This window comes from Anopheles arabiensis, chromosome 2 (genome assembly GCF_016920715.1).
Source record: "Anopheles arabiensis isolate DONGOLA chromosome 2, AaraD3, whole genome shotgun sequence".
Classification (NCBI taxonomy): domain Eukaryota; kingdom Metazoa; phylum Arthropoda; class Insecta; order Diptera; family Culicidae; genus Anopheles; species Anopheles arabiensis.
In genome coordinates this window covers 105,964,795-106,390,092 of record NC_053517.1, presented here as the reverse complement: position 1 = coordinate 106,390,092, position 425,298 = coordinate 105,964,795, and the positions used below count along the sequence as shown (strand labels likewise).

Here is a 425,298-nt window from a genome sequence, read left to right as displayed (position 1 = left end):
CAATGAAGCGGAACCGTGTCGTGAGATCGTAGGAAGTTAGACGTCCAATTTAAATCCGACTCATAGTGACGTTCGATGTGTATTTGGATAGGATATCCGCGGTGTTCGGGATGTTTGATGTCCGGGTACAGGTGCACTTCACTGCGCCATTCACCACCAATGTCCCGTGGTGGTGGAGATCGTGTGACAAACGTGCGCGCACCCAATGTTTTGCAATTACGTCGTTTACGATAAGCACTTTGTTTACGAACTTCCCAACCGCACACACACTGTAGTTTGATCGTGTTACGCTGTGGTACGGCGGGGAGGATTGATGACTTCAAAGGAATGGCAACAACAAATCCCATCACCTCCAGAGTGTTTATGTCGCCCTTCGGGGCCGTTACAAATATCTCAATTTCATAGCTGTGAGGTGGCACAACAGTTTATGAGAGATTGTTTCGTAGATCAAACTCGTCCTCTAGCGGGAGTAGGTAGTTTGATGTGGCGAAGGAAAACATGTTAATTATCGATCAAAGCAAGAACCCTCTGTTCCGTTGGTGCGAGCGAGTTGCTATAAAACCCTGTAGTGTACCACACAGCTGTGGTGTTCTACCGCTATATGCAAATAAGGCTTAACCTAGGTCCCCCCGCAACGCGGCCATTCACCAACTATGACTAATCAGTTTCCTATTGTCGAACGGTCCTGCCCCGTGGTCACTATGTTAGTAGACGATCGAACCGCGCATAATAGCGCCACCACCACCAGGTAAGGAAGGTCTTCGACCATTCGAGGGGTTCACGATCGGTTCACGATCGCGCTCTGATCCCCCAAAACCAACCAAACGGTTGACGACTTTCTACCCTTGAACGGAGAGCTCCACGCCGTTGACCGGATCGAGGGGGGGGGGAGTTTGGAGACAACTAGATGATGATTAATGTCTTATTAACAGCACCAGCTGCCCGAGCAAGCGTGCCGGGGTGTACTAGGGTGGCCCTTTTTACCAGTTCCTCCACTCTACTACTAGAGCGGGACGATTGTCAATGTAATGCTAATTTATGGCCTACCGGAGAGCTCCCACGTGGGGAGACTTAGAGCCGGAAATTTGACACCGCGGTGCGTTAGAGCTCAATGGCCCGTTTTTTTTAACAACACTGCCCTTGGACTTGATTTGACAGGCAAGGGACAAAGAGCAGTCAATAGGGTTGTACTGCTTGAGATTTCGATTCGATCCGCGAAGGAGCGACTTAGTAATTGCGACGGAAAAGGGCTATCGTGTGCAGCTTGGCAGCACGATCAGGTCAGGCTGTCAGCGAGTTTCGTACGCGGCGCACAAGAACACCTTAATTTCATGCTCCCGAGGGGCCGAAGGGCCCGTTTTTTTGTGTGTGGAGGTGTTCTCGGTTTCGAAACCACCATTTGGGGAGCGAATGCGCGAGCTTAATTCGTGTGCTTCGTTGATGCCAATAAATCATCCATTCAAAAACTGTACACCGTACGGCCATTTACTTTGTTGATCTCTCGGGCAACGCAAGAGAACTTCCACTTCTTAGTTGCTGTGAAATGTGAGTCGAATGAATCACATTTGCAGTGGAAAAGATGCTATGCTTGCCAGCATAAGAACAGCTTATGCGCTGCTAAACCTCGACACTGCACGCCTCGCCTACCCAAGAAAGCGCAAGAAGTCGGAACTCTGGTTTAGGAGTAAGACAAAAATATATATGGCTTACGAATTGGACGCGCAACAAAAAGCGCACACACACACACACACGCCATTGCACATAAAACAAAGCATAAAACATCAACGAAGCGATCAACAACATCCAAACACACACACAGTTCTCGTTGGTGGCAAATTCGGAGAAGACCTTGAGTTTGTTTGTCGTGTTATAAAGTAAATTTAAAGGGCCACTCGTTCGGATCGCACACTACCCATTGGATCACGTCCACGCGGGGCTGTTGAGGAGGGAGGATCATGATCAGAACATGAGCGGGAAAGGGGGGTGCCGCAACATTGTAGCGCGATCGGAGGCGACGGAGCGACGCGCTATGCGCAGAAATCCGTGGGCCGAAGTCAAAAAAGGGTAGAACTCGTTCGAACAAAAAAAGGAAATAAATGCTAAAACTTGAAGGGTGGCTAGGGTCGTGGGTAACAAAACGAAATACAACAAACGAAAAAAGACATCCCAATACAATACTGTAAACAGCTTGAACGTAGGACGATCTTTTGCAGCACATGCCGCGCGCATCGTAAGAGGGCACATTTCGGCACAGAATGATCCAATCCGCGCAAACACATTTGTTGTTTGTTTTGTTTGTACGCTTTCGCTGATGTGTCCCGGATCGGAGTGGAGCTTAGGAGTCCCCCCCTCTCTAGCTCACAGCATACGCCCTTCGGCATAATATGCCAAGGAAATTCGGGGTGTTTTGCAATCGAAATACGCGAACGATACGAGCGAAGGTTTATATGCGCAACGCAAGGCAAAAAAGAGGAAGGCAAGAATGTCTGATTCCAAAAATTATTATAATCGTTTTTGCTTGATCTCTATCCACTACGCGCGCACACACACACACTCACGCACTCTCTCTTTCGTTCTCGTTTGACATTGAGATGCACTCGGCAGGGTTATTCGTTTTTTTTTTCTTTCTTTAGGGGGGCTTGATCCCTCTCACAATCCTACCCTTCCCTTTCAAGCCATACGCGCCGAAGTTGACTATTTTTAAAGTCCCAAGTTTGATTTATAGGCCGTTAAAAAAGAACGCAACTCGCAAACGTAAGGATTGTAAAGGAGAGCGCTTGCAAGGGATGGTTTTATGTTGTTTTGGATGATGATGGGAGTAGCAGGGGAGGGCGAGGTTTATTTATTATTTTTTATACCGACCGCTCGAGCCTCAAGCAGGCGGCCACCACACCACCGCTTATCGTATTTGGAAGATCGTATCGATCGCAAATGCAACACACATTGGGGTGCTGGAATGGGTTGATGGGTTTTTGGTTGGTACGGTGCTGTTGTTGTTTGGAACATTTATGGAGGGCTTTATTTTAGTGGCAATTTGTCGATTGTCGAATGGCTGATTATACAAAATTCCAACCGGAAAGTGTATGTATAATTTACGATTTGTTGCGGATAATTAAAGTGGATCATTCGAGCGGGAGATCTAACAAACATTAGGGATCTTTGTTTGGGGATGTTCAATAAGATCAACATAGGCATTAGAAGTAATATTATTAGGAGTAAGATTAGAGCACGTCGATGTGACATGACCCGGTCAACAATCATTCTCCAGGATGCTCGGTCTCTGGCTGCAGTTATGTAGACACCCGATCGCCGACAGCTCCGACGGATTGCTATCGAACTCTTTCTGGGTGGGGCATGAGTCCGGCATCCTCATAACATGCCTCAGCTATCGTCACCGTCAGGATGCTCGGTTCGCAGTACAACTCTGCAAGCTCGTAGCTCATCCTTCTCCTCGTAGCTCAAACTCCATGCTCCAACACACCGCCAAAGATGGTCCGGAGGATGCTTCGTTCAAACACGACCAGAGCGTTTATATCCTCCTCTCGGAAGGTGCAGGACTCGTGTCCGTAGAGGACCACCGGGCGAATCAATGTGCGATATATCTCACCCATAGTATACCCGATTCCCCTGCACAATGCGTGTCCGGATTTCGCTGCTGATGCCGTTGTCCGAAGTAACGACCGTCCTGAGACTCCTTTACCACCTCGATACTGTCGCCGTCAACTAATACACTGCCTCCCAGATGGTCTGAGTCACCGGCAAGCTGGTACTTCGTCTTCGTCGCATTGATTCTCAGTCCAATTCTTGCTGCTTCCCGTTTTAGTTGAGTGTATCTTTGCCGTTGTCCTGCCGATGATGTCGATGTCATCCGCGAGGCCAAGAAATTGATGAGACCGGTAGAAGATCGTGCCACGGATGTCGTTGTCTAGTCCCACGCTTCGAATGACACCTACCAGGGGCGATAATGAAGAGAAGACGGGACCGTCACCTTGTCTGTGAGATTCGAACATTTCCGATGTCATGTTGGATACTCTCACCTTGCACTGCACCCCATTCATGGTGGCCTTTAACAGCCGGATCAACTTCCCAGGGAAGTTGGTACCGCTGCATGATGTTCCATAGCTCATTCCGGTCTATGGTGGCGTAGGCCGCCCTAAACCCATATCGGTCTTGAAATTAATCCCGAATCCATAACAGTCCTCGAACTGATTTTCGACCTTACCTTAAACCCAGATCATCCCTGGCTCTTATTCTCAACTCATCGCTGGAACTGATACTGAACTGGTCCTAGAACATATTGATACTATACTGATCTTTCAAATGATTCTGAACCTATACTGGTCCTAGGACTGATTCTGAACCCATATCGGGGTTCTGAAATTGATTCCTAACTCATACCCATTTTAGCACTGATACTGAACTTATTCCTATTCAAAGACTGTACCTGTCTCATTCAAGGAACGAATCGCTAACATATACGGGCCCATTAACGGACGTTACGCCAAATAGAAGAACCTAATATAGTAACTGTTACGATTCAGCTCCGATAAACAGTTTTTTCAACGTAGAAATGTTACCTCCCAAGCTGTCAGGAAGAAACAAAACTCATTATGGATCAAACTATCTCTCCAGATAGAATTTGATTTGAAGAGTCCACATGATATGTAGTAGTAGTATCTTCCCTAAAGACACAATACAAGACCTTGAGGTATTTCCATGTGTCAAACAGTATGCACACATCCGAGCTTGAGAGACATGAGTGTGTTGCCATGTCGCTCCACTAATCCGCATTGGCAAAGTTGCAATGCATAGAAAAGCGCGGCGCAAAGTAGCAAATGTACTCATCGCGACACAAACACGGGGGGTGACAAGAATGTTGTTTACGGGGCGACACATGGTGAGACAAACAACATCGTCCGGTCCCCTTGTACTCCCCACACACTCACTCATAAAGCTGTCCTCTCAAGAATTATACGTCTACTTTTCCTTTTATAGAGCTACCTGTGGCTGAGTACGTAGAGTGATCTCAGGTGCGCCACCTATCGCATCTTATCAGATGCAACAACCCGGTTCGTCCTTTCGCATACTCTTTCTCTCTCTCGCTACCCCATTAAAAGCCCCTCTATACTGCACTGTGAAACTAAAAACAAGTTATGTGTTATTTTTACGATTACAACTGCTCTTTCTCGCACGCGCGCACTCTCTTCTCTTTCCCCAGGTGTAGTTACGGTACTGCCATCTTCCGGGTTTTCGGCTGCGGCGATTACCGTGCCAATCGGACATCATCAGGTGACTAATCCACTGTTTTTTTTTTTTGCTGCAACCATCGGTGCGCAAATTAGCGCGCGTACATACATCATACTGCGAGGGAGGGGGGGGGGGTTGAGGTTACTAAACTATGCGCAAACACTCACTCTTCACACACACCACATGGTTCGTGTTGGTGGTGGCCACATTCTTGCCGTGGCTCTCAGCGCAGGTGCATCAACCAACTGAAAGAGGATGAACCTGCTGCGGTTAGAGGCATGGTAGCAGCAGTAGCAGCAGCATCGCGTGATGCAAGTTCCTAGATTCCTAGATGCCATCCCCTCATCTTGCCTGATCGAGGTGTGTGAGGTTTTGGTGGAAAAGGTGGAGCGGAACGGGCATGACTTAAGGGAAAGTCATGCGCATCGGTTACTAAAAATAGGTGTGAAACGATCATCATCGCACGCAGAAGCTGCAATTGCAGCTTCCTCCTACTCCTCCTCACATCACCGGCACACTCGCGTGCCCCAAAGTGTGTGTATGTGTGGGCTCGCCCGCCGTACTGTCTCCCAAAATTGTATCGCACTCGATGCATCCGGTGCGCAACGCGAGAAAGCGGAGTGTGCAGATCCTGCGGAACGGTTGGTACCATTTGCCAAAATACCAAACCCTCTCCCGCACTCCCCTTTAAGTGTGTCCCCTTCGTGCGTAGATGGGTGCAGAGTTTTACGTGCTTAAATTACATACTCCTCTGGTTCAGTGATTCAGCGAACTCATTGGAGGAGCTTGTTCAAAAGGGGGAACGGGACTAACAGAGGAAGGTGCTCGGGTTGGGTCGGAATTGACATGAGTTACGCTAATCCGTTTCGACGCAAACTCGGGCAAAAGAGTGTGACGAGAGAGACTGGTTGACGGCATGAAGTGTGGTGTATTGCCTGCCGTTTGGTGGTGTGCCTTGTGTGCGCTGTACGGAATGTGTCAGAGAATGTGACCCGATCCTCCTCATCATGATGAGGAAACTTGCTTTGCATAACCGCCACCACCGCCCGCCCAGGCCGCTGCCACGGTGCTCTCGTGCTCAGCTGGTCCGTGCGAATCCCTTTCGCAAGGTCTATTCTGATTACCGTTTGCATCTATCACGTAGGCCATTGGCACACACAGCCGGTGTGTAGCGCTAATTTGTAACAGCACTTGCCGGTTGGATGGGTTTTAGAAGCACGAATTCGGGCAGGCCAAATAGAGAACCAACACATCACCATTGCCCTCTCACGCACCATCCAAATCACATGCCGTACGTTGTACACGATCGCGTGATCGAAGGATACAGACCGGCAAGTGGATTCTTTGAGAGGGGGGGGGTTTAAACACCCCGGAAGGGTGTATCGAACCCCCCTTCCCCGTGGATATCTCAGTACGGGCTAACAAGCGATCACGATCGGAAGCAAACAGGTACGGTGGCGTCCTTTGGCGGAATTCTGAACGTCCAGGCGTTACGTACGTCCCCGTGCAAGGTTACGGCGGCCATTTAAAGTGCGGCTTGGGGATTACATTGGATCCATCACACACAAACACACACACACACGGTACACACAGGTGCGTGAAGTGGGTACTGATGAATTGATCACACGATCGATTGAAACCGTACTTCCGAGGCGCACTCCAAACGGCGCACGTGCATGTGCTCGATCGCATCGACTTCTTGAGCCAAATACAAACACACAGCTCCAAATGGGCTGCGTCATGCCCATGTAGTGTACCCCCCTCTGGTGGGTTAGATATTGAACTAATCATCTCGATCCTCGCATGCTCTAACTGCGTACGATCACATTGAAGATGATGTTCCTTAGGAGCTTCTTCCTGGTTGTTGTCGTGTTTGTTTTTGGTTTCGGAATCAAAACAAGTCTTCTCCCCCCCCTCTGTGTGTTTGGAATTTAAACTTCCTGCTGCGGAGGTCGTGAAGGTGAAGAAGAAGGTGTGTTTTGGAGGAACGGATAGGTTCGTCCATTTTCCAGGTGTCGAACGATTGTGGGGAGCCCTCATTACGCATGTGCACTTTCAAGTAGTTCCTTCCCGTTTTGGTGCTTACACACAAACCTACAAACACATGCGGGTTCTCGGGAATTTGGTGCGATAAGCCCCCATAGGACCCAGGCCCTCCCCCCTAGTGACTGCTTATTATTCAATTAATTTCCTTTTCAGCTTCCGCTTTCGGTTTGGTGTACTTGTTTTTTTTTTTTTCGTTTGCCGGTGCCTTGAATGGGTTACTTCATTTTCGGGTGGCCTTCCCTCCTCCCCTCCCACCGAATGGGAGGAATTTCATTTCTCATGCATACAGGTTTGGTGGAGCTCTTGCGAATCGGTGGTGTCGGGTGGGAATAACAGGAAGACCCAAAAAGGCGGACGAAGAAAAACTCTCTGCCCTTCGACCGCCACCGAGCAAACACACACCGTTCGCGGTTAGCGTGTTGTGTTGGGCCGGCATCATCGCGCGGTAATGGTGCTGAGTCACTTGGATTGTGTTTTCGTTTTCAAAGTCAAGGTCAGGCTGCGGTGAAACGGAACAGCTAAACGAAAAAGAGAGAGAGAGAGGGCAATGAAAAAAAAGCATAAAATGAAGTTACCTCCCCGGGCGGGTGTATGCGGCGTCGTCTAACGCACGACGGACGGCCGGGGCCATGTCAAGCATGTCAAGAGAGGTCGGGAACGCTGAAAGCTTGGTTGGGGGATGGCAAATAAAATGTGCCGCCGCACATGTGATGGTCGTTCGACAGGGAAACTCGTTACCCGATCGTGTCGTTTTTGGGGGAAAGGAATCGGAGCACAACTCGAAATGCAGGCGAAACAGGGCCACAACAGAGGGGTGGAGGAGGAGTAGGTGAAGGATTGCTCAGCTGAAAATCTACGGCATCAGGTGTAGTAAAACTTGAAGGGGGAGGGGGGAGGGGAATAAAATAATACTTTCAAAGCATTGCGTTCGTTCCGTATACCGATCGTATGTTCGATGATTTATGTCCGACAAGCCATTGGGACGGAAGCGTACAAACCGCCCGCCTGCTATACACGTATATATACAGCAAAAGGGGGGGAAGGTGGTACGGTACCCGGTTGGGTAAGTTGGTCAGTCTATTTTTAACCCAAAACCAGAGAACGCAACCCAAGAGCGACGGTGAAATATTAACCTCTCCGATTGCTGTCTGCAGATGGAGAAGGGACTATTAGATAGGAAATGATCGTCACGGTCATAATGGGAGTTTGAATTTATTGTTCCCGGATTGTTTGTAGATCATCTCTCGGTCTTGTCTCATTGCGCTCTGCCCAGTGCTCACTGGAATTATGCGTTACTTTCTATACACTGATTTTCGAACGATTGTGTTTCGTGTGTTGCCGCCGCACTGTGTTGTGTTTGACCGGAGGTCAGGACGGCCCTTTGGAGATAGTTAGGGTCTATGGGTGGAAGACAACACTATATTGGTTTGTTGATGTATGAATTGTTGTTTGGCAACAGTTTTGGGATAGTCAGACCGTGTGTGTACGTAGAGGAGTGGGGAGCTGTCTCGTTGACCGAACCCGGCTCGTTATCTTTTGTGCTTTGAACATGTGTAAACAAATTTTACTACACGCCCGAGTCTAACGAGGGAGTCTGATAACAACGCGAGTGTTGTTCCTGTGCCCTGGGGCTACCGCTGTGGGTAATGGACAGGGGAATGCGAATGATACTTAAGACCGTAAGTTCCGTTAAATTTTGTAAAGTTTTTGGGATATTGTGTTGTTGTTCGACATCGATTGATAAGCAATGAATTAATTGTTTTCGTTGTGTGGCGATTCTTCCCTTTCTGATCATTCAGAAGTCATTAAAGATGAACGTATCGATCAATCTATTATCAATCTGCCAATCATAATACAACTTTAAATTTTGTTCGCATTATAATAGAATACAAATTCTCATGAATCTTTTGTTGAGATTCAATCATGCAAATCATGCTGATTCGATTCAATCATGCGGATGAGTGATTCGAATCTCGAATCAAATCTCCAAAGATCTATGAACCTCTAAAGATTCGTAAATCTTTTAAGATTCATCATTCTCTATAGATTTATGAATCTCTGAAGATTTTTGAATCTTCATGAGATATCTGAAATTAATCTGAAGTTCGTAAGATTCAGGAATCTTCCAATATTAATGTATCCATAAAGATTCTTCATATGAAGCTCTCGATCAAACAGAAAGTTTAAATTTGCATGTATCCCCAGCGATTCTTGAGTCTTTGGAGATGTATGGTTTATAAAATATGTATTTAATTTACTCGATCTCATACAATGGTATATTCGTTAACTCGCACGACCTAACAACATGCCCGTCGTGGGTTCAAATCTTGCAAAAGACCGTCTCCCCGTAGCAAATCAAACTAGCTAGCTGTGTTGTACTTGTCAAGAAGCCTCGAAAGCATATATAGGCTGGCATGACGCCAAGAAGAAGAATAATAAGAAGCCCAATATCTATGAATCTTTGAAAATTTATGAATTTCTAGATATTCGTAAATTATTCGAGACATATGAATCTTTTTAGATTCATGAATCTCTCGAGAATTTTGAATCTTTCATCATTTAGATTCATGAAACTAAGTCAGATTTACCCAATACTAGTCTCATCGAATAGAAAAACAGTATATGAGAATTGGTTCTTGTGTTAGTTAAAGTTCAGTTTCAACTATTTTGAGTATTTGTGACTCCCTCTTACCTAGTCAAGTTGTAGCTTCTTCAGAGGAGTCTCAGTGATACTTTTTTGACCATGGTGATAAAATGATCATCATAGTTGTACCAAATTGTCTTCGATTCGATTGAAAAGTATTGAAGAATACGTTTGTTTTAATTATTAAATTGTTTTCTAACAACTGCAATTAAATATGAAGCTCTCGATCAAACAGAAAGTTTAAATTTGCATGTTCGTATCAACCGCTTGCGTGATTTTGCGCCACGTGTTTGGGAATGGGTAAAAGTAAGGCTCAGCCCTCTACGTTATGCTAGCGTTACGCGTAACGCCTGTTTATCGCAAACCCAAGCAGTATTTTTGAACGCCTGTTTTAACTGTCGTGGATGAGCAAATTGATAGCTAATCATGGCTTAATATTGATTATTTTTATATGATAACTAAAAAAGCAACAATTTTTGAACAAACATAAAGTAAAGCAATCGCTATTAAGGCTAAAATTCGTTGATAATTAATGAGTATAAATAAGTTATAATATTATTATTAAGCTATCATTTTAACATTCAAGAATTATAATTATAACAATCTTATACATTAAAAAAGAATTAGTAATAAAAATGGTTTTTTTTTATTCACCCAGCCATTGATAAAGCAGGATAATGTAATACACACAAGTGCTTATTAACTTCACTAACCTCACTTTAAAAAAGAGCCCGCGTACCTAAAATAATATTTATTCAAAATGGGCATGGGTTGGAAATATAGATTGAAAAGGTAATAATTATATTTCATATATTTAATAAATTTATTTTTAAATATTTTAAATATTTTATACTTTCTACTCATAGGAAATGTTACTCCAATTGAAAGCTTTTAGGGTGTTTATGAACTTCCTCCTTTAGACTATTTTTAATAAACCATAGTGCAACAATGAATAATATTAAACCTGTTATTTACTTGAAATTTAAAAATTTAATCGCGTAAATATCGATTTATTTTGAAGCAATGATCTTTTTTTTTCATTGCCATTTAAAATACTTTTCAAATAATATGCACTGGTCGGTCACGTGGATGACAAAACTGTTTTAAAGGTGCTGCTTGGGAATATTTTAAGGGATGTAACGCTTCTCCATTGTAACGTAAAGGGCTGAGCCTTACTTTTACCGTGTGCGGAAACCAATGGTTAACGGTTCTAAAATGACGTAAAGTCCCTCAACTATGGCGACCCCTTAAAGGCCCAAATCTACCACCTGATATTTTAATCCACCTTGGATCTCACCGTGAAGCTGTCAAACACCACCCATCATTGCGGCTTGGGACGTCACCGTACTGCTGTCAAAAATCAACCATCATTGCGGCTTGGGATGTCACCGTATTGCTGTCAAAAATCAACCATCATTGCGGCTCGGGATGCCATTTGACAGCAGAAAGCCCTTGAAAATTTATCATTTCCTCAAACATTTTCTGTTACTACAGGCAAACATACTCTTCGTGTAAAATGTATGAACCAATTAACATGTTTCTTGCCATAACCAGGCCGATTTATCATTTTATTCACAAATAAAATTTGAATCGAAAAGAGCTCTTATACGTCAAACTGCCTGTAACGAACTTTTGGCTACTTGTCAAATCGTTCCTACACAGTCCTTGCTCGGGACATTCCTTCAAAAGATTGAAAAGTCAAAGATGCGATTATGATTCGTGCAGTTTGCTCGCATGGCTATTCTGCTGTGTGACATATAGGGGGTGACGTATTCCGGGGTGAGACTAGACCAACAAAGAGCAAAAAAAACCAAAACAAATCCAGCAACCAGCCTTGGAGAGGAACGATGGGGAAAATTCCAGCCAATCAATCGAAATCGGTGTCCCCGGTGCCGCGGAAGGAACCGCAAACTCTGCTCGCCAAGATACGCAAGGAGTACGTAAGCTTAACGTTTGCCAAATCGATAGTCTTCGACCCGGCCCGGTTGCCGCTGATCTCTATACTAATTTTGGCCGCTGAGCTGGTGCTGAACGTGTTCGTGGTGCAAAATGTGCGCTACACCGAAATCGATTGGAAGGCGTACATGCAGGAGTGTGAAGGGTTTCTCAACGGCACTACCGACTATTCGCTGCTGCGAGGTTTGTTGAAGCAGACTTTTTGTGTAATTCATGTTTGATGAATACTGTTTTCTCTTGCACACAGGTGATACCGGTCCGCTCGTCTATCCTGCCGGGTTTGTCTACATCTACAGCGCGCTGTACTTCCTAACATCACAAGGCACCAACATTCGCTTGGCCCAGTATGTCTTCGTTGGCATCTATCTGCTTCAGCTGATGCTCGTACTCCGGCTGTACTGTAAGAGCCGTAAAGTCCCTCCATACGTGATGGTCATTACTATTTTCACCTCCTACCGGATTCACTCCATCTACGTGCTGCGGTTGTTCAACGATCCGATTGCGATCCTGTTCCTTTACGCCGCCCTGAATGCGTTCATTGACGGTCGATGGACGCTCGGCAGCGTAATGCTGAGCTTGGGCGTATCGGTAAAGATGAACATCCTTCTGTTTGCTCCGGCCATTCTGCTGCTGTACATTACAAACCTGGGATGGCTGAAAACGGCCCTTCAGCTGACGGTCTGTGGAGTGATACAGCTGATCCTGGGTGCTCCGTTCCTTCTTACCCATCCGTGGCAGTACCTTAAGGGAAGCTTCGATTTGGGGCGCGTGTTCGAGCACAAGTGGACAGTAAACTATCGCTTCCTCGAGCCGGAAGTGTTCGAAAGCAAGGTGTTTCATCTGGCACTGCTCGGACTGCATCTCACGCTGCTGCTCGTGTTTGCATCGCCCTGCTACAAGTACTTCCAAAATTACTGCCGCCTGCGCCACCTGGAGATGATGCTGATGCCACAGATAGAGGCACAAAATCGGGCCGAAAAGGAAAAGGTGAAGAAGGGCAAGCAATTGAATGCCAAAGCATTACCGTCCACTAAAAAAGACAACGAAGAAGAAAAGCTAACGCAGGATCAGGAAAAGTTTTTGAAATCGTTCGAAAAGGGCATTAAAAAGATGTCCGGTAAGCAGCAGCAGCAGCAGCAGCAGAATGTCGCCCCGGTGGAAACGGAATCACCGGCAGCAGCGAACCCAGCGGCCAACAAATTTTCCATCCACTTCGACCGATCCACCCAACTCGCCCTGCTCCCCATTTTCCTGTCCAACTTTATCGGCATCGTTTGTGCGCGTAGCTTGCACTACCAGTTTTACGTGTGGTACTTCCACAGCTTGCCCTACCTCACGTGGTACACGGAGTATACGAACAGTTTGAAGTTTTTGCTTCTTCTGCTGCTGGAATTCTGTTGGAACACGTACCCGAGCACGGTGCTGAGCAGCTTGGTCCTGCACGCCTGCCACGTGTGCCTGCTGGTTGGCATTGGAAGGAAATTGTTTCGTCGGATTCCGGATCTTGCTCAGCTGAATAAGGCAGAGTAAAACACGCCCGAGGCCGAAACTCCTGCTGCGGGATGCATTTGAATTCTCCGTTTGAATTGTGCCTTAAATTGTCGAATAGGTGTGAATGTTTGTCTTTTCTGTTTGTTTGTGTGTTTGTGTGAATAGATAGAGATAGATTAGCGCGGCGTGAATGATTATTTATCGTACCGTGCGTGTGTGATTTTAAAACATTTGAGGAAATGTTATTTATGATTTCTTTGAGTATTTTTGATCGAATAATAAATGCAAGACATTTTCAGAGTTTTGATTGGTCCTTAAAATTAAAAAAGGGTGTTTATTACAAATACTTTTATGAAGCACAAAACATTCCAATTTTCTGTTTTCTAATTTCAAAAAGCGGTTAAACACGGTTAAAACTCTATTTCGAGCACTTACAACCCCCTCAACACTGCTCGAATCGCTTTACAAGGAACTGTCAAAAGCATGTGTTCGATTAAATAACATGTAAACAAACCGAAAAACCTCTGTAAATAGCAGCGCCGCAAGGATGGATTACGAATTACGGAATGTAAGTCGAATTATTACGTTATTTCTTGCCACTGGCCTCATTTCTTTCTTCTTCTAGATCAAAGATTTTCTGCAACTGTACAACAAAATCACCGACATGTGTTTTAACTCCTGCGTGGACAATCTGTTCGGCCGGGATCTGACGCGTGAGGAAGTATCGTGTGCTGATAATTGTGTGCTCAAGTTTACTAACGTAAATCAGCGATTGCTGAAGGTGTACGTTGGCGTGCAGTCGGACATTAACCAGCGCCGGTTGGCAGAGGTGGAGACACAGCAGGCAAAAATGGTAGCCGAAGCCCAGCAGCAGCAACAAGAGCAACAAGCAGCAGCTGCAGCAGCAGTTCCAGCAACGCCCGAAGTGGCCACCGCATCAAACTCCACAGAACCTTCCGTAGCATAATAGAGCCATGCCACCACCGCCTGGCCAATGCTTAGTGATTTATTTTTATATCGTTTTTTTAGTTACACTTACAAAATGGCTAGAATATGTTTGAACGTGCTCGTCGGCATCCCGGGGTCAGGGAAAAGCACCTACTGTCAGCAGCTCCTTGCGTTACCGGGCCGAAGGTTTGAAGTAGTTCACGTATGTTATGATTCGTACATCAAGATTGATCGTCATTATGATACGTTTCGGGATGTGTTCGGTTTGTACAAGACAAGCCGTCAGAAGCTATTAACTTGCATTAAAATGATCATACATGCCCTAAAAGAGAACGACCACTCTCTACTAGATGAAGCGTTGTTTCGTTGGCGTCAAGAATTTAAACATGAATTGTGCATTTCTTCAAGCCTAATGCGCTCAGACGTTGTTTTCGTAATCGATGATAATAACTACTACAGAAGCATGCGCGTAGAATGGCAAAAGATTGCCCGGAAACTTTTCATCGGCTATTTCGAATCCTATTTCGACACGACTCTTTCGCTTGCTCTGGAACGAAATCGGGAAAGAGCCCATCCAATCGGTGAAGATGTAATCAATCGTATGTGGGCGCGTTTAGAAAAACCATGCGGCAAGCTTTACCACCAAGAGCATGATTTCATAACAATTAACGGTCGCAGTGTCGATTACGAACTCATTATGACAAAGATACAATATTGCTTTGAACATCCTCAGGAAAGCCCAGCAGTACAGATGGTAGCAGAACCGATGGAACAGTCAAACGTTCACAAGATAGACATTATTTTGAGAAAATTGGTATCAAAAAAGATCACCGAGGCGAAAGATTCGATGGCGGCAACAAAGCAAAACTTACAATCGTACGCCAAAGTGCTGCAGGAAAGGAAAAAGTACGTACTGGAGCAGATTCGAACGCGTGAGCTTGATGTAGCGGAGGAAATTATGAATAACATTGTAGAGGACTTATTCTAATTCAATTTTTTTTCGTAAATTTAAGAATGTTCAATAAAGCATAATAAAGAAAATCATCGAAGCGTGAAAGGACTTGCGGTAAAAAGCGTTTCATTTGAAACAAGCAAAAACTCCCGATTATCCGTGGCTGCATGACACAGGGTGACACAACGCAACAGCAATGTGCAGGAATCACTTCAATTGTTAATTTTACTGCGCAATAAAAGCAAATAAAGTACACATACAGCAGCAGTTTTATTGATTTCCGCAATACATTTTTTTTCGTGTGAAAATAACCGAATGAAGCAGGAAAAAGCCATCCATTGTTTTTAAAACCCAACGGCGCACATCCCACTGTTTGACAGCTAGCGCCGCCAGTGTCGCCATCTTGACAGCTGGAGTCAAAATATTTACGCGCTTTTCCCAGGTTTGTTTGCCCGCTTTTCTTTCGCGCGTTTCTTGGCTGCGATGTGGAAGATAGCAGCGTACATTGGGCGGGAAATCACTTCTCCCAAATCAGTCTAATCGTCCGCAAGTGTGTGGTGCGCATGCCTTTGCTGTTGGAGGTCCGATAGACCGAAAAAAGCTTCTGGTTTTATTCATGAATACAGTGTTGAATTTGCGGAACCGCGAGTCGGGCAGCGGTAAGTGATGTGAATTTCACGGGAATATTCCTGTAGTGTGCGCGCGGGCACAAACCGGCGGACACGCCCCGTCGACGTGTGGTGTTTGATTGTTTCCCCGTTTCTGTCCCCCGTAGGTTTCGCCTCTCAGTATGATGCCCCCCTGTGCCGGTTGCAGGTGCACGAGCGGGACAGCTGGAACGGTATTACGCCCTCCACCTTTTCGGCCGACTACAACCCATCGCCACCGATCCTGGCGGCAAAATTTTCCAAATGCCAGAGCAAGCAGCACATCCTAGCGATCGCAAACGAGGATGGCAAGATTGCGCTGCAGGATACGAACCTCACGAACCGGGAACCGGGCGGTGAGCGGGCACTGGAAGGAATCCAGTGCCACTACAATGCGGTGTTCGATCTCGAGTGGATGCCGGGAGACATGAAGCTGGTGACGGCTTCGGGCGACCACACCGCGAAGCTGTGGACGCTCGGCGAGTCGGAAATGCTGTGCACGCAAACGTTCCGTGGCCACTCGCGCTCGGTCAAGACGGTCGCGTTCCGGCGGGACGATTCGGCCGTTTTTGCGACGGGCGGGCGGGACGGTGCGATACTGATCTGGGACATCCGGGCGCAGGTCGGGTTGGACATGATCCCGCGGGCGGACAACTGCATCTACAGCGGGCATGCCGGTGGACCGGGCACACCGCTCTCGCACCGCAAGCGAACACGCCAAACGCCAAAGATACCGACGCAGGGCTGCAGCAGCAGCATTACGGGGCTCGCGTTCCAGGACGGCAACACGCTGATCTCGTGCGGTGCGGGCGACGGTGTGGTGAAGGTGTGGGATACGCGCCGCCACTACACCAGCCACCAGCGGGAACCGATGCCAAAGTATAGCTTCTCGTACGCCGGCACGACGACGCTGAAGGGCTTCACCAATCTCGCGATCGACGAGCGGCGGCACCGGCTGTACGTGAACTGCATGGACAATCACATCTACTGCTACAACATCTCGTCGTACGATGGGAAGCCGCTGCAGCGGTACGGTGGCTTTAACAACGGCACGTTCTACGTGAAGGCGGCGCTCAGCTCGGACGGCCAGTACCTGATCAGCGGGTCGAGCGACGAGCGCTGCTACATCTGGAACGTGGACAATCCGAACCCGCTGGTGAAGCTGTCCGGCCACTCGGCCGAGGTGACGAGCGTGGCCTGGATGCAGAGCGACCGCGACGTGCGCCTAGTGACGTGCAGTGACGATGCGCGCCACAAGGTGTGGCGCATCGGGCCGGAAGAGATGGATTCGGACGAGCAGCAGCAGCTCCGCGGCACGGCGGAGTATTGCGACTCGTACCGCTCGGACCAGGCGGAAAAGCAGCGGCTCAAGGCGCTCGAATTTACGCCCCGCTCGGTGCGTGGGTTGGTGCAGCGGAACGAAACGACACCGAGCACGCAGGCCGATCCGACCCGCACGCCGAAAGCATCCGGCGCGGCGTTTAAGATGAGTGCGGGCGGTTGCTTCAGTGCCGGTGCGACATCGTCCGAACGGCCCGGCAAGCGTTCGTTCTCGGAACTGGCCGACAAGGACGGGCAAAGCTGTCCACCGGTGAAGCGATCGTACCGTGAGGAAGGCCGCGGTCGTCGCCTGTTCAGTCCAGCCAACTCCAAATCGTCCTTTAGCTTTACCGCGCTCGAGATCGCCGCCAGCTCGTCCTCGTCGCGCAGCCTCAACGTGATACTGGAAGCGACGGATGAGCTGACGACGGTCGGACTGTCGCCGTGCAAATCGCCGCTAGCCACCGCCAACCTCAACATCCGCTCGCCGGACCAACCGCCCTCATCGCTGGCGCATCGTTGCGCATCGCCCACGTTGAACCTGATCCTGCCGAACTTTGTGATCGATGGGGAAGCGCCACACCTGGTGAACGTGCTGGCCGCATCCGGTGGCAGTGAGCGGGCCGATGGAATAGTGGTAGGACAGTCCAATGGCTCGACAGTCGGCGAAGGTTCCGGAAGTGGCGGTGGTGGTGGTGGTGGTGGTGTTGCCGTGAAGCGAAAGCTACGTGAGCACATCGACTGGCTGACCAAGATCCGGAAGCAGAAGCAGCTCCAGGCGGCAAAGGGCATCGAGAACAGCTACGGCACGGCAATGGAGCGGGTGACGGCATCGCAGCTGCTCTCGCCACGGCTTCAGCAGTTGAAATCGTGTGGTGATGAGGGTGGAGGAGGAGGTGGCGGTGGAGGAGGGACGGTTTCCAGTGGTAGTGGTGGGCTTGGTGAGAACAAACACCAGCAGCAGGAAACGAATCACCTTCCGGGAAATGCGGCTTCGAGCAGCAGCTCAGAAACACCGACCACGCCACGGCGACGATCATCCTGGGCGTGGAATTCGAGCAGCAGTCCACACGGTGAGCACGGTGACGACACAGGGCAGCTGCGCGGTACACGCACAACGCCCCGAAGCCGACGGTACTCGACGAATGGTATGCGGGGTGTACTACCGGTCACCTCGGAGACGGCTTCCATCAGGCGCTTTCTTACGGTGACAACACCCACCAGCCGGACCAACGCGCAAGCATCCAATTGACTTTGCGTAATGGGTATTGTGCTTCGCACGTTTCAGACTACAACACACAGAGAAAGTGTAACCTACAAAACCTCTTGATTATCAGATTTTTATAGCTGTTTAAGGATTAGTTTGTAAGCGAAAGTTCTTCCCCCGTAACGATCAGCGTTAGAGGGACGAGACATTGCAACATGTACATAGAATTTGAGAATACTATTCGCTTTCGAAATGCGAAGAAAACTAACACGCCCCCCCCCCCCCCCAAGTACACGGATCTAATCTTAATCTTTCCTTTTTTTTATTTTTCACGAAACAATCATTCGAATGATCTGTATACGCGCCATAAAGATTTGATCACGCATTTTACTTTTAAACACACCCAAACACACACGCGCTATTGCTCGCTACTAATCTGAACCAACTTCCTTTACGTGCATTTATTAGCGAACAAAGAGAACTCTTTTATTTCTGTTTATTGAACGTTTTTTTTAAAGGAAATTTATCATCAAAAGGATAAATTGTTTGGCAAAGAGCAGGTGGAAAGAATGTATGTAAATAGCACAGAAGAGACGAAAATAGAGAGAGTGATGAATTGTGATGAACTAGTGAAGTGTGCCTGTTTGGACCATAATGGAATTGTTTGTTCGGGTGAACACGGCATCGACGGACACTACAGCCAGGATGGGACAATAAAAATCACAAAATGCATTTGACAAAAACTCTGCCCTCTTTATTATTATTATTACTTTTATTTTTATTATTATTATTACTATCGTTATTGTTATTATTATTGTTATTATTATTATTATTATTATTATTATTATTATTATTATTATTATTATTATTATTATTATTATTATTATTATTGTTATTTTTAAATCTTTATTCAATGGAAAGTAACATTCCGATGAATTTTCTTAGATTCCAACTTACCTTAGGTTACAAACTAAATTGATCCACTATATCCTGGCACAAATGCGGTCTTTAAAAGACTTAAATCACGTTTCGTAGTGATGTGACGGGGGCGGTCCCGTGGTACAGTCGTCAATTCGAGCGACTCAATAACATGGCCGGCATGGGTTCAAGTCCAGAATGGACCGTAAGCCCGTAGCATCATGGATTATTATAACTATCCGGCTACGAGGTAATGAATTAAGTCTCGAAAGCCTGTATAGGCTGGCAAGTCCGCGTAGGACGTTACGCCAAATATAAGAAGAAAATGAAGAAGATAGAAGCGACGTGTCAAACTCGAAGAATTGGTAGACTTCGTTAAAAGAAATGATATGGGGTCTCCTGAGCCATAATTCGTGCGGGCTTACAAGGGACATTAAGCAGAGGTCGCTGGCGTAGAGGGTTCGTCGGAGTATACAACTTCAACCGTTGCAGTTGGGAAGAACAGTCCATGTTTCCCCGTTAGGAGACCTCCAACAAACATTTGCTGCACTGTACGCGGACGCCTGTCGCTTAGTTTTTTCAACCCAAGAAGCTTAAGGCGTGCTTTGTTAGGATGGATATCGACTGCCTGGTTGCCATGGGAGAAGACGCAAAGCATAGCGCGGGTGTGTCTGCGCTGTATTGATTCGATGCGATCAGATAAGCGCAGAGATGATGGCTTCCAAACAAACAACTTAGCGCATATTCAATCACTGAACGGACGGATACGGCAATACACAGCCTCTACACACACAGGGTCCCTAAAATCTCTAACCACTCGTTGAACCAATCCTAGAAGCTGGGATTGGATTTCCTCTGCGTGTTGGTTAAACGTTAGTTTCGCGTCAAGAATGATTCCAAGATTCCCTAATGAGATTAACAGCTTTAATGGGCATTCCGTCAATGTTGTAGCTGTGACTTGTAGGGTCACTACCCCTGGGGGTAACACCCGACAGTCCAACGAAAACGTGAGAGTAGTTATACTCAAACACCACAGCATAAGTAGGATTGAATCCAGTCCAGCACGTTTGCTCTAACTCCAAGTTTTGCGAGTTTTGCTAGCAAGTTATTGTGGATAGTCGACTATCCATATTTCGGAGACATTGAGACGTGAACTTAACAAGATTGGTTATAGTGCTGACTTATGTAGTGCTACCGGTGCTTTAGTTGCTTGTTTACGTTCAATTCCTTCCGAATGTTAGATAAGATGTAATGGCTTAAGTTACGTCTATCATAACAGAGCCTGGTAACGGGCGAGCTCGTGTAAACTCGAACCACTCGAACGGGCGCTTGTCTCGGAATGAAGTGCTCCTGAAGTGGTTGGTTAGATTTGTTTTTTGCGACTCTTCAAGAACAGGTGATTCAACCCCCACAGCAAAAGCGAAAGTGTGGCGACTTATATAAGACTTCAGCGCGCTCTGTCCCACTCAGTACACTTAGTTCCTTCGAGGCAACCACAACCGCACCATTACAATGAAGTCGTCCACGCTGCTGCTGCTCGTCTTGGGATGTGTCCTGCCCGCAGTCGAGATCGTCGCACTGCACTGTAACCCCTCGGGCAATGAGAACGTAACCGCCAACGGTAGACCGGCGTACGCTGGCCAGTTTCCACACCATGCCCTGCTGGTCGTGCGCTTCGGTGAGGACGAAACACGCCACTGCAGCGGTGCACTGGTCGACGAAAAGCACGTGGTAACGGTGGCGCAGTGCGTTGTCGGTAGCAGCTCCGTCGAGGTACATCTCGGCTCGAACTGTCTGCTTGCGGACGAGTCCGACAAGTTCCGGTATGTGTTTACCGCCGTCGAGTTTACCGTGCGCGACGGGTACGATACGGAAACGTTCGTGAACGATGTGGCCGTGGTGCGATTTACCGATGAGGCTGTGCGTCTTCCGCCGTGGGTAAAGCCGGTGCGTTTGCCGGAGGTGGATGAGGATCAGTACGTGGGGCAGGAGGTGGTGACGAGCGGGTACGGTTTGATGGACTACGGTACGGACGGTGCTGCCGATGGGCTGCAGTACATGCGATTGGTTGTGCTGGAGCTGGAGGCTTGCCAGGCGGAGTTTGACTTCGTGATGCCCGGCACGGGACGGTTCTGTGCGCAGGAGGCGGACCACGAGCGCAACTGTGTGAGTGACGTGGGCAGCCCGCTGGTGCGCAAGGAGGGTCGGCTGCAGGAGTACGTGCTGCTTGGATTGACCAGCTTCGGGCAGAAGTTTGCGTGCAGCCAGGGTAACCCGGGTGCGCTGCAGGAGATGCGCGAGCATGCCACGTGGGTGCGGGAGGTGTTGTCGATGGAATAGGCAAATAAAATTAAATTGGCAAATATAAAGTTGAAAAATAAAGCAATTGCTGGTTCCCCCATTGCTAAATTTCTGCAATCCAATAATCGAAAATGGTGGGGAAAGGCGCCCTAAAATGAAAACAGACCCCGATCCGAGAACATAAACAACACCCATCTCCGATCCACCTGATCGATTTAAGCACTCTAAATAAACACCCGGTTCGGAAAGGCATCAAATCATCTAATAAAAGCAAATACGCACCCGGCCCCGGTTTTGGTCCATAAACAAAGCGCGCAGCACGTGCGCATTTAATCGTGGGGCGCACCATGCGTTCCGCGTCGTAAAACACCGGGCGCCTCCATAGCGGGTGGGGTTTTTTTTAAAACCAAAAATGAGGAGGATTATGGAGAATAGATTAGAATGGGAAAAAGGAAATTAGTGAATAACACAGAAAGAAATAGGTTGATGAGTCGTGAGATGTGATGAGTAGCATGATGTGAGATGATGGTGATGAATTCAGCGCTGCTTTCTTGTGCAACCTTTTTTGTTTGCTGGTGAGTTCCATTCGGATTCGATGCAACAGGCGTCTTCTGGCGTGTGCGGTTTTGTACCGCACATTAAAAAAAAAGCAGTCACTCGATTGCTTTGTGTCGAAGCAGATTTGCTGTTGGGGAAAAGCTGTACAAGTAACGCTTGCGCATCAAACACACACGAGGCTGGATGGCAGGCGACATTCAACAGATGCTGCTCTCACGTTCTGGCCTGAATCGGGCACTCAATCGTGTCAAAGCGCTGCCAGCTGTGAGGTTCATCGTTGGCTGCAGCTTCCACTAGCATTTGCCACCGTGTGACGCCTGTTGATCGGGACGGGCGAAAGGGATGCCTATAGTGGACGCTCCGGCCAGACGCGAGAAGCCCGATACGTGCGTTCGGGCACATGCCACAGGTTGGTCGCTACTTCGGGCGATGCTGCTTTTTTTTATTCATAAAGTGTTGGCCACTAAAACTATCTCAGCGATGCCTCAGGTGGTTTGGTAGTATTTTTATGGCTTTGCTGTTAGTTGAGCTTACTTTATGCGTTTCTGCAGCACGAAATGGAAAAGTTTGTGCTAATAAAAAGGAAAAAAGTAGACTGAAAAAAAGTAAAAAATGTAAAATTATGGAAAAAAATTGTTGTATTTGAGCCCTTATGTTGTAAGGACACAGAAAAATGGAGTAGTATATTGCATTCTTTCGTACACTGATGTTGTTGTTTTACTGAAGATTATATTAAATTAAATAAAAACCCTTCAATCATGCCTTCAAATTAAAGAGAGTAACAATGTTTTTGAGGATTAGAAAATAGTAAAAAAATATCAAAAAGCCTAAAGTAACCTAATTAAAAACATTCCACGAACATATCAATTCTTTTGCTCATAAAGAAGCTGCTAAATCACTGTGAAACTTCGTCCAACCTGTTAAGAAATGCTCCCATCAGTAGGCCCAAGTATGAATGCTTTTCAAATCAACCACTTAATAGCGCGAAAGCCAAGCTAGTGAACCCGCAAGTGAGCTAATTGAGCTCACGGAATGGTTCACTTTCGCACGTTCTAATGCCGCGCGCGTTCACTCGCCAAGCTATCGGCAACTCACGCAACGGAGCCAGCCACGCGGTACGATACGCGCGCACACGCGGTTTCACCTTCGTCTTCGTCGGCGTACGCGCGAGACGAACGCGTGAGTGACCGTACGTTGCCGAGTCGACTAAGTAGCAGTGATGACGGGGGTTCGTGAGTAGTAGTGGTAGTAGGCGAGTAGAAGCAACACTGGTGACTGGTGGTGGAAGTAGCGTTTACGTGAACGTGGAGCAAAGGTGTGACTTTTGATCAGTAGCGTTAATTAGTGTTATTTTGTGTAGATTTTATTTCCAATCTAAGCGTTAAAGTACGATTGGTGCTATTTTGTGTGAAAACAAATGCGTGAAATATAAGCTATTATTTTTTACTTCTCCGTAAACACGTGGGAAGGGTGCTGTTGTGCCCCTCGCTCCCTTAACGCGCCAGTAACACGCATCGACCGCCTAGCCAGACGGGCAAAAAGGAACCGATGCCAATTCCTCCGTCCGTCCGTCCGGCTGGTCGTCGTCGGGGCTGATCGGGCGGGTCGACGAAACGAGCAGAACCCGCGCGCCGGCGGCGGCAGCGACGACGGTGCGCGTTTTTGTTTGCGAATTCACCTTGCCGCGAAGTCAGTATTCTCGCGTTGCTGCAATCGAGCGGTCGTCCGCGTCCGTGTGTCTCCGTGCACGTGCGCATCAGTGTGTGAGACCGTGTTACGCGCGTGTGCGTGTCTGTGTGTGTATGTATCGAATACACGAGGAGTTTAAAGTTTTGTTGCTCCAAATTTAAAAGCAAAAAAAAAGAAGAAGAGCCGAACGGTACACGCATCTCGTAATTGCAGTTTCTATTTTTTTTTGCCCAAAAATAAGCATGTGTTGTAATAGTAGAGCGCAACAGAAAAGGGAAAAGAAATAATACGCAAACAGCTTACGCACGAACGAGCGTGACGTGAAGAAGAGAAGGTGTTCGTGATTCGTTTCACGGGTTCTAGATGAGATGGGGGAACGGGGGATTGCCCTGCTTTCATTCACTCCCCTCTCCTCCTCGTTGACCACTTTTGCCCTTATCGCCGTGCTCGTAGTGTGTGTGTTTCGTTGTGAGGCAAGGCAAGAAGCACAACATCAACCGTTTGACGGGAAGATTTGTAAACTTGGGTGTGTGTGGGATTGTGTGTGGGTATGTGAGACCGGCGGCGGGGAAGGAGGGGATTCGCACCTTTTGCATCCGGAGGGCGAGGTGGCGAGGCCTTTACCGTACGTGTTAACGCGCCCTCGCTCCTCTGCCGCTGCTGCTGCTCCGGCTGCCTCGAGCTCTCTCGCTCTCTCTCTCCATCGTCAGGTGTGTGCTGATTAGCCGCGGAACCGGCGATGTGACCATAAACCGTGACGCCACACACACACACACGTTTTAGGGTCCGCTGATGATGCCGCCGAGAGCAGGGCTAGAGAAAGAGAGTGTAAAAGTGAAGTGAAAATGGTTTGTGTTGCTAGAAAATGCCAGCAAACAGGCAGTGTAATCAGCACAGTGTTTCTATCGTTCGTTGCATTGCAGAATTGGGTTTTTTTTTGTGTTTTTGCTTTACCCCCTTCTCATTAACGTGTGCGGTAACACATCGAACGGGACTAGAACTCACGCGAATGATCTTGTTCCCGATCGAGTCCACTTTCGTTTGGGCAAACACCGCGTGATGAGTGGAAGGTACCGCCGCACTGACACATCGAGGGAGCCTATAAGGCCCTACTATCCATTGCCTCACTCTTCCTTTTGCTGTTTACTCCTCAGTCTCAGTTCTCCAAGGTCGCTTGAGCTGTAATGCTTATGTTCCTTCCATCTGAATATTGCTTCCTTTTACAGCTCACAGCTGTGAGCAGACCTTCTCGACCGAGTTCTTGTGCTGCCCTTGCTTACCTTACCTCAACATCTTTCCCTTTTCCCTTTCACGTAGAACTAAAAAGGGACGACCACCACATGTTCCTTTCCCACAGTGGCTGTGTGTCAATGTAAGTGTACACCCACACACACACACACACAGTCACTGTTCTACTAAGGGGCCTGTTCTTCGGCCTCCCCGGCTAGAAGTAACGCGCTCGCGTACAAAAGGCACCCGCAAGGGGAGGAAAGGATACTTTTCCGCTTTTGTGCTTCAATTGCATCCGAACCTGCGTTACTGTTGAGCGCCCTGCCTTGCTCCGTTGTGCCGTATGTCTCGTGTAGCTACGTCTTTTAAAGCGCACAGCAGTGTTTGTGTGTGGGGAGTGCACGAAATTACAGAAATTACGATTGGCACACTGGTTCGTTCGTTTGCGATAATTCAAGAATAGCAAACGACGAAAGCGGTGAGCTCTTTGTGGTGTCCTCCGTGGTGTGTGTGTGTGTTTGTGTGTCCCAATCATTGCAGATTCGTTCGACAGCAAACGAATTACAGGTTGCCTTTTTGCCATTGTCCTGGTAGTTTAAAACCATTTGTGATGCGATCCGAGTGCACTTGTGTGTGTTGAGAGATGCAAACGTATACTAATGCCTTTTTAGATAGCTCACTCACTCATGCAGTGTGTTTCACAAAGCCAAAAAGAAGGCCGGTTTGCATTGTATTTTATCCCACGTCGGTTCAATTACTGCTGCTGCTGCTGCTTACCATTTGTGTGTAGGGGAACGATCAGAAGCAGCTCCCGATCTGGCCGCCTAACGGCACGGCGAGTTTTGCGAGAAAGGCATCAGTGTATTGGTTAACCGTTTTCGCACCATCACACTAGCCACACTTAGGGCCACTGATTACGATTGCGAATGGTGATGTGTGATGCTCTTGTTGCCTCGTGTGGTGGTGGTGGTGGTGGTGGTGGCACGGTGAGATGAGATCTCTCATCTCTTATCACGCTCCCGCACCACCAGCAAACCATGTGATCGATGTGAGCTGTTAGCTGGCGCTCGATTGCCGTCGATTTTTTGTGTCTGCTCTTCTATATCTCGCCACCACTGCGCTTTTGTTGCGCACCTACCCGATCGTGCTGCGGATCGTGCTCGATCAATATACATAAAGCATAAGCAGGGGATAGCCAGGGGAGCACACTCAGAGCGCGAAGCGAAGATTTCGAACAAGCCGTTGGCGTTGAAAAAAGAATCACGGAACCAAACCACGCGATGGTGTGCCGAGCTCCAGCCGCTCTGTGTTGAACGTTTTAAAAATGGCATCTTCATCGGCGTGTCTGTGTGTGTGTGTGTGGATGTAGCATGCGGGGGTGGGTGTTAGGGCGCACCCGCAAGGCTATCAGTGACGCACGTTCCGTCTGCCGGCAGCCGTGAGCTTGTAAATTTTGCGGATAAGAACCTCCCATGTGCCTTGCCTTCTTTCGCACGCGCGCCCGCTTCTAACGGACGAGCGATGTTCCGTGTGCGGGGGGGTAGCAGAGGAGGACGCCCTTGCCCCGTCGTGGTGCTAGAAGAAGGGAAGTAGGGAGAAAGACGGCTCCCTTGAAATAGAGTAACCGCGCGCGCGGTTTCTTATCGTTCGCAGACCTATGTATATCCCACCGTCCCCAGCAGTCAAAAATATACACACACACACACAATGGTAGTTAGCGTGTGTGTGTGTTTGTGCCAGAGGGTTTATTCCATAAGGTTTTGTTGGGTTCTTCTTTTTTTTCTTCTATTTCGCTCAAACGCTGCTCTTCTTCTTGCTCTATTCACGGGTTCGCGGGTTGCCCACCGTCGCCGGGATTGTGTTAGGGGTGCTCTGCTAGACCGGCTGCTGCTGCTGCTGCTGTTTACTGCTGTCACACATTATCGCACCTAATCAATCCCAGTTAGAGCGTCGCGCGGGTTTCATATCGAGTTGAGTGAATTGAATGGGGGGCGGGGGTGAGATGGGAGGGATTGAGAGGGGGATGTTTAAAGAAAACATAACAGGGCGAAAAGGTGAAGCTGCAGTTTGGAGCACCAGAAGGCGAGGGTTGAATGGGAATGGAACAGGTTTGAGTTGTGTAGTTGAGCAAGATTTCAAATTTTTGGAGGTAAAGGAAAAGTGTATCCAGGTGGAAGGGAAAGCAATGCAATGATTTTGAATGTGTGTTAATGCTACGAGGAGAATATTATGTTCCTAATTAAATGTCTTTTGCTGTGAAGATATCATATTGGATGTATTTAGATCTTATGATCGTCTTAACACGGTCCTAAAAAGGTCTTATAATTATCTTTAAACGGTCTTTGGTAGACTATGGTCAGTTAATGGGGTTAAAAGTGGGGTTCTTATAGTGGTCTTTAAACGGTATTTGAAAGATTTTGGTTTTATATGGTTTACATTATGGGCTTTCGAGACTTATTAAGTTTGTTTGCAAGTGTCCTTGCAAGGGTCCTTGTGAGTCCATAGGTCCTCAATCGCAAGCAAAGTCTATGTCATACAAAGATCGACTCATCCAGAGGTTGATCAAAAACCGTGGGAAAAGTTTGACAGTTAGATCAAGATGCCTGGATAGACTACAGGTGGGTCCTTAGCTCTGATTGTCGTACCCATGATGGATGGAGATTTCTATGGAGTATGGCAGATAGGGAGTTCGAGTTGCTAAGGATTTTGTATGAGTTGCTAAGTAACTTTGGACCCTCAAAAACTTCATGAGAAGGAACGTTCATGAGAAGGAAATGTGTATTTTCACTAGATTTTATCCAGAAAAACTGTAATTGACCCTGAAAAGTGTTTGGTGGCGAGCAAATGTTTGTAATCACTTTTTCATCTTACTGTCAAAAACCACCGTTGAAAATGGTGGATCAAAACCGAGCTATGATGCATTGACCTCTGTAATTTATAGACTTTGGGCGCAAGGTCCATATGCGGCTTAAGCCTGCGACGGAGATGTTGTTAAGTCGTGCGAGTTGAGGACTATACCACGGGATCGCCCCTATAACGGTGTTAAAACGGTCTTAAAACAGTCTTATGATGGTCTTAACACGGTCGTTGACAGAATTCTTAGGCAGACTACAAACACTCTGAAATTACACAAATTTTCTTCAAAAAAACGTTATAAAACAATAGTGAAGTAACTGCAAATACCAACAACCCTGTTGATGCTTGCTGAACGTACTCCTGTGTAATCCAATACACAGCGTGATATTTAAATTGCCTGCAAAACCCCACCATTACAGCGAATTCCTCCACTTTCGGGAGAGGGACTGCCACAAATCATCTCATCTTTTGCCGTCATTCATACTGTTGTTCCCAGCTCTCCACCGCATGTACCCCTCGGGTACTTTGTGGAGCTGCAGTGCAGAGCACAGAAGCAGCCAGTAGCCAGTTTACGGTTTGTTTACTAATTACACCACATTTTCGCACCACACATACACACACACAAATGTGCTCTTCCTCCCACTCATAAACCCGTGGAGAAAAAAAGACAGGTTGCGGGTGGCGGGGAAAGGGGTACAGGTCTTTCTACAGTGGCCTCTGCTTGTGACCGTTCCAGAAGCGTGCACAAGACCGCGTTTGTTCTGGGCGCTTTCTGTACGCGCGTTTGCCGTAATTTTCCACTCGCTGTTTCTCGCTGTCTCGCTCTCTCTCTCCCTCTCTCTTGCTCTATATTTTCACCGTGCTTTATGTGTCCGAGTTGGATGGAAACGGTAAACAGAACGATATAAGTGACCGGGCCGTAACCATGCGTATGGGGGAAACGATAGCGCACCTCGTGTCGTCATTAAAAAAAAGGTTCTTTTCGAGCAGTCCCCAGGGTCGAGCAGTTTTCGAAGCGCAGCACCGCCAGGTGTAAAGGTGCACTGGGCGCGCCGAGAAACGGTGCGTGTGTGTGTGCGAAGCACTAGGAAAACAACACCCCTGGAACGTATATTTAGGCGTCCGTCTTTCTTGTGTGTGCGTGTGTGTGTGTGTACGTTTGTGTTCCCTTCACACCCTTTTTTGTAGACGGTTATTTGACTGTAATAGGCCTCCCCATTATGGAACTGACCTAGATAAGAAGGTGTTGCCTGTGCGGTATGTGTGACACAGTGCACAGTGATTCTACTTTTAGAAGGAACGCATCTCGAGGAACGCAAACAAAAAATGCATCGCTACAGTGACTGTGTGTGAGAGAGTGAGTGAAGTAAGTGGATGACGGGGGGTAACTAATTGTTCGCCTTTTCGCGTGTACGTGTATGTGTGTGTGTGCTGCATTTCGATCACATTCCTGTGCGTTTCACTCCACCGAGAAGGCGTTGTTCGAGATCGCGGCGATCGGAAGGGAGGCTGCTAAACACCTTTCAGAAGTGTTGTGCTGGAATGCACCAAGGTAAGTGTGTTGAACTCTACAGCCCTAAGGGAGAGGAGGTCGGGTAGCTGCGCTAGACCGAATGATGCATTGCGCATTGGCAGTCGCGCTTGCAGTAACGGGCGAAGGCACCGGAGTGTGACACGAGTGAAGACAGCGCGGTTCATGTCCATGATAGGGCTTCCGGAACGATGTGAAGGGTGTGCAAAACACATATTTCGAATACGTAGCAATCAGTTTAATTTGACAAATGGAGCTCTCGCTCCAAACATGGGACATGGGAACTTGTAAAACATATCACGAGAGGATGAGGTATTCTTGCCCGTATATGCCATTAGTTTGATAAAAATCAATAAAAGTCAAGCGAACGATGATGTAGAGCTTACTTGGGACTTGTAAAACACTAAAAACCCCTTTAAATACACAGCATGAGCTTCCCATACGCATCTGCTGCCCCTGAAGCATCACTTCAATTCCAATTCGAATCGAACTACTCCCCCGGACATTCATCTCTAGCGAAGCAAAATTAATCATTTACGACAGAGCTGCCTTAAAACGGTATTGCTATTGGCCCCAAAAAGGTTTTAACCAAACAGACTTTTAAAAGCTGTTGCTGCTGCTGCTGCCGCCGCCAAACCTTGTACCGTTTTCCAAACCTCAACCCACCAACGAAAGTGAATATAGGTTGTGTTACCCCCCCTTGTTGGGGGATTTTTCATCCTTCCCACTCCCTGCACACATACAGGGATTTTTACCTTTTAAATTTCCGTTGAATGTGTATTTATTCCCCCCCTTTTTCCCGGGGCAAACAAAACTTTTGCGCCACCAAGCGAGCCGGGTGCAGCCAAAAATCGTGGGAAAACCCCAAATCCCGGCCACGCAGACACAGACAGGCAGGCAGTGGCGGTGTTTCGCAGTAACGGAAGGGGCTTTTCAGTATTTTTTTTTGTTGGGAACCTCGGTCCTCTCCGTCACGTTGTTTGCCCCCCGTCCCTGATGTAACCTGTTGCAATGGGAGAACCCGTGCGCCCGGGAAAGATGCTTGGGAAAAGCTTGTCAGATTCAGCAAGGATCCTCCAGCAACTCTCTCGCTCTCTGTCTCTCGGACGCCCAAAGGGTATCGGATGTACGGGTTTTCGGAGAAAATGGCAGCAAAACGCCAACAGCTAAACATACGTGGCTTGCTCTCGCCCGCTGGAATGGGTTTTGGAAAATGCCAAATGGATCGCACACAGGTGCGTTTGTGTGCGGGAGGAGCAAGAAACTCGGCGTGTCTTAAAATACATCGGGTTATACGCAATCCGGCAGAAGCTGCTTATTAATTTCTCGGAATCCAGCCCGCCCTTGGAGCTAATTAGCATGCAATTTGATATGCCTCTACAGCAGCATATTAATTAACTGTGATGAAATGTCACGTTTAGCACACATTATCTTCAAAATGGTACCTCGCTTACAACTTGTTCGCCTTTCGAAATCCCTTCCACACTCTGCTCAGTGCTCGATGGAATGGTAAACAAATCCTCGGTGATTCGTTTGCTCAGCCCACCTGTTTGACGAGCGAATTGGGAGCGGGAGGGAAAACAGCTTTTTTAGACGATCGATTTATCGTCTGTCCCCATTGCTATTGAATCGGTTCGATTGTTGGCTGGCCCCTCAATGGGGGACGCGTGGAAATCGTTTTAAAGCACAGAGAACTGTAAACGTTTGTAAAATGTGAACAACGTTGGGCCCATTGCACACCGAGGACGACAAGCGCAGCTATCAGCAACAATCGGTGAAATTGTGTCCCTTTTTTTTGGTTCTCTTTTCTGGAACTCAATTTCGTGGCAAACACCATTTGCGTTGCCCTCCAGGCTGCATGTGTGAGGCTTTTTTCCACGTAGCCCAAACTGTGTTCATTTTTGGGGCAAATGCGGGCCTGTAAATGGTACAGTGTTGTGTGTGACACTGAAATAGAGCAGCAGAAAAAAGCTCACTAAGTAAAAACAAAACGACAGCAACAATGTTTAAGTGGCACTGCGAAACGGTTGCACATAAAACACAACGACCGGTACTGTGTGCGTATGCAAATTGAATCGCTACCCGCGGTTCGCGGTTCCATGTGCGTCCCCCGTGTGCGGTCTGGGGTAGGCCAATTTTCCACTCTGCGCGTGGTGAACGATCTTATCACTGGCGTATTTTTGATCGCCTCTCCGTGTTGTATCATTCTTTTTCGAAATGTAGCAATTTTTTTCTGCTTGATTCGGTTAAATGGGAAGTGGATGGGGGAAATGCAGCGAACAGTTGTTTTTAAAGATGATAAATTACATTGGAATTTATGTTAAAATGAAAGCATAACTCATAAAAAGTAATAATTTAAAAGAACTTTTCTTTTACAGTAATTTTATCTTTTTAAGTCTAATTAATAAACTGCGTTTAACTAACAAAAATGATTGTAAACACTGACCAAATAGCCTCACATGCTGAGCCACATAAAAACGCAGCTTAGAAACCATTATTTAAATTTGCACAACTCCTAGATAAATGTTGATCCAAACGCTCCCAACCCACCCATAAAGCTGGGCGTGTTGCTCTCTCTCTCTCTGTGTATGGTCTTGCATTTTAATGTTTACGATCGATTATCCCAAAATGGAGCGGTTCTTTTTTTAAACAAACAATTTTGCCGCTATTTTCCACTCTCTGCTTGTCTCTAGTTTTTTTTTCTCCTATTTTTGTTTTGCTCTCTTCTGCTGCCAATGTAACGAAATAATGTGCCATGGTCATAACCAGCTGTACATTGCCTCCTCCTCCCCGCCGCTGTCGTTTACATTCTTACACAGCAAAACTGGAAACAAAAACAACTGTGAAAAACAAAAGCAAAGGCAGCATTGGTAGGGGCAAACGGGGCAAAATGAACATGCGGGGCATCCTCTATTGAAGCATTATTTTACAGCAAAGAATTATTCCAATGCCCAAGATAAATTCAGTGTTCAGAGTGTTCTATGAACACCATGTAAGGTTTATAAGCCTTAAATAACAAATAATCAATAAAAATATAAAATAAGAATGAGCAGCATATTGATGTAATTTTTGCCACTTGGAAAATAAGCTTATAGAAATGTCACAGAGTACGTACTTAATTGTGATAATCATGTGATGTGATACTCACAACGATTGGTGTGACCAATGCATGCTTCGTGACATTTTTGCGACCGACTTGGTCAATCACTATGTCAGTGACTTTTTTTTTACTGTGATCAGTTCGGCAAAAAGTCACTCACATAGTCATGACAAATTCCGACAGAAACAAAATAACGTCAGCTTCACGAGCTCTACTGTGATGATCAGAGGTGAGACTCAAACAGTTGTTGTGACCATCAAATGCTTGGTGACATTTTGTTTAGCACCCAACTTTTGGTTAGTCACTTGGTCGCGACATTTTCTGTCGGTGATCATCCCGAACTTAATACGAGATATGCGATGCGTGCGAGTGGTCCCAAGAACCAAATGAGCATGGTTTCTCGCTCTGTTTGACCCAACAAACAACCAAAGAAGACAGAGTGTGAAAGAATGTTCATTTTGTTGCTTGGGACTTCATGGCAAGTACATTCCAAGAATATCGTGAACATCACCGACAGAAAATGTCATGACCAAGTGAGTGACTAACAAACAAAATGTCACCAAGCATGTGAGTAGTCTACCAACTGTTTGAGTCTTACCTCTGATCATGTCAGTTGTGTACGTTAGCTGATTTGAGCTTCGTTTCAGTCAGATTCAGTCAGTCAGGTTTCAGATTATGCTTGTTTGCGATGGTGAATATCTCGTGATGCTCATGACATTTTGCAGTACTGGATGCATGCAAGTTTTACTTAGTATATTTTTAAAATTATGATATTTCTATACAATTTGTCTAAAGAAAGCAAGACAATTTGAATGCGTATTTTTACTAATGCAATAAATAATAGAACAATGCTTCACATGGGGCAAAAAGGGCGTTTTCTTTACATATTCCCATTTTGTCTCACGTGTCAAAATAGCACCACGTAAAACATCAACTTTTATTTTACACTTTTTTCAAGTGTTTAAGTGATTATCAGGCTATGTAGCAATTTAATGCATAGATCAATGATGGAGGCATATAATAATGTAAGAATAATTGTGCTTTGAGGCAAATTCAAAGGAATATTCAGTAATCTGGTAAACATGCCCATTTTGCCCCGCTTTCCCTTACACACGCTGCGTCGATTTTGGTGGGATACATAGAAACACGCGGCGAGCGTGTTGAATTTCGTGGTTTTTTATCGAAATATGAAAACACACGCGACGAGATATTAGTGGGGGTTTGCCGTGTTGGTGGGTGGTTGGATTTAGCGGCCTTAGGCGGGCCACACGCGTGTAACCTAAAATGATTCCACAACGTTTTTCCCTCTCTTTCTCTCCAGTTGATGGTTGCACGCGCTGTTTGGAAAATGTTTTACATCCCCGGAAGCGACCGATTTTCCATTTCCAATTCTGCTACATCCTCTGGATGGGATGTGTATGTGTATGAGTCGATGCCTTTTTTGTTTCTTCTTTTTTGCTGTTTACTGTAACGAAACGGTTCCATTTCTTCTCGTTACTGGGTTTTTTTTCTTCATCGCATTATGTGCCGCCTGTAATGCGATGTAATTGATTTTATCGATCGCAAAATCTCGCGAGGAAAAGCTGACAGTTGATCGGCTTGTGTTTTTTTTTTCTCCACCGTGGCGGAAGTTGGGGCATGGGAAAGTAGCGTGCCAATCTGGTGATTGAAAATATGAATTTCCGTGGAATTATGTTTGCTTTTTTGTAGCATTTCGAAGCAAAAAGACGACGAGTAAATGTGCTTCAAAAGCACTTTAAAATGTCGCGATCTTTGTCTTTGGTCGATGGTGTGAGTTTTTCTTCAACCATCCCCGTCTGATTCAATTATCAGCCCAAAACTTGGCGGTTTGTTCGGTAAGAAGCTTATTAAAGTGTCACCAACGTTGTGAAGCTGTTGTGAATGAAAACATTTACAAAAAAACCAATGGCCTTGGAGCGATGGTAGAACAACGCTTCAGCGACACCAACGTGTCATACGTTTCAAGGCGTGTTGCTTCTCCGCCGTCGTGGGTAATAAAATTTGAATCTGATAAATGTAACATAAAACATATGGCAATTACCGATGGCGCTGTGGGTGTGAGAGACCTACAACGACTCGTAGCAAATTTTTGACGATTTTTGTGACATTCCCCACACTGTTTTCCGTCGGCTTCCGGTGGGAATTTCACTGTCAAACGCGTTCCACTCCCTCTGTAAAACGCAGTGTCGATCGTGTTTTGGTGCGTTGTGTTCACCGCTTCCTCAACCCAATGCCCTTTGCGTCTTAAAACGGACCAGGCGTGACAACGAAACAAATGAGTGTGTGAGATCGTGTGTGACCGGAATCGCGGGTTGTTTCTGTCGCGTCTCGTTAGTGGTCATGATTCTGAAAAAGATTTGTGTTTTTCTCTCTCTCTCTCCTCTTTTTCGGGATACACACACACAAAATTACAAGGTTTAGCAAAACTTGTGCAATACAAAGCCATTGACACGCAGAAACAGCGTTTTCTTTGAAAGCGCTAAGCACGCTTGAAATGTGTCGAGATTTCCCCCGTTCTGTACCATCACGTTTGGCTCTGTTGTTGCGGGGAAGTGGCAACAACCACATACCGCTGTTCCGATTTGCACGAAAAGAAATCGTTCATCTAAAACCCCTAAAACCTGTGTGTGCTGGTGACAAGAACGACGCACACGAAAAGCAAAAATCGTTCCCGAGAACAAGCCAAAGGAGGATTGGCTTGTATGCGCGTCATCCTTACCTACTTCGCCATCGCCACTGGCATGCCTCGGACGGCCAGTTTCGGGTTTCGAGATACGGTTGAGTTTGCATATTTTTAGAGCGGAAAATTATGACAAGTTGGGAAAAAATGAGGTTTGTTCGTAAGGAATTTTTAATCAAGCTGATGTGTCTTGCCCCCAGGGGTGCCGAGGTGACTTCAATTTTCCCAGTTTGAGGGTTTGTTGGGCTGGTTGATAGGGGGAAGGATTGGCAATGGTGAGATCATTTGAAATTGGCCTGTGAATGTTTGCAATTTTTGAGAATTGACGGACTTTTTTTATTAATTGTAAATTGAACAGGTTGCACTTGGAATCACAGGTAAAGGTATATAAAATAGAAAAAAATTTCTAATATCAAAGAAAATACTATCCTTAATGTTATTTGCCTATAATGCTCCAAATAACGTAATGTTGCAACACAAATTGCATAACTTTAGGCGTTTTTCTCTCTTCATAATTTAACGGGCATTTAAACGAATTAATTCCGTACATTTACACAGCAATATTGCCTCGTTAACTGCCTGTTTATTGCCTCTTTTATTGACTGTATCATGAACGTCGCTTGGCGATGGCGATGATTACTACAAAATTTAAACGACCAAACTATGGAACGCATCGTTTAAAGTGATATTCACGGCTTTCCGTGGTTTGGTTGCCTAACATGCTCGGCGCGCCTTGCTTTAAACGAGCAGCTACTTGTTGTGGCCAAGTTTGAGCACGCTTCAGGCCACCGGTATTAAATCGACAGTATATTTTGTTTCACACACGATTGCAAGCAAACCATCACAGGAGAGCGTTGTAACGGTTCCAACTAAACCCATATTTATACACTCCATCATCCCATCCCCTTGGAATGTATGTAACGTTGATGTGCGTTTGTGGGCGTGTATGATGGGTTGTATTTTATTCTCGAAACGATATATCCTTACCACCAGCGTCAAGGGTAATGTGTCTTCTTACAGAAATAGCATCACGCGTCCTGGCATCCTTTTCCTGAATCTCCCGCACACTTGAGCCCAGGACGTACGCCGTAAAAGTGGTGCGAGTTTTCTTAGCAAGAGCGAAGCGTGTCCCAACGTTATGTACTCGTGTACGGGGGGAGGACCATTACTGCGGTCATAATTAGCTGCCACCCTAACAAGCAGTTTTGCCCGGTCGGCGCTGGTTTTACAATGAAGAAGCTACGCTAGAAGTAGAGAGCGTCGCCCGCTCAAGTGCCGCTGGAGAGCGTTTGGACGGTAAAACGATACTCACTCGGCACTATTTTACAAAATGTGTTTGGGTAGGAAGGTAACCCACACACTTACACACACACATGGCTTGCGGTTTAAGGATCCTGTTTGGTGTAGCTACACATGTCACGATGCTTATACAGGCGTTGCTTTTATTAATAATGCGATAAAAGTCGGGCTCGTCGAGGGTTGTCTGTTGTGGTTGTACATCCCTTTTTCGGGACAACTTTGGGGCATGGGGCGTATACCATTTTCGGGCCACTTAAAACAATAGTCCCTTAAATGGGTGTGGAATGTAATTTTCGGACTTAATTTTACGATTGGATTAACAGCTGTAAATTGTTTGCATTTTTAAGACGAATGTTTGTGTTGGATGAGTCCGATACGTTTGCAGAACTCACATTAAGTAGCAGTTGTTGTCTCTTTGTTAAGGACGCAAGCTAGCCTGTCCTAATGAGGTGATAACTTAATAAAGGGAAAGGAAAAACCTTTATTTCAGTTCTTATCTGTTCTTTTCCTCAGAAAAACCCGTCCAGCACAAACCACGCACACTCACTGGTAGTGTCCTCGGGCACAAAAGTTCAACAGAAAGTAGGCCAATCTGTGCCCTCCGACCCCTTCGGTGTAGCGACTCTATTCAAACCCGCCGGAACGTTGTGTCGTTTGCGGTTATGTTACCACACGGCACTCGTCTTTCGTTTCTCGATCTCTCTTCTCCCCTTTCCGTGGGTGTTCCGGGGGAATTGAGTCGTCCCTGAAGGAGATGATGAGTGTTGGTTTGTAGAAGCGATCGGAACGAGCCGGTGAAATGTCTAATTAGCTCGTCGCTCGTCCGTACGCATCGCTGACAGTCAGACCGACCGGCTAACGACCGGTCAATGACAGCCGCTGGGAAATGGGGGGAAAATCCGTGCAAACCCCCTTAGGGGACTGATTGGGGTGCGGGAAAAAGTGACATTGACGTTTCATCCACCCGTTTTACGTTCGTTTTACGTTCGCTTCTTTGCTTGGGATAATGGTGGACCTACAATTAGTACTAAAATCGAACAGATATTACCGTGATCATCGCTTAAATGCTCTATCAAATGCTTCCAACTTAAAGGTGATTAAAGGTACTTCTTCTGGAAAGCCGATCATGATGATGACTACACGCAAGTTGATAGCAATTGTTCCTGCTTTCCCCTTTCCAATCGCTTATTTTATTGACAGTTACTGATTGGAATACGATTGTTTGCAGGCTTTCTTTTTGGTAAATTTGAATTCACTATTTCGATACATAAATTCAACATCACCTGACAGCTTCCTTGTGTCGTGAGAAACCCCAATAATGGCGTTGAGTTGGTCAGTTGTTGCAGGAGCACAGTCACGAACATTCGTTTCAAGAGGCTTCCACGATTCGTTCGCTGTTATTCCAGCCCACGATTTAAATGTGCTCCCCTTCAAAAAAAGGGAAAGCGATATCTTCCCAGGATCTATTAATCTATCCTACTTCTCGCACTCAGCCAACAACACTGAACCGCAGCTCGACTGTTATCGATCAGGCGGGCGGTATGTTTTGTGGCGTGATAAATAGTTATGGTTTTCCAGTGCTTTCTGTGCCGAAACCGAGGCCGAAACCACCGTCGCCCTCAACGCCATGGAAGATTAAACCCAAACGGGCCAGGAGCGACACTTTATGTGCGATCCGTTTGAGTGTTTTCGATCCCGGGCGTAGCTTGGAATGGGCTGAAGTAGGTAAAGAAGGTTAAACTTCAACCGGTCTGTTATCGTTTATGGATCGTTTGGGGCTTTGGGAAGGATACTTTTGCACCTCCTCTCTCTCTCTCTATCCCTCTCTCTCTCTTCGACGGATAAGTTTTGGAGGTCGCGACATTTTGAGTAACTTTTACTGTCTGTGGTTTCTTGTGAGAGGAAAGGAAGATAGCGAACAGGGATAGCGAAATTTTATCTCAAATTTTAACGCTTTCAAAAGCAAGCAAAACCATGGCTTCAAAACATTATTGTAAATAAAAGTGAAGGTTTTTGATGCCAGACAGTCTAGTGAAGTACAACAAATGCATCTAGACGCCCCAAAAGTCCATCTTTTCCACGTGGCGCATCCTCAAACTGGCTCTCTCTCTCTTAAGCCATTCTGAATGCTGTCTAAGCTTTAATCTGTTTGCATGCTCGGTTCGAGATAAGGGAAAGAGCTGAAAAACATCATCCACCTATACCCAGCCGCGGACGAGTATGGCGCGCACACCAGCAACAATAGTAGTTCCCGTTTTTGTATCCGGTTTTTTTTGCCCTAACTGCGCCTCAACCCCATAGAATCCACGTGTTGCTGTCAGCCGGCATACTATCAGCGATCAATCACGAATGCACGAAACCCACACGCGCGCGTGAGAGCTCCATCGCTCCTTTCCGCCACAAACCCATTGGATGATAATAATCCCCAGCGTCGGTAGGAAAAAGCTTCCCGGAAAACTCCACCGAGCACCGGAGGCGTCGTTGTGCGAGCGAGGGTCGAGGGAAAATTAAGTTCATTTGTGGTAAGGCAACACCGACAAGAAGAGAAGCAGGAAGCATACTTATGAATAGCTTGATTAGATCGATGTGTGTGTGTGTGGCAGGGTATTCCCATTTTCCTCACCCTTGTAGTACGTTGAAAGGACTTCCGACTCCCGTTCGACTGTAGAGAAAAGGGAAAAAAGCTGGGGCGTTGGAGCGGACGGAGCGTTCGAAGAAAGCGAAGAAAAGCGTCGGATAAAAATAACAAACCCTTTTACCTTTCAGGACGGTAACGCACAATGTAATGTATTCTTCGTACACGAGCGCGCGCTCTCCCGCGCGGAGCAACCTTGAGCTGTCTGATATTATACACAATACCGTGATACCGTGTGCCGTGACACTTTTGCTTATATTCTGTACGTCCTTTTCAATGGTAATCAATAGCCGGTGATGAAGGACGCTTTCGGGAGGAGGATTTAAGGGGTAAGGCCGATGTCGGTGTAGATGAGCTTCTCGAGGCAAAAACCTCCCCAGGATTGTGTTGGTATCAGCACACACTTCTGCAAAACGCATTCTGCAACGAAAACATTATGCTATGACATTCTAAAAAGGAAAGGGAAGTAAGGAACACACGACCAACTTTTTGTAACAAATTCGGTTTCCCGAAGGATGGTTTTTGCCCTTCGTTGGCTACGATCGATCTCTGTCATCTACAGTACGGACGGCAGCCAATGAATGTAATCCTCCTTGGACACGGTCGTCCGTTCCAGGGGGTTTGTCTTTGGGCAAGCTTTCTTGCGAAAACTCTCCTCCCGAAAGCACCACATCACACTTGACTCCTGTGAAGTGGCAATTGATATCGTCTAGGTAGGGGTTTTTTGCGTGTCTGTGTGTGTGCCAGTTGTTCCTTTCCACTCTAGCTTCAGCACTTCAAACAGCCAATGATGTCTTTCAGGGCAAGGCTCTTCTCCGAACGCTCCAGAGATCGATTTTGATCCAGTAAGTTAATGGAATGTTCGTTATTACTACGAACCACCTCGAACCCTCGAACACCCTCGGTTGTGGCAAGAACAAGCTAGGAACATTTTTCTCAAAAAGGCAACTCTGTCGTCTGTGTCTGCAGCTGAAGTTATGCTTTATGATGGCGCAAAACGGAATGCAGAAACGGATCGGAATGTGTAAATTGGAATTAGAATTAGATGAAAAACTGATTGCCAAATTAAATTGCTACCAATATCTGATGGGGAAAATTCCTGGAATGTTTTTGTGATGTTGATCTAGTTTCCTGGAATGGGGTTAGTAAGGCTACTGTTTCGAGGCTCTATGTCGAATGTATTCTTCATAAATCTTTCAGTTAAGTCTGCATCAAACTATTATTGGAATATATTACCCTTCCATGGTGACACACAAGCCACAATGTATTGTTTTTTCAACCTCAAAACTAAACGACCACCTTCGGCTAGAGGTAATGAAATCATTTTTCCTCCATTAGTGCACAATCATTGCAGTGCGTTGTGTCGTTACGCGCGGCACAACTTGCACTAATGCCCCGCAAACACCGAGATTCTTCCGGACGGTAGCGGGCCATATTTCTTTCTAAATCCTACCCAAGGTGGATGGCATTCCTAGCAGGCTCACACGTAGCAAAAGTCATACACCAACCAGAGAGATACACCAACCAGGAGACACAAGTATCCCAGCAGGATGCATCAACTTCCCCAGGCAGGCACGTTAATATTCTTGCGCATGGTTAGATTTTTAGGTTAGCAAGAACCTGAAAAGAAGGGAATAAAGAACGGGAAGAGATATGGGGGAATGTTAAGCAAAAATTATGCATTCACGCTGCATACACTGGATGGTGGGTGCTGTGTCGCTGTTGCTCTTTCTTCTTTGCAGTGGTGTAATAGTTTCCCCTTTGCCGTTCGTTCTAGAAGCTATCCATTATTCGGTTCTCCCACCGGGGGTACAGTGATGGTAAGGGACCATGATTTTGTTCGTCGCTCGTCCATGAATGCTTCTAAAACGGGAGGGGGATAACGAGAAAAAATGAGCTTTCAGGAAGGGAGAGAAAGACACATATAGCATGCCAAAAGTGACAGCATTAAAGCTTTAACTTGAGCTGGAAATGTAAGTAATATTTATTGCACCCAGGATGGACATAGTTTATGATGTCCGTGGGCCTTACGCTAAGGAAAGCCGGACAGAGACAAGGATTTGCAAAGAAGAATCGGACACTTTGTGATTTTTTTAGGCTCCATTTCATGTAATCGAAATCAACAAGTGGCTTGCACTGCAGTGTGATGAGCAAGTCGACTGTGGTTGGACGTTGAACCGGAGCAGATGGTACCTCATCCGCTAGTGCGTCATTAGCGGCGCGTTTCGTATGCATTTCCCCTTTGCGCGTGTGTCAGACCTGACGCAGCAGATCAGATTGTCAGTTTCGCAAAACGAGATCGAAACAATAGCTCATTACAGGGGTGGACAGGCCTCCTTGGCCTTTGGACGATGATAATAGTCAACAGGCGCATGAGGCTACTTTCGGAACGCTGAGGACAGTGTCGCACGATAACCGGATAACGAGATGTACGTCATGGATTGTGCAGTAAAGCAAAGTAGCTGGACAAAGTTATCTCTTCCAAAGAAAAAGATATAATCCCGGATTTGAACAGGCAAAAATGACGTAGTTGACTCGCGCTCCATCCAAAAAATTGAAAACGAATCACCCCATCCTCTCACACAGTGGTAATGGAATAATATTTACTAATCCCCCTTGTTAGGTCGGTCGTATGTTGATTTCTTTCATCAAATTAAATTAATACTTAACACGCGTACCGATGACGCAAACTCCCCCCCCGCCCAAAAACCAATTCGTCTTCATATCCTTAACACGGGACCAATTTATCAACTCGCTCGCGTTTGTTATTGTTTTAACCGCGCGTGGTTCATTCCGAACCACCCAATTTATCGTTTGGTTTTTCATATCACTGCCACCACAAGACCGAGCGGGCAGCACATGGTGTACGCGTTGTGTGCCACTCGAACCATTCCAATCTAACCTCGTTGAGGGTGGTTGTGGGGCAGCACACCCTGAACTTGCACATTTGTCCACGTTATGCTCTATTACGGGACATTTCTTTTTGAACGGCGAACCGAGTATCAACTAGGCCACCTTTGCCTCCACCCCCGTTGCGTTGTGGTGGAGATCAAAACCGAAATGATGACGTCAATAAGAGGTCCCTCAATGGCATTTACTTGCCGCGAGGAGGAGAATCAGCAGAGTGACGAAGGGTTTTTGTGTGATTTTGTGTGTTGACATTCGCAAACCTATTGCTAAGGGCTGCTACTCGTCGTGCTGACCGTTCGTTGGTTTGATTGTTATACTTTCGAAACAAATGTGTGTGTGTACCGGGGAATGGGGTAGAGTTTGACGTCGTCTGTCTGCGCGTTTTATCTGGGCAGCTTGGGAAGGGGGGGGCTTAATCCACCGGCCGTAACCGGTTCGGTTTTCTTTCGTTGAGCTAAGACGGCCGGAGGGCTTCAAGTTGAGGGCTTAAAGTGATATTAATTTGTAACAAATCTAGATGAACTGCTGACGCTGACTGGCTGTCGTCATCGTTGATGGATGAGTCAATGCTTGAAGAATGGGTTTCAATGTGTGGAAATGTCATTTTTAATCATGTAAATGTAAAGCAGAGAAAGTGGCGAGACATTGGGATCTCTCAGGAGACTAGCAATAGTGTGTTTAATAGAAAAGGATAAACATGTACTCTACTATTTTGAACATAATGCGTTTGAGATGAGGTTTGAAACGAAGACGTCGGTGTGCTACTTTATGCGTTTATGCGCGACACTCACACTCTCACTGTTGGCTATGATTCACAAATCTTGATGATTTCAATCTCTACCGTAGGAATTCTCAAAGCTGGAACATAACGATATAGCCATAGTCATGCCCTTCCATCCTTATCCGCCCCGTGGGAGATCGGCAGTTGGCACAGTGGAACGCCACAACGGAAAAAAGGGACGGAATTAATGTATTAAAATATGTTTCATTTTTTCCTACATTTTATCCGTCCACCGTCCAACGGGCTTTGTCATAAAGTTTCAATTTCAAAACCCACGATAGCATCGCTTCCTGCTGCCCGGCCCCGAACCCGAACCGTTGTTCCTTGCCACTCTTATTAAAAGACATTTTGTGCTCCCTGAAGTTAATCCTTTACCACGGGCCGCTTTTCCATCCCATCCATGCAAGCTCGGCAAGCAGCGGGCCAAGCCAACCATCATCCAATCTGTTTGCTGCAGCAGCAGCAACACTAACGAAGCGTCCTTTCTAATCTGCACGATTCTGATCCCCGCTCTCGATCTCTCCCTCTTCCACTCGAAGGCTTCCCGTCGGTGGATTGGCCATGCGGCAAAAGCTAAAAAGGTCGCGGGCAAGAATCCGCGTAAATCACCTGATTATTTCCTGATTGGTCCGGACATTGGACGGCGTCAAGTTGCGCGCTTGGCCTGATTTTTCGCCCCGCTTGGGCCCCGCGCTCCTTTTCTTGCTCGCTAAAGCGATTCGCAAGCTTCAATTTAGCAGAAACAGCTCGACTGTTTGCGAGCAATTTCCCTGCTGACCGCTTTCCTCCAAGCATTCTTCCCTGGTGGGAGAGGAAAATAGCTGACATATGCTTTCAATTTGTGTCGCCGCGTAGTGGAAGTAAGTTTGTGTTTTTATTTCCACGCTTCACGCCCTGCCCTTGTGCCCTTTTCCCAAGTGCTGACCCTTTCCGTCACGCACTCTCGATGACGATCGTTAAATGTGATTGTTTGCCCCGTTTTTTTGTTGTAGGGATGGCCTTTAAGATGTTAGTTTTTATTCCTTTCTCCCCTTTGGGAAAGTTTTTTTTGCGCATTTGCCTTCTGAATCACAACAAAAAAGGTAGCTTGAGTTTGTACTCAAACCAAAAGTTTAACTACACACAGGCAGAAGAGACAAAGGCGAACAAGCTAAAGGGTAGAAAAATTGCACCAAATAAAACTAATGGCCCGAACGTGGACGCAGCAAATGGCCATTAGAATGCTGTGCAAAAACCCACACAGCCCATACTTCCTAGTTTGTCGAGGAAAAACAGTCGGCAAGCTATTTTTTGTGGAAATTAATTTTCCATCCTCCGCTCCATAAAGTTTCCTTCGCTTTCCTTCTTTCTTGCCTTCTTTTCTCTCTTTTTCACAAAGAATTGCAATTGTTGCATCTTTGAGGTGGGAAAAAGAAAAGAACCAAACTGCAACAACGTTCGCTGATGGTCACAGGACGATGTCTTGTTGCAGCGGTAAGTTTGTGGTTGTGGTGGAAAAATGTCGCTTGCGCCGGATTGCAAGGGAAGCATAGAAACTCTCATTCGACCCGTCCCAGCCCCGAGAGAGGGTAGATTGAATTGTTGGTCAACCGGTCAGGTGAATTTGATTACTTTCCCCCCCCCATCACCAAAGAGAATGTACGTGGGGAGCAGTTCGTGGTTGGTTGGCTGGAACACTGACTTTGTCTGGCGGAAAGTTTTCAATTTGTAGCGAGGTAGAAGGCATTTTTAAGTACTTTTTCTGCACAAAAGTTCTGTGCTGTCTTCACGGTCTTTGGCGCGCAGAGTTGGTTCGTTGGTGGTCGGTAATTGGATTCCCGCGTGTGCCGGGTCAGTGTTGTATGGCTTGTGCAAAAGCATGAGAGAGTTGTGCTTCCTGCATTTTGATGAAGATGTACAACGGTGGAACTGTTTCAATTGGTCGTTTACGGGGGGGAGAGAAACTTTAATTGTAATTGCAATCGCGAGAGATACTAAATTACTGAGGTTGTTCTCGATGATATCGGATTGATTTATGGCACCAAACTCCATTTAAAAGCCTCTCACTAAACTTTACACTTTAGAGTCCCCAACAGTGTACAGCGGAATAGGTATTTATTTAAACAAAAATTTATAGGGAAAAGACAAATTTTTCCCACACGAGCCAACCAAACTCTCTCAGTCCGGTTGCAGCTGCACTTTATTAACTGCTTATCTTGTCCATTATCGGTGGTACCACGGTTCGGAACAAATTGGCACCGCAAACAACCGCAACCGGGCTCGGTGTTCTAGCGTTTGTTTTTTCCACACACTAGCACACTGGAGGATGGTGCAGGAAAAACTTTTATCGACCACTTCCACAGAAATAAGTAAAAGAGTATCAAACAACCCGGAATCGGAACGAACTAGCGTTACGTGCGAACGGTAAAGTTCTGTTCGCACACTTCAATCTTTCTCCCACCGAACGCACACATGCAAGTAGTCGTGTGTGTGTGTGTGTGTGTGTGTGTGTGTGTGGGTGTGTGTGTGTGTATAAGAGAGTTTGAAGTTGGTAAGGTTTATCCAGCTAACTGACCAGTTAGCCTTTTTCAAAAGCAGCTGGTTTCTGGGACGCTGGATACACCAGTGCTGAAAGGAAGGAAAACCCGCCAATCTGCTCCACTCTGTCCGGTAGCAGCACCCACAAACTAGTGTTCTAGTTTTATCGGAAGTCTTCTACGAGCTTGGGCGAAATGGGACGAAGTTTACGAGGAAATGGAATGAAAATAAACTTTCCTCACTTGAACCGTAAGTGAAGATTTTTTTGTTTGTTTGTTTGATGCTGTGTGCGTTGAAGGTGGGCAGTGGTTAAGCTAATATTTGTACAATCAACATGCAAGTGCGATGAGGTTGTTTTTTTTCACTCGCGGGAGCTTTAAGCTAGGTTGTGTTGATCCTAGTGAAGCAGGGAAAAAAAGGATTCGTTTTGCAGTGTGTCGCTGGCAATGTTTGGAATTGGTTTGTAGAGAATTTTGTGCAACATTGTGTTGGATTACTAGGAAAAACCATTACGTTATTACAATCATGATGTAAATTCATATTTAATTTCATGTGTTTCCTCAACAAAACCAATGATAACATACACTCCTGAAAGCAGGATGCTGCAGGATGTTTGACAACTCAAAGGATGTTTGCTCTGGATGGAAGAAATGAAAACAACGCTCAACGCTCCGCCCAGCACAAAGACCGAAGGAAGCAAAAGATAAAGGATTGTTCCCATAGCGATAATAATTTAAAGCATTATGGGACATCGTCGGGGAAGTTTCGGAATACTGCTGCTTAATGGGTGCAAGAAGAAGGTACGTTAAGTGCAATTCCGTCCTTAGCAAGGACACACCAGGAAAGGAGAATTGTTTCCACTTCCCATTGCTGCGCCATTGCACCGCTTAGTCACTTCTCCTCCCTAGTGGATTCTGTTGTGTTGATCGTATTAATGACCGAGCTTTATGTATACTTGTTCCAGGGGGGTTTTCTCTCTCTCTATACGCTTCACGAGTGCCATCATAATAGTGCCGTGGCTGTAACAGAACAGAAGCATTAAAAATCACCCACCGCAACCGCCCATCGTTGCTAATGGCAGTTGGGAAAACAATAGCCTGCCTGCCCCGGCACACGCGGGTGCATTAGCGTTTGCCGCCGAAAAATTGCATGAAACACACTGCACGATTGCTGCTGTCGTGGCATAAAAATGAAAAAAAAAAATCATACAAAATCTTCCGCACCGATCATAAATCATCACCGACAGGCGGGTGTCCTATTTTTCTACCGGTTCGGATTTTTCGCTTTATGTGTGTGTTTGTCAAACCCAGTTTGGAAATAGAACGAACGCGCCGTGTGCGTCATTGCACTGTTGGGTGGTAAATGCATTTTCATGGGGGAATGGAGGACTCAGGGACAGAAACACTGGCGCACAAAATGTACTTAAACCTACAACGACAGGAAGAGAGCACATTATTCCAATCCGTATTTAATGTGATGTGGTGGTGGTGTAGCTTTTATGCGCCTCCTATCATCCTATTATTACGCTTAATAGCACACGCGAAAAGACCACACTAAGGGGCCTGGGTTTTTTTCGGCTTGTTGTTTCGGAAGTGTCGTGGCAAAATATTGATTGCTAGTATTCTTTTTTTGTGACCATACCGTGCCGTGCGAAGCTTTTCTGCTGAGACAATCACTTGGCCGCGTTCAAGGCCGCCGGGCGCACAAATGAAAAGCCGTCAATTTTCCGGAACCATTAAAAAAGGAGTGTCAATGGCTTGTTGAAATCCAATTACGTTGATAATATTTACACCGCCATTCTTGTGCTGCCGCCGCCACAACCGGAGATGGTGTCAAGAAAGCTTAAGGGCGCTTGGGGAGCCATTAAACAACGGTTTTTCGACACTCTGCGGGGTTTGTTTTTTTTTGTTCTCGGCTCCAAAATGGCTAAAATAAATTGCCGCGCACCAGTTCTGAGAAACGTTCGTTTGCTAAATGGTGGTTGAAAAATTCACCAGAAAAATGTCTCAAGATTCGCTGTTGCTTAGTGTGACGAAGCTGTACGGCATAATTTGCCCTTGTACTTGTGAGTTTTTTGGTGGTGACAGGCTTATTAAAAGGAAGTAATAAGGTTGTTTTCAGACTCCTATTAAGATGCTCGTGCTATGCGTAATGTGTGCAACTCAGCGTTTTTATGAGCAGATTGCATACTTTTGGGCGAATTTGCAGGTCAGATTCGCCTTAAAGTATACAACCTGCATAACAAAACGCTGAAATTCACACACAACACATGTTTTACAAATTAACGAAAAAAATGTCTAAAATATTGATGTAAATATCATTCATTATTCAACGTCCTATTTGCATTGACAAGCTTGAAACCAACACTATTCAATTTCGCATGCTAAAATTAAAATTCTTATCAGCTGTCTCGCATCGCCCATTTTGCCTTGTACTTGCACTGTCTTGCGTGAGCGCCCAAAGGTTATTGACAACACGACCCTAATTGATCGGCTCGCGAGGGGTGCAAAACTAACAAAAAAATGGTCGCACGTTGTTTGCTTAAGGTCATCCATCTCTCCCCGTGAGGTCCGGTGCACGGTGTTAAATTTTGCGAAACCGCTGCGCAACATAGCCGAACTCATCACTGGACTGGTCCGGAATACGATAGCAGCTTTTGGCCGCACTTCTTTAAGTTGTCCAATTGGCTGCAGAAATTTGTGTTTTGTGTCGCACTCATGTCCCATCGGTCGGCGGCGGCGGGTACGCAATGTAGCAGTAGTAGCGCGAAAACGCCACTGGAATATGGATTATAATTTGAATAAATTACCGATCGAGCGAGCATCGCAGCGGAGCCGGAAGCGGTAGACGGATGGCGACGGCGAGAAGGACAGATGAATAATTCTGTAGTAGCAGCAGAGCCCGTACGCCCGAGGTCGGACCAAAGTTGCAAACTTAAATCGCTCTCGATTCGCCTGCCCTCGATGGGGTCCAAACTCGAAGGAGATTTAAATGTGTGTAGTAGAAGTACAAGTTCTTTTTGCTCCGCTTTAGTGCCATGTTGGTGTGTTCGCCCGGATGAGAATGAAATTGGGTCATGGTTGGAGCGTTTTTTTTGTGGTGTTGTTGCTCGTCTCATTCTCTTCTTGTCCCGAGGTTGGAAAGAGAGAAGAGAAACATTAAAGTAAATCGGGCCCCAGAACGGGGAAACCATTTCCGTGGCTGTGCGGAACGGTGCTAACGATGATGAAGCGAATTATGTTGCGGTTTGGGGTTTGCATTTAGTTTTAAAGAGTGGATTTAGCTAATACGGGTAAAGTAAGAAGTCTGGTAAGACTATGGAAAGACTGTGGAAGTGTAGAGAAAAGTATATTTAACAAAAATGTTTAAATGATTTCTTCTGGCAAGAATTGTGGAGCCATTCTGGATTGAATTTGAGCCAGGCTTGGTCACACTGCAACGAAGCGTATCACATTTACCCATCTAAAGGAGCGTAAAATAAATGAAATGATGATCAGTAGCTATCCTCCATGCTAAACAATGTTTCGCCTTCTCCAAATAGGCCCTCCCCAAAAACGACATCCCTTTGTTCAGCGGGCTCCAAGAAAATTACCCAGCTTCTGGGAAAAGGACCCACCGTTATTTTGTCTCCACAAAAGTTCATGTTTACGTTTGCTGTTCAATAGCGCGAGGGCGAGCGGCCAGTTTGGTCCGCCACACTGCAACAAAAACGCTAACAACATAAACAACTCATAATTAAATTCCTCGAAGCCAATCTCGGGCGAATGTCTTGGGCCGAGGGTGGTTTTTGCCTTCTCGCTGCCGACGAAGGTGGGTGGTACTGAGGGGACCAGAAAAAGGAAGGCCATTTTGCCGTAAACATCGCCCGCGAATCATCATCGGTGTTCGAAAATAGCTTCGAGTGTGGCGTCGGCTGTAAAAGGTGTGGCCAGGTGGAAAATCGTTTTTTCCCCCTCTTTCCCTTCTTTCGGAAAGGAGCAATGGAGGGGTTTGTTGGATAAATGAAGCTGTTGTCCGATGGGGGATATTCATCGATTCAAATTGAAATGTTGTTGAAGCTTCTGAGAAATTGGGCGAAATAAATGAGATTTCAATCTAATCTTTTGCTCCCACCCTTTCCATGAAACGCTCAATCAGGTCGATGTTTTGGGATTTTTCCGCAAAAAGCAGCAGGCGGGGGCGATATTAAGTCTTCATTATTTGCAGCTTAAGTTGAAACTGATCGGGATTAGCATTCATCATCTGCTTCCCGCTGCTCGCTAATGCGCGTGATGCAAGCTAATCATAAATGTGTGGCACTAAATGGCAACACAAAGCATCTTCCTTTTATGAAGTAATATTCTCATTAATCACCTTGACGATAATTCCGGTTCCGGTCAGGATCATTAAAAACGACCAAGAAACACCATTCGGTGGGACGTCTTATCAGCAGAACGACTTATACCTTTCCTGTGTAGCACAACAAAATGAGATGCTAAATCATAGTTTATCGTAAACTGAGCAAATCATATGCATCTGCATGCAGTGTGCCACTATCTGGTGCGTCCCCGGAATTCTCCTCCCGCGAAGCAACCTAGGAGCAACGTTATCTTGCTTCCTCGGTTCTTGGGATATTGGATGTGTTTATGGATGTGGTTTTGGGTACATGCAAAACGGCATGCAAGTAGATAGTATTCTCGGAACGCAAGATTACAAGTTGCCAACGTACACAGGAAGGATTATTGGACGGGTCGTCGTCTCACAACGTTTGCGTTCGTCATGTAGCAACAGTATAGCTTGTAATTTACACGAGTTATGCTTTAGAGATAGTAAGACATGAAATAAAGCTTTTATTAATACTGAACCATACGACAGCAAGTCTTTGAAGGAAACGAAACTGCAGGACATCAAACATAAAAACAGAGAATGGACACACTGCTTAGCTATTGTGTGTTGATTGCAATGCCCTAACGGATCCATTCCAGGGAGTTTGCTGTCAACAAAGGCGACCACGACACGTCTTCGCTTTGTTATCCATTGTTTTGTCCCACATCCCACAATTGTAATTCTTTCCATCCTTTCCATCGTACAGCTGCGATGAGTTGCCGGTTTCGGTATTGATGTAAAGCACAAAGCACCCGGTTGCACGCTTTTGGTTCCCTTCTGGACAAACACGTAGCTGGCGTAGTTACATGTAATAACGTTCCAAAGCACACACATTCCAGCACAACATTCCATCGCTCCTTCTCGTACCAAACCGCTGCGTTGATTCGATTTCCTTTGGGATAGATTCATTTTGCAACGTCGCTTCAGTTCAGTGTCCAACACAGCTTCGGGATTGCATCGCTCGGCAAGGGGAGTGCATTGAATTGGGATGAAACTTGGAACATTGCTTCACTAAAGAAGCTGTATACAAATTTCAGGGCTTCTTAAACAATGCTTGACGGGTTCGTTCACTGTAAGAAAGAAAAAAATCACATACACATACATCCAAACCTAGGCACACAATCTCACAGAGCTTTTGGTTTCGTCAAACATTACTGGGCTGCTTCCGATCCGACGGACCGGATGATGGTATTCCAATAATTGTAACCGAATCCTTCCCCGATCCCTTCCACCTATGGCGTCATCTCGAGTCGGAAGACGATGCGGTAGAGGGTCGCAGGGGGTCGATTGGGGGGTTTCGAGATTTTCGCCGATGCGAATCGATGACAATTTGTCTCCCACTCGAGCCGTCGTCGTTGCGCTTGTTGTTCGATCTGCGTAAGGGACGGGATCCCTAGAATCGATCCTTCGCGTGTGTGTGTGGGTCGTATTTTCCATACAGTCGGCTCCATTTCTGCTCTCTTCCTTCTCCCCTTTCTCTCTCTCACTATCTGTATTCGAAGGACGTGACGAAAATCAACCGAAAAGTGTCGAAAGTGTCGAACCGCACGACAGGAAGCATTACTTCTAGGAAGGACCTACGATGCGGTTGACTTTCCGACGCAAGAAAGGGACAAGGGGCCGGACTGCAGGACCATCCTTCGTCCCTTTCTGGGCCAGATCAAGCGAAGAGTTCAATGGCTTCCTGCATACACTTTTTGCCATTGGCGCCTGGGTGAGAAGTTTGGCCAGAGAGGGTCGTTCCGATGACGACGACGACGATTCCGATCCGGTTCAGTTGGGTGACAAATTGTTTGTTTGACCTGGCAAATGATGCAAACGTGTCGTGATGATGTTGGTGCGTATGATGATGATGATGATATCGGAATTGGACTGCTCTATTTGTTTTCATTATTTGTTTGTTCAGTGTCGTTTGGTGGAGAAAATGAATGGACAAAGTTTCGGCTATCGAATTTCAACACATCGATTATGGCCTGTCAAAACTACACCTTGTCTTTGATGGGGCTTCGTCAATAGTTTTACAACTGTAACACTTATACTTGATATTGCTAGCTACCCTTTTCTATCTCAGTAATGACCCTGAATGGTCTGGTCACGGTCACGATGGTGTACGCCGGTACGTTGTTCTATCGCCTAATTAGAGCACTGCACAAGTCCTAACGAGGCTACACTCCAGCTCAATCGAATGGCTAGGTCACATTTCCAACAAGAGCAAGCCCATTAAAAGCTCCGCTTACCCTTGATGGGCCCAAAGATCTTCAAAGTGGCATCTTCCAGCTATAACGCTGACAACGCAGTGCAAAAAGCAAAAGTGCCCGAGTTGAGTGGACCCTGTTCAAGTTAATTGATAGCGGACAACAATCTTGAAGGGATCGAACAGTTTTATCAAGAGCGAAGACGACCGATCCGGAGTGGTGCGGGTATTTACTGTTGCTGGCTTGTTGTATACATCAGATAGAGGTAATTGCTATCGCATAAGTCACTGGGATTCGAGGTACATTCGTCTCATCCGTCGATTGGGGCGGATACCGAAGAAGAAGTGCATCGTTAGCCTCCTAATTAGCTTCGGTGATACTCTTTGATCGACCGAAGAGTACTATTGCTGGAAGTGTAAGGACCGTTGGGTTGAGTTGTTTGTTTTATTCTTTGTGCAGTGTGTGTGTGTGTAGTGCGATATGTTGTAGGTCTTCCTGGCAAGGCAATTAGTTTGATTTAGCGCGTTCATTTGCGTTCGCTTCTTTGTTTGGTCATTATTAATTAGTGAGTAATGTCCGAATCGTAACAAAAAACAACATGTTATTTGTTGTTGATGTGATCATGTATTTCTATTATCTCCAGCATTCTGGAACCTTTCGCAAGCTCTTTGTCATCTTCTGAGCATTGTCGTAGGACAATGTTGCATGATAAAAACACACTCAAAGCACTATTCTCGTTTTGAAACATTCACTTACTCGGATAACTCATTGCATACCTCTTCTTGCTCGTATCCATTGTCTACCCTCACTGCGTGTATCTCGTTGAAGATTCACACAAAGGGAAGAATAAACTGTAGAATAAAGGCAAACCCCATACTGAGTCACAGCGCCAGATAATGTTTTATCCAGCAGATCCCAGCAGAAAATACTCTCTCCACCGTTAGTGTCATAGCTGGCCATAAATTCAATTTGCACCAAAACGCACACACACACGACTGAAGCTATGTTTCCGTGGCGATTGTTTTATGCTGTACGCCGAAGCACAGCATTTTAGAGATGATGCTGCGTGGTGCGAAACGATGATGTACACAGGAATTTTATGAACGAAAATATCCAACGTTGACGATAGCATTGCATGCGGTAGTCCGCATGTCCGCAATGTCCTTAAGTTTGAAAAGTAATGGACAGAAATTCAATTTCCTGGGCCAAAATCAAATGCAGCTGGGGCGAGGAGAGTTCGTCACCGCGCGCTGCATGTGGATCATATGATCGTTTGCAAATAAAAAGCAGGATGCTATCTTAATCGACAAGAGAGCTATGTGAAGTATCGGCTACAGCATACAGCTTGGCAATATCTCGTAAATGCATATTGGATTTTGTCGCATACCCACCGAAGTAAGTGGCGTTGGTTTGGCGTTTGATTGGTGGTGTTTCGGCACGAAATTTCTAAAATAGTTCAGTGCGTTTTTCGGAAACTCACGCACACAGACACAGACTGCAGTGTCCTGTTGGCGAGCTCCAGGGAGGAGTCTGATCGAGTATATTGCATGCTGACCAGGAATGACGAAATTAAATTTCCTTCTGTTTTTCGAGCATGTTTCCTCGCTGTCATGGAAAGATTGTACGGGATGGGACAACATCCGGGAATGTTCCGAGAATAAACTCTCACGTTTAAGTGGTGTGTCAGTGGAATATAAAAATGAATAGTTGTTTGTATAATACTATAAGAAGAAGACTTCAAAAGGAGTGAGAGAAGACACTTATTCGGTCAATAAAACACTCATCAGCTGACTATTTGAACCGTTCATTATTATTAACGATTTTTGAAGCTGAGACTAGAGCATAATCTTGCTTTAATTGCCTCATTGTGATTCACGTCTGAATTTCCCATCATTTTCGTGTAGACCAATGCTGTGGAATTAATCGACCGGAACGGCTTCATATGAAACCTGTGGACACACTACACTCCCCTTATTCCTCGGGTCCAGTTATCCATTAAAGTAGGCCATCGGCGGTAAGAAACCGAGTGTGCCTCATCCCTTCGATACCGCGGCTTCACCCAAAAGAATCTGTCCGTATAATTGCAAAGAACGTTCCAAAATTGGATTGGAAAAGTCACACGTAATACCAAACGGGATTGGACATTATGTGTGAAGAAAAGTGATTCCAATCACTTGATCCGGATGGCTTTTGCGTTAAATTGAATTTCTTAAAATTAATTGTGTGTCCCCAAACCACCTCCGACCGTCGGAATGCACAACAGATTTCATGGCCAATCGTGTATCACCCTTTGTCTTTGTGCACGTATATGTGTGTGTGTGTTCGGAAAGACTTTCCGTCCCTACTGTTTTAGGCATTAATTTTCTCCACACTTTGTAATTTCCCGTTTTTGTCGACCGAGCCCGAGACCACAATGGGTCGTGCGGTTTTTGCAAAAATCAATACGCCCAAAGCATCTCCAGCTTCAGCGTTGTTTGCAAGGAAGGGGCCTCTGATTATTGGAAAAGTTTTCCATCTCTGCAAGAAGCGGATCACAAAGGCCGATGGTTGGATGCCCTGTAGCGATCTGGTGAAGTTCAAGCAGCGTAGGCTTTGAGAAAACCAACAAAGACCTCGCTGCAGCGCAGTGTTGGCTTATTGATGTTAGATGGCGCTGATAGCATTCTACTTTGATCGTACACTAAGATTAAGGTGTACGGAAATGAAGGACCCAGTTTGGAGCTTTTGTGTTTAAAAAGGTATTGATTGTATTTGAATTTAAGTCGCTCTTCTGCTTTATTGACTTCTCCAGTTCATCCATTTACTGCGAAACGAGTCTTCAAACTGGAATGAAGTGCGCTCATTGCCTTCAAGCTAGTTGGCAAACAATGAAATTGGCAAGTTGTCAGGTTTCGTTCTTTCATTCCACAAAAGACTTTCAGCGGAGCTTGTCGCCAACCTAGTGACAGTGCAAGTTTCCTCTCGGGAGAAGCGCAAAATGAGTGCTGCATCATTTTGACAGCTTTGGGACAGGCCGTCCCGTGAAAGAAGTGCAGTGAAAGAAGCATGAATTTGCATCAGCAGAGGAGTCGATTTGAGGGGTTTTGAAAGGACGATCGCGCTGACGGAAAGTATCTCGCAAGGCCGTCCGGAAGGTGCATCAAGTCATCCAGCGGGCGTCATTATCGATGGTCAGCCATGTGTGTTTAAATGCAAGTGCTTCATTCATACAAATTTCCGCAATCCTTCAGACGTCTCCGACACAATCGACCTGTGCCGGATGGATATTTTGGGAAAATTATTCACCAACTTCCCTCCCCAATCGTCAATCGGATGCTAAAACGCTTACCCAATCCCACTGTGTCGAGGTGCGGTGTTTATTATGCAAAAATACACCCACAACCAGCCGGCTCCTGGAAAGTGGAGTGAAATTTCCGCTACAAAATTGCTGCCAGTTCATCACGACTGTGTGTGTATGCTCCGGTGTCGTGCGAACGGGTTTGTTTGTAAACTGATTAATATTTCCTGCCGGCAGCGCGTCCGCGATGCTTGCGCACGGAAAAACCAGCACCGCTCTGGCGTTCGTTCGCGTTGTTATGTGCAGCGCGCACATGCAACAGAATGCAGTTGGCAGTGTTGGTTAAAAAAAAACATGTGTGCTGGAGAGCTGTGGAATGGAAAATGGAACATTAAAACCCGGTAATTTCACGTCCCAAACAGAGAGAGACACACACACATTTGGGGGGAGTGTGTCATTTGGGAGCCGGAAATGCACTTTTCGCTTGAGTGTGGATGAGCACCAGTCGGTGTTTCGCAGTTGCAGCGGTGCGTGAGCGTGTATGTTTATGAGGCACTTTGTGTGGGTCATCTGGGTTTGGTTGGAAGCTTCCCAAAATAAACAGCTCTGATTGAAAACAGATCCACCGGTTTTGCACCGGTAGAGTAGAAGAACGTGCATTAGGGTGCAACAAACACAATTTAAATGCTCTGTAGGATGACTACAACATACAGCTTTCTTTTTTTAACTATCATCTTTAAACTATATAATCAAATTCAATGTGTCATCAATGTTTATTTCATTACACTTTCTAGATTCACGGTAGGAGAACCACTCGCTCTCTCGTCACTTTTGCACTTGATTTCCTATCCCGGATTCAATTTTGCTGTCCGACTTTTCATCCCTCGTAGCTGGCAATGTGAGGTTGAGTGTGTTCTCGCGTTGTCGCCTTTTCCATCGCCCTCTCTGCTTCCTTGTGCCGATATCATTGCCATGGAAAGTTGTCGGAAACATGCACCCGACCAAGCCGATGGACTCTCGCGTTGGACACAATTTTCTGCTCCATTTTGTGCTGCCATCATGCTGCCAACCCCGGGTCGGGATATCTCGTGCATGATATGCAACCGTCAGTGTTGCATGGAGTGTGGGTAGTGTGTCTTCCTCGTCACCATCACCATCGAGCTAGAAACAAAACGTTGAAGAGTGCTCCCGAGTGCTCCAGGGTGGATGCAGTGGGAGTGGTTTCGGGGGAAGATGTGGAGATGGTGTCATGCACGATGCAGTGGAATTCCTGGCTCTTCCCCTCCCTGTGGGTGACACTTCTTGCCCGTGGGTTCTGACGGGTTTTCTGATGCACTATTTCCAAGCTGACCGCATTCATCTTTAGGTGTACCTGTTCCACCTCCATCTCTACCTCTTCTGACTTTTGCGAGTTTTTACAGCCTTGCGTCCCATTTGCCTGCCGTCAGAAACGGGTACCGATGCCGGATGTTACTTGTCCCTCCCTTTTTTGAGGGAGAGCGAGAGTTGGAAATGGTAGAAGGATACATTTTCTGCAAAACTGACAGAATTATGATGGAACCACAGGAAGCAACAGCTAGCTGAGCAACTGACGGGCAAATGACAACACGATCTAGTAATGGTGCTGCTGCTGCTTGCTGTTTCTGTGCCACTCTGTCAGGACGTTCTTGTGTTGAAGTGAACAGAAACGGGAAGAAAACAATGCTCTGCGTGTGGTGTTGGTGTAGAATTTTGAAGCTAGTGAAGGCGAAATGGTGACTGTCACATGGTTGATTTGAACGGTCGCCTCATACTGACACTGTTCTCTGACACCTTCTGTCAAAGATAAGCACTGGGTATGGGAAGTGGATGTGAGGGAAGGCGCAGTGCTTTCTGCCGGTTGAAGGGTAAAGGAAGCAGTGAAGTTATTACTGTGATAGAGTTATTCTTTATGAAACAATGAAACATGGTTTAGGGTTTTTTTTTGGGAATTTGATAACATGTTAAATTAAGTCGTTCATTCTTATGCTCAGAACGCGCTCCTGCGGTAAGGATGATTCTCGAATTAAATAGCTTCACAAATTTGTGCTCAAATCTTAGCCAGATAAGCCAGATGAAGTAGTGCCGAGTCCACAAACCTGCTTAATATGCCAGTGCCAATGTCTAGCAAACTTGTACGCTAGTGATGGGTAAATTCAACAAAAATCCGGAATCGCTTCCGAATGACTCCGCCAAAATTGGAAGCGGTTCCGGAAGGTAGGTGCAAAACTCCGACCTCGAAGCCGTCTGGAGCCGTTCGGAGCCGTTCGGAGCCGTCCGGAGCCGCTAGTCGGCAGCCGGAGCCGTCCGGAGCCGTCGGAGCCGTCCGGAACCGTTGGAGCCGTCGGAGCCGTTGGAGCCGTTGGAGCCGATGGAGCCGTTGGAGCCGTCGGAGCCGTCCGGAGCCGTCGGAGCCGTCCGGAGCCGTCGGAGCCGTCCGGAGCCGTCCGGAGCCGTCGGAGCCGTCCGGAGCCGTCCGGAGCCGCTAGTCGGCAGCCGGAGCCGTCCGGAGCCGTCGGAGCCGTCCGGAGTTGGCGGAGCCGTCGGAGCCGTTGGAGCCGTTGGAGCCGTTGGAGCCGTCCGGAGCCGTCGGAGCCGTCGGAGTAGTTGTAATAGTCGTAAGTATTCTGAAGCGCATTAATTTCCCGATATTAGTGATAATTTTATTGTAAAAAACAGCTTACGAGTAAAAAAAGAGTCTTCTTCATTTATTGGTATGAAGCTTTTTGGTATGAAGCCCCAGGCTCCAACGACTACGACGGTTCCGACCGGCTCCGGACGGCTCCGTCGGCTCCGTCGGCTCCGGACGGCTCCAACCGGCTCCGTCGGCTCCAACTGCTACGACGGCTCCGACCGGCTCCAGCTGCCGACTAGCGGCTCCGACGGCTCCAACGGCTCCGACGGTTCCGGACGGTTCCGACGGCTCCAACGATTCCAGACGGCTCCGACGGCTCCGACGGCTCCAGCTGCCGACTAGCGGCTCCGGACGGCTCCAACGGCTCCGGACGGCTCCGGACGGCTCCGACGGCTCCAACGGCTCCGACGGCTCCGACGGCTCCGGACGGCTCCGGGCGGAATCGACGATTTGAATTTTTCGGAATCGGAGCCGGAGTAGCAATGTTTGGAAGCGATTCCGAGCCGTGGGTGCGATTCCGGTTACCCATCACTATTGTACACTCCTTCGCACTGAGCAGCACCATTGACCCATCCGTCGATGGTGCTTCAGTAAGCATGTTAATTGAATTAAAGCCAGGCCAAACTTTTCCGCCTCGCAATGCCAACCCGTCAGCTGAATCGTCTGAATAGGGAAAATCGACATTCAACGGGATGGCAACTCATGCCAAAAGCGTAGTGCGGCGTAGAGGCCCTCCCCTGTCGGAAGCTGCCATTGCTCAGTCGGCCGCTCAGCTTAGCACATTAAAATGCTCAAACATTCGTTCGATGGTGGCAATGAATGGAAATTTAATTTTAGTTCCTCTGCAGCGTTTCCTTCCCCGTGTTGACGCTTTTCTTCCGCGCCTGCCGTAACCCATCAACGAGATCATTACTAGTGGCTGAGCTTTGGCAGGCGGGTTGATATGGTTCGAGTAGTTCTCGTTCTCGGCCAGCTCTTGAAATGGCTGAGGTTTTGCCAAACGATGCACCAAGCGGCATTTGGTTTGCTTGCGCGTTGGCACTGGTTTTGCGGGCTTGCGGGAGTGATTGTTTATCGTAAAATTTATCTCGAACTTGCTCCGGCCGGCCGTACATGCTTGCCAATGTCGATGCCTGTGAACAAAAGGCTTACAAGTGTGAAGGAAAATGGGATGGAAGCAGGTTAAGCTTGCATACTTTCACAGCAATGTATTTGGTGAGAAAATTAGGCAAATTTCGCGAGAAGAGGACGAAGAACGTGGTTTGTTCTTAAAGAACGTTAACCACTTTAAGGCTAAAAAAGGGAGATGAATTGATGGCATTAATTTGCCCTAAAAACGTCCAGAAAGCGATGGAATGTTAAAACAGACGCTAGAGCATGGTTTTGTACCGCGTATTGCATAAATTGAGGCGTTTTAATAACACCAAGTAACAGCAAGCCAAATAAACGTGACGTCAGCTGGCGAAGGCATTCAGACGACATGCTTCAAGAAGTTAATTCATGCCGAATCGTTGATGTAGAGGGAAAAATCAAACTGGCTGACAAGCGGGTTGCTTCAAGGCACCGCTGCTACTTTCAACATGGCGACAACGAATAAATATGTAACAGAGAGAGAGAGAGAGAGAGAGAGAGAGAGAGAGAGTGGAAAAAAGGACACAATACGGCGAAAAACGAGCCAAGAAAATATTGCCAACGCGTCTATTTCACCCCATTACAGCCTCCACCCTCCCAAGGGGGTATTGTCTCACGAGCCTGATCTTACTTCGAGCACATTTTCTTCGATCGTGCTAGCAAAGTCACCACGAGGAGAAGTATGCCACGGGTGTTCCGGCCTGCTTCATTGTATTTGAGTGTGTTTTGTGTGTGTCTTTGTGTCTTTTTGTACCATGTCTAGTACAAGCGTGCGCCACGTTTGCGGAAGCGGAAATGAAGTGTGGACGGCCCCCGTAATGGCAGATAGGCACGAATCGCTCCGATGGGATGGCTGGCAACGCAGACGAAGGAATTCGATTGTCGTCCTATTTATGCCTCTGTTTCTGCTCATCGACCGGAAAAGCGGAAAAGCATACCAATTGGGTTGATGGATTTTTTCGCCCCCCCATATCGAAGGGCACGGGGATAGATGGGGCATGCAAAAACTCGGGCAGGCTCTTTATGCGAATTTTTGCCCTTTATCTCTTGATCCCTCCTCGTGTGCTTTTGTGCGCCCGCACAGCTGCTGTACGCGGTAATGCTGCGTGTTTCGTTTCGTGCGCCAGCAACACAGTGTGTGTGTGTGTGGGTGTTTGAGTTTTGCGTGGAAAGCTGGAGGTGATCTGGAGAAGTGTCTGGAGCGGTGCGGGAGTACTTGGAAAGACGACAAAAAGCCATCTGCATATTAAAGGTGATAGATTTGATGGTGGGAAAACAGCAAAACCGTCGCTTACCGTGTTTCCATTGTGGAAAATAATGATAAATTGGTGCTTTTTTGGAAGGACACTGGAAGGCCAGTCACCTTTTGTGGGACTTTCGACCGCATGGGGATAATGTGGAAGCTGCGCGTCTATTGCGACCAAATAATACTCCAAACAGCACTCTGAGTGAGTGTTTAAATAAAGAAAAATGTGACCTACCGCTGCTGATCATCAATTTCCATTAGAACCGATGAAAAACTGCCCTTGATTGGATTACTCTACCTGGTCGTTCGCTGCCGCTTTCCATTTAAATTAACATAAATGGGAACGATGAAGTGTCCCAGATGGAAAGCTTCATTGCGTGTATTTTTCCTACACACACACACTCACACACACACACACACACACACAAAAGGATGAAAAAAGCTAAATTGTGTTTTTGAGTCTCCCCTCTAGTTTTCAATATGAACAATTCCATCTGCATTTTATCAAGGTACGGGACGGGTACATGGGCTACATGGTTCAATTTATTCGCATGAAAAATAATCTATCCGCTCTGGGCACCGGGTGCAGAACCTCCCAACCGATCTAATCAATCGTTTGACAAACAAAGGGGCAACATGGTGGTGGGCCGTGTGGGGAAAATAGGGAACATGCTCCAACTAAACGGTAGCAAACGCAATATTCGGTGGAAAATAACTTTTTATCTTCTCTTTTTTTATGTTTTCACTGCTCTCCTCACGCGTCCTGGTTATCCTGTTGGTAAGGATAATGGTGAAAACCCTCTAGAGCTGATTTAAAAATGTGTGTATGTAGGTTAGGGTATAGCTCTGTGGGTGAAAAGTTCAACCAAACGAAAGTAGTAATTTGTTAACGTGTACCTTTTCTGTGCTATCCTTGTCGCCTGTGCGTTGATAGAGTTGTCCGATGGGATTAGGAGGAAAATTAGATTGTGAAGGTTAATAGAAATAGCAAACATGATAATAGTAAGAGAAAAGGACCTCTTTTTGATGGAAAAATATTAATTTATATTTTTATAATATTAATTCCCTTTTTATTCTTATTTTCCTTATCCTTATTTAAAATAAAGCAGTATGAAACATGTTTTACTGAGGGATCAAAGCATAATCTCTGATTCATATGAAAAGCAACACAAACTTTGCAATTGACAATAGACAATAGAGTTATAGCGAATCGACAGATTGTGAAAGCTTCTCCGAAAGCCTTCAACCAAGCAACTGCATCATCATCATCATCATCATCATTGCCATAGTCATCTGGCCCGTTAATAACTCATTAAAATTTTATCCCTTTTTGATCCTCCCTCTTCCTGCCCCCTCCCCCTCCCTTGCCGCGACAGTTTCCACCCTTTTAACACATTGTCTTTGTGCAGCGAGACGGCAACCATAAGGCGGGTAATAAAATTAATCCGCTTATCAACTGCCTGGTACTGTATTTATGTATGCGCAACCGGAACTGGTATGGAGAGACGAGAGAGAAAAAGCAAAAAAAAGCAACCTCCGCACACCAAAACTCACACTAGATATACACTGTAATAAAAGCAAACAGATTATTGGTAAAACTTTTGCCACGCTTTTCTATGCCACACACACACACCCACACACGGTAGCACATTTTCCACCAGGCCGTTGGGAAAATTCAATAGGACGCTTAACACGCTTCGCACCGACTCATTATCGACTTTTATCGAAGTTTTGTGCTTCCCGGGAGCGAAATCCTTCCATTTAGCTCCAACTCCTTTTTTTTTTGCTGTGCCAATTGTTTTTTGGCTTACTTCCTTCCGGTGTGTGTATATGTCCTCGCCCACAACATGTTGCACGTGCGTTCCATGCCATGGTGGCGGTGCATGATGTGGTTGATGTTTTGTTTGCCCTCGGTAGCTCTGTCACCAGAGGTACCAGAGCGATGTTGATAATCTTGATGGCAAAGTTTGTAAGCTCAATCATTATCCTCTCGATGAAATACGACATGGGGACATGGGAGAGAGAGAGAGAGACAGCAAGGGAGCGTTTAGTGCGAAAGTTTGCCCTTGCGGCGATGGGCGGATGGAAAGGATTAATTGTGCCACGATTGTACTTTGCCACAACAGGCGTATCAATTTCGCTGTGCGCTGACGGCAAATTTATTGCCTTTGTTTTGCTGTTTGCTGTGTGACATTGTTGCAAGTATGTGAGAGCTTCGTTCCATTTATTTTTGGACTGTTTGGCACTATATTTACTTACAATATTATGAAAAATATTATATCATTCAGCTTCCACCTTCATGATGAAAATCACAAACCTCGCCCCCTTCGGAACACTTTGCAGATTATTATCAACCCCTTTAACGGCCCTTATTAAACACCCACCCGGCAACCTTGAACTGTGGAAGCTGTGAAGCGCAAATCACGCACTTTGCTGGTATCATTTCCATAATTCTCGCACACTGCGCCACTCGCATTGAGGCGGAGGGAATTGAAGGCGAATAATTTCCATTGAATGGTTTTTAATTAACTAAAAGCGGCAGCTGCAGCTGGGTGGGTTTGATGCGGCGGCGGTGACGGTGCATTACATTGCTTCCCGACGGCATTACAACTGCAACTCCTTGGTCCGTATCTGTATCGGCAAACACGCATGTGTTGTGTTGAAGTGTTGCGGATGTGAAGTGGGTCGTAATAATAAAACCGCGCCAATCAACTTATTAACACTCTCGCACATCTCGGCGCGGGTTGAGAAGAGGGAAGGCGTAGATGACAAAGCTGTGCAGCAAATGATGGCAAACGATGGAAATGTAAATGTAACGCGAACGAAGTCGAAGTCGTTTCTGAACGCTTTTAATGACAGAATCTTTTAAAAAACTTTTCCTTTTTTCATTTCAATTTCACTAATTGTTGCTTCCTTTCGTTTCTCCCTTTTCCTTTACAGAGCGCCAAAATCAAGGCAGTGACTTAACGATACATATTACCTCAGCTGCTGGTAGAGCTTCCCCACTCTGCTGATGCTTCCTAACTCTCCAGCACACCTGCACACCTTACCACCATTGTGCCGACTTGACTACTCTGATTAATAAAACCTCTAGTGGCGGCCTCTAACGGGGAAGTTTGCTGCACGGAACAACGTACAATCAACTGCTTCATCCCCTCCCCTGCCACATGTTGCCTGCGCGTTAGAATTACGCGTTGGGTGCGAAAGGAAGGGCTCGTGGTGACGTTCACCGACCGATCAAAGACCGGTGGGAGCTTTCAGGGTCAACCCACCGGGACCCACATCTTAGAACGGGCTGTGCAATTATAGTGCGCTCAGATGCTAGTGGTAGAATGCGAATAGATCGTTGAGCCGTCGCTCAGTTGAGCTATGGGTCGCAGTGCCGTATGAACAATCGTTTGCTGTGTGGCGTGCTAAAGTGCTTGATTGTGTGCTGTTCTGTGATTCTAGAAAAAAGGGGTGAAAACGGTGGTTCCGAAAAGAATTGAGCAACACTCGACAAAGCGTCCATCACAATCATAAATCCATCAAATGGTCTTTCAATCGAGTGATTTATTGGGGCAGTTAGCGAGAAACTCGTGCGAAAGAAGACTTTTCGGAGCGGCTTTTGGTTGGTTCTTGCTACAGCAAGCAATCACTTCAGGTTTGCTCGTGGATTCGTCCATTCATTCGTTTGGTCGTGTCTGTTTGAGAAAAATAACAATAATCTCATCCTTTGTGTCCATTGACCTTAAATCACAGTCCGGATGAATCCAAGTTTTCCGCTGTCATGATGTTTATTTTTAAGATACGAAATGAAACCGTCCTTCCTTGAGGCGTTAGATCTTTAAAAGTCGTCTGGGGTTTCGAGTTTGCTCCAATCTGTTTCATTTTATCGTCAATCTCTGCCACAAAACGACAGAATACAGGGCATTTTCAATTTTTCTCAGCCTTTAAACAAGCCGATTGTTTGGGTGAGCGATTACAGTGCCACAGAGAAGATAAACAACAGTTTAAGGATGTTTGTTCGATGATCTAGCCGTGGTTTGCCTGTACCGTGTGGCTTTCATTATCCTTTCCCTTTTTCGTTCAAAAAGGCACTCATCATACGCTCAATTGCACGTGCTTTTGTGGAAGCTTTTGCTGTGAAAGGCTCACTTTGAAGCTTTGAAGAGGAATATCGATTATCGAGACAACAAAAGGTGTGAACACAAGCTGACTTTGATTGAGGAGAGAGATCCGAAGGGTCCAAGAAAGAAGGGAAAAGATAAATGCCTAAGAGCAAAAAAAAAAAAAAAGAACGGCACCAGAAAAGATTAATGGGGCGTAAAGAGGGTGATAATTGATTTCCTTGTGTTCTCTTTAGCCATTTTGCAGCTACATCGTGATTAGAGGCGCGCTTGTGAGTGTGTTAGTGTGCGCCAGCTTGTGAGAAAGTGAAAGTGAGTGATAAAAATATGAAGCTAGACGGCGGATATTAAGAAAACGTCCGTGGAATCTGTTCCGTCGTCCTTTAATCGCCCGCCCCATCTCAATCTAGCCGCTCTTCTATGGGGTTTTTGGGGCGTGCGTTAATGAATAAATGATGAGCGACATCCGGTCGCAGGATTCATCATCATCACCTGCCAGCTAGCCCGCTGTACTTCACCCATCTATTGCTCATCTCGTACCGTAGCAAGCAAGCGACGAACGCCGTCAAAATGGTTGCAGGCATCTCTCGAGCCTTGGCGAAGATTCAAACCCCGGTCGGTCGTGTGTGTTTGGGCAGGCTTCGAGCTCAGTAAGCATCAAGAGTGAGTGACGAAAATGCGAATTGTGTCCCGAAGGTGTGTCCCTGCTGCTCCCTTACCTAGCGTGCCAACATGTCCTGAAGCCGTTTCGCCTGCCCATGGTTGAAAGGGGAGCCCCTCTCTAGCTGGTGTGACGCCTTTTCCGCGGGAAAAATCACACCGTGGTGCTTGATTTTAAGAAGCCTCGCTCGTAGTGTGAGTGTTTTGTGAGTAGTTCTTGTATGTGTTGTTGTAGCTTCGGCTGACATTTCAGAAGTGAATTCCGGTCCGCCGATTGAAGGTGAAAGTGTAGTGTAGTGGTGTGGTGTGCAGTGGGCGAAAAGGTCCTTCTGTATCCATCCGGCTTGCTTGCCGCGGGTGCATGTGGTTCACCGGGTACTGCTGTGGCGTGAAAGGAGCACGCACAGCAGCAGTAGGTCGCAACCACAGCCACGACCACAACAAAGACGACGGCGAAGACTACCACCAGACCGTTATGGGTTGCACACCGAGTATCCTTTCGAACGGAAGCAACAATCAGCAGCAGCAGCAGTCGCGGAAGGATAGTGGCCTGTACGTCGGCAACGTCACGTCCAGTGGCAATGGTAGCAACGACACGAGCAACGCAGCTGCTGCCGCCGCCGGCAACAACAACAAGCTGAGCAACAGCAGCCCGGTCAACCCGACGATGGTCAATGCGCCCTACCCGGGCGCGGCCTCGAAGGACGGTGGTACGGAAAAGGTAAGCAAGCAGGGCTTTGGGTCTTTCCTTCCCTCGCGGAGAAAAAAAGCGACAAATCTCTACCAGCTGCCGCTTGAAGCGTAATTAAATATACACAACAGAAGACATTTTCGGATAAAACGTCATTTCCCCAAATCAAACGCTTGTTTTTCGTTGATTGCATTTGTGTTCGCATTCCCTTTCGAACGCGTGAAATTCACCTTACCATAAGCGTGCTTTTACGGGGGGTGCAGATCGCGGGAAATCAATCAAAAACAGCCCTAGACACGCGATATGGAAGTGCCAAGATCCGGTACCCGTAAGAAGAAATTCAATTCTCGGGGCAGATTGGAAAGCTGCGCGGTGGAAGGCACACGGTTTGATAAGGTTTCGAGTTTTGGATAAACACACCTAAACAACGGCAGCTTCCCCGGGGGTCTGTAAGGTGTGTTTTCTTTATTTTTTTTTGAGCAGGAAATAATGTTAAAAACACACACAAAAACTGTACCAAACAGGTGAATTGAATTGAGTGAAATGGGTGTACCTCCCTCGGGATGGAAATGTGTTGTGTGGTTATCAAATAAAAACCCCGTAATCATATCTCGTTTTGACTGTTTTTGAAGCGTTTTGCTTCGTTTGCTGCGAGGCTCGTTTGAAGCGATGCACAAACAAATCAAGCTCGAGAGAGAAGGGAAGCTTTTGGACGGGGTTAAGGATTTGATGCGGACGGGTTGGGTGCTATTTTCGGTATTTGTAGTAATGTTTTTTTCTCTTTTCCCGCTTTACACTTCTTTTTTTTTTACAGGAAAGTGCGAAAAAAGATTCGATCGTTTCGATATCCGCCACGGGGCACATTACAAGCTTTCCTGTCGTTTCCACCACCGTGCGAAGACCGACCGCTGGAAGTAAGTAATTACATTTTTCTTACCACAAACATATGTCGCATATTTGTCTTTAGAGAGAGAGTGAGAGAGAGTGAGTGCTTGTGAGGAATGCTCCTTGTGGCATAGAGAACGTTTGATGCCGTTCGTTTGAGAAAGATACATCCAATCAGCAAACATGTATCCATCATAAATAGCATAGCGGCACGAATGTCAAGTTGATATGATATTTGTGTAACTCTGCTCTTTTTTGTTTGTTTTCCATTCATGTGATATTTAACAAATATGAGCCCAACCTTATTTATAAAAGCATCGAAATGATGCCAAACCGACGATTTGTAAAAAACACCCGAGGTACGTGCAATGTGGATTGCATAACTTTTGGCGCTTAAGAACAGTTATGTGAAGCGTTATCATAGTGTAACGTAATAACGCTTAGTACTGCACGTATACGTTTTATTTGACTTTTCCAAGTGTTTGAAACTATGAAGAAGATGTTGGTTTATTGTAATATGATGTATTTTATCATTAGTAATAAATGTTATCTATACTTGACAGTTCTGTACAACTAATCTGACTTTCTTTCCATATATTGCCTCCTGCTTACTTTTAACCTTCGAAGGTTTTCACAGAGCAATAGACAAACAATTAGCGGAACCAATGAATAATCGTTGATTCATTTTTATTATGCATATTACCAGCTCAACAGCCGTAACCGTAACGTATTACACGCTGCGAGCGTTGGTGTGATTGTATCAACAAATCGGGAAAGGTGTTGATTACATGTCACCCGTCCGTGTCTGTTGCTGGATGCACCCGAACCCCGGGCACTGTACCGCACTGCATGGGCTCACACGTACGGCGATTGTGATCCGACCAGATTTTACCACGTTTAAAGTTCAAATATGGACCCTACCCTACCCATCTACACTCCATCCACCTTTCTGCATTATTGAACCGGGCAGAAAGTAGATCCCCTCTAGCGCTGCTCTTCTGATTTGTTGCAAATCGGTCGTAGTTGTTGGCAAAGTTGTTGTGCTAGTTCTGTCTCCTCCTCCCACCCCTCAAAACTCTTTTCGCTCGCAGGTGAAGGCACCAGAGAGTTGGAAGGCGAATGCACTAGCACATAGCACAGCAATATACCCACACTACCCTAATAGGGATGGCTAATTAAAAGTGACGCACACTGGCGAGAGCGGACTGAAGCTGAACCGGCGATCGGCGCGTTGCGTTGGAGCCTTTTGGGAAATTAAGAGTGACAGGGTGGGCATGGAAAGGGGAAGATGACGGCGGCGACGATGCCGAAGAGCACACCACAGCGTGATAGACAAACTCGATCTCATTCCGTTCTCGCAGGCAGCTGTCGAACAAATTGATATTCGCACATCCAAACAAACCGTTCGTTCGACATGCCAGTTCGTCAGTCAGGCTGCGGTGCTAATGAGATAGCTGAGCCCCGATATGTTAGCACCGTGGTGGAGATGGCATGAGCTGCCTGGGACGGAAAGGGAGACCTTTTGTCCAGTGAACGATCATTGCACACGCGTGGAAAATCAAATCTATTCAACCGTATAACAATGCGGGGGAGAGGCCTGCACAGTAGTAAAGTAAGCATGTTTTGCATGCATGCTGAGAGAAGGCAGCTACATAATGTTTTGGAAAATGGTATCCAATTTCTTGGTTTGGGGTTGCTTTTTTTGTAGGTCCAATCAGCAGAACCCATTCGCCACGAGCAATTGGTTGCCGTGGGGTGTGATTCGATGAGTCAATGTTTAGCCTTTTTGGTGGCTAAATTTCACGTGGTGATAATTGGCACGGCTTTGCGTTGAGAATGTGCGTAGAATTAAGATGTTTCCTGGTCGAAATGGGGAATGACATCGTTCCCTTACAAGTCACGAACGTACAAACAGACGCGGGTACGCATGCTTGCATGCGTGCACAGAACCGCGGCATGGTTTCTTGTGAAATTGAGCAACAGCAATTTCAAATCGTGAGGAATCAATCTTCACGTGCGCTAGATGTAATGAGACACGCAGCGCGATCGTTTCTGGGTATTTTCAGTATTAAAAAAGTACCTCAACAGGCTATTTATGTCGTAGGCAAGCCATGCCGTCTATATGTGATTATTGCATGAGTTTTGTAATGCACATTGCATACATTAAGGCAAATTTTGAACTCAAATTACTACATCACTTTTCCTACATTGCGCGTTGTTTAATAGAGCACTCCAACCGTAACGCTGTTCTGTACCTTTTCATGCAGTGCTGTGACGCCCCTGTACAATCCAAACAATACCACCGGTAATAACTACACGTTCGTTTGATCGTGAAATCTTATCTCCGTACCAGTCAGTGATGCCGTCGTGTGTCGGATGCTACTCAGCTCTGGGCGTCTGTATCTTCTGCTTTTTTGTTTTGCTGTGCTGTGACGTTTCACGCTGCCCTTCCGCTCCCACCCCCCGGACACGTTCTAGGCGGGGGTTTTCATTTCCCCTTTTGGAGGGCCAGCATCGTTCATTTGACGGACGGCTTTTTGCTTCCGCGATGCCAGGGCAAAGCCTAGCCGCCGGCGACGTTGTCAATCTAGTGTCTAGCGTGGGTAAAACAATGGTGGCACAGATGGTGGCACAGCTTTCGGTGGTGAGCTGCATTCGGACGGCGTCTGACGGGTGATATGGCGCCAGTGTAATTCTAGTGACATTCCGGTGCGATGACTATTGGCGAACACGGGAGCACGGAAGGACAGTGCTGTCCACAATCATTTAGAAGGAATGGAAAACTAAATGAATGGAACGAGCGTTTTATTATTTTTAAAATAGCTTAATGAGTCGCTAGCAAAGAGTGGTTGTGACATTTGGTGCACGCAAAATTCAAGAAGTATCTATTGCGTTGCTACGCTTTACCCTGCACGCTGGCACAGCTGTTGATCCACATGCGCAACAAGTAACGTTCGATTTAATGCAAGATTAATGGTCCCCGTCTTGGCCAGTCTTGCGATACTCGACGATTAGTAAATGAGAATCACCTTCCCTTTCGGTCACCGGGGCCTTCTAGGGCATCGGTTACGTCAAATAAATAAATCATGCTTCGGCTACTAATTTGCCTACTGGCCCGCTGGTTTGGTCTCCGAGGCAAACACCGTGCTATAAGGGCAGTGTCTTATACTCTAACTCTTTCGCTCTTGTTGTGCCTCCTTAGAACGTCGTTCCATCGAAACCATCATTTATCATCGCACATGGGTGCATATGGAACCGACGGAGTGACGGACAGCGTTGGAGTTTGAGTTGGGGGGAGGGTGGGTGTTTGGAGCAAACTCTTCACTGCACCATGGCCCGATGCCAAGCGGAACGGAACGATTCCGGAACAGCCTGTTGATATTCACGCCTGTTTCAAACACGGCGAGGGGCTCTCTGGTCACTCAAAGAGATGAGTGAATGGATGAGTTTTGGACTCGCTTCGGGCATTTTTGTTGGTCGATTTCCCTGTCCCTGTGGTGTTTGCATCACATGGTCGTGTTTGCCCTCGGATTAGCGCACCGTGTTTTGTGTGTTGCGAGTGGCGAGACACACCCCAAACGGACTGACACACTGGCACAGGCTAGGCGGGAGCTGTGAGACGCCGAAAGGTCGCCGATGTGAGACTATTTGTAGGCAACCAATTAATGTTACCGGACGGAGGGATGTGGCACCCTTACCTGCGGGGCTATTTCAGAGCTCATTTACGATCTCGATGAAACGTTGAAACATTAGAGCAAAAAAAAAAAAACAAGTGGACGCAAATTCTATGTAAGTGGACGTTAGCGAACTGCTCAGGTTAGAAGGAAATCAGGTTGCAGCTAATGAAAAAATATACTTAAATAAGAGACCACATTCCTTTTGCCAGAGTTTTGCCAGAGGCAATAAGCCACACCCTCTAACGTAATTATAAACTGCCCATCTCTTCCGACGCAACCTTGGACTTATGTTTTAATGTGACAAAATGAAACCTTTCCTGCGCATTTCTTGCGCTCTCTCATATCACTGGGCGCGATGGTGGCCTCGTATTTCATCGTTCGTAAATTGAGGAAGGGCCGTCAGCAGGCGAGCTGTTAGCGAGTGAGCATGGATAGAGTTAAAAACCTGTAAAATAAAACCAACTCAGTCGGTACCTAAATCCCGGCACTGAAGTCAGGTACGCTGCAATAAAATAAAGATCGTGTCCATTTATGGAATAATTTACTTCTGTCCGCATGGCAAAGGAAACGAAGGATCGAGAAAGAGGGAGAGAGACACACCGCGCACTACTACCACCCTTCCGAGAGTGGACGTTTCTTGCGCGGCAGTCGTGATTGTGATAATGAATTTGGCCCATGGCGCAATCGACGCGAAAGGAGACTTCCCTTGTACAGCGGAGAGAACTGCAACAAGCAAACCGGGCACTCGATACCTTTCGAATCGTGCAACAGGAGAGGGTCGGTTTCGCTTAAGTAGATTAAGCTTTTTATTGTTCTGCAACTCTTACCACCGTGTCGATGCATTCTTCTCTGATTTCATGCTCACTCAAAGGTTACCTTTTGTGGCGCTGGTTCGAGCTGTGCGAGTAGCAAACCGATCCACCATGGAAAGGGTATCCAATGCATCAGCCTTCAACGAGCCATAAAGCAGGGACCAAAATTCATGCTCCTCTTTTATGGCATCGAGCGTCAAATGTGAATTTAATAAAATTTTGCTCAAAACTGTCCGATAACACCGTGCCGCGAAAATCGCGAAAACCAAACCCAGCTGCGTGGGAATATCGATCGATATAAAATCTCCATGCGTTGTTGTTCCGTGCGGCCCCGGGTTGAAAGTTGAATTCCTGATGGCTGATCGCCAGCGGTACTACCGCTGATGCTGTCAGCCCGATAGTGCTTTATGTGACAGTCCCTTATTAATTCGGACGTTAATAATGACATCAAAAGTTGTGTATCTGTTTTATGGCTCGCGGCCGTGCGGGTTCGCTTCGCGCGGATGCCTCGAATTCACGGCCATCGTCCATACCTGTGTGTGTTTGTGTCCAATTTTGGGACTCGTTTCGATGGCTGTGCCCGAGATTATCGTTATCCCTGTTTTTATGTCAATTATTTTACAACCAACCGCGTGTGGTGAAGGGCGTCTCTGATGTGTGCAGGGCAACAAAAAACGTCAAAGAGAGATGTAAAGGAAGCTTAATTAATTGATCGAAATGGTTACTACGCTGGTTGTACGGCGCTCGGGTCGCGTCGTTGCATTCAAGGAGTGCTTTTATTGTGCAGTAAAATTGGGTTTTTTACTACCACCCGCTCGTTGCATTGTGGCTGTGGGAGTGCATTTATTTTACACCGGTGTCCCGCTTACAGTTACACACTGGCTGGCGCTTATTTGTCACATATGCGGGGACAGACAGTGGGAGCTATATCCGCTTTATCGTTACTAGGACACTGGCCACGCAGTCAAAGGGATAGGTGGAACGTTCTAGCAAAAAAAAGTAGCAAACAACACACAAACACACATGAAACATTTGCCACAGTGAATGCAATCGATCGGACGTACTAGGAACGAAAAGGGGGAAAAAAGGCCACCCACCTGTTTGAGGTTTGCATCGGTGCAGGAAAGTGTAAAGATAAGCTGGAACCACCTTTCTAGAACGGTCAGAAGAAGTTGCTTGCTGTTGTTGCTTGCGACACGTTGAGCTGTTCCTTTATCGTACTCCCTTCGAAGACGACCATTCGCGTGCATCCTGGCCTCTTTATGCGGTTGTGTGTGGCGACAAAAAGCCATAATTTATCAATTTTCTATTTTCATTCGTGTCCGTAAGATATGCTTCCGGAGAACGGAACACGCTGCTACTCTTCTGCGGTGAAAGAAAAACTCCACGGAAAGATAGCAAGCGGTGAGCAGCATAATGGCTTTTGTTTCTGTTGCTCATCGCCACCGAGAGGAAGGAATTAATGCTGTAGTTTATTGGGCAGGCCAATATGTTTCCGGTCGACAGCAAACTCGGTGCTATTTATGGAAGGATGGTAGTGCCACTACACTAGCTTGTAACGATGGTGTTTTATGTGTGAGATGGGAATTGCAAACTTTCATTTTATGAGTTTGTTGTCAATAAGTTTTATGTTTAAGTTTGAGATAAAGTTTAAGTTGCAGGACAAAGGGTCATTTAAATCGTACTTTCACAGAAACTATCTAAATCGTCTTAAAGATATTGCTCAAGACAGTTTTGCTTGCTCTCATCAAACCGCTGTCACCTTTTGTCTTCACCAAGTAAATCCCTTGCGGACATAAATTCTCACGTCCTTCGCGGCTCAGCAGGAACGGCAGACACCACGTCCAACCATACGAAAATGGGGGGGAGGGGGGAGAGATTAGAACGGACACCATTGCACTTGGAAGCGCTTAAGTAACGCTTTAGCATTCTTTGCGGGTTTTACTCGCCGCACCGAGTCCCAGTCCCGTCCCCAGCGTGACATGTTTTGATAAGATTGATTTACCGCGCAGCTACCGCGCTTACGCCAACCACCATTGCACCCATTGTCACAACAATGTAGCGCGCCTGGCTGCGTCTTGATTTGAAAAACCGCACTGCACTCGCCACGGATGTGCGCCTCAGAGGCGCGTGGGTGGGCGAATTGTTGCACACAAATGCATACCAACCGTGCACTGGTCCGGTCGCGTGCGGTGTTTTAAGTGCGGCATGGGAGTTAAGCATGCGAAAGAAAAATAAAACTGAACAAAAACTGCACGTGCTGACGCATGACAAACAGGTTGAAACTGTGCCTGTGGGAATGAGGATGGACCTTTTATGGTGATGCTACACAGACACAACTGAACTGAACTGAAAGGTTTGGAATCATTCGCATGATTCAATTTAACCCGGTTACAGGTGTTGCTGTAATAAAATCGAACCGAACGCTTAGAGCTTATTGCGTGGGATGCGGCATAAACCTGGATGCAAAGCGAGTCCAACAGCGTTTAACCTTAAATGGTAAAAAATAACGACTCTATCGAAGAGGCTTGTTTAGATGAATTTACAAATGCAAGTGCTTAGTTAATCACGTCACATATTTTAATTAGTTTTAGTTTAATAAGGGAACACTCCAATGATTTTTGTTTAATTACAGAATCTTGTTTTAAACATGTTTTAAACGTTTTTAAAAGGAATATTGTAAGCTTCAATTCTGATATTCACTTTCAGTAACGTTTGCATTACAAAAATGGACAAAAATTTTGGCCGATTTTCATGGATTTATCTACAACTGCACTAACAAAACGTTAATTGCACTTCCAATGATAGTACCCTATGAGGTAGCAGACAAAATTTGATGCCTCTATCAGCCGAATTATAACCATTGTAGCTACTTCCTTCAGAAGCTTGCGCGATCAAAGAACGGTAGGACCCCGTAATGTCTAAAACGGACTTCTTTGCGGAGTGTCTAAACGGACAGTTTGCGGACGTCGTATAAGCCTGTTCCGGTATCTAAAACATCTTGGTATCAGTATAAGACAACAATCAGAGCATCGAAAGTAAGTTCAGTTCCGACTGACCGACGTCCTTAAGTGACAAGAAGCTCCAAAGTGTGTTGAAAATGAAAACCGAGCGACAAGTCGCTACATCGCTGAGTTCGCTTGGCTGAAAGGTAGATGCAACCGGCCAAAGAGTGAAATAGTACCTGAGCAACATGAACAAACATATTAGGAATCAAAGATCACGTCCACTGGCTTCCCAGCGGCATGGCTTAATGGCACCAAAACTCAAGGTGATCATTTTAGGCAAATTTCTATATGACACCATAGTCCGCGAACTGGTCCAACATCCCACAGTTGTGTCCCAAAGAATTGTTCATGATGCAAACGCTTTAATCCAACAATTTTGTCGTGAAGACTTAAGTGGAATTGGTAAAAAAACTTTGTCTTTTTTTATTTTAATTTTTTTTATGCAAACTTTAGTGATGTGACCTCTGTTAGATTCCCAGCAATATAATTTTGTCTTTTTATTGAATTGGAATCATAAAAAAACGGCGTTTTTATCATATTCAAAATGCGCACCTTTGGCTGCTTACTATGCTTGAGCCATGCATTGCTTTAAAAGGTTAAAACGAAACATAACCTTCCGCAACAAAACCGCTCCCCGGTAGAAACAGTAAGGTGATCGACTCACTGATCCACCCACTCACGCTCACTTCCGCCACAGGGGGGACAAAAACGAATGGCAAAAAGGGCACCGAATGCCGCCCCAAACCGGCCCAAAGCTTTTGGCACGTGCGAAGTCGTGCGACTGTTCGACCATTCCGCCTACGAGCGCATTACCCTCTTTTTTTTTGTTGCTGCTTTGTTTTACTCACGCACCAAGGTCTAGGTCGTTCCGGCCGCAAGTCATCGCGAATGCGAATGCCACACCGATCGTGGCGGTGGCGTGCGTGGGTGGTAGCGCCGTTGATCATTCGTTGATCACCCCAAACACCCTACCACCGGTGCATACTACACAGTGAAGTGCGTGAATAATTGACTCTCCAGCGAGCGATCTGTTCCTCCCGCTGCTAGATGATCGCTCAATCTGGGGTGTAGCGTGTGCGGGAGGAAATTAAATGCACATTCAAACTGATGTCATCTGCCGCCGCCAAAGCGTGCCGGCGGGTTGTTGCATTGAAGATTAATTTATGAAAATTAAACCTACCCAAGGGTGCCAACCGGCTGTCGATAAGTGTGCGTGTGTGTGTGGGTGAGTAATTTATTGCTTGGATTGGTGTGAAGGATCTTATCTGCGCGATAAATCAATGGTGGTGTGTGATGTTTCTATTTCCAAGGCACTAGGGAACTTTATGCGAATGCTCGTTACAGCCCGTGAGTGGAAGTTATTGATGAGCTGATGATGAGAAAATAAGGACAAGCGAATTAATGTAACGTTCTTGCTTATGCAGCGGAAAGCATTACAGCTCAATACAAGGTATCGAGCTGTTTGTAGTTTGTATTTCTGATTCTAAAAGTAAAAAAGGAGACGCATGGTAGTGTTGTTGTTTACATCTTGTTTCGTGCGTTCTCCTTTCAAAACATACCCACAAAGTCATAACATTTCAATTGCGCACTCCTTGCAGATATTAATTACAACGTGCGGACAGAACAAGACGTATCTTCCGTATCTGGTTCGCTGGTTCGCCCTCCCAAAACAAACATACCGCTTCCACTTTGCGATCGTTCGAAATCAATTTAATATCCCGTGTGTGACAGTGGTACGCCGAGCGCCGGCTTCCACATGATTAAAGAACTGTTGATTTCGAATGGAACGAATTGGAACGGGCGTGCAGAAATAAACCATTTTTCCATTGGCCTGCGTGTAAGCGTGCGATCGTTAGCGGCAAGCTCGGTTCTCTTAATTGATTTAATGCCTGTGGCAGTACCAGCACCACTCGGCAGCCGCGTTTTGCTTAGGAATCTAAACATCGCAACCGACCGAGCGGTCGGTCGGTTGCTCCAACGTTTACGTCCCTTGTGGGTGACAGTTGATGAATGGACTTCTTTTTTTTCAATTTCAACTCTCCAAACGGATTGAGTCCGTTGGTAGCGTTTTTGGTTTGTCTTTTTCTTTTTGCTTCACATTTTGCTGAATGCCAAACCAAGTTGGCAAGAAATGCGTGAATGAAAATGAAGGAATGAGTAAAGGTCAAAACGTCATCTCGCTCGGCAGTGGTCTTCTAAGTGGTCATAATCGTTAAACAGTTTTCGAGCTGCCGCAAGACTGCTGCTTGCATTAGTTCATTCGTTTTCAAGGGTCATATGTCAAATGTCATTTATTGTTTTGGCTTCAGTCTCTATGCAGCCTATTTGACACCTAAATATTAATGGAATGCCATAACTGTTCTTTAAGAAAGTACCATAACCAGGAATTAATATTGAAACAATATTTCTTTTTAAATGATTAAATTTGTTTATTCTTATCAACCTGAAGACTCTCTAATCCTGGAATACATTCGGAGAAGAGGAATCTTCAAAATAACTCCAAAAATGATTTCTACCTTCAATTCAACACTCATCAACCTGATGACCCCAAAACCCCTTTGGCAAGATGTCTCCAAAATCGTGCAGCGCGTACGTAAACGTTTTCGCGCATGAAGGATAACCCACTAAAAGGTCGTCGCTACCGACCGACTGATTCACAGTCTAGGCGACACTCATATTTGCTGCACAATTATGACGAAATGCTGGCGGCAGCACAATTTGCGCACACATCGCCTTGCGTATTTGCGCATGCGGCTCAGGCTAGCACGCCGTTCTTGGGACATTTGTATTCGGGGCCGGGCTCACGCAGCTTCAGCTCAAGGATGGCTGAATTCACCATCACTCATGCACCGAGACTGGACGTGACCGCCCGCTACACAGCAGGATCGATCGTGCGTGCGTTATGATAATCGAGCGTGGGGGTGCGGACTGCATCTACATTACGCACTCCATGCCTCTCCTTCCCGCCCGTCCTGCCACCGTCTGGAGGGCATCGTACGCACGCGCGGATGGCATTAATTTCTTGACAGCTCGATGATGAACACCAACCGCCGTGTCACATGTTGGTGGTCGTAGCTGAGCGTCCTCCCGTGAACGTGAAAGAGAAGAACGTGAATGCAAAGCAAAGAAAAAACAAGTTTGGAATATATTGACGAGCCACTGAGGAGCCTGGCTAAAGGTGATGCTGCGGGGTCACATTATGTATGATTATTTCACACCTTTCCCATAAGAAATCGAACACCGATCGATCGATCTTAACGAGGCTCCTGCTCCTGCGGTGGTGCATGATAATTTGTGACAATTTTTTAATCAAGATCAGATTTCGCCCTTGTTGTTTGTGTTTCGTTGGGGCGTTTTTTCTCTCTCTTCCTCCTCCAACACTATCAAATAGCGGGTTCGCGCGGATCGCTTTTGACCCCGCTAGGGAAGAAATGGATCTGTGCAGCTTTAAGACGACGACGCCCTGCAGCAGTATCTCCAAGAGGTCACCTGTGCGAGTAAATTCAGTGCTACGGATACACCTGCATTCAAGGCCCACCTTCCCAACCCGCACCCCATTTTTGGTTTAATTACAATCAACCATCGGAACGAAAGGGGGGGAGGAAAACATTCGTCCGTGCTGGCCACATAATGCAACATAAATTGCCCACGTTAAACCGTGTCACCCCCGGAGGGGAGCAGCGATGGTAATGTAATGTGTAATTGCATGCGTTCTGGTGCACTGGGGCACGGCGAACCCTGGGCCTGGAGGATGCACAATTTATGTACCAACTGTAATGGAATCAGCATTGTGATTTCTGGCCCCGGTTGTTTTTTTTTTCGTTCCCCATCGCCACCTTCAGTGCTGTGCTGCTGCTTGCCTCTGCAAATTCAAAGAAATAAGAAAGGTCAAATTCATTATCGATCATAACTCTTTCCCGCGGTACCCATGTGCGCGCTCTCGCCGGCTCGCCAGAAAACGGGATCGGCTTCCGTTTCTCCCGTGTGTGTGTTGGCAATGTGTGTTGCATCGGTGCATCGATACGGTTGCATTAAATGGATTCAATTCTCTGGCCTGGCTGCTCCGGTCTGCTCTCTCCCTTGGGCACGCTGTTGGGCTGTGTGGTGTAATGGATGCGCCCGTGTGCTCGCGGTACGAAACGACGCACACGGGGGAATGTAATTTGCCGTAATTTAGTGTTGAAAGGACGAGAACAATGGGTGGTTTAAAATCAGGGTTTGGTATTTTAAATTCCACCGAAACTGTAGTACTTCAAAAAAGGATTACACGTTACTTACAACAAAAAAATCACACATAAAATACGTATTTTATGTAATTGATTCTAGCGAAGGGGGAAGCTTATATAAATTACAGTCTTTTCCAAGTGCTACGCGAATACTGCGTGCCGGAGACATTCGCGTAACTCGGATGTTTGCGTAAGTCGAATATCACCGTTTCCACCCAAAGTATAGATGATAAATAGTTAATTTGATTAAATTTAATAAACCCTAAACCTATTAATAGCTTATTTAATACAATTCGTGTAGGAAATACGGTCATTTCTGAATTTTTAGCGCATCGAAACTGTTGGCAATTTATTTTGATATTATTTTGCAATTTATTGTAACTCGTAACTCGTAATTCGGGAAAAAGACTGTACTTATGAAACATAAAAATGTACAGCTTACCTTTTCATTCTGAAAAAATGATCGACAATGTACCAACAAACATTCAAATAATTCCTTATTACCGATTATGCCTCCCGCTCGTCCTCAAAACATTGTATAGGCTGTTTCAAGGGAAAATATTTCAATTATATTCATTTTCATGTTGAGTTGGAACTTTGATTTCGGTGCAAATTTGATTGAATCTAAACCGGGAGCAGTCGCGGGCGCGTGCTCTGTTGGTCGCTTAATTAGGGCCGCTTAATTATAACGTTTTACCGGTGCTAAATCTCAAAGCGGAATTTGATGTGGCTCAAGTTACCACTACCGGGGGTCCGATTTGTGTTTGATGTTTTGGCAGCTTCGAACACGACCTTTTTGTTCACACTTGTGTGATACGTGACGCCAACGTACACTGTTGCGGACGGGCACCACAACAAGCATGCGGCGATGCGGGTTTCGTGATGGTCGGTGGTCAATTAACAAGTGGCGAGCGTTGCAAAGTAATCAAATCAAAGCAGCACGTCCGTTGGTGGTGTTTTATCTACAATTAAGATAATGAATGGATTTAGAACCATATTAATCCTGGTGGCTCTGGTCTGGTGCATTGTGGACTGCTGCAGCGGTTGCATGATTGTTGCTGCTGATGTGTAAATGATTTGTTGGATGAATGTTTAAGCTGTGTATTAAATGAATCAAACTGAGCTGTAAAACTATTAGATGCATTTTAATTGAGCACGTGTGCATGTAGAATCATCGCGCAAAAAAGGGATTAACATGTTTTTTGAAATACAACCCTCTGTTTCTCCTTGTTATGGGTGATGTTTTATTCCATTCAATGCTGCAGCTGCAGGGATTCCAAATATCACACTAATTATTGTATATTTATTTAGCTCCACATGTCATTGACCACCTACCGCGCATCAATTACCTCTGGGGACCGTGTCAACAACGTTAAAAAACCAACCTGATCGTGCGTATGTAACTCCCTAGTTGCTTCTCCTCCTTCGCTCGCATAAACAACAGCCAAACAACCTGCCTTTCGGACGCTGTGTGCCGAACGTGAAATTACATAATCATTATTGTCCCCCCAGCTCTCATCGTCCCAAGAGACTCTTGTGTGTTATAGTTTTTAAAGAAAGGGTACACTCCCCCTTTACCCACACCTAGCTACTTGAAAAAAAAAAATACATTCTCAGATTGGTGCACCGGATGTGTCCATAAGCAGGGGCACCCAGGGAATCCCAGTCACGACAAGTGCAGGCGCGCCACTGTCCATATTTTTCGTCTTGCTGCTTTTTTTTGTTTCGCCTCACCCCACGTTTTGGGGCGCTGTGTGTCGCGCGCAAAAAAGGCATTCACACGCCACAGCGAATGTGTGCACGCGCGCGTACGCGTACCACCCTCCAAAAAAGGGGTGGCAAGGGCCCCAGCATCATCGCCATGATGGTAGGTGCGTTTGGATTGCGTCCGTTTGATTTAATTTCATGCGTTTTTCTCTCTGCGTGTGTGTGTTCGTTATATCCAAGACAGACTCCGAATCGATCGTGAACCACAGGGCAAGCAACAGAAAAAAAGCGTAGCCAGAGCTTGACTTCATTAGGTGTGCGCAATATTTAATAAGTCGCCTGATTTAATCCCACCGTGCTCAAGTTTGCCAGTAGCGACGGCGACTAGACAACATTAATGTCACTCATAAATCCATGCAAAATCAATATCAATAACCCAATCCGTCCGAGCTGGCTGTCGAAAAAGGGAAGCAAAAAAAAAACGGGGTAAGATCTAGCAGATAAGTTTAGGGGGTAAGAGGTTTTCCTTCCCTCTTAGAGCTCTTCTGAATTCTTAACCACATTTCAAGGGAAACGGCTGCCGGCTTGAGAACGATCGTGTGCCTCTTTACGGTGTGCGTTAAATTAAGATGATTAGAGAAGGGTGCACCACGGACTAGGCTCTCGGGCAGCTAGTGTCCTGCCGCTACTCCTAGACAAGGGTGGACTATTATAAAATCAATCAAATCGATAAGCATCAGCGTACCGGCCGCCGTCTAGTGTGTAATTTTTGTTTCATGATTTAAATATATACACCTGTTTGCCTCCTGCGCGCCTAGAAGCGTGTGGAGGTGTGAGCAGACAAACGACATCCTGTGTGAGTGTGTGCCGATGCAGAGGTCACTGGAAAGGTAAATAATGCATTCAAAGTGGCAGACACAGGATGTTATGTTTACAGGCAAAAGAAAACATTTTAAAATCAAATTCACTAATTTGTTTTCGACGGAATCTTTCACCGACGTTGCTTTAATTAAGTGAAAGAAAAAAATAAAATTGCAACGGCACTCCACCGAACCGCGACCAGAAGCCGCGAAGGTTTATTATCAACAATGGCGTCAGCTATTGATAGCGGTTTCATAATTCATTTTCCTCCGCTATTCTCACCCTACACCACTACACACTGGCCCGCTGGCCCTAGATACATAATCATGTTAATAGGGCTATCAACTCGAACCGGGTGGGTGGGTTGGTGGGTTGAACTACTTTTATTTTCACCCCGCATCCCTCCCTCATGACGTCAAGAAAGCTTCAAAAGCACCAAAAAGCTTAAAATAACGCCGATAAACGCTTGTCGTCGGGTCCGCTCACACCCTTTCGATAGGTTGTTGGCTTTTTTTGCTCTCTTCTCTCTCTTTTTCCCGTTTTGGTTTCTTTCTCCACCGATCGAACATCGGGCGAGGGAGGGGTAGTCGCTTATCGATTTTGAATATATTATTATCGATATTATTATAGGTTTATGGCGAAGGTTCACCCCTCGGCACGTTTGCAACCTTTCAATTACTCCCACTCGCGCTGTGACGCTGGGAGGGGTTTTGTTTTGTATTCGGTGTGGCTTGCCTGCACCTTGCCCGTGTGTACCTGAGGTTGTCTGCTGTCGGGGTTGAAGGTGAAGCTATCTAGTTTGGGTTGTGTTCGGATAAAAAAATGGAGAAAAAACAAGCTACATAAATTATGAAAATTGAAGATGTTTTGCTTATCGCTCAAAGAGATCTGTTGTTTGATTGTTTGGATTAGTGATGTGCTCTGTGGAGTGCACAGACAACTCCGACTTCGACTTCGACTATTATTAGTCCCATTCCAACTCCAGCGAAATGGGAATCACTAGTTCCGTCTAGAGTCGTAGTTGTGTGGGTCGGAGTTGCTCTGAATCGTCCGGAGTCGTCCAGAGTCTTCCGGAATCGTCTGGAGTCGTCCAGAGTCTTCCGGAATCGTCTGGAGTCGTCCAGAGTCATCTGGAGTCGCCCAGAGTCGGAGTCTTCCAGAGTCGTCCGGAGTCGTCCGAAGTCGTTCAGAGTCATCCGGAGTCGCCTGGTTTCGTCCAGAGATCTTTCACTTAGTGCGTGCACTTCGTATACAGGCCTTTGTTATGAAGGTAGACTCCAAACGACTCCGGATGACTCCAACACCGAGCAACTCCAGACGACTTCAACTCCGAACGACTGCAAGCGACTCCGTGTGACTCCGGAATGACTTCGAACGACTCTGGTCGACTCTGTATAATGCTGGGTGGACCTATCTTCCGGATTCGGTTCGTAAATTATCGGAGTCGAATCGGTGTCGACTCCGGACTGATGCCAACTTTACCCATCACTTTGGACAGTAGTACAAAATGTATTTGCAATTCTCGCAACCTAACCTGTTCGGTAATTGGTTATTTGTGCAGCAATTTTGTACAATTTACCTTCCGATCTTTATCGGCCCCTCGAATCGGCAGCAGGAGTAAGATGTTTACATGCAATTTAATTGATCGCGTAATTAATGAGCTCTGGCCGGCTATCAATTATGTGCAATTAAACGTTTGTTTTGGTCTTGCCTCTTTAGGCCGGTACTCAAAAAAAAGAAAGCCAAAAGTCCCATAGAGTACGTATAATGTCAACCGACCATCATCGGTGTTGGCGTGAGCGATCAGTGTAAGGGAAAAGTACTTAATTTCGCTTGTTTTATTACGCTGCACTTACGCACGAAAAGGAGCACTATTTCCCCGCGCTGCATACCAGCAAGGGTGCTAATCAGCTTTCGTACAGAAGCTTCCCGAACGCTTCCTAATTCTGGCCACCCTTCTCGTGCGCTGGTCTCTCTCAACATATTATCCACCAACCAGGCTTTCAGGCCGCCTTTTCTCGTTTCTCCTTTGCGCGCGCGAAGGACATGCGGATCGTTTAAAAAGGTGGGTCCGAACAAATCAATTAATGAGCAAGTTTTATCTTAATCGCTCGTGTGTGTGTGTGTGTCGGTGGTGAACTACAGCAAACAAGCGACGAAGAAAGAGAGAGAAAAAAACATAGTGGCCCCACCCGAGCGCAGCAAAAAGGGGCGAGAGCCGGTTCCTTTGAATTTGTGCCCATGTTGCAAGCGCACCAAATACGTCTATCTGATCGCGCTGCACATGGATCATAATACGCCGGTCCGCCGTCAAGGTTGGCGTTAAATTACAAGAAGTATAAGATAAAGGAACAAGATGGAAAAGAAAACGGTTTTTGATGTGTTGTGAGAAGCAGCAAAAAAAAAAAAAAAAAGAAGCAGACACAGTCCTTCGGGTTTCAAGCTTGCGGCAAATGGGATTTTGCTCACCCCCTGGTCCGAAATCTGTCAATTGGATCGTCCCGATTGACGGCAGCAGCTCCACCCTGAGCAGCAGTTGCAGTTATTTGCTACAGGCCTCTCACCCCAGTTGGGAGGGTTGTTTTGGCAAGCGCTGTGGATCACAACATTGTTGTTAATGTGTTTTCGTTAATGATCATGTGTGAATTTTGAAGGCTTGTTAATAAATTAGCACCGCTGGCTTATGACATTAAACGAGCTTGGAAGAGCTCGAATCCAATTTAAGAAGCATAGTTTTTCATTTTCTCTGCAACTAATCCTTCCGAATGATATATTAGCTGTCTAAATTTCATTGCTCATCGCTCTCATGGCTGCCCGGTTGTTTGTTAATAAAACAACAATAAACGCGCTGACACCCAAGTTGTCAACTCGAGAGCACGCGGGCGATACAATTCGCGCACGTTTCATTTCACGCCTTCCGGTGACAGAGAGCACGCGTTCGGCATGCCATCCGATCGAAGTCGAAGGTCCAACCTGAAACCAAAAGGTTCACGATTTCAAGGGAAGAAGAAACAACCAAAACAAAACACAACCTGACAACCATGCATCAGTTGCAAGTTGCAAAGGTAGAGTTCACCACAGCAGCAGCGCCATCATCAGTGCATTGTCAGCGGTTTTATTTTTCAATAATTATTCTTCTGCTAGTGACACCGCAGAAAAAAACCTAACCCAACAAACCAGGTTGGTGGTGTGGCTTGTTTCTGTTTCCCCCTCCAACTACCATCGCCACCAGCTGACTTCAATCTGTAAGCCGCGCGTTCTAACGCGCAACTGTGTTTGTTTGAAAATTGTTTTTAGAAAGGAAGCCATTCGGAACGAGCTGGTCGGTCGAAGCTGGGTGAGGTGGTGGAAAGTAGATGCGGGTTGAGCGTTGAACGTCGTGAACGAATCGATTGACGAGTAGGCCCCACAGAAGTGAACGACCAAACAACCGCGACCACCATCTAAACACCATCTATGCCGCACACCGCCCGCACACCGCGGCGAGCCGAAGCCAGCGTGACGTAGGAGCCTGCGTCACTATCTGCACTAATACTAATGGTGCGGTGGGCGCACCACCAATAACGATGGGTCGATGGGTTAGAGCGAACTACTAACGTGCTAGTGCGATATACTATTGATTGGTTGAAAAGTGTCTAGAAAAGATTCGAAAAAACGAAGAGAATTTACATTAGAAAGAGCTTATTGTAATGCAGATTGCATGCTTTTAGTACATTTTAGCACAATTTGCATACTTTCAGTAGACAGTTTTTAAAAAAGCGCCCTCTAAACTTTCTCTAAGTTATGCAATTTGCATTACAATTTTACCTTTTTTACATTTATTTCGTAATTAAAAATTACAGCGTTGTCTTGTTTCCCGGAAGCTTTTCAACCCTTTTGCCCTCTTTTCAGCAAAGTCGCAAGCGAAAAGCTATACCACCCATTAGAACGCGTACCACACATTTACATCTAGCACCAGCTAGCCGGCCGAATGCGTCTAGGCTTACGGCGCTAGCCCTGTACAAGAACAACTCCGCGCCCCTCTCTACCAGCCCCGTTAAGGCCACAGCCGTTTTAGGAGGTCATATTTTATAACATTTTCGTTTGTTGCTTCTGCTACGGGGCCTGCGGTTGGCCGTAGTGTTGCCACCGTTTTTTTTTTTCGCTTTTCTTTCTTTTTTTTTTGCTGTACCATGTTCAGCCCCTCGTTTTCGTTTCGGTTTGCTGGCACCGCGTGTTTCCCTTTTTTCCGAACGGCAACACCACCCAAGCTCACTCTCACACCGACACACACGAAACTCGCCAACCAACGGTTCAAGTTCTTTGCGTAAAACCGAAGTCGGCGCACAGCTCGCGGTTTCTCGCGCGCTTCTCGCGCCTTAGGCTACTGCTGCTGCTGCTGCTACCGCTGGTGTTGATGACGATTGTGTCAGCCAGCCAGTCTCGCCGTCGGTTCGGTCTGGTCGGTTGCGGGTTCGCGCTGCTCAGTCTCGTCACAGCCAAACAACTGTCATAACGCGCGCGCGGTGTTCGGTCGGCCGTCGTCACACGTCGTCCGGACCGTCCGAGTCGTCCCCCTTGCAGTGTGTCGATGTGTCTTTTTCTTTCTGCTCAGTGTCCTGACATTCATTTGCTGCTGGTTTGACACGCTCGTTGTGTTGTGTCGCTTTTTGCTGCGTTGCGGTTGCATCGTACCGCGGGTGTAGGTGTGTGCTTTGCCGCGATCACGATCACGAAGGTTTGTTTGCGAAAATCCGCGGATAATGCAACTTGCAGTGTGTTGGTGAATTAGGGATTTAATTTTGACGCAGCTCGAATAGAATCACCCCCATCCCCAAAGTGAGCTCGTTTCAGTGGGGGTTGCGCAGTGGTAAAGTTTGTTGGAATTATGTGGCGTAATAGCTTCCGAGTTTGAGCAGCAACCAAAAAAAATCTTGTGTGGGTCGTGTCCAACTCGCGCCGTGTGTCCCTGGTGTACGTGAGTGGCCGCTTTGTTCAAAGTTCAACCCTGACGTAGTGTGTCCGTCCCCTTTCCGCAATCCGTCGCTCTAAAACTAGTTTGCCCAGCCAGTGACCAACAGGGCCCGTGCAGTGGTGTGTATGAGCTAGCGCTCTAGCCCCTCCGTCCGTTACTGCGGCATATACGTTGTTTGTTGTGTGGTGTGATACGATTTGCTATTTTTTCTCACTTCCTCCTGGCCCCCCATCTACATTCCCCCTCATTAGCCTATGCTCACCAATATGCCAAGCGGAATTGAAACGACGCACTATAGTTGATTGCCTGCCGGCATCGACAACCACCGCACCGGAGCACTGATAGTGATAGAGGGCCTCGGGCACTCGGGAATGTGCAGCACCGTGCATGTGTGGTGTTATCTACCGTCAATTAGGTTGCAATATAAATACACCTTTTCCGTAGTGCCCCATAAATTACCTGCGGTCCTGTGCAAGAGAGGGATAAGGGGCGTTGTGAACCCATTTCCCAAAGGTCCTTTCCACGAGGCGTCCCAGTACCGTGGCACGTGAACGTGGATGGAGTTGTAGTGAGAGTGGCACAGAGCGTGGTTACATCACGAACCTTCAACAACAACAAAAAGAAGAAGCAAAAGGGGATAGGTTCCCGGATCCCTGGTCCTCGCTTGACTAATCTCCCCCTAAACCGGTGTGTTCCAGTTTGTGCCAATCGGTTCGGAACCCCGGTATCGATGGTTTGATAGATAATGAAGCACGTTTTTCGTGATAGCTACAATCGATTATATCCGACAACTTGCCTGACGCAAAGGCATCACTTTCGGGCGTTTGCTCAATATGCGAGACAGGGCCCTGGTAACCTGGCATGGCGTCGAAGAGCCGAAGAGTTCGCCACAGCCATCGCGATAGGTTGCTAAAGTGATGTTGAGAGGCAATTTGGTTGGTTGGTGTTTTTTTCTGGAGTGATTCTATTATATTAGGCCTAGTAGATGCTTGTGATTAGCTTGGGTGTTTGGGTATATTGTCCAAAAAAAAAATTATTTTCTCTACAGGTGTTTAAATGCGTTCTGGGCTTCACTGTAAGCCACGAACCTCCATTTATGCCACGCGTGTGGCCTGTGTGTGTTTGTGACAGTGCAATCAACCTAATGATTTATCGAAACTAGTGATCTTAAATTGTGTCTACTTCCTAGAAACGGCAAAAAATACTTCCCAAAGGTTGGACCTGGTGGTTCGGTTTGGGAGATGGTTGGAAAATAAATTTCCTTCCCTCACAAAACCCGACCAAGACAAGATAAGGCTGTACGTGTGTTGTCGTATCGCTCGTTCGCAGCCGAAGTTTGTTGTGTTGCGTATTTCTGTGTGTGAGAGAAGGGTATCAGACGCCGCCCAAAAAAAAAAAAGAGTATCAAAGATCTAAGGTATCTATGCTGGCTCGGAAGTCACCGGTACAGGCGTGTTATATCGGCATCTTCGACAAGCAGGAAACAATCCGGTTGTGTTGTTTGTGTCGTGTTGTTTTTTTTTCTTTTCGTGAGCCCTAAGACACCGAAAAGGGAAGCTTGTCGCTGGTTGACAGTAAACACAAACCGGTGCGTGTAGTTCCCGTCGCTTCTCTTCCGGTGCTGCCCGTGCGTCGCTGTGTGTGATATCAACAAACAAAAAAGCTGGAAACATGATTATTATTACCGGCAGTACAGTGAACGGCGACGATGGCGATCTGCCCTCTGCGACGGCCAGTGAGGATGACGAGCGGCAGCAACACCAGCTCGAGCTGGTCGGGTACGGTGGGCGCAATGGGTCAGTGGGCACGCTGGAGGAGACGCTTGGGACGGCCCTGGAGTTGTCGCCGGTCGTAGAGCAACCGTCGGTGGATGAGGAAGAACCGGACGATGTGGATATCTCCGGTGGAGATGAGCTGGAAGAGGATCAACAGTTTGCAAACGGTACCGCATGCTGTCAGCTGGAGCTGCTGGAGCACAAGTGTACTAGCGATGAGGAGGACGCACTGCTCGTTGATGGTAGGTTTGAAATTGTTGGAAAAAAGATGATATCTTCACAGGATTCGATCAGTGTGCCAGTGGGGTGTGTAATATCATAAAGTCCACGAAACGTAAATCTCGTCCCACACTGCAACGAGCGAGCGAGAGAGAGAGAGAGTGGGTCCTTAATTTACTTGTCCAACTCTCAGTGTCTGGGTGTGTTTGTGTGTGTGTGATGGGAAAAGCTAATAAACCAGGATGATAAGATTAACGTCAAGCGGGTGGCCACTTCAGACGGTCGGTTGGATAGACTACATTATACATGCAGATGGTAAAAATTCAAAACGATCGAAACCATCCGTGTACCATGGAGCGTTGCACGGATTGGGAGCTGTACTACCCTCTGCTCAACATCAGCTCGACAACATCCAGGGATATCCAGTTGCGCTCCAATGGAGTACCTAACGCGCGTGTGTGTGTGTCTGTGCTGCAGGTGGATGTGAATTTAATTTGAAATGTAAAACAGAAATTACTCTGTTCCGGGATGGTAGCCGCCGTGTTCGAAGTCAATGGGCACAAAACCACCCTTGCCAGTGCATAACAGTGCACAGTGCTCATGGCGTGGCGTGCTGCTGCCGTGGCAAAAGTGCATTAGATTGAACCGCAAAGAATAGTTTGCTCTCCCCCCCCTACTGTTATCTGGTTCCGATAAGCTGAGGTTTGAATAAATTACCCCGTTTTCCGGGACCATCTAGCACCAGCGGGAGCGGGTTGTAGATGCATTGGTAATTTTGGTGCGCTAGAAGCCAGTGCCAGTGCTAGCCGCGGAACTGGTACTACCGATACTAGTAATAACAAATTGAGTACTGGGTTTTGCTGTCTCGAGTGGCGGTGGCAGTGCACTCCAAGCGCTTGTACTGGTCTGCCCGTATACCGGAAGCGAGGGTTGGTTGTTAGGCGAGAGTTGTTTCTGTGCGTGATTACCGTGTTGGGTAGAACTGGTTAATGATATGGAAATGAGTGAGGCGCAAAGGCGAATAGCATATCTGGTGGTGTACAATCTAAGTGGTTGAAGTATGTTTGCTGTTAGGTTGTGTTAACCTAATTTACTATCCTTTTGCCGTAATTGATAGCTTCATGTATCGAAGAAGACTCCTTTATTTCGATGTTTTCACTAACGCCTTTACTTTCCTTCTCTCTTATTACAGGTAAGTTGCGCAATCTTATCTCGTTTTGCAGTAAGTATGATTTTTTCCTTTTTTTATAATTTCGACTCCGGTGACTAACCTCGCTCATCGACAAACATCCACCACTAATCCATCGGAATGTGCCAACATTCTTCATCCGAGTTGCGAACTGCGTTATTCAAGAACTTCAAGAAAACAACCAAAAAAAGCCCCCAATTCTTACCAAGGTCCCACCTTAACATTCTTCCTCCGAGCGGGAGTTGCGAGGTGCGCCGGGTTGTCACGTGACCGGGTGAATCGATCCGGTAACTGGTTTTGTTATTTTATGGCGCGCTGTCCTGTCTACCCCAACTCCCGTGGTTCAAGGGGGCGGGGGACTTCTCATTGAATTGGGGTTTGAACTTTTCTGTGCCGTTTTGCACCGGTATCCACAGGAAATACCCAGCTCATTCCAGTTGTTGTTTTTTTGCGTGGGTTGTTCTGTGATTAAACGAGCACACTGTTCGCTTCGTGATTCTTCGCCAACACCGTTTCGCTTTGAGAGCTGGGAGTTTTGTTTCGCTTTGATCTTGCACCTGCGATGGCTCATAACAGTTACAGATATGTTGGGGTGGGAAGTTTGCGCTTTGATTATCGTGTGCCTCCAAAAGGCGGCAGGTTTGAAAAGCGCAAGCAGAAGCGTCCTACGCCTATCTTTGGCCTGCAGGCTGATGCAAAGACACGATGGGAGTGTGTGGGAATTGGTTAGCTGAAGGTGTATTTTTGAGAGGAGGATATTTTTAGTTCCTATTATCACTTTTTGGGGCCATGTTTTGTAGACAAAGCATATAAATAATAGTTGAAGGATCTTTTTCAAAAGAAAACCTATCCATGTGTTTATTAAAATCCTATGCAGATGATCGATAGAAGCAAAAGGGCAATCACTCAAGACAGAAATGCGCTTAAAAGAATGTGTTTTCTAATCTCGCCGACGCCTATCGGCTAATAAATCATTAGCACTGAAGATCTCCACGATTGACATTCTTTTCCCACTCGCACACAAAAACACAACTCACGCACGTACGCCAACCACTCACGTGCGCACTGATTTCACACTTCATAATTTACTGTGCACACACACGATCAGAGGGAGGGGGGGGGGTGTATTTGTGTATGATACAAAAGGAAGACATTACTTACACACCCCTGCCCTAACGAACCGGGGCGAACGAAAATTACTTTCTTGTGTCTTTTATTTTGCAGCCGGAAAAACAAAATTCTTCCTTGACGTTATTTATTGCTCGGCTCATATTTGCATAAACCTTTTACGCTCTTCTTCTCCCTTTCACCCCGTCCGATGTTGGGGCGCAATATGACTTTGCGCTTGGGAATTTTTGGGTTGTGTGCTGTGTGGGGTAGATCCGGGCCAAAAACTCACACAGTAGCTCAGCAGCCCTCACGTCCGGCTGGCTGGCGGGCAATTATGGGACGTGTTGAAACGCGCTCGGTGTCACCCGGTGTTGCCCGGAGGGAATATATCGTTTGAATCGGATTTAATAAATCTAGCAGAATGAATTATACTCACCGCAGCCATTTGGGTCAGACCGTTAAAAAAAAGGTGCTGGGGAGAGCGTGTGTGTTGTTTTTAAATCGTTCTACCCCACACGAACACGCCTGGCGCGTCCTATTATGAAAAGGGGATTATTTGCTCTTGAGCGGGAGCTGTGATCGTATGCTCATCGTTTTTGGGGCGTGCGGGACAGTGAATTAGGGTGGTTGATTTATTGCAGTAAAATTGAAAAATACTTACACGAGTATGTGGTAACATTGTGCGAAAAATCTTACTGATGAATTACAGCCTTCCTTAGGAAGGGTTGGCTTTATTGTTCCGCTCCAAGAGGGCGAACACGTTGTTTACGATAGAGCGCGATAACAACTGTTTTTTTTTTCCGCAAGCTCTTTCTCACCGTTGTGTGTTGGTAGAATTGTCTCCGATCGTTTTGTGGCGCTAGAGCACAACATCCCCACATTGCGTAAACAACAACCACAACAAAAACATGAGTACGCAAACAAGTGGAAGTAGAAAACGTTACGATAAAAACCACAAACACCACCGGTCTGGTTGCTGTTTGGAGCGCGCACTTGTGGTTTGTAACGTCTACCGGAGAGCGCTCTTGCACAGAGACATTAGTGACGCTAACGATGGTGGTGACAATTTTACAACGTTTCCTTTCATTTGCCTTGTTAAAGTTAGGTTACTATTTAAATCACTCACTGGTCATTGGTCAACCAGCCTGCCCTCCTCCCCACCGTGCGATGAAGATTAAAAATGCATACCATCATTAGTCACACTACACCAACACGCGGCTTAGGTTGGATTTCCCACGAGGAGGATCTATCAGCTGTCATGATCTGGACCAGATGGTCATCACGAGCTCTTGCAAGTGGCCTGTGGTGGACTGTCACACACTCTCTCCCTCTCTCTCTTCATTGGATGTAATACTCGTGATCAGCTCCCCCATCATGAGTGCAACCCCATCAGAAGCGCACAAAGCTGCGGTTTCGGAGTGTACTAAGGGCCATCCACACACATTGCAGTAGGCCGCACGCTGCACGATGGCTGGCACGCAGTGAGAGAATGAGTGGTCATCTCACTAGCAATCAGTGCGCGGCGATGAGAATCACTCAGCAGGAGTGCTAATGAGAGCGGCGAGGTCGAGAATGAGTGCTTCCTTATCTGTGTGGCTCAGCATCACTGGCCTGTACCGAAAAGAGAGCAGATGATCGTCCTCTCTCTTTCTCTCTCTCTCTCGCTCACGCGCTCTCTTTGCCTAACAGATACACAGCTGACTATCTCGAATAACAGCACCTGAATGTATGGCAAAAAGGGCTGTGAGGGAGTCGGGTGGGAGCGTTGTTTTATTCCTCCCCTCTCCGCAACGGGGCCCCTTTCACCTGCAGCTTTTGATTTGCAATCTCGCACGGGGTAGTGTACCATCTGTACCACTACCCAAGCACGCGTTCGTTCGTTCTGTACGCGTACCCAGCCCGAGCGCAGTGTTTGATTGTGATTTCGTGAACCAGTCCTTTTCACCCTTCGCTTCTCCCACCCTCTCGCTTGCTTTGAAGGGAATTCAGCCACACAGACACAGAGGTTAGGTTACGGAGCGTCCGTTCACTATCACGGTATGTGTGCACGATTCCGTACCACACCAGCCGATATCGTACACCAGGGCAGCTGTTCGCTACACACACTCACACACCCTTTTGCTCCCTTCCCTCAGGTGGGGCGGCAGATATTTCGTGCTGCGGCTGCCGCCGCCGACCGTCGTCGCTGTTTTTCCCTTATTTCGTTTGATTAATTCTAGGCCGTGCAGCGCCGTTTACGTGTGTGTGTGTGCATATCGTCGTCCGTACACCGTGGCTCGGTCGTTAGTAGTTCTATCGCTCGGCAGCCCCAACGGTCTCGTCAGTAGGGCGCTCGGCGTTGGAGTGTACACGCGAGTGACGGCAAGCTCCAAAAACAGCAATCCCGAAATCCCGTACCACTGGAGAGCGCGCGTGTTCTTGCAGCTGAGATATTGCGCGGTGTGAGGCGTTACTACGCGGTGCGTTACGACGGGTGCGTTACGGGTGAGGTTGCGCCTCTCCGACCGCAACGGAGACGAACGGTTGTGCACGATTTGAAGTCACTGTGAAACTGCGACGACACTCACCTTGTGATTTGAAAGTCGATACGGTGACGTTTTGTTTTGCCGTTTTTTTTTGTTTTTGTTTCTCTTCTTCCTTCTCGGTGGCAACCTCGCTTCTTCTGTGACGTGTGTGAGCATGGTTGTATGTGTGAGTGTGTGTGTGTGTTTAGGGCGGTAAAGCGAGACTTGAAATAAAAACAGAAAACATACACACCTTGCATGTGCAAAAATATGCAAGTGGTTATGATGGCGCGATGGTGGCAATGATAAAAATAAACGAAAAAATTGTTCATTTCTATCCAAACACGGCATCCCGCGCATTCAGAGACGTACTTTTCTTCACAGAAAAAAAGAACACAGTGTTTCTGTTTCTGGCTACCGTAAGCAAACCGTCTCCTCTTCGCCACCTTGTGTGTGTGTGTATTTGATCGCACAAATCGCGTGTACCTGTTACAAAGATTTCAACTGGAACCTCTGCTCGGCATTTGCGTTTGTCTGCAACCAAACAGAACGTGCCAATAGGAGGTGGCAACCCAAAAGGGTTGTGCGTTCTACTGTTTGATGTTTATTTTTTCTGCCTTTTTGGGGTGCTGAATAGCAAATGGCAAATCGGTTGGTGAATGGAGAGTTTTTCGCTTAACAAGTCTCGCGCTGAAGCAAACGTGAAACGTGAAAACCACCTGTGTATCACCAACACACACGCACGCACGCAAGCGCTTGTTGTTTGCGGTCACAATGTGGTTCAATTGAGAGAAAAAAGGGAGGAAAAAGTGCTCCAGTGACAGAATCCGAAGCCCGAAGGCCGAAAGGATCGCGATGTACTTTTCAATTTATTTTCTCATTTTGGTGGGCTTTTAATTATTTTCTCATCGGCCGGATAGGGGGACAAGGAGGACAGTCCGGTTCAGTAAGCTTACTGTCTCTCGACGGTCCCTCCAATGGGGAGGGCTGGAAGCTTTTTTTTCTCTGCTCCAAGCTCAAGGACGTCTCGTATTGTGGTTACTGCATTCCATTGCGTTTGTCCAGTAAAAAGATTTTGCCTTCCAACTGCTCCCTAGCAGACGTGTTACTACTTGTTCGATATTGCTTTACTTTGGGTTCAGTGGGAATGCACACCTTCTCAGTCAGAATAGACCAAAGACTCACTTTAAGCAACACGTTTTAAAGTAAATCTCTTCCAGATCTCCTTAGCTCTGCTTTCTGTGTCATAAGTTCAACCAAGTGTACGGGCGACAACGCCAACAGGGACCTCACATAACTCCCTGTGCACCGTGAACTCAAAGTCACAGCTACCCGAGCAAGATTACGACTGGTTCGCCTTTCCCCTGTCTGTACACCACTTTCTTCATGTCCTTACGACCTGTCTCGGCTTATGGTTTGGCGGAAGTTTCAGCACACTCTATTTCCGGTGTATCGGGTATGCAAGAAGCAGCAGCAGCAGCAGCTGTACTACAGTGATACTACAACAAAAAATCGATTCCCCCTGTACAGGTTGGTCCACGTTGCGTGCTGCTGAAAGTGAAGTGTTAGTTCCGGCATTCCGAAGGAAACCATTTCCGGCAGAGGGCTAAAGCAAACAGTGTGCAAAGTTTCTGTGTGTGTGTGTGTGCAAGCATTCCCTGGGGCAGACATATCGCGACACAGGACGACAGAACAACCCGGCCCCAGAAATACGGTGAACGGGGAATTGTTTTCAAAATCACAAAACGATTGAGCGGTATAAAAGTCCAAAAACCCAACAGAAACGAGAGGGTTACGAGTGTGTTTCTGTGCTGTGTGTGTGTGATTTTGTTGTGACGCCTGCCAGTGACGTCACTGTTCTGTACCTCGATGGCGCACCATAGCTCGATGATGGATTATACACGTAAGTAGCAGCTCGGTTCCATCGGTTAGGGGAAGAATTGAAGAAAAGTCATCTTAAGGCATTCAAAACCAAGCTAGTATTGTTTGTTCTAAGATCTTGTTTTTGGACTTTAACATTGAAGTCATCATAAGACTTTAATTGGAAATAAATCATCGAAAGAATCACCCACAAAACAACGATTCACGATAGTTTGATGGTAACCCTCTAATTTCCCCTTCCACATCTAATGCCACTTCCAAAGTGTTTAGTGAAAATATCAATTATCATCCTAGCCCCGGGGGAGAAAAACAGGGCAAGGCTAGCAATCCAATAAATTCGCCCTTCATCGGTATCGATTTCCGCTGGATTCGACGATTGTTCCTGTGTACCGTGTACCACTTCCGCTCCGCGTTTCTGTCCGCCATTTACTGGGATCAAACTTCCGCTTCCTATCGACAAACACAAAAGGGAAACAGTATCGCAGGGGTAGGTAGCGAGCTGTAACCAATTGTTGTAACGAAACACTCCTGCTGTTCGGTATTGTTCACCCCGCCCGCGACTGATGGAGCAATTGACCCAGATAATGTCCTAAAGATTGATCATTCCCATAGGGAAGTTGGAGTGGGAAGTTCTGCTAGACGGGAGGAATACACGGGAAGAGGTACATACATTTCAGGGTAGACCTCGATGTGAGAATAAGCTGTTGAAAAAATGCTTCCTCTCACTGCGGAGTACGACAGCGTAGAAAGAGCTTTAGTCTTTAGGAGATTCCTACAAAGAACAGTAATCTGGCACATATCTCTGGCGTGAAGCAAACGCGCGGCCGCGATAAGATAGCATTGTCGGTGTGGGTTTCCATGTTTCGGATGTTTCGTTATCCGTGGTGCTCTTCTCTATTTGTGGTGTGTTTTTGTGTTCCCTTCCTTTGCTTTGCTTTGGAACAGATTGGCAGGGTTCCGGTGCTCAGTTCAGCAGCGCAACAAGTTGATATCCGGCAATAAGGAACTGATGAATGAGTTCGGTATTCGGCTATCGATCTGTTAGATCTTCTTGGAAGTGGTGCTGTGTTGCGCAGTATTGTGAAGTGACTGATCGAATTCCTCTTCAGGATCTAATCTTTGGGGACGAAAAAAAAACGAATGATGCGCTAATGATACGAGTACTTTGGAGTTCTCTTCCAACGTTTAATGCCCAACAACTATTGCAAGGGGACAAAAACGCCTGCACGTATCGAGCGTCACTAAATATTAGCGCGTGACGTTCAACCGAACTCCTGGGCCTCACCCTCCCTCCGAGAAGTCTCTCGCCCGTTCTCTCGGCACACGAAGCGACCATTGTCAACTATACTAATGAGCTGATGATATCATGTCATGCGAACAGCGGTTGACATTGACCGATGTCTATCAACATGTCTGGGACGGTGGACGAATGACGATTTTTCTACACACACACACACACACACACACACACACACACACACACACACACACACACAGACACACACACATCGCTACTGCGGTACGCTGCACTCTCGGGTGTACGCCTCACGGAGCCTCGGTGGCGCTATATAGTGTGGCAATGTGTATTCTCGAATGTGCGCTCGTGTAGCGGCAACATTGTACATTGTAGTGGAGGTGGGTCATACACTTCACCCCGCCGCAGCAGCAGCAGCAGTGTTCGATTACATTTCAATAGTGTCTGCGCACACACACATGCTACCCAGCCCGGGGTACACTACTAATTCTCATGCAGGTCCCCGCTGCTAACATCAAACGATTCCGAAACCACCTTTCCCAAGGTGGGTAAGTGCGGTGTTAGTGTCCCAATTTGAAACCGTCATGCGAAAGACATTCGTTAAACGACCTGCTTGTGACCACCACACGGGGTCGGAGTGTTGTACCATTAGCACCTGTATCTGGAAGATCATGTACTTCACAAAGACCTACACGACCTCACCTTGCTCGCCCAGAGCGAAGGAGAGAGTCTATCTTGCGCCCCCAAAGGCTAGCATGAAGACTTAATAGAATCAATAAGCGCCATCTTTTCGGCACGACTTGCCAAGTTCCTCGGCATCTCCCGACTGCCAGTGAACTAGTTGGGCAAATTTTGATGACGCCCTGGGTTCACGCGGACTACAGCTCGTGAGCGTGATTGTGAGCAAACCCTTTTGCAAACCTCTACCCAAACAGCCCCAGCGGCAGCAATTATGGGCCATCGCGCACAAACCAAACAAACACGCGCAGTCACTGTATCTGTGTGTGCGTGTATGTACATTCCAGCGTTTGAATCTTTGCGCGCAACAGATAAGAATCGGGGCATCTCCCCTACTCCATGGCAATCCGCTGGGGTGCTCGGTGGCCTTGGGTAGGCTGCGAACCGACCCCGAGCTAGGCGGGAAGTTATGCAATGCATCTCTGAGATTCGTAAGCTTCTCAGGTACAGGCATACACGCGAGAATACAGGCGACCGGTTACAAAGGTTACAAAGTGTGGAAAAACTCCAAATTCTTGGTTGCTAGTGTGGCTGGTGCGTCCCAACGAATTTCTCGTCTCGCGTCATCACAAAGTAAATGTTAGTTTACGTAAACTTGAAAACTTCTTCACCGCCAGTACCACCAGCAGGGCAATAGTTTGTGCGCGAAGTTAATGGAAAACTTTTGTGTGTAACAGCACCATTCGCAAGGCAGAAGAGGAGCAACTTACTTCCATCCATAAGGAGCTCAAAACTTCCGTGAAGAATGAGCGGGAGAGCCAGGGATGTGTGTGTTTATTTTCTCCCACACCCGAGGAATGGTGCTGCTTATCAGTTCGGGGTTGTTGTGGTGGTCGTCGTAGTCGTCGTAGCGAGATAGCATCTTGAAGCATCCCACAGTGGGGGAGTTGTTGTGGTGATTCCGTTCAAACACTCGCCAAGGTGCAGAGATCGGTGTATACGCGAGCTGGCCAAGCCAAGCGTTGAGTTTCCGCAACCCTTATGCGCAACCGATCATTATCGATGGGACGCGATCATCGATTAGTAGATTAATTTTGTTGATCACACTGATGTTGTGAGGTGCAACCCAACAGGTGGTATCGGTTTGGGGCTGTACATCCTGTTGCTTGCTGAGGAATTCCCGCAATGCGAAATAGTCCGCAGATTCCCAAGCCTTAAGCTTTATCGCTCAATGAATGCAATTTCATGTATGAGCTATTCAAATGAGGTCACTAGAATGAGGAAAAACGAATTCAACTGCAAAGATGTAAAGCGCATTTTCACGAATAAAGCAAAACGTGGGTAGAAAAGGTAAACAATAATAAAGCACAAGGACTCTTTCCCTCAATGGAGCTGATCGACAGACATCTCCATTTTTCCGTATATTTCCCTTTTTAACTTACCTTTACCCTTCTTCAACTGAATAATCCATGAGCAAGGCAGAAAGTATAGGCAGACTTTCTTGCAGTGGAAACGAAATCATTTAATGCTCTGAAATCCGTTCTGCTTTAATTATCATTTTGAGTGGCAGGCCTATCCAATCGCAGGCTAGTTGTTCTGAGAGTTGAGATGAGTTTTTGTGAAGTTGTTTAATTTCCTTCGCCCTTCTTTGCAACGAAACTTTTACACCTTAAAGTATCTGGTCGATCACAGACCTTCCCTGACATTGGCTTCGTGCCATGCTGTATGCGCTGACCGGATGAACACAGCAAGAACGGAAGTGATAGACTTCTTCGTTCGAGAAAGGTGCAAACCGGGATCGGTACCTTGTACATAACAAAGGTGAAGGTTGCCATACCTGACTCGGTTCTGCCTTGTGTACTTTCCTTCCCCTGTTTCCACAACAACCTGGTGGTGCCCAGGTTCCTAGCGGTGCTGGGTGACGAATTGGAGCATTACCATCGACCTTCGCGCTTTTCTTATCGATAGCAAAACACGCAGAAAACAGCGACAACAATCCAACCGTCTTCCTCTTTCCAATGGGAGGGGGAGGGGAAGAAAAGTCATGAAATGAATCTCTGTTTGTTTGGGTGGCGCAATACGACGGCTTGAGAAGCACGGGGAGGACGCGCGGCAGTTTCCGTGATTGTGAGGGTGCAAAACGAACCCTCACGCCTCTGACGCAGATGGAGAAGAACTCAAGTACGACTAGTGCCCGCACACCGCCGCCACCACTCCCCCACCACGCCAGAGGAGAAGTTCTGTAAAAGTTTGTTACGGCTGCATTTAATTGCTTGTTAGCACGCGCTCGTCCCACTGGTGTCTCCTCCAAACACACGCACCCCTCTATAGCCCTACAGCCCGGAGTAGCTGGAGCTACAGCTTGGGATGGCGCATGTTTACCCGTGACACGGGCACGCTAACTGCTGTTGCTGTTGCCGTCGCTACATGGGTTTCTGGCGTACAGTATCTACACGCTATATTGGGAGGGTTTGTCGGATCGGGTTTGAAGACACGTTTGTAGCAGCATAGATCGAGTCATCTTTTCCCTGCATACATTATACAGAAGAACCGAGGTTATGCGCTATGCAATCCCAGTTGTTTGAAATGAAGTTAAGTAAGTGTGTGAAGCAATCTGAATATACCGTCGCCATCCCCGCTGCTGTGTTTTGTGCCAAGACAAGGAGAGCGCAGACAAGAATCGATCTAGCGTAACATCCTTATTACCTATGGCCCATTTCCCGGCCAGTGGGGGGTGATAGTATTGAGAACATATACTGTCCATGGATTGAGCCAGCCGTTGTCTACACCAGCGAACGGACAGAATCGATAAGCCGTGGGAAAGTTCGTTTCGTTCGTTTGGATGAAACCTTGTGCCGTTTTGCTAGTGCTACCATACTTCCATGCCCCTTCTTCTACGATGCTTCTGTGCGGGGTCTCTCGTTGACGGGCTCCAGCTCCCCCGGCCGTCGACAGCCGTGTGCCGATGAGCCGAGTGCGTAAAGCAGAATGTAGAAAAAGCAATGATGTGGAAAATCCGACTAATACGATTCGATACCGTCACAGGTCGGGTGCGTTTTTCCACGATTATTGAGCACGGTTTAGTAGTTCGGATTGGATTGGCTGGTGGCTAATTGGTTAAACGACCTAATGTGCATGGCTGATTGGTTGACGTGATATTTATAGAGTTTCCTGTTGTCAAGCGTGAGTAATGCACGGAGGTGTGGAGAAATGTATGATCATTGAAGAGGTGCAAGATGGCATTAGGATGTCCTAAGCCGATCATAGCAGGGATTTCAAACAATTCAATATATTAAAACGATTTGGATCGGTTTGAAATCGTTGTCTTGATTGTTTCTCTCGAGTGCAAAGAGACTCACTTTCTTGGAAAAATGAGCTCCGTTAAGCTCTTCCCTAGATCCGCACAAATTATCCTCTGGGGGCAGTGTCGATCACTGTCTAGTCACTGTCTACCTGCAATTCACCGTGTCAGAAGTCGTTCAGCTACTAATTACGCTCGTTACAAATCGTGCCGCAAATGGATGATACTTTTTATCAACGGTCCCTCAAATGCCGCTCCAGGGTGGTTCTCCTGCTAATAGATTGAGTGCATAAGCCCACCCTTAAAGACGTACACACACTAAATTAGTGGACATAAAAATCTAATCCCCTTCCTTTGCTAGCTCTGTTGTGGCGATGCGCTCTTTCCATTTGAGTGGAACCCCGGGGCAGAGCTAATCCTATGCCCGGTCGTCGGATCTCGAGCTCGAGTGCCGAACGCTTCAAAGAGCAACTTTTAGAGCCACGTGTAGAATAGGTTTCCTGGTAACGGCCCTCGTTAGCGGTTCGGTTCTGAGAGAATACTTAATGGCAATTAATTTGGCACCGTGTGCGTAACGAGATAAGGCATGTGGAAGTGTTGCAAGCGTTGCAAAGTCCGGTGACACATGTTACGCTAAGCGGTACACTTGTTAGCTGGATGAAGGAGATCGAGCAAGGGCTTAGGATAGTTCCGGCTTTTTTCAAAATTAAAAGGGCTTTTGCTCATCTAAAGCGTTATTAATTTAATAGGACGAATGTTCAACTCGTTTCGTGGTTGTCCTGTATGCCGGTTTCTAGCAGCAGTGTATTCACTTCTAGATCAGTACAGTGTGCATGCAACCAGAGCAAATAAATGCACAAATTCCATAGCATACTTGAGCTGAATTACACCATATTCCATTGTGCGATGTAACGCTACTCTGTTGTCATGGATACGGAATTAGTGAGAGGGTTTCCAGGTTCTTTGCTTCCGTTACCAATTTCGTCCTCACAAAGAGAACGTTCATGTAAGTGTAATGTTGCATGTGATTTTTTTAGCATCAAAGCAACTCCCCTTAAGCCGTTGTAGCCCATTCCCTTCGGAAAGGATACGCTTTTGACGTTGCTATTTTCGTTAGGGGGATTAAGTTTACTCTTAAGCATCCTTAAAAACGCCCGCAGGATAAAGTTTATTTCTTTTTCGTTGGTTAAGTAGGTCGAGTTGAAGCGAGCGACACACATTCAGTGGCGTAGTAATGTGGGTGGAAACTATGCACAAATGGGTATAGTTTACCCAGAAATACCTCGGTTTTGTTGGTTGTTTTGTGGTTTGTTTATAAAATAGTGGAAAATAGTTTTCCCCAGTGAAAAGCACTTTATGAAAAGCCATAAAAAACGTGAAATATCAGTGCTAAATAGAATGCAGAGTACTTTCAGCGAGGTTTCATCTTTTTGATTCTATTTTGCGTGATTATCCTAGTAGCGCTTACGTGAAACTCGAGCACTCTATTATTCTACATAAGTGCTTCTAGTCATTACTGTAAAGTTCACGTCGGTGGATAAAACAAAAATATTCTGCTCCACCGAATCGAACTCCCTTGAACTGCACCGGAACAAAACAAAATTGCGAGTAATTAGAGCCGTTACACGATTTTGAAACCCGTGCGCTGCACACTGCACTCTCCCAAACAAACGCCAGCCTCGACACTCCACATTTAGGCGCCGGTGCGCTTGCAACCGCAAAGACCAGCGACCCCCTACACGCCTACATTGCTGCAAGCAACGGTGGTAAACTTTCGCCAGAAAGCTTAACTTTATCCGAACACACAAGAAAAAGCACCAAGAATAAGAGGAAAGAGATCGGATGAAATCCGTGGCGTTCCTTCTTCTGGTTCGGGGTTCAGCCGTGTTTTGCAACACTTGCTTAACTGTTGTTGTAATGTTTTAATTAAATTTACCAACCCAACAATGCTCGTCAACTTTTCGGCCTCCCAGCCCCGCGCTGCTGAAGGTTAAGTGAAGTTAAGTCGTTTCGAAGGGAAGGAAATCCATCAAATATTGAGATCGAGTTATAGCGCAGTAGCAGCGTCAGCAGCAAGATGAGCTTCTTGTGCTGTGTATATCCAACGGAAACAAGTGTCAAACTTTTATCTACTTTCGAGGTAGCATCTCACTCCCCAATTTCTTTCACCTCCCCCCAATAGACAGAAGACGATTATTCTCGTCATTTAGTGCCATGCCACTGGAGAGCGAGCACAATAAGGCAACGGGAAAATTAACAAACACGGCCACGCGTTACTTCCAATCACACGCCCATCCATTCCGTTGGAGAGAGCGACAGAGAGTCTACCGCTTTATGTTTGACCGTGTTTTGCTTTTAAAAGTTCTGCCACAAATGAAATTTATCATTCGGGGCGTCCCGGGAAGGGAATGAATTTTTAAAACGCGAACACTGTCGGTCAGCGATGGGTTTGATTTATCGATTGATTGCGCTCGAGTGTTGTTGTTTGGGATCGTTTTTTACGGGAAAGAGAAACATACAGAAAGCTCGTAAATCCCGATGATACCAATTTTCCAATTGACGGACTAGGCAACCACCGGGCTGGTAAGTGGGACCTTACCAGATAACGATGGGCATGTAGCAAGCAACCCCAGGGTAGTTTTTGTTTTTTTGGGAGCAATATTTCGTACGGAACCGTTTATTTTTATCGCACAATAAGCCCTCCGGACGTTGCTTGGCCGGTCGTGCCAGTGAAGCGGAACATATTGTCACCTAGTGTCCGGTGTGAGAGTGATACGAAAAACACGAACCGTTCAAGCATCAGTAGAGATACTGTCATCCCTTCATTACCACTCCGTCCAGTGGGCAGACAACTTGCTCTTGACAAAAATCTTTAAAAAATATTATTTTATAGAAAGCTTAGAAATAAGAAGACACCAATTTCTTTACAGTCCTTTCTATTAACTAAGGAAAGTAAAATCTCTTTCCCTAAATAAGAGCAATAAGATGCTGCTCGTTTTTTTCTCCCCTTCGTTACTGTGTCGGCTCAACATGGCTTGATGAAGTGAGTGCGGATAAAAATAAACCTTTTTCGTCGCACTTCAGACACACCGAAAGGACGAGCCGAAGGCTTGATCGGATGACGATGATGATGATGATGCCGTCGTACCGGATGCCGTGTTGTTCATCGAGCCGGAAAAGCGTCCTCCGGCTCCGGCCTACCCCCTAGACTGCTCGCATCGACTTTCCATCGACCACTTCCGGTCGCTTTTACGACGCACTACAACGATGCTTGAACGATACCGGGGCAGATAACGGCCAAGGGCTTAGGTAATACGGAGGTTGTAATATCGATCCCTCACGTTCGATTGAGTAAGCATTACACACGTACACAACCGAATCGGTTGGAAAATGGCTGGGTTGGAAATGCGCCCACTAACCTCCTCACCTCTTCTCGGTCAAGCAGAAAAACAACCATTTATTAAACCTCCTGTATAGACGGGCCCGATCGATGATCCTCCATCGATGCACGGTGCAATGCTAATGATGCACAGTTTTGTGCTGCTGTGCCCTATACGCCGCTGTGTGTTGTTTGTACCTTTTCGGGGAATGGACCAGCTTGGCCGCGTGTGCAAAAGGGAACGAATGGAAGTGCACTTCCGGGCTGACCGGGCTTCCAGCATCCAATTTCCATTAAAAAGTTTATCGTCAGTGCCAGCGGCTTGAACTTACTTGGCGCACCGTCGTTTTCGAAACGAAAGCTTTCCACCGGCTCGCCAAAGGTGTGCTTCGTTCTATAACCATAGTAACAGATCCAACGGTGCTGGTCAGCGTGAACAACAGAAACTCCTGCCGGCAGGTCCATGATTGCTTCCGTGCAAAATCGCGTAGGCGATAGGAGTTGGTGCGAGATGGAGACGCTTATAAGATTTTGCAAACTTGAAAAACATAAATTTATTTCCATCTACTCTTCCCCTACGTACACACCTACCAGTACGCACAGATGCAAAATATAAAAAAAAAACAAGATGAACAATCAGTGTAGCCCAGTGGAAAGATGTCAACGGTTTTGTGTCGTTAGAAGAGTTTTTTTTTCTTTTTCTCTTTTATATCGCCTTCCCGTCATAGATCCCGCCATGGACCTCGGGTGCACTGGATCTTCGCAGATAGATAAAGTTGCTAATTGCAGAAATTTAGCGACCATTAGTGTGATTGTAATTAGTTCACGACAAACGCCCTGAGGGAGGAACGGCGTTGAATGCGGATTATGTCGCATGCTGACCAGACCAGGGACGTTTTCTTGGAGCGTTTGAAAAATTGAGTTAGCACGTTCTTTGCTGCCGTGTGATTAGTTGCAGCCTGGTCTATCAGCTGGTGGGATGTTTTTTTCCAGTATCATTTGCCACTGGTAATTTAAATGCGCTGCCACGATGATACCACGAACAGATGGTGCTAATGTGCTATTGATGAACTTTTAACTGTTGGTTGTATTATTTTGCGTTTTATAGTTCTTGTTATAGTCTCAAAGTATTTCCTCCTCTTTGCTTCTTCATCTTTCCTTTCTGAAGGGAATATCTGCGATAAATGCCTCGAATAACGCTTAAAACATCAAAACGCCTGAAAGTATGCAAACAGTGTATCTTTTAGCGTTTATTAAAATAATACAACCACAAAGGGGACGTTCTGAATAGCGATTAGAAGGTTTCAAAAGCATTCATCGATAACACCGCGAATGGTTTTGAGTAGAATACGAACCTGGAGTAAAAGAACAGTTTTCTTTGAATAAAGTTCCTTCGACTCTTTCCTACGTTTTAATTGAATCACTGACTGATAATCCACAAACAATCAATCCCTTTCAACCACTTTTATTTACTTAAAACACCTAAAACGTTTCTCTGGTATCAACATAATACATTTTACTGGAAAGGGGGAATCTCTTAATCGAACCAACGAACTTTCCTGTTATTGTTTAGATTATCCGTAAGCTGCTCAATAACATCCTATCAATCTTAAAACCATCCACTCCTGTTTCCCCACCTCTTCTTTGCTGTAAACCTGAAATTGCAATAATCGATTTCGAAAACTTTCTGTCGGTGAGTTGGACAACAAAATAATCACCTTTCCTCAACCAAAAGACCGTTCGTTCCCTAAACCACAACCTCTACGATTGCACTCCCGTTGTAATTAAGACTCCCCGACTCCCGCTCTGACTGTTCTGCAGAAAAACGGCAACTTTCATTTGCTGAAAATCTTATCTTATCACGCCATCGTTCGGTGGGATCAACAAGGAAAGGCTACCAACGCCACTCCGCAAAAGGTGTTCGCCTGCGATGTCAATCGACCAAACTGCTTTTCTTCACTGGTAAAGTTTTCACTACACCCCGTGCAGTGTTAGATGAACTCGTGTTTTTTTTTAATGTTGGGTTTAACTGCAGTCCCAGGTCATTTCGATTAAACAAACTAATTATTGATCGCACTGGCCAACGGAGAAGCAACGGAGCAATCGAGCAGTTAGCATTCGCTTCCAACGGTTTGGTGACGGTTGATTAGTATGCAAAGTGTGGAGTTCGGTTCGTTTTGCGTCTTCCATTCTATTGCGATGCAATTATCTCGTTTCACTGTGAGATTGGTGGTAAGCTTTTGTGCCACTTCTGCACTTTGGCATTGGCATCAGTTCGTTGGAATTCCAGCGGTTCCTCTTTGGAAGTTTATTTTTAATGGTTAAAGAGAAGCGAGCATTCGAAGTCGGAGAAATAAGATCCTTTCGTTGCTGGTCACGTTGAAGTCCGTTGGAACGTTGAAGCAAATCCATATAGCTTGTTTAACGTACTGAACTATTGACCCCCAACAATGCTCTAGCAAAGCTTTAAAACTAAAACAAAGAAAGCATGAAATATTTTTCAATGCTTCCAATTTCTCGCTTTCAATTTTGACGAACAATTGATAGTATCATAACCATCCACGCCCGCCCCATGACGATCATCCGCAGACACGCCGATCACGCAGGCACGTGTACGCCCTCTACCGGCGGGTTAAAGTTCATCTCGCGGAGAAGAGCTGCGTAAAAAAAAACAGCAGAATTGCAGCAAAGGCGGGAAAACCAGCACCACAATGGGAAGGAAAACTCATCACACACACACAAAGACCCCACCAAGCCATTCTCTTTAGCGGCGCAAAATGATGCGTGAGAACTTTGCTTCATTCGCTTTCGATTTCATTTCCCTCCCGTGAGGCGCCCGCTCTGCTGAAGCTTTCTTTCACCTTTCACCTCCACCCGCAGATGATAACCAAAAGGGGAATGGGCGATGGAGGGATGTGCACACGGTCGCAAACAAAGAGGAAAGACACGCAGTCAACAGACAGTTCACATTCCGCAATAATTTAATACTTTTGTTTTCATTTATTAGTCGCTTAGTGTGGTTTTCCCCTCAATTCGTTCTGTTTCTCTCTTACTCTCACTCTCTTTTTTCATCATGGTTTATGTTCGTTTTGTGGTTTTGTTTTGTCCCGTTCTTGGTTACTTTAGTTTTTCTCTTTATTATTATGTGGCGTTGCAAATTTCCACCCACCTTTTCCCACGTTGTTTGATTGTTTGTGTCTGTTTTTTTTTTGGTTTCTTCGTTTTGGTCGAATCGTGCGTGCGTCTGCTCATGCGTATGTTTTGTCTAGCTTTGTTTTGTTTTTGTGGTTTTGTTTTCATCTACCGTTGTCAGGCTCGACTAAAAGAAACACTCTTACTCTTTATTTACTTATTACTATTTTCTTCTATTAAAATAATAATAATTAGCCGATCATAATTATTTCTTTCCGAGTAAATCACTCCTGTAAGCCTATAAATTCATTGCAAGAAAGGCTGTATTTGTTTGTTACACGTTGTTTGACTCATGTTACGATTTATTTACCATTACACACTCACACCTCTGTACAGGGTTTCACGCAGGTTGTTTTCCCTCCAACTTACGCTCAAAGTATTAAATAAATTCTTTAAATAGCTTCCCCAATATCGCTCGTAAGTTATTGCTCGCCTCTCTATCCTCCCTATAATATACATCATTTTCTACAAATCCAATCCTTCTATCTCTCTCTCTATTTGCCACCCAAACTGACTGATTCAACGTCGACGCCTCAGGGTAAGGGTTATCAAACGGCGTACCCCATAATTAATGTCTAACCACCTTGTCTTGTTCACTTTTGTGCGAAAAAGTTCGCTTTCAATTGATGAGTTTTTTACCTTAACTTCATATTTCTCTGTTTTAATTCCTCTCACTTTCTTCAGCCAATTATTCCAATCCCCAATCGTTGGTGCTGCACATTTCACATCCCACCGCAACGTTGTGCGGTTGTTTTTCCCAAGCATCATCAGGAGGGGTTTGTTAGTTAGTATGAAGCTGCCGCCGTCTTCTAATTAGCGCATTTATTCAAACGCACTTTCATTGAACCCGCATCGTTTTTTTTGCTTCCTAACCTCCGTTTGTCTATTTTCTAATGTTTTTTTTTTTGCACCACTCTTCATCTGCGTTCAGTCAGTTAATCATAACGAAAGGTGAGCGAGTGCGGCTCGTGCTTCGTGGTGAAGATGGTTGCGCACAGTCTTCAGCCACGCCACCGCGAGCCGCGAACTGTTACCTTTAATGCCCCCGGGCCTGCGAAAGGAACCTTATCCCAATTATACAACCTTATGAACCGATGTGTTGCACCATCATGGAACTTCCTTCTTCTTCGTATCCCACCACTACACCCCTATCAATCACAGACTAAAAGTATTGTTTTATGTTTATGCGTTTATGCAAACCTTACCCATTAGCAAGAACCCCTGGTGTATGTATACCGCGTTGGCTGGAAGCTCCAAAGAGCGCTTGCACGCTAATTACCAATCGAGTGACGGCTAAAAACCAAACCCATGTCTCTATTTCCGATGGTCCCTTGTACCAACGCGTGACAAATGGGCCGGCACTGTGTTGGTTTCGCCCTGTCGCCATTGATTTATATTTACCTAGTTTCATTTATCTAGTGTAAGCTCGCGCCTTATCGGTTGCTGTAGCGAACCTCTAACGCTTATTTGCGTACCGGTGCGTACGCGACTGCACACAAACCCACACACCCTATTCCCTATTGGTTGCATTTCGTTTGCTGTCTCAACTGATTAGTCTGTAGGAACGGCCTTTGGTACGTGTGGTAATTTCCTGCTTAAAGTCGTTCTTCCGTCTTGTGCTCTTCCACTCTGGTTGCTGTCAACCTTGGCCGTAGCTACACGTCCTCCCGGCTGGAACTGGGTCGGCCCGTGCCCGGACCACCGAAGGGCAGTTTCTTCCGGACGTACTTTCGCTGCTGGAGCAGGTGTTTCACCTTTGTCCCAGTGCCGGCAGCTAAACTACTGCTGCTGCTGCTACTGATGCTAAATCGATGCTTCGGTTTCTGCTCCAGCAGATCGTTCACTGTAAAGTAGACAAACGGCATTATAAGAGAATTGTCACTTTATTTTACTAAACCATTTCAATCCCGCAAAAAATCATTTCATTTTGTGTACATTTACAGTGTCCCTTTAATACGCATCTAATCATGTTTTTCCATTCGTCTTTTCTCTTTCTCTCTTTCTCTCGTTTTAGGTAAGTTTCACCAATACTCATCGGCAAGATTGTGCTGTAAGTCATTGCATACGCTTTTTTCTTAACTGGATGTGGTAGAGTATGTTCTTCCGTAGCTCACCTGTAGCTCACTCTGTAGTCCCTCCCTTAGCTCCTCCCTAAAAACAACGGTTCCCCATCCCGAAACTTACCAGATTCCGGTGATACGTCCACCGTCGATGAGCCGGTCTGGTAGATGCCACCGCCCTTGTAGTACAGTGGCGTTGGCCGTACACTGAACCGTGGCGTCAGCACACGCCCGTTCCGTTCCTCGAGCACCTGCGACGACGCTGGATGATGCTCGTGATGATGGTTGTGATGATGGTGGTAATGATGCGGCTGTGGCACCGCTGCCACCGTCCAGGGCTGCGGCGTAACGACGTAGATCTTTTCCTTCGTTATTGGGGATATGGCAATCTTGACGTGCTGCCAGCCGGACCGGCTACTCTTGCCCGGTTTGTCGTGCAGGGCGGGCAGCATGGTCGAGGTGAGAAACTCCCACGGTATCGCTTTGGTGACGCGGTGCAGCGACAGCGTGCTGGCTTTGCGCGCAAAGTCCTCCGATCCGAACTCCTGCTCCGTCCAGGTGTCGATCTTGCGCTGCAGCTCGTTCGGATCAATGTCCCAGTCGATGGTACGCTCGTAGATGGGACCGACCGTGTTGTCACCGGCCGGATCTTCATGCACCGGTGCCGGGGGTGGGGGTGGCGGTTGTTTCGTCGTTGTGGTGGTTGTCGTTGTATGCGGTGTGGTCGAGGAGGTTGTTAGAAGTGTCGTACGGCGATGCTGCTGGTACGTGGTCGATGCCGGCGATAGGGGCGGCCGGACCGTGCGGACCGTCTCCGAGACGAGCAAATCGTTCCCGAACAGCTTGGGACCTTTGGGGATGATTTTGGTCGTGCGCAGCAGCTGCGAGATGGTCGTGCGCGACTTTTGTGCGTAGGTTGTCGGGGAGATCTTGACGCGCGTCACGTTAACGTAGTGGGGCGTGACGGGTCGCGCGTACTTGGACAGGGCGATCGGTGGGGAGAGAGTTCGTGAGCCTCCTCCGGCAGCATTGCTGCCCTCATCGGGCAGTGGTGTGGTGTGACGTTCCATACCACCACGAACGCTGGTTAGGCTGCTTAGGCTTACGACCGGTGGCAGCGGTGTCATCTTCGGTATGCGCACGGTGAATGGTTTCGACTCTTTGGAGATCTCGATCGGGCGAACCTTCTTCACCTTGGCCGGTTTGGGTGGCGTTTTCGTGGGCGGTTTCATGAACGGTTGGGTCGTCTCCTTCTGCAGGATCTCCTTCAGATGGGTGGTTGACTGGAAGTACTTGACGGAGTCGTTCTCGATGAAGCGGGTTTTGGATTTGGACGACTGCTGGATGGCATTACCCGAGGGTGGCGTAGGTCCGGAGCGTTCCGCGTGTTTCGACGTAACGATGCTCGACTCTGCCGGTGCGTTGTAGTCCAAGTCTTCAAGGTTCTCCTGAGGTGGGAGTGGTTTGAACGGTTCCGGCTTTTTGAACGTATTGTACGGTATGATGATCTGGATTTGTTTCGGTTTCTTCGTGGACATTAGATTCTGATACCCGCCGAACGTTGCCGTCAGTGAGGAGGGCAGTGGAGTGGCCGTCGTCGATGGAGGATCATCACTCGGCGAGGCTGTTGCCACCGTTTGGCTGTCCGGTTCGGGGCTGGGTTGTTTCTGGAACTCCATCGGCAGACTGGATCCAATGCGGAACGGTTCCGTGTAGATGTCAGTTGGAGGTGTTGTTTCCGGGTCCACTGTGGTCGTTGGGGCCCGAACCGTCGTAGTTTGAACGACACGCTGTGCCGCGGGTTCAGTTGGTTCCTCCTGCTCTTCGCTTAGCTGATTGTTTACCGGATTGATTGGAGGATTCGTCTGCAGATTGGCCGAGTAAATAATCTGCACACCGTTGCCAAGATCGGACGGCGCCGGTGCCGGAAAGGTACTGTACCGCTCGGGCCGCGGTGTCGTAGTGCTCGAGATAGGACTAACCGGTGTAGTCGTTGAACCGTAGTACCTTGTCTGAGGCACAATGCTCGAAACTTCGATCGTGGTGCGAATGATCGGTGAGTTCTGATCGTCTTCTTCCGAGTCGTACTCAGCGTCATCCCCATTGTTACCTCCGTGTGGTGGGATGTTGGCACCACTACTTCCATTGCTACTCGTAGCCACATTACGCTTCTCCGATGCTGCCGGCTTCGAGTCTTCACCGTTCGAGTACGCCACTGTGGTGTAGATGGACGACGAGGCAGAAGATGCAAATTGCTCTACATCAAAGATTGAGTCGTTCTTGCCGGCCGGATCGTGCGGGTAGCGGATGTAGCTATTGGACATGGACTTGGAGGAGGTGGGATATCCGTGGCCAAGCTCTCGGATGGGCTCTACCGGACGGTAGGGACGATAGAACTTGTACGGATCGCTGTGGAACGAGCCGGCCGTGTAGAGCGGCGGTATCGGGGTAGCGCTCAGGTTGGGCAACGGTATTGGAGCGAGCGGTTTGCCTTCGTTCTGGATCGGCAACAGCTTAGCCGGCGGTGCGTACTCTTTGTTGGTGAAGTAAGAGGCTGAGACTTGGCGCAGCGTGATCGGTTGCAGGGTGGAAGAAGGAGCAGCAGTCACTATTGCATCGGGCGTTTTGGTAATGAAGTGTGCTGCAACAGGAACCACAGGAGGAACCGTTGTACTGGAGGTGGTCGTTTTCAGTTGCTGGAGTTGCTGCTGAAGTTGTTGCTGTTGTAGTTGGAGTTGCTGGAGTTGCAGATTTTGTAGCTGATGCTGTTGCTGCTGAAGCTGGAGTTGGATCAGCTGCTGGGCTTGTGGTGCCGCTGTAATAATGGCCGGTTCAAGTGCTCCTCCCGAGGCACCAGAGTAGGGGTTAACCGATTGTACCTGTCCTTTCGGTGCTACTTGTATCTTGATCGGTGGAGGTCGATTCGGCACACTTGGAAACTCTTTTGGAGGCACTTTTGGAGGAGGAGGAGCAGCAGCCGGAATAGATCCACCAACTCCACCGACAGCCGTTGGATACTCGGGAGGAGGTGCTATCGGTACCCAAGGGACATTGTTGCACGGATGATAGTTTACCTCGCCAATGTTCGCGACGGGAGGTCTGCCCGTTGTTGGCTCGGGGTCTCGGAACACGTTCGCCTGCGGTACGATCTGCTGCTGCAGTGTGGACGGCCCGAATGTGTGCTGATGTACCCCCGGTGCTATCGCAGCATGGTAGCTCGAGCCTGAACTTTCCTGTACGGGGGCACTTGGCTGGAAGCCTGCAGCAACGACATGCTGCTGCTGCTGCTGCTGCTGGGGAGCGAGCTGGGTCGCCCGACTTCCGTTGCGAATTTGAAACGGATAGGGAAATGGCTGCTGCTGTATTGGTTGCTGTTGTGGTTGTTGTGGTTGATATTGTTGATGAAACTGTTGTTGTTGTTGTTGCTGTTGAAATTGGAGCTGTTGCTGTGTTTGCACGGACGGTGTTGGCTGTGCGGTGTACTGTGGCGGTAGATGGCGCTGCGGTGGAAGCTGTGGCAGCTGTGGCTGGAGTTGTTGTTGTTGCTGTGACGATTGTTGCTGCTGCTGCCGTCGGTCACCACCGTCATCGCCCAGAAAGGAAAACCAATTCGAGATCCGCTGGAAGAAGGTCGGAGCCGGGGTAGTGGCTTGGTTCGCCGGTCGAAAGCGAGCCAGTAGTGGGGGTGGTCCGGCCGGCGGATAGGGTCTCGGTTGCTGTTGCTGGTTTGGTGCACCGTAGAGTGCGTTTCCAGTGTTGACGCCTCCACCGGCGCCACTAAAATCGTTCCCGCCCGGCTGTTGCTGGGGCTGGTAGTTTGGCTCACAGTGCGCCACGTGTAAAAGAACACACACGGAGGTGGCTATCGCAATAAGCCGAAGCGTTGTCATTTTCTGCAAATAAACATGAGAGATGTATAATTAGACACGTTTTTTTATGATGAAGCGGAGATTGTGAGTTTACGGCTGGCACTAAACGCGCTGTTCAAAATGACACCGGTTCATTTGGCGGGCAATAGCGAAATTCTTCTAATGAAGCGTAACAAGCGAAATCAATCAACGCGCAAGTTTACAATCAAACAAACCCGTCCAGATTCCGCGTCCGTGCCTTGCCGTCTTGCCGGAAGGAACAATGGACGCCCATTCAGCAGGCGTGCCGTAATCACGATCGCGGTGGTCACACCCTTAGGGTGTATTATAGAGCTAATTACACACCATGCGATACAACAGAGATCTCCCTGGTGGCTGTGGTGGTAAAACAGCAAGCCCAACAAAAAAAAATGCAGAACTCCCATCTAATTGGCTCATCACCGACCCCTACGGCCCGACGACTTCCGAAGACACTAGACACTGCGGGGTAGGAGAAAATAGAAGCAATACTTTCTTTTTTCAATTATCGAAATTATCCACACTGTTCGAAAGGTAGGAAAGGAATCGTTCCCGCCCAAAGGTTTTGGGGAAGCTTTGATTGCGAGTAAATGAGCGACAATTCGCGAGCATAAGTCGCGACGGAAAAATTAAAAACAAATTAACCTTCAACAAAACACGAGATAGCGCTGGGTAGCGTCGAAATATTAACAATCATTTGATGGTAGGTGAATTTTTCCAATCGAGTTATTTATTGCTGCTAGCCGTGGAAGAATAGGAAGGAAAAAGTCTTCCACATTAACCGGTAAAAGTAATGTTTCCGATAATAGTTGGGGTACACCGCCTGTGTGTGTGTGTGTGTGTGAAAACTGAGGGGGTTGAACGTGCGAGCGTGAAGTGAAACTTCACCATGAATTAACCTTTCCCAGCCACCATCTTCTTCACCACCGCAGCGCATCATTACAAAAGCGATCTTTCACCGGGCACCAGCCGCGCATTGGGCGATGATGAAAGATGATGTGAAGATGGTGCGACGGAGCCGGTGTCCGAAATTACGCACCGCCACTGCCCGAGATGAGGCAACTTCCGGCCGCGGGCAATCGCAATTGCTGCGGAAGCTGCCACCTAACAAGCGACATCGTGATCGTGGAGGAACAGGTTGTTCACTCCCCTATCGAAAGCCAAAATCTTCTTCACCAGCAGCAGGGAAGGCGAAAAACAAAAGGCCGCAATAAGCCTGACTTTGGAATTGCACACCAGTACGGCGGGTTTGGAAAATGGCCCCACGCGTAAGTTGTGTGTTGCGTAAAAGGTTTGCCAGTGAGGTGGTGCGTCCCCAAAGTTCCCGTGCGCGCGCGTAATAACTTTCGCTGGTACGCCCGGTCCGCTGAGCGTGTGGTCAGTTTTTCTCTTTAAATCACACGAAACCCTCTCTTGACCATTGTTTTCCCGCCCTTTGCGCTGTGCGCGGCGGAGCCATTCCCGGCCCGGGCGCTCAGAGGAATGAGGAACAATCCCGCTGCCCGGGGGAATGTATGCAGCATTGTACGAAACTGAAAGGTATACGCGCTTGTTTTTCGCGCCGTCCAGGTATTTTGTTGTTGTTTTTATTTCGGGAGGCTTTCTCCGCCGGTGGATTTTACAACGGATGAGCAGAAGATCACGACATTGACCACCAAACCGGTACCGGATGGAACGGGGAAAAACATTGCGCGATAGTACCACCCGGAGCTGGGTTGTCCATCGGTTGGTGCGTACTGACTGCTATCAGCGCCATTCATCGTTGAATCTTTCACCAAACTCAGAGCGGTGAGGGGGAAATCAAAAGGGCAGCTTAGAGGAGGATGCTGTCAGCCTGACCGTGCGATTAAAAGCTGACTCGAGCCGGTAGAGAATGGGAATTAAATTTTCGGTCAAAAGCCGATGAATAGACTGTTATTGGGGTGCTCTTGCTCTGCGTACTATCTCCCCGGAGACATCAAAGATCGTACCGAGTGATGGGCAGAGAGGCAGACAAGGGGTAAGCATTTGCCCGCTGTGAAATTCGTGGAATTGTTTGTTAGGATTATTTTACGGTTTTTATCCCGAAAAACACGCCCGGGAAAGGGCAAAAAAGGAAGCACAAGAAGGCGAGCCCATCAGTGGCGGTATTAGAAGCGTACGAACCTGTAAGCGTAACCTCCACCCCCTCGCAGGGACTTCCTTTTATCAGAATTAAAGCAAAACTTGGCCCTCACTCGCCTAACAAGGCACAAATTAAGCTAATGAAAATGGCACACTTTTCGCTCGTGATGCCAAAAAAACAGCATTTTTAATTATGTTTATACAGGTTTGGTGTATATTTTATGTCGAAAAAAAAGCCTCCAATATGGCTCAACACAACAACACACACACAGACACAAAAGTATAATCAAAACAGGAATCAAGACAAACGATCGTGCAAAGATAAATGCAGATAAATAAAATAAATTCCACTGCCAAATGGGTCTCCCTCTTAACAGCGTGCCAAAACTTGAAAAGGAATGACCAACTTCCACTTCCCTCCCTTCGTCGCGACGCACTCTTCCAGCTCCACCGTCGGAGGACGCAAGTGAAAGTGCTGTTTTATGAAAAATTATTTTTATGTCACGCTTTGTGTTGCTTTGCTTTGTTTTGGCACGTCCCGCACGTTATGCACTTTGGATAAATTAATTCAAACTATGCAAAGTCCTTCGAGTTCTACTCCATTTCTCTTCGGAGGCGTCCACCCTCTCACAACTGCTGTCAAAGACTCGTTCGGAAGGAATTTGCCAAAAACTGGATGGATTCAAAATTTAAGTTTTTTGCCCAAATCCGGAAACGCGGTGTGTATCGCCTTGCTGTGCCAAATTCCGATAACCGTCCTGCGCTGTTTGGTTCCGATTTTGATGTGCTTTACAGCGCCAAATGCTTCTCATCTCGTAGCATCTCAACAGCAACAGGAACAGCGCGAAATGTAAACTATGCTGCTGCCACCACACACCACACACCTTACTGTGCTGTCTTGTGCGGTTTTTGGGATAGAAGAAGGAGACACCAGAGTCCAGGAATTGATCGCAAATGAATAAAACATAAGTGACATATAGACACACACGCGCGCGCGCGCCCAACTCTGATGACGACTGTCGACCACCGTCGCGGTGCGGGCGAGTGCTGATTCGCTGATTTCACTTTCTGCGGGAAGCCCTAGCAAAAACCAACCTCTCCCCACAGCGGGTGTGACCCCACAGCTCCACGCTTTGGGGGCATTATTATCAGGCAGTCCGGAAGCAGGCGGCAGCCAGACCCCCCGGGTGTGAGGAAGAGTGTGTGCCCGTGGACTTTGATGGCAAAAATTGGAATTTCAAATCGTTCATCGTTCGTTTCCGGAGCTGTTTCGGGGTGGTTTGTGTGTTTGAAAAGCGATTTTTGCACGACCAACAAAAAAAAAGAACCTAAATCTAAAAACTTTATTCCCAGTAGTGGACGGGGAACGATCGGTGCCCGGGAATTTGGAACGGAGACGGTGTTGTTTTATCTCCTGTGCTGTGCCGGAGTTCCGTTGATGAGATTTTCGATGGAAATGTCACTTTTGACAGGGCGGAGGAGAAGTCACATTTTTGATGGTCGTCTAAATCGTTTCACGACTAAAGTTGCCCATAGGATCGTTGTTTTCGGGAAGCCCATTGGAGGTGGAATATATATCACGGAACGAGCATAAAATAGTGAGCGATAAATTGAAGACTCCCCACAACAGCAATAACAACCGATTTGAATTGAAATTGAGAAAATGTAATTTAATCAAAGTGCAAAAAAGTTTGAATCGTTGCCTTTATCTTTCTGGAATAGGCTTGGCTTGGAATAGAGCTGAGAAGATTTCTGCTCCAATGCTTCATCCATTCCGGAAGTATTCATCAGCCATTATCAAAGGGAAATTGACTTTAAATCGCGTAAACCCATTTGCCGCCCTTTTATCAGGGAAACATCTCTCCTTAGCCTGATTACAGTTGATTAAACGGTTCGCCATCAATCAAAAGCCCACCGAAAGCCGCTAGTCTGCGTACCAGCAAACATAACATTCATCTCCACAACACGCACACACCTAGCTGCCTTTACTTTGTCGCACTTTGCAATCATTTTAGCATAAATCTTATGCTTTGACACGCGAGAGCCATTTTTCCCGGCACTGTCAGTGCAGAAAGGTTCAGCGCGTTTCCCCGCGGCCGAGGGTTGCGCTAGTTAGTAATTGATTAACTGATTAGCGCAGACCCGCATTTATCACTCCATCAACACCTCCACGAGCACAAGCGAGAGAGACACACGGAGGGTGTGCATTAAAAATAAGAGACCACAGCCCAGTCCAGTGCGGCCAGTGCAACTTTATGACGGACTCGAACGCATATAATCGTTTGACACCGAGCACCATTTATCATCTGTTCGCTGTTTGCACTGCCAGCTGATTGCCGAGAGCCGCTCGGTTTGAAGAACGGGAGACTAATAAGGCGGTGCTGGGTGACAGCTTCCACCTTCTCAGCCCTCGTCGCGAAAAAGAGGCTTGCGCTGTTTTCGCGACATCATGTTGGGTGTGGGCTCGACTGTTTCTAACTGATTTTCTCCTCATTTAAAGCAGCCAGACCAGAGGCTTGGTTGCTATGTTTTAGCTTCAGCTTTCGCTCATTTGAGCATTTGTGCACTTGGGGGAGTTTGTTTTCGCACGCGTTTGGTGAGGGCGATCGAGAAGAGCTGACTCGTCCGATGTTTGCGACTGCTATTTTATTACGGGTTGATTAATGGTGCTACTTTTGCAGCAAAAGATTAACTAATTTCGTCTTCCGATTCTTTTTTTTAAAGCGTTAAATCCATTTTAGCAACCCCCAGCCGGGGGGTGGGTGTTACGTTATGATGAGAAAAATTTGGCGAGGGAATGAAATTCGCCAAGCTTTTAAACAATCGAATTTTACAGTACAGTTTTGGGAGCATTAATTTAACGACGTTGATTTGTAAATTTTTGTCATTAAAAGCACTGAAATTGCAATAGATTGATGGTAAAATTATGCAGCGGGAACATGGCCTCATTTCCGGTGTATTTCATCTAAAAGAAGCATCAAACAAAACACTCAGAGCGTGTAATAAAACTTCCATCCATCGACGTCAGCAAAGAAAAGTCGTCCAAAAGTCAATTAGCCTCCTTCTCTCTTTGCTTTGGAAGTGTTCAGAACGTCACCTCGCAAGACGGCATTTTTGCTCCCAGCAGCACCAAGAAAAGCCATACAGAGTTGTGTCACCTTCGATGTAACACCCGCCTGCATGATCCAGCTCATGACCCGTTCTCGCCCGTCCAGACACAAACACACACACACGCGTACACTGGGTGAGACCAATAAATGCAAATGATTTGTTTGCGTAATGAGTGCCGGCCGTCCCGTTTGCGTCCTCTGCGTGGAAGAAAGCAGTGGAAGCGAACTGTAAATTGTTTGTCATAGCTAAACGCTTACCATTCCTGGTGGAAGGTGGACGGGAAGGAAAAACTGGGCCAAAGGGAAAGAGCCGTGAAGAAACCCTTAATGCAATCGGGGGAAAGAAAAACGGAAGAATATGATGCGATGACGCGCATAAGGTCCGGGACCACCCGCGCCGCACACCGTGCTGGTGGAGGTGGCGTGTCTCTTCCACTTTATAAGCATCTTACAACGGCAAGTCAACAGAGAACGCAAGCAAAAACGCAAGGGAAGGGATGACAATTTATGCACCAAGCGCCGTACTCGGTCGAATGTTGATTTATGCAATCGATCGATCGGTCGTGATCGCGCATCGGGGTGCAGGATGCAAGAGCAGCAAACAAAAGTGTGCTGAAAGGGAAAGAAAATGGGCGCCTTGTGTACCACTGGTAGCGTAGTACAGTGCCGGCGGGAGGTCCAACAGGGGGTTTTCTCCACTTTCATGCCAGCTTCAACCCTATTAATTGTGATGTGCTTGCGATAATAAGCAATCCGTTTTCTTTCCGAGTATAATGAGCATTTTACTCCCGGCACGAGGCGAGCTTAATTTCCACCAAACTAAACCACACTGAGACAGCATTGTTCTATTTAGGAGGAATAGATTGCACAACAGAACGAACAAGCCGTAGCAAACCCGTGAACTTAAAGACAAAGAAAAGGTGTGTAAGATTTTCCCTTCTGCTCGCGCGGAGCTTTCTTGCGTCAACTTTCCCACACCATGGCCCCCACCAACACCAGGAAGCGATACGCCTCCACGTGACGGAGGTTGTTTTCACCCCTCATATCGGCACCAACTGGCCCCTCTTCAAGCGAAAAATAACGCCAACAACCCCCCAAACGATGCGATAATACCATTAGAGCCACCGAATCGGAGCGAACGATCGATGAAGCGATCATCTGCATCGTTGGATGAATGATTGTGTTGCGTGTGCTCGGGTGGTGTGCATTAAACAGAAGGGGCATGTGTTTGCACTTGATTCGGGGTCGTATTGGAGTGTTGGAATAATTGGCATGAATGGCTGCTACTGGTGCTGCTGTGGTTTGCAACAACGGCGGTTTGATTGATTTCTCGCTCTCGCATTGCGGTTAATCGGTATTATTATTTGCGAAGCGAGAGCGAAAAAAAGACAGAGAAGGAGACAGGTCGTACGGTTAGAGTGCAATTGTGCAATTTGCGTAGTGCGTGATGTAAGAAGTCGCAGTATCAACGCAAATCCCTGGAATTACGTGAGTGCAACCTGCTTTTCTGTTTGTCTCGATAATGCACTAGAAGCGTTCGAGAGTGTTCGCTTTATTTTGTGTGCGTTTCGGCATCAATCAACAGGTTGTGTGCCTTTATTTTTACAAATATTTCATAATCCTAACCTCAATACCCATATTTTGGGCTCGATAATTGAATGCTTGAAAGGTCAGCCATGGCTGCGAATGCGAAAATATTGTTATTCACTCCAATTGCTCCAATGGATTGCATATGCAATCGAACGCATAATGTTGGGAGGTTGAATTCGCTCAAATTTTGCGGCTACCGTTTTGCTACCATTTTGCGAGTATGCAAAAATATGCAAACAATGCGCTGTAACGATGAATAATTGCAATTTTGTGGGACAAATGTATTGTGCGACTGGGTGCAGTTGGTGGGTAATAATTGCACCTGCTGCAACTCCCAAATTGGCATGAAATGTTTGGCATTTTTCGCCGTTAACATTTATTTGCCACTCATCCCCATTTCACCATTTCATGCCCATCCAAACTCCATTGGGTTTATTTGCCAAAAAGTCCAAACATCCGGCCACTTTGCCCGGATAGCCTCTCGCTTTCCCCTTACATCCCGTTCCGTTTCTGCCATTTCCGGAAAAGCGCGTGAAAACAAACAAACACACGCATACAGCCCGTTGTAAAAATCTCCAACCAAACCTTTATTGGTGTTTACAGTGGAGTTCGCGTGACGCTTGGTGAGCCGGAAACCGATATTTCATTATATTTTTCCGCGAAACATAAACCCTCGGCAAACAAAATGTTGGCTTTGAAATTTCAACGGTCTCGTGGCAGGTGAAGTTGTTGTAACGGTGGGAAAGGGCCCGGGTCAGTCGCCCGGGTCAGGTGGCTGTAAATCGTTCGAACGTGATTTCGATCAAAAGCCCGTACAAGAGTGTGTCCCAAAAAAACAAGGGCGACCCGTTCCCGCCGGCAAAGGAACAACAAGGTTAGTGGGGACCACCACCGCCCTTTAACCACTCCTGCCCAGTGTCAATACGCAAAAGGGCAAACATTTGCCTTCAAACATTTTAATTCCGAGCTTGTTGTCAAAGTTGACACCGGAGCCGCTTTTCAACTCCCCTTACACCCCTGTATCTGTTCCTTGTGTGTGTCTGTGTTTATGTGGAAGTTGTTTGAACTTCTTGAAATACCTTCACTTGCGCCCGGCTTTCTTTTAAACCCCGCACGTGCGTGTGTGTGTGGGTCACCTGCGTCCCCGTGGGCTTCCTGTCAGCGTAGAAATGCAGGAACGGACGCAATAAAAACTGGCTGCTCTCGAGGGCGCAAAAGATTGCAGGTCAGTAGTGGTTGTAGTTGCGAGTTTCCTGGAAGGGAAAGGAATTTCTCCAGTGCACTTCAGTTGCATTGCTCGGAACACAAAAAGACTCCGGGCCCTGTGAGCACGTGTTGGCTTTTTTGGTTTATTTATTTTTTTTATCTCGTTGGCATGTTCGTTTGATATCGAGAAAAACGATGAATGTGGTCCTATTTCTTGAAGGTTTGTTCCTTTTTTTCGGTAGGGCGGTCTGTTTTATGTTTGAAAACTTACGTTTTTGGAAAGAGTGCAACACGTTCTTAGAAATAAAATTTGACAAGAATGGTTGAAGAAAGGTGGTTCGAACGGCATAATTTTGAATTACTTTTGCTGATTAATAATAACAGTTATCATTGTGTTTAACAAGAAATATAAAACATTTGTTTAAATAGGCTTAACTTAATACCCGCTCTTCCAGGAAAAGCTTTTAAATTACTCGTAAAAAGCCCCAAAAAAGCAATAAAGGCAACAACAATAAACGAGAACTTATGGCCAACATTCGGACAGCATTCACTTACCATCGCCATGGTGCAGCGGCAAAAAAAGGATCGTTTCTCTTCCTATTCAGCCGTCACCTAAATCCGAGGATAATATCCTGCCGGGCAAATACTTGCTTTCGCTTGCTTCACCACCTTACCGCACACACACACACATCAAAAACCATGGGCCAGTGACTGGCGGTGGCGGCTTCACCCCACCAATGGAACCACTGAGCTGATTACGCGAACCAACTTCAAGAACGATGGCCACGACGGAAGTGCTTTTCCTCTTATTCTACTCGTTCACCACACTTTTCCACTGATTCCGAGGATGCTCTAGCACTTCACTTCAAACACAGCTACCACTACACCATCATCATCATCATCATCATTACAAACGAAGGCACCATGTCACCAAACCCCGTGTCGTTTAGTTTTGGTTCAACGCGACCGGCGCGCGGGATCGGATTAAATTCGCGCACTGCAAAATATCACCTTTCCTTTCTCCCGCGCCTATCGGCAGTTCCTTCCAAAGGAGCCGGATTAACCTACAGTACCAAAACGGCAGCAGCACAACACTTCTTACACTTCGCCTGGAACCCCCCCGTTGGGCGCTCTAAGGATTCGAATCACACTGAAATAAACAAACAAGTGGGCACGGTGGAGCAGCGACCACTTGCACTTGCACGCGGCAACTTCAAGCGACACCGAATTTTATTACAATTCCTTCCGAGACAGCATGAGCTTTCACTGTTTGGTCAGCCTGTTCGGTTCGGCTACAGACGGCTGCATTGCGTTTCTCACACTTTTTTGTTTTATTACTTCACTCGTACACGGTGCTCGGGATTTTATGGTGCTTTATCTCGAGCCTTTAGAGCGCTGGCTACCAAACGGCACGACACTCACTGCGCCTTTCCATACCACGGAAAGGATGCTTTCTTTCTGCATTGCGCGCGGAATGAAACGAAAGTCTGCTGTAAACAAACAAGGAAAAGGGTCAATTTACGTTTGGTGCATTGTTCACGCCGCTGCAATGAACGCTGCGCGTGACGCAATGAAAAGGGGAAATGTTTTTACAATTGTTCACTGGTTTAATCAAAGCTAGTGAAAATATTAGCTTTGAAACATTTGTTCAATTAAAATTCAACATCTAAACCTAAAGAATACTCAAGCAAAATCAAACTCGATTATCGAATTAACGGTCACATTTATCACACAAAAAGAGATATCAAGCCCGCCCTCGTAACCACTAGGCACAAATTACTTTATGTTAACTTCCTGCTAAACGATTCAATTTTCCACCTGATCTGCGAGAGGATCGGTGCGATCAGCGAAGCGACAAGCGACCGCGATTGTAGATCGACTCCGAAAACACTGAAGTGTGTCTTTACCGTTCGGCACCTTCTAACGTATTAATGCCGTCTTGAGGCAGCGGGTCGTACCGTAGCCCGTAGCGCAAGATCCAGCCGCCGCGATCGAGCGTCTCGCTGTGAAGACGAGGAGCCACAGAGAGGAGACCGCGCCGAGAAGGTAGCGTACGAACGAGCAGAAGGCGCAAGAAAGAAAGGGCAAAACAACAGACAAAACGCCCCGGTGGAATGCTTTCGACGTAATGATAAACAGAGCATCATCCACCGTGTGGCTTCATTTTTCGTCTTCTTTTGTTCTGCATTTTACGCCGAGTGAGAGAGCTCGGGCGTGAGACCTGCTCACTGGATCACTCTGGTTCACTGCTCACATCGGAAGCGGATGCTGCGAGCTCATCTCACGCACTCGCTCACTATCACGAGCTGTTTAATTGTTTTTGTTTTTTTGCCCTGTTTCATTTCACTATTAATTTGTAGTTTCTTCTCTCACTCATTCCCCGCCGGTCTTTGTTGTGGTGCGGGTTTTTGTGTTTTCTTCTTTCGTTCCTTTCCTGTACTGTTTTGTTTCACTCGCACATTACTTGTCAACAAATGCGCCTCCTGAACCATCACTGGAGATGCGTTGAAAACGGCGGGTTTTAAATTAAAAATCTTCTCACAACCAGCCACATTTTCCCATTGCTTCTACACGGGCCATAGTTAGCTAACGATCGCTCAAATGCGATCGTAAACGCACCAAACACACACACACGCTCACTGTACAGCCGGTAGTTCCCAGCAGCGCACCTATAGCCCGCAGCTTTTCCTTCCAGCCAGCGAAGGGTTGTGTGCCAGCGCTCTCTTGCTGTTTTCTCCCTCACCTTTGACACCGCCAGGGAGCATCGCCTTTGTTTTTTTCGCCCTTGGTACCTTGGAGCTTGACAGGTCGGTGAGTTACTGCCTGATCTTTTCAAACCCCGCCAGCAAGATCATCCAGAATGACGATAATGATGATCGTGATGGGTTTGTGATCGTGTTACACTGCACTGGATCAGCTTACTAATTACTCTGAAGTTTGTATCACACACGATCAAGCACAGATACACGTAGCACACATTCTGACACTTTTGATGGGAAGTTTTTTGGGAAGCTCGAGCATTCCCCCTAAAAACCCGCATTCACTTTCGATTCGTTTGGAGAGTACTGACCACACTCTGTTCCAAGACACACCGCCGGACCAGTTCGCGCAATCTTGTGCTGGATGCTGCTCTGGTCCAACGCTCTGCCGCTCCAGCGTGGTTCCAGCGCTGCTCCAAAACCGTGGCGTTGCTTTCTCTCCCAACCGATGGCAAATTTGTTCCTTTCTGTGGTTCCAAAAAAGAAACACAAAGCAACCCGCAGAGCAACTCTTTCTCCCGCAGATTGGCAGTTTTTTTAGCACGCTCCACAAGCTCCAACATTATCTCCCTCTTTTTTGCTCTCTCACACGTTTCTTGTTTCCCGTGCTCCCGGTGATCGGTGGCACAGGGGGTCCCCGGTTAACCGCAAATGAAAACGAAAGCTCCCGGCAACATCAGCACCCCACATCATTGGCTGGGCGATCGTGCAATTTCCCCTTTCGCTTGGCTCTTGGAGCGGAGAGATGAAGCGTACTTTTTTCGCATCTCACGCTCACCCGAAGCAGCCAGCTCACCACTGGAGCTTCGGTGAGCGAACAGATCGCCTCCTAAACTGTGTCCATCATCAAACGCGTGGCCCCGTCTGTCATCGACGCGTGCTCTGCTGATGATCCGGCGGATTTTTTGTTGACGCGAACCTATCGGCGGTAATTTGGAGCAAACATAATGAAGGGTCCAGAAATAATCGCTCGTGAGTGGAGCTGCTGGATTATGTCCCCATTTCGATGCCATCGATGGTACGCACGATCACTTTCTTCGCCATCGGAGCAGCATCTTTATTAATCGAAGGCGAAAAATGGGGAGTAAAAGAACAAAAGGAAACATGAAAGCAATGACACTGCTGAGAAAGTATGTGGTCGGTGGAGTTTTGGAGGAATTTTGGTTGAGTTGAAAGAGAAAGAGTGTTAGGAGCTCGACTGGCAGAATAAGGAGGTCAAATGTGAATATCATCAACACCACTATCTTCGACGAAGAATCGTCTGGTGTTTTTTGATGAGTTTGTTGATTTGTTTATCATTATTTTCTGATCCATATGCATGTTGCATAGCAGATTTCATAACTCATTGCAATCCCCTTATACCACGAAATACGATTATTAGCTTTCTATTTCACTCAATGCATCAGCGCGAACGTATTTTTGCATTACGTCATGTCGAATTTTCCAAATTTTCCCGTAATTACCATCCAATGCTTTTGCACTGATGATTGACCAGCGCGACCATCCAACGCAGCATCCATCGGCTCGCTCAACTCACAGAGCAAACCCAAAGCACAAAACTCACTCACGATCGTACGCAATTCGCTCACGAGAAAAAGGGGTTTTGCGTCCACGAGTTTATTGCAAAACTTTTACTCCACACACAGACACCGCACAACAAAAGTGAAATGAAAAGAGAGGGAACAATATTGCTACGTTTAACGCCTTTTTTGTAGCTTTTAGGCCCCGCCGGCATATGTTGGTAAATATTGTGCTGCAGCAGGAAAGAGGCAAGCTGTTTACTTTCGTGTAAAGCGCTCGGAACCGGTCTCGGGCCGACACCGGACCAATGCGCCAATATGATGGCCAGAGCGGCATTAATCTCCCACATACACACACACACCCCCTGGTGTGATGTTCCGTGAGGGGGATTTTTTTTTGTTCCTCGACGCTTTGGCGAGAGGCTCGTTTGTGAATTCGTCTGCTAAATCATTGCCATTACGTTTCTAGGGCATGGTGGAGCGTTTCGGGGTTGTCAACGAAAACAAAAGTTTGCAGGATAGTGTTCCCGTGTGGCTTTCACGAGCCCTACAGCTTCACCATTCATCACCTATGGCAGGTTTTTTTCTGGTTGACCAACGCGTAAAGATCGTCCATACGCACGCCGTCTCCCAACGTACGTTGCACCGTCAGACCGGATATATTAGCATAATCAAACAGCTTGTCCGGCGTGTTCGAATGTAGCACCGGTATGGTATGTAATATATTGATACCAAATTAGTTACCACTCTTAATCGCTTTCTCATCGCTTCTCAGACCGCCGGATGATCTCACAAGCTCGTAAGTCATCGTACGCTCTCTAACGTTCGCTTTCCATGGCGTCGCAGTCTTTTGGGCAAGGTTAGAGTATAGTTTAGCATTGCGATCAAAGTGTTATTGAGTTGTCACTGACCTCAATTTAATTTTCGGAAGCCTTCCCAAAGGGGAGTTTGAACCCCAAAACGGATGGGCGCCCAAACCCTTGAACCGAACGAGGTATTTAGCGGCTAACGAAGGTGTCATCAGCTCACTTTCATGACAAAAGTTTCGTCCCAAGATTTGACACACGCGTGTCCCTCTTTTCTATCTCCTCTGCCAACGGTATCCTGCCGGAAAAGCTTCCACAGCACAAAACTTCTACAAAGCAACCTTAGGTACGTGAAAACCGTTGCAAGAGGACGATGGCTGGGCTTATCAACGCAAGAATTCGTAACTCAATTTCATACCCGTTTTGGGGTTCAATTTGCTCACTGAAATTGGGTAAAGCAAGGTATTACATGCTTGAGATTCTCCGATTGGAAACGAACAGAAAGAATTCCGGTTTCGTCCGCTTTTCCAATCTCTAAGCAACGAGCTTACGGGTGGGTAGGTTGTTGTGTGGTCGTTATCCTTAAACGTTCGCAACGCGGGTGCCGTAGTTGCGTGCCCATTATGGACAGATTTAGTTCGGTCCTTCGAACCGGATGGGAGCCACGCTGAGCGATGTGTTTCAATTAGCTTCGGGGCATTGATGACAGGTTCACGTGCTTTGCATGAACACAACCCCTTACAACTGTTCTCAAGCTCCCCAAGATCAACAATAACCAACGGCAAAGAAAATGTTTGAAATACCTTTGCTTCCATTTTCCTGTTTGAAGAACCAATATGTGACCCATTTCGTGTACCTTTGCTGCTTTTTTGGTCGGTAAACCTTTTTGTCGGTAAGGGTTGGCTGATTCTTCCAAGAAGTTTACAGTGATTGTTTTCTCAACGCAAAAAAAAACGACAAGCTTACCCAGCTTCATCATTACCGTAACCGAGTTCCAGCGTGGCTGGTAATGGTGCAATTCTTAAGGGTTTATCCCGGTTTGTTTTCATCTCCCTTCCGGGAATAGCAAAGAAGTAAGAGAAAAGTACCCTTTTACGATATTAATGGAGGAACATGTTCGACTTTTTCTCAGTAATTGGGAATTTTTTTAGGAACTTTAGAAAACTATTACTGAAAGCATTTCCAAACGATACCAAGTCCAATTCATTATCTACAGTTAGACGCAAAGCGATTGAAACCATTCGAGATGGATGCTGGTTCTATTTCTAATTGAATGATTCTATGTAACTGGCCCTTTACGGGATTCAAAACAATCTTCCTGTTGGAGTGCTCTCCAATGTTGCTACAGACACAAACCAGTTTTCAGAAATGATCTTCTAATTGATGGATGTTAAGCAGAGTGTGGCCTGTTTGGCCGCTCAAATTGGAAAATAATTATTTCTTCTCTATTTCAGTGAAAAGATACATTGAGGAATGCTTGAGAAAACTACTTCAACATCAGCTCAATAATTATACATTCATTCTCGGATTCTATCACGCAATCCTTTTACATCGAGAAGATTCTAGATACAGGCTAACTCAACAGGACACAAAAGCTTAAAAAAGTAACTTAAACTTGAGGAGGACCGTCGTCCTTTTCTAATAACCTGAATCTGTCGTTTGATGCCACCCGAATTCTTTAAATCTATCCCTTATATCCTCCTGCGTCCATTGTGGCGTTATCCATTTATTCTATTTATGTGATTCTCGCGCTCAATTTATCGCTGGGACCATTAAACCCCATCAAAAGCCGCGATATCGTGGATTTGGTAACGTTTTTGGAAGAACAGAACACCATTCTTCGAAATGGATTCCGCTTGAGGAAGCACGGAAACAGTGAGTGAGTGATTTTGTTACCACAATCTTTAGGGGCTGGATCCCAACACACAACGCTTACCCTTTTCTTACCACCGTTTGCTCTCCCGGTCGACTATCGAATTCGTTAATTCGTTTCACATGTTTCCGAGTAATAATCATAACGATCAGTCCCGGTCCTGATCTCCCTGAGACTCGGCTTCTCACCGCCCTCGTCATGTTATTCGAGAGTACTTGTGACTTTCCGCACCGGGTTTCGATATTTTCTCGACCAAAGCCCGTTCAACCGCGGGCGCTTTTGGAGCCAACAGTTCCATCAATCTTTCTACCAACTTCCTTCGCTACGTCTACCGGCCCAGAGTGACGATGATTGCCGCCGCGTAATAGAATTGAGGCGAAAGATTTGTAAGAAAAGCCTTTGGGTGCGTTGCGTAGCCGACGGGTGAGGCAGCCTTAAAGGAAGCCAACGGCTTAGAAAAGTCATTAAGAAACCATTCTTGCTCACTACCGCACGGCCGTATGACTCCTTTCCCAACACTTGTCGGCGACGGCGATTCGTTCTGATTTTGATTTGATTTATTCTTCACACACACACGAACCAAGCATACAAACAGACCGAGTAGACAGAGGGCAGGTAGAAGATCTGGGTCGAATTCTTCTGAACGGGTCGGCAAGGGACATCGTGCCGCGTTACTGATGGACCTTGTTGTTCTTTCCTCTTTTTACGCCGCTTCCGTCCCCGTGTAACAATTGGTTAAAGCTTTCAAAGAGCATTCTCACTTGACGGATTTCTTTAAGGAGGCATTAGAACCCACGGCTAGGAAGCGCAGTTTGAGGTGCCCACGGTGTATTGCATTAGCGCAAGGATTTGACCTCATCATTGCCCAAAACCATACAAAATTTTGATTGATGCCGGCCGACCACTCTCGATTCCTTTTGCGTTCGTCCCAACAGGACGCTAGAGCGCGAAGGAAGGGACGAAGGGACACAGGAAAAGGAACAAGAACCTTGTGTTATTATCACGGTGGTGTTCAAATTTTAAAAAGCCACGTCACGGTTCCCTGCTGGCTACAATTACGTGACGTTGGTGGAAAAAAATGGAACCCGGTATTCTCCTGCCGTCTACAATTCCAATGAATTCCTGTGGTTTCTTAATCTCTTTCAACACGAAGCTTTTGTTGAATTGTAGACGAATAATCATTTAAATTCCTTATATTACTCTCCCTCTACCAATCAACCAATATCTTTCTGCGTGAGATGTGTCATTACTTTCCTTCTTTCACTCGTGCCATAACGCTGGAAGCATTCATGGCCACAAAAATTGTCCCCTGCAATGAATGAACACCAGAAAATGAGCACGAAAGTTTAATTATAACTTTTAATAAGTTTATTCTCTGTCCCTCTTATTGCCGTTCCAATGCCGGAAGTGGGAAGATTGAACTGTCGGCTATCGATTTCTGCCACGAGTTGATACTTTGTTTCTGGGAACACGACCGAGAAAACGTCCTTCAACAAGCAGTGATGGTCAAGCGTGGCACTCAAGATATCCTTGGGAGAGCTACGATGATAAAAAAGTCAATTACATTCTCCGCGCCGAGCTGGTGAACAAACGTTCCAATAATTGGATTAGAAGTTGGTGTGTATGTGTTTTGCGGTCGATTTTTCCCGTGCCTGACGATGGCACCACTTTTCCACCATATGTGCGTCATTTTGATTTACATATCACGACAGTACCGATCACAACACTGAATCGTTAAAACTGTAATTCCGATAAAGAAACCTGCTCGATTTCATTGCTCTCTATCCCTTGGTGCTCTTTTTTCCAAGTCATTTCCCCCGCATTGAGCAATTTAAATAAGATCACGCAAAAAAAATGGCTCGATCGCTCGAATTGAAAGATCGTTAGCAGCGTTCGCATGCGAATGCCATGCCTCGAATGCTCGTGATATGCAACCATTCCACTCTTTCCTAGAGTACCTCCACGGCAAACAGCGATCGATACATTAATGAAGCTGCTTAACCACTAGATCAACGAGCAAATGAATGCGAAGGGGCCGCGAGAGGCGCTCAGAGGAAAAGGCAATGAAAAACAAGCCTTGTTTATGACGACAACGTACGCTCTCATTCAACCGGCTCATGTTACGGAGGTGTTCCACTGGTAACGGAAGTGGTTTTTACACAGTATGAAAGAGGTACTCTGGGTGCCTGGGTGCTGCCTCGGGGGGGATCCAGTTAAACACCCACTGCCGTTTGATCGTAATGTGCTTTCCGCTATCGATTAGTTTATGCTCGATTTGACACCTTACGCTGGTGAGGTCCCGGGTGAAGGTACGCTTAGGGATTGGTGCTCTGTTTGTTTTCTGCAGATGAGAAGCGAGATTTTAAACTCAATGACACTAGAATGAGCAAGTGTGCCTGAATGCTATGAAAAACTATGCAAAAATGTTAGAGATTTCAACTGTTCTTTACAGTCTGCGAAGTAAGTTTTCGTTGAAAATAGCTCCAACAAAGTCACTTGTACCACATTCGGTACATTGAGTGTAGCGTGTCACAGCATGTGGGGACCCGAGGATTTGCATCGGAATCGCTAATGAGCAAACCACGAACCTGGAATACCGCTGTCAGATCAGCCGCTATCCGCTTCACCTTCACACAGCGATGGAGAAAAACGGAAAATGAAATTTTCCACCACTAGCTGCTAAACAAGATCAGATCACATCACACAGCGAACGCGTGTGCAGCTGATTGCAATTCCCGGTGCATGGTGCCTCGCCCGTTATCGACTTGCTCGTTTCCATTAGATCCGTTTTCAAACAGTCAAACAGTACGAGCGGAGTACGACGAGTTTTGGCACACCTTTTTTTTTGCTGGAAAGTCAATCGCACGATGCATTGAAACGCAACGCGCTCGTACGCGCTTGGGCACGGTCTTGCAAATGGAACTATTATCAGCAGGTTTTGGAGTTTGGGCGACGAGCGCGCGTATGAGTCGCTTCTTCGCACGATGCAATAGATGCGATGATGCAGTTCATTGACTGGTGCAGCAACACGATGCACTTGCACGAGATGAAAAGCTGATGGGGAAGGAGTGAAAAAGTGAAGCGAAATCACACACCACACACGCAGAGGAATGGTTTGATACCCCGGGCGAGGCCGCGTGTGATCGCATTATCTAGTGTTATATGTGGAGCTTCGCTTTGATAATATTTGCGCTCGCCCTCTTGTGATGATGCTGCTGCTGTTTGCTTTCATTTTCACCCGGGCCATGCTTCGACGTGTCGCGTCTAGCGGTGCCCTTTCACCGGCGAAAAAGGTGCTGAACATGATGAGATCGCTTGCGCGCTGACGTAGTTATGCTCGGTCTCGGCCGATACACCACATGGGATGGGAGAACGCGTACCCGCCCGTTGATGGTCTGGCACACCCGCTACCACTCGGGCCCAGTGTCAAAGCGGCACTGGAAAGTGACGGCAGCCGTGCAACGGCGCAGTGTGATTTAGATGTGAGAATTTTCTAACGATCCGTACAATTTTTCACACACAATGGAGCACGAGCGGTCGGGGGCATAACCTCGACAAACCCAACTGCGGGGGTGATTGCCGGGGACAGTTTTCTTTCGAACGTGAGGTTGTTTTTTTTTGCTTTGTCTCTGTTATGTCTGTTTGCTCCGTACAAATCCCGCCTCGAGGGATGATTTCTCTGAGTGAGTTTATATTTTCCAACATTTTTCTTCATTACTTTAACGATATTGTTGCAATCATCGGGTGCTGGTGTTTCTCACACCCCTCTCCGGTACCTGATCATAATACCGCGAAAGGCTTTAATTTGCGATGATCGTTGAGTTTCTCTTAGAGGGCAGCTAATTGTCAGGTTCATTATTTACTGTGCTGGTTAGTTTTGCTCGTAATTGGTGGTGTTTAATTGTTTGCATATGTCTGTCCGTTTAATCATCCGCTTTTCATTTGCATTGTGGTTCCAGCTTCTTCCCGTTTTTGTACAAATGTTCATAAACAAAACTATTCTGTTGGGATATTTATACGAACTCACCAATGCATATGACCGTGACTACGTCTTCATTTCTTCCTAATCCCACAACTTATTGTGCAATTAAACCATCCACCCCTACAATTCTCCCGGCTCATTTCGGTGTGCCAATAAAACGAAACGATCGTCTTGTGACCCAAGGCCAACGGGGTACGCTGGAAATGCCCTTGCCCTTCGAATTTCCAATTGCAGCGAACCGTCGTCGTTTCTGATGGAATTTACGAGCAAAAATAAGCTCCATTCCAATCGACCTTCCGAGGGCCGAGGGCTGCAGCTCGTTTGGATAAATCAAACAATTCTTCCATCGCCTACAATCACCCAAAACCCCGATTGGCCGATGCGACATTTCAGATAACGCGCGTGCCGGCGTACAAGAGCATACCAATTTCCTTCGAGTGGTGGCATCGTGGACGCCGGTTTATTGGATGCTCGTCGTTGTAACGGCTCCCAATGGGCTGCTTGTCAGTGGCCCTACAAAAAAAAAAACGGGGCAGCTTAATTCACCTATAAGTCATAAAACTGTGGGGGCAGCAGTCATCGGTGGCCATTCTCCCAATGGGTTCAATTCATCGCGCGTCTGCAAGAATTAAGATAGCGAGAACGCTTTTTTTTATTGGAACGCATTCTAAGCGATAGCGGGCGGATGGACAGGCGCAACGGTTCTCTGAAGCTTTTCGATGGATTAAATCCACCCCGTGCTACCCACCCGCCTGTCTGGTCCGTGCAGTAAACCAACCCTTTGCCACTGGAGCTGGAATTTCTCGCTCAATTCCGGATTCTTGTAAGTAGCTCGAGCACCGTTTTATTCAAGATGTTCGATCAGCCGGTTAGCGGGCTGGCAGAACAGGTTCATCTACGGCACTTTTCCTTTTTATTATCAGCAGCGTGGTAAAACATCGAAAGTGGTTGACTGATCGGGGAATAACAGTGAAACATTTGAGCGTCGTTTAAGATACGGCTGATTGCTTAATGTTCGGGAGCGTTTTATCTGGTGAAATTAAGGCGGAAATTTATACAACAATCTAGAGCCATTTTTCACCAATTATCTTAAGGTAATTTTAAAAACGATATTCGTTTCCATACATCCAGCTAATGTTTATCTCATATTTGCCAATAAAGAGCTGTAATTAACACAAATTAATCCAATTTCTGGATAGTAGGAAAACAAACATAAATAAGACGTTAATTAAAGCATAAATCACGTCACAACGAGATATGTTTTGGTGCTCTGGAGACTTCACTCACATACCGGACTGGATAATTGACTTCATTCATACCACTTTCCCTTTTCGTTTCCCTTGCTGGAATGAAGTTTGAAGAGGTTTAGTTTACTTCCGTCACATTTTAAAGTCGCCACCGCCACACAATTCATCCCATTGTGGCCCAAAACAGACACTTTGTGCTACTCTACACACAAATGTTCAACAGTGGCACCGACGTCAAGTGGAACCGTTTATGACTTATGACTTATTACTTACCCGACCCTTTTCCTCCTCCTTTAGCTCTCCAGTAAGTACTTTCGCCATTCCGTGACCGAGAATGGGACATTGCCGTACGAACCGGACTCGTACTCGGGCAAGTTCAAGCCCAAGGCAAACATAAGCAGAGCCGTATCTTCAAAGCCGTATGGCGGGAGCATGCATAAGTCTTTCTCCCCCGGCTATGGTCCATGGAATAACTCTATTACTCAATGGGAAAGTCTTCACATTTCGGGTGCCACGTGCACACATTTATTAAAGGTCGTTTGGTGCTGGTGTGGGGTTGGCAGGTTGGCTGCTTCCGAAATTCCCGCCACAGCAGTTCAACAGCCTTCAACCGCCCAGTGCTATTGCATGTGGCAATTCGAAGAATGATGCATACCCTTCTCCCATCGCGCATAGTGTTGCAGATGGCATTAATCGAGTCGCATTGTGCGAGATTATGCTCGCAGGCACGCAAAATTTCTAATCTACCCGCTCATAATTGCATGCGCGTGTGTACGTGTTGGTTGGGATCTTGGGTACTTCGGACGGGGTTGCCTGGAAGCTTGGATAGCGCTCTCTATCTCCCTCTCTCTCTCTTCGGACCAAAAAGGCAAACAATTATGCGTCATTGCATCCGCGAGAAAGAAAGTGCCCACGGCAACTGTACACCAGCCATCTCTCCACCTATCCATTTGTAGCGATCTTTTGGCTACGAAATCTCACACATTTCACCGGTGCCGACACCACGATCACACGCTTTGTGGAGAGAATGTTAAGCCCACTGGATATTGACGTTGAATTCGAAAACACTCGCACAGGTGCCAAACAGGTTAAACAAATGCCCCCGAAAAAAAAACCCCGACTTCAACAAACCTGCCTTCTGTGTGTGTTAGTCTTGAGGCAAAAATACAAGACAAACATGGGCACACATGGGCGGCTCTTTCCCTCCACTGTACTGTATGCGGAAAGATGTTCACAATTTTGTCACAAATTTTTGGTAAATATGCAAACTTTCTCTCGTTGGCGGATTTGCCGCATTGGTGACATTTTTGAAGATTGCCAACCAAGATTTGTGAGATGATTTCTCCTCTCCTCTCGCAAGGAGTGGTCCATTGGCAGTAGATAAAGCGGATATCTTCTCGCGTCGCTTGCTTCGGTGTGGATTTTTACATATTTATAGCAAGATTTGCAAATCATTCGAGATCGGCATGTATGCAAATCGCTCATTATCGTACCAGATCGATCATTTCTGCACCTGTGTGTGTGTGTCCTACTTCATTGATTCGTTTCTTAAGGTGTTACTCATCTACCAAAGAGCGATCACAGCGTATCGTAAACAGCTTCAAATACAAGATAATGATATCATAGTCACTATTCATCTTGAGCCGAAATTAAACGAATAAATCCTATAAACCATCTCAAAGCGTTTGAGTGGAAGACACACTAAGCCCAGAAGCTCCTAATTCCATTCATCCCTTCTGGTAGCTCTTTGATGTTTTCGGCGTGATTTACTTCTGAAAGCTCCTACCTCCACGAAGGATGGAATTATCTGTTTCAACAATTGAAGCTCGTCCGTTCCATCAAAAAGTGTTCTTTATCTCATCTCCCCCCCCCCCCCCTTCTAAAGCAATCAGCCAAGAGAGAGAGAGTTTGCAAAAGTTAATGAAGTCACCGAAATGTCAATGATTTTGTCTCGAGGCAATGTACAATTAATAAAAGGCTGAGGGTACGCTTCGTTTGATATTGCTGCCGGAGCGGTTGATTGTCAGCCAGTATTTGTTCTTCCTTTCTGAACAATAATGCCACGTTTTATCTTACGAACAATGTACACAAACATTTCTAGCAGATGAGTTTGCTTGCTCAACTTTTGTCAAAGTGAATGTGCTACAGAATCGATCGAGTTGTGATAATTTCCTCGAACAATTTTCCACGTACAGCTCAACCCACCCATCCACTCCACTGTGTGGCTACCGCACATATCTCATCAATAGTTTGGTACGTGCACAAATTTATCTTCACCACAACTGGGCACCAGAAGGCTCGGGAGGACATGGACAGAACGAATCGTACCCTTCGCTCGTACCCCTTCAGCCACAGCCGATCGCTTCGATTTCAAACGAACTCTTGTGATTTATCTTAATGATAAATGATTGATTTTGCCCCACAGCGTAGCACGTACCCCGGTGACCGTATGTGAGATGGCCTTTTCCTTTCTCTCTTCCTCTCACTCTCTTTCTCTCTCTTCGATGAACCAGTGTCCATACGAGCAAGGATACCACATGCTGGGAAAATAATTTGCTACCGGGCGAGAAAAATAGTTCAACCGTACATCCCCGTTCAATGTTCAATTTCCACTCACCGCTGGTCTCAATTAAAGGCTTCATTGCTCCTCCCTCGCAAACCCCGTGCAAGAGCTCGAGCAAATTGTGTTTGTGCAATGTTTGCCATTTTCCATCTTTTCTCCACCGCCCCAGAGTGTGTGTGGGAGTACGTTGCACACAGTTGACGTACTTTTATTTTCATTTCGATTGCAGTCCCCGTTCCTTGAACTCGTTTCACAGTAATGGGGGTTTGCGTCGAAAACACACGAACTCGTACTGCGGTGGCCACGAACTCGCCCATCGAGAAGGAAACTTTGATTACCAGGGTCATCGTAGGAAAGGTTGACGCACCGCAAGGTGACCAACAAGAGGTTATTTTCCCTGTGTCTGGAGACTAGAGACACCAGCACAAACACCATAATTGCATTCGGTAATAGTGGGTGTGTGTGGCTTTATGAGATTCGATGAAAGCACTTAAAGCTTACAGATTATAAAGGGAGAAAAGCTACATGCTCGATTGATCCGGTTCGAAGGACCAAACTAGTTGGTACATCTCACACGCGCTACAATTGTTTTGACAAATTTTGTTCAACTCTTTGCTGCTCCATTCGTGTTTAATTGCTTCTCAGTTGCTCAGTTGCTTGTTGAAGTTCCACCGGCCAAAACGGAAACATAACATTCCCAGTAGCGAAAACCCGTTGCTTCCCCCCCCTTAACAACGCACACCGCTGATCGGTTTTGCATTTTCGCGATGATGGGTCACTTCCTGGCCGATCTGCGTGAAGTGCCGACCAAAAGCGATTTGATAATCTCTTTCGCCGCCTCTTTCCCTCACCCAAACCAACCTCTCCTTGTACCGGACAAACGCATCATCCATCAATCTGCCCGTCCGCAGCCGTGCGCAAGCGTCCAACGGAGGTAGGTTTTGTTTCGACTGTTGCCACCGCGCTCGCGCTGCCTTCGCGATTTGCAGCGGTTCTCATCCGGCTCATTAATTGAGCCCATCGAAAGCGAAAGTACACGCACGTCGAGAGGGGAAGAGTTGTGGCGGGCAGGCCGGGGTATATCAAGCCATCAAAATTAAGCAACGGGAAAAAAGCTCTTTTCGTGTGCTGTTACCTTTTTTTTGCTGCTTCATCCCTCTCATTTACACCCTCTTTCGCCGAATCGTTAGTTGTTTTGGAAGCGTTTCGGATGCACAGCATGCCGCACGGAGAGGCCAATTATCGCAGCAAAAGAAGCTGGGTGCTCGATCGCTCGATCTTCTTCACCTTCGGTTAGCTCTCGGAAAGGCATTTGCATCACTCTCCGTCGCGATGATGGATCCGATTTGATCTTCATCTTGAAGCGGATTGCGTGATGAGATTGCACGCCAGTTGACGGATTTCCACCCCGCACGAGCTCCGCGGTGCTTGAACTTGACGGGGATTTTTGTCAGGTTGCACTCCCATCCGAAAGAGGAATTCAAACGAAGCAGCAAAAAACAACGTAACAAAACAATAGAAAGAAAGCAAACGAGAAGGCAAAAGAGCACAATGAGAAAACGCAGATTCCACCACTTCCGTTATGACATTGGTTAATTTTGGATGTTGAAAATCGACCTCGACCACAGTGTGATAGATCGGCCGTGAATTTTTCGCTCGTTAGTGCCATGCTTCCTCGTTTCTTTTACTCTGCTAGTTGTACCTACATTTTCCATACTTTCCATGTTAAAGCTAAGAAACTGCTGTTTTGCACAAACAATGCTTTTTTCTAATATTTTTCGCTCATCTCGTCTCACGTCTCGTTTGCTTGCAGGTGGAACCTCCAGCAGCTCAGGCCGGTACGGCCATCGGAAGTCGTCGCTGGCGTTAACACCAGAAGAGGAACCTCTCGACTCGTGCCCGGTAAGTACGCGATGGGTACAATTGAACTGAGAGTGTACTGGAAATGTGGATATGATCGATGTAATGATCAAACAACACCCCTTGAGCTAACAATTACATTCAGGAATCTTCATCACTCTCATACATGAGTGGAAAACATTGTTAAACAAGCGCCCAGCACTGTGGTGCTGTAATCAACGCACAGCGAGCCCGCAATTAACACATTCTTAACAAAACGTCATCACTTGCTGAATGCTAAAATCTCTGCCATATCGACGTCTAATCGTGCCAATTAGATGCAGTTTTCCTCATTTGTTCTACCAGATTGAATGGGAGTTTGAGTTTTCCGCCCACTTTTTCGTACGATAGCGATCAGAACGCTTGTTTGAGAGGGTTAGGAATTTGCTGGTTACGTTTATGAGGTACGAGTGAGGTAGTTTCGCTCTAGTCGCTTCCAATTTAGCCAGTCGAACTAGTAACACCTGCTCGGTTCCGACTCAACCCTGGAGCGTTACAATTTCCCACCGCCTGTACCCACTTTAATCAATTTGCCTCGGATGCAAACCAGGGGGGTTTAATATTACGGAACAGTCGGAACGGCAATAAATAACCATCGCGGGACCCTTATTGCCATTCCGCGCCAAACTTCGCATCGATACTTTACTACGAACAATTACGTGCGGCTAGAAGTCGCACCCCTTCTCTCGTTCGATGGGTTTTCCGATGTCTCTCTTTCATTTCCATCCAGGCTGTGAAAATCGATACGTCTATCCTACCACTTACGAGACAGGTCTGCCACAGCGCAGCGGTGCCTGGGGATGGTTGGCGCGTCTTATCGCGCGTGTTATCTGATAATGAGTGTCTACTGCGTACGCACGAGCTGCGTCCGTCCTCCTGGCGTGGCATGGCGTGGCGCGCCCCGATGCATATTCGCTCCGTTTTAATAAATGTCAAGTGATCTCAGGCACGATGTTATATGAGTCAAGCTTCCCTTGTGGGGCTCCATGGACGGCGACGAAATGATAGTAGTGCGCGATAAATACAAGCCCGCGATGATGTAAACGCGTGCCAATGGAATGTTTCTGTTGTGTGCTGTGTGGGTGATACCGTTTGGATGGGGTTTAGAGTAGAAGGAAGTAGTTGCTTTAAAAATATTCTCATAAAAATGGGTCCAAAGACTGCAGACAAAATGTTTACTTGATCCTGATGTAGCCAGGCCTGACTAATACGCTAATAAATCGTATCGTAATCATAGTCCATTGCCTTCAAAACATCAACGATACTTTTTATGACCCTGAACTACATCCAAACCAACCGCCCAGCTGGCCGTTTAGTCAGTGCGTTAGTTCGATTGCCTTCCTGAACTACGCGCGCCTTCGTATCACCCACACACGGCCATGGTTGAGGCGTCAACACTCGCAATACAGCAGCAGCAGCGCACACTTATCTTATCGCCGGGAGCAATCGACGATTCCTTCGGCCAACAATCGTCTTCTGTTTTGACAATCCAAAGCCAAGCGGCTGTCCCCGATAACGGCCAACTGTCCGTTGGCCGATCGCAACGTTGTCTTCCTCGTCATCTGACCGTGAATGAAGAAGATGTGTCGCTTCTTGGATGACGCGGCCAACAACGGTAGCCACAACGACAACAACAACAACGCTGGTCAACGTGTCTCCATCCAGAGCCTTCCGTTGAGCCTCCCAGAAGTGTGCACTACGTCTGTGACGTCTTTGTGTGGACACCTCGATGGAAGTCGACCACCCTGATAATGCGCGTCTCACACAATCAGCCCCTCAAGAGGGCTTCCAATTAGAAGGCTGCAAGACTTCTTACACTCCACGGACAGCCTCGGTATTACCCACCCACGGTCCAATCAGTCGTTAAGTGGAGCTGGTTAAGTAAACTGCTCGTTGCGAACGGTTGGGAGTCGAAAGTAACGCTTCGTGTGAATTATTGCTATGACACGCCAGTGTGTGACGCGTTCTGCGTAACTGTAGGTGCTTTGCTACAACAATCTGTTCTGACGTCATGTGATTGAAACGGTGCAATATCCTTCCGGAAAAAGTGACACAAACAAACAGTTTATGTGAAAAATACCTCCCAGGAACACTGCTAGAAGGACTGCGACCAACCACCGCAGCCATATTAACTGTCCGTCACCGTCACAAGCGGCACAAACCATCCAAACCACCAGTGTCTTCTATTCAATTTCAACGTCAAGCAGTGTGCAATTTACTATCGACCCTTACCACAAACCCCACCGGGAGGGTTTGGCTGCAAACGCTCATAAATCAATCCATCTGCTCTACCACCTTCACCTGCTGGGCGCACTGCCGCTGTACTAGCGCTAGCACAAGAGTAATTAAATCTAGTGCCGTCCGGTGCTTCTACCGACGGATTTGCGCTGCGGAGTAGTATACGACGAGGAAATATCCTTTCTCTATACAACTCCGACCAGCAAATGGAAAATACCTGTTGTTGCGGTTTAAAATCGGCTGCAGGGAGGAAAAGGAAGCAAGGAGTGTAATTGGCCGGCTAGGAACTATATTGTGGTATTTTTTATGCCCCCTTTTTATCCACCCTCATTTGCTTCGCTGTGTTGAGGAATGTGTAAATGAAATTTAAATTAAAAATATTCTTACCCTGTAGCAGACAGCTCAGAATAGTTTGTGCTTAATTCAATAGGAAGGGGAAAAAAGACTATTTCATTTTCCTGCACCTTTCAGAAGCGTACCTTAACGCTGGTCCTTAACTATGGCATGCATTTGCTCAATTTATCTTCCTTTCCAAACGAAAACTATCTCCACCACTTGCTGCGGCTGGGCTTTTCCACCCACCGGCGCAGAGGAATTAAAACTGAAGCAACTAACATCGAGTTACATTCCTTGATTTGCCGACATTGGAGCTGCCACTTGAGTGGGTGGGCGGCATTGAGTAGTAATTTCCTGTACCGCCTATTAAGCTGGGCTGTAAATAGCCTCAGCTTTTCTTTCCTACGACGTTACACCACAGTATTATGTGTGCTTTACTTTAGGTGCAACAAGCAGTACAGTTTAGTGTCGTATTTGTTTGATTGGTTCGATTCCGAGGATAAAAGCATAACGGTTACTATTATTATAGGCAAAAGATGCTTCTTTTTTATTCCTCTGAATAGAATTCCACCAAGAAATGCATAACGAAACGAACATTTCCTAACAAACTTGCCCCATTTCTTGCCAAAGATAATAATTATCTTCAAGTGGTACACGTCGTGAGTTCGCACATCGTTACACCCTAGTCGTCCATTTGATGACTCGTGCGTATACTCATCTTTTCAAGCCCAGCCCACGCGGGACGGCCGCTTCCAAGATGCTACATGTTGTATCTAATCCTGCGCCAAGTGGCTCTAACTTTGCCGTTTCGCTCGTTTGCTCAGCTCGCTCGCACATCCGTACATGGTTGTGAAGAGGTTTGCAGTAGAAGTCTAAAAATATAGCAATTCAATTGCCAACAAGCAAACTCGGAATGGTCTGGTGATGGTAGGTGATGGCTTTACTACATACAACGCAACGTATCGTACACTAAACGGTCTTTAATCGTTGCACGTGGAGCTCTCTTTACATTCGAACGATGATTCATCACAACGCTGGGTGCAACCGGGAACATGGAATCGCCAAAGACTGCAAAGAGTGCAAATTTGACCAATTACAACCACTGATTAGAGGCAATCCATCAACCGAACGTAGGGTTTTGGGATTCTGGGCAGTGGGACGGCTTCATTGTTCGGTGAATGAATTTGCATTCTAGCGTTTCAATGATAACGAACGAATGGCGCCCAGTTTCGCATGTTAATGCGACGTACTGAGGGGTTGGTAGCGGTAGCGGCATTCGATGCAGTACGGGTAGCAGCTGTACCAACCACCCCTTTGCACACCTGGGAAATCTAGCAAACATGCTTCGGCTTTGTTGTTTGCCCGCATTGGATGTCGGGATGAGGGGAAGCGCATTACTTGCGCAATCCGAGCCTCGAAAGGCCGCATCCAGATGGCGAGAGACCCATCCAAGATTCGACCGGTGAGATATACCGCATGCATAAATCAAAGGCGCTTTCCTCTCACACGTCGGTCGGCCGAGGAATGGAAATGCTTCAATTCAGTAAAAAAAACCGTTTTTCACATTGATTGCAATGCAGTGATAAGGTGGACAGATACAGACCGACATTACAGTGACCGACAGTGATGGCATCCATGTAACGATCGAATCGATATGAGTGACTATTTTTTTGGTTTTTCTCGTGTGTGGTTAAACTTTAGTGAGTGTGATTCTACGTACCGTGGTGTGTGTGTTTTTCTTTTTCCCAGATCTTAAGTATTGAACTTGAAGTGTCCAAAGCGATTGATTGATAATTGATTTCACGTAGTGTTGAATTGTGTAAAGACTTTCCCAACAACGTTCCCGTCCTGAAAAGTGAACACGTATTTCCATCCAAGCAAAGCTCCCTTTTTTCCACAACGGCACAATCAACTCACTCAAGTGTCGAGGCAAATATGGACGTTGCAAAATAATTGGAAATGCTAACAGAGCGTCGGGCCGTTCTTCTCCTGTGTCTGCCCGTACCTCGCGCCTTGAGGCACTCCCGTCTGTGAAGGGTTATGGAAGATTGTGCCGAACGCGTCACCGGCTGCTTCAAGATGAAATCCTTCTTTCGCAAGTACCAGAGCAAGAGCATGGAGTCGCTGTGTAAGCCCGCGCCAGCCGTGCTCACGGTGAAGCAGCTAGAATCGATGCCCCAGGCCGAGCGTACCCGGCCGGCGCGCCGTTATAGCCTGGTAGGGACACCGTCGCCCACGGTATATGTCGACGAGCGGAAGACGACGGAGCGTATATCTTCCACCACCGTGCCTGCGGATGGTGAGCCCAACGGTGCCCTTCCAACAGCTGGAAGCCCTTTGTTGGCGCTGGACACGGCGATGAAGCCGGACAATGGAACATCGCCTATTACCGGTCCGAAACTAACGACGGAGCTTATCAATTCACCTGAGCCACGACGGTCGCTTCCGTTAGAGCGCGTCCAGGCCGTACTGGGCAGTGGTATGGTAGTCTTTTTTTCCCTTTCCCTACCGTTCAATGTACCAATTTCGGTTGACTTTATGCTGCATACTATTCCTTTTCATTGTTATACTCACTCTGTCCTGTGTCGCGGCTGTACGATGACGAATTCATGGACGCGTAGCACTAGATAACGGAACTGAACACAGGGTGTACCTGCGAACCAACTCGACCCCCATCTTTCGGCCCCGTTCTTACGGGCGCCGATCGAACGGACTGAAGGTGTTCCGGTTTCCCGACATTATGGAAGAATCGGTTTTCTCGGAACAGACGACGACAGTAAGTAGAGAATGTCCCCAAAAGCGTCACACACAAACACACAAACTATCCGATGGACATCATGGGTTGTGGAGTGAATAGGAACAATAGGATCCATCTAGTAGCCCTGGAAAAGGGTTTTACCGTATCTGGGCCCGAAAGCTGTAGATATCTTTGAGCAAGAACAACTGACATCTGTCATAGCAACCGGTGACAGCGTCGCCTAGTACCCGGGGGAAGAAAAAAAGATTGGGCGCTTTTCAGCGCGTTTTAAATTGTTCCTCCAGCCGGGGCCCGTGTGCAGTTGGCGCTCGGTTTGAAATTCTTCCCTGAGTGACTTACTGTGAAAAGGCTCCCACGCCGCCCCACCATGGACATTTCCAAAGTGTTAATCCGTCAGCTGAGTGCACGCGAATGGCGCCGGTTCGTCGCATTTCGAAGCCTACCGGCCGACTCCATCGATCCGGCCTTCCGGCAGCAGATACTGGCCGATTACGATGTGCACTTTTACGAGTACGGCGAGCTGGCAGCATCGTCCGCACAAGAGGTCGTCTCGGCGGACACGGTAACATTTGCCGTGGGTGAACCGACGGCGGGATCTAGCCGTCCACAGCAGCGTTGGCCGGAAGGGTCCGACGGGAAGCAGCGCCAATTAGTCGAGTCGGTGGTCGAAAGCGCCTCGCAGGAAGGTTGTTATTTGTGCAGCATTAACCCCGACCGTAGCCGGTTGTTTTGTTTATCTTCATCACGGATTGTATTGCCAATTCTGGGTCGCTTTTTTCTGTCTCTTCCCTCTTCTAGATGTGCAAGATACAATCCTTCCAACTCTGTCGGAAGAAGAAGCTATCTTTATAGAGGTATATACGTTCTGCCCCTCCCCATTTCCTTGTACTTCAATATTGGTCAACAGAGAACGGACGGATTTGTTATGGGAGTGTTGTTTATTGCCACGGTTATATCCACATTTCTAAGTCATGGGTTGTGTGTGGCTAGCCAATTTGCTTGGAAATAACTCCCAACAGAAGCGAACGGGCAGCAACGAAACGAGCGAACATTGCTAACATCCTCTTGCCTTTGTTTTCCCCCACTTTCAGCGACTAGTGTCGGATCTGAAGTTTCCCAACCTGCTACCACCGAATCCTGTGATTAAGGTAATGCTCACACCGAGGGAGGGGTGCGGATCCCCTAACGCCGGGCCAGTGGCTTTGCAAACAATGCGCGGCATCATTTTACCCGCTTCCTGGTTCATTTTCAGATTTTGATTGCCTTCTGCAAGAATGATCCCGTGTTCGAAGCGCTGGTCAATGCCAGCCATCGGCTCAGCCTGGAGCCAACGTTCGTCAAGTCGGCTGAAAGCGCCATCGATGCGTTCCAAAATCCGAGCTCGGGCGGCCATCACATCATCATCGTCGATGCGCGATACCCGCGCACGATCGAGGCGGAAGCGCTCGGCAGGTGAGTGTGCCTAAATGTAGATAATCCGCACTGCACGCTGTACAGTGCTGACGAACACAGCGCCCAGTGTTGTCCAACACGGGATTTTGCATGAATGGCTGAACGTAGCGGTCGCTGTATTATGGATCATCCATAATGCATCATTCTTGCACGCAAAATCTCATCAGAACTCGTTCATTTACACACGACAGCACAGCGTGATGTAAAATTATTTCCTAAACGGTACTGATGATGTCAAATTTTCCACCCATTTTCATGCAGGTCAATTCGAAATTCGAAGGGTAGCCAGCATACAACAATGGTTGCGGTAGTGAAAAAGAGGTAAGTGTGCATGTCACTAACAACAGACGATCCTACCCTGTTGGCGTCCATCATTAGTAAGCTTCAACCAAAACTGGGATCATCATAATCACCCTGTACGATAAATGGCTGAGCTCTTACCACCGCTGTGATATCAGACCGACTTGCGAAACCGAGAATGAAAAGGCTTTCTTGTGAAGATGAAATTCATTTCCAGCACAGTGCCACCGGACACTCGTTACGCACCTTTTTAATAATGTACCGGGGTTTTCCAACGATAAAAATCGTAACCCAGAAAATCGCCTCGTTTTGAACGCAAATTCTATAAACCAGCCTGCCTGGAAAGGTGTCACTCGACCAGCTCAAAGACTCGTGTTGCGCGTGCTGTGCGTAACAGGTGTGCTCTGATGGGCAATAAATGGATTTGTGACTATGCTCTTGCCGGCTGGATTTCATCCTCGGTTTCTCGCATTCTCGCATTCTCGCCCATCCCTCACTGATACTGGCCAGCTGGATTCCACGTGGCCCCCAGCACACATTCACCGAAATGGATACCTGAGGGAGACAATTTCAATCATAGAAAATTGGATCCGATTATGGTAGATCAGTTTCGAGTAGTGTCCAGCGTCCATTGCGCACTGCGCAGCGGGGAAAAAGCTCCTCTTTGTAAAGCCTGGTGTATGTGTATGTATACACTAAAATTCATTTTTTTCTTCTTTTTCTTTCTTCCATTCCGGTGTCCTTTTTCGCAGTGTATTTGAAAAGGATGATACGGCTGTGATTTCTCTATTGGATGTTGGCTATAACAGGGTAAGTGTGGATGTAAATCTCATCTCCAACTACAGCTTCGGGGCTTCCAGTTTCCGGCCGATGCAGAACCGATCTCGCCTCCACTCGCACACCCTTGTGCAACGTGCTCCAATGGTTTAAAGCATAACGGCCGCGTGACCATGAAACTAATATCAAACGACAAGAGGACCACGGCAAACAATACACTATCGGTTGGGCGGGTGGTGTGAGTTTTATCCCGAACTTTTCCTGCGTTTGATTGACACCGAAGCAATTGACGTCAATCCATTAAACCGACCCTCACTCAACCCGGACTCCTGTTCGATTAGTTCTCAATAGATCCTTACACTGTTCGACACCATACATCGCACTCCGTTCGGGGAAAAGCTTGCACTGCTGGCCCAGCTCTTGGTGGAAAAGAATGTGGCAAAATTGATGTTCCTGAATGGGGGCGACACACACAATTATCCAATTGGCGTTTGACATTCAATTTACCATATAACCATCGGACGTGACGGAACTGGAGGCACCTTATCCTCGTGAGGTGTTCACCTCCTCGCCGTTCATTAACTTCACTCACCGGTCACCGGGCGTTGCGTGGACCCCGGGCAGGTCGGTTCTGGCAGGTCGCAAAGGCAATAAATCCACACACACCACGCCCGTTCAGCAAGAACGGAGAGAATCCCGCACCCGATTACTTCAGCTTAATAATGGCAAACGACCTCTCGTTTCCTCCCCCACGCTTCTTCTACTTCTTGCAGTGCATTATCGAGTCTCCACATGTATCGATTTGTTCGTCGGAGCTGCGGCAAATCCAGCACTCGCTCGTCCGACCGCAGAATGTGATATCGACTCAACAGGTAGGTTTTAATCCCACGCTCCGACACAGCAGCAGCACATCAGTGTGTAGCACAACCGTACAGCTTGGGTCAATTTTGCTTTCTGGCAATGTCATCGTGCCATCATCATCATCATCATCGTTACCGTTCAACCGCGACGATGGAGACCAAAAGCACACTCCCTGCTACGCGGTTTAACGTTGTTTATGCGCTGCTCGCATATCGCAACGATGATCCGGCGGGCAAATGGGCTATCGTTTAGTGCATTTTCCCCGGGCTTTCCACCGGGGGGTCAGTTTGAAATGCTATTTTTAACGATAAAACGTGTCACACCACTAATGCCGCACAATTTGCCCCGTGATGTGGTGTCCGATAGCGTAATAGTCATAAATTCATTTCGAACGAAATACGTACTGCGATTCTTGGTAAAACGGTGGTTAAACGAAAAATAACGTAGGATTAAAAGCGCATCCAAAGTTCATCCTGCCACCGCCACTTTGCAACTGTCTCATCCATTAGCATTATCGATTTATAGCGTCAGCATCAGGCTTGGTTCCTGGAAAAGGTAACACCGCCAGCCAGCACACAGACGAGAGACCTATTTCATTTAATTCGATCAATCGATTGCAACCCGATTTGCAACCGTGTATTTGCGCATCGGCTTCCATTAACTCAATCACAGGGTAGTTTACCCCTTGCAGCTCGTGGCACGGCGCAGTGTGTGATGCCTACCAGTGCCAGGTTTTATTAATCTTCTTCAATCCTCACACGCCCTGAAGAGCCTGCGTCGGAAGCTGCAATTGCTTCACCGTTGTGCAAATGTCCCTGGGGAGACTGCCTGGAGCCTGTTGCCGCTGTGGTCACCGTAGTGTTTGCTTGCGTTGAGATCTTCATTCGCGTTTGTGCCGCTCCGTCGACACACGGCAGCCCTCCAGTTTGTGGCAAATGTACGATGGGACGCGGGCAAGATTTATGGCACCGTCATGTTGTCTGTCATAGGCCTCTCCGGCACTGACACACAGACACGCACGCATACGTTTTTGCCACCAGTTTGGGTTGCCTATATCTGTGATTTATCGAGTGCCGGCAGGTGAATAAATTGAATCATGTCATCGGTCGCCTGGCTTTCAATGAATAGTTTATGCTATCTAGTGGAGAGAGAGAGAGAGAGAGAGAGGATTAAATTGATTCCAAAAGCTTCACATATTAGATACTATGCAGGCGCACCAACCAACTCCCCATCGACATGGTTACGGTGTAATTCAATTTATCTAAAATACAATTAACTCATCTTCGAGTGTGTGCTGACAGTAGACAACTTCACTCCTAGCGAGTGTTAAATAGAGCTTTAAATATTTAAAACCTCGTGCCATGTGTTTGATGAACGTTCGAAAATGCTTGGCCAAACATGTTCACACGACATACGCTGCCAGTGCCTAAAATATGGTCCATAAATTTATAGCGATTAATGCAATTTCTCACATCTTGGCGTGAGACACAGTGCTGCGCCCCTCCGTCCTCAGTTGCCCTTTTCCCGAGCGTACCTCTTGATAAATGAAATTATTTGCCTTTCCCAGGCACTGTACACGGCGCTCCATCGATCTAGAGAAGCGGTCATCATTACCGACGACACGCTTCGGGCACAGTATGCGAACCGGGCCAGCGAACGTGTGCTGAATATGAAGCTGGTAAGTGGGCCGAACGCCTCCTCGGAGTGCTCTACAAACACACAGACACACATTAATCCTTAATCTTGTGTTTCTCCGCTCTCCACATCACGCCCGGCAGGATGAAATCGTTGGCAGATCTCTGAGCGACTTGGTAACGGCCGATATTAGTAATATTTTATCTCATACCAGTAGATATAAGGACTACGACGGTTACCTTACCACGCGGAGAAAGTCCCAAGAATCATCACAAATCCATGTTCGTGCCGTACCTGTCTCGTGCATCGGAAGGTAAGTGAGTTTGTGTACAATGTCTACTCGCCCGTTCCTAGACGAAGAAGCGTGTAAATGCTTTAAGATGCTACAAAACGCCTGAAGATATGCAATTCGCATGAACAAATCGGTTTATTAGGACGCAGCACAACGAGAAAATGTCAACATTCATTCTTTTTTTTCCTTTTTGCACATCTTGCAGGAATCCCACACACTTAGTCTTAATCCTAGAATCATCATCCAGCGCGCTCGTGTCCACGAACGCGATCGGCGAGGCGCTGCAGACGCTGCCCCAGGGCAAGGAGGTGCCGCGCGGCTCGCTCCACTCGATCCGGCGCGGCAGCTTCGACGTGCGGTCGATCGCGTCGGACGGGCTGCGGCGGACGAGCCTGGCGAAGCTGTCCTCGCTGCCGCTCGAGGCGCCGATCACCAAAGTGCTGAGCCTGCTGGCCCAGGTTCAGGAAAACTGCTCGCTCGACGAGGCCAAGCTGCTGGACCGCGTGATGGAGTTCCTCAAGCGCGAGGGCCTGTACAGCCCCCAGATGAAGGAAATACGCACCGAGGACCCGGTCGCTACCGATCTGATTGGGGCCCTGCTTACGGTGAGCTGCTTGGGGAGGGGTGGGCCAACAAATACAAAGCATATTCCCGACTAATTTACATTTTGCCTACGCCATCCCCGGTGACAGCAAGGACCAACGAACATCCTGTCGTCCAGGCGCAGCTCGAACGATTCCATCATACGCGGCGGCGGCCGCCCATCTACAGGGAGCATCGTTTTCAACAAAACCAAAGAATCTTCACAACTGTCCGACCTGCTGCAGACGGCCCTGGACTGGGACTTTGAAATATTTAAGCTAGAGGATCTTACCGAGAAACGTCCATTAGTGTGTTTAGGTAAGCGGCCGGGCGTGAGTGCTTGTGTGGGCTCGCCCCGTTTTGTCACCCCGTGTTGGACGCTGCTCTAAACGTTCTCCGCGCTCTGCTTTCTGCTCTTCTGTCATTCTTCTCCCCCTGCAGGATTAGAACTGTTCCGGCGGTTTGATGTGTACAATACGTTCAACTGTGACGAGATGACGTTCAAGCTGTGGCTCATCGAGATGGAGAAGCACTACCACAGCGAGAATACATATCACAACAGCACGCATGCCGCAGACGTGATGCAGGTGAGCGGAAAATAATTAAAATTAATCCTCTTCCATCTCATCACCCAGGCGAGCGAAACCCACGTGGGGGGGTCCCCCACGTTTGCCAAGCAATCCGTCGGCGTGCGGTTGGTTGTGTCTTGTGGCGCTTTTCCGCTGCAAATCCATTTTCACGACAGCTTGCTCGGTGTCGGCGCCTTTGTTTCTGCTCACGATGGGCTTTATAATATCCCTTTCTAACACGTACCATACACACGCTGCTTCTCCTCATCCATCGCAGCCCCATTGTTGAGTGAGACTGCATTTGAATGTTGCTGCTGTGTGCTTTGGAGAAAAGTGTGCTTTTTGTTGTGGGTTGTGCGTTGCGGAGGGTCTGTTTGGGATTTCTTTTTGTTTTTTGTGCTGCAACATGAACCGTACTTAAAACGGGAATAATTACTTGAAACCCCTTCACGAGAGTGCTCATCAAAGAAAGGAGGCTTTTAAAAGCATCACATATCTCTTCCCTTTTATCTTGGGATAAAGCACAATTCCCTATCTGTGGTCTTTGCAGCGTTACTTTATCTGCTTTTTGTGTCAACCATAACAGCAAACCCGTAAGGCTTTAAACTCTTCATTAAATCACTTTATGTCTCTCTCTGTCAAGTAGTCTCCGGTGAATCCTTTTCCAAAAATTGTGCAAAATGACATACAAAAATCCTTCCCTTCAGGCCACCGCAGTTTACCTGCAACAGCTGAGCAACCGGGAGCTGAAGATTATGGACCGAATGGACGAAGCGACCGCCCTGATTGCCGCCGCAACCCATGACATAGACCATCCGGGCCGTTCGTCCGCCTTCCTGTGCAACTCGGACAACACGCTGGCCCTGCTGTACAACGACATCTGCGTGCTGGAGTCACACCACGCGGCAACCACCTTCCGGTTGACCTTAGGTAAGCGGTTCGCCTATTCAAACAAAATCAACATTGTTTGTGCCATTGCTCACACGTTGCGTTGCAACACTTTGATTCAACACAGGCGACGACAAGATCAACATCTTCAAGCATCTGGACCGGGACATGTACAAGCTGGCCCGCTCGATCATCGTCGACATGATACTGGCCACCGAGATGACGCGACACTTTGAGCATCTGGCCAAGTTTGTCAGCGTGTTCGGCACGGACGTGGAGTCGAAGGATCCGCTGCCGCCGGACAACGACGACAACCAGATACTGGTGCGGCGCATGCTGATCAAGTGCGCGGACGTGAGCAATCCGACCCGCCCGCTCAAGTTCTGCGTCGAGTGGGCCCGCCGCATCGCGGAGGAGTACTTCATGCAGACGGACGAGGAGAAGCGCAAGAATCTGCCGATCGTGATGCCAATGTTTGACCGCACGACCTGCAGCATCTCGAAGAGCCAGATCGGTTTCATCGAGTACATCATCCACGACATGATGGACGCATGGAACAGTGAGTTTGAGCGCTGGAGAAGGGCCTTTCATGCGACACGAACAACGCACACACTAATTGGGGCGGTTTTCTCTCTGTCTCTCTACCGTAGGTTTTATCGAAATGCCCGAAATCATACGCTACATGGAGTTCAACTATTCCCAGTGGAAGCTGTTCGAGGAGCAGGGCATCAACACGCTCAGCGACATCAAGCGGAAGCAGATGTCGCTCACCGAGGACACGGCGAGCTCGATCTCCCTGGAGGAGAAGTTCTAGTAAGCCGGAGAGCCGCCCTGGGATGCGGCATCGTGCAACTTGCTGTGCTTGTTGCTGTGTGTCACGTTTTGGTGTCCGGGCTGGAGTCTGGACAAACCCAAACCCCAAAACCCAAAAACAAAAACCCCGCTCGAAGCGAGATGGTTCCGAATGCGACGCCGATCCGGCCGTAATGTAATTATGGATTAATCCAAACGCCAAAGGCCCAACAGTGGGTCCGCTCGACGATGAGCCACAATGCGCGAACCCTGCAGTAGCTCCCCCTCCCCGCGGTGGGGTGGATCTTTCTTCCATGATTGTAGCAGTATTGTTTTCATACCATCGCCATTTAGCCCAAACACATCCCAGCCCAGTACCGCTTAACACTTGGGTTACCACGTCTCTCACATGGGTGTGTTAGTTGCAAAAGAAAAGAGAAAATCACACACACTACTGGTGAGCGAAATAGAAACAAAAAACCAAGAGCGAGAGAGATTCATTGGTAGCACCGTGCGAGGAAATGTTGTTCATCGTAATAGCACCACTACCACCACCAACACCACTTCCATCGCCTACTCTAATGTATATCCACGTACAATCCACATACACACATACATGAAAAAAAACACAAAAATACACTCGTTTTCTGAGTTTATCTAGTTTTTTGGGGATTATTAACACCGCTCAAGCGTAAGAAAGTTGTCCCGTTTTTGTTTGTACATTTGCCAATAAGATCTACTAATCCTGCGTGTGTTTTGTTTGTTGTTCAGCAGTAGGTTTCATTTAGCACGTAAGCACACCAAACGGGGTTTACCCTCTCTCCCCCACCCCCCACCATCGTACAATGCGCGTTACATATATATGTATAGATTGCAGGGATCTGCTGTGTCAGGATAGCTTAACCCGGATCCCGGTGTTTTGCTATTCGACTTAGATACGTAGCTAGGTCTAGTTGTTCGTTTACGCCATCATTTACCATTGTTCCACTCCAAACGTTGTAATTTTCGTTTCCATTTTCGATTTGGTAGGTCATCCGCTCGATTAATTACAGGTCGAATCATATGGTGAGATGGTATGCGAGCGTGTTTATGTAGGGTTTTGTGTCGTCTAATGAAGCAGATAGGAGAAAGACACACGTAAAGGAGTAAACACGAATAGTAGGGAATTAGGAAAGTCACCCTGTGCGCACAACAACTACCACACAGAGATTAGGTAGGAATATGTCTGCTATTTTACCTGTCCCTATATAGGTTTTTTGTATTGTTTTGTTTGTAGCAGCAGTATTTATTGGACCCCAACGATCAGATGGAATTTAGCAATCCACGCAAGCCATATTAACTAGTAGCGAAAACAAACACTTTCTACTCTCCCTATCGAGCTGTACCTAAACCCCGGTTGCAGTTGCGAAATGGTGGAAATGGTGGTCATTTAAATAAAAATTCGTGTAGCAAAACAAAGAGAGAGAGGATTAGAGGGAGTAGAGAGGGACAACACTAACCATCAGCTTGCCTCGTTGACCGAAGCAACTGGTGGGGTTGTGATGCCGCACAGAAGCGTAAGTAAAAGGAAATCAATTTTAGGATCGATGTTTGGCTCTAGGGGTCATTATTAGGATGTGTAAGTTTCGCACATACATAAACACACAGAGTAAAATAAACACTTAAAAAAAGCGAGTCCTTTCCCCTCCCCCTTAAAATGATAGTGTGGTGGTACACCAAGCCGTATAGTTGTCGATATTTAGATGCCGTAGGTAAATGTTTTCTGTTAGTTGATCGACAGTCGATAAGCGCATACACAACACAACCCAACAGGGAATGGGTTCTTAACGGTGGTTATACAAACGCTTAAATCTCTCTTCACACACGCTGCGTGGCGTGTCCTGCGTTACACGTTTTCTGCTCCGCTCCGTATTCGCTACCTTTGCATCTGTGAACGACCAGGCTGCTCCATTGCTTCCACCCAATCCACCTTTTTTTGTTTAGTTTGTTTCGAATGTTTTCTCTCTCTCTCTTTCTGTCTCTGTCACTTCCCCAGCGCTACCGTTGAGACCTGAAACAGGGGGTTTAAGCCATGAGAGCCATGAGCGTGTGTGCGTGTTTCTGTGTATTATGCAATAAAAATGTAGATGAAAACAAAGATAAATATACAGTACACAAGACGGCGTGTGGGGTTTGTGTCGCAAATATCGTTCATGTTTAGCAATTACCCTTCGCAAAGCTTGGAAAACCACACAAACACACACACAGACGGAAACAGTGTGTAGCTGACAGTGAGTAGAAGAGCATACCTTGCGTAGATGAGTGTTTAATCCCTTGCTTTTGGCATGTAGAGGGCATTTTGTTTGTGCGTGGGGGGGCAATAAACGGCACCGGAATTCTCACATCCTCCATCCCACTGTTCTACGCGTGTACGTGTTGATGTGACAATAATAGGGAGGAACATGTGATAACGATTAATGAAAAAAAAAAGAAATTGGAGCTAAACCCAAAAATCCATTCGGTGGTGCAATCGATACTTTCGTAGTTGCTGGAGGGACACGAGATTGGTTGTTTAAGTTGCAATCAAAACTGTACCCTACACGCAGCAACAAGTGTGTGTAACCCACCGAGCGTACTTGTTCCCTCTTTAACCTGATTTATTTTACATTTTTTTGCTTCAACCGTATTTAATTTTGTCCTTTATTCAAATATCAATAGTGAACAACGGTTCTCCAAACAAATATGATCTTACGGTTTCAACAACTAAGCTCAAGCATGTGCTACGTATACCTCTCCCTTTGCTGCTACCTACAGGCAACAATCTTCCATACTCTCATAACTATGGCGACAAGCATGGTTTACAGTTGGAATTGCACAAAAAAAGAAACGGCTTCATCTAGTTAGAAATTCTCTAAATCTTCTCTCGCACTCATACCGAATTACACCATCACATATACAATCTCTCTTTCACTCTCTCTCTCTCTCTCTCTCTCTCTCGCTCGTTCACTCTACATCTGCATGCAGCAAAACTTTTACAACCGGAAGCAAAAAGAATTACAAAACAAAAACGGCGGTTGGCCGGTTTCCAAACGTGCGGTCTAATTTTAATGCGTAAAACACTAACAAAAACCTTACTAAGGCCACTTACGGCCACCCAATGGTGTATATCGATGTGTATACAAAAAAATAAATAATTAGCAAACAAAAACACACAACTACTAACACACACACAAGAACGCAAACTCTAATACTAGATAATTGTATTGTTCTGATATGCTGGTCATATCTGGTTTTAAGAAAGGCACCGAAGGTCAAATGATTCACACCCATCTACTATAATAAAAAAAGCGAATTAAACAACAAAAAATAAACCATTAAATGGAATCTAGCGTTGGGATGGCAGTTCGTTTTTGGAGAAGGAGATTAGTAAATGAAATTCTGAGCTATTGCGCTAACACACACACACAGTGTGTGTACTACCAACGCGCACTAACGATCGAATCGTTCGGCGTGTCTATCTGTTGATGTAATCGTGTATTATTGCTAAAATATTGTACGTCTCGAGGCTCGATGATGATCCCTGCTGAAGGAAGAGGTGAGGCTCTCGCCTGCCAACCCAAATTGGACAGGGCGTTTTTATTACAGTGCTGTGTTTTACACCTAAATCGATTGGATCTATACTGTGGCAAGTAGTAGTAGCATTGTGTATCTCACCGAAGCCTAAACGCGCGCCCCCGTGCCCCTTTGCGAAAAGGATCCAAAGCCAGCACTCCGAACACGGGCCGAACATGTAACACATACCTATACCTATAGCGAATCGATGTGGTCTTCATTAAATTGCGTATGTATGTGTGTATAATAAGCGAAAACAGGACGCGAAAAGCAAACGGTTACGGGCCGGCATATACATATACATGATCCTGCGTTTGCAAACTCTAAACTGTGCTATTGTTGCAAGCTATACCCGGCGGCGGGGCAACTATTTGGAATTTTGTTGAACCGGGTGTTTGAGCCGTTAGGAAGGGGAAATGAAAAGAGTTAAAAAGAAAACTATGAAACAATTGGCATCATCAAACAAAAAGTCTGAATAAATAAACATTTAATGCTGCTGCTACACAACCTACGCGGTCTTAACCCTGTGAGGGTTTGAGGCGAACCATATACTAAACAAACAAACAAATTGGCAAAGTCCTAACAGAACTTAATGATGAAGAAGAAGAAGAAGAAGAAAACAAACCAGTGTAACGAATTGTTTCCGCAAATAAGTCTGTCTAATAAAGTGTAATTAATGAAATTGTAGTGAAACACTTTCAGGTTTGTCGTCTGTTTCTTTCTTCGGTGGGACACTTGTACTGTCCGTCTTACTCATCGTTTGGTATGCATGGAATGGCAACACGGAACGGCCATGTGTGAATGGGAAAACATAATCGTACGAAAGTGAACGAGTGTGTGGGACGTGTGATGATGAATCATAACGATGGTGAACAACCGCCTTCCCGGCGATAGCTCTTCCTATGGTGATGGTGTGTCGATCTCTTCCCTAGGTCGTTCTTGTACGCCTCCATATCTCCGCTGGGGTGCTTTAGTCTCGAAAACAACTTGCTGGATCGGGAAGCTGAAACTTCGCTGGCTTAAAATAGAATTCTAATGCTGTGAGTGTGTATCACGTGTGACACACAAAGTGCATAGGCAGCGATGCAGTTCTTCCAGCCCATGGTGCAGTGTCTGAAAATGGTCAAATGGGTTTGGGTTTTCCTCATTCTCTGGATTGTTAAAGACTCTTTTCTGTTACCTTTTTTCAGATTCAGAATCTTTCTTCAATGTAAAATAATAAACAAAATTATCTTTTGAAATAAGGATTTGCGCCTGAAATTATGCAATTGTATTTCTAATATTGCTATTTTCGGTAAAGTAACAGATAATTTAAAAAATCGGTTTCATATCAAGATTTTTACATTCCAAAAAGATCTGATTGCATACAAAAAGATAATAATTATAATTATTTAATAAACATTACATGAAAATTGTTATACTTATTTCATTGTTCTATGCTAATTAAATGATCCAAAACTATAAAAATCTTTAGCTCCATTGTAAAAAATCAAATACACCTAATGAGCCTTGAACTCTACTGTTAATACAATAATAAAATCATTTCATCACACCGCCCTTACAATCGCTTCACGGCTCACTAATTGTATCATTACAACCGCAAAAGAATAAAAAAAATACATTCAATTCATCCACCCATTCATTGGAATGAAAAATAAACACAATCGTCCCGTTTCATTGAGCGCACGCTGCTAATTGTCAACCGTAGCTAAACTGCTGCACTTAATTAAGCACACACGCCATGCCACGCAACGCCCCGTACGATTGCGTATGTACAGGGCGGATTCACGTCCGAAATTAAACCCGATGACAAAGCCATCATAATGCAACGCTTAAGCATGCGAATTATAAACAATATTTCAATCCCGGGTGGGTAAGGTGTGGTGAGCGTGAACGAAACGAAATGTAACAAAAACAGAACGCGTTGATGGTGAGCTATTTTCGGCCGGCCAACGCATCCCTCTAACCCCCATCATCCGTGGCGTTCTACGACCTTTCCTCCGCTGCACCGTAGCAAACATTTTGATAATTTACCTTCTCACGGTACGGTCAAGCCAACCAAGCGGACCCGGTGGTGGTTTACTGGTCCATTCTCGGTGTGAAAGCTATTTTCGGATGCCACTTCAGATGCCGCGCCTACCGTCCGGCAGGTGATCGACACCCACCCAGCCCCTTCGTTCCGCACAGGAACGATCGTTCCATCCATCGGTGTGCTTCCCGTATGATCGTGGAAACGTGCCGTGCCGCAACAAACACACAAAGAAAAAGTAGGCTGAGAAAATGTACGCTCCCTTTGGGTGCTCTATGACTCTCATCACTCTCTCGCTCCTTTTCCATTTGATGTTTTGAGAGAGTATTTAATTGGGAGAATTTTCACCTCATTGTAACGTAAACAAAACAAGCTGGATTGAGGCGCTTTTCTCTGGTACAATTTTCCTACCATTTTCGCTCTCTTTCTCTCTCCCCTTTTTCATGTTACTCTCTCGCTCCCATCCATTCTAAATGGCTATTTTCCTGTCAATGGAAAATTTGTGCCGCCTTGGAAGAACGAATTGTACCAACTTTTTTCTCACCACCAATCGGAGTGAAAAACAAACGTTTCCAAAAATAGTGAGAGACCGACCTATAAAAGAGGAAAATCGGTGCACGCAGGTCGTCAGTCAGTGCGGCACCTGCGGTGGGAAAAAATTCGTGTGCAAGTGTAAAGGTTTCGTGAAAAGCTAGATTCAAACGAAAAAGGTTCGTGTGGAGTGAAGTGAATTTTGTGCCATTTTTTGGACGTTTTCTTTATTGTGATCTTCATTTTCTAATCGTTCTTGTGTTGTGTTCTTCCAAAGATGTCTGTCGTGCCGATGCTGTTCCGTGACTGGTGGGAGGATTTCGACACTCCGCTCCGTTCCTCCCGGCTGCTCGATCAGCACTTTGGCACCGGTCTGCGGTTAGTAGTGGTTGTGCAAGGGCTTAGAAAACCCCCCAAAATCGATGTGAATTTAACTGTGAATTAATGTGCTATTTCCTTCTCCAAACCCATCAGTGCGGATGATCTGTTCTCCTCCTTCCCGGCCCGTGCCCCGCTCTCCTCGCCATCGCTGCTGCGCGGTGGATACTACCGTCCGTGGCGCAACACCGCCCTCACGCGGCAAGATTCCGGCTCGACGCTCAACCTCGACAAGGACCGGTTCCAGATCATCCTCGATGTGCAGCAGTTCACGCCGGAGGAGATCACCGTCAAAACGACCGACCGGTGCGTTGTGGTGGAGGGCAAGCACGAGGAGAAGCAGGACGAGCATGGATACGTTTCGCGACACTTTACACGCCGCTACATGCTACCAAGTAAGATTGGCAAGTCAAACCATTGGACAAAATTAACCATTTTTTCCTCTCGTATTTCTAGACGGCCACGATCCGAACGATGTCGTCTCGACTCTCTCCTCCGACGGTGTGCTGACAGTGACCGCCCCGAAAAAGTCCCTCCCAGCACCGAACCCGGAACGCAGCGTACCGATCCAGCAGACGGGCCAGCCGGCCAAGGACAAGGCGGAGGCTCAGCCGAGCGTAGAGGGTGCTAAGTAGGCGTGCGAGAGGATTCAAACCTGCAAGAAGAGTATTAGCATGTCGATGTATTCACCTCGGGTAGGGTGAGGAAGATCCGATCCGGTCTACCGGTTCCTGAACTGATCGTACAATAAACAAAAAAAGCTCTTTTATATTGATCCTCATCGGTTCTCTTCATTGCATCAACGACAGCTTCACCATCAGACAAACAAGTTCTAGTTTTCCAAAATCATTTGAGTCATGACAATGCCTCCTTGAGAAACTGAAAATTTGTTTACGGCCTACGAAGAAGGTGTTTCATGGCGTTCTAGTTCAACAAGAGACCCAGGAGACGCAAAACATTTTGGAGATCGATAGGACCTACATCGATAGGAAGTTGCAGCCAGAGGTCTGGATAGTTACTGTTCTCAGGCGACATCTTTGTTCACAGTACACCAAAACCTGAGCAACTCAACAAGGGATAGAGAGCTCCATAGAACGCGAGTTCTTCCGTTTGTAACATTTCAATTGAAGGATATGGATGAACAGGTATGACCAATATGTTGATATGGTATGGCATTAGCTCAAGTAGTATAGATTTTATTATTATTATTTATTATTTATTTAATCATTTTTAGGCCTCTAGGGTTTTACAAATGTTTTCTTATAATCTAGGGAAACATATGGGATGAGGAGTCACGAAGACGGGAGCGGAATTGGGAAACTGGGACATTGAAGTCGAATAGGTGATACGAATCGTTGAATGCAGAAAGAGCGCGCAAGAAAGGGTCATTCTGGCCATGACGAGTTTGGCGGGAAGGAATAAGGAGCGGGGGTCGGTCACGAAGACGACGTGAGGGGGCATAGATAGGAATCGAGTATAGGAGGGCGGGAACATCCAAGTCATTGGAAAGGAGGCAGGCAATGAAATATGACTGGATGTGATAGATACGCGTTCTTATCGTCTCTAGCCCGAGCAAACGGCATCGGATAGGATACGAAGGAATTCGATCCGATCGTCCAAGAAAACGACGGATAGCGACACGAGTGAATTTCCGCTGAATTCGTTCGATCCTATCGATCAGTGTTAGGCCGGCAGGCCACCAAACTACCGACGCATTCTCAAGTATCGGGCGGACCCAACAGCAGTACAGGGACTTTAAACACATAGGATCAGTGATTTCAGAGGACATACGAATAATGAGACCGAGCATTTTATTGGCCTTATTAAGGGTGATTTAAGGCCTTGGAGGATTGAGCTCAATTTGGAGGATTGAGCTAATAAAGTCTTCAAGATAAGTTGGAATAGACAGCTACATGTTGGATATTGGGAGCAGCCTGGCAACTTGAACATTAAAATTAGGCTTGAGAACTAAGGAAACATCCTGACAATAAATATCAAACACCAGAACTTCGTTTCCAGTGTGTCGTCATATACGTTGTAGTGATGTTCAACTATGACGACAACCTAGGAAGCTTTCTTGAACTATCAATTCTTGTCCCTAATCATAACCGAATTCCAAACCCAATCGTTTGATAATGCTCAACAATATATTCTTCACTTTATTTCGCATCAATCGCACGCACACTCTCACCGCACTCTCACCACCACAAATAATACTTCGCTAATCACTTTGGTTCATCGTGGCCCGTGGCCCGTTCATCCATTTGCATATGTCCGCTCATTTGCCATTACTCTCGCTGGTCACACTTTCCGAGGTCGTCCGTACACTTTCCACCGTACGCTCCTCGATGCGCTGTATCGGGACGGTTCGTTCGTACACGGCTTCCGGTGCCGGCTGGGGGACCTTCTTCGGTGCCACGATCGTCAGCACACCGTCGGACGAGAGGCTGGAGATGACGTCTTTGGGATCGTGATCGTCTGGCAATGGGAAGCAACAGGGTGAGAAACAAATACTCAATAAAGCCCAATCTTTCAGCCATGTCTACGCAATGGCTTGTTTGCCAGCTCTTCTGAAGTGTTGTTTCAACATGAAAATCTAAACACTCACCCGGCAGTACGTAGCGGCGAACAAAGTGACGCGCGATGAACCCATGCTCGTCCTGCTTCTCCTCGTGCTTGCCCTCCACCACGATCGAATTGTTGACCGTTTTAACGGTGATCTCATGCGGTGTGAATTGTTGCACGTCCAGATTGATCTGCAGCCGGTCGGTGAGGGGAAGGGGGCCGCTGTTGCCGATCAAACTGTTGCTAAACTTGTGCGCCCCGAACTCGCTCCAGGGGCGGCGAAAGCTTCCGAGTCGCGAGGAGCGCAAATTGCAGGACGAATGAAAGCTTGAGGCCATCTTTTGCAGATCTTCGGAGCTAAAGAGCAGAGAGATAGAGTCCATAAAATAACATTTACACTAAGAAAATTTCTCGAGTTAATTCTTTAACACATACAATATCCCGGTACCGAACTGTTGATCAAACAATCGAGACGTTCGACGCGGATTTTCAAACAGATCGTCATCCCACCAATCGCGGAAGTACATCGGAACGGAAGACATTTCACTCACTGACTCTCACTGACTTTGCACAAAAGCACACTACCCGAAGCGCGTATAAAAAGCCGACTGAGCCTGGTTTCATCTTCCTACTGTGATATTTATATGACATCCGTCACTTAGCACCCAACAGCAGCCCCTTCTTGAAGCTTCTTGCCTCTCGACTCAAAAAAGCAGCAGCAGAGTACGGTACGGCCAAATTGCAAAAAACGAGAGAATTCTAATGTTTCGCCACAAGACTGTGTGAGAGAAACCATCACACCAGAGGGAAGTAACCCTTCAACCAACCGTGCCAAATTCGCATCCAATTTAAAGGGGAATCACTCAAAATACTCACAATGTCTTCATCCTTCAAGGGTTAAGAGCTTGTGGTGTGTAAAGAGCAATTATTATGTGTCGTCGTTGTGCCGGTTTGTTTACCACCCCGTCGTCGATCAGCTGCTGGTGGGGTGAGCAAACGAAAGATCGGAGAAGGTGGATGGGACACGTTCTCTCACATTTCGCTTTTGCTAGATCATCTGGTAAATTTAAATTAATGATTAAACAACGATAGGCAACATCGAACTGAGCGCGTGTGGGCTGATATACTCGATCGATCGCTGCGTTTGATGTGAGTGAGTGTCAATTAAACTGGAAATTAATTAATTTTTGGCTGCCCTTGGTTCAATCGAAAACATAAAAGAAAAAAAAACAATTATTGTAACCATCAAAAGATCTTCAACTTGTCTGAAATATGTAAAAAATGTTGTAAAACCGATGTTCCAGAAAAACGGGTTCCAGTGACGATAAGTAGTTGTTTACCGGCTACCCTGTCAATGTTTCTCAGTCCTCAGTCACTGGACAGTTCTATTTACCAAGCGCGCGAGACATAAGTGGCATCAGATGGACTCACTGTTGCCCATCTGGGGGTCTGTGTTTGCGCAGCTCATTTTACCCGTTTTGTGTTGTTAATTTGAATTGATAGAAGCGTACGGTACATTTGAACGAAAGTTTAGAAGTTATCGGACGACAAACAGAAAACATTGTCCGATGGCTTGCTGATGATGTTGCCATGCTTTTTATAGTGTCTGAAGAGAACTCATGTTTGCCTGTTGGTGATGGACAGACAGTTCTAAACAAGGGAAGGGATCTTGCTGTTAATATCAATTGGATCATACTCAAAACCATGATGGATTTACAAATCCTTCATTGGAATATCGATCGATTGATGGAGATCATATCAGAAGTTGAAGAAGACTTCAGTGGTTCAACTCTAAATGGTTTCGTCATTTAGTTACGTCGCCTAAGGTATCCTCCATCAAACAATTGTTCTTCAATGGATACTCTTTTTAAACAATCAGCGGGTAAGGTAGTTCTTCCTCAAGTTGATCTTTAATGCCTTTTGGATGAACTTAGAACTCATATTTTCTTCCCATAAAAGAATTACTTGTTCAGTGTAAGGAGTGGGGATTAAAGGCCAATGTAGTCTTGCTATATTCTAACCATATGTGCCACATAAACCCTTCAGCACATGTGTAGCATACTGTAACCGGAACCGATCAATTGATACATTTCATAGTAACGCACTAAAGACCGGGAGCATTGTAGTAAATTCCACCACACATTCCAAGCCCACCAACCCACTCACCCAGCTCAGCTCCACCACCCGATTCCGGTCCAGATTAAAGCTCAATCATCTGCGCGAACAATCCCCGCGCAACGGATTTTTCTTTTGATTGAGATTCCCAACCGCACAAGCACACAAACGCGCACCACACCCTACTGCACAAAGCATCACCGCACCAAACAAACAGCTGACCGCTGGGACCGCTGGTGGATGCAGCAAAACGCAACCCCTTGTATGGTAATTATTACACTATGTACACGCGCCCTCCGCCCGTTCTATTCGCCCCGTTTTAGGCAGGGAATGACACTAAGTAAAACCACGTGTCCGCAAGCTAATCAACCCGGTGTGCTGCGAACACAACAACGCATCCCACCCAACCCACCACCACCACCCACACACAGGCGCGCGCGCGCACACCGAATAACAATACCATACAAAGCACTAGGGCGACCGCCTTCCCAATTGCGGAAGTGCGACACAATTACGCGTACGCCCGGACCTGTTCCCGGCACTTTTTGTTGCGCCCGCTGCTTTACCCTGTGTGGGGGCGGAGGGCGCGGTTTTGTTTGATCAAGCAGGAGGAGCGAAGGGATGGATGGTTGCGATCGATCGAGTGATCTGGCCCGGGAGGTTCGCATCCAATTCAGAAGGGAGCATGTAACCTTGAGGATGGTACGAAACGCGTTTTGCAGCATCGAATATGTGCCGGAGCGTACGCGCGTGTGAATGTCAACTTCACGGTTCATTGCATCTCCGGCGGGAGTCCATTGTTTCCGGTACCGCTGGTGTCACGGCGGGTTCGGTGGATGGTAGTCGCACATTCCCAGTCGCTTGCCAGTGGAAATAGTTGTAATGTTGTCTGTGCAAGAATATTTAAATTTATTTTAATTTATTTCGAAGAAACTGCCTTGAAATACTCTACCTCTGCTACTGGCCCACAGATGGCGCCATCAAGCTCAACTAGCAAGAGCGAACACATGTGACCACGTGTGGCAATCATCACGTGACTTCATTTCAAATATTCTTAACCTCATTATGATTTAAATTAATTCTACCGAGCCCATTGTAAATTAATCCAAACAATATATTCGAATGATCCAAATCCCTCCCAAATCGATCAATACACCCCCCGAGATCCTATTCTAGTGCTAACCTGAACACACACACACACACACTCCGCTGGTAGTGGCAATCTTTTTTGATACTCCCAAACGTTCTATGCTCCACCATACACATGCTCCACCATGCACCGCCATCCGCCGACGCCGCCGCTGCTGTGCTGTAACGCAAACGCGCGAAAAAAGAGCGCGCGCAATGCCAAAAGTCACCCCGTTTGACGATGAATATCAACAACCCGCTACCGTCCCTCCCGAGCCGCTGTATGCCGACCATAAACCAGCTGGGGATGTTGGGGGTGGTGGTGGTGCTCCACCTCACTGTACAGGTACACCCTGCAGCACGCGAGCACTTTGCTACGCGAACGGCTTTGGTTGGTTGGTTGGTTGGTTGGTTGGTTGGTGCGGCACTGGGCGTGTGGGTTTGGGAGGCATGGCGCAAAATCAAAACAAAATTCAAATCCATCCGCCACGAGCCATAGTCTCGCGGGCGCGCTCGTTGGAAGCGGTTCAACTTTTTTCCTCCTAGTGCCCATCTAGTGCTCAAAGTGCCGTCGCAACATCAGCGTCATCGTCATCATCATCATCGTCAACAGTCAGCTAGCTCACCTGAGCGTCGAAGTGCAAAGACCTGCGGAAAGAGATTCGATCAACAACGTCCACCCCTCTCTCCCGCCTCACACAGCACTTCCACTTTCGGTTTGCTTCGCTGCCAAAAGTCTGGGATCATACGCCAGCCAGCCGAAGGTCGTCGCGAAGGACCGGGTGAAAGTGATTAGAAAAGGAACGCCAGCAACGGGCATCAGTATCGCTAGGTACGTCTAACCGTTCGGATTGGTCTGTGCTTAGAGGAAGGTTTCGGTTGGAATTGGTTTCCATCGGTGTTGAAGGTAGGTCGTGGGACTGCGCTTCCAAGACAAACTGCGTCTTTGGAAAACATCAAGATTTGTTGGAATAGCTCCAAATCTGATAGTCGCCAAAAGTGCAGTGAATTAATAACAGATGCCTTGGGAAGCGATTCAACTGATGCTAGTGAAAGAACAACGCAGTTTATTCCAGCCAGAGTGCCAAAGCATCCTTCACTCCTTTGGTGTTAATTTCAAAGTTGAGGTCTTGACGCTTGATCTTGAACGGAGCTCAGGAAGTCGTGTTTAATTAACAGTGCCTACCTCTCCAACTCCAAACAGTCCAAGTCCAAGTCCAAGTTCTCGCGAATATTCTCACCTTCCCCCAAAACCGTCCGTCATTCGAAAAGGGAGGTTTTATTAACCCCCAAAATTTGTGCGAACCGAAGGGCACATGTCGCGAAATATGAAAAGGCTGACAAACAACAAAAGCAACCCAAATGGAGGAGGAAAACAGGACCAAGCTCAATGGTGCCTTCCACTATGCTGACCTTTTTTTTTCTTCTTTACCTTCTACGCTTTGGCCGCTATTTATAATCGGGCCTAATCCACCCGTGACAGTGTTAAATCGATAAATTGCACTATCAGTGTTACGAATAGTTTGCTCGACGAGTCAGCATAACCAGCGGTGCGAGAGCTGCTGCTGTGCAAAAATGTGCCTTCTTCCACCCAACAACAACGCCCAACCTTGACTGCTTGACTTCTTTTATCACCTCTGAAGGTCCATTTTGTTTCTGCCTTTCCGTTTCTGATTACAGCCCTTCCCTTCCTGTAGTGGGAAATTCTTAAGCGCAAATTCTCGTCTCCGCATACCTTAAAAACCTCGACCTTTGAAAGCTCGACGATGTCGCTCGTACCGGTACAGTACCGCACGTGGTGGGACGACTGGGACCTGCCGCTGTACACGCGCGTCCTCGAGAAGTCGATCACGCAGGAGGTGCTCGGCACGGACGACTACTGGCGGGGGGCGCCGCTAGCGCCGCTGCGCTGGTCCAGCCTGTACCGGCCCTGGCGCTACTTCAGCCTGCGGGACGTCGGCGCGAAGGTGGACACGGACCGGGATCGCTTCCAGATCGAGCTCGACGTGCACCAGTTCCTGCCGCACGAGGTCACGGTCAGGCGCACGGACAAGTACGTCACGATCGAGGGCAAGCACGAGGAGAAGCGGGACGAGCAGGGCTACGTGGCGCGCCAGTTCTCCCGTCGCTATCTGGTGCCGAGTAAGTAGCCGGTACCCTTTTAACGATCATTTGGTCACGTCATACCATTGTTCCTTCATTTTTTCGTTTCGTTTCTGGCACAATCTCCTCTTGTTTACCTTTTTATCGTAGCCCTTTGCACATCATCTTCATTGCACACCAATCGGTTGGATCACCAGAGGATATTTCTAGTACATTGGGATGATGCGGGATGATAGCATGATCCGCATGACTCATCGATGCTGTCTGGCGCACCTCTGGCACTGATTGCACAATTGTACTTCGCTGCTCTTGAATTAGTCACACGCGAGCTTTTTTTGTGTCCCATTTGTGGCCACGCTGGTGGTTAATTTTGGAACAACCACAGGGAAGACACAGATTGGGGTTTGATCGAAAGCACAAATAGCCTGCATGCACGATTCATTTGGTAAGTCATCGATTACAGCGACAGTAAGAGAGGAGGGCTAGAACCGATACAGCCTTCGAACAAAATTAATGCAATACATAACATGTCCTTATTTGTTTTACACCACACGATAACTCAGTCTTCGTTTGCTGTCATAAACGCCTAAATGTATGCAATCAGCATGACAAAACCCCTCAACACATGCAAGGATTTCGCTAATCTGCTCTTCTATTTTGCTTTTTTTTTTCCTTTTGCTACTTTCCACAGTTGGATACGACGCTAACCTGATCGTCTCGTCGCTCTCGTCCGACGGCGTGCTGACCGTCACGGCGCCCCGGATTGGTCTGCCGGCACCGAAAGTCGAAAAGTACGTCCCGATCTGGCACACCGGTAAACCGGCCATCGAGGACAAGAAGTAATTTGCACCACCCGACGCGCACCAACCCACACACGAACCGGTCATTCGGTGGAAGGTGGAATGGACGCTGCCGGAAGCACACCCAGCACACACACAGTCGCACTTCACATTCCTTTTTGACTCTCTCTCTCTCTCGATCTATCTTTCTGCTGGTGCTGGTGTGCTGCCGGCCCTAAACACCCATACTGCCAACGTCAAACGCTTCCTTCCACCACCGTTTCGAGCCGGCTGTGTTCGTGAAATTCGTGTTTTTCCCACTCTATTGTTGATCGCTTTTCGTTTTCTTCTTTTTTTTCGTTTCGTTCTCTTTTCTGTTCCGGTTCACTGCTCTCAACTGCTTCCGGTGGTTTTGTGTATCCTTTTTTTCTGTTTCTTTTTTTTTCTTCTTTGCTTCTTTATACCTTCTCAGTTCGCGACGCTGTTTGACGTACTACAAGTAAACGAACCGATCGAACAGACACACACACATCGTATTCCCTTCGGAACGATACGTGGCTTAGAATGTAATGCACGGCAATTCTTTCCAACACTCTGCGAATGTTGTGCTGCACGTTGTACTTATTTTCTCATGATTCAAGTCCCCACGGTTGGAGCAAGCTGCAGAAAAGATGTAAATGGTGGAATGGTGAATTGCATACTTTTAGGCGTTTGCTGTCTACATCTGGGCGTAAAGCGGTTTTTGAAAGAGTAGCTCGATTAGAACCATTTTTAAGCACCACCTATATCTTTTAAGCGGCTTTTCTACCGAGGGAACATGCGTTAAATGTCACACACATACGCTCACATACATATCCAAAATGCTAATACTCGAAAAGCAAAAGAAAGCAGCACTAACCCAGTTACTACCGTAAGCCACGCGTACCAACTAAAGATGTGATTCATTAGCAAACAGTGTTATCGTTGTTGTTCATTGTTAGGAGCTCGGAACGATTAGTAGTTCCCCCTTTTCCCCCTCCATCTCTAACATCACACCCGATCGTGTGCGTAACATTGTTTGACGTGAGACGACGGCATTGCGAAATCGTCGTCATTCCGTTTACACAAGGAGCTGGCATAGACTATAGTCTTGTTCGGTTGTTTTTTTCTTTCTGGCGAATAACAACAACGTTCACAGAGTAAACTAATTCCAGTAATAAAAATCGTATTGAATCTAATGTCGAACGCACCTGTAAGATGGTTGATTTTGTTGTCTACTTTTGATTGCCTCCGAAACTACGATGCCTTGGAGATGATCGGATCGATAGATCGATTTGTGGGTGACGGTGGGTGTAGTGTAGACTGCATAACGACTGACAGATTAATGTGAAACAGGTGCGGCAACCATCGCGTGCAGTACACGGTTTAGTGAAGCTCATTTCAATTTTTAAACCATATTTTCAATAAACCTAAGGAGAGAAAACGATACCGAAACGCTTCGGAATACGGTCAAGCCAAATGTGGCACAATTGTGCCTGCTTTTTTTGCAACTTCCTCATCCTCCCATTCCCATTACAGCAATGCCGGGACCGTTTACTGCATCGCATAAACTCCCCATAAACCCTGTCGGCCACACGACAGCTCATCAGCTGACAGACGACCGGTCGAGGGTGAATCGCTGGCAGCACAGCGAACGCGGCGTGTCTTCCCCACAGCCAACGCGCTTCACATTATATTGCCGAGGTTATTGCCATGTCTAGTGCCAAGTCTGACACGACGCGGACTGAACATACAGCCGTAACAGCCACAAACAAACTTTCTCCCTTCGAGCTCCAGCCCTTTTTCCGGTGTAAAAGGAGGGGTTTGGGGCAGGAAAAAGTTTTCCCCTGGCGCTCTCTCCCATAGCGAGACACGGCTCGGCGTCCTTGGGAAATCAATCAAAAAGACTGTTGCAGCCAACTTTGGATCCTTCATTCGTCTCCGCCCGAGCTCTCCATGCTGCTGCAACTTTCTCCTCCTGCAATCGAAACACTGCGCTGCTCGAGGCCGATTTTCTTTGCCTCGTTGCAACGTGTCCTACATATTGGGTGCAGCTTTTGCCCGGATGTGTCATAAAAATGGAACAAACATGTTGTTAGAAATATTGGTTAGAGCTTTTATTTTGGCGAGGAATGGTTAGGTGGGGCTTTCGTTCGGGATGGAAAAGTTACTTTCACGCTTCCGGGGAGTTTATTTCACACGCCTGTAGGATTACCGGGTTACCGTAGGCAAATTGCAATGTCACTCATGATGGACAAATTGATCGGTTATTGGTCGAGTTTAAACCGATGAATGGACAATTTGTGGAACGAAATGATGCATTGGATAGGATTAATATTGCATTCAATGCAATTTCGCATCAATTTCGTGATCAACAAAGTTGAACATATTTTGTTTAGAAATTGGATTATAAATTAAATTGGAAGCATTTGACTTTCGTCTCTACGCAGAAAAAAACAGTAAATAACTATTGAAATTTCCATGTGTCCCTGCATGGAAAAGGTCTGTTAAATAACGCTTTTAACAATTCCTCAGTTCAAATACGATATCGGCTGTAGCTGTACTTAGTGGGCGAGGAACAGAATTAATTTGCTCGTCCAGTTACCTTTCATGGCGATGAGATGACTCACCATGAGACCTTTCGACCGTTACAGTCGTGAATGTTCTATTATTTTTTTTTATACAAACCTTATTTTCTCCTTAAGGGTAAAACTGCACTACAAAAACATTGTATCGTACCTTTCTTGAAATGCATTTCATTATGCCACATGAATCTGCTGCGCTAAAAATAGTCTTGCGTTTGGCGCAATTCGATCGAATTCATTTGAACGCGTGAGATGAATCACAGCTCACACGACGGTTAGACTGATGAACGTTCTCGTATTTTCGATGTGCCTTAATTTTTCATTCATTACTTTTCTGGTGCACTATTTTTAATTATTTTACTATAATCGAAAAATATTGAGTAAATGTTTGTAGAAACATGATACTTAATACGTGCTACATAAATGAACAACAATTTTAAATCACTGCGTGAGCTAGAACATTCTCATCTTCGACTCACTACCCACCCGATCTCACGAGACGATTCTAGAAATCTCTCGCTCATTCACCTCGAACGCTCTCTCACCTATATAAACAGCGGTGAGAGCGCTGTGAATACACTCAAGCGAGTCCAAGCGACCAAACCTCATCCAAGAGCACATTTCTCAAGCGGCAAACGTCTATTCCTGTGAATCAACCGTGTTTCCTCTATCAAGTTCAATAGTCAAGTGAACAGTGAAAATGTCGATCATCCCGATTTTCTTCCGCAACTGGTGGGACGACGAATGGGATCGTCCGCTGTGGAGCTCTCGTCCGACCAGCACTTTGGCAGTGGTGTGACGGCGGACGATCTGCTCAACGCTCTGGCATCGGTGACCGACCGTCGACTGCAGGAGCAACAGGCCCAACAGGGACAACAGTCTGGCAACCGGTACAATCGCCCATGGCACAGCTCTTGCGTAGCTCGCATGCATGACAGTGGCTCGGCGGTGAACATCTCGAAGGACAAGTTCCAGATCAACCTGGACGTGCAACAGTTCTCGCCGGAAGAGATCTCGGTCAAGTACGTGGACAACTGTGTGCTGGTCGAGGGCAAGCACGAGGAGAAGCAGGACGATCATGGCTACGTCTCGAGACACTTTGTGCGGCGCTACATGCTTCCCAAGGGCCACAATGAGGCCGATATCGTGTCGTCGCTCTCGTCCGACGGGATTCTGACCATCACGTGTCCCAGGAAGGAGATCGAGCAGAAAAAGGAGGAACGAAGCATCCCCATCACACACACGGGACAGCCGATGAAGCAAGTGACGGGCAAAGCGGCACCAGAGAATGGTCACAGCAAAAAGGAGGGAGAGAAAATGGAAGCATAAAGAGTATGCCATTGATTAGCCTATAGACTCTGTTCAGACTGATGCGAATTTTGCTTTTATTTAGACTGTAATAAATAATTTCTCGAATTCTTAAAGCTACAAGCGGTGTATATAAAATTTCGACTTATCCGAAAAGGTTAGGCATGAAAATCAGGACATTTAAAACAAGCCTCTTGAAACTGTCCACAAGACATAATTCCAGTCATGAAAGCATCTTTACGTGATAAGTAAATATATATATATATTTTTAATTTACAAACGCCCTGATCTTAAGTAGATTGATTAACAATTACGACCTTGTCTGAAAAGACCGTATGATTGCACCAGGATAAGGACAAATTTAAGAATTGTTACCTAAGCGTTGCTTTGCCATCTAGGGATACACGTAGATACTGTAAAGAACTGTAGTGAGTAAGCTAGTAACAAGTTGATTCTTTATGGATCTTCTTTATTGGCCCAATAGCCGTTGTCGGGCAATGCCTACTTGTACCACTAAATGGGCTTCGCTTTCAATGACCACGTACTTATTACCATAGCAGTACTACGTATGGAGGCACGGAGCTTGAACCCTTGACGGGCATGTTGTAAATTCGTACGAGATGGTCACTGTACCACAAGACCGACCCAATTTGTTCGTTCAGAGTGTTTCAGAAAATGCAACGATTCTGATAGTTGCCAGCCTCATAAGCGATTCTGGCTAATTGGTGTGCCGAGTTTGTGTCGGGTCAACTCGAATTATCAATAGGTGGAAGTCCCTTATGCTTCCGTTTACCTGATGATAATTTGGGTGGACTCGAACTCGTTGTACTCATGGGTCTGATTGAACTTACTTAAAACAAAACTCGACTTGAGCCCATCTAGGCAGCAAAAAACTGTTTGTGGCTCGGCTAGCCGTATTTTGCCTATCACTGCCCTAACATAGCAAAGCGGTTGTAGCGCCGGATAAGTAAATAAGTAAGCCCTAACACAGCAAGCCCCTAACAGCATCTAAGATTGCTTGTTTACTGCTTATCCGGCGCTACAACTGCATTGCGGTCATGGCCTGCCTCTGGAGTGTCCGAAACCGCTCACGGTCTCCCGCCTTCGTCTGCCAATCTGTTATCCCGGCCTTAATAGCGGAAGCTTCCACACCATCTTGCCACCTGGTTTTGGGCCTACCACGCTTTCTTTGCCCTTGTGGGTGGCCTAGAGACTTTACCCCAGACTTTCCGGGCTGGGTTGTCCGTTTCCAAGCGTACGCCATGGTCAGCCCGGAGCCTGGCGAGCTTGATACGTTGCACGACGGCGAGGACGCCGTACATTTCGTATGACTCGTATAACGGCTCCTTGATTGTTCCTCAACACATACGAGGCCAATAATACTTCTCGTTCTTCTCGTCTTAGACTGCTTACCGTTAAAGCACCTACTGGCGGAAATGTATATTAAGAGACAGTGGCGGTGAAAGATCCATCTGCGAAAAAATATGTAGGAATTTTCATGTGATGCAGTTATCAAGCTGCTATGGGTAATCAATAAGATAGTTGAATAATGAAGCATTTATTTACTTAAGCATTTCGGATTTATCAGTACTGTGATCCACAATCAACAAAGTTTTAAAGTTTTGAAAAGCAATAATTTATTACAGTCTAAATAAAAGCAAAATTCGCATCAGTCTGAACAGAGTCTATAGGCTAATCATTGGCATGCTCTTTATGGTTCCATTTTCTCTCCCTCCTTTTTGCTGTGACCATTCTCTTGGGCCGCTTTGCCCGTCACTTGCTTCATCGGCTGTCCCGTGTGTGTGATGGGGATGCTTCGTTCCTCCTTTTTCTGCTCGATCTCCTTCCGGGGACACGTGATGGTCAGAATCCCGTCGGACGAGAGCGACGACACGATATCGGCCTCATTGTGGCCCTTGGGAAGCATGTAGCGCCGCACAAAGTGTCTCGAGACGTAGCCATGATCGTCCTGCTTCTCCTCGTGCTTGCCCTCGACCAGCACACAGTTGTCCACGTACTTGACCGAGATCTCTTCCGGCGAGAACTGTTGCACGTCCAGGTTGATCTGGAACTTGTCCTTCGAGATGTTCACCGCTGAGCCACTGTCATGCATGCGAGCTACGCAAGAGCTGTGCCACGGACGATTGTACCGGTTGCCAGACTGTTGTCCCTGTTGGGCCTGTTGCTCCTGCAGTCGACGGTCGGTCACCGATGCCAGAGCGTTGAGCAGATCGTCCGCCGTCACACCACTGCCAAAGTGCTGGTCCAGCAGACGAGAGCTCCACAGCGGACGATCCCATTCGTCGTCCCACCAGTTGCGGAAGAAAATCGGGATGATCGACATTTTCACTGTTCACTTGACTATTGAACTTGATAGAGGAAACACGGTTGATTCACAGGAATAGACGTTTGCCGCTTGAGAAATGTGCTCTTGGATGAGGTTTGGTCGCTTGGACTCGCTTGAGTTGGTTGGTTTTGGCGCTTTGGTTGTATTCAACTGATGAGTTCACAGCGCTCTCACCGCTGTTTATATACATGAGAGAGCGTTCGAGGTGAATGAGCGAGAGATTTCTAGAAACGTGAAGTGAGAATGAACGAAGTTTCGTGAGTTTTCGAGATAGACCACAGGGTAGCTCGAATATTACAGATTTTTCCATTTTATACAGAATTTTCATTGAAATGAATTTTGTTATTTTCGTTTCAAATGAATGCTTTTTTTAATAAGTTTGATTAATGTGGGAAATTTTCTTGTTGAAAAATCATTGAATTTCATTCTTCTCTTCAAATAATACATCGATTTTTGAATATTTTACCACATGAAACATACATGATAAAAAGTAAAGATATTGATTACCTTCTCAAAGACGTTTTAAAGTCACTCTAAAATAACTAATATAAAATGTGTTTTACTGTCCAAATTATTAAAAAACAATTTTAAAATTTTATAAACATTTTTTGCACGTGTTCGAATTCGAACACCATGCGGATCGGATTGGATTGTATCACCGTTTCGAAGAAGCTCCGGAACGACATTTCATTGCGCACATCACCATCCCTTCCTTCTTTTCGGTTTTGACGTCGAGCAAAGCTGCCGTGTTTTCTGTACAGCAGATAAAGTGGAATATATTTCACTTTTTCCCCGCGAATAACACGTGTTTTACGAGAAATAGCAAGTGAAAATGCCGCTCGCCAAGGACTTCTTGCACCCGCTGCCCGCTGAGGAGAAGAGGAAGCACAAGCTGAAGCGCCTGGTGCCCCATCCGAACTCGTACTTCATGGACGTGAAGTGCCCCGGCTGCTACAAGATCACCACCGTCTTCAGCCATGCCCAGAGCGTCGTAGTGTGTGCCGGCTGCTCAACGATCCTGTGCCAGCCGACCGGCGGCAAGGCGCGTCTGACCGAGGGCTGCTCGTTCCGCAGGAAGCCGTACTAATAAGTGTCCGCAACAACACACACACACGCTGTTGGAGGAGAGGAGGACCGAAGGGGCGATCGAACGGGCGCCTTGTGCTGCATGACGGATTGGTTGCCGAAGGAGAGCGAGAGCGAAGCGGAAGCATCATTCATCTTTAATCGCCGGCGCCGTGAATTCAATCCCAGATGGCTTAGGTGGGTGATAAACCCATCGCTACCAGTGGACAAGTTGTATTCATCCCCGAAGGAGCAAAATAAAGGAAGAAATTCGGTCGCCTAATCATGTCTGAAAGTGTGTTGTGTGCTCAGTGTCGCAAATGTGAGGTTATGTTTTTCTCCCTCGGTCGCTGGTGCCGTTGCCTGCGTGTTTCATCGTGTGCGGTAGTGTGTGTATGTGTGTGCTGTTTGACAGCTCGCGCGGTGTTGTTGATTCGCTGTGGCGGAATTGTGTTGTTCGTTGCTGTGGCATACTGCGATTGCTAGTTCTGGTGCAATGGGAGGGTTTCTTCCAGCTGCATGTGCAATTTCTATTCTCTCTCTATTTCACCACATGACGACAAAATATCGATGAGTGGACGCGTTGGATGAGTCATGGAAGCAAATGTGCAATTCATGAGGGGCGATTGTTTGTTTTGGTTTTCTCGGTGACTTCCAGGATACGGGTCGGGCGGCAATTACATTGATTGTTAGTCCATGTAATCACTTAGGACAATAATTAATTAACGAAGCTCAGTGTTTTGTGTGAACAACCTGATGTTAATATGTTTTCAATTATGTCTGTTCATTTATATGATTTTCATCCTAATGTTAGCATTTTCCACATAATTGTATTTGCTTTGCCGGGGTACTTTGATAACGCCTCGATTATTTCCATTTTTACAAACACTTATCACCTTCAATTCTGTATGATGTGCAATCTTGTTTAGCTAATCGTTGGTTAAAACTTATAAGCTATCAACTATTACTAGAATGTTCAACAATTTGCTTTTGCCACAGGAACCTTCCCCCTGAATTTAAAAATGAATCCAAAACTTAAGTGTAAATAGTTTTTAATTTGCCATTCTACCACTAGCAGCTGAAGATCATTCAAAGATTTGGGAGTATAGTTATAATTACTGTTGTTTATACTTGAAAGATACCGTTGAGATATTGTTTGCAGGGAGTTTGCTTGATTATCAATTCATTGTTCCGGGCAAAGTATCGTTTAATGTTTTCTTTCCGCTTTGGTAGCCTTCGGTATTGCGACTAGTTACTTCACCTGTTAGTAACGTCGAATATAAATGCATTCTAATATACCAACTGGTCATTCGTATTTCCCAATCAACGGTTAAGAGTACAAAGAATGAAGCAAATTTCGTTGGCAAGTCAAGTATTAGTTGAATCTAAGATGCAAATGCTATCTATAGCGACTTCGAAAGGCTCCGCACGTGCATATTACCCGAAACATGTAATTTAAGGTGTAGTAACCTACGTTAATAAGTTCCTTCTACTCCTCCTACGACCATCAATCGGTCTTACTTTAAAAAAGGCTAGGAATTACAGCACATGTATCAAGGGAATGGAATTAGCGTGCTATAATACAATTATGGCGAGCAACAATGCATATCACATACCTTCAGGCGTTTGTGACAATTTGATGGCAAGCTGCCGTGCGCATCGCATACTTTTAGGCGGTTTTGGCAGTTTGATTCGAATCAGCTACGTAGGCATACCAATTCGATCGCTTGATAATTAAATGATCTCATACGTTAAAAATGTGAGAAAAACATAACGCGCGAGCCATTTAAAATTAAAATCAATAGTGTCCATAATCTTGCATTCCACCGTTGGTTTAACACTGTCTCGTAATATCTCCTTGTCATCCTTTCGATTGTAACTCTGTTTGCCCTAAAATTGCTATTTGCTGTTGAATCTCGAAAAACTCGACCAAACGTTACAGCGCAACCTTTATATTAGTATGCAGCTTATGTGCCGTCAGCTGGTCTGCCAATGTCGCTCGATTCCACCACGTCAGCTGCCAGCTGCAAGGCGTACGACCACTGGAACGGTTCATCCAAATGTCGTACGATCGTCCACCCCCGTAATGTCCTCCAAAATATCACGTATTCCTTCTCATTTGCTTCACGCCCCAGTCAGCAAGCAACCAACAGTCCAAGGATTCTTACTAACCACACTCCAATCGGGGTATATAAAGCACGCACGAAATGTTTGGAAATCATCAGTTCACTTGCTAACGCATCCACAGCAGCATTTGCCTTTCTTCTCCAACGCAAACCACCCAAAACCAAATCCAATCAAAATGTTCAAGATTGTAAGTATTACTTCGAAAAGGGTGAGCGCCTGAACCATTCTAACGAGAATCTTTCCCCCTTCCCATCAGGTGTGCCTGTTCGCCATCATCGCCGTTGCTTCCGTTTCGGCCAAGGCTGACCCGAAGCCGGGCGTACTGGCCTATGCTGCGGCGCCGGCCGCTTATGTCGCTGCTGCCCCGGCCGCCTACGTCGCTGAGGGTGCCGCAGTGTACGAGCGTACCTTCCACGGAAACACTGCGCCGCTGGCTTACACCTATGCCGCTCCCTATGTGGCGGCTGCTCCGGTTGCATACTCCTCGCCGTACGTTGCCGCCGCTCCGGCTCAGGTGCTGCTGAAGTAAATCGGAAAAAAACGTGACCAGATAACCACCGGATGTTTGTTACCGCTCTGCAATAGTGAAGTTGTAAATACTCTTTTTTTGACTGAATGAATTCACGCATTTGCTGTCTCTAAACATGATTGTTTCATTATCGAATCGCTCATCATGATGACCCTTACTGATAATCTATTCTCTAAGTGCTATTTGTTCTATTTTATTCTGTTCTAGTTCCGAATTCTCTGCTCTGAACTCTACAATTTCTATTGCTCAAAAAGGTTCCATTCCTTCCCGTTCCAAACTAAAGGGACAGTATAGTATGAAAAATTTATAAAATGTCTATTAAAAGATAGAGTTTATTTGAGATTGTTCCTGTTTAATCACACGTTGTTCTCTGCATTTTAAGACGATAATTCTGAACCCAGTGGCAGATTAACACAAGTCCTTTCTGATGGCTTTTCACAGGCCTTTCTGATGTGTCGCGCGAGAAGTTGTATGAGGTATCTTAAACCAGAAAAGGATTCCTTCTCAAGCCTAGTGAGCGGGCGGGCGGTGAAACCTTGGGGCCCCACGAGGTCGCTTAGTTTGCGTACTGCTTAATTTGCACCTATCTGAACCATAAGTTGCCGGGCCGATCGGGCCGGTCTGGTGGTACAGTCGTCAACTCGTACGACGTAACAACATGCCCGTCATGGGTTCAAGTCCCGAATAGACCGTGCCCCCATACGTAGGACTGACTATCCTGCTATGGTAACAATAAGTCACTGAAAGCCAAGCTCACTTCATTAGTGGGTACTGGCAGGCCTTGACCGACAACGGTTGTTGTGCCAAAGAAGAAGAAGAACCATAAGTTGCAGTATCAGAGCTAGTGGTGGGAGCTCGGAATTGGACCTACCCGATTTCGGTTCCGTGTTCGGAGTCAATTCCAGAGCAGATTCCGAAGCTAGAATCGATTCCGTTTCCGGAGCCAATACCGCAGTTGACTCCGGAGCCTATTCCGGAGAGTTCCGGAAGTGGAATCGACTTTGGAATCAGAATCGGCTCACGAATCGGAATCGACCTGGGAATCACAATTTGCTTTGGAAACGGAATCCAAATTGGAATTGACTCCAGAATTGGAAATAGCTCTGGAATGAGAATCAATTCTTGAATTCAAATAAGAAGATTCAGAAGCGAAATCAATCAGGGAATCTCTATGAGCATTGATCGTTTACGAGTAAATTTTGTTTGTTTTTTTTTTGCGGCTATCAATACGTACCATCATTGGACCCAAACGCCTGTTCTTATGGAGATGGCGAAACCGACTCCGATTCCCAAGCTGATTCCGATTCCAGAGCTGAATCAGATTCCGGAACCGATTCTAGAAGCATTTCTTGAGCCGATTCAGTAATCGTTTCCGGAAACTGATTCCGTACCTACTATCCGAACTCGATTCCAGAAAACATCGGAGCTAGCCGGAATTGAATCCGACGAAAGCTTCATTTCTCTCATCACTAATCTGAACCACCTTGTCTGATACTGGACTTGATCCCCAACCCATAACGGTCCTGAAATTGCTTCCTGGAAGTTTCTGGAATTGATGCACAACCCTTGCCGGTTCTGGAATTGTATCCTGGTCTCATATCAGCCTTGGAAATGGCCCTGAACCTAGTTTGGTAATAACACTTATCCTACCTATTTTATTCCAACTTCAAGAATCTTACATCTAGCTGTCTCATTCATGGAATCAATCATGACTCCTGTCAATATAGTATCTACATCGATCCAGTAACTGACTCTGCTACTGGTACACGAGCTATGAAATACTTAAGTCGAGTGGATATATTCCCGATGGAGATTGGTATTTTATCCATATTTTCCACAACAATCATAGTAGAGTGAAGGTTTATCTAAGCAACAGATTTGAACTCACGATGGGCAGTTTGATTGATCATGAGACTTTAATACAGTACAACGGAACCGGAACCCTGTTGTTCTACAAGGCTGAATAGTCGCAGAAGTTGTTCTAGGTGCCTTTTACACCTCAAACGACTGCAGCAACAGAACCATTGAAAGTAAGTCAATGTTTTTATGATTAGCTCTCTCTCTCAACTTCTCACTTCCGTATGAATGGCTTTGTTAATTAGAAATGTAGCACTTCATTAGTGTTTAACTAAGAAGAGAGGATAGAACGTCTTATTAGAAAGTAGTAGCACAATTGAAATATTAAATATATTGAAATAATTAACAATCTTTGCTGCTTTAGTTCATCATCGGAAGTTATTTATTTGGCTATAACAAAACGGAAGGCGAGAAGAAAGTTCGACACAATTTTCCATCACTACAGCACGTACTTGGCGGCAAGCGGAGCGCTGTAAGCGAATGGGGCAGCTAGTGCCGGGGCAGCGGCATAGGCGGACACCAGCGGAGCGGCCGAGTACGCAGCATAGGCCGGATTGATGACCTGCGAGTTGTGCGAGGTGACGACGGCCGAATCGCCAACGTTAGCGTAGCCGGCAGTGTAGGCGACGGCTGGCACGGCCGCCGGAGCAACGGCCAGTGGGGCCGAGTAGGCGAGCGGAGCGGCGGCAGCGGCGGTGTAGGCTAGCGGGGCAGCTGGCAGGAACGCACCCGGCTTGGCACTGACGCTGGCAACGGCGGCCAAAAGGGCGACGATCATCTAGCGTTGGAAGAGAGTAGGAAAGATGGCGCTTTAGATCAGGATGTTCCTCAGAAAGGATCCTCAGAACAAGGAGCCTTACCACTTTGGAGAACATTTTTGATGGTTGTTGGGGAGTTGGGTTTGGTTGCTGTAAAGCTTGGATGTACTCGGTACGATTGGAGATGCGCTTACTGATGTCTACTCAACAGCTTGCGTATCGTTTATATACCTCCGCACACAACGACTCACCAAACAAATCCTTGCCACTTGCAATATTTTTGGAAGACTTCAGGTTTTTTTTTGCTTTGTGCCTTCCACAACCACCCCACAACGGCTGCATTTCAACGAGATGCAAATCCACGAGCGCTCCGTTCACAACACCGCAACGAAGTGTCCTTGCAATGTAGCGCGCGCGGCTACCGGTGTGCCATGTTTCTTTGCTTCACTTTGCGCAGCGGCATTTTGAACAGCAGAAGAAAGTATCGAACGAACGACTTGTGTCGCGCGAGTGGGTCCACTAACCATTGGCTGGTGGAATACTAATCGATTTGAAATGGAGCTTTCGAACCAAGCACGATATTGGTTATGACGCGATTGCAATCTTCACTTTCGTTGATTAATTCTGATCGAATGCCGTGATAGCGAAGTAACCTATCGCTCCATATAAAAACAGGAATATGTCATCTCTGGAGTATAAAGACATTCATAATTTCACTTGGAAGAGGTTTAAAACATCGCAAAAGTACATCTTTAAAGCGTTAGTTAGACAGAATGCATACATTTAGGCGCAATGTCCTAGAATTAGCAAAAAGAGCATGTAATCTATGCAATATGCACTACAAAATCTAATTGATTAAATCTTAAAGACATGTTAAAATGCTCAAAATTACGAAAGATTTCAATGACCGTAAAACAACGCTAAATATAACAAGGAAAAGGTCGTTGGTTGGCAATGTCATGTATGTGATTATTTTGAAAAGTGCAAAGGACTTAGTGGCTGCTTGTGATTATACTATTCCAAATTAATCGCAAACCACCTTGCTCCCAATCCGGCCAGGTCCAGCATACTTATGCGAATAGAAAAAAAACATAAACAAATGCCCTTGAACCAGTGCACTAAATAAAATTCCCCATCGATGCCGATGCGATATAGCCGTGGCCATATGACAGGGATCACCCCCTGTGGCACCATAATGCACCCCCAGCCTAACCTGACGCATCGTTTGGTCGGCATTTCGGTCTACCCACCTCGCTTCCAACTATTCCAAAAACTCTCCAGCCTTCCAATCCTACCCGGCACTACCCGGAGTTGGCCGTTAATCCGATTTCTTGCACGACGGCACGTGATCTGCATATTAACGCACACCAAGTGCATTCATGCGGCACGCGTAATCAGGTGCTGCTTCAGGTGAACTATTTGCTACTAAACGAACGTTTGCTACGCTGTGTTGTCGTAACTGGTCGCCTTCGGGTGGTTTATTACTCACCACTGCTAGGTGACAAAATGAATGATGAAGAAGAGCACTCGATCGATCGCACCAAGGAGTAGGGAGAGGCCACGTAGTTCCTGTGCAGCAGTAGTCCTAGCCTGCATCCTACTACCAAATCCGGTGGGTGGTGTGTTAACGGATTGGGTTTGCGATTTTTATCGCATATAAAAGTTGCTACGTTCGTGGTAAGGATCATACAGCAACCAAGCCTCGAACAGTTCGCCTCTTCAGCACTCCGCTCAACAACAGCACCCAAACTAAACCTCAAAATGTTCACCAAACTGGTAAGAACGAGTCGCCGCATCCTTCGAGTGAGCGGTGAAGATCACTAAAACATCTTGCTTTCCCGCATTTCAGATCTGCATTGCCGCTCTGGCCATCTCGTGCGCTTCGGCCAAACCAGGACTGTTGGCGCCGGTTGCTGCCCCGGTTGCTTATGCCGCTGGACCGGCCGTCGTCACCGCCCAAAGCTCGCAGGTCGTGGCCCGCAACTACAATGGCATTGCTCCGCTGGCGTACACTGCACCGGCCGTCGCGTATGCTGCCCCGGCCGTCGCTAAGGTAGCTGCTCCGCTTGCTTATGCTGCACCGGCACCACTGGCCGCTGCTGCCTATGCTGCTGCTCCGCTCGCCGCTCCGTACGTGGCCCCGTACGCCGCTCCGTATGCTGCCCCGTACGCTGCCGCTTATGCTGCCCCGTACGCTGCCCCGTACGCTGCCGCGTATGCTGCCCCGTACGCCAAGGCGTTCGCTAGCCCGCTGCTTGCCCGTGCTCCGTACCAGCTGTGGTAAACCGTCGGGCCGGCTGATCGTGATGGTGCAGTCAACAGTTCCTTACCGTGCATGCCAACAGTCTGGTGAACGTTTATTGTTGTTGAGTAATAAAATATAGTCAAATTTTTTGAAACAAATTAATTTCATGATGGATTGTCTCTGTTTGTATTGGCCCTTTCTGAGTGATGAAAGGGGTTGTCCTTATTCTGAGCTTAAATGTATGCGATTTTGGCTTGTTTTCGCCTTAAAAGTCTTACTAGCTAAAACTTTGTGGTGCTTCGGAGAGTAGCTGGGTTCCGTGGCGTTACACACCACTAAAGCTTGCATTAAGATTAGACGGTAGAGAATCGTAGCTCAAAGTCTTCGTATTAAACTGTCTTATTGGTTGATATTCTGTCCCAAGGATGGCAAAATTGAACTATTATGCCTATTACAGGTTACACCAAAAACTTTTCATTCTCTTAACGCATTAAAGTTGCTAAAATTTAAAATTTCAAAGCCCATAAGCCCTTCTTCTCTATTCTTGCACAGATTTCGACAGATTATGATTGATTTAAGAATATTCACAAATTGGGATCGATCCAGTTTCGCTAATCAGTTAAATAGGAAACCAAAAACGGAACGAATCATTTGATACCTGGTACGATTAAACAGGTTCTACCGGCTATGTACATGGCGTTGCTTTCGTTTTCGTTCCGTGTGTTCTTGCACGGGAATCACAAACGCGAATTGTCTAGCAAATTTCAACAGCAATCCAAAATGGATCACCTATTTTGTTTCGTGTCTCATGTTTCTTGTTTCCTCGACTTTTTTTGCTCTATGTTTCAAACAAACGTTCCGTAGTTTGTTCTATGTTTGGAATTCCTATATTATACTTTATTGTACTCCCTTTACACTGTACGCAACCAACATGGCTTTGATTATTCAATCAAACTATCGAAAATGAAGCAACCAGCAATTGCTCGATCAAGCTGTCGATCATCGGTGACTTTAACATCCACCTCATCGAGAGACGAACGAAGCAAAGATGCTCAAAGTCTCTATGAATTAAATGAAAAATTCTATGAAAATTATCAAAAGCGAAGCAGAGATCGCCGCAAAAACATACTTTTTGTTTGGAACTTACAATTACAAAGTTAAATCCACCGTAGCGAAATTACTAGTAGTGCAAAAGAAAGCCTAAAGATGACGCTTCACCATGACTTTATTTTATTTTCATTCCAATAAAGTGAAATAAATTATCAACGACACCTATACCAAATGCGCACGATCATGTTTATAACCCAATATTAGGCTACGCATTCGCCTAATGAACTACAAGAAAGACTGATTTCCGTAGCGCTACACACCATTAAAGTTCCTTAGCTTAACGTTAAACATTAGAAATTCGTAACTCTGAGTATTCGTGTTGAATTGTCTTGCTTGGTTGAACTTCTGTCCCAAGGAAGGATTGCTTGGTTGATCTTCTGTGCCCAAAATGGCAAGGATAAATTATTAAGAGTTTACTACAGGTTATATCAAAAAGATTCCTTCCTCTTAATGCATCAACATTGCTAAAATTCAACATTTCAGTTCCATCTTTAGGTTTCTTCAGTGTTGTAGTAGGTGTTCTAACCTTTCTGCTCTACTTCTTGCACTGATTTCGACAGATAATGATTGATTTAAGAATATTCTTAAATTTGATTGGATCCAGTTTCGTTAACCAATTATATAACAAATCTAAACACGAAAACGCAACGAATTATTCGATACCCGGTACGATTGAACAGGTTCTTCCGGCTATGTACATCGCGTTGCTTTCGTTTTCGTTCTGTGTTTTTTTGCACGCGAACCACAAACAGTGTCGAATTATGCATGCCAGCAAGGAATACTAACAGGTTCTAGTTCTGGAGTTTGGAGTTTTGGCAAAGAACAGAAAGAAGAGTTTCCTACAAGCTTCCAAAATTCAAATGGATCGCCCTTTTTGTTTCGTGTCTCATGTTTCTTGTTTCAAACGCTCTACTAACGAAACTGCAGTTTCAATATGCATTTTTTGCCCGATCAATCTGTCGATCATCGGTGACTTTAGCATGCACCGCTTATAGTAAGTGACACACATTAAATACCATTCTTCAACGAGTGTGTGTATTGCTCTTTCTAATCTTCTAGAACGCCTTCCCACACATTCCAATATCTTGTTGTGTATTGATCTTAATATGACATTCATATTCTGGACTTCAACGCCTGCCAGTATAAAAGCGCGTACTCTGGATTCATCTTCATCAGAAAGTAATCAACTTCAAGTGTTAGAACAGCTGCTTCAACAGTCTTCAAACAAACATAACAAAATGTTTGCCAAATTGGTAAGTATCTTGCTCGTAGTAGGAAGTGAAGCAGAAATTAAGAATTGATTTTCACTTTCGTCCTGTGTAGTTCATCGTCGCCCTTGCCGTTGTGTGCGCTTCGGCTGATATTGGGTTACTTAAGGGCCGTTCTCTTGACTTCCCGGTGGCCTATAGTGCAGAAGTTGTACCGTCCGTTGCCTACAGCGCTCCAGTTGCCTCGTACTCGACCTACTCCGGCAGCCCGCTAGCGTACGGCGCCCCAACACTGGGATCTAATTTCTACTACCATGGCCGTACCGTAGTCGTCTAAGAGCCACGAAAAAACCTCACTCCCTATGAAACACACTGGAAACTATTTCATATAACATTCTGTACAATAAATTGATTGGAATTCAAAATTTCTGTCCCATCTTACGTTTGCTTCAATGTTTTAGCATGTGTTGTAACGCTTCTTCTCTATTCCTGCACAGTTTTGGGCAGGTTATGATTGATTTAAGAATATTCTTAAATTGGGATCCAACGCTAATCAATGAAATTAGAAAACGAAAACGAAACGAATCATTTGATACTCGGTACGATTAAACAGGTTCTTCCGTTTTCGTTCGGTGTGTTCTTGCACGCGAACCACAAACAGTGTCGAATTTAGCATGCTAGCTCCTTGCTACGAACAGATTCCTGGTTCTGGATTAGAGTTTTGGCAAAGAACAGAAAAAAGAGTTCACGCTTCCAAAATCCAAATGAATTGCCCTATTGGTTACGCATCTCATGTTTCTTGTTTCAAGCTTTCTGTCTCTCTGTTTCTTACGAAGGTTCTGTAGCTTGTTCTATGTTTGGAATGCCTATGTTAGAATGTAACCGTTTATTTTTTTAAACATAGCTACATATTTCATTGAAGTGTCGTTATCGTCGTTTTGCTCGATCAAGCCGTCGATCATCGGCGACTTTAACAGCCACCTCTTTCAGTAAGTGATACGCATTCTATACCATTCATCAACGCGCGTGTGTATTGCTCTTCCTAATCTTCTAGAGCACCTTCACGCAAACTCCAATATCTATTTTTGTATTGATCGTAATTTGATATTCGTATTCTGGACATTATGCCCAGCCAGTATAAAAGCGCGTACTCCAGATTCACCTTCATCAGAAAACAATCAACTTTAAGCGTTACAACAGCTGCTTCAACCGTCTCCAAACCACATACAACAAAATGTTTGCCAAATTGGTAATTATATAGTTAACCAGCAGAAGCTAGAATTTAAATTTACTTTCATTATTTGCAGTTCATCGTCGCCCTTGCCATTGTCTGCGCATCGGCTGGAGTTGAGCTACATAGAAGCCGTTCTCTTGACTTTCCGGTGGCTTACACTGCAGGTGTTGTGTCCCCCGTTGCCTACAGCGCCCCAGTTGCCTCGTACTCGACCTATTCCGGTTCTCCAGTGACCTACTCGACGTACTCCGGCAGCCAGCGAGCCTACAGTGCCTACAGTGCCCCAGCACTGAGATCTTCATTCTATTACAACTGACATGCCTTGTCGTTTAAGGAACACGATAGAACCTCACTCCCTATGAAACACACTGGAAACGATTTCATGTAACATTCTGTACAATAAAATAGACTGGAATTGCTTTCAACTCCTACAATGCTTGTCTTCACCGACCAAAAGCGGAACATGATCCACAACGGACCAACAAACAAACAAAAACTCCTTCCCCCACTCCTCACAGCAATTGGCAATTGTTGCGCTGCAGGGAAGGTGCAAACACGTGCAACGCGATCGCCCGATTATGCGACCATGTTTAGCATAACCCTACACAGTTTCAATGCCAGCGGCCAGCGATTATGTCACAAACGCACTGGCCACCGTTCGATCGGTGGTTCGATCAAACGCTACGGACTTAGGATCGTGCCTGGATGTGTTCGAGGCGTGGAATAGATTTATTTTGAGCGTTCGGCGCACGGGCATGAATCGTGACGGACTTCCTTCAGCAGGAAACGGGGTGGGAACGGAAATCGGCCAAACAGATGGGTAACGGTTGATAGCAACCCCCTTGAGCAGTCGCTGTGTTGGGTTTTGTTTTTTTGGGGACGTTTCGGGTGGGACAAACAAAACAATGGACGGTTTGGCGTTCGTGCTTTTCCTATAAATACTCGATATACGGGTATTATTGGCTCATTACGCACTAATTGACCGTTCATCAAGCATCAGCCCGTGCCGAGGTCCCAGTGAAAGTGGAAAGAAACAAACAAACAGCTTAAAAATGTTTACGAAGGTGGTAAGTAGGACACATTCTTTCGGAACATTCCCTTCAGAGCGTTTACATTACTTCGTTCTCTCGTCATTCCAGTCCATCGTTGCTGTCTGCAGTCTGCTAGCCGTAGCGTCCGCTAAGCCACATGTCCTTACACCCGTCGGTCCTGGTGTTGTCACAGCCCAAAGCTCACAAGTGTTCGCCCGAACCTACAATGGCTTTGTGCCCTTCGCCGTACCGGCACCCATCCCGGCGCCAGTGCCAGCGCCAGCCTACCATTTCGTTCTACCCGCAGCACCGCCAGCACCAGTGTTCTACCCCCAGCCGGTCGTTTACAATCCTCCCGCGGCCATCCCAGTTCCGGTGCCGGTTCCAGCCGTACCCGCCGTACCAGCGGTAGTGGCTGCCGCTCCCGCCGCCAAGCTGGTAGCTGCCGCTCCGGTGGCGAAGGTTGCCAAGCTGGTGCGACCGTTCCATGCTACGATCCGCTACCGATCGGTCGTTGCCTAATCGGGTACGGTGGACGTGTGTGATTGCTGCTGGTGGCGGCCCCCAAATGGCAAAACATGTGATTAAGTAGTGCTTAAGCTAATCAGTGACATAGAGACTGCAATCGAATGGCACAACTTCCTTCGCCGAAGCTGGTGTGCAGGCAGGGCGGCGATGTACGCTTTTGCTCCAATAAATCTACGGTTAATCTTTGTATCCCGTGTGAACTAACATGATTTGTTTCGATTTTATTTCGCTTCTATGGATGGAATGGTGGAAAGTTTAAGGAGAAGAAATTCAGTTCAGAAACTACATCAAAGTTGAGACGTACCCATTAGTACTATACGATCTTCAAATTTCCCTATGGAGACAGACACTTTCTTCGCTTGCTTTAGTTTCCACATTTGAGTAGAGGATCATTGTAGATCAATTTTAGTATTTATCATAACGACAAACAAAGGCTTCCCTGAACTAATCCACGCAATTGCACACTAAGTCCTTACTAGAACAGGACGGTCCAAGTGCGTATCGATCCTGTCCGGTTTTGTAGGAGTTGCCTCGATGGACGACAAGGCCCAAGAAGATCGATTTGCATTCGCAAACGTCAACAGCAATCTTAAAACAGATCGCCCTTTTTGTTTCGTGTCTCATGTTTTTTGTTTCAAACTTTCCGCCTCTCAAACAAAGGTTATGTGGGGGAATTGGGCTTAACGAAAATGTCCTTGATTAATCCACTATAGTAGATGAAGCAATCAGCTGTATTTCTGCTGACTTGCACTCCACACACCAAAGACCAGTTTGACCTTTTATTGCTTTTTAAACATAGCTACATATTTCACTGCAGTTTCGTTATGCGCTTTTTGCTCGATCAACCTGTCGATCATCGGCGCCCTTGTCATCCATCTTTTCCAGCAAGTGCTACACAGTATATACCATCCATCAACGAGTGTGTGTATTGCTCTTTCTAATCTTCTAGAACACCTTCCCACATACACCAACAATTTTTTTGTATAGATCGTTATTTCGTATTCATATTTTGGATTTCATGATCCGCCCGTATAAAAGCGCGGACTTCAAATTCATTTTTATCAGAAAGCAATCAACTGCAAGTATTAGAACAGCTGCTCCAACAGTCTCCAAACCACACACAACAAAATGTTTGCCAAGTTGGTAAGTATTCAGTAGACTAGTGAAAGAGAAGCAGAAATTTAGATAATCGAATTGATTTTCACTTTCATTATGTGCAGTTCATCGTCGCCCTTGTCGTTGTCTGCGCTTCGGCTGGATATCCACTTCCTAGAGGCCGCTCTCTTGAGTTCCCGGTGGCCTACACTGCAGGTGCTGTGTCCCCCGTTGCCTACAGCGCCCCAGTTGCCTCGTACTCGACCTATTCCGGCTCTCCAGTTACCTACTCGACGTACTCCGGCAGCCCCCTAGCCTATAGTGCCTACAGTGCCCCAGCGCTGCGATCTTCATTCTATTACAATTGACGTGCCGTCGAAGTCGTCTAAGGATCACGATAGAACCTCACTACCTATGAAACACACTGGAAATGATTTCATGTAACATTCTGTACAATAAATTGACTGGAATTTGTTTTAACTCTTAAATTGCTTGATTTCTGAATGTTCGAGCGAAAATATCCTTGGTTATTCGATCAAACTATAGAAAACGAAGAAATCAACAGTATTTCTACTGACTTATACTCCATTCACCAAAACACCAGACCAGTTTGGCCGTTTATTTCTTTTTAAACATTCGTTATCCTCTTTTTGCTCGATCAAGCTGTCGATCATCGGCGACTTCAAGTTCCACCTCTTTCAGTAAGTGATACGCATTCTATACCATTCTTCAACGCGTGTGTGTATTACTCTTTCTAATCTGCTAGAACGCCTTCCCGCAAACTCCAATATCTATTTTTGTATTGATCGTAATTTGATACTCGTATTCTGGACTTCAACGCCAGCCACTATAAAAGCGCATACTTCAGATTCATCTTCATCAGAAAGCAATCAATTTCAAGTGTTAGAACAGCTGCTTTAACAGTCCTCAAACTACACACAACAAAATGTTTGCCAAATTGGTAAGTATTCAGAAAACCAGCAAAAGTGTGTCAAAAAGTTAGAATTGATTTTCAATTACGTCCTGTGTAGTTCATCGTCGCCCTTGCCGTTGTTTGTGCTTCGGCTGTAGAAATGCTACCTAGAAGCCGTTCTCTTAATTTCCCCGTGGCCTACACTGCAGGTGTAGTGCCCCCCGTTGCCTACAGCGCCCCAGTTGCCTCGTACTCGACCTACTCCGGTTCTCCAGTCACCTACTCGACCTACTCCGGCAGCCCCCTAGCCTATAGTGCCTACAGTGCCCCAGCACTGAGATCTTCATTCTATTACAATTGATGTGCCGCCGAAGTCTAAGGATCACGACGGAAGCTCACTCCCTATGAAACACACTGGAAACGATTTCATGCAACATTCTGTACAATAAATTGACTGGAATTTCTTTCAACTCTTACATTGCTTGTCTTCATTGTGTTCAATTGTTGTGCTACTGAGATGGTAACGGTTGATAGTAATCGCCATGAGGAGTCAACTGTACATTAAATCCTTGTTAGAAAAGGATGATCCAGGTGGGTATCGATCTTGTCCGGTCTTGTAGGAGTTGCCTCGTCTATGGAATCTGTTGGAGTCACCAGGACACATTACAGGCTTTACTCAATAGACGAGCTTAGTCCAACAAGCCCAATCAAGATCGACTTGCATTCGGCTCTTCCTCGCTTAGCAAAAAATAACTGTCTGGTTACGTCGCAATCAACCGATAAAGGAATCATTTATACGCCGTTGCGATAGAATAGATCCATTGGACAAAGAATAATGAGAAGAGGAATAGAGCTGTAGAGTATAAAGAGGCAATGTTGTGCTTGCAAACAATAAATTTATATTTCAAACATAACCACCATCAACCGATGCTTCATTTGGTACTTGTTGAGCAGATGAGATACATTTTACAGCAAATACGATCCATAGGCACTGTAAGGATACGCACTGTAGGCGTAAGGAGAAGCCGTGTATGCCGCCGAAACTGCCGGGACAGCCGCCGTGTAGGCAGCAGCAGCAAATGGAGCGGCCAGTGGAGAGGCCACCGCTACGGAAGGAGCAGCAACGAGCGGTGCCGAGTAGGCCAGCGGAAATACGGGCTTGCCGTAGGCAGCAGCAACGAGCAGGCCGAAGAAGAAGATCTATGACGCGAAGGAAGAAGCGATGAGTTATCGAAAAGGGGGGAAAAAGTCCTAAATGGCAGTGATTGTCGATTACTTACGATTTTGGCAAACATTTTTAAAGGTTGGTTTGATTGGCTTTCGATTGAATAGAACAACTGTACCGTTTGCTGAAGAATACACTCGCTATTTATACTCTTCTAGATGCTCTCCCCCCTGTGTTCCTTATCAGCTACTGCCAATTGTGGGGGAGTTACGATTAAAATGCGATCAACGACATCGCATCGTCCATGCGAACAGCCTTGCAAACATTCCGACTAGTACCCTGGAGGGGCCCTGTCAAATCACTCACCTAACGGGAAGGACCCGAACGTCGTCAAGGTCAGTTCGTCGCTTCTTGTGGTGCTTGAGTTGTGTAACTGACACCGTTAGCATGATCACGTCCGTACCGATCGTACCGATTGGTCAACCGCTGGTTTCAGTGTACCGTTTTTTGTTATGCGTTTATGATACCGGCGTTCGATTTCAATTTCCAGCATTAATATTCCCATCGTATGACGGACACACTGTCTGCCTCGTCGAAAGCAGGGAAGAGTGGGTGGACTTCACTGGGACCAAGTGAAATTGAACAATAATTCCGTATGCAACTTGGCAGGAAGGGTTGAGTTGTTGGTGTGGGTGTGTGTTGTGGATTGGTATAAAAACCATCCTCAACTCCAACAGTGGCATCAGTCGCTTCCAAGCAATCTAACAAACAAACCTTCCAAGCCTTTCGAACGTCAGAGTTCTCCACAAAACCCAACAAGCATCATGTCTGCCAAAATTGTGGTAAGTTTACCCCCTCGAACGTGTACTATTCGTGCTTAAACCATACAATCCATCCCGCTCCTTCAGATCTGCCTGGCTGTGTGCGTGTTCGGTACTGCTTCGGCTGGTGTTTTCCCAGTGGCAGCTCCACTGGCTGCGGCAGGAGTCGTCGCACCGTACGCCACCTCCTACAACGCACACACCGTCAACCATGCGGTAGCGGCTCCGGTCGTTGCGGCTGCTCCGGCCGTCGTTGCTGCCCCGGCGGCACGCTTCGTTGCTCCGGCAGCTCCTGCTCTGGCCTACACTGCCGCTGGACTGCCAGCCTACAGTGCTTACACTGCCGCCGGTCTGCCAGCCCTCAGCGCCTACTCGGCCTACACTGGACTGCCCGCTCCGTACGTGTTCTAAGGCACGCGTTGAAGCAGAAACACATTGGCATTGACTGAACATTGGGGTTCTGTCGAGACGATGCTGATCGTTCGTATGGTCGCCACCTTCCTGCATCTAGGATCTTTTGTACATATCGTTCTTTCCGCTTAACTCAATTCTTGTCACAATCAAAATACAACACCTTTTAAGAAGGAATGTTCCTAAAAATGGATACATGTTTTACATATCTCTTTACTGGATCCGAAAAACGGTTATTAAAAGAACTCTTGGCATATTATTATGCTCGTCATAGTTCACCATTCAATTTAGAGAGCGTTAAAGCCTATAAAGCCTGCATAACTCTCCAATATCCATAGTAAACGATCATCTTATTCTATGGCATAACAACCGTTGTGGGTCAAAAGTCTTCCTCTGTACACGACTAGTGGGGATTGGTTTTCAGTGGTTTACTGATTACACACATCGCAGGATAATCAGTCCTACCTCGTATGGGTGGTAGTGCAAAGTCCATTCGGGGCTTGAACCCATATGACGGGCATGTAGTTAAGTCGTACAAGTTGACAACTTTGCCACCAGACGGGCCCAACAATGGCCTCCTTAATTTCCACTTTCGTTCTAACGATGTCTCACACCAACCAATCGAGCCATTTCTATCGAACGAACTAATTATGCCTATTATAATAATTAAGCTCAGCAATACCGCTCACCAACACCAACCCAGCCATCGATCGATAAGGGCTCAAGTACCTGAAACTGGCACAACTGTCACGCTAAGGACCTGTTTTTCCACTCGAGTATTGGCCAATGCTCGCAGACGGTCTGGTGATCTTGTGATGGATCGGAAAACTAATCCCAACTCCAATCTCAATAGCTCTACTGCTTGAAGGCATCCACCGATCATCGTGTAACAATGATATACAAGAAGCTAAATATTACGTGACCAAACCTATGCATGTGATGTACAAAAGGCATTTATAAACTTTTAGGGCTTTACTGAACCTTCATGCTCATGGTTGGCAAAACAATCGTGTGATTTTATACCACAATGATGTCTAATTAGTCTGACGATAAATAACGCACCGGTGATGGACGAAGATCGTGATTGCAGATCATGTTCTGAGGCTAGATCGCATTCATAGCTTAAAGGTTTAGCTAAAAATAATTTTTAAAAACCCCACAGTACCAAGCTCCACGACGTCTTCGAATCCGCGTAACTCGGGAAAAGACTGTAGCCAGTTCTACGAACACTAGCGAAGGTCTTCCTCTTTGGCGCTGGAATCAAACTCTCTTCTTTCAAAAAGCATTAGTACGAAAGCATGGACTGATGCCATTTTACATTACAGTAGGGCATTCATTTAGCTTTTTATTATTATTTTCGCTAACCACATCTGCCCTATGTTATTTATTACATGTTTAAATCTCGAATCTCCCATCCACATACATCTCTTATTGTACCTACCCCAGTAGCACACAGGCCGGGTGCTACTCTACTCATTCCGGTTCGGCTTTCTTCTCCCGGCGCTTCTTTTTGTTTGGTGGTGCATCGTTCTGTTTGTCGCTTTCCGCGGTGTTAGCATCGTACAGCCCGGCCCGCACGAACCTTTGCGCGGCCGGCTGATCGAGACGGGGCCGCTTGGTGAGGTTATCGTGTATGGTCTGCAACCGTTTCATCGCTTCCCGCACCCGGTCGAGATCCGCTTTAATGTCATCCTGAAAGATGAGGAGATAGAATGAATCAATTTGAATGCTTCTACAGGCAACAACCATCCTTCCCCAACCCTTACCATGACGGTGTTCGGTCGACCGAGCATCTTCTCGTGCATCCAGAACAGTGAGTTCACGCAAAACGCACACAGCGTGTCGAAGCGCACCTTTTCTTCCGCCGTAAAGTTCGGATACTTTTCATACTCCCGATTCACGCTGGCCAGCGTTTCCTGTATCTGATCGATGGCTTGCATGAGGTTTTCGTTGTTGCGTATGAACACGAGATCTCCCTTCAACACGCCATAATCATCCACGGGGGTGCCTATCTCCGTTTCCATATCGTTCACCATGTTTAGAGGGCTGAGGAAGGTTTAAATTCACTTTTTGCCGGTGGCAGATAATTAGGAAACTTTAAATAATTCAATTTCTACAAAAACGAACGCGTGCCGCGTGTATGCGATGCACCGGCCAAATGTAAACAAACACACATCGCGCAGCTGTCAAATCAATTTGAAGCGTTTCGTGTGAAGCGTTTGTTTAGCGTATCCGGGCGCAAAACAATTTAAGAAAATGTAATTAAAATCTTACATTTGCTCTCACTTTTGGAAATCATGAACATATTCAACTAAAAAAAGCTGTTAAGACCATCATGAGACCGAAATTTATGGTAGAATAAATAATAAAAATTAAAGTCAGTTTTCGAATTGAAATTGACAGTTGAAGTGTGTACACCTCCTTTGACAGCTGCCCAGCTGCTTATTGCTGTTGTTGTTGTTTTACGGCTGTTGTGTTGTTGGTGGGGGAAGCGATCCGCGAGCGATTGGTATTTCTCTTACAAAAGTAAATAAATAGCAATTTGGGACGTAAATTGCAATTACTTCAAGTTCACTAAGTGAAGCGCATAAACGCTTCCACTAAACGCAACCGAAAGCTTTATATATTTGCGTGCGCAGCTTCCACAGAAATCGGTGCATCCCCCAGCTCCGCGTAAGTGATTGTGTGTATTGTGTAATCTTGTTTGAGTATCAGTGGTGATCTTGTCGTTTTATGTATTTTTCTCTTTGGCCTGGGATCTAATGATTATTTTAAGTTAAACCGTAGCAAATTAAAAGCATCTCTACGATCAAGTATCCGTGCATACAACCCAAACTTATGCTGCACCTTCATCCGTCTTCAACTGCTCAATACACCGGGACCGGTTTTATGACCTCCTTTCTTTCCGTCTCTTTCTATTTTCCCTCTATGTGCATAGGATGAATTTTTTGCGCACAGCATGCGAAATCGCACGTACATCATCCGGCGTGGCTCGAACGTCGACGCTGCTACGATCACGTAGCACTGCCGCAGCCGGTCGAAGCTTCAGCTCGAACCAGGTCGAACCAAAGCCCCAGCAGCCACCGAAATCGACTCCGTCCGCCGGTGGAAGCAATGGATCGAGCATCAACACGCACACCCACACACCGAACGCGCTGGAGAAGCGTATGCTGGTCTTTATGAAGCGGTACAAATCCATCGAAGAAGTTCCCAACTTTGTCAGGTAGCGTTTCCGTTTCTTTTCCTTTGTTTTGTGTATGAAAAGATCTTTCAATCATTTTTTTCCCTCCCACTCGCTAGCCAGGAGAAGATGGAACGGGTCCGGAATCAGGTGCGAATCAAGATCGCCAACTACATGATGATTGCGACCGCGATCGGTTGCATCGTCATGGTGATCAGTGGCAAGAAGGCGCAGGAGCGGGGCGAGTCCGTCGCCCAGATGAACCTGGACTGGCACAAGGAGTACAACGAGAAGGCACGTGCCGACTACGAAGCGTCGCTGGCGGCGGAAGCGAAGAAGAAGTAAAATGCCGTGTTACCCACCACGGGCTGGTCTCCGGCAAAGCCATCATCATTTATCCTTACACCTGACCTGTTTTTTGCTAGATAGAAAGGTCCGGTGATTATTGTGCGCGTTAAAACTACGCCTCATTTAAAGTGTTGATCTTTTAGGCGCTAGAAGTTGATAAAATCATCCTGTAAATACAGCCAAGCGATGGAATAATGTCACTGTGGTGTGTGTGTGGGGGGGGGACATTCGGTACACTTTTATTATCTTAATGCTATTGAAACACCTTCTCGTTGGCCCAAGCCTGCCGCTAATATAACGTAATTGTCTCCACGCAGTACCACTGGTTAGCATCCCGTCCCGATTTCTGTGCCTTCTGCTCCAGCACACGACGCAACGAAGGGGACAGCTTTTGAAGCTCGCCCAACAGCCCAACGTGCCGCTCGACAATGGTCAGGAGGCGCTGCAGCTGCTCCCGTATCGGCTCCTCGGTCGAAAGAATGAACTGTTGGTAGTGTGAATCGAGCAGCACCATCATCCACTGTACCGTCTGCTCGTCACTGTCGAACGTATCCGCATTGTGTAGCGTTTCGCTCAGCATGGCCATTGGATCGGTAAGCAAATGCTCGAGATGCTGCAACAGCTCCCGGACGGTGCGAAAATCCAACTCCTTCCGTGCGTACGCAATCAGCGGTTTCCGGTTGAAGCTGCAGGACAGGACAATGTTGAGCAGATCGCGACGACAGGGATGGTTTGCCTGCGCCTCCACCATAATGTGCTGATCGGGAAGCTCGGGCTCATCCTTCTTGGGCGGCTTGACTTTGCTGGCCTTCGGTGTTGTCCCAGCTTCCATCTCTTGCTCCTCCTTCTCCTCCTCCTCCTCATCCTCGTTCGTTGCAGGCAGCGCGAGTGCATACTTGAGCGCCTTTATGAGCGTCCGTTCCGATACGACCGAGTAGCGCTTTAAACACTTGGCGAGATCTTCGGACAGGTTCGCTTGCATCAGCCACGGCACGACGCGGTCGCAGATTTCCACCTCCGAGTATCCGCAACGTTCCAGCTCTTCGAGCATGATTTCAAACTTTTCGCTCAAAATCAACGGCCCGAGCGACACGTCCGCATTGTTGAAAAGCTTTATCTGTACCGTATCCTTCGGCAGGAGGGAGCTTTCGATCACATCCACCGGCAGCGATTCCCGATAGGCCGCCCGCAATTCCTCCTCAAACTCGGCCTCGCTGTACACCCACTTGTAGGCGGGCTTATCTGTTGGCGGCGCTTCGCCCGAACCGTTCGCGACCGTTGCATCGCCGCCATTCGCTTCGAGTTCGAGTTCCCTTCGCTTGGGCAGCTTGGACAGCATTTCGTCAAACGCGTACACATCCAGCAGTTCGCACTCCTCGTTAATGCTTTCGTCGTCGATCGTGTGCGACAGGTCGAAGGTGCGCTGACTGCCGATCATGTCCGACAGCTGTTCCTTGCTGATTTTAAACGGCACCACCGCCAACATCTGCCCGAACGCGAGCAGTATGTTGCTCTCCACCACCCAGATGCGGGACGACACGAAGTACACCTTGAAGTACTGCTTCGCCTGGAACACCTTGAACTGCACGTTGAACAGGACGAGCGTCGCGCCGTCCTGGTTTTTGTTGTTCGCGTAGAACGCGACATAGTCCTTGCCGATGCTGGCCATCGAGAGCGGCTGCTTTACGTTCAGGTGGTGCACCATTTCGATAAAGTTGCCCACCCCTTCCTCGCGCTTCGGCGACTGGCCGAGGGAAAGCTGAAGGTTAAATATGCGACTATCGGACCCTGGTTTTGAGGAAAGAAATGCCAATTAAATTCAAATCCGAATAGCCACCTCACTTCCCGCTACTTACAGATGCTCAGCAGCGATGGTCCATCGCTCCCGTCCACCACACAGGCGCTCACCAGCCGGATCTCGTCCCCGATGCGCTGCACCGCTATCTTTTCGATCGTTTTGTGTACCTTCAGGTCGGCCGGATTGAGCAGCGCGTAGTGCAGCTCCATCGAACCGTCCTCCTCCTTGCGCAAGAAGTACGTCAACAGTGGCGTCCCATTGTCCAGCAGCAGCACCTTCACGTCCCGTATCGTGTGCGTTTTCGGGTCAACGAAGCGCACCGCTACATTGCCGGTCTCATCCTGCTGCGATTTGTTTCTCGTTTTCAGCGCACTTTCAAGCGATTCACAGCTACCATCCGTGTACAGGAGCAACGTTTGACCACTCTCGAGACAGAACAGATCGTGCACGGTGCGGTACAGCTTAATCTTCTTCACCGTGTTCATGTCGTGCTGGTCCCGCTTCCAGCACCGTATGTAGCGGCCCCCAAACACACCGACGTACCGCTCGGACCGGAAATCGTACACCACCTTGCTGCTGAGCCGATCCAGCACGGTCCAGCTGCGGATTTGTCGTTGATTGCTTAGCTGTAAGAAAGAGCCAAGGAAAGTTAATCCGTAAGCACCATTGTACCGGGACACGCGCAATCCGTTGACCCACCTTGACCACCAGTATGATGTTGCGGCCCAACGTGTTTATCACGCAGCCCGGATCGACATCGCGCGACAGTCCCAGAAAGTCGTCGATGTTGTTTATCGGGCAAAGGTTGTAATAGGCGAGCAGTTTAGCCATTTCGTAACACTTAATTTGCCGTCCGGAGCGACGCGTGTGTGAGCGAACGGAGTACAACGTGCTTTTTGTTTACGTTTTACGGCGCCTGACAGCGCTCGGCAGTGTTTGACAGTTTTCAGAGGAGAGCAAAAAAAAATGCCCCACGAAAACATGTCAAGCTGTGACACACGTACAGTGCTTGACAAGCCACACTCGGCAGGTTGTGTGCTGGTGAGAAGTGCGAAATAATCGTGCAATAGAGCGAAATAAAAGCAAAATTGAATTGTTTTTAGTGATTGTGTCTGCTAAATTACCATTTGAGTGTTTGAAAGGTGTTGAAATTTCGATTGAATAGCATTTTCTCGCACTGTTTTGCTTATTGGCGCGGTAAGCAGCACCTTTGCTTGACAGCTGTTACCTGTGTGCGTGTGCTTGTGTGTACGTTCGCATCGCGTTGGAATCACGTCGCTGCTGGCTGCTAGCTTGTTGGCTGCGGATATTTATCGTGCGATCGGTAGCAGAAAGGACGTCCAAATACTCTGTGCCCTTTTCGGTGCATCACACACTGACACAAAACTTCCCCCTCGGTGAAAACAGTCCACACTACTCCCCAGACTCAGAATGGGCGGGAAGCGAACGAAAGGAAACACCAAGGTAAGACGGTGCCTGCCGCCTGGGGTGTTCCCTCTTGCCGTTGACGTGTACGGTCAGGGAGTCCCTCCCCCCATCCCCGTGTCGTATCAATTTCACCATCCATGCTAATCGATTTCCCCCCGCTCCTATCGCGTCCGGTAGCCGTCGAGCAGTGGGCGCAGTGCGGAACTGCTCGGCACCTCCGTGCCGACGCTGTTCGGGTTTGCCGCGCTGGACAGCACGAGCATGCCGGTCGTGCCCGGGTTTGTGCAGATCGACCCCAACCACAGCGTCGACGAGCTGGACCCGAACCTGGACGATACGCTGCAAATAGTGCTGCGCAAGATGCTGAAGAAGGATCCGACCACCAAGACGAAGGCACTGCTCGAGTTCACCGAGCTAATGAACGGGGCCGACCTGGAGGTGGTGAAAGCGGTGCTGCCCTTCTGGCCCCGCCTGTTCGTCAACCTGTCGACCGATGCGGAGCACCGGGTGCGGGAAACGACGCAGCAGGCGCAGGCAGCGATTGTGCGCCGGGCCGGTAAGAAGATTGCCCCGTTCCTGAAGCAGCTGGCGCCAGCCTGGATCTCGTCCCAGTACGATACGTACGCACCCGCCGCCAGTACCGCGCTGCAGTCGTTCAGCAGCGCCTTTCCGCCGGGCAAGGTGAGCGAGGTGTTTGTGTTTTGCGAGCAGGAAATACTGGACTACTACACGAAGAACCTGACCATCCATACGGCCATCACGCTGAGCAATCCGAAGTGAGTGAGCGGATGACCGAGAGAGGGAAAAGGGGGTATCTTACAGGTTTTCTTAAAATAAAATTTTCAACCCCGTTTTTATAGATCCCACACACCTGAAGAGTGTGAAAACAAGTACCAGCGCGTGCTCATATCCAGCCTGCGCGGTTACGCCCTCTATCTGAGCCGCATTCCGCCGGAGAATCTGCAAAAGTCGGCCGACAAGAATGCGGAGCTGCTGAAAAGCCCCAAATTCTGGACGTACCACAAGCACAAAACGGCCGCAATTCGGGCGGCCTGGTTCGAGGTGATCTCTGCGCTGCTCCAACACGCCCCCTTCCTGGTGGACCAGCACCAGGCGCAGATAACGACGAGCGTGTTCCAGTTTCTGGACGAAACCGACCCAACCGTCGTGACGCACGTGTGGAGCTCGATCGTGCTGATCCAGGCGCATCTGGCCGGCTGGCACACGCACCTCAACTTCGACAAGGCCGTGTTTCCGAAGCTGTGGAAGTTGCTGAGAAGTGGGGGCGGCGGCAATGCGGCCTGCGTCTACCCCCACATGCTGCCGCTGGTGTCGGGCTTTACGCGCGAAGTGCTCGGCGACGAGCGGTTGGCCAAATTCTACAGCCTGTTCTTCGAAAGCATGAACGAAGGCCTGAAGACGGTGCAGTCGAGCCGGGCGGACGTGACGGCCGTTTCGCAGGCGTACTACGAATCGTTCCAGTACGTGGTGCTGCAAGCCGTGCGGGACGAAACGATGGCGGAAGCGGCCCGGGAAGAGTTTTGTATGAATCTGCTCGAGCAACATCTGGTGGGGGTGATTGCGTGGTGCATTACGAGTGAAGCGGCCTGCGGGAAGTACGTGTTTCAGAGTATGGCCAACCTGCTGGATCATTGGTGTCAGCACAGTGCGACATATCCGCTGTACGTGCGGCTGCTGGTGACGTTCTGGGAGCGGCTGTACGGGGTGGTGAAGGAAAGCGTCGACTGTAAGGACAATGCGGCGAGCATAACTGATGCGCATGTGGATTTGGTGCAGAATCTGCGCCGTACGTCGCACAAGCGGGTGAAGTTTGCGGTGGAAAACCCGAACGCCGAGGATGCGGTGGACGGTGGCAGCTGTCCGCTCACCAGCGGGGATCACGCGAATCGGTTCGAGAACCAGCTGCAGCTGCTCGTGTACCGCATCTGCCAGCTGTACATCGCTAAGATCAGCGTCGAGCGGGACGATGGGTACGTGCTGCAGCTGGAGTATCTGGTGCGGGCGTTCCAGGGCCGGGAGCTGTTCGTGTTTCTGGCTCACGACAGTGAAAACATCAAGTGTCTGTTCGATACGTTCGCCCGATGGCTGCAGGATGCTAAGCTGCAGTCGGAGTACGTGGTGGAGCTGATCATGATCCTGTACAAGTATCTCGATGCGGACGAACGGGCAGCGCTGCTAAACAAATGGATAAAGGTGCGTAATCGATACACATTCACAGCGAGTTGTTTGAGTGGGAAGCAGACGTGATGGGAAGCGTTTGCTGAATTTATTCCAATCGCGTGCATTGAAGGGAAAGACATTCTTCCGTTCATTGACTTTGGGACTGTAGGAGAAATAGCAAACGTACACGTTTATTGGCAGTGTGCCACGCTCCAAGCTACATATCCTTTTATCGATGCCACAGGCATGCGATGACACGATTTTAAATGAAGCAATTGGGCTCCGTCTTCCATTTCGCACCGTCCCGGCAAAAGGTTAAAGTACTGTTTGATGGGGCACAGTACGATGGCCTTTTCACGGGTACGATGTACCGATTGGGTGTTATTTCCGTTGCCATTAGTGACCTTTCGGGCGAAGGGTTTTGGTGCAGCACGGCGTGAGTATGTTTTCTTCACCCCGCCAAAAACAATTGCTGCATTATGATACAGGTAAATGGCCTTTGCCGGGGTCATAAATTGTTTATTTCGTGCGGGAAGAAGGAGCAAAGAGGGGTAAATGATTTATAGACCTTTGTACAACATATCGTTTGCACGAATGGTACACGGGTTGATGAGCTTTTTGGTGCATTTTATTTGATTTTAATGCAGAATGTTTCGTTCTGTTTGTAGAATGGACGATTTTTAAATTAAATAAACTAAGTATGGAGTCCTAAAACATCATTTTTCTTTTCTTTGCCCCCCAGATGGCTAACAAAACCGTTCAAAGCTGGATCATTCTGCGTGCGCTCAGCCATCCACTGTGCCAGGAGCCAAACATAAAGCAGTTCCTCTCGCAGCCCGAGGTATCGAGCAACATCATCGAATGTGCGGTTGGTGTCGCCAACGGCAACACGAAGGACAACATGATACTGCTGCAGAAATGTTTCTTCGTGGCCAGCAATGGCGAGATATTGATTGACGCAGAAACATGCAGGAAAATCATCGACACCGTCACGTACCCCCTGCGAGACGCTTCGAAGCAAGAGCTGCACGACGGTTGCATAAGTTTTCTCGCCCAAATCATGCCCGTCATCTGCAGCGACGGCAGGCTGACCGAGTTGCACCGGGCACTGTTCGGAACGCTGTTCGATTTCAGCGTCCACAACATGGTCAGTGAGCATCTGTCCGAGGATACGCTGTGGGAGGCAACGACCGCCTGGCAGGATGCACTGTCCGGCGAAGACATCGAGCTTGACGGGCAGCTGCTCGCGCGTTGCGTAAACACGATCGACGAGCGGTTGGCCGCTCTAGCCGGCAGGGCGGATCAGGCGGACATACTGGTGCTGCTGGAGAGGGTAGCCGAACTTACGGCCAAATTAATTGCCTGTGCCACGGAATCGCACAAACACGACCGACCCAAACGTTGCCAACAGGTCGACGCGATGCTGAGGGAACTGTTCGAAAAGCGCACGGTGGAGCTGCAGCGTCAAACGGACGAAACGGCCCATCTGGCGGAGTACACCGAGTTGCTCCAGGGACGGCTGATAACGAAACAGTCGCGACTGTCCACATCTCCCGCACTGTCAAACGAACAGTTTGCTGTTGCGATGAAGAGCTTGCTAGCCCGGGCGCTCGGTGCAGTAAGCGTTGTGTTGAAGCTGTCGTGCAAAGCGAAGCTAAAACAGCAGCGGCCAGCGAAAAGCGAACAGGCAGACAAAATGGATGTGGATGAGCGGAAGGATGAGCTAGAGGAGGAGGAAATGGACGTGTCTGAGAATGGCGATGGTAACGAAGAGGAGGACGAGGAGCTTTGGATTCTGCGCTCGTGGTCGGAACTGATCTACGAGAAGGTACTGTCTGTGATATATTTGGCCTCCGTCGGGGATACGGTGCTGTACAATACGGAGCAGGTACGTTCAACTCAACTAGCTAAGTAAGAGTTTATCATAATCAGCTTATAAATTCACTCCTTTTCTCCCATTTCTCTCCCATCAGCTTGAATCCGTCGTTGAATGTTTAATACTCGCAGTCCAGGAGAAGCTATCGCTTCTGCTAAGGAACGTACCACAGGATATCGTGCAGGAAATCAAACGAAAGCTGTTCACCCTGGCCAACGAGCACGGTATGCTTTGGGCCAAATGTCTGAATGCGCTGCTAGTGATCGATCAGTACGCGGATGAGGAAAACGGGCCCGTTCTGTTGTACGAGGACGCTTCGACGGTGGCCAACAACAGCGAGGATCTCGTGGCCTACATTAACATAGTGCAGGTAAGCTTCAACATTTGTTTTTCCTTGACCAATTCACCCCATACAATAAAGTATTCCTTTACTTTTCCAGTGTCTGGGTGCAAAGATGAAACCGAAATGTCTTCCCATCGGACCGAACCTGTTTGAAAACTACTTTGACGTGCTGGTAAAGCTCGCCTCGGCCCGCTGCCTGATAGAGAACCACTTCTCCACCAACTACAACGAACTGAACGATCGGAAAATCATCGGCAACTGCCTGATCGTGCTGCACGAGCTCATCACCCGGCAGGCGGCCAACAAAATGTTGCTTTACAATTGGTAAGCAAATGGGGATGATTGATTTTGTGGAATTAGCTACAATAATTTATTCCCATTCCAATCTCTTTGCAGTGATCTGGCACAAGCGGACGAAAACAAAATCTTCCTCGACATGGAGGTGGCCAACGTGCTGACGGTGGTGCTGCGCTACTTCCCCACCGAGCTGGACATCTCCAAGTGGGACTTTATTCGCATTGCCCTCAGCTCGTGGACGCTTTCCGTCTCCAAAAGCTTTGCCCACTACCACACGCACAATGTAAGTGCGGCACGTGTGCGCCGATGTCACGTGTCACGCATTAAATCTATATTCTTTGTCCGTTTGTTTTAGATTTCCCTCTTTATTGCGGCACTGTTTAGGCTGTTTAACGGATTGATGCAGTTCTTCAATGCAGAGCGGCAGCGCAGCTCCACCGAACTGCTCACGAACGTGATCGAGGAATGGGACAACGTGTTCTCGAAGGACGTTAATCTGGTGCTGCTGAAAGCATTCGTCGGTATTGTGAATGCGTTGGACAGCGGGCGCAAATCGGATGAATATTTCATCGAAAGCATCTGCCCGTACGTGGAAGCGATCGATTTTAATCACGTGCTGAAGGTAAGCATTAAAGCTCACGTTGAGACAAAGAGTAGCACTAACTCTTCTAACCCGTTTCCTCACCCCACTTTTACTAGGCAAACAAAGTGGATTCAAAAACATCTCTGGACGATCTCATCACCTTTTCGCTGACCAACATTCGCCACCGGAACAAGCGCGTACGGTACGCCGCTACCGCCATGCTTAAGTCGCTCTCGATCGGGCTGGTACAGCGGGATCAGGAGCAGCTGCTGAAGCGCTCCGAGTCAACCGAGCGACAGCAGGAGAGTGGCGAAGAAGCGGACGATAGCTGGCATCTGCTGGAGCGTTTCCGGCTGCCGCTGGACGAGTACCAGGATTTGCTGCACGAGTTTGTGGCCGATTTCCACTACAAACCGGCCGACCAGGAGACGGCCACGAGCGTCGCCGAGCAGGAAAAGCTGGCCGAGGCCAGATCGCACTGTCTGTCCTACCTGCTGCTGTGGGACTGTATTCTCGGTATCTGTGCCAAAGCTCCGTCCGAGCTGCGATCGATCTACACTTCCTGGATATCGCGCAACGAGTTTGAGGAGGTAAGGGCTCCGCGAAACACATCATCATCTTAGGTGGATCTTTTTTATTATGTGCATTTTTTATTGCAGCTCCTCCTGCCCGTACTCTTCAAGCTGATGCCACCGGAATTACTGCGCAATCCGGACTCCTGTGCGGTTTATGGACAAGCGATGTTTGCCAGCTTACAGTGGAACCAGATTAAGAGTAAGTTTGGTTTCTTTTAAGCAAAGCGCTACGTTGGTTTTGGGACTTCTTCGTCCACCTGTTTCTCTTCCGATTGATTTTCGTCCGCTTCATCGGCTAGAATATTCTCAATTACCGTCACTTGCTCTTCCATATCGTTCTCCGTTTCATCTCCATCCTGTGCACTCTCATTCATTGAGGCGCGTGTATCAATTTTGTCACTAGAATCTGCTTTAACCAGCGATTCTTTGCTTCGTGATGCTTCACCTTCTTTCAATGCTTCTTCTCCGACGTTTTCATCCTCAACCTCTATGCATACACTCTCCCGCTCCACCGTAAGCACTGCCTCCTCCACACAGTCGTACACTAGCTCCAGCGAGATAATGCTCAACGGTTCCAGCTCCTCACCGTCCCTCATTTCGCCTCCCACCCGGGGCAGCTCAAACACACTCGAGTTGACGGAAACGAACGATTCCGATTGTCTTACGTACGAGAAGGACTTTTGCTTGTCGAACGTTATACCGGTCTGCTGCATCATGCGCCACACCCACTCTCCCACCTTGTCGGCAAATTCAACGTAAAAATCGTCGATAACGTCCTTTTCTTGTTCCGTTTTGCCTGGTCTAATCTTCACCTCCAACAAGCGGCTTATACGGCGCAATACTACCAGTGAAATGTTTGCCGCTTCCTGTCCCAGGGGCTCCATGGTCGTGTACAGGTAGTAGCTGGCGAGACACTTGGACAGCTTGTGCATCGTTTGCCGGAGCAGCTTAATCTCCCAACAGTGGACCTTGTGCAGTAGCTTGCGCTCCTGCTTGGCCCGGTGCCGGCGCCACATGACATCGTCCGACCGTTGCTGCCTAGCGTACCCGATCGACTCCTGGATGCTAACGAACGGTTTCGGTTCCAGCAGGCTCGTCAGGTGTTGCTTTTGCTTCGGTGAAAGTGTTGTCGAGTATTGCTCGAGTGTGTTTTGAACGCGTGACGTGCCGGGGCGCGCTAACGTTTTGATGCGGTTCGTGGCCGAGGAAAGTTTGTGCTCGATGTAATGGAGCCATTTATGATGTACCTAAGCAATGAAGAGAGAAGAAGTGGAAAATGACTCATATGATGAATAGTAACAGCACCAACACACTTACCACTTCCTTAGGCAGTGCTATAAAATCGATATGCTCCACCGGCTTCAGCACCTCTCGATCCAGGATGAAATTTCCACTGTGTTGACACTTTTTATACTTTTGCGGGCTCGGATGAACCAATTTGTAGACCGTTGGCACCGAAGTCTGCTTTTCGGATCTTCGTTGTTGTGCCTGCAATTTGTTGTTGGCCAATCGTTCCTTCGCTCCTTTGCGCAGCTCCGCCTCGAGCGAGGGAACCGTGTCCAGTTCCGGCAGCTCCTGGGGAAACAACTCGTAACCGGTAGCTTTATGCTGTAGGCAACAATCCTCCATTTTTGTGTGACCAAAACTTCCTAAAAACAAAACAAAAAACGCCCGAAACCTGTACAATTTGAGCCAAAATAGTTGATTCGTTTACTGCACAATGGTTACTAAGCATTTCGCATTGTTCTTCTCTGTTCGCCCACTAGATCCAAACACAAAGCTGGAACGTTACGCCTGCCATCTGTACGCCCAAACGCTGCGCCATCTGCCGGTAATACTGCGCCGATGGTTTAACGGGCTAAACCATCGCTACTCCACGATCGTGAGCAAGATAACGGCCAACTCGGTGTCGGGCTTGCTGTGCCAGGAAGAGTTCCAGGCCCTGCTGGAACGCAAGGACCGGCAGGACAACATGCAGATCAAGGTGCACTCGGCCCTGCGCCAGGTGATGGCCGTGTACTCGATCGACGAGGCAAAGGTGGAGCTGCACATAACGCTGCCGAGCAACTTCCCGCTCGGTGCGGTCACGGTGGAGGGTGGCAAGCAGATCGGCGGACGGTTGCAGTCGCGCCAGGTCGTGATGCAGCTTTCCATCTTTCTGACGCATCAGGTAAAGTGTAACGGCGGTAATTAACGCTTGTCATCCTGTACCTAACCAGTTTTGTTTTCTTTGTCTCGCACGTAGAACGGTTCGATTAACGATGGTTTGTCGCTGTGGAAGCGTAATTTGGACCGTAAGTTTGAGGGCGTAGAGGAGTGCTACGTGTGCTACAGCGTTATACACCAAGACACGTGCCAGCTGCCGAAGCTGTCCTGCAAAACCTGCAAGAAGAAGTTCCACGGACCGTGCTTGTACCGGTGGTTCAGCACGAGCAACAAATCGACGTGCCCCATTTGTCGACACATTTTCTAACAAGTGTGTGGGCGCACTTTGGACCGCTGTACGAGTAGGGACCCCGGTTTTAAGCACTTACACGAAAAACAAATTGAGACGCATAGCTAGATGGGTATTTTGTTAAGCTAGGTAGATTGTGCAGAAGGGTAAGATGCCTTTATTTAAGTTACAATGAAGAGTAAATAAGCGAAAACAAATCGAACAAATGAACATAGTTGAAGAAGCGCGGTTAAGAATTGTTGGCGAGTGTCGTCCGAATCCAATCGTGATAATATGACACACTGGCAAAACCATCCGGATAGCCCTGGGCGCACGGTACCGCAAAGTTGGCCACTCCGACAACCTTTTCTTCGTACACCAGCGGTCCACCGGAATCGCCCTGTAAAACAAAGGACGCAGACCAATCAGCGTTTAGTGGACAGTGACATGAATGGTAAGAAGGCATACTTACATTGCAAACACCTTCGCCCTCCTTTGTCAATGTGCAGATATGGCCCAAGTCGACTGCAGGATTGTCCTCGAGGAGCCGCTTGCATTCCTCGTACGGCACGTACCGCAAGTTGATCGTTTGGAGCATTCTCGGCACAGACCCAGAGGTCGAAACCTTACCCCAACCAGTCGCCCTGACCGTTGCATTTACCGGAAGCTGTCGCTCCGAGTACTCGACGGCTTGTACGAACTCTCCGAACTCCAGGGGCGTCTTCAGCTTCACCAGTGCAATGTCATTGTGGAACGGTGGCTTGTTGAAGCGGCTGTGCACGAAGAACTGCTCCACACCGTACCGCTTGCCACCGGACCGCAAATCGTTCGTACCAGCGAGCACCTGCATTAGCTTGGGCGGCAGTATGGCACAGTGGGCTGCCGTTAGCACCCATTGGCGATCGATGATGGTACCACCGCACATATGGCTAAACAGTCCTTGCAGTGACACTTGGTACGGAGCGGTACCGGGAGCTGCTTCCGTACCTCCAACGATGCGACCGCTATCATCCTGCTTGGGATGAGCTGCAAAACGTTTGTGTTTGTTTCAGATTTGATAAATTTGTAATGGAACACAGGGAATGGCACTCCTACCGGCGGTGAGACACAGCACTGAACACACCACGATAACTCCGAGGGACCTCATGGATGGAAGCTTGCACAACACTGGTATGTAACTAATGCCCTGCTTGACATACTCGTTTTGTTTTTATACCTCTGTCTCGAATACGAAAACACCTTATCATTAATCTAAGATATCTCCCGGTCATGGATTTATTCGTTTGGGATTAAGAATAGGAAGCCGTCTGCGGTGAAGCTCTCTAGGTGCATCTCAAGAGGCTGTTATTAGTTGTTATAGCTTTTAACATGGAGTTGAGTAGTTGTGATTCGATTCAGCTATTCTGAGCCTAACAGTAACTATTCATGAATTGATTCGATATGACGGCAAGTCATCCCAGCTATTGCATCTGTCAAGCCATCAATGTTCTAAAGAAATCCTTGAAATTCTCTGTTATTGGTTCATTATTGGCATTCGTGTTATACTAGTAACATAGCTGATTGTAGAAGGCTTTCACCGTACTCCAATAACGGAAGCAGTTTATCAATCATACATGCCGTATTCGGTGGGGTCTAGGACTTTGGCCTCACTTGACTTTGAATACACCGTTAGCTGAGCGTAAGCCAGCTTGTCCAGAGAAAGTGAGCAAACTACTTACTCTAATAATTCCAACAGCTTTAAAGACTCTTACTAGACTTCGGACACGCGCACTGAGCTCCGCAGTGAGTGATGAAAGCGAGAATAATGACTCGGAAGGGCACAACCACTGCTGTTGAATGCCGAATTTTTTTTGGAATCAGTTGGAAATCATACAGCGCGTAAAGGCTTTTCAAACAAAAGAGTAATAATGGAGTTTGGAGAGGTACATACGATGTCTGAATCGAAAGATATCTTTATTAAATTCAAACTACTCAAAGCTGAACCAAGTACATCATACATTGCCCAAAAACGTCTTAAGGATTGTTGGCGATCGTTGTCCGGATCCAATCGTGATAATACGACACTCGTGCGTAGGCATCTGGATATCCTAGGGCGCAAGGAACGCCAAAGTTAACCACCCCGACAAGCTTACCCTCATAAACCAGTGGCCCACCAGAATCGCCCTGAAAGGATAGACAACATTAAGAAATTGACACAAAGGCACCACTTCCAACTACTTACATTGCATGCGCCTTCGCCCTTCTTCGTCAGCGTGCAAACATGTCCAATATCGACATTTTCACTATTCCCGTGAAGCCGTTTGCATTCTTCGTACGGCACGTACGTTAGATCGATAGTTTGCAGCTTGTTAGGCATCGCACCGGTACCAGATAGCCGACCCCATCCCGTCAGCGTTAGCGTTGCATTCTCGGGAATCTCCCGCTCGGAGTACGCGATCGGTTGCACAAGATCATCGTACTGGATCATCGATTTCAGCTTGACCAGCGCAATGTCATTGTGAAAGACGGGATTGTTGTAGCGACTGTGGACGTAAAACTTCTCCACCGCATAGCGCTGGCCGCCGGCATTGAGCAGATTGGTGCCGACCAACACTTTCGTAAACTTAACCGACGTCTGCACGCAATGGGCCGCCGTCAGGATCCAGTCGCGATCAATGATGGCACCACCGCACGAATGGCCGAACAGTCCTTGCAGTGATACCTGGTATGGGGCTGCACCGGGTGGAGCGTCGGTACCACCCACGACACGGTCATTTCCTTCCACGTCATCCGCTGTGGGATGGGCTGTAATGAATATTTCAATTTGTTGTAAGTATCTTCAGATAGATCTTCAGATAGAGATATCGTTGATCATCGCTCTAACCATAGACGAGACACAGCACTGAACACAGTACGAAAACACCGATGGATCTCATGATAGATTCTTACACAACACTGGTATGTAACTGATGCCATGTATGCTTTAATCGATCGCTATTTATACCGATCTGTTGTCGGAAGCACTTAAAACGCATATTAAATGCGCAAAGCATTACTCTGATTCTAAGACGTTTGATAACGAAGATAGCATAGATTAAATCAAAAGCTTTCTACGTTAGTTTGTTGTTCTGATGGGATCAAGAAACGGAAAACATTCTCACTGACGCTATCTTTGCCCCTATCATTCAAGCTATCTGTAAGAGTTTATGGATGAGGCACTCATTGACCGACATTCCTGTGGCATAATATTATGCTAGAAGTGCTATAGAGAGGTTTTAAGAGCGCTTTCCAAGGTTCTTATCTGTAAGGTTTGATCGTATGAACTGATTTAGTGGTCGCAAGCAATTTCCGGATGAGGACCACTTAACTGTTCAGATTAGTGTTCATGAAACTTTCTTAAAGATTATGTGCTATGAATCTTTAGTGATGAGTGATTAGAATCACGAATCAAATCTCTAAAGATTTATATGAATCTTATGAGTCTCGTGAGATCCATGAATCTTTAAAGATCTCTATGTTCCAAAATTAGAGATTCAGATTCATTGAATCACTTTGAAGACTCATCCGATTTATCAAACTGAATCTAAGTCATCCATCCCTATTTGAGTTTTCTCAAGCAAATACAATCGCATTGCTCAGGAACAACGATGAACTTTTTCTTAGATGACAAAGGTTTTATTAAATAAAAACATAGGAACTAACATGCTAAATGATGGGATTTTTCAAAATATTTATCGGGATATGTCTTCGTCTTTTGTTAATATCCTAGGAACGGTTAAATGACACCGATAAGACACCGTTCTTCCTTTATCTAATGTATTCCATTTACTTTTCTTCACATTATTACACACGATCTAATTATTTATTATTCTTCAACCATCCTGTTATCAGTCAACGCGTAATGCTACTCAATTTATACGATTATGTGTCGTGTTTTGAAGGGTTCCGCGCAGAGATTACCTGCCGCTTCAGCTACACTTACCGTACGATAAGAAGCACCCTTAACCAAACGGCCAATACGTCAATTAAAATATCGCCGATCGACACAAACACAGGAGGCAGGACAAGATTCTCATTCATTCGCGTGGCCACCACGGGGTGCATGATAAATCACCCTATCGTCCATCAATCGGATTGTCACGAGTTATTTATTATTAGTAGTACACCGATAAGTGCCCTTTTTTCCTGCCATCAAATCAGATGATTGCGCGCTTGCGGATGCTTTGAATGATTTCGATTTCGAGCTCACCCGTTTGGTGGGGTTATATGGGAGATTAAGCTGATTTATTGCGTGTTTGTATGCTGTCAAGCTCTAAACTAAGCGATGAGAATGTGTACTACACCTATAACTACACCAGTACCACTGCCCCAAAGATTGCTACTCTACGTTAGAACCGTTATCCTTCCATCCAATCCCTGCAGCACGGGCGATCGTTCCCGAACGTAGCTCTCGAACGCGTCGATATCTACCGGCCCGTTCACCTTTCGCTGTCCGTACCGCTCGAACATGGTAAACCCATCGCCACCGCCGGCCAGGAACGAGTTCGTAATGACGCGATACTTCCGGAACGGTTCTACCGGCTCGTACTTGGGCACGTCACAATCATGACACAGCACGTCCAACGCGAGCACTCGCTCGCCGACCGGGTTGGTCACGTTGAACAGGACGCGCAAACCGGACACCTGCAGCATGTTGGCACCGTTGAACCGGTCCTCGTCCCAAGACTTGGCCACACTGTACTCCATCAGCTCGATCAGATGGTCGCCCCGTATGTCGAAGCAGACGAGCGCGTTCTCGAACGGCAGCACCTCGATCAGGTTTTTGAACGCAAGATCTGTAAGAAATTCACGGTAGAGCATCGTGAATTCTTGTCTTGAAGTAACCACATAACACACACACACACACTTACCTCCACGGAACAGTCCTACTCGAATGCCACCGACGGCTAGGACAGCAACGGCTGCATAGGTCCATTGGCCCGGTTCGGCCTTCGGCACAAAGGCGGCCACCATCGAGTCAGCTATCAGACTGCCCAGATTGCACTCCCCAAAGCCGCAGGTCGCCTTCTGCAGATCGACACCAGTCGCACCGATCTTCCTGTTGCCGATCTCATCGACCGCAACCTTCCACGGGATCAGTGCCTGGGCCACGGCCGGATCCGGCACAATGTCATTGCTCAGATAGATTGGATTACCTTCCCACCGTTGAATGACGCCCTGCTCGTCAAAGTACAGCACAATGTCCCCGACCAGCTTGGTGTAGGCGGAAGCCTGCACGATCAGCACCCGATGTCCGTTCGGTTGACTGACGACTGTTGGATATTCGGACACGGGATTCATCGGAATGGTCGGATGATCGCCTGTGTACAGGAAGCTGTGCGAATGGCCCCCCACAATGATGTCCACCAACGGGCCAACATTCGCCGCGATCGAACGATCCACATCGATGCCACAGTGCGACAGGACGACGATAATGTCGCACCCGAGCTCGGTGAGGTGTTCCGCTTCCGTCCGGATCGTTTCGACCTCGTCCTCAAACATCAGCTCGCCCGTGTTGGCGATCGTATCGGTCGTGCTGAGGATGACCCCAATCACCCCTATACGACGCCCGCCGCGCTCTAGCACCAGACTCTTGTTGAACCGGTTAAATTCCGGTTCCAGACTGTTGTCCACATTTACCAGCAGCACCGGCGACGCGATCGTCTCCAGAAATGGTACCACACCTTCCACCCCATTATCGAACTCATGGTTGCCGATCGTCTGTGTGGGCGGGGGGCGAAGAACAAGTATCATTAACCAGCTATCAATTGGAGTCACCACACTCACCGCAACTTACCATCGCATCGGCCGGAAGCATGTTCAGAAACTCCGACGTTGCGTTCCATCGGTGAATGTTGTACCACAGCGTGCCCTGGAAGTTGTCGCCCGCGTTCAGGTAGATTGCGTTCGGTCGCTCGGCCAGCAGCCGCTTCACGACCGTCACCGTGCGGGCGTACCCACCGATGCATCGCTCCCCGGCCGCCCCATCACACGTGACACTCGCCTCGTTCACCTCCTCGAAGCGGGCATGAAAGTCGTTAATGTGCACGATAGACAGGGGGAAAAGCTCCTGCTGCCCAGCAGCACCGATTGCACTGAACGAGGCAAGCAAGCAGATGACCGCGAAACGTGGGAAGAAACACCAACTCCGCACCATTGTGAAGTTTGAGCACGCGCGCGCTCTCTGCGTGTGCGCACCGTGCGAAATCTTGCGTGACACTGCCGTGCGGGCCCGAATGCGCGAAAGATTCGCTGCACGGGGGCATCAAATCAATTTCGTTCGAACGACCCCTCATTGCCACCAACACCAACAGGTGAGTGAGAGTAAGAGCGAGATAGAGAGAAAGAGAGGGAGATTTTAAACGAACGATAGAGAGGGGGAGACCGTTTGTGGTTACTGAGTGTAAGCCAACTTCTTTGGAAATCGCGATCAATAACGCAAAGCTCGCTAATGTATTGAGAAACATGGGGTAAATCCCGCAAATTAAAAGACCCCAAACGGATTATTTTAAATTGAAATCGGTGCCTGCTGTGTAAACGTTAGTCCGGTCTTGTTGGTGTTGGTGGTGGTGGTTATTGCCCCCTTCCAGTTCTAACACACTTATTGTACAGGTGGATGCGAAATTAGTCTTGAGACATTGAAAAAGGCTTTTTTATTCCAGAAGCTGCTTCTACAGGTGTCAGAGATGCCCTTCATCGATTAGGGTCTTGTCTCGAGAGAGGGAGATACAGAGAGATATTGATATGTCTCTAGCTCTAGGACGTAGGTAAAAAGATCTAAACATTCAAGTGGGCTTTGCGGAACAACATCATCATAACGTTTGTTGGACACGAGATAACGTCGATTGTCTTCAATTAGTCGGCAAAGGGTGCTGAGAGATAAGATACTGATGTCCAATGCTGAACAAATGCCAAGACATCAAGATATTCGGGGATTACAAGCTTCAATCACGAGCAGACAGTAACCGAGGTAGTTCCTTCACAGTCATCCCGCTTTATCACTAACACTGACACACCTTGTGAGCACGTGTGCTATAAGCCAGCTGGCAGTACAGGGCACATTCAACTGCTGTGTGATATTAATTTATTTACTTTGTTCCTTTTTCAGTTCAAGATTTGAATGCGTTCCTCCAGCACAGGAGCGACGGGCGAGCGTGGCTTCACGTACTCCTCAAAAGCCTGCACATCATCCATCGGTGCAACGACCCGATTTCTACCATAGCGCGGGAAGATCTCAAACCCATCACCCCCTTCGGCCAGATACGACACCGTAACGACACGATACATCTTGAACATCTCCACTGGGGCGTAGCTCGGCATGGAACAGTCCTGGCACAGCGCCTCCACCGACACTACCCGGTGTCCGATCGGATTGGTTACGTTGTACACGACACGCTGTCCGGACACGTGCATCAGATTCTTGGCATTAAACCGATGCTCGTCCCACGACAGCTCGGCACCGTGCTCCAGCAGTCCGACCAGCTGGAAGCCCCGAAGTTCCAGACAGACCAGCTTGTTCTCGAACGGAAGCACTTCAATCAGATGCTTGAAGGAAATGTCTGTGAGGAGAATTTGGGAAAATTCAATATCTCTTCTGGGCCTTTAGGTTGTTACCTGCTTACCTCCCGGGACAAGACTCTGCCGTATACGCCCAACAGCAATCGCTGCGATCGATGCGTACGTCCAGCTGCCCTCCTCCGCCATCGGCACGAACGCTTCCACCATCGAGTCGGCAATCAGATTCCCCAGCACACACTCGCCAAAGTTGCAGGGCGGTTTCAGCAGATCGACCGCCGTCGCACCGATCGTACGCTCGCCGACCGCATCGATCGCTACCTTCCAGGGCGCGATCGCTTCCAGCACTTCCGCGTCGGGGACGATATCGTTCGACAGATAGATCGGATTACCTTCCCAGTGCTGCACGATGCCCTGGTCGTCAAAGTAGAGCACAATGTCCCCGACAAGCTTGGTGTAGGCGGAAGCCTGCACGATCAGCACCCGATGTCCGTCCGGTTGGTTGACGACCGTTGGATACTCGGATGCGGGTGTCATTGGAATCTTGTCGTTCTGTCCGCTGTACAGGAAGCTGTGCGAATGTCCACCGACAATGATGTCCACGTTGGGGCCCGCATTTGCTGCGATGATGTGATCGACATCGAGACCACAGTGCGATAGGACGACCACAATATCAACACCTTCGGCTGCTAGCCGATCCGCTTCCAGCCGGACAGTTTCAGCCTCATCCTCGAAAACCAGCGCCCCAGTGTCGGCCATGTTGTACGTGGTGCGGAGGATCACTCCAATCAGGCCGATCTTGCGCCCGGCACGCTCCAGCACCATCGACGGGCGGAACTTGCTGAACGATGGTTCCTTCGAGTTGTCCACGTTTACCAGCAGAACGGGCGACTGTATCGCTTCCAGGAACGGAACCACGCCGGCAATTCCATCGTCAAACTCATGGTTTCCAACCGTCTGAAACGTTTGGTGGAGAGAGTTTTATGAAGAAAATTATGAAGCAGCAGTGCAATTTCGCTCGAGCATAAATGCAACTTACGACAGCATCCGCGGGCAGCAGGTTGAGGAAAAACGCCGTCGCATTCCATCGATGGATGTTGTACCAAAGCGTACCCTGGAAGTTGTCGCCAATGTTAAGGTACACCGGATTCGGGCGCTCCTGCAGCAGCTGTCGCACGATCGTAACTGTGCGGGCGTACCCTCCGAGGCACTGTTCAGCCGCGCCGTCCCGCTTCGGATCGCACGTTACGCTCGCCGTATCGATTTCCTCCCAGTGTGCGTGAATGTCGTTGATGTGGACGAGCGACAGAGGGAACAGCAGGGAGCCGTCGGTACGGTGCGATAGTACCAGCGGCAGCAACGCTACGGTGCCCAGACAGGCAAGAAGCTTTAGCACGGGTCTCGGAGCCATCTCTGCACGGGTCGAGTGACAGCGAAGCAATGGTTTGCAATGGTCGAAACGGACACCTTCTCGCTACCTGGCTTAAGGAAGAAGGGACGATATTCGTGCACAGGTAGGAGAAGCTATAGGATGGGTTGGTATCTCCCCCGTGGTTCGAGTGCTGTTTGTGAGAAGAGAATAATTTGCAACTTATTTTTTTTCTTTTCTCATCGAGACAACTTGCTGAGATAACATGTTTGATAATGATAAGAGGTTCTCGTTGTCTATTGCTTGCCTGATGTTCAATAGCACATGCAAATCAACCTCGGGGGGTATCAATCCAACATTTGCGCTTTTCTTTATGAAGCAACAGATGATACAAAATGGTTCCATAAATAAGATATTCCTTTTATTCTTCGGTTCGGACACATTCTACGTAACAGGGTGAGGTTAAAATTAATTCTACTCTACCATTCTTCTTTTACCTGCCTAAGTACATCTCTGAAACTGATCAACTTCGCTAAACCTTCTTCTCTCTCTCTCGCTCTCTTTCTTTTACAGCTCATCAGACTTTTTGTTGCGCTGGCGGCGCTTCCGGCGCGTCTTGCTGAGCGCCTCGCACGCCTGCTGTATCTCCATGAACCGTTCCTCGGCCGCCCGGAGCCGGCTCTTGTCCTTCACCTTGTCCGGGTGCGTTTCCTTCGACAGGTTGCGGCAGAGCGTTTTGATTTCCACCTGCGAAGCGGTCGCACTAATGCCCAGCACCTTGTACGCGTTCTGCTCGCCGTCCACATCCATCGAGTCGACGATTTGTTTCCAAACCTCGGCCCAGCCGTGATGCTTCGCGAACTGGTAAGTGTCGTGGAGCGTCTGCTTCAGGTCCGTCCACCACGGTGATTTGAGGAAGTTGTACAGTGCCTCGTGCACTGGGACCTCGTCACCCTCGCTGTCCGTGATCGTACCGTTGAAGTAGAGGAAGCAGCCCCACAGGGCCAGATAGATAACTGCTGCCGTGGTCAGTACCGCCAGTCGTCTGTGGATGTGTATGGAGTTAGCAGATGGTTTTGAAATAGTCGCATCCCCTGGTCCCTTGGCTTACCGTACAAGTCGTTTTTTCTTGGGCACCTCCAGATTCCACTCCTTGGAGAGGTTGTCGAACGCGAGCGCGCTGCAGAACGACATTATCGTGAACCAGTACTCTTCCTCCATGATGAAGTAGCGCGAAAGATAGGACACGTACGACGCTACCAGACAGTGCCACAGGACACCCTTCTCACGCCCCGTATTGCCCACCGTCCAGACACCTGTTGGGACAAACGAGTCCAGATTAGCAAACGAGTTAGAAAAGAAAAACACCCACCGCTTTCGACCCCTTACCCAACGCCACACCGAACGGGATCAGCCAGTGAAGAAAGCCCCAATCGATGCCGACAAACTCGGTCTGCGGGATCGCCAGGCTGATCAGCTGGCCCCAAAAGTAGCCGATCATGATCGCCAGCAGAAACCGGCCGGTGGAAAACGGGGGCTTCCGGTTCGTGCGCAGCTTCGCATTGAACTCCTCCACAAACCGTGGATCGTTGTTGACATCGCGCACCATCGACGGGATCTGCAGCACGTCCGCCAGCCAGCCGATGCCGGCATACCCGAACGTACACCACCAGACGAAGGCACGCCGATCCTGCCGCAGATAGAAGTGATGCACCCCGAACACACCACCGACCAGCCAGAGGGCGTACGCCATGAGGATGGATTTGCGATTTGCGAGCTGGCCGGGCTGTGCGAGGGATTGCTTCTCTTCCTTGCTGTTGCGGCGCTGTTTCGGCTTTTCTTTGGACGCTGCATCTGTTCCTTTGGCGTTGTGCTTCGGCGATGACGCATCGGTAGCCGCGGCTTGCTTCTCTTCCTTGCTGTTGCGGCGCTTTTTCGGCCTTTCTTTGGCCGCTACTTCGGCGTTGTGCTTGGGTGATGAGGTATCGACGGCTGGTGCCGACGGTGAGGGGGACAGTTTTTCGCCCATTTTGGTGTGGTTGGGCTGAAATTTCAAAATGAGAAGCGCAGATTAGCAAGCAGCTCAAGCAGAAGGTTGAGTTCAAATGGTTGTTGTTTAAAGTTTAGCAGGGAGCTTCTGTCTCATTACCAAACGTTTGGGTGAATGCATCACAGGATAGAAATGTAGGAGCGTTTCAATAGGATTACCATGAATCCCTTAGTTCCCTTATCTTTCCCTCAAATCACTTTCCAGCGCACAATTCAGGCGTTTTGCAGTAATTTCTCCGCACGATTTAGCCTACTTTTCTCACGCCAAGCGCTACAGCCGCTGTATGAATGCAGCTTGTGCCAAACGACTCCACGTTCCAAGCCGAAGAAGATGTAAAAAAACTCCTCAAAAGTACACGTCAGTGTCTATCCGGTCAGGGGAGAGAGTGGTGGTTTGCGCATTGTGCACGTGCGTAAACATTGCATTGCGCGGGTACGGTTGGCTGCGCGTACGCCGTTTGATAGTATAATCTTCGCTTTTAGCGTTGAGAAGACACGTTTCCCTTGGGTGTCCGGTAATCGATAAGAAGCAAGTGACTTAAATATTAACTGATTTTTGCACTTTTTTCTTAGGGCCAAACTCCAAGACACAGCGTGATCGTTATTTACGCACGCAAATGAACTTCACCTAGACACTGAGTGTTAAATACCCTGACTTTTTTTTAATTCTTCAAAGAAATGAGAGCACAACATCAAGCTTGATTCACAACTTTCACTGCACGGTAGACACCAGGAAAGGAAGCGCGCAGGCGGGGTCGCATTTGCGCCGCACGAAGTATGTCACCGCGTATATGTAAGTAGCGCGCGTGCTAACCAAAGAACAACACGTTGCTTTTGCGTAGGTTTCGTTTGGAGCAGAAATTCAACTGTAAAAATCGGATTTGTTTAGTGCTTATCTCGGAACCGTATCGCCACTGACGTCACATCAATTTTTTTGTTTAAAAAATACGTCTTTTCGGTAAATTTTACACACTTCAACGATTGCTACTCCCTTCCAGTTTTCACACACATCCAATCCATTCTTCTCAAGAACCAAACCGTAACCGTACAATTATTTCCACTGCTTATTCCATGTCATGAAGAATCAGCATAACATTCTGGAAGATTTCTACCCGAGCGATTCAGTTGATGATGATGATGACGACAGGCGATTGCCAGATTTCCCGACTGTTTGTAAGTACCAAACCCTGAGCAGTCTTTCTTTCGCCTCTTTATGCTTTCATCCCAATTCCATTCCAGCTCAGCTATGTGGTGCTCTTGTGGGCAGCAGCAGCACCAGCGGAAGAAAGTCCCGTTATGTTCCACACCGCACGCTTACGACGATGTTTTTTTGCTTCTTTACGGTTCGTTGTTTCGTGCAAAATCACCTACACAAAAAGTACATCTTTAAATTGTGTTCCATGCTCACCTTTTATATTCGTTTATTGACTGTGAATTAAGGTACGTCTTTTTATTTCAAAAAAACCAAAGCCTCACACTTTCAGACGATGCACCTAACGTTTGGCTCGGACGAAAGAATGCAACACAATGATCGGCGATGATCTTCAGGTGAGCCACGCAGAAAGGAGAGAGAGTGCGCACGTCCGTGTGTGAGCGCCGTTGCGAGAGAAATAGTCTTGACCTATGGTACGCTGTTGGTGCGTGCATGGTTGAAAGAAAGAGAGAGAAAGAATGAGAGAAAACGAGTGAGAGATATTATTAAGGTGAGTGTACACGAGATTCATTCCGACATAGGTGAGGGTTGGTTCAAGAATGAAAATAAAAAAAAATCATTCAAGAGTAACGGCCCATAACGGGGCGACATTTTCTAAATGCTAAAATTACATTTAATTGAAAAAATAATGCCATTTTAGCTTTACTGGAAGCTTCTTGCTTCTGTCAGTCCTACGTATGGGGGCGCAGTCCATTGAGGGACTTGAACTCTTGATGGGCATGTTGTTAAGTCGTGCGAATTGACGACAGTACCACGAGTCGGCCCGCAACGAGGCGGACTGGTATGTTTTAAATATCAAAATATTGATTAGCTCATACAGCTATTTTACAGCGGTTTTCAGGTCTTTTCATAGCTGTGGAACACTTTCTAGACCCTTTCTTTTGGGTAAATAAACTTCATGTGATGGAAATTGGGCTTTATAACATCCTGTTGGTACAGACTCATTGGAAATTCCTTGAAATAGTCCAAAAAGGGTAACATAGAGTCCATATAGCCATAGAGTAATTCCCATCATATAAAATTAATTTCGCTTAAAAATAAGAGGCGCACTATACAAAAAAAAATTAAAACAAAAAACGTCGCATAAAAAAAGTAAAGAAAGTGTCTCACATCTATGCTAACTCCTGAAAACCCCTGTATATTTATTAGCGTGGAAAAGGTTGCCGTGTACCTGTTGCCTTAAGAGAAATGGTGGCTTTCATTTTTGGTATGAAAGTAAAACACGCTGTATATTTAAATTTTGTATGAATATAATCATACTTACCCTATGTAATCATAAAAAACAGTCATCAAACGATTAATTCTGTTGTGGAAAGTTGACTATATTCATAACAAAAATATGACATGGATGGCATCACTGCATCACCCGTTCGCTGAACAGTTTCACTATCGGCCGCTAGATGACGCTAACACAGCAGATTCAAAGGTTGATTCGACAAATTCAAAAATATACGCTGTTCTTGGCATTTTTAGCCAAAAATGCAAATCAATTTTTAAGTAATTTATAAAATTTCAATTTCTTTTACTATTATACGTTATAAAATACTTACCGTGAAAAAAAAAAAATAGTATCTGGACGTACCAACACATTGAATGGTTTAATTTCAACCTGTTTTATTTGCATTTCGTCTCGTAATTCGTTTAAGGTTATGCGTGTTGTATGATGATAAGATAATTTCAATATAGAGGTTTGAAAATATAGTTCTTCAATAAATACAGCAACTTTGGTCATCGATTGTGTTACTTGCCATCCTACCGCCTCTCTCTTTCTCTCTGGTAAATTTTGAATAATTTTCTCACCCAACGGTCGCGTGTCCTAATCGCTAATCATTTCTTTCTTTTTGAGCTTTGATTTATGCTACGCCAAACAATCTTAGAACCTAATTGTCAAACCCTTTGTTTTAACCGTTTTACTTTCGCTTACGTTTTTGGAGCATGGCAGTAGTCGAATGAATAAATAGCACTTTACACATATCATCAAATCGCTATCAATAGTATATCTCGGGTCATAATATTGATTATCGCGCTCGCTTACCGCTGTTTTCTAAATAATCTAATTAACCTAAAATATGTTAGCAAAAAGGAAAAGGCTCAGAGTCTGCGGGTTATGTTTTGATTCGTAGAAAGTTTGAATTTTGCTCCTCTACTTTTACCACTTAGTCGGATCGATCCTATCCATCGTTTTTACGCTCGAAAATGAATGTGTTTTAATCTGAATGTGCATGCTTTCGAAAGCCATTACACAGTAATTCGCGTTCTATTAATGATATGTTGAACGGAAAAATTACGAATACGTTCGAACGAATGGAATACATTTAAACCGATTTGGTGACGCTTTACCCACGCTAATGATGATGACACGAGCGTCCATTAACGCGTCCCACATACGTACTGTGCCAATCAAATCAAAACTAATGGGTTCCAATTAGGGGAAGCATGAATAAAAGAATGCATTGAAAATGTATAATAAGCTTAAAGGTTATTTAGGGAAGAAACGGAAGAGTTGTAGCTAAATACAAGGGAACATTTTCCAGCATCCTCTGCGTTTGCTTGTTTGCACTTACACCGATTCGATTGCACATTGTGTCGGCCATGAGAAGGGGAGAATGCAGTTGTAGTAGGAGTCGGTAACTTAATATAAAGAGCACCAATTTAATTACAAAAAATAAACAAACAAACGTATCCGACTGGTAGGTAAAATGATGTTGCGATTGGTTTTTGGTGCAACGAAGTCAAACACATTGCTCGCTCCGATAACATTGCGTATCGTTAGTGATATCACGTTATGGCAATGCACTCTCACACTCACAGACAAAGAATCAGCCTCCGGGACGAAACGCAAAACCGCAATCGATTCGAGCGCAGTAAATTCAAAATAAACGCAAGCCGATCTAATTAGTGCCTGCAGTTTATTAATGACGCAACCTGCACGCTGGATGCAGCGGCCTCCGGGATATGCGAGCTCAATTTCAAATATCTTTCGGCAAGGATCCGTACCACGAATCGCTGCCAATTTGCGAATGGAATGTAGAATTATTGGTGGAACGAGTGTTTGGAGTGGTTACGGAACTCAATGCAGCGTTAAGGCAATGAGTACGCTAGATTCGAATTTCTCGATATCAATTTTGCGCGTTAAGTGCTACTTGGAGAAAGGATAGGTTAATTAATTTATTAAGTTAACTAAATATGGCGGACAGTATCGTAATGTGTATGTAAAATTAACAAAATGAAATGAAAATTATGAAGAAAGTATTTAATTTAATGTGCAAAACCATCACACCCCATGCCAAGGGAAGGCAAAAGGACATAAAACAAACACACCAAAAAAAGGGTGTAAATCTCAGTCGCCGAGGGAGTGCCAGGGACTTGCCGCTGGGTGATGTCTGCAAAACGGTTGATGAGCAGATGCGGTTAACCACAAATGCTGCACCGGATGATGCGTTTGACCAGTAACGAAAGTCCACAAAACCACTGCGGTTCTGCCTGCACCTGCACACAGTCCCTTTTTGGTGTGTTTTGTGTGGTCAGCTTTTCAATCGAATTTTCAGTACCTCTTTAGTATTACTGGCACCCTATTTCCTTTTCGGGGAAGGATCGTGAGTGTGTGTGACTTTTCCCCTGTACTTTCATTTATTCATCATATTTAAATAGCTAATATTTATTAAATAATGCTGGAATGTTTGGTTGATTTGAGAGGAGCATAAAACAAAGATAAATATGACGCTGCTGCCCTTACTGATTCATTACTAATTCCAACAGTACACTCCATCCTATCCCACCGGTCCGACGGAAGGAATCTCAATGTCGCTTATGCTCTTGACCCGCCGATGCTGCGCATACTTTGGCAGTGTCGCATGACCGCTGTCCATCGGCGGTGCACTGACCCGATTGTTGGCGATGGTTGCTGCTGTTGCGGTGCCGCCCGGACCAACCAGCATCGGGTCGATCGATCTTAACCCACCCGCCGGCCCGGTACCGTGCGGTATCGGCGGTGGAGCCGACGTTGGCGGTGGCAGATGGTGGAAGAATGCCGGATGGCTCTGGAGCGATCCGACGGTGGCGTAGATGCCACCCTCACTGCTGCTGAACGATGGTGTCGGCGAGGTGGAGCTGTACACGCTGTTCTTGTCCGAGCCGGCACCGCTACCGCCGCCAGCACTGTTGCCGCCGCGTGGCTTGTAGTTCGAGCTCATCCGGAACGCTTTCGTTAGCGAACCCTGCGAATAGTTGAAGCGGACGTAATGCGAATGTTAGCAAAGGATAGTTTTGGGGTGGTGGTTGTTGGGCTAGGGGACTTTCTATTAAGCCAATGAAAGTAGAGGTTTAGGTACTCTAGTTGAAATCGGGTATTTTTGGATGTATCCTATCGTTTACGAGATTGAAATAGTTGATAGAAAAAAAGATTAAAACAGAATCATGCCTAAATTAATTAGGATAGTTCATCAAGAAAACATCACAAAATCTCGTTGTATAACTTCTACTTTTTTCTATCTAGAAATGCAAGACATTCCCATGCAAGATTCCATAAATTGATTATTGGGTAATTAAATGAACCTAACGAATAAGACGGAACTAAATTAACCATCTGCAATGAAATGCAATCCTTCACTCAAATGCATCATCATGCCGCAATCAAAATTAGGACGAAAAGTTACAACTTGAGCTGCGGCGATAAGTTTGAGGCCAAACTTTTGGGGCCACAGGTTCATTACGACAATTCAATTGAAGGCTTGAGCTCGTTCCACCAACGACGCTCAATGAGAGGTAAACCTTCGCCGGCTTGATTTCCTATTTCTGCTGTAACGAGCAAATACTTCCTGCTCTTGCAATACAGTTGGGCATCTTAAAAACCCACCAAGAAAAGACTTTTCCTACTGACCGACAGTGGAAGGAAAGGGGTGAGTAAATGCAAATTTAAAATCTTCTGAAAAGTTTCCTGAGCACCATTCATTCCCCGGCAGTACTGTACCTGTGATCCTTTCCAGGCGGCAAACTGTTGTGTGTGTTTTTGTGTGGTATTTTGTTGTGACCGCCGGTTGTGTCCAGAACGGGTCCAAAGAAAGGGGATGGAGAGTGTGATGGCAAAAGGGTTGTCAGGGGAAGGGACATGCACAGAGACAGGCACAGGTCCGGGAGCAAGTATGCAGAGAACAAAAGAAACCGAACGGGGTTTTTAGTATGGTTTGTGCGCGGTGGTGGTTGGGGATAGAAATTCTAGGATTGTTGTGTCATTGCTGTTAAGTGTTGCATCTACGGACAAGGCTACGAACAGACACTAGTTTGCTAAGGAAGTGTAGGTTTGAGCTACGGGGAAGGAGGTTGCTTGAGGGAGGGTTTAAAAGATAAGAGAACACTTACTAAACATGCACAACCAAACATATCGAGAAGAAACTAACGAGACAGAAACAGAACGGAAAAACAACATAAATCAATCTAAATTTATATCTAAAATGTAGATAAGAGTAGCTTTTATTGGCATTTTAATCGTTTCAGCTCATTCAGAATCATTATAGATGTAATGTTAATGTCCTTGAAGGGGAAAACGCTGCGTACCTCGCTGAGTACCTAGAACGTTTGTTTAGAGAAGGACATAAAGTATCTTGTTTTATTTCTGAGATAAGAGTAGATATTACTGTTGGAAGAGTCTGAAGTGCTTGTTTGATATTACATTCTATAGGTAATACCTATACAATGTCCCTCTGTTTGGACAGAAAATGCGCTCCTTTGAATTTTTCTAGGAAGCACTGTTGAAAGTCCTGAATTTATGCTTCAATTCCACAACAAAGTTGCTTCAACATTGCTTAAAGCAGTCCTTGTACAAGCCTTAAATCAAAACAAATAAAACATTTCACACCATAGACCATGCCGGCACCCTTCCCCGTTTGTTGTCATCGTCCCGATGCGTCACCACGTCGCTTCGCTTATCAATTAAACCTTGGAATTGTCGTTGCCACTTTTCACCGCTAAGGCACAGTACGAGAGTAAAATCACGTTCCTTCCGATCCGAAGTGTTTACCGTCGGCATTTACAACATTTCCACAGTGCTGCCCCTGCGCCGTACCTCACTATAACACAATGGCCTTGCCATATCGTGTACAATGCCGATAAAGCACCAGACATCGACTGGCAACAGCAAAAAGGACATTTTAATGCCACGTGGCTTGCAGCACTCGAACCGAGAGGGGTGAAATACACAGTTTTATGTGTTTGTGTCTTGCTTTTTAACGAGACAGTTGCACGAAACTCGGGATAGGGTTTTCCTTCCCATAATCATATGCACCCAAATAGGAGGGAGTTTGGAGCGCAGAAGGTGCGACCGGAAGCTGGGCAGAGATAAGAGGGTGTGCGATCATAAAGCACGCGACTAGCCCGTGTGGCTCGATGCGCTGGATGCATTAAATTTAATTTAATAATGTTCACGCTTCGTTTGCGTCAGAGAGGGTTGGGAGTTGGCTGGGAGGAGAAGCAACGAGCCGGATCAAGATACTGGATACATCGTTTGTATTAAACTTAACCGCAACTGTGTCCTCGACCGGTAATGCGCATACGATGAACACAGCACATAATATGCTCTTGTGCTTGCAAACCCCACAAACACAAACGCAAAGACCGTATCATGGCCTCAACGTTCTAGTTGTATCATCCACAAACCCCCCGCCACTCTTACGACCAATCGCAACCACAACACGACTTATATAGAGTGGACAAGGTGGTTTTATGGTATGGAAACAAACTCAACTCCTCCGTAATGGGATGCAAATGATCTCTCCTCTGTTGTTTCCCGGTGGAAAGAACAAACCCATCGCGGAAGAAGCGACAAGCACGGAGCACGGAGAACAAAACGTCAAAAGGACATCGACACCGAACTGCCGACTTATTATGCAAAATGGATTCGATTCTAGCTGATTGATTGGTTCCGCTTTTGATCTAATGAAGCTTCATTTTGGCGTAACATCACGTTGCACACGAGGCGAATAAGAATCAGACGTGAAAAATGGTGTTCCAGCAAGGGAAGAGAGCCAATGAGAGGTATTAATGGTTGTTTTATAAGTGTTGTGCTGCACTTTAGCAGAGATCTTTTCCAAAGTGGTTGTCTTAAACGGAGTATAGAACGTGAACGATACTGAAGGTTATTTAAGACATCCACTTCTGAGCTGTTCTAAAGGGTAATAATGAACTTGCATCTCCATAACAGGTGAAGTGATTAACTGTTTGATGTTGATGTGAATGTCCTGGCTAATCTGATCCCCGCACACAACCCCGCACGAGCCAACCGGCAAGATCCTTCGTCTCGCACGTAACCACAGACAGAAACAGGCACGTGTATAGGTTAGTAGAAGCCAATTGGGATAGACAATTCATGGCGTCCGAACCATTCCATCGTGGCCAGGATGCAGTGCCACCTACCAGTCACCATAATCGACCTGCCAGACCCAGATCCAGAGTAGTTTGAACTGTGGAACCGTTGGTCTCTTTACTCACCCCTTCCACGGCACAAAAACCATAGGAACCAATTGCATATGCATGCAGGTGCACAACCAACGTGCTTGGCTAGTGAGTTCCGGCAATGGCAAAAGGGGTCGACGGATGGGCTAAGCACCACCAACCAGGCTTTGTGGATTGTGGTGGTCGTATTCAATGCATTCCGGACATCTGAACGATAGGCTCCGGCAGTTATCTTTAATGACACACGGACTCCCCGGTTGGGTTGGGGTTTAAGATTATGTGACTAGTGGTTAGTATTTAAAGGTTATGGCTTGCACAGTAGAGGAGAGTACTCGTGGAGCTTCCTTTCAAAAGATGTTAGAAGTTTTGAATAGCATATAAATAGGAAAAGGAGTTCTTTTTGGCATTGGCATGAAAGAATTTGAAGGTAAAACTGATTTTTACATAGTATCAACAGTTGATACCAACATTTGAACCAAAAACCAATTAAAACAATTCTGTTTTTATCGTCAAACAACGGACAAACAAAGAATTTATATTTTTCTTTTCGTCTTCTTTCGTTTTATTTCGCAACAATTGTTTAAAAGTTTCCAGGATATAAGGGATTAGTTTAGAGTAGATTTGAACACGGGTTTGTTGTGATGAAAGCATGAAGACTTTACCACGGGACCATGCGGATACCTCAATATTTTCATAACTGATTGCTAGTTTTATTCAAAACTCATCAATAGGCATCATGTGTTGAATCGTGTGGTGTACTCGTTTTGAAAACTCTTTAAAGCGAAATAACATTTTTATGTTACAATGCAGAAATAAGTGTATTTCATGCCGATCACTTAATCATTTCAAATTTATAGCCTATTTAAGAAGGAATAAAATTTCTCACATTACTTTGCATGCTTGTCATCTTCTAGAACCAAACTGTAAATGACATTTTAACATGCACAGCTCGCCTGCAACCGCAAGCCTTACCACGCGACCTCGTAATGCAAAAACGAGCAATAAAGCCATTTTATTAGCCAGCAACAATGATTTTGTGCAGCATTTTATGAATAGGTATGAAAAACGGCAAATCGAAAGAGAAACAAAAAAAGCATCTAAAGCGTTTTTCTTTCGATCGTACGAGTTAGCACCTATTTTTATGCCCGTTCTAGCAACCAGCTTGCAGAAAGGGGAGAGTTCGGGGTGATAAGCAACATTGTAACTGGTAGCGGGTATGAGGTTGCGTTTTTTTGGTATGCAAAAGATTGGAACGTTAAGTGGAATAGTAAAAAATAACACTCCGTTATTCCTTTTTATTGCACCCAATTATAATGATTGCCTGGGGTGACCGGGAATATAATGCGTTGGCACGCTGTTACGCTTACTGTATGGCATTTATGGTCATAAAACGTAAAGGTAGATATGATGGTTTAGGAAAACTGGAAATTTTGAAACGGAATGGAAAGAGTTTATATAAAACAATCAGAAGAGTAGCCGAATTTCAATGTAAATTGCTTGTAAACAATGTGATTGTCATTTGAACAGCATTGTTCAACAGAAATTCATAAAACATGTAAAACAAATACACGAAGAATGGAACATCTCAACCATCATCTGGACCAGAAGAGCTAGAGACGACTATTATTACTATGTTGTGCTCAACAAATGTATCATTCCCGGAATGCACTTTAATAAATGAATACTCAAAAAGGACATCCATCGAACTTCGTGTAGGTTCGTGTGTGCAACAGCAACACTCAAACTCGCTGCAGGCCAATTAAATGACTGCAACGACATGCCCGGGTTTTAGAAGGCCTAGTCGCAACAACGACAACGACGGGATTAAATACATAAATCACTCGACCATAGTTGCACGCATCCTTGCAGCGCGGTGTGAAGTGTGCCGTCTGACCTGACATCATCCGGAATTCAAGGATGGCACATGTGTGTAGGATAATTTTATTACGCTTGCATGTTTGAACTATGTTTGAAGGGGGTTTCACCATCGAGTCGTAGATTATGATGTTTCATGCGAAGCACCAAAGGTCGATCGATATGTGTGTGAGGGTTTGGAGTTTTGGTGCTGGCTCATGTACGATGCTGGAAAATGCATCAACGGACACGATGGCCACCGGATAGTATATATGAGCAGTGGATGAGCATGATGAGGGTTTGATTGGAAAAGTTTCTCCATGTGCATGAGAGAGAGTAAGGGAAGTTATTGCCATCGAGTGGATCCTTTTCTGGGAATATGAGCTTTTTTTTCCTCCTCCAAAATAGAGCCTTATAGATGATGCTACAAGAATTCCTAAAAACGCCAAAATCCAACAAGAATTGTATATTTTTCGACTCGCAAAGTCTAATCATCAATGTCAAACTGCTACGATTCTTCTAGCAGCACGATGACAATACATTTCACAGATCAGCGAAACCAGTGGGACTTGTTACCAAACATCATTTCACTGCTGTCACTCCATCGGGGGAATTGTGTGACAGACGAGACCATTCTCACGCCCACCAACACTTCGGGACGTTTGATTTGACACAATCCAACCTAAAAAAGGGCCAGTAGAGGAAGAGTGCTCATCCCAATTGTTTCGTTGGAGTAAAGCTTTTTGTGCTGTTTGTGTGTGTGTGTGTGTCACCATGTAAAGCCGCCCATCGCCTAACCGCCAAGATGGCATCCGTTTGCTGGCGGTGTATTATCTTCCCGTTCGATACGATCGATCGTTTGAATTGTGTTGAAAATGGTGGTTGCTTTTACTGAAAATTGCTTCCCTTTTCATCGCCAGAACCGCCAGTCGCCGCTCATCGGGTTGTCGGGTTGTTGTAATCGAGCAAATGGGTTTACACCTCCTTCGCTTGACGCTCTCGGTGTGCTGCTGCTGCTCCTGTAGAGACAGGGGAGGGAGTTTGGAAGCTTTTTTCCCTCTACACTTTACGGTAGCACCGGGAACAAAGCAGGCCAAGATTTACAACAACTTTCGACAGCAATGCTCATGGTTCGGCTCAGCACGTGCCACTCCTTGCTCCGGAAAACGTGAGTTTTTCGGCCTCCAATGTTTTTTTCTTCTTCGCTAGATCACTCACACAGCTTCTGTTTGAGTTCATTGAAAGCTTTACTTTATCAACTCACGCGTCCCTGCAGCATCCCCGGGACGCTAGCTCTTTGCTCTGTGTCCCGTGCATTTTGTATCATCATGTTTTGATTTCAGTTTCCCCCCTTTCACAGGCGCTCTGTTTGAGGAGAGTGCGCCGAAAAGATCTTTTGATGTCTGTGCTTCGTTTCATCTGGTACAAATCAATCGATGAGGGCAGGCAGTGTGTGCTTTTTGTTTGTTTGTTTTTTCTTATTTATTTAATGCTTTTTATTAAGCCTTTTTTTGCGAGGCGAATGTTTTATACATTTTCCAATATCTTTATGACGTCAAGCAAATAAATTTCAACGACTGTTGCCTTTCACTCCTACCATGAAGCTCTGTGACGCCCATCCAGGTCGCATTAAAACCCACACTCCTTTTCAAGCAATTCAGCTACCGAATGACAACAGTGCTGAAGGCATCTTCCTTCCTTCCATTGTGTAGCATTTATTTCCTGCATCCTTATCGTACCGGGTGCCTGCATTTGACACCGAATGCATACGCAAACGGTAGTGTAGAGTACAGTAGAACATGAACACCCATTGTGTGTGTGTGTTCCATTGCATTGGCAAAAACTACACCGGTACGGATGGTGCAATCGATGATGACTGAAGGTGGGGGTTTTTCCTGCGATACGGTGTCAGACCCGGCTTCTGTCCTGATGCTGCCGAGAACGCTTTTATTCGAATGGGAAAAGCTACATTACGGCCATATGTTTCGTTCGGCCAAACCCCATCCGCACCTGTACGATACAGTACACAATCACGGGCGGAAAAGTAAATGGAAAACTGTGACAGTAAAGTGGGAAAAACCTCATCATCAACACATCGCAACGATTGTACCAGATTTTTCACCTGCGCTTTGGTATGGTTTTATTGGTGCTGATGCGGCATATGTGTGGGACTCGCCATCAGTTTTTGTTGTGTGTAACGTACCGAGAGGAAAAAAAGGCTTCTAATGAATTTTTAAACTTTTAGTAGGGGTAAAATCAATTTAGTTTTCTATTCTTGTTTTCATCTAACATAAAAAGGATTATCAAAAACAAACAAATGGCAACAGGGAATGGCAAATCTGTTCGAAAGGAAGGCTTTTCAACTGATGTTACATTGGCAAGCCAGCAGTTTCGAGTGTATAAAACTCATCTTAAATAACAACAAAAAATAGTAAACAAGCTCACCTTTTCCACTGCATCCTACTGCAGTGCATTGCACTTTTGTATTGCCCTGTTTGCTGTGCCCCATTTTCAGGCACAAAATCCAAAACCACCGCGCAAAACCAAACCGCAGCATTGTACCACGAGAAACTCGTGCATTGTAGGGGCTTTGCTTATTATTTTGTTTCTGTTGTTTGTTTCCGGCGATGGGGACGGGCTTTAAAATACACGTTTTGATATGAATTTACAAGCCATGCTCGTGGAAGCGCCAATGCTCATGGCGTTCACGTCTAAAGCCTACCGACCGAGAGATGCCAAGCTGTGTGTGTGTGTGTTTTGGGGGGTGGGACACCGGGAAAAATTACGTACAGCTGGATGGGTTTGGCTTCGACTCGAGCAGGTGCGAAGAGGCATTCAGGCCTCTCGAACCAACCCCATTGGATGGAGCGAATTCCACCTTTCCCATTGCTGAGGTGAATATTTTAAGAAAAAGGTGTAGCTCATCTAAAATTTACATAGCCATGTCAAAACAAACAGCAAGTCACATAAATACAAATGCTGCAGAAATGTTATCTCTCTCCCCGGCGGTACCCCGGCGTGTACCCGTCGGTAAACACGTCTACCGGAAGTGCTCGTGGTGTTCCCGGGGCTACGGGGATGCTAGCAGGGCCAGAGTCAGCGAAGGGTCAACTGAGAGGTTTTGGGGAAGGGAAGGTGTAGTTGTTGATCCGGTTCGCGCACACGAGAACCCGTGAATGTGAGCTGGATGGATGGCTTTCTCGCCATCCGTCTCTTAGCCAGGATGTTGTTGGCTGTTAGGGGGGGAGGAAAAAAGCGAGAAAAAGGGCAAACATACGTTTTTGCGATGGCACGTTGGGGTGCTCATACACTGCAAAGGATATGGCACAGGACGACCCGTGTGCCTGTGACGGTAGATCAACGTTCGAATGCCGCACCCCAACTAGAGTGACATGTGTGTGTGTGTGTGTGTGTGTTAGTGTATGTGTGTCTGCCCACTTGACGAGGCAAGCCCACGTAGGGTAGGAAAGCGTCCCGGAAAGCGTCCCGTGGCGCCATTTAAAGACACTAAGTAATAGTGGAGTGCTCGTGCTCGTGGGCGGCACGGTTGGTGAAGTAGTTGTACGTAGTTAGAATCGTTGCCGTACGGAGCAGCGCAAAAAGAAACAAGCACCAGGTTCGCTTTGCAGGGGCGAAAAACGACGTAAGCACAAAAAAAACATCGACCCTCGTTTGTCGTGAATGGAAAAGGAATTTTCGATTATTTTTTTGCAGTTTTTATTTTGCCCAAGCATCATCTTGAAAGGGAATTATGAATTTCACAACAACAACAAAAAAAGCACGAGTTTCACGGGACACGGGGAGATCTTTTACAGGATTGTATGAGCTGCTATTTGCATATCTCATGCACGCTTATCAACGCCCGCTTTAGGTTACGACATATTCAGAATCAGTTTGAGCTGTAACGTCAAGCTTGCTGCTTTGGGATGAAGGTAACGTGTATGTCTAACGAAATCAACCTTCAGGTACAAATGGAATGGAAACGTTTTTCGGTGTTTGAATTTCAGCTTTATAGACTTAAACTGCAGTCTGCTCCCGAGATACGTAGTTAATTGATTTAGAAGATATCAGCGCAGCTCATATCCGTTGTAGGATTGAAACAGAAATTTAGCCATTTTATCAGTTTTTAAATATGTTATAACTTGAGGAAAAAAGGCGATTTGTTATAAATTTGAGGATAAATGTGTCGAATTAATATAATGAGGTCCAAACATGTTCCGAATCTAAATCCGCGTTACTTCGGACCACACTGTACTGTCACCAATACATTTTAGGAGCCAATATGAAGGATATAAAGATCTTTCTCGTTCATACTAGTTCAGTCTCAAGGGAGTCGGTACATTCTTTTTGTGATGGAGATTTGGTAATCAGTAGTGTTAGTTTGTTCCTGACGTAGTTCATTAAGATGCTTATATCCACGCTTTTCGTAGCTTTTCGGTTAAGGTGTAGACTAATGAACCTAGGGCTACATATCTCTTTTCACGCAAAACGAATTTTCTTCCCGAAGTCTGTCAATTGATACATATCATGTTCACTAGACTGAAGCATTCAAACTCAATCGATATTAATTTTCTTCTAGATGTATTAACCCATTTTTTATATATTTAATTTTCTGCAGAAACCTACCTGAAACCTCTTGTTTCTTCTTGCTTGCAAAGTTCATTCAAGGTAAGCTTTCGTTCAAGGTAAACAGTTTTTTACATTGTATAGCTACAAACAACTTCCTCCATTACATGAAGGTGATCATTAAAAACGCCGTCATGATTGCAAGATGCACTCAAATGCTTCCAAAAGTTTTCTCAGCATTCAACTACTGAGTGCCAGCTGGTTCGATTCATACCAACTTTTGCCTCGCAAGTGGAGCTCAATTCAACAAGTCATCATTTTTGCACACACACACCATCACTCAGCACAAAACAAACAAGCAGGAAATTCCATAGCCATGTCTCCTGCTGAGTAATAAAATACATAAAGCCTTAGAAGGAAATGGTAAACACTTCACGAAATACTTTGTAACGTTTGCTATCACTCAACATGGCAAACGGTTCCAGATACCAGAAAGGAAGCCACCGACAAGAGTCTATCTGATTTGCTGGAAGCTTTCAACTGTTGCACATGCACAGCGGTACGGGTGTTTTTCCTTCTATCTCTCCCCTCCAGTTTGTGATTGATCCACATTGCACGAACCGTAGTAGCAGAAGGAGCAGCAGATCCTTTCCACAGCACCACTGCCTTGGGATGGCGCAATTGCACAATTCTTACTCCGAATTCGACTCCCCCGGAATCAGGTCGGTAGGCTCCTCGTTCGGTACTGCCAGCCGAGCGTACCCGTGGTTTAGGTTCATCCGCTCGTAGTATCTCTGAAAACGTAGTCATTAGCAAATAGGGTAAAAAGCAGCACAAGTAGCAGAAGCAGCAGCAATGCCGCACATTATCGTGTGTCAAGAAGGTTTTGGGGGGAGCGGTGGTCCTTTCATTTTAGTGGAATTATTTTGCAGCTTTGCGGGGTTGATGAGTAAGGGCAGGGCGTAATTTGCTCGTTTTTCGGGATGGATTAGCTTGATGGATTGGACCGCTGTACAGTTGGGAGGGAAATGTTTGGCCAGCCCGGGCAAATGTATCTCACCATCCAAGGTCTTTGGGAATTGCACAGTGCCAGTGGCTGGATTGTTAAAGGGTTGATGAGTGTTGACGTTTCTTAGGGCGTAAAATATGCGTTACTTTAACTTTTGAAATTGTCTTTCCACGAGGTTAAGTTTGACAGCTGTAAGATGAGCTTTTTATGTACAACGAAGTTTTGTGTACACCTATGGAGGGCCAAACTTTAGTGTAACACGTGACATTGATTTGTCTTGCCAACGGAGTGTTGTCTGTAATAAAATTGGCTGACACATGGTTTGACACACACTGTGTCCTGGGAGTGCAGGTTTGTGCCGCTGTGTGGTGGAATTCAATTTTTCTCGCATAAATCGTACCACGCCGCCCTTGCTGGAAAGTCCTCAGTACCTTTTCGAGAGGACGTCTTGTGCGCTGCGAAAGCTGAGATTCCCCGCACGGCTGCAACGTTATGCTTGAGCGTGCATGAAGAACGTACGGCGTTGTTTTTCCTTCCGTTCCATTCCGACACTTCCTTCCCTCGCTTCGGAGAGCAGAAAAGGGGTACGAGAAAATGCGCAGGAAAAAAAGCAGGTCGTCGTTGTCGTCGTCATTTCCCGGGCTTCAGTAGTAATCCTTTTTCCTCTCGAACGGAAACGGGGCACGAGAGGGGTATGTACGTAGCTGGGCGGGCCGCTTTCATGAATACCGATTTATGGTGCAAAGTTAAGCTGCTTTCCAGTCCTGCTACGTTACGTGCTGGTGCGCCCCTTTTGCGCGAGGCAAACGCTCCGACGGAGTCGACGAGAAACGATTATCGAACACCGCGTTGGTGGATGGTGTTAAGGGTATTTGATAATCCATGCAATGAGATTATTTGACACATTTTTTTTGCAATAAATTTAATACGGAACTGCGTTTGATTTGATCGCCTTGATCATGTACTCCCTTTATGTTTTCTGATGAGACGATGTTTACAATTTGGACCACTTTAGAGCAGCTTTGAAATATGTGCATAGTTTTTTATACACTTTTGTTACGAAATAAGTTATAATTCGCAATAGTTTGTCTTATGTACGAGATGTCAGCTAATAAGCGATGAAGGTTTAGAACTTTTAATAAGCTTTTAAGCAGCTTTGAAGCCGCATCTTACTATATAATTCAGCTTTATTATAGGGAAAGGGCTTTCTGAGAAGGACGATGAAAAAAAATATTAAAAATTAAAATCTATAATGTATAAGTTTCCGCTTACTATACGTGGCATACACCGGTGGATTAGAATATGGCGTAAACTGACTTTTAAGCAGTAATTCAATTAGTGAAGAATTGAAAAGCATAATTTGTGTTTATTGTAAGCAAATGATTCATTTTATAAACTCTAAAAGGATGTTGTCACATACAAAACATTTTCAATTTATCGGCAACTAAATTGCCATACAGCCAAAATGCATTGAATCTAATTCAAGTATGAACAGTTCATTCTATGATTCTATGTACAAAATGCATTCCATTGTGGTACGAAAGTGGCATTGAAAGAGTAACAAATGATACATTTTGTGCCCAGCAATTGGAAACGCTCGTCTGCTTCATTAAACAACGCAACAGGGAGGGAGAAAGTCCTCCCCCTCCATATTGTCATCGTTTAGTACAAACGGAGTTGTCGTGTATGCGTTCGCTCAATTAAACACGTAATGTTAAATCGAAATGGTTGAATGGGGCAAAGGCAAAACCGAATTCCAATGCAATTCCAATTCCAATGCGTTACCTATTTGAAAATTGTTTCATACATGGTGCATGGTGGTTAAAGAGCTTTGTTGGAAGCTTACAGTTATGTATGATTGTGTTCTGTTTGTTACCATATCATTTGGTGGTTATATGGGGATTGCTGTACAAATTAGATTTCAATATTTTACAGAATTTGCTTAAAATTATGGAAAATTATAAATTTCATGTTACAGAAGTGATATAAACGATCAGTAATATTGATCATGTTCTCTTGAATTCTTACCAAACTAAACATAAAAACATGCACTAAATCAATGACAAAATCATATAAACAAACAGGACGATAAGCGGTTGACGAAAGTAGGTTAAACGGGGAAAAAGCCTTCAAATCAAAGCATGGGATGTACTTACGCGCAAGCTGCCAGTATTCCGACGATCGCTAGCCGCTGCTCCCGCCATCATGCCAATTCCGCTCGCGATCGGAATGACCGCACCGCCGCCCGTTCGTATCCCTTGTCCCATGGTCGTTCTGGTTCGGTGGCGGGAAGTTTTCATCCATTCATCCACCAGTGTCCGTGCGCAATCATGACGTTAACGATCCGGGTGTGCGTTAGTGTACGGGTTGTGTGTATGTGGTTGGTTTCGTTGATCAGTTGCGCCCGCCCATTGTGTTGTGTTTCCGCGTTGTGTTGTACATTTGCGTGTGTGGGTGTGCGTTGTTGTTGTTGTTGCAATCGTATGTGTTCAAATGTAAGTGAAACGAGTTTTGTTGTTGTTAGAATTACAGGTTTTGCGAGTAATGTAGTCGGTTTGGTTTTGTTTGCGAAATTTGTAACACATTTTTGCACAGTTTCGTACAATCGACCCGATTTGCATTGTCGAAATATCAACACGGAACAAAACCACAACAAAAATGGCGAACCACACAAATGGGAAGAAGGGTAGAATGCGAAATGCGCGTGAAAGCATCACGCAAGCACGAACAAAGAGAAACAGAGAGCAAGAGAGAGAGAGAGAGAGAGAGAGAGAGAAAGAGAGAAAAGAGAAAAAGAGAAAAAGAGAGAAAGAAGAAAAAAGAGAAAGTGAAAAAAGAAAAGAAAAAGCAGACAATCGAACATACAATATTACAAACATACACGCATGTAACACATCGAATTGAAAACAGGGTGCTGAAAATTGGTTTAACAAAACAGGTTCAACAATGAGTGGAAAACGTGTGGAAACGACACAGTGTTGGCAAACAAATTGTGAGGAAGTCTCGCCATTTTCACCCATTTCCGTGGAAGTTGGAAAAGTTGGAATTGAAAACAGGAAATTAGATTACAAGAAATTGCTCGAAAGAGAAGCTGTGAGGAGAAGAGAATTCAGGATAAGAATTGAATGATTAAAGCAAATAGTTTTTGCCGAAAGTTTTTGTCCAAAGAAAGCTAACTAACAGCATGTGCGAAAAAGATTGTGCTGTATGAACGAACTTTATGAAACTAATATGCACAAACATGCCCCTTCAGTGATACAACAACAACATCGTACTTGCATCAATTTATGTGCGATGGAGCGATAGCAAACTCACATATTTCGAAAAAGCAAAAAAAAAAAGTAAAAACACTTAGAGACTGTAAGAAACTACACAAAGAAGCACACGACGCAAGTGCATAGGAGGAAAGGAATGTGTATATCACATTCCCTGCTGGCAGCAAATTTGAATGGAAAATCATACACTGAAGCAAGCAATGGCGGTGAAAGACAGCGGACATTGTTCGAGGCACGGAATGCAACGGGGGCAATATACGACGACTAGAGATTGTCTCGCTAGCATGCGCCATGCATGATATCTCAACGAGTATGGGAAATGAAAGCAAAATTTCAAGTATCCGAAAGAAGCTGCTGTCGCTCGGTGGCCGTATTTAATCCGCTGGATGGATTAATGCAGAAGGAAAAAAGAGCCTTAGCTTTTGATTTGCAGAGGCACTTTTACCACGCAATTGCTGGCGGATGTTTGGTGGTGGTTGTGGTGGTTGTGGTGGTAGATTTTGATTTGATTTCATTTTGCTGCTAGCACACGCTGAAGATGGAATGATGCGCTCAAGGAGGATGAGCAGGGCAGGAAGAGTTTGTTTTTCTGAATGCTTTCGTGGATGCAATTTTACTATTGAATGTGTGTTTTGTACCATTGCGATGTTGTATGGTGGAGAAAGGTAGACTTCCCTTAATTGCAGTTAGCGTTAGGTGAGTGAATAAGTAAAAATAGTTCTTGGTAATTCTCCAGTATGGTGTGTCGAAAGGATAAAAGTTTGGAGAGCACTCCAAACGCCAAGGATAATGCCATACGCAATGAATCGTTGAATCGAGAAGCTCAAAAGCTCTTTATACCATCCTGCACCATTCCCACTGGAGCTGGATAGTATTCAAAAGCATCTTTTCCACCTTATGCCAATAAACATTCCTCCTAACAGTTTGAAAACCTTCTCTTTATACATCATAAATAATAAATTGCAAAAATATCGCACACGACTTTCGAATGATATTTATAAGGACCGTTCGTTTGCTTTCATAAACTCGATTAACAAATCGCAATGCTCACCTCACAAACCGACCGAACGAAAGGAGCTCAAAAACATGCTTCGTTATGCTCAATAAACATGTGCCCTTGTAGTACCGAGCTGCTAGAGAGGTACGTTACGGCGCTGTTGCTTCTGCTGCTGCTACTGGTGCGGCTGCCGTGTGTCCCTTTGGGAGGCAGAATCGAGCAGCTTCGTTTGCGAAATGATCCGCGCACGTTATTATATTTGCTGTATAAGCTCTCATACACCTAGAGCACATCATGAGCACCTACACTTTCCTTTGATCCACTCGCAAACGCACATCGATGCAGTATCCTTATTGAAGGTTCAACTATAAACATGGACACACGCAGACGGTAAACGATTTGCATTTTGGTACAGCAACCGTGTCCACCTGGATGCAGCCAATAGTCGTCCTCATGCTCGGTCACGTGCATATGCGCACCCTTTTCGGGTGAAATGAAAAGCAATCCGGCCACAAAACTGCAGCACAAAACCGATCGCAATAATTGCGAGTACGATGCTTGTAAATCACAGACGTGGGCGCTGGTCATTTGCTAGCGTTTTGGGGACAGTTAGTAGAAAACCCCGGCCCAAATGCTTGGCAAGCAATAAGGCTTATTGAAATGGTTCAAGTGCACTTAAAACGGTTTGCACTCGTGCACCTGTTTGTTGGTTGGTTCGTCTCCGTTTGGAAAAAAGGCGACAACAACCATTTGCGTGTTGTCGGGTAATATTTTTCAAAGATCAAACAACACACCCACATCGCATTTTGTTCTTTATCTTGCACATGCACATTCGCCCGTGGTGCGTCCACCATCGCCGGTGCGGTCCATTATTAGATTAGAGTGGACTAGATATTGTTTTTTGTGTGTGCTCTTTCCGGTCCGTTAGTGCTGTTAGTGGATCCAGTATGAAGTGCTCGAAAGTGCATCTAGTTTGAAAATAAAAACGCACAAACAAAAGTTGCCATGCGACAGTTTGTGTTGTTGTTTGATATGAAGCAAATGGGTGTTTTTTCAGTGTTCAATTTTGAACATGAAAATGAATTGAATGCATTTTTCATACAGTTCGTTGAGCATCTGTATTTTTCGAAGGCAGTGTATTGTTTTTTTACGCGAACTCGATGGAGGTTAGTAAAAAATAACATTCAATTGAACTTGACATAACAAACATCAGCTTGAACGAACGATGAATTCAACAATTTGATGATGTTTCGTGACACAAGCAAGGATATACACAAAACAATTCATTAAACACTATTACTGCCCTATTATTTTTCGCCTGATACCGCAGTGTTATCTCATATAACTTTTATTATCAAATTGCATTTCCGTTTTTGTTTTACAACAAACACGCACCACACACGAACGTCTCCACCGAAGGGGTTTAGTCTAACGGTGGGCTAGACTTTATGCGATAACGCAACAGAAGCACACATACACACGCTCTCGTTTATTATCTGTCACTATAAATTATGCACGAACGGCATAGGCATGTCCCAGGGCACAAAAAAAAACGACCAAACCAGACACCTCTCACAACACTAGTCTGTGCGCCAGGCGAAAGGTCAGGCCAGTATTTCGGTGCCTCACGAAACAGGTGACACTCGCCGGCAGCTTCGATCGGCTGTGTGGGTCGGAAAATTCATCCCCCACCTTCCCTTAGTTTTATTGCTTCCGAAGCACGCACCAGCTGGGAAGTTGAACATATGTGCGAATATTTTGCTTCGCTTCCCCTTCACCGCTTTCGCGGTTCCCTTTGTACTGGGGGAAGCAAACTTTTCGTTCGCTGTAGGTACATTTGCTTCACACTTATACGCGCTAAGAGAAGAAAAGTTATCTTTCGCGGTGGAATAAAACTTTCCACTGCCACACCCGAGTTCAATGTTAGCGTAGGTTAGCGATTTAGGATTATGATTTACGGGCGATATTCTTCGACTCTTCGAGACTGAACGCCCCGAAGTCGTCAGGCTCGAGCAATGCTAGGTCACGGGTGGCCCAGCGACCGATCTGTGAAGGATGAAGGCTGAAAGGACGAAGAATTCTTACCCTTTCGGGATCCTTCTGGGTAGTATCGGTACGTAACAAGATACGGTAACTTATGCAACTGGGAAAGGGACGCGAGTTCGCGCAATTTCTGCATCACTGAGCGGAGAAAGGACCTAATGCGGGAAAAAAACAGCACGACCTGCTACGCGATTTATGACCTTCTACGATGCCCTCCGGACACTGTCGTCGTGCCAGTCTTAGTGCTGTGTTTTTAAGCGACGAAGAAAGTTTACGAGAAAGAAAGTACGGCTCCCTCGCCCGGGTGTGTAACAGTTTGACCGATTTATGGGTCGTTGCGAGCGCGTTCATGAAAAGCGCAATGCCGCCAGAGCGCTCATAACTCAACCAGGGCCAGTCAGTCACCATTCGTCAGTCTGGGATGCTTGCGCAGACTTGGAGTTGGTTGGAATGTTACAGCAAAAATGTTTCGACATTCCATTTCACCTCGCCATCGTTCTCGTGGGAACCATTCCCGTACAGTGGCTGAATAGGTTTGGGTGGTGGTGATGAAATTTAACTCTGCCATTCCAAAGTATCCATGGTTCCGTGTGCGCTTGCAAAGAAGCATTTAAATTGCAAAAGCGTCACCGAAACGTTGGCAGACCGGTGAAAATGAATGGTCCAGAATTAAGGCAAAACGATGAGCTGCATTTGCTGCACAAGTTTTGCACCGCTCGCAGCACTTTTGTCAAATGGACGGTTTACGAACTCACTCGCGAACTAACGAGAGCAGGCGCCGAGAATGTCCAAGAAAACGATCCAAGCCCAAGCCGTGGTAATTTGTTGAAAGAAAAAGAGGCAGCAAAGAAAGTGCGCGTAACAGCGCAAAGGAATGGAAAATAAAACTTTATCCAATTTGCCTGGGTTTTTTGTTCACTCTCGCGCGGTGAAGGTAACTGTCCATAACTCTTCGAGGGCACATCTTACCCGGCTGTAGAAAGATAAGAAGGAACTCGAAAGAATTTATGTGCTAGTTCCTTTTATTTTCTGTTCTGTTCATGTTCCTTTTCAGATGCTGTCGAGTTATCTCATGCTAAGCGGAAGGAAAACAACAATCAAAGGTAGTTGAATTCATCCAAGGGGTCACTGGATTAAGGAAAGCAGTGGAAAACGACAAACTTTGGGACGAGTTTTCTCACTCAACGGAAGACATCAACACATTTTTTTGTGCTGTGCCTCCAAAAGTACATTACAAAACATTCCTTTTCCTGGTAAGCTTGATGGCGGCTATGGAGCTATAAATTCAACACAACTCTGGGAATGATTCAAATAGTAAATTGGGGTCCCGCTCGCTTTTGCATCCATCGCTCCAATATCCTTCAGTGCGACGCCACACGACTTGCTAACTTTAACTCAATTTCGCCAACAACACCCGCACCGGCCTCAGTTAAGGAGGACAAGTCTTTGCCGTCAAGTTGTGCGAGAAACATCACGCCCGTGGCCATACTTAGCATTAAACATTTAGCAAACAGCTTTTCGCTACCCACGAGACGTGGTGTGTGTGTGTGTGTGTGTGTGTGTGTGTGTGCGAGCGCTGTTGTGGATGACTTGTGGTGATAGTTGAACATGTTGTCTGAACTTTGACCCGAAACTACTGGGCTGGTGAGGCAGTGCGATATCAACAGGGCTCTTGAGGATGGACCGGTTGTCGCCTTCTGTCCCCGGACACTCGTGTGTGTGTGTATGGGTAAATGCCATTAATTTATCCAATCAAAAGTTTGCTCAAACGCTTAAATCATCCCCAAAATGAAGGCAGCTGCAGATGAGGCTGTGGTTTCGAGAGAGGGAATGGAGCTTTTGGAGGGCAGCAATTTTCGAAGCTTTATTAGTTGATTCAACAGCGATAATGTGACGCTTCGGATCGGATTTAGAGTGATAGCGAAATGTGATCTTCCCAATAAGGGTTATATGACATATTGAGGGACAGACTTGATGGTGAATCTTTTGTCTAGTTCCTGTCATCGTTTGCATTTGTATGTTCTCTGAGGTTCTCAAGTCCTCAAGAAACGTATTACTGAGCTCTTAGTTTATAGTGAGCTCACGGCTATTGCTGTGAGTGTTTATTCCATAGTGATTAGTGACCCAACCAACTCACAAAGCTCTCCAACCTTTAATAGATTGCTGTCAGCTGCAATTGCTCGGAACACCTGTTTCATCAATAAGCTATAAGATCTGAGAGCAACATGTACCTAAACGCGTAACTATAAAATTCTGTTACCACTCTGACCCAACAGCAGCACGTATACTCAGACACCGATCTCCCAACACCCCCTTTTCATCAGCAAACTCCTCAAAAAAGGTCTTACGCCGTGTTGTTGTTTCATCAAAGATTACGAACGCTCATCTTGTGCGGAAATGTGACTAAAATCACAGCCATCGCTTTGGCATTCTCCCCCGACACAATGTTTTCTCCCTTTTGGGGAGCTCTTGGAAATTGGGGAACCGCAAGCCTTCACACACCACACCAGTTTCCGGTTTACGCCTCCCGGGTCCCCAGTCTAAGCACACGGGTTTCGGGTTTCCGTGTACCGTTTTTGCGTTCTATTTTTGGCACACGCGGCCATCGCTTTTGATTGCCCTTTGCGTACGTCATTAGCACGCTTCGGGAGAGCGAACTTGAGTGGTTTTTTGTTTTCGGTGGGTCGGTGCGCGGTGAGATCGTTCTCCTGGGAAGCGTTTTTGTTGGGCTTTTTTGTTTCTTTCCTTCTGCCTGACAGGAAGGTAGTGCACGGGGCAGGGCATGTTTGTTCTTTTGGCGCTTCGCACGAAAACGATCGGTGAAGCTGTGCCGGCCAGCAACATCCTGTCGTGCACGGGAACGTGACAGTGGAGCTGAGGTTATTATTAAATTTGTTTGTGAACATTTTCGGCGTCGAGAACAGATTTCTGTGGAGAACGAGCATAAGAAGGGTGGGCCCGTTTTATGGAGAAATTGCGGGCGAGATTGCTCTTAAAACATTAAAACATTATAAAGTGGAGGCAGCGTGTAGGCCTTCTGGACGATAATGGAATGGAAAAGGAATTAAAGTTTATAGAGCCTCAAGATGGGAATGGACGGAATGGGTTTGGGTTGATTGTGTTTTTATAATGTTCAACGCAACACTGTAGACAACAACACAACAACTCAATCGGCAAAATAAGCATTGCAGATCAATTTTAGTTAAAATTTGAACACACTTCGAACCCGACCAATGTTTACCAGCCAAGCTGTGTGCTCTGTTGTAAAGCAAAGCAAACTCAATTTATCACAAGCTATGCTAAAATGATTATTTAACTCGATTGCAAGGGGTGAAAAACACGGGACATCGAAACACAGTGCCATGAGCCATCGGGGAGAGGAAGCAAATTAATGTAATTCGTGTCCATTCACCCGGTTGTCGGTCTGGAGAAGCGATGGGGACCATATCTCGATGCTCGGGGCATCGGTGTGCACAATTTCATTAGCTGCTCGCTGGACCGGCTGGTTTCCAGCAGTAGTGTCCGACCGATCGATCACGGAATGGCAAACGGCGAATGGACGGAAATAGCAATCGAAAATGGCAATTTTCATGTGCAGTGAACGAATTTAATGAGCTAATATACGAACTAATCAAGTTCGACGAACCATATCCGGCTTGGCGTATGTGTGGCGGCCCCAAGGAAGGCCCGACCATCACCGTCACAGTGTTCGGAGATCAGTCAATAACTGAAATATGTAAAATATGCATCTCACAGTGGCAGCTGAGTGTGTACACCGTACGAACGGACGCCGGTCCAGGTGTGCGATGGCAGTTATTGTACGCTTTCCGTTTAGGTGGTGGAAAATGAAAAATTCCTTACTCACTGTTGGAGGCGCAAGGGAGGGATCAAAAAGTAACGGAAGGAGAGACGGTAGCGGTTTTTTGGAATTTATAATTCAGGACCATACTCTCAAAAGCATCGCTTTTGCAAATGAATAATCACATACCATCTAGGCCACTAACCAGGAAGCAGCATTTAGGTAGACGTAATGTCCATTACTATTGAAGGCGACTTTTCCAATCCCTCCGTACTGCAACGGTACACCAGCGTTTGGTTATACATCTCGAAACGAATGAAGTGAAGTCGGGTTGGTCGGGCCCTATCGATGAGTGGAATGTGAAAACTCGCTTTTCAAATGCAAAGGATGCACTCACTCCATAGCGCACCCGGGCTAGACCGGGCTGAATAATGCAGCCGGTGCTGGAGATGCCCGACGTCAAGCCCGCTGACTCGGGACGTCCATCAGGGCATCGTGGGTCGTTCGTTGATTTGGCTGTCGGTTTTATTACATCGACGGGAGCCGCCATTGGTGGTTGCATATTTCAGTGTGTGGAATGTGTGCAGCTGACAAGGCGCCTTGGTGTTTGTTTTACGTCTGGCACGTTTTTGAAAGAGCTTTCGCTGTTGGGAGCAGGTTTTCAGAATTCATGCCCGAGCGATGTATTTCTTTTTTTTTTTGCTATAGTAAAGTATGTGGTCGATGAAAGGTGCATTAAAGCATTTACTTGTGTTAACTGTTGGCTCTAGGCTGATTGTACGTAGGATGTGAGAGCGCCTAAATATATGTAAAATATAAATAACACAACATTGCTTTGCATAGCTTTAGGCGCTCACTGAGCTCCAGTAGATTCTCAATAGTTATATTAAATGTCGATAAAAGCAAGAGTTTGATTTGACTCAACATACTTAAAAAGGCAAAATAAAGTACCCTTTGTTATCCACACTACCACACAAACCATATGGCTGCTGCACAACGCAACATAACAAACCACACAAAAAACACGCGGCACGCCCGCAAGCCGACAATCGTTCAATTACGTTAAACGCCGAGATTAATGAAAAATGCACCACACATTCACACCGGCCAGAGGGTGGAGATATTAATTTTCTCTCCACACACACATTCGCAAACACACACTCACACAAACACCTACATAGCTACACAACAAGCAATCGATCGCAATTGGTGGCAAAGTGTCAATCATGCATCAAAAATGCATCACGTTCTTCACCACCGTGGGCCGCAAGAGATCGTGCCACAGTACATTATTGAATTTCGACAGTGCAGCAAAGCCGATTAATTATCATGGCCAGCGATAAACATGATTTTTGTGCGTGTGCGTGATCTGTGCTGCTGCTTTCGTCCCTTCATTGTTATAATTTGTACTGAGGTACAGTGGCAGCATAAACGATGGCTGAACAATGTTGCTGGTTTGGTATGAGAATGAAGCGGATGAAAAAAGGACACATTTTTATGTACAACATGGACGTCTGGTGGTTTTTTTAAAGTTGTGGAGAACAGTCCTTCCTACTACGAGCCATGGCTAAAAGGGATCCGGAGTTAACTCACTCGAAAAACATAAGCTACAGAAATCGTCAACACTCGGTGCTTTGGTGCTTTCCGGGCGCACGGTTACAGGTGGGTGTGCATTCAGGCATTTAGTTTTTTTTTTCACTCGTTTCACCTCTCATTATCATTCTGAAAAGGGAGAATGACTTAAACCTGCAAACTATGTTCAACAATTCCCTACTTCCTACCCATTTTGCTTATTTCGCGACAGCCATTTTGCTGCTTGCTCTGTCGGGCGGACAAGAGCAGCACGTAAGAGGACGCGTTCCTGTTACTTTGCACCGTTGAATGTTGCTCATTAACGGCACGGGTACGGGTACGGACTGCGGTAGTAAAAATTATAACAAGCATGCCATTACAAACATTCAGGTGACAATGGTCCTTCGGGAGCGGCGGCTTAACAGCTCACCGGCCATGCTCTGGCCATGCCTGCCTGCCTGTAGAGCGCTCTACGGTGGCTGCTAAAGAGCGGCTGAGAAACGGGACGGTGCTTGGTTCTTGTTGCCCGAATGGGCAAACGGTCCATCAACACCTGCGCCAACGCCAACTGGTTCTGTGCTGTGCCGGGCCGGTGCTGCTAAAGCAATTACCGGTTGACAGACGACGATGATGGTTAGCTGTGACAGTGCGCCATCGTCGTCATCCGGCCGTCGTCGTCGTCGTCCGTTGTCATTTACGCTTCACAAAACGTGCTCATCCCGACGAGTTGGGTGTGTGCCCACAGCATCCTTCGCTATCCGGCTTTTACGGGGTGAGCAATTCATCCGAGGCAGGACCAAAACTAAAAGCCTGCCAGGTTCGGTAAGCTTACCGGCCGCAGATGTTACGATTCTCACTGTTCCACCCTTACCGACAGTGCGCCCGGTACCGTCTGTACCGGTTATAGTTCACTGCTCAATTTAATGTTACTACTGGTATCCCATTTCCCAGTGTAACGTTTAAAGGTAGGCTAATAGGGATAGGAAAACCATCGAGAGCTGATGAATACAAACGAAGTAACCCATTTGGCATGTAAAATGTTAGTATAGCCCTTATGTGAGCTATGTAAGCAATGAACCCCCTAAAGTTATGCAATCACGGTTATCAATTTAGGATTAATAAGAGATCCTTAATCTCAGTAGCGAAGTTTTAGGGAAAATGAATTTTGAATAACAAAAACAATTAACATCAATTCATGGAAAACAAAACCAAAGCCAGCCAGGTCGAGCAACGAGACCGAATGAAGCAATACAAGAACCCACTGAAAGCTTTCAATAACAAAGCACATAACCATAAGGTACACAAACACATATACAGACACACGCACGTGAATATAGAATGAAGGAAGGAATGTATGCAGCTAAACAAACACCGAAACGAACGACATCAAGAGACACCGAAATGAGGGAAAAAAGTGGAATAAACCAATCGAACGAACCTGCCGCCTGCAAGGACACTTTGCCCGGAGCGTCGCCTTCGCCTAACGAAAAGCTATAAAAGTTGCTTCCGAACCGAAAAACAAAACAGAAGAAGACAGAACAGAAACTCTTCGACAAAACATCGAACAGTCGAACGAAAATAAATTGTCGAACGACGAGCTTATCGCACCGTACAGAAACTAATACTTTATTATTCATCTGTGTCATCTGTGTTTGCACTTTGTGTGTCTGTTTGTCTGTGTCTGTGTACGCGCGCATTTTCTATTCGTTTGCTTTTGTTTTGTGTTGTTGATTTTTGCTTGTTTGCCTCATAAATAGTTCCATTTCTTCTAACAAGTTAGCCCTTTACTTGGTTTGATTTGAGTCGTTTAGTTGCTATCTGCTCGATTTGGAGAGAGAAAAGGAAAAAGCAAAAACCAAAACAAAACAAAAAAGGGGATAAAGTGCACATGATATTTGTTGTTTTACAAAAACGTGTTTCTTACATCTGGGTTTTTTGATTTTCTCGTTGTTTGTATGTGTCTTTGGTGGGTCTGTGTGTGTGTGCGTGTTTGATTGTGTATTTTGTCAAGATTAATTTACTTCTCTTTTAGTTACTATTACTGAGTTTTCAAAAAAACTGAGCGACTTAGACTTTAGTTGTGCTTGTATTTTTAAATCCCGTTTCATGCTTCTTAAATCGGCAAGAGTTTGTTAATTTTCCTTTATCCCTCTTCAACATTGACGTTGTATTATTGTTTTGTCTTAATCGACTTATTCCACGAAGTAAGCTTTTATTAGAGTTTTCGGTTGTGTTGTATATGTGTATCTGATTATGTGTTTGTTTTTTCTTCTTCTTCTTCATTTTAATCTTCTTACGTAGAAAATTCCGTACAATGGCATAAGATTGTTTGTGTTTGTGTGGGTCTGTTAGTGTATATGCGTGTGTGTGTGTGTTTGTATATCGTTTTCTATAATTCGTTTGAATAGTTTGGCGTTTCTTTAGTTATATTTTGTATATCGCGTATCGCGTTTGTTTCTTTTTGACTATTATTTCGTTCTGTAACTTCATTCTTCTCTTTCTCTCCTGTTTGCGTCTCTCTTTCAACCTTGTCTCTTCGCTGCACATTCACTAGCCTAATTTGGGGATTTTAAAAGCTTGTCAAGTGTTTTTTTGTTCGTTTTTTTGGATGTCGTTAAAAAATTCGCTTTTCTATTCGCGTTTAGCTAACAAAACACAACAAGAGGGACTGCCACCCGATTGGTGCGGCACATTAAACACATTGGAGATCTCGGCTACCATTGGTGAAGCACGAAGGGGAATACTTTGGGAAGAGGAGGGTTTGCTCAAAAAAATCAACCAACGAGAGCTATTGGCAGCACATTAAAGCCCTTTTTCCAGCACTAGCTGCCGATAAACGCACACAAAGGACAGATATAGACACAGGGGGTTTGCGTGCAAGTTCGCTCGCTCCTATTTCCGCTTAGCCCGCGCAACTCCAGAGCAGCAAACGGGAAGCAAACTGCTCGGTGACACTAACGATTATTATTGTTCTAGCGGGTTCCTTTTTCTAAGTTTTGCCTGCGCGGGGTTTTGCATCTGCAAAGCATTGATTAAGGGTTGATTATACCCCGAAACAAAAATAAACATGGTAATCGATTCGTTCACTATATAGTGCTGCGCGTCAACACAGCGCGCAACAGGATGTGTGGGTTGCGTTGGCGTTGCTGCTTTTGCTACTAACTCCGCTCTCCTAACGCGCTGCCGAAACGCTCGCCAGTGTGCGTGCTGTAATTTATCTAATCGAGCCTTTGTGCAGGGTGGAAGTTGCTCGCGAGCTGTCCATCGGGTATTCCTCCATTTGGCAGAAGATCACGTACCTTGCGAAAGCGAAAGTTCGGTACGGTGCGTTCCCCCAAAATTCCAACACCCGACCCAACCACAGGGTTTGTGTCCCAAAAAGTGGGTAAAAATGTTGTGGTTTTTTATTCATTTTTCAAAACGTACCCCATTCCCATGCAAAGAGTTTTCAAGAGTTCCATTAATAAACGATACACGTGTGAGTGGGTTTGTGTATGCACGCGGGTGTGTTGGGCATGTATGTAAGCAAAAGTGTACGTGGCGGTATTCGATGGTACAGTGGTAACCATTTGTTGGGGTGTTTTGTTTTCATTGGCACGAATTAAAAGAAAAAAATAAGTAATTTTGGGAAGAAAATGGGAAAGAGAAGAAGAGAGAGAGAAACATTTGAGATTTAAGGCGAAACTTTCGAGCGTCCAGCAAAACGCTGGCACGATATTACATCACAAGCTTATCAACAAATGGCTGGATTATATCGATCGGAGTAGAAATGGACGAAATGGACGATATGCGAGCGATTTTCTGGTTGAAAATGACACTGGCGATGAGGCGAAAAACGGGATGAGCGAAAATGAACGAGTAAATGGGGCGCATGGACATGAAGACAAGGGGTGGAGTGGGGGAGTGGGAAAGGCTAGGAAATGTAACACCAAAAACGGGGCTTGACGGGCTGCAGAGCCGGAATGCTCTCCAGTCTCCGCACGAAACAACAAAACAACGAGAGAGAGCGAGAAAGAAACAAAACCCAAAATGATGGACAGGTTTTTGATCGCGTGTGTGTGTGTGGGAGCGCTTACCTTGCCGGTAGGATGAGTGCCTCAAATTCGGTTGCCAGATGGCGCCGGATGATGTTCTTCGAGGGTGGAATGCCAAGCGCCGTCGCCATCGTGTCCCCGGAGAAGGACGGTTCCAGCACGACCAGCCCACCGTGAACGCCGCTGTCTGTGTTTTGTTGTTCAAGAGCGAGAGATTGAAGCGAAACAAGGCAAGAGATTACGGATGGAACGGAAATGAGATTTTTACAGCACGTGTCACGTGGGGCTTACCTTTCAAATTGTCCGCATACTCGCCCAAATCAATCGAGCGTGCCCAGCGGATAAAGCGCTGGTTGGTCCACACGATCGGGTCGGTGTCGACGTTCTCGGACTGGAGGCGCCGCATCGCAATCGCCTGCCGGTCGTACTTCATGATGCGCAGCACATGAATACCTGGAATGTAGCAGTTCCAGCATTAGAACGCTGGCCTCTACTGTGCTACTGGAGGAAAGCTAATGTTGGGACTCACCGTGCACTATGCTCGCCTGGTGGAACTTCCTGGTAACGCCGAGATACTTCTCCAGCTCCTTCTTGGACAGTGTGTCGAGCATGCGGGCATCCACCAGGGAGTGCATGAACGACTCCCCGTACTGTGGCAGTCCAATGTCTGGCAGCCATTCCGAGGCAACCCAGCTGCAGTTACGGGTGGGAAGAAACAAGCTCCTGTGAGTACGAGCTACTCTCCCTGAGGCATCGCTTTCTACTTACGTGTGCCCGAGCTGCCCGATCGTAGGATAGCGTACCAGCTCCGGTCGCCGTTGCTCCTCAATCGCCAGCCGGAGCTTTTTCCTGTGCATTGGGTGTGTTGTGCCCAGGCCCGTCTCCAGCTCGGCATCGCTCAGCTCCAGCAACACCTTGCCACTCTTCACGTTCTCCGCGCAGCGCCCACTGTACTGGGGCATACCGAGCGCCACCTCCAGCCAGGCGAGCACCTGCGACGCTCGCCAACGTTCCATCGGCATGGAGGAGGCTTCCCGCAGCAGGCGCAGCTTCTCCGCGTACCCTTCCTCCGTCAGCGGGCTCCACTGGAAGTCGGTCGCCTCGGTGTCGATCGGTGCGTTCTTGTTGCGGTTGCGGCTGCGGGCGAAGACGCGCGATATGCTGCCCCACGTTCCACCACGACCGGTCCGTCCCGTCAGACCGGTGTTTTGCGCCTTGCCGGAGGCGGCGGGCACCGCTCCGGACGCTGACTGCTGCTGCTGAAGCCGGCGGGCGAACGTTTGATTCTCATTGTCTACCGGTGAGCCGAGCTGTTCGACCGATCTGTAAGAGCTGTGTAGGGAAGTTTTTCGTTAGAAATGTGGTGAAAGCGAAGCGAGACCAGCAGTCCAGCTAGGCTACCTCGAAAGGGCTGCACTATCAACCGACCTCGAGTAGGCGCCGGCGTTCAGGGGCGACAGGGTAGGGCTTCGTTCTTTGGGCGTTCCATCTAAGAGAAGGCGAAAGGAGGGCTTATTTGGCAGCTACCGAGCAGGGAGAAGATAAAGGACATTGCACTTACACTGATACACGTTGTGATGGCTGGACACGAGCGAAACACTGTCGGAATCCACCTGTATACACGGTCCGTTCTCGCACGGCCCATCGCTCAGATTGAGATCTCCGGCGGCACTCTCCCGGTCGCTACTCCCTGCAACAAAGTCTGGTGTTTGATAAGGCAACACTCGTCCACTACGGTGTGCGGGAAGGACACCAGACACTTACCTCTCACGCCGGAATCGGCACTGCACGATCCACGGTCCCCCGGTGTCCCGCTGATGTTGCTGTACCCGACGCCCGGTGTTGAAGCCGGTGCCACCGCATTGTGTGCCATCAGGCCCGAGGGCGGTGTTAGCGGGGCCGCCGACACCAAGCTTTCCTGGTCGGACATACAGCCGGACAGCTGGCGGCGCGCTTCCTGCAGCTGCTCCTGCGTGCGCTGCAGCTGCAGGTCGCGTGCGTTCAGCTGTGCCGCGAGGGCGATCGACCGTTCCGCTTCGTCGCGGGCGTGCTTCAGCAGGGACCATCTTTCCCGCTCCCGCTCCGTGCTTTGTTTGGCAGAGTTGGACTCGGACTCGCGTATCCGCTGCTCGTAGTTGCGGATGAAGTTGCGCAGCTCCTGCTCCTTGTCCTGCAGCGAGGAGCAGAGCTGCTTGACCTGCGACAGCAGATCGTTCTTGTCCGCGCGGAGCTTTTTGCGCTCGAGCTTTAAACCTGGCGAAATTTGGGACAGAAAGTACAGGACAGAAAGGAATAAACCAAGAAAGCTTTGAACCACTGAAACCCACAACAAATCGAACCGGAAAAGGTCACGTACTTTGAATCAGCTCCTTGGATATTCGTAGCTCGTTCTCCAGCTTCTCCATCCGGTTGCTGCTGTCGTCGGCCGCGTGCACCTCGAAGCTGTTGCTCTGCGAAAGCAGATCAATTCCACCGACCGCTCCGTCCGGTGAGTTTTCCAACAGTCGTTTCAGCCGCGTAATCTCGGCCGACAGCCGCTCGTTCTCCAGCCGAATTTTGGTCGTTTGTGGCGATTCTAGATGGAGGCGCAATGGCAACGAAACTATAATTAGAAACGGCAACACTGGCTAGGTGAGGGGTGGTATAATTGACCACCGGCAACGTACCTAGATCGCTGACACCATTCTTGAACAGATTATCTCCACCGGGCTCGCTAGCGACAAGCGTGGGGCTGATTTGCTTTGCCTGACCGGACGCTTTGTCCTGCGGGCTGGTGGTGGTGCTCGCTGATGACGCATTCGGGACGGCGGTTTCACTGGCCGTTGCCGTCCCGTTGGCCATTGCTGCCTCGCCCGAGGAGGAGGATGACGATGAGCCGGATAGAGTCGGTTGGTTCGATTGTCGTTGGGTGGTGCCGGCCGCACTGCTGCTGCTGTTGCCACTCGTGCTGGCACCGGGTTCTGGGCCGCCCGGCTGGTGGTCGGTACCGAAGGCGGTGGCCGGTGCGGACGTGGGCGTGCCACGTTCCGGTATGTCGAACGGTTTGGTGGAAGGTTTTGCATTGTCCAGCGATAGGATTGGTCGAAAGGGGCGGCCACCGTTCGTGGTCGTGCTCGGCGCTCCGGCTTTGTCGGCGGTGTCCAGGGAGCGTGTTTTCTGGTAAATGGGGGAGACAAAAAGGGAGAGGGAAAGTAGGGGCGATTAGCTTTGAGCGAATGAAACTGATTTTATTTTTGAGGATTATTTATTGTGTGACCTTTCATAGTATTCATACTATACAAATAGAGCAATACCAGGAAGATATATTAAAGGTTATATTGTCCCTGGAGTTGGTTTGTTAAGATATGGCTTGTCATCAGAGTTTTTGGAACATACAGAGGATGCTTTTATCTCGATCCCGATGCTCGATATCAAATAAAATGCACACGAATATATCATCCGGCCTTGATATCGTAAAATCTTGAGAAAACCAAGGGTTATCGCCAAGAATATCTAATAATTTCGTAGCACAGCCTACAAGGCTTTTTAACTCCAAAGATTGGAGTTGTGTCTTTGTAATCCAAGAAGATCTTGCGAAAGATGAAGATAACGTATCTAGGGATTCTAGGGATATAGGGATTACGTAAGTTCTTGACAACGAAATCCTTGAGACATCGGTACAGTAATTTAAAGGACTGAGATTGAAGGTTTCTGAATTCCTAAAAAGGGCATTAATGTCGCGAATTGAAGGAATAAATTCATAAGAGTGTTACATTACATTAAGTTACTTCCAAAAACATTCCACATGGGCTTGCTGTAGGTTGTTAGGCTTTAGGCTTTAAACTTGCTTCAAGTATTAAAAAGAGATTCAAAGAATTCAGAAAGATAATTCAGAGTTCACGGTTAATCATTTTTCAAGAAATTATTCAAAGAAACAGCTACATTAAGTCAACTCTTTTGCATACTTTAAGCCTAGTCCTTTACTTTACTGTACCACGCACGTGTTGTTACCACCTGCGATGCACCGAAAATCCGTTTCCGAGGTGCAAATGAGTAAATACGCAACAACAAAGCGATCAAATTAGAGGACGCTTTCCACGGACGAAGCCGTACGCAAACAGTCACCACAGCACGGGCTACTATTCACTCCGCAAAAGAACCACCGTTATCGTCAATCAAATCACCAACTGAACGAAACGGGAGCGGAAACACACTGCAAGCCTGGCAAGAAGAAAAAGGAACTCAAACACTACTGAAAAAAAAAACAATTTCCTGCCACCAGAAAGCTTTTCACTGCGGGGTATTTGCTCTCTTCAGCAAACGGGGTAGGAAAAACTATACCAATCTAGTAGTGGGGAAGGAAGTGAAGTGCAACGTGACTACAGCAACCGAAGCAAATAATGGACGGTTTGGGGGACCAGTGCTTGTGACAGCAGTTTAATTTATATGTAAATTTTATCAATTGAAGTTAGTTGGCTGCGCTGTGACCGGCGTCCCTATTTGCACACACACACAGACACTCACACACAGCTGATGGTAACGGAATTGTTCTCCACGGAATGTCAGCTGTCCGTTGTCTGGTTGCTCCGAGTGTTCTTCTTCATAGGTCGCAATAGTACGACCAGCTCACCAAATCTCGACGAGTCTCGGATAATGAGCGAAGCATCGATTTAGATCGGCGCAAGCGAACGGGGGGTGGGTGCAATTCCGGGACGCACATCGTACAAAGACCCCGCACGGAGAGGGTCCATTTGCACACTGACGACAATTTTCCACATCCACGCCAAGGACGAAAGCGGCCAGTGTTATTTTCCAGCGTTGGCAAGCGCGTTCTTGCGTTTCTAGGTTAATGCGCTCGTCGGCAGATTTGGATAAATCTCAGTCCCGCTCAAATGTGTGTGTGTGTGTGTGCGTGTTTGAACAGAGAGCAGGGGAGGTTTGCCCAACGTTCGCTCGAGCCAATCATTCTACCAAAACATTCCAGAAATGTGGCTGTGACGGTTTTTGGGAGGGACGTTGATGCGAGCGATAAGCGGCGCAACAAATAAACGCTCCAAATTAGCATTAATTGCTCGTTGGCTGTGAATTTCGGTGCTTGTTCGATCGTGGTGTAGCGAGAGTACGACAACAATGGACTGTAAATTAAATCGTTTGATGTTATACGGATCAGGCACGATCGGGGACCGAAGAGTGTGTGTAAAGACGTGTTTGCTAACTGTGGGCAAGAGGATGTTAGACCATATTTTAGTGAGCGGGACGATGATTCGATTGGAATTGCGCTCTGATGGGTTTGCTTTAACTGTTATGGCACTAACAAGATAAAATCGTCTATTTTCAAGGTCATTAGTATACATTATGGAATGACTTTACTGTATAAATTGTAGAAAAGCGCGAACTTTTAATTAACTTTACTTCAGCGCTAAATTGGAAATTAGTTGATTTGTACATTTTATTTAGCATTTTATAATGTGTGGAAATATCAATGAAAAAAGCAGAAAATTGTAAAAAGGTAGCTCTAAACAGCAATATATTTTTTTCCATTAAATGTACCACTTCAACTCTTAACTCCTCTTTTTTACGCTTCACGTGATCATTAGTAAATGACTGTGAGGGACATCGTTGAGCGAAAAAACGAACCGTAGCTGCACACAGTACTCCTAAACCTTCAAGCAAACTTTAACCGCTTTCGGTCGGTCGGTGATGAGTGTAATTGCATTTTAGCTCAACTAAAATCATCCTCCCCGCACTCGTCCCAAATGCCACCTCCTAGAACGAAGCATCCTTCAAACGCTATTACGCTGCAGTGATGAGTTGAGAGGGCCCTCTAGCTATTACCGGACAAACAAGGGCGCAAGGGCAGCGGTAAGCAGGGACAAAGAGCATCGTACGAACGATTTAGTCCCGTGCAAGTTTCGGTGGCGATCCGTGGGATCGCGTCATCTGCAGCAGACAGATACGCGGAGTTACAGCTTAAAGGCAGCATTGCCCGCGGGCACATTGCACCCAACAACAGGGACAATAATGAAGTTGTTGTGCGGGCACGGCTGACTGACGGAGATGGTAATGCCTTTAGCTGTGATGCCAGTCGCATAATCAGACACCGGGTGAAATCGAGCATTCAGCGGAGAGTCTGAACGGGGGGTACTGTGGGAGTTCTCTCGCCCTTAGACATGGGAAAACGATTTGTAACGGTGCAGACATTGATTTGATTACCGGGGTTGCCGTTGGGAAGTTTCACAACGCTCAAGTGGTTAGCAGTTGATCCTTTTAATTGTAAGGATGTAAGCTTGATTTAATGTTGATGAAACTTTCGATTCGATAAAATGTTAGTATTACATGCATTCAGAAATTGGACTTAAATTTATATCACAGATACTTACCGATTCGGCGAGCTGCTTGAGCGATGCGTTGATCTTGTCCGGGTTTCGCGGCGGCGGCTCGGGCGGTTCCGATGCGGCGGCCATTGTGACGGTGCCGGCCGTGCCGTTCAACTGCATTCCAACCAGGCGCAGCAAAGAGTTCACTGTGTCATCGTTGATGGCAGTCTGGAAGATCACGAAAGGGTTTAGTTAGTTCAGCCAGTGAGCAGTATGAGAAATTGCGAAAAAGGGGTTTTTTGACCAAGCTTTACAACCGTGAAGCACAGAACACAAGAGCACAGACAAATGGCCACACGGATACCACCACGCCATTGAGGAACGAGAACGGTCTAATTTAAAAGCGAACATTCCCAAGCTAAAGGGGATTCATTAATTCAACTGCAAGTGTCTATATGTCTGTGTGTGTGCTGTTCTTAAACGAGGAAGATTTATAACTAGTTTTGTTGAAACAGAAGTTTACAAAAATATGAAAATTGTCTTTCAAACAAAGTAAAACAAAGAAATAAGACCACAGATCGTGTAGACTATTGTTGTAAGTGTGGAAAGGTTGCATGTTATCGCAGTTTGCTTATTGTTTGCATAACTTTAGGCGTACTGCACATATTTTGCATAACGTTTGGGCGCAGGATGCCGAGTAAGGTTACATGGTTACTCGGAATGTCAACGCACTGTAAGACCTGTTACAATGGTGTCCTTCACATCGAAATATTCAACCAGGAAACGCAATTATTTCCTTCGTAGTTCTAATTAAAGTTACTTTCATATCACAGCACAATCCCTGTTTAGCACAATCCCCCTGCTTTAGTCGCAATACCTGTCAACGTTTCGTTGCTGTCAGGGACTGCACACGCACACAATTCATAGCTGCAGACACATGTGACACGGGTGACCGAACTTTCATGATGAAACTTTTGCAAAAGTTATGCATTATGCTTCCCTTCGGTAGACTGTCTCCGACTGTTTGTTCGTGTTTGTGCAATCCTTTTTCCTTCCCCGAAGATGGTAGGAGGACAAAAGTTTCTGTCATGTCATGCATTGAACAGAACTACAACTGTTGATTAACGTATTGCGATTGGGATGATTTGTGTGACAGCGGCACACACGCACACACAGAGCCAACACAGTTTCCATCGCTAGACACAGAAAGTTTTCCTTTAACAAATAGAAGGAGGGAGACAATGTGGGATCGCAAAATCCCACCGGATGCTGTCTGGGGACTACCGGTCCGCCCCAGTGGGAATCGATTCTAATTAGGGCAGCAGAGGCTGAGCACGGTGCTCAGCATGTAGCATGAGGAGCGGAATTTCCTTCGCCATCCCCTCCCAGTCGTTCATCACTCTTGTTCGAATACACTGTACGGCTTTTGTGCTTCACCTAGCTGCAACTGTAAAATGTATGAGCTATGATGGGGAAGAAGCATTCCGAAAGCCGAATGGCGAGCTGGCGTAAACGAGCAGTAGTGCATAAGAAACGGGCGGCGTGCAAGGAATTTTTATTAGTTTGCACGAACAGCCACTCATTTGCCTTCCGTTTTGTGTGCCTTCCGGCTCGCCCAGTGCATCGCGGTGTGTGTATGTGTGTGTCCGGGAGATGTACGTGTGCGGGAGATGAGTTTTAATTTAAGGAAATTCCAAACGCTGCCTCGTGCGAATAATTTATTGCGACCACCAAGTGAGGCGTGCTTGAAGCTACTACCGTACTACCAACCGTTAATATTTCGCTCGAGGTTTGATTTAGGGCGGAATGTGTGTTGCTTTCTTGCTTGGTGTGTGTGTGCGCGTTGCAAGTTTGTGCTAAATATTGTTTCCTTTGATTTTGGACCTGATGCTTTGCTTGTTTTTTTAGTGAGAAAGCCCATGAAATGTTATGCGGCGTCGGAAGCAAAATTAAAAGCTCGTTTGAATGAACGCGTTCGATGTGAGGAAAGAGAAATAAAAACTCCAAAATGCCTTAGCTTTAAGTAAGCTTTAAAAAAAAAGAAAACTGATGTAAACTAAACCTGGAAACTAAAACACAATTTCCAACAATTTCTAGAACCATCCAGTGACTTGCAATTTCTGTTGGAAAAGTGCCCTTCCACGTGGTATAGTGAAAGCTTTCTCAAACGAACATACATCCCTCATAAAGAACGCTACATACATTAAAACCACTTACAAAGAAAAGCTAGCCCTAAGTGGGTACGGCGTAATAAAAGAGTTCCCCAATAAGGACGTTTTTCTGCCCAAGTCTCTCGCTCTTGAAAGAAAATCCATGCACAACAATGCACCGGCATTACAGGGAAAGTTTAACAAAATGTTCAATCCACCAAACCGACGATGGCCTTTCCATCGGCGGGGGTTGTTACACGAACATTCCATTCTTTTCTTGGGCCCACCATCAAAAATCACCATTTGACCTGCTGCTGCTGTGGCTGCTCCTTTTGCCCGCTGAAAGACGATACCGGGAGCACTCGATGTGACCCCGTTTGGCCACAGAAGACCGAACATGGAGAGGTAAAGATTGATGGCGAAAGTCGCTCTATACGCCCCGTGTAAATGCTCGACATTTGCGTAGGCTCTAGTGGCCCTTGTACAACCGCAATCCGGCCCCGGTTACGGTTACATTAAAATGCTATCCGCCGAGTGGTGGAGGGTTTGCAGCCGTGTGGAAAGTGTTCTCCACCTTCCTCCCCTTTCTCTCTACCGAGCGTGGGTGATTTATGCCTGGGCGTTTGCCTGGGCGGGTGTTCTTGGAGAGCTGCGCGGAGGTGAGCATCATAAATCAGCATCTCTCAGCTTTTCGCTGCTTTCGGGCACGTTGAAAGCAATGGTGGGTTGAAAATTTTATAGTAAAATAATTATATTAACACAACCGCAGCACAGAGGGAGGGTTAAAAAGGTGCAAAAGCCTCGTGGAAAACTGTCATTTTCCACTGTTGCTGTTTGCTCTCGTTCGGTTTGTTAAAGTCACGTATCACACAATCCCACTGGCTTTCGTATCGTGCCGGTGCGTTGCTCAAATCGCAATGGATTTTCCCGGGCTTTCTCACTCTATCTCAAGGCGTACTGTGTGTAGGAATGGAAGCATCCTTATCTTGTTTTCTTACTCATACCTCAGCCGCCCAACCTGACACACTGGGCTGGTGGGGGATTATTTGCTGAAGCATTCCCGCTAAACTCTCGCGGGACTTTGGTCCGAAGATTGAAATGGGTTTGTTTCTTTTTTTTATTGCTTCTTTTTGCTCCCCCCCACCCCCCCCGACGTCATGCAGCAGTAAGTTACATGATCCATAAGATGATGATGCTGCTGGTCGAACATTTATTAGTCTTGCGTGTGTTGAATGCGTAAGCACTTTCGACCTTCCGGCGGAGGGGCATATTCGATCGTTCGGCAAGCAAAACGATAAGTCAAATGATCAATATAGTGCAAAGACACGTAACTTCAGTGTCTATCTGGACATTGTGCGTGTGTGTGTGAGAGAGAGTGACAGAAGCAACTTCAGCCGGGTGAATAAATAATTAGAATCTAACTAAACTGTTCGCCAAACATGCTCGGCGCTCCAAGATGCTTGATGTGCGTGAGTAAGCACGAACGAAAAAGCGTTGTTTTGTTGCTCGCTAAAAGTTGGCGAAGTTTGATGAGAATTGATTGCACTGGTTGGTGGAGAAAAGGGAGTGGATAAAAGAACCGAATGGATAAACTGCCTGGCTCAAGGATATTTATGGAACATTTTTGCGGTTTGTTTTACATCATCGTTTTGTTGTGCCGAGATGGTTTAAGCAAATTCAAGTAAGATGATCATGTTTGTGACATTAAACAGAAGATATATTCATCCATTTACCTAATGAATCTTTTAGACATAATTTTACTCTTTTCAAATTGGAACTAATATTCAATGTTTATATTTATTGAGCAAACTTTGACTTATTTTTCTGGGATCTCCAGTATTTGGCTTTCTTATCCCTTAAAAGTATTGTTTTAAAGTATTTGTTCACAGTGTCTACTATTACATTAAAAGAGTTCTTTTGTCTTCATTGTCTTTTGTTTCATTTGCTTAGAATTCTTTCCAAACATTTAATTTAAAATAACCTTTTTTCAAACAACATAAGAAAAGAAAGCGTCAAGGGCAGCGATGTGTCACTTCTCCTAAGGAAATCGAAGAAAGGTTCCCACATAATAGCATCCTTAGAATCCACAGAACAACAGCAGTCAAATCCAAAAGCCTCTTGTTCGATCGACCAAAAAGTCTAGTCTGGTTTCTTCCGCTTTGAAGGGAGGAGCAAAGTTTCAACAAACAAATGTCACATCAAATGACAATTTGAAGAAATGGCAAGAATGAAAGGTTGAACAAATACTTTCATTCTAGAAATAGCACTAAAAAGCCCGCTGAATGGCAGAGGAAAAAGAAAGCAAGTGAGATGAAATTTTGTTCTCTGTTTGTCCCTAGACAACATCATGGAAACAGCCTGCCCAGGAGGCAGGATTGGCCCGGGTTGAAAAGGATGAACGGCTGATTGATTGTTAGGCATGATGTATATTCCCTTGTTTCCATCGCTCAAAGGCAAAAGGGATAGAGTAAACATAAGTTCACTCAGCAAAACAACGGCCTGTTTTTCGGCATGCAGAGGCAGACAAATGTGCAGAATTGATGTGAGCACAGTTTAGAACGTTTTACATGTAAGAATCACATTTCAGAGCCTTTTAAAATTGCAAATATATTCAAAGCTTATGTTTCCGGTCATTAGCGCTGGAATGAATAATTTCACACATTAATCGGAAAATAACACATCAATTTTCCGATGAAAAATGATGACGCTTCACTCCGCCGTAGTGAAGAAGAAAATAGAACCGTCAATCAAACAACGGCGGGAGGCCGCAGACAGCAGCACCCGTTTCCAAGAATACGCCTGCATTCCTGTTCTGCAGTCAGCGCACGGGGAGAGCACACACGCACACGCACGCACACACACATCTGGGTCAACTCTCCCAGATGTGGTGCGTTCGATTTGTCAAGATTTATTTTCCTACCGATAAAGATTCTCTCCGACAGTTGTCCCATTACAATGCGGAACTCAACGCCCCGAAGGCACAGGGTTCTGGAATTGCTTTTTCCCTGCTTCCCCCAAGCAAGCACCACCCCCCGGTCCCGGTTGACGTGTTCGACAGATTCGCCTCATATTACGCCATCACTCGATGTTCTGGGATCGATATAAATCTGATCAAATTGAACCGGCTGGCGTACGGCCTCGGTCCTCCGTTGTCGACGATGCTCCCTGCCTGAGCGTTTTGCCGCTGGAGCACAGCAAAAGAAAAACAATCTAAGTGAGCAGGGGAAAAAAGCAGCTTTGTATAACCATTGATTTTTCCCTACACCAACACACAGTTGGGGATGCTGGGCGGATTGGGTTGTTGTTTGCGCACGCTGGGCGATGTTGTTTTTGCTGATGTTGTTAATACGACCGACCGGCTTGTTTGTCCGGCGAAGGCACAAATCTTACCCGAGGCCTCCTCTTACTCGAGGAGTGTAAACATGGTGACGGAAGTACCATGCACAGACACACAGACGGGAAAAGGAAGTGAATGGTATCCGTTTTCCCTGTACCTGGTAAGTGTGCCGTCGCCGTGCGTGCGTGTGAGAATAGGGGCCTTTCGACATATGTTTGGTTTTATTTAATATCCATGGCAGTATGAGGTTTTTTTTGTCCTGTGCGCTTCTTGTTTTCCCTCAGGTGTCACTCGACTGGGAGGTATTGTCTCGTGTCAGTGCATTGTCCCTCTGTTGTGCCGTGAGTGTTTTCGTAGATGGAGTTGTGAAATTCTGCGAAAGCTTACCCATGCTTGCATGACACAACAGGTGGATTTTCCCGGACTTTTAGGTGAACTTCAATTTCACTATTCGTGAGATAGTTTGAAGTTATTGAGAGCATCAAATGATGGTTTTAGTTCATTGCATTCATAGGGCAGCTGGTTGAAGTCAGCAAAAAGCCCGTTGTCTAAGCAGAGCCTTGACAATTTTCAATAGTTTTACCAAAAAAAAAAAAAAAAAAAAAAAATCGGAAGCGTACTGACGCAACATTGCCCATCGAACCGGATGCCTGAAAGCGGCCAAAAAGTTTTCACAAAACCTCTAAAGCCACCCATCACAACCATCTGCTTCACAGAACCGGCAGAACTGTCCAGCTTTTGCTGCTACGGCGTCCGGCGTAAAAGTTTTGCGATAAATCCCTTTCCTTTTTACAACTCGGCCAGCGCTTGAAAATGCCTTGAGGACGATGAGCACAGCTATTGCTGGTAGCTTTGCGTTGCCCGGTGAGTGTGTGTGTGGGTGGGATTGTGTATATTCACTGGCTTTATAGGCCTTTAACTTTCACGTAGACTGGTTTTTAGAAAAACACACACACCTTCACAAAATCAAAACAATCCATTGCCCGATGATGGGAAACATGTTTTTGGTGCTGGCAAAGCTGGATTTTCAGCGTCAGTTTGTTTTTATGGTAGCGGGCGCCACATTGTACATAAAAGCTGGCCGGCGAGCAAGAGTGGCCGCGTATTAGAAGTCCTTTGTTCAGATTAATGGTTAGAATGAGTTTTTTTGTGTGTTGTTAAGCACTGTGAGCAAATTGTGTAGCACAAAAGGGAACCATTGAAAGCCGCTTCAAGGCGCGCAATTGGAATGAATCGACAGAAATGCTTTCGTTAGTGTCGGAAGTGTCTTTCGTTTCTGTAGGGATTAAGGCACATGTTGGTGTGTGGGTGCGTGTTAACAGGAGGATGGATTTGTTTTTGAGGTTTTTTTTTGTAAAATAAGTTGTTGAATGTGTTTCGAAATTAAAACAAAAAAACCGAACACATAATATCAAAAACTAAAAGTAAATAACGAATTTTGTTTCTCTGTGTTCTACTCTAGTTTAAATTTTGCCAACAAAAACTAAGCCGAAACATTGAGCCACAATACCATAGTCATGGCAGATGATGAGCAACAGTTAGCAGGCTCGAGCAGGTCGTGCCGGTTAGCTGTGGACTCTCCCTGCCGTGAGCAGTATGAATTTTTAATATCTAAAGCACATTGCACCATCTAGCTAATTAGGCCAAACGACATGTTACTTAACTACGGAAAGCGAATTAAGAAAAATAAAAGAAGAGAATAAAATATACCATAAAATGGTTGCACAAATCTACCGAGAATATCGCATTAGAGACAAAATTTGGGAAGTAATGATGCTTAAACTCTATTAGTTAAAAAGAAATGCTAGCAAAGATTAAAATGGATTAAATTTGACTTATAAAAAACACAAAAATTCAGGTCATAACAACCATTTTGCGCCGCTTCCCTGGAGATTGCGTTGGGGTGTTCATTTTTTTTCTGGTTGATTTCGATGCTTTTCAGTAGATTTGAGCTTCGCCCAGCAAAAACAAAAAAATGCAACCCAAAACTAAATTGGTGCAAAATGATACGAAAGCAAAACTAAAGAAGGATGAGGGGAGGATTGAAGAGGTGAGAGAAGGAGAACTGATCGGGAGCTTTGCCCGTGTTGTGGATCAAATCGGGAGGGACAAAAAACACATGAAAAACAAAGCAAAGGAAAGAGAGAGAAAGACAGAGAGAGATAGAGAGTGGAAAAATAAAAATCAACGACAAAACTGAAAACTGGGACACGTTGAGTGGAGCAAGAAGCGTAGGCAAAACGATAGGCAAGCCAATTAAAATGGGAATGGGATGAAGTGGATTCGAATCGAAGGAAGCCTTGACCGAGCTGTATAGCAACGGAGGCTCTAGCGTGTACGGTGGGAGACACAACGCTTCGGACGTTAAAAGCAATCAAAGCTTAGTCCGCTTATTTGTTGGAGAGAAGGGTGGGGGGAGGGATGGCAATTGCAAAACGAGCTTTTAGTAATTGGAAGATTATAGGTTAGTGAAACAATCACCGTTAGATTAGTGATTGTATGTGTGAGAACACAAAACACAGCTTCCTTTTTTTTAAATTGGAATATAACGATCGCAGAAGAAGCATATTAAACATGATTTTAAACAGAATTGAGCTAGAAAAAAGAGGATTGAAATCAAATGAGGTGGCACAGGGGATGTGGGGAAACCTTTAGAAGTTGGCACCCTTACCAAGAGGGAAGTAATATACTGAAGCATATGCAATCTAACCTCAATTTCTTTGCAGAATTGGGCTTTAAAAACGACTAAAGCAGTAGAGAAATGAAACGAACTGAAACAAAAATGCGAACAATAGACAAAACGCACAAGTAGGAACGCACAACACACGACTACAAAGACGGTGTACAGTAACACAGAAGAAGAAGAAGAAGAAAAAACACGTGCACGAACACACGATCGCAAAGTTTGGAGTTTAAAGAAGAAAAAACAACCTTCTCAAATATCCGATGAAACTCTCCCAGCATCGAACGGTCGTGTGGGGTAGCTGATTGTCGGGCTTAGATTTTCTCGCAAAATAGGAAGCTGCTAGCAGCACGGCTGTCCCGTGTCCCTTGGCTCGTGCACCGCCTTCACCGCCGTCCGAACTCAATTACCGTTCTGGGGCTGGTACGCCTGCCCGGTGCAGGAGGTTCGCTCGCGACTAGCTGTTGGGCGTCCCATTCAGCTTCCTGGCGTGATGGGGAGTGACCCGAAAATGGTGATGGTCACAAGATGATGAATTGGGCACCAGCTTTGGATGGATGGATGGGTTGAAAATGCGAAAAATGGAACGAACACACGAATCGAAAGACGTAGTAAATAAGTCCGTCCAACGTAATCCTTGTGGCTGGAGTGACTTTTTCCGGATCCCAGTTTGGCCCGTTTAGGGTGAAATGATTAATCTTTTAAGAAGTTAGCCCGGTAAGATCACGTTGTTTCGATGATCGATTTGCAGGACGAGATGGTGCCTACATAATCTATGCGAGCGCGCGCGCGTGTATGCGTTCGAGAGCAAATCGGAAAAGTTTTCCAAGTTTCAAGGGATCAGTGTTTGGTGGAACGCTTGGGGGAAAAGAGAAGGGTGTCAAAACTTTGCCAAACACCCGGACGTTCGGTTGGGATAAGTTTGGTGCCCTTCCAACTTGACACTGTGTTTTGGTTTTGGTTCAAACGAGGTGAGGTTGAGTTTCATATTTTTCAAAAGAAAAGTAAGACGAAGCCACATCTGCAACAAATTCCTCGCTGGGAGGAACGTTGGGTATTATCAAGGAAAAAAGGGTACACAATATTGTTTCTTTGCATGAACCAGCTTATAATCCTGTTGTTGAATAGTTCATTGAAGTGACTTTGCAGAAGAAACAACAGCCACAACACATCGTGGTCGTAGATCAGGAGCAAATAACTGGAAATAAAATACTTACCTCTCAGCGCACGTTTTTGAAGCTTCGTGTGTGTTTGTGTTGTGGAAGGAAAATGTGGAATCCTTTCCACCCGGGAGCAGTATGTATCGATCGAACAGTGAAGAGTTTGGTCTGCTCCTCTTGCTGCTCTGGTCACCTTCTATCAGGTCTGCAAGCTATCGATTCCACTTGTCGATTGCTGGAAATAGGAAATGTGAACAAAGCACAGCAGATTAAGCAGGAGCGTGCGCTGGAAGCATTTTGGATTAAAATCAAATTGGCTGTTGGTGAAGCAGTACACACAAACACACATTGAAATCGGAGAAACTCAAAAGACCGCTGTGAAACCAGTGCCGTTGAGTTAATTACCGTTGAATGGGTTTTTGGTTGTGATGCGTCTTCTGTTTCTGCCATTCCAGAAGCAGAAGACGGCATGATTGGCTTTATTGGGAGGGAAAACTTCAACCAAAACCATCCGCAGGCGGTTTGGGTCATAATAATCAAAACGAGGAAGTGAAGTAGTGTTCTAGTGGCCTCCAGTTGGCTCGGTCCAGTCTTTGGGGTTTGGCTTGCTTGGCCTGTGGCGCTGGTTCGAGTGTGGAGTCGTTATTCCAGAACCTTGCTGGGATGTATAATTTATGGATCTACTGCACCGTACACTGAGGGATGATGGTAATAAAAATGGATAGTTCTGCTCGGTGCAATTTATGGTGACGCTATAATACTACGTCAACGATATGTCCTCCTCCACTACAATCATCGGGAGAAACAATGGAGAAATGTTCCTGGGGGTGAAAGCCATTGATGCTTAAGCTGATGTTTTTTTTAAAAGTTGCTAGTGATTAGTTATGTTATGTTCGGGATAGTTTTATTATCGCTTTAAAGAGATAGCTTAGCAAATAAAAAAAAAAGTTTTTATTACCAGCTTATAAAATTCCCTTTTGTTTAATAAAGCTACAGTAAAATGTAAGCTTGTGTAAGATTACTAAGTGCCATACCACAAAGGTTTTAAAATATTGTATAATAATTACTAACATTTGTTTTATGGTCTATAAATCTCTATCTGTAAATAGTGCCCCTATCAAGCACTAACCAGAGTTTTGCTTCCCTTGAATGAGTAATAGTTTCAAAGTATTTGTATTATACCGCTACTGTTACTAAAGCAGATGGCATCCTTAAAAATAGCTCAATCTGTTCTGCAGTCTTGCAACCACACAACTATCAGCTGCAGTCACAGTGACGACTAAATTATATAAGTGCCATTGGCATCCTTAACCGAAAAGCAAAGAAAATCCTTGCATCGGAAGAAGTTTGCTTTCAACTATAATTAAACCACAGTTGCTTCCGCCTTTGCATTGCGAGGGCTGCAATACGAGTGAGCATCCTTTGGCATCAATTCCAATGGAAGATCTTGTTGCCATTCCTACCATCAGCATCCGCACCAGATGCGACAAACTGGAGCACAAAGAAGGACAGCTAGTAAAGCATCGTCATCACGCTCTGCTCAGTAAGCTTTCTACTCATTACGCAACAGATAGAGTTGTCTTATCTGTGGATACCCGGAACTCTTTCGTTTTCTTGCACCCAAGCTGGATCAGTCAGTAATCCACTCGGTATCGATTAGTTGGTTTTATCGCGCTTCCTACTTGGTTCACGGAAAATTACAACCCCTGCGGGTGAGATTGACTGTCGAAGCGAGCACAATTTGCTTCAACAAGTTTTTTTTTGGTTTGCTTCAGTTTCTCTACTTTGGCTTCCCACCTTGAGCATCCTTCCCTCGTAGGATGCGAGAGAGAGAGAGAGCAGTATAAAAAAAGTTAAAGTTGTGGAAGAAAAATTGCTGTTGAAAACCAATCCCCAAAGAGCAGCTGTACTTCTTCCTGCAGCTGTATGAAAAATGCACCTCGCACTGTTGCATGCGCCCGAAGGAAGGCGGAAAAGTGCAAAATGAGCTTTTGAATGTGCTGCACAAGATTTATGGAATCGTCAGCAGTTTAAACCTGTTCGTGTTAGCTTATTGACAGCAGGGGGAAAGAGGCGTACAGTCTCAGAGGTTAATTAAATGGTGATGCCAAATGAAGCCGTTTCATTAATATTTATGCCCTCCTGCCACGTTTTGTTCGCCAAAAGGTTTCATTCCCTTTTTCTCACTAGCACAACACGCTAGAGAAGGTGTTTCAAAACTGTACCACCATCAGAAGACACCCCACGAGGGTCTCTGGAATGTTACCTACACATGTTCCTTAGGAGTCGGTTTGAGTGTGCTGGTGCCCCGTGGGGGCCAAACAGAGCAAATGGGCCTCGTACCTCCCCCCAGTATTTAGTAACTCGTTAATTGTGAAAAATGGTTTGCCTGTGGTATGAATTTGTTTTCCCACCGTGAAGCCTTTCATAAATGGGGTCAACACAGGGGTTGGATTTGTTGAGTCCGGTGTAGCGAAAAGTGTACAGTGTACACACCGTGTGCCTTTGCTATTTTGTGCACCAAGTTTCCCTGCTGCGGTGACATTCGCTCCAGAGTAAGTGTAAGCTTTTAATTAGTTCAATTAGTGTTGCGAACGAACAGCGAAATGCACGAACTGCAACATGAGTGGTGCAGGATTGTGGGGTTTTAAAAAGCGGAATGGATGAAGTATCATTTTACCTACTTCTCGGGGATGTGAAGATGGTTCTTTCTTTGTTAGCTACACCTCTTTTTTGTTTTTATGCAGTAGCGAAGACTCACTAATGGTACCAAGATTGAGGGATCAAGGATTCATTCTTTCCATCTCAACAAACTTTGGAAGCTCTATTGTACGGCAAAGAACTACACTCACCGACGACCTTAGTTGCTGTTGGTCTCATCTTATCGTACTGCGTCACCACACAGCCCGATACAGGCCCATCAGCGGCCACTAGCAATGATTGCCAAACCACACCAGCTGGAAAACGCACGGCGGACGGATAATTAAGGATGTTAATGTGAATGTTAATCTACGGAATACGCCCATCCAAGGCCGTGCCCAAGATGTGATGCTCAAGTGTGCCCTGTGTGTGTGTGTGTGTCTGTGCGCCTCACAGACTCACTAGTAAAGAGGCTCCCGCTCTACATGCTTAACGGACGCAGCAGAGTAGATTCCCGTGTACGGTTTTGGTGTCGGAAAAACATGCTCGTTAAGGAAGGGCTCCGTCAACACGCGGCCGCCCCTTTCAGCTGGCCGGGGCCGTTGCTGGAGACACATTACGACATAATCAGAGTATCCATAAACGGAAAACTGTTCGTGAGCGTGTTGTGTTTGTATGTGTAGTGCGGCTGTGTCTGTGGAGGCGGATCATTGGATTATTATTACGTTTGAAATGAGGAGATTCTCGTGCGGTAATGCGATTCAAGTGCTGTGAGGCGTGCGCGTCGACCAAGAATGAGTGGTAGTAATATTTACAGATTAGTATGAAGGCCTGTTAATGTTAATTTTGCGTCTGCAAAGGAAATTGCATGTAAAACGAAAGGTGCGAGTTTTTGAACTTTAATATGTTCGTTTGGAAAATAAAATAATTTCCCTGACGGTTGAATACTAAGCGCTTAAGTTAGGCAATGTTTATAAATCTTTTATTCGTTTTGATAAAAAAGTAATGTTACTATTTTAATATCTTTTTGCAAACGTAAAATTAGTAACACTTCGACGGTTTTGCGATCTCCAATAAACTAAATTGGAAGCAACCGAAGGACCGACCACTTTCGGGCTATTAAGGTAAAGGCAAAGAAAGGAACCATCCATTACGTAAAAAGGTGAAGCGTTTAAATTCAAGCCCCCTTTTCCTAGCTTCCATTTGGCACCACCCGGTTCCGGCTTCCCCCGTTACTGTTGCTGTGGCTTTTTTAAGGCAAGCTTTTACGGCAAACTTTACCGACCAAAGTACGGCAGTACAACACTTCCGCGATCGGTAAGGAAATGGCGTTGTGTTTGTGAGTGTGTGGAACTTTAACACCCTCCCTTCACCTCAATCTTTTTACCCCGGCTATTCCCTCGATACCCAGTGTGCGAGAATGTATGGGGGAAGTTGCGGTAATGCTGGTCGCTACGTGCTAATGGGACGGTTTGGCGCCCCAAATGGGCGTACACTGACACACACACAAACACACACACACATACATGGGTGGATGGCCGTTTGGGTCGCTTTAAAGTGGTTCTTAGTTTTGGATAGTTTTACCGGTTCTGGTGCTTCACTTCCACTTCAAACCCCTCCACCTTTATTTCCCGCAGAAAACGAAGCTTTTGCTGGAGTCACTAATTTTGGCTTAACACCGGGACGTGAAGGTGTTTAATGTTTGGTGCGGTCCTTTCTTTGGTGTTTTTTTGGTGAGCGAAAGAGCGAGAAAGAGAGGGCGTATTTTAATGTACCGTAGTTCGGAGCGGCACTAGCGGGAAAGTGCCATGAATACAAATGTACCGTACGGAAGTGTGCATGGTTCGCCAGAATCGGGAACAAGTAATTGCAATCGAAATTCTCCCGAATTACGACACGGGTAAGGGTGCACACTGCATATGGTTAAAAGATATGAAAACTTCTTTGGAAAGTAATGAAACAGTTGGGTACCGTTCGGAGAGGGCCTTTTAAGAGTTGTTGTCGTACGTGTCTTATAAGGTTACCATATGCTTTGGTGAGCAAGCAGTTTGATTGCCTATCTTGCTATTAAATCATACCATGCGAATAAAGAGCTATTTCAATCTGGGAAAGGGCCTAAGGATTTAATGAATATGAAAGGTTTAAAAAATGTTTATGAACTTTTATGATGTACTGGCTTGCTCGTTAAAGTAAAAAATATGTATTCTTTTAAGTTAAATATAAGTAATTGTACATAATAAGCATTGATACATAGCCGCTTAATTCATCGCTAACACCCCTCATTTATAATGCAGAAGCACAAATTAATGATTATTATTATGTCGTTTCTTCTGTTCCGGCTTGGAAAAGCTTTAATTGTTGCTATTAGTCTCTGCTACTGTACAGCAATCCAACATGTCAAAACGCAAAAAATCATTTCAAACACTACCATTCTTTTGGCGTTCCCTTTTAATCGGCACAATGACGGTACAAAGCCTTCTGGGTGACTTCTGTCATTTCGTCTCTTTGAAACCGAGCCCAATAACAATTCTGCTTCATTAGTAAAATCGCGGAAGCTCATTCTGCCGCTCGTGGACCCAATTTGGTTCGCTTTGAAGCCTGTTTCCAAAATGAAGCAAATCGAGAGAGGGAAGGAACAGAAGAAAAAAAATGAGCAAAAAGCTTTATACTTTTCTCACTTTTTCCAGCCCACTGCAGCAAATCTGGTGGCTCTGTAAAATGGGTACGCATCATCGACCGAACACGTTGACAGGCGGGGCTGAATGGGGAGCGTAAACGCAAACCGCTCCATTGCCGTGGGTACATCTGTTTTTGTGGGCGCGTTGAAAGCCTTTATTCCAGCGTGGCGTGGCGTTGGGAACGGCGCAAACATGGTTCACGCGCAAAAGAAAGTAATACCCGAGCCGATTGGAATGCTAATGAAGGCGTTAGCGTGCACGCGAGCGGCGGGGGAAGCTTTTGCAAACACATTCTGCCGGCGCTTCTGCGTTTGAAGGTATGAGGTAAGGTATACCAGCGAGCCAGCTTTTCGTGCTCGAAAGGCTTTCATATTTTAATTGCTGCTGGCATAGAATCTTCCTCCCCTCGGGGTAGACATGATCATCGTCTGTGTGGATGTTCTATTTCAAGCGCTGTAAATAGGGCTCGGAAATCCATAGAAGATGAAGCTTTTCATGGAGCTTTTTTAAGGCAATACAATCGTCACGAGCGATGACGGGATTCGCTGTTCAATGGCTTGCGCTACGCCGTTTCGTGAATTCCGCTAACCTGTGAAATCCAAACCAAACACCCGCACAACATTCCACAAAGTCTTTCATGGTAATGTTCGCATCATAAAATGAGAAACACAGAGAAAGCGAAACTGTACGCCAACGCGAGCAGTTTCCTCGCCAGGCTCAGTTCGTTAGAGGCTGCGAAACCAAAACTTATCGCACGATGTTAATATGCAGATGGCAACAATCTGAACGCCGTTCTCCGGCTGTATGTGTGTGTGTGTGTGGGTGAGATATTTTATGGCAGTTTGAGGCTACGCGTGAAGAAAGCGGCCATACTTCGGGAGCACTTGTGCCACTTTTCCGTTAGCAGAATCAGCTTGGATTTCGGATTTTTATAGCACCACCAGGCACGAAATGGTGGTTTCATCCTTTTTTGTGTAAAGCATCATTTTATTCAACCAACCTATACCCAGCTGTACATTTTTTTGCTGGCGCTACACATCAATAGACGATGCTTTCAAAGTCCTTCGTTTCCGGGTCACTCGAGGGGTTTTGGTTGGCACACTACGGGTGGAGGTTTTTATTTTCTTCGCATCCTTTGCAAAATAGCGTTGATTGTTAGTTCGGGGATGAGGAGGGGTTTCAGCCGCCACCAAAGTGACCGTACCCGAGCTTTACAATCTTGAAATTGTCTCCCTGGCATAATCTTCCCGGGGTGCCGGGTGTGCTGCGATGGTGATTCTTGACAAGACCTTTTGTTTGAGAATGCTTTGAGTGGGTGAGTGTCAGGGATAGGGAAGAAAAAAGCGCTCAGAGTACGATTTGAATTTGAAAACTCATTTGAATAATCCCAAAATTTACGACAACAATGCGTAATCGGTGGGAAAAGCCAAGCTTGTGGTTAACAGGTTTTTATTTCTGTATAAGGCTGCTACTGATGAAGAGATAAATCAAGGGTTCTATTTTTGGGTGGAATAATTGCTATTAGTTAAAATATCTCCACAATACAGAGGGTGTCATTGGTAGCAGTGTAGCAAAACAAGAAAAGACTACAACTCCAAGAGCTTATGAGCAGGACTTAGCAAGAGCTTTTTAAACTGTCATTGGAACATTCATAGATGCAAATTAGTACTAAAATGTATTGAATTCAATTAACAATAAGTATTTCAAGCTCCATTTAATTCTTTTAGAATAAAAGATCTCCTTCACCATAGTTTTTTTTATAAAATAAAAGCTCCACATTTTGTTGATTGCATGCCCGGGTGAAATAAAAGCATCAAAGGATTAATTGCAAAAACCCGCACTATTAGCGCACCCAGCCATCGGGGTAATCAAACAGAGCAGATAATGATGTTTGTTTGATGTTGGGCTGTGCCAGATGAAGATAAAAAAAAACATCATCATCATACTACGAAAAAAACCTACAGCATCATTGCAAAAAAAAGAGGATAAAGTTGTAAAACACCGAAAGAGAAAGAAATATCTTTGGATTAAATCATGGCTTTGCTGTGTGGTAGAAAAAAGTCATCTAAAACAAGAAAAACTCCCGAGTAAAAGGAATGAACGGAGGCAAAAAATAAAATAAAAATATTGTTGCCCGCTTTTTGCAGCTCGTGCCCTTCTTCCCTTTCCTTCGCCACAGCACAACTGTAGTGTAGAATGAATAAATATAGTGGAAGAAAGCGAAAAAAAACCCTCCTCGCTACCAATGCTCTCGGATGCTGGGCCCGGGAATCAAAAAAACCTCTCATAAGTAATAAAAACCACCTGAGTTCAATTAATGGAAAAGTAATCTTACTCCGCACTGGGGCGCTGGCGGTGGTTTATTTTCCACTATTTGCTCACGTTTCTCTCGCTTTGCTCGCTTCACTCCCGCCGAACAACACCAGCTGGTACTAGCACAATATCGGCAATAATATTGGACCCCTCCCTAGTTGTGTGCTTGTCCATTGGGTTCCGCGGAAGGAGGAAAAAAGGTTCCAGGTTGAAAAATGTTTAGGCTTTTCCCCGGTATAAGCTTTCGGGCCGGCCGCGGTTCGTGCAGGCAGTGGAGGAAGTTTTGCGTTGAACAGCCACTTTCTGCACGGATCCGTCCCGGGAGTGTACGTCGATGGGCAAAAATGACCGCAAAAAATCGAAACGGAAAAGTGTGTCACGCTGGAATGGAGTTTTCGGGGAGGAAAACAAGTTTAAACCTCCGTCCAAATGCATCGTTTTTAGGGGGTGGATGGCGATGGGTACGGGTGGGACCATTTCTATTGAAAGGAAGGAAAGTTTTCCTTTGCGCGGTGGAACGATGGTTTTGGAAAAATCGGTCAGCTCTCGATATCGGTCCCGCACGGTTGGTAGTAACAGTGGAAAGCTTAGGAAACGTAGCGCTGTCAGGATCAATTCGCTCACAATGGGGATTGCTATTGAAAGCTTCTATACGTCAGTCATGCTTAAGGTTACGTAGAAAATCATAGAAGCAAGTGCGGGTTTTGGAGAGGTTGAAAATTGAACCATTTTTCACAATAAACCTGTTGCTATTGTTGATTGAAAGTTCCAATTTAATGTTCCTTACAGACCCACTGATAGATTTTACTACAAAAAGGTCGTTTTCTAACAAGTGTAAACATTGTTGTAAAAAGTGAGTAAAATAAAGCCATCACTGTTTGTTAATAAGTTAATAATAATTACTCTTAATTATTGAAGACTTAATTTCGGTGTTCGCAAAAGAATGTTGAAGCGTACACAACCAAGCATTAGGCGTCTCCACCGATGTTTGTGCCCTCCGCGTTCCACAATGTCTCTATGGGGGTGGAGGAAAAAATCGATCCATTTCCGCATCCCAGCACCCTGAATGCTGGCATCAGCCGCTTCCACCTTTCCCACTGCCAGCGTGGCATGAATGAGCAAGTTTGTTTTTATGGGTTTTAGTATCATCCTCTGCCTGAGCGTTCGTTCTCGGGTTCTCCGTTTCGCTCGGATCGATCCGCTCAGTGAAGCGGTCCAGCCCCGTGCGGTACGCTTTGCCTGGGTATAAAGTTGTGTAAATGTGTTGTCTGTATGTGTGTGTGTGTGTGTGTGAATGTGCTGAAACAAAACACTGTTGCACACAGAGAGAGCGAGCTGCCAGCGCTAATCCGCGCTGGCCATAACTTCCATCCAAAAGGATAATATTTAGCCGATGAAATTAAACTTTCACGGCGGATGGCGCACATAAACAATGGGTTACATTTTTAATTACGATTCCAGTCGACTGGAGCTGCCGATGCTGCCAGTGCTGTAGTGGTTGGGAAGTTTAAAAGCTCATTAGTTGTTGTGGCTTGTTTTCGTTTCGAAGATAAAATGTTGTTATAGTACACGCAAAATAATACCGCCGAACAACCGCAAAAACAATAAAAGCATTCTTTTTTCTATGTATTAACTGTATCGACTGTATAGCTATAGGATTTAATTCATATTTATGGGAATTCATGAACCTTTCCTTGTTCATTATGGACCATTGCGTTGAGAAACAAAAACAGCTTCGATGGTACATTCAGCATCCATGCGCGTATCATCCAAGTGTTGAGGATTTGCCTTTCTGTTGTTGTTGTTGTATTTCATGAAAACTGGATCAAAACTTGGTTTTACTTGGTTATGATTTGTATCACAAGTTCGGTTGTGAAAAACAGAATTAAAGTTTTTATGTGCTTTCAATCGAATGCATAAATGAAGTAAATACGTTAAAATGAGCTGACATTGAACTAGAATATCTCACATTATCTAATCCATACAGCTCTCTCGATCTATACCCAAATAATGTTACTCAACAATCTCTTCCACGACCTAAATATATTATTTCACAGCGTGAATGGCTTGTAAATCCTCAGTTACATTATTTTAAGGTAAATAGTGGTAGCTCGGTTCTTGTTGCATATGCACAACCGCATGATTGGCACCGAGTCAGCCGTGTGTTGTCGAATGAAGCTATCCGACACGCGAAGCTCATGCGCACTGCAGCGCAAATATTTTGACACTCCGCAAACCGCACCGCAAACCGAGACGGGTGTGTGTGTGTGTGTGTGTGCCCAGGAGTCACTGTGCACTGCATGCCAAATTCATCCATGGGCTGCACTATTTGGTATCGCTTCCCTACCATAGCAACAAACCGGAAACCGAATCCACGGTTAAACAAAAGGATGAGTCATCAGTTTTGCTAGTTTTGCTTCGGGAGCCATATTTCACCCTGACTGTTGCCCTGACTTCGACCACATTTCCGGTCTATGTGTGTGTGTGTGTGTCCATTTAGGGCCGATGCGTTTCAGCCTCGAGTTGTGTAGAACTTCTGCACCCACCGGCAGAAAGGCAGGCAGGCACAGCGATTCCCTTCGCGGGGAAGCTAAACTCAACGCAATTATCTTGACGGTACAATCATAATGTAATTGTACTTTATACGTTCACTGATAGCGCACACGTACGGAACAGGCTGGAACAGGCGCTTGTTATCCTGCCCAGGTAACGTGTAGCTCACTCCCTTGCGCTCCACGTGCGCTCTTCTGTTCGGCTTCACTTTCGTTAACGGGCAAGGCAACACTAAGCACACGCGATCTCCCTTTTTGAGTTGCATACATTTATGTTCCTGCCATCGTGTGGCATCAGCGCGCGTCACATGCGAGCAGCAATTGTGGCAGTATTAAGTAGGGTAAGGTAAAATAATGCTTCCTTCTCCTACAGGGTGAGCCAAGTGAGCGTTCAAAAGCACCCACCCCCACCTTGGTGCTGGGGGAATTTAGGTACTGGGGTCCAATTTAGCATCCACTGTACGATGCTGTAGAAATGCAACGCCGCCCGGTGTACAAAGTAGTCTTATAGTGGTGAAACTTTAGACCAGCTTGCTCTTGAATGCTTGCTCCAATTGAAGGTTTTACCTTTCGAGTGGCTTCACATACCTGCCACTGTTGCCACACTCCAGCGCATAGTAGGAGACGATGAAACCGAGGTTGTCGTAGTTACCTAGCGAGTAGCAAAAGTCGCAGCAGGATGGCAACATGTTTCCGCTGTGCCCGGGAGTTTGTGCACTTTGTGGACAGGAGCTTTATGCTGTCACCGATCGAAATATGGACGAAGGTAAATAATAGGCGCACTGGTCGACAGTGTTTGAAATGAGCTTATGAAATATGAAGCTGAACGTACAATATTTGTTGTTCAAATAAATGTTTCGATGGTAGAAGGAGGCACGATGACAGTGTCGGTTTGACTGAATGGAAATTTATTATGCAAAGCTTATGAAAATGATGATTGAGAATAAATTTTAATCAGTTTTTAATGTGTGACTATGGATTTTGAATCTGATGTATGAATTCAGAAAGCTGTTGTATTTATGAGTAATGTAGATTTTGTGTTAAAAAATCTAATTAGAAACTAGAATAAGCTGCAGTTTTCGGATTAATTTCAGCAGTAATGACAGTGGACAGTTGCCTCTTAGCTAAACACGTGTGTAATTAGTTGTAAAAGACACGCCTGTACGCATTAGAGCGAGCTAACGCCTTAATACGATACCCTTCGCTGACCTAAGTCTACGCACTCAATTTAGTTTTCCCCAGGCCACAAAAGCATTGGTAGTTCGTAGCAGCATTATTTCTTTGCTTTCTTTGCCTGTCCCTATTCATTTACACCACCTGTGCCGTGAATTAGTTGCTACTGCGTCGAAATGGGAAGATAAAACCCAACACCACCACCACCACCATGCAAGGCTCAAGGTTAAGCTTCATTTGGTAGGTCGTGTACAAACGCTGGGTCCGCTTTTCGACAAGGCTCTATTCGGCTTTTCGTCGACGGTCCATTTCCTTCTCTCGACTGAACATGCGGGGGCACGAGCACGAGGAGAGGTGCACAAAACGCACAACGGATGTCAGTGTGATGAAGATTCTGACCCGTCCCGAAGGTGCTTGGGGGAGACTGGAGACCTAGCCGCCAACAGAAAAAAAGCGACCGGTTCCGGTCGACCGACCGGATGATGGATGTTTTCTGACGGAAGGATAATTGAATATTCTAGTTTTCTCCATTGCTCGATGTGATTGCGCAGTGTGGCAGTGGTGGCTGTTTTTCTTTTTTGCTATTATCTGCCTGGCAACACATACTGAGAGAGACAGTGAATGTTTTGAGCTGAGCCTGAATGTAGCTTTGGAAGTGAGATAAGAAGAAAGATTTAACAAAAAAAAAGAACGCCAAAAGCAGCATCTAGATCCAGCGGAAATCGAAACGGTACACAGTTTGAAGGAAATTGGAAGAAAATCACTTCAAATCACCGAATTCGGTCGACGGTTCGGAACGCCGGCGTTGTTGTCGCTTCATTAGCACTGACAGTGCAAGTCAAGTGATCGTGAATTCGGGTGGGCGTTGTGGTTCGTACAAGAACGTTCGCAAATCTCTCCCGCTTGATGCCTCAAGCTATTTTGAGTTGTGGAGGGAAAGGCCCCGATAAAAAATCGATACCGATGTTTTCTTGGGCAGATGGAGAGATGGGTGTTAGCAGAGCATTATAAGAGAATTGAAGGAGGCTCAACATGGAACGATGCTTGTGTATAAAGCCAAGAAATGGCTGTAGGCTAACAGAAGAAGGTTAATTACTTTGGTTTGGTAACAATTACTTCACTATTGTGTTGTGTTGCTAATTAGATAAAATTGTTTTTATTCTAGATTTCTTTAAAGTTGATTGAACAAAACAACAAATAATTCGACAGAAATGCAATGTTTGAAGCAAAATGAATAATAAAAAGCATGATTGCCTCAACTCAACGAGTTTGCTGTGAAATCGGTGGCTCAGTATGTTTCCAGACAGTCCTGCATGAGTGCAATCACCTTTCACGATGCAATATTATACATTATAACCTTGGAATATGGAAGAATTGATAAAACCGATTCACGTGATTGTCCAATTCTCTAGAATGTTTCATTTTGAAAGTTATTTATTGATACAAGTGTGTGATATGATAGCAATAGCTTGGAATAATACTGACCGCCAGACAGCACGACAGGCATGCACGGCAGCTCAACGAATAAACCGCGGACGTGCAAGGAATGGCCGGACCTGTCTGACGATTCTGTCCATATTTACTTGCTGACGGAAGGCACAGTATGCACACGAGCACACAAAACGGTCACATTGTATACTATCGCAAGCCACGCGACTGTTTGCTCTGGCTAAACAGCCCAACGTGTCAACAAGCGATAATTTTCAAATAACACTTAATTAAATTATTCAAAGTATAATCGATAAATGAGAGAGCGGGTATTAACGTTTCGCTTGCTAGAAATCTGCTTGCAAGCCCTGGTATGTACGGATTAAGTTTGAGTTTCATTCTTTGAAATTATTGAACTCTTGCCAGCTAACTTTAATTTCATCTTCACTGCTAACTCCTCCGATAATTTCTCTCCCTCTCATTGGCAAATCAGAGCAGATGCCTCTTCTAGTTGTCGCCGGATGCATCACGGGGTCCGGGTGTCCAACAGGTTCGGTATTCCTTGGGCCGTGCTCAATTAAGCGACGCGAGCGATTGGATTTGGTCAAGTGCCATCCACGAAGAAGCTTCCGCTCCGTTCATCTTCAGCTGACCGCAAGAAAAGAACGTCCGCGAGCGGGTGCAAGTTTAGTGTGGTCGACCCGACAAATGGACAGCAAACACGGGATGTCGGGCGGGTGCCTCAGGCGTATGGCGTAGCATTATTGTACAATCAAATTAAATTACGGAACACGATTATGAGTGAGCGGAACCGGAGGTGGAGTGTCGTTGAGTGCTGATGGAATAAAATCAGCGCACACTCTTGCGCTTCTTGTCACGGCGGTAACAACATTCATTCACGCTCCATTTGTACATCTTGTTCTGACAACAGGGCCGATCCGCCACACCGCAACAGGCGTGCATTCGTTCGCTTGCATTTCACAGCACGCTTGGATTGTTGGAGCTGTAGAGAGAGAGATAAGACACGCGGCTACGGCTGTGATACCCGAACGGTTCGGCACGGTTGAAGGCTGTGGCGACAAATTGAGGGTAGTCGGATGATGACGCAAGGAGGATGAAAAAACTATTTCAAACTATGCCACACCCCGCGGCAACTATAAGCACAAATCTTGTTTGGTTATTGGAAGCTCATCCAGCATCAATCTCGTGTGCGTGGGTAGCTGCATTCGCGGTTGGTGATAAATTTGCCAGTACGTATGCCTTTTCCGGGCACGTCCGAGCAGTTATGAATATGCGGGCAATGCGATAAAACTCGAGAAAAATGCACCATTGTGAAACATGAGCCAGATTCACATCGTTTGCGTGGTATACGACCCGATCGGGTGTTAGATGTGGATGCGAATAGGATACACTAAAGTGTCGAGTGTCGAGTGCGAAAGTGTTAAACAAAACAAACCTATCACAAGCGGGTGATATTTGACACTTGCCGCTTAATAAACGGTTATTTAATCGTCGCTTTTGTGACACACCGTCTATTGGCGTAGATGGACGAAATGACGTACAAAATCGGAGTCACTGTAATTGGTAGATGCTTATGAGGATTTTCTTCAGTTTTTCGTCAATTTGAGCTTATCTAGTTCATATTAAGTGAATGAAATCAAGTGACTGAATTGTTCAATTATAAAGATATCACCCGGAAAGGACATTGATTTTGTATGACAGAGAGTGTACATAGAAATTGTTGATTGTTTCCCATTAATAGGAACCATTGCCGTACTTAATTGGTATCGCAAATGCTTTACAAATAAAATCACAAATTTCGTTTCGTTTTACACAAATAAGAATTCATTCCAAGCATAGACGCTTTCCATTTCCCGCTCAGCATCTGCAAGGACCTGGAAAGCAATTTTCAGCTGCAAACGGCTTTTTTTTTTTTTTTAAATTGGCTCCTATCCCCTGGTAGCTTATCACCCTCCTAAAGAATGATAAAACATTTTTGCTTATAATTCCATTACTTATTCCTTCTTCACCAACGTGCGCAGTGTTATGTGTGTCGCGAGTGCACAACGATGAAGCGAAGCATAGCCGAAGGCGCGTCGTAAAGTTAATCCAATGAAGCTCGTTTCAAATTATCGCTGCCATTTCCAGGCGCTGTAGAGAGTGAAAAAAGCAATATGCCCCACTGAAATGGATGCATAATTGTGTGCCTTTAAATGGCTTTTTATGTGGTTTCGTTTAGCAATGGCCAACACAAACAAGCATCGCAAAACGTTAACAGCGTATTGATTGCTGTGCTGACAAGACGGAGCATAATCAGTGGTTTAATGAAACACATTCATACCTTGGCCGTCATAGCCGACGTCGTCATTTTGAGAGCCTTTTCAGCATTTAATTCGGAACCATTTGAAACTACCCCTGTGCGCGAATGTAATGCGTGATCGTGAGGTCTGTCAACACATGTTACACATCTACGCTCGCTCCGGTAAATATAGCAATTGAGGCTAAGTGACAGTTATTTTCGGTGTGCCCGGTCTGGTTCGGTTGATTGCACCCGTCTGGCCGTGTGATGGAGTCAAGAGAGAGTGAGAGCAAAAAAAAAACCAAAGAAACCTCCTAACCCACAATTGGAGTGGCAAATTCGTCTTGAAATAGAATCTAGAGCGACATCCGGACAGTCCGAAAGAGCAGTAACAACAGCTTTTTGGTGGATTGGTGGCTTCCGTGTGCTGTTTTGTAATCGGTTTTGTTAGTCCCTTTGATGTCGAAATAGAGTAAAAGGAAAGCAACAACATGACGACCCCCGGTGTCCCTTTTGTGCTGAGCCGTTCCATGGAAATCATTCCCTCAAGGATGCTCCACTCTATCTGCGGGCGGGCTCGTTTAAGTGCAGACGGAGATGCTCCACGGGAAGCTTCCGATGGGTCAAATTTAGGCGATTAAGGCATGCCCATAGATGCTGTGCTTAAAGATGTACTTGGTTTGGAGTGTCCTTTGGTGGATTCAGAGATATGAGTTGTGGAATATGGTTTTTGTTGAGCCTTTAAGAAGAATTGTTCTGAGAATAGTGATCTTGAAGAGATCATGGAAATGTGTTAGAAAAACGCCCATATTAATCTGTTAATGTACAAAACACTAGGACAGTTTGAAATGGCTTGAAAGTGTCAACTCGTTTCAAACAAAGGGAAACGACGACATTAAACTCTCAACCTGGAAAGTAAGTCTCTTCATCACCAAACTTCTATGTATCGATGCACTCTATTGCATCAGTACAGCAATAATGTCTCTCGCCTGACATTTGTTTCCATTCCGAGCATCCTCTTAAACTCGTTTATCAATTCACTCCCAATTCGCTTCCAGCATAAACCCTTTCGATCTATTGCTCCCTCGAGGAACGGGTGTATGTTTCCACTCCACCGGTCAACAGGGCAAGCAGAAGGAAATTGCATTCCAGCGAGTCCTATCCTTCGGGCAAGACCCACTTTATGGCGCAGGATCATCGAAATGCATAAAGTGTGTGCGCTTCCATAAACCACCAAAACCATCTCGTTCGCAGCTGTTTGCATCGTAGTTGGAGCGTGTGCGGGGTTTTGGGGCTGATAGATAAGCTCCGGGTGAGAAAGTTTTCCACTGGAATGCAGCTCTCGGCAATATGAACTGTATCGCAATGATATGAGAGGCATTGGATACTGAATGACGCCAGAGGGAGTATGGCAGTGACCTATGAATCATCGTTTCGATTCGAAAATTATGGCTCAAAAAACACAAGGGAAATTGACTTACTCCCAGCAGTGTTGTTGACCTCTTGCAACCCATGAACGAATCACAACGAGCTAAATACTTGTTTTGTAAGATTATTTTGCCTTTATCCGGTCTGCATGACCGAGCTGCATCATCGCGAGTGAATAAAAGGTAGTTGAACTGTCCAACCAATTCAGCTAGAATAGAATCGCATTTTTCGCTCCCGATAACAGCAGCGACACAAAAGCAAGGGGGAAGAACAAAACAAACCCACCGAGGGTGAAAGTGGTTCGACATTTCGACCCTTAAATTTGTGCACTGTTGTACGCGCTACGCTGCCTCACCCCCGGGGCGTGTGTGCGTGTCTCTGGCGGAGGGTTGGTTTCGGTAGCTAATAAAATGATAATCAGCGTACCGCCTTCTTCGCGCACAGCTACGCAAGGGTGCATTAATTTGGTGTCGGTGTTGGAGTTGAAAGGAAAAGGAAGAGCTGTGTAGGGTGTCCGAGTTTGAAGATGGAATGATTTTCTATGGTTGCGTTTGACTTGGTTGTAAGGAGACGATAACACTGTTGTAATACGTCACACTATTTTAAATAAAAATGTGTTAAAAATGTAGATTTCTCTAATGAAAATCATTTCATTTCTGACAAAAATACTCAAGAAAATGTTCTAAAATAACAGTGGAAAAATCGAAAAATAGTGCCATTCGTTGTCATACGCTCGTTACTCATACGTTCTTCATTTAAAATTTATAGTAAAAACCCCGCATCAATCAATCTATCCTATCGTTTTCACAATCGAAGGGGTCAAGAGGATTAAGATATCGTTCCATTTGTTCCACAAGTTCCGTTGAAAAATGGAAGAAAGCAAAACAGAACAGTTTCCTATTCCCATCGGGCTGTCACTTCAAGCTGTGTGTTTTGTCCATTAAAGTGTCACCCCTTGCAGGGCTTACGTTTGAGAAGATTGCTATCGATCTTACGCTTCAAGTGGAAATTTGATTACAGGGAACTCCCTCGGTGAAACGAAGGAAGGAAAGAGAGAAAAAACAACCCACCCGACTGCTGTTCAAACAAACCGAACCCGGATGGCGGTAAAATGTGCTTCAATATTTCAGTTGCAATAAAAGCATTACTTTTTACGGGTGAATTCCATTTCTGGGTTGCTTGTGCCATATTCTTTTTGCTTTTCATGTTTGATTGAGGAAATAAACAATATTTGCTATGTAGCTTTGTTTTAGCGCTCTTTTTTGTTCGGTGTAGAAAGTCGTTTGCATGTCTAGGGAAAGTTTCGGCAAGCTTACCTCGTTAACAATTTTTCCGTTTTCCCGTTTGCACGAGGCAAGAGGCCCGAAAAGAGGCTTTCCGTGGCAGGTTGAAAGGATAGTTAATGGCTGTTTGGGGCTGTGTTTTGGAGCAGCAAACCGTTGTCCGTTTGTTATTCTTTGTCAAGTTGGTTCACGGTTTGCTTGCCGGAGTCGTTCCGAGTCGTACCGAGTACCGGGTGTCGTTTGGTTCCTTTCTTTGCTGCCGGTACACTTTTTACTGGGGACTTTCCTAAACCACTCGCACGCTCTTCACAGTGCGCTTACACAGTGCGCTGCTGCTAGCAAATCACCGCTGCGGTATGGAGAATGGAAATACACAACATCAAGGACACATGAAAGGAAAAGGCAAACTCACACACACACATACACACTCTCACAGACATATAGGTATACACTCCTTTCTTCCCACAACTACCCGCGCATTCCCAACCCCCACATGCAACTCTAATCCTTGCACCGTTGATAATTGTTGGCGTATGTACCGAAGTAGGGAGAGTCAAAAACAAAACAAAAAAATACATTAAATACCACCCTCGCACAGGACGGAAAATACACACATTGAAACACATACACATAAGCGAAAACACATACGCACATATGCACGGGATGCGCACGCACGGGAAAGGCACACACTAGCAACACGGTTTCGGATGCGTTCGATACGTATTACACTGCACTAACGACTCGTTTACTTTGCCTGCTGCGGGTGTGCAGATACGGATTGAAGGTTCGTTGTGGTACTAATTATGCAAAAACGACTTTCATGGAAGCGGTGAGGAGTAATTTACATTAAACCTATGCCTGGCTATGATTCACTTGGAAAGTATTCTTTAAATTGTTAAATATTGTAAAAATAGGAATCTTCTAATCTTCTAATTCAAATAATTGAATAGCCGTTATGAACAAAAGAATAAATGACGGAAAATATCCTTAAATCAATTTTCCAGATTTCCATAAAAATGATGATGAAGTGAAAAAGAGGTATTAGGATTACTTATGCTTATATAAAACAAATCTATAAATTTAGCTAAAATAATATGCGTTGTTTCCACGCTTCCTTCAACCCCATCAGCAACGCCGAGCATTGATGTTTTGCACACTCCCTCCATCCCCCACAAAAACAATCATCACAATACACACCACGCACACTGTCACTCTCTTTATGCGCACTAACACCACCACATTCCACTGCCGAAACCGCAAGCTGCTGCGCGAAGAATGAATGGAAAAGCTAGCCACAAACACTCACACAAACACAAGCGCATACGTTTTTTGATGCGGAAAATAAAAGGATACCGCCGCCACCCGTCTGTTGGGTATGACGCGAAGGTATGAGGCTAGGGGTAAACAGTCCCGGAAAAGGATTTTCCTGTTTTTTTCTGCTCACACCAGATGGAACGCAGTGTTTTTCCCCATTGGGAATGTGTGTTTTCCTTTGCATTGCAAACTCTTCTTGCCCATCAGCTAGTGCTAACGGAATGTAATTTTCATGCCTACATACACTTACACGCACACATACACAGTTAGCAAAACTCACATACACACATTTGGTGCTGACTTCCACGAGCGATCCGGCAACGGAGCGGTACCAACCGAGCTCGAGCACGATAAGAACGGAACTGAGGAACCCCAAATGGTGACGGTACGGCGCGTGAGAGAGAGAGCGAGTGAGTGATAGAGAGAGAGAAATGGCATTCCGAAATGGCAGATGAAGGATTTCCAAATACGCACGGACGCACGCACGTGAGATGTTGCGCAAAAATGCGCTCCCACACGGTACATTTTGCTCGAGAGTGCGCGCTCTTACTCTTTCTCTTTTGCTCTCTGCTGCTCTCTGGGAATTCTTTATCTTTACATTGCTCAGTAATTTGTTGTCTGTCAGACGATAGTGGGTGGAAAAGATTTTCAAACGGATGAATGGATAGACACAAGTTTAAAATTATGTTGTTGAAGATTCTATAAAAATTATGTCATCAAATTATTTTAAAGAATTAAAACATATGTAAAAGAATCTAATTGTTAAAATCTTTGCTCTATACCGAAAATAAACTTCAATAAAACACAATAATTACATAAAAAAAACAAATTCAAAGATAAATGTGACTAATAAACATGAATGAAAACAGAAAAATGATACCAATCCGGCTCGAAGGACTAATATTGGTGAAGCGTTTACTGCACAGCTGGGAGTGAATACACTCTTCTAGCTTGCTTTTGTCGTGCTATTTTGTAGATTTTTTCACTTTTGTAATATTTAAATGAATTGTTACATCAAAAATTCGATTATTAACATTCGGTAACTGTCACTTTGATTCGAATGTTAGCTGTCGGTTCATTTGAACTCCATCAAACAGACCAGCTAACTCCTACCATTCTCTTCTTTTCAATACTCTGCTCTATTTGTTATCCTATAATCTCTGCCGTTCTCTACCACACTCATTGAAACTTTCTCTCTTTCTCTTCAACTATGCTCAGCTGCGGACGGGCATTGTTTGGTATCAGCGCACCCGTACGGCAGGTGAATTTTGCGGGATGCCTTCCAACCCCCAAAAATACGACTAATGGAACCGACGCACTATCGTACCGCTCTGCGCATGTGCCGCTCCTAGCCCTGCACACCCTCGTGCACAGCTTCGCGTTGTTCTCCCGCATGCTCCCTTCCAGGGCTGTCTACAAGCTGTACGTCAAAAAGGGCTCGTGACAACTGCTACGCGGCTTATCAGCTTATGCTCTGGGCGCGCTTGCATACCAGGTTCCGGACTGTTGTGCCTTCGCTGGCAGGCAGGAGTCGGAGTCGATGAGTCATCGAGGACGCCAACATTGCCAAACAGTGCCATGGAAACGACCATATGCAACAATTTGTGTAGCTAACACAACGTGAAGCAAAACAATTGAGAAAGAAAATTGAAAAGGCTAGCAAGAGAGTTTATAGACAAATTAGGAAGGTTGCTGAAGAATTTTATCTTAAATATTATATTTGGCTTATTCGATTTAAAGGAGCTAGTGTTCTGGTAAAATAGTTTACCACCATTGCTTTATACAGCGTTAAAAGATATCATAGTTTTATCATAGCCTTATTATCATTCATAGCAACCATTAGAAATCTCGGAAAAAAACTGGCATAATTCCAGCGTTTATTCTTCGCCGTTCCACCCACCCACACAGACACATAAACAGTGTGCAACATGTAAGACGCACCGAGTCGGAAGGTCGATTGCGTCACATGAAATGCAAACCACGTTCCTGCGACTGCAATGGATGAGACGCTCGCCCTTAGCTACGACAACCCCTACCCCTGCCTCCAAGAAAACCACCACAAACGGTTCTCCTCGTTCTCCTTTCCGCCTTCTTCTGGCCAAAACTTGCAAAAGGGCATGCGCCGCCAACGCCAACGATAAGGCAGGTCTCGAACATTTCTCGCAGACGTCGACATTCAGTGTCGGTATTGATTTCCGTCCGTTTTATGTTTCCGCTGCTTCGTGTGTGCGCGTCACCGTCGGCAGTGTTCGGTGTCGGGGACGATGGTTTGACACAATTTCTGCCCGGTCGGTGCGGGAGGGATGAATCTGGCAGTGCAGCACAGTGTTCATGACGACGTGCTCAGTGCGCTGGAGGTTTCTTTTGCGTACACGCGGCAAAGGAGGTCGAACGGGAGGCGAGTGATAACGGAACTTACTTCCGATGGGAGGCCCGGGATCGTGCCTGACGTGTGGTACGCTGTTGCGGTTGTGTGATTGTTTACATCGCTTATCGCATCCATTCGGGATGGTAGTAGATACAATGTGTGGAATAGGGTGCCGTGGGGTTAGAGAATGATGTAAGAGTGACAGGTTTCTAGTCTCCAAGCTCTTCATTTTCAAGTCACTTAAGATGTTGGTTGGCAGTAAATAATTCACCAAGAAACTGGAACCTAATTAGATAAAAAAAACTATATAACCGTTAAGTTGCTATGAGTTAGTAAGTTCTTCTATTTGGCGTAACGTCCTACGCGGACATGCCGGCATATACAGGCTTTCGACCATGTAGCCGGATAGTCAAATCCTTTCTACGGGGCGACGGTCCATTCTGGGCTTGAACGCATGGTGGGCATGTTGTTGAGTCGTTCGAGTTGACGACTGTACCACGGGACCGCACCGTTACTATGTTACTATGAGAAAATATATAAAAATGCCATTACATGTATGAGCAAATGTATAAAAACTAGCTTCCTTTTATTACGAACTATGATAACTGGCTTGGGCCGTCATGGGTTCTAGCCAAGAATGTACCGTGCCCCCACACGAAGGACTGACTACCCTCACTGAAAGCCAAGCCAACTAGAGTGGTACAGGCAGCCGTTGACCGACAACGGTGGTTGTGCCAAAAAAGAAGATGTTTACTGTCATAAAATAAACTGAACATAAGGTACTGAGTCCGATTAAGACAAGCTGTATAACTGAAAACAGACTTTGCTTTGGGGAAGCAAAGCCCTTGAAATATTTCACACGCAGGGCCGCTAGCAAGCTTGCATACAAGCTTGCTACCCAGCCCGCAAAAGCTCACTTTCGCAGCGATTTACGACCAAGCGAAAACACAAAGTTTAGGATTCGTATGGGCTATTACTAAGGCTTTAAAGGTTGCGTACTGGTTTGAAATTTAAACGAACCTTAACGCAACAAAACGTTTAGAGTTAATCGTTTAGCATTTGTGTGATGCGGAGAGGTCAAATATTTTCCCTGATGATTACCAATAATTTAATAAATTTAGAGGCAAATTGAATATCTTATAGAGAAAAACACTTGAAATATTGGACACTATAAAATAAAAACAATGACGAATCAAATGTTTTTCGAGTTTCTTTCCACTGTATCGCATTAAAAAGCACTGGAAGCTGCAATCTTCTACTAAAATATTCTGGAATAAGTAGAATGTGTTTTGTTTTAATAAATGTTTCCTTTGCTATCAGTTATAATGGGTACCTTCATAAGCGATTTCATTCCCAACCATTTATAGTACCGCATAAAGCATTAACTAAAAGAACATCATCAGCGAACCCTCAAACGCACTTACCGCTGAAACTGCAATCACTCTAACACGAAGTAAATCGGAATTCCATCCTGATGCAGCAATTAGATTCGAGTACGGTCGCTATCACCGCTATCACCGCTACACGTTCAGCATACGTTACATACGTCGGGATTGGTGTTCTCGCCCTATTAAGAAACCCCACCAAAGCGCCAGCTGCTAGCCAATATGCGTACGAGCGATGTGAACAAGCGATAGGCACGTGAGACTCTAGAACGGTGGTTTGCGTTTTTCGTGCTCACTGTTGTTGTTGTTGTGTTGGTAGGTTACGGTGGTGACCGTAATAGGCTCGCCCAGAGACAGGAAGAGAGATTATAATCCATTAAGCGTTTAATCACGAAGCACTGGCACTGGTTCGTGCGCCAAGCGTGTACCGTCGATAGCACGTAGCACCGGTTAGGGGTTCCGAGTGGTGGAAAATCAGTACCACCAGCGCCGTTGGTGTGGCAACCCGATGAATATTCACTGCCACTTCATTACGTATTCTATCCGCGGTCGCACACTTCAGCCGGAAGAAGTAAACAGTTTGCTTTTGCGTGAAATTTATTACATTGACACTATCTCCCACTCTCTCTCTCTATCTCTCTATCTCTCTCTCTCTCTCTCTCTCTCTCTCTCTCTCTCTTTCTTTGCCGGCGTACCGGTATGGTGGGCGCACGAATAACGGTAAGCGATAGTTTTGTACGGGCGGCACAAAGCAGCAATTAGTGCGTTTTCCCGGTTTTGCCACACTGTTCTGCGGGGGATGCTTCATCGTTATTGGATTAGGGAAATAATTATTCAACACGAGAGAGATGGAGAAAAACCCGTCCAGCTATTTCATTAGTACGAGCAAGTTAAAGTTTTTGTGCATGAAAACAATCGCTAGGAAATAGGTTTTCTTTGTAAGCTGTGGAAGGAGCATACAATCTGGTAAATAATAAAATCATAACTAAAAAAATGAATACTGATAATATAAATGAAACGGTTAGAACTATTTATTAGAAAAAAATGCTAAATTGTATGCTCCCCAACACCAGAACTTTTATTTCAATTAACTACACCGCTGCTCTAGCCAATCATCGACACCAGAATCTCCTTCGTTAGCTCCTTCGATCATCCACCTTGTCATCTCTCCATTCTCACGATGATCTTTCTCTCACCTCCTCTCCTATTTCACGGTTCACGTTCTTTAGCCGCCTGTACGGATACGGCCGCCGTTATCAGCTGTCATCGACGGCCTCTATCGTAGCGGCCAAGGTCGCTTCATAAGATATAAAACAATATAGAAAACTAAAAGAAATAACAAAAGGAATTAGAAAACATAAAAATATCTTAATAATGAACAAATAAAAGAACAGAAAACAGATGATATTTATATAGGTATCAATGTTGATGTGCAATTATTTGATCTTACCTTTTTCTTACCTTACCTTTGCTGTGATCAGCGATTTCAACGATTTAGAAAACACTCGCAATAAATAATAAGCCGTTGCTTTTGTCTTTATTCAATGTTATGTTTATTTCTTGTTTTGTTTCGTTTTCGTTTGTTTTGTTTGTTTGTTTTTTTGTTTTGTCCTCTTCTGTGGTTTGGCTTTTGCTTTCTATTGAACTGTTCGCTTAACGGCGATCCCCGCCCCACTATGGTACGTACGTTTGATTTGAGATTTTTAAACACATATCCTGTACTCTTAACAATATAATCAATAACCTTTAACAAATTCACAATCCTTAGTTTGTTGCTTTCTGTTTTGCACGTGTAGTGCGTTTTTGTGTGTGCGTGTGTGTTTCGGTAGCATCTCGAGCTTACATGTGACGCTCAGCTTTAGTTATGTTTTGATTAACGTGTTACTTGTTTGTTTAGTATCGATTTGATTCACTATTTGGCTAGTTGTTTTGATCTTTTCTCTTTCACACGTCCTCCCATTTTACACTAGAGGATCCAACATATAATTGGATCATTGTTTTGTAGTCAGACGTGAAGCTAGACGAGTGTGGGGCAATGTTGGGAGCTGCAGATCGGCTCCGTCCCGTAACTTGGTGTGAAGCGTGAAGGATAAGATTCAATTAGCATTTAGCTCAGCTCCCGGCGTGAGCCTCTGGCTGGTTGGTCTTTCTAGGTCTTCGCACTTCGTTTCCCCATGTGAGCGGTCAATTCTTCGGCATGCACTGAGATTGCATCTTACCCACTGGTTTTAAAATATATGGTACACCATACACGTACGTACACAGGCGCAATCTAATGTTTCGTAGCGTAGCTTAACAGTTTGTATTTTAATCTAGACAAACGGGGAAGTGCTTCCCCTCAAATATATTCCATTACTATGTACATTATACCGCCGTGATGGTGAAGTGGGCTCCTTCACCGATCGCCACGATCTATTTGTGCGTTGTTTGACACATATGATATTGTTTTGTTTTTTTACAAATTCCCTTTTCAAAAATAGTGTTTGCTTCTCCCCTCTTCACCGTATTTCCGATGCTCACTCGTCGCCCAATTTCTTATACTTTTATTTGTAATACTTAAATATATTAACAATCTACATCTGCTCCAGACCATAAACCTATTAACTTTTGTTTCAATCTGTACGTTTCGTCTGCATATTTGGCATTACGCTGTAAACACTCCTGGGGCAAACCGCTTTTTTGAGTGCTGTCTGGAGTAATGCAAAACATCCAAACATGCATCGTCTCGTGTTGAAACTTCTTCGGGCAGAAAGAAGCATCGAGACGTGCGTATCCTTATCCGCTAAAAACATCCCGCATCGTTCGTTTGTGTTTTGTATTTGGTTTGATAATGTACAGTAACGTTGTATACGCTAGCCTTGCCTGTGCCGCCCTCCTTTGCGTTTTTGTTTGTTTTGTTGGACATTTTGGCATAATAAGTACGTATAGTTAAAGTTGTTCTCCCATTTTGTTTATATATCTAGTGTATACTATGCTATATGTATGTATATGTGCGTGTTTGCACGCTTTGTTTGTTATAGACACATTCAAATCCATCCGCAACTGACGGCAGCCGCTATGTACGGAGCTGTAACAACCATTAAAAGTAGTCTAAATTGGCTATATCTGTGTTACACACACATACACACACACTTACACCCTCCCTTGGCTTAGTCCATTTCATCAAATAGCATTCTGTCTAGCTACATGGTTCCTATACACTAAAACTCTCGGTGGCATTTGCTGAGTGGTTACGGGTTGATTTCGCTGTTTCGTTTTGTTTTTCCTCCTTCCCATCTAGGATGCTTTGTCCTTATGGCTACGTATGTTTGCGTACGATTTACTTTACAATTTAACTATATGATCTATTAAGAGTTCCTACACATTTTTATAACAAAAACGGGTTTGTTTTTCGTCTATTTCCTTACTTCGAACTCCTGGCTGGCATGCTTAACTAGCTTCACGCACACGCAATTCTTACATTGCTACAACATTACGCAACATTATGTCAGCAATCGTGTTCGTGCTGGGGATCATTTTACAGGGTAGTGTGTGTGTAAGGATTTTAACTTTAACTACACAACCACAGCACCTTTCTCCTCACGCCACGTCTTACCGCACGCTCACATGTACAAGATGCAGAAGATGTCGATTACATGCACAAAACAAAGGGTACATTGGCAACGATTCACCAATTTTGTCCTTCAAATCTTCTAGCAATGTTCTCCCGTCCTGGTGGATTGAACGTGGTTTTGATCGCTTATTTCGTCCAACAGAACTGGCTTCTTGTTTAACACTAATCAACAACTGAATGTCAGTTATGAACCTGATCATATAATGGGACCGATCACCTCATTTCGTCGTAAGAGGTGGGCAGAAAGGAAGAACGCAGTGTCACGCGAGATCGTCTCATTAAAACAAAGCCCTTTAAACAAAGCCCAGTTTCTCTAAAACTCTTTCTCTATCAAAAACAAAACCCTTCCAAGGGCCAGTTTGGCACAGGCAAAAAGGACGAATTAATTGGAAGCATTTCAAGCTGCATACCGGCTGTACGTTTTGTGTTGTGCTGCTTCTTAGCGCAGTTTAAGAACCAGCACAAGAAACGTACACTCTGTCGGCCTGAGGGATCGTCCCAGCCAGCTTTTCTTTGTTTTCGTTCGGCTCCAGCACGCTAATAATCATTATTTTTAACGATTAGTCATACCGTTCCGGACTTGGGTGTGGTGGCCGAGAGACCATTGTTTCTTGCTGTCGCTGCTTCCGCAATAAGGAAAGAAGGATTCGATGCCGAAGCTTCCTCTTCTTGCTGATGCTGCTGCTGCTGTTGTTGCTCATTGTCAGTGAAAGGACTTTTGTGTGAATGGGACATTTGTGTCTATAATAGTACGTGTGCAATTAGCAGCAAAAGTGTACTGTAGGGTGTAGATGTTATGGAGAGCTAGCCGAGCGGATCGTTTGATTTCAACAGATTCAGCTACAGTAATATTAGCTATTCAACCAGCAAAACAGACAACAGCACTGTGTAACACTGGCCTCATCGTTTGTGCTTTGGACAGTTTTATAGATGTTTATGAAGGAAATAGAACAGAGTTGTTCCTTTAATGTTTTACCTTCTCTGGTTTTCTAATGACTGCTCCAATACGTTCATTACAGTGACGACGGGTTTTTAAATGAAAATAAAGATAATTTATAAAATACCAAAACGATATCACCATCCTTTCTCACTAAGAAAAACTAATAACCATTTTCCTTCCGTTCTACGAACAGATCCCACTGTGCCATTAGACAGCACAACGGAAACGCTTGTCAACAGCTCGATTGAACGTTGTAATGAGTAACTTGTTAGAGCATTTCAGGCCAGAACTGCTAGCTGTGTTGATGGATAATTTCCGGTCGTCCGGTTCGTGCGAATGCTGTAGCACTACCAAGCCGGGCTACGGCAGGCGGCGGGTAAGCTATGGGGGCATGCCTTATTAGGTGCAAAATTTCCGTCATTCGTACCGCATTTCAGCATTTCACCTAATACCTACTTTGACAGACATTCATAGAAATGGGAGCTCGGCTCAGGGTTAGCGTAATAAATGTCGTTAAAAATGTAATAACTGTTCGAGTGAAGGGTTTGGTGAGGGTTTGGTTTCGCCGAAGGAGAAGTATAAAAAAGGGCGAGCGTTTCGAAAGGATCAATCGCCGGTTGTTCGATGGATGGTGAATTAAGTGGAGTGTTGAGTGGGTGACTTTTCTTGACGCTGTTCATAAAACTGAGGCAGCTTATTTCGCCGATTACAAAGGACAATTTTGTATTCTGTTTGATTTTGAGGCATTACGGCGAAGAACGGCACTGGTGCGGGTGGTTCAAAGAGATAAAATATTAATAATTCAAAGCATTCAGTGAGTGTGTTCTTTAATTAACTTCCCAACATTTCCAACTTTACTGAGAGTTTAAAACTCAAGTCATCCAGTATCACGTCGCCACCGGCACAAGACATGATCTGCCAAGAGAAACATATTGTTCGTGTCCATTCATTATGAAAGCATGCATATATTTAAAACCATTGAAATCTTTCGCACCGGTTATGGAATGTGATTGCAAAGCTTGAATATAATCCTTGTTCGAATTTTTCTCTCAATTTCGATAAACAAAGGGTTTAAAGTTTGAAAGTTCCCTACTCCTTAAGGAAAAAGGCAAGATTATGCAAATCTGGAAAGTTTCGCCCAAGAAAACCAAGACCCAACCCAGCTGGGAACGATTGAGAGGGCAACGATACAAACGAACACCCATTGAGGCGTCTTGCACGGGGCTTATCTATATGTGTGGTTTGAGGCTTATCATATGCATAGCTATTGGACATTTACGCAGGGGACATTTAATAAGGCAATCATCTTATACAGAACCTTTCACGAGCACCATCGAGCAGGAAAAAAATCTTTTCAAACTTTTAGGCTGTTCAGCGTGTGTGTGTGCGAAGCAGAGCAAAGTCTACAGCATCATAACAAACGTGTTTCCACACAGAAGTTAACTTAATTTCACCATTTAGACCCAAAGCAAGCGGGTATAGCCGCCCTCCCCATAAAGGGGACACGAATTGGGGGTTGAATGTTTTAGGAAAATTAAATAATTAAAAACATAGAAGCATTTCAAATTCACCCCACGCGCTGTGTGTCGTTGTAGTTAAGTCGCTCGAAAGGACACACAAAAACGAAGGGCGAAACCAACCACAACGCTTAATTTACAGTAGTGGGACAATTTAATTACAACCCTTGGAAAGAAGCTGAAGAAGAAACAGCAGTGTTGCCGTTTCTTAAAATAGATACTTTTGAAAGGTAAAAAAAGAAGCTGCACAGAATGAAAAAAAAAACAGTTCTTCTGTTCCTCATCACGACCATGAATGCCACCGTGTACTGTGTGTGTTTATTTTTTGTGGAAGCCATTTTGGTTCAGTTGATGATGAAACTCGACAGCATCTTCCGCCATTGCTTCACATTTCACTGTCAAAACCGGGCGACCGACACCATTAGATGTGCCAACAGTACGCGCACCGGCGCTAATTAAACACATTGCGTTGAGCTTATTTTCATTACTTGAAACAACACGCAGCAGCGCGAGGCGGAAGCGGCCGACGGAAAAAAGCAGCGTCCAACACAACAAAGCAAAAATGCCACTCCAAACAATAAAGCATACGGCAAGCAATAAAGCGCCCGCAACGCACAGCAACGTTGCTAAAAGGATTGTAATCAAATTTGCCCAACCGCCACTTTTCCTTCTGCCGCAAAGGTCCGAAGCGTTCGTCAGCGGTTGGGTCAAATGCATTCGACATCAAACGCAAAACTTTTGCGGGTACGTTTGGTGTGGTTTTTCTTCGCTCATTACTGTACCCCTTTTTGGTGTGGGTGTGGTGGTAGGTTTTTTCTTTTCTTTTTTGCCCCTTCTCAAAAGCCTTCCCCATTTTGGACGTACAGGAAGTGCGCTACGTGCAGAAATTACACAATGGTGTAGGATGAAAACCACAACAACAACAACAACAACGACAACAAAAAACACAGCTACCCCAAAAGTCCGGTCAAAGTTTCGTCCGTCAAAAATTAGCCCATAACAACGTAATAATCATTCGGGGTGGTAATTCTACACTGATCATTTATAATGTTGCTTCACTGTTAAAGGCTGAAGAGGAAACAAAATGAAAAAAGAGCACGAGAAAATGAACGGCAAACATCTGGCAACGAAGGGAGGCGTACATTTGCAAATCATTTTGCTGGTTGAGCTTCTTGGAAGATTTTTAAACCCAACCTCCCACCTTCCGCTCAACGTTACCGAAACCGTAACCAAACTGGAGGAAAGCATAAAAATCGATCCCTTTCGCGGTTTGCCGCCCATCCCGAAGCCTAAGCGACTTCTTGCATCCACGCTTCCATTCAAATCAATCGTCCAAATCGCCAACAATACCACCGAAACGAGCGAAAGAATACGTGGAGGAACGTTCGGAGTGGGAGCAGGAAGGAAAATAATAAACCCTTTCTCAGGATTTTCCAAAAAGGTTACTGACGCACTTGCCCTTTTCCCGGCTTCTGCGTTCACACACACACACACACACCCCTACGAGCGCGCGTGCGATCCAGATTGTTGATGAGTTTTTCATTGTTTTGTCACCGTCGTACGTCGCTTGTGAGTGCTTTTGTGGCTGGGACAGTGTTCCCCGGAGCGGTGAATTTGAGAACGGGAAAAAGAAAAGCAAAAAAAAAAACATCGATAGGCTCGATATTATGATATCGGGAATCGAATCGTTAAGAGCAACGCAGACACCAACCTACGAAGAAAAGTAAAAAAAGAGAGCAATCATGCACGGGCAGGAAGTACAGCACAAGCCTGAGGAGTGGTAGTTTTTGCTTTAGCGGGTTAAAGAAAGCAAAACCGTGTCCACATCTCTGCCTCGTCGCTGTATGTTGCGCTTGTTATTTTTTGCTGCTGCCGCTTCGAGACGCCCATCAATCTCTCATCAACTTTGATACGCACGTAGATGCGCTTATCGATACCGACCAGCTCGCCGGCGACTTCCAGCTTCGTCAACAATCGATTCGGCGGGCACCCGGGATGAGAGGCTGCAGAAGGAAAACTGCTACAGCAAAAAAATACAGCCTCCCCATCAATGTCATTCGTTCTCCGGTTACGCCCGTCCGGGCACGAGCAGTGTCACGATCGTTAGAGGAGATTTACTGTAGTGGTTTGGGCGAAGGTGGAAAAAATAGAACGGGAATCGTGGAGTGAGAAAGGATGGATGAACGCTTAAGACATCCACCGACCGATATCGATACGCACGGTAGGGGTAGCAAAGCTCCCAAGCACAAGTGGAAAAGCATCGTTAGGGCACAGTGGGACAAGGTAGTTGACATGCAATGGAGCTTTTAGCACGATGATGAAAAAAGATAATACGCTGAAACAGTTGAATGAGGATTGATGTTAAAATTAATAAAAATCATTCTTCAGATACATCTCACTTCGGGTGGAATAGTAATTGGTTAAGTCTGTAGATGGTGGAGACTTTAAAGAGTCAGCCTAGATCCTGTCATACGCCTCAGATATAGACATCGTTGGTCTGTGGCTCTTCAAGGTAGCTGTAGACTACCAAATGTAGACCTACCTAGGGGTGACGTAGGATAAGCGAACAATCTTTTGAAGTCGTCCATGATCTTGGGTCAAAGGTCATCCCGACTGGTCGCACCATCGAGCCATTCTATACCCATAGCAAGCAGTTTATCTCCAAGAATTTGTCTCGGCAGACAGAGATATCGTACCTTTGGAGTACCAGTACTCACATACATATCTCGTGCAGCGTAGGAAGCTCGTCAAGCTCTGGTGGGTTTATTGGGATATAATCGAACGACCCAGCCCATAAAGTCCTTTAAGGTCGTTCACAATGACCGAGAGATCGTGGTACATAGTCTCATGTTGAGGAGGTAAGATGGCATGGAAGCGTTCACCATTAAGGCCGGAATCCATGACATTATCAATATCATGGTTCCGAGGGATTAGTAATCCTTGATGTTTGTTATTTTGTGTTTCGTCGAATTTATATTATCTTTATTGTCAAACAAATTAGATTTTTAAAATAAAAGAACAAACATTGAGTTTCATTTTAATTCAAAAAATTAAATGATATGAAAATAATAAAACATGCAATTTTATTTTGTCCCCTGCCAAACCCACCGTGCACGGAGTCTGGATGTCGCGTTTCAGAGATTTTGTTTTACCCTTTCGCGTTCCGCGTTGTTCCGATCGAAAAATGCGGGGCGTTTTTTTTCTTCTTCTCTCAAATATAACGACGAGATAAAGTCACAAGCTTCAGACATCATTGAAATACCGATCCGTATAAACTGCAACCACAGCGGTGAGCGAAGGGCACTATGGGTTGGGTTTTACCGCGCACCAAACAAAACACAGCATAAAAAATGCCTTTCTTTTTCTTTTAATAAAAAAAGGATACACTAGAAAGCGGGAACAAAAAAAAACCAACAACCCCGGGAAACACAAATGGTTGATTGATTGCTTTTGAAATGGTATTCCCGCCGATCCTGGCTGGCTCCAACGAAGGCAGGAAGGCCGGAAAATGAGACAGTGGAAAATGGAAAGCTCTCGAACCAGAAGTTTGGGACTTGGAGGGCAGAAAAGAGAGAAGGACAAAGGACAGTGTAATGTGAACGGTTCGTTTGCTTGCTGCTGGGAAACCACTCCCGAAAACCTAATCTAATCAGTGCGTACAGACAACCGATGCTGTATAGTGTCACACACACACCCACACCGGCTCACATCTTTGCCGGGCTTCTGGGCAGCTGCGTGGCCTTCCCGATCGCGGTTCCCCTCTATTTTTGCGGTGGTAACCAGTAAACAGGCGAAAACAAATGCAAAACATGCAGACAGGGGGGGAAAAGATGCTAATTTTAGTTGATTAGCTCCCATCGGAAGGACCAAAGTCCCGCCAGACCCAGCGACTCGAGTGGTATGGAGGGAGAACTAATTTAAGGCACTTCCTGCCGAACACGGCCCAAATGAGTCCGGCCGGCCCCCCTGCTAGGACACCGGGGGCCGCTTGGTCTGCGTCATTCGATTGGGCCGAAATTAGTAATGCTAATGGGGACAGCCCAGCCGGAGCTTTCGGTTAAAATTCAATCAGAAATTCCCATAAAACCCCTTGAGCCGCCTGTTGGTAGTGGGGAAGGTGCAACACGCTTTTGCCAGTGTGTTGAGGCTATTTTTTTTTCCTTCGTTCACCTACCACTGCGCAAGATTTTGAGGTTTCGATCGAGAACGCTCTCACTTTTAATCGATTACTGAACCAACCAAAAGGGCAGTAACGGTTGCGGTCCGGAAGGTGGCGGACAAAACCCGGTAGAGCGCGCTTCTTTTTTGTACCTGTTTGCTTTGCTAAGGTAAGGGATTTAAACCGCCCGTTTGACACTGGGGACACTGGGGGGAGATGAATGATGTGATTGTAATTGGCTTTTACATCGTTTCGCGCGGTAATGAGCAACATTAAATGCGCCCCAACGTTCACTGGCGTGGATTGAATTTTCTATTCCGTATTTGAAAGGGAGCGTATTAAAATGGCGTTCGTCGATCGACAGGTCGGTTGGAGGATTTAATTGCAAAGCGTAAACCTTTTGGGTGTAATGAAACGCTGTAGAGCTTCGCTGGGCAACAGCTCATTAGCGCACGGACGGAAACGAGGTGAGTTGTGCATGAAAGTTGCGTTTGTAGTTAATTTTTGAAATACGCCTAAAGGTATGCAATACGCCATGCAATAGCATCCTTCGCTGAATCAGTTTGCATACAGCACAAATCCTTCGATATTTAAGCCAATATTACTCACACACATGGAAATAAGCTTTTGCAAAAAAAATCCAATTGACAGAAAATGGACACACTAATGCAGTCTAGCGGCTTATAAAACCATCATTTATTTGGCTGATGGGATACCGCAACCATCCCCCGATGCTCGTTGACCGTTTTGCAAAATGTTTTATTCATTGGCCATCATAATAGGAACGCCACACACACGCAGTCATCATAAAACATGTAGCAAAGTGTATAGCGAGGAAAAAATGTAAAAAAAAGAACTGACGCAACATATCAAAGAGAATGTAATATAAAAATAAATCGTTACCGCAGCAGTTACCGGGTCAGCCGACCCGACCCCTGTGGGAATATTTGGCAGCGGCTTTTAAATTCAGTTTTAACCCTGGCTGCGTCCTCTGCTTGGTGCTGCGGGTTTCCTCGTGGTTTTTTTATGGCATCAAATCCCCCAAAACGTAAGCTTAAGGTGCTCGCTTAGCGCATCAAATTCGAGGAACAAATCACGCTTCCACGTACAAAAAGCGCACGAAAAAGCAACAGCATAAAAAAAGAGAGAAGATAAAATCGCTCACTACATTACATTAGCTTAACCTGACCCAACTCCCCGGCAGGGATGAATGCGAATTATTGTCCATACATATATAATCATACAAGCGTGAAGCTTATGCTTTAAATGATGATTGAAAGCAGACGCCGCACCATGTGTGTGCACTGGCAAGCTTTTACCTGCTAAACTTGATCCCTTTCTCCATTTTTTTGTTGTTGCTTGCTTACTTCGCTCCCAAAACGCCCTTTTCACCTTTTGCCCACGACCTGGGCTGGCCCTTGGCAAATGAAGTTGAATAGCGAATCAGCTGCGGTGCGATCCGGGGCAGGATGGCTACGGGAAAGTTGGCTTCCCCGAGACCGGCTCTGGATTACCGCCCTGGGTTGCCGTGAATTACGGGCGCAATTCTATTACGAAGCGGAGTGCCGCTCTGTCAGTATCATTCGGCTCACCATCAGCATCTTGGCCATATTTCTCTTCCTGCTCGTCGGCCGCTCTTATCGATTGATGGAAAGTAGCAGCAGCAGCAGCAGCAGCAACACAAAAAAGGTGTTGGAAAAATGACATGCGTCTCCGGTGTACGACGGCGAAAGATGGGAAGAACGCTTTCGACACCTTCGACACTCGGCAAGGATGTACCTCACGGAGAGGACAGGGGCAGATAAGCTGGCGCTAGTGAATGCCGCTGGTAACGAACGCAGGATCCATCAAGATGCTCAAAGGGTAAAATGGGACTTTGAAAAGAGGCACAAATTTAAACCTTTCATAAGAGAGGCAAAAACCGGCACCTTGTCGGAGGTGCCACGCGAACGCAAGCTAAGCCGTGGCTCCTCATGTAAATCGAGCCTTTCCGGGTGGTGTGTTTCGATCGTACCGATACACGGTAAGAAACTGGAACGGAAAAGCTTTGAAAAAGTAGGGGGGAGGAAAGACAAAACGCCTGTCCATCCATTCACGCAGGGTTTACATGCTATTACAACTGTGTGGAAGCTTCCAACATGCATGCATGATCGAGGCTATAAACGTACGATTACAGGTAAAATGATCATTAAAAAAAAAACAGTTTGTGAACAACGATAAAATCATTTCACCACCTTTTTTTACATTTCATGCAAATGGTTGCTGTTGATAAATGCTTGTTTCTGTACTGTGATGAAGCGCCTAAAGGTATGCAAAGGTATGTTTATGTAATTTGTTTATTTAATCTAAAATGTGAATTTTTCTAATTTGGATGCTTTTATGCGTTTCAAGGTATTTAACATGGGGCTTGTAAATAAATAGATAGGATAAAAAAATACAATCATAAAATAGGCTCTTGGTGCTTTTGCTAACTGTTCCCTTAATCCGTTGGCTATTTTTAAGCGCCTTTCGTCATGCAATGGAGTTCAATGGCATTATATTTAAAAAGTTGATTTAAACTGATAATAAATCTAACTAAAGAAAGACATGTGGTCTTTCCGTGTTAGATTTAGCTCAATACCGTGGCATGTATGGGTATTGAGCAAATCTCCTTTTGAAATAATGATAAGCGCCTGAAGATATGCAATAAGGTGTAATAAATCGTTATTGTTCACTTAAAAAAAGGTCTAAAATGCATAAAATAGACATACTTGCATGAATGTGAATCCAAATTTCTAAACTCAATATAAAAAATCAACATCGGCTCACCACAGAATCACTGTTTTGTGATTTGTGTGCTTTCTTTTTTTCTAGCTTAACAACTAAATATTAAACCACAAAATGCTTATTGCTTTCCCCGTGGCAGAAAAGCCCGTACACAATGCCAACAAGGAAGTCATAATCGTTCGCATCGATCCGGTGAGGGTGGTTCGGTTGACGGTTGGACAACGAGGGAAACTCCCTAAGGATCAAAAACACGTTCACCTTTATCCTAGCCATGCGGTGCGTTGCCATCCCCGCGCACCGGGGGTGCTTTAAAATTGAATCTTTACTCAAAAGCGGGACATGCTCGAGCCGCCCGAGCGAGTGTTTGTACAACGCACAAAAAAAAAAAAAGAAAGTCCATCGTTCGGAGGTCACTTACACACACCATCACCACCACCAGTGCCACCTCGGAGAGGCGCGCTTTAAAGTGCAAAGTGTGACAATAATGCCAATAATGGGGTAGCGCATAGAAAAGGTGGATGAATGGGAACAAAGCTTCCGGAATGGGGGACAGGCAGAAAAGCTCGGAACGGATGGAATGGCCGCTCAAAATGATGATGATGATGGTGCGTAAGCGTGCGATGGTGAAGCACCGGGATGCTGCTCCGCTGGGCGGGCATAGGATAATGGCGCGATGAGACCACGAGACGAGTGCGCCGCTATTGCTCACAGGATACGGCGCGTACTTATTTTATTCTTCTCTACCTGGTGCGTCCGTCCGCTGTGGCCCTTCGCCGTCTCTACCGTGGAGCTCAGTACGGTTGGGTTTGAGACGGCGAAGGGCCGTTTTCTGAGGATTACGAGCAGGTTTCTTTCTTTTTTGTTTGCTTCTCTCTTTCTCTTTCTCTCTGTGACGAGTACGGTGCGTATCCTGTCGGGGGAGCAAAAAGCGCGCACACAATATCATCCACCAGGAAGTGGAATGCACTTCGGGCAAAAATGGAACGACCGCTTTGCCGCTCGCTGTGCAATGCTGCTTCTCGTCCCGGTGTTTTGTGCCCGGAAGCACATCTTCATAAATTGTACATTCGTGAGGGGTTTCTTTTGCTTCTTGTGTGTGTGTGTGTGTGTCATCTCGTGTGGCGACGAGGCGTGAGTTTTTACTTCCCTTCGTGCAGACGCGTGTGTGTTTGGTGGTTTTATTCAACTCACACATACACACACATCCGTAGCCATATACATGTATATACATAAAACACCATTTGCTGGTACAGGACATGCAGGACATTAATTGAGTTATGTGCGTACACACCGCGGATACATAAATCCGCGTAGCCGTGGACAAGAAAATCTCATCCCGACGCCCTCCCCCTGGAGGCAACAAATAAAGATAAACTCGGGGATAGGGAGGACCGAGACCGAAATCAAAAAGAAAAGAAAAAAAAATCTACAAAAATACGACCTCCTTTTCGTGGGGGGTTTTTTTTTTTGTATGCCTTTTTACACACTCCAATTTTACCTTTTTGGCACACCTTGGCGAGCGTCCCGGCACAATTTGTCGCTCTTCTCGGAGGCGGAGATCCGTTTTTTTTTGGTGTGTGTAAGACGACGACATCCTTACATCATCATTACTACCTGTTCTCTTTCACGACCATTCCGTGGCAGTGCCTGAGCTTCCGTTCGGCTGATTCCGGTCTCTTTCCATGGCAACGCAGCCAACGCTCCCAAGACGGCGACGGACGACGACGACGATTTTCGTTTGATTATTTGTCGTGGGCGAAAATTACACAAGCAACGCTTTTGTTCGCCGAGGGCACGCCTTGATCGGCACGATTAAGCGACCGACGAACAATCGGGAGATGGTGTTGGGCTTCACTTCCGTCCTCCGCATCGGTTGGGGGCGCCTGTGAAAGTGAAACGGAAAAAGCAAAGCGAAACAAAATGGGAGAAAACGGCGGGTTTCAGTAAGTTGTTGTTAATTAAAATCGGATCGGTTTGACTTTTTTGTTTTGCATTCGAATTTGTCCGGACGCCAAAGATAGGCGCCGAGCTTTGTATTCTCGATCGTGTAACCGGGTGGGCGCGTGTGAGAGTGTGTGACGCTTTGTGATTGACACTTCAAAGCCAGCTCGGGTTGCTTCGGGATGAATGTGTTTGCCGTGGTAACATGCTTTCGATTCGATTGATGAAAGAGCGCATTGCGTTTGTTTTTGCGAACTTTTGGAACGACTCAACACGTGTATCTGTGTGTGTGTGTTTGTCTGAGCGTTTGTCTGGCGAAGAAAATTAATTACGGTGTCTGCAATCGGGTGGTGCGAGGCATGGGTGGTTGATAGAAATAAAGGGGCTTCTAATCTGTTGAAATGTCTTTGCTTCTTAAATTACGATAACACAGGTGGCACAAAGGGTGGAACCTTACGTTTGGAGCGTAATTAATCTCACAATACATTTTAATGATTAAAACTACAATGCATTTCGAGCTTCTTTTGGCGTTGGATAAGACACAATGAAGCAGCATAAGCATTATTACAGTGTGTACCATAAATTAATGAATAATCGGTATATGTTTGTATAATATTTTTTAGCTACGAGTTTGTTTGTTCTTATCATTGCCTTACTGTTCATTCTGTAAGTAGTAGTTTCATTTGATTTCTTGTACAAATCCTTCGGTTTCTCACGATCTCAACTGGCAAGGGATTGTAGTAGAAGGCAAAAGAATAAACCGTTCTGTTTGAATGAATAATTAAAATCAGTGAGCATCCAGGCTGTAAGTTAAGACAAAACCAAAAGGTCCATAAAATTAAAACGTCCCGGCAAAAGTCAAACACCAGTAAGATTAAATGGTATAAAACCATCGCCATCGCCCAATTGTCCTTACCGTCCATTGTAAAAAGGTTACAATAGTGAGGCGCATCAAAATTCAGTAAGCAAAAAAAAACAACTTTGAGAGCAAACTTTTATCAACCTATCTTTCAGCACAAACTACCAGCTCGCTCGGTACAAACTTTGCTCTCTATTAGAAACCATTACGGAAATTATAGTACCAAAAAAAAAGAAAAAGAAACAAAATCTCAAAGATTACAACCAAATTGTGCAGTGCTCGAGATTCCTCTCCACCGTACAAAAGGCACCGTCATCGGCATTCAGCAAAATTATCTGAAGCTTCCTTGTATTGTGCTCCCTTTGCAATTTCCCCTCTCGTTACCGGTCGCTTTCCCGGATAAAAGCTTTCCCGTGCACACACCGGTTAAGCACCGGCGAAGGCAGTACGCTCGGTGGCGCAACTTTCCACGTCCTTTAGAGCGCTGCTTTAGTGCAGCGCAGGGTTTTGGGATGGTTTTGAAAAACTTCTCCAAAGTTCATTACGACATGTTTATCGTGCAAACGGAGGGGGAGAAAAGAAAAAAAAAAACAGACGAGAAGGTAGCAAAAATGCTATTCTTCCGTGTGCGCGAGCGCTCCAGGAGCGTTATCGTCAACTATCGCCAGCGAAAGAAGCCGCACCAAAAGTCACCTTTCGCGCCGGCGACGGTGACAGGGTTCCGAGGGGCCATAAATAGTCCGCAAGGTATAATATGCAGGAGGTGTTGGTGGTATGGTAAGAGGTGAACATTATCGTGATGGTACCGGCCCGTATCAGATGGGAAGTTTTAGTTGGTGGAAGCGCGGGCGAGTGGGTGGAGTGAAGACATTTTGTGCCATTTTGCTCACCGTTTTGGCCGGCCGGACTACTACCTGCCCGTGATGCCCGGCAGATCGTGAAGCGTTAATTAATAGACCATTTGACCTCTGGGTCACGCTTTGCGCTTTGGTCGAAAGTTCCACCACTGTAGCTGGCTGCCGAAGAAGCCCCATTGCTGGTGTAAACGAGCACGCTCAGCTTCCCACCCTCAATGGTTGCCAGCTCAGCGCGCGCGTTGCGAAATCTTTCGAAAGCAAGCAATTACGAGCGGGTAAAGGAAAGTGCACCTCCATTTTATTGTGCACCCAAAAAGCACCGGTAAAGGTAAAGGGAACTATTCTCACAAAAGAATGCCTGAGCGGAAAGTGCTCCGTGGGGGCTGTATCGTCCGTCGGTCCGCTCGGTTGGGTGTAGCAAAATTGTTGGACACTTTCGTTTGCACATTCTGCGTCCCGCCGACGCTTCGTGTGAGTAGCGAGCAGTGGTTTGATTGAATGCAAACGTTTCGTGCATTTTGTGGGCTGCTTCTTGGAAGCACACAAGCTTACAGTTGGCTGAAAATTAAACGAAATGCAATTCGTTTTTGTTGCTGTTGTTGCGGTTTCCATTCGCACAAACGGAAGCTTCTGTGGTCGTCGAGCGTATCGTGGAATTTTAAAATTAAAACCCCGCCAAAAAAAGCTCCTACTGGTTCAGTGTAAACTTCGGCTTCATCACACACTGCCCTGGTTGGTAAGCTTGCCTTCGCATGCACCATCCACAGAGGGTTGCCAGGTAAAAGTCAAAAACTGTACACGCGAATGGAATGTTGATTTAAAATTAATTCAAATTTTGCTTCAATTACAATTGCGAATTTGGGACGAAAAACAATAAAAAAAAAAACACTCTCACTTACACAGAAAGAAATGAACCAACAATTTTGCAAACCTTTTCCCCGAAAATGTTTGAGGGAAGACGGAGAAAAGCTCTGTGTAGGGAAGGTAGGGGAATCAATCATGTGCATCATAGCATAATGAAAATGTAAAGCATGCACACTGTGCTGTGTGTTGTGTGCTCGTGTAATTGAATTTTAACTCCATCCTTTCGTTTGAATTTTAACGCACACAGTTTTGTTTGCATTTGCAAAGCAGTGCAGCATTGCAGCGTGGCAGTGGCAGTAATGTTATTATTTTTTTTGAAAAGCCAAAGAACAAAGCAGCAATGTATTCTTCAGAACTCGCCTGCAAGTATGCAATTTTGAAACAATTTATACCTGTTTAGTTCGTTCCTGCTGGCAGTTATGTTGTTGCCATATCTCAACAATGATAATGTAAAGTAAAAGTTAATTGTAATTGCTTTAAATATTGACAGCAATTGAAACAAAACGAAGCAGTCCCGGCCATACAAATTCTATTGAAGGTGTAGCAGATTTACTGCTAACAGTAGGTCACATCTAACTTAGCATTGCCAAAAGCCAGGTAAAGAAACGTTAAACACCAGAAGCGTAAACGTTCTCGTGTTTTACCCCAGAACATAAATAAGGAAAACGCGCCACAGATAAGCAATTAAACTTCCGTAAAACCCAGGCATAAACAGGAAAACGTTCGCTACATCCACAATGCACGGATAGTTGATAAAACACAGGCACGCTAGGTATAATTTAAGAAACACCTGTAAAAACCCAAACCCGGAAAACCAAATGAAAGCTCACATTTGACAAACATCTGGTTGCCAAATGTGTCACAACTTTCACACCATATTTGTTATAAATAAAGCTCGAACTGATGGAGAAGTCAGTTCACCTTCCATAGACACGTAGATCACTCGTGCTCTGGTGCATCTCACCAATTTGCAGATTCCGCCGAAGGCTCTGCCCAATTTGATAATCATTTTTGGTTATCAGCTGTTCAGTCAGTTGACCGATCAGCATTACCCTCATCGAAATAAAGTGCACGTTTGCACCAGTTCCACCCAACTTCTCCCACGGTGTCCGATTCCGCCTCGGTCATCAACTCGACGCGCAAGGTCGATCCAGTCCGCGATTCCGCCGACGTAAGCAAGTGCTTCTTTTCGAACTTAGCGTAAGTGTGAACGGGTTGACGTAACCGATACGCGACGAATGTGTATACATTTTGGTGTCGCGTTCCGTACGATCCCCTTCCTCGTTCCACACCCTTTCACTGCGCTCCGCGCATTGACTCACCGTAACGGTTTGAGAAGCGCGGCCGAACCTACCACAAAGGGTAACGCGAATTACTTATGTTACTTTCTGGCTACCAGGAAGAATAACTTTCAATGCGGAATTGAACATGTCATGAATCGGAATACGCCTTGAAGTACGGTGCATTTGAGTCCCAAAAGTACTAGCTAACTGCAAGATGTGTAGGCGCTTAAGGGCAAGTTAGTGTACGTTTTATTTATGCTTTTATTTTGATTTTAACAACGGTCTGTCGAAGGAAAGCCTCGCCGAACTTTACAACTCAACTTTCGTAGAACTTTACAAACACCATTAGCGCTCACACAACAGTCCCTCAATTTTTAATTTGCCCGAGCTTCGAATGCGCCGCATACAAATAACTCACCCGTCCAAATGCATTGTAAATGATGTGCTGCATTGCCCTCAATAGAAGTATTATCAAACTTGCGAGGCGGATCCACTTCTCGGATGCACTTGCTTCCTTTGCTCCCCCTGCTAAAATGAATCCCCTCATGTGGCTGGAAGCCGGCATGTAAAGTTTATACCAACTTTCTGGAGTCAAAAACTTTCGGAAAGTTAATCACACTGCTTCAGTTCCGGTGTGCACTTTATCCTGCCCAAATGGACACACGGACCATTTGGTCTGCTTTGGTTGATGTAATATAAGTACAAACATACACAAACACACACACACACACATACACGTTCCATTAGTGAGTGAGGTTGAGTGGCCACGCCGACAGTAAATCGGATATGAAAAGGCAAACAATTCGTTCGTTTCGGAGAACGCTATTCGTGCTTTCGCCACTTTCTGCACACACTGACCGTCGATGCGTCGATCTTTTCCCGTTAGTGTAGTGACCTTGCAAGTACTCATGGCTGTGTGTGTGTGTATGTGTCTGTGCATGATGGTTTTAGTATGCATGCAGCAAGTCTTCTGCTGCGGAAACGGTTCCTCTTCCCTTTTTTGTGCCGATCCACTGCACCATCCACACATCGTTGGAGAGCAAACATTGTGAAACTCTTCTCATCGGTAATAGAATTGGTAAATATTGAACCAGGGCCGTTTTTTTTTGCTTGCTGTCCCTCTTCTCTCCTGAACCTCACCAACGAGGGTGGTGTGTACGTGTACTTCAGCGGGTTTGCGCTTTGGCAAGCGAGTGCGCTGCGCTTGACAGCAAGTCGAGCGAAAACAAAACAAAACAAAAAAAGCTCCATAACGGCCAATGTGTCAAACTTTAGGGAAAACTAAGCTTTTGTGCACCTTTTTCTATTGAAAAAAAAACAAAGTAAAACTTGTGTGTATGATCTTTTTTCATTTGCTTTGCTTACTTTGTGACTGTGGAAGCATTTTTTCTTCCGTTCAATTGCAGCAACTTTTCAAATCGTCCAAACGTGATCGTTCGGATAATGTTTGCTAGACCATTTGCCCCGGGGGGGGGGTTTATTCTTCCACGGCGCAAATCGAACGAGCGTTATTGGGACGAACGGCAAATGGAACGAAATTGTTTGCTAATATTTGAGCAGAGCATCGCGGCGTCACCGTTTGATAAGTGAAAACATCAGCTCAGCAGTGTGCAAGCGAGTAAAACTACACCTTTTCGCAGCATCGTAGTAGGTGATCGAACCAAAAGAATTGAGCAAATTTTACAGCCAAAGTGACTTTGGTGGTCGCCGTTACATACGGCAAAGCGGGAAAGCACTGCGAGGAAGAAGGCTTAAACATTGCATTACCGTTGTGTTTGTTTGGCCGAACATCTTCGTTCGAATGATTGGTGTAAAAGTAATGGTTCATTCCATGCATTCGATAAGCAAAAGTTGTAATGCAGTTTGCATACCATTAGGCGAATAAGCGGCTTTAGGGCCTTGATTGGGTTACCATTGAACGTTTTCACCGACGTACATCGTTTTACCGAAGCAATTTACAAGACAATCGTTTGGCGTGTTGGTAAACGACTGGAAAACATCAAATCGAATTATTCATCCCTCACTGAAATGACTCCAGCGGGGTAAAGATATCATCAACTTTTGCTTCTCGTTTGTGTTGTTTCCGGTCGAAGCAGAGATTGGTATCATTTGCATCTTGTAGTATTTATTGCTTCTTTTTCTGTTTAACGGCTCGGTTGAAGCTCCTGAACTAATGCGCAATCATGTGCAAACGGCAATCAAATCGCAGTACAGGGAGAAACACGGAAGTAGGAGCGATGGGTGGAAGGCCAGTTTTACGATGACATTATTCCCTAAGGATAGTAAAGATGGGGATGGGTTTTGGTAGGAAAGAGTGAAACGAATTCGAACCAATGGTCTCATCCATCGGGCCCGCTCCCTTGCCAGCTTGCCATCGTTGCTGTGTTTTGAGCAAACTGTTGTGAGACGTGCACACAGACATGCCCCATCGACAAACCGGTACTGGCTCATGGTGGGGCTGGGCATGGGCTGATGTTTCATCTTTCCTTACGTGGGCTGGACGGGTCGTAACACTCCCACGAGAAACCGTCGGCATGAAGACGACCTGGCACTGTTCCGGCATACAAAGCAACGGAATTCAATTCAATCATGAAATTTACTAATTTCCCCCCGAGATGAAATCGAATGATAATGAATTATAACGGCTTCCTCCGGGTGGGGGGATGGTGTCCCTTTGAGGATGGAAATGGATGGGCAGTGAGAAGAGCGAAGCAAAAAAGAAGCCATTAAAAAGAAGACGTCGGCACTGCAGTTGGTTCGTGCAGAAGAAGATCTCGTTCGAAGGCAATATCAGGTTTGAATAGTTTGCTCCAGGGGTGGGTCTGAAACATTTCGCCTCTTTATCCAAGCTACCCTCGTACCGCCCTTCCCACTCCTTGGCGATTCTTTTGTGTTATGAAAAACATCCCTTTCGACTGTCCGCTGCTGCTGCTGCTGCTGCTGCTTCGATTTCGCAAGATACCGTGTGCTGGAAGTTAAACGGCGCAGGTCGGGAGTGTCCTATAAGGCGCTTTTCCAATCTTCCTTTTACTGGCTGGCTGCCTTTTTTCCTCATTTCCTGCCTGCTTGCTCGCTATCTAGCCGCTCTGTTGTCTGCCACTTTGCCCAGCGGCGATACAAACCAGCGCTGCTACCGTTTCTTTCAGCACTGCGTTCGTCCCTCTCTTTTGCACTGCACTTTCCCCTCCCGGTCCCGGAGCCCTCTTATCTCAGGGTGACGCACTATCGACCGCACCGGATCACTTTGAACAAAAAAAAAAGGCTTCGGGATCACAGCGTTTCTTCTTTTTGCTTTCCTGCAGCGACGAAGGCTGGCCGATCTCTCTCCGGTGCTAGTGTAATTAATTTTTTGCCCCGAAGGGACCCGCCGGCAAGCGGACGAAGCGTGCTGCAATCCGGAAACCCGTGCCCTTTTGGTGACCGTGGGCGGGGCCAGATCCGGGTTAAAGGGAGCACCCGGCTTTTATGAGCTACTAATCAACGAGACCCGTCGAAAACCCCCGGACACGCGCGGTCGGTGGATGGCTCCGCTGGTGACCCGCTGAGAGTTAATGAGCGATAGCTGGCCAGCTTGTCCCAGTTGGGAAAGGAACGGCACGAGGAATGGTCTCTTCTGCTGCAGGCGAAAGAGCCTTCTTTCTTCCTCATTTGCTTGTGCCTGTTTCCCTGTTTGTGTGCGAGTGTTTGTGTTAGCAGATTTTACGGCACGATTGGTGTGCGTTAAATTTGTGAAGACAGATTAATTTTGCAATCCGTGCAAAGCGCCGAGAGGTCAAGCATGGGTTGAGATTTGTAAAGCGGTCCTCTAGAGAAAAACAGCCTGATTGATCCATCCACATTTGCGCGTTTGGGAAAGGTCAAATGGTACAGCTGGAATGGTAACCCTTATTCTGGTGTTATTTGGTGTTAGGTGCCCAAATAGACCCATACGAAACAATCCCAACAATCGATGGACTGGTTTTCATCGATTGTGAAGTGCAATGCGCGTGACAGGATTAATGCAAAAATGTTTTGAGCTAAGAAAGTTTGCAACAGACGAAACGCGCTCCAAAATCGGGTATCCTTTTTCGATCTTGAAAGCAAAAAATAACCACAAAGTAGAAAGGTGAAGAAAGGGAACCGAGGTCGCTGCTGTACAAAACACGATTTAATGGTTTGTGACGTGGTTTTTTTTTCGTTTTCGGAGTAAAATCGATCGCCCTCGAATCCTATCAATTCTTTGGGACGCCCTGGATTTAAGCCCTGGTTACGGTTCATTAGCGTTTGGGATTGCCGGCCCGTAATGGTCAATTATTTTCAAATTCGTCCACTTAGGATGGTTTTGTTGTTGTTGTTTTTGGTATTCAAGGAGCATGGATTTCTTATTCCCAAGTGTGCAAGCAAAAAAGCAGAGAAAAAGAAAAGGGGAAAGACGAACAGCGGGATTGGCTTTCGCGTGATTAAATTCCGGGAAGCAAACTGTAGTTTTTTTTGCGAGCAGTTTAAGGTATTAAGAAAAGTTTGAATTCTTGCAGAGTGGAGGGAAATGTTGAAGTTTAGCAGTCCCAATATGTTCATGTCATTGTCCATGATCAATTAATTTTAAAGAAATAATAAAATAGATGTGGATTGAGTTTACTTTTCTTGTTGTAGGAACGCCCCAGCTAAGAGTTGAATAACCCAAAACTTAACCAACTTGAAATTTGAGATTTCAAGTAGCCTGAGAGCACGTAATCTTCAACATTTTCGATGTTCCTGCCGATCGATTACGCTATCTGCTGTTCGGTTTGACTGATTTGATTTCATGATGCATCGTAGGACGTGTATAAAACAGATTAAAATATGACTGTGTTGAGAACCATCGAGATAACACACTGATTGAAAAGCTATTGAAACGCGGGCTATGGTTGAATTGTGAACAAATAATCACACTGCAATGTAACAACCGCGCTCACACGCATCCTTCCACCACCATCCACAATGCAATGCACTTTCCATTCCATCAATCCCGGCGGGTGCATCGAGGCTCGTTAAAATGTCCGGCTCGTTTGTCCAATGATGCGTACTTACCGTGGCTGCATTCGCTCCTGCTCCGCCCGCTCGTCGCCAGCTCGTCATCGGCTTTATAGCTTGCCCCGCCGGTAGTTGGCGGACCGGTGGGTGCCGAACAGGATGCGCTTGAACGCCTGCCGGAACTCGGGGCTGAAGATGGTGTAGATCACCGGGTTGAGCGTGGAGTTGAAGTAGCCGAGCCAGAGGAACAGCGACGCGACCGTGTCGTTGATCGAGCAGCTCTCGCACAGCGGCAGCAGCAGCGCGGTGAGAAAGAACGGCAACCAGCAGACGACGAACGCGCCGGTGATGATGGCCAGCGTTTTGGCCGCCTTCCGTTCCCGCTTGGCCTCGAGCGTTTCCTTGCGCTTCGAGACCTGGGCCTGCGGGTTCGGCGTGCTGGCGATGTTGAGGGTGGAGCCACCGCCCGCCCCCTGCAGCCCACTGCCCGCGCTGCCGGGCGTGAGGTGGGCAGTGGGTGTGCCGGCCGGTTGCTTTGCCGCCGTCGCCGCATTGTGGTGCTGGTGCTGGGGTGGCAGCAGCGGCGAGGAGGCGTGCACGGCCTGCACCGGGTAGGTGGGGCCGGGCAGGGTGCCACCGTTACCGCTCGGGCTGGTTTTGCCGGCAGACCCGGTCCGTCCCGGGTTATTGTTATTGTTCGATTCCGAGCAGCCGGCAGCCTGCGCCAGCTGCTGGTGCGTGACCTCGTACGACACCGTCGGTATTTGATTGTTGCCCAGCGGCGTCCCGTTGCCCTGCGTGGCGAGAGAAAAGGGAAGAAAACGAGGGTACACGTAAAGGCGGACCGTAGTTTGGGACTTTCGCATCACTCTCAGTGCACCGTGCAGTGGCAGTGGGAACGGTGCATAAATAGTGTAGAAATTTGCCCGAGCTCCCCAAGGGTGCTTCATTCCGGGTGGCTTGCGTCGACTAATGGTGTACACACCGGGAGCGAAGGGTGTATTCTTTCGCACCGGTCGCACTGGCGCTGGCGCCCACTCTGCGAGGGCTCGCTCAATCGAAATCGAATCAAGCGAAGGATGCACTGGATGCAGTTCGCTGAAGATCGAACTGATTGGAATGTGTGCGGGTTCGGGACATCATCGTTGCACTGGGCGCCGATGAAGTGGAACTGATAAAACAACACTATAAATTCAATTTGCTGTGCTTCAAGTGTTTGAGCTTGAGCAGTGAATGGAAACGTTACGTTTGGCTATGTGTTGTGCAGTCGTTGCCATCGGTCGTTCGAGGAAGCGCTAGTTTGTGCAACGAGCATTACGTTCATTAAAATAGGAAAAACATTTGGGTTGGGCAGCAAGCACAATTTCTTCGCTTTGAAACAATAATTAAATCATTTTCATTTGATTCCAACACGGCATTTTATGCGATTCAAACCGTTTCATTACACAGTGCGGAACACGGTACAGTGTAATAAAAATTAATCAAAATGGCTAAGGCTTAAAAGGCCCCATTAGCGAACACGATTGCATACCTTCGGGCGAAAAACTCTCAACAGCATTACTTTGGGGCAATTTTCACCCACTCACTTTGGTAGCCCTTGAAACTTGGCCCACTCCAAAGCCCAACTTTCCAAACGAATCGATAATCGATTCAACAGCATTTGCGTCAACTACTCTTGAAAACGGGAAACCATCGCGTCCTCATTACATCGTTTTAAAATGTTCAAGTGTTCACAAGCACGTAGCCGAATAACCACTTGCGCCGCTCGCTTGATAATACCGACCAATTATTCGGCATCGCACTTTGCATAAACTTTGCCACGGAAGCTAGCGCAACCTGCAACAAGCACCGGCACCGGCAATGTCTTCATTTGCGCGGCACGGGCTGGCAGCACGAAGCTGGGTGCAGGGTTTGACAATCTTTTCCGCTCTCGCGCACTTCAGACCCAGTGAAGTGCTGTTAGTTTTGTCACCTCAGATGAAGTGGCTTGTTGAATTTTAATGATTTTGAGGGGAGGGCGAGAGGTACACACGGTGCACGCGTGCTGCTTACCTCGTCCCCGCTGAACGTCGTCTCGAGGCCCTTCCGGTCGGCGGCATTGGCGGTGCTGTCCTCCGTGTCCTCGACCGTGTTGACCGTGTTGGTCGAGTTGCCCTCTACCAGGCCGAGCGACGAAACGGCCGACTTGGTGGGATTGGTGAACTTTTTCTTCAGGTGAAAGCGTATCTTCGACTTTGGTTTTGGTGTTTCCTCCTGGTGGACCGGGAAGTGTGTTTGAAGAGAAAATCGTAAAAAGAGGTTGAATGAAAAATGAATGAAAACTGTAGCCTGTTTTTTCAGGACGTACCTGATTGCTACTGTTCGGTGTAGCCGGTATTTTGGGCCCTCGTCGGTGTATCCGCCGCCTGGCGGTTTGATAGATTTTCCAATACAGCACTAGGATAACAAAGAGAGGAACGTAAAACGTACAGCACGTGGCGAACACCTGTGAATGAAAAAGAAACCGATTGGCAAGCTCTCTCTCTCTCTCAGTGTCCTTCTGAATGTCGTCGGGCGAGCCCTACCTGGTACGCAATGTTCTGCGAGACCATGCACTTTTGCTGCTCTATTCGTTGTAGGTACTCTGGATCCTTCCAGCCGAACTGGGGCGCCAGCGAGACGATCACGGACGCGAACCAAACGAGAAAGATCATCGTAAAGACACGCCGGCTAGTTCGCGAGTGTATGTAGTCGATGTTAGTCACCGCCCAGTACCTGGTTTCGAGGGTGGGTGAAAGGTATTTCACATGTTTGAGGTTACGGAGCAAAACGGCACATTAGCGCTGAATGACCTTACCTGTCGGTTGCGATGGCAACTAGATGTAGTATGGACGCCGTGCAACAGAGCACATCGCACGACGTCCATATATCACACAGCTCCGGGCCAAGGATCCAACCACGGCTTATCTGGCGAGGGGTCAAACCGATAAATGTTACGCATTTGTCAAACAATGTTAACCGTAAAGCGCCTAAAGTTATGCCACTTGCTTGCATTCGCTTCTTTATTGTGAAGTGTGTTTATGTTTGTTTGTTTGCAATGGTGTACATGTTCGGTGCTAAGACTGTACCTTCTATTTATAATAATAAATAAAAACCAATTCTTTCATACAGCTTCGCCACAAAAAATTAAACTTATTTACGCATCTAAACATCATCTGTACCAAAAGCGCCTACAGTTATACCAGATGCACTGCAAGCCTACTTTACTGTGGCATCATTTAATCGCTCGTTTAAATTAAGTGCGCTTAATTCCTCAAAACACTTTGCCTCCTATTTATTAAAATAAATGCACAACAATTTTGAGGGACGGCAAACGGGCGATAGCCCCGTCAACCCGTTCTTCCCTGCTAAGCGCACTGCCTCTGTAAGTTAAACGTCTGCAGCTAGGGCGGGCAGGATTCCTTCCTCCACAGGCAAAATGTATAAAAGCGCAACGAGCGCGGTTGAAGAAGGCAAGCAAGCGAACGAGAAGCGGTGGCTGAGAGACAACACACAAAAAAACAACAATTAGTGGGGCTTGCGAATAATTACCTCGTACACGGCACCGAGCGGCATCACCAGACACGCCACGAACAGATCGGCGACGGCCAACGATGCGACCAGATAATTAGCTACATTTTGTAAATTACGCTCTAAAATGATGGCGGCTATTACGAAAACGTTTCCTGCGGAATGCATAAAGAGGGATGGGGAGATAAAAAAGAAGGGAAAAGTGAAATAGTGGAAAGTAAATGCGACGAGATTGCGCCCGCGTTATGGTTTGTATTGTAGAAGAAGTACGACTGTACGACCGCGTTGCGTTTGGATTTCTGTTTAGTTTTGAAAAAAAGATGAAGAATCGTGAGGAAGCCTAAACGGATGTGTTGCACCTCCGTTTTGAGCAGCAGGGGCAGTAATTAGGCTGAGATACTCGCACAGAATAGGCTGTCAAAGAACGTCGATTGCTTCTGGGCAAAACACATCCCGTGTGACGAAAAAGAGGAAGGACTATATATTCTGAGTATGGGGAAATGTGTGCGAACTGTTGTTGCTGTCGCCAGTGGCTGCAGTCGAAGAGTTAAATCCCAACAAGCAATGGGTGCAATTAATGAATAACGTAAAGTGGCACAACAAACTAAGCAGCTTAAAGCAGAATGAATATACTTTAGTTTAAACTGTGAACCGTAAAAAAGCACACACACACACACATTCACACAAAAAAGGGTAGCGAAATCCACTCGTTGCATTAACGTTTGCTTACGTTCGAGCTGCATAATGCATGAACCCGGTGCGCAGTGGCGTATGATACGCTTGCAAATAGTCATTAAAATATTCATCTAACCGTGCATAAAATCATCCACTGCGTAGCGGCCGCTCAGAAGAGTAGCGGAGAGGACAAAAAGGCACACACACACACATACGCGCTATCATTTCAGCCTGACTGACAACACACAAATCCGCACACACGAATGGAATAAAACGGTCACACGTGGAGCGGGCCATTCCCGGCTCATGGCACGGCAGTTTAACGGCGGCCGGACGCAATGTTGATCCGTTTCATTTTTAATCACCTCCCTTGACTGCCGTCCCTTAACCTTTCGCTCTCCCTCTCTCTCTCTCTCTCTCTCTCCCTGACCTTGGCTTACCTATCACGGTGACTAAAATCATCAGCCCGAGGACGAGCGAGGTGATCGCCATCACGATCACGTCGGCGAGCGGCTCGTCGGCGGTACCGTTGATGCTGGCCGGAACCGGCCCGAGGTCGGTGGTGTTGGCGAACGCGTTCGCGGACTCGTTGAAGAACGTCTCATTACCGATGCTGCCGACGTCCGCACTCAGGTACGAATCGGGACTGCCGCTGTCGATGAATATATAATCGTACACATCTGCTCACACGCGCACACCCAGACACGGCAATGGACGGACGGAAGTACGACCGGTGGCGATGATGACGCAGATGATGATGATGAGGAGCAGGATCAGGACGATTTGCCAGCGACGATTCGGGAACCGGAAACCATCCGGATGGATGGCGAGAAAACGTTTGTTCGGTTGTTGGTGGTTTCATGGTATGATGAAGCGTACGAGGGTGTGGAGAGAAAAAAAAGGGAAGAGAGCATGAAAAGAGGTGGCAATGGAAATGAGTTCCGGTTGGGGAAGGGGGAGTGGTCGGTGTTCATAGTTTCTGACGATGGATGTTTGCTATCATCCAACTGACACACATACACAAGGAGTGAGATACAATTGGACTTTCGTATGGAAAGCTTTAACTAGTTACAGTGATTGAACCACTGCAGTGATTAAAATGACGTTTGAAACAATTGCTTTCTGTAATTGCTGTGTTTTAAAATTGTGGACAGTCGCTGTAATCAAACACAATGTTTTGTAAAGCATGATTAAATTTGCTCAGAAGAAAAGTCACATCTCTAAAGAATCTCACTATAGAAAAATACTATGTAACTTCAATCTCACCTGTTTAAAGAGACTTGAGTCTAAATCATCGTTATCAAGCGTAAAACTGTAGAAAATGGCAAAATTATGTTGAACAATATCAAAAGAGATAAATCTGACAAAAAATCGAGCCAAGTAATTGAGATGATCCATTTATTATTAGAATTTAGCGTAATTCGTGAAAAATTGGATTGATGACACAAAATTAAAGAACAAAAAAATTAGTTGCAAAGATTGTGATCGTTTTCCGAAAGTCTTTGCCATATTGCATCTTTGACATGCTCCATTTTGTGAGAAGATGTCGTGAGTTTCATCAAACAAACTACCGTTTCAAAATTCCCGGAGAGTATTCTAGTTTTAGCATAAATATTGTACTGCATAATTGTAATTACATCCAAGCAAATGCGATCTAATAAAGACCGTCCGATGTCCCGATGAATCGTTTACTCTATTACACCTATTGCCACACTGCCAGCCTTGAACACTGAAAGGCATCTCCGACGCCCACCTAACCCTTTACCACATGCCGCCTTGCATCCCTCGGTAAACGATATAACCATATTATGTCGTCAGCGCTTGAAGTTGATTACACATTCAAACACTTCTTCCCCCCCCTACCCCATCCCACCATTCAACCCACTGTTCTGGAAGGCCCTTAACATTCATTCCGGCACGTACTTGGTGCCCATCGTCACGATCGCCCCTGGTGGCGCGCGCCCATTACAAATTCATTAACATACCGTTCGCCTTGGAGAGGGCTGTCGCCAGGCTCGGGGGCCGGGGCGGTGGCGCTTTATGGAAATCCATCGCTAGGTGGGTTGGGAGTGCGCGAACGGCCGGCCGGCTACGACTACGACTGTAAGGTGTAAGGTCCGCTAGCGTCTGCCATTCGGGGGCGTTCCGTACAACGGAATCGATGTGCGTGATGCACTTGCTATCGGGCGCTGGTACCGAACCGGCTCATCGGTGGAACCTGGAAGTGGATGATTGGAAAAAGCAGTTATGGTTAGTGAGAGTGTGTGTATGTGTGTGTGTGTGTTTGTGATATGGTTCAGTCGTTATGGGTTATGATGGGCTACAAGGATGTCGAATAAAATAAGAACCGGGCTGTGGAGCCCGGTGGGGTTGAATGTCCAGCGGGGCATGGATACATGTATAATTAAATGCTAGGATATGCACCGAACGTAAGCGTTATCTTGATAGTGGTTTACGATATCTACCATTGGAAGGGTTGATTAAAGCTGAAAACCATCAAGTGAACGATAGTTGAGGTCATCGAATGAGATTAGGCAATATAAAAATATCTTAAACACCCTAATTGGTGGTTTCATTACCTATCGTTCCATGCGTAGATATTGCCGAGCACCTAAATGTATGCAAAAAAATAAACGCCTGAAGGTATGCAGCAGATAGCTCGTTAGGCAGCGCATAAACGAAACCAAACATTACTCGTACATCTTTTCTTTTGCACGTAAGTGTTTGTGCTCTGCATTACTATACAATTTTAATCAGATCATGAATACAGGTAGCGCTTACGTTCCTTCACGCTGCCTGCGTACTCCCGTACTCGTACCGGCAGCGGAATGCGCCAGTCCGTGGAATGAAGTTACCCAATAAATCATCTCCACCTGCGCAACCACATTCACAAAAAAAAAACAAGGGAAAACGAGCACAAACCGTACCGCAAGAATGAAGTGCCTTTCATCTTCATCATCTGCCGGGAACTAACTTTACCGCGCGCCACATCGTTCGCTTCCGTTCCATTGTGTTCCTTCGCCTGGCTCTGGCTTTAACTTCGCACGGGTGCAGTGCATAAAGTGTGCGAAACTTTACCCCCCGCTGAAATCGACGTGAAAAACACACACCCTCACACACACGTACATACATCGAGGCATGGAAAAAGGACTGACGCAAGTTGTCGGAAAAAACGGAAAGGGTTTCTGCTGCAGCAATGCAATACGCCGTGCCACATACACCTTTACGCCGCTATGCTCTTTCCGTATCGCACTGGTATGTGTGTGTGTGTGGAGTGTAAGATTGAAGCAGGTAGCTGCTGCTTTCACGTTCAATCATAACGTACCGTACCGCGATAAGGGACATGCTTCCGTGCGTCCGGTACGTTACGGTTGAAGTATCGCAGGCCACGATGGAGACGCCCGGTACCTTGCTGCGGTGGAATGGAATTTGCCCCTCCCGAGCGCACTTCGTGTAAGCGTGTGAGGGGGTGTGTAAGTGTGCCTTCCGCTTGAAGCTGGCGCTCGAGGAAATTATGCGCTCGTGCATCTTTAAACGCTCAGCAGTGTGGCTTTCTCGCTGATTTCCCTCGTGGCAGGTAAGTTTGGTTTTGGTTTGATCGTTTGCTCCGTTCGCTGTCAAAAGTGTTCGTTTGCAAGAGGGACAAAAACTGTGCACCAGCACACAAACACATCAAAAGTTACCGCCCAGCAAGCAACTATTGACCATCGGTTGTGGACGGTGGAGAAAATATAAAATTTTCACTTTGCAAACAACAAACACCGGTCGGCTGTGCCTACGGTGCGACATAATCACCACCTGTTCCTTGCCTTTCGACAACTCGCCCAAACCCCGGTTGAAGTTCATCAGTGCCCACCGTACAACCCTTTTCTTTCCTTTCCCTTAGCGAAGCTATCATGCCGAGTGCGCGGCTTGGCAGCCACACGGTACGATAATTTATTGGAAAAGTTCTAATTTCCCAGGGTACGGAAGTCACCCGTGCGGTAGTGCGGTTGGGCGCTCCCGAAGTCGCTAACTTTACCCATCGTTTAATGGTCTTCACAGTGCAGCGAAAGAAAGCAGAAAAAAGCACACACACACACATACACACACGGATACAAATGAAACAAACAACACCGCTTAGGCAAGCAAAGATTTTTTTCTTCGCAATATCGTTATTATGCAAAGATTAACCCAATTTCAGAGCAAACTATAAAGTACAGAGAGTGTTTTTGTTGTCGTTTAGATCGTACCAAAGGTAGATAGTCTGAAGCAGTAAATAGGATTACGAGAAAGTGTAGATGGAAGATTCGGTATATTGCTACATCTTCTTCAATCTTATCTTCTTCAAAAAAGACTAAAGTAGGAAGTTTTTTGCTTCCATCAGTGAACAATTTAGTTCCCCAATGGAAACGATTCATTTTCAGACATTTCTCGTTTAATATATTTGACCATTATTATCAATATTTCCATGGTTATCAATAAGATATTATCAAGCAATGACAATAAAGCCAAATACTAAAATTTATTCTATTTTTTTATGAACTTTTGATTTGGTGGAAAATTATATTTATCCGTTAAGGATTGCAATAACCTTTCCGCACACAGCAGCACTAAAGCTTTTAAAGATTTTTAACGTTTTAACGCGTTATAGAATAGCTACCGAAGCACGCTCCAAGTTAAAGCTCAAGTGAAACTAGAAAAACACAGTAAACTATAATTCACAAGCTGATTATTGTTTTGTTTTTATTGCAGCTCAAGTACCCTTCTACGTGTCGATGTGGAAATGTCGCTCACTTGAAAGTATACTCCAGCTCACAACGAGAAAATAACAAAACAATACTCACGGACGATGCAGTGCAGTGCTGCGCGATGCAGATGGCAAATAATAAAATTGAATATGAAACGAACCTCTCAAGTGAAAGGGCGTTCCATTTGTACAGCGACAAGCAAGGGATTTAAAACGGTATTAAAACTACTACACGCTGTAGCTGCTGAAACGGAGCGCCGCCCCATTGAAGTTTTGGCGCACGGTACGGCCGTTTCTACGCGTACGCTAAATGGAATGGAGGTCACGGTCGCAATCTGAATGATTAAATTTGTACAGTTTGTACAAATTGAATCAGATGGATGAACTTTCCGCACTCGCTGGAAAATACATTAGCCTCGTGTTCTGCTTCCTTTGCACCGCATACTTCACCCCGCTGTCGGGACAGCGATACGATGCTCCCGAGCTTTCGTTGCGAATTAGCCTCAACCTCCCTGTTGTTTGTCTGCCTTTCGCCATAGCCAGTTGGTGCTTCTCTCTCGCGATGGATCCTTTTATGAATGTTCCATCAAACTGCGCCAATGGTTGCATAAAAATTATGCCTGCTCGAGCATCACTCGAAACCGGTACCTTCAATGCTTGCCGTAGGAATGGCCAACGAAACGGGCACGCATGATGACGGTGCTCGTTTAGAAAAAAAGAAGGAAAAATGACGAATACGGAAACGAACTGTGAAAAAGCGACCGGACAGTAACGTACGGTATAATTTACCTTCCACGAAAGGTTGTGTTGGTTGTGTTGCTCCTGCAGTTTGCCATCGCTCTACTGTTAATCTCTCTCTATTTCCTTTTTTTATGACACAAACACACTTACACACACACATAGGCGCACATAGAAGTCATCCGACGAATATATTCATGTCATGCTGAGCGTGCTTTCCTTTACCACGAACATTATTTACGGCACCACAGCAGATAAAGTCAAGGTCCAAGGGTTTCGCAACGCCCTACATACGTCAAGATAATGGTTCGTTTTCGTCCGTCTCATAGAATCGTCTGCGATGAATCAACGAGTAGCAAAGCTGGCAAATACAGCACACAAATGTAACTGAAGAAAAGAAAAAACGTACATGTATGCTTCTTCCTGTAAGCAGCCAACGCGCTACGATTGAATCCAAACTATCTGAACTAAACAAGAAATGCCTTTGTTTTTGGGTGTATTTCATCGTAATTAAAAATTCGTCTTAATCAACTAATCGATTAGTAATGCTGGCGTCGTGTTTTGTATACTTAAAAACAGGTTTCTCCCACATTGCGACTTAAAATGTTATTCATTGCGCATTGGAGGAAAAAAGCTAATATTTTGACATGCGTATTGCATACTTTAAGGCACATAAAAATGGTCCAGAAATACTGTTGGTCAGAAATTGATTTGATTGACCTTGCCAAAACCTCTACGTTGGAAAGCTTATCTCCGTATAAACTGCTAATCGTGTGTAATCTACCGATTGACAAACATCAGTCCTCACGTAACATCCTAATAGCGCAAAAGCCAATGAATCGCCAAGGACATTGTATGGTTGGGCAAACACAGCAATAAGCTTCGGATTACAAATGTAACACAATGCTAGGTAATTCGCACCATCCGATGTGATTTGCTTTACAGAAAGCCATCTTTTTTTTCGATACACATTGCTAGAAAAGGGCGACTGATTAATTGCCACCTAAGATTCTCGGAAACTTTACACCTTCAACTCCGTTTCATTTTCTCTCAGGAAGCCTGAAAGGTGATTTTAACTCGTCCTTCTCGAATGTTGGCTTATTTACGTTGGATAAACGAAGGCATCCATTATGCCTCACCCATTTGCAAACATTCATCATTGCTAAACACACACACACTCGCCGGCGCTCCGCATACAGGACATTTGAAGCAACGTATTTAAGCAGGACATTAGTGGGCGGTCAAAACCTCGCCCCTCAACACACACACACACAAAGAGATGGATAAGGTCCGGCACCGCATCACCAAGCCCAAAAGCCGGAAGTGTTTACTTTCGAGCGAAAATCTTCACCTTGATTTGCACCACCGACCACCGATCTTGTGGAGCCCATTCGAGTGGAAGCCGCCAGCCACCAGAGAGGGTCGGATTGGTTGCGGTGTGCTGCTGCTGGAAGGGGGGGGGGGAAGAAACAACAGTTTGTCGAAGCGGTTGCGGTGTGAAATGATTCACCAGGAAACCGCAAAGGTCAGTCCCGGTGCTCATTATCATCCGAGGCACTTTAATATATGTGAGGAAATAAATAAATATCAAATGAGCCGCAACGTCGTATCGGCGTAGTGCCGCCCCCCCTCCCCCAAGAAGCGAGAGAGATAAAGCGTTATAAATTATGGACCGACCGCAAAACCGGCGGCAGCGGGTGGACCGTATGGCTGTGAGATTGCTGCCTCATCGTTGGCCGATGGCGCACGGGCGGTGATTTGAGGTAGCGTGGGTCCTTGCCGTCGGTTGAACAGCGACCGGTGGCTTACCGGGGATGGTTTTCTTCGAATTGTGATTGCGATGGGCGGTCAGCGTCCGCTTATCGATACACAAACGATCATCATAAGCCGGGGCGTGCTGTGAAGCGTGAACAAAAACTAACCACCATTCGTGGGACGTTTTGCCGCTCCTAATGCATTATGGATGAAGGGACGAGACCATTACCATTCGCTTGTGTGCCGGCGTATGTGCTGGCGGATATTGTAAGGGGGCTAAAACTTCACCCAATGCCACAAGCAAAGACAAAGCCACCCGAGGGGACGACACAGTGGTCTCGAGCAGCTCGGCTAGCTTAACACACAGGCGAGTAACGATTATGCAAGCAGCAGGTTCGCTTCAAACGAAGGCCGGATGGTCCCGGGAGGTTGGTTTCCATTACAATTAAAGTTTTCCCTTTTCTGTTGGAGACTACTACTTTGCACTGTGTTTTGTTTTGGGACCGGTGGGCTTCCCCGTTCAGCCTCAATTGCGGCACTGAAGCATTCGCATTTCTAAGATGGTTCACACATATTATGCAACCATTCAGCCATGGTTTCGCGGTCCTGTAAGCACCGAGATACGGAGGATTGCATCCATTTCCACACACACACACACACACACACACACACACACACACACACACACACACACACACACACACACACACACACACACACACACACACGCATACACGCACCCTTCGTTCGATGTCATTTTTGCATAATTGAACGCCCGTGGTGTGTTGAGGGCAGGATCGTGCACGCCGGATGAGGTGCAAATTGCGTTATGCGCCAAGTGTGCAATGGAGTCACTCGCGGAGCACGTGATGATGAGTGTGAATTACACGTATCGGGGGAAATTGGCGTCAGGTGAGATGGAAGTGGGCGGATTAATTCAACCCACTAAGCATGATTGCAGTGTTTAACAGCAGGAAACAGCGATTTGCCTCTACCAGTCATAATTAATGGATGCTTCGGCAAGTACGGTTGTTGAACATGAACATCTGATACACGAAATTCGATGTTTTTATTCGAAATATTTAATTTATACTTGTTTGATTTTTTTTCGATTACTTTTTAAACGTTTGGTAAGCGTGTGTTCCGTGAATTTAACGCTTTCAGTTTTTACTGTAGCATCTTTAAAGTATGTTTTAATATTGAGCCCTGGTTGACGGCGCAAAGCTTAACTTAAAAATCACATTGAATGAGATACTTCTTAAAGTTAGCGATTGGAAAATAATGAAAATCTAATTTTGATGTGTTGACCATGATGATTTGATGATGGTTTTGAATTTCAAAAGTAAGCAATATTATTGATGTTTTAACCATTTTGTTCAAAAGCGTTAGATTGCTGAGCGACAATGTTGCTTATTTTTATAAATACGTAAAACGTCTCATCGTATAATGAGAAAACTGTTTGAAAAGTTGAATGAAAGTTTGAAACCTGCCCAAAAATGCAACATCTTCCGAAAACCGATTGAAACACGATGGAATTACCTGCAAAACGAACAATTTTTGGCTTGGAACACTCCTACTAGCTTGTTACTTAAAGCTTCTCAAAGCAAATAAAAGTAATAAAAGTGTATCCATCTTGAACTCTTACAGTAATTATTTTCCTGCCATGGACAACCCTGGGTGGGAGTGATTGAACGTTTTGACAAATAAGGGGGTGTGACTGTGTGACAGTAGTTAAAGAAGATGTAGCACTTATTACACTTACATGTCCACCATTAACCATTGTAGCCGCACACTACAACAGTCCCATCACATATCGCCGAGCCAGAGATTGAGCATGATTGAACGCTTGTGACACACTCCACACCGGTGTGCAAGTGTTCGGAACGCCCTCCAGCACTGCTCTTAACGACACAGTGCCACCGCTGCCTCTCTGACACTTTCTTCTCTCGCATCAAAGTGCGCTTAAGCACCGATCCATTTTCTCACCTTTCGCACATTAATTTGTGCCATTTGTGTTGGCTGTAGCCGCGTTTCGTTCGCAGTCGAACACGCCTCCGCGTTGACTCATGCAACTTTTGCCCGTTGTTCGCGCTGGAGCGAGAGAGTGGTTACCCGCCCCGTTGTGCGTCGTGCACATTCAACAGCAAAAGCATAACCAGAACTAATTTGGCAGCCGTCAGTTGCAATCGTTTCGGGCAGGGTTGCGAAATGGCACCTTAAGAGGCTGTTCCATCGCTCCCTCATCCTCTGCGGCTCAGGGGCAACCCGCGCACAGTTGACTTTTTTTTCGCGTGAAAGATGAAAGTGAATGGCGCCTGGTGTTGTTGTGCTTTCTAGCTGTGGCAACGGGATGAACAGAAAGGCGAGTGAGAAAACACAACCTCACAGTGTAGTAAAAACGTGCTAAAAGTAAACCGGTGCGAGGGCCCCTTCATAACGCACCTTTCAACTGTGGGCTTGAGTGTTTTCCAGACAGAACGCAGTTTTTTCAAAAAATAAAACCCTTCAAAGAGGCTTGGCTAAATAATGAAGGATTTGCAGACGGTGCCAGATTGCTCGGCTCGGCATCGATCGATGCTGCTGATGACTTACACGGTTCGGCACGGGAGGGCGTGTGTTTTCCGCGCGCAAACAGTTCCCGTCGATCACAGGAAAACAACAAGCCTACGGGAGTATGTGTGAGATGTACGTGTGTGCACACGCCTTTTGCCTTCCCGGGGGGTCTGGGGCTGGAAATGAAAAATAGTCACGTTTTGTGCTGGTAAGCGGTTCGGGTTTTGGGCCTGCTCACCCTCCACCAACACACCCGGGGGCTAAGGGGTTTAAAGCACACGCACACCGTAACCCATATTGATGCCCAGCAGGATGTGGCAAGCGCAGCGAAACAAAGGCGGCGGTGCGGTCGTGATGGTGTGAGTTCGTGTTACAAACGGGTTTGATGAATCATTCGATGGCGATGGTGTGCATTTGAAGATGGCGACAGTGGTTTGACTGGTAAGACTGTAGAACAGCAATAGAACGTGGTGTGGGAGATTTGTTCTTCAGGAATGCTGAACCTACTTAACGAAATTGTCGATAAAGAATGAATTCGAATAAACAATGGAGATTGCTTAGAAATGATCTAACTGTTCCGCTTACACTATCCTTGATGGCAATGAAGGCAATGGAATTTTAAATTACATGTTTTGTACTATTTTAATGACCGATTATTACAGGGTTTTCCACGAGTTCTCATAGCTGTGGGACACTTAATGAACTCTTTCTAACGTGAAATGAACTTAATGCAATGAGATTTGGACTCTATAGCACCCTTGTTGGACAAATCCAATAGGAATTTCAAAGGACCCTGTCCAAAAAGAGTGCCATAGAGTCCAATTTCCAACATATGAAGTTCACTTCCAACAAGAAAGAGTCACGGAAGTGTCCCACAACTATGAGAACCCCTAAAAACCCCTGTACACTCCTTCTTCAGCAAGTATCCATCAAATAGAAATCATTCCATTCTAAGCGCTTCGTATTGCAACAGGAAAGCAAATAAAAAAGCGCCTTTGTTTTACTGCTATCAAAGATGTTTCGCATTCCTCGGGAAATGTGAAGGTTACAAAAAAAATAAGAAAATAAAAAATACCCAGACCAAAAGTAATTCGATGATTGCAACAATAGCTGTTCCCACTCAGGAAGAAAAAATGCTCTACCAGCCCGAGGCTCACAACGCTTGACTGTTGCTTGAATAATTCATTAACTCGGCACTCGGAAGTACATTCCTTAACCGAAACGTGTAACTTCTGCGCTCCTTCCCGTCCGCAACATCTCGGTTTGCTGTGTCGTTCCGTTCCGGTATCGTTATCCGGGGACTAGCCGACTGTTGTGTTGCCCTTTGCTCAAGTGTCGTGATAAATCCGGCATCATTAGTACCCGGCCCGGGTGGAGCGCCCGGTGAGCAATGGTCGCTTGCCGGGCTGACATATCGAGTGTGTCAGGGAGATTAACTGCATTAGTTTCACAATAAAGCACGTACCCGTGTGGCCGGGTGTGAGTGCGAGAGCGGAAAGGGAAGATGAGTTTTAAAAAACGCTAAACAACACGAATGAAACGCCATGATAAACGGAGTACAATTGAGCATAGGAAAGGGGAGGGAAATGCAAAAAATGAAGCTAAACAACAAATAAGACGTAAATGCTAGTGGAAAGCTAGCGAATGATGCTTTGCGGATTAAACCACTTACTGATGTTGCTATTTAAAACGGTTTTACTAAAGCGCTCGTTTCCCACCACAGCAGGTGTAATGGAAAATGAAACCGATGGGGTTAATTGAACAAACAGATCGCGCCCGATCTGTGTGTGCTAGCGCCCGTAGCGCTTTAGCAAGGTGTTACGCATCATTGGGCTTTTCGTTATTCGTCATTTGGCGCCTGAAACTATGCAATGGCTATGTTTGCTGTGCACGGTTCAGTCGAGCCATCTGCATAATCGATCCCGTTCAGCTTTGTTGAAGCTTTACACATTGTTTTTTTTTTCGAAAACGGTGGCAATTACCGTATTGAATTATTGCATACTGATTCGTTCCGATTTTTTGTAGTTCTTTTTCAACATGAACTGTCTTTTAAAGCAAATTTTCTAATTTTTTTTTGTTCCTCTCCTTTAACGTGTGTCGCAAAACAACCTACAAAAGGTTATACCCAAACCCTTCTATCGATATTGCAACTGCTGGTATAAAACTCGCCCCAAAACGGCTAGCACGATAAGCATAACTCTTCACGGGAGGTTGTGTTACGGTTGCTCGATCAATATCGCAACTCCATCGGACATGTATGTATGTGTAGGTAAGATTGTGTGTGTATGTATGTGTGTGTGAGAGGGGGGGGGGGGGGAATTAATTTGCTTGCGGTCAGACTGCTCGTTAAATCTAGCACTAAACCCGACATCCCGCACCTACCACTTGTAACGAAATACTTTTCAACGCGCGTCTCCCAAGCCATGCCACCGAGCCACCGACCCGGTTGGGTAGTAGTAGTCTCTGTGGTTGAAACCGAGGCAAGAGAAGCCAACTGGTGAACTGGCTTCAACAAACAAAGTTAGTTGCCACCACCGTGCCAGCCACACAAGAGCCAGGGACCGAAACGAACCGACGACAACGACGACTGTACAATGCCTCGTCGACGCTCCGCGGTGCGGTAGGGGGACAGTTTCGGGGAAGGGAGAGAGGATTGCAAGGATGTCCACCGCCATCGTCACCGATCTGCCCCAAGAGGAGGCAAAAGTCTTGCGACAAAACCGAAACTAATCAGCCCGGGTGCAAAATCGGTTCGCTATTGCATGTTAATTGAATTTCGTCTCTCGTCGTGTCTGCCGTGTTGGCCGTGTTTCTACTGAATGTTGGATAACGAACGGTTGGTTTGTTGAGTAGTTGTTTTTGGGCTGTTTTTTTTTAACCTTTTCCAATAATGAATGTGTCTACCAGAGATTCAAGCTGTTGGTCATACTGTTTCGTTGGTATACAAATTATAAAACAAAACTATTAAAAAAATAGGGTTTGTCGTTTGCTGGGGTCGTTTGATGCCTTCGTTCGTTTTTGTTGTTGTACTATGTTGATTAGCTGTGTATTTCAAACTTACAGCTACTGTGTACAATTAAACAACTTTCCCACACATGGCTGCACATTATGCGTACGGGCAAACAGAACCCGCTACCTTTGGTGCTGGTTGAGATGCTTGTTGTGTCGATATGTTACGCAGTTTCGTCGAGCCTGGCTTCAACGTGCAACGCGTACCAGCAGTAAACCAGCACAACCATGCCCATGATGGGTTTGAGCAAATGTTCGGCCCCTACACGGCGTGGGTTGTGCAGTTCTAATGGATGCCCGCCGCGGTCGCTGACGGTGCGCGGTCTTGCTGCGGTGTTAAAATTAAGAGCAAAGGAATGAACCCCCGGTCAAACATGGATCAAAAGGGGGCTGAGCAACAGTGAATGTTCGCTAATGAGCTGATGAGCGGCCATGGCTATCGTACGAGGAAACCCCTAACCGCCAGGCATCCGATGAGGGTGAGCTAAAGGAGCAGGATTCGATACAGCGCAACGGACTCGCAATGAACTTTGTTTCGGGGAAAGTTTTCTTCCCCGAAACGGAAGGCTGTTGGGCTATTGGAACAGTTAGCATCAGGCGGGAGTGGGTGGGTGATACAGTGAGTTGGAAATAGCGCACTGGTTCGGAACTGGGGAAATTGTAAAGCAAATTCAGCATCTCTTGTTTGCATAATTAGTAATGGCAAGTGGAGGGCGAAAAGGGGTGCGATTGGAGTTCCATTGATTGGCGATGGTGGTAGAGTCGAAAGTTTGGCTGCTTTTCACGGAAAGGTATAAGCTTTCCACCGAAGGAATACAATAGATTGATTGAGGTATACATTTTGGGGAGTTGCGTCATAAACAATGCAGATAGTGCTACACATTATACCTTTAATTTGTTTTTGCTTAGTTATAGATCAATTATCAAGCCATTTGCAGTAAGAAAGCAAATTATTCAAAGAAGATTTTGATAATTATTCCCCTTTTTTTACTACCCTTTCATATCCGCTACAACAAACAAATACACAACATTAACCCGCAACGTATCATCCTCGGAATGAAGTCATAATAAGCAACATTAAATTGATGCTCGGCTGTGTAGCCCCATTAAACGCAAGATGATGTTTAGCAGCCATTTAGCAGCGAACACACGGTACTTACACACTAAAACGACCTAACCCGTTCCGCGTAAAACGTGACCTCGGCAAATGCAAATCGACTTCTTTCTCTCACGCTCTCCCTCTCTCTCTCTCTCTCTCTCTCTCTCTCTCTCTCTTTCTATTTCTTTCTCTCTCTCTCTCTCTCACACACACACACACGCTTTCTTAAGAGTCTAATGGAGTGGTTCCGTTGAAGCGACGCATTAAGCAACCGTGAGCATGAATCACCAACTCAACTGCGACAAATGAGCTTTTATCATCGAGGGAAAGGGCAGGCAGATTAGCATCTTATCTCGAGTAAATCTCCCTGCACAGCACATCCTCGACCCCGGCAAAAGCCACACGCAGAAAGATGCTTTATTTTACGACGGCGAAAAAAACAAAAAAAAATTATATTCTCTAATAGCACTCTACAATCCATCTCGTATCGCCCGTTTCCACACGGGAAGCTAGTCGTCACAGATGGGCTGCCGGTAATTTAACATGCCGCTGGTTCAAATGTAAAGCCTAGAAAACCTCCCAACCAACCAAGCAGATGCAGGCACACTTGAATACACAGCTGGAAAATGGGATGCGTCGTGCATTAGATGCAGTTGGAGTGCCGTATCGCACCAGCGTTTACAAAAGATATCGTAAAAGTTCTTTAATATGAGCCAAAGTCCTCTTTTCTATCGCACCGATACAATGGTGCATAGTGGAAAGCTTTCAAAGCTTTTGAGTTCCACTGCCCCGTTTCGGAAAGGTTTGCAAATCTTCAAACGCAAGGGCAAGCAATCGTCCTTATTATTTGTGTCACTTCCTCAAGCGCCATTTAGTAGCTGCTCGGTTCAACCGAAGCGTACCTCGCACAGCCATAAAGCACAGAACAATCAACTTCTCAAACGACAGAGGATAGGTGGTTACAAAAAAAAACGAAAAAAACCGTGCTACCGTTTCCGGCTGTGTAGGTTCGAGACGCTCCAACTGTCAAAACTTTCCTACGTTCGGTTCGTGCGGGCCAAAGGGGTTAGGAGGTTCGTCGCCGACAAAGATGGCAGCGTGGTGAAAATTCAACGTGATATACGAAAAAGTTGTGACACAAAAAAGAGAGTGAGAGGGGACAAAATGAAGGCAAGTTGGTAAATGGAGCAAAAATGCGACCGCCCTGTCCCTTGCTTCTTCTTCGATATTCGCCGTTTTGCCGTTGCCGTCATGCGTTCTCGTACGAGTCCTACGAGTGAGTGCGGCACTGCTTCGTGTGCTGGTCCACAATGACTTGTCATTTGTTTCGGATGAGCTACCGAACCGAACACGGTGGACCAGGAGAGGGAGGGGTGGAGAAAAAAAGAAGGGAAGCTGCAATGAGAAGAGGATTGATGATTTTATCTTTCTTTTACGTACTTCGCCGCTCATTCCTCCCCTTTGCACGGGTTTTGGTCGTGTCTTTTGTGCTCGGGCCGGCACTAGAAAAAGGGGCACGAGTTCCATTTTCCAGTGGCTTGGCTACATCTCATTTTTAATAATCCTTTCGCCAGCATAAACCCCCGCACGGCCAGTGCCAGTTGGGTTTGCATAGTCACGCGTACAGCGGAGCCCTCTTGCGTGTACTTGCGCAAGGGTGCAAGGGCAAAGGATCTTTAATACAATTTAATATATGCATGAAATCATGCGCAAGGGTTGCCCGGCGGCGTCCCGTACCCAGGTTAGGGATGGCACCGAGGAGCACCGTAGTGTATTAAAGCCGTTAGAATTGATGACGCGGATGGGGCACGAGACAACGGACCGTGTGCAGGGCAGCAAGCTCATACCGACGGGGCTCGTGCAGTGAGAAGAATGGGTTTGGCTCCAAATTGTGCTTGTTTCGCTTTGTTCAATTTGCTCCTCCAATTTTGCATCAAACGTGAATGTCGTGTCTTGGTAGAAATTTAAAAATCATGAAAAAGGACGAACATAATGCCTGCCGGAATTTATCGCCATCCAACGGGTGATTTGCCCCCCTCCCCTCCCCCCCCCCTTCCCAGAGAGCAGGTTAAACAGCACGCAATGTGTCTGTGTGCGTGTGCCCTCTGTACCATACCGTTTTCCGAGAATTTTCTTTTTCAATTCCAACGTTAAATTTTAATTGTACTCATTTCCACCCTTGCGCGCATGGTACTTGGTGCAAACAGTTTTACGGGGCATGCGAGGCAGTGATAGGGGCGGGGCAGGTGCTCAAACTCGGTTGAAATATTTCTCACTTTGCAAGAAGCCCGTTGCGCTCGGGTAACGATTTGCTTGCGCGCACGCAGCAGCTGGTTGCACTCAATCATTCAAATGTTTTCCCTCTCTCGCCAACCGTTTGGTTTGCCAGCATTTTCAGCAATCGAATCGAAAGCCGCTGTGACGGCTTACCGCACACACACACACACATACACCGTCTGTGTGGTTCGGGGGAGGTATTTCAATCAATACATAATTAAATTACCGGAAAAGTGATAATTTCCAACGCAAACTGAAGCCAATGGATATGGTGTTTCCATGCTGTTAATTTAATTTGCCGGTTGCACTGATTGTAACAGCATGAATTAATTACTTTTAGTTGAACAATAGTGCACACATTGCTTCGGTGGAGTGGAAACAAACACGAAATGGATGTTTGCTTGAGATTCATGCTACTTATTTACTGGTAGCCAGATAAACTGCGTCATTTTAAATCTTTACATGCGTTCCGTTTTTCAATGCACCAAATGAACAAGATGTAAAACTGATGAAAAAAGTAAGAAGTATTTAACATGGAGGCGCCTGGTCAGCCACACTCCAATGGACAGTGCAAACAAAGACTCGTTTGGTTTGTCTTGTTCCATGACTTACAGAGCGCTGCTTAAGTTGTGTGTCGGTCAGGCAGTAGACGAAACCAGCATCTTGAATATCGTCACAAGCAAAGCAAACGTGTCCATTCCGCCACACAACGAAAAAATAAGGGCAAACTTGATAGAGAAAGCTGTAAACGGGATTTCTCACAGGGATCGTCATACCTGCCAGTGAAGCCTTCCACCATATACCGTTCCACCCCAAAAAGCCCCGTGCGTGCATGGGGCTGTGGGTTAAATTTTTAATCGTGCTTGGCCTGCACCACTCGAAAATAACGTTAATAAAAACAAAATCATCACCCCAATTTACAAAATGCTCCACCTTGAGTGCACGCCTCGTTTCACTGTGCGCGTGTATATGCGGGATGTGTGGGATGCGCTCTGCTTCGAACTAAAGAGATCTTTATTGAGCCGCTTTCTTTGTCCTCACTGCTCCTTGCACTTAGGACTTTACGCCATACGGACCAGCGAAGGCGTGCGTATGATGTACGAGGTACAGCTGACTCGCTTGAATCTTACTCCAGAATGCGTGCATCTCTAGGAAAATCCGGTCTTTAAAGTCGCTTCCACCTGTTGAGTAAACTTGTGCTCTCACTCATCAGGGCGGAATGTTACAGGTACAGTTCGCTGGAAACTCGTTTGGCACTCAGCACACTGTACATGCGACTCTAGTACAATATTGATTTTTTTTAAATGGGACAATTTATTTTTCCGTGATGCTCTTGAAGGACATCGTCGGACTCCTTCCAATGATTGAAAAGGTATCCTTTGAATTGGTCCATCTGCAGATTAAAACCCTGTCGAATACGGTACAGGAAATCTTTCCACTTCAGGTACGCCTCATGAAGCTCATCGTCGTTTCCGTCATTTTTCATGCGAAAAGTGCGCTCCGAAAAGCTGGTGCGCGGTGCACCACTATTCATGGTAATTCGACCGGAGAAAGCAATTACCGCTGCAAAAAGCAAGAAGCTGCCTAAGAGTGTCGCCTTCTGCTCGAGAAGTAACCGACCAGTGTGGTATACAAATGCAAGTGTCCAGGAGAGGCGAGAAAAAAAAGCTTACAACAGAAGAAAAGTACACCAACCTTACCACAGCAGTAGCCCGGGGACCGGAGACCGAGTGGAACATTAAGCAGAGAGTGGCCGCCAACTACTACTAACCTTCCCATCCGGCCAGGAACTGGCAGTTGTGAAGTGGTCGTACAAGAGTGGTCTGTTTGGTCGTCTGGCCTTTTTTCTTCTTCTTGTTGCTTCTCTCCGAGAGTACTGCCGAATGCCAAGATGTTTTTCTTTGTTTCAATTATCCACAGCCACTGCTTCTGGTTGCAAGCAGCCATGGTGCGCTTGCTGGTGGTGTTGTGGTGTTTTCCTCGAGTGGTTATTGTTTTGCTGTTCCTTTGCCGGCTCCTTTCTTCTTCTTAGCTTAGCTTTCGGACGGCAGGACGGCATGGGCAGAGTGGGCCACAGGAAGCCGGAGTCGATTTGAGGCTTCCGAAAACCAAACAATCCGGCAGAGTACATACCTTCATGTGTGTTTGTTTGCCTTTGTGTGTGTTTGTGTGTGTGTGTGTGTGTGTGTGTGTGCTTGCTAGTGGTCGTAAAGAAAAGGCAAGAAAAATTAGCTCCCACTTGCTGAGCGCCTTTCGGTTAGATAAACAGAGGCTGGTGAACCGGAGCGGGTTGCGCTTGTTTCGCATTTTATCTACTCGTGGTGGGAGGTTTTTCTTTCTCTTCTTTCGTTATTGTTGTGTTCTGCCTCTTTAGCCGTTCTGCCAGGTCTGTGGTTTTATGTGTCCGCTTATCCGAAACCAACAGTAAAAAGCAAGAAAAAAACACTCGCACACTGTCTGAGCGATAAACAATGGTGAGTTGTGTTTTGATAGAAATAAATTATTTTAATCCTGCTTAAATAATCGACACGCTGCCATTAATGTGGCGGAAGCCCGAACGGAGCCTCCTGTTTGGAGCACGGAACGCTCTCTCCTTCGGCAGGGCCAACCAACCCCAGCGAATGGTAGCGCGTTTACGAGCCGGGACCCCGTTGAATAATGTATGTTGCACAATCGTTTACGGGGGTTCATTATTTTCGTCCAGTGGCTGGGTTATTAATTACGCGGGCTCGCACACAAACAAACGACTGCAATACGCCGCCGCTGCTGCGTCGTGGATGAACGCCCGGTGCTTGGCGGTTAATTAAGCTGAACGCAATTATTAATTATTGTTTACTTTTAGAGCGATTTTGTGTTTGGATGATTTGCACGGTGGCGTGTTAGTGCTGGCACTGTTGCGGTGTGTTGTTTTATCATGAAAGTACCATCTGACGTCAAGGAGCTTTCGTGAATTGGGTAAATGCATTTGTTTTTATTAGCAATATTTTGAGGTGAAAATGGTTAAGAAAATAATCTTATCTACTCTCATCGATAGTTAATCAGTAGAAGAGCGTTTGATGCGTGTTTTGATAATTCCACGAACGATGAATGTTTGTGAGAAAAAATGCATAGCAAGTGAAAAGTCAAGTGAAAAGTTCTCTATTTATTCGATAACCTAAGCGGCAAAATGTGATTGTTTTGTTCTAGTCAAAAAGTTGGTCCAGTTGTTCCTGTGGCTGCTACTTCCTATTGGTCAAAATAGACAACAACGTGAATAGCAAAAAACAATTGTATCGGACATATTTTAGTTCATTAAAACATTATAAAAAGCCCACCAACATGATAATTACATAATAATAATAATTATAATAATAATAATAATCGGAACAATAATAATAATAATAATTAAAGCTTTGTCCAATTTTTATGGCATTTGAAGCAACCGTGATCGGTGATGTCTGTATCGAAAAATTTTCTAAAAGAACCCTTTCTATGCTTTTGATTACAACTTCTTCTAATGTTCCAACTATAGAATATCGTCTGCTCCATAAAATAAAGTCGGAATCAAACAATGTATTTAAATGGTGAAATCTGTTTTATCCAATCCTCTACTTCTGTTGTTCGATCGTGTAAGAGTGTTAGTGCTTGTTTTAACTTTGCGAGCTTTAGTTTCAGCGTTATTGCTAGCACTAAAAGTCACGTTCTCGTGTGTGGAGTTTGCTGAGAAAAGGAATAAATTCTGCCCCGACAGAACGAAGCTATTCTTACCGAAGCATTCTGCTTCAACTACAGACTAAATGGACAATAGGAAGCAATTTTCCAACGTTGCCAGTGGGGTGGCGAACACCTCACCCCAGCACCGTGCTCTTTACGTTCATTGCAAAACTGCTGATCAGCTGTTTTGCGGAAAACACCACCGGAAATGCTACAGATTTTTAATTACAAAAGCACCTACCCCATACCTCAGAGTACGTGCATAACTTTCTGTGCGACAAATGAATAAAATAAGCCCCCGAAAGGATACCATTGCTGTTATCTTGCTGCGCCAAATAGAGCGCTGGTTGTGTAAAATGTTGCAACATCGTGCAACACTTTCGTAAGGCAAGCAGGCAACCAGGTTTGCACTCTCAGCCACTGCGGCAAGGGTTTTTTGTTTTGGGTGCGATAATATTTTGTGTCAATATTTATCGGCACGACCAGCACCGACGGCTACTGTAAGGCTGGGGCCAACGCCGGCCGTTTTCGCGGCAAGGGCGGATGCGCTCGATAGGGATGTGCTGGTGCGGCACAGATAAGAGGCTTAGTGCTAGGGACGAGCCGTGCCCGATGCCGGGTCGTGTGGTAAAAGCCGGGGCCCGAACGTGTGAACCGGTAAGATCCATGGGAATGAAATATGGCGCCAATGACGGATCGGAGCAGGGACGGATTGCGTTCACCGAGAGTGCAACGGCCGGTGGCTGTGTGTGGGAGTAGGAGGGCCGGTTCCAGATAGTTGCAAATTCCAGCCAAGAGCATCAGACATTCGTAGGAGTCGGGGGAATTTATGAGCCTTTAAGATGTGATCGATTTTAAGTCGAGCTTATGCAGACTGTAATTAGGGGCATAAAATTTTGAAGCATCCTTTGCCCCGTGACAAGCTGCTGGTATTAAATTCGTTTTGGTGTTTTCAGGCATGCATTGCACGGGTCAAATCTATCATTTTTAGGGACGTTGAGAACGATTGTAAACGGCAAGTGGCTTATTTGCTTAATGTTTTAGCACCGTTGAAATTAATTTTGAACTATTACTTTCTTCAATATTATAAAGTAGTTTGCGATGTAGATACATTTTGTTACGAATGTTTACTACAGTCTTGGATTGTTTTAAAATATCGGAAAATAAGTTATCGTATTAATGAACTTGGCTCTATTAAGCTTGTTCTATTTCTCATTTAGCTCTTGTATGGACATTGCGCCTAAAGTTATGCAATTCGGGTTAACGTTGCGCCGCAAGTTATGCAATCGTATGTACAAAATAGCTTATTGGCTTAAAGTGTTGGGTGTTAAAACGCATTTTATTCTAGCTTGAAGGCAATGTGCAAGAAACATCTAATTAGAGTGATTCTAATTGAAATTAAACTAGTCCAACAGTACATTGAACAATACTTTGTGCCACTTCGTGCTCATCTACAAAACACCACTCAATGAGCGGATAGTGGTATTTTCCTTCTTTGCCCATCGAACTCGCCCGTCACTTTCACTTGCTTGTTTTCTTCATAGAGTAAAAAAGAGTATACATAGAACCGGGAACCGTTCGGCCACTTTGATGCGTTTCAATGGTGTACGCGAAAACAAGGCTCGTGCTAGAACAAACTCGCCGAGCTCTTTTCATTGTGCTACCGCATTCCCACATGGATAGCAAACCTAGCGCGAAGGCATGAAAGCGTCGTTCCGTCCTTTCGGCGCATCACAGTGACGTGTGCTGATTAGTTTCCCATTATACCAATCAGCACGCAGTGGGGAGGGACAGGGGAAGGGGGCATACTGGTTGGAAGTGGGCCGAAATAGGGCGGAAAACGGACCACAGCAGCGGGAACCAAATGGGGGGGGATGTGAAAAAGTGTATGCAAAGAAAATCAACAACAACCGACGCCCGGGACCGAGGGCCGCAATGAATCATTCTGTTTGATGAAGCGGCAAAAGTATGTGTGTGCCAAAACACAAACACACACACACAGACACCAACCAACCCACACGTAATGGCGTAGCGTAGAATGGGAAAAGCTTTGCGGCGAAAGCATACGCCCTGTCCGGGAGGGAAAATATTACACCAACCAAAGAGAACGGCAATTGGGAGAATTGGGCACCATGGCAGGAGAATTGGGCAAACTGTCTGACGTGTACGAAAAGAGAGAGCAAAGACAAACCCCGAATAACGCGGACGTGGCTCCGGGGCACCGCAAGTCGATGATAACGGGCGTGCAAAACTAAACTCGACCACCTCGGGCCACCTCGCATCGGATGGTCGCTCGTTTCCGCCGATTCGATCCGGCTTGCCCAAGCTGAAAGCGAGGAATTTCGTTAGTGAAGTGCCATTCTGACCGAGCAACAATGCGCTTCATCTTCCCACGTTCACTGTCCCCCTCTTGGTAACAGCCAAACGTGAACCGGCGCGGACGGGAAGCGTGGTTTGAAAAGTTTTCCACGTTGCTTATCCCCTATGTGTGAGCAGTGGCAGAAGACTGTTAAAAGCTTAAGCATAACAAAAACCAAACCCTACAAACCCGCTCGCAGTACGGGGGGGGGGAGGCCTTCCTTTGCGCCAAACCGTTGACCAAAGGAAATCCGGGAAACGGATGGGAGCTTTCCGGGTGCGCTGTTGGTAAAATGAAATCGGTGGATTGCAATAATGCTGCTGCTGCTGCTACATGAAAGGAAAATAAGCTCGGGTGCGCCACCCGGGACCCGGGCCGTTTTGGGTTTCCCGGGGATGGAATGCGAACCTCGTAAATCAAGGACGCTGTGAACGGGCACACGAGCGCCGCGGAGCAAACTGGCTCGATACATTTGTTTGATCCTGTTAGGCGAAGGCAAAGCATCACACGAAGCCGATTAATGTTTGGTATGGAAGCACACACAAAAGGGAAAGAAAACACTGAAGTGAGCTTGAAATAGCTCCTCATGGAGATGAAATATGTGTCATGTATGTATGTGTGCCCTGTTGGTTGTTTTACATCGCGCAACGGAACGGAGTGGAACGGAACGGTGTGCTTTGGTTTCATTTCCAGTATTGCGATCATTCATAAATCTCGCGAACAGATAGCTGCTTGTCGGTTTAAGAGCGCGCGTGTGTTTGTTGTGAACCGTTTGTGAAATGCTTTTGATGTGATTTCCCATCCCAATCCAGCCCCGGAGAGAAGTTAGGTGGATTCCGCTGTAGAGCAGCCACGTTGCAAATGGATTAAAATTGAAGGATTAAAAACAACTTTCTCCTTCACTTTTCGAACCCTCATCAAGCACTGTGGGTTTTTTTTTAATTTGGAGCGAGAAAAATACCTTGAATGATGCTACAAAACCAGCCCAAGCCTGGAAAATAAAAATGCCTCCGCATCAAAGAGCCAATGAGTCATCGAGTGGTTGCTGGTTGCATATTTTCAAGAGATAGTTGAACCCGATTGGCCTCATTTACTTGCCGCAAATCAAAGAGTTAGTTGATTCTGTTTTCCAAATGGTTGCTGTTTACGCTGTTCTCTCTTGTTGCGAGTAATCTACTTACATTTTTCCGAGTATTACGGCCAGAAAAGCTAGTAATTAAAGCCCATTATTTTGTTCTATTTTTTTTTCTTATTTTAACGGTTAAGGAGGCCATGTATTTATTGGATATTATCAATATAAATACTTTGGACGAACATTTCGGCAATAATTCAGAACTTAAGCTATTAAATTCTTCAAAACATCAAAGAGGAAGGCAAGCATTGTATTTAATTTAAATGTTTTCCCCGAAAGTATCGTTTTTATCTTTACATTTTACAAAGCAAATGTTCAGATAGAATAAAAAAGTGGTCATAACAATAACACACATCAACATTTCAAAGAATTCCTACCACACTCCAAAGAGCAACAATCATCTTAACAGGTTTCATATTTCCTACTTAAATTGATCCAATAACCGGAGTGTCTTTTGAGTGTTTTATTTATTATTTTACAAACAAGCGATCTTTCTCAAGCAAAACGGTCTCACCTTTCATTCGAGCAAACAGAGCCATTGCTGCTACCGCAGACACAGACGCTTCCAATCAAGCAGCAGGATGATAATAATACTCAATTTTGATGCTGTACGTAGGAACGTATGGCCGTATGCGGCATTCGCTTCACGTACGAATCACCCCCGTCGGCTGTTGTTATATTGTAAACAAGATCATTTTACTTATCGCACCGCATGTGTGTGTGTGTGTGTGTGTGTGTGTGTGTGTGTGTGTGTGTGTGTGTGTGTGACAGTTCCGGGCAACAGGAGAGCACTCGTCAGCAGCCGGGTTTACCGAAAAGGAAATTGCAATTTCTGCAGCACGCCGTTGTGCCGTTGGTGGAATGTGTCCCAAAAGGCACGTACCCACAATTTAATGCAGGTCTGTACTGCTCCCTCCGCTTCACCATTTGCCACTTACCTCCCGACGACCAGCAAGCGGATAACGATGATGATGATGGCGATGCCGATAGAACGCCAAAGACGCAAAACACACACACACACAACAGCGGCGGGCGAAAAGTAGGAAAAGTGCATCGTACGAAATTGTCTTTCAAAGCTGCTGCTGCTGTGAAAAATGGGCAGCCAGAAAATCCTATTACCGTGCCACAAGCTCAGACACACACTCTCGCAACCATCACGTTGCGCATTATTTGCATCAGGATGCAGCGATTGATGCAGTTTTCTCCCGTTGTTTTTTTTTTTACTTTTCTGCCCTTTGCTGAGGGATTTTCTTGATGCTGTGGCGTGAACGTCTTCCGCTCAGTAAACGTTGGCTGTTGGCAGGCAGCAATACCAGAACGTTCACCGTGGCACTGTGTGCACTGGCGCTGGTGCATCGAATCCTCCCATTTTGGGCTGGAACGATGAGAAGCTTTTCCACTTTCGATGCGCTTATTTGCCTTTCCAACACGCAACAGCCACTCCCTTTGCAGTCCTTTGCTCCGGTATCGGCACAATAATTTCTCGCTTTGCACAGCTTTTGCGTTAGATCGTAAAGGGGGGAAGGGGGTTTGAAATTTAATGAACAATCACAATTGCAAACGCACGCACAAGCACACACATACACATACACGTGTGCAATATTGACAGTGAAACAATTTAAACACGATTACAGTCGATTATGATTCCGGGCACGGCCGCCAACGGCTTTGCCCGCTGTTCGAAACGATTGTTGCTGCCGGAGACATGCATCTAGCAACAACTTGGTTTGCAATTTAGAGACACGGCCCGAAAGGTACCAATTTTGCCATTGGTCGGAAGCCGTTATCTTTGTTGTGGAGCTGGCAGGATAATTGATATTAATACAGTTCGCTGACGGCATACGCCTGGAAGACAGATATCAAGACTAGTTCCGTCGGGCGGTGGGACCTGACGCGCTGGCAGCCGTAAGAAGTACTTCAGAAGTGGAAGCAAATTGTTTCGCTGGTCCTGTTTGAAGTATGATCAGATTATCAAAATCAAATCGGCCCGTTTTAAGTTTCATATTCACCGGCTAAAACTGGCATTAAGGTATCTCATGCACGACAAAGTCTTCCGACAAACGACACAAAATGATACTCTGTTGCAACAGGTACAGAATATGCAATGCAAAAAAGGCTCAATCCATTGAACAGTGTATGTTGAAATGTTTGATCGTAAGGTATGAAAAAAATATTGTGCCATTTTGGAAGATAATCATTTAACCATAACTCATGCGGGGTTATCTTTTGCATCTCTAGGGTAATGAAAACTGCAAGCTTATGTTTGGATTTTCATATATTGAAGCACGTTCAGCATATGGAAGATTCATATTCATGCGTACAATAAAGCTCTTTCACAAATCATCATCATGGCGGTAGAATTAATTAAAGATAAATTATTCAAGCATTGATGACGTTCCACTCCCCTTTTGATGTTTTATCTATTGGCTCACTTTCGTTAAGAAGCAAGATTCAATAAGCGAGCAAAACGAGCCGAAGAAGAGCTCTCCTCGTAGGCGAAGTTAGTTTGAAATGATAATAAAGAAGGAAGGTTGCTCCTTCGCCCTATTCAAAATTGATACATTTTGTCGCAAATCTGTACTATGTTAGCTGCGTTTCTTTTATGAAAATGAAACCAACAGTAGATGAAAACAAATTCTGCAAATAAGTCATTTTGTAGGCATTTTCCACTAAAACATTTTGCTATTCAAACCGTACACAATACCACCAGTCCATTCCGTAACGCCTAGCACGGTTTACTTTGAAATAATTTTCTCGGACAGACAAGTGATTCGAGTGTGAAAGAGAATCGAGCAGCAAGCACACAAACACACACACAAAGCGCACAAAATTACAAAAGGGCTCGGAAAATGGTAAGGATTATCCCGGTCAAAAGCATCCACCATTATGGGGCGGCCGGGCCCATAATGACGCACGCTGTTAAATGGTAAAACATTTTCGCCCATGCCCTAACAACGCCGGTCTTAGATACGCCCCCGGGCCCGGGTTCAAAATCACCCACAGTATACACACACACACATACACAAAGGAAGGCAACAACACAAAGATAATACTTAAAAAGAAGGATGTGAATAACAAACGCAAAACATGCAGCACATTATTTCACTCGCTTGATTCACAACCTCAAGCGTTATGGTGAGGCGTGACGGTGCTCGCGAGAAATAAAAACCGTGCCCTGCAGTACGAATCGAGAGGTCAAAGGCGAGGTCTGTGTATGTGTGTGTGTGTGTGTGGGAGGGTGTTTTTTTCATTGGGAGTAAAACATGCTAGGCGATCATTGCAGTTGTGAGCGCACAGCAACAAATATACAAAAAACTGTCAGCGAACGCATCCAAAGTGGAGCAAAAAACGGTCCACAGCACGAGTGCATGAAGCGCACGGGGAAGAAAAGTTTTGCAAAATAAGACACTCAGCGATGAGCGGTGCGAGCATAGGCGGGGGCGAAAACGAAATAAAATAAACCCATCCGCACGGGGAGAAAACTGAACAGAAACAGTTTGGCAAACAACATTTAAGCAAAAAGTAGCCAACTTTCTGGCCTCGACCTCGGGAGGAGGGAGGTTTTGGAAGCGGTGCGGGACACGCCCGGGTGAGGTTTGTTTTATTTTAACCTCTCCCGAGCGTGTGGGTGTGCGTGTGTGTGTGTTGGGGAAAAGAGCAACCTTTTACCATCAATCCAGGCCAGCAGGGCCACCATGCGAAGGGGATGACGCCAACCTGCCAACGAGGGTCGGTAATTGTTTGCGGTTGTAATAATTTAATTTTGTCTAACTCTTATTTATGAATGGGGGTAGAGTTTCGTGCATATATTTTTATGCGTAAAGTTGCCGCGATTGGACACACCGAAGCGGAACCGCTTTGTTGTTTTGGTGTGTTTTTTTTTTCAGTTGAACCGCTATAAAGCACGGGTCCACCCCGTGGCAACGCAGAGGTGAAACGCACTTTCATCTTTCGGTTGTTTTGCAAATCCGGGACAAAATCCGAAAAGTGTAGTTGTTTGGGTGGTCTGATAGAGAAGAGGATGTTGTTTGGCATAAAATAACCACTCTCTCTCTCTCCCTGTGCAGATTACACACTGTTCGTCGATGGCTTTAATCGATGTTTATGAGAGCTTTCGGGTTTGACAATGCGTTGCGAGGGCGGGTAAGTATTGCCATAATCGGGAACGATCGGCACCCGGGAATCGAAATACCGGCGCCGGATCTTTTACGATCCCATTTTGGATTATATTTATATTTTAAGAGAGTCAGACCGAAGCGGGTACCAACCCCTTTTCGGTAATGTGGTTTCGGCACCGGCGAATGGTTGACTGTGGTCGTTAAAATTCACCAAGAAATAGGGAAAACGCTGGTGTGATGGTGGTAAGAAATGATCGTGAAAAATACGGCCTTTTTCCCACATGCGATGTTGGGGAAGTTTGCTTCGATCAAGCGCGAACGAGCGGCCTGAAGCGTGAAGCTTTATGTAATGACCAAACAGTGGCTCCCTTCGATGGTTGTTTTTCTAGTTTTTCCTTTTCACGGGTGGCTCAGACCTGTCGTTTCCTCGTTCCATCTCGTTCCACAATCCGCCTTCAATCTCTCGAGTGAAAGGGCTGAGTGCTTTTGCTGCCTTATCTGTGCCTGTTCCCGGCTGCACTAACCAATCTTTACAGCTCTGCCACACACACACGTGAATCGAAATGGAATGATAACGATTATGAGCTGTTTTTTGTGTGTGTTCTCGCAGCGGGTGGTTCCACTTTATCGCCTTTAAAGCCTGAAAGCCCGATTGTCAGGACAGAAGGGCGCCGTTTAAAATGGGGTTGTTTTGGCGATTGGGGCTGAGTGGGGCGAGTTTTTGTGCTTGTTTTTGTTTTGTTTTTCTAAAATGTCTTTAAAATATGCCCCCCTCGCCAGAAACAAGACGTTTCTCGTGTGTGCGCTGTTTGTGTGCGATAAGGAGAGTGAAAGGATTATGTGATTGGGTGTTTGGTGTTTACGCTGGTTGTTTTTGGAAATTTTCGATCATTTATCTTCGTTATCCTGGGTCGTTAGTGTGATCAGCTTAGCAGGTTAAAGGTGTGTGTTACATTTCCTTATCGGGGTGTTTACTTGTTTGGAATGTTCTAAAATATTTACCACAAAGTGAAACTGTACGATCCTGTCGCATGAAATGTACAGCATGTTACGCATTTGGGAAGAAATTTGATGCGCTTTGTTTGCCCAGGTTACGGATATAAATACAGTGGAACCCCAGATAACGAATTTAATCCGTTCCAATGACTCACTCGTTATGCGGGAGGCTCTTTTTCATACAATTTGTATGAAAAGTGAAATAAATGATTCCAGGTCAACAAAAGTGCAGGTTTAAAAGGATTATACGCATCACAACCATATGAAACACCTGCAAGTGACAACATTGATCAATTCTTAGTATCGAAATGCTCGCATTCATGAGCAAATAGATCAAGAATGCATGCAAGAACACACCTATCAATACACCTCTCCCTTGTGAAACATACGCTTCTTGGGGAGGTACACTATACACTGAAATCCACGTTCTGTCCACTTCCACAGCTGACGCCGAAGAGAGCCTACAAAATTGTCAAATTAAAAGGAAAGAAATGGAGCAATTAAACTGAAGACACTATCTCAGTTACTCCACCTGTCGATAAGTGCAGCAAAACTATCAGGCTCGCTAACTGATCTGAAAAGAGTTATCTGGACGTGACGCGGACGCGCCCACCGCCAGCCCCGGATTTTTCGATTTTTGTATGACTTGGTGAGTTTTGGACTGCCAGTAGGTACACTTTTTCTCCACACTTATACCTGAACCACTCGAGGCAGAATTTATGCATCACAGCTCCGTGTAAGCCTTTTCAAAACAAACTCGTGCTCCCCAACACGACGGTAGCGGGTGGAACTTTCATTTAATCCAATCCACTAATCGCCCGCTGCTTGCCAAATAACTGTAAACGCATTCGGCTCCCTCCTAGACACAACACACACACACACACATACAGCCCGGTGCGAAACTTTCGCTGTAAAGCCTGGTGCATTCGATGGTGCTCCACTTTTAATTTGCATAAAGCATAAAACATTCCAACCGAACTAATCATCAACACAAAACAATGGTCCCGCTATCCACTCTGGGCACTCTCTCTCTCTCTCTCTCTCTCTCTCGGGCTCTCGGGGTTCACTAGCGTGTACTAAGGCGTGCTCATCCGTCCATAGGTTGAGCCCGTGCAGCACTCGACACCTGAAAAATTCAATTCACCACGCTTGGATGAGAAGGACAGGCGGCCGGAGAAAAGGATCGGCGAATCCTTTTACAAAGTTTTACCTTATTCGCATCGTTACCCTTTGCGTGCTTTCGTTTTGTGTTGGATTTTTTGTGTATGGGTGTGTCTGTTTTCGTTCCTACGTTGCCCCAGTTTTTACGCTCACTTTCTCCCTTTTTATTCGGTTGCATCCTGGTTTTAATTGCTTTCAGCAAACCCTTAAGCAGTGTGTAAAAGTGTATATGTGTGTGTGTGTGTGTGTGCATGGCCAGGTTGTGCCTATAAAGTTTGCCAAAATGTACCATCTCCAATCCATTCCACCAACCATTCTACCACACGGCCAGTAATTTGGGGTGCTCGTCGACGTTCGGTTTATTATTTTTTCCTTCTGTTCGGTCGAATCTTGAACGGTACAAAAATGCCGCAGGTCAATCTTTATGCTCATCACCGCTCGCTGTGAGAAACTTTGTTTGTGCATTGTACGTGATGTGGAAATGATTTCCAGCGCGTCCCTCTCCTGTTTGCTTTCATTTAGGGTGGAGGAGATATTGAGGTCGTTTTCCATGGGGAGGGTGCTGCTCGGTGCTCCAGCGTACGAACCGTAATGAATTTATGAGCGGATAATTTTGTGCAGGTTGTCAGTCATTTTTCCGTAAGAAGATACCATCCCATAATGTTGGACCCGGCCGCTATTAAGTGGAATATTGGGACGGAACGCTGAGAACAAAACGGAGGAGGACTTCAAAAAAATAAAAGGCACGCAGTAAGTGTTCTGGTTTGGGGCTCAAGGCTGAAGCACTAAATCCCAATTATGGGCACGGTAGCGAGGGCTTTAAACGCATTTAAATTATAATTCAGAGGGATGAAACACATAAGAGGTTGGGGATCGGTTCATGGCTCGGTGTTTATGTGGTGGGTTCATTGGATTAAAGAAATATTCTAGAAAGCTTCATTTTCGAGGGGTAGATATTTTACTGCCAGCTTTTTTTAAGTACTAAACAGCACTCTAATATAATGGCTTATTATATATAAGTTTCCTATCTTTACTGGTCGCTTTCTGCATGTTACCAATAAAAATATATTTGTTCTATTGGCAAACAACGTAGGCTGAGTGTCTGCGCCGTACCATGATTGGTTAGCTATCCGTGCCATGAAGGAGATTTAGGTCCCGTTTTTCAGACCCAGTATCATTTTGAGTTCCAGGGATGATTTGGGTTTGGTATCAGTTTCAGGAGTGGCATAGGTTTGAAAAGAGTTCCAGGATCGGCTTGAGTTAGGAATCGGTTGAAGCACAAATATTATTTCTAGAGCAACTCCAAAACCTTTATTATTCCCAGAAGAGTTCTAAGTCCAGGATGGGTTTGTAATTAGTTTCTAAACCAATATGATGGGATCGATTTCAAGACCTATATGAGTCTAAGACCATTCCCAGGACAGATATGAGTAATAAGGCCTCTTTCAGGATCATCATGGGTCTGAGATTAGTTCGAAGAACGTTTTGCTTTGGGATCAAGATCAGGATCTGTCGTAGGTTTGAGATCAATTGCATGGCCCTTATGAGTTAGGAAACAGTTCTAGAACCAACTTGGAGTCAGAATTAGCTCCAGCAATGGTATTGGTTCAGTAATAAATCAATGAACGGTATAGAATCGGTATCAATTCTAGACACGAAGGTTAGGGACTAGCTTCAAGATTGGTATGAGTTCAGCATAACTTCCAAGATCAGTACATTTAGTTTAGTACTAGTAAAGAGTATAGTCAAGTTTTAATGATAGCATCAGAAATGACAATGGAGTTGTCTATTGCAGAAACATTGATTTCTGTTTTACCATAATGCTAATCAAACGTGATGCATCACAATCGGAATCAAACCATATTTCACATTGTATTTCCTGGAATAAATAACAAATTCTTTCTGTTTGAAACCAATTTGGTTTAAAAAGATATATTTCCCAAAACAGTCAGCGAAAGGGATATCATGCTCCAACCCCTCCCCCTTTGATTACACGCGCAATGTTTGCTATCGACAAAGTTCCGCTTCAGTTGCCGCTATTGAAGCATCAACAAATCATCGCTGAATGGGCAAATATCCCCCGCTCGGGGGCAAAAAAGGCCCATAATCCAACCGAATTGCTCTCTTCCCCCTCATGACTATCAGCACAGTCACTTAATACGTCGCAACAATATGTCATTTGCTTATTTGCCCCCCCATTGTAATCGTGTAAATAAATCAATCCATTCTTCAATTCGATTACGCCGCGAAGCACGCCTCGGTCGCAACGAGTCAATCGAAACAGAAAGCAAGCAAAACAAAACGACGAAAAGTCGAGTTCCTCCCATTATCGGCATCATATTACAATGCTGCGGTAGGGGTAATGTGAGTAAAGAAAGAAAAAAAAACCCGATCGACACCACCAGAAAACAATAAATCTTGCTTGCCGTTTCGTTTCCAATATGCACTAAATTACTATCTAAATAAACTTAGCCCGGGTGACGAAATAATTTTCCTCCAATCTACTGACAGAAGGGGAAGAAGGGCAAATATATGATGGGGAATGGCTGATCGCTACAAAAACGGAAAGGTTTACGTTTCCCCGCCCAGAAAACCGATTTACGATGTTTTGTTAGGTTTTTTGTCCGCAACCGATAGCGATGCGTATATTTTTGTACTTTCTACACCTTTTCTTAAAACCAATCGTTTTCTCTCTCTCTTTCTCTCTCCGACACACACGTGTGCGCTTTTCCATCACACAAAAAATGAGGGGTGGGATCCGACCAGCGAAAAATGGCTTCTTTTGTTGATTCGCTGAAGGAAAAGGAGGTAAATTGAATTATAAATAAATAAATCATAAATTGGCCCGGCGGTCGCTTTTCATGGCTGGAGCTTTCCGCTGCCTGGTGCGATGCGCGATCTTGGATCTACTTTACCACGCTTAACAACGCTTCCCACCCTTCCGGATCGTATAAAAGACGATTCATCTTTTATCCGCGTGACGCGGGCACTCACCCAAATGGCCCCTCTCATAAACATGACATATTTTCTTTTACTTTGTGCCTTTGTGTGTGTGATCTTTTTTCTTATTATTTTCTCCTGCTGCCTGCTGAAAAAGATCGGTGCCGAACCGTTGAGCCGCGCTGAATGTGTCGCTTACCCGTTGCGCATACATCAAAACCTTCTCCTAGGCCCCCGTCTCACACAAGCGCGCTCGTGTGTGTGTGTGTGCATGTGTGTGTGCTCAGGGGCAATAAATTCGGTGTTTATTTTTGCAAAAGTATGACTACTTCGGTGGGCAGGCGGTACCAGCGAGCCGGCCGGACCGGAAGCTACTGGGCCGGTTCGGTCGCGCCGTACGCTGCACGTGTGCATGCTTCCGGGCCGTGGCCACCAGCAGCAGTCGTCCGGCTGGCGGGCAGCTCGTTAACCGTTGTTTACGTTGATGGTGGCGAAGATGGTTAAAAGTTTACAGCAGCTTGATGCAATCGGCTGGCTGCCAGCGTTGAGGCAGAACGGGCAGACGACTGGTGACGCTGGTTCGGTTGGGTGAGATAAACCATGCTTTGGCCCGGGGCACCGTCGTGGTGATGGGTGGAAGCTGTGATGGAAGGAAGATTTATTTGCCTTCGGTCAATTTCGCAAGCGCTACAATGTTGCAGCCAACCGATCGAGCACGGTGGGGCGTGAGAGTCGCCGGGGTGATGCTTTCGGGCGAGATTGTGCACGTGAGCGTTAGGGGTTTTGTGCAGCACGGATGGCGTGCTAAAAGGGGCGTGCTGGGATTTATTTAGCTTCTTACGCTCACATGCATGCGTCCAATAGGGGGAGCAGGAGTGACCCATGGTTATGCCGTGATGTGGAATTCTCCGAACGAAAGAGATGTTTTATGGGTGTGTGTTCGGTTTATTGGAGCGTAAGAAATGATATTATACCGTGTGAAGAAATGATCCTGGGATTTGGTGCATCTTTTGTCAACTCTTCATGCTAAATCTTGTTTTTAACCGCTCTTAGTAATAATGAAAAGTTCATAAAATTTCACTTTCACAAAGACAATCGGTATACAATCCCACATTTTATATCATTTTACAGTTTTCCAATCGATTGTTAAAATCCATTGTTTCGTTCCATCATTTGTAATATATTTTTATTTTTTTTACGGTTTCAAACAATTGTATGCATAAAAAACAGCTTACTGTACAATAATCATAGGGATCTTTTGAATTTTGTCGTCAATTTCTTCGTTTCATCAACGCAGTTAGATCACTTGCTTCGATTAAGCAAAACAAATTAATCATCTTGAAACTAGACAAAAGCACAAGTGTATTAAAGATCCTGCTATCACATCTTTATCATTTGTCGTCAATATAAAGAGATAAGTGAAAGCAATGAAACTAAACGACAGTTTTACTAAACCAAAACCAATAAATAGCACTGATGATCTCGCTTCCTTGTATCGCCAAAATCAAAATCACAGCAAATCGAAATAAATGCTTTAAATCTGCAGCCATGCAAAAAATCGGAAATCCCAAAAATTGTAATTCCATTTTCCAAAAAAAAAACAGTGAAGAAAGAGACGAGGAAGTGAACAAAAACTGACAAAAGCACTCGCGCATCAACCTCGCGACATATTTAGTGCGAATGGATGTGAGCTGCTTGTACATTGAACGATATGTTGTGCTGCTGTGCCCGCAAACGGGCAGAATGGAAGAAAAAATGTGACACCATCAATCGTCGGTGCCACGGCCTGGCGACTGTCAATCCTGTTCTGCTTTCGATTCTTCCCCTCTCTGGCACGTCCACCATGTCTCACACACACGTTCGTCCCTCCGACAGCGTCTCCGTTCGACAGCTGGCTTGATGGATGACGTTAAGCATAATGGAAATTAATGATGCGCACAGACGCCGCACGGCACTCTTCACCCGATACGGCCGATACTGGAGAGTGGAGGTCGTTTGGGGACGCTATTGACATCAAACTGGCTGGCAGCAACATTACACAGAAATCGTGGCTCGCGAAATGGTTGTGAAAAATTGCAAAATAATTGAGCTATACACGGACACATACACGGAAACAAGTAAGAGCGTGTGTTTCGGTTGTAGGCTAAGTCGATTTTCCGTAAATACTTTGCTATCATACTGGGTGCGGAAGCAAATGCATTAATAGAATGTGTCTGCCCCCGTACCAAAGAGCGATGCTTTGAGAGTTTTATTGAGGCGTAAGCGTAAAATGCATTAGCTGACTGTCAGTTTGCGCAGCTCTTGGAATTGCAGCTTAACGAGCTACATGCGTTATCTGTCCCGGGTTTCTTTAATTTGCACGAGTGCTTTTCTCTGGTACTGTTACTTTTGATAGTTATACATTTAGATACATACCTATCCACACATTATAAAACACATATTTTCATAATGCATTACGGGAACTTTGCAACATCAAACGGGAGGATTTTCCACTTCTATCAAACAATGGTAAAGTATTACCTTAACAGCTCATTCCGAAAAACAAGAAACTCACTACGAGCTACCAGGAAGCATTTTCATTCCCATAACTTTACTCACGCTTTGAAGACGGACTCCTGTATCGTTGGAAAATTGATCGGAGACACACACATACACAGCCGCTCCCCCATACAAATAGAGAAAGGTTCCCTCGCCCGGAACCATATTCTAATCAGCCCCGGCAATATTTACAACACACTTTACCGGTCGCCGGTGCTTCTGCAACTGGAAATGTCCTCCACTCCAGTCCATCCACTCGAATCGGCGGTGGCCATTTCTACCATTTGCCCGAGGCACAAACCTGCTGGTGATGGATACCTCCCGCAGCCAGCAGCGAGCCGTTGCGGGCATCCCGGTATCTCGCTAGCTCAAGCTTGATCGTGCAAGTGCTCGAGAGGAAAAGACACCCGAGCGCCTTTTATCTTTTCGCCACTGAATGGCAAAGCTGAAGCCGAGGCAAAAGAGCTCTTCAAAAACAAACACGGTGCTTATGGGCAGCGGGGAGCCCTGGTACCTCGTGCCGTCGTAGGAGACGCAATACCAAAGCAGACGGATCGACGGGCGGAAATTCAATCCTTTGCTTGCGTTCTGATGGGCACAACCTTCACTAACAGTGCGCGACGAAGGGGCAAGTTTCGTCGGGAGAAATAAAATATCCTCGGTCCCAGCTCGCTTGTGTATCGCTGGTGTAACTTCAAAGTAATTATCGGCAGGATTGCACTGAGCAGTTCAGGGAGGAAAAGTCGACCGGGGAGAAAAAGAACGACCATAAACTATACAGTAACGGTAGTGAAGTGAAGTTTATGGTCCTTGTGCAGTGGATTCTACGATGTTGCCTGTTTTTTAGCGTTACCGGTAAGGAGTGGGACTATAGAAGTTTAGAAACCAAATAGGAATATTTTAATACCCACCTCCTCCACCACCAGCAAGGAAACGTTGCGTGCATGCGTTCTTATGAAATACATTTTATGAAAGAAAAATGACTCGTGAAGGTTGATATGAGTTCAGTGAATTGCATGTATCATTGCCTTTAGTGATTGACAAGAACAAAAATAATCAAAACTAGATTTAATGCATTTAGCTTAAGTGTTTACTTAATTTATTTATCTGAATAAATCTCTTGAAGGTCTAATGTTTTGCCAGCCAGTTTTTGAGTCAATGTAAGTTAATATTATTTCAGTAGTACTGCTGTGCTATGTAGATGTTTTATATTTTTTTATTTGTACAGCTAGTCCCCGAGAATCACGTAGCCTCTTACACGGGGATTTGGAGATAAGCGGATTTTCTAAATATTACAGCTTCTTCAGCAGATTGTAATGGTTTGACCTATCAATTTTCCACTATAAAATAAATCCCCTTTTTATACAGTTTTAGCAATTATTTAATGAGTCAGTAGCTTAGACCCATCAACTGAAACTAAATTACCACAAAAATTACAAGCAATATGTTGGCTGAAAACTGTGAAATTTATCTTACGCGGCAATTTCAGGTACGTGGTTTCTTCTCAGCATTCATTAAAAGCGTATATCAGAGATTACCGGTATTTCTATTTGAGGTAAGCTGTGATATCGTTTGAGCTAGATACGTAAATGAAGTAATTAAATCCATCATAAAGTCTTTGTTCGCTATCTAACCTAGCAGATACAACAAACAACAAAACATGGAAACGCATAGCCTTAATACGCGAAAAGCAATTAAACCTCAAAACAAAACAATCAAAGCGATAAACCCACTCGCATCCGTCAAAACAACGGTTCCCAGCGGAACTGGACTCTGCGTCCGAGCTGCGTGCCAAAAGAAAAGTTCTGCCCCAAAATCCCTTACATTCAATCATCGAACGTACTAACTGTGGCTCTCAGCTCCGGTCCCTACAGGCGAAAGAAAGTAAAAAAAAAAACGAGCAGCAAACGTACAACAGCAATCACGGCTTTATCACCGTCACACAAAGCGCACCCAGCTGGGCACACCAGTCGGTCAAAACCTTTCGACAGGAGGAGGAGGAGGATGAGGAAGAGGAGGAGAAGGAGGAGGAGTAGGAGACCTGCTGGTCGCCGACGCATCTGTTTTTCCCCGCGAGCGCCAGTCCAGAGGGTCCAGTCCGCCCGCACGAGCCAAGCGTAATGTAAATAATCGCGCACCACACAGCGGAATACGGGTCGGGATGGGTGGGGAGTGCCTAGAACTTTCCCCAAAACGGCCAAGCACCGTCCAGTCGGTCGGTCTGACCACGTGGATGGACGCATAAAAATGAAAGTAATAAATAAATTTTACGACAAAATAAAACTGGCACCGAGCTCCGGGGCCACAGGCAGACCGGGCTTGCGTCTCTTCTACGGCGGCAGCAGCAGCAGCCGTTGCGATGTGCCAGATTGAACAGCTCCCGTTGGTAAAAGCAGGCAAAAAAAAGAAGGCAACGCAACGAACGAGTATTGCAACCGTTTAAAACGATCACAAACACACGAGGTTGGGTTGAATCACGCACGTCCTCCCGCTTAGCATGTGCCACGGCGCAAGCGATTAGTTCGTTCGTCCGGCAGAGGCCACGCTTTGCATCCCACACTGGCACGAAACAGGCCCTGCAGCATTAAATGTCACACACGCGTTCCCTTGCCAGAAGCCAGAAGTCCGTGCAAAGCAGGAAGAAAGCAGGGTCATCTCTGTTGACGTTCTGTTTGGTTGCTGCTGCTGCGATGTGCGTTCTTCGCCAACAAACCAGTCGGCTTTTTGGCACAATCATTCATCATCGGATGGCGTGGGGTGACTCTTTACCGACGACAAAATACTTCCCTTTCTCTCTCTCTCTCTCCCTCTCTCTTTTTCTCTCTTTCTCTCTCTCTTTTTTGCAATCAAACCCCATTATGGGAGGCTGTTGCGGGTAAAAGTATATGCCGCAAGAGGACTATAAAAATCAGAACCTTCCCCTCGTCAAGGATATGCGCTTTTAAGACCCGCCGCCGATGCCGCGTTGGGCGGCTCAACGTTGACGTCTTTGCGTCTAATGCGTTTTGGGAGTAATGGCGAGTCCCTTTTTGGGGATGTGATGGTGGATAGTGCTTTTGTAAAACCGTGTGCCCTAACTGCGTGTCCGCCCTCCCGAACCGATGCGAAATGGCGACGTGGTTCCAGCGCTCCCCCGGGGCGGCGGGTTTTCTCACTCCCTCAACCGCCGAGATGGGGATGGCTTTTGAGGGGTCGATAGCAGACAAGTGGCTTTAAGTGAACGATGAGTGGGATAACGCTTTTCCGGGTGCGGTTTAGGGCACGCTGTCAGGCACAGATTTGCCTCCCCGAGAAGCCGCCCACTGTTTGGGACGATGGCGGCCCTGACGACCTTCAAAAGTCGGACGACTTTTGAATGACCTTTTTTTTGGGGTGAATGTAACAGCAGGTTGAAGGTGTGTTTGTGGTGCAAAGATCAACACAGTAGTAAGAGGAAATATTTGAACTACAACATCATGGCCCTGGAGTTCACATCGGGGAAACAAACAAAACGCAATGATGTTCAATGCGGAAATTATTTAGAGAACAATTTCCTAGCTGCAAATTCGCACCACATTCCAAGTATTTGAAGATGGGGAAACTAATTAAAATCGAATGCATCAAAACGCTGCAGGCGTTCGCAATTCTCTTAGTCACGCGCACAAAGTAATCAGGTATACTCATGCAACCATCATCATCATCATCGGTTTTGCTGCAGCAGTTGCAGCGCTATTGCACCGTCCCGTCATTGTGCAAAGCGTAGCGCCGTTGCGGGAAATCGACAACTAATCTGATCGATGGAACGAAAACTCCTCTATGTGTGTGTGTGTGTGCTTCACACCATCCATTACTTTGGGTTGTTTGGTACAGGGCCAAACGCTCGCATTCCCGCTGAAAGTTTCGCCCCCAAAGCCCCAGGCGGATAGCGAATATGTGCGGCGGCGGCGTTCGATAAAATACCCATCAATGAATTGTTTGATTAAAGTGTAGCCACAGTGGAGCCTTGCGGTACCGTTTGAGCCCTCTCTGCTCTGGTCTGGTGGTGGGCCATCCAAGGCCAGTCGACCGTGTACAGCGCAGGAAGATGGACGAGCTTTGGACCAGCACGCGCAACATCTACTCCCAGCACAAACATCTGCTGCACTGCTGGCACCTTGATGGTGGTCACGGGTGAAGGATTGCCCGGGCTTGTACCGGGGTCAGAGGGAAGGGGAAAATCAATCTCCCCCGACCGTTGGACATCGGCCGCAGCTGGGCCGCGTTTTGGCAAAAGCAGCCCAAGAGCTGAACCAAAATGTGAATGTTATTAACATAATTGATTAAATTTAATCCACGTCGGTGCCCAAAAATTGGAAACGATCCTGAGCACCGGGGAGAAAGTGACAGGCTTTTGGAAAAGGGTTTTTTTTCGGGCTGATACCACACTTTTAACCGGTCCTTGAAAAAAAGAAAAAAGAAAACAGGAGGAATAAAATCGGTCCGTTGCTGGTCCATGCCGCCTGTCGTGTGATTGGAGTGTCTCTCTTTTTTTGCCCTTTCTTGCTGTCGCTCAACGTCATGACGAAATATAAAAATAAAATCCGTTACTACAACAACAAAAAAAGGCATCTCCAAACCATCACTTGTGCAACCCGTGCTGGAGTGGCACAGTTTTCCCTACCTGGGAAAGCTTACCGACACGCATAAATGGAGCACACGCGAACTGTATCACACACACGCGCGCGCGCGCGCTTCAACCCCGGCTCAAGCTTCCCAGCAATGTGGTGGTTGCCCGTCACTACCGATCCGTATCTACCTTTTGATGCGGGTGTGGAAAATGTGTGAAAAAAAACAGCAAAAAATACTTCATCCCGCCCCCCGAAAATGCTCGCCACGTTTGAAGCTATTTTATTCTAAGTGAAAGCGTATGTGTCCTCCCTGCCCTGTCCTGCTGTGTGTGTGTGTGTGTACGCACACACGAGCACGAGAAAAGGGGGGTTTTCGTTCGTGGGTGGATGATGATGGTGATGATGATGGTGATGATAAAAATGAAACCAGTCAGGATCAGTGCTCCCGCCGAGTGAAAGCGTCAAATGAATAATTCATTTCCATTCATGAGAAGAGTATGAAAAACCAACATTCACACGCGCGCACACATACACATACACACACACATTGACAGACCAAACAAAAAAAGAAAAAGATGGAAACAAAAAATCATTCCTCCATTCAGTCACACGAAAGTAGCCTACGGAGTGTATTGTAGTCAAATAAATAAGCACACACACACACACATCGAGAGGATGAGAGAGGGAGAGAGACAGCAAAAACAGAAGCACAAAAGCTTGGGCCAAAATGCCAACTTTCAGCGGGCAAAGTCAAACCATCGGGAAAGTCCCCCGCTCATCGTTAATGGTGGCGGAGAATAACAAAAAAACCATCCCCCTTCTGCCTCTCTCCGCCTCTATGCTCTTCTTTTATTCCTCCCAAAAAATGGACAAAGATGAAACAAGGCAGGACAATGTTACCGCCAGTGTACCGGCCAGAATGGTGTGTGTGTGTGTTTGTGTGTCCTTTTGTGCGTGACAAGCGACGAGCTGTCGATTTGCTATGATAATTTCTTTCCCTTTCCTGCGCCGCCGTCTGCTGCGCGCTATTGTTCACATAGTCACAGCCAGTGAGGCTCTGGTCAAATGGGAGGAGGTGATAGACGACACCGACTTGCGCGAGGATCGCGCTAAGCATAAAAACACATCACGGCGGGTGATAATTCCCCGGCTGCTCCGACATTAGTGTGCCGATTGTTTGACGCGCTTTTCCACGTCCGGGTCGGGGTCCGGGTCGTGTAATGCGCGGGCCTGCGTTTCATTCACCCAGCGCCGAATATCATTACCGAAAAGATTAGGAACGCTGCCTTGCTGCTCGGGCTGGCATTTGCCACCCGCCACTGCTCACGCTCTTCTCCAGCTCGGTGAAATGTGCAAACAACACAAACAAACAAAGGCAAATCGGCTACAGCCAAGCTTTACACTCCCAAGTCCCCTAACGCAAACACACGCACACAGACACAGAGAAACCTCACATCATCATCATCATCATCATCATCATGATCATTGAATTGAAGGGGCAAAGGGCAAAAGGAAGCGTTGTGCACAAGTTGCTTTGCGTTGGATTATGGAATTCGGTTTAAAAATTACCGACACCGACCGAAATCCTGCTCAAGCATCCAACACAGCCCCACCAAACCACTCCCTTGGTGTCGGCTTGGGCGCTGGCTTCCCGGTCTAACACGAAGGATGAAAAATGACGAATCCCTCGTTGAGCCGGGTCTGTTTTGCCCGCCGCGGACGACTCCTTTCCGCACAACACGCGCAACACGGACAAAAGATTTGCCCCAAGGCTTAACTTTGCTGCCGGGTGGGACGCACCCGTTTGGAAGACATTGCCCTAGAGCCCGTTTGGAAGACACACGCTGCTGTCTGCTAGCTCACAGCGCGAAAGCACTGAAACGGGAAAGCAACTGCTGGCAGTGGTGGGAAGCGAACGGAGCGAAAAGTTCCATCCTTTTGCGCGGGTTGGCGTAGAGCGGGGAGCGTTTGGGATAATGCCTGGAATCAGCTTAACGAAATCAACGGGTCTCATTAGCGTGCCGGGAGTGGTGAGCATGCCGGAGGGGACAGGCTTACGGCGTCGAACGTCGGTGTCGGCTGTGAAGGGATTGCCGAACGGCTTAAGTGTAATAGGCACCTTGCCCCGATTTGTCTTGCCGAGGGACCGAGCACCGTGAGCTCGGGAAGGGGATCTCTAGGGGCAGAGTGTAGTGCAAGTCCGTACACGTGCAACTTTTAATGGAAACATGTCAACCGAGCTGCTACAGCCCGCGGGCGGGCGGCTGCGTGGTTTATTAAATTTGTGTAAGTGCATTTGCGCCATGGTGCGTTTTGCAAACCGGCGCAAAGTTAGGTGCTAATAAGAAAAGCTTGCATGGTAAGTTTCTTGTTCCGTAACAGCCACGCACACACATACACATTAAGGGAAGGGTTCATGATTTGTTCGCTTGTTAAGCTCGGAGCATGGTTCTGAGAAGGAAGAGGTGTTCTCGAAACTGTCTTAAAAGGTGGAAGCAAAATTGCATCTGTAAGATATACTTACAAAGATGTTTCTTGTCTTTTATATTGTCATTTTTAATACAAATTGATGACTTTGACACAGATGATGTAATTTGACTACACTAATTGATCGAATTTAAAAAAAAAGTATGTTCAGAAAATAATTTGCTTAAGGCTATTTAAATTGTCTAAGGTCAATTCAGTGCTAATGCAGTCAGATCCGGCTTGAACAGAAAAAAAGCTGTTTGATTAGTTTTCTAATATGAAGTCTTTCTAAATATGTTCAATACGATCTAATTATGTCCAGTGGTGCAAAATGACATGAGCAACACGTGACGATCACCACTGAAAGCAATGAACATATCCGTGGTAGCTTGATGTTCATTGTTGATGCTCAATGAAAGTGAGTCATGACATGCCGAAAGCGACATGCACGTGCTTGAATCCAAAGCGATGCTCTAATTGACTCTATGACTTTTTCTGGATGTTAACAGTGCGGGGTGAGACTCAAACAGTTGTTGCACCAATCACATTCTTGGTGACATATTTGGTAGCACCCAACTCTTGGTCATTCACTTGGAGGTGACATTTTCTCCCTATGATAATCACGACCTTCTCGGGACATACTTGACGAGCGGTCCCAAGTAAAAAATGAGCATGCTTTCTCGTTCTGTCCACTTTAATGGTTTGTTGGGTAGAATGAAATAAAATTTGAACAAGAAAGCATGCTCTTTTCGCTGCTTGGGATCACTCGCACGCACTGCATGACTGTCGTGATGATCAGCGACAGAAAATGTCGCGACTAAGTGACCAACCAAGCGTTGCTTGCTAAAATGTCACCAAGCATGTGATGGTCGTAACAACTGATTGAGTCTCACCGTTGATCATCACAGTAGAACTCGTGACGCTATCTTGGATTTTTTAATGACATTGACAGTAAAATTTGGCAGCACTGGTTACATCTAAAGCTACATCTTCCATTGCAACGTTTTAAACAATTAATTGTGTATTTCATTGTGTTTGAAAAGTCCATCGAAATGCGACTGATTTGAATCGTCGAAATGAATCCAATTAGCTAGCCGTTCCAAACTACGCCTCATCTTCAATTCAATCCCCGCTCCAAAGCCATATGAAGATAGTTTTTTGTATGTTTTACGTGTATGTGAATCACTCAGTGCTGGTATGAATCAAACCGACATGCTTTACTATGCTTTTGTTTTCACCTCAAGTGGTCAGACGGCATACTCAGGATAGTGAAAACATGGATGTAAGTTATGTTAATTAAAACTCTCCAACTTCATCCCACCCGGCTCTCTGTATGCGTTCCAAATTGCTACGTATGTCTGATGCTTTAAACTCCTAATAGTTGTGCCAACAATAAAAGTACTCTACCGGCGGCGCTGAACCCATAAAACCATCCATCGAAAGTGCTTCTGTTTCAAAACTCCCATCCTAACCCAAAATCCTGCCCGAAATAACGGAAAATTCATTAGCTGATGCTGAACAATAAAAACGCCTACTGTTAAGTACTCTTAATAACATCCACAATTGATTGCAAACACGGCAAAACCTCCGTGTTGCATAAACACGGCTCTCGGGCTCGTGCTCACCAACCCATCTCGGCAACAACGCAACGAAGAGCCATTAGGGCCATCCGGGCTTGACTGCATAATTAATGCTCGCTTGCAAATTGCACTCGAACCACATCATCTGCTTTTGTTGATACATCCACACACACACACACACTTATCAATGAAGCTAAACAATGCGTACTCGGTTTGTGGTCACTTTGAAAGTTTCAAACAGATTGAAGCAGCGGCAGCGGTAAGTGAAGAGCAGCAAACAGTTCGCAAACATCCGAAAACCCAGCCGTTACCAAATTCGAAAGTGTCTCTATGAATTTGTTTATGTGTGTGTGTGTGTGTGTGTGTTTGTGTGTGTGTGTGTTTGTGTGTGTGTGTGTGTGTGTGTGTGTGTGTGTGTGTGTGTGTGTGTGTGTGTGTGTGTGTGTGTGTGTGTGTGTGTGTGTGTGTGTGTGTGTGTGTGTGTGTGTGTGTGTGTGTGTGTGTGTGTGTGTGTGTGTGTGTGTGTGTGTGTGTGTGTGTGTGTGTGTGTGTGTGTGTGTGTGTGTGTGTGTGTGTGTGTGTGTGTGTGTGTGTGTGTGTGTGTGTGTGTGTGTGTGTGTGTGTGTGTGTGTGTGTGTGTGTGTGTGTGTGTGTGTGTGTGTGTGTGTGTGTGTGTGTGTGTGTGTGTGTGTGTGTGTGTGTGTGTGTGTGTGTGTGTGTGTGTGTGTGTGTGTGGGAAGACTAGACTAGGATGGTAAAATTAATCCACTATGTAGCGATTATTTTGCACGTTCCCTTTCATGTGCAAGGTGTGCGATCAAAGGCCTCCAAGGCTCCAAACGGCAGCCGCATCGATGTGCCAGATCAGGCTGAGCAGCTGTTTACTGCCATCTGTGTTTGCTGTCCCGACACTTGATTGACATCAGCTGCCGCGAGTGTGCTGTGTGAAGTGTGTCGATGTGTATTTAGATCGTGAAGCAAATTAATACATTCAAATTAGGTTAAAGGGTAAAGGAAACACAAAGTTGCCCCATCGGCGTCAAAGTCGTAGAGCTGTGGAAGCTATTAAAACGATGCAAGAACGTTTTACAGCCACTTTGATTTGGCTAGTTTCGAGCCGAACACATTCACTAACGCTCCTTCCATACGTCAAGTGTACGCTTCTCACTCACAAACATTTATATCTCTCCGCAGCGGCAATAAAATCCACTCCATTCAAGCTGGTTCACTCCAATTCCCGCCCACCACGAAACCCAAAAATAGTAGAGAAAAAGTAAGCGACGCCCGAAAAACGCCGCTCATTTCCGTTTGCTGATGCACGTCATGTATCATTCACGTGAGCAAAATACACGATATGGCCTGGGGGCTACCGACGCAGCCGCACCGAAAGCCACTCCTCGGTTCGGGGAAGGCGACAGGGAGATGCTTGATAGTTGACAAATCCACGGGGTTTCCGGGGCTTGTTTGAGTCGCCGGGCACAAATGCTCGCTCCTGCGTGCCGTTGCTCGCACACAGGAAGGCACACCCACACGTACCATCGAAAACCAGCGGGCTTTACATTCCAAACTGATCACAGCAACAGCAGACAGCGGGAGCTTGCGAGTTGGATTGCCACCCATCAACAACAGTAAGTGTGTGTCGTTATTCTTTCACCACAGCCGCGCGCGGGGCCAGGCGGTTGGTTGGTGCTTTGTCGATTATGGATGATCGATTTCGGAACGGGGTTCGGTGGAGTGTGTATTGGGATAAACTTTGTAAAAGAAAAATAGCCAACGATGAAGGGCGTGCAAGGACTGAAAACTGGCGCTCGATGCGGTTGGTTGCCTTTTCAACTAATCTGAATGTTGACGGAAAATAGATTGACATGGTGGGGTAGCTTTGTTCTTTTTTGAATCGTTTTTGCTTGCCGTATTTGCTTGCACATTTGTTATTAGCTTCTCTTTGGGGCTGCAGTTAATTAACTCTCCATAATTTACAAAAGGTTAGAAATTCAACAACGCATATATAGTGTAAGTATCTATTGATAACAATCTTTACTTAAACAAATTGTAATCAGTATTTATCATGAGCTTAAAAAACACACATAAAATAAACCAAAATAATAGATTAAACAAACATTCCTGTATGAATCGTTAACCCTTTATTCAAATGACAGGATACAAAAAGAGCATTTCTATTTTTTCCATATTTTTCATTCCTTTTAAAGTTTACCCTCATCTGATTAAGTAAAGTAAAATCAAGTTAATAAATATGTTAAAAAGCATAAAAAAGGCAAAACATTTTAAGAGCATTTTCAGTGAGTGCTGTAACCGCCAAAAAAAAGGAAACCATTTGCCTCGTGTTGCGTATCAGTTCGCACGAAATGGCTTTCGATCAATAAAAAGCACACACAAACACAATCGAATAAAATCGGGCCCGGCAAACAAAAAGAGAACGCCAACAGTGGCACCGACCATTCTCCAAATCCAACGACGGCATCACGGCTGGAGAAGATCAGCCATCAGCCACAAACGGTGCAGCAATACCAGCGGAAGCAAAGGTAAATCGAGCAGAAACCGAACAGAACCTTCCATTTACTGCCCGTCACACATACATTCTGGGAAGGTACACACACACACACACATACAGAAGCACATGGAAATATACACTCGGACGCTTTACGGAGAGTTGTCTCCCTAAGCGTCCTGGCCGAAGCGAACGGAACCGGAACGATCCTATCAATCTCAATATGTTGATCGGCTTAGAATAAATTGACCGTATGCCAGATTAGAGGACGTCGCGCGGGACAAGGGTGTGGGTGTCTGTATGTGTGTGTGCGTGTGTGTGTAGGGAGCTAGAAAAGAGATTCTTTCCAGCTCGCTGGACACCGCATAAACGAGGCGGCAAACGAAAGCTGTAGCATGAAGACAACGGAGAATCGAACACTTGAGCCTCGTCGCAGTAAGCGCGCTTGGATTGGCAAGGTAGCATCGCAAACAAATTGCTGCCCAATCCATCAGTCTCTGTGCCGTCTGCAGCGTCCACACCACCAATCGATTATTCAACTGGTGGTATAGTTGTTGTGAGGCGGTGGGAAAAAGAAAGTGGACCGAATTCGAAATGCCAACTGAACCAAATTCCATGAATCTTGTTGGCCAGCCTCGTTGGCTAGGGGAAGCGGTTGGGGGAAGGGGGCAAAATAAATGTACAATTCGCAGACCATCAAAGCCGATAGCATCTCGGGGATAGTCGGGTTGGGCCCCGGAACCAGCACCGGGCACCAGTAGAGCTCCTAATCAATGCGAAAGGCGCAATTGTTTTCGGCGGGGGAGGGTCTGCGATTCTGATTCAATCACAGCTGCCAAATCATGGTTTGAAGTTCCGAAAATCAGTCATTCAGTGCGATCGGAGGGGGAAGGGGAACGCGGACGGTACGCGCACGACTGACTGCATAATGGCGTGATTATGGTACGTAGTGCATTGTGTTTTGGGCTGGCGTTATGCCATTGCGTATATGCAAATCCTCGGTGTGTGTGCGATTAGGTTGTGGGTTGCAGTGTAGTCTGCCAGCCGTGTACGGCCGTACAGTGCCATTACATAATTCAATTTAATCGCAACGCTAACGGACCACTCAAACACGGCCCTGGAATGCACGTTAATGAGCTTACCGTTGTTTAGTGAATAATGTGTTTGATGAGGCTGGTGCAGGGTAAGCTTTACGCGTCCAATGGTTGAGGGTGGGCTTTATTTAATTTTTATTGCACGTGGGGTGCGAGTGGGCAAAGCGTTCTAACGAATGTGCTGCGGTATGCCGTTGCATTAGCGCTGTGGGAAAGTTATTGTCCACCTGTGCATGGGAGATTGGGTTTGGGATTGTAAATTTTCATTATGCTAGATGTTGTCTCTAATTAAATCAGATTGGCACTGGTTTGATAATGCGCAACAGAATTTAAACAGCGGTTGCATGATTTAGGATTATCCATAAGCCGTTTGATTTGTGATCGTTAGTGAAACGTGACTGGTACGGATTGGTATGATCAAACCACATTTTATGACAATTAAATTTACTACAAAAATAATCCATTTGAGAGCCTAAAAAGCGCCTCTCCAATGACAGTGGACAGTTTGGTTAGGCGTGTCGCTTATAAACATGCCATATTGTCGCGCAATGCTCGCGCCAGCTGTGCCCTTTAAGACGACGAAACACAATTACCGGTGCAACACACACACACGCCAGATGTTAGCCCGATAGCGCCGCGATTTAATTATTTACCATAACCCACACATCCACCCGTTCTGCCAAGAGACGCCGACGCACGACTGATTGGATGCTCAAGTGTAAAGCATTTTCCCTGGCGTGCTGGCCGTTCCTCACGGGTTTTTGGGAGGAGATTCCCGTGCACATGCTTGCACCAGACCAGAGCTTCAGCATGTTAAATATTCATCGCTGTGCCCGAAGAAATGCTGCGATGCCGCGAACACAAAAGACGTGCAGAGCGACACAACACTCACGCAGGCACACACACGCACACTCCTACACACACACGTACTGATGGTATTGGGAAGTGGTAAGCAAATGTGCATCCACTAATGGTTGCCCGTGTCGTGCCGCCCGGTGAGTGCCCGGCGCGCGTAAATGGAAACTGCGGCGAAAGTTGAAAGGCATTCCTTAAAGGAGACGAACCAAGCGTCCCATTTTAAAGGGGAGTATTAGCGGACGGCTTAATTGAAACACCTTTTGTGGATGAACGTTGCAAGCATAAAATGCTATATTTTATTGCCTTTCCAATATCGGTCCGTGTTAACGACAGACAGCCATACATTTCTAGGTTGCAGTTGCAATGTTGTTCGTAAGTGATTTTGAAAACGAATTTGATCGCTTACAATAAACAGAAAAAAAAATTCAATTCAAAATGTTGCAGTCTTTAACATCGTTAATTTACTACAAACAATCAACTGTTAAAGTAATATTCAGCCGTACCGGTGAACTCATTCGTTCCTCGGAATGTTCGCCGCGGCACTCATTTTCACGCATTTCGTACCTTTTTAGATAAAAAAATAGAAAATCGTCTAATTTTTTTTTTTTTGCTGCCCAACCTACTGGTACAACTTTGTCCACTCATGAGCGACGAATGTTTGTCGACGAACGAGTTCACCGGTACGGCTAACTATCACAAACGATTATTGATACTCATTAAACTCATGAAAAACTGAGACCTCATTTGCATTACTAGTCATCGAAAAGTAAAATTAAATTTTGTTATATGTTTGGAAAGCATTTACCTTCATTATCTGTTTGAAAGTGCAGACAAAAAATGAACATGTTGATGATTGAAATAAAATGTGTTATCCTGTCAGGTGAATGACCTGGCGCCTCCACGCAACAATCTTTTTTACGAAAAACATCATGCGTCTCCATAATTTTGAAAACGTATATAACCTCCAGATCTCCCACTGCTTCATGTTACATTTTAGCATGAAATGCTCCAACCAGTTTTTGATTTTTGATTTTAAATTAAATAAAAAAAAATAAAATTTTGTCTAAAACTGTTTTGGTTCATGATGACGCAATAAATATGAAGCACAAGGTCGCTTTAGTGAAATTTATATTGAATTTGAAACCTTTCGACAAATCATGTATATAAATGATGTTTAAAAGAAAAAGGATAAGTATTCTACCATAGAGAAATTTTTATTTATCGCTGCTAAACGTTCTGGTAAGCTTGCGAATATTTGCGCACTGACAATTACTTCCGCCGGTGTGCAGGTAAAAGTCATCACAGGAAACGAGAACTTTCAATACAAAAAAAAAAAATCAAAGCCACGAGAACATCAAACGCTAAAACAGTGCAAAACAACACGCCTCTCAACGAGCAGGTTACACGCGTTCCAGCTTAACCACTCGGCATTGTCTCAGCAAACGGGGTTTAAACAATGGCGCACGATTGTGGCGCTAGCCTTTCGCGAAACAATACTCCCACAAACGGTACTGCGTTCTCGCCCCCTCCGGGGCGGAAGTGGAAAGGATCCGAAATATTCCAACATCAACCAACGTGCGAAACCCTCCAAGTGGCAGCTGTACCATCGCTGCTCAGCCACAGCGTCTTCTGATCTTTTCGAGCATCGCTGGATTCGCGCTGAGCCGTGCTAAGTCCGGAAGTCATCGGGAAATCAAGTCAAAAGCAAGCGTCGAAAAGAAAGTCCAAACCATGCAGAACGCCACCGTCCCGCTGCCCTCGTTAGCTGACCCTGCCAGACAAGTGGTGAAGTGTTGAGCTGCCAGCTGGTGGGATGAAATATTCCACGGCCAGACATGGGCAGCACGTGCGCGGTACCTCCGCGGGGGGGCCGGAAGGAAATTGGCTGTCGGCGCGAAGGTTAAAAGAACTTACAGTGATGTGACGAGCAAAAGAGGAAAAATAAACTAGAAGAGAAGGTGCTATCCCGTGCCGGAAGGTGGTCTGTTACCATTTTGGAACGATGGCGGAGCATACGGCCAGCGCTGCAAGGATCGGTGACACAAACTGGAAGGATTTTATCTTCAACAATTGTTGAAATGTCGGTGTTGAAGCGAGCCACCGGGCACACAGACCGACCCGTTTGGAGACTCACCAAAGTGGAAGGATGTTCTCTTTTTGGGGTTTTTTGTTAGGTTTTGTTTTGCTTGCCGGTTGCGGCATGCCCACGCTCTGACTTATCCCTTGCTCGGTAATGATGGAATGAAGCGAACGGTGAACAATTCAAGCAGCCCAGAGCGCCCCAGAGTGGTAGGTTTGATGTCTAAGGCAGTCTAAGCTTCACAGACACACACACACACACACATGCTGCTCAACTGTTTTGCAAAACATTTCGACCTGCTTTCGCCGAGGCTGAGTGCACTTGACACTTGTCAGGAAGCCCTCACAATAAGCTCGTGTGAGCGCTTGGTTGAAAAATTGTTTCCTCTTCAGTCGCTATTTTGTGTCGCTCTCCGTCTCTCTTTCTCTCGGGGGTTTGATCTTGTCTGAGAGAGAGAGAGAGAGAGAGAGAGAGAGAGAGAAAAAAAACATCAGCTGAAACGTTCGTAACGTCAACTTTGAAGTTTGGCTCACTTACAATTGCCCCATCGTAGCCCACACTCAGCTGTAATGATATGCAGATCGCCAACCATAGATCGTAAAATGAGGCCGGGAAAAGCAACAAAAAACCAACACTACCCAACGACCCATTTCTGGCCACAGTGCACACGGGGCCGGATTAATCGATGTGCGGTCAATCGTGTACAGATCCCCCCCCACCCTCCCCCGTCCGCCATGGTACCGCCATGGGCGCCAGGCGCCAGGGCCGCCTCGGGCCGGCATGTACGATAAGCCCCAGCTTTCCGTGCGATAAGAGATCGGCTCAACGGCAAACGGCTGAAATATTCTCATTTTCCGCTCGAACGACCACGTTTTTCCCTACGGGTCGGCGTTTTGTTTGACGATTTACGATTGCCCATTGTGTTTTATTGTAAGAAGACGGAGGGGGAGACGGTGACGTTTGGTATGACCGACGAAGGGGCAGAAGGAAATATAAAACAGGTCCCAGCTCTGTTGGTACGATCGGGGCCGTGCTGGTGAGCAGATAAGTCCGACAACGAGCCTGCCTGTCGGTTTGCCACAGTGAAATGAATGCTACAATTAAAGCTTCGAGTGAAAAGCTGCCTGCGGAATGTAACGTCCTTTTTTTTGAGTCAGTTGCTGTGCCACTTCTGAAGAAGAACAAGAAGAAGAAGAAGAAGTACTTTCTCTGTGGAATTGAAGCAGTAGCTAGAACGGTAGCCATGGTGAACGAGTTGATTAGGAATGTGTATTTGCACTGGGGAAGGAATTCCGTAAATTTCGGAATGTCAACAAGTTCCGGCCAGTGCCCAGCATGCCCGGTAGCGAACATACGTATGTGTGTGTGTATGTTGGTGTGTCACTTGCAACCGACAGCGCCACGATTGAGGGTGAGCGATTGTAGCAACGTTCGCTAGAATGGGTGGCTAGAATGTCGACACATGTCAGGCCTCTTTCGGAAGCAGCTGACAGGTTTCTTGAGCAGTCCGGGCTACTAAATTCCCAACAGAAGCTTCGAATCGTCAGGGAAAGTCTTTGTTCCAATTTAAACACTACGAGATGTACAGAAAAAAAATGCTGAAAATAGGAATGATACAAGATTTGCAAGAATGTTAAATTGCCAAGCGAAGAATGTTGAATTACAAAGATGCTTAAAGAAGATATTAATGGTACATAATATAGTGTGATACAGAAAGGTATTCATGAACTTTACACACTTTATAAATTAGGTTTGCACGCACAATAGCAAATGGCCATATCTATCTAAATAGAGCATCTTATTTTCACACTAATTTTTTATATTAATGTTTATTATCATTCAATTGTCCGCTCAACAGGCTGAACAAGTTTTTAAGGTTTCCATCTATATAACCCCTTTTCTATCATCACCTTACGTAAAGTCTGCTCGTTGATAAAGCTACGTTGGAACGACTATATTACAGTAGTGATAAAGAACAGAAGAATGAGTACTGATTAGTAAGGCTTAGATAATTCCGACTTTGAAAGGAAAGACAAATTTAATTTAAATTCTTTCCCTAGCTCAAGTATTCAAATCAAAACTAAGCAATGAGTTCATACATATAGCCCTTAGTTTTTATAAAGTTATACTTCAAGAACAATTCTTCGAAATCTATAAAGAATCGAAACATTTATTTTGTTAACGTTTCAATTCCATGTTAAATCGAACAAACTATGAATAGTTCAGAAATATTAGAAAGTATTAATCAACACAATCTATTGTATAAGTAGATTATTAGAACAATACAAAGGTTTATCTTTAAAAATGTTGTTTTGTAAATCACGCTTTCTAACAAATGAAGATCTTAATAATATGACCGTTTTGGAGTAAATTCGTCAATTCATATCCTTACTGGACAAAGTATATCTTATTGTAAGCAAACGCAACATTTATTGAACGTAACTTCTTGTTTGAAAAAAAAATTTACACACTAGTAACTAATAAAAAGAGTAATTGATTAAACCAGTTTATCAAGTAAGAACAAAAAAAAATACATCAAGCAATGTTCTCATCTCATTATGACAAAAAAAAACTCGTGAATGACATCGGTGATGTGCGCCATCGAAAGGTCGTGTTATTTGACGGCATCTGTGCACTATGGACGAATCAAAACAACCAATTGAACCTTTTCACATCAAACACAAACCATTAAACCCCATCATGGCACAAAGAACCTTTGGCGGGGGCTCGTTTTGTTCGACCCGCTCGCCCTGATAATGAAGCCTTGACATTAAGCGCCAGCCGCAGCGCATAGCGCAACAAAAGGTCAGGCAGATCGGAATCGGCCGCATGCTTAATTACACCGCTTTCCCAACAACAAGAACCGACACGCGCCCACCCAGAGGAACGCAACGGAAATGGCAAAGCGCTCATCAATCAACAGATGTGAACGGATGTGACGTGAATAAACTACACGGCAATCCCGGCATCGGCGACCGTTTCGTCCCCAACCAAGCCCGCTCCCAGCGACACAGATGACACAGATCATATATCAATCGGCAGTCTCCGGCGAATTGGATCGATCGATCGAAAGTGTCACGTTCGCCACACCAATCGCGTACAGTTGCACTCGTGCGCCACACGCCGTACGCCAGGGGAAATGCATCCCGCTGCGGTTTAATTGCTGCGCCTTCGAAAACCTTGCGCGTACGTCGATGGGATGGGCTTGGGCTGCAATGACAGCGTGTGGTTTGAAACTGCACCCGAACCCGAGCAGCAATACGAGAAGGGCCTGACAGTTGTGTCTCTGGGGGTTTTTTTTTTTCTATTTGCTGATTTTTTCCCACTGAGCTAGCCTTGGAATGTGGAGCAGAAATTGTGGCGCTTAATGAAACTGGCTTACCTTGAAGGAACTGGCGGCGTTTCCCCCCCGAATGAGCGAGCGTGGTCGGCAAAACCGAAAGACAAGCGCGGAACAAACCGTGCCTTGCACGCCTTGTACGCTGGGTTGCTGCCGCTTGCTGCCTGGAAAGTTTTTCTTCGCTTTCCGTTTCCGTTTGCTGGTCGTTGCCGTTCGCTCCGTTCGGCAACCGGGATGGTGTACGTGCCTGTTGCCCGGCGTGCGGAGAACACCCGGCGTGCGAAGAAAACTGCTGACCGTGTGGTACGGTCCTGTCACCGGGAGCTTACAATCGTATATTATCGTCGTTAGCACGTCGAGCACGAAGTGTCGTACCGCCGACTACTATCATCCTCCGAACCAACACCCCTCCGGATACCACTGTATCACGTCACAAACTTTCTCTCACGCACACACACACACACACACATACACAAACACACAAACAGTAACAACACTCGCGACACTTTGACTTTAGTGTTTTATGCTGCCACTGGTGGCTGGTGTGGCAGAAAAACTAACTCAGCTTGGTGTGAGAATAAAGCGAAATCGAAGAAAATAACGATAAGAAACTACACACTGAAGAAAAGGGAAAGGAAGTAATATAAAAAAACACACACACACACGTGTACGCAGTTTTCTTAACCAGGACCCCGGAAGTGCCATAGAACTTGCCACCGTCGCCCTTTATGGCCGACCAAAGACAGCACAAACGTCACGCGAAACTCCGTGTCCGGAAAACGATAGGGGGATCTTTGTGCGAATCTTTGGCTAAAGGGAAGCCGTTGGTAACTGATCCGGCCAAGCTGGAGACACTGAGATAGCGACACACACGCACACAAACGCGCACGAGATTCACAAACCGGAAACGGGGAAGGAAAGGCAGCAGCCTGAAACAAAAACAACCACCGGCAAATGTCACCCGAAAGGAAGGATCACTCGAAGGAAGCGGCCGGCGCACGGACTGGTGACACGTTTTCCTGTCCGTGTGTAAACACACGCACACACACACACACATACATTTGGTCTCCGTGTCGAGTGTTGTTTATTTTTCTATTCCTGTTTTTTTTTTAACTTTTACTTTTACTGTTCACTTCTTCAAGGGCGACCACTTTTTTGTTTTGCCGATCCCGCATCACTAGTTCCGGTGCTTTTCGATTATTTTTTTAGTTTTGTTTGGACCATGTTTGCTTTTGAAGCCCTTTCCCTTACTCCTCGTGGCGGGGAAGGGAACTCTCTAGACAGCAATTTACAGAAACGCTGGACAGGCGACGGCAGCTTGGGTTAAAAACAACAACACCACCACCACCATGCACGAGAGCTTTTTTCACGCTTTTCGCGCCGGCGGCTATTTATTCGAGTACTGCCCGTGTGTTGTGTGTTTACCCCTTCCCCAGTCTCAGACAGATGATCAAAAGCGAGTCCAGTTTAAAGTGGCCCGTCGAGGTCGTCCGCCAACCGGTGCGCGAGAAGAAAAGGTCTCGTGCCAGTGCCTTATGCCCATTCTAAGCGTTTCCCTGAGCTTTGATGTTTGGTGCTGCTTCTTTTGAGGTTGCGCTTTTTCAAACGACGTGAGCAGGTGGGAGAGCAACACACAAACGAAAAAACCAAAAAAACGAATCAACGCGAACCTTTTTTTATTTGTTTTTTGGACCCACGCTTGGCAACCCCTCACACACCGCACACTTGTTCCATCCGTTTATTGGGCTCGGAAGCCTACACTCCGCATTAGCTTAATCACTTTTCGTTGGTTTTTGGGTGACGGATTTTCACTAGCGAAATGGTACGGTGTTGATAAGCGATGGTTTGCCAATTGCTCACTAAACACAATCGCGCAAAACGTCAGATGACAGATGAGTGTGTGTGTGTGTGTGTGTCGGTGTGTGTTTAAACCTCCTTGAAATTTGAAGCAGTGCCGTGAAAAGGATACATCCCCGCTACACAGGAAGGAGAAAGCACTGTAACCGGTTGCTCCTCTCAAGGCGCCACACGTGTGCTAGATGGATTTGCTTGCTGTTGAAACGTAAACAATTATGATGCCGCTCACGCTCAGGCTCTGGTTTTAGGGATGGTTTTTTCCAATGTTTGATTGTACAAAAACCTTGCTTCACGAGCACTTCTACAGCAGAGTGCTATTTTTCTTGTTGTTTACCGGCACTATCAACCACTGTCGACACATTCATGTTTAAACATCTTTCGTTGACAGTCACATAGCTACAACATTCGTCATACATTATTTTACAAAACTACACCACAGTCAGCAGCACCATGTCCTTCCGTCCATGACAAAATTGCAAATCGTTGCAAAAACGTTCACTGCGTAGAGGAAGGAAAAAAAGCTTACCACTTCACTCGTTATTCGATGCGACGCTCCGATGACCGAAAAAAAACCCCGACCGAACGCACCGAGCTGAGCTGACAAACTGACGCACGAGCAGCGTATCGAACCCGCCGGAAGCGTTCGAACCTCGGCCACAGCTCAGTCGCTCTCCAAAAGCGCTGCCCAAAGCGCTCTCAGCAAGAGATTTCGCACAGTGGGAGAGCAAGCAGGCAGGCAAGCAACGCCTGATAACCGTTGACGGTGATGACGGTGATGACGATGAGGATGGTAATGATGAGCGATGATTGGGATGGTGAGTTGGGGTGAGCTGTGGCGGTGCTCATCATCTCAGCTGGCACATGGCACTCACAACTCGTCCAGCATCCTGCCGGGCCTCCAAACTGCTGCAAGGGCCACACGTGAGATGCGTGAGAAAAAGTGAGAGTGAAAATGAACTCGTTTGGCAGCGATCCAAGGCGAGGTGGCGTTTGTGTTGTTGGTCCTCTAGGGTGCAGTTCGTCTTGGGAGAGGATTTGATGGCACTACAAAAAAAGCAGAACACCAAAAACCTGTGGATGTTTAATTGAAGTGCAACAAATTGTATATGGTCTTGTTAAAGATGCATTAATTGTTTTGATTTTTAAGGTTTAAACAATACCGTCATGATTTGATGAATCATTTAATCATCAAAAGATTTGAATTTACAAGAAAACACTAGAAAATAGTTTTGTACGAGCATGTATCATTTGAATAACTTTTATGTTACAGCAATGAGATTTGCTTTGACGTATCCTTCAATCTTTTAATTTAAGTTTTGAAGTACACTTTCCGCTAATGAACTAACCTTTTTATTACACCATCTAATATTGAACTTCATTATACATAATATGGATAAGATATATACTTCTTATTTACTGATAATGCTGATGATGATGTTGATGCTTACATTGTAACATGCATCGAAATTTCAGACGAAATTTAATTCTTCCGTTGAACAATTTCTCCAAATATACCTTATCACACAATTGTTGCTATTTCTCATTATTTATTTGATTTAAGCATACCCGGTCGCAAATGATTACCCCTTGATACGCTTCACCCTTTACAGCACGCATGCCAACCGCACTTGAAGACGCATTCCATCAACCTGAGCAACAAGCTGCCATCAAACACTAATTACGGCCACTAATCGTTCCTCGTTTTGGCCCCGGTAATGGACCATTTTCGAGCAAATAGCTCACCATTAGACGTTCCAGATTGTTGTGCAATGTCGAATAAACACACACACACACACACACACATACAATCACGGGAATCAGCACACAGTGCATCGGCAGTGTGCGTTGTGCAATGATTGGGGCTAGCTTTCTGTCCTACCAATGTCAGAGAAACCAGTGCCTTCATCCCCCGCTAGTGGGCCAGTAATGAGTGCATAAGACAGACTTCCAGACCCAACCCAGCACGTCAGCTATATTGATTTTGCAGCCAAACACATCCACCTTCTGCAGAATGTGAAGGACGTGCGAGTGTTCCTGGTTGTTTGTCAACTAACCGACCAACCGGTACTACGGTTTACGCCCAACGAGCAGCCGTTTTCTTGGCCGTTTTTCTGACGACGGTACGGTGATTCCATATCGGCACAGCAACGGAGAAGCATCCAACTAATTAACCCTCTCGATGCCAGCTGTGGCCCCGATCGTGTGACCCTGTGCCGATGATGACGATGATGATGTGGGATGATGGGAGGGGTGATCAAATTTCCCAAAACCCCTATGCGTGTATCTCGGTGGGCCATAACGGATACGCTCGAACAACGCACACAAACTGTACTCATCATCATCATCATCATTAGCATCATCATTATCAGTAGCAGCATCATCGGTGGCATGGGTAGCCTCAACAGATTGCTCATTCAAGGTCTTGTAAAGAGTTACCGTTGTTTGCCGCCTTCGTTCCCTTTTACTCTCTGCTCTGTTCCTCATACTCGACCGTTTGGTGGTCCCGAGAGCGGTCAGGCACTGTCCGCGGGTACACCAGGTGGCTATAACCAAGTGTTGCACCGACCGCGAAACGAAGCAGTACGCGCCCATTCGTCTCCACTGCTTTTTTTTGTGTCATTCCGTCGTCGTTATTGCTGGGGGGAAAGAGGGGAAGGGAGAGGAATCGATCGGAACGCATGCGTTCTCGCCGAGGGGTGCCGTGCTGAGTGCGATGAGTGACTCAAGCGTCACAATGATTAGCAGCTCTCGGGAAGGAATGGGGGGGGAATGGGCGATGATTGGTGAGAGCGCTTGCTCGCGATGATGCTGGGCTGTGAGATGAATGGTGAGAAGATGCGTGAGAAAGATTGAACAGTTTGTTTGGTTTGTGCAGATGATGTGTCGCCCGCCTAGACAAACAATTGGCGTTTCGCGTTTGGAATGTAGCGACAATTTTATTCGAAACATTATCCACTTCACATGATGATTTATTAATTGGATTGTCAAATAAGGCTATAAAGATGTATATGCTATGATATATAATCCAATCTCTTAGCTTTCTACTTAGGACATAATGAGGTCTTGAGTGCAACATTTTTAATTAAATCACATGAATGAATAATGAATTAAAACATATTTTGGAACAATACCAGCGTCAAGGCTCTGTGACAGATCATGCTCACTATTTTGAGTGTATTTCAATCCTAATTTAAAGTGACAACTATTTTAAAGTCATATTTACTCTGAAATTGTATTGAAGTCATTTAAAGTATATTTGGAGTTTGTTTAATATATACAATAATTCCTTTGATATCATAAATCAAAAATTTGAATTATTAAAACATACTTTTTTGTATGGAATACACCAACATCAATCCAACCCCAAATCCCACTAGCTACATACATCGGCTCCTGCCCTACGTTCAATTTCAATTTTCACTGCAAATTTTTGTTTGTTTGTAGAAAAACGTTTCGGCTGGTACCAACAGCAACAACAAGCAAAATACTATTTTCCTTCGTATTTTCATCATTCCGAGCACAAAAAAAGGAAGAAAAACCACATGCCCAAGCGACGGTGACAAGATTGAATATTTTTAAGCAAACGTTGCTCTCCCTCTCCCACTCTCTCTCTCTCTCTCTCTCTCTCTCTCTCTCTCTCTCTCCATATCTTTCACCTCCCGCCAATCGTTTCGTTTGCTTGCAACAATTTATATCCATGTAATTCGCTTCCATCCGTAAGCCAATCTGTAGTAACGTTTAATTTCGTGGGTAGCAGCAAATCGTCGCGTTTGCTGTTGAGGAACCATAAAAAACACAGGAAAAAAAAGGAAAAAGGATCGGAAAACCGTTCTGCCCGCCTGCGCTAGGCTGGCTAGGTCAATCCTGCTAATGGTGTGTCAACATTTGCTTGCCACTGTGTGCGTGTGTATGTTTGTGTGTTGATGTTTGTGTGCTTGCTTTGTATCCTTCCACCTTCCACCCAGCTGCCCGATGCGCACACAAATCATCCGAAACAGAATGCTTCGTTACGGATGACCAGCATACACCGATCGATGGATATTCGGCCGGAAAGGAAGGGAAAGGCTTCGTGTATGTGTGTGTGTGTGTTTGTTGCGGAAAGGTGACATGATCCCTGCTGTTATGTTTCCTCCACTTTCCACTCGGTTTACGCTCGCTTCGGTAGCATACAATTTCAATGGCGGAACGATTAAGATGATGGTAAGAGCAGCAACAACAAAAAAAGCACACACACATATCTTCGCTTTATTGCATCCCGGCAAGAGAGAGAGAGAGAAGGAGCGAGCACGATCCGATGGTAAGCAGACGAGCAGAAGGAGCAGCACACCATCGTAAGCCGTTCCGTTTCAAGGTTGTCGGATTTCGTTCGAATCACATTTCCCAAAAAGCAACAGATTCGACACCCACACTAACACATATACGCACACACACACACATTCGGAGGAACATCCCGTTGGGGTCAGTAAAAATATTTTCCTGCCTATAAAAAAAAAACGATAGCTTCTTTGTCGCACTTTACACATCGTACCTTCGCTTCTTGCACTTCCCGCTAGTGCGTCGGGCTGGCAGGTACCGAGGGCTGGCAGCGAGCGGAAAGGAGCGGTAGTACTAAGAAAATAACAACACCCACCCATCCACCCAGAGGCCGGTCGATGTGGGGTTTGAAATCAATTTATCAAAATTAAACGCGGGCGTTACGGGCGTCATTCGCAATCAACGTGTTCGCTTGGGTTTCGTTTAAAAATTTCGCTAATAAACAACGGGCTAGGTGGCTGGTGGCCAAATCTACTCCCTTCCTCACATCCCCGAGAAGGAGCCATTGGGAGGCAAGGTATGCAAGTGAATAGAAACCGCGTGTAGGAAATGGATGGAAAGAGCTCAGCTTAGCAAAGGTGTATCGGCGCTCACGCTATATCCGGTGTGAGTGTGTGCGCCGCCAAGTTCAATGTTTGGTTTAGCGGTGTCGAGGTAAAAAGCAGCGGAATGTATCTGATTGAAATGTTATTTTTAGCCAGCGGCTCAGCTGCTTCTGGATGCAATCTTTTCTAGTGTCACGTTCAATCAGGCTTGCGAGTAGATAGGAAGGTGTGAAGAATTTAGTTAATGAAAGGTTTTTTTTTTTATTGCGTCTGCCTTTGTTGGTCTAGCGGATGCTGAACTAAGGGTGGAATATGATCGCGTAATAGCTATTTTCGATTAAACATCAACTCCAGCTAAGTAATGGTTAGTGAAAGAAGGAAAAATGAGATTGAAATGTAATCATTCTGGATTATTTTGTAGTTTGTTTGATGTGATCTTTTCGAAATTGTCTTAAATTTAATCGGAAAATTTCAACGAATTGTAGAAAAAAATTGTAACAACAATGAACAAACAATTGTGCTAAAGTTTCCATTTTATGTTCGAAAACAATAATTGTAATCTCACGTACAATAAAACGATGAAACCTAACATAATTTCAAGTAATTATACATCTTTTGAGCAAATTCCTTATGTATGTGAAAGTGTGAAAATCAACCAATTTTATTAACCAGTTCGCTCAATTAATTCTAGAAAGTTATCAACTAAACTAAGAGCAATTATAATTATTAATTAATAACATGACGTCAAAACCAATGAAAAGTCAAGCAACAAACTGTCAATTTGGTCAATTTTGCTGGCTTCTTCATAACAATTAAACTTTGTTAAACAAAATGTGATTCATTATGTATGTAACCTAATTCCACCAAACAAAAAAAGGCAGCTTTTTTGGTGCGATTAAAAGATTCATAATAAAATTAAACATTCTTGCTTTGCGCATCCCATACGCATCCCCTAGGACGGTGGTGGCGGTTCTTTCACCTCGGAACCTCGTTTGTCATCCCGCCCATCCATCTCGTCGCCGGGCAGTCGTCAAACAACCGTGGCAACATTACATCACTCTGTGCCAGCCCCGAACGCCGGCTCGTCGCACCGACCGACCGACCGACCGACCGGCAAAAGAAGGTGCTTAAGCGCGAAACCGAGAAGAGCGAGATGATGTTACACACATACTGTCGTGTCGCCCGTCTGACGGGACCTGAACCGTGTCAATGGGTTTTATGCCGAAAAAAAAGACAGGGTGAATAGGGAGCAGAAAAGGAAAGGTGGTTCCCTCGGTAGCGCTCCCCACAAATTGAGGCCTTTTTTTGTTATTGAGGGGCCTTCGAACGCGCGCCTTTTTTGCGACTGAAAGCAGGCTTGAGGTTTGATAGGGACGACGGGACGGGTTGAGATTTTGTGACATTCGTGTGAGTAATACCCGCTGTGACTTTACGTGTATATATATATTCAATGCCATTGCGCCGATGATGAGAAAGGATGCTGCTGCTGATGCTGATGACAATGAATCTAGTCTCGAACGCCAAAATGAGCACGTTTCTCTCGTTTGCTTTTCGTTCTGCCGGTGTGTCCTTTTCTGCTCGTTAATCTGCCTTTTCCCCCCGAAAAGTGGTACCCGAAACTAACAAAATGCGTATTAAAATGATTGACGTGTGCCTTTCAGGTAGATCATTGAGGTTTTTTTTAGTCTCATTAATTAAAAAGCAAGTACTTTTGACTGGCTTTACTGTGGAATTCATTTATTCTTTAAATTCTAATGCCTGTAAGTAATTGCAGAAAAAAAGTTAATCACACTAAATCGTTCTCAATGATGCCCAAAAATAAAACCCATCTCCCATCGGGTGCGACCACTCGCCAACGCACACACACACAGTGCGGCAGGTTCACTGAAAGCAAATTTCATTCTAAGCATGTGCGGCTCAGCTCTGCCTCAGCTCTGTTCGCGCGCTCGGTTCAATGTTCAATAGAACGGCGAAAAAATGTGCGTACGGCCACGTTGCGAGTTCACCACGCCGAAATTAGGCGACCACGATCGTGCTGCCGTGTCGTGCGATGGATGTTGCTTTAGTTTTGCCTCGTTTTTGTGCTTTGCTGTTGCTCTTACCCTCGCTCTGGGAGGTATTTTTCTTTTGATTCTACCCATTTCGTGTCTCCCTTTAAGTGTACCGAGTCTTTGCGCTCTCTCTCTCTCTCTCTCTTTCTCTCTCTCACACTCTTTTTCTTTCGCTGTCTTTTTCTGTCTCTTTAGCGTAGACACTGAGTCCGTGTGGTCGACAAACGGACAGATAGAAAGATATTTATTTGCGATTGGATTCTTAAGCAGCGATGTGTGTTTTCGGCTACCAAAAGGGCCAGTTACCGCTGCCATGGTCAACAAACCCCCCGACACACACACACACGCATGGTTGGTTGCGCTGGTTGCGCATGCCACTTGCGCAAAAACGCCCGTACGTTTTGCCCGCGCCCGGACAGCTAAGTGTGTGGCCCGTCAGTCGAACGACGGCAGGCCTTCGGGCCCGTTCCTTCGCGATCTGTACGTGTGGTTTTGTTGCTTTGCTTCGTTTTCCTTTTCTTTTAGTGATCTTTTATATTTAAAAAAACAATTAGCTTTCTAGTTTTCTCACTAATAATCCCCATAACTTCTGGATAAGTGTGCCGAATGGTGTTTATAAGTTCGTTTGTGTCCGTGCAACATTAGCATCCCTCTCAACCTCATACATGGTGCAAACTGCACCAAAACGCATGCACCAAAGGCATAGTGAAGTGGTTTCAATGCCACAGTTGAAAAGGATCTGTAAATTGTTTTTCAAGTGACCGCAACCAAGCTGCACACCTAAATTGAAAAGGCAAAGAGTGAAAAGATCCTACGCGAGCCAAACGAATGATAAGTTGGTGCTTCATTGCTGCGTGCCAGTGACAGCAACAGACTCACATACACACACACTAACACGCACACACACACACACACGTACAGCTACGCGGAAAAGGATGCTGTAATGCGGTGAATGCGGTGCAAAATTCATCTTTATTTGCTTCTTTTTTATTATTTCTTTCTGTCTCGTTCACGTTCCCGAAAGGTGCGCTTGTGGATAAGTGCAACGGCGTGAAGGTGATTGGGTAAAGTGTAAACGGGCAAAATACAGGCGTTTTGATAAGGAGAAAAATCGTGTCCAGTGTAAGTGGAAAGATACAAGGAAAAGTGTGTGAATAATAACACCAGTGATACGCGCAAACGACCCACCAGGAAAGGAGGGGGAGGTCGTTTCGTACGCTTCGTCTTGCCCGTGGGTGTGCGCGCTTACCAAGAGCGACACTCACGGAGCTGCTTTATCCGCCGGTTTTGTACAGCCTTCCTGTTGATTTTTGTCGTAGAAATTGCAGAAGTGAGTAAATTGGTACAGTATTTATCGTCCTTTGCCTTTGTTAGTTGTCTTTATGTGTGAAGCCTTTCCATTACTAACCAAATTAAAATAAATAAAACAAGATAACAAACTAAAACTTAATCGTGAATTAAAAACGAATTGTGCTACTATTTCATCATCGAACAAACGAGAACCAACTCCCCTGGCGGTACGATAAACAACTGCCGCCATAAAACGTCGGAGGAATGTTTTAACCGTGGCGTACTGGGCGCCTCCTTCCCGCGAACCGCGAGTTGACACTCGACTAATCGCTAACTGTCGCTAGCCGATTTGTTCCGAGCGTTGTTAAACCTCGCTGGGGTGGGATCGCCGGACGGGTTTGACACAAGTTTGTGGGCGATGGTCGAAAATTGTAAAAAATCCGGTTTTGTCTTTCCGCGTTTTTGCTTTTTCGGTCCATTTTGCCGTCCAGCCCCCCCCCCCGGGTCCATTTTGCCGGTGGTGGGTGGATGCGGTTAAGTGGGTCGCAATGGTTGAATCTAATTTCATGTCCTCGGGCGCAGTGTAGGAAGAAGGATGTTTGACTAGATAAAATTACCCAAAAAGAGGTATGGAGGCGGTTTGTCGAAAGTATTTATCTGATGGTCATCCGTTACCGATTGCTGCTTCGATGTTTTGGGGTTCAACAATTAAATCGATTTTTTGTGTGAAACATAAGGAAAGATCAAGAAGCTGCTTAGCCGTGAATTGGCAACGCTTGTTCGTAGACTATTTTTTGGCACTTAAATGTTTCAAATCGAGCGAAACGTTTGCTACGAAAGAGCTAAACACAAGTTATTAAACATGACCATGGCATGTCGGTTACGACCATGGGGCTTACCCACACGACACCCACACAAGATGTAACCTTCTCGAAACATTATTACAAAATCCATAAATCATTTTCTAGGTTGATAAGCGTGTTTAAAGTTTCCCCGTTTTTTGCTGTGTGTAGCATAATCTTTGAATATTTGTATCATCCTACCCGTGTGAATCGTGTTGCTGTTGGTTGTTTGTCTTTTTTTTTTGTTAGTTCACTCGTGTTGTGATTACATTTCGTTTCACTTGAATGCTTTATTTTTAGCAGAACTGTCTGATTCATTTTTCAACGCCATTGCTCGCAGCCGCTACTATTGATGTCATAGTGCGTGGGAAAGACACGTTGGGAACGACAAGCGTAGAGGCCGGCAAGCGAACGGAATTAACACTGCTTTAGCAGGGCTCTTGAACATTTGAGTTTGAGGATTAATTTCATCAATCTTATTTAATTCAATTTAAAGCTCACAAACACCGGAATATTGTACAACTAATAGCCGCACAAATGAAAGCTGAAAAAGGCAGACATTTTGAACTCATTTCTGTCGTATTATTTTCTTTCTAACCCTCCGTAGCAACACTTCAATCGTTACATTATTAGCTTTTAGTATTTGTCGGAGTCCCTTTCCTTGTCTTGCAATAGCGTGTGAAGTGACTCTGTAGAAAAGATATCTTCCACACCTCACCAAACCGTGCTTGCAATGATTAACCGCGCCTGCTGCTGCTGCTGCTGCGGCCACTCGGCGATTACGGAAGAGCTCGCGACGAGCAAAGAAGATTTATTTTTATCTCACACCGTGTACCTGTACCAACGCACCCCATGCAGGCAAAGTCCCCCTGCACCACCACTACTATCGCAATGAGCAGCGTGCATGTCGACGTATGTGTGAAGATCGCGCACCGGTCATCCGCTGCCAATGGCGGACTTTCTAGCGCAGAAAGATAAATCGAGTGATGCGCAACAGCGAATTCCATTCGTATGATTTCGCTTCACCAGATGGAAGGATGTAGAAAGGAAAAAAGAAAGGCAACAGTTAAGAGAGAGAGAGAGAGAGAGGGGGTTAGTAATTGGCCATTCCCTTTTGCAAGCCACTCGTACGCTTCAAGTGAAGCAGTAATGTTGCACTCCTGCTAGGGTACGACAAGGATACTACTCCGTTTCTTCATCTTTGAATAGCTGCACAGGGCCTTGCGCTTGTGTTGTATGTTGTAGCTACGAATTGTAGGGAAGGCAAATTATGGTCAAAACCCCTTTTCACAGCAAACATAAATCAAACGAGCGAAGCAGCCTTTTTCACTCTTTCTCTCTTATTACGATGAGCCGCGCTTGTCCGATTGTGAATGAACGGGGCTGCAGTTAAAGCAGCTTCAAAACTGTGCACAAAATTGGCCCTTTCTGGCCAAGTACGCTGCTACAAGTGCTTCTACACAAACCACCCGAGTTAGTGCACCACTTCCTTCGCTTTGCTTGCGTAATGCTTTTGCAAATAACGGCGCGCTACACTCACTTGTAACGCGTGCTCTCGCACCTAATTGGCCATGAAATGCAAACCATTGAGTGGATGTCTCATCGTGTTTGAATTCTGTCCCTTCGCCTTTGATGCCGCACTCTACCGCACTGTACCGCATCGCACCGCTTCCACTACTTGTTTACCTTCCCACCGCCACAGCGCAACGTCTCCTGTAATCATCTTCCGCTCATTGGGAATTGATTGACGAAGAAGCAAATAAACTGCCCAAGCAGCAGCAGCTGGGACGTTGTGGATAGTGTGTGTGTGTGTGTGTTTTTCCATACAACTTCCTCACTCTCGCTCTCCATCCCGGCTGTGTGTGCATTTGATTTCACTCCGCTTCAACCGATGACACAAAGTGAAGAAAAGTAAAGAAAGCTGTCGGGTGTGTTACCCCAGCCGGGCCCCGAGATGGGTTTCCTTTTTATATCATCCCCGAAACGCATTCCGGTTCGCCCTATTGCCATGATTATTGGTTGTCTTTATTGGGTAATTTGTTTTGCCTTCTTCTTTTGTTTTTTCTTGTGTGTGTGTGTGTGTGTGTGTGTGTGTGTGTGTGTGTGTGTGTGTGTGTGTGTGTGTGTGTGTGTGTGTGTGTGTGTGTGCTTTGTGTCCATTGCTTTGCTTTGTTACTATTGTGTCGTTTGAGTTTTGGATCACGCGGCGAGAAAAGTTGCAGCACACGAACCGCACACTTTTATTGGCGGCATAAAGTTGCCGAGCGCTTTTACTGTTGATGCGGTGGGTGGATAGTGTTCGCTTTATGCGACGGTGCCCAATGCTCTATTGCTCATACACTAGCTTTAAGATAGCTTTTTTCGCTCTTCAATAGCGCAAACCCAACGATCTTATGGTATCGTCTTTAAGACTCCACAAAAACTTTCAGCCAATTTGCCGCCACTTTCGCGTGTGAAAAAGCGACACAACGGCCAAAAGGAAAGGGTGAATGCAACAGGACCTATTTATCGATGGGTGTAAGAGCGCCAACACGCAAACACGCTCGCTCCGAACCGAGAAAACCGGTCGATTAACCGTTCCAAATCGCAGCCATGATAGAACGATCAAACTTTCACCATCAAAACACGCCCCCGTTGGTCGATCAAAACTCCGAGATGGCAATGAAATCGATTTGCTAGATTCAATTTGTGTCTCCCTGTGTATGTGTGTGTGTGTGTGTGTGTGTTGGTGTTTGTGTGCTTGCGTGTGCGGTAGTCTTTTCAATCGAGCGCACCATTCCCGTCCGAATGGCCTGTCATTATGGCTGTCAGCGGATGAATGTGGTGACAAGCGAATGCGGAACGATTTATTATTTGTGTGACCATCAAATTGGTTGGTGGTGAATGAGCGATGGTGAGGGAGGGAATTGTTTACGAGTGGCCAAAAGTTGGGCATGCTTGGGTACGCAGAGGGAACAATAAAATCACTGCCCGCCCTCGTCTTACTTTTATCGCTGCAAATCGGTATTCACGGCAAACGGGATTAAGCGCCACGAACCACGCCTAACGCTTTACTGTCGCGTTGTACACTTTGCGAAGGGTATTGGGCGTCCCAGGGGTAGGGTGAAGCAGTGTCATACGTCGCAGGGGAGGTTTTTGATGGGGCTGGAAATGGATATTAGTGTTTTGATTAAAAGATTATGTTGTAGTTGTTTCGTTTTATGTTTTGCCTCTTTGTGGTGGTAGGTGTTTCTTATTCTTTTCAACAGCAATTTCGAGAAATAGTTAAAGATTTGACGGTTTTTTTATTAGTAATATCGAACTATTCGTCATTTTTCAACCATTTTAGGGAAATAATATAAAAATTTCTGTAAGCGACAAAGTGTTATCTCCATAAGCACACTTTCGTATGAATTTATTTCCCCCCTTTTAGTTGACACACCCGCGTCAACAAGCTTTATCATCTTGTTAAATATTTCCTCTAGCATTTGTTCGGCTTCGCACCACCTGCTGCTACAACAACCCATCCATCAGGCTCGATCATTGCATCACCGTATTGCCGACGACTTGGCAATTTAAATATTCAAACGACAGGAAACTCAAACCCCCTATCGATTCGCGCATTTATATCAGCACCAAAAAACCGGTTAGCCCAATACAAAAGCCACTCCCGATACGCATCGAACTGCAAAAATTGTAACTGTCGCTCGCTCGATAAGAGCAAACACAAGCATGGCTGTCAGCGTGCGTGCGGGCAAACCGTCTCGTGTCAACCACCGGCAATGGTGTGGCGCGGTGAGTGCGCGCGGGCGCTCGCGCCTACTGTGTAGACTATTTGCACACCCTGCTACTGCTGCTGCTGCCAAAAACCTGTTGCGCCCGAACAGTAGGCAATGCACGATACACATCGCACGCAAGGCAGCAAGCGCCGGCCGGTAATGGTGGCAAGGTTATGTTACGCTGAATATAATCAAGTGTCACCGCAGAAGAAGCAGAAGGGTGGTTTGAAATGCAGACGCCCAAAACAAACCAACGCAAGTCAATTCGCCGTTGTACTGATATCGTGCTTTTGTTTGCTTTTTTCATCGCACGAAAAGAGACAGATCGAGCGACAGACGAACAGGGTGCTCCCGGTACTTCGGCACGATGGAGACGCCCGGTGATTGATAGCGATTCGACGATGCGCATCGAACGGGAAAAATAAGTCCTTCGGGCGGGTGTGGTTTTTCACGGCGATAAAACCCGATTACACCTGCAGCCCGTCCAGCACACAACACTGTCACCATTTATCACGAACTGTGGCGGGCGACTCTCCCCATCCCCCATCCTCCAACGATTTTGTGCGTGGCCAAGCGCCTTTTTTTCGATTGCGGTACGTGTTCGGTCGGTTTTCGCGCATCGTTCAATTGAAATTGATCGCATTTTCGTTGCGCCTGAAAGGGACAGGGTAGGGTGGGGGGGGGGAAAGGAAGCAAAGGATGGCGATAGACTCCTGTGTATCGATTGCCGCACCCATAAATTCGCGTCCGCGATATGGTAACGAAATGGTGCGAAACGGGAAGGGATCGAATTTTGCGTGCGAGGGTAAAATCGAAATTTACTTCGAATGCGGGTGGTTAATGGTGGGCCATGCGTAGCAAACCACCAAAATACACACACACATGCACAGAACCTCAACCGAAAGGTCACAGACGCTCCTGTCCCGCTCGGGACCGTGTCAAATTGTCAAACGGAGAAGTTCGATTCGTACTAATGGCAGGGCTCGTTTCGGTTGTTTTGCAGCGTAAGGTGCCGGGTGCAAAAATAAACCCCTCTACCCCAACCCCTCAAACCCTGCCAGTGACAGTTAATCGATTCAATTCATCTTCTTAATTGTTGTTGTTATCATTTTTACGGCTATGGTTGGCATGGGCCGATCTGCCTTTGGGGTTCATCTGGATAAAGAACAGTGCTAAAGTAAATCGACAAAAAAGCATTTGACAAAGCTGGCATTGTAACGCAAGCGACATAATCAATACGTTTGGTAGAGCAACAACCAAAAAAGGTACCATCGAGTCGATGGGTAAAGGTGAGCGAAAAGCAGGGAAGAATGGAAAGAGGGACACAAGATTGAATAGGTGTGCAGTTGGATTTAGTGCGACGATAGACAAACAGACACTAACGACACCTGACCATTCGCACCGAGCACCGAATCGTCGCGTGTTCTCCTCTCTCTCTCTCCCTCTCGGCGCCATTTACATATGTATGGGACTAAAAGGCAGCCTTTGAATGTGACATCAATTTATTTTATCGATGGCTTCCGGGCCGTGAATAAAAAAAAAGTTGGTGATATGTGCTGGAAAGGCAAAAAAAAACAGGGCGATAAAGAACAGACAGCCACAATGGAACGGGCGGTGCTCGTGACACTGGACGATGATCGTCCTGTGCGCGTCCTTGAATGGTTGAAGAGTCCCAACCACAACCGAACCCGTGTTTTCCCCTGGGGCTTGCGTGTGTGTGTGTGTGTGTGTAGCTATGGGGAATAGTACACATACGCACGCACAGCCACACAGACAAGGGCAATTGCATCAACGTCCGCTGAGTAAAGCGGCCATAATCGAATTCCAGTGCCGTCCGCCCTAGTCCATCGTGCAAACTTCAAGGGGAGAGGGTAGAAGAATAAGAAGAAGAAGAAGTAAAAGAAGAACAAGAGTAAACAAAAAACACTCCCAACCAGAAGCGCGCTGGTGCGCAAATGTGTACATACGCTTTCGCAACACCGAGCTTTTGCGTACGTGCGCGTGTGAGTGTGTGTGTATTTTGGTGCGGAAAATGCCGATGAAGCAAAGCCACGGGTAACATAATACTGGCGGGAAACATTGTTACTACACACACACACGCACACACACACACACACACACACACGATGGCACTGTCATTTGAACTGACGGACGGTTAGCGTGATGGGACGGTGTGAGTGTGAAAAAGTTAAACAAATAAACACATAAAAGCGTGGTGGCGGGGAGGGAGGGGGAAAGCGTGGACAGTAACGGGGACATAAACGGTCCACCGGTGACACAATTTGCTGCGTGTCCTGTCAACGCGTTTCAGCGCAGCTGCTGCAAGGATAAAGCACGTACGCACACGCAGCACGTTGAAGGGTGTTGAATGATGGACGGGTGACCTTCATGCTTTATCGTAACTATCGCTAGTGATGATGTTGTTGATGCGGTCGTGTCATATAACCTTAGCGCTCAGGTCCTGTGTGTGTGTGTGCATGTCATGGAGGTGCATATAGGGATTTTGTTTTTTTTTCTTTACACATCCGTTGAGGACAATTATCGCAACGGACTCGGGTTGTACCGGTGACCGCTAAACGGGTTTGTACGCCGTTGCATCAAGCGGGAATTGATATTTTAATGCATCAGCTTCACCCCGGGAGGATTGTTTCGGATCGGTGATGTCGTTGGGATTGAGGTAGCATTTGCTGTGGTAATTATAGTAATCATTCAATCGACACTTGATGTGTATGTGAGTGATCTGTGACATTGGTAAGAGATGTTTCCAAATTGTTTTCCAAGTATAGAGGACCATCCTTAGAGATGTAATAAGGAGAGTAAAATTGTACAATTATGTACCGTTTGTTATGGTCAGGTATCATTCGCGCGTAGAACTGAGTTTGTGTGATTATAAGCATTGTTTGAGTCTTCACTCTTCAATTGCTTTAATGCTCGAAAGATCTTTTAAACCTTGCTAAAGGGAACCGTCAACAAGCCCATAATTTTGCAGTTTAGAGCAAGAGTCGAATGTGCTTAAGAGAGAACGGTTTCAGCAGTTAAAAGCGATTTTATTTATAACTAGAATTACTGCAAGGATTTCTGAAGAGACATTCGACATCTAAGAGAACTGTAACAGAACATGAATCATCTGTAAGAACCTTATCAAATCACATTCAACCATCAATGACGTAGACAAGCTCGTATCCTGGTCATGGCACCACCTAACTCTAAAGCGTCCCTATTCCATTGTGGCTTTGTACTGAATGTCCAAACACAAAATCATTTCTAGCAAAACAAATAAATCAAACAGCACGGACACAGATAAACTAAAAAAACCATTGTGCCAAACACCATTTATTGCTTGCCCGTCAATTATCGTGCCACAACGGGGCTCGTCCCGGTACACCAATATTACAAAACTTTGGCTTCCCTTTTGTGTGCTCGGGCCTTCTCCCCCCCAAAACAAAACATCGATAAGACGAGTTTACGATCGGTTTCATAATTACGCAACTGTGCGCCATTGTCAAACCGCGACTGGCGTGCCCTTGCCACATTGCCGGCATTGAGTCCGGGGCACATTAAATACGCGCAATTGCAGGCTTTAGCAGCATTTGCCAAAAATTTAATGCACACACACACACACACTCTTACACATCGGGACGTACAAAAGTAATCGTTTTCATTGTGTTTTCTCCGAGGGCTAAACGCAACTTGTACCGACAAATGGCAGAACACACCATCACCGTTGCTGGTACAATGCACACCAGCAAACGCACCGGAACGAAATGTGTAAAGTTTGCCGTTTTATACGCGCAATTATACTCGGCGCAAGTCTCAGATATCTCCATTAAATGTGTGCCATGTTTTGTAGCTGCCTTTTTTATCCCTGTAACAAAGCTCCGCCAGACACAGGGGAAGATGTGCCAGACTGTATTAGTGCACTTTGGGGTTTTGCCGAGCAGAGTAAGAAATGTAATAAATTCACGTGAAGCTTATACAGCACAACAGTAACAATACTGCGCTCAAACAAACAATGGATGCACACTGCAGGAGAGCGTTGGGGGATAAAATTTAGTTTAAGATAAAAGCAAAACTCGGCAATATGAGCGATGGTAGTGGAAAACGTTTGCGATTTCAGTTGCAATGCGAACTACCAGTGAACGGAGAAAGCGTGTACACATCAATTGAAGTATTTTACGTTTTATGCCACATCGTTTGTGAAGCACCGTTGAAGGCGAAGGGTGCGAAGTGGAACAACTTGTGGTCGCGGAAAGTGGAAATAGTGGAAACCATAAACGAAACGACGCTCTGTTTGATGCTGATGAAGCACCCGGAAACAAACACTTTGGTGTTGTGCTTTTACTTTGAACGCTTCTTCACTTTAAATGTGTTTTTAACAATGTTTTGAGTGAATGAATCTCTGTCTCTGTTACTTAATGTTGACTGTCGTTGTGCGTAGCACATCCAGCAAACTATGAATAAAAGGATCGTAAACAGTCAGCACAGGGACTTCAAATCGAATTCGCTTTCACAGCAAAATGTCGTTCTCAAATTACTTTCACGCAGTTTGGTTGCCGTTTTCTACCCACCGAACTACAGCAGTGCTATCGATCCGTAAACCGCACTCCGGGTTTGTTTTCAAACAAGAGCGCATACGTGAGCTGCACAAAAATAGAGCATCCTTCTGCCGCGGTTACTGGCCTTCTCCCTCCGTCACGCGTACGCACACCCCAAACGCACAACCTGACGCTTTATCAATCAACTTCAGTCGAAGGCAGACGAAAGGGACTGCCTTTACCCATCGACAAATCGAACTCAATCCATTTCAAGCAGCGAAGGACGTAGAAAGGAGAACGGGAGGGAAAAAACCCATCACGTCTTGCCAACCCACAGATCCACGCTTGTCCATCCCCAGCGGTATGCACACACGCACGCAAAGCACGGACGGCACGAAAATAACACCGAGATTGGGAAGAAAAATCCCGGCGCACTTGGTTGATCGCCTCCCGTCGGTCCTAGGTCCTGGGTCACCGAGCAGCAGAAAAACAAAGTCATAAATTTTTATCGTCATAAATAATAATGTATCACATTTCGCAGACAGTGTGAGCTGTGGGCGGGAGCGATTTGGGAGGAGCAAAAGGAAAAAGAAAATTCAACAGTCCAAATGAACGACAAGCGCACGGCACTGGGGTGCGTAAAAATGTAGGAAAAAGTAAGTGAAGCAAAACGAAAAACCCATCCCATGCAAGATGTTATTAGATCGGATGGTACCGGGATGCGATACGGGAGGGGTAAGTTTCGTTGGAGAAAAGCCAAAAAAATCGACGCGCTTGGGGCGCAGGATCGGTGGCGCAAAATTGCCACTTTGCGCAACGCCGTGTCCCAACGCACGTGTCAAATCGCATTGAAGCTTCATCAGCAAAGTGAAAGTAAGATTGAACGCTGTTCCGAGAACCGGGTGCAGTACAAGCGTCACGATGTGCTAGGTTTCAGCAATGGTGTTGGACTGGTGCTAATTTTCCGCAGATGGCTTTGTGGACGTATCTTTCGCTGCGTCGCGTCTGATTTGTTTAACGGTTGTTTGGTGGTGCACTGGACTGAAAGTACAGACAACGGAAATGCACAATTACATTGTTTTAAGTAAAGGAACTAAATGCATCACGTAGTAGCTCTTCAAAGAAATAATCGAAAACCAAGAAAAATCAGATACAATTGTAGCATAAAGCCTGAACATCATTCGCACCGCAAATGGTTACCATTCAACATACATTTTACACCACAGATTAACAGTGTTTGTACAAAATAACCAATTCTTTCACGATTATTCGTTCGGCTAGAGAACACAACAATGTTCCTCCGAACTATGACATTCCAGGAATAAACTCTCTACTCATCATAATTTTATCAACCCGATAGCCTTCGTGCTCGATCAAGCCCGGGCTCGATGGGACTGTAATACAATAATACCCAGAAATGACAAACAAGAATAACGTGCAACAAGCTTCCAAAGCACCCGGCTCCATGACCCACCCCCATCACTATCACTTACCCGACCCGACAAGACTAATGACGCAACATGACTCATCAATTGGTGAAAGTTCTAGATAAAAGAAATCCACCTCGTACCAGACAGAGCACGATAACTTTGCAGCACCCATTGTTTCTTTCCGAGCAAAGTTTTGCTACTGCTGCTGCTACTTGGGGAAGTTAATTCATTCGGTCAATTATAAAACAAAACACCTACTCATTGCTACCCCGACTAATCAGGGAGTGAAGAGGAGCGCTTTTGCGATAGGGGTTGAATTAGCTTGATCAGCGCTTCTACCAACGGGACAGAATTTGACGGAGGCAAACGGGATGTACAATTCAATGGAAGAACACACAAAAGCGCACACGCTGCGGTAAATAGCTGACCCCCGGGGGATGTTTTGTTGATAGCCAATTTTGGAACAGTTGGACAGGGACAGGGAGTAGGTTGTAATGCTGTTTATAAGTGCCATTGAAGGCTGCTAGCACGATAACAAGGTGGGCGAAAACATTGATTAATATTGTGATTATTGTGGGAAACTGCTTCCGGGGCAGATGGTGGCCGCGTCGATAGCATTACAGCGGCGTTCGATTATGATCGGAATAATGCGTTCGGGTGGCTATAAAGAAAGCTACAATGGCGTGAATAATACGAAGGATGATCTCTTATTGAAAGTGTTCCGTTAATTGGAAATAGGGATAATTAAAATGTGCAATAAAAACATTAAAGTTGGATGATTTTTTATCTCAAATATTCAAACCTCATATCTAATAACTAACGTAAGATATTGCTTAATCTAGAAGACGGGTGTTTTTTCTTTCCCGAAACCCAAACAGGATTTCCTTTGATCTGTCATGGCACACAGAATGATCCAACTGCTCAAACCATTTCACCAGAACGCTCGCGGTAATGATGGGCAGTTCCGCTTGTCGTTACTTTTATTTTCTTTCCTTCCCACACGATCCCGAACACTCCCACACGAACACACACTCACATTGCAGTGCAAGATGAAGAAGTTCTCATTAGAAATTCCTCACCAGCACCGCCCAGGGAAACGAATGTGTTGCATCTGAATAAATATCAAATGGCAACGAACACGAACCAGCGGTGATCCGTCACCAAAAAACAAAACCTACCTCCCCCATGAAGTGACCTAGTTCCACCTAGCCTGAGCAAATGGGAATGGGAAGAAGAGGAAAGGAAGTGCAGGAAGCAGTGGGGCGAAAAAGATCAATAACACTGCTGCTTCGAACGAAGAATCGTGTGACACTCTTTCCTGCATGCGTGATCCCGTTGTTTGACGGAGAGTTACTGATGCGTTACCTTCCCCAAAGTAACGCCGATCTGTAGCAACGCAACGGCCACGTCACAGCGGACAGTGGAATTTTACCAACACGTCCCACCGTCCCACCGGGACTCGCCGTCTGCCGTGGTTGGTAGTGGTCTGTCCAAAAAAACACACACATTTTCAACCTAAAACCGCGTTCTATTAATAAAACAGCCGCTGCCGAAACAAAGAGAGCGCGCGGAAAGTTCGGGGAACTCGACGAGATCGCTCTTGTAAGTGTGCGCGTGTTTTCCAAACTTTTCCACCGTGGTGACGGTGCAGCATATACACGAAAAACTGCAATTCCTTACAGGTTACTATTTATAGTTCCGCAAACGCCACTCTCTCGGGCAGAGCAACTACCCGAACTCATTGAAAATCAGCTCCCCAAACGACGCACCTGACGCCGAACGATCGCTAGCAGTCTCTAGTGGGTCCGTGTTGTCCTAGGTGTAGAGGCCTTCGGGGAGTTGCCACACGCACACCAACGCTTGAGCGCGCGCCCGCGCTCTCACCGTTTCCTAGTGCATTTGGAGTGGAACGCTGCTCTCTCTCTCTCTCTCTCTCTCTCTCTATTGCGCTCGCGCTCAACCGGTTGCGCACAGGTTGCCTCTCGCTGAACACAACCGGAACACACTTACCAACACGCACACACACAAGAGGCACGGTGTGCGATGTGGGAGTTAAGTGATCTCGCGAATCCATCCATCCACCACCGGGCGGCCATTTTAGTGCGCGATCGAGTGCCATCTTTGGAGCAAGTCGTTTTCGCCTGCCTGCCACAGTCGACCGTTCGCCGTACGCTCGTGCAAACGTAACACTGCTGATTCCTCAGTGACGAAACGATCGAAACGAAGAGACTTTTTCATTGTTGGTGTTGGTGATTGGTGGTGATTTAGTGATTGAAAAACGAAAGCAAACGAAAAGCAACGAAAACCGTGTCAATTTGGTAAAAGAAACCAGAAGGAAACAAACAGTGAAACGTGAAGGAAACAGCTTACAGGGGGGAGAAAGTCAACCGACAACCTAACCTAACATACAAGTACGTTACGTGCAGGCCCTAACTGCCCCACGGCAGTGGTAGAATGTACCGATCCTAGTAGTGATCCGCTGTGTGCCGCTGTGTGAGAGAGGTTTTTCTGTTTTCTTTCGGCCAAACCATTGCAAGCTGTACTTTAGCCCGCTTTTTTCACAGAGTGCAACCAAAATCCAGTGCAAAAAGGGCAAAAGCAACGTCCAGGTGTGTGTGTGTTTCTTGTGTCCTGGTGCCGCTGGTGCTTCAACCCTAATGGGGAGCTGTTCCTGCAATTTCCTCTACCATAGTGCTGGCTAATGCATTTTTCTGTCTTTTCCCACGCTATTTCCCGCTTGCATGTGCGTGTGTGTGAAGCTTCATTGTGGTAATGCTCCGGTGGGTCTGTTTTTTCTCCTTTAAAATGACTTCCATCCCTTCATGTACCGCAGAAACCGTAACCATACCTGCCACGGTAGTGTGAACTGCTCAAGTGTTTCCGTGTGTTTGTATGGTACGGTAAGAAATTAAAACACTCCAACGGTGCCTTTTTTTTCGCTCGTCATTGCTTGCTTGCGCTTCTTACGGGCACCTGCTCTGGGCGATAGTAGTGTTGTTTATTCGGATTCTCCCACCGTCTTCCCCCCCTTGCTGCCTCGGAGTGCCAGAACTTGGCCGACGAGAAGCTGCTCGACTTTCAACCCGGTTGAAGTTTGAGCAACTATTTCCACACGCGTGTGTGAAGGTGTGAACCGTCGGCTAAGTGCCGGCGCAGCCACAGAACGGACGGCGAACACGGCACAGCACACCGTTGTCGACGCTGGGGCCACATCGGGTTATCGGGTTTTGCGGGATTTCACTTTTCTCGTCGCTTGGGTTTTCCCTTGTTGAGTTCGTGTCGCGTGTACTCGCGGGCGACAGAGGGACAGGGTATTGATGATTTATTTGAGAGCGTGACTAATGATTCTACCCGCGCGCTATTAATAGCTTCCGGTAGTCATTCGGTCGGTGCGATGCCGCAGTGAGGTAAACAAGCGTGTTCGGAGTGTGGCAGTGTTGGTGTGTAGTCTGGTTAGTGTATTTTTGACACGAACAAACAGAACCATATGTACCCCGTAGCCGTAGGCCACATTCAAATCAACATCCTGTGCGCTGAGGATTCGGGCGAAAGATGATTTGTTGTTGTCTCACCTGCGAGTGCTCTTGCTTTTCCGCTGCGGCAAGTGAGTTCTAACAGTTTGTTATCTCGTGTGCTAGACAAAAACAGACTTCATTTTGTGACAGCAAACATCCTTGACGCGCTTGTGTCTGTCGCCCACCGCTTATCATCACCTTGAACCTAATCTCGTTTCGGTACAAAAAATCACCAACATGTCCATGAGTTTGTTTTTTTTTTGTCTATTTCTTTCAACAAAACACATCCAGTTCAAAGACCCCAATACGCGTATGTATGCGGGCATCCGGTTTGAAGGACCAACGTTCGAGAAGGGGGGGGGGGGGGAAGCGGATCCCAAAATAAGAATCGAACGAACATTGGAAACTTCTCACGTTTGCTCCACTTTTCTGCACTACTCGATCTTGAACCCGTTTTTCCAATCTGCTTCCCTGCCTGCTTGCCTCTTCTTGCTTTGTGACGCACGAAAAGCGTTGGAAAATGACAGCCACGGGCTAAAGACAGTTTTATACCGATATACCAGCGCAAGGTTTAGCCGTGTGCGCAAGCAAGCAAAAAACAATCGTTAAAAGAACCATTTTCCATGCGCTCTGCAGCGAGCGTTTTTGGGGGGAAAAGACGACTTACTCAGGTTTGACCGTGAACGGGGTTTGATCTCATCCGGGCTCGATGGGGAGGGAAATTATTTATAGAACAGGGCAGCAAACAGATGCGTCGCGGCTGCGTGTGTTTTTCGAGTGAGTTTAAAATCAAGCCAGCAGACAAATCGGTTTTTTGGAAGCAGCAGCAACGGAAGTGCATCGAGCTGGAAATGGATTCGCTGCAGCAAGCGCCCGACTTCCCGCACCACCACTGTAACGATCATCATTCATCGCGCGGTACGTGATGGATCTAGCCGCTGCTCTTGGTGCTACGATGGCACAGACACACACACACACACACACACACACCGAAGCGGTAACCCAATTCCGGGCACGCATTCCATTTAAAATGCAGATACGGAAAATGGTGCAGCTGCTTCTGGTTCCGATTGCATATTTTGCATACAGCGCACAAGAGATAGCGTCGGAAAGGCAGCACACTGACACACATACACTCTCTCTCTACAGTACATTTGAATTCCATTCGAAGATGGAAGGGAAAGTAATAAAAAAGAAATCTGACATTCTACCTTCTACCGCTCGGTTGGAGGGGGCCTGTTCGACTGTGTGCAGCTCGTGGCCGCAGTCGTGCACGATCCCGGGCTGCAGCTGCACTTGACAAAGCTAATAATCATGTTTGATAGAAGCGGGAAAGTTTTACAAAAGCCGCTTGTTCTCCTCACTAGCTTTCCGCCGTATCGTGTGCGAGTGGTTGCACTGTTACAAACCTGCAAGCCCGTACGAGGCAGGTTTTGGTGGTACAAGTTTTATGGCACTCGGTGTTTTTTTTTTTCGAAATTGAATTGTAAGAGTCATGTTTGATAGTGCCAGTGTATGATTTTTTTGGTTCGAATAGCTATGATTCGATTCTGCATTTGTTGCCGTAGGTTGTTGGCGCAGCACAAAATTGCTTCACTCGAATAAGTCGAAACCCAAACAGATATCCTTTTCCATTCCTTGAGCTAAAACAATTCCACGGATTTTGTGCCGTTGCCGTAAGGCAGCTGGAGCTAAATTTATCTCCTGATTAATTACGTCCTGTGATGCAAATATACTATTACCACCATCACAACAACAACAACAACAACAACAACGACAAGGACGACGACGTCAGAAATATATATAAAAAAACGTCCCAAAACACAAACAACCAACATTTCCTGATTTGTTTAGCGTCATCGCTTCCAAATTGCCATCTATTTGCGTGTGTTTGCGATCTTCGGTGTGTATGCGTCGGAAAATTGTCGGATGAATGAATGCGAAACTCGGCTGCGGCCGTGTGGGTAGATGGGTAGAGTGATTGGATTGAGCCGGAAGGCAAAGTGAAACCCACACAGTTAAACCAATACAAAAAAACGGATTAGCTAGGATAGGCCACACGCGTTCGGTTGGTTTTGGATTCGGTTTCCACTGACCGGCGCGCGATTTACGCAATCGCTCGAATTTGCCCTTCTCTTTGCACAAGTGGATGTCCCTCGTACGACCGGAAAATGGAAGTGAATGGAGAAGCTACTGTTGGTTTGGAGTTAAAAAAAACGCGTTAAAATATTGTTTTGATAATTCTACACTATGTGTGTTGTCTTTTGGTACGTTTTTTATTTAATGTGTTGTGTCCAACGAGAGTTATAATGGTGAATGGATTATGGGAATGAAAACTTTCAATGATGGAGAAGAGGAAAGGGACGGTTAAATTAATTACTCTCATTCGAGTATTGGTGGATTAAACGGGAAACAAAGAGCCATTTTTATTGTTAGGTTTTATTTTCCTCCATCCTAGATTTACCATTCATAAAATAAGCCTTCAAATGCTTACTTGTTGTTATGTTTGTTCACAAATGTTAGATTTTATGCATTAAATTTCATGCAAATCACCGTACTGCTGCAAATGGAGCAATAATGCTAAAGTGTATTAAAAAAGTTCAATTTGACAGAAATGCATGTCGATTGGGGAGTTCAATCGTTTGATGCACATAAACGTCATACTTTCAGCTTGTTTTGTAACGTAACAATAACACAGTAACAACTTTCATCCCACTCTCACTATAAAATTGCAACAGCAGATTGTAAATGTTAAACTAACGCTCCATACATCCTAATCCATAAGCAGGGATGAAAACCAGCACTATTTCCTGCAATTTCCTGCAATACCCTTGAATCCATGAATATGCAAATGTGCTTCACCCACTTATCGCTTCAAGTGATCGGCCATCTGTGCATCAGCATAAGCATCACCTTTTCATCTCCCATCAATGAATGGATGTGTTCCTCCCTTAAAATAGAGTTCCGAGCACTTCCCTGCTAGCATCTATCAGCCCAGCCAAGCGTCCCTTAAATTGAATATAAGCATGCACAGTGAGTGTTTTATAATGTAAAGCGTGCGCGAGCACCCAGTGTGAGTGGTTTTGTTCCTACCGACTACGTTGCACCTATTTATAAACCAATCTTTCCTGCGCTGCAGCACGCTCACAGCCGATGCCGATACCTTTTTACTAACGAAGCGTTTTCCCCTCCCGTTTCTCCATTTTTTCTTACCCGCAGTGAAAAATGGAGCAGTTTGAGCAACTACTCACGTGTTGCGTGTGTCTCGATCGATACCGCAACCCGAAGCTGCTACCATGCCAGCATTCGTTCTGCATGGAACCGTGCATGGACGGTCTGATCGACTACGTCAAGCGACAGGTAAGCGTACTTACTATTTCTTCTGTTCACAGCGTACGATTGAAAGGGGCCGAAGACTGTAGGCGAAACCGGCCGATGTACAGTGAAATTTCCGCCGCTTCACGGTGCTAACGAGTGGCACCTATACGTTCGATTGCACTTTACTTTAAACACTGGCTATTGGGTGCTTTACTGGCCTTACATTAAGGAGAAGAAAAAAATGCATTCCGAAAAAAGCGGGACAGGGAGTGCAAGGGAAGCAGTTAGTCGTGATTTGTACAAACATTTATTACCACACCAACCACCCGTTTTCACCAGGGCCAGGACGTATGGGGCATCGAGAAACCTTAACCGCAATCACCAGCCAATATGGTGGTGCACTTTCTTGACGTGCGGAAATTCGTTCGGAACACTTGACAGAGCAGGAAACCGAGCCCGAGAAGCCAAGGCTAGCCATCTTCAATGCCAAACCGATGCATTATTTCTCGAACCATCCCGCTATGCCGGTGAACGAACGTGAAGCATAAGAGTGTTGGAATCCAATTTCTCAGTCTCAATGCATCTGTCGGCACCAGGCACCATGCTTCCTTCCTGTCACGATACACGCAACGTTAGTGTGTGTGTGTGTGATTTTTTTGTTGCTCCACAAAACCACACCCGTTGCACAAGAGCCACCGGGGGCGGGTGCGGTTGACCGTACCCAACTCCCGCACTAAACGTCTTTTCTTGCCTCTACGGCCAAACGAAATAAAATATGAAACCCAATATCGAGCACACGGCACACACCACTTTGCGGACTGTTCCGAGGGGCCATTCCCGGTCGAACACTGGTACGCCCAAGCGCACGCTTTCACACCACCAAGGACACACACATACACACACGTTGAAGGCGAAATTCACCCGTTTTGTGGACGATATGCTTTGGGCTCTGAGGATACGAGAGGGGTTCGTCGGAACAAATCAATTCCCGAAGATGTTTTGCGTTATGGTTGTGACATTGTGACATGTATGAACTTCACACAAACACACACACACACACACACACACACACACACACACACACACATTCACACGCGTAGCTGAGGATGGAAGAAAATGATTCTTTCGATCCGTTTTCTTGGTGTTACTGTTGTGGAAACACTTTCGCCAACTGCTACGCTCCACCTAACTTAACCATGGCTCTATTCAGTTGATACATTACGACCATGAACCGTCACAAATCATGGCATTGTGTGTATGTGTGGTTGTGGAGTTTGCAGAATCGAGGCGATAAAGCGTGTGATAAAACGATATTGAGTGGTCGTTGGACGGTTGTTCGTTTTCGGATCGGAATTTGCTCACCTCCCCGAGCTTTGCAATCCAATTGGGGGCAATGTTTTACAGATTGTTTGGTTTTGCAAAGTCTAATGAAAATCTCGCCTCCCTTTCTCTGTGCAGGTCAAGTGTCCAGAATGTCGGGCGGAGCACCGGATACCGTACCAGGGCGTGCAGGGCTTCCCAACCAACGTCACCCTGCAGCGGTTTCTCGAGCTGCACATCGAAATTACGGGCGAGCTGCCAGATCCAACGTCCGGTAAGTGAAGCGGACAGCTGTCCCTGTTTGTTTGGTTGTTGTAATCGAACCATTTCGATCTCCCTCTCCCCTTCCCGGCAAACCACACAGGTCAGGTGATGGAACGGTGCAACGTCTGCTCGGAGAAGGCGTACTGTGCGCTGTGCGTTCACTGCGACAAGAAGATCTGCGCGGACTGCAAGGGCGCCCACATGGACATCCTGCGGCGTGAGATCAGCCGCATCAACAACCAGATCCGGCGGGGACTGCACCGACTGAAGGAGGTGCTGGCCGTGGTCGAGAAGAATGCCTCCAACCTGCAGAACAACTGCACGAGCGTGTCGGAGGAGATCGACGAGATCTACCGGCGGCTGCAGAAGGCACTGAAGGACCGGACCGACCATCTGCGGCACGAGATGGACAAGTACATGTCGACCGAGCTGAAGAACGTGGTGGCGCTCAAGGAAAACCTCGAGCTGGAGATTGCCAACATCCAGAGCAACGCGGACCTGGCCGAGAAGTACATGAACGATTCGGTCGAGTGGGACGACTGCGAGCTGATGGACACGAAGGAGATCTTCCTGCGGACGGTCGACTTCATACGCAACTTCGACTGCGAAACGATGGACTACAGCCGGAAGGTGCGCTTCATCATGAACATCGACCCGAACAAGCTGATCAACGAGGTGTCCGCGTACGGTGACCTCAACCTGCCGAACCATGGCGGGGCGGCGACGAGCCAAAGCCAAGGGCTGCTGCAACCGCCGCCCGGTCCGGGGCTGATGCGCTCCAAGAGCGATCACCGGCTGGCGGCCCAGTTCCGCCAGCAGCAAGAAGCGCAGCCCTGGAACGCGGACGAGGAGCCGCTGCTCGGCGGGCGCAAGTTCGGCGAGCGGCCCCCGAAACCGGCCGCCCAGGAGCGCGACCGGTACGGTGGTGAGTCGCGGTACGGCCGCGGCACGACCGACTACGACTACGACGACGACACGACGTCCGCTAGCCGCACCGGGAAGGGCCGGTTCCGGTCGCGCTTCGCCCGCTCCCACCAGCTCGATAACGATTCGGACAACGAATCGAAATCGAACGCCAAATCGGCGGCCGAGCTGGAGAAGGAGCGCAACAAGGTGTCCAGCACGGAGGACTGCGCCAAGGGCCCGCTCAGCGGTATCTTCCGTCTGATGGACTCGCCGCGCGTCATGAAGCGCCTGCAGGACCAGGAGAAGGGCAAGAAGGAAAAGAAGGCATCGCCGGCGACGACGCCGACGCTCGCGAAACCCTCGCCACTGGGTGTGAAGCCGAAGTCAACGCCGACCGCAGCCGCCCGCCAGCTGTCCGAGGACGATGAGATTGCGAAGATCAAGCGCCAGAACAAGGGCGCGTCCGGGTCGAGCACGGCGGCGCAGGTGACGGCGGCCACTGCGGTCACCGAACCGGAGCGCCCCACGGCGGACCGTGTGTCCGCACTGAAGGCGGGCCGTACCGCGACGCCGACCGGCAGCGACGATAGCGACAGTGCCACGTCACCGGCCCGTCGCTCGTCGCCCCACGTCGAGGTGAGATCCGATGAAGAGTAGTAACTATTCGTGTGTGTCAGTTCTTCCTTTATAGTGATTCGATGATAGTAGCAAGGGAACTCTCCAGGTGCTCCCCATCCCTCCGGCGTAGGCTCTCTGTCTCTTTCTCGCTGTCTCTCTTTGGCTTCTTCCCTTCTTCTTCTTCTCTTCCACCAATTTCAATACACAGTACACTCTTTGCCAACGCTTGCCCAAAGCTCCAAAGAACGTACTTTACCTGTACAAAGTGCCAGAGATACACGCCAGTAAGGCACCAGAGATACTCGAAGACTCGAAGAGCATAGAATTATAAGAATATAGAAACAAATCAAACATGTATTACTAGACACTAGCGGAAGTCTACACAGTACCTATTACCTATACCTTTACCCACCAAATGCACCTTAAAACGTCCAACCCGAGCATCCAATCCAAGCCACCACTGCACTGCAATAATGCCATGGGGCCATTTCGCGTGCGTACTGTTGCTGGGGTCAAACAACAAACAACGGTGTCCCCACCACCACCACCACCACGACGTCATCGTGTGCACAGGAATTCATTAGACCGTGTGTGGTTTCGCACATCGAAGGGAACTGTAATGCCTGCCCGCCAAGCGGACAAACCGCAACACAGCAAACGAACGCGAGTGACTGCAAACTGAACTTCCGGCGGCTGAAAAAGGGGCAATTAAAACCGAAACCAAGTGCACAATCGACGCACGCCGTAAAACAGGGACAGTGGCTGCAGCTCCAAAAAGAAACACACATACACACACTTACATGTACGCACACACACATGGTAAGCAGTCGAGGCAGCAGTGTTGTCAAACCGCTAGAACGGGGTTCGCTGTCAACAGGCCGCGGTGGCACAGCCGGAAACGCTCTGGAGGCTCTAGTTGCTGGCAGCCGCACAGTGACGGTTGGTGTTTCCTATTGGTCCTTAAACATACATTCTCTCTCTCACTCTCTCTTTCTCTGTCTCGCTCTCTCGCAAAACAAAAACACACTGTAACATCCAAGTGATATCTTTGACGAATTTTTATGTTTGTTTTGAGGCAGAGAATTGTCATATTGCGTAGCTTCCAGCAGATCAGTTTCATTTTTAACATTGTGTTGCACTCATTCACCCATTCTAAGACACCCTTTTCGCCTGGATATTAGATAGAATATTGGAATCTCTGTGTGCTTTTTGTATGAAAAGAAAGATCGTTTTGTGGAGCCAATGGTTTAACCTTCTCGCTGCTAGTCACCATCACACACTCCCGAACAAACATTCATTCCACTCCAAATAACATCGCTTCGTGCTGGTCAAATCGACCATCAAACCAGACCCTCAGCTCATAAAGGATCCCTTTTTTTGTGAGCAAACTACCCGTGTCCTGTTTTGAAGGGTCATCTATCACCTTTATCGTACGCTACTTGTCGAGTTTGTCCCCCAAAAACGACCCCTGTAGAACCATTCCCATCACCCATTCCACCGCTCATAATCCACCGTTTCTCGTGTGTTTTCCTTCTCTTTTCACGCCGCCTCATCCACATGATTCCGATGCAACGACCTCCCAGGCCGACAGCGATCAGGACGATTCGGAATCGAACCGCCGTACCGCGCGTCAAGCCTCCGTCGGCAGCAAGCCGGCGGCCGGAGCGGCGGCGGTGGCAGCAACCAAAAAGTCGTCCGTCACCCGCTCTGCCAGCAGCGAATCGAACTCGTCGAGCGAAAGCTCCAGCCCGTCGCCCGTGCCCGCTTCCACGCGCACCGACCCAGAGGTAAAGCCGAAAACGATCCTCAAGAACGCGAACGAGAACGCCAGCCAGCGCAACGGCACTGCCAGCCCGACCGAAACGGCCAAAAAGCCGTTCCAGAGCCGGTTCCTGCCGCAAACGCAGCCACCGGCGCAGACGGCGCCGGAAAAGAAGGAAGAGTCGGAGAGCAGCTCCGAGGAGGAATCGTCCTCGGAGGAAGAGTCCGAAGAGGAGGAAGAGGAAGAGGAGGAGAAGCCGGCGGCCGCGCCCGCACCAGCAGCAGCGGCCACCAGCACTGCCCGCTCTTCCCCGATCACCACCACGACTTCCTCGTCACGCACGACACACGACACGCCGAGCAGTCCGCTGTTTGGGCGCGTGTCGCGCCAGGATTCGTCCGACAGTACGCGCAAGTCGTCGCGCGATGAGCTGCGCACGTCCAGCGGCTACTCCAGCCCCACGAGCTACCGCAGCCAGAACCACTACGAGCGCGACGAAAGCCCCAAGTACGGTTCGTCCTCGAGCGGCTCGTCCGCGCTGCGCTCGCGCACCACCAGCCACGCGGCCGAACCGGAGGACAACAAATATGGCAGCGGTTCCGGGTAAAACTTGTTTGCCACTAAACCCTCCCCCCGCCCATCACTGTGTGTTTTCTTTCTGTGTGTGTGTGCTTCAGACTGTCCTCTGCGTGTGCAAATGAGCTTCTTTGCTTCTTTCTCTCCCCCCCCACCTCCCCCTTCCCCCTCTCCATCGTTCTTTTTTGTAGGACACGTTCGATTCTTTCAGGTACACGAGCCGCTTCCTGAACAAGAGCAAGAGCACGGCGGTCGTCGCCCCGGAGGACGATGCCACGGACGATTCGGACAGCCGGTACGGGGCGGGTGGCCGCAGCCGGTTCACCGCGCTGCAGGACCGCCGGACCCGGCTGGCCCGCAGCCGCTCGTCGCACAACTTCGGTAACGACGACGAGGAGGATGAACCGGTGTCGCCGACCACCACGTCACCGTCGGCTTACCTTGCCTCCAGGTAGGTTGTGCAGCAGCACCAGCAGTGGGGTGGGTAGAATCGAGCGTGCTAGTTGCGTGCGTGTACATTAAGCGCCTTAAACCCCACTTTCCCCCCCTGGGAAGAAAAAGCTTTCCCCGTAAAATTCCCTTTGCAATCCTGGTCACGGCACCAGTAATGTTCACAGCAACGTTTGAATTAGTTTGCCATTTTTTTAGCCTTCCTCGATTGAAAAAAACCCTTGTGTCGTTCGTTACCAAGAGCACACACAATCTCAAACACAATACCGATACAAACCGATACACACACACACATTGTCAGCATCCAATCAACCAATTTTCGGAAAGCAAACACAACCAAACTCGTTGCTATTTTTGACATTCCACGCTCCAGCCGCGGCATCCCGGCCAGGCCACTTGTACTGATTGCTTGTTTCCGTTCTGCCCTCTCCACCCTTTCCCCTTCCGTCTTCTGTTTCCGGTTCCCAGGTACGGTGCGTCCTCTTCACTCGCCTCCCAGCCGTCGGACCTGTCTCGCAGCCGCTCGACGCACGCCCTCAAGTCGCGCGAACCATCGCCCGAACGCAACAGTACGGGCGCCGGTGGCGACAAGGACGGAGCCGCCCTGAGCTCGTGGGCCCGCTACCTGAAGAACAAGTACGGCAACCGCACGACCAAGGACGGCAAGGACTCGCCCAGCTCGTCCTCCTCCACCTCCGGGCTCGGATCGTCCTCCCTGTCCTCCCCATCCTCCGCCTCCTCCTCCTCCTCCGCAACGTCCGGGTCCAGTGCGTCGGCTTCGGCTGCCGCCCGGCGACTCAGCCTTGGTCTGCCGTTGCGCCAGACCGACCTACTCAGCTCGGACGACGATTCAAAAAACGGGGTAGGCTCCCCTACCTCTCCTACGGCAGCAGCAGCGGCAGTAGCCGGTATACCCGGGGCAGCAGGTATGTCCCCTAGGACGCAGTACCTGCAGAAGCGCCGGCAGCTGTTCCAGATAGGAGGTCGGGGGAGCGAACCAGGTTCCTTCACGTGGCCGCGCGGCATCGCCGTCGGTCCGGACAATAGTATCGTCGTGGCGGACTCGTCCAACCATCGCGTGCAGGTGTTCGACTCGAACGGCATCTTCGTCAAGGAGTTCGGCCAGTACGGCAACGGGGACGGCGAGTTTGACTGTTTGGCCGGTGTCGCGGTCAACCGTATCGGTCAGTTCATCATAGCCGATAGGTAGGTGCCTGTCGGGGGGAGGTTTGCCACGCGCGTGAACCGGAATGTTTGAATGATGAGATTGTTCCGCTTTTTTCCGTATCCTTGTCGCACACAGATACAACCATCGCATACAGGTGCTCGATCCGGCCGGTCGTTTTCTGCGATCGTTCGGCTCGCAGGGCACCACCGATGGGAAATTCAACTACCCCTGGGGCATCACCACCGATGCGCTCGGGTTCATCTACGTTTGCGATAAGGAAAATCATAGAATTCAGGTAAGCGAGACGTTTGGCATGGAGTTCGACGTTCCCAAACAAACAATGGCTATGAGGTTTGCCGTCGTGCAGCAATTTAATGTATGTTATTAATATAATCCGAGTACAAGAGCTAACAGAAAAAGGTCACGAACTAATACTTTAACGCTGAGGATCTGAAAAAAGGATATTCATTTCATTTTTGTAGTTAAATTCATTTAGTCATTGAGTTGATGTGTTTTATCAGCTATCATGCAATTTCATAATATCTCGTCAAAAAAACCCAAATCCTTGCAGACAAAACCATGGTTGCGACGAGTCGCAAATGTCTGGCACTTAACTGTGATTAGTGATAGCTTAAGAGTTGAAATGAAAATTCTGTCTTTTGGATTCCCAAACCAGCTTAAATGTGCAGATATAAGCATCAAACAGTTCAATCCCACAACAAATTATACAATTTCTTTATAAAATCATACATTTTAAACAGTCACCTAGTAATCGATGTTTTAAACGGTCGGAAAGGTGAATTTATTGATAATACTTTATATTAAAATCATTTTAATTCTATCTAGAGGATAGTATTCAACTTTTAATCTATTAAATAAAACAATTCACTATCGTTTAATGTATCTCCCTCTCTCTCTTTCTCTTTTGTTGGCCTGCTTACGATAATAAGCATGTACATGTACATTTAAATCGCCAGATTTTGACAATGTCAGAATCAATGATAAAAACCATTTAATTTCCATTCACTTTCTCTCGATCACAAATAATACCATTTGAGCAAATTAAACGACAAAGACCCTAATAGAGCTATCTTTGCAATATTGACACACTTTATGCAGGACAAATTCCAATAGCATAGTACCCTTATAGGCCAGATTAAAGCTCCTTCGGCATTCCCTAACTCAATTTCGTACTTCAGGCTTCATAAAAACAAATGATGGAAATTTTATTCACAGAACGAGCAAAATGAAAAGTCTAATCAATTGGACAATCTTATTATCGTCTCAAATTCCTACCTACTAAAATTGCAATGCCCACCCACCGTCAAGCATCTGCCAGCGGACGTATCTATTTCAGTTTGCAGCACAATATCTAACACCGAGTAATCAACCTCCTACTCCTCTGCCTTGCTCTGCACTGTACACAGTGACCCAATTTCCATGTAAACCTGAACCTGAACCTGAAGGAAATGGGGCCCAAAACCCGGTCTCAACAAACTCGAAACAAACCTAACGATGGAACTTTCATTTTTGTCTCCCTTTTTTCATGCGCTCTTTGCCCCAAACACCCCGAAAGGTATTCCAATCCGATGGATCATTTATTGGCAAGTTTGGCACCTGCGGCAAGGAAAAGGGCCAGCTCGAACATCCGCACTACATCGCCGTCTCGAACACGAACCGCGTCATCGTGTCCGATTCCAACAACCATCGGGTGCAGGTAGGTGTGAAGAAACCCGTGAAGGGTTTGACGGGTGGCAGCACAGGACTTAACCCCACAGTGCCCAGGCTTTTTTTTTCTCACACTGATTAGCATTCCAATGAAGCAGGGGGAAGGGGGGGGGGGCACAGAGGGCAACGGAAAGCACAGCACGAAATTGTCCACCCGGCCGGAAAACCCTCGTCAGGGCCCGCTCGTACGCTCGTAATCCGCAACAGCACCGGAAGCGAGCGGTCATGTAATATGTAATTTCCGGTGTCGGTTCTGCGGAAGTTTCTTTCGGTCGGTTTCATTGGATTGTGTTGAGGGGAATGAGGGTGTGTGAGCAGCTTGTTTTTTTTTTTTTACTTTCTCCGATACACCTGCGCTTTCTAGCACCACGGTTGGACACAGTTTTCCGGCCGTTCAGTCTCCCAATTTCCTACCGTTCGGCGGACTGTGATGGCACAGTGTGAACGGCTTGTATCTGCTCATTTGAATTTCCGGCCAGCTCTGTCAGTCAGCCCGTCAGCCGACCGGTGCTGATGCTTCTTCCGCTCTCCGTCCGAGCATATGGCCCAAAAGGTGTCAGAAAAAGACAACAGCAAGCTTTTGGCACCTTCCTGCAAGCTGGAGATGGTATCGGGATGGAAAATTTGGTGTTTTTTTTTTTTTTGTTGCGGGCGACGATTGCAATTTTCCAACACACTCTATCTCTCTCTCACTATATCTATACCTTTCTTTCCTTTCTATTTTGTACAGATTTTTGACGTCAACGGTCGCGTCCTGACAACGTTCGGCGGCGAAGGCTCCGAGGAAGGTCAATTTAAATTCCCAAGGTAAGTTCCAACGGACTTTTTTGCCCTTTTGTCCCCCTGCTTCATGTAGCAGTGCCATTCCGGTGAAGCACGTTCTTATATGATAGTTTGCATACGGTCTCCCGCTTCCGATGGTTATGGTTTCGTGTTCGGAAGGCAAGCGAGAGCAAATTGCAGCAGGTTTCTTCTTGTTTTTATTACCACTTTTTTCTGATGCCTCGATGATGCCTACTAAACCAGCGTTGTTCCACCATTTCATGTCGGTTTGAATTTCCTTCTCCCATTCTTCCATGGGACTGTGAAGCGATGTCGAAAGCGTACCCGAAATAGCTCCATTCGAGGGCCGGGAAAAAAGCTCACGCGGCACGTCAAAAGCGATAACGGAAACTATCTGTGAAACTGGTCTGTGTGCGCCCCTGTCTTCAGCAGGATAAGCTTCTGCCGAGTGCTCGAGATAATACGGTTTTTGGCTCAACGAGGGAGGGTGTGTCGGTGAAGCTTAGTAACGAATTCCACGGTTCGCTGGGCAGCATGTAACCGTTCGGGTGGAACATATTCTATTTCTGGTGCTATTCATTTTGACATTGAGCATGATCTCATTAAGCACGGGCTCGGGCACTGTTTACAGTGCAGGTGTGGCGGTATGCAAACGTAGCATCATTTACCAATGCTGCATTGCAACCCCATGCAGTGGACCATTAATTGTGCTGGTTTTTTTTTTCAACACTAATGTGTCCATATTAAAACGCTTAATTGCTGCTTTTTAGAGGCAGCATCAGTATCTCATTAAAAAAATTCTGGAACATAACTGCAATTAATGCTGGGTACGAACTTGATTGCTTGGAATTGCAGTGAAGTTATCTGTTAAATGCTATGTTCATTAAGATGGCATTTGCGCAGCTAAAAACGTTTGGCAATTTTGTTTAGATTTTGCTGTCCTGAACTACATCCAGGGATATACGTTGAACGTAGTAATGTAACATATTTTTCAGAACCATGCTGCTACCCAAGGACGTAGAAATGCACACTCTTTTCAAGCGGTTTATTGCGTTTGTTCACCTGTTTTTGTGAGAAGCTTACCTTTCAATGACAATGCTATGCCGTAACTCGAGCGGAAAAGAAGAACAATCTACACCAGATCTGACAGGCAAAAGTGTATTGCATACAAACGGTAAACAGTGCGAGAGAGATGAAAGATGTAAAAACCCCGTCTAAAACACTACATGAAAAAAACAACCTGCCAAACTCTCAAGAAAAGTTCAACGAGTTCCGGGCAAAACATGCAGCCCAGCCGGTAGACTCGTTACCGTATGTTTGTTTCCCAGCGGACGGAAACTGTCAATCCGGTTGTAAGGGGGGGGGGGGGCGATTTCTAGGCCGGCTAGTGCCGTACCGTTCCGGAATTGTAATCGAAATCGAACCGTGCGTGAAGACACATATCCAGCAGAGAAGGGAAGAAGGTGAGTCAATGAATGAGAGTACTGTTGTAGCAATTTTCACTGGAGCGAACCGGGCGAACGAACGTGATGGAACATGGTAGTGGGCAATGGAAACGGGCAGCAGCACAGCACATGGGCCAGTCACAGCCCATCCAGTGATCGCATCATTCATATGTCCGTGTAGGTGCTCCTTCTACCGTTCATGATCGATGGTGACAAAGCAACGGTGGCCACATGGCCTGTGACTGGTGAGTGGTTTTCATCTGCTCGGCGAAGGAGCCACAGGACCAACTACATCGGAAGGTTGGGACAAAATACACAGAGCGATGTTGTTGATGGGCCAGAGGCCCATTTCTAGCATTTCCTTTTCTCTCTTCGTAGACATTTATAGATTTTCCGTTGCGGTAAACTTGCAGGCTTTAATGTGGCAAGCGTAGTAAGACGCATTTTAGTACTAAATTTGTTGATATAGATTTTACGGAGTAAATAATCCTCATCGATTCCTCGCACACGCCTGAAGGTATGCTATTTGAGTAACAAAATGTTGTTTTTAGAAAAATGCCTTGCTAGCGGGAATGAAACATAGAAATTGTAACGATCACATCTACGTTCGCGAAGGTTTTTCCAAGACTTTATTACATCTTTTTCCCCTTCCTACTCGTTGTGACATTATTTCCATTCGAAACTTTCCATGAAAAATGTTGCAAATTTCCCTTTTCATTGCATCGAATACTTTTATTGTGTACCACTGCTACAGATAACCTGGTCCACATACCAGCTCACACATCCGTACGTCCTTTTCAGTCAGCAAGTGTGAACCACCACCAATCTCTCTCCACCCATTCACACGCGTGCACAAAGGGCAGAGCGTGTGGAACAAAATAAAGCAAAATGGCAAGCCAATCGCGACGTCAGCGCACATTAGCATAACAATGCCCCAGTACACATGCCAGTTGTGTTTGTTGATAATTTTCCGATTATCATCACAAGCTGTCCTGTTATGAAGAAATAATGTCAATATGATGGTGGAAAGCGCGCGCCCGAACAGTGCGCGGCGAACGGTTGCCATCGCTTCACCGCTTCTTCGCCGCCCTGCGGGCTGTTAGCACACGTGATGATTCCTGGATGCTCGACACACGGCTCTACACCATCCCCGGGTGCTGCGTGGTTCAACCTGATCCCGCACCATGCTGGCAGGGAAAACGGGGGAAAATGGAAACGGCAGACAAGCGTGCAGCAATCACTAGATTTGCAATAAATTGTTCCGCCCCGGGATAGGTTGTGCTTTGTTATTATTGCATTCGCTCTCCGCATCTCGCTAAACGAACGTGGCAAGCCAGACCGAGTGAACAGGGTGGATGCTGCTGCTGCTGCTTCCTGGTAAGCGGAGCACAGTCGCGCCCAAGAAAAGCGCACCGTTATTTTCGTTATATTTTGCAGCTTCCACAATGAAATAAAGCTGTGTTTCCATATCATATTCCTTCATTCAGTAGAGAAGTCGCACCATAAATGTTGAGTATCAAACAGTTACATTTATCTTAAACCCAGTATCCCCGCTTGAAATACCCCTTCTTGCGTAAAAATCGAGTTGAATCGCTATGACGTCGTTTAGCAACGCGCACACAAAAGCTCACCGCTGACGTTTATTGGCGTTGGGCAGCATCATTCCTTACCGAAACGCTCCAGGCTACGGCAAAACTTTTCTCCCTTCAGTTTTTCCCCTTTTCGACACAGTTTCTTTTTTGCTGTTGTTGTATTTGTTTCAAACTGTACTTCGATTTACACCAATCCATAACAAAGTGTGTATGTGCGTGCTGTTCGTTGAATCGCTAGTTTGAGTGGTTTGTTTTGTAAGTTAAAGAAGTAACCGGTCCGAGTGGTTCCGCTTTCCTCTGTCCACCTCTCCAGCAGCTTGTGAGGGCTTTATGTTTTCATCGAGAGTAGAAAAAAAAGTTGAGCGGAGCTACGATGGAAAAACTAAATCCATCACCTGAAGTGGGCTTTGTTTGTTAGTTGTGGGCGAGCATTTTTGCCTTGCTTCACTCCTTCACTGCCCATCGCTTAACGATCGCTGTACTTGTCCATCTTCATTTGCGGCTCCCTTTACTAGCGGCTCTTTCCCCGTCCGGACGCGGAGGAGTGGCGTATCAGTTCCAATCGAGAGCAAAAAGAAAAATGTGCGCCTCCTTGTTGAACAGAACCAATTGTGCTGATTGCTGATAGTGAGGTTGCTTCATTGCCCCGTTTTAAATGCACTGGAGCTATTATGTAACATTAAAGCTCTTTCTTCGCAAGTGTAAGCAATGACACAGTTATAGTGATGAGATAATTTAATAGTAAAATAAACCAAAGAACGGGAAGTTTTGGAGACAATAAAACCTTTCATCGTATAAACCTTTTTTCTGCCCTCAAACGCACTAAGAGTTGCTTCATGTTTGTTATCGTTTCACGCCCGCAGGGAACTGGTGGAATCCTTTCGAAGGAATCCCATTCCTTTTGATGATCCCATCCTGTGTCCGTGTGTGTTGTTGTGCCATCCGAGCTGTCCTTGTGCTTGTATCGGTCTATTTGTTCAATGTTTACCACTTAAAGTGACACAAAAAATGACATTTTTGCTGAAAAACACGTGCCACCTTTGCTGGTTGTCGTGTGAAAAACGAACTTTAAAGCCACTCACTATCAAAATGCTACTTTTGTTGCTCCCACTGTCCCACACATTCAACCTTGACTTTTTACGTTTTATTAGATGGTAAATTGTGATTTTTCCAACATTATTTTTCTTGTAGGACTTTTTACGTCCTTTTTCATTTCCATTCTGTGGGTGTGTGTGTATGTGTTGGTAATGCTGGTTAAATGGTATCACGTACCAGCACCGTTGGGTTTGATTTATGCAACGTGTGAATCTCGCGTGGAAGCTGGGCCCACCACTGGGAGCCTTTTCTTTGCCCGCACAAATAAAATTGCCCTGCTCATCGCCCGACCACACAACACCCACCACACAGCGGTTAGCGGATGTCTGCGTTTGTAGTCCCTCGAGAGCGACTGGCAACCATTGGTTTATGAAGACACGCCCAGAGCCGACTGATGGGCCAAACAACATCTGAGCGGAGCAGGCACAAAGTTTAGAACCCCACGGTTCAGTTCAGAACGGTATCAGGCGTAACCGGCGCCAGCGTTCACGACGACGTGCCCTGTGTTTATCATTCTTCCTTCCACAACGCTCCGTTTAGCGGGCTAAATCGTGTGTGAAAGTTTCGCCGGCAGCACTGTGCGATGTATTATTTAGCGAGCGAGTCGGCCGTGTCTCGTGCGGTGGTCGAAACTTTTCCTCTGACATATTAACTCTGCCAAGTATCCGCTCATTAGCGGAAGAAGCTGCTAACGTCTCGCACGTTACAGCGGGGTGGATTGCACTGGTCGAATAAAACTCACCCCCCGCCCCCTGGTGGGCTGAGGAGGGCTCTGTTTTGATGATTAATTTAGCAGTTGCGGATAAAGTTTTTGAAAAGCACGGTTAAAATTATTTATTCCTCGCCAGCAATTCATTACACTCTGGTGGGGGGCCGATGGAAAGGGAAGAAAACTTTCATCCAAAGTGAGCAACAGAGCGCGAGAGAGAGAAAACAGTGGAAAAAAAGTGCACAGTGTGATGGTTGGGCAGGAGCAAAATTATGCCATAACCTTGTTTGCGCTTGACGGGCGAGTTGAGCGATGAGAGATAGGAAAATTGAAGTGTAATCAAATAAGAAAACCTCTACAGCCTCTCTACGAGAAGGATTCTAAGCGGTGCGGACGGGAAGGGAAGGAGAGAACGTTTCATCAGCCCCGGATTTGTCGTTGATGATTGAAAGTAGTACGAGTAAATGTTGACGAGCATCTGATTCGGTGAATGGTTCTGGGCGATTTGGCAGAGCAGTGAAAACTATTGGGTGTTCGCAAAAGTTGGTGAGAAAAGGAAGCTTTCGAGTGTTATTTGAAATATCTTCCATTTTCCTAACAAAACACTCTCAATTGACTTATTAACAACAAGATTGAAGTCTGTTAATGTTATGATTTTCCTTTAAATGTAACCACAATAACATGTTATTTACATAATTTATCGTAAAAGATAAATTGTTTGGAAATTATTTGCTGGAAAAAATGGCTCTACAAATATTAAGATAGAGCAAAATATAGTTGAAATGAAATGAAGGAGTAGTTTTAGTTGCTGCTCTTATCCTAATGCGCTGGAACGTCAATTTGCCCTCTCTCCTTATATCCATGTATCTTACTAGCTCATTTCATAATTAGATAAAAAACAGAAATAATATCAAATACATCTCCAAAAACATCAGAAAATGCTTTCAAGGGTTCAGTTTTTAGAATTAAGAAACATATTCATTCTTCAAATTGATAGCCGTACAATTCAAAAAATAGAGAAGCTTCTTTGGATAACTACACTGAAACTCGTAAAAAGGACGAACGTTCTGTCAAGTCGATAAAAGCAAGTTGAAGAAATCTTCTTAACAGTCATACAGATTAGATGAAACTAACTGTTACAGCATATGCAAATGATCCTTGTGTGTTAATATGCTGTTAAGACCAAAGTAATAAAAAAGCATTAAACTTCATTTCCTTCATCATTGAATGCACACTGAGGCTCGATTCAATTACATCCATCATCACCATCGATGCTCACCGGATAACCTTACATTCAACCTCAGCCCTTTTTTCCTTTTAAGGGAGGGGGGAGGAGTGGGGGCCATCCCAAGTGTCCGAGCCCTTATTTGCCAAACGAGATATACCAATTCAGCAAACCATTCCCAGGATCATTCCGATTACAATCACATAAAATAACATTAATTTCATTTGCGCGCACACACACACTCCCAGATACATACAATTCCACTCTAGAAAACGAATCCGTACTTTAGAAACTCCCCTCAGGGATCTTGGGCACTCCCTGGACGGTGACATTTTATCACGAACGGTGCCAAAAATGAGATTCTCTTCGGCTGCTACTGCTGCCTGTCTGCCTTTTGCGTACCCACAGCGAGACCCGAGGAGAGCCATACCTCCCACTGGTGTTGGAGCGGGGAAAGGGAAGGTTTTTGGGGTAGGGCGTCCGGGCGGGTGGCGGGGTAGGATTAAAATGAAAATGTTGTACCACCGCACGATAAATGTTTTGCTTCCGGGCGGTGGGGAACGAAGGTGGCTGGCCACGGCTTGTTTGGGGTTGACCATTGCTCGGGAAGGCACACAGGAATGCATTTCCCGAACGCGACGGGAAGGAGGGAGGAAAGCGAAGGAGCACAATCCAATGCCATGCCGTTGCATACCGAACCCGAGCATGTCGCATGTTGAATGTTAGCATTCCTGTCCAGCCGAATGAAAATGGGAATGGGGTTTTTTAGGGCTGTAGTATTGGGAGATGATTGCATTGCACACTCGTCCCAGGTAAGATGAAGGTCCAAAGGTCGCTCAGAAGGTGGAACACACACACAGCGGAGTGTCCTGAAGCCATCTTTGGTGGAATTTTAAAAGGACCTTCGTGCGAATAAAAAGCACGAAACAGGGCCACATTGAAGGATCAAAGCAAGGTCGCAACCACTCCCCCCAAAAAGGTAAAAAGAGAATTTGAAGCACTCCTGCACGTGATAAAATCACGCCAACGTCGCCGGCAAATTGTTCCTACGTGCTGTTGGTCGGTGGGGGTCTCGCTTGTGATTCCGACTTCTGACATTCAGATTGGAACAGGATTCTCGATTCTAAAGCGAATACAACTCGCAAAGCACCGAAGCGGTGTCAAAAAGTCAGCCAGTCTGTCGTCATCGTGCTCATCACCTTGTCTCATTGTCACCTTGCACCCCTCTCCCGTGAGAGAGGGGTTTGGTGGTGAGGAAATTGTACACCCGTACATCAAAGACGTGCCGGAATGCTGGTGCAGAAGTATTCTTGGGGACGATGGTGTCTCCTGCAGTATTTGCTGGAGCTTGGCTGCGGGCTGGTCGACCAGCCGTTCCGTTCGTCTTTCTGACACATACACACCGGAACCGGAACCATTCAAACGCTGGTTTGAACGTGGTGATGGTAGTGGTGATGGTGCAGTTTTCTCACTTGGAAAATGTGTTTGCATGTGCAAGTAAATTATGCACCCGAGGGCAGCAACCATGCACACTTGTGTCAATGTTATTCCACAGCTAAGCTTTATGTCTGGGGTGATGTACTAGCATCACCACCATCCCTTACGTACCTTCATGGGCAAGCTGCAAAGCACTGGGGGGGGGAACTCAAACACACCAGCACAGAACCAGCTTTCCCGGGACGCAAGGTGACACTTGTGTGTATGTGTACGTGTGGCTTGTTCGATTACACGCGACGCTGAGCGCGCCCCGTACGTGTGGGTCGGGAGGGGAGGGGGGCCTGCACTTAATTTACCCCGACCGACCAGGGCCGTGTCTCATGTTTTATCTCATCAATTTTGAGCTTCAATTAGTGGCCTTTATAAACATGTGCTTGTGAAAATGAAACCTTGGTTAATGTCGTTTTGCAAAATAATGGTTTTGCTGCTAACGGAGCAAAGGAGCGTGCAGGTGAAGTGGACCCTCCGTGTCGTAGCACAGTCGCTGGCCGTTGGGAAGCCGTGTCACTGGGTGGTGAAGGAGGGATTAGTTAGTTTAACAAGATTTTGTGCTGCTATAATTTGCTACCAAACCTGACAGGTAGCACGGGGTGAACGCTGTGGACAATGATGATTATCTGGTGGATGGTTTAGATTAGACCGGCTCATTGACGATGTACACATTACACGATGCATGTCGCAAATTGGCACGAAGGTTGGAAGTGTTTATGGTGGAGTAGTTAATTGAGTGTTTGTTGGGAATGATTCGATTAATGGTACATGATACATTGGGATTGGTACATGACTGCATGTCGGAAGATCGAGCGTCTTCTTACTGATTTTGTTCCAGCGCAGCCATTATTTACGTTCCTTGTTGCTCCATACTTAATCTTATTAGGAGTTTATATTCGTAATTTCACACAGTTCTTCTATAAAGAGTGTAAACTGTATGTAAAACTAGTAACTGCTGTTCTGTTCTAGATACTTTAGCGTGAGCTACGTTTCAAAATGAATCCATTTTGCAGCTTTGTTCATTGGATTGTTGCACGGCTTTCTATACAAGTTAACCTGTTCTTCGTATTCCCCGTAATGTGTAGCTAACACTTAGAGCTGCCAAACCCATATTGGTGTAAAATGATTGAGACGAACTTACAACCAAAGTGGCAAACACATTTTTTTCATTTCTTAAGGGCCAGGTTAGAAAGCATCCAGACGGGTTTATGGTTGGGATTTTGGGCACCTTCATGGATAAGAATTGATTTATTAATTTAACATACTATCTGCAATGCCTCTTATAGGACCAAAAACAACACAAGAAAGATTTTTGTACAGGTTTCAACTTTGAGGCTCATTACAGCTATAATATATCGCCTCCTAGAGCTAATACTCAAGAGCTTCTAATGTCTTAATGTACTAATTAGTACAATTATGTGAATTCTGAGCTGATTCGTGAATTATATGCAAGTGTATGTCTCATACACCACATACCAAATTCATAAATATCAGCAACGAGTCGCAAAGAATACAAAAACAGCGCCTGTTTGTTAATCGCTCCACATTTCTGTCCAAACCACGCACATCAATGTCACTCTGCGAATATTGCGATATTGAGTGCAAAACGTTCCGTTTAAAGTTTGCTCCAAATTAAACCAGACACGCAGCTCTTTATGATCTGAAACTCACCATCACTCTCTCACACACACACACACACACACACACACACACACACACATACACACTTTATTTTGCACCGTTCAGTTTGGATCATCATCAGCATAACGGGGCTATCTGTTCGCTCCTTCCCATTCCCATTCCGGAACGTGCATATCTGTCAGCTACGTGTCAATCAGCCAGCTCACGCATCTGGTGTAAGTGAATGTACAGTGTAATGCAAACAGCGCAACAAAAAAACACCCCCAAAAAAGGATGCTACCATCTTCCCAAACCAGGCTCGAGCTAAACGCGTTTCGTTCGTGGAAAATTGGCAAGCAGCAGGACCGCGCATCAGCCTTCCACGAACGTACTGTATTCCCTTCTGCTCTCGTTTTTGCCTTTGTCTTTTCGCTTCACCTCACTTGTCATGTTTGTGCACCACCGGAAGTGTGCCCTAATGCACGCTGGGTGTGTGTGTGTTTGCTACTGACGGAATGTTTTTTTTTTTATCAAATCCTTCCTTTTTTTTGCGCGACAAAGAGGTGGAAAAAAGTGTCTACCATTGAAGACACCAACCCACAGAAGCGCCAGAAGCAGATGATATGCCGATGTACAATGCGCGCGTGATGGTGACGGCCATTGTTCATAAATTAAACTAAACTAACCCCCGTTGCTTTTTTGCAACACTTGACGCGCCACCTTTTGGCGGAGATTTATCATCCCGTAGCTTTGTTAGCGTGCGGCCACCTTGGCGTCCATCATTCACATCATTCGGCAGCAGTGTTTGCGCGCTCCGAAAACGGCGAGTTTCAGGTGACCTCCTCCGAACGCCGAATGTACAGCTTCGACGAAACTCTTTCCCCAGTGCTGGATAGAGAAAACCCGCCGCCGGCAGCACGGGTAAATTGGTTCCAAGAAGTGGGCACTAGAAACTCGTCGCATCGCTGTGCAACAGCTCCTGATCGCACCAAACAACAAATCATTCAACCCGGTACCGAAGAGGTGTACTGTGCTGATGTTGCCATGCCAACATCGAGTCGCTTGTTTCGTGGGATTGGATTTTGACACTTTTCTTCTCAATTAACGAGTACTCATTCCCCTCAGGAGAGGGATTGTATCAAAACACAGAAGCCCCCGTCTCGCCCGTTCTCAACCGGAGCGAAAAAAAACCCCAAGTGGAAGCTATTTTAATTGCCTTTATTTTGTTCGTTCGATTCGCTGGAATTTATGCGATACTGCGATACTGCCGCAGGGCCGCAGAGTTCAGCGTCTCAGCGACTCCGGGGCCTCTCAACAGGGAAAAGTGTAACAGATTTTTCATCCCCGTGTAATTAAAAGCAATCAATTCGTCCAGATGCTACGACTGATTGATGTCGATTGACGCGGGTGCAGGGGATGTCGATGGTTCCTTTGCAATGAATTTCGACGTGAACCATGGTTGGGGTTGAAATTCTTTGACTTTGACCGTTGTTTCGTCAACTCGTTCCTTCAAACATTGCAAAATATTTACTTGAATAAACCATAACAAGAACTGTTTGTAGCACAATTTTGCCAAGAAACGATGTTTAGATGAGTTTTTAGCTGCTGTGTTGTTGCAATGAGTAATTTCTGGATATTTCACGTTGATCAGAACACGTCTTTCAGGTAAAGTTGTTTTCAATTAGGTCGAAAATCAATCTGGAGGAGCGTCGAAAGTTAGAAAACAGTAAAAGTGATAAAATCAAATGAAAAGCACACTTTGAACAAAACTTTTTATACAAAACTGTGTAAAGTTTCTTGAAGAAGAGGTAACAAACCCCTCGATATTGGTTTGTTTCTTCAGTCGAAACTCTACTACGATCAGCGCCATCAAAGAGGATCAACAACACATCCATCCGTATGCTATCAAGTGTGCCTAATTATAGTGTTTTTGGTCTATTTTGGAAACGAAACTTTCCCCTCACGAGAAAGTTTCACCTCACAGCGGAACAAGTCAATTGGAAGTATGAATGATGGGGGTCGGTAACCAGGCCCTGTGCTCATGTTGTGTGCTAGCAAACTGTGTAATGTTAGTGTTTAGCCACATGATTGGTAAGCCACGGAAGCGATGGTTTGCCGGAACTGGAAAACCCCTTTTTCTCCGCAAAAAGCTTGTTTCTTTCTCTGCCGGAAAGTTACAGCAAAAGGTGGTCGAGACATGAGTCGATCAGACCACCACACGTTGGTGTTGGTGCTGATTGTCCGAAAAGGGGATCAACCGCCCGCCCTGCTCTCAAAGGCAATACAGGGAAGAAATTTATGTAGAGGTTAATGTCGGTATCCATGCAATAGATTGAACCGATGCCAGAGGTCAATGTATGAGGCTCTTCTCGGAAGCTAGTGTTCCGGGAGGGTGTTCCCTCTTTTGATTGGTTTTGTAAGCAATCTTTTCTAACGCTTAAGAGCCGTTTTTATAGAGGTTAGAGTGTGTTGAAAAATAATTCACAAATCACTAAAACAGGCAATTGTGAAGAAGGCAAACGCTGGCCAAGCATCACCATCAATTAAGCAGCAAACAACTCAAACACACACACACACATATACATTATCTTTAATGCTTTTAAAAATATGTCTCCCAGCCCGTCAGAAAATTTTTGAGCAAGACTTTCAATTACAACATTTTCCGCATATTTCTCACTCCGCCATCAATCTTAGCCAACCCGGTGAGTGAAGTGCCTTGATGCTGGAGGTGGGGGGAAAGCGAACCTACAAAGCATCGAGAAAAATATTTTTATCGAAACATCCGCCCTTTCACCTCCTGCTAGCCTTGGTGTTCTCCCGTTCTATAAGAACCTAAAACCCCTCCCACCAGCTCGGTGTCAGCTGTTGGTTGGCTGATGCCTGCCGTTTGTTTATTAATTTTCCGCCAAATTACAACACATGTCCTTCCTGGGTGGGTGTCTTACGCATTCTTTCGGCTGCTTTAGCATAAATCGTGACCCCTTTCTCGGCTGTGCCTCCGGGGAGGGTGCTACAGCATCCGGGAGCGACGGGTGCGAACAGTTTTGTCACCGCACCCAAGAAGCCTGCCTGCTGTCCTTCGAGTGTCCTTAGGTTCGGCAACATAATCCCTTCCGCTGTGCCTCGGACGTGCTCATCTTCTTTTTTTTCTTTCTTTTTTGCCTGCGCCGCGAATCATTGCCGTAGCAAAACGATAAACGATAGCGAACGAACGAACGAACGAACGATCCGGCTTTTCCACCCCACGCGGGAAACGGGCAATGGAATCTCATTAGGGCTCGAGCGGAGAAAAGAAACTTTGCCCTATAAGGAGGCAAACAGAGAGAGAAAGAGAGGGAGGAAGAGACCCAAGCTCGGACAGCTCGCACCATTTCCTTCGACCCAATGCGTGCGTGTGCGTGGTGCTCGATCGATCGATCGATCATTTCAGCATTCCAATTATTTACGATTTCGCCTCTACCGAAACGGTGCGCGGGGCGCGTTCAAGCAATAGCAGGTCAAAACATAAGTTCAACATAAGTTGACTATCGGTGGGGCCATTTTTTGGGGGGCAAACTTCTTCCCGCTCCATCCCCGGCGGAGTGCGAGTTTTTGCTCTGTCCGTGCCACACTGTGTATTTGTGTTCTGGCTTGACGGCTTTTTTTGTGTGTGAGCTATAGCTCCGTGGTGTTATTATTCTGCTTTCTGTGGCAGAATGGTTTGTCATTTGATGGGTTCTTGGGACCGAAGTAGCTTAATGTCGATGTTTGATGGATTGCTTTTGAAAACCTTTTTCCGGGAATATTGTTATTGGCACACAGCCGGCGCGGATTACGGCAAGTGTTGAACGAGAAAGTTGAAATCGGAATCATTAAGAGTCGTTTTCGTTGCCTTCGGACCATTCGCTGGTTGGTTTGGTTTTATGGTTTTGTGACTTTCGGTTAAAGCGTGCTTGAAATATGTCCAACATAGTTTCACACAACACAGTAAGAATGTTTTCCAGCTCAACAATTTTATCGCACCTAATTCCACTCCGGCACGATAGCCGCTTCATCACATCGCAACGAAGTAATCAAACTTTCCGATCCGATCTTAATTCCATTCCAGCGAGACTTTGCAGCTCATAATTATTCTCTTGCCTCATCAGCCATTACATAATCTTGGTATCGATGCTTCGCAATCAAACCCGAACCGGCTTAAGCCTCATTCTAGCCCCCCGGATCAAACGCTCCACCTCCCTCGTGGCCATCCGATAAACAAGCACGGCCACCGACAATTTGCAAACGCGCTTGTGCCGTGTGCTGTGCTCCGGGTACTCACTTACCAAACACTCCAGCAAACTTTAATTACAATTCAAACCCAGGACACGATGACAGGCCGCAGCGCAATTGCATACGAAATCTAATTGCTGACTCGCCGACAAAAGTCCTCCCAATCATACTGCCCATCCTTCACTCTATCTGTCTCTCTTTCTCTCTCCCTGTCTTACTCTTTCATGCACTCTTCTCTTCTTGAAAGTCCGCATCATCGGTTGGCGACAGCTCGGTTCGTCCATCATCATGCCTGCTGCTCCAGCCTGAGCAAATTATAGTTTCTGGGAAAGTTTTACAATTACGCCCGCATCCCAGTTATGTCCCGTTTGGTCTGTGTGTGTTTCTGTGTACCATGGCCATCCGGCACACCATCCCGAATGACGCAATGACTCTGCTGCTCCTTTCAGCTGGCACTCACAAGCGCGCCTCGCTCGACGAATGAAGCAATATTCGCACAAAACTGCTGACTTGCTGCGACCACACGGCCTGTGACTCTCTGGCCCTTACAAGCTTCACTTGAGAACCCCCTCTACTAGCGGGCCGACATGGTGGCCGACCACCAGCATCGGTTCAAAAATGAATGATTTATTAAATTTGGAAAATAATTTGATCCATCGCTCGCTTATTCCATTTCGGATTTCGGCAAAGATCAAACGCTTTGGCGGTGCCGGTTCCTGGTGCCACTTTGGAGCTGCAGTTGGGAACGTTTCTGGGTGTGGGAAGTGTGACACCGACCCTGCACCTCCCAGATATAGATCAATATTGGATATACAACAGGCAGCATTAAGGCAGCGTCGGTGTGCAGCTTCCAATTCCAATGAGCCCACATCGGGGAAACACTCTGATTGGCATCTATCGCGGGCGCACTTCTGTTTTATTCCTTCAGAGGGATAGGTTTTGACGCGGATTTCGTGGAAAATAAGAGACAGACGCGTGGCTGTACGCTGCCTTAAACGTACAAATTCGGTTCCGACGGCAACGCTTCTATAGAATGTATCAAAATATGGATGATGATGGGCAGAAGCTTTGGCAAAGTGACGCAAAGATATAATACGCTGAGGGCTACCATTATCGTGGCTGTTGAGGAAGGCGGGAAAACTTTTCCAACACGGTTGCTAGGGAAACTGTCGCCTGAAAACGAGACATGTAGCATTACAACACACACACACACGCCCTCACACAATGGCACAGGTTCGATGGTATAATGGGTTTAAACTTTTCCTTAAAGCGTTGACTCTCTTGGCAGTTCGTGTGTAATACTGTGAGTGTAACCTAAGAATGATAAGGGGATTTTTTGTTGGTCGAATTACTGAGCGAGATTAAGAAAGCGTAGGAATGCTTAATAACATTTACTGAACCCATTGGATCGATTTTTTTTTGTTTAATTGAGCAACGCAATAAATATGGAAGAGATGCAACACAAAACGACAAAAAATCCTATTAAACCTATTTACATTTGCAAGGAATGTTTATATACTTGAACCTTATTTTGGACTATGATAGACTTTCTAACTATTTTTACCCAAGCTATCGAGGAAATTTTGAACAATTATGATGAAGTAATAGGTAGAGTAGAGTGGTAATTGTGAAGTAGAGGTCATAGGTAATTTTTTTGAAGAGACGAATGATGCCAATCGGCTCAAACTCTGTTCAAAAATAAACAAAAAAGGTCATTTTTTGCTTAAAGTATAAAGATTAACATTATTTGTTGAGCATTATTCCTTTTTGAATAGAAGCTTTTGTCAAATGAGCCACAATTGCACTCATTTAAATCATTTAATGAAAAAACTCCCCTTACCAAGCAAAAATACGCCCCATCCCCCCATCCAAAAAGTATCAAACCAAACACAATTTCCACTAACAAAAGAAAAGCTACATTTGTACAGCGTTGCTCCCGTTTTGTACTTCGGATGCCTTTTTTCGTGGAAAAACGCTTCAGGAAAATTACTTCGCCTACCCACGGCAACATTGCTGGATGACGGATTGCATGCTGAATGTTGCCACCGCACGGCATCTGGGATGTGGATTCTTGTAGTTTTCGCTCCCGCACTTTCTTCCACCGCTCCATCACGATCTCGATTCTCTGGAGGTGAGAATTTTTGCTCCCATCGCCAGCAAAAAAAAGCAACAAAACTAAGACAAAAAAAGGAAACAAGAAACATTGCTCGAATGATTGATGATTGTCATTGGCGTTTAATTTCGTTAAACGTGTTTCCGCACACGCACGGCCACCAGTGGCCGGTAGTTGTGTCCATCCCACACGCAAATTGTATTGGAAATTCAATCACGAATAAACGCAAAAATTCGGGCAAAGGCCGGCCAAAGCACAATCGCGACCATGCGGCATGGGATGAGGTGTGCTCAAGAATGTGGCAAACAAGGGCACTCGTATAACAATACGCAATGGAGTTTTTTTGTTTTGTTTGTGTCTCCCAAGTTGCGTTGTTGCTGCGAAATTGTTCACAAAATAATGCCACGTGTTGGGCGTCAATGAGAAGAATGAGAAGCTGAGGGACCCTTCCATCCCAGCATACCGCTCTAGAATGCGCCCTCTGTCTATCCGTTTTATGTGTACGCTTTCTACGAATAGGGCAGAAAGAACGCACTTTGCTCATTTGGTATCTGTCCCCTTGTCACCGTTTTGGTAACGTTGTTTTGGCCACGCGTCTTTTTTATGTGCTTTCCCAAAATCCGTGGATAACATGAAGCTATTTACATTGCAAAACGGAAGCTGAGCTGCGTTCGACCAGGCACCGAAGCAGCTCCCGACCCCGACCACGGACTGATCTAATTTGTGGGATAATTGAATTTGGCTTTTGGAAATTATTTCCACCCACTTTTTGCCATGGTTCATCATGTCATAGATCCCACACAGACACACACGCACACTCTGTCCCAAACAGTTGGCTGGACGAGGGTGTTACAATGCGAACACAAAACAATTGTCGCTTTTCCGATGACATTTTACTCGTTCTGTAAGTGTTGTAAACGTTTCTTGGAGGACAATATAGACAGTGGGTTGCTCTAAGCATTGATTCGTTTTCTTTGTCGAATTTGAAGCATGGCAGTTTGATAGACATTAATCCAACGAGGGAAAGATTAAGGGACGCCTGGTCAGCTACGGGTACGATAAGACGATTCGTTTGATTGAGTTTGCCGTTATCAGTTTGTATAACTTTCACCAGAGACATCTAGAAGATTCGAATGATTTTGCTGAAACTTTGTCTTTGAATGACTTTGAAGCATATTAAACACAGCATTTAAAACGGGCTCGAACTACTGCTCGGTTGCAAACAGAGTTTCATCCGCTATGAGTACATAATTTGACGGATAGATGGCGCTGTACTGTCTTCGTTAGGGCCACTGTTTCTGGCCGATATGAGAGCTTAAATTTCAAATCAATTAATTTAATTGTTACCCTTCTGTGATTGAATTGATGAAACCGTTTTCTCTTAACTTTACTTTGAATAGTAAAATATTTTTATATACAACTGTATGTTAAATTTAAACTCCAATCTAGCTATGCCGCAAACAACCTTTTAATATTCTCTCGCTCTATTTTGTGTGTGCTTTCTTCTCCCTAGGGGCGTTGCGGTGGACGATCAGGGCTACATCTGCGTCGCCGACTCGGGTAACAACCGCATCCAGATCTTCCACCCGGACGGCAGCTTCCTGCGCGCGTTCGGCTCGTGGGGTTCGGGCGACGCCGAGTTCAAGGGACTCGAGGGCGTTGCGATCATGTCGAACGGCAACATCCTGGTGTGCGATCGGGAAAACCATCGTGTGCAGGTGTTTTAGTGTGACGGGTAAGGGGCCGGTGATCAGCAAATGCTTCCTTACAAGAAGACTACCTTTAAATGCATTTATTATTCTTACGTTTTAGTTGTTCGAGGTTGCTGTGAAAGCGGCAATGGCGTACATTTGAGCGTTCATCAATGAAGTTGTCATCAAGTCATCAAAACGAATTGCTGCAACCGCACAGCGTTACACTTAAGCCGTATTTTGTGTCACCAACCCTTCCTTAGCCTAATTCGTTTCAAATTGTTCTCTTAATGTTTCATCGTTGCAAAACACCTTTCATTCGTATCACTAATAGGAATGGATGTTTGAAGCAGTTTACCGACAAATTCAACGTACACTCATCAACATAAGCACAGTGGAATATGTAATGCGCCCAATCGTTCGCTCGTAAGCTAATAAGCGGACGATGGTTTAATATGACGGTAATGGTTGAACGTTACATTACCGCTAGTGGTGGCTTTTTGCTAGATAGTTAGATGGAAATAAAGGTTTTTTCTCTTCTTTGTCTGAAGTTTTCATCGCCGGCTGTCGTGTTTGCTGTCCTGTGCCTTGCACTCCCTTGCGCGAAAGAAACGTGGCAAAGCGGTAGGGGAAATTCAATCAGCTCGCCCGACCACGAGCCAAAAATTTGCATCGACGAAATTCAATATCAGCGGCAGCGTGAAGCGGATTTCGATTGGTTGCTATCGCAACCGGTCGCTTCGAGCGATGCGTTTGCGCTCGATTACTTTTATCCCTGATCGCCGGCACGGCCACTTACCGCAAACGCAAGGATGTGTGCCGCAGGTTTGGACTTTTGGGATACGGGTATACGCTTGACAAACGAGCTCTGCAATGCCGCAAAACTGGCGGGTTATTGAGTGGCTGCCCAAAGTTGACCATATAGCGTGCATGAGTTTTGGTTGCGGATAGTTTGTATCTACATGCGCAACCAAAGGATTCTACAGCAACATCTATTCGCAACACGCAAACCAACATTTGATATCTGTTTGACAGATTGCTTAATAAGTGGTCACAGATAGATTGTCTTTTGTCAGCCATGGTTCATACATGTTAATTGGCAAACCAGAATCAGATTGCAGTACTGTCAATCATTTCAAAATGCAACTCAAAACATCCGAACTACGTTTTGTACACAAATTTTGTAGCCATTTAGGTGTGTTCTCTTTTTTGGCTGCATCTCTTATACATTGGGAAATTTTAATCACCCGTCAATTAAATCGGTTCTAAAATTTTCCTCCTGAAGGATACCATCACACGTCACGCTGGATGAAAACTTTTGATACTTCACCATACTTTTCCATGCTTTCATGCACATACTTTTGGCAAAATTTTAGACCCTCAATAGAGCGCATTTACCTTTTGTTAAGGGGGAGCAGCCCGCTGTACAAAAGCATGCAGCACGGCAACAAGAACCGACCGAAAAAAATGAAAAGGAACCACATATTAATCAACTAAACTTTTGCAACTGAATGATTGCCGCACACTGATGTGAGTTGTTGAGACTGGTTGAGACTTTTGTGATGGATGCCTGTTGGAAAGAAAGGGGAGAAATCGGCAAAAACGGGAACCAAAAAGGCTTTTCTGTCGGACATCTGCTTGTATCGCTCCGTACTGAGCTTTGGCAAGGTTGAGGCGAGTAATGCGTTGTACAATAAGGTAATGCAAAAAAAAAAAACGCAAGGTACACCCATTCAGAAAACATGTTTAATTTGGAAAAGTGCAGCAGTTCCCAGAACTCTATTCGATTCCTACAATATCAGCTTCCAGCATACGGAAAGCATGGGAAAGCTTTGCGATGACGCAGCGCACGGTACGATATTTTTGTTGATGCAAACCGGCATAGCTATGGTTTGTGCACAACAGTCGTCTGGCCGGGGGTCTTATTATACGCTGAAAGTAAGGCGATGCTAGCAAGGAAATTGTTGCAACTAAACCTACACGCACAAGAACACACACACACACTAACACCGAAATTCATACCCGAATGCCATTTGCTTAGAAGCATCCGATGAGTCCGCTGACGCTGTGCGAAGTGATGCAGAAACGGATTCTCGCATGAGTACGTAAGAAACTTCCACTATTCCTTGTTTTTATCTCTAGCGATAGATGGACTGGTGCACAGGTAAATATACAACTGCAAACGCAATACGGCGTGCATTATACTGAGCAACATATTTTAATTTAAAGTTCGCTCTCGGTGCTAGACAAGCTTCACTGAACCATATCAAATACGGGTTGAAGGCTTGTGTACTCAAAATCATTTGCTTTCGTACTCTCTTCAGGAGAATAATCACGGTCTAAATTTATACATGTTTAGCTGTTGTATTGCAGTTTCTATTGCAGTAAGGTTGTGTGGTGCGTATTGCATACCTTCAGGCGCAAAACACGCATCGAGCTCCATGGAACGGGCATCTCTAAAAGTGAGTGTTCAATGAGTCAGTGAAATATATTGGAGCCCTTAGCTTTCTTTCAATGTGTATGCTGTACAATCATACTAATGGCAATAAGTTGAACAATCGTAATAATTAATGGAAAGGCATTTTGTAATGCTACAATGCTGCATAACACCATCGCAAAGAATGATGAAGTACTCGGTGGGTATGTAATTAACTATCAGGCACATTCTTTATTTCAAACCAGAACTTCCTTCCCGCAACATGCAATCCTTCTTACAATCCTAGCTCCAATCAATAGTTTCTCCAATTTCCCCTCAACATTCAACCATTATTGCTTGCCGTGCCCGGTAAGACACTCATCTGCCATCGTTGAATTGAACCTGCAAGCGCACAACCTACGTACAGCACACTTACAATTTCGATTGCGAATCGCGGAAAGCGCACAAAGCGCACAAACTATCAATCAATCGCGCTTGAATCAGAAGCATAAATTGACCGTTTTACAAATAAATTGCACTAAATTATGATTGCACACGCTGCTGCAAAGGAACGCGAGAACGGAAGAGCGATAAGTAGAGAGTGTGTGTGTGAGAGAGAGAGAGAGAG

General features: G+C 46.2%; 31 protein-coding genes, 1 long non-coding RNA gene and 1 pseudogene across 76 annotated transcripts; 19 read left to right on the top strand and 14 right to left on the bottom strand.

Annotated features, from left to right (window-relative positions):
- Positions 1-11,615: 11,615 nt before the first annotated feature.
- Positions 11,616-13,712, top strand: LOC120895199 (lethal(2)neighbour of tid protein 2). Its single transcript, XM_040298317.1, has 2 exons — positions 11,616-12,076; positions 12,141-13,712. The coding sequence occupies exons 1-2, from the start codon at positions 11,785-11,787 to the stop codon at positions 13,421-13,423; spliced, it is 1,575 nt and encodes a 524-aa protein (XP_040154251.1). The 5' UTR covers positions 11,616-11,784; the 3' UTR covers positions 13,424-13,712.
- A 115-nt stretch (positions 13,713-13,827) lies between these two features.
- Positions 13,828-14,383, top strand: LOC120895201 (mitochondrial import inner membrane translocase subunit Tim10B). The gene is made up of 2 exons (XM_040298320.1): positions 13,828-13,952; positions 14,010-14,383. The coding sequence occupies exons 1-2, from the start codon at positions 13,932-13,934 to the stop codon at positions 14,349-14,351; spliced, it is 363 nt and encodes a 120-aa protein (XP_040154254.1). The 5' UTR covers positions 13,828-13,931; the 3' UTR covers positions 14,352-14,383.
- Positions 14,358-15,376, top strand: LOC120895200 (L-seryl-tRNA(Sec) kinase). Its single transcript, XM_040298318.1, has one exon. It carries the CDS (start codon positions 14,379-14,381, stop codon positions 15,318-15,320), a length of 942 nt encoding a protein of 313 aa, XP_040154252.1. The 5' UTR covers positions 14,358-14,378; the 3' UTR covers positions 15,321-15,376.
- Positions 15,377-15,674: 298 nt separating this feature from the next.
- On the top strand, positions 15,675-19,201 carry LOC120896355 (protein lethal(2)denticleless). The gene is made up of 2 exons (XM_040300403.1): positions 15,675-15,943; positions 16,060-19,201. Exons 1-2 carry the CDS (start codon positions 15,901-15,903, stop codon positions 18,501-18,503), a joined length of 2,487 nt encoding a protein of 828 aa, XP_040156337.1. The 5' UTR covers positions 15,675-15,900; the 3' UTR covers positions 18,504-19,201.
- A 1,630-nt stretch (positions 19,202-20,831) lies between these two features.
- On the top strand, positions 20,832-21,785 carry LOC120894224 (collagenase-like). Its single transcript, XM_040296691.1, has one exon. It carries the CDS (start codon positions 20,889-20,891, stop codon positions 21,714-21,716), a length of 828 nt encoding a protein of 275 aa, XP_040152625.1. The 5' UTR covers positions 20,832-20,888; the 3' UTR covers positions 21,717-21,785.
- A 2,141-nt stretch (positions 21,786-23,926) lies between these two features.
- LOC120898120 (high affinity cAMP-specific and IBMX-insensitive 3',5'-cyclic phosphodiesterase 8) lies at positions 23,927-154,793 on the top strand. 19 transcript variants are annotated; one of them, XM_040303524.1, is made up of 19 exons: positions 23,927-24,035; positions 64,697-65,841; positions 66,626-66,725; positions 89,128-89,157; positions 108,439-108,474; positions 136,944-137,032; positions 143,453-143,509; positions 143,614-143,813; positions 144,075-144,134; positions 144,866-144,923; positions 145,664-145,762; positions 147,319-147,429; positions 147,530-147,699; positions 147,884-148,283; positions 148,371-148,578; positions 148,702-148,847; positions 149,537-149,759; positions 149,845-150,276; positions 150,368-154,793. In XM_040303524.1, the coding sequence occupies exons 2-19, from the start codon at positions 65,482-65,484 to the stop codon at positions 150,529-150,531; spliced, it is 2,943 nt and encodes a 980-aa protein (XP_040159458.1). In that variant the 5' UTR covers positions 23,927-24,035; positions 64,697-65,481; the 3' UTR covers positions 150,532-154,793. The 19 variants fall into 19 exon arrangements, with proteins under 19 accessions (XP_040159458.1, XP_040159457.1, XP_040159459.1 ...); XM_040303523.1 differs by having other exon boundaries at positions 23,934-24,114; XM_040303525.1 differs by having other exon boundaries at positions 23,934-24,127.
- On the bottom strand, positions 106,697-121,869 carry LOC120898119 (mucin-2-like). The gene is made up of 3 exons (XM_040303522.1): positions 120,936-121,869; positions 108,609-112,377; positions 106,697-108,267 (listed from the first exon to the last, which is right to left on the bottom strand). Exons 1-3 carry the CDS (start codon positions 120,942-120,944, stop codon positions 108,080-108,082), a joined length of 3,966 nt encoding a protein of 1,321 aa, XP_040159456.1. The 5' UTR covers positions 120,945-121,869; the 3' UTR covers positions 106,697-108,079.
- A 1,912-nt stretch (positions 154,794-156,705) lies between the features above and the next one.
- On the top strand, positions 156,706-157,814 carry LOC120904015 (protein lethal(2)essential for life). The gene is made up of 4 exons (XM_040313720.1): positions 156,706-156,839; positions 156,938-157,038; positions 157,135-157,433; positions 157,495-157,814. Exons 2-4 carry the CDS (start codon positions 156,938-156,940, stop codon positions 157,671-157,673), a joined length of 579 nt encoding a protein of 192 aa, XP_040169654.1. The 5' UTR covers positions 156,706-156,839; the 3' UTR covers positions 157,674-157,814.
- A 1,352-nt stretch (positions 157,815-159,166) lies between these two features.
- Positions 159,167-172,147, bottom strand: LOC120895066. Its single transcript, XM_040298082.1, has 4 exons — positions 171,354-172,147; positions 160,039-160,157; positions 159,647-159,960; positions 159,167-159,516 (listed from the first exon to the last, which is right to left on the bottom strand). The coding sequence occupies exons 1-4, from the start codon at positions 171,981-171,983 to the stop codon at positions 159,317-159,319; spliced, it is 1,263 nt and encodes a 420-aa protein (XP_040154016.1). The 5' UTR covers positions 171,984-172,147; the 3' UTR covers positions 159,167-159,316.
- Positions 163,340-166,963, top strand: LOC120904020 (protein lethal(2)essential for life-like). Of its 3 annotated transcripts, none has more exons than XM_040313749.1 (4): positions 163,340-163,753; positions 164,527-164,988; positions 165,641-165,740; positions 166,201-166,963. In XM_040313749.1, the coding sequence occupies exons 2-4, from the start codon at positions 164,613-164,615 to the stop codon at positions 166,229-166,231; spliced, it is 507 nt and encodes a 168-aa protein (XP_040169683.1). In that variant the 5' UTR covers positions 163,340-163,753; positions 164,527-164,612; the 3' UTR covers positions 166,232-166,963. The 3 variants fall into 3 exon arrangements, with proteins under 3 accessions (XP_040169683.1, XP_040169676.1, XP_040169668.1); XM_040313742.1 differs by having other exon boundaries at positions 163,341-163,678; positions 165,641-165,788; XM_040313734.1 differs by having other exon boundaries at positions 163,341-163,753; positions 165,641-165,788.
- On the top strand, positions 168,916-169,762 carry LOC120904005 (annotated as a pseudogene).
- A 543-nt stretch (positions 172,148-172,690) lies between the features above and the next one.
- LOC120898235 (40S ribosomal protein S27) lies at positions 172,691-173,334 on the top strand. Its single transcript, XM_040303784.1, has one exon. The coding sequence runs from the start codon at positions 172,819-172,821 to the stop codon at positions 173,071-173,073; it is 255 nt and encodes an 84-aa protein (XP_040159718.1). The 5' UTR covers positions 172,691-172,818; the 3' UTR covers positions 173,074-173,334.
- A 119-nt stretch (positions 173,335-173,453) lies between these two features.
- Positions 173,454-180,729, top strand: LOC120895059 (cuticle protein LPCP-23-like). The gene is made up of 4 exons (XM_040298069.1): positions 173,454-175,365; positions 175,435-175,706; positions 179,903-180,098; positions 180,172-180,729. The coding sequence occupies exons 1-4, from the start codon at positions 175,012-175,014 to the stop codon at positions 180,604-180,606; spliced, it is 1,257 nt and encodes a 418-aa protein (XP_040154003.1). The 5' UTR covers positions 173,454-175,011; the 3' UTR covers positions 180,607-180,729.
- LOC120898233 (cuticle protein 16.5-like) lies at positions 177,921-178,558 on the bottom strand. The gene is made up of 2 exons (XM_040303782.1): positions 178,425-178,558; positions 177,921-178,342 (listed from the first exon to the last, which is right to left on the bottom strand). The coding sequence occupies exons 1-2, from the start codon at positions 178,437-178,439 to the stop codon at positions 178,004-178,006; spliced, it is 354 nt and encodes a 117-aa protein (XP_040159716.1). The 5' UTR covers positions 178,440-178,558; the 3' UTR covers positions 177,921-178,003.
- A 2,053-nt stretch (positions 180,730-182,782) lies between the features above and the next one.
- On the top strand, positions 182,783-183,310 carry LOC120898232. The gene is made up of 2 exons (XM_040303781.1): positions 182,783-182,930; positions 183,001-183,310. The coding sequence occupies exons 1-2, from the start codon at positions 182,784-182,786 to the stop codon at positions 183,220-183,222; spliced, it is 369 nt and encodes a 122-aa protein (XP_040159715.1). The 5' UTR covers position 182,783; the 3' UTR covers positions 183,223-183,310.
- Positions 183,311-184,050: 740 nt separating this feature from the next.
- Positions 184,051-184,546, top strand: LOC120898234. Its single transcript, XM_040303783.1, has 2 exons — positions 184,051-184,134; positions 184,193-184,546. The coding sequence occupies exons 1-2, from the start codon at positions 184,120-184,122 to the stop codon at positions 184,433-184,435; spliced, it is 258 nt and encodes an 85-aa protein (XP_040159717.1). The 5' UTR covers positions 184,051-184,119; the 3' UTR covers positions 184,436-184,546.
- Positions 184,547-185,072: 526 nt separating this feature from the next.
- On the top strand, positions 185,073-185,882 carry LOC120898231 (calphotin-like). The gene is made up of 2 exons (XM_040303780.1): positions 185,073-185,186; positions 185,259-185,882. The coding sequence occupies exons 1-2, from the start codon at positions 185,172-185,174 to the stop codon at positions 185,670-185,672; spliced, it is 429 nt and encodes a 142-aa protein (XP_040159714.1). The 5' UTR covers positions 185,073-185,171; the 3' UTR covers positions 185,673-185,882.
- Positions 185,883-186,729: 847 nt separating this feature from the next.
- LOC120895052 (signaling mucin HKR1-like) lies at positions 186,730-190,276 on the top strand. The gene is made up of 4 exons (XM_040298055.1): positions 186,730-186,821; positions 186,899-187,136; positions 189,521-189,693; positions 189,760-190,276. The coding sequence occupies exons 1-4, from the start codon at positions 186,807-186,809 to the stop codon at positions 190,081-190,083; spliced, it is 750 nt and encodes a 249-aa protein (XP_040153989.1). The 5' UTR covers positions 186,730-186,806; the 3' UTR covers positions 190,084-190,276.
- LOC120898236 (cuticle protein 18.6-like) lies at positions 188,563-189,670 on the bottom strand. The gene is made up of 2 exons (XM_040303785.1): positions 188,967-189,670; positions 188,563-188,886 (listed from the first exon to the last, which is right to left on the bottom strand). Exons 1-2 carry the CDS (start codon positions 188,979-188,981, stop codon positions 188,653-188,655), a joined length of 249 nt encoding a protein of 82 aa, XP_040159719.1. The 5' UTR covers positions 188,982-189,670; the 3' UTR covers positions 188,563-188,652.
- A 1,108-nt stretch (positions 190,277-191,384) lies between the features above and the next one.
- LOC120898230 lies at positions 191,385-192,238 on the bottom strand. The gene is made up of 2 exons (XM_040303778.1): positions 191,850-192,238; positions 191,385-191,775 (listed from the first exon to the last, which is right to left on the bottom strand). Exons 1-2 carry the CDS (start codon positions 192,117-192,119, stop codon positions 191,557-191,559), a joined length of 489 nt encoding a protein of 162 aa, XP_040159712.1. The 5' UTR covers positions 192,120-192,238; the 3' UTR covers positions 191,385-191,556.
- A 293-nt stretch (positions 192,239-192,531) lies between these two features.
- Positions 192,532-193,812, top strand: LOC120898229 (UPF0389 protein CG9231). The gene is made up of 3 exons (XM_040303777.1): positions 192,532-192,756; positions 193,022-193,306; positions 193,384-193,812. The coding sequence occupies exons 2-3, from the start codon at positions 193,023-193,025 to the stop codon at positions 193,607-193,609; spliced, it is 510 nt and encodes a 169-aa protein (XP_040159711.1). The 5' UTR covers positions 192,532-192,756; position 193,022; the 3' UTR covers positions 193,610-193,812.
- A 10-nt stretch (positions 193,813-193,822) lies between these two features.
- Positions 193,823-196,352, bottom strand: LOC120898225. Its single transcript, XM_040303773.1, has 3 exons — positions 196,110-196,352; positions 195,469-196,036; positions 193,823-195,400 (listed from the first exon to the last, which is right to left on the bottom strand). Exons 1-3 carry the CDS (start codon positions 196,239-196,241, stop codon positions 193,902-193,904), a joined length of 2,199 nt encoding a protein of 732 aa, XP_040159707.1. The 5' UTR covers positions 196,242-196,352; the 3' UTR covers positions 193,823-193,901.
- A 57-nt stretch (positions 196,353-196,409) lies between these two features.
- Positions 196,410-205,358, top strand: LOC120898224 (E3 ubiquitin-protein ligase listerin). Its single transcript, XM_040303772.1, has 12 exons — positions 196,410-196,874; positions 197,016-197,614; positions 197,699-199,052; positions 199,762-200,907; positions 200,993-201,265; positions 201,336-201,562; positions 201,635-201,818; positions 201,891-202,157; positions 202,235-202,708; positions 202,778-202,892; positions 204,460-204,863; positions 204,939-205,358. Exons 1-12 carry the CDS (start codon positions 196,842-196,844, stop codon positions 205,164-205,166), a joined length of 5,304 nt encoding a protein of 1,767 aa, XP_040159706.1. The 5' UTR covers positions 196,410-196,841; the 3' UTR covers positions 205,167-205,358.
- On the bottom strand, positions 202,736-204,423 carry LOC120898226. Its single transcript, XM_040303774.1, has 2 exons — positions 204,011-204,423; positions 202,736-203,940 (listed from the first exon to the last, which is right to left on the bottom strand). The coding sequence occupies exons 1-2, from the start codon at positions 204,320-204,322 to the stop codon at positions 202,921-202,923; spliced, it is 1,332 nt and encodes a 443-aa protein (XP_040159708.1). The 5' UTR covers positions 204,323-204,423; the 3' UTR covers positions 202,736-202,920.
- Positions 205,279-206,352, bottom strand: LOC120898228 (chymotrypsin-2-like). The gene is made up of 3 exons (XM_040303776.1): positions 206,223-206,352; positions 205,600-206,153; positions 205,279-205,527 (listed from the first exon to the last, which is right to left on the bottom strand). Exons 1-3 carry the CDS (start codon positions 206,272-206,274, stop codon positions 205,378-205,380), a joined length of 756 nt encoding a protein of 251 aa, XP_040159710.1. The 5' UTR covers positions 206,275-206,352; the 3' UTR covers positions 205,279-205,377.
- A 688-nt stretch (positions 206,353-207,040) lies between these two features.
- LOC120894113 (chymotrypsin-2-like) lies at positions 207,041-208,111 on the bottom strand. Its single transcript, XM_040296494.1, has 3 exons — positions 207,991-208,111; positions 207,349-207,911; positions 207,041-207,290 (listed from the first exon to the last, which is right to left on the bottom strand). Exons 1-3 carry the CDS (start codon positions 208,040-208,042, stop codon positions 207,141-207,143), a joined length of 765 nt encoding a protein of 254 aa, XP_040152428.1. The 5' UTR covers positions 208,043-208,111; the 3' UTR covers positions 207,041-207,140.
- A 1,247-nt stretch (positions 208,112-209,358) lies between these two features.
- Positions 209,359-211,384, bottom strand: LOC120896716 (apyrase-like). Its single transcript, XM_040301062.1, has 3 exons — positions 210,943-211,384; positions 210,017-210,866; positions 209,359-209,941 (listed from the first exon to the last, which is right to left on the bottom strand). The coding sequence occupies exons 1-3, from the start codon at positions 211,300-211,302 to the stop codon at positions 209,490-209,492; spliced, it is 1,662 nt and encodes a 553-aa protein (XP_040156996.1). The 5' UTR covers positions 211,303-211,384; the 3' UTR covers positions 209,359-209,489.
- An 828-nt stretch (positions 211,385-212,212) lies between these two features.
- Positions 212,213-214,319, bottom strand: LOC120898821 (apyrase-like). Its single transcript, XM_040305206.1, has 3 exons — positions 213,700-214,319; positions 212,768-213,617; positions 212,213-212,704 (listed from the first exon to the last, which is right to left on the bottom strand). The coding sequence occupies exons 1-3, from the start codon at positions 214,069-214,071 to the stop codon at positions 212,250-212,252; spliced, it is 1,677 nt and encodes a 558-aa protein (XP_040161140.1). The 5' UTR covers positions 214,072-214,319; the 3' UTR covers positions 212,213-212,249.
- Positions 214,320-214,428: 109 nt separating this feature from the next.
- On the bottom strand, positions 214,429-217,600 carry LOC120898822 (dnaJ homolog subfamily C member 22). 2 transcript variants are annotated; one of them, XM_040305208.1, is made up of 4 exons: positions 217,487-217,600; positions 215,419-216,073; positions 215,141-215,345; positions 214,429-215,074 (listed from the first exon to the last, which is right to left on the bottom strand). In XM_040305208.1, the coding sequence occupies exons 2-4, from the start codon at positions 216,056-216,058 to the stop codon at positions 214,597-214,599; spliced, it is 1,323 nt and encodes a 440-aa protein (XP_040161142.1). In that variant the 5' UTR covers positions 216,059-216,073; positions 217,487-217,600; the 3' UTR covers positions 214,429-214,596. The 2 variants fall into 2 exon arrangements, with proteins under 2 accessions (XP_040161142.1, XP_040161141.1); XM_040305207.1 differs by lacking the exon at positions 217,487-217,600 and adding an exon at positions 216,179-216,624.
- LOC120898823 lies at positions 216,765-218,366 on the top strand. 2 transcript variants are annotated; one of them, XR_005738706.1, is made up of 3 exons: positions 216,765-217,251; positions 217,318-217,421; positions 217,549-218,366. It is a non-coding gene; the product is annotated as an uncharacterized LOC120898823 (long non-coding RNA). The 2 variants fall into 2 exon arrangements; XR_005738705.1 differs by having other exon boundaries at positions 217,003-217,251; positions 217,318-217,456.
- A 522-nt stretch (positions 218,367-218,888) lies between these two features.
- On the bottom strand, positions 218,889-282,984 carry LOC120898819 (kazrin). Of its 18 annotated transcripts, none has more exons than XM_040305187.1 (18): positions 282,905-282,984; positions 281,340-281,655; positions 263,570-263,747; positions 262,601-262,899; positions 254,246-254,410; positions 250,553-251,042; positions 250,243-250,461; positions 249,651-250,139; positions 249,448-249,588; positions 249,288-249,375; positions 248,655-249,218; positions 248,416-248,579; positions 248,178-248,339; positions 247,929-248,073; positions 234,323-234,440; positions 222,650-222,682; positions 222,261-222,284; positions 218,889-221,508 (listed from the first exon to the last, which is right to left on the bottom strand). In XM_040305187.1, the coding sequence occupies exons 4-18, from the start codon at positions 262,631-262,633 to the stop codon at positions 221,062-221,064; spliced, it is 3,282 nt and encodes a 1,093-aa protein (XP_040161121.1). In that variant the 5' UTR covers positions 262,634-262,899; positions 263,570-263,747; positions 281,340-281,655; positions 282,905-282,984; the 3' UTR covers positions 218,889-221,061. The 18 variants fall into 18 exon arrangements, with proteins under 18 accessions (XP_040161121.1, XP_040161120.1, XP_040161130.1 ...); XM_040305186.1 differs by having other exon boundaries at positions 282,871-282,975; XM_040305196.1 differs by having other exon boundaries at positions 249,315-249,375; positions 282,871-282,975.
- A 4,927-nt stretch (positions 282,985-287,911) lies between these two features.
- On the bottom strand, positions 287,912-370,449 carry LOC120893768 (5-hydroxytryptamine receptor-like). Of its 2 annotated transcripts, none has more exons than XM_040295865.1 (11): positions 370,379-370,449; positions 368,038-368,613; positions 316,374-316,606; positions 314,829-315,068; positions 313,735-313,868; positions 313,001-313,110; positions 312,729-312,918; positions 312,512-312,649; positions 312,217-312,417; positions 310,222-310,958; positions 287,912-301,251 (listed from the first exon to the last, which is right to left on the bottom strand). In XM_040295865.1, exons 3-10 carry the CDS (start codon positions 316,438-316,440, stop codon positions 310,275-310,277), a joined length of 1,764 nt encoding a protein of 587 aa, XP_040151799.1. In that variant the 5' UTR covers positions 316,441-316,606; positions 368,038-368,613; positions 370,379-370,449; the 3' UTR covers positions 287,912-301,251; positions 310,222-310,274. The 2 variants fall into 2 exon arrangements, with proteins under 2 accessions (XP_040151799.1, XP_040151798.1); XM_040295864.1 differs by having other exon boundaries at positions 368,038-368,560.
- Positions 370,450-377,142: 6,693 nt separating this feature from the next.
- LOC120898888 (RING finger protein nhl-1) lies at positions 377,143-422,811 on the top strand. 5 transcript variants are annotated; one of them, XM_040305360.1, is made up of 13 exons: positions 377,143-377,242; positions 377,787-378,092; positions 395,352-395,492; positions 396,909-397,044; positions 397,135-398,576; positions 400,142-400,923; positions 401,108-401,347; positions 401,815-402,552; positions 402,650-402,809; positions 404,091-404,231; positions 404,973-405,049; positions 422,077-422,298; positions 422,376-422,811. In XM_040305360.1, the coding sequence occupies exons 3-12, from the start codon at positions 395,358-395,360 to the stop codon at positions 422,288-422,290; spliced, it is 4,065 nt and encodes a 1,354-aa protein (XP_040161294.1). In that variant the 5' UTR covers positions 377,143-377,242; positions 377,787-378,092; positions 395,352-395,357; the 3' UTR covers positions 422,291-422,298; positions 422,376-422,811. The 5 variants fall into 5 exon arrangements, with proteins under 5 accessions (XP_040161294.1, XP_040161297.1, XP_040161296.1 ...); XM_040305363.1 differs by lacking the exons at positions 377,143-377,242; positions 377,787-378,092 and adding an exon at positions 390,702-391,028; XM_040305362.1 differs by lacking the exons at positions 377,143-377,242; positions 377,787-378,092 and adding an exon at positions 390,702-391,226.
- The last annotated feature ends 2,487 nt before the right edge of the window (positions 422,812-425,298 follow it).

What these genes read in the sequence shown, in the direction of transcription:
- LOC120898224 (XM_040303772.1), top strand. Translation starts at nt 196,842, where the DNA reads ATGGGCGGGAAGCGAACGAAAGGAAACACCAAG. An exon ending in CCTACATTAACATAGTGCAG is followed by an intron (nt 201,266 to 201,335) that starts GTAAGCTTCAAC and finishes TTACTTTTCCAG; the next exon opens with TGTCTGGGTGCAAAGATGAA. An exon ending in ACAGTGGAACCAGATTAAGA is followed by an intron (nt 202,893 to 204,459) that starts GTAAGTTTGGTT and finishes TTCGCCCACTAG; the next exon opens with ATCCAAACACAAAGCTGGAA.
- LOC120893768 (XM_040295865.1), bottom strand. Translation starts at nt 316,440, where the DNA reads ATGGATTTCCATAAAGCGCCACCGCCCCGGCCCCCGAGCCTGGCGACA. An exon ending in CGCAGAACATTGCGTACCAG is followed by an intron (nt 312,650 to 312,728) that starts GTAGGGCTCGCC and finishes TTTCATTCACAG; the next exon opens with GTGTTCGCCACGTGCTGTAC. An exon ending in CACCGAACAGTAGCAATCAG is followed by an intron (nt 312,418 to 312,511) that starts GTACGTCCTGAA and finishes CCGGTCCACCAG; the next exon opens with GAGGAAACACCAAAACCAAA.
- LOC120894224 (XM_040296691.1), top strand. Translation starts at nt 20,889, where the DNA reads ATGAAGTCGTCCACGCTGCTGCTGCTCGTCTTGGGATGTGTCCTGCCC.
- LOC120895059 (XM_040298069.1), top strand. Translation starts at nt 175,012, where the DNA reads ATGCAGCTTATGTGCCGTCAGCTGGTCTGCCAATGTCGCTCGATTCCA. An exon ending in CAATCAAAATGTTCAAGATT is followed by an intron (nt 175,366 to 175,434) that starts GTAAGTATTACT and finishes CCTTCCCATCAG; the next exon opens with GTGTGCCTGTTCGCCATCAT. An exon ending in TCAAAATGTTCACCAAACTG is followed by an intron (nt 180,099 to 180,171) that starts GTAAGAACGAGT and finishes CCCGCATTTCAG; the next exon opens with ATCTGCATTGCCGCTCTGGC.
- LOC120898229 (XM_040303777.1), top strand. Translation starts at nt 193,023, where the DNA reads ATGAATTTTTTGCGCACAGCATGCGAAATCGCACGTACATCATCCGGC. An exon ending in GAAGTTCCCAACTTTGTCAG is followed by an intron (nt 193,307 to 193,383) that starts GTAGCGTTTCCG and finishes CCCACTCGCTAG; the next exon opens with CCAGGAGAAGATGGAACGGG.
- LOC120898888 (XM_040305360.1), top strand. Translation starts at nt 395,358, where the DNA reads ATGGAGCAGTTTGAGCAACTACTCACGTGTTGCGTGTGTCTCGATCGA. An exon ending in TCGACTACGTCAAGCGACAG is followed by an intron (nt 395,493 to 396,908) that starts GTAAGCGTACTT and finishes TTCTCTGTGCAG; the next exon opens with GTCAAGTGTCCAGAATGTCG. An exon ending in GCTGCCAGATCCAACGTCCG is followed by an intron (nt 397,045 to 397,134) that starts GTAAGTGAAGCG and finishes CAAACCACACAG; the next exon opens with GTCAGGTGATGGAACGGTGC.
- LOC120898230 (XM_040303778.1), bottom strand. Translation starts at nt 192,119, where the DNA reads ATGGTGAACGATATGGAAACGGAGATAGGCACCCCCGTGGATGATTAT. An exon ending in GTCGACCGAACACCGTCATG is followed by an intron (nt 191,776 to 191,849) that starts GTAAGGGTTGGG and finishes CTCATCTTTCAG; the next exon opens with GATGACATTAAAGCGGATCT.
- LOC120898822 (XM_040305207.1), bottom strand. Translation starts at nt 216,199, where the DNA reads ATGCATTCACCCAAACGTTTG. An exon ending in CCCGTTCGGTGTGGCGTTGG is followed by an intron (nt 215,346 to 215,418) that starts GTAAGGGGTCGA and finishes TTGTCCCAACAG; the next exon opens with GTGTCTGGACGGTGGGCAAT. An exon ending in AAGAAAAAACGACTTGTACG is followed by an intron (nt 215,075 to 215,140) that starts GTAAGCCAAGGG and finishes ACACATCCACAG; the next exon opens with ACGACTGGCGGTACTGACCA.
- LOC120898821 (XM_040305206.1), bottom strand. Translation starts at nt 214,071, where the DNA reads ATGGCTCCGAGACCCGTGCTAAAGCTTCTTGCCTGTCTGGGCACCGTA. An exon ending in TGCTGCCCGCGGATGCTGTC is followed by an intron (nt 213,618 to 213,699) that starts GTAAGTTGCATT and finishes CAAACGTTTCAG; the next exon opens with ACGGTTGGAAACCATGAGTT. An exon ending in GCAGAGTCTTGTCCCGGGAG is followed by an intron (nt 212,705 to 212,767) that starts GTAAGCAGGTAA and finishes TTCTCCTCACAG; the next exon opens with ACATTTCCTTCAAGCATCTG.
- LOC120904020 (XM_040313742.1), top strand. Translation starts at nt 164,613, where the DNA reads ATGTCGCTCGTACCGGTACAGTACCGCACGTGGTGGGACGACTGGGAC. An exon ending in CCGTCGCTATCTGGTGCCGA is followed by an intron (nt 164,989 to 165,640) that starts GTAAGTAGCCGG and finishes TACTTTCCACAG; the next exon opens with TTGGATACGACGCTAACCTG. An exon ending in CCGGCCATCGAGGACAAGAA is followed by an intron (nt 165,789 to 166,200) that starts GTAATTTGCACC and finishes ATACCTTCTCAG; the next exon opens with TTCGCGACGCTGTTTGACGT.
- LOC120904015 (XM_040313720.1), top strand. Translation starts at nt 156,938, where the DNA reads ATGTCTGTCGTGCCGATGCTGTTCCGTGACTGGTGGGAGGATTTCGAC. An exon ending in CACTTTGGCACCGGTCTGCG is followed by an intron (nt 157,039 to 157,134) that starts GTTAGTAGTGGT and finishes CAAACCCATCAG; the next exon opens with TGCGGATGATCTGTTCTCCT. An exon ending in ACGCCGCTACATGCTACCAA is followed by an intron (nt 157,434 to 157,494) that starts GTAAGATTGGCA and finishes TCGTATTTCTAG; the next exon opens with ACGGCCACGATCCGAACGAT.
- LOC120898232 (XM_040303781.1), top strand. Translation starts at nt 182,784, where the DNA reads ATGACATTCATATTCTGGACTTCAACGCCTGCCAGTATAAAAGCGCGT. An exon ending in ACAAAATGTTTGCCAAATTG is followed by an intron (nt 182,931 to 183,000) that starts GTAAGTATCTTG and finishes CGTCCTGTGTAG; the next exon opens with TTCATCGTCGCCCTTGCCGT.
- LOC120895201 (XM_040298320.1), top strand. Translation starts at nt 13,932, where the DNA reads ATGGATTACGAATTACGGAAT. An exon ending in TGGATTACGAATTACGGAAT is followed by an intron (nt 13,953 to 14,009) that starts GTAAGTCGAATT and finishes TTCTTCTTCTAG; the next exon opens with ATCAAAGATTTTCTGCAACT.
- LOC120896716 (XM_040301062.1), bottom strand. Translation starts at nt 211,302, where the DNA reads ATGGTGCGGAGTTGGTGTTTCTTCCCACGTTTCGCGGTCATCTGCTTG. An exon ending in TGCTTCCGGCCGATGCGATG is followed by an intron (nt 210,867 to 210,942) that starts GTAAGTTGCGGT and finishes CCGCCCACACAG; the next exon opens with ACGATCGGCAACCATGAGTT. An exon ending in AGTAGGACTGTTCCGTGGAG is followed by an intron (nt 209,942 to 210,016) that starts GTAAGTGTGTGT and finishes AATTTCTTACAG; the next exon opens with ATCTTGCGTTCAAAAACCTG.
- LOC120898819 (XM_040305187.1), bottom strand. Translation starts at nt 262,633, where the DNA reads ATGCTGGGAGAGTTTCATCGGATATTTGAGAAG. An exon ending in CCATCACAACGTGTATCAGT is followed by an intron (nt 249,376 to 249,447) that starts GTAAGTGCAATG and finishes GCCTTCTCTTAG; the next exon opens with ATGGAACGCCCAAAGAACGA. An exon ending in CCGCCTGGAAAGGATCACAG is followed by an intron (nt 221,509 to 222,260) that starts GTACAGTACTGC and finishes AACTATTCGCAG; the next exon opens with GGTTCGCTAACGAAAGCGTT.
- LOC120898119 (XM_040303522.1), bottom strand. An exon ending in GGACGTATCACCGGAATCTG is followed by an intron (nt 108,268 to 108,608) that starts GTAAGTTTCGGG and finishes TCTACTTTACAG; the next exon opens with TGAACGATCTGCTGGAGCAG.
- LOC120898225 (XM_040303773.1), bottom strand. Translation starts at nt 196,241, where the DNA reads ATGGCTAAACTGCTCGCCTATTACAACCTTTGCCCGATAAACAACATC. An exon ending in ACATCATACTGGTGGTCAAG is followed by an intron (nt 196,037 to 196,109) that starts GTGGGTCAACGG and finishes TCTTTCTTACAG; the next exon opens with CTAAGCAATCAACGACAAAT. An exon ending in ACCATCGCTGCTGAGCATCT is followed by an intron (nt 195,401 to 195,468) that starts GTAAGTAGCGGG and finishes CCTCAAAACCAG; the next exon opens with GGTCCGATAGTCGCATATTT.
- LOC120898120 (XM_040303524.1), top strand. Translation starts at nt 65,482, where the DNA reads ATGTGGTTCACCGGGTACTGCTGTGGCGTGAAAGGAGCACGCACAGCA. An exon ending in GTTGCGGTAGTGAAAAAGAG is followed by an intron (nt 144,135 to 144,865) that starts GTAAGTGTGCAT and finishes CCTTTTTCGCAG; the next exon opens with TGTATTTGAAAAGGATGATA. An exon ending in ATGTGATATCGACTCAACAG is followed by an intron (nt 145,763 to 147,318) that starts GTAGGTTTTAAT and finishes TGCCTTTCCCAG; the next exon opens with GCACTGTACACGGCGCTCCA.
- LOC120895200 (XM_040298318.1), top strand. Translation starts at nt 14,379, where the DNA reads ATGCTTAGTGATTTATTTTTATATCGTTTTTTTAGTTACACTTACAAA.
- LOC120898228 (XM_040303776.1), bottom strand. Translation starts at nt 206,274, where the DNA reads ATGAGGTCCCTCGGAGTTATCGTGGTGTGTTCAGTGCTGTGTCTCACC. An exon ending in AGTGCTGTGTCTCACCGCCG is followed by an intron (nt 206,154 to 206,222) that starts GTAGGAGTGCCA and finishes AACGTTTTGCAG; the next exon opens with CTCATCCCAAGCAGGATGAT. An exon ending in AGGGCGAAGGTGTTTGCAAT is followed by an intron (nt 205,528 to 205,599) that starts GTAAGTATGCCT and finishes TTTGTTTTACAG; the next exon opens with GGCGATTCCGGTGGACCGCT.
- LOC120895199 (XM_040298317.1), top strand. Translation starts at nt 11,785, where the DNA reads ATGGGGAAAATTCCAGCCAATCAATCGAAATCGGTGTCCCCGGTGCCG. An exon ending in CGACTATTCGCTGCTGCGAG is followed by an intron (nt 12,077 to 12,140) that starts GTTTGTTGAAGC and finishes TCTTGCACACAG; the next exon opens with GTGATACCGGTCCGCTCGTC.
- LOC120895066 (XM_040298082.1), bottom strand. Translation starts at nt 171,983, where the DNA reads ATGTCGATCATCCCGATTTTCTTCCGCAACTGGTGGGACGACGAATGG. An exon ending in CAGTTCGGTACCGGGATATT is followed by an intron (nt 159,961 to 160,038) that starts GTATGTGTTAAA and finishes TCTGCTCTTTAG; the next exon opens with CTCCGAAGATCTGCAAAAGA. An exon ending in TCGCCGCTACGTACTGCCGG is followed by an intron (nt 159,517 to 159,646) that starts GTGAGTGTTTAG and finishes TCCCATTGCCAG; the next exon opens with ACGATCACGATCCCAAAGAC.
- LOC120898226 (XM_040303774.1), bottom strand. Translation starts at nt 204,322, where the DNA reads ATGGAGGATTGTTGCCTACAGCATAAAGCTACCGGTTACGAGTTGTTT. An exon ending in TAGCACTGCCTAAGGAAGTG is followed by an intron (nt 203,941 to 204,010) that starts GTAAGTGTGTTG and finishes TTCATTGCTTAG; the next exon opens with GTACATCATAAATGGCTCCA.
- LOC120896355 (XM_040300403.1), top strand. Translation starts at nt 15,901, where the DNA reads ATGAATACAGTGTTGAATTTGCGGAACCGCGAGTCGGGCAGCG. An exon ending in GAACCGCGAGTCGGGCAGCG is followed by an intron (nt 15,944 to 16,059) that starts GTAAGTGATGTG and finishes TGTCCCCCGTAG; the next exon opens with GTTTCGCCTCTCAGTATGAT.
- LOC120895052 (XM_040298055.1), top strand. An exon ending in GCGATCTTCATTCTATTACA is followed by an intron (nt 187,137 to 189,520) that starts ATTGACGTGCCG and finishes GCAACTTGGCAG; the next exon opens with GAAGGGTTGAGTTGTTGGTG. An exon ending in TCATGTCTGCCAAAATTGTG is followed by an intron (nt 189,694 to 189,759) that starts GTAAGTTTACCC and finishes CCGCTCCTTCAG; the next exon opens with ATCTGCCTGGCTGTGTGCGT.
- LOC120898235 (XM_040303784.1), top strand. Translation starts at nt 172,819, where the DNA reads ATGCCGCTCGCCAAGGACTTCTTGCACCCGCTGCCCGCTGAGGAGAAG.
- LOC120894113 (XM_040296494.1), bottom strand. Translation starts at nt 208,042, where the DNA reads ATGAGATCCATCGGTGTTTTCGTACTGTGTTCAGTGCTGTGTCTCGTC. An exon ending in AGTGCTGTGTCTCGTCTATG is followed by an intron (nt 207,912 to 207,990) that starts GTTAGAGCGATG and finishes TATTCATTACAG; the next exon opens with CCCATCCCACAGCGGATGAC. An exon ending in AGGGCGAAGGCGCATGCAAT is followed by an intron (nt 207,291 to 207,348) that starts GTAAGTAGTTGG and finishes CTATCCTTTCAG; the next exon opens with GGCGATTCTGGTGGGCCACT.